Genomic DNA, 576,716 nt, shown 5'->3' on the forward strand with positions numbered 1-576,716 from the left:
AAACGACTGTATCTTTCCTTCATATATAATGCTTAGTTTTGCTGGATACAAAATTCTTAGCTGATAATTGTTTTGTTTGAGCAGGCTGAAGATAGGTCCCCAATCCCTTGAAGCCTGTAGGGTTTCTGCTGAGAAATCTGCTGTTAATCTGGTAGGTTTTCCTTTATAGGTTACCTGGTGCTTCTCTCTCACAGCTCTTAAGATTCTTTCCTTTGTCTTAACTTTGGATAACTTGATGACAATGTGCCTAGGTGAAGGTTTTTTTTTGTGATGAATTTCCCAGATGTTCTTTGTGCTTCTTGTATTTGGCTAAGTCTCTCGCAAGGCCAGGGTAAATTCCCTCGATTATTCCCCCAAATATGTCTCCCAGGCTTTTAGAATTCTCTTCTTCCTCAGGAACACTGATTATTCTTAGGTTTGGTCATTTAACATAATCTCAGACTTCTTGGAGGCTTTGTTCATATTTTCTTATTCTTTTTCTTTGTTGGATTGGATTAATTCGAAGACCTTGTCTTCAAGCTCTGAATTTCTTTCTCCTACTTGTTCAATTCTATTGCTGAAACTTTCCAGAGCATTTCAGATTTCTAAAAGTGTGTCCAAAGTTTCCTGAATTTTTAATTGTTTTTTCTTTAAGCTATCTATTTCCATGAATATTTCTCCCTTCACTTCTTGTATCATTTTATTTTTGGATTTCCTTGCATTGAGCTTCACCTTTCTCTGACCCCTCCCTGGGTTAGCTTAATAACAAGCTAATTAAGGTTAGCTTAGTAACTAACATCCTGAATTCCTTTTCAGGTAAATCAGGGACTTCTTTTTGGTTTGGATCCACCGCTGGTGAACTAATGTGATTTTTGGGGGTGTTGAAGAGGCTTGTTTTGTCATATTACCAGGGTTGGTTTTCCGGTTCCTTCTCATTTGGGTAGCCTCTGTCAGAGGGAAGGTCTAGGGCTGAAGGCTGTTGTTCAGATTCTTTTGTCTCACGGGGTGTTCCCTTGATATAGTACTCTCCCCCTTTTCCTATGAATGTGGCTTCCTCTGAGCTAAACTGTAATGACTATTGTCTCTCTTCTGGGCCTAGCCACCCAGCTAGTCTACCAGGCTCCAGGCTGGTACTGGGGTTGTCTGCATAGAGTCCTGTGATATGAACTGTCTATGGGTCTCTCAGTCACAAATACCAGCGGCTGTTCCAGTAGAGGTGGTAAAGGAGTGCAATGGACTCCATGAGGGTCCTTAGCTTTGGTGGTTGAATACTCTATTTCCCTGCTGGAAGGTGGCGCTTTCCAGAAAGCATCAGCTGTAGTATTGTGGAGAGGGACAGGTGTTGGGCGGGGCCCTAGAACTCCCAAATTTATACACCCTTTGTCTGCCACTACCAGGATGGGTAGGGAAGGAACTATCAGGTGGAGGTAGAGCTAGGCATGTCTGAGCTCAGACTCTCCTTGGGCAGGTCTTGCTGTGGCTGCTGTGGGGGATGGGGTGAGATTCCCAGGTCACTGGAGTTGTGTACCTACAAGGATTATGGCAGGGAAGTGGAAAGCCAGCAGTCACAGGCCTCACCCAGCTCCCACCCAAACTGAAGGGCCAGTTTCACTTCCACCGTGCCACCACCAACAGCCTGGAGTCTGTTTCCACCAGGTGGAGGGTGAGATGAGCTTGAAAACTTGCCTAAGGCTATCCGCCTCCCAGAGTATTTGGGGTGTCTCCCAGGTTTTGCAGTAGCAGTCCGCTTCCTTCAGAGGGTCTGTGGGTCCTCTCGGGATTGCAGGTTTGTTCTTGCTGTTGATCTGGAGCTAAAATTCACAATGCAAGCCTCCGCTTGCTGCTCTGTCCAGGGTGACAATCTAGTCCTGCCTCCCATCCACCATGATCCTAATGCCACTTCACCAGAGTTGAGAATTTCAGACACATGGAAATAGTTACCAAGTCTATTTGTTTTGTGTCCTCCTGGACAGGTACAAAGTAGTCCATTAACCTTATTAACTCTTGGATTTATGTATTTATATGTTTAGGCTGTTACTGATGTTCAAAGTGAAAGTGGCAGCTAAGCTTCCACATATATTATCTTCAAAAGCGAAACATAAAAAATGCTTGGTTTCTGCTAAAAGTAGATACGCACTTGCATCAATATATTTTTGAGTATATCATTTGCCACTCAGATAATGATAATTTCCTAGAAAAACATGATTTTTATATTCAAACCTATGAATTCAAGTTGTTTAACAATTTGTATGAGGCCATGGTTTTCTTGTAATACTGCAATAGCAACTTCAATTGAAAAATATTTTAAATACAGGTGGAAAGCCAAAAAGAATTCTTCAGTTACTTTCAAATAAATTATTCAATTGTGCATTTCCCAAATGCATACTTCTATAACAATTTAAATAAGCATCATACTAACAAATATCAAATATGAAATGGCTTTTTAAATGGAAGAAATTATTTCTTTTTCTAGGAATCCTAGTCACTTTGTATCTATATCTGACTGAGTGGATCCTTTAGTCATAATTTTACTGACATACATATATTAAATTATCTTGGAAAAAATGAACATTTTCATGCTTCTTAATGTGTAGTCATGTGATCACTTTAGTACAGCTTTCAGTTTGCCCAAGAGTACTGCTCTGGTTTTTCCCATAATTGGATCTCATCCAGTTAATGTATGACCCCTTTTAGCCCTTGTAATATCTGTTTCATAATGAGGAGGGGAAGAAAAAAAAAAGCTGTTGAAACTCTATCACACAGTAACTGTACCAAGAAGAGGAGGTGGTTGAATTTAATATGTAGCATTACTAACCAGTGATATGAAACATTCACTGTGAGCCTGCATTGCTGGGGTGCTAATTCCTTTACCTCTTGCAAGCATGTGAGAAAATAAAACTCAGGTTTTTACTACGTGGGATATGAGAAAGGGTCACAAATTACAGATTAATATGTATTTCATATCTCTTTTTTTTTCTATTAGTGCTATACAGTTGAGACCATGTAAATATGGATTGATTTAAACTACTTGAAAATCTGGCTATGCATTTTGTGAAATCAGACCATTTGTTTCTGGAGAGAAAACTATGTATGTAATACGATGAGCTTTACTTGGAGAGCTCCAATATTCTCATGTAATTTTCATGCAGGATAAATTAGCAAGCATCTTATAAAATAATAGAAAAAAGAATCATCTGGATATTTTTAATTTCAACTGAGCAAACGGAACTTTGACAGTGATTCTGAAAAAAGGGGCTTTGTTTTGTTTGTTTTAGTTTTTTGTGTGTTTTCAGATTCTCATCCATCTAGGCTTATCTTTAATCAGGAAATGGCTGTTGAATATCATTATAAGAAAATTGGAACTCGCATTGTATTATGACAAGAAAGAAATTTCTTCTTCTTTTAAATGAATTCAAATTTTTATGATCAAAATCATTATATATCAAGACACTGATATAACTTTTAAGCATGACTCCATAAACTTAGAAAATTTAGAGACAGTAGAAATGTTTCCACATAAATTATGAAACAAAATTCTACAGAAGTTTATGAAGGGTAAATAACAGAAAGATTCTGAAAAAATATAGACTTGCAAATTGGATATGAATTCAGAATAATAGCCCAGAATGAATGCCGAAAACTATTGAACAGTGACAAAGAATCATATGAAGAAAGATGGAAAAGAACCATAACTTAGGTTAAAGTAGAAAAGTTGTCTGATAAGACACAAAGAGCTTTCCTTAAATGTCTTCAAAAATTTGAAGAAAGAGAAATTAGATTGGAGTAGAGTTTCAAAGAGCAGACCATGGGCCAAAGTGTTAGGCCAAAAAAGGGATAGATTGTCCAATTATTTGAGCTATTTGTAAATGTAATGGGCTATAACAGTGGAGTTTAAGCAGAAGTTGTGCACTGTCACTTATGTTTTAAAATAATAATAAAAACAATTTCTGAGCCCCCACCACAAAATTTCCCATGTGGCGTCAGATGAGGAAGATGATTTCTAAGTTATTCAACTCACGCTTGTTCCTTCTATCTCCATAAACACTTCCTTTTACTTAATTTTTAAACCAAATACAATTGCCCTTTAAAATTGTATTTAGCTTTGATGACAAGATTTTAAATGTATTACATTTAGATTATGATTTAGCAGATAAGGAATACATACTTGAGTTTTTAGATCTTTGCAAAGGATGCCCTAAGATAAAATCATTTTAAATCAGACTACTGGCTATTTGTATAAAGATTGTTATTTCTTCACAAAAGCTAGGAACTTTGAAAATAATCTCATTGATTTCTCCCAAAACACACTAAAATATAATAAATGTAAGAATTGAAATGCAGTAATTATAAGAACATTTTTATTTTGGGGGTTGAATTTGTTTGAGGTAGTACTGGATGGTCTCAAAAAAAGAAAAAAATGCATGTATATTTTCATTGCAGCACTATTCACAATAGTAAAGACATGAAATCAACCTAACTTCCCATCAATTATTGACTGGATAAAGAAAATGTGGTATATATACACCATGGAATGCTATGCAGCCATAAAAAAGAACAAGGTCACGTCCTTTGCAGGAATATGGATGTAGCTGGAGGCCATTAGCCTTAGTAAACTAACACAGGAACAGAAAACCAAATGCTGCATGGTTTTTCTATACACGTAGAGGGGAATAACACACACTGGAGTCTATTAGAGGGTGAAGAGTGGCAGGAGGGAGAATCAAAAAATATAACTAATGTGTACTAGACTTAATACCCAGGTGATGAAATAATGTGTACAACAAACTCCCATGACACAAGTTTACCTATGTAACAAACCTGCATTTGTATATCTGAACTTAAAAGAACATTTTAAACAAAACAAAAAAGATAAACACACACAAAAACTAATAAAAATAAACATATTTTCATGTTCACAGTAATGCAGGATGCTTTCTACTTAGTTGAAATTTCAAGGTTGGTTTATTGTGGCAACTTCTTCCTTGAGTTAATTGTAGCATTGAATAAATTTTGAATCAGCTAGAGGAAAGTGCTACGTGTAAATAGAAATCCTGCTGTGTTTGATTGCTTGTGTCTCTGGAGATAAGGCACCATGGATATGCTCATCTTTGGCATGAATGGAGAGAAGCAAAGGTGTAATCAGCTAAATCCATTAGTAAGTTAGAGTAGGAGCAAAGTAAGAAGCAATGAAGGATTATGGGGGAAAGCAATGTGAAAAGAAAAGTGGATACATTCTAGATAATTTCTGAAGATACTGTCCAAAGAATTTTCTATTTTTTTTCTATGTGGGTCTTGAAGGCAAAGGAGTCAGAATTGACTGCTCAACAGCTAAACTGAAGCTACTGTCCTTTTCTGAAATGGAAAATTCAGAAAGGAACAAGTTGTTGCTTTTTTTAGTGGGGGGCTGGAGGGAGAACAGGATCAAATATGAACATGTGAATTTTTAGATGCTTATGAGGCATTTATGAGGATATGTCAAGTGAGATACATGAGTCTGGCACTTAGAAGAATTAGCTTGGCTGGAAGAAAAAATGGAGAAATGTCTATATTTACAAGGTATTTAAAGCAATGAAAAATAGAATTATCTAGGAGAGTTTAGAAAAAGATAAAAATGGATATTGACTTATAAAAAGATAGAAATAACATTAACATACATTTCTCCTATAGGAGTTTAATCATAGAGTAGGACATAAAATTTGCCCACATAATTTATTAACAAGAACTGAGCCTCTTAGCCAGATATTTCTGAATGGATCTAGAACAAGTCAATTCTAATATTTAGGACACTGCTTGGCAAGACTGAACAGATTGAAGAGTTAAGGGAACTAAGAGTGGAATGAAATATGGCCAAGCTGGATGGGGTTGGCACTGGAAGACACTGATGCAGCTGTGGTAACTAATAAATTTAGTCTAGTAGGCACACACATCCTTGCACAAATATAAGGATGGGTCAACAAATGAGGGTCAGGATTGTGTAACAGAAGTCAATAATAGGTTGTAATTGGTAGAGCACAGTAAGCAATGTTAAATTTGATGACTCATACAGCTGCAGATACATAGGAGGAGTCAATCCTTGAGTAACCTTCTCTAGATAGGAAGTAAGCTAGTATTGCTCTCCCTACTGACATCACACTAGCATGTTAAATTCTACATTTGCCTCATTGAATATCACATCCCTGTCTACTCTATTGTCTCCTCTTTCTTCATTAAGGATAGGCTTCTTGTTCCAGTCTACCAATCGTCCAAATTAATAACTTAAATGTAAATCAGTTCATATCATTCTTTTTATAAAACCCTTCCAAGGGCTTCCATCTGCACTTAAAATAAAATCTATGGCTTCAAGGGCTCTTAATGTTCAGGCCTTTGACCCCATTTTCCTGCTCATACCACTCTCTCTTATTACTTTCTGGCCAACTAGACTTTCATATTCTTAGAGGCAATAAAATCTCACCTTCGTAATTTTACTTACTTCTTGCACAGAAGGCTATTTATTTATTTATTTATTTTGAGACAGAGTCATGCTCTGTCGACCTGGCTGGAGCACAGTGGCGTGATCTCAGCTCACTGCAGCCTCCGCCTTCCAGGTTCAAGTGATTCTCCTGCCTCAGCCTCCCAACTAGCTGAAATTACAGGTGCCCACCACCACACCCAGCTAATTTTTGTATTTTTAATAGAGACGGGGTTTCACCATGATGGCCAAGCTGGTCCCGAACTCCTGACCTCAGGTGATCTGCCTGCCTTGGTCTCCCAAAGTGCTGGGATTACAGGAGTGAGACACTGCACCTGACCAAAGGCACTTTACTCTTTAGGCAGGTGCATCTGTTCCTTCAAGTTTCAGTATAAGTGTCACCTTATTGAATGGAACTTTCAGAACACCTTATTTAAAATAGTTTCCTTCTTTTTGTCCCTCAGCTCATTTCGTTATTTTTTTCCCCACGTAAGTTAGTGATTATATATTTGCTAATACATATTTACTAGCTAAGTATCTGCTCGTTGATTAGACTATAAACTCCACAAGGGCAAAAATTATGGCTTTTTGATTCATTATTAGACTCATGGTATTTGGCATATGGGATATTAACATTAGCAATATTTACTAAAGAAATGAATAAACACAGGGATGAATGAATGAATTAATGACTGAACAAGTACATAAATACATAAACAAATGAGAAAACCTCTCATTAGCATCTGGCTTTTTAGTACATGAACATAAGCCATCAGTAACAATAGTAGGGTTCAGGCTATCAACATCTTTCTACACCATGTGAAATTACAAAGAGTTGTTAATAGTCATACGCCAGTAAGTAAAATGTTATTACAACATCTGTTCTTGGATTTCAATGTGTTTTTGGATAGTTGATTTAGAGCCTTTTTTGGTACTGTTCTAGATTTTAAAATAGATTTGTAGATTTTAAATTATATTCCTGAGTATAGTTAATAAATTTTTACCTTAATTGATCTAGATATTGGATTCTAATTTTGTATACTTCTTGATCAACCAAACCATGAAGACTATTTAATTAGTTTACATCAGATAAAATATGATTTTAATTTTACAATTTACTAAATTTCTCTATTCCATCTAAAACTTAGAAAACTTATTTGTTCTCTTTATTCTAGCAAGTTACTGGATAATCCTAACTTTAGTCTGAGATTATTGCTAAAAAGCAAAACAAGCTGTGTCTGAACAACAGATCCCAAACTCTGTTATCAGTTTTTAAGCCTAGTTTTTACACATTTATATTAATGTCCAAAAGAAATGATTTAGGAAATGAGGCCAGTGTTTTGCTTTGGTGTTGATAATATTTGTTGAAAAGTTGTAAACCCTGCTAAAATCTGTGGTCTGGAGAAAAAAAATATACTAATTATTTTCATTTTAATATAAATTTTGTTTAAAGTCACAAATCATCATGACTTTTGCACACGTCAAGATAGGTCTGATATATAACAGGGACTTAGACAACATTAAATAATGAAAAAGAGTCATATCATGTTAAAATTCTAACAGTAATCCAAGTAGCCCTCATTGTACACAGTTTTATATGTACTGATTTTCGTTACCACACTTTAAGTCTATAATATCAGTACTTAAACAACATTGTTCAAATTTTAGTTACCACGGCATATTAACCATGAACAATCACACAAGATATAAAATTTGCTGCTAGCTCTTCAGGCCACAGATTACTATGTAAATAACAGATGCAACTCATGTTCAGCGGCCAATCACGTCATTTCTTTCAGAAAGGTGGGTGTTTTGTCACAATGCATCTGTTGCTCCGTTCACACAGAGATAGCTAAGCAAGTCATTGTGTTGTCTTCTTGTCTTCTAGTCACAAATCCATGCAACATTTTATAAAACAAATAATCAAAAGGAGGAACTGGATAAGGAAGATGTAATTTCAGCAAAGAAATGAAAAGTGATGATACTGGAAGTGAAATTTGAATAGATGGGGGTATAGAAGGCATGGTTGACTAAGAGAAGGAATGTTGACTACTGCATGTATGCAGTCAAGAGGAACTTAATGACGGTGAGCTTATCAATATAATGAAAAGGATAAGGATAAAATGATGATGACGTCCCAGAGGAAGTGATGCCAGCCAAAAAAAAAAAATTATATTAAGGGGATTCTCAACAAAACTTCATACCTTCAAAAATTCAAAAGATGAAATGTTAAAAGCTCATCTAACCTTGGGAAGAGTATGTTGGTTTGTTAAGGCATAGGAAAGACACTTACTGTTTGAAATTATATGACAAGAAGGAGGCAAACACCATTCAAACCACTCTCAACGAGATTTTTACAGTGAAATAAAACACAAATTCTCAATGTTTCTAAATGATTTAAATTACAGTGTTCTAAGAATATAAATTATATTATTTGTTTTCATTTCCCCTACATTTATAACAGATAATATCAGGAGAGGCCTTAATGTTCCGAAAAATAAAAACTTTAAAAATCATAGAACAATTGTAATTTTCTCATTGATAAGGAGATCACTTTGTACTGCCAGCTTTCACATCTTTTAAAAGTCCTACACTACCGTGAAAAGCAAGGACTGCTTGTACTAACTTCTTTACTTTATCTGAGTGAACAACAATCAAGTTCAATACATTTTACCAGGAAACAGGTACTACGTGGTTTCTAAATTACCTCTAATCATGTTTATGTAATAAAAAAGCCTACAGTTTTGATATGCCTTGGAACTTTTTAATAGACTAAAATTAAAGACAATCACTGCTACAAGATTTTCAATATGACCATTAATTGACCCTGCTACTGATCAAAATTGTGGGAATAATAAAGCATATGGAGTTTTCACTGATCACATATAATATATTGTAATTCACCACTGAAAAAAGTAATCTATGATGCATAATTTAAGCTTGGAAGATATATGCTGAAGTTATAATTTATTATTTTGAAGAAAAAAGACTCATCTATATTTTCACCCATCCCAAGAAAGATGTCATAATTTTTTGGGAAAGCTATAAATTATTATCATATCTCTGCAGATCATAAATAAATTAACTGCATTAAAATTTGCTCCCATAATAGCAGCAAGAAGATAAATTAATAATACATTTTAGTGTTAAAGAGGTACACATAAAGGCGTATATTAGCCTAAGATGAACCACAAACCAGAAAGCAGACCAGAAACATTCTATATAATCAGGGACTATGCTGGAAACAGAACACACTAAGATTGTTCAAGAGACTCTAATGAAGGGTTTGAAGAGAGTTAAAAAAAAATAGTGTGTTGAAGCAGCCAGAGATTAGCAAACATGAGAAGCCTTTATCACCTCTTGGCCTAAAGGGTTAAGGAAACGATGTGTTAATGAAGCCCAGGGAACTCTAGTGTGGAAAATAACTAACAGACAGGAGTTACAGTCCTGGAGGATTCAGCTGTTGCTGGAAATGTGGCTTAGAGCGGAAGAAAGAGGTCAGGAGATGCTCTGATCCGATCTCTTCCTTCTTTCCTCTGCAGTCTTTCACCAGTGGACCCCAAATCCACCACCAGTGAATCCCATTAGCCAAATCCCACTAGAATAAGCCAACAAGGGAAGTCAATGCAATCCATGAAGGTTGACTGCCTGAGGCCCTGAAGGGGACAGGAGGAGGAAGGAAGGAGTTTGATTCTGGAGATTACGGCAAAGAGAATAAGCAGAATAACCTAATAATAAGACCTTAGTAATGTACCTGTGTCTCACTGAATTATACCCCAGAAGCAAGACTGAAACACATCTCAAGATTTGAAAGTAAGCAGAAGTTTTAGTAAACTCAACTTGAATTCTGAAAAAGAAGCATTTTATTATAATAATGTTACAATATCAAGGAATTTAAGCTTCATTTTTCTATTTAATTGTACTTAATCCTTATTTTCCCACCTCATTTAAGCCATTACCTACCTGTATTTTGAGAAACTCTTAACCACTAACCTGGGAGTGGACAAAGATACAAACAAAATTATTCAAACATAGCATGGTATTACCCAGAGGAGTGAGTGCTTAATGCTGCCTGCCCAGTCAATGGATCTCATGAAGTGAGGCCATTAAAAGTGGACAAGTGTCCACTGTCCCCAGAACATTGAAGCAGCATGGGTAAAGGTGAGAGAGGAAGCAGGAAGTGGCATGATCCTTTTTTGAAACAGCAGGCATCTCTATATATGGGAGTACAGAGTAAGAAAGTGAGGTGATACTGGTTTGGAGAAGGGCAACCTTCTCTGAATAACTAGCCTCATGTGTCTTGAAAACAATCTTGGACTTTATAATTTAAGAAAAGAAATGGAGAAACACTAAAAACTGAGAATCAGGGGAGAACTAATTACTTTGAAAGCTTGCTCTGGCTGGGCACTGTGGCTCACGCCTGTATTCCCAGAATTTGGGGAGGCCAAGCCAGGCAGATCACCTGAGGTCAGGAGTTCGAGACCAGCTTGGCCAACATGGTGAAACACCATATCTACTAAAAATACAAAAATTAGCCGGGCATGGTGGGACATGCCTGTAATCCAGCTACTTTGGAGGCTGATGCAGGAGAATCGCTTGAACCTGGGAGGCAGAGGTTGCGGTGAGCTGAGATCGTACTACTGCACTTCAGCCTGGGCAACAAGAGCGAAACTCCGTCTTAAAAAAATCAAGAAAATGTTGGAACAATTTAATTCAGTATTAACTTGTTTCTTACTCTTGGGGAAACAAGAACAGGAAAAAAAATACAAACGGTGATTATATTGTTTACATAATTATAAATAATGCTTCCTACAAATGCTTTACAATGACATTTAATTAATAATTATAAAGATGACGCTATAAACATTGCACCGGACCAGCTATTTGGCAATGATTACAGCATGGTTCCTTGGGTATCCAGATAAAGCAGGTAAAACTGTGAAAAGAACATGGTTGCCATTTACAGCGACGTATTTGTATAAATCTGAGTGTTTTGACACATTGTGACTTTAAGACAAAGAAGAGAAATTGTGTGGTTACTAAACCTAATAGTAAGTGTCAGATCTGCAGCTCTTACTAGAAAAGAAATGCAAGAAATTCGCTGATTTATATAGACAAATCTCTGGAGAATACATGTGAGAATTAATTCTGAGGTGATAGAACAAAGAAGGAGAAATAATTTTAAATCAAGCTGAATTTATCAGCTCTGATGCGCTTACCGGGGAATCTGGCCACAAACAGTTATGAGTAGTTTGAATTATTTGCTAGTTTGGTTTGATTCAAAAGTGACCCACACTCAATACAGTTTAGATAGCAGATAGTTATTGTTATAATGTAGAGAAGGAATCCAAAGACTTTAGAGGTTGTGCACTGTTAAAAACATAAATATCTTTCCCTTCATCCAAGCCTTAAGAAAAAGTAATTGGTGAGGGATATATTGCCTTTTTTGAAATGTAATTTTGTGGAAACATTTTATAGACTAAGCATGCTGGCAGTGGACTCCACAGTTGATTTTAAGAACGAGAGATGTTGGTCATGCCAAGTAGTGATAAAATGTTAATTCCAGGTGAGACAAGTAATTATGATAGGCTGCAGTATAAGCCTACTCCACAGATTGGCCTGATTAACATACAAAAATTGGTTACAGAGTCTGCAGAGTCAAAAGAGATGGGCAATCCACAAAAATCTTCTTTGTTTTATTAAGAGAAAATTCACCTGGTAAAAAGAGGCCTGAGATGATGCATCAAAGTAGAGAATTGTTCCCCCCTCTCTCAATTTGCAGCTAGCCAATACTCAGGGCAGAGCTACTTGAATCAAACACCTTGAAGAAAGGCCCTGCAATCATATTCAAAGAGCATATTGTAGATTTTCCAACAAACGCCCCCCTGACTGGTCCTAATTTACCAGGGAATTCTCCATTGAGAGAAAGAAAACGCCTCAATTTTTCAGATATTATTGGGCCTTGGATTGAGGTAGTATTAATTCCTAAGAATCCAGAATGCCTCCACAGGCTCTCAGTCAGAGGGCAGTACTTCTTTTCTTTTTTTTTTGAGACGGAGTCTCGCTCTGTCGCCCAGGCTGGAGTGCCATGGCGGGATCTCGGCTCACTGCAAGCTCCACCTCCCGGGTTCACGCCATTCTCCCGCCTCAGCCTCCAGAGTAGCTGGGACTACAGGCACCCGCCACCGCGCCTGGCTAATTTTTTTTTTTTTTTTTTTTTTTTTGTATTTTTAGTAGAGACGAGGTTTCACTGTGGTCTCGATCTCCTGACCTCGTGATCCGCCCGCCTTGGCCTCCCGAAGTGCTGGGATTATAGGCGTGACCCACTGCGCCAGCCAGAGGGCAGTACTTCTGAGCATTATTTAATGATGGGCTTTTGATTTGAGCTCACATCATAGTAAGCTCATTGAGTTCTAAGACTCATTTCATGACTTCATACTGAATTCCTGAGTGTGTAGTTGAAATACATAATTTTCAGCAACTGGCAGAATCCTCATATTGGTTCTCTGGCTGATAGATTAAAGGCTATTATGTCAGACAAGACTAAGGGGAAGCACCTGAAACTCCTAGTCATTACCAAAACATTAAACCAAGTTCAATTCTGTGTACCTAGGGATAACACAGAGATTAATGCCATCATCAAAGACTTAAAAAACTCTCTGGTGGGGATTCCTATTACATCGCCATTAAACATTGCAGTTTAACCAGTGCAAGAGACAGATGAGTTTCAGAGAATGGCAGCAGATTATGGATTATTTTCAGTTTAATCAGATAGTGACTGCAATTGCAGTTGCTATTCCAAATGTTGGTCTTAAATGAATTAAAACAGGAATCGAGTAAGGATTATCAAATGAGCCAGAGGTGAGGACCTAGGTCATAAGAAACAAATGAAAAAGGGAAAGAGAGAAGCAATCTACTCCATTGTCTGATTCCTTTTTAACCCAAAATAACTAGAAAGAAAGCTTTTTGCTAGAGGGAAGGAGTGATTACATTCTGGGAGGGAATGGATACAAAAGAGAAGCTGGCAAGTGACTTTTATTGCAACTTCTATTCCAAATGTAGCATATTTCAAATATTTTCTCCCCCACTTTCTCTTTCTTCTCATTTATATATGTGTTATACTGCTTGTCATTGTCCCACGGGTTATTGAGGGTCTACTCATTATTTTAGCTCCTTTTTCTCACTGAGGAGTTTCAATTTGAATAATTACCACTGTGCTACACAATCACTATTGTGATCTCTTCTTCTGCACTGTCAATCTGTTAGGCATACCTAGTGAAGTTTTTATTTCACTTATTGTATTTTTTGTTCTAGAATCTGCATTTGGTTCATTTTAATAGTCTTCATGACTAGATTTAGATTCCTCATCTTTTCACTTAAGTTCATCTTTTTCTTTATATTTTAAACAAATTTTAACAAATGTTTTAATGCCTTTGCCTGCTAGAGGCTCAAATTTTACTATTTCTTCTCATGCCTAATAATTTTTAACTGTTTTCTGGTATCATGGATATATTGTAAGGAGTCTATTATTATCTTCATTTCAAGATAACAGGAATGTTTAATTTAGTTCTGAAAGGCAGTTTTGTACTGGCAGATGAGTTGGATCTTTTGGAGGCTTGTTTTCAGTTGTTTTCTAGAGTGGACTTTTAGTTTTAAGACTACCTTGTTTCTAACATGTGACCATTCTGAGGACTCACTTAAATATCTGGGTTGTTCAGTGTGTTCTCTCTACTCTGGGTCTTTGGGAATCTTACATCGGCCAACACAAGGATCTTTGTTCAGCTCGTAGACCCCTTACTAGTTATCTTTTGCCAGATCTCATCTTAACTCCTCCTGTTCATGCACAGTTAATATCTGAACAAAAAAAGTAGGGGACCCCTAGGCAGACTTCTGGATCACTTTCTGTGAACCACTGTCTTCCATTTGGTATCTTGCCCTGCAGTCTCCATCCATTTTAACAACCTCATTCTTTTTTTCTGTTGATATATTGCCTCAATACTCTGCAAAATACAGATAGAAGAATAAAGGCGATTACTGCCAGTACAATTATAAAGTTTTGAGCAGAAAAGGTTAAGAAAGGAACAGAAAATTCAAATATGCAAATATAGACATCATACAGTAAAAAAAGGAAATATGGATAGATGAGGTTTCTGGTATGTTTGTTACAAAGTAGGCAAAGAGCCAGAGACCTGAAGGAATGATGAGGCATAGCAGTTATATTGTTAGTTCTGTCATATAAAAGGATTCAGCTATATGCAATTTTCCCCTGTAATTGCCATAACTATAGATCAATATAGTTACAATGATATTAATTATAACTATTTTATTAATTTTTGGCAATAAAGTATTCTATGCTATTAAAACAAGAACATATAGACTTTTTTTTTTTTTTTTTTGAGACAGGATCTCACCGTGTTGCCCAGGCTGAAGTGTAGTGGTGCAATGGTGCGATCTTGGCCCACTGTAACCTTCGCTTCCCGGGCACAAGCTATCCTCCCACCTCAGCACCCTGAGTAGCTAGTACTACAGGCACATGCCGCTGTGCCTGGCTAATTTTTGTATTTTTTTTGTAGAGAAAGGGTGTTGCCATGTTGGCCAGGCTGGTCTCAAATTCCTGGGCTCAAGTGATTCACCTGCCTCAGCCTCTCAAAGTGATGGATTGCAGGTTTATTTTTATGTACTTAAAATATTTTAGAATGTTTACCCTATTAGTGTAATAGGTCAGACTCGGGGCACCAATTTTTAAAGTATTCTTGAATATTAATTTAGACTCATGATTTTAAGTTTAAATTGTATTAAGTACATATTTAAAATTCAAACATTTAAGAAAACATAAGGTTCATTTGTTATAAGCGCTCTGTCTTATTCTTAAATATTATTAAAATGCTTATAGATTTTTCTTGTGGTTTTGTTTATTATACAACTGAAATATTCTAAAAGAAAGTAGAATATAATAAACTTATATATGGAGCTTAAAATCTTTAGGTGAGTTTAATTAATTAAATTTATAGGTGAAGCCAAACATTAATCTGGGCTATATTTAAAGTTACTTTCAAAATTAGCTAGACTTACTTATAAATAAAATAAAATTGGAAAACTGACCTTAAAAATACAAGGAATAACATCAAATTATATATTTTAAAAAATAGTATCAAGTAGTTCATTTTTGTGCACATAATCTCTCATCAAGGACATTAAAAATTTGATCTACAATGCTTTACCTTCATGTACTTAAGAAAGCTTTAATTTTACATTTGTATGGTTAATTAATTTTGATGTCCTCTATTGAACACAAGATTCATGAAGGCAAAAACCCAGTTGGTTTCTGTTTTTTATTTAAGCCCAGTGGAGTGCTCTGAGTAGGCCCTCAAAATATATTTTTAGATATGGTGAATACATTCAAACAGCATTTTTTCATTAGCCAAAAAGACAGATATGAATCATCTTTATATCTAGGTAAATATAGATATAATATATGCATATGTGTGAGGAAAATATTCCATTTATTTCTCAGGTAAAATATATACCATAAAAACCTTCAGTCTTACAGCAAGATAGCTCCAGGTACTCTCTTCCAATCCAAGAGTATTTGACCATTCACGTCTTCCTTTATATATTTCTATGAGAAAGGGGGAGGGCCCTGGATTGAGAAATAATTGCTGGCATTAGTAAGTCTGTTGCAGAGGAGTGCAAGGCAAGAGGCCAGACTGAAGGTGATGGAGAGGACCAGCTGTAAAGGGAATATAATGAGAACGATGTGTAGACAGAATTGAGATTTCCTTTTCGTGTGTGTGTGTGTGTGTGTGTGTGTGTGTGTGTGTGTGTGAATGATAACAGTTTAGTCATATTAATATTCATTTAAAGAGAATGGCCTGTGCAAAGAGAAAGTATTAATGATGCATTGTCCACATGGAGTTGCTAGTATGGCATGAACACCAGAGGGATTAACCTTGCATATAGGAAGAGAAAATGCTGCCACTAAGACAAGAAAAGAAAAAAAAGGAAAGGAGAGAAGGATGAGAGTGGATGCAGATACATGCTGATGACATAGGGCACACTTGGGCAATGCAATTTCAGGCTTTCTTATTGCCCTTTCCTCTTTTCCAAATCCCCACTAGCCAAGTTCAAGTTTGCCTAAAATTCTGATTTTTAGATATAATACTGTGATTTCATCTCTCCAACTTTGAAAGGTAATTTTTTTTAGTCACTTTACTTTCGTTTGAACATTTATTACAAATATTCCTACTAAATTTTTTGAAAATGACTAGTTTAACTAATGACTATCAGAATCAAATGTAGTTTTAATAATATTTATATATATGTAAGTAATATATACACAAATATATTGATTAGTTAACAATTAACATATATATATAAATTTTGTCATAGGGAAAATTGTAAAGCAGCACAGAGACAAATAAAGCACATCAAATCAGAGTATGAGGCGAGCAGTGTCTATTATGGCTGACCTGTGTTTTCTGTTTGTCTAGCTGTTATTGATGATCAAAAAATATTTGCTCCATTCCTGAGATAGGAAGCAGCATCTTCTCCCAAGATAGGAAACAGTGTCTTGACAGCTTTTTAAGCTAGACAAGAAGACGGTGCAAAGTAATATATGCAAAAAGTGTGGAGTCAAGTGTATTGTAAAATGAAGTGCATAAATGTGAACAGTAAGTATGTGGTACAAAGAAACAGCAAAAATGATAGAAACATACAAATGCAATTTTTGTTTTATGTCTAATCCTTAGAATAGTATTTAGGAACTTTTAACAAATGCTCCATGCAATTTAAAGATTAATCTTACCTCACAATTTAAAGATTTCACAATGAAGCTAGTGACCCTGAGGCACCTTGTGACAAGCCAATGATTAGTACCTGAGTTTCTACTTTGCTTTTAGCCATTGATTCAGGCTGCCTCCCCCAGGACACCAAGATATTTCTAGGAAAACCACAGCTCACATTTGACTACTTTATTGATCATTAATCTTCCATTTTAAGTGTAAGGATCTGAAAGTAAATACTAATCACCTTTTCCTGGAAATATTAAAACTTTAAAGGTTCACACAGAAGGGGCTAGAATGACAGGGGAAAAACTATACATTAAAAAAAATGATTTGCAGGATGAGGCCCCAAGGATCCCAGAACATTATACTCTTTTTATATTCTCTATTCTGCTCTTACCCTATTTTATCATTCTCTATGATGAAATGGCATATAACCTTTCTAGTCATTTTCATTTGTAAATAGACTTATGTTAACATAAATTCATAAGGATATTTTAAGTCATGAGAAAAAAAGTGATCAAATCTCGTATTTAAAAAATGGAGTATTCCCCACTTCATGTAAATTCAATAAAAGCAGAGTGTTTCTGTCTTATTCATAGATTTATCCGCAGCATCTAATGTAGTACCTGACTCAAGATAAATGGTCAATAAATATTTGATGAATAAATGAATGAATGAACTATATTTCATCAAATCGAATCAATCAATACCATAAGCAATCAACTGTGTTACACATTAAAGAAACGCAAAAATGAGTATCCTACCTACTCTGTGGTGGTAACAGAAAGAGGATTCTTCGCTTGATCTGGGCCAAACGTCAGAGAAGTAATGAAAGAACATTCTTATGGAGATGGGAGATATGAAGTAGGAGACTGATGTTTAGCAGGCCACTTAACATACTTGAGACTCAGTTCCATGATTCGTTAAGTAGGAACCAATAAGCTGAGTATCACTGGCTCCCCATGAATATAAAAGGATGTATGTTATACTACTATTTCCAAGAACTTTCCTACAAAGTGTCTGTGACGGATTGAATTATTTTTCTCAACTTGTTACTCCCTTCTTTCCATACGAGGATTACATATCCCTTTCCCATTGGCATTGGTGACTTATTTTGGCCGATGAAATGGGAGTGTATGTGATACACTCCTCATACATAGGTACCTAATGGCAGAACTTGTAAAACGTAGGAAGTCTGTGCCCGTGTTCTTCTTCATGTCCCCTCTACCGTGTCCCAGCCAATGGCTATTCCTGCAGCCTAATTCTCAGAATAAAAAGTGAGGGGAAGCAAATCCTAACCTGACACACAACCAGAAGCAAAGACAGCAGCTGACCTGTAGCTGATGGTATCTGTAAACAATTTATTTATGTGAATAATAAATAGTTGTTGTAAACACTCAGTATTTTTAGCTTATTTGTAATGTAGCATGACCTCAAGAAAATCTGACTCATACAATCCCTTAACCACAAAAGCAAGTAATGTGTAAATGTGTATCCCTCTCCAAAAGGTCATAACTTAAACTGGATCATCAGAAGTCTGTAAGTTCTTTTTTTTTTTTTTTTCGAGACGGAGTTTCGCTCTTGTTGCCCAAGCTGGACTGCAGTGGCGCGAGCCTGGCTCACTGCAAACTCTGCCTTCCGGTTTCAAGCGATTCTCCTGCCTCAGCCTCCGGAGTAGCTGGGACTACAGGCACACACCACGCCCAGGTAATTTTTTGTATTTTTAGTAGAGACGGGGTTTCACCATGTTGGCCAGGATGGTCTTGATCTCTTGACCTCATGATCCGCCCACCTCGGCCTCCCAAAGTGCTGGGATTACAGGCGCGAGCCACCGCGCCCGGCCGAAGCCTGTAAGTTCTTAAAAATCTTTTAGTATCTAATTTTGCACTCCAGTTCATAGTATTTGTGTTTGTTTTATAAGCAGTGTTTCGAAATACTTACAACGAGGTAATGTTACTCTCTAGGAAGGTTTCAAACCACATGTACATGTGGCACATCACAGCACTTATGAGAAGCACAACGCTGTGAAACTTCAAATAAAATAAGGTTTTTGCTTTTGTTTCCTGTAGTAGAATAAGTCTATACTGACGCATTTAAAAAAAACTTTTTAAAATGTAAAACTTAAACATTTAATAATGTAAAACTTATGAGGTAGCTCGAGTTTTAAATATACGTATACTGAAAAAAATGTAGTTTACATACATAAACAGAGCTCAGCAGAGCTGATGTGTGTACATGTCAACATATGCATGGTTTAAGTGTGCATATTAATGTTAGTTATTTGGTTTTTATTTGGTTAATTATTTTGTTTTTTTATTTGGTTAATTATGATTTTTTAATCCCCAGAGAAAAACAGATCTTCAACAGTTTTTTGATGGAAATAAACAATTTCAAGTTGAGACAACACATCAGCTTCATGCATTCCTTCAGCTTGAAGTCAACTGGGCCTGGGTTGAATCTGGTTCTGTTTTGTTGTTGTTTCATTTTGTTTTTTAGCATTTGACTATGTACAGTCTCTATTTCTAAGTCTTGATTTCCTCATTTATAAAACAAAGCAACTAAATGATATCAAATACCCTTGTTTTGAAAATCAAAGAATAAGCACGGCACCCAAGACAACTTTTTGTATCACAGGCACACATGAATGCTTTTTTCCTTTTCCTTTTCTTATCATAAAAACCTATATTTTATGACTTTTACATTTATTCCTAGATGCTCTCATATGCATTATCTCATTTTTACAATAACATTATAAATATAAACACTGTTATGCTATTTTACAGATGAGAGACTTGAAGCACAGAAGGCTAAAACTACCTTTAACTTCTAAAGAAATTTTGTGAGAAGCATCTGAGACTCTTGACAGTTAAAATCCCTATCATTTCAGAAAGTGCAACTGGGGATCACATGTATTTTAAATAATTCTAGTTGAGAATAGTCAAAAGTCGCATTTATGAAGGAAGATTGACATTTTTAAGCTTCCCAATGATTTCATCAAGCTTATTTAGTACTCCTAGCCTCAGTTTCTTCACTTGCAAAATAAGAATACCAAAAACAGGAGCTTCGTGGATTAATTTTAAGAATTAAATGGGAAAATGTTTATCGACATTTTAGCACAAGCCTGCTTACAATAAACATTTTAAAAAGTTATCTATCTTAATAAATATCGATTATTTAAAATGAATATATTTTATTTGTGATTTTGTTTTTCTTGCTTTTTTATTTTTGACAAATCTGCCAGGTGTTCATGAACATTTATTGATCAATTTGAAGTCATCCCATTTCAGTTAAACAGATTTAACTGTATGTATGAAGATGGTAATGATAAATATAAGTAATCTCTAGATGGCACGATTGCAGATGATTTTCAGTTATTCTATTTGTTTATCAATATTTTATATTTTCTGGTAAAATGCATTTATTTTATATGAAGAAACATTATTATATATTAAAACAGACTTTTAATCAAGAAGGCTTAAAGAACTGCATGCAATGTTATAAGGCTCAAAGGTGGGTAATGCATATTCAAAATGCTCAAACTCAGTTTTGTCATATTGTAAGAAAATTGTCTTCATGATCATTTCAAATGTTTGACCAGCCTCCTTTTAGAATTTACTAGAGTGTCATTACTTTTGCTTCTTAACATGACCAATGAGTAGCTCTAAAGAGAAAAGGTGTTAGTTCTGTTCTGCCACTTTCTCATTTATTTCACATCTATTTTGTAGTATCTTTAATCCATATTTGATTGCAAGATTTTTTTTGATCACTTGTCAATTTTTGGAGCATTTATGCTTTTAAAATTTGAAAATATAACTCATAAATCCATACCACTAGGCACACAAAAATCATGTCACAATGTGCTTAAATGAACTAATACGTGAAAAAACCATTGTGGTTATCTTCCATTGTGAAATGCTCACTCATTTTGCCTTGAAGTATGTCACTGACCACAGAAGGCATGGAGTTATCTGTCAGAGTGTGATAAATAAAGTCAACACAAATATTTAGAATGCTTAATGCCCATCTAACTTTTTAAATTAATATGTGTATATATAAAATATTAATCCACAAATACGTTGTATATATATATATGAAAATCAGCAGATATCCTACTTACACTTTGAGATGTTATCATTTCACTTTGAAAAAATGCTGTAATAAATAATCATTTACTAATTAATAATCATTAATCATTTACATAGTAAATGAGGATACATACTGAAACAATATTACACAGCTTCCCATATGCACTCATAAAGTCAAATGAGGAAGACAGATGGTAAACAGTTCAGAAGAAGGAAAAAAGCAGAAGGAAATAAAAGAGTTTAACGAGGAAGCTCATTTAGACATGATGGGCAAAAATCTCTCAAAGAACTGGTGTTATGGCTCTTCTAAAAGATTAGATGCCATGAATCAGGGAACAGTAGGAATGAAGGCTTTGAGTTAGAAAAGAGGAAATTTTATTGTAAGGGACTGTCTAAATCCAATATGACTGTGGTGTAGTGAAAGAGGGGAACAGTTGAATGAGAAGAGGTGTGAGAGGTAGGCAGGAATTAATTATAACAGGCTTTTCAGCCATTGAACGGGTTTTGCATTTAATCTTCATGCAGTAGCAAGGGTTTTATATTGGCTGCATGGATAATAGATTAGATAAGCGAAAAGTAGAAGGCAGAAAACAAATTTGGAGTCCATCTCTGTAAAGCAGGGAGGAGATGATGATTGTTTGAATGAAGGAATAGCATTGAGGATGCAGAAGAGCAGGTGAATTCAAAGCATGTTCTGAGGACTGAACATTCAGGACTTGCTGATAGATTAGATGTATGGTATAAGGAAAAGGGAAGCATCAGGATAGACTCCAAAACTTTTTGCCTGAGCAACTGGTAGATGGTAAAGGCATCTATATCTATTGGGATGAGGAAAATTGGGGAAGAAGTGTGCTTGAGAGAGTAAATCAAGAGTATCCTTTCAACCAGATTGGGCTAGTGCCTTGGTGATGTAATGTAATGTTCAAAAGGGAAATTCAAGTTTCTATCTTTTGTAATTGGATGAGTGGTGGCATGATTTACTGAGATGGGAAATAAGAAAGAAACAGATTCGTTCTTACTCTAAATTGGTGGAATTATCAGATCTCTATTTCCAAGGCATATTCAAGAGGCATTTAAGATGAGAGGCTGAATATGAATTTGGGACTGCAAGTTTGGCATGCAAAGGAGAGATCTGGGATCTGGATATATTCATTTTAGAGTTAAAATACTGTTATTTAAAGCAAGGGGTATGGAACCTGGGGAAAGAAATGTAGAGACAGAAGAAAACCTGGTAGCAAGATAGTAGCAAACTCCGTGTTTCCAAAGAAAAATTTTTAAAGTTCCATTCTAGTATTCATGTCTCATAGAAAAAAAAATCTTAAAATAAACTATAATGGTTTTAAATAAACTCCAGCTTGCTGGTATAGCTTAATGATGTATGAAAGTATGCATTCTCCAAATCACATACAGATGCCCCTCGGCCTAGATTGGGGTTACATCCTGATTAACTCATCATAAATTGAAAATATTGTAACAGAAAAACGCATTTAATTCACCTACCAAACATCATAGCTTAGACCAGCCTACCTTAAACATGCTGAGAACATTTACATTAGTCTATAGCTGGACAAAAACATTTTAGCAGAAAGCCTATTTTATAACAAGGGGTTGAATGTCTCACATAATTTATTGAATACTGTACTGAAAGTGAAAAATAGAAGTGTAGTTTTTACTGAATGCACACTGTTTTCAAACCATTCCTAAAGTCAAAAAATCAAAAGTCAAACCACTATGAAAAGTGGGAGACTGTCTATATACAGTTTGAAAACTTTTGGCTACTTTTCAGAGTCTAGGTCACTCAGTTGCCTGATACTTTGTAACACTATTTCTCTGTTTCTTACTGTATTCAAATTATTGTTTTTGAAAAATGATTTTATTCACTACAAAACCTCTGCTAGCTGTGGTTAATTACTACTCTACCTTTTTGTGTACCTGTCTCTTCTGCAGGGTATGGAAAATTAAAAACTATACTTCTCAATTTCCCTTGTAACCATGATAGGCAATGCAAATTCAGTTCTTTCAATTAGATGCACCAAAAGACTGAAAACAACTTACCATTATTGGCTATTTTCTGTTGTCAAGTCATGGAGATGCCAGAGTTAGCCTTGTGGAAGTTGAGAGACCTTGATGACGGTCACAAGTCCTGGCATACCAGAGTCTAGTCTGTACTCTCTTGGATGTTAATTGCATTTTAGCTGTGACCAGACTCTGTTTCCAGGGTATAAGCTTCTCTTGGGGAGGGAGCCTGATTCTGGCTTCCTGATCCCTGCATCACAGCCAAGTTAATATATTCTCGCATTCAATAGTTGCAGTTTCAACTCCTGATTCTCCATCTTCCTGCCTGTGTTAGAAAGTAGTAGTTCACCTGGCAAATGAGTGCCACAGTGTTCTGTCAATCATTCTAGAAAGGCCATCATAGAGCCCATTGTTCCAGTATTTGCTGCAGTTTTGCAAGAACTTTTATAAAAACCGATAGTTTCCTAAATCCTTGTCTGCACAAAAATACTGAGAGATATTTTTACTTCCTTTATTAAAACAAGACCCATAGCCTGATTTAACTCTGGGGATAAGCAGAGTATCAGCTGGAATTAAACACTATAAAATTGTCGATAGAGAGGATCCTTCGAATCATGAATTTTTCATTATTTAATTTAGTATAATACATCGATTTATTATGGGTTTACATTGAGAAATACAGACAAACTTAGTAACCAGTACCCAATTTCAAAATTTATGAGATAATTCCTGGGTAAAAAATAAGTGACTGGCAGTTATGATTAACAGTTCACACTCTTATGCTTAATGTCCCTATCCATTACACACAAATTGAAGTAATTTATTTCTAAAAGCACTTTATTAATAGAAAAAGGAAAAGAAGATTCATTTATGTAACTGCACTCATAATAAAATTGTCAGAATCATTCTATTAGAAGAAACAATATACCTTCTTAAAGACACAAATATATCCCTTTTTATGGCTAAAGTATTTGATGTAATTTGATTTATGGCGTAACAATTGAACAACTAGAAATGCAAAATGTACTCTTTTCAGATCTTGTGATAAATATTCAGAGTTCTGAGCTCATATCTATTATATTTTATTGCTCTATATCAAAAAAATAATGAAAGAACAGGAATTTGTCTCCCTCAAAAGTTAAGTTTAGTATTCTCTAGTATTAGTCCATTCTCACACTGTTAATAAAAACATACTTGAGACTGGGTAATTTATAGAGGAAAGAGGTTTAATTGACTGAGAGTTCAACATGGCTGAGGAGGCCTCAGGAAACTTAGAATCATGGTGGAAGGGGAAGAAAACATGGCCTGCTTCACATGGCGGCAGCGAGGAGAAATGCCAAGCAAAAGGGGGAAAAGCCCGTTATAAAGTCATCATATCTCATGAGAACTCACTCTCTATTATGAGAATAGCAGCATGGGAGAAACTGCCCCCATGATTCAATTACCTCCCACCAGGTCCTTCCCACAACACAACACGTGGGAATTGTGGGAACTATCATTCAAGATGAGATTTGGGTGGGGACACAGCCAAACCATATCATCACTTGTGTGATACTTAAATATGGAAGATATTTTTCAGGCCAGAAGAACAGGTCAAGCACAGTGGCTGGCATACACCAGGTGATCAATAATTATATGTCCAGTGAATAAATGAGTGACTTAAGAGATTCTAAACAACAACCACAAAAATAGGTGATTTGGAAAATCACCATGGATGAGGTTGGCCACACAAGCTTAAACAAAACAGTTATTAAACAGCCATTATGAAGAAAAGAATCAAACATTACTCTGAAATCAGTTGAGCTGGCTTTGGTTCCTAAATATGTGTTTTATTTAATATATTTCATGTTCAAATAATAAAAAAAACTCCAACCTTGATATTTTCTCATCTGTAAAATAGGGATAACAAAGCTTCCCTTGCATAGTGGCGATAAGGGTTACATGATGGGTGCTCAAGAAATCGTGGTTATAGGTATTGCACAAGTATTTTAATTTTTATAGAAAAAAGTGTTTAAACCAAGAAAATTTAAATATCATCCCTTGCTTTTTAAGAAAGAGTAAAGCAAAGTGTTTCTAGAAGCCCTGCCGAGCACTTTAGGTGCCTCGTGACTTGTCATGATAATTCCTCCGCTTCTATGAACATCCTTCACTCTCACTACACCTTTTGAGAAAAGATTAAATTCAGTATTGATATGAATCCTGTCTACAGTTTAATTCTCCGATATGTGGGTTCTTCCTCCAACTGATGGAAAAAGAAGTATTAATACAAGTGAAACCATGTCAGCTTTAAATTCAATTTTACAGAATTTTTTTTTCACATTTGAAAACTGCGCTAATAAAGGTTAAATTACAAGTGTATGTCTTTATATGTACATAAATATTAATGCCAAATGTGTTCCTACACATGTGTTATATTGCATGCTTTTCATGTAAGCTGCTGAACCCTCATACCGAACACGGGTGCCTCCATGTCCCTCAAGGACAATGAGAAAGAACCAAGTGTGCCAAGTCTGTGGTTACATGCAGAGCTGGAAAAGAGGAGGTGACAGAGTAGTTTGGCTAATTATCAACATAATTTTGAAACCAACTCTCTAGAAGAGAGAGCTTAAAGCTATAGAAATACCTCTGAAATGCTATGCAAAAGTTAAAGACTCATCTTAATTTATTAATCCTATAAATTCACACAAAAATTCTACCAGCTTCTGAAAGAAAGTGTCTATTTGCCATCACATCATCCAATAAATAGCATGGTAATAATAAAAGAAGCAAACATAGTTTAATGTTTGGAGTTCAATTCAAACGATCTCATTAAAGTAGAAATGTCTAGTGCATGAGAAGCACAGTAGACGAGTAAAAAGTTAATTAACTCGTATTTATTTTCAAAATGCATTTATTAAAAATGAATTACACAGGTAAGTTATGTTTGCCAATTCTTACAGCTACACACTTCCAAGGACATCAGGGTTTTCCTGAATCTAAACTTTTAAAATATCACTACCCCTTTAAAGCTACCTTGAAGAAATTTTGCTTATGGCATAAGCACTTGTAACACAGGACACAGTAACAAATGAAAGAAGAAATAAAATTCATCCTGCACCCATGGTGCCAAGTTGGCTTTTTAAGGAACAATTAAAAGGAATACGTAACTATTTTTACACATTTTCTTGATACATAATAAATTTGGGAAACAGGGAAATCAGCAACTGAATTGATAATTTCTTTGCACTATGGTGCCTTAGTTGTCTATATAGAGCTTTATTACTCTATAAATATATAATAAAATTTGGAATGATAGGCCCATTTGGCAGTGTAGTGAATAATTAGTAAACTCAAGAGTACAAATTGAATCACATTTTGGCAAAGAATTGAAGAAAACACAAACAATGCAACAAAATTCATTGCTGAGGATGTTCAAAAGCTAATTCACATCAACAAATATACTTCACCCAAAGTGACATATTAAAACACATAGAGGAAAGGAATACTGGTGCTCAGGATAAACTCAACCTAAGCAAGAAAAAAAAACTAATGCAAATCATTATTTTCAAAGAGCAAAATTCATGACATCTAAAGTTTAATGCCCATTTGTGGGCTCAGCCAGCCCCAATGAAATGTCAATTACCAGAAGACTAACAATCCTTATGTGTAATAGTAAGCCCTAGCCAACCAATAGAAAGTTGAAAATACTATAGTACAACGTGGGAACTGTATGACCTGACACAAGATTATACACTGACACAGGGGGTTATAAGCAAGAACATGCTGAATGAATCTTCAGTGAAATGGCCCATACATTGTATCACTTTGATTATCAGATAAGACCTAACACCATAGGAAAAATGACTTATCTCTTGACTTCAGGGAAATACAATAGGATATTAATTAATATACTAGTTTTTTTTGTTAAAAGTCTTAGATTTATTCATTATTTTAAAACTAGGTACCTCTTCTTGTTCTTTTATTGAGACAGCAAAGGAAGATCTGCCTGGCTCAGGTATACAACGTGAGTAGCCAAGGAATGAAGATGCATAGGATGACATCAGAGAACAGGGCGTGGTTTTGCTTTTAATATTTTGCAGTCCCCTTCCAGTTGCCTTTCTACTTATATTCAAGTAGAAGAATTGGTAAAACGAGAGAGAGAGAGAGAGAGTATTTTTTTCCTCTTAGGACTAAATTATAGAAACACCATAAGCATTTTAAATCAAAGATCAGCTGTTTTAGGAATTCATTGTAATATCAATCCTATCTTATGTATTAACATTAGCAATCTAAGGTTTTCCCTAGCATGGGGAAATAGAAAACAATCCACCAGTTAGAAAAAAAAATCTTATTCTAAGCTTAACATTTTTATGATTAAAACATAAAATTATTGAGAGTGACATTTCTGCAATACTAATGGATGTGAGAATCATAAATTACAATAGAATGACTTTCTAAAAAACAATATTGAATACATTTTCTTCTTTTACTCTGATGTAACATCACATAGATCCTAACTCTGTATGTAGGTTTTACAGCTGTATTGGGCTGTTATAAGCCATGGCCCTTGAAAATCCTGATCTTTATTCTTTTTCTCTGTAAGATAAAGAATGAATTTTAGCACACAAGAGATCATCTGGAAATAAACAGAAGATTTTCATATTAACAATTTTCCTCTTTTCTGTTACATTCAGTATCTAATATAAGGTTTTCACTTTCTCTTTTGTCTGTAAAGAAACTAGATGATGTTTATCTGCTTGAAAACTATCATAACATAATGTACAGTATTATAATAATCTACTACGATAGTACCTTCTGTGTTTCTATGATTTTATTTATATGTATTCACTTTCCCAAAAGGATATATCATTAACTCTGCCCCAACATTTATTAGGAAAAATCATCTATGTTTTCTTGATCAGATTTAAAACTTCATCAATACTTCTACATGCTTTATGCTATTATATACCAAAGTAGAATTACCAAACTACGAAGAATATATACTTATAAATTAACATTACATATCATTAACATTAATATAGAGATTCATGTTATAAACATTTCATATATATATATATATATAGTGAGAAAGCACTTACTTCCTCTCAAAATAACCCAGTTAATCTTTGAAACTCTTTTGATATGATGTGTTGTGTTATTATACACAGTATATGTAGGGATTAGGTTAAGAAAATAAATCTACTAGAAAAACAAATTGAAGAATTGCTCCCTTCCAGTTTTCCTTCCAGTTTAGCCATTACTGAGCCAAAGGTGAAAAGACTGAAAAAATTAAACTGCCTTTCTCTAATTCTACATCCCACCCAACTAGTAGGAGATTTAATTTTTATATACTTGTAAAAATGTGATTCATGTACGAAAATCTAGATTGTCTATGCTTTTCTTTGTTTAGTTCTAAAGAATTTACATTGTGGCCTATTTATTAAGAGCTCTGAGGTGCCTCATGGTGAGTTCAAGTGCAAAAGAGGGTCTCTATTTGCATTTGAATTACCGCTATCCTCAAATAACCAATCAAGTAATGTCTCATTTTGAAGGGCAAGTGGGTGGGAAGAAAGAGTAGTAAGTATAAAGTTTATATTTCACATGATGTGCCAGATCTTCCCCTACATATAATTTTTCAAATTGGGAAAGAATGGAGGAGTCAAGTGATTATTATACTCCTGGCATTTTGATGAAGACAAGGACATAGCCATGCCAATCATCTTTCCTATTTCATTTCCTGAAAGGGAAAGATCAGTTAGTATGATTATCTTATTTGGTGTACAGTAATTTTACAGAAAGTATTGATTCTTTTCATTTATTTAAATGTGTACCACATATTATCCCATAAGATTCCACAGTATTATATCCCATAAAACTATATAATTTCTCATTTAATAAAAATAAACAATAAGAAAATAAGATACTATATTTTGTCATCTAATCCTTTAATATTTCAAATGTTAACATTAACACTGAATCATAATCAGTGTGCTAAAATTAAAGGCAAAAATAGGTATTTTTGTTTTGCTCTATGTCAGAATAATTGTTGAAATGTTAAGCCTTTTTAAATTTAATGATTGAAAGAAATAAAATGAAGACCACACTTAATGGAAATCAAAAGAATTTGTAGAATTAGACAATTTTCATGATATAAATACTGCATACATTTTAGCATGTATTAAAATTATATTAATATGCAATATATAGTCAACATGCAGTAAAAGGTTTCTACTGATACTAATAAACATATCAGCATTTAGTTAACAGAATAACTGTATTCATCTTAGTTATATTGAAAGTGATAATTAATTGAGTTCAATCACTGAATTCTTAAAAAAAAGATTATATAGGTGGTATAATTCAAAGGTAGATTTTCTGTAACTTAACTAAATTGACCCAAATATGGTTATATTTGCATTATTGTAATAGCTAATCAATGAGCAGTTAATAATTGCCATTTGGTCACCATATGGCCAAACTAATTTAGTTATTCCAAGTGACCAAAATAACATAAAGAGCTATTTGTTATTCTATTAAAACCTTAAATACAAATTGGAGTAACCATGTAACCAATATTCAAACTTGCAATAAAATATATTTCTTATAAAAAAATATTAAATCTAAATCATATAAATGTTCTGCTCATACCATCTGAGAGCATAATATGGCTACATTCCACACTTGAGTGCCAAATTTGTTGTCTGGCTGCTCTGGGATTAAGGTACATCCAAATAAAAGCATATGCTTGAAATATACAGAAGCCTACAAATACTCAAAATGCACTTTTCTGTAGCTTTGAAAATGAACATGGACTATCTATCAAGAGAACTACAAGGCAGCAGAAGAACTTGAGCATCTATATCTAGCTACCAAGTGAAGAGCTGTTTGTGTGTGTGTGTGTGTGTGTGTGTGTGTGTGTGTGTGTGTGTTTTCCGTGCTCTTCTTTTTAATCATGGTCATGTAAATCAGCATTGAAAGCCATGTGGGTGATTAAGCTGAGAATCACACCCAAAACTTTCACAATCAGTGCACATATATGGTATTTTGGCTTCTTATATTTCTGACCATCTGTCAAAATGGCAAAAAGCCCAATTCAAAGTTGCCAGATCCTAGCAAGTAGTTTTCAGATGGTTATGGGTTTCAAGGGATATTCTAAATAATAAATAACACTTGTCATTTAAGGATTTCTGGCATTCTAATAAAAAAGAAATCGTATTATACTTCTTTTATGCCAAAGCAAATAGTATATAGATAAACATCATACTTCCTAGCAAGTGAAGTAAGTAAATGGGAACATCTTGAAACAACAACTAAAAATATTACTTCTAGGTTGTTTGAATCATTGTCTTCTTTAAATAGAGATTTGAGTTTAAGTGTTTTCCCATTCAGTAATGGATCTATATGAATTGGTCTGATTTGTACTTATATTAACTGGCCTCAACTGGACCTAGGGGTAGGATTTGTGAAGGCAGGGCCACTGAACAGTGATAGAGTCCCTGTGTGAAATAGAAAGTCCGGTGACCTGAAAACCAAGGAAATCCTTGTACTTTATTTCTCTTTGCCTTTTATTTTTGGTGCCTTTCAACACCTTACTTAACAGCTCCAACTCTCATTTTATTCATGTTTAAAATTAAGCAACTGAAATAAATAATTGCTCGTCTTTTTTTTTTTTTTTTTTTTTGAGACGGAGTCTCGCTCTGTCGCCCAGGCCAGACTGCGGACTGCAGTGGCGCAATCTCGGCTCACTGCAAGCTCCGCCTCCTGGGTTCACGCCATTCTCCTGCCTCAGCCTCCCGAGTAGCTGGGACTACAGGCGCCCGCCACCGCGCCCGGCTAATTTTTTGTATTTTTAGTAGAGACGGGGTTTCACCTTGTTAGCCAGGATGGTCTCGATCTCCTGACCTCATGATCCACCCGCCTCGGCCTCCCAAAGTGCTGGGATTACAGGCGTGAGCCACCGCGCCCGGCCTGCTCGTCTTTTTAATAGTATTTTTTAAATTCTAGAATGCATAAAATATTCTCTATTCCTCAATGCCCCAATCACAGATCTTCTCTGTGTATCTTTAAAAATGGGCCCCCCTCTTTCCCAATCAGAATTATTTCCCCATTTGTGTTCCCATAGTACTTTGTACATAAATCTATTAGAATACCTACTACATGATAGTGTAAGTTTATGTATGTTTACGATGTCTCTGGTAAACATTTTGAGAGCTCCTCAAGAGCAGACACGTTTTGGCATTCCTAATATTTAACCCAGTGCCCAGCATACAGTATCTACTGAATAGTCACGTATTACAGTAAACAGAGACACAAGTATGTGCAACACTAAAACAATAGTAACTTTAGAAAAATAAAAACCACATGCACACACATTATATATATATTTGCAAATAAACATATATCTTACATATTATATATTACTTATATATGTATGTACATATATATTACATATATAATATGTATGTACACATATAAAATATACGTATATATTACATATATGTATGTACACATATGTAATATATGTATATATTACATATATGTATGTACACATATATGTAATATATGTATATATTATATATATATATGTTTATTTGCAAATTTTGGCACTCCGAAGTGAGCATGACTTGCCCTAATGCACAGGAAAAAAATGTGTTCTATAATCCACTTTTAAATGTATGCATCAATGATAGCTTATAAGATTTATCCCTGCCAACATTTAATTTAATTAGGTGAGAATTCTTACATTATTTTAGAAACTAGAACTAATTATTGCTATCTTTTAGATGCTTTCTTTGCAAAGACGTTTATATCCATCTGTCTTCTTTGTAGACTTTGTCAGAACTTGATGGGTTTCTATTTCAAGACAAGCTTTCGCTACATTCTCATTAGCTGCCATTTACCTCATTCTCTGGACTCTGTCATTTGGTTAGGATCAGTGCATTCACTTCTCATCTTCTGCATGGCATCCAGACCAAAGTGCTCCTAAGCCCTGTCGTCAGACCCAGGTGGCCTCACTCGGCCTTACCTTCTCACACGTAGACATTATAGATTGACTCTTTGTTCAGCTTTTTTAAAAAAGTTTCACTCTAGTACACAGACCTAAAATGACAATAATTCTTAATACTCTGTAACATGGGTAAGGGCAGTAAGTGGTAGGGCTGGAATTGGAACCTAGATCTTGCCTTTTTCACTTCACAGCCTTCCTTCTATTAGTTGTTTTTCCAACTGACCCATTTGATCGTTCTACAGTTTTCTGGAGTATTGACGAGCTCCTATGTGTGGTATTGCCTGAGCTTACTCATTTGATGTCTGGCAACATTAGGTTCCAATGTGAGAAACGGAAATCTGGTGTCTCTAAGGTCCATGCAGAGCATACTTTGAGAATGAGCCTTGTGAGACTGTAGTATCCAAAGCATTCTGTATTTCATGTAGGCAGAGTTTAAGATGTGAGATCAAAGAACAACACTACTTGTTGGATAAAATAATAACATTTGGATGTTTCCAAATGATTTTCTTAAAAAATGTAATTAATAAATGGAACTGGGCTTTCATTTCCTAAATAAATATTTCATAAAGTGATTGCACAAGCCTTTCTTTGCATTTTGCACTACTGAAGGTTGGTCAAACATGTTGAATATGCAGCAATAATGAGATCTGTCATCCAAAATGGTAATTTTGCTTGAAGTCATGTTTTCTTTAGAGTCCTTGTTATTTAAATAAATTCACTTATCCTCATGCTAGGCTTGATGCATTTTATTTTTACTTTACTTTTTAAAAATGGCAACAATTTAAAGAGAATTTTGTAGGATAAATTATGAGGTTCTTATTGTACAGCACATCTTTTTAGTCTCACTAAATCTTTCTGAACATACATAATCCATATCTGTATAGAAATTGCAGAATTTTTTTCAAAAAAGCACAGAAAACATGAATCTAATTTGAAGTTGGCTAAGTATCTGAAATAAAATATGAGAAAAACAAAAGTATGCAGTTAAAACTAGAACCTAAACTTTAGCTGAAAACTTTGGGGTTTTCTGAAAAGGAAATGTCAAAGTTGCAAGTAAGCAAAAAATTATTTAATCTACACAATGTCACTTTAAACAAATAGTTATTTAAAAAAATAAAGATGATGAAGAAGAAAACAAATTAAAAAAGACAATTGAGTATCTTTCCAGAGATTTTATTTATCCTAGAAGAGAAATGCCCCTTATCTTTATACCCATGAAGCTAACTTCATAACATTGCACAAAATTTTTTTAAGAAAAAAAATTAGCCTCATGGACTGTGGTATATAATTTTCCAATGTGTTATTTCTCAAAATAGTAACATCTTAAAATCTATACAATAAACTTCAGATTATTTCCAAACAAGGGCCATGGTCAGAATAAGTTAGTAGAGAAACTTCTTTGATTCTTTTATAAGAAATTATGTTGGGAATATTAAATGCTTGGCATACAAGTATTTAAAGTAGACAAATGCATATCTAAATTGACCTTTAAGTGGATATTAATATTTTTGTTATACAAATATAAAAAGAAACTCACCTAGGGTTTCTTCTTTTAATAAAATTACAGAAAAAGCAATTTATATATAAATGTATTTGAGTGTCTCTAAAGTGGAAAAGAATTGTGTAGCTCAACAATGCATCCATTTTAAGCAAGTCCAAGACATTCCATGAGCTTGTGGAATGATATTTAAGATTTTGCTGAAATGGATTTCTACAAAGCCCTTGTTCACTTTTCCCTGTGTGTGTGTGTGTGTGTGTGTGTGTGTGCGCAATTTTAAAGAGATTTAATCACAGTGAGTCTGATTAATTTACTTTCCTCTCATCAAAATGCTATTTAGCAAGAGTTGGATATTTGATAGCCAGTTATCTATGCTGGACCTTTTTCTTTGTATGGGGAAATGCGCATTTTGCCAAAATTAAATGGAAATCAAATATCAAGAATATGTCAGTAAGTGAGTTCCAAAGCTATAAATAAATTACGGTTGTGGTCTGAAATTCATTCCTACTGCTTATTCTCTATACATTATGCCGGAAGTTTCACTCTAGATACTTATTGAGGGCAGGGCTGGATTAGACTCCAGAAAAAATCAGGGACAGCGGGTGGTCTGATTCAAATGAGCAGCTCCAGGTCATTTTTCATACATTAATTAAAAAAAATCAACTTAAAGAGACTTTGTCATGGCCTAGATATTGCTCTAAATACTTTACACATGTGAACAAGTTTCCTACCAAGTAGATGATGAAGGTCACATTATATAACCCATTTTACAGAGGAGGAAGTGTTAAGTAACTTGCTCACGTCCATCTAGCTGTTAAGTGGCAGAGCTGAGTTTCAAACCCAGGCAGCGAGGTTTTCCCAAAAGAAGTCCTTGAGAAAACTATTAATATCCATTTAAAGGTCCATTTTAGATATGCATTTGTTTAGTTTAAATAATATTTGTATGCTAAGCATTTAATATTCCTAACATGATTTCTTTTTTTAATCTCTTTTATTATTATTATTATTATTATTATTATTATTATTATTATACTTTAAATTTTAGGGTACATGTGCACAATGTGCAAGTTAGTTACATATGTATACATGTGCCATGCTGGTGCGCTGCTTTCTTATAGAAGAATCAAAGAAGTTTTTCTACTCAATTATTCTGACCATGGCCCTTGTTTGGAAATAATCTGAAGCTTATTGTAGAGATTTTAGGATGTTACTCTTTTGGGAAATAACACATTGAAAAACTATATACGACACACAGTAAATTAGGCTTATGTCTTTTTTTCTTAATAAATTGTTGTGCAATGTCATGAAGTTAGCTGCATGGGCACTTCTTTTGGGGAAGCCCCACTGCCTGGGTTTGAAACTCAGCTTTGCCACTTAACATCTATATGGCCATGAGCAAGTTACACTAATCTAATTCTTAGATTAGGTTAATGATGCCCAAATTTGCTTCTTTAGTGAAGGGATTACAATAGGAGCCTCATAGAGTCTACTCAGCAGCATGGAGGTGTTCATTTGACCTGAGGCATGCTGAAAAGTGGTTAGTAATTCCAAAGAAAACAAGTAGCAAGGATTTAATAAATTCAGGACTCACGAGCCTTTTCTGGAGCTGCCTTTTCCTTGCATCGACACCTTCTCATGTGGGTGCGTATAATCAGCACAATCTTTTACATTACTTCCCACAATTTCAAATGTGTAGCAGACATTCCAATGTACCCAAAATTGTGCCCATTTTAGGAATCTAGACAATTCTAGGCCTAGAATATGGAATCTGCATGACTTGAGACCATGCACAACTACTTACTACCTGGTGCTTTTGGCCAAGTCATTCAACTTTGATAAACTATAATTTACCATCTGCAAAATGGGGATAATGGGAGCAACTACATCATCACCTTTTTTTGTGGATCAAAGGAGAGACCATAGGTAAAGAACCTCAAAATGATAAGCATGCAATACTATTTACATGAGGACATTTCCATGAAGTAAAAATGTTTGCATGGAGCCACCAGGTGAGAAAGAAACATGGAGAAAATAGCTTGTGGTCTATTTTCTCTGAGCTGCAGAATGAACTCATGTCTAGATCCTAAAGGAAAACACCAGTTCCAGGAGGCAGTCTGTGAAAACACAGGGCTCACTCAGTTTTATGTAGGGCAATACGTAGCATGACTTGGAGGACAGAAGAATTTCCTCATTGCTTTAAAACAGGGAGGGCAATAAGAAGCCCAGAAACTTTTGGGAATCTCAAGGCTGGGCAGAGGGTAATCATGCCCTTGGTGCGGACATTGGCTTTTCTTACCGAGACAGAGGCTGTTGTTGATCATAGGAAGATTGCACCTTCCAGGGACTTTAAGTACCAAAAGGGAAATGTGGAGGAAGAAAGGAAGGAATGAAAATACATTAGTGTGAAGTACACAGAAGACTCTCCTCTGGGTTTTCTAGAAATAGTAAGTTGAAACCTTGAGGGAAGCAAGCTGAAATCCTTTTTGTAAATGCACATACATGTGTACACATGCGATAGTGACCCTATTAATACCTACTTTGAGGCTTGTAAAAGAAACTTGGGTTATATTGGGTATTAATTTTGTCATTCTAACTACATTATAATGTCTTCAAATGGAAACCTATTTTATGAGAAGCCTCTAGTACATAGCCCAACATGTAGATAATCGATCATTATTTTCCCCCTCAGTGTTTTGCATAATTAGTGATCCTAGAACCACCTCTGGACTTAGGTGAATCTCCCAGTGATATGTTATCATCTTTGACTTTCTTAAGCTTGATTTTTTATTGTGTATTTTGTACACCTCTGATCAATTGTTGAGGAATAAATGTTTCAGGTTCTTCCTCAACCTCTCACCCTCAGCTTTCTAACCTGTTTCTTTATCATTTTGGTAGAGTTTCTTTTTGCTTTTATACAATCAAATAATTTTTTTCTGTATTATATAATATGTGGTCTAACATAAGTGTCTCTAATGTTGTATAAAAAAATTCTTGAACACAGAAATTTCCAAAACAAACAAATGACTATGTAAGGTTTGTATGGATAAATTCTATTTCATTTTTTATTAGGCTGAAATAATTAAAATAAAAATTTTGAACTGAATGTATATAAAATGCTTACATAAGTAATATTTTTGGTTTTTTTTCTATGTGAAAAATTATGATAGAACTTTTCAAATGCCTTGGCAAACATTCACTGGGGTGGAGGGGGAATATGACACAATTAGAAATAATTGTCTTCCAAAACTTTTTCTCTAAACACTGGGAAAAATTATAATATTATGAATTTTAGGTATAATGAAATCCATAAGAATAAAATTTTAAAAGAGAAGAACAAAGAAAAAGAGGAGGAGGAAAAGGCAGAGAAGGAATTAGAGGATTTCATATACAAAAGCTGTTTAAGATATATATATTACAAATTTCTGTAATGTTATGAGAATTGTTTTATAGGATCACATATTGTCAAGAGAATTCAAAACCTGCTTTTTCTTTGTTTGATTGTATATTTAAAAACTCAATATTTTTGCTGGGATTTTTCAGACCATAAAAAAATGCAAAAATTCTTTCCCTACTGGAATGCCTCTGCTTAACCCATTTTTCTACATCCTTTCTTCTTGCATTTATAACTGGATCACACCAAACCAGAATATGCCCCACAATACATCCAAGAAATACAGTGATAACATAGGTTCACCCATATCTTTGTTACTTCGTTGGCCTTAGTTTTCGGTTGTGCCTGCTCCCCCTCCCCTTTGTTGGCAAATAGATCAATTTGAGGTGTCTGCTTTATTTCTCACAAGCATATGTAAGCATTTATTTATGGGTTTTCTCTTAATGCATTCCATATTAGAAAAGGCCAAGAGTACAACATTTCTTTAAAAATTCAAATTTCTTGAGAAACAAGGAGGAGGTGAGGGGGAGGGAGTGTTAACTTGGCAGACTGTGTTTAAAATATTTTGCAAGAGGAGCCCCCTGAGGAGCTGTCCATTAAACTCCCACCATTTTGCTGTGAGTAGTGAATGTTTTTCCTGGCTCTGAATTTATGTGATTCTTAAATGTTCTCACAGGTTGAAACAAAAAAGAAATAACTGAATGTATACTTGACTATTCCTGACTAAATTATCTCTATTTATTACAAAGAGAATTTGTTTCTTGCTTGAACTTCATACTTCCTTTTATTTTTCTTAGAGAAAGCATAATATGTGGATAAGTTTTAACACTAGTCCTCTAAGAGTATCAGAAGGAACATTACATTTATGCCACGATTTTTTTCTCTTGTCTGCATTTGCCTGATTTTGGAGTGCTATTCACAGTCGCAGGAAAGCAGTTACGTCTTTGAAAAGCACAAAATAAATTCTGTTCACTGAGTGGGTAATTGTTCAAGGTCATCCATTTATTGTCTTTGTCTTGATTGTTTGAATTAGTAGCTAATAATGGTGCTGAAATGTGAATGAATTATTAGCAATGGGGCATATTTTGGGGAGTGTCAGGAAATATTACAGGGCAATTAAGGTTATCCAATAGCAAAGCTGTGTTCCCAGCAGATGTCTTGTAATTACTGTGTTTAAGGAGTGTAAGGCTTAAACTAAGATTACAGCTTTTATATTGTCTGCCTTTAGAAGTCATATTTGGAATTTATTCAGTTTATTCTCCTGCCCTTTCCCTTTTGTTCTGATTCTGTCACTTACGTTTTCATTTAAACATAGTCTTTTTATGAATTAAAATAAGTATCAGCAGATGGTATGCAGTATAGATGCTTATAAAATAGGAAAATGATTGCAGAGACATTTAAAATGACTATTGATAAATAATTTATATTGATATTATTTGTTACTCACTTTTTAATTTCTGGAATTCAAATATTTTTAAATCTCAAATAGTTTCACAACCTGGCATTTATGAAAGTGTTGCCCCAATTTATTCATACTTACCAGGGTGGTAAAAATCATTCAAGAAATGTTGAGTTACATATAATCTGGAAGCTTCTAAGTTTTAAGGGCAACACTCATTGCACACTTAATTTCTTCTTTCAACATTGACCTGTCACAATTGTTGTTGTTTCATTAAGTTTATAAAACATATTAAAATACGTGGAGTAAAAATTGTTATGTCTCTAATAATAAGTATTTTTGATTTGCAGATAGAGCTTTAGGAAACAGCACTGCATGCATTATTCACATCTGCTGTGAGTATACTTGACACAGCTGCAGTGGAGAGATGCTTGAAAAACATACTGTAAAATACACTCGGTTTCCTCTTATTGACATATTTAGCAGAACAAGGCTAATTGGACTATTCCAAAAAAGTACTCATGATCAAATCTGAAAGTTGATGTATTCGATCAACTCATAAATTATTAGAGGAGAAAGAGAATGGGTGGAAGGGGGGGATACCTAGCAAAGTGTCCTTATTTGTAGATTGCTATCTCTCGTGAACTATATAGAAATTTTAAAAGAACTAAAAAAGAAAATAAATAAAGAATGAGCATTAAGGTAAAAAAAAGTCAAGCGTTAAAATCTATAGGTCTCTAGCTTACAATTATTAAGACTTTCTCAGTTTTGTATTCTCCATAGAACTGAATAGATTATCTTGCTAATAAAAATGCCACTATTAATAACACCTATGAGACCTTGGATTTTCATATTGTATTTAATTTCAACATATTTGGGAGATACTAGTTAGGGCTTTGCTAATAATTTTTGAATAAATAATTTCAAACATAAGTTTTCTATAACTTTTGGAATAATTTTATGAGTCATTGGAAGCCTTAAAACAATTGGTTGCCGAGTCTTGAATTTCTCCTTATAAATGGCAAATCATGAAAACATTTTATAGTTAGAACATTTTGGTCACTATCTTTGATAGACTCATTATGAATATTAACAGTAAATAGGCATACATATTTATGCAATTTTAAAATATTTTGTTTAAAATTCAACAAGCAATTCTTGCATACTTACTCTTTGTATGCATTGTGATAAACATTCACAGAAGTATGCCTCTGAGTAAGACACAGATTCTCCTCTCAAGGAAAAAGGGAATTTTGTTTTGTGGACCAGATAGGTGTAAGGTACATACTGTGACCCAAAACAAAATGTTGCTAGTGTTATAATAAAAACACAGTGCACAGTGGCAACACAAGAGGAAAAATGGTATGTCAATGCAGGTGATTGGAGAAGTTTTCCTGGGCCTTTAGCATTTTGTGTATGAAAAAAATAGGAAATAAGTTAGGTCAAAGAGGGAAGAGCAAATGATAGGAACTCTGGGCCAAGAAATGGACTTTGGGGACTTGGGGGAAAGGGTGGGAGGGGGTTGAGGGATAAAAGACTACACATTGGAGGCTGGGTGCAGTGGCTCACGCCTGTAATCCTAGTACTTTGGGAGGCTGAGGCAGGTGGATCATGAGGTCAGGAGTTCGAGACCAGCCTGGCCAAAATGGTGAAACCCTGTCTCTACTAAAAAATACAAAAATTAGCCGGGTGCGGTGGCGGACACCTGTAATCCCAGCTACTCTACTCGGGAGGCTGAGGCAGGAGAATCGCTTGAAGCCGGGAGGCGGAGGTTGCAGTGAGCCAAGATCACACCACTGCACTCTAGCCTGGGCGACAGAGCAAGACTCCATCTCAAAAGACAAACAAACAAACAAAAAAAGACTACACATTGGGTAGAGTGTACCCTGCTTGGGTGACGGGTATACCAAAGTCTCAGAAATCACCACTAAATAACTTATCCATTTAACCACACACCACCTGTTCCCCAAAAACCTATTGAAATTAAAAAAAGAGAAACGGATGGAAGTGTAAAGGGGTTGTCTTATTTAGAGATGAGAAAATAATCTTTAATTGCCAGGGTGTAGATTTATAGCACCGATTAATAATGAAATAAACTCTAGTTAGGTTGGAGTTAGACTAGACAGGGCCTTAAATGTCACACAGAGGAGTTTAACGTGATCAATCAGTAGTTGTTTTGGGCTTTTGAACAAGAAAGTGAATGACCAGATCTGTTATTAGGAGATAATTTTGGAAGCTCTGTGAAAGATGGAATTAACGGGAAAGATTGGTGATAGAAAAATCAGCAGGAACCTTATTGCAATAGCTCAGTTTAGTGACAAAAGAGTCCTAGAAACCAGTAATTGTGTACTTTACCATTTTTTTATTTGCTCATTTTATCTTCTCTCTCCTCCTCCACCCCTTTGCTGTCAATAACCCAAGAACAACAAGAAAAAAATCTCAAAAACTAATATGTGTTAGTTTTTAAAAATTCAATAACTCAAAATAATAATAAAAACTCTGGCCCCCAGGGACAAAAGAGGGAGAGGGGACACTGAACTGTAATTTAAACACAAATTTTGATACAATTTTATTGAAAGGAGGGAGATAATAGAAATAAAAATTTTTACCAAAATAAAATAGAAAAATATTCCTTTCTCTTTCTTCAGTCTTCATATTACAAAATAATATGTATCACTGATACCAATGACTTATTTTTATGCACCATTAAAATTAGCACTTCTTCACCATGATACCAAATTCTCTCCACTCCTCTCTCCCTCCTCTCAATAAAATTGTATCAGAATTTTGTATTTAAATTACCACTTCAGTCTTCACCCCTCAACTTTTTAAAAGTTGTGTTATATTGTTTACTTCTGAACCAAGTCATTTACTAAGATTTGCACCCTTACCCAAATAACTCTTTGTTTGTACTGGAGTTAATACTCGTCTCTTCTTTTTCATAAATTGCTACATTCCAAACAATAAAATACCTATGGAAATTGTTTTGTTTATGTTTGCTTATGGTCAGTCTCACCAGGTAATGTGTCATGAATTCATTGGTTCCTTTTTTGTTTCCTGGAGACATTCATTCCTTAGTCTTCATGCTCTCAATAGCCTTGGGGTTTCTAGACTTGAAGAATGGCTGATGTCTTAGGATTTCCCTTCAACATTATTCCAGGAATTCTTTTCAACCTCTCCTGTGTTGTAATCATTTTTCATTAATCCTATGTCTTGTTTATTTATTCCATTATTTTGGTGATGTATATCTTCCTACAGAAGGGTGTATCACAAATACATATTTTTAGATCTAACCTATCTGTAAGTTGCTTTACTTAATCTGTGTCTTCTGATTAATTTTTTAAATGGAGCATAGAAGTCTAGGTTGGAATTAATTTTCTTTCAGAAGTCTAAATGTTGTAACTCCCATATGTGATCTTCTTTATCTTTGTAGAAGTTTTTAGCATCAAATATTTGTATGCATTGTACAATTTCAGAATGATATACTTTTGAATATGTTTTTATTCATTTATGATGTTGACTCTTCAGTGTGCATTTTTCTTTATTTATTTAGCAAATATTATTGGATATTGTCAATACGCTAGATACTGTTCTAGATGTTAGGGAAAAAAAGTGATCTATATTCTGAAGTCCTTGGAAATTTCATTCAATTATTTCTTGTATTACTTTTAAGATTCAATGGCTGTGGGATGTAAAGAGATCCCCAGAGAGAGTACAGAGTAGGAAGAAGACCTTGAAGACAACAATAAGAGGAAAGGAAAATCATCAATTAGAGGTTGATAGAAAATATCAGGTAAGTAAAATGAGACTCATTCATTTACTCAGACACTCATCCAACCTCACTCTTGGGAGCCTGTGGTTTCTGTTGCACATGGCTCCTGCAGTTCATAGAAGCGAGCCACTTCCCTGTTGCTCTCTCCCTTGGGCAATAGCAGAGTGCCTGTGGTCATGGTGTGCTCACTTGGCCCCTTGGCCCATCTCTAGCTCAACCCTAGGGATAGTGGCTAGTCCATATATCTGTATTCCCGTGTTTCTTAACATTATTTTACTGCTGCTTGCAAATCCCTCATTACTTCAAACCTCTGTTACAGTTAAAAAAAATTCTCATAAACTTCTTTGTTCAAATTACCATGTGTTTTTACTCTCTTGATGGGATCCTAACTGATTCACTGGATAAATATAAATCAAATTATAAACATGTATAAAATTATTATACCCCCCAGATTATATTAATGTTAGTTATCTTTGGATATATTGTCATTATATTGCTTATCTGCATATTCTAAGTCCTTACAATAAAAATATATTTTGTGATAAGAAAACCATCAACATACTTTTCTTAATCCCCAAATAAATTGTTTTTTATCCACCTGTAGACAGTAAAGAATGACCTGCAATTACCTGCAATTACTCAGTATGATTTAATTTGGCTCTTTGTGCCTTGTTCAAATACTGTGTAATGAACTTAGAGATAAATAACCAACAGAAAACTCAGAGTTTTGGTACCGTTTCCAGTACAAATTCATGATCCAAAGTAATTTACTGATGCATTAATGTTCATGGAACATTGCAAGAAATTATTTTCAGAAGTAAGGCAGGTAGACAATAGAAGTGTTAAGGTTTCAGCTTTCCCATTACATGAAATAATCTTCCTTGTCTAAAACTTTATTGGTTCCCACATCTAATGTATACTTACAGAGATCGGAGGGAGGGTTATTTAAACCTTTTTGACATCCGAATTTGAATTTTAGTTGTCATCTTATAAAAATCAGACATTGTATTGATCAGAAGTAATCTAATTGGAAAAGGTCCATCATTTTAAAATTTAACTTCTCTTGATATTTTTCTGTATGTACCGGATCACAGGAATTCTGAAATGAAAATGCTCTTACTTCAATAGAGAACCTTAGGTAAGCTAGGTAGTTACACTAAAGGCCAGTAGAAGGGCTAGGGAACGCACAGTGAAACTGGAGTAGTTCTCTTAAAGTTTGATTTAGACTGTAAAGTGGTTTCTAAAAATTGCAATTTTCTTTTTCTCAGAAAATACATAATTTTCACCTTTAACTTGACTCAAAGTTAACTTGCAGTTATAGCTTTGACATTAGTAAAATCCTGCACTACTATTATTTTAAAGCACTATTGCAAAAACTTAATAAATACCATATTCTATATTTTATTTTGCAATAAAATAGAAAATTTCATCATATGCATTTAATTGTTTCACTATTTCTTAAAATAATAGTTTCACATAATGTTAAAGTATAACTGTAGTATGTTAGCAGTTAATCTTGCCTTTCCTGGTTCAACCTAAAATTTCTGCCCTGGAAAAACAATTTAGCAGGTTTTTATCAGTGTACTAGATGGTTGGCTCAGAATGAAGCAAATGTGTGTACTAGGAATAAAACACAAATTAGAAATGTTACACACAATTAAAATTATAAGACACAGAAAAAGGACTAAATCAACTTTGTTTAACATATCATTGTGTAATATTATGTATGAAATATATAGGCTTGGTATGGAAAATCAGGTAGACAACTCAGGTTTATTTTATGAAGTATTGTCAAACATGAGCTGCTCTTGAGAATATTGAAACTCAGATTGGAAGCATTGCCAGAGAGACCACATACTTGATAGGAACAGTTTTCTTTTCTTCTTTTAAATTTGATTAGTAATTTTGATATTTTCAACTTCATAACATCGGAAACATCATTCAAAATATTCATGAAGATATTAGAATTCCTTCTTCTGGAATAGGAACACATTTATTTTCAGCCTTAAGTAGCTCATTTTTAGTTATTGGTCTGATTTTCCTAAATTTAGCATAATAATATCTTGTCCAATCCGTTGTCATAATAGAAAAGATCATTTTATGTGCGATTTTGGTTAGCTTCTGGTTTGCTTTGTCAAATTTAGAACCACTTGAACATCGTGGTTTCTAAATTTAGTCAAACCCTTTGAGCTTTAAGTTCCGTTTGGCGCTGGCTGAACATGAACTGCTGCTTTGAAAAAAAAATTCTCTTGGCACTATCAGAATCTAGATGTGTGCACTGCACAGACCTCCTCTTATTTAAAAGAAATACATTCACTTTTATTTGAAAGTTGAGAGCTCCAAGAGGATAAATAATAAAATGAGAAACTTGAAAGAAATAGGTCATATTTTAAAAGAGCTCTCAAGCAGAATTAGGCCTTTGGGTTTAGGGCCTAAACCCAAATATTATTTAAAAGAGAGAGAGAGTCCATTTCAGTTATTTTAAAATGTAGTGATTTAATTTATCTCAGGAAGTTAAAGCAAACTCTGTCCATTATGTTGCCATTAGTTTGGTGTTACTAAGAAGGAACTTGTTGAAGTATTTTATTTTTCATTAAAGACAACTTATTTCCACACTGTAAGGGATAATCAGAATATACATCCCTCAAAGTCAGTGGGTTAATTTTATTTTTCACACTTGTACAACAAATTTAACATAGAATGATAATTAAAATTAACATTTATGGCTGGGCACGGTGGCTCACGCCTGTAATCCCAGCAGTTTGGGAGGCCAAGGTGGGTGGATCACCTGAGGTCAGGAGTCTAAGACCAGCCTGGTCAACATGGTAAAACCCCATCTCTACTAAAAATACAAAAATTAGCTGGGTATGATGGCACCCTCCTGTAGTCCCAGCTACTCAAGAGGGTGAGACAGGAGAATCACTTGAACCCAGGAGGCAGATGTTGCAGTGAGCCAAGATTGCCTCATTGCACTCCAGCCTGGGCGACAGAGTGAGAAAAAAAAAAAGAAAAGAAAAGATAAAGAAAGAAAAAGAACATTTACAAGGAGACACGTCAGGCAATGTCTTAAGTTTTTTACATGTATTAATTCATTGACTACAACCACCCTTTAAGATAGGTACTACTATTATTCCCAACTTACAGATGACGAGGCTGAGGCTCCAATGGTGAACTAACTTTCTAAGTGTCACACAGATAATAACACAGGAAGTTGCACAGCAAAAGCCAGGGTCAGAACCAGAGCCATCTGTTAACTCCTACTATGCAGTAACTCAGTAGCCTGGATGAAATCTAAAGGCAACGATGTTCAGGGATCCAAGTTTCCCCACATTCTGTCCACATCAAGCAAGTTAGCCTGTGTTTACGTAGCAAAGATTTTTTTTTCTCAACTTGTGCACTCACTCTTTAGACACATGTACAGAGAGCTTATGTAAAACCTGCCACACATAGTGTTCAAATTGTGACATAACACAAGGTTGTAAGCTCCTAGACGTTTTCTAAAGGAATCTCACTTGTCTCTTAAACTGAACATTCTGTCAACTTGCTTGAAACTTTCTGGGAAAACACACACACACACACACACATACACACACACACACATACACACACACACACACACACACACTTCACATGATTCTTTGTACTTCCAGTCTCAGCATGCTTTTCCTTCCTTGGTGGCTCAAGTCTAGGCTGAGCATTCCTAGATTATGTGTTCATCCTCCTAATATTCTCTATACTATTTCCCTGTATACTTTGATGGCTTCTCCTGCAGGCCTCATGCACAGTTAGTAAGCGCTGGTTGTAACTAAATGAATAAATAAAGGAATTGCTGTAACATAGAGAGCTGCTGTTCCTGAGAGATGACACTTTAAACACAAATAGGAGAGAATATTTTGTAGACAGACTTCTGAAGGCGGATACATTTTTCCTTTTGTCTGAGAATAACCAAAAATCTGGTTAGAGAAAGGCCGAGAGAAGTAATCTTTTCTCTATGCTTACTGCCCCCTTGTAAGATAAATTCAGAGTGGTCCCCTAAAGAATTGGGAGGATTAAACTGAAATGCCACCGAGATCCTATCTGAAAACACTTTAGGATAACATCTCCAACTCTAATGAGCCTCTTTACTGGCAGCAAACAAAACCAAACATTTAGATATATTTACTGTTTTACAGCAGGTCGGACCTTATGGGTAAAATTTCCTAAATCATACTTTCCTTTGTTATTTTAGTTTTAGTTTATCACTCTTAGGTTTCCTTCCTAAGGATGCTAGAGAGCCAAGACACTTGTGAGCCCTATGGAAAGAAATTGTTCAATACCAACCAGCTCTTCCCCATAAAGAGGTAGTCATTTTCCTTTTTTTTTTTTTTTTGTATTTAAGACCTCGCTTATAGCATTTACTGTACCTTCTTATAGTGCAGCCATAATATTGGGTATTCAATAAATGTTTTATTGAATTGGATTGAATATTTTAGCTCTTACCTTAAAACATCTTTCTTACAGTAACAAACTGAGTGAAAAGTGCACAAATGGTCTCCATTTTATGTTGGATTATACATGACATTTCTAGGAAGTGAAAAATGTAGGGAATTGCAGGGGCAATAATTTGTTGAGTGTTGGAGATAGAAATATCAACAAAATGATATACTCCAAGCTCATCAACTATTTAATGGTGCGTAGTTGGGTTCTATTCTGTGTCCTTAAGTTATTGTCACTGCCCTGTCATAAATTATAGTGACATACACTGTAGCTATTTCTTACATTCTTCTGCAGCAGAGTAAGCAGAATTACCAATTTCACATTTTCTGTGCAGTTCCCTGTAGATGGGATGTTTTTTAAAAAGTGGGAGTTTGAATGAGAATAAAGGGTAGAAGGGCTATAACAACCCAAAATAAATAAATTTGTAAAATTCTATCATCATGCATGCATTTTCCCATGTGCTCTGGTGTGTAAATTCTTTTATCCCTAAATAGATAGCTGACAGAGAATATAAATGCTTATGTATCTTTAAAACAGCCACTATTCCAATACAAGAGAAGAATAAAACTAAAATGTTGGTATATGACTGCAGCCAGAAAAATCAAGAAATCTGCCTCTCCGCACTCCAGATTAGCTTGAAATTTTCTGTCTTCCTTTTCCCTTTTTGAATTCTAATTTTCTTTTTTTAAACTGGAGCATACGAATTTTGCAAAAGTACTTATTATTAGCTCTTCTCCACAGGTTTTGTTTGTTTCCAAAAAATTAGGTTTTCTTGGAAATTTGCTTTAGTGAGTAAACCATATTTAGAATATTATCTTGCTCAAACTAGACACTCAAAATGTATTAAATTAATTAATGTGTTTTACTTCATGTAAATGCACCTATTTGATTATACAGCTTTGAATAAGAAGATTTCAAAGAGAGATTGTAAAGAGAGGGATCACGTTTGAAATCCCTTTCAGCTCTAAGCTCCTTCTTTGCCATCCTTTTTTGGTCATCTTGTCTAAAACTTCAAAATTAGTATCTGAATGTAGCATGAAGCTACCCTAATCTCTACACAGCAAAAAGGAAAAAAATATAACTCATAGAATGTGATGAAAACTATTTGAAGTATATTAAATATAAAAAATATTTGGCAGAATATACACAAAACGAAATAGTGTTTACCTGGAGAGGGTGTGATGGGAGAGTCTGGGCAGAATTTAGTTTCTTCCACTAGGTTATAAGTTTTATACAGCAAGGTCATGTCAGTTTTGTTTTCTATTGCGTGTCTAACTGCTAATATGAGGTTCAACCCATGGTACATGTTCAAGAAATACTTATTAAATGATATTCTATTCATTTTTCTTCTGTATAGGTTTTTACAAAGAAAAAATATTCCTTTTCTAGTCAGAAAAATAAACAATAAAGTTTTTTAAACACTTTGCAATACAGCATATTATTGAACCTCTGTAAACATTTGTTGAGTGACTGAACCCAAGCAAAGAGCATGAAGTTAGTTGGGCAGACTGTGAAACATGAGCCACTGTTCTTTAGCAGCATGAAAACCACACCTTTTTCATCAGGTTAAAACTGAACACCTAACACAGGCATGCCCAGGTCACCTGTGTCATGGCTCTTCCCAGTGTTTCCCGTCATTAGGCTGATGTTAAAGAGGCCAGAACTTTCCAGTGGGAGCTTATCTGATATACCTCTACTCCACTTCAAATGTATCTCTAACTCCAGGTATTCACTTTCCTTCTTCTACAGACTTAGAGAAAGAAGTGTCATTTTCTATCTCAAAAGCTCACAACTCCACCTATGCCTGGGATCCAGTCCCCATGGTCCTGCTCCAGGGCCTGATTCCACCAAGCTGCCCTCTTGTTTCTGGCATACAACTCCTTACCATGGCTGTCCCCATCCATTCCACAACTGTGCAGGACTCATGTCTTCTAAGAATAAAAAATCAAACCTGCAGCACCCAAGGAGCTGATCAAGCCACTGCCCCTTTAATAACTTCTCATCGCCTTCCCAAGGTAAATTATTCACTGAAAATCTGGGTGGCATTTGAAATCTGTGGGGAAGCTGGTGAGGTGGAATGGATAGTGATTTTGAAGTAGCCTACTCACCAGCAAGATACCATTCAATAGGTTTGGCTGGACTTCTGCTCCTTGGCTACTGCTGCTGATTCCCACTCCCAGCTCTGACTGTTGCATTAGCCTCATGAAGCTCTTTGTTGTCTCCAATGGGGACACAGTATTTAGCCTCATCATTCCCCTGTTGTCTGTGACCAGCCATAACCTTCTCATGGCTGTTTTCACGACTACATGACAGAGTTTTTTCAAGTTTTACATTACTATAAAATCAGACAAGGTTTTTGCTTCCTGATCACTCACTTTCTCCTTAAATCTTACGCTTCAGTTTCTGCTTCCACCATTTAATAAAACATCTCTCACGAAGAGATGATTAAGAAACTCTTACTTGTGAAACAATGGTTTTCTTCAATTTCATTCTACTTCTGTTCTCTGGATTATACATTACTACAGACTAGAGATCACCAACAGGCACCCTGTGGACCAAATCAAGATAGCAATGTATTTTCCGTAAGGACATTGTTTTTAAAAAATATATTTCTTTTGAAGTCAGTTACTTTATATGAGTCACATGCATTTCACTTTTTCTTTGTCCCATGCCTTCTTATTACTTTAGACTTGGCTTGCTGCAATATTTGCTTGACCACTCTAAAGATTCAACTTTGCATCTCTTAGTTAGATGATTCTCTCCTTTGAGCTACTACTCTACTCGCTTTGTTGTTTTTAACTACCTTTAGGATCACTCTTCCTTTTTCTTCTCTCTCAAGTTCTTCCAACTCTGCTTCCTCATCCCATCTTTGAGATATAGATACTTTATAAAGATTTGCTCATAGTCTTTGTTTTTTCTCTAACCACACTCACTTCCTTGGTAATTTTGCTCAGTCTTATACTCTCAATTGTCACCTTTACCTAGTGACTTCCAAGAATCCACCTGTCTCCTCCTGACTGCCTGTGGGTTCTAGTGTGCATTGTACATCTTCAGCAACAGTTCTGAAAACCATTTAAATTTAGTATATATAAGCCAATACTTTTCTTGTAGCCCTAAAACCTACTCTTTTTCCAACATATCCTTCTGGTTATTACTAACCTCCTAATTGCCTACATTAAAAATGTCAATTATTACTATTATCTCTCTCTGATGTTTCTTTACTGTCAAGTTCTATTTATTTCCACCTATCCTATTTCTTTATCCTGATTTCCACTTCCCTTATATGATGCTCATGAAAAGTCAGTGTTTCTTTAATTTGATGGTGCTTCCAATAGAGTGAAATTTTTTTAATTACACAAAATAATGCACATCCAGTATCCAGTATTTTCCTAGACATACTACTGTTACTCTTTTTTAATATATGGTCTTTTAAAGATGGTATCTTATGTTTACAAGGTTCACCTTTCTTCCCCTTGATGAGTATCATGAGGTCTCATTTTCCACACCTGAGTGTCTCACAGACCTACCTCTCCTTCTTATAGAGACATTTCCCAAAGAACATTTTACATTACATGCGTGTATAAAGGGAAGCCTGTAATTTTGACCTGGTAAGGAATGGGTGAGTTGCTGATCACCCTTCCTTTTTGTAATTCAGTTTAAGAAACAAGCTTCATTTTAAATTCCAATTCTATAGTCATATTTTCTACAATATTCATTATTTCATTCTTTCAACAAGTTAATATATTAACTTTTATTCCTAAACCAATTATTTTTTCCTTATTCATTTTACAACTCATTTCCAGATTAAACTTTCTGAAGCCTAGTTCCATTAAGTTTCCCCTACTATTCAAAAATGTAACAATGGTTTCCTCTTGTATATAAAATATAACGTTCAACTCCAGTGTAGGGCATTCAATTCTTTCCACAACCTGAACCCAAATTTCTTTTCCAACCTGATTGTCCCACGTACATGTGTCACACCCTTCAGCTAAACCAAAACTTTCACCTTCCACCCTGTGGTGGATAGGCTCTGTGGTGGCCCCCCATCATCCCCATCTCCTGACATTTATGGCCTTGAATAGTACTTTCCCCTGAGTATGACCATGACCTGTGACTTGCTTCTAACCAATAGGATACAAGACAGGGGGAATGTGATTACATATTTATGATTATGTAGAGAAGATGGTGTGACCATCTTGTTAAAGTTTATTTTTTCCTGGCTGGATTTAAAGAACTACACTGCCATGTTGTAGGCTGCATGTTGGGTGACCATTGTGACAAGGAACTTAGGGTGGCCCCTAGGAGCTGAGGATGGTCTCCAGTTGAACATCAACAAGACACTGAAATTCTCTGTCCTTTAACTGCAAGGAACTAAATTTTGCCAACGAAAATGAATCTTTCTCCAGTTGAGTTTCAGATGAGACTGTACTTCCAGGCAAATCCTTTTTGCAATCTTGTTCACCCCAAACAGAGGACTCAGCTAAGCTCTTCCCAGATTCCAGATACACAGAAATTTTAAGGTAATAAATGTGTGTTATATTAAACTGCAAATTAGTGATAATTTCTTATTCTGCAATAGAAAACTACTACTCACCTTTTGCTTTTGCATTATGTCTGAAAAGTCTTTCTCTATATGATCATATATTTTAACTCTACCATACATTATAACTCAATGCCAATTACTCCAAGAAGTATCCTCATGTCTTGGGAAGCAATCTATCCCATCTCTCAACTCCAACATCACCTTACTAGATCTGCTTCTATGAACATACTTCTTTTACATTTTTATTATGGGTGCTTATCTTCTCTTTTAGACCATAACCTTCTAAAACGCGGAATTTTATTTGATTCATCTTTAAAAACAAGGGATCCAACACGTTGCTTTGAATATGTTAATAGCTCAATAAATACTTTAACTAAATAACATTTTACAAAATATTTGAGCCTAAATATTTCGGTGCTAGGAAGATTAAAATATATGCTAACTTTCTGTTTTATACAATGACAAGCTTAGTGGGCAATGTATCACACTAGTAAATACTGCAGAGAAATAGACTCATACTTCCAATTATTTATTTTTTCAGAACCTGCTCAAACTCCTTTGCATTGTGAAATATAAGAAGTTTTTTCTAAAGGAATGATATAAATACATAGTATTAGAAAAAATTAGAAATTAATTTTTATGTAAAAAATAATAGTTTTCTAAAGGTTTTACAAGGGCCTTACTATTAAAATGAAAGGAAAGCAGTTTAACTTTATTTCTCCATTGTCTACAATATTTGTCTTCTACTGATAATGAACATTCTATCTGCTACACTCATAACTGTTGTCTGCATTGGGAGAATGATTTTGATTAACTTACATAAGGGCATAAAATAAAAATTTAACCTTTTTTAGTTTTTCAAAAAAGTCTATAAAAATAGTAAGTGAAATGAAAGCAATCTTCTATTAACAGGAAGATAGTCTAGGGCTGAGTTTATGCTTTGTGGAGCATCCATGTTGTATGTGAAAGGTAGCTGTACTTTCATAAGAATTGCTGAATAGTAAAGAGAATTGGAATAATGTTTAATATTACATATGGTAATACCATTAAAATATAAGCAGATTTATACATGTTTTCTCCTAGGAACATGTCTTCATGTACTAGTTTTCTGTCTATATTGAGAAGTCATGATTATTATATCCTTATTCTATACTAATTAGCTCATTTCCTAATAGCAGTAGGTGCCAGTGTATCAAAGATATAAGATTGTTCTGAAAACTGCTTAGATGTAACGGAGACTCAGGACACTTTTCTAAATTTTCATTTATTCAAATATTATTTATCTATAGAACTATGGTTTTTAAAAATAACATTTTTAGATCTGTACTATATAACCCTGGTAGAACCAGTATCACACCAAATGTGTTTGATAAACACCTCTAAATTGCTAAGAGTAAGATGAAAATGATCTTTTGTGATAAGAGATTTAAAAATGGTAGTCTATTTCAAAAATATCAAAAATAAAAGAAGGAATAAAAGCTTCACAATAAATTAATGCTTTACTCTCTAATATGCTTCCTTTAAGTATAAACCATTCCATTTAGCATTCAGAAACTGCTATTGAATCAGTCTACATCCAAAACATATTCACTCACTACAATTTGTGTTGTCATTTTGGAATATGACTTTAAAGCATGAGTCATAAAGCCTGTGAAGTGCTATTGTCAAAAAAGTCATAACATACGTTATTTAAAGGAACACATTAAATTCTGCATTATTGTAAATATACTTTTCATAATGCTGTTTGCTAAAATACTTTAAAAAAATCTACAAATTTACTTTCAATAGCTTTTCATTGAATGGGAGATTTTTAAAGCATATACTCTGATTTTGTGCTTCTCTGCAAGGTAATAATTTCAACATTATCATTATCATGAGTACATTCTTTAAAATTTAAATGTCTTAAATTCAATATGCCTATAATTTTCTGTGAATCTGCACATATAAGTATCCACATGTAATTCTTATGAATATAGATTTCATCTCCTTTCCCCACCTATACCCACTTTCCTGCAGAACAGCTAGAGTAATCCATTTAAAATGAAACCCAGATTATGCCATTCTGCTACTTAAAACACTCCAATATCTCTCCATAACACTTAGGATAAACCAAATTACTTGGCTGCTCAACACCCTACTTGATTGGTCCCTGCCTCAGCCTCTCTAATGTCAATGCCTATCATTCTTCCTTAGTTCCTATCATATCACACCCTGAACTTCCTTAGTTCAGGGTGTGATAGCTATACTGGTAACATTCTGGCCCTTGAATGTCCTTGAATATCTGAAGATTTACCTCTGCATTATGGTCACAGCTGCTCCCCCTTTATCTTCCTATGCTTATTTCCTTCTTGACACGTAAATCTTAGCTTAAATGTCACCATCTCAGAGAAGTCTTTGTAGGTCACCAACCCAAAAGTAGCTGCCATCTTCCAAGCATTGCCCATAATGTTACCCCTGCTTAATTTCCATCTGAGCTGTCATCCTTTGTGTATGTAGGTGTATATATATATTTATTTTGGTTTGATGTCAGCCACACCCAACCAAAAGTAAGCGGCATAAACCTAGTGCCTGGCCCTTAGTAGATGTTTTGAAGGGATGAGTGGAACAGTAAGATACAGAGGCCTTGCTGTAGCTTACCTCCTAACTCTTAAGTTTTGGCTTTTTCTCTCATTTGCTATGTGACTTTAGGCAATTACTCAAACTCTCTAAGCCTATTTCCTCATCGGTAGAAATAAAATTGTCATACCTATTTCATGAGGATTTTTGAATAATAATGAGATACTACGTATTCAATATTTAACTTGTTGATTGATACACAGAAGTCAAAAATTCTTAGCTATTTAAATGTTGTATATATGTGTGTGTATACATATGTACACATATATGTGTATATATATGGAAAGAAAGAGTCTCATCTTCAATACAATACATTATATTTCTGAGGCTAATGTTTTATGTCATTTATGAATAATTTAAAACATAAAATAACATGAGAAAAAATAAAGTTTTGAATGATAAAAGAAACATTAAAGGTTATATATGAATTTAAATGTAATTTTCTCAACATAATCGTTAGTGATTTTTCTCCATAAAATGTGTCCGTATTTTATTGCAAATGTAAAACAATACATAAGAGTATAAAGTTTCAAAAGTACTTACTTCATAATCACCTTAATTTTACTATTATAGATTTCATCTTACATTGTCTGTTTTTATGAAAGCATGTGATTCAAATGCTCCATTACTTCTATTACTCTATAGAGTACTGAAAATCAACATATTTTTACAAAGTAAATGACTAGTGGGCTGATGATAAATGTTATTTAATGAAAGACAAATATTACTTTTTAAATGTTTTAAAATATAACTAATATGTGAGAATTGATATTTTTATAAATATGGAGTTTTTATCCTCTGGAAAATTTAATTATCTCACCTTTTTAAATTTATGCTGCTATAAGGGCCTTCTGTTTTGCAACATTATTGGAAATATAGTCCCTAAATCTTCGTTTTAAAACTTGGCTTTTAAATTGAAAAATCTAAAAATATGGGCTTTTAGAAAAACTTCTGGAGTTAAGGGAAGAAAATGTATAAGAATGAATGAAGTTACAATATTCTAAGACAGAAAATGACAGGTTGCTGTCACTGATGTACAAGCTAGACCAATCTGTTTGGGTCAATATGCGAATGTTGACTTAGGAAAGAGATATAGCAGGAAAGCAAAAGTTTTGTACACTAGAAAGCCACATGGCAGTCTGAACTTTTCAGAGGAGATGGGTGGGGCTTATGGATTCTTTAAAAAAGCAAAGTCATCCCACTTTTAATATAGCATATAGGGCTTTCTTTAGTAAAAACGTATCTTTCTCCTAAATCAACATTTAGACTTATAGTCAACTATAAAAAGAAAGGCTGACTACCAATTAACTGACTCTTTTATACCACCCAGGCAAGCTTCTCAGTTACATTTGTTATTTTAGAAAAGTACATGTTAGACTTAAGAGGGAACCCACATGAGTTTTGGCATTCTTCTTTTCTCCTCAAATAAAACATGAAAAGCTGTATTGAAAAGAAGATCAAATGATGAACAAACTAAATTTGTTATAATTGTTGTTAACAATATCTAATAATTTTGTTTCTTCTCACAAAGTTCAAAAAACAGTGTTAATTCAGTTCATACCATTTGAATTACAGTGAGATGCTTCAAAAGTGTCAAGTTAAACGAGTATACAAAACTGAGTTCTAAAATATAGATTTATTCAGATTAAAACTTTCATTCCAATGCTATGTTAAAATATTAATTTATAGAATAAATACACAGAGATTACTCACCATATGCCAGGTAGTCTTCCAGGTGCTGAGACCCAAAACTGAACAAAAGAAAACCCAGCCATGGACAGGTTCTACACGTGTTATGTAAAACCTTCCATGAACATCTCTGTGCTTGGAATTGGAACTTTAAGGAGCTTGCCACCAGAATTTTATTCAGAACTTACCAATAAGGATCTATATAATTCGAGTGAACTCCATTTAAGTTTTTTATGTCTTTATTTCCATGTGTGCTATAGGGTGGAGAGGAAGTATCCTGTGGTGGCTAAGCATGCATGCTCCGAAGCCAGGTGGCCTGCCACACTGCTTCCTCTCCGTGCAACACTGGGCCCTCTCTGACCTTTGGTTTCCTCATCTACAAATGGAAGGTTATAATGATATCTACCTTCTAGATTGTTATAAGGAATAAACTAAATAACACTTGTGTGGTACTTAGGCTAGAACTTACATTATAAGCACTCAACAAATGTTCATTATTATTATTGCTTAAGCTGAGGGAATAGCTAGATAGCACCAGATTCTTACGTGTACAGCAGAAGAGAAGGACCGGGGGAAAAAAATCCATATTGTTTGCATTCTCTTCTTAGAAAACAAGAAAGTGAAACATGAATGGAAGGATTTGTGCTTGTCGTTCTAACATCTGGCATTATTTTAATCAAAGAGGAGGACTGAATGTCTCATTAAGTTTATACTATTATTTTTCACCAAATTAAAATAAAAACACTGTCAGACTTCAATTTTCAGAAGAAGCTCAAACTATATATGTATAATTTCCACTTCTAACCATTTTATGATCCAATTCTTATGGTAATATTTGGGAAGAATCTTCCCTTTGGGGATCTCTTTCTCATTCTGCATCACCTTTATTACTATTCTTTAAAGAAAATGTACAGTTTGTTAGCAATAAAATTATGGAAAATGGCCTTTGGTCCACTTTGGAAATAAACTTGAATAGCAAGCATATGAAATATTTTGGAGAGTTTTTCTTTTAAGTGGCAAGCTATTGTTCTATTATGGATATAGCCAAGGTTAAAGAAGTTCCATATGGCTTGAGCAGTAGTAACACCACCAATAATTAAAGGCTGCCCCAATGTCTCTACTTAGCTATGACACCATAACCATAATTATTTTAGGACTGAAATGAACTATAGTTTTTCTCTAGTCTAACCTATCATTTAACAGTTGAAGAAACTGAGGCTTAGTTAGATAAATTTGCTGACCCAAGACCACTTGGCAAGTTGGCAATGGAAAAGGGAATGCAATTCACATCTCCTGCCACTCATAACAACACCCTTGCCCTTGAACATTGGCATCTTGCAATAATGGAAAAGGTATACATCTTGAGCATTTTGTTCAACTACTTTTCCTTTATTTTCTCTAGAAAATATAACTATGAAGAATTATAATGTAACTGAAGATAATGGGAATCTGGATTAATTTTTACTTTCAGTTTGCGTATATTCTGACCCATATAAGAATTCATCTTTTTCCTCCCCCTTGAAAATCTGTTATATTTTTCTCTTCCTCTTAAAAGTTTTAACAAATAATAAATGAGTATCTCAGAAACATACATAATGATATGCATTGTTTTCATGTTGTGTTTTTTTATATCACTTCAAAATTTTTAAGTAAAATTTATAATTAAGTTTATAATTTATAATTTGTAAATTTAAGTAAAATTTATAATTTATGGTTAATATAGCAAGTAATATTTTCTTCCCATTATTCCCCTTAGGCACATGGAAATTGGGGATAGACTTTAAGTATGATTTTAAAAGTTAACATGAAGGTAAATAAGTTTATTTGACATAAACACACTGTCTCATAGATTAGCTATAATAGAAGCTGTTTAATCTATCTCTGTATATATATGTTTATCCCTTAGTCAACTGTGTGTTCCAAATAAATCATTTTGGTTTTCTTCCCCATTTTTAATCTTCAGAGTTTTCTTCCCTAAGAACAAAAGTCAATAAGCATATTACTTGTTATACATTAAACAATTAACTGAATGGATTAAGATAGTTTTATTTTAGCCTAACTCTTAAGCAGGAAAAGAGATTCAATGTTGCCTCTTCAGTTTGAGTTGGTTAGCTTTATGCATAGGCAAAAAGGCAATTGCAATTATATTATCTGATTATTTGTAAGAATTAAGATAAATTAGTGCTCTAAACGGAGTCAGTCAACCCTCTTCCATTTCCCTTTCTAGTAAATAGAATGAAGACAAGATTATTTTCAGAAAAACATTCAGAAAGCTTCAGGCCGGCTCTTTGAGTAGATAGGTGATTTACTGGGCATCTGGGTGGAGCATAGAAGCACTGAAGTAGAGGAGGGAGAAGTGACAAAAAAGTATATATTTGCGAGATCTATTATTTGTCTGGCCTTTAACATAAATGAATGGTCTTTCTTCTTAGGTTTTCATGACACATTCTCTTTGGGCATGCTTCAACTAGACATGTGTAAATAAGATTTGTTTTAACATATTTTCACTCCATGTTTGTATGTAGACACTGAGTACACTAGTTAAAATAACTGACTTTGCTGCCTTAAACATTTCATCAACATTTAAATCTTTAATCCATCTTGAATTGATTTTTGTATAAGGTGTAAGGAAGGGATCCAGTTTCAGCTTTCTACATATGGCTAGCCAGTTTTCCCAGCACCATTTATTAAATAGGGAATCCTTTCCCCATTGCTTGTTTTTCTCAGGTTTGTCAAAGATCAGATAGTTGTAGATATGTGGCATTATTTCTGAGGGCTCTGTTCTGTTCCATTGATCTATATCTCTGTTTTGGTACCAATACCATGCTGTTTTGGTTACTGTAGCCTTGTAGTATAGTTTGAAGTCAGGTAGTGTGATGCCTCCAGCTTTGTTCTTTTGGCTTAGGATTGACTTGGCGATGCGGGCTCTTTTTTGGTTCCATATGAACTTTAAAGTAGTTTTTTCCAATTCTGTGAAGAAAGTCATTGGTAGCTTGATGGGGATGGCATTGAATCTGTAAATTACCTTGGGCAGTATGGCCATTTTCACGATATTGATTCTTCCTACCCATGAGCATGGAATGTTCTTCCATTTGTTTGTGTCCTCTTTTATTTCCTTGAGCAGTGGTTTGTAGTTCTCCTTGAAGAGGTCCTTCACATCACTTGTAAGTTGGATTCCTAGGTATTTTATTCTCTTTGAAGCAATTGTGAATGGGAGTTCACTCATGATTTGGCTCTCTGTTTGTCTGTTGTTGGTGTATAAGAATGCTTGTGATTTTTGTACATTGATTTTGTATCCTGAGACTTTGCTGAAGTTGCTTATCAGCTTAAGGAGATTTTGGGCTGAGACGATGGGGTTTTCTAGATAAACAATCATGTCATCTGCAAACAGGGACAATTTGACTTCCTCTTTTCCTAATTGAATACCCTTTATTTCCTTCTCCTGCCTGATTGCCCTGGCCAGAACTTCCAACACTATGTTGAATAGGAGCGGTGAGAGAGGGCATCCCTGTCTTGTGCCAGTTTTCAAAGGGAATGCTTCCAGTTTTTGCCCATTCAGTATGATATTGGCTGTGGGTTTGTCATAGATAGCTCTTATTATTTTGAAATACGTCCCATCAATACCTAATTTATTGAGAGTTAAATGTTAGACCTAAAACCATAAAAACCCTAGAAGAAAACCTAGGCATTACCATTCAGGACATAGGCGTGGGCAAGGACTTCATGTCCAAAACACCAAAAGCAATGGCAACAAAAGCCAAAATTGACAAATGGGATCTAATTAAACTAAAGAGCTTCTGCACAGCAAAAGAAACTACCATCAGAGTGAACAGGCAACCTACAACATGGGAGAAAATTTTCGCAACCTACTCATCTGACAAAGGGCTAATATCCAGAATCTACAATGAACTCAAACAAATTTACAAGAAAAAAACAAACAACCCCATCAAAAAGTGGGCGAAGGACATGAACAGACACTTCTCAAAAGAAGACATTTATGCAGCCAAAAAACACATGAAGAAATGCTCATCATCACTGGCCATCAGAGAAATGCAAATCAAAACCACTATGAGATATCATCTCACACCAGTTAGAATGGCAATCATTAAAAAGTCAGGAAACAACAGGTGCTGGAGAGGATGTGGAGAAATAGGAACACTTTTACACTGTTGGTGGGACTGTAAACTAGTTCAACCATTGTGGAAGTCAGCGTGGCGATTCCTCAGGGATCTAGAACTAGAAATACCATTTGACCCAGCCATCCCATTACTGGGTATATACCCAAAGGACTATAAATCATGCTGCTATAAAGACACATGCACACGTATGTTTATTGCGGCACTATTCACAATAGCAAAGACTTGGAACCAACCCAAATGTCCAACAATGATAGACTGGATTAAGAAAATGTGGCACATATACACCATGGAATACTATGCAGCCATAAAAAATGATGAGTTCATGTCCTTTGTAGGGACATGGATGAAATTGGAAACCATCATTCTCAGTAAACTATCGCAAGAACAAAAAACCAAACACCGCATATTCTCACTCATAGGTGGGAATTGAACAATGAGATCACTTGGACACAGGAAGGGGAATATCACACTCTGGGGACTGTGGTGGGGTCGGGGGAGGGGGGAGGGATAGCATTGGGAGATATACCTAATGCTAGATGACAAGTTAGTGGGTGCAGCGCACCAGCATGGCACATGTATACATATGTAACTAACCTGCACAATGTGCACATGTACCCTAAAACTTAGAGTATAATAAAAAAAAAAAATTAAAAAAAAAAACAAAAACATTTCATCAAGTCAGTTGGAGCTTCCACTCCATCAAGACAGGGAGTTTGCCCATGCTTGAGACCTGCTCTGTAATATTTCTTTATAATTTCAGCTATGACTTTGTTCATGCTGGTACAGAATTTAATGCTCACTATTTCATTACTGTTGAAACTTTGCAATTTATAGTAGCTTTTACCATTATATCATGGCCATTCATGTTTCTTATATTTCTTTTAGCCTTAAATGCCACCTTTTTTGGTATTAACATCGAGTCTTCTGCTTTCTTGGTTTGCATTTTTTCTTATCTTTTTGTTCACTCCTTGACTCTCTAATTCTCCTTACCAATTGTTTTAAGCATGACTGTGTAAACATTAAGTACATTGGTGTTATGTTTACTCAATGTGAGAGTCTACCTTTAATGGCAAAATTCATTCCATTCTCAGAGTAGAGATCAGTATATCTCATGTTTACTACTGGCTTAAATTTCTTATTATTTTTTTCTCTTATTGTTTTATTTGAACAAATTACTATTTATGTTATCTTTTGTTTTTGTTTCAGTTATAGTTTTCCATTCTGTTAATGCTTTCCCCTTTTCTTGCTCTTCTTATTAGATATCTATGACTCTACTATTATTTTAAGAAGATAAACTATGCTCTCAGTTGAGATAGACTGTCTTACTCAGCCAACACTCAGTTTTCTTTGATATCTTTCTCATTCCTCAAAACAATAACAAAGGAAGATGAAAACCTAGAAAAAATTACATTAGGTCTCTCCACTATTTGCAAGATGCCATTTCAATTTTAAGATTTTTTTTTTTTTTAAGACAGAGTCTTGTTCTATCACCCAGGCTGGAATGCAGTGGCACGATCACAGCTCACTGCATCCTTGAACTGCTAGGCTCAGGTAATTCTTCCACCTTGGCTTCCCACAGTGTTGGCATTACAGACATGAGTCACTACATCTGGCTGCCTCAAAATTTTTTTTGTTTTGTTTTTTGAAACAGAGTCTCACTCTGTCACCAGGCTGGAGTGTAGTGGCGGTGATCTCGGCTCACTGCAACCTCCACCTCCCAGGTTCAGGTGATTCTCCTGCCTCAGCCTCCCGAGTAGCTGGGACTATAGGCATGCACCACCACACCTGGCTAATTTTTGTATTTTTAGTAGAGACGGGGTTTCACCATGTTGGCCAAGATGGTCTCGATCTCTTGACCTCATGATCCACCTGCCTCGGCCTCCCAAAGTGTTGGGATTATAGGCGTGAGCCACTGCACCCGGCCGGCCTCAAGATTTTTAAATTTAGCATTAAATAACCTACTAGATTTTATTTATTAAGATAGAAAAAATAGATTGAAAAAAGATAATGAGTAAATTAATAGGTGAACGAATGAATGGATAGGTGGATAGGTAAATAGATCACCACCTTCCTTCCTCCTCTTATTTCTTAAATTCCCTTTTGATTGGTGTGAGTCTTTTTTCAAGTAATTTTTTCATGCAGAGTATTTGTGTGGTACATATTCTAAATTTTTGTGTTTTTTAAAGTAAATAATATCTCAGGTTGCTACATAATTCTCGAGTTATAAATCCTTTCCCCCTTTTTAGTGTCAACTATTACTAATAAGAAATACCATGCCAAACATACTTTCTCCACAAACCTTGCAGACAACTTTTATTTCTATGTGGAGGTGTCTATATTTAAAAAACTTTTGACTTTAGGAATTTCACCAGGATAAAATGTTAGATTTGTTTCTTTATTCATCAGTTTAGTTTAGAACTCTTAAAGTCCTTTTGCTGCACAGACTTTAGTTTTTTCTTCATGTCAGGGGAATTTTCTTAAATAATTTATTCAATTACTGTCTCTCCTATTTCTGTTTTTTTTCTTCTGAAAATTCTATCATTTATGTTGTCTGTCATGAATCTAGTCTTCAGTCCTTTTATCTTTTCCCTCATGATAGCCATCTCTCTATAGTTTTGCTTTGTCATTAGAAATGTTACTTGTACTTGACCTCTTAAGTTACTTCATATGATTTTTATATTGGCCATTCTCTTTCAGTTCAACTATTATATTGCTTACCCTAAAATAATGATTTTTTGTTTTATTTTGCTTTGCTATTGTTTTAGCACAAGACAGACTTTTGAAACTCAAGTGTACTGAATGTTATATTTTGTATTTTTCTCTCTCCCCACAAGCAGTTTTGCTTCACTGCAAATATGCCCTGATTATTCTGCCTGATCATCCTTTCTGACTGGTGGGAAATTTTAGATAGGTTGTTATTTCTGACTTCTTGTCTCATGCAGCTCAGATCTAGAGGTTGGAGCTTCCTAAGAGTTTAGAATCCCATGGCTAAGAAAAGCAGAATAGTTCTGACACCCACAGTTTAGAGGGTTGCCTGTTTCTTGCCAAAGGACCTGGAGGAATTCTCTTCACTCTCTAGCTCCCTTGAACTCTTTCAGCCTCTAGGGACAGGAGAACTCATTCATCACTGCCCCTCTCAATCTTCTAGGGGCCAGAGGCACCTTATATATTCATTCAGAAGAATGTCACCCTTCTTCTTATGGTTTCCCAAAATATAAGAGAGCAATTATGAAAAAAAATGAAAGAATCATAGGATAGGTCCAGAAGATATAAAGCTTCTTCCTTCCTTCCACAAATCTGTGAAAGCTAGAGTCTTCCTACAATCTACTTCTTTATTCTCCTTTTTCCCAGGCAATAATGCATTACTCTAGTAGCTTGCCCTGCCACAGTTCTTTCTGCTGTGATTTTAACAGACATCGTATCCCAATTATACCAGTTTTCCATGGGTTCCAAAGTCTCCTGCATTAATAGAGTCAAATAGCTTGGAATAGGAGTTGATAAAAAAGAGAAGGTGGCCCAGCTGCTGCCAGAATCTCTGCTCATGGTATCTATTTTCTGTAACACTCCCATAGTGAGCTGATCAAATCCTACTAGTGAGTGAGTTCTCGTGAGATCTGGTCATTTGAAAGTGTGCGGTACTTCCCCACTCATTCTCCTGCTCTTGCTTACATGTGACAGGCTTCTCTCCCTTTGCCTTCTGCCATGATTGGAAGCTTCCTGCGGCCTCTCCAGAAGCAGATGTCGCTATGCTTCCTGTAGAGCCTGCAGAACTGTGAACCAGTTAAACTTCTTTTCTCATAAATTACCCAGTGTCAGGTATTTCTTTAAAGCAATGCAAGAAGGAACTAATCCACTGCTCCAGAAAAGATATCATATATGACACAGCATCTACAATTAAGGCATAAATTTACTTGAGTTACAGTAGCTCACTTTCACGCTCAAAGATCCATCTGACTTTTTTATGTTGGTGAATAAATGGCGATATCATCGGGACTACCTCCCATGGATCCTTAGGTCTTTAATAATGGCACTAACTGTGGCTATTTTTCCAGAATAAGATATTATTTTGGATTTACTCTCTTGACTGTAGAGTACAAGGGTAATTTCAGAGGCTTCCATTTGGCATTTCTTTTTACAATATCCCCTACCTCACAGGCCAAGGAACCAGAGTGGGATTGTTTCCAATAATAAGGTGTGCTTACTTTAATTATATACCAAGGACCAAGAAAATGATCATCCATGGCCCTAGTAGACCCACGGTGAGCTGGACCTGTTCCAGAACCTGCACTTATTATTCAGCCCTCATTCACACCTAATCTAATATAGCAGCCATGGTGTTTCTTTCAGCCCCTGTTTATCTAGGTCAACTCGAGTCCTACATGAAACAGTCCTTGAACTATTTCAGTGTTCCCTTTCCCCAGTGAACAATTACCTAAGCAAATGGCCACAGACCTTTTGGGGAAGGACTGGAGAATTGTTACCTAAATACTTTTCATGGTAATGTTGGGTCCTTCCCCTGAGGAGTTGGCATCTCCTCCCATCAGTGGGTTCCTGGACTGAAAACTGCTACAAGTTCTGCAGTAGGAAAGAAATTGTGACTCTTTATTGAGGCAACTGCCCTTAAATTCCTGTTCATCCCTCTGTGGTTTTCGTGGCTTGTACAGATTGAGCTAGACTGTGTAGCAGGAGAATATCACAGGTATGATGAACACATTTGGAAATATGTGATCTCATTTGTGTCTTCATCTCTTGAGTAGTTAACATTATCCAGCTCCTCTGGACCTCAGCTGCAAAAATGCGTCTTGCCCACCTGGAAATAACTTCAGAGTGCCTACACTATTCTAGCCACTGCAGCCTCTTCTTACCTACTGAGGAGAGCTGATCTGGCATCGTCCTTGGGAGTTTCTCTACTCTTAGATTCCTTACTAACATGATGTGTTTCTACTAACATAGGTTAGTAGACACAAACAAACACATGGTGTGTTGTTTGAGTGTGACCAGTCTCAGATTCCACTGTGTATGACACAGTTTCACTGGCTCTCAGTCGCTTCATCTCCTCAACAACTGACTCACTGATAGTGTTCTGCCTGTAACTACATCAGGAGTAAGAATAAACAGAAGTGTGTGTGTGTGTGTGTGTGTGTGTGTGTGTGTCTATGTGTATGTGTGTGTGTATGTCTGTGAAGAAGGGGAGGATCGTGGTGGGAAAAGATCTGTATCTCAAATATATTTTTTCCTTCTATAGAGCACCTTCTGACTCACCCATTTACTATAATCTAACACTGAGATAAAGTGTAACTTTCTCAGCTTCCTTCAAGGTTAATTTTCAGAGATCTGAACATGCACACTGACATGAGCTGTCAGGATACATCTTGATTTCTAAAAGGCATTTAATCAGTTTTCCAAGATATTCCTGCAGATAAAATGAGTGAATGTTGAAAGAATAATAATAAAGTTATTATTCCAGTTATGAATAACCACACCCAAAGAATACCAAGCTTCAAATCACTGTCAGCCTTGAGTTAGGTTTCTTGTGACATGCATTGGATACTGTCTTATTCAACATTTTAATCAATGGCTTGGATAAAAATAAAGGTACACTTATAAAAGCAAAGTCGGATGAAAAATGCTAAGATTTAAAAATAGAGTAAAGTTGTATTAGTCCATTTTCACACTGCGGATAAAGACATATCCAAGACTTGGAAGAAAAAGAGGTTTAATTGGACTTACAGTTTCACATGGCTCAGGAGGCCTCAGAAGCATGGCAGGAGGTGAAATGTACCTCTTACATGGGGCAGCAAGAGAAAATGAGGAAGATGCAAGAGTGGAAACCCCTGATAAAACCATCAGATCTCATGAGACTTATTTACTACCACAAGAACAGCATGTGGAAAACTGCCCCCATGATTCAAATTATCTCCCACTGGGTCCCTCCCACAACACATGGGAATTATGGGAGTACAATTTAAGATGAAATTTGGGTGGGGACACAGAGCTAAACCATATCATTCCACCCTTGGCCCCTTCAAATCTCATGTCCTCACATTTCAAAACCAATCATGCCTTCCCAACAGTCCCCCAAAGTCTTCATTCATTTCAGCATTAACCCAGAAGTCCACAGTCCAAAGTCTCATCTGAGACAAGGCAAGTCCCTTCCACCTATGAGCCTGTAAAATCAAAAGCAAGCTAATTTCTTCCTAGATACAATGGGGGTATAGGTATTCGCTAAATACGGCCATTCCAAATAGAAGAAACTGGCCAAAACAAAGGGGTTACAGGGTCCATGCAAGTCCAAAAATCCAGTGGGGCAGTCAAATTTTAAAGCTCCAAAATGATATCCTTTGACTTCAGATCTCACACCCACGTCACACTGATGCAAGAGGTGGGTTACTATGGTCTTGGGAAGTTCTGCCCCTGTGGCTTTGTGGGGTACAGCCCCCCTCCCAGCTTCTTTCATGTGCTGGTGTTGAGTGTCTGTGGCTTTTCCAGGTGCACATTGTAAACTGCCAGTGGATCTACCATTCTGGGGTCTGGAGGATGGTGGTCCTCTTCTCACAGCTTCATTAGGTGGTGCCCCAGTAGGGACTCTGTGTGGGGGCTCCAACCCCACATTTCCCTTCTGCACTGTCCTAGCAGAGGTTCTCCATAAGTGCCCCGCCCCTGCAACAAACTTCTACCTGGGCATCCAGGCATTTCCATACATCTTCTGAAATCTAGGCAGAAGTTCCCAAACCCCAATTCTTGACTTCTGTGTACCTGCAGGCTCAACACCATATGGAAGCTGCTAAGGCTTGAGGCTTGCACCCTCAAGCCATGGCCCAAACTCTATGTTTAGCCCCTTTCAGTCATGGAAGGAGTGGCTGGTATTCAGGGCACCAAGTCCCTAAACTGCACACAGCACGGGGACCCTAGGCCCTTCCCATGAAACCACTTTCCTCCTCGGCCTCCAGGTCTGTGATGGGAGAGGCTGCCACAAAGGTCTCTGACATACTCTGGAGACATTTTCCCCATTGCCTTGGGGATTAACATTTGACTCCTTGTTACTTATGCAAATTCCTGCAGCCAGCTTGAATTTCTCCTCAGAAAATGGGATTTTCTTTTCTATCGCATTGTCAGGCTGTAAATTTTCTGAACTTTTATGCTCTGCTTCCCTTTTAAAACTGAACGCCTTTAGCAGCACCCAAGTCACCTCTGGAATGCTTTGTTGCTTAGAAATTTCTTCTGCCAGATACCCTAAATCATCTCTCTTAAGTTCAAATTTCCACAAATCCCTAGGGCAGGGGCAAAATGCTGCCAGTCTTTTTGCTAAAACATAACAAAAGTCACCTTTGCTCCAGTTCCCAACAAGTTCCTCATCTCCATCTGAGACCACCTCAGCCTGGACCTGATTGTCCATATTGCTATCAGGCTTTTGGTCAAAGCCATTCAACAAGTCTCCAGGAAGTTCCAAACTTTCCCACATTTTTCTGTCTTCTTCTGAGCCCTCCAAACTGTTCCAACCTCTGCCTGTTACCCAGTTCCAAAGTTGCTTCCACATTTTGGGGTATCTTTTCAGCAACACCCCATGACTGGTACCAATTTACTGTATTAGTCTGTTTTCATGCTGCTGATAAATACACACCCGAGACTGGGAAGGAAAAGAGGTTTAAATGGATTTACAGTCCCACATGACTGGGGAGGCCTCCGAATCATGGTGGGAGGTGAAAGGCATTTCTAACATGGTGGTAGCAAGAGGAAATGAGGATGATGCAAGAGAGGAAACCCCTGATAAAACCATCAGATCTCATAAGACTTATTCACTACAAAGAGAACAGTATGGGGGAAATCGCCTGCATGATTCAAATTATCTCTCACTGGGTCCCTCCCATAACATGTGGGAATTATGGGAGTACAATTCAAGATGAGATCTGGGTGGGGACACAGAGCCAAACCATATCATTGGTCATAGTACAAAATTAATAAAATGAAACTTAGAAAAGAACACAATCTTAGAATTATACTGCAGCTAAGATCATGCAGTTTCAAACTGCTGATCGTATAGATGAGGAAACTAATTCCCAGAGAGGCGAAATGATTGACTTAGGGCCACTCAGCTTGCTTGTAACAGTGCTACGATTGAATTCTGTCTCGTTTTTCCAGTGTTATGTGACTATGCCTCGGTTATTCTCACTCAATACTATCCTTAGATAGCCTCCATATTATGCCTCCAAATTGATTTTTAATTTGCTGAATTCTGAATAGATAATAAAAACTATGCTTATCAATGTGGAGTCCTATACCTAGTCCAAAACAAACAAACATAAATTGTTTGTATTAGTGCAGGATGGACAAGGCAGACATGTGAAAGAGACATTGGTTTTTTGGCAATAATATGTCTCTAAAATGTGATTTGACTTCATAAAATACTAATTCAGTCTTAAATTGCATCAGTGAACAGGAGGCATTCGGATTGAGACAGGCTTTTGTTGCATTTTGTTCTGCAATGATCAGAGCACTTCTTTAATGGCCCATCCAGTGCTGGGCAGCACCTTAACAAACTAAAGAACATTAGTCATAGGACCACCTGAGTGAAAATCTGGAAATCATGACAGAAATAGAATATGTGTTAAAACTGACATTGAGATTTTTTCACCTAGAGGGAGTAAGCATTTTATTTATGTGTGTGTTTGTTTATTTGTTTGATACAACACAATAGTAAACAGCCATGAAGAAAAAGAGTGATTTATTTGTAATCATGTTCAGTTCTGTCTGAAGTGGTCTGAATTTTCTGTAATAAACAGAGTCTGGTAAAGCTGAATTTTCTTTCTGATTAAAAACAGCATTAATCCTCTTTGCTTTTGTTAATCTAAAATGATCCAGTGCCTTTTTTTTCAAAAACCACAAAGAGTTGCATTTCTTTGTTTAGTACCTAAATATGTTACCCATTGAGCCAAAAGATATGACCCCCAGAAGCACTTTTATTCTTTCTACTGTTTGGCTGTATATGCAATCTGTGGTGAATGTTTGAATGTTTCTCAGTTAACCCTGCCTGGGTGTCTATAGATTTAAGAGTTACCCCATTATAGTCACAGGCCTGTGTTAAATCTGTTAAATAATTTTATTTCAAAGCATAATTTATTTTATTAATAAGTAATATATTATTTATACATGATGTCAGTAAGTAGCTCAAAAAAGACACTAAAAATAAAGTGGGAATTTTATCTTATTTTCTTTAAGTGTCTTTTGTTCACAAGGAGAATCATTTTAGGTCTTTTATAAAAATATTAGTTGGAAATATTTTATTAGTTAAAACTTTCAAAGACTAATGAGTTGACATAAGAAAAGTTTTTATCCACCTTTCCTAAGTGAAGTATTGAAATTGAAATTGAAAGTATTATTATGAACCACGCAGGAAGCCAATATTTTTAATGTTATCATGTTGAAATAAGACTAATAACTCACACTGATTTTCATCAGTGAAATAAGAGGATAGTTGAGTTCATTTGAAAAGCAAAGTATAAATATTGATGAATGCCTTTTGACTCTGTCATCTAAACTTCAACTTTAATGATAATATTATATGCACTGTCCACTACTTTATATTTGTAACATGGACAATATATCTAATGGAGCATTTAGGTATAAAAATATAATTTTTAAATTTTTATATAATTCAACCAAATCTCTCTTTAAAGACCCTATGTGATTCAAATCAGAAGATGTAATAGTCATCAATTTTGAGTAAGTTTAGGAAATAAAGGTTTAAACTCAGTCATTTCAGATTTTCCTTAAACCTCTTCTCCCTTGAATGCGTCTAATTTAGGGATAGTGAGTCCTAAAGTTGTTGAGAGATGGGTGAGAGAACACTGAGTCCTCGGTCACCAAATGTCTGTCGGTGTCCACAGGGTGTATCACTCTCTGCTGGCCCTTTCTGCCTCCACGGAGTTGTCCAAGTTGCCATCAGTCCACACATTCTCTGTTTTCTCAGCCTAATTTCTCTCTCCCTACTTTCTCACACCTTTAAAAGGAGAAGTCATTTTGAGATGCTCTGCAAAATGCGCACTCTGCAAAATGAGAGACCAGGGAGCTGGATCAGGTTTCGTCTGGATTCAGTATGCTGATATTTCATGTCAACTATTACCATGGTTCAGGATTATCTAAAACTTTTCTCTCTTCCCTTTCATAAAATGGCAAGGTCTTTTCTGCTTAGAATTCCTTAGCTCTCTCCTGGTATTCTACCATTCATCTCCTGGAGCTGATGCCTCAGCTCTTTCAAGAGACCCTCACCTGAGTCTGACTTTCTTGCTTTCTTTTCCCATTCTCTTTCTCTCCAAGTTTTCAGAGGTGGTTTTTCCTTTATCCTTTTTAAAATTTTAATCTCATCTCCATTTAGAGCAGAGGAAAATGCTTTGCACTTTTCCAGCTCTTCTCTCTTAATCCTTGGACAGTCATATTTTCATAAAGCCAATAGTTTTCTGACATCATGATTTTCTGGCTCTGTCATACCTCTCCTTTGAGGCAATGGGAGCCTCAAGCCCTGTAGTAGCAAAGGAGTGAGGAAGGGGAGCACCAATGGGTTGAAAGACAATGTGTGTGCATGTTGCAGGGGTAGATAGGATGGGTGGGTAGCGAAGCCTGCTTAATATTTTGTAATATTGTTCTGTTATGAGTGCTTCATCATGCTTATTGGTTTATTAGAGAAAATCAAATGCCTACGTGGAAAGAGAAACAGGTGTCTCTCACTGGAATGTAGCTTCCTGAGGTCAGGGACGTGCTTTGTTTTCTTCTATAACTTTAAAGCCATGCCTGGCACATAGCAGAAGCACTATAAATAAATCCAGGATTAATGGGTTGAAGGAATGCCCATTACATATCTAGATTGAAAGTGTTCTTAGGTTCAGCACTGTGCTTCAGAGTGGGCCTGAAAAGAAATTAAATGAATGAAAGCTCAATCTTAAAACAGGACTAAAGCTTTGATAATTTCAAAATGAGGAATAGGTCCATTTTTAGACTGCACCTTTGAAGTGTTAGATATCTCAAGTGGGTCATTTTATGGTTGAACTCTCTGACAAATGTCTAAAATGTGACTACTGTGTTGAAGAATAGAGATTAATGTACTGTAGGCCACATTCCCTGCTGGTTCGCTGCAAATGGGTCTATGAGTGCCATGTATTGATCTTCTCAGCGCTGTGGGTGGCAAGAGCCCCTTGGCTACCACCTTTATCTGACAGAAGCCTCCTCCTTTTTCTCAATTTGTCATCTAAATGCATGGAGCAAGCAGGGTTGAGTCTAATGTAAAAAGTCTGACCTATATTCAAGCTAATTCCTTCTAGCCTCAGCTTTTCTCTAAATGATAAATTATCAAGTATATAAATTGACTGCCACATAGGTAACATTCACTAATATCGGTCGTTATTTTTACTTTATATGTGGAAAGGCTGATTCTGAGCAATGCTGCATGTTACTTGCATGTTAGGTATGAAGTATATGTCAACTTAAGCAGCAAAGACTTTCTCCTCATTTTAAAATATTAATTATTGCAACAAAAGCAGTAGCTTTGTTAAGCTACTTGCTAGAGCCTGAAAATGAATCTATGCTATCGGTGTATAGATGAATATTTCACTTTATATTCTTTTAGTCCATTTCATCTAATACAATAGCTACATCGAATAAATTGGAATTAAAATAAGACCTAGGATAATATATTATTTTACACTCTTTTAAATTGAAATTTATTTGTTCTTAACTGTTGTTATGCACTCTAATTTTGGTAGTATGTTGTGGCATATGCTTTAGGAAAATATTAATGACCTGGGATCTAAAATTAAATGGATGATTTGTATCAAAGGCAGTTCCAAACTATGAGCTAATACATTTAGTGAGAGATTACTAAGGACTTAAAAAATTCCTTGCTTATTCCTTTTCTCCATTAGGTTTCAATAGTTTATATATGCATAAAATTCTCTCTCTCTCTCTCTCTGTCTCTTTAAAATAGAGATGGGATCTCACTCTGTTGCCCAGGTTGGAGTGTAGTGGTGTGATCACAGCTCACTGCAACCTTGAACTCCTGGACTCAAGCAATCATTCTGCTTCAGCCTCCTTAGTAGCTGGGACTACAGGTGCACACCACCATATGCAATTAATTTTTTAAGCTTTTTGTAGAGACAGGAATCTGACTATGTTGCCCAGGCTGGTCTCGAACTTTGGGCTCAAGTGATTTTCCTACCTCTGCCTCCCAAACTACCTGAATTACAACTGTGATCCACCATTCCCGGCCCCATTTATCTCATAGTTTGGTAGAATGAGAATCCTGGGCAACAATTTGTTTGAAAGCTGATAGCTGTATTTGAGAAATTGCAAAAGAAGGCTATAATTTGGATTTCTATTTTGAAAGATGGCATAAACAATACTAGGAGTTCATTCTGGGAGAATATTATCTAAAGATATAATTAAGAAAATAATTTTGCATGAAAAAAGAAGGTCATTAAATAATAATATTTAAATAATTTGTAAAGTTAGAGATCTTTTCTTGGTGTTATCTTTACCTTTAAGAAAGAAATGTGTTATATAATAGGGTAGTATAACTGGATCTGAATTTTTTTTAAAATCCACAATTTGGATAAATTTTTGTAGGACCCAAGTGGAATAAATTGTTTAGTAATCGGTAGATTTCTGCTTAATGATTATCCTTGCAGAAGTCTAATGATATTTACAATTTCTACATTTATAGTTGCTCTTGCTGGCTGAATAAAATGTCATTTGTTGAGACTCACTGTTATCTTCCCCCTAAATTATTTGGACTTTCTAAATTTTAAAATTAATGTTTATTCATTATTTAAAATCAAAATTCCATCAGAATTTTAACTCACTTATTTTTAGCACTATTCTTTTTCTTCTTGGCTATCTTTAAAAAACAGAGACTAAGTGACATTTAATTGTCCAAAAATGAAATAGTCAAGCCTGTTTGATACCTTTCTATAATTGATTAGGGCTAAATAAACAAAGAGGCAATATTTTCCTGCACTCTATTTGGTCAGCATAGTATAAAATTTTTTTTAGACATCAAAGGATTATTTTTATTAAATTCGAAGCCTGCCTAAACCACATAATTCCTTGGTTTTACCTCCAAATCATTTATATTGTACAAATCACTCAGGGCAGCAATAGCGAGTGATAAATAGTATAAATTTAAAAAGAAATGACTTCCAATCCATTCTAAAATATTTGCCTAGAGAATAGGTATAAGTAAGATAAGGGACTAATTTTAAATAATAATGCTGGTCCCTTCATTAGAGAAATAAATTAAATTGTCTTTAGATTTCCCACAGGCTGCCATTTACCATTATCCAGTTTTGATAATGAGTTTGAGCAGGTATTTTTCTCTTTGATTCAAACTGATCTTCTAGTGAAAGAGCCCAAAGGGAAGTAATCTTCTTCAATTCAAATTTCCTATGCCAGGACCACTGACAACCCTGGCAACTGCAACCACTAAAGTCATTAAGTCGGATAATGGCTATTTACGTAAAGTTCACACAATTGTTAAATTGATTCCAGATGTCTAAATAATCTGCATGCACATTAGCAGGAAGTATATCAAATATATACGTGTGTGTTCTATATACATTAACCTACCACCTGTCAGTTACATGAGAGTAGATAGCCCAGAAGTAATAAAGCCTTACCACATGTAAATTGTAGCTCTGAAGGCTACCTTCACTTACATGAGCTCAAATCCATATAGCTAACTCACCTTTACTTTTATCAAAATTGCTTTGAATTAAGGATGGGAGAAGAACCTTGGATACGGACACATTAGTTACATTAAAATCAAGTCTGTTGTGAACCTAAGGTAAAAGCTGAGAGGAAGGTTTAAAAGCAGGTATTTTCTTTCCATTATGCATTCCAAGAAAGGATTCTAGTTGTTGGGAATCTATCGTAATGCTCTTGCTGAAGGTTCCTCAAGTATAACTCGGGGTCTATGTCCCTACTGCTCTTTGGAAGAGAACAGAATTCTTTTAAAGATGTGGTCTACAGCATAAAGTATTATGTATTAGAAATATTGATTCATGTTTGTGAGTTCCCCTCCACAACTCTAATGAACAGATTATCCTAGATGTAAGATGATCTTTCAGTCCTGGTAGGGCTCTACAGTTGCCCTGAAATTACAGCTGTCTTAGGGAGAAATTTTCTTAATTGCTTTAATGTAAAATTATTTATATGTATTTATTTATTTTCTACTTAGAATATTTTAGTTTATTTTTTGCCTTAGGGAAATTTTAAAATCACAATAATGTCTAATGTTCATAAATAGAGATTTTTAGATGTGATGCACTCAAGAATTTCCTAGGCGCTGTCTTTAAGGTTAACATACCTATCTGGGGCTAGCATGGTTTAGGGTCTTGAAGGACTGCAATAGCACTAGTAAAAGGAGGAAAAGAAGATGTACTCTTTTGGACAGAGGAATTTTTTTTCTATCTTCTGTTCAAAGAATAAAAGCAAATATGAAGGCATATAAAATATTTGGAAAACACACTCTAAATTTGGTGTATTCAATAAAGTATAAAAAGGATAAAATAATAAAAGCTGTTTTGCCGAAGGTAATATGAGTATCTTGTAGCTCTTCTCTTAAAGAAGTGATTCTGAAATGTTTTAGCATTTACTTTATCAGAATAATAAACTCATCAGATGAATGCCCCTGCACCCACTTCATATATAACTGACCACTGCCTAAAGCCATGGACTTCCTAGCAGAAATCTCTCCCTGATGTTCTATCTCCTATCCCAAACCATTTCACAGTTTAGACAGGCAACTGAGGCAACTACACACAGATGTGATATATACCTCAAAAGTTTTGTAAGAAACTTTTATGGAGTTTCAGATGAGGGGAAGGCTTTGTCCTGTTGGAAGAATCTGAGAGTTCCATGCTGGAAATTTCATTTCAATTTGAACCAAGGAATGGACTACACTGGATCTCAATAGGAACAAGCTGGTTGAGCATATTCCAGACAAAGGACTAATGTGATCAAAAGATCAGAGAAAATAAATCTCTGACATGACTGGTGACCAGGTCAATTCATCAAACAGGTGGGTCAAGAAATAATGCCATTTGAAAAAAAAAAAACGTTAGAAAGTTGGTTGGGATTGCATTATAGATACCCCTGCATATCAGATTACATTTTGAAAGATTTTTGCTCTTCATAAAGGAAACTGTGGCAAATATTCAAAGAAATTTGTGATCTTATTAGAGCTGCATTAAGAAGATTAATATGATTAAATTCATAGGATGGAACAAGAAGAGAAACTAGAGGTGGGCAGAGAGAGGCAAAAGCCCAAACTAGGGTGGGGACATTGAGAATGGAAAGGAAGTGACATATTGTGAAAGAAAAAACACAATTTGTGGTTACTTAAATGTACAGAAAAACAGCATAAGCAGATTCTTAATCAACAATTTGCCAATATTTGTTTTACATATTAATAGAGCCGAAGGGTGTTTTCATAGTTTTAGGAGGTGCTTCAAGAGATCTGTGCCATATCCTTCTCTGGAATGTTCACAGTGTTAACACATCAAAGTCTATGAGAACACCTGTGTAAAGATACCAACTTAACTTTATTTCAGCAAGAAATTATCCAATTTATTCCAGTAGATATTGGCATGTCTGTAGTTGTATGTGGAACACCTATTCACAGTCTAAAAACCTAGTATTCTTTAGTACACACTTTCTGGTGCTTAGAGCAATAACAAACATTAGCTGTCAGTTCTGCCTTTTGTTGAGACAGAGCCATACTTTCTTGTCATTTTTATTCCACACATGTCATTGCTTATCAGTGTGTGCTTATTGAGGGGAGGGGTAATTTTGAGCCATAACATAATTTATGTTATTGAATCATCAAATATTTTGAACTAGAAAATGTTCTAATCTAGCATCACTCAGTTAAAACTCTATTTGAAAATATCTTGGAAACATATAACAGAATGAAAACCATAAGAACAAAGACCATAAATCCAGAAAATAAAAATGAATGAAAAGATCAAGATATAATATACAAATGACAGTTAAACTTTTATAATTCCTTAATTTATGAAAAATAATTCAAATACATTTAGTATTTTACAAATGAGCAGGTAAAATAATTATGATTTTTAAAGGCTATATTAAGATATTATTTCTTTATAAGAAATGTAGACATAATACTTATAATTTGTTTCTGCAGTTAATAATTAACATGGGTCTTTTTTTAGATGAAAAATCTTGAACATGTAAAGAAAAGTCTTGACATTATTTATTGTATTAGAATAAAGTACTAGAATTCTCTCATTCCTTATTAAAAAATTAAGCCTATGTTACCATGTTTGTCAATCTCATTTGATTTTCTATTCTTAGGTCTAAAGTTTCTAATAACAATTTAATGCATTTATCAGTAAAACACATGCTTAGAATCCAAATGTATTAAAATTTTTGCTAAAGTAAGCAAAATAGACAAATAATGAAATGTTTTTACTTTGATTTTTAGAAAAAAGGTAAAGAATTTTATTCTCTAAGAGAGCAAAACAAATTATCTTATGGTGACACTAAGACAGAAAAGAGTTTGTTTTCATTTCTGGTATTCTTTGCCAATGTTTGACAGTTGAATTTTTTTTCCAGATGAGAATTGTGCATCAATGTTCAAGTCCCAAGAGACGTTATCAGTCTGAACAGCCCAGTGAACAAGTATTTGTGACTCTCCTTCCAAATGAAATGTTCTACAGAAAGGTGGAAGTGGTAAGAAACCGTTGAAACAGTGGTTAAGAAGGTAGGTCTTTGTGGTACTGATGGGAAATAGTCGTTAGGGGAAAGCTGCTTCACCACACAGGAAACAGAAAAACTCTTGAATGCATCTTGTCCAGCTGTGGCAGAAGAATTTACATAGATAACATTTTAAAACCAGAGAGTTTGTACTCAACTGGTGACCAAGAAACGGAGAGATGAAGGGCTGCAGGCAGAGAGTAGAAGGGAAATATTTTAAAGTTACAAGACTTACAAGCTGTGCATTTTGCAAATCACATAGCTACTTATCTTCTCAGAAAAGATGTTTAAAATAGAGACCTACACTTTATCATATTGAAAACCAAGCAATCTCAATGAAGGTTTTTAAAAAAATGTTTACCAAACCAAAAGAAACTCAAGGAAGCATTTTATAAGCTAACAGAGCTATTATTGAATGCCTTAAAATGGAAATATTTTTATTGTCTAATTATAGATATTGAAAAAGGTAGTAAGTATAAATATTCATAATAAATATTAAAATAGTAACAACAAAGTTTGCCACTTTTTCTCACTTAAGAGGAACTGATTTGGTTTTGTGATTTCACTTAATTATAATGAAAATTCTATAAGCTCAGAACTGCCATCCACATATTATAGATGAGCAAACAGACTCACAAAGATTGAGGCTTTTGACCAAGCTCCTAGGGCTTAGGCTTTGAACTCAGATGTGATGGAGTCTGAAGCTTGTGCTTGTTAAACATTATTGTGCAACTCCCATCATAATAATTTGAACAGTAACAAAAATAAGTACATTCTGTGTTTGGTTCGTTCTCTCTTTTTTTAAGTTATTTTATTCTTCTTCCAGCATGTCATATATATTATTCTCCATATAAGGAAATATAAGAATATATTCATCCTTATATAAAATGTTGGAAATGCTCTCTTGGAAAGGTTTCTTTGTGGCTTCTGGTTTTGTTCATTACTTTGCTTTTAATGATCATTATTATTATTCTTTCACAATATTGTAACATACTACCAGAGTCATTTTATTGTAAACACTTTGAAAAACATACTTCAACAATAATATTGTGGCTATAACTCAAATTCTCACCCACACGGAAAAATTGTGTGTTTTTGCTATAAAATATACGTGGTAAAAAGAAGTGTGAAGTAGAAAATGACAACAAAGTTGCAATAAATTCATTAAAAGCATAATTCATTGGTCTTTCATTCTATTCTATTCATCTAGTGAATTTATCAGATTTTAAGTGGTTTCTTAAAGCACTTAAAGTAATTTCTTCAAGCAATCTAGATACTATTACTGGGGAAAAACATCTCAAAGGCAAACACTCTTAGTATATCAATCGCTAACTTGAGACCATGTCACATAAAATAGTTGATGTGCATATTCTTTACTTCTTTTTGCCTATTTCATGGGATCGCGTTTGCTAGGTACCCAGTCTAGCAAGAAAGCCCAGTTGACATTTCACCTTCTAATCAATATCTAAGCAAACATTTTGAACACTATCTTCTTTCTTCTCCTTCTTTCCCCGGTCTAAGTACTTCAGGCAGGTGCTATCTGATTTGTACGTGTTTTAGCCATCATTATACCTTTCATTTACATGAAGCCTAGTTCATTTCACATCTGAGGCCTCTTCCAGTTCACATAACTCTCCCAATTACTTCTTGAAAATATGAAGAGTCAATCTCTCTTTCCTTTTTTAAAGTACTTAGAAAACTTCTTCATTTCCTAAATGTTTGGGTGTCATGTTCTAATTGAATTTTCATCAGGCTACAAGATAATTTAAAATGCTACTTTACTGATTTTCTATTTAGGTTAAATACTACTTTCTAATAACATATTTCTGTGTGCTTTACAAGCATGCACAATTCATGCATGATGCTTGTTTAGTCTCTCCCAGAGCTAAGGCAGGCCAAAGAATGATTTAGATATATCCTCTGGGAGACAAACTTTTATGTAGCAGGATGGCTATATTGTAAACATTTAAGACTTGTCTGAAACTCTCTACAACGTCCATATTCACATTGTCACACTGTCCTTTAATACAGCTCTTTTGGATTTTTAAATATAGTAGATTCCTAGGATTAAAGCAATTAAAATGGGAGCAACCACTTGTAGGAATCTAGTCCAATCCTCTTATTTTATAGCTAAGGAAAGTAAGACTCAGCACCATAAACGTATTGAAGATTGGCTCAAGGATCAGGTTGTTTTCTGATTTCCAATATTGTGTACTTATTCTAGTATAATTACTAGCAATTGATTTTTACTCAGTAAGACATTAGGCCCAGGGTCCCAGACCAGATAAAAAAAATAAATGATCAAAATAGCTTGAACCATTTTGGCCTAAATATTTCTGGTTTAGAGAAAAATATGGTATCAATGGATTTTATGAGGCCTGAGATGCAATATTTGAATGTCCTCATGATCACTGATTCACTCACTTTTAGATTTTGAATGTCATTTTAATGGCTTTTAAAGATGATCATATTATTTTGGTCCAGTTGGATCATTAAGGCATTTTTTTCTAAAGTAAACCACATAAAATCACTAAAATGGAATAAATCTAAGTTACAAGGAGGACTAAGACACAACCATGAATGAGTAAATCTAAATTCTATGATTAATGACTTTGAGGACCTTGTACTTGACTTCTGTAACAGCATTTAACAAATCCTTTCATCAGAATCATTTCTCATGCTGTACTTTAAATGAAGTTCTTTGTCTGGTCTAGAGCAAGCTGGAGAAGAGCTGGCAAAGAGCCTTTGGTCACATATTTCAAATTCGTTAAGCATCTTTAATCTTCCCCTTGTAGATAAAATCTCTTCAACCAAATCTCCTAACTTGGTTCAGATAGTTCATAGTTCATAGTTTCTGAATCCCCAGTGTGCTCTGCTTTCTAACCCTGCCTTGCAGTTTCTTCTATACCTTTCATTAAATCCATGATGAAATTTAAAACACACAAGCAGAATGATGTAGGCTATAAGCATTAAGGAAGTTAAGGAAGTTGATTCGCCATTTGTGTTTTCATACTGTTTCTTTGCATTCCTACATCTACATAGATAGATGTTTTATCTTTCACTATATTATTTACTTATCTCTATCTTGATACACTTTGAATAAATAACTAGCCTCCACCCACCAATTTTAGTTGATTTCTTGTTAAATTAAAATTAAAATGGCATACATGCACATTTATGTACACACACACACACTCATACATAACACATACACACAAAATCTTCTGATCGCTGATCACCTTCGATACTTACTCTATTCATACCTATACGTCACAATTTTTGTACTATACCCTTTAAGACATACATTCTTGGTCCCGATGTGTGTTCTGGAAAGACGTTTTGAATTTGCTATTTTTCACTGGCTTTATAAACAACAGGTTGAGAATAGTGACATTGGAGTAGTTAAGCTCTAATATGGTGGAAATGAGTAGTTCTTACAGACTGAATAGGGGAAAATAGCAGAGGACAAAGAGAATTTTATTCAGATTTTTAAAAAAATAAGTTCTAGAATTTAAAAAAGAAATCAAATATGTTAAAAATAGAAGAGCAAATTGGAGAAAGACTAAAAAAGAATAAGAAGGAAATGCAAATTTAAAGAAGTGCAAGTCTGTTAGGCAAAATGTAAGAATATTGGGAAAAAATAAGTTAAGCAGACTGATTATTTTGGCAGCACAAAATAAAATATCAGTATCTATCTATATATCCATATATATAAAAGAGAGGAAAGAACAAACCACAAGTCTGAAATATTATTATACTAAGAAATAATAAAGTATCATCATTGCTGCTATTTCCCTTATCTTTGGTCATATTAAATATGACCAAAATAATTTTCTACAAATTGAACCTGATATTATTGTATTACTCAAGTTAATGTATAATGCATTCTACACTTTTCTCCACTTTTACAAAATACTTATATTGCATTATTGCTCAGTCAGTTTATTGGATAATGTTGATCACTGTAGACATCTTTAAAAGTGCAGGACATGGGGAAGGGGGAACAAGATGGCTGATTAGATGCAGCCAGGAGGCACTGCTCCCACTCAGAGAGACCAAATTATCAAGTAAACCACCATAATTCGGGAATGTCTTCAGAAAGAAAATGCCGAACTCAATGAAGAGGTGATGCTGAAGCTGAGACTGAACAGGGAGGAAGCTGGGAACCCCATGCAGGGTACCTGAATGCTAGAGCTAGCTCCTGAACCTGAATGGTTCCTGGGAAAGAAGTGAATGAAGGATGACTCACACTTGTCATGAACCTCTGGGATCCTTGCTACAGGGGACCCCACATCCCCCATGGACTTATGAATTGTCTGGAGGATCTTCCTAGGGAGCAGGCAGAGACAAGCCTTCAGACAGCATGGAGCCTGGGAGCGTTTGTTCACTGGGCAGCTCCAGCAGAGAGCAGCCATAGATGGCCACGCTCCAGGGATCTCTATGCACCTCCGGGAGGCACTGGCCTTAGCTGACCTCTGAGCTAAGAGAGAGCAGGGCTGGTTTCCCTGTGGGACTAGAGCACGTGTATTCCATAAGCCCTCCTGCCCACTGGCCTCTCCTGCCCACTGGCCCCCATAGGGTCCATGCCTAACTGTTCTGCAGAAAAAAGTTCACAGTGAGGCCTCTGCAGTCCAGTCTGAGTGCATTGTTCCACAAGAATACTTTCCTGGTAACCCAAGAGCACATCAGATCCCTCAGCACAACTAGAACCCAACTCTGAGCCATGGGATACCCCCAGGGATGCAGCACACAGCTGGGGAGAATGAGCCAAGCTCTGTAGCCTGCACCTGAGCAGGGAAGGAGCCCCCATCTTAAAAGCACTGCAACAGGTGAGATGCACAGGTTCTTGGGCCAGGGTGGAAGTGGGGTGAGCTTCCTTCTGAAGGACCATTCCAGAAAGGCTGTGGCATATCTCCCTGCTGTAGCCTTTCCTTAAGGGAGCCCCACGGCCCAGAGCACCTAACAAAAGAAATGTGGACATGGTGCCATTGATTGAAAGGGGCTCCCCAGTGGGCCATGAGCAGACCTGGTGAGGGAGTAGTGTATCTCCCCTCAACCACAGAGCATGTCTGCAAACTGAGTGAAGTACATAAAGTGGTACAGTTTGGTATTAGCCTACCTATAAGCCATTACTCTTAAGCACCATCTACTGCATCACAGCCCAAACTACAACAACAAAAATTATCCTGCTAATAACATATATGCCTGTGAAAACAAGCACAACAATTCACCCATACATAAAGATCCTATGCAGAGCCCTGACCCTCAGAAAGCATCCAGAAATGAAGCCAAGTGACTATACTCAACTTATATCATAGTTAAATGAACACCAACCCTCCAAAATGAGAAAGAATCAGCACAATAATTCTGCTAATTCATAAGGCCAGTATGTCCGCTTACCTCCAAACGAGTCCACTAGCTCCCCAACAATGGTTCTTAACCAGCCTGAAATGACAGACATAGAATTCAGAATCTGGATGGCAAGGACACTCATCAAGTTTCAGGAGAATACTGAAATCCAATCCAGTGAATTCAAGGAATCCAGTAAAATAATCCCAGAGCAACAGTCATTCTAAGAAAAAAAAAAAAACAAAACTGAAATTCTAGAAAAATTCACTACAAGAATTTCATAATACAATTAGATGTATTAAGAACAGAAAAGACTAAGCTGAGGAAAGAATCTCAGAGCTTGAAGGCTGGTTCTTTAAGTTAACTCAGACCAAAAAAAAAAGATAAGAAAAAGAAGTTTTAAGGAATGAACAAAACCTCCAAGAAATATGGGATTATATAAAGAGACAAAATCTATGACTCCTTTCTATTCCTGAGAGAGAATAAGCAATTTGGGAAATATATTTGAGGATATAGTCCATTAAAAGTTTCCTAATCTCACTAGAGAGGTTGGCATGCAAATAAATATAGAAAACCCCAGCTAGATACAATGTAAGACTACCATCCCCAAGGAACATAGTCATTAGATTCATCAAGATCAACACAAATGAAAAAATCTTAAAGTCAACCAGAGAGAAGGTCAAATCACATCCAGAGGGAACTTTATGAGGTTAGCAGCAAACTTCTCAGCAGAAACCTTATAAACCAGAAGAGATTGAGGGCCTATTTTCAGCATTGTTAGAAAAAAAAATTCCAATCAAAAATTTCATATCCTACCAAACCAAGCTTCATAAGTGAAGGAGAAATAAAATCCTTTTCAGATAAGCAAACACTGAGGGAATTTGTTTCAAAGAAACCAGACTTACAACAGGTCCTTAGAGAGTGCTAAACATGGAATGAAAAAAACACCTGCTACCACAAAACACACCTAAGCAGATAGCCCACAGGCACTTTAAAGCAACTGCACAACCAGCTAACAGGATCAAAAATCACACATATCAATGCTAACCTTGAATTAAGTGGGGTCAAACACTCCATTTAAAAGACATAAAGTGGCAAGCTGAATGGAAAGACAAGACCCAACCATCTGTTGTCTTCAAGAGACCCATCTCATATATAATGACACTCATTGGCTCAAAGGGTTGAGAAAGATCTACCATGCAAACAGAAAAGAAAAAAGAGAAGAAGTCACTATTTTTATATAAGAAAAAATAGACTTTAAGCCAATAAAAATGTAGAAGGACCATGAAGGACATTACACAATGATAAAGGGTATAATTCAACAAGACTTAACCATTCTAAATATATATGCACCCAACACTGGAGGACTCAGACTCATAAAATAAGTTCTTGTCCTGTGAAAAGACTTAGACAACCACATAATAATAGTAGGAGAATTCAATAACCCACTGACAGCATTACATAATCAAGGTAGAAAACTAACAAAGAAACTATGGATTTAAACATGACACTTGACCAACTGGACAAAATAGGCATCTACAGAACATGTCACCCAACAACCACAGAATATACATTATTCTCATCTGCACACAGAATGTATTCTAAGATTGACAACATGCTTCATCATATTGAGCAAGTCTCAATAAATTTAAAAAAATGAAGTCACACCAAGCAAACCCTCAGACCACAGTGCAATATAAATAGAAATCAATATCAAGATCTCTCAAAACAACACAAATATATAGAGATTAAACAACATGCTCCTGAATAACTTCTGGGTGAACATCAAAGTTAAAGCAGAAATTTTTAAAATCTTTGAAATTAAAGAAAACAGGGACACAATTTACCAAAATCTCTGGAATGCAGTTAATGCAGTATTAAGAGGAGTATTTATTGCCCTAAACATCTTCATAAAGAAGTTAGAAAGATCTCAAATTAACAATCAAATGTTGAACCTAATGGATCTGGAAAAAAAAAATAAAACCAATCCTAAAGCTAGCAGAAGAAAAGAAATAACTATAATTAGAGAAGAACTTAACAAAATTAAGTACAAATATTAATGCAGAAGATCAATGAAACCAAGAACTGGTTCTTCAAAGCAAATAAACAAGATTAATAGACTGCTAGCCAGATTAACAGAGAAAAAAGGAGGATTCAAATAAGTAAAATCAGAAATGACAAAGATGACATTACAATTGTTCCTAAAGAAATACAAAAGATTCCCTAGACAATAGTATAAACAACTCTATGCGCACAAATTAGAAAATCTAGAGGAAATGGATAAATTCCTAGAAAAAACACAATCTTCCAAGATTGAATCAGGAAGATATTGAAAATATGAATAAACCAATAACAAGCTCTAAAAATGAATCAGTAATAAAAACCCAGCAACCAAAAAAAGCCCTAGACCAGACGGATTCATAGCCGAATTCCACTAGACATATAAAGAAGAACTGGTACTGATCCTACTGAAACTATTCCAAAAAATTGAGGAGGAGGCACTTCTTCCTAATTTATTCTAGGAAGACAGCATTACCCTAACACCAAAATCTGGCAGAGACATGACCAAAAAAAAAAAAAAAAAAAAAAATCAGGCCAATATCCCTGATGAACATAGATGCAAATATCCTCATCAAAATACTAGCAAACCAAATCTAGCAGCACATCAAAAAGATAATTCACCCCAATTAAGTAAGCTTTATTCCTGGGATGCAAGGTTGGTTCAACATATGCAAATCAGTAAGTGTGATTCACCACATAAACACAACTAAGAGAAAAAAACCATATGATCATCTCAATAGATACAGAAAAAGTTTTTGATAAAATCCAACATCCCTTTAAGAGACTAGGCATCAAAGCAACATACTTCAAAATAATAAGAGCCACAAGTGACAAACCCACAGCCAGTATAAATACTGAACGGGCAAAAGCTAGGACCATTATCCTTGAGAACCTGAACAACACAAGAGGACCACTCTCACCTCTCCTATTCAACATACTACTGGAATTCCTAGACAGAGTAATCAGGCAAGAGAAAGAAAGAAAAGGCATCCAAATAGAAAGACAGGAAATCAAACTATCTCTTTGCTGACAATATTATTCCATATTTCAAAAACTCTAAAGACTCCATCAAAAGGCTACTAGGGCAATAAATGATTTTAAAAAGGATCAAGATGCAAAAGCAGTGTATAAATGTCAGTAGCATTTCTATACACCAATAATGTCCAGGCTGTTAGTCAAATCAAGAACCCAATTCCATTTATAGTAGCCACAAGAAAAAATATAAAATACTCAGGAATACAGATAACTAAGGAGGTGAAAGATGTCTACAAGGAGACTACAAAACATTGCTGAAAGAAATCAGAGACAACACAAATAAATGGAAAACATTCCATGCTCATCGAAAGGGAAAATCAATTGTTAAAATAGCCATACTGCCCAAAACAATTTATAGATTCAACACTATTGATATAAAACTACCAATGTCATTATTCACAGAATTATAGGAAACTATTCTGAAATTTGTATGGAACTAAAAAAAAAATCCCAAATAGCCAAAGTAATCCTTATCAAAAAAGAACAAACCCAGCAGCATCATTCTCTGACTTAAAACTATACTTTCAAGGATACAGTAACCAAAACAGCATGGTAGTGGTACAAAAATATACACACAGACCACAGAACAGAATAGAAAACTCATTAATAATAAATAAAGCCGCGCACCTACAACCGTTACAAAGGCTGACAAAAACAAGCAATGGAGAAAGGACTTCCTGTTCAATAAATGGTGCTTGGATAACTGGCTAGCCATATGCACAACAATGAAACTCTACCTTTACCTTTCACCGTATACCAAAATTAATGCAAGATGAAATAAAGATTTAAGTATAAGACCTCAAACTATAAAACCCCTAGAAGAAAACCTAGGAAATACCCTTTTCAACATCAGCCTTGGCAAAGGATTTTTGGCTAAGTCCCCAAAAGCAATTGCAACTAAGACAAAAATTGACAAGTGAACATAATTAAATGAAATAGCTTCTCTACAGCAAAGAAACCATCAACAGAGTAAACAGACAACCTACAGAATGGGGGAAAATTTAAAAAAAAAGAATGGGGGAAAATATCTACAAACTGTGCATCCAACAAAGGTCTAATATCCAGAATCTATAAGGAACTTAAACACATCAACAAGCAAAAAACGACCTGATTTTTAAAATGGGAAAAGATCATGAACAGACACTTCTCAAAAAAAACACATACGAGTGGCCAACAAATAGGAAAAAATGCTCATGATCATCAGAGAAATACGAATCAAAATCACAATTAAATAAATATCAACTCACACCAGTCAGAATGGCTATTATCAGAAAGTCAAAAAACAACATATACTGACAAGGCTGTGGAGAAAAGGGAACACTCTGACCCAGCAATACCATCTCTGGGTATATAGGTCATTAAACCCAAAAGATCTTCATCATGGCACTATTCACAATAGCAAAGACAACAAACTCAAACTAGGTGCCCATCAATAGTGGACTGGATTAAAAAATATACATACACACTATGGAATATTGCATAGCAATAAAAAGGAAAGAAATCATGCCCTTTGCAGCAACATGGATGGACCTGCAAGCCATAATCCTAAGTGAATTAATGCAGGAACAGAAAATCAATGTTCTCACATTGTTAGTGGGAGCTAAACATTAAGGCCACAGGAACATACACATGGGAACAATTGACACTGCAGACTACTAGGGGGAGAAGTAGGGAGGCGGCATGGGAGGAAAAGCTACCTATCAGGTGTTATGCTCATTACCTGGGTGCAGTATACCCATGTAACAAATCTGCATATGCGTATTTAATCTAAAATAAAAGTTGAAATTGTTAAAAAAGAGAGGAAAAAAAAAACAAGTACATAACATTTCAGAACTCTGGATTACCATATAACAACTATTAGGATTAAACAAAGATCACATTCAAAAGAACACCCAGAATACTTATCAAAAGAGATATATCAAATTGTTTTTAAATCGCTTCTTTAGCTTGCCCTACGAACACCTTATTCTCTGTGAAAAGTATTTTAAGTGTTTAATACTTGAGATGTGTAAAAGTATATAAATTAACTTTTCCATTCCATTTATTTGATCAATTGGCTCTTTTCTTGGAATCTGAATGACAATGATGATAATGAAGAGATTATCTGAAATAGTCACTTCCTTTCTAAAGTTGAGGCTGAACTAGTCTTGAAACTTGTCCACTGGACTAAAATTTTAAGTTTTGACTAAGTTTTTATTTTCAATTTTTATTTATTATAATCTAATTTTAGAAAAGAATTTGCAAATGGACTATCCTACCTATTTGCTCTCATTTGCAGAAAATATTGATCTCTGTTTCCCTGCCAACCCATGGTTATTTTACAAGTATTTAATAGGAAAGTTGATTTTAAATCAAACAAAATGCCAGGCATGGTGGCTCATGCCTGTAATCCCAGCATTTTGGGGGGCTGAGGCAGGTGAATCACGAGCTCAGAAGTTGAAGACGAGCCTGGCCAAGAGGGTGAAACCCCGTCTCTACTAAAAATACAAAAAATTAGCCATGTGTGTTGGCAGGCACCTGTAATCCCAGCATTTTGGGAGGCTGAGACAGAGAATTGCTTGAACTCGGGAGGTGGAGGTTACAGTGAACTGAGATCGCGCCACTGCACTCCAGCCTGGGCGACACAGCAATCTCAAGAAAACAAAAACAAAAACAAACAAACAAACAAAAAACACTGCATAAGATTCCTATTATTTGAGTTGATTGATTTTAACTTATGCAGCAGAGCAGCTTAGTAGAAGGTACAGTCTTTACCTACCCAGAAGACTGTAGTTGGTATCCAAACTCAGCCACTTATCACCTCTCAGAAGTTAGAGAACTTTATGAACATCACTGAAGATCTGTCTTTTAAGTTTTGAAAATGAAGTTAAAGTACTAAATATAAAATAATTTGGCTGATTAGCTGAGCATGGTGGCACATGCCTGTGGTCCCAGCTATGTAGGAGGCTGAGGCAGGAGGATTGCCTCAGCTGAAGAGTTTGAGGTTACAGTAAGCTATGATTGCACCATTGCATTCCAGCCTAGACATCAGAGTGAGACCCTGTCTCTAAATAATAATAATAATAATTAAAATACATAAAATAAGGCCAGCACAGTGGTTTATGCCTGTAATCCTAGCACTTTGGGAGGCTGAGGTGGGAGGATCACTTGAGGGCAGGAGTCTGAGACCAGTATGGGCAACATAGTAAGACCTCATTTCTACAAAAAAAAAAAAAAAAAAAATTAATTAGCCCAGTGTGGTATTAGGCACCTGTAGTCCTAGGTACTCAGGAAGATGAGGTGACAGGATCCTTTGAGCCCAGGAGTTTGATCTACAGTGTGTTATGATCACACTGCCGTACTCCAGCCTGGGTGACAGAGCAAGACCCAGTCAAATATATTTATATCTCCAGTTAAATAAGAACATCTATGCAATTTATCTGGTAGTTCTAAAAGATCAATAAACAATTGCCACTATAAGTAAAAACACATTTTTATAGCAGCATATAGTAGCATAAGTATACACATTTGTTTCTTTTAACTCACTTGTCTTACTAACATTTATTAAAAACTTTTATTTTTGCAATGTTATATTATTAAAGTCCTAAATCTGTCTCTCTTTTACATTTAGTTAGGGTTTGCATGCTATTCCATGATTGAGTTACATTTTGAATGGGGCAAACTCTTCACGTAATTTTAGCATATTAATTCCATAAATTGTTAACATTTGTAAAAAAGGTATTTTAAATTAAAATGTCATTTCAAATAAGACCCTTTCTATTCCAAACATTGTACAGCATTTGTTCATAATGTTTCCATTTATTGTAAATAACCTTTTAGGTTCCAGTGAGATATGAACAAATCTTTATCTACTGGTAGAGATAGAAAATATAATTTTGCTTTTGAGAGGAGATACACCATGTGGTCTGAGACTGTAGTAACTAATTTTGAGTCTACTACATCCCAGAATACACAAATAAATACACTGTAAGTAGATTTCTATCAATAAGTCAACAGATATGATTCTAACTGATGAGGTCCAGTATAAATCATAAATATCTCTTAGGCATTTTAATGTAAATTGTGCTTATGCTGCTGTTATTGCTTTTGGTGATGATGATCATGATGCTACTTCAAATTTTCCAGTTTGTTAAGCTACAGGGGCAAAAAGAAATACATAATGAGTTTTCTCTAAATAGATTGCCATACTAAATTCAATTTTCATTTGTTAGCCAAAGCATTCAAAATTACATTTTTGGTAACATAAGATGAGAGCACTGAGCTACAAGGAATTCTGTACTTAGAGACATATACTGTAAGAAAGAGTGCCATTGCAGGTACGTCATTAGAAAATAAAATTGATGGATCATCTGCAGGGATGAAGTGAACACTAATGTAAAGTCCTGGAAATCTACTGACATCATTGAAATATGCCACCATAGAGACAAGCACTGAAATAGTATGCTTGGACCAAATCATGCCAGTATTTCTGGTTTATATAGGCCGATAAATGATTTTCAGAGGAGAAAAAGAAAAGGATTTGAAAAAGACATTTTGTTTGTTGCCAAAATATTTAAAGATGAATTGCACAAAGATTGGAACCTAATTTTCAGAAGACCAAATTATAGCATGTGGAGCATTTCCTGAATGCTCAATTCAACCCTTGATAATAACATTAGAAAAGTTTACATCATTCCTAGGATAAGATTAGTCCTCACTAGAGAAACATGTGAATGACAGACTACGCTCTAGTTCATCATTTGGCCAACTGCTGATTCACCAACTGTCACTCCAGCCAGTTCACATGGAGTCTGATGAATGTGCCTTGAGTTATCACAACAGGAACAGCAAGAACAGGCAAGAGCAAAAAACTGAGTCTTTCATAATGGCATCCATTATGAAAATCATTTGATCATTTTAGATAATAGGCATTGAAATAATTTGGGTAACATATATTTAGCCATTCATTATTTTTAATGACATTTCAATCAATGTTCAATGAGAAAACAGTATAAAAGGAGATTGAGCTCACCACACTTAAATTATTCAGCTCAGTGTCTGGTGAATAGCCTATCTTTTTCAGTCAGTTTTCCTACAGAGTTGTCCCCAGAAAGCCTACTCATGTCTAAAAGGATCTTGAAGGTTACTTTTAATTTCCACTGTTGATGAAACTACTTTTGGCAATCAAAGCCTTCCTACAGACAAAAACCCAAAGGCACTCTTGAAGATACAAAAATACTTCATGGCAGTAACTATAAACACTACTGAGCATTTGTATATTTGTGGAGGAATGAGATAATGTGAAAAAGTTAGGTTGGCCTTTGCATACATATGCCTAAGTTAATATTTGCCAAAATTATCTTTATCTATGCAGAAAAATGTATTGTACAGACTTATTATATTTAGAGTGTATTATTAAGTGGTTTGATTATTTTGGGGATATCAAAAATGCACATACAAATAAATTTTAAACACTGTATTCAAATTTCATAGTGTAGTTTCTGCAATATTTACACCAATAAATATATGTGCATATATGTACATATATGCACATATATGTATATATAACATTAAATACATGTGCATATATGTACATATATGTAAATATATGTGTATATATAATATTAAATATATGTACATACATATGTCAATGGGAAAATGCCCAAATATGTATATTTTAGCTAGATTTCTTCAAAGACTTTATAAATATTCTATAGTTGTATTGTGCAAAATGCTTACACAAATAATTAACTCCTTTTTTAAAGGATGAAAATTAGGAATTTAAATGCTCCTGTTAAAAAAATGCAGTAGCATCTTATTTTTGAGCTTTGCTTAGAATGCATTCTCTATCCTTGTCACAAGCTTGGTTACTTGTTGCCTCCTAGATATTAAAATTCAATGAAATATTGTTTAGACATCTCATCATCTAATATTAGAAACATCATCAAGGAATTTTAGTCTTGTATGATTTGTAATAAAAAATACTTTGTAATAATAAAATTAAAGTTTATAACCTAATAATTTTGTAACTTTTAGAGCTTTAAAAATCAATTTTTCTTTCAAAGACAAAATGATTAGGATGGACAAGTTGACTATGTTGTTAATATCAGGAAGGAAAACACCCCAGAGAGCTTCAATTAACCAATTTACAATTAATCATATAGGAGTGTGTGTGTGTGTGTGTGTGCGTGTGCACGTGCGCGTGTGTGTATCCAGTGGTTAATCAGAGATGGCAAGATCAGGTTAGCTACACATTGGCTGGTTGCATATCTCTGGTGTCACTCAATCCCAGAAAGTGTCTCACATCATAAGAAAGCATTTACGGTCGGGCGCGGTGGCTCACGCCTGTAATCCCAGCACTTTGGGAGGCCGAGGCGGGCAGATCACGAGGTCAGGAGATCGAGACCATCCTGGCTAACACGGTGAAACCCCGTCTCTACTAAAAATACAAAAAATTAGCCGGGCGTGGTAGCGGGTGCCTGTAGTCCCAGCTACTCAGGAGGCTGAGGCAGGAGAATGGCGTGAACCCGGGAGGCGGAGCTTGCAGTGAGCCGAGATCGCGCCACTGCACTCCAGCCTGGGCGACAGAGCGAGACTCCGTCTCAAAAAAAAAAAAAAAAAAAAAAAAGAAAGCATTTATATAGAGAATACTGACTACAGGAAGTTTTTTCTGCATTTCTTGTGTCAAGGTGTCCTTTCTACATCAAGGCGGGTGGGGAGCAACCCCTGTGTTTCTCATGTCTTACTGAATTAACTTCCTGTTAGTTTTTTGTTTCACACCATGAAATTATTTGTTGAGTGCCTACAATCTGTAGAATACTATGCTGGGTGCTAGAGCCTGTGCTGCATTGCATCCTCTACCACTTAGTACAGTATCTAGCACATGACTCAAAAGGTATTTAAAAAGTGTAAATGAATAAGTGATAAAACAAGAAGTTTGACCGAAGGAATAGACACATTCTTTAAATTGTGAATTATCTAATTATGTGTCCTGATATCTAGATTTGGAAAATGATTGTTCTGGAACTGATGGTAATAAATGACTTGGACTTCAAAAGAGCCTGAAGAGAGCTGCATACATCTTTTGCAGTCCTTGTCTGCATGCCACAGGGAGAAAGGCTGTGCTTTATGTGGAAATCTCAATTTCTTATATATCAGAATGTTCTTTTGCTAAGGCGGGGCAGAGACCCAAACTACCGGGATCATGACAACCATTAGTTCTTTCTGAATTTCTGTACTAGTTAAGCATCTTGATTTAACACAATAAAGATCTATTTCTTGCTCCTCTCAGAGTCCAGTGAAGGTAACTGGGGTAAAAGGCTCTCTGTGCACTGCTAGCCCAGGCTTCTTTCATATGTCTCTCTCCTAAAGCCTCAAAGTTCTCAGTGGAATCCTCTGCACCTGGCTGAGTAAATGATCAAAGAAAGAGAGTATGAAACGCAGCATGAGTGGGTCTAAAAGTCAGGTCTGGAAATGGGGAACATCATTTCTACTCATACTCCATTGGCTCACTTACCTGCAAAGACTCTGAGAAATGAGTCCTGCAGTGTGCCCAGGAAGAAGAGAAACACTGGTGAGCACATTCTCTGCTGCAATTGGCAACACTCCCAGGTAGAACTCTGCTTTTATAATAACTACTAAATCTTCATGCTGTTAAGGAGTTTATTTTGTTAATATTTATTTGTCACTACCAAACTTAGAAAGAAAAAGGAGAGTAAAGAGTAACTAGAAAAATATCTACAAACTGTCTATTGTCAGACAATAACTGATTTTTCTCTTTCCCAGCGAAGTAAACATTGGTCCTGAGTCTTTAGGAAGGAGATGGAAATTAGAGTTATAGAAATTATTGGAAGGAATTTTTCCACAAGTTAATAGTGAGGGAAAAATAACTTAAAGTAATGTATTTATAGTTAATTATAAATGTAAATATAATTAATCATAAATATGAGTATCTGCATGTGAATACATGTGTTTCCTCCCAAGAGCTGCATACTTCTTGGGTTACTTAAGGAGTAAAAGCATACTGGGTATTTTCCAGATTAGAAACCAGCAGCTGGAGTAGGAGCATCAACTCCCACTCAAAAACAGTTCTTTATTCCCTTCCATTCTAGTGAAAACCCTCCCCCAACTTCTAACATTTCTCTTTGAATTCTTTTTTCTTTTTTTTCTTTTTTTTTTTTCCCATGGAAGGAAAATTGTGTCTTCTGGAAGCATTCTCACGGGTTAGAGTAACAGCCAAAATTTCTCACTGCTGCCTTCTGTAGGCCCTTGAAATCTCCAAGACAAGCAAAGCCAACAGTGAAGGTTTTTGTTTGTTTGTTTGTTTATGGCTCAGTGATCTCATCTTTTCTTTGATCAGGACATGGTGACAGTGGGACTTTGAGAAGTACTAAGCTATGAGGACGCAAGGGCATAAGAATAATACAATGGACTCTGAAGACTTGGGGGGAATGGTGGGAGGGGTCGAGGGATAAAAGACTACAAATAGGGTGCAGTGTGTACTGCTTGGGTGATGGGTGCACCAAAATCTCACAAATCACCACTAAAGAACTTACTCGTGTAACCAGACACCACCTGTACCCCAATAACCTATGGGAAAAAAGTACAGGTTGTATTGAAAGTTTTCTAGGCATCTGGACAGCTAGAAGACAATTAGGTAGAATGTCACCTGCAAACAAATCAACTGAACATTTACTTAATATACATCTGCCTTTATAAAGGGTACCTTGTAAATTGCATAGCTTTATTCTAAAATGGTATGGTTCATGTGCAGGAATTTTATCTTATGCTTTATTTTAACATGTATTATTTTTCCCAATAGATTTCCAGATCTCCCACGTATTATAATTTGGTCTATAAAAATAAGATATTTTAATATCAAAAATGATTCAAATAATTTTTTAAATTAGTTTGAAATGTATTTATTTCCTTTTTCTTCTTTCAGTTATACCAACTTTTAAGTTTTAACTGAAATATAATTCAATATAGAAGAAAAGGATTATATTAAGTAGTGTTCATTTATACAAGTGTTTTCCTACAGTTGAAGTTGAGAAAGACTGTTAACACTTGATACTCCAGTAAAAACCTGAACATCTCTCTTAGATAAATTCTATTGCATTGTTTTATTATCCTGTTACTCTGAAATCATCTTACTACAAAAATTAATGCATTAGATATACACATTAAGCATATTATAAATACTTAATAGTAACCTTTTATAAATATAATCAATGAAATGAAAATAGCTATTACATAATATAAAATAAATTTATAGTTTACTTAATATAAAACAATTACAAATTAGTTATTAATTTCCCTACAGAAAAACCATTTTATCACTTTGTACTTTAATAGTTTAAATGGCTCATCTATTTACATGACATTAAAAATAATAACTATGTAAAAAGTTATGAATTATTAAGAATTTATCACATTCATTCATTAATCAACTATTGATAGGCTATTTGGTTTCAAGTATTATACAGTTATAATTTAGAAAATGACACGTTGATAATTATAACGTAGTATACTTGTACACTTGTACTTTACAGTTTTGAGAGAATTTTCACCTCCAGTATTTTACTGGAGTCTCAGAATAACCAAGTGAATTTCAAAAAAAAAAAAAAAAAAAGTCTGGGACCAAAATCTATGATCCTTTCCTCTAGTACGTCAGTCTAACTCTCTATTGAAAACCCCCAAATGTTGAGAAAATCCCATGGAAATAATATCCCAACTAGATGATAATATTATTTAGGCCATACTTTCTTTAAATTTTCTGCAGGATAAAAAGTTCTATACACTTGGGAAAGGATAGGACTACATAATGTAACCCTTAGGAGCTAGGTTTCAGTTAATTGCAAAGTCTATTTTCTACTGTTTTCTACATGGTGTCATAGAAGTTTTATCTGGTTAAAAAAATGGGAAAAATGATTTAAGAGTGCATTTACTGCCTCAACATTCATAGCACGCAGGAGTGGAAATAACACTAAGCTTGAAGTCAATCGACTTGGATTTGAATCCTCTTAAACACTTGCCAGCTCTGATATTGGGCAAGTCACCTAACCAGAGTTTCCAACCTCTGCGGAAAAGATTGTTGCTCTTAATAATAATGATGATGGCAATGATTATGATAGTTTTGTATTTATTGAGCACTTCCACTCAGAAGTCATTTGTCTTGATGTTTAAAATAAATACCATTGATTAAAACCTATTTCACAGTAATTTTGAGAGTATGTCTATCATATACTTATGTAATGTATGTTGACATACATACATCTAGTGTTACGAGATCTGAAGGTGTAGTTTTAAAATAAAACATTGGTTACTAAAGTTGATATGGAGACAGAAAAGACCCAGAACAGCCAACACAATATTGAAGGAGAAGAACAAAGTTGGAGGACTGACACTACCCAACTCCAACACTTACTATAAAGCCATTATAATCAAAGCAGTGTGATATTGATGGAAAAATAGACAAATAGATCAATGGAACAGAATAAAAAGCCCAGAAACAGACTCATATTTATATAGTCAACTGACCTTCAACAAAGGAGCAAAAGCAACATAATGGAGAAAAAATAATCTGTTCAACAAATGGTGTCCAACAATTGGACATCTACACAGAAATGATTAAATCTAGACACAGACCTTACACCCTTCATAAAAATTAACTCAAAGTGGATCATACACCTAAATGTAAAATTCAAAACTATGAAACTTTTAGAATATAACAGGAGAAAATCTACATGATGTTGGGTATAGCAATGACTTTACAGATATAATATCAAAAGCAGAATCCATGAAAGAAATAATTGATAAGTTGGACTCCACTGAAATTAAAATTTTCTGTTCTCCAGAAGACACTGTCAAGAGAATGAGAAGATTTCTTACAGTTTGGGAGAAAATATTTGCAAAAGACATATCCAAAAGAAACATTGACTTTTTTTTCCTAATAAAAGATGGTTATCTAAAATATACAAATAAATCTCAAAATGCAACAATCAAAAATGAACAGCTAGATTAAAAAATGGGCAAAAAAACCTGAACAGACACCTCACCAAAGAAAATATACACATGGAAAATAAGCATATGAAAAGATGCTCAACATCATATATCATCAGTAATTTTAAAATTAAAACAACAATGAGATATTATACACATCTAATAGAATTGGAATGGCAAAAATCCTAAACACTGATAACACCAAATATTGGTGAGGACATGAAGCAACAGACATTGATTGCTGGTGAGAGTGCAAAATGGTACAGTCACTTTAGAAGACAGTTTGGGAGTTTCTTACAAAACTCAACACACTCTTACCATATGACCCAGCAATCATGCTCCTTGGTATTTACCCAAATGAACTGAAAATGTATGTCCACATAAAAACCTGTATATGGATGCTTATAGCAGCTTTATTCATAATTACCAAAAGTTGGAAGGAAGCAAGATGCCCTTCAGGAGGTCAATGGACACATATCCTTTGATTCAGACAGTGGAATATTGTTCAGTGCTAAAATGAAATGACATATGAAGCCATCTAAAAAGACACAAAGGAACATTAGATGCATATTACCAAGGTAAAGAAGCTAATCTGAAAAGGCTGTGTACTATATAATTCCAGCTATATGACATTCTGAAAAAGGCAAAGTTATGTAAACAGTGAAAAGATCAACAGTAGTCAGAAATTAGGGTAGAGGGAAGGATGAATAGGTGGAGTACAAAGGATTTTTAGGTCAGTGAAACTATTCCGTATAATACTATAATGGTGGATGCATACATACTGTTATATATATATGTTAAAACCAATAGAATGTACAATACCGACAGTGAACCCCAACATAATGACATTGGGTAATAATGATGTGTGAATGTAGGCTCATTGATGGTAACAAATATACTGCTCTGGTGCAAGATGTTAATAGTGGTAGGGACCGTGCATATGTGCTGAGGGTATACAGGAACTGTGCATTTTCTGCAAAGGTTTGCTGTAATTCTAAAACTGTTTTGAAAAATAAAATCCATTTAAAAATTAAAATAAAATAAAATTTTTAAAAAGTGTTGACAATATGATTGAAGTCATTTTTAAGTGTTTTAAATTTGTTGGTTATATTAAATCTTTTCCCCCATGTCTGCTCAGTGTATAAATTCACATATCATTGCCTTTCCTTTCTGATTTGTCACACTCCCCCTATACATTTCTTACACTCTTCTTCTCTCATTTACTTCACGATGCCTGAGGCATATGTAGAATTGTAGTCTGTGGTTCAAGTTAGGAAAGGTACTAGATTTCATTGGAAAGTACTTACTTCCATTCTTCCTTCCCCATTTCAAGGCCTTGTTTGATAAATTATCAATCAGTCTTTTATAGAATTATAATTCCCAGTAGGCAAAATGGAAGTTATATTATTAGGAGACAATGTACAGGTAGGACCCTTGAGTTATCTCTGAGCCAACTTACTGCCTGATTTATACATCACTAAAAGATCATAATGTCAATCCAAATTTAGTTTCAATGTCAATGCCAACTTTAGTTTTCTTCTCAGTATCAATATTAGAAGAAAGAAATGGTTTTCTCTTTTAAAGCTTTAATCAAACAAATTTAAAAGACACCATATTTTGGAGAATTTAGAATACTTTTTGCTATATGATTTATAGATGGATTTTTTAAATGTTTTATTAATTTAACACATTTTTATTGATGCTCTGCCATTTGCTAAAATCTGGGGATATGGTGAAGCACAAGAGAGACAAGTTTCCTGCTTTTGTGGAACATGTTTTCTGGTATGAAAGAAAAATAAAAAGCATGGAAACACAAGAGTACACAAATAATGACAATATAATGAACACTTGGAAAGAAAGATATCAAATAATCAAGAGAATCCAATTAGATGGTATGATTAGGGAAAATAGGTCAGAGAAGGTAACATTTGGACTGAGACCAGTAGAATTAAAATGAGCACACCAAATAGAAACTGTGGTAATGGGCATTCTTGGAAAAGAAAAATGATACCCTGGTGCAAAAACAGTTTGCATGAAAAAACACAAAGTGGCCCAGTGTACCTGAAACAGAATGAGCAAAGGAAGAATTCATGTAGTGAAATCAAGGAAATAGAATGGAGTCATCAAAAACCTTACAAACCATAGGAAAACTTAAGATTTAATCTAGCACATTAGGAATTCATTGAAGGATTTTACATGAAGGAGTAGTATGATCTGATGTATGTCTTAAAATGTTTATACTGGTGGTTGTATTTGAAATAAGGATAAACAATGGACTACTAAAAAACAATTAGTAGACTACCACATCGGTCGAAGGGAGAACTAATCAAGACTTGGACTAGAGAAGTGATAGTGGAAATAGAAAGAATTGAATGTATTTAAAATATCTGTTGGAAATAAAGTGAATAGGATGTGTTGCAGATTAGATGTTGGGGGTATGGAAAGGAAATTATCAGATAAAACAACTAGGTATTTGTCAAGTAGGCAGTTGGATATGAGTCTGGTTTGGGCACAAGGTTGTCCACATAGAGATCTGTGGTTCATAGTGAACACTGCATTGCCATCCTGGAATGTTTGGAAATTGTATGTGGGCATTACTTAGACGTCACAATGATTTGGGGGGTTCTATTGACATTTGGCTGTCAGTGGCTGAGAATGCTAGATGACCAGCCGTGGTGTACAAAAATTTGGAAAAACAAATTATCGGCCCATGTCCTACACAATATTTCAATGTTCTCTCCAACTGAATACCTTGTAAAGATAAATTGGTAGTAGTTAATTGCATGATAATTCTTTTTTATTCAGCAAGCAGTTACATAAGAAGCCCAATAACTTATAAAAAAGATAGTTAAGGAGAAGGAAAGCAAATATATTGTCTTAAAATCATGAAATAAATTTGTGTACTCTGTTTATCTGTCTCGTACTTGATGTATTCTTGCATTTCCAACCATATATTTAGTGGTAACACATTTCAGTGCTGTAATGCAGCTATTAAAAATCAGTAGTTTTAGTGCTGTAATGTAGCCCTGATGTAACAGATGAAACCCCTTGCAACAGACTCAGAACCAAATGTTAATTAAAATAGTGCAGATGTATTAAGGAATGTCATTAATAAAACTTTAAAAAGATATATCACTGCCAAGATAAGAAATGACTAAAGTGAAAATAACATGGAAATGTTATATTTGTCTTGGGGCTGCCTATTGTTTCTCAGACGTTCTGTCCCCAGAGGTGTAACACAACTTCTCTATATCCTCTTATATTTCTGCTTCTCTTTCTATCTATACTCTAGTCCCTGTTGCCCATTGAAGTAGAGTCCTGTGTCTCCTTAAGTACCAGAGACTAAATGTAGGCTTCCATTTGTGGTAGAATTTTAAGAGAGAAAGTATGTTTGAAATTTTGAGATACTTTATCACTACTTCATACCATGCAATAACATAGGAATTATTTTGGTACTAAGAAAAAAGTTCCTTAAGAGAATATCAAACTTTCTTATTGGTTCCACTTCAACGGTCTGAAATTTACCTTGGCCACTTTTCTTATTCCCATTATAGTTATTTTCTTCCCATATACAATTGAATTGTATTTATTATAACATTCTAAACTAGATTTTATTCTCAAGCCCATTTCTACCTCTCTGCACCTTTTTTTATATTTGTTTGCTTCTTGTATATAATGGCTTTTGATTGTCTCACTTATACATTCATTATAAATAGGTACAAACATTACCTATGGGTATGTCTACTAATAAAGACATTTCTAAAAATTTACATGTTAAATCATATTATTTTATTGTAAATTAATTTCCTTTTATTTTTTCTTTGAGTTAGGCTGCTATATTGACTTTTTTTCTAATCATGTCTCTAAGTAATTTACAGTATTTGTAAATTTTATGTGGGGATAGTAAAGATGGCAGTGTAATAAAATATTTTATATAACAGAAGGCCTTAGATCCAATAGGAATGAGATCCACTGATATAAGTATTATTTTAGCCAGCCAACTAGATGAGATCATCCAGGAAATGGCATAGCCAGAAAGGAGGAGGGGGCATGGCACTTGGCTCTAAGTTACTCTAACATGTAGGTTGTGGGTAGAAGAAGAGAGGCAAAAGTGAGGAGCAGGAGTAGCTAGTGACGAAAGAAAGAAACAGAAGATATTGGCATCATGGAAGCCAACAGAGAGAAGTATTTCAGAAAAGAAATGGGATCTCCTTTGTTAAAGGCTGCTGAAACTTTAAAGATAGAGACAGAGTAAAGTCCTTAGCATTTGGCAAAATGGTAGCTATTGATGACATTAAGAGGAGTTTCAGTGGAAAAGTGGGAAAGTAAGGTTGTAGTAAGTTAACAGTTAATTGGAGGTAAAAGCTGAGAATTTTTTTTCTTACAATGAAAATAAGAATTGTATGTAGTGAGGATTTCAGAACAGAAGAAGTATCTTTTATGAGAGATATTACAGGAGATTAACAAGAAAAATGATTAAATTTTAACAGCAGAGTCTTCTGATTCTTTTGATTACACATTTAGCTTATAAAAGTATATTTGTTATAAACAGTATAATAACAAAAATATTTAAGATAGTAAAATTTTAAATCCTGGTAAAATAGGCACGAATATCAAAATAGTTGATGAGAAGCTTGAAATTGAAATAAGAAAAAAAATCCCTGGCACATAGCGGGTACTCAGAGTATATTTTTAAATGAATAAATAGATTATTTGTAAAAGACTGATATATTGCTGTTCTTTGGAAAGGGGTGTAAATAAAAACATTAGCTTATGTTAGGTGTTCCTAGACTTTCTGTTGGGGCTATATTTAACTTTACTACTTAAAAGAAAGAACACTAAGTCCTCTTTTTTTTTCTCTCTCTCTCTTCAAAGAACCAGTAAGTACTTGATGGGTATTTTATTAGTGATCTATGTAAACACCATAGCTTAAATATTAAAACATTACATAGAAAATCATCTGTCTATTTAAAACTGAAAGTGAGAAAAATATCTAATGACATTTGTTTTGAAGCACTTCACTAAGATTTTAGGTGAAATATTTTAAGTTCTTGTCATAACAATGCAAAATATACAATTTTAGTGGATTTTTTGCTCAATGTAATTTTCACTTTAGGCAGAATGACTCAAAATACACTGATAAAATTGTCTTTCCTAACAAGGCAATTGCTGTTGATCATCATAGTGCAGCCTCAGGGAAGATGGCTTTTTAAGATATATGTGTGCTTGAAGTTATTTTAATAGGTAATGTCAATGTAAGCTTGGAAAATGGAGGCTACACTGAAAATTGGTTGAAGATGGGGAGTCCTCTAAATATGCTTTTGTCATACTTTGGAGACAATAATGCAAAAGCTAACATAGTAGTGGGCTACGTTAAATGTATGTGAACAGAAAGTCTTCCCCTGAACAGTAATTCACAAGTCACTTTTCCCAAATACCAAGTAGTTTATCAGCAAATGGCTTTAGTTAGGTCACACTGAAACACTTGGGCCTGTTTTAAATTACGTCACTTGTCATGGCCTCCTAATATCCACCATTGGTTGGGTGATCAGTAGTAGTAGGAGAGAGAGGTATAGAGGGTGAGAATCAACCAAAATTAAGGACTCTGATGAAATTGAACATATTACAATTCTATGATCTTTTAATATGTATTGCACTGAAGGTCTTTCAATCCAAATTATAGAATCTGTTCACCATATGCTGCACACTCTCTGGAATTCTCCACATGGAAACAACCAATTTATTTCTAAGAGAAATTTGACTTAGACTATTTTTGGGCAGATTTTGCAGTGTTTTTGTGTGTTTAGTCCAACGAAATTGTTAAAGCTATAATTATTTTTATGGAGAAGGCTAACTACCCAAACACAGGAAAAAATAATTTTCTCAAAGCCTATTTGAAAACTATAATGAAAAAGTTAAATATTTTATGATAAAATAATAATAATTCTCATCCTACTATGTGTAGATCCTACAATAATAACTCAATTTTTTTCTTTGCTAAAATTGCCACACTTAAAAGCATTTCTGAAAACACGTACCATCTTTTCTAACACTGGCATTTCAAATGTCTCTTTTCCATCCATGGGATCACAGGCATGCCATCCATCACTGGATACTCCTTGATCTTAAGAAGTTTTCTCTCTCGTGCTCTCTCTCTCTCTCTCTCTATTTGACTATTTCACTAAGGAGTACTATGCTCTAGCATATAATGTACTACATCTTTAAAATTTCTTAATTTCATGATTTCACATGATTTAAAACACATTAGTTCCTTTTTTTAGTTTTTTAAGTTTCAATTTTCTGTAGCTTATGTTCATTTATAATGAGTGATAGCTGTATTTACAAACACTCTAGAGACTATAATCCATTATATTTAGAATGGTAAATTATTTATACATCTATTCTGGAGAGTATTTTGATTTTTCTTTAAATAATCATTTTTTTCTGAAATAGAAAGCATATTATCTTCTGTTGCTATGCTATTGTTTCAGTTTATGTTTAGATTTTCAATTTCAGTCTTCATGATATTTTTGGTGGTGAAGGGTTTCAGTTTTGAAAAAGTGATGAGGTAATGTCTTTATTTTTTAATCAGCGTCTCCTCCATTCCACTCTTTTCGATGTTTCTGCCTCCTTGAATAGTCCTTGATAAAATGAAACTTTAATCATCATTCAGTTTGTAGTTTTTCCTAACAAACACTACCTTTTTAAATTAAATGTTATATGCACTTTGCAAATCCAAGCTTATGTAATATTTGGAAAGACTTAGAAATCATCTGTCCAATCTCCTCAGTTAGTGGATGGGAAAAGTAAGCTTCCCTCAAATCCTAAGGTGAAATGATTGCTTCAAGATCATAAAACTGGCTAACACATAGGGTATTTCTCAAAATTAATTTCCAAAAAGATTATATGTTTCATTAACTAAAAAAAAATCCCTGAACATTTGTTCAATAAAACAAAAACATTTTAAACAAAATGAAAGTCAATTCATTACAGATGCATAAACTATTAAGAAAATAAAATTATTTCAAACATTTATATAAACACATAAGCTTGACATTTTCATTTTAATTAATAATTTCAACATTCTTGTCTTTCTAAAAGTTTACAGGAGCATTTGACTAGTTGCGTTCTTAAAAATGCTTTTGGCTACTTTTGCAGCCAAATCATTACCTAACCACCTCTACTTCAGCCATGATCAGGTGAATAATCTTTGTACACTTGGACTGCATTTTGAAGGTATGTTTATACTGAGTTGTCATGTTACAGGATACAGATAACAGGTCCATATGAAACTCAGAATAGTACTTTAATAGATATGCTACTTGCTATAAACAAGTAGCTTTAAATTGAGATAGATTTTTTTTGCCTTACAGTCAATCAAGAAAAAAAATTATATAGGTACTCACCACTTAATTTGGTCTAAAAAAAGAATAAATTTTCAGGCACTGTCTGTATTATAAAGTTCCATTGCTACCTCTTTATTTCCATGTAACATGTTAATCATTTTGTTCTGGGTTTGAAATAGATTCTTTAGTATGTAAATATTTCAAGCCTTGGTATAGCATTTCAGAAATGCTCTCAAATGTAGAATTTCACAGATCACTAAAAAGCTGTGATTTAATTTTTACAAATAGTGCAACATAAATTTAATTCATCTGGGTGCTGGGTGGCTTAGTGCATGCTTATCTAGTTATAGTATTTGGTGAGTAGCAATGTGAATTTTATCAAGTAAATGATCTTCGGGTTGCAGAATGGTCTCCGTTATGGAAGCAACATAAATCTGATAGCTGCATAGACTAAGGGCAGAACCAACAATGAAATATACATATTAATCCCTGAATCATTTTCTGAAATAAAATGTTAGAGTGTTTTATCTTTAATCATAACTGGGAAATTTTAATATATTAAGTTCAATGGACAACAAGTGAATGCAGAAATAGCAAGCTATATTACAGGTGTGTTTTTAACAGTCAACAGTTTGGAAGGAAAACAGGAAACCCTTACTGCTGGTCTACTGTTGATGTATGTCATTATTTTTACAAACAAGGAAGACTGTAGCTAGTTTATTTGACCTATTGTCTAGGTAAGACCACATGTCTTAACTGCTCCATTCGAAATTTCTCCCAAAGAAGATATTGCTTTGTCTCACGCAACTCTTCACATTATACCATGTCAATCTGATGGCTTGATTTATTGTATTTCTCACCACTCTTATTTTTGCTATCTAGTTTTACAGAAATACAATTATCATTTAAATTATAGATTTATTGCCTAAACACTGGAAAATAAATTTAAAGCCATTAAAAACACAGAAGCAAAAACTGTATTATTTAACAGTAGTTAAAAATCCTTAGTTGGATATATTGACTGCATCTTGCCACTCGGAACTTTCTGTAAAAGGTTAAAAAAATTAACTTTAAAATGTTCCTACCAACTTCTTCAGTTGCATTTGGACATTTGTTAAAAAAAGAAACTAGGGTTTTTTTCCCCCTTTTTAAAACAGCAACTTTGATAAAGCAGATAAAAGTGAATGCTAGGTTGTTTATCAAGTGCGTATTTTAAAATCTTAGCTTTGTTTATCTATAGTAGTTTCTTTGGAGACCATTATAAGAAGTGGCTACCCAATGCACTTTAATCTTTCTAGTTTGTGATATGGTTTAACTGGATGTAAGATTAAGCTATATCATTCTAGCTTTACATCAGTAAATACCTGGTAAGAATTAGCCTTGTACATAAATAGCTTAGAATTTAACCCTTTCTATATAATGTTACTTCAAAACTGTGATGGGTTTTTCCACATATCAAATGTAAAATATAATGAGTAATTTAGGCTTGTTTAGCTTAATTTCTAATCATAGATATTTAAAAATATATGAAGGACTAAACTTTGACAGCTAGCAATTTTAACTATCAGAAAATTGTAACATACATTTTACATTTCTGCTTCCTTGATTTATTGATTCATTTCTTCAAATAGCCATTCTCAAACGCAGGTAGCTTAACTGACCTTTCAAAGGCCAGCATTTATGCTGTATAATTAAGCTTGCAGACTAGATACTTTGTTCTGAATGTGACTATAATGCTATGAGCTTAACCAGTAAGCTCTTCGAGAGTTAGAAAGAGCTCCAATAATCAGCATCCCTCCCAATTCAGAATATTACATCCTATAAAAAGATTATTTATTATCTGTATGTACACTGAATATATCTATCTCAGCTTTCACATAAGAACCTTTGGAGTAAAGTAATCTAATAGATTTATTATGCCCATCCTAAATATTTATTCAAGGTTCAACAATCCTGATTCTTTTAAACTTTTCTCTATTGCATTTTTTTTCTAGGATATCTTCATTCTGGTTATACTTCTCCAGATAAATGATAGTTCAGAATTATGTTTCAAAACGCTTTAGAGGAGATTATGTTGTAGAAAAAATGTATTATTTGTTATATTCCCTTAGCGATGGAATATAACTCTTCCTTTAATTGAACAGTATGTTAAAGTAATTGAATTTTCTCATTAATATTCCTATTGAACCATATGTTAAAGTAATTGAATTTTTTCATTAATAATTCTATTGTATAAGAAAACATCGTTCCTATAACACTTAAATTCCAGTGTGGCAATACACTGACAAATAATGTGACACATCAAAGAATAATGTGAAAACAAAATGTATATCTTTGATGTCACTCATTCAAGATAATACATTGAAAGCATAGAATGGTGAACAAGATCATCCAAATCATTTAAATTTTATTTTTCTATTCCATGAAAACTTTGAATAAGACCCCCAAAAATATCTGAATGTATATTTCATATCAAATATGACACCTTGAGGAGCTGTTATTGCAACAACGCACTCAATGTTTAAAACAAAATCAAAATGCCTCAATGTAAGTGTAGTCCTTCTCCTACTTTAGTGAGGTACCTTATATTTTCTATATCTCTCTCCAATAAATTTATTCTCCTACTACTTCCCCCAGATCTCTGAAAAATAGGACATATTAACCCCTTATTTTTCCTCAAGGCCCTGTCAAACGATCACGCCAACATAATAACAATTTTTAAAAAGGACTCCCTTTTAATATGTACACCTTTTTGAATATACACTTATGTATCTTACACCATCATTTCATTATTTGCATTACATCATCATTTCTTTAATTATTTGCATAGTATTTATCTTAACATCTAATTAATTGTTTTACCTCTAACCTTGTCTGTGCTCTGACAACAATTTTAAATGTTAAATATACCTGTTAAATACCAGAGGGATGAAGATGATGAATTAAATACAACCTGTTTTTATATTCCTGTCAAGAATCCCACTAAGATAAAAATAAGGGGATTTTTCAATGTGAACACATATAGGACAAAGATAAGTAGAGTAGACACCATCACAACTGTACTTTGGGAGACAGAAAGCATATGAACAGATAGTAACTGATTTAGCAATCTGGGAAAGACTGAACTCTTAACTCATGGCAAAAATCCAAGAAACAACCTTATCTATACATAGAATACCATTAAAAAATTAACAATTTGTAGTGCCAGTTTTCTGATGGAAATGAGGGCAAGGTGGATTAAAACAAGGATGAGTAGTTGGAAACTTTAAGCAACAGTTAAAACCATACACCCATTAGGATGGCTAAAATTATAAACATGGATAATAACAGGTGTTGACAAGGATGTGGAGTACCTATAAAATGGTCCAATCACTTTGAAAAACTGATAGTTTCTTAGAAATGTAATCTTACACATCTAGTATTTATGGAATGGAAACAAAAGCATATGTCCACATAAATATTTATAAACAAATGTTCACAACAGCTTCATTTGAAATGGTCAAAAATTAGAAACACCTCAAGAGTCCACTTATAGTTAAATGAATAAAATAAAGGACGTACATTTATACCATGGAATAATATTCAGTAATAAAAGAAGCAAATCATTGTAAGCACAACAACATGGATAAGTCTCAAAATCATTATTCTGAAAGAAGCAAGACACAAAAGATTACAAGCTGTATTACATTTATATAAATTGCAAAATTGTCTATAGTAGTTGCCTGGGGTAAGGACTAAAGTAAGAATTGACTTCAAGGGATGTGAGGAATATTTTGCGGGTGATGGATATATTCTGTATATTGATTGTGGTTGTGTGGTCATGAGCAAATATACTATCAAAATTTATTGGGTTGTATACTTTCAATAGAAGATTTATTGCATGCCTGTTATTCCTCAATAAAATCAATGAGTAAAAAAGCAATTTAAAAAAGAACAAAGAAACAATGAGAACCTCAGGTCTTCTCAATCATTGCATACCTCCAAAGGATTTATTTTATTTTGTACCAAAAAAAGACTGGAGGTGGGCAAGATAGGTTTCTAATCTGGGAGACATTTGAAGGTAGGGGATTCTGTTGAACATAGGATAATTAAATTAACATTTATAATACTGAATATTGATCCCCTAGCTCTCTCCCCAACATGTCTTCCAGAAATGACAGCAGCCAAGATTATAACCTCTAGGCTATTGAAAGATCATTATATGGAGAATCTACTTAGCCAAGAGAAAAAACATAAATACACTTTTTTTTAAGACAGTGGCATAACCTATAGCGAAGATTACAGTTACAAGCTTCATTTGGGGGCTCAATATTCCAAGGCAACTTTTAAATGCCCTACTTTTAAATATTAGCAGACACCCAAGGATCACCAGCCATCTGTGAACTTCCAAGTTAAAAAAAAAAGGATCAAAATATACAGAGAAAAAATAAGAAATTTTGGAAATTGGGACTATGCATGAAAAAAGAATTTTATTGATATGCTTAGAGAAATAAGACATTTTTATGAAAAAAGAATTCAGCAAAATTTTAAAAAATTCTATTGCAATATCCAAATATAAAGGTGAGAAAATCTCCTTCAAAGCACAGAAATATAAAATTAAAACAGAAGAAAGGAAAATTAAGTGAAAAGAATATAAGAAAATGAAAGAAAAACTAAAGGAAGTATAACATCCAGGTAACAGAAGTGCCAGAGAGAGAATAATAAAAACTGAAGAGAGAAAACTATCAACTAAATAACTGAGACTATTTCTTACAATTGAAGGACTTGGGTTGTGAGAGTAAAAGCCCCACTCTGCGCTCAGCAAAATAGACTCAGCAAAATGGACCCATATCAAGGTACATCAACATGAAACTGTAGAACCCTGAGGGCAAAGATAAGATTTTATGACTTCCAGGGAGGGAACAAAAATGAATCACATGAAAAGTCTCAGGAGTTAGAAAGGCTTCAGGCTGTTTATGAACAACACTGGAAACTACAGACAATGAAGCATTGTCTACAAGATTTTAAGGGAAAATTATTTAAAACCTAGGGTTTGATACTCAGCCAAATCATAAATCAGTACTATGGTAGAGATGTTCAATGTTTGTAAAATAATCTACTAGGTAATTTTATCAAGAAACTACCCTAAATGAGCTTCATTAAAATAAGGTTATGTACCAACAAAGATGGAAGCATGGAATATAGAAAATATAGAAAAAGTAAAGAGCATCTTTCGGGTCATGGCAACATGAAAATTCCACAAAGATAGATGTATAGCAGGCATAAAGGAAAATCAGTCCAGAATGGGGCAGGTTAGAAGTCCTCAGAAGAGATGTCTTCAAAAGATATATTTTATCAATTAAATGTTGCATTTTAAAACGAGATTTTGACAATCGGTGAAAAGCTTAGATTTGACTTAGTGTTAAGTACATGATAAAAAAAAAAGTATGCAAAAATCAGGTAATTTTTAACTCCAGAGGGTGAAGAATTTGATTAAGAAAGGAGAAATAGTTTTAGTATGCAAAATAGCTTAGAATAGCATTTACATACACATAATTGTGTAAACATGGATGTAATAAAACTTATAACTATATTGATAACATGGGGAAGATTGAGTGTGAGTGTGTGTGTGTGTGTGTGTGTGTGTGTGAAAGAGAGAGAAAAAGAGAAAGAGAGATGCAGAGAGAAAAAGAAAAGAGGTATACATTTGTGGTAAGAGCTGAGTGTATGAGAGTAAAACAGTGCTAAACCTCATTTCTTTATAGGAGAAAATAAGTAGAGAATACCTAAGAATTGAACAAAAAGTCAAGACATAACAATATAATTCTGATATTTGAAGTATGGAGGTAAATGCCAAAAAAAATCAGCTAAAAAGTTGAAAATAGTTGCCTCTATAGACAGGCAAATTAGAGAGAGAGGGCACAATGAATTCTCTATTTTGTTATAAGAAAAAACTACTTGACTCTTCTAGCTTTGCATGTGCATATATAAGGATAAAGATTAAAACAAAACCACATTAAAAATATAAAAAATAAAAGCTATTATCCTAGTGTGATGGTTAATACTGAGTGTCAACTTGATTGGATTGAAGGATGCAATGTATTGATCCTGGGTGTGTCTGTAAGGGTATTTCCAAAAGAGATTAACATTTGAGTCAGTGGGCTGGGAAAGGCAGACCCACCGTTAATCTGGGTGGGCACCATCTACTCAGCTGCCAGTGCAGCTAGAATATAAAGCAGGCAGAAAAACAAGCCTACATCTTTCTCCCATGCTGGATGTTTCCTGCCTTCAAACATCAGACTCCCAGTTCTTCAGTTTTGGGACTCAGACTGGCTGTCCTTGCTTCTCAGCTCCTCCTATATATATATAATAGGAGATATATTAGTTCTGTCCCTCCAGAGAACCCTGACTAATACATCTGGCTTCAGAATTCCTCAGTCATGTACATTATTATGTTATATTATGTATTATGTCCATTATTATATTATAATGTTCTTTATCTCTAGCCACACATCATCATATAGTCATGTTTTGTCATTACAATCAACTTGTATCATCTGATGAAAAGAAATGTATTTTTAATGTTTTGATTCTAGATCTAAATTCAAGATCAGCATTCTAGCTTTTTGTCATGTATTAATTTCTAATATCTGAACTTACTATTTTCTCTTCATTAGGATGTATAATATTTCCTATTTTTAACACTACAATTTCCTGTACTTCAGAGCTTTTCTGTCTTCTCTTGACCAACTTATCACTCTAAACTACATATTCAGCCACTCACTGTAACTTCTCTAACAGCTAAGGATCCCTTAATTGCTTGAATGTTCTCTATTGTAAATCTCTAATTTCTTCATAGCTACATCCTTGCCAGGTTCCAAAAGGTCTTCAGAGAAGTCTGGACTCCTATGCTAACTTATGTTGATTGCCTACTCTATTGTATAGTCCTCAAAGTATTAATTTTACCTGTCTTTCTAATATTCAGCTAATTTTTCCATGTGGTTTAAATTTATCAACTTTCCTCCTTTTCTTCATAAAGTATCCCTAATGTTTCATTATTCTTTATGCAATAAAATATCACATATCTTATCTCATACATACAAAGTAGAGAAAGAAATACCTTTCTCCCTTTCTCTATTTTTAACTAGGTCAGGTCCTTTTGTACTGTGTAGTAGGCCGAGTTCTAATACACCATCCCCTGAAATCCCAAGATTCCTGGTCCCTGGTGTACACACATTTTCTCTCAGTTATTCAATCAAATACTAATCTCGGTATCTCTGTGAAGGGGTTTTGCTGATATAATTAAAAGTCTTAGGTTTTAATCAATTGACATTAAGATTATCCTTGTGGGCCTGACCTCATCACATAGCTACTTTAAAAGCAGAGAGGTTCCTCCAGATAGTTGCAAAAGAGCATTTCAGAGATTCAAAGCACCATTGCTTGCTTAAAGATGGAGGAGGACACATGGCCAGAAGTGCAGTGGCCTCTTGGAAACTGGACCAGGCCCTGGCTAATAACCAACGAGGAAATGAGGACATCACCCGGAAGGAACTGAACTCAGCCAAGAACAGGAATGGGCTTGGAGGCTGTTTGTGCCCAAGACCCTGAAGATAAGAAGTCAGTCCAGCTGAAATCTTGATTTCAGCTTTGTGATACTTTGAGCAAGGAGCCCCACCACATTATTCCAGACTTCTGACCTATAGAAAGGTGCTAATAAATGGGGAATGATTTTTTTACTTGCTACATCTGTGAGAATTTGTTCCACAGCAAAAAAAAACTAATACTGCAAAATTCAATTCTCTCTACTTGATTCTGAAACTTTCTCTATCAACTAGCGCTTGTTTTGTGTGTGCATGTTTAAATTCTATCCTATCCTATCCTATCCTGTCCTATCCTATCAGTCTATTATTCTGCCTCCTAATTTTAATACCAATCTTCTTGCAAAAATAAGCTACAGCTACTATCTATATTTTCTCCTTAATTCTGAAGAATACAGAGCCAATGTCCTGTGGAGCATGAATGATGTTTTAATTGACAAATCCTGTTAACTTTGTTCACCCTTTCTGTTTCTCCACAGTGTTGATTACTGGCAGGCTTCTCTGGTCATCTTTCTCCCTCCACTTCTATCAACATGGAGTTTTGTACTCAGCAAAATAAAAATCTTTCAAAACTGAGCACCAAAACAAAACAAAACAAAAGATATTTTTATATTAAAAAACCGAGAGACTTTGTTGGTAGCAAATTAAAACTACAATAAATGGTTAAATGAAGGAATATGGTATCAATTGGAAATGTGGATTTCCACAAAGGAATTGAGGACATTTGATATTATAAAAATGTAGGTAAGTATAAAAGAAGTTTATTTTTCTTATTTTTGAAAACATTAAGTAATAATTGACTTTTTAAATCAAAACTAGTAACAATGTATTGAGGAGTTTACAATATGGAGAAAAGGAGTAGCAAAAGACTATTGTAAGATTCCTAGAATGTATGTGAAGTAGAGTATTATTATTTGATTGTACGCTGTGATAAGTTAAAGATGTAGAGAGTAAATCTTAGAGCAATTACCAAAATATGATATAAGACAAATAAATAGTGGAGACAAAATTGAATAATAAAAAAACTATTAAATTATTTCAAATTGTTCTCTTCAAGAGACCAAAAAAAAAAAAAAAAAAAAAAAAAAAGAGAGAGAGAGATGGGACAAATGGAAACCAACCAGGAAGATAAGAGATTTAAACTCAAACATTTTAATAATTACATTAGATGCATTTACATTCAGTTGAAAGACAGATATTGTCATAGTGGATTAAAAAATCTAGGCCTGGTGCAGTGGTTCACACCTGTAATCCCAGCACTTTGGGAGGCCGAGGTGGGCAGATCACAGGATTGAAACCATCCTGGTCAACAAGGTGAAATCCTGTCTCTACTAAAAATACAAAAATTAGGTGGGTGTGGCGGCGCGTGCCTGTAATCCCAGCTACTCGGGAGGCTGAGGCAGAAGAATTGCTTGAACCTGGGAGGTGGAGGTTGCAGTCAGCCAAGATCGTGCCACTGAACTCCAGCCTGGTGACAGAGCTAAACTCCGTCTCAAAAAAAAAATATATATATATAATGTAATATATATATATGTATGTATATATCTATTCATATATATCATATATTTATTTATTATATATATTATATATATTTATATATTATATATACACATCTCCTGTTGGAAATTCATTTTAATATAAACATATAGAAAGGTTAAATGGATCAAAAAAGCTATGCAATGCTAATACCAAATACAAGAAAGATGGAATTCCTATTTTAATATCCAACAAAGTAGATTTCAGAGCAAAACATACTACCAATGGCAATCAGGCATATTACATACTGATAAAAACATCAATCCATCGAACAGATATAACTACCCTAATGTGTATGTAACTGTTAACTTAAAGACATACAAAATAAAAACTGAAAGGAGAAATAGACAAATCCACAATTATGGTTGTAGGGCACACTCTTTTCTGAATAATTGATATAAGATGGGGGGAAAAGGCAGTAAAGTTAAATATATATACCACCATTACCAACTGGACATGAATGAAATTTGTTGAACACTCTACCCAATAACAGCAGAACACACATTCTTTGAGGTACATGTTGATCAAATACCAATATAGATCATATTCTGAACCATAAAGCAAACATCAATAAATTTAAAAGATTTGAAACTATACAAAGTATGCTCTTTGGGTATCATATTTGGAAATTAAACAACAAATTTGTAAGTAACTTATTGGTCAAAAAAATCACAAGGGAAATCAGAAAATGTTTTGAACTGAATAAATATGAAAATACAACCTATCACAATTCTTAGGACAAAGCTAAATTGGGGAAATGTGTAGTATTAAATGCTGAACAATTACTAGAATAACAAAAACAAAAAAAGTGCTGGCGGGAACACAGAACAACTACACTTTGCAAACTTTTTAACAGTTTCTTATAAATTAAAACTTTTACTTATCTAGATATTTCCAATCCTAAATATTTACCAAATAGAAATAAAAATATATTTCCAGTCGAAAATATTTAAGCAAATTTTCAGAGCAACATCTTTCATAATAATCCCCAACTGAAAAAAACACACAAATTTCACTCCTAGATATTTACCAAAACAATTCCACTCTTACATATTTACCAAAGAGAAATACAACTATGCGTCTAGACAAAGATCTATAAGCAATTCTTCACAGCAACTGTACTCATGGTAACCCCAAGTTTTGTCCGTGGGTGTGTAAATAAACAAATTTTGGCATATCCACACAAGGGAATACTAATCAGCAATGAGATATAAACCTATTAATACATGTTACAACACGGGTGGGTCTCAAAAGCATTATGCTAAGAAAAAAAAACAAAAAGCTACATGCAGTGTGCTTTCATTTATATGATCTTCTGGAAAAATCTAATTGGTAGGAAACTCTACAAACAGAAAACAGATCGGTTGTCCATAGTGAGGGTAGAACAGGGTATTTATTGGATAATACAATGTTTGGGATAATAGAAATGTTCTGTATCTTGATTGCGGTAAACATTGGTCAAAGCTAATTGAACTGCATATTTTTTAAAAGATAAATTTTGATGCATATGAATTACATCTGAATAAACTTCACTTTTAAGATGTTCTAATATATTCAGAAAGTTTCTTTCCACTTTTATAGATTGAGTCAATTTCTGTGACCTTATCAACATAATACTCTGCTCTGTCTAAATTTCTTACTAGTATTAGAAATACAGGATCTTTTCTTTTCAACTTTTACTATAGTTTCAGGAAATGAAAATGTTCAGAAAATTGTTTCTCCTAGATTTTCTCAAGAGGGGTAACAGTGCTGTTGAAAGTGTCATATGCCAGCATTATTACTGTTATTGGACAAGGCGTCATATAAAACCTATGCTTTTGTCTTTCGATTTCTACTTTCCAACATGGTATTTTTGTGACATCAGACATCTGTAGGGTTTACTGGCACCTCATTTTTCAATGTGATTTCAACATATGACCATCCCATTTCAACTTCCCAATTTGGAAGAATACCATTGCATTTTATTACAAAAAAAAAAAAAAAAAGAAAAGAAAACGAGAAATTCCAGAAGAAAATGGGTTTTTTATCAGGATATTATGAGTGCTGGTAATTAATTTCCTCAGTGAAAAGGATGAGCCCTTAGGAATACAATGATAAAAGAATATTATTCATCTTCTTCCTGCAAGCTAACAAGCAAATCAGTATCATTAGTGTTTTTGAAAGATTAACTTCTCACCTAAAAACATGCTTAGGGATACTGAACATTTGGTATCACTAATTTTCTTGAGCGCATGTAATAGCCTTTTAAAAATATTTGCTAATAAAATGAAGTTCACTCCTCACTTAAATTTCAGCTTAAGCCACTCCCTCTTTTAAATATTACACAATTCATTCAATTTTATAGTCTTAAAATTATTTCTTATTCAATTTTCTGTCACTCTTAGCTCATAACATATTCATTTAAATGTAAAAAATTAGTTCTAACTTTATTTGATTACCTTTTAGGTAGTGATATTGAGTTGAACTAATTCTACATTTTTTAATATACCTAGTGATCTAGTGCTGCCTTTTGTTTATGGAATGTTGATCATTGTGATTTTTAAAATGATCATTATCTGGATCAGATGGCCTAAAACTAAAAGTATCCCCATTTAACCTTTCTTATTTGCCAAATCAGCAGAACTCAAATACATTGTCTTCATATAAACCAGATTTTCATTAGTGTTTACCTGTCAAATTTCCATCTATTTTTTGATACAAGACTCTTGCTCATTTCAATTATTTGTATGCTCAGAGGCCTCATCATTCTGTCTTTAACACCAGTCACACATTTTCCCTATTACATTGTAGAAATCTGAAAATAACCAACGCATGTTGCTGAGTTCTCAGATCAATTGCCTCCTTGTTTTGAATATTCAGTTTATGGTTAAACTGCTGCATTTCAATATCACATGCAAATAACCATTTTATCAACATTTAAAAATCCTCAGTGATTGACTCACGTCTCTTTTCATCACTTTACTGCAAGAAAGGAGTTGAGCATAAGTAACCTTCTTGCATTAACCTCAGTCACTATATCATGAAGACTTAAACAGAACTGAAATCTGCAATACAGGAAATAGATGATTAATTAAAGATAATTTCTGTCATTAATTAAGCCATTCTTTACATAGTGGCAGAAAACATGGTATTTTCCTGCCTCTTCATAACATTCATTATTTTCTGTTCTCTAGAATTTTTAGCTTTGAACTCTTCTTGTGCAAGTACAGGTGTGTGGATGATAAATGTAGAGTGATTCTGAACTTACCAATACAACTAGTCTAGGCGTCATCTTACTCCTCAGGATTAGAACTACTTGAAATCTGAGAAACACGTACAGCCTCCGTGGCTGGTTCATTTTGATTGCAGCCGAATTTTTCCCTCCTGCCCCTTCATCATTCTCACTCTAAGTGTGTGGTAGTCTCTGATGTCACTGAGATTTTGTCTTCTGAACACCAAATCAAGCCTTTGCACACTTTTCCATACTCTCAGATTGATTTTAAAACAAATATATGAAAAGGAAGTGAACCCAAGGCATCCAAAGTATTGGTGGTTTTCATTTCTTCCAACTACTATATTGTATTTCTTTTCCTTTTTTTTTTCACATAGTTACTTTGAGCTTGTACTTAGTGGACATTTTTCTAGACATCTCCTGGAAAAAGTTATTTGTTCATTATTTTAACATGTATAGATTCTCAATTCATTGCACTTTTCAAAATGAAGCTATACATTTGCTGTGAATTTTAAAACTTGTATGCATTTGACATTTCTTCCACAGTCTTTAAATTTTATAATCCGATTTTGAAACAAGCTCCAATTTTTGTTTATTATTTTGTGCATTGAAATAGATCATAACATTCCCTTTTAAATAGATTCAGAGAATAAGCCATTGCCACTCTATTGTTAATCTCCAGAATTCTTCTTCTCATATTTGATGACATACTTATGTAGAAAGCATGATGCAGCCCACAAAACATTTTAAATGGTTTCAGACTAGTGAGAAAATAAGATAATGGACAAATAAAAATAAAGAACCAGGAAGTAAGGGAGAATTTGTTAGTAGTAGTAAAATGAGTATTCAGACCAGAGAAAGAGTTTAGCTACCAAATTCTTATCCCTCTTGTCATTTTACCAACCTTTCTGAAACCCTTGAAAATGACTTTGTTTCAGGATTTTAGTTTATTCTTTAAAAAAGTCTATCCACATGTGTATGCAAGTCATGAGAAACAGCTTCACTATGACAGCCACCAGATGACTAAAACTACCCTTTATAATCTACTGAGATTCACTGTCTACAATCTCAAAGGCAAAATGTGGACATAACTCATAACCCTTTTCACTAACCACATTTTAATAATAGAAGCCTACAGCAATTAGTGGCACCAAATTAGTAGGAGGAATAACCAGAAAACAGTCAGCAAAGCATACCTAACAATTTCAAACCCACTCCCAAGCTATTTTTAAAATGTTTACAAGTAATAAGACTCCCAGTTTCACCACACTTGACAAAACTCAAGACTAAATGTTTCAATTTCCATTTACAAATAAGTATTAAGAGATAATAATATAGCAATGTTGTTAAATGGGTAAGATTTCAGGTAGATCTTCAATAAAAGCACTGGAGAATTTAACTAGGAGATAACTACCACTTTTAGGATTCTTTCATTTTAAGGGATACCATATGTAGCATCTATGTCTTGGGCCTGAGGACTGGTGCTTTTCTGAGGATGACACCAATAGTTAAGTTTTCTGAAAAGTCCTTGTTTATGTGTTCTAGAAAGTCATACCTTGAATTTTCATGTTTTTCCCTCAACATTCTGCCAACTATTTTCCAATTTCAAATTCAATCTCTCTTTGTAAATTTACATAGTCACTCTTTCCTTACCCTATGTCTTGGGAGTATCTTTGATTCATAATAATTCTAGTATCTCTTTTTTTTTGACATTTGAAGTCAACTTTCCTCTTTCATTTCTGATACTCATAGCTTTTGTTTTATGTTTCTTATATGATATTTATCTATCTGTCTATTACTTTGGGCAATTTGTTTAACCTTTCTGAGTTTTTTATTTGCTGAAAATCAGCTTAGTAATTAGATTAAAGGTATGACAACAATTAAGAGGCTAAATGACATAATGTACTGAAAAGCACCAAGCAGAAACTTGGATATGTATATTGCAAGCCAATCTATAGTTTCTGAGTTTCTTCTTTTCTCATTTTCTTTTATTTTTTCTTAATTAGAATATTCTCTTTTGCTACGCATAATTTAAATTTATTTTTTTACTTATACAAAACAGAATCATATCATTCCTGTTTTATATTTATCATATTTCTTTATATGTCTATGACATCATTGTTTTACCTCCAACAACCAGGAATTCCAAGACACTAGCGTATTTAAAACAGGCTTGATCATCATAGCCAGGGCTGGTCAGTGGCCACAGCCTCAGCTCCAACTGCTTCAAAAGGACTTTGTTAGAGCTGAGTGTGGCTGACCTCCCCTCTTCCCAGGGGAAAGGAGAATGTAAGGAGGTCTTCAATGTATACGTGGCATCATGGTCAAAGGCATTTTCAGTTTCCACTGTTCATACCTGGCCTCGAGTCCTACAGAATTCTGATCATTGCCAACTCAGTCCCTCAAGATTATCTCCTCCTGTCTTAGCAAATAGAGTCCCAGCTTCACTGACTGTAGCTGCTTGAGGAGAAAACAAGACCACGTCTTAGTTCCATAATAGATTAAAGGTTTTCATGAGCCATGCTGTGGCTGTGCAGTTCCCCTGGCTTTTTCTTTCACAAGAAACAAATCAATGTACTGTCTTCATTTGTTTAGTCCCAGAGTTTCCAAAGCTCTCTCTCAGGTAAGAAGAAGAGCTCAAGTGTTTTGTTTTTTTTTTTTTTTTTCCTCTCTAAGAAGACATCATCTTATCCCATTAGTTAAAGAATATTTGGTTTCATAGATTGAATCTAAAAATATGGATACTTACAAATATGAAACCTATTTATCCTGGTCAAATGATGGGATGCCATTGAAATTGAAGTGGTATTGTGTAAAGTTTGTGCTGGATAGTTGTTTTATTTATTTTATTTTGCATGCAGCTTCTGAGAAGTTTGAACAGTAGCAGTTTGTGATGTGGCAGTCACTCTTTCCAACAATACTAAGAATTAGTCTTTGTCCACACACACCAACTGCAATGCAGTCTCTGTTCTAGCACACACTGATGCTGTTGCCTATTTTCAGCTGGGTTGATGACTACATTCCAGACTCATGAAAACTAAGCACTGCTGTTATGGTACAAACCCTGGGTTTTCCTCTTGGCTGACACTAAAAATAACCCACCAAATTTGTAATTTTCAAGATAATTTTGGCTTTGGCTTTGTAAATGATGACATACATCTGGATTATGTCCTCTAACCTTGACATTGTTTCAAGTGTTATCTCTGAACACATCAGCTCTTAGTTTGTATTAAACAAATCCATATTAAATTATTTTAGTTTTGTATCTATGTGAAAAAATACAAGTGCAAATGTTTTGAAGATGATTCAGCATATATTTTCCCTAGTAATCATTTCATTTTTAAAATGTCCATATAAGTAGAATATATTAATTTACTAAGGTATAAAAAAATTTTAATGCAGTATTTTACTTCCAGCTACTTTTCTTCCACTTCAGACATAGAAAAAGAAAATATAGTTGAAAAGCAACTTATGACATTTTTCAAAGCTGCCAAGTTGTCGAACTTTGATTCTTGTGAGGTGCTAAGAATAAGCACAAGAGGGTGAAAAGTCTACCTATATCACTCTTGGGGCTCTGTGACAACTAGGAAAAGTGATTTCCACTCATTCCTCAGTCCCTGCCCCAGCAGGATGAAAGCATGTTGTTTTACAAGAAACATGCGCCTTTTCTTGAGTAGTAGGGAGACAGCTGATGCAATTGGAAGCTTTGCCATCTGTCCCTGTGACCACAGACTTTACACAGAAATGCTCCTACCAGGTCATGTATTTAGATTCTGTGGTCATGTATTTATACTATGTAATTAAAACTGCTGGGGAGAGAAAGGGTAGGCCAGACTGTGATGGTCTCTCCTTCAAGCCCTTACATAAAGTCTATTCCTGTTCTTGTTTGCCTGATGTTGATCCAGAACTTTTCAAGCTATCAATTTAGTGTAATAGATGCCTGTCATGACATTCACAAGGAAGGTCAAGCTACACACAAAATGATTTTCAAATTTTAACTTGGTAAGAATTTTTCATGAAGGATAGAATGCTGTATTCTGACTTAAGAAAAGATTTATTATTTACAGAGTGATCTTTAGCAAGACTTGGAATTTCCTCCTTCAGTGACTTTTGTCTCTCAGTCAGCTAGTGAAAGCACACAAAATGATCTTTCAACATTTTATCCAACGTTTAAATATTTTTATGGTGAGTATTTTGTAAAGGAATATAATGCTGTGAGTACATTTATCAGTGGTGTTTTTTTTCAAGTCTTATGGTGATAAACAAATCTGGGATGGGGATCATGACCCTCTGTTAGCAATGAACCTCATCACTAAGTCAGAGAGAGATTAGCTAGAAAACCTTAATGCTAAGATGAAGGGGAGAAGTGGGAACAAGAAAGAATGACAAAGAAGACAATAAAACAATATGTGCAATATGGGGGGATCTTCCTGGGGACATTTCACTGCATAGATTTACTTACCTCAACTAATAGAACAAGTTTTCCTGGTATTGGCTCCCTAAAGAACAGTACAGCTAGTAAGGATTTGCTGCTTTTATAACTTGACAAAAGAGAAAGTTTTATTCTCCCCTTAAACGTGATACATGTTTCTCAGACTAATTAGCAATATAAATTCGTGGTAGAATAAGAGTATCACTGAAACTCCTGAAAATCAGTCAAGCCACTCAGGAGCTATCGAGCAAGCATCTCTGCAGTGGGAATAGGCACATCAACCCTACTAACTGCACAGAGAAGAGCAAATGGATGGGAATGAACTGTGCCTCCCTTTGCATATTAGCTTATAAATAAAAGGCTGTCTACTGTTTATTATAAAAGTAATGGAAAAATTAGAAGACTTAGGGCATACTCAGGCCTTTCTGACAAGCTCGAGTATGTTTTCTCAGCATTTCCTCCCAAACCATGGTAGGCAACACACACACACACACACACACACACACACACACAGAAATCAAATCCAACACACTCACACAGAAGTCAAATCCAACACACACACAAACCCAATCCAGCCAGGAGGATCTCAACTGTCATCTAGATAGTATCTCTGATTTGAAAGGAAAATTGAAGAAGGAAAGAAGAAAGAAAAAGAGAGGAAGAAAAGAAGAAAGAACAGAGAGGAAGAAGAGTAGGAGTGGGAGAGAAAGGGAAAGAGTAGTAAGAAATAAAGGAAATTGAGACATTTTCTCTCTTGTGCTGACCACAACCATGGAGAAAAAGGCAATTAGACTATCTTATATCTTCATTGAATTGAAATCTCTTCTTCATTGAAAATGGTCAGTATGAAAGAGAATTCTATGCAGTTGTTTTTATTTATTTATTTATTTATTTATTTATTTATTTATTTATTTAGAGATGCAGTCTCGCTCTGTCACCAGGCTGTAGTGCAGTGGCGTGATCTTGGTTGACTGCAACCTCTGCCTCCTGGGTTCAAGCGATTCCCTGCCTCAGCCTCCAGAGTAGCTGGGATTACAGGCACGTGCCACCACCCCTGGCTAATTTTTTTGTATTTTAGTAGAGACAGGGTTTCACCATGTTGGCCAGGATGGCCTTGATCTCCTGACCTTGTGATCCACCCACCTTGGCCTCCCAAAGGAGGATTACAGGTGTGTACCACCGTGCTCAGCCGTTATCTTTTATTTTGAAATTAAAATCAGTTGCCCAAGAGAGCATGATGATTGTTTTTGTCTAGAGACAACTGAAAAGGGTGATGTGTTGCCCTGTATGACTTTCAGAACTTGAGGCATGTTATCAGTGCCATGCTTATTCAAAACATCAGTGAGTGGATTAGTCTGGTATTTGATGCCGTTTATATTCCAACCTCCCTTGGAGATTTCAATCCAAATGGAAGAGTGTATAAGATTTTTGACTAAAATAGACCAATGAAGTAGCACACATAGAACAAAATTCTAGGCACTCAACTTCAGAGACTCTATGCATCCATCTTAAGGAATACTCTTCATACCAAGAAAGAATTGTGATCTTTTCTGGGCCTGGAATCCTTTTCCCTACTTCTTTCTCAGTTAACACCCTTTAAGACAAAATAGAAGTGCCACTTTTTAAATATAATTTACCTTCTTCAAAGCAAAATTTTTTGCTTCATCTGTGAGTCTCACAACACCATTAGAGGCATCATTATAACAGGACCTCTTGGCACAGAAATTATTTTATCCGTTATCTCTTCTCCAAGATCCTCTGGAGCAGGACCTATGCCTTATTTAACTTTTTAAAACTTATTTGTTGTGGTTTGACACTCAATAATTTTAAAAATAATAATGTAGTAAAAAATTATTGTAGAAGGTTAGGAAATACAAAGGGGAATACATCAACAGATTTTTAGGAATTAGCAGAGAAAATGTTATTAAGATAGAGAAGAAGAGGAAGACATAAATTAGAAGAAATGGCGTGGGAGTGTATTCGGGGAGAGAATGGTGGGAGTGTAGGTAAATGGAGTAGAAATAGGGAGGTTGACTGTGGGAAACACAGAAAGATTAGTGTATGAGAAGCTGAGAGATGAGGCTGGGAAAGCTGTAACTTGAAACTGTGGGAATTAAGTCAAGAGGAAAAAGTTGGTTGATTTGTGTGAAGAAGGAAAGAAGAATTAATGGAAAAACATTGCTGACTACACAAAAATGCTTGGTTTGAAATGGAGGAGTCAATAGCAGTGGACTGAGTACAATGCAGCAGGAAATGGTGAGGCAAAACCAGTAACAGGATCTAAAAATGTCCAACACTTTTACCAGGGCCCTGCAAAGTGTTCGAAGGGAGTCTTTTGTGGATTATCTCATTTGGTCCTCAGAAGCAAATATCACAAGGGCATAAAAATGATCAATAACCCCAATTCATTCATTAAGACATTGCTCCTATTCTCAAGGAACTTATAACAGATCAAGGTGAGAAAATATAAAGAATAGGGATGAAAAATGGCAAGCAGTGGGTGAATGACAATAAGTGTTTTATATGTTCACAACTGGGGCCTGCTACTGGCATCTAAAGTAAAGAGGCCAGTGATACTGTTAAACATCCTACAAAGTGTAGGACATCCCCTTACAACAAAGAATTCACCAGCCCAAACAAAATGTCAATAGTGCTACAGTTAAAATGCCCTTGGACAGTGCATATAGAAACCTATTATAAAAATAGGTGTATTTCTTACATAAGCATTAGGTATTAGCACAAACTTCAGCTGGTACTCCACTTTGGTGATATTGAGGTAACTGTTGCTTTGTTTCAGTACCTAGAAATCAATCTTTTTTAAAAAAGTCTTGTTCCAATAGGAACTAATCATTGACTAATATAACAAAATCCAAAATGTGGACCACTCTACTGAACTATTGAACCAGCTTCTTAAAAATTCATCGCAAAGAACACACACACACACATACACGCACGAGAGAGAGAGGAAAAACTGTAGTTTTTAGAAGAGACTGAAGAGACCTATCAACCAATTACAATGTATAAACATTTTCTTTTTAAGAGCTGGGATCTCACTCTGTCAACAACCCAGGCTGGGGTGCAGTGATGTAATCGTACCTCACTGCAGCCTCAAAATCCTGGGCTCCAGAGATCCTCCTGCCTCAGCTCCTGGAGTAGCAGGGAACACAGGCGCATGCCACCATGACCGGCCAATTTTTTTTTTTTAAGAGATGGGGTCTCTCACTATGTTGCTCAGGTTCATAAACATTTTTTAATTCTAATTTAGATGAACAAGTCCTTAAAAATGTAATTTGGATGAACACCTCCTTAAAAATGTATGGGACAATCAGAAATTGAACAATAAGTGGGCATTTGGTGATATTAAGTGAATGTTAGTTTTTAGGTGTGATAATATAATATTTCAGAATGTTAGAAAAAAGACCTTATCTTTCAGAAAGATATACTGAAATACTAATGGATAAATAATATAATCTTTGGAATTGCGGAAAGAAGTGAGTGCTAGTATATGAAAAGTGTCCATGAACTGATAATTATTGAAGCTGTGTGATGGATAGTATGGGATAATTATACTATTCTCTTTAGTTTTCTATATGTGCTTCATATACTCACTAAGAAACAGTTTTACCCATATATACGCCAACCTAATTTATCACAAAAGTAACACTGCTGTGCAGTGGGCAACGTGTAGTTTTTCCAATAAAGGTGCTGCATCAATGGATTACTTATTTGAGAAAAATAAGTATCTTAATTTCTGCTCACCCAAGTCACAAAAATCAATTAAAAATGACTGTGGTCTATGTGGTTAAGGTAAAACAATAATGGCTTTAGATGAAAACATGGGCAATCATCTTCATGATTTTAGAGTAGTCCAAGATTTCAGAAACAGAACACAAATAGTTTTAAACTAAAGCAAAAAGATAAATCAATAGCTCTGTTCATCAAATGATAACATTAAATAAATAAAGAAGGAGTATATCTACAAAAAATTTACCCCCCACACAAAAAATCATATCTAGACTCTGTAAAGAACACCTGCAAACTAATAAGGAAAGGATAGAAAATCGAATAGTAAAATGCACAAAATACTTAAACAATTCACATAAAATACATTAAAATGGTCAATAAATATAGAAAAAGTTACTCATATTTATTACTCATTGACAAAATGCAAGTTAAAAAACCACAATGTGATACCTCTACTTCCTCACTGGAATTGTTAACATGAGAAGACAGACAATACCAGGTGTTGGTGAGGATCTGTAGCAACTGCAAGTTTCATATACTGTTGGTGTGAGACATAGTTTAGTATAGTTTAGTACAACCTCATAGAAAGCTCTTTGGCAGTGTCCTCTAAAGCTAAATGTATGCATACCTTACAGCCTAGCAATTCAAATTCTAAGGATATACCCAATAGAAATGCATACACATGTTTACCAAAACTCCTGTACTGGTATGTTCATAATTCTAGTGAAATACCATATGTCAGTAAGAAGGAACTGATTACAACTGTGTGCAAAAACAGTTCTAAATTTGCCAAGCAAGACGTTGAACAGGAAGTCACACACAACTAAATAGATACAGTATCATTTTGTTTTAATGAAATCAATTAAAATTAATAAAATTAGTCAATGATAAATTTTATTTTGATAAAGGTGAGAGATATGCAACATCTCTGGTTTTAGAAGTGGGTGTCAACTGTGGGGTGGAGAATAGTAACTGGAGTTGGCATAAGTGGGGTTTTCCGACATACTGGCCACATCCTCTTTCTTGGTTTAGGTGATGTTATACACGTGTTTGGTTTCAAAACATTCATTGAAGGGAGCCTCTAAGAAATATGTAAGTTTGTGCAAATATCTTATACCTCCATATTAAATTGCCAAAAAATACTACTAATTCAACTATGTTAAAATCTAGAGCTTGCTTTGAAAGAATTACACCCTAAAAGAAGTACTTGGTCACACAGTTCTCAACAATGTTTCTTATGAGACTTCTGACAATGTGATGTGATGATAGAATAAATGTATTCTTAAAAATAGAAGAACTAAATCATGATAAAAAAATCAAATATTGCCACAAACTGATGACGGATATTGGTTTTGATAAAATATCAAAGAAACTGGAATGAGAATTATTATTGTATTTTCATGATTTTAAAGTAATATTTCAAAATGAATGAATCAATCAAGATGTGCAAAGATGTAATTTGATTAAACTATGTAATATCCTATGTAATTTGAAATATTAAAACTTAGAATAATTTTTCTTAACAAGTCCCTCCAAAAAAAAAAAGCAGAAAAGAAAAAATTGTAATTGAAGTGGCATTTTCCATTAATGTCATCGTTTACAAACTCTGAATTACCCTTTTGTGGGGAGGTAATGCTCTGATATTTATCAATTGGTTCTCAGTGATATTTTTAACATCAGCAGTGTGCTATCATGGTGGGAAAACAAAGAAGTACATATTGAAAAGATATAAAAAATAATTTGTAGAAACAGACCAACTCTCATGAAGCCTGCAGTGACAGGTGTTATTTGATTAACATAAGGAAAAAGATCAAAATACACTGAGCACTTATCATGTTCAAGAGTTAGTTCTTAACTCCCTATATTTGTTCTCTTTTAATCTGTAAAATAATCCAGTGAGGCTGATAACATTGCCCCATTTTACACATGATACATTGCCCCATTTTACACATGATAAAGTTCAATAAGTAGTCCAAGTTTGGGAAGATACTAAATGACTGGATATTAAATCCAGGCCTGGATCATGCAAGAGAGTATGATGAGTGTGGAACAGAATAACCAAGGGTATATTCATAACTATTGACTCTGGTTGGACTCTGAAGCCAGATGATTCCAGAGATGAGTTCCAAACAGAAGTAGGAGTTATTGAGAGGTGAAGCCAGCTGGACTTCCTGGGTCAAGTGGGGACTTGGAGAACTTTTCTGTAGCTAGAGGTTTGTAAAATGCATCCATCAGTGCTCTGTAAAAACGCACTAATCAGCACTCTGTAGCTAGCTAGAGGTTTGTAAAATGCACCAATTAGTTCTCTGTAAAAATGTACCCATTGGCGCTCTGTAGCTAGCTAGAGGTTTGTAAAATGGACCAGTCAACACCCTCTAAAATGGACCAATCAGCACCCTGTAAAATGGACCAATCAGTGCTCTGTAAAATGGACCAATCAGCACTCTGTAAAATGGACCAATCAGCAGGACATGCATGGGGACAAATAAGGGAATAAAAGCTGGCCACCCCAGCCAGCAGTGGCAACCTGCTCGGGTGCCCTTCCACACTGTGGAAGTTTTGTTCTTTTGCTCTTCACAATAAATCTTGCTGCTGCTCACTCTTTGGGTCTGCACCACCTTTAAGAGCTGCAACACTCATCACGAAGATATAGCCCTCCACTCCATTTTGAAGCATATCATCTTTATAGGACAGGGGTAAAGTCCCAATACTAACAGGAGAAAATGCTTAGGACTCTAACAGGTTTTTGAGAATGTGTCGGTAAGGGCCAGTAAATCCAACATTTCTCAGTCCTCTTTGTGGTCTAAGAGGAAAGGCAAGGGTGCAGGTTTTCGACAATGCATCAGTAAGGGCCACCAAATCTGACCTTTCTTGGTCCTCATTGTGGTCTAGGAGGAAAACAAGTGTTTCTGCTGCTGCGTCGGTGAGTGCAACTATTCCGATCAGCAGGGTCCAGGGACCATTGTGGGTTCTTGAGCAGGGGAGGGGGGTGCAAAACAAACCAAAACCATGGGCAGTATTTTTCTTTCAGATGGGAAACACTCAGGCATCAACAGGCTCACCCTTGAAATGCATCCTAAGCCGCTGGGACCAATTTGACCCGCAAACCCTGAAAAAGAGGCAGCTCATTTTTTTCTGCACTACGGCCTAGCCCCAATATTCTCTCTCTGATGGGAAAAACCACCACCTGAGGGAAGTATAAATTACAGTACTATCCTGCAGCTTGACCTTTTCTGTAAGAGAGAAGGCAAATGGAGTGAAATACATTATGTCCAAGCTTTCTTTTCATTGAAGAAGAATTCATAACTATGCAAAGCTTGCAATTTACATTCCATAGGAGGATCTCTCAGCTTACCTCCATATCCTAGCCTTCCTATAGCTCCCCTTCCTATTAATGATAAGCCTGCACTAATGTCCCCCACCCAGAAGGAAACAAGCAAAGAAACCTCCAAGGGATGGCAAAAACCCCCAGGCTATTGGTTATGTCCCCTTCAAGCTGTTGGGGGATGGGGATTTGGCCCAACCCAGGTACATGAACCCTTCTCCTTCTCTGACTTAAAGCAGATTAAAGTAGACCTGGGGAAGTTTTCAGATGATCCTGATAGGTAAATAGATGTCCCACAGGGTCTAGGACAAACCTTTGACCTCACTTGGAGAGATGTCATGCTATAGTTAGATCAAACCCTGGCCTTTAATGAAAAGAATGCAGCTTTAGCTGCAGCCCTAGAGTTTGGAGATACCTGGTATCTTAGTCAAGTAAATGATAGAATGACAGCTAAAGAATGGGACAAATTCCCTACCAGTCAGCAAGCCATCCCCAGTATGGATCCCCACTGGGACCTTGACTCAGATCATGGGACTGGAGTCATAAACATCTGCTGACCTGTGTTCTAGAAGGACTAAGGAGAATTAGGAAAAAGCCCATGAATTATTCAATGATGTCCACTATAACTCAAGGAAAGGAAGAAAATACTTCTGCCTTCCTCGAGTGGCTATGGGAGGCCTTAAGAAAATATACTCCCCTGTCACCTGACTCTCTCAAGGGTCAATTGATCCTAAAAGATAAGTTTATTACCCAATAAGCCGCAGATATCAGGAGAAAGCTCCAAAAGTGAGCCCTGGGCCCTGAACAAAATCTGGAGGCGTTATCAAACCTGGCAACCTCGGTGTTTTATAATAGGGACCAAAAGGAACAGGCCGAAAAGGAAAAGCAAGATCAGAGAAAGGCCACAGCCTTAGTCATGGCCCTCAGGCAAACAAACCTTGGTTGTTCAGAGAGGACAGAAAATGGAGCAGGCCAGTCATCCAGTAGGGCTTGTTATCGGTGTGGTTTGCAAGGACATTTTTTTTTTTTTTTTGAGACGGAGTCTCGCTGTCGCCCAGGTTGGAGTGCAGTGGCGCAATCTCGGCACTGCAGGCTCCACTCCCCGGGGGTTCACGCCATTCTCCTGCCTCAGCCTCCTGAGTAGCTGGGACTACAGCCACGAGCCACCTCACCTGACTAATTTTTTGTATTTTTAGTAGAGACGGGGTTTCACCATGTTAGCCAGGATGGTCTTGATCTCCTGACCTCGTGATCCGCCCGCCTCGGCCTCCCGAAGTGCAAGGACATTTTAAAAAAGATTGTCCAGTGAGAAACAAGCTGCCCCCTCACCCATGTCCACTATGCCAAGACAATCACTGGAAGGCATACTGCCCCAGAGGACAAAAGTTCTCTGGGCCAGAAGCCCCCAACCAGATGATCCAACAACAGACTGAGGGTGCCCGGGGCAAGCGCCAGCTCATATCATCACCCTCACTGCACCCCGGGTACGTTTAACCATTGAGGGCCAGGAAATTGACTTCCTCCTGGATACTGGCATAGCTTTCTCAGTGTTAATCTCCTGCCTCAGACAGCTGTCCTCAAGGTCCGTTACCACCTGAGGAATCCTGGGACAGCCTGTAACCAGGTATTTCTCCCACCTCCTCAGTTATAATTGGGAGACTTTGCTCTTTTCACATGCCTTTCTTGTTATGCCTGAAAGTCCCACACCCTTATTAGGGAGGGACATATTAGCCAAAGCTGGAGCTATTATCTACATGAATACGGGGAATAAGTTACCCATTTTTTGTCCCCTGCTTGAGGAGGGGATCAACCCTGAAGTCTGGGCATTGGAAAGACAATTTGAGGGGTAAAAAATGCCTGCCCAGTCCAAATCAGGCTAAAAGACCCCATCACTTTTCCTTATCAAAGGCAATATCCCTTAAGGCCTGAAGCTAGTAAAGGATTACAGGATATTGTCAGACATTTAAAAGCTCAGGGCTTAGTAACAAAATGCAGCAGCCCCTGCAACACCCCAATTCTAGGAGTACAGAAACCAAACGGTCAGTGGAGAGTAGTTCAAGATCTTAGACTCATCAATGAGGTAGTAATCCCTCTATATCCAGTTGTACCCAACCCCTATACTCTGCTCTATCAAATACCAGAGGAAGCAGAATGGTTCACAGTTCTGGACCTCAAGCATCCCTTCTTCTGTATTCCCCTGTACTCTGACTCCCAGTTTCTCTTTGCTTTTGAGGATCCCACAGAACACACATCCCAACTTACATTGACGGTCTTGCCTCAAGGGCTTAGGGATAGCTGTCATCTGTTTGGTCAGGCACTGGCCCAAGATCTAGGCCACTTCTGAAGTCCAGGCACTCTAGTCCTTCAGTATGTGGATGATCTATTTTTGGCTACCTGTTCGGAAGCCTCATACCAGCAGGCTGCTCTAGATTTCTTGAACTTTCTAGCTAATCAAGGGTAGAAGGCATCTAAACCGAAGGCCCAACTCTGCCTACAACAAATCAAATATCTAGGCCTAATCTTAGCCAGAGGAACCAGGGCCCTCAGCAAGGAACAAATATAGCCTATACTGGCTTATCCTCACCCAAAGACATTAAAAAAGTCGTGGGGGTTCCTTGGAATCACTGGCTTTGGCCAACTATGGATCCCTGGATACAGTGAGATAGCCAGGCCCCTGTGTACTCTTATCAAGGAGACCCAGAGAGCAAATACTCATCTAGTAGATTGGGAACCAGAGGCAGAAACAGCCTTCAGAACCTTAAAGCAGGCCCTAGTACAAACTCCAGCCTTAAGCCTTCCCACAGGACAAAACTTATCTTTATACATCACAGAGAGAGCAGGAATAGCTCTTGGCATCCTTAGACTCGTGGGACAACCCCACAACCAGTGGCATACCTAAGTAAGGAAATTAATATAGTAGCAAAAGGCTGGCCTCACTGTTTATGGGTAGTTGCAGCAGTGGCCATCTTGGTATCAGAGGCTATCAAAATAATACAAGAAAAGGATCTCACTGTCTGGACTACTCATGATGTAAATGGCATACTAGGTGCCAAAGGAAGTTTATGGCTATCAAACAACCACCTGCTTAAATACCAGGCACTACTCCTTGAGGGACTGGTGCTTCAAATACACATATGTGTGACCCTCAACCCTGCCACTTTTCTCTCAGAGGATGGGGAACCAATCGAGCATGACTGCCAATAAATTATAGTCCAGACTTATGCTGCTTGAGAGGATCTCTTAGAAGTCCCCTTAGCTAATCCTGACCTTAACCTACATACCGATGGAAATGCATCTGTGAAAAATGGGATATGAAGGGCAGGTTATGCCATAGTTAATGATGTAACAGTACTTGAAAGTAAGCCTCTTCCCCCAGGGACCGGCACCCAGTTAGCAGAACCAGTGGCACTTATCTGAGCCTTAGAACTGGGAAAAGGAAAAAGAGTAAATGTGTATACAGATAGCAAGTATGCTTATCTAATCCTACATGCCCATGCTGCAATATGGAAAAAAAGGAAGTTCCTAACCTCTGGGGGAACCCCATTAAATACCACAAGGAAATCATGGAGTTATTGCATGCAGTGCAAAAACCCAAGGAGATGGCAGTCTTATACCACTGAAGCCATCAAAAAGGGGAAGGAGAGGGGAGAACAGCAGCATAAGTGGCTGGCAGAGGCAGGCAAAGACAGAAGAGAGGAAAGAGAAAGAGAGAGAGAGAGAGGAAGAGACAGAGACACAAAGAGGGAGTCAGAGAGAAAGAAAGAGAGAGACAGACAAAGAAGGAGTCAAAGAGAAAGAGAGAGATAGAGGTAGTAAAGAAAAAACAGTGTACCCTATTCCTTTAAAAGCCAGGGTAAATTTGAAACCTATAATTGATAATTGAAGGTCTTCTCCATGACCCTATAACACTCCAATACCACCTTGTTGTCAGTGTAAACAAGGGCGTAGCCCAAAAGCACTGAGGCCAATGACAACCCATACCCTTCCTATCAAAAATCCTTAACCCAGCAGGTTTCCTAACAGGGGATCTAAATTTTAATTAATTACCATACAAAGGTCCGACCAGACCTAGGATGAACCCCCTTCAGGACAGGATGATAGATGGTTCCTCCCAGAAGATTAAGAGAAAAAGACACCACGGGTATTCAGTGATAAGGAAACTGTTGTAGAAGCAGAATTAGGATAATTGCCTAATAACTTGCTCAAACGTGGAGTTGTTTGCATTCAGCCAAACCTTAAAGTACTTACAGTATCAGGAAGGAGCCACCTATACCAATTCTATGTTAATATGGACAGAACGAGGTCTTATTAATAGCAAGGAATAATTGAAATTCCAAACTTACAAGGTTTTCAAGAAAAGTAAAGTTTGCTAAAAGTTAACAGTGTAATGTGTATTATCCTAACTTCCAATCTTGTGGAAATCAGACTCTATCCGTGCCTCTCAAAGCTCAAGTCCGTCAGCGGAGGGCCATACAACTAATACCCCTACTTACAGGGTTAGGAACCGGAATAGCCAGTTTATCTACTTTATTATCCTACTACCACACATTCTCAAAAGATTTCTCAGTTTACAAGAAATAACAAAACCTATCCTTATTCTACAATCCCAAATAGACTCTTTGGCAGCAGTGACTCTCCAAAACCGCTGGGGCCTAGACCTCTTCACTGCTGAGAAAGGAGGACTCTGCCCCTTCTTAGGGGAAGAGTGTTGCTTTTAAACTAACAAGTCAGGGATAGTATGAGATGCTGCCTGGTGTTTACAGGAAAAGGCTTCTGAAATCAGAAAACGCCTTTCACACTCTTATACCAACCTCTGGAGTTGTGCAACATGGCTTCTCCCCTTTCTAGGTCCTGTGACAGCCATCTTGCTATTACTCGCCTTTGGGCCCTGTATTTTTAACCTCCTTGTCAAGTTTGTTTCCTCCAGAATTGATGCCATCAAGCTACAGATGGTCTTACAAATGAAACCCCAAATGAGCTCAACTAACAACTTCTACCAAGGATCCCTGGACCAACCCACTGACCCTTTGGCTGGCCTAGAGAGTTCCCCTCTGGAGGACACTACCACTGCAGGACCCCTTCTTTGCCTCTATCCAGCAGGAAGTAGCTAGAGTGGTCATTGCCCAATCCCTAACAGCAGTTTGGGTGTCCTGTTTAGAGGGGGTATTGGGAGGTGAAGCCAGCTGGACTTCCTGGGTTGAGTGAGGACTTGGAGAACTTTTCTGTAGCTAGCTAGAGGTTTGTAAAATGCACCAATCAATGCTCTGTAAAAACGCAACAATCAGTGCTCTGTAGCTAGCTAGAGGTTTGTAAAATGCATTAATCAGTGCTCTGTAAAAACTGGCACTCTATAGCTAGCTAGAGGTTTGTAAAATGGACCAATCAGCACCCTGTAAAATGCACCAATCAGTGCTCTGTAAAAACGCACCTACTGGCACTCTGTAGCTAGCTAGAGGTTTGTAAAATGGACCAATCAGCACTCTGTAAAATGGACCAATCAGCAGGACATGGGTGGAGACAAATAAGGGAATAAAAGCTGGCCACCCAAGCCAGCAGCAGCAGCAGCAACCTGCTGGGGTCCCTTTCCATGCTGTGGAAGCTTTGTTCTTTCACTCTTCACAATAAATATTGCTGCTGCTGACTCTATGGGTCTGCACCACCTTTAAGAGCTGTAACACTCACCTCAAAGGTCCATGGCTTCATTCCTGAAGTCAGCAAGACCACAAACCCACCAGAAGGAACAAACTCTGGACACACTATCAAGTTTGATATAAAGTGTATTCACATTATCTTTGAGGTTTATGGCAAGATGAAAAATTATCCCCAAAGATATCCAGGTTTTAATCCATGGAATCCATCAATGTTACCTTTATATAGAAAAAGGGTCTTTGCAGATGTGATTAAGAGATCTTAAGATGGGGATATTATCTAAATAATCTGGGTGGATCCTAAATGTGATCACAAATGTCTTTATAAGAAGGAGGCAGAGGAGGCATGGTGCGGTGGCTCATGCCTGTAATCCCAGGACTTTGAGAGGCCGAGGCAGGTAGATCACGAGGTCAGAAGTTCAAGACCAGCCTGGCCAAGATGGTGAAACCCCGTCTCTACTAAAAATACAAAAAATTAGCCAGGTGTGGTGGTAGGCGCCTGTAAACCCAGCTACTCGGGAGGCTGAATCGAGAGAATCGCTTGAACTCAGAAGGCAGAGGTTGCAGTGAGCCAAGATCGCACCACTGCCCTCCAGCCTGGGCGACAGAGTGAGACTCCATCTCAAAAAAAAGAAAAAAAAAAAAGAACGAGGCAGAGGGAAGTATCACACAGAGGAGACAGCCATGTGACCACAGAGGCAGAGGTTGAAGTGATATAGTCACAAGCCAAGGAATCACACAGGCACCAGAAACTGAAAGGCAAGAAATGGACTCTCCCCTAGAGCCTCCTCAAGAATTGCTGCACTACCAGCATTTGTTTCAGCTGATGAAAATAATTTTGAACTTCTGGATTTCATAACTTTAAGAGAATAAATATGCACTATGTTAAGCCACCCTAGAGATTTTGCTTAAGTTGTGTTTCATAGCATGTACACTATTTCCACCTGAATTGTAGGTTTAAGGGCGAGGGAGTGACTTGATGAACACTTTTGTAGATTACAAGGTTACTAAAGAACCCATCTACTTCTTGATACACATGCTGTTTAAAACCCAATCTTAGTCCCCAAATAGAATTTGCTTTCTTTCTTAATTTCCCTCAGAACTACTCATGAAAGGGAGTTGTAAAGTCAATGCAATTGAGCATACAACAACAATGAAAAAATACAAAAGCCAGATGACAACTACAGCGTTCAGTGACATCCTTTTATCCCTGACTGCAAGCCAGGGAGGAGGGAGAGGAGAAGTCTGTGACGGTTAATACTAAGTGTCAACTTGATTGGATTGAAGGATACAAAGTATTGATCCCAGGTGTGTCTGTGAGGGTGTTGCCAAAGGAGATTAACATTTGACTCAGTGGGCTGGGGAAGGCAGACCCACTCTTAATCTGGGTGGACACAATCTAATCAGCTGCCAGTGAGGCTAGAATATAAGCAGGCAGAAAAATGTTAAAAGAGAGACTGGCTTAGCCTCCCAGCCTACATCTTTCTTCCATGCTGGATGCTTCCTGCTCTCAAATATCAGACTCTAAGTTCTTCAGTTTTGGAATTCAGACTGGCTCTCCTTGCTCCTCAGCTTGCAGATGGCCTATTGTGGGACCTTGTGATCATGTGAATTAATATTTAATAAACCTCTCTCTCTCTCTCTATATATATAATATATACTCATATATATATTTCATTAGTTCTGTCCTTCTAGAGAATATATATATATGTGTGTAAATATATGCGTATATATGTGTGTGTATGTGTATATATATATACAAGGAATATATATATATATACAAGGAATATATATATATATATACACAAGGAATATATATATATATATATATATATATATATATTCCATTGGTTCTGTCCCTCTAGAGAACCCTAATACAAAGTCTATGACAGAAGAAGGTGAAGATGCAGAGCCCGATCCCTCCCAGTTCACCTTTCTACAGTTCACCAGCCTGAAGCCACCAGGAATTCGCAGAGGAAAAAGTGATTTAAATTGGTTGAGAGACTGGACCTTCAGCACTGCTCTTTCTAAACATCTGAAAGTCTGTGTATGTCTATGCAATTTGCCCAGGATTTCACCTTGGAAGGGGAAGAAAACTTTGACAGAAGTTATTGAAAGAGGCAATGGTGAGAATGAATAAGGCTTGTTTATGATTACATGTACAGAGTTTAACCCATTCCAAAAAATAGTTATACTCGTGTATCTCATTTCATTTCTACAACTCTGAGTTTTAAAAGGTAAAAATCTAGCAAAGTTAAAGAGCTCACTTAAAGTCATGCAAGAAAGAAAAAAATAGTAGGAGCTACCATAAGCTTCCTTAAGCTATTCTGTTCATTGTTAAGCAGGGTGCTCATGCATTATGTACATTATCTCATTTAATCCTCACTTGACCCTACTAGGTAGGCAGTTTATCTCCAGTCTTCAGATGAAGAAACAGCCTTAAAGAAATTAAGCAACTACTGACTGTAAAAGAGCAGGGATTTAACCCTACATCTATCGAGTTCCAAAGAATAGGTACTTTCTGCTTTGAAGTTTGTAAAAATTACAAGCCAACTTTGAACTTTCAGTAGAGCATGGACATCATTTGTCAATGGATGAACTTGATTAGATTCAGAATAGGAGGAAATGATGAGGACTTAGGAAAGACTGTGTTGGGGAAGAATTTATGTTGTGACTCTACCAAATTAAGGCAATGCTGACTTTTACCTGGTTTCATTTGAAAAGGAAAACAACCAATTTACTTCACAAAGGAAAATCAATGTAAAATCTTCTCATCGATACCTGTGATACTCTGACAGAGGTTTTAATACTACTGCAACACACTCCCACATTTGACTTAAAATGTAAGTGAGAGCATTAATGTCCAGCTTCAGAAAATTGGTGGGAATTGGGTGATCATTTCTAGATAAATACTTCCCTTAGATATAGATCAATGCATTGATGCAAATGAGGAGGATTCTGTGTGCACCTTCCAAGGATCTGGATCCTTGTTGGTGTAGGGGTATAACTTGTTGGGCAGGGTGTAACAAATTCGTTTCATTGGAGGCTCAGTCAATGTTGACCTCCTCTTCTCTGCATCTGTACTATTAAAAAAAAAGAAAACAAAGAAAGTGACTTAATACAGAAAATTGTTTACACAGGTAGTAAAAAGTCAAAAGAGCATAAAAGAGACATTGAGGCTACCCAGAGATGAATAACTTAAGAAAGAAGATACCACTCCTAAGACTGGGAAAAACCTGAGGGAAGAATGGGATTACCAGAACATAGGAGCTTAGAGGATGGATCTGGAGGGCTTGTGCTTGGACCTATGGAGAGACACTCTGTGGAGCGGGTATCATGTATTCGACATTCAGATCTCTGAGGAGGGTGAAACCACAACTGTAACTCCAACTGCGAAGGCCAAGCTACTGCTAGTCCCCTGAGGGGTTTCCTTCTAGCTGGCAGCAGGAGACCTGAAATAGTCTGGAGACTGCAGCTGGAGGTGGCTGCTCTGAATGCTGTCTATGCTATTTCCATATTGGCCCCGCCATTTTTATGAGGGACACTGTCAGAAGCTAAAATGCAGGGAGGGAGTCGCTTGTTCCTTTCCTCTGACTTCCAGTCGCCCTCTGGCTTTCATGGGCAAAAAATGAAAGGTAAACAAGTTGACAAAGATGTCTCGGAAATTACGGTTTCCAGCAATTCTCAACTCTGCCCAGAGTGCAGAGGGTGCATCCAGAGCCAAAATCCAATAATGGGTTCGAGATATTAGTCACAGCAGGGAGAGTAAAATAGAGAAAATTCAGAGGACCTAAGGGTCAAATTTAAAAAGGACAGAGGATATTTGTACATTTCAACATCATAATTAACAACCACACAAAATTCTGTATAATCAAGCCCTCCCAAGATTATTGCCCAATCACACCAGAACAGTTTCCTCATTTTGTTAATAAAGACAATAACATTCCTTTACCAGCGTTCTACTCTTAGGACGCAGGTTAAGTTGAACTTCACAAACAACAGGCAAGTTTAGAATAAATTGCAAAGAATAAGCCTTACAGGTAATGATGCACATTTTTTGTTGTAATAAGAAAAAGGCATAACATGGGACCCTCTGACCATTTATTTTATTTATTTATTTTTTTTGAGACAGAGTCTTGCTCTGTTGCCCAGGCTGGAGTACAGTGGTGCGATCTTGGCTCACTACATCCTCTACCTCCTGGGTTCAAATAATTCTCATGTCTCAGCCTCCCATGTAGCTGGGACTACAGGTGTGTATCATCCCACCCAGCTAATTTTTTCTATTTTTAGTAGAGATGGGGTTTCAGTGTTGGCCAGGCAGGTCTCGAACTCCTGGCCTCAAGTGATCTGCCTAACTCGGCCTCCCAAAGTGCTAGGATTACAGGCATGAGTCACCATGCCTGGACTCTCTGATCAAATTTTTAAGTGTACAGTACATTATTGCTAGCAGTATGAACAATGTTGTACAAAAGATCCCTTCTAGAACTGTTTCATCTTGCATAACTGAAACTTGAAATGCATTAAACAGCAAGTCCCCATTTCCTCCTCCCCTCAGCCCCTGGAAACCACCCTTCTACTTTCTGCTTCTATGACATTGACTGCTTTAGACATACACATATAAACACAAATAAATGAAATCGTGCAGTATCTGTCCTTTTGTGATTGGATTTTTCCATTTAGCACAATGTCCTCATGGTTCATCTCTTATCACATATAACAGGATTTCCTTTATTTTGAAGGCTCCATAATTTTATGTGTATACCAAATTTTCTCTATTCATTCATACACTGATGGACATTTACATTGCTTCCGCATCATATATATGTGTGTGTGTATATTATATATATATGCTTGGGTTTATTTCTGGGCTCTCTGTTCCATTGTCTATATGTCTGTCTTTAAGTTAGTACCATAATGTTTTGATTACTGTAGCTTAGTGATATGTTTTAAAACCAGGCAGTGTGAGGCCTCCAGTTTTGTCCTTCTTTTCAAGATTGCTTTGGCTATTTGAGCCGTTTTTGGGTCCATGCAAATTTTAGATTTGTTTTTTCTATTTCTGTAAAAATTGCTATTGGGATTTTTTTATTGATAGGGATTGCATTTTAATACTCTGAAGTTTTCCAATCAACGAATACAAATATCTTTCCATGTATTTGTGTCTTTAATTTTTTGGATAAAGGTTTTGTAATTTTCAGTGTATAAGACTTTTACCTCCTTAGTTAAGTTTATTCCTAAGTATTTTATAATTTTGATGTTACTGTAAATGGAATTGTTTTCTTAAATTCATTTTCAAATTGTTCATTTTTTATAGAAATACAATTGAATTTGCATATTAATTTTTTATCCTGCAACTTTACTGAATTTATTAATTCTTGCAGTATTTTTGTGAAGTCTTTAAGGTTTTGTACATGTAAGATCATGTCATCTATGAACAGAGATAATTTTACTCTTTCTGATTTGGATATCTTTTACTTCTTTTACTTTCTTGATTGATCTGGCTAGGACTTCCAGTATTACATTAAATAGAAATGACAAATGTGGACCTTCTTGTCTTGTTCCTGATCTTAGAAGAAAAACTTTTAGTTTTCTACCATTGAGTATGGTTTTAGCTGTGGGCTTTTTATATGTGACCTTTATTATGTTGAGGTTTTCATCCTATTCCTAGTTTGCTGAAAGTTTTCCATTATAAAAGGCTGTTAAATTTTGTCACATGCTTTTTCTGCACCTATTGAAATTATCATGTGATTTATTTTCCTTTAATCTGTTAACGTGATGTATCATATTAACTGATTTTCTTACCGTGAAACATCCTTGCATTCCAGGGATAAATTCCACTTTGTCACGGTGTATGATCATTTTAATGTGCTGTTGAATTAGGTTTGGCAGTATTTTATTAAGGACTTTGAATTGTATCCATCAGAGATATTAACTTGTAATTTTCTTTTTATGAAGTGTCTTTTTGTGGCTTTGGTATCAGGGTTATGCTGGACTCATAAAATGAGTTTGTAAATGTTCTTTTCTCTTAAGATTTTTGGAAGAGTTTGCAAAGATTTGATGTTAACTCCTTTTTAAGTATCTGGTAGAATTCACCAGTGAAGCCATCTGGTCCTGATTTTTCTTAGTTGGGCAGCTTTGACTATGGATTCAACCTCCTTTCTAGTTATACTGCTCAGATTCACTATTTTTTCATGATTCAGTCTTGGTAGGTTGCATGTTTCTAGGAATTTATTTCTTCTATATTATCCAATTTATTGGTGTATAATTGTTCAGAATACCCTCTAATAATCAATTTTATTTCTCCCTTTCATTTCCAACTTATTTGACTCTTCTTTATTTCCTAGCATAGCTAAAGGTTTATCAATTTATTGATTTTTAAAATAACTTACTTCATTGAGTTTTTTTCTATTCTTATTCTATTCTCTATTTTGGCTATTTCTGCTGTAATTTTTATTACTTCCTTCTTTCTGATAACTAAGGGTGTAGCTTGTTCTTTTTCTAGTTTATTGGGGCATAAAGTTAGGTTGTTTACTTTGAATCTGTAATTTTAATGTAGATGTTAACTGCTGTAAGCTACCCTCTTAGTATTGCTTTTGCTGTACTTGCTGTTATGTTGTGTTTTCTTTTTCATTTGTCTCAAGATATCTTCTAAATTTTCTGTTTTCTTCCGTGATGCATTCTTTCTTCAAGATTGTGTTGTTTAACTCCCATGTATTTGTGAATTTTCCAGTATTCCTTCTGCTATTAAATTCAAATTTCATTCCATTGTGGTCAGAAAAGGTTCATGGTATGATTTCAAATGTCTTAAATTTGATAAGACTTGTGACCTAACATGATATTTCCTGGAGAGTGTTACATGCGTGCTTGAGAAGAATATGCATTCTGCTACTCTTGGGTAGAATATTCTGTAGATGTCTGTTAGGTCTATTTGTTTTTTAGTATTTTTCAAGCCCTCTGTTTCTTTATTGACCTTAATTCTGTATGTCAATCCATTATAGAAAATGGGTTATTAAAATATCCTACTATTATTGTGTTGTCATCTATTTTTTCTCTTCAGTTCTATCAGTGTTTGCTTCTTATATTTAGCTGTTCTGATGTTGGCTGCATATATATTCATAACTATATATTCCTGTTGAATTGACTCTTTCATCATTATGTAATGTCCTTCTTTGTCTCTTATTAGAGCTCTTCAGTTAACATTTATTTTTTCTGATATAAATATGGATACCCCTACTGTCTTTGGTTACCATTTATGTGGAATATCTTTGCCATCCTTCAACTTTCTTTTTTTAAAATTTTTATTTTAGGTTCAGGGATAAATGTTCAGGCTTGTTATACAGGTAAATTGCATGTCACGCGGGTTTGGTATACAGATTATTTCATCACCCAGGTAATAAGCATAGTACCTGACAGACAGATTTTTCAATCCCCTCCCACCTGTCACCCTCCACCCTCAAGTAGTCCCCTGTTGTCCTCTTCTTTGTGTCCATGTGTTTTCAATGGTTAACTCCTACTTACAGGTGAGAATATGCAGTATTTATTTTCTTTTCCTGCATTCGTTCACTTAGGATAATGGCCTCTAGTTCCATTCATGTTGCTGCAAAAGATATGATCTCATTCTTTTCTATGGCTGCGTAGTATTCCATGGTATATATGTACCACATTTTCTTTATACAGTGTACCATTGATGGGCATTTAGGTTGACTTCATGTCTTTGCTATTGCTATTGCTATTGTGAGCAGTGTTGCAAAGAACATACACATGCATGTGTTTTTATGGTAGAATGATTTGTATTCCTTTACGTATAAACCCAATAATGGGATTGCTGAGTCAAATGGTAGTTCTCTTTTAAGTTCTTTGAGAAATTGCCACACTGCTTTCCACAATGACTGAACTAATTTACATTCCCACCAGAAGTGTATAAGTATTCTATTTTCTCTCCAACCTCACCAGAATCTATGTTTTTTGTTTGTTTGTTTGTTTTTACGTTTTAATAACAGCCACTTTGACTGGTGTGAGATGCTATCTCATTATGGTTTTGATTTGCATTATGAGTGTCTTATCATATGCTTGTTGGCCACATCTATGTCTTCTTTTGAAAAGTGTCTGTTCACGTCTTTTGCCCACTTTTTCACGGGATGTTTGTTTTTTGCTTGTAAATTTGTTTAAGTTCCTTACAGATTTGGGATATTAGACCTTTGTCAGATACACAGTCTGCATATATTTTCTCCCTGCTGTAACTTGTCAGTGTACTGTGTTGATACTTTCTTTTGCTGTGCAGAAGCTCTCAACAGATGCAGAAAAGACTTTCAATAAAATTCAGCATCCCTTCAACTAAAAAACCCTTAACAAAGTAGGCATTGAAGGAACACACCTCAAAATAATAAGAGCCATCTATTATAAGCCTATAGCCAACATCATCCTGAATGGGCAAAAGCTAGAAGCATTCCCCTTGGGAACCAGAACAAGACAAGGATGCCACATTGTACTGGAATTCCTAGCCAGAGCAGTAAGGCAAGAAAAAGAAATAAAAGGCATTCAAATAGAAAGACAGTATAAGTCAAACTATCTCTGTTTGCAGATGATATGATTCTATACCTAGAAAAACCCATAGTTTCGGCCTCAAAGTTCCTAGATCTGATAAACAAATAGAGGAAATTTTCAGGATATGAAATCAATGTACAACAAAAATCAGTAGCATTTCTATACACCAACAAGATCCAAGCTGAAAGCCAAAGCAAGAACACAACCTTATTCACAATAGCCACAAAAAGAATAAAATACCGAGAAATACTGTTAACCAGGCAGGTGAAAGACCTCTACAACAAGAATTACAGAATGTTGCTCAAGGAAATAAAAAATGACACACACAAATGGGAAATATTCCATGCTAATGGAGAGGAAGAATCAATATTGTTAAAATGGCCATACTGCCCAAAGTAATTTATAGGTTCAGTGCTATTCCAATCACACTACCCATGATATTCTTCACAAAATTAGAAAAAAACTATTTTAAACTTATATGGAATCAAAAAGAGCCCAAATAGCCAAGGAAATCCCAAGCAAGAAGAACAAAGCTGGAGGCATCACATTATCCAACTTCAAACTATACTACAAGTCTACAGCAAGCAGAACAGCATGGTACTAGTACAAAAGCAGACACATAGACCAGTGGAACATAATAGAAAGCCCAATAATAATGTCACATACCTACAACAATGTGATCTCCAACAAAGTTGACAAAATCAAGCAATGAAGAAAGGACTCTGTATTCCATGAATGGTGCTGGCATAACTGGTTAGCCATATAAAGAAGATTGAAACTAGATCCCTTCCTTACACCATGTACAAAAATCAGTTCAAGATGGTTTAAAGACTTAAATGTAAAGTCTAAAACTATAAAAAATCCTGGACAATAACCTAGGAAATTCTAGACATAGGCTCTGGCAAAGATTTCATGATGCAGGCACCAAAAGCAATTGCAACAAAACAAAAATTGACAAATACGACATCTTTTCATTTTCAACTTCTATGTGTCTTTAAGTCTAAAGTAAATCTCTTATAGGCAGTATGTAGTTAGATCTTGTTGTTGTTGTTGTTTTATCCATTCAGTCACTTTATGTCATTTCATTGGTGAGTTTAATTCATTTACATTTAAAGTAATTATTGTTAGGGAAGGTCTTACTCTTGCCATTTTCTTAAGTATTTTAAGCCTATCTTGTAGCTCTGTTGTTCCGCTTTTCTACTCTTGCTGTCTTCCTTCATATTTCAATGATATGAAAGGCTAGTAACATGCTTTGATTCCTTTCATTTCCTGTTGTGTATTTTCTATAGGTATTTTCTTTGTGGTTACCACAGGGCATACATAAAACATCTTATATCTATAAAAATCTATTTTAAACTGGTAACAGTTTATCGTAATTGCAGACAAAAACTCAAAACTTTTACCTTCCCACCATTTTATATCGTTGATAACAGAAATTACACCTTTTTATAGCATGTATCCATTAACATATTATTGTAGCTATAGTTACTTTTTATTCTTTTGTTTTATAATTTCTTTTAGAATTAAAAATGATTTATGTACCACCATTACAGTATTACAATATTCTGTATATTTCTATGCAGATAGATTTACCAGTAAGCTTTATACTTTCATATGTTTTCATGATGCTGTTTAGCATTCTTTTATTGCAACTTGAAGGACTCTGACTTTTCTTTTAGGGCAGGTCTAAAGACGATGAACTCTTTCAGGTTATGTTTACCTGGGAAAGGTTTTATCTGTCCTTTACTTTTGAACGACACTTTGCTGGATATTATAGTATTCTAAGTTGGCAGTGTTTTTTTGTTTTAATGACAGCTCTTTGAATATATTAACCCACTCCCTTCTGGTCTATAAGTTTCTCCTGAGAAATCTGCTGACAGCCTTGTGCAGACTCTTTTGTATATGATGAGTTGCTTTTCTCCTGGTGCTTTCAAAATTCTCTTTTGTCTTTGTCTTTTGACAATTTGATTTTAATGTCTCAGTGTGGATTTCTTTGCATTCATCCTACATTAAATCTGTTGAGCTTTTTAAATATAGATATTTATTTTCCTCTTCAGAGTTTGGAACTTTTTGGTTATTATTTTTTGAAATAATTGCTTGGCCTCTTTCTCATTTTGTTCCTCCAATATATTGACTTATAAATAGTACCCCATAAGTCCCTTAGGGTTTCTTCACTCTTTCATTCTTTTTAAATTTTTGTTCCTTTGATTGGATAATTTCAAATGACATATCTCAGCATTCACAGATTATTTTTTTCTGCTTGATCAAATCTGCAGTTTAACCCCTGTAGTGAATTTCTTCAGGTTATCATATCCTTCAGCTCCAAAATTTTTGCTTTTTCTTTTTAAACATATTTTCTGTATCTTTGTTTAAAGATTTTTGTTCATGGATCATTCTCCTGAGCTCATTAAGCATCTTGATGACAGTAATTTTCAATTATTTTTCAAATATATTGCATGCTTTTTTTCTTCAGGATTGATTTCTGAAGATGTACATTGTTCCTTTACTTTGGCCATGTTTGTTTGTTTCTTCATGTTCTTTGAAGCTTTGTGTTTATATCTATGCATTTGAAAAAACAGCCACATTTCCCAAAGACTAATGAAGACTTCTACAAAGACTAACAAGTAGTCTTCGTAGACTAGCACTATAGAGAGAAAGACTTTTATTGGTCAGCCCAGCTAGAGAATCTGGAGACCTCTCAAACCTTTCCTGTGAATGTATTTTCTCTGGACTTGTGCATCTAAAGCCCCAATTAGAGGGATTTGTTGGTTACTTTTATTCAGGAACTCATAATCTCTTGTGCACTCTGGTGTATGTGGCTTTACAAGTTCTTAGTACTAGAAGAGGAAGCTGTCCCATGCTCTCTGGTTCCCAGTGGCCATCAAGTAGCTCCCTGTCCACACCCTTAGTCATTCTAGACCGCTATCAGTTCCTCAAGCAGTCCTCCAGAAAGCTGAATTGTAGGGTACACACTCTGCTCCTCTCCCTCTCTCCCATTCTGTGTGAGGTATGAGGTGAGACAAAAGCCAATCCCTCAAGCGATTCTCAAAAAACACATGGCGTTGCAGGCAAATTCCATTTTTCTCTCTTTCTCCTTGAGAAGAAGACTCAGATTGAGCACCTTCTCTCAATCATGCAAATCCATGCCAGCTGTAGGCAACTCTCTGCTTTCTGTTGTCTCTGCTACCCCCAGGCCTACAACCTGTGCTAGTTCCTACAGCACTCCAGCTGAGAAAGTAGTTAAGGGAGAAATCAGTCCCTTAGGGAGTTCTCCAAAAAGCTCGGACATTGGAGGCAAACTCCATTTCTCTTTCTACCTTCTGGGGGAGAAGTCTCAGATTAGAGCCTTCTCCCAATCATGCAAAGCGGTACTAATGGCTGCAGGCTGCCAGCCACTTTCTGCTATTCTCAGTTGCCTTCAGGCCTCCAACCTATGTCATGTCAGTTCTATCTGTATTCTGAATGAGAAGTGAGGTGAAACAGAAACCAGTCTCTTATGTAGGGCTCCATAAAGTCAGAATGTTGGATTCTCTTTCTTTCCCCCAAGGCAGAGTCACATGCCAGGGCTTTCTCTATATATACTGAGCTGTATGGGCTTAGGGCAAGAGCTATCACAGGTATAGTGAAATTGTTCTTCTTACACATTTCATTTAAGCTCTTCTCAGCTTTGTGCTCACCTGAGGTATTGCAACTTCTTAACTGGATTCTGGAAACCTCATAAAACTATTTTGGTCGGTGTATCATTGTTAAACCATTATTTAAAGAATGAGGATGGAGACTTCCTATCATGCAGACAGCACTACTTTTTAAATAGCAATTACTACATATATTAGCAAAAACTTTCGCCCAATATGTCAAGATGTTAGTTCTCTTTGTATACCTAGAACATTAAATCTCTAAAGCTATGTTCCTGTGTTAGACTTCTCTCTTCCCGCTATGTGCTTATTGCTGTACCAGGCAATAGGCACAAAGAGGTTTGCAATAAGATGTCATTGTCTATAAGAGATAACTTTTGAGGAGAAGCAGTATATGAAAAGGGTAAGAGTGTAAGCTTTTGCATCAGAAAAACCTGGGTTTAAAGTATGCCTCTTATAGCTTCTGGAATGTAGATAAAATATATAATCTCTCTAATGCAGTTTTGTCATTAGAAAAATGGAGTGATAATACTATCTAACTACTACTGTTACAATAAGGACTAAATAAGGTAATATGTGTCAAGTTCTTAGCCAAGTGTCTGGCACACATACAGTTAAATGCTTAATATTCAAAATGTGTTGAATATTGTTTTCATTGTTTTGCCAGATTTAGTAATAAAAAATGGAATGGCCCTACAAGATAGAGAAAGCTTCTACAATAGCATCAATAAACTCTCATTTCACACTTGCTCTACTGTTACTTTGTTTTATCTTACTGCTTTCTATTTGTTTTCATCACCTGCATTGTGTTCATTTGAAAATGCACAGGGTCTAAACAAATAAAGTCAAGAAAAAATACAAAAGCTGTTTTGAAAGAATTAGTAAATTTCGACAGCAAGCATATTAATGTTGTAAGATTTGGCATATCTTGGGATTCTGAGATAATTACTAGTGAAAGAAATGAATAGAAAACTTAATATTTTTAGTTTCACTTCTCTGTTGAATGGATAATATTTTTATTGTATTTTTTAAAAATCGGTGATATTTCTGAAAAATGAGCAATATATGAAATGATAAATTTATTTAAAAACTCATATAGCTAAATCTAATCAGCTTATGCAATTTTTCTAGTAAAATGATAATTACATATATACAGTTATGTGATTATTCATTCTCCAAATCTATATTTTGTGCATGTATTGTTAATGCTCCACTATTTTAATATGCAAAATGCCATAAAATAGCACTGGTGGGGACCTTAGATAGCATGTCTCATAGTCTCAATTTGTAGAAAAGAAAACTGGGAAATAAACTCGCTGAGACCTACAAAGATCAGACTGGAAATTAGAAGCAAATCTGGGGCTATAATCTTTTCTAATTTATGCTATCTTCATTTTTCACATGATTTATTCACAGCCACAGTCTAAAAGATAAATGTCGGCATTCAATTAAACTAGTACTTTTGACCTCCCAATTTGTCTATCAGTCTTGCATAATGAAAAAGAAGATTGGTAAAAAGTTATCGATTGTCACTTGGGTCTATTTGTTGGCAAGTAAGGAGTCATCAAATACTCCTTATCAAAAAAACACCTGCCTACATTTTATATTTTCTGAAATTTCACTAATTAAATAATTATTTATTTGATTTACATGCGTAAATGCTTCAAAGATCTATTCAGATGCAAGAACTAATGAAAGTAGAGGAGAAAAAGCCATAAATTCAGGGGTTGACTCATTTACATTGAAAGGCAAAAGAGAAAAAATTAGATCTATCAACTGTATGGTCACTCCTGGTGTGCTTGTCTATCTCTCCTATTGGATGAAATACATTTTTAGGACAATGATCAAACTTTATTCATCACTATACCATTCACACCTTCTAGTGACTGGCACTAAGTAAGAGATTAATTGTTACATAAATTTTAAAATTTTTATTTATTAGGCACCTATTATGTGTAATTCACAGTGCTGTGCTGTGTATTTTTCAGTATGCTATCTTTTCCAAATTTAACAATACTTTTGAGGTAGCTATTATTTTCTCCCATTTTACAGAAAAGAAACCTGAGGTAGAGAGATGATAGACAACTTGCCTAAGGTCACACACTTAACAAATGTAGTGCTGGAACTTTAACTCTGGTCCTTGTTTCAAGAGGCACTTCTTTTCCTACACCAAAAAAGCCACAGAGCCCACAGAATTATGGATTATCAGGACTTGAAGATGTCTTTAAACTTATCTAGATACTCAAAACTGGTTATATTAGGGATTAAAATCACTTTTCTATGCTTCATGGCTTCTTGTTTATTCCCAACAGTAGTGTAAATAAGCTGGTCACATTGATTCCTTTCTCACTATTTATTGAAAGCATGGATAATGAATTAAGAATAACTTTGTGGAAGAGAAGAATATTAATAATATTTTATAATATGTTAATAATAAATAATAATGAATTAATAATTAATGAAATAATAACCAGGCCTCCATCCTGGTTTGCAGATGTCTGTCTTCTCATTGTACTTTACATGGCAGAGAGGAAGGAACTTCTCAAGTCTCTTTTTATATGGCACTAATTGCATTCAAGAGGGATCCACCCTCATGACCTAATTACTTCACCATTTATTGCATAATTACTATGTGTGAGAAATATGAATTAATTTATTCTTTACCATTGCAAACCTATGAGATAGAAATCATTATTCTAATTTTTACACACAAGGAACTCAAGCTTAAAGACATTACAGGACTTTTCTAAACTCCCACGTGTATAGTACAGAAACACAGTGGGCCTCTTGGGCTGCATCTAATAAATTATGCTAATAATGTTACTCATAGTGAGGGAGGAACTGGAGATTGGGTTCAACCATATGGGCAATTAATCCTTCAGTTATGCCTACCTAATGAAGCCCCAGTAAAAACTCTGAACATGGGAGTTCAAGTGAGCTCCTGGGATGGCAATACTCTGTAGATAGTGTCGTACATCAATACCAGGAGGTATTCTTTGTCATTAGGACAATAAGAGCTTCACATTTGGAATCCTCTTGGATTCTACCCTACATGTCTCTTTCGTTAGCTGATTCTATCCTTTCCCTGTAGCAAATATTGTGAGTGCAATAGCTTTCAATAAGTCCTGTGAGTCTTTTGAGTGAATTAGCAAACCTGAGGGTGATTTTAGGAAACCTTGAACTTACCTCTTGAAGACCCCAGCCACCTCCTAATACCATCACATTGGGGGTTAGGATTTCAACCTATTAAACTGGGAAGTAGGGCATAAACTTCAAGTCCATAACAGCTTGCTAAGTAGTTCTACCAGATGTCAGTGGCAGCCTGGAAAGGTATCGCCACCTACTGGCATGCACTTGCACTGTGGCTGCAAATGCTGTTTGTTGGATTTGGCAGGCATTACTATAAATCCCCACCCTAGATTCAGAACTTGAAAGCTGAGTTTTCCTGCAGTCCCAGTGTAAGCTGAGTCAATTGCCTAGATTCTGAACAATGTTCCCAGGAGTATCCATCTATATTGACCAGCTAAGGCTTGCAATGTCTCCTCCAAAAGGAATGTGGTAAGACTTCCCTCCAAGTGATATGAAATGGGCTTTATCAATCAGCAAGGCATTACTGACAAGTGGCGGGGTAACTAAGTTATTATTTTCCTTGTACATTTCAGTCTGCTCCATTGAGTAGAGGGAGGATGCTGTTTAGAGATTCTCATATGTTGTGAGGCACACATGGAGCCAATGTAAACTCTTGTGTTGTTGCTTGCCTTGCTGCTGTCACAATTTGTCTCCTGATAAAGCAGGATGTAAGGGGTCACACCCATGTAAATCAGTGGCACGATGCTTATAGAAAAAGAAATGAAGAAAGGAACACTTTATCCCTGGCCCACCTAATACCCTTGAGAAGGTCATGCAATTGATTCAATAATGTAAAACACTCAGATTGTGCACACATGTCTTATTGGGAACTGCTGCTTACCAGCATGCCAAGGGCCTTATGTTCAAAATCCAGAGCCTCAAAAATACTTATAAGGCATTACTACTCTCTTGGAAGTAAATCCAAATCCTTCAGAGGTCAGTTGGTACACTCTAGAGAAGGAAGCAACCATGTATGAACATGGTCATCCAGGACCACCAGGAGTTTATCAGGTAAACAACCAAAGGGTAAAAGCAGTCAGGAACAGACAGAAAACTTAAAAAAAAAAAAAACCCAAATCCCAAAACACCTGTCAAATGCAGCTGTACACTATCCTGTTGACTGTTGGTCTCATCAGTATTATTCTGATTTCACTGGTCTGCAATCTACAAGCTCAAAGCATCTAAGTAAGCCATTATTTCAACTAAACATGGACAATGGTGAAGCCCACATGCCATTGAATTTGGCTAATACAAGCCCTATAACCCAAAGTCTCTACCAGCTTTCCCATCACCAACCAAACCAACAACTGAAGCAAAGGGCCTACAACAAATGGCTAAAAATACAAGTCACAGCACTTTGGGAGTCTGCGTTGTGCAGATCATCTGAGGTCAGAAGTTCAAGACCAGCCTGGCTAACATGGTGAAACCCCATATCTTCTAAAAAAAAAAAAATACAAAATTAGCTGGGTGTGGTGGTGCATGCCTATAATCCCAGCTACTTGAGTGACTGAGGCAGGAGAATTGCTTGAATCCTGGAGGCAGAGGTTACAGTGAACTGAGATTGTGCCATTGCACTCCAGCCTGGGTGACAAGAATGAAACTCAGTCTCAAAAAAAAAAAAAGAAGGCCAGGCATGGTGGCTCATGCCTGTAATCTCAACACTTTGGGAGGCCGAAGCGTGTGTATCACCTGAGGTCAGGAGTTCGAGACCAACCTGGCCAACATGATGAAACGCCGTCTGTACTAAAAAATACAAAAATTAGCTAGGCGTGGTGGCAGGCACCTGTAATCCCAGCTACTCAGGAGGCTGAAGCAGGAGAATCACTTGAACCCGGGAGGTGGAGGTTGCAGTGAGCTGAGATTGCGCCACTGCACTCCAGCCTAGGAGACAGAGCAAGACTCCATCTCAAAATAAATAAATAAATAAATGAAATAAAAAGAAAACAAAAAAATACAAGACATGCCTACAGGCTAATGCTGGCACTCCAAACTCAGGCACAGATATTTTATTTGACATATAACCTGGCATCATATTAATAACAACCAAATTAGGAAATCTGAATCAAAACCAAATTCCAACAAAACTCCTCTCATTACCCATCTAATAGAAACCTTGGACTAATTAGAAAGTTTTAGACATGGCCATCCTTAATGGGGGCTTAAGTGGTGTCAGTTGGGTCTGGCATATTTGTCCATTACAACAGCATCATGATGCCAATATCACCTTTGCTAGCTGTGAACCCAAAATCCCTTTGACTTGAAAGATATTTGCAAGCCAGGCTCCCAGGCCTAACATTGCCTCCAAATGACACAAATGGCTCCGTGTCACTATAATACCATACAGCCACAAAAGTAAGACCCACATTAATGTGAGTGGACATAAACTTGAAAACAATCCTCAGTCCCACATCCTGGATGACATTGCCCCAACCCAAGATTTCATCAATGGAAACGAATTCTTCCCCAGCACCAGAGATGACTTTACCCATGAAGTCAAAGCCTCCATCCCAGTGACACACATGGACTTCTCCTAAGGCCCTGACAAAGTGGACATGAGACATTTATTGCTTTTCTTCCTCTGACATTGAGGATTCTGTTGCTTAGTCTCATTGTCTGCTTAGCCCATGATCCTGGTATACCCCTTGCTTTATGACAAAATACGCACACTCCTCTCTAAAGGAAAATCTGATAGAGGTTACTACTATCTATGACATTCCAAAAATGAATGGAAATTATTACTTTCCCCCAGAGGCAACTGCACATTTCAATCAACCCTAGGCCCCTTGAGGAGAGAACTACCCACTCCAGGACTTTCTTCTATTACCCACCTCCAGTTTTCCACAACAACCTCCTGCCCTGTGTCTTGAATCATGATCATAGTAATCAACCATTTTCATTGGTGATACACAAATATCACTAATCTTTATGTATAATTTACTAAACAATCAACCACATACTCTCCAACAACATAACTGCCAGAACACTTTGCCACTTGACACTTTGCAACTCTACCAAGATATTATTAGAGATCCTGGAAATTTCAGATCTATTTTCTTGACTAATGCCATATAAATGGGAAACTTGGTTATATGCTGGTCTATAAGAAATGCTTATACTTCTACTCATGGTCTTCTTTTCTACTCTCATAATAAAATATTTTCTATACTGTTTAAGGCAATTTATGCCCTATTGTCTAAAGGTTTCCCCTGTTATCACCCCAACGTTTTCTTAATATGATGCAACAGCATGATAGGGCCAGTTGTATTAACCTTGTCTTTTATTTTCTATATTATGATACTGTGACATTTGGGGCCTTGGTAACCCTGGAGAAACTAACTTCTCCATCCTACCCAGGGTTAGCATAAAGGGAGAGATATATTACTACCTCAATTCCTACAGACAGTAAACAACTCAGTCAGTGAGCATGCTTTTCAAATGCAAATCAACCAATCTAGAGCTCATATCCTCAACCACCTTCTTTATTGGGCTCTCACACTTTAGGCTATTATTCACCTTCTCTAATCACTGTAGGGCCAGGTACCAGACAACTTGAAACAGCCCTTATATCCTAAAGACCATTGGAATTATTCAAAATAGCCAATTTGAGGCCTGCTTACCCAGCCTTGCCCATTCCTTCTCATGGGAACCACAGTAAGATTTCTTGCCCACAGTTTCTCCTTCTCCCTCTCCCTCCTTACCAACCACAGTGCTTCCCTGTGTGCTCCTCTACCCTCACGGTGTGATTTTGTGTGATGCATTTGTCTCCTTCTCTGTTGCAAGAACCTGAGGAAAAGGAGAAGCAGAAGGAAGAAATGAATAGACTATTTGGGGATATTTTGAGCAGAAGTATTTACTCCCACCAAAGATCACATTTCAGTTGATCTGGGATGGGCACCAGCATTTGGTATGTTTAAAAAGCTCTTCAGGTGATCTGAATGTGCAGCCAGACTGAGAACCACAGTGTAGTTTATTGAATAGTTTTCTATTGAGTACCTACTGTGTGCAAAGTCATTTGTGTTATAAATTCAATCCCTATCTTACACAAAATGTTTGGGTTTATTTTGTTTAGTCTCAATATCATGTGTTACCTTAAGGAAACTGTTGTTTAGTAATCAAAGCAGGACTTTCCAAGTTAGGATTTTCCATTTCTGCTCCTGAATACTTTTCTGCAGAGTTACTGAGTAAATAACTGTGGAAAAATTACTTAACCTTCTAATGCATCTATTTGTTTATTTGTGAAACAGACATATGTACTTATTTTTTAGCAAAGGTTTGTTTTGTTGGTTATTTTTTGTGTGTGTTTTTGGTTTTGAAGTAATTTTCAACAATATTTTATCATTCTTGAATGAATGAGAATACTTTCAAAATGTATGACATCTCAAGACTTCTTTTCTTAGAACCAAGAACTTCGCCCATAGGTTTTTTCTTTCTTTCTTTTTTAATTGCAAAGTGAGTGGCAACACTACTCATGATATGAGATGCCAGAGCTAACATCCAAGAATAGACCAAAGTAGACACAAGATTTTTGTTGTTTGTAGAAAGTGGGCTCCATTGTTCTAAACTTTTATTCTAAACTTGGCATTCTGAAATGGTTACTATAAGGTTAAAGTCTCTTATCTCCACAGCTTGCTGGACAATCACTAAGAGTTTTGTAATGATATAAGGAATTAACTAAACAACTTGTAAAATTTTTCAAAGATAGTGATGAGCCCAAATCAAGATGTAGAGTTATTTCTCTATTCACAGATGCTACACATAGAATAGGTATCAACAGAGACCTTTCAGTTCACAATTTGAGAGTTTGGCAATGGTTGTACTATTACTTGACCAATGCTTTTCATGTAGTAGCATTAGTAACTATAGTAGCATTTGTAGTTTATGCCTGTGGTGGACGCAAGGATAATTCAAGTTATAACAAGACAATCATTTCTGGAGCCTAAGTGAGTAACACCTTCCCTGAGTGTGGAGTGTTTAGCCAAGTAAAGTCCGTTATTTTTCTTAAGTGCCCATTACCATTTCACAAGGCTGATTATTTCACAAATCACAAGATAACACACAGGAGACCAAGGCTGACTTCTATTATTCTCAAGGGTGCATGTTATTTAGCTGTTATAGTAAAATGATTATGACTTTTATATTACCAGTCTAATGACAATATTCATTATTTACCATTCCTTTCTTTAAGATTATAATCAAGTTTCATTTGACCAACCAGTTAACTACATTTGTCAAATATTCAAATTCATGCATAGGAATAGAAGGAGATAAAGTAATCAGCCCAAGGTAGCTAAGGGACAGAGGCAGAATTCCAATTCATGTGTGTCTGACTATACAAACTAATAGTTTTCTCATTAAGTTGCTTCCTTGAAGAAGGTATTTGAAAGTTTCTCACACATACTAAGGTTAAAATAAATATAATATTTTTTTCTTTTTTTGAAAAAAACACAATTTAGTCATGAACTTACAGCTAACTTTGTAGGAAACTGGTCTTTATCCTGTTCCTAGTATGAGTGCCTAATGCCTCCCATCAAGCCATACATCTTTACTGTATGTTACTAAATCAAGATGTCATTCATAGGAAACATTCTTTATAGTCTAAATAAGATTATGCAAATATTCACAAAAAAAGTAGAACTGTATGCTTCTCATTCCACCTAAAAATCTCATTTCTATTTAAATAATACCTATGAAATTTTTACATTAATTATTTGTACAAAAAACAAAATATAAGTTTTTGCTTTTTAAAAATAAACTATTTTTATTACAGTAGAGGATCAAAGAAAATATGTTGCTAATACTGACATGAAAAGGGATTGAATCATGGGTTAAAGAGAGGAAATTAAAGGTGGAGGTATGGCTTTGCAGGCTAATTGGTACCTAACGTCTGAGGACTTTTGTTTTTGATGGTAATACTGCTAAAATTTTGCAAGAAGGGTTTCAAATTTAAGAAACTGGAATGAAACTCTGTTATTTCCTTTCTAAACTGCCTGTTCTACCTCTCAGTACAGAAGCTGATAAAAGCAAAGGGCATCCTAGTGGGATACTTATACTCGTTTTTTTTTTTCTTTTTTTTTTTTTTTTGTCCTGGACCTACTCAAATGTATACCAGAATAAAAACTACCATTTCTGAAGTCTTATGATAGTATATTACTAAGTTAGTTAGCATCTAGAAGCTTATGTAGGATAATTAAATTGAAAGAAGAAGAAATTTTATGAGGATTTTATTTTATTTCATTATTTGAATGGTTGTAGAATGGTGGGGAAGCATCTCTTGTGGTTAATATATGTAAAACAAAACTAATTTTAAGGTAATTTAGGCAGGTCCAGTTTTCAGAGCCATAGCAAGAACAGAAGGTAGACTTTTTTTTGTAGACTGATAGCCTGGACGCGAGGATGATGGTGTACTCATTTCATATGTAATTCACCTGCTTCTCAAATAAACTGAATACTGTCTTAAAAAAAAAAAAAAACAACCATTTCAATCAACATTAATATGGTATGAATGTTAATTTTTAAGCGTTTTCATATTTCAAATGTAAAGCCTGAAAGCAATAACTATGATGAAACGTAGTGAAAGGGTTGTTCTACAAAATTCCATAGAATTGCCCAAACTTCTACAATTTTAGTCTATTAAGTTTCTTTCTGGCAATTAACAGAAATCTGGATTCTTATATTAAACCTATATAAGTAAAGTCATAGAGTAGTAACTAAAAATTGGAATTCATAAATCATGTTGATAGGTTTTATTTTAAAGTTTAAAAATATTATTTATATACTTCCACATGCATTTGGTATTTAAATTGCCATTAATCCGATTAATCATGGCAGATTCCCAATTCCAAAATGTCCCAAAGAAATAGTAAAACTTATGCAAGCAGTATGTCAAAGTGAAATCCATCCTTAGGTCAGAACAGCTATAACTAACTCTTTTAATTTTTTTTTAATTTGATTAAACATCAGACTAATTAGAGCATATTATTCTGATTAATTTTCTTCAAGATTTATTAATTTGTGTAACACCTAAGATCTTTCATAAGAAGATCACCTTGCCCATTAACATGTTAACAGTCTGGAGCCAGAGTCTTCCAAAATTTTTAAAACTAAATTGATAAATAATTGTTCTTGGTCTGCACTCTGCTATTATAAGAGTTCTAAGTTGCTTTTACTTTTACTTCTCAACTTTAGATTTTTTATCCGTGTCATGACCCAAGTGGTTTTGAGTGAGTAAAGGTAATGCTGTATTTGGAAATGAGCTAACCACTTGAGATAATATACTCCCAAACGGCCAAGGGAGTCTTTATTCTCTGTGGGTACCTTTCAAGCAATCTGGAATGACAGAAAGTATTTTTGACTCAGTGGCCATAGAAAAATATTAAGCAAAACCTCTATCTGAAAAGCAAGAAGAGTGAGAAAGATAGTCTTTTATATGATACATAAAAAATGATTTGCTTTCCTTTATCTCCACTAAGGTGACAGACACCTGCTCACTTTTCTTTTAATTAATTGACAGATTTATCATAAATCAATACTTTCTAATGGATGAAAATTCTTCACTATGGTTGTTGGGTTAATAATTTGAGACCGTCTTTCAGATGCATTGAAATAAATATATTCTATTATTTTCAATTTATTGGAAAAGTAAACAAAACATTGTATTTTTTATATAAATTGACCTAATGCTAAGTTAAAAATGCAAATCACTAAAAGGAAACAAACAAAACAATTAAAACCTGGAATTGAAAGTAAAAGCCTATTTTTCAATATAATGTATTCATTAGGAATATTCCAAACTCTTAAGTACCCATTATATCATTAATATAAAAATATTGGCTACCTAAGTACAAATATTGTGGACATAATTCTTGGCTATTTGACCATGGCACATTCTTATTCTCAAGTAGAGGTGGCCATTTTTCACAAGGTAGGTGTTCTTATTCAGATGGAAACTGAAAACTAAACCCTCAAGAATTCTCAACAATAATCATTCCTTACTTTTGAAACCTTGAACTCTGTTACAGCACTATGGATGATAACAAAGAAAATTATTTCCTAATCCACTTACTAGCTACTTGACCTTGAGCAAATCACTTGCCTTCATGATTCTAAGTTGCTTCAACAGTGATATGAGGAATGTTGAATTAGAAAATCACCAAGGTCTTTTTACCTCTTGAAAATTCTATAAATCTATGATTCTAAAATTTGCTATTCAATTTACCCTCTACCTAAACTTTTCTTTTATGGCTTAAAGTTTAATTTATTTTCATTCAGACTCTGATCATTACAGCAACAAGATTTTCTCAGATATTTAAGAGGCTGAGGAGACACAATTTATTATAAATAGATACTGGTTATGTATAATATTCTTAACAAGAGATAGCAACTTAGCTATTTCATGGTTACTTTCTTTTTCCCAATTCAGGACTAATTCAGGTGTTTAGAATAACTTTAAAAAAAATAGACTATGTTTAGAGCAGTGTCAGGTTTACAGAAAAATCGAGTAGGATGTACAGAGAGTTCCCATAAACTCCCTTTACCCCTCCTTCCCAGTCTCTCTTAGTAACATCTTATGTTAGTATAGTGCATTTGCTCTACAACTGATAAAGGAATATTGGTACAGTTTTGGTAACTAAAGTCCATGATTTTGAAAGTTGATATTCAATCTATTCTCTATCTAAACTTTTTGAGTACTTATGTGTTAAACACTTTTCTGAATGTTTTACAAGTACTAACTCATTACATCCTCACAAAATCATTATCAGGTAAGCTATATTATGATGCCTACTTTATAAACAATCTGAAACACAGACAGCTAATTTGTGATAAAATTAGAATTTTAATCCAGGTAGTAAAATCTGTGTATTTGACTACTCGACTAACTATGTCTAGATTTCTCCAAAGAAGTGTTTTGTGAAATATTAATTCTCAAAATTACTGAAAAAAACAGGGCTTATGATCTATTGGTTATGACTTTTTCAGTGTTAAATGACCAAAAATTATTTAAAGTAATTTTTAAATTAACTAAAATAATTAAATTTTAAATAAATTAAAATTATTTAAATTAATTAAACAAAAATAAAATTTATTAGCTGAAGAAGCCAATATGTTGGTGCAGGTTGGCGAGGTGACTGGTTTTAGGAATATTGACTCAGATTACATCATTATGATTTACCTTGGGCTCCAAGCAGTGAAGGTCATGGAAGCAGCAATTGAGTCCTCATACCCTCTCAGCTTTGCTCACAACAGTCACAAACTCTTCCATAAGTCTCAATAAAAATATGTTTGCATCATATTATGTGACATATACTTGTGTCATATTATCTCTGATTGGTTTACATGTTCATGTCCAAATCAATCACTATGGCCAGAATCATTTCATAAGCAGACTGGTATTAAGTTGGGGTTCCTAGTAGAATGGCCATCATCAAAATCACATAAATGAAGACTGGAAATGGTAGTGTTTTCCCAGATAAATACCAGGATGTGGTTACTAAAATTGGTTGATGGCTGTCCACAGATGTCCAAGACAGATAGTTAAGCTTATTTTAGAGATAATTCATAATACATTTCTGTCTCAGAAGTTACTGATGCATAAGAGCACATTAAAACCTCCAATAAATTCTGAAATAAAGAAGTTATTTTAGTTCATTGCTTTCTCCAATCTGTTTGACCATGTAACAAATTATTTAAGCAAAATATATTAACATTCCTTTGAATTATTATTCTGTAGAATATATTTTAAGGAATGTCACTGAAGGCCCAGATTCTTACTTTCAGAAACTAATCTAATATGTAAGACATACAACAAAATCCTTTGTTCTGTTTTTTTCTGCATCATTGGGTTACTTAATCTGACTCACATAAATTTTCCTTATATTAGTCAGTATTAAGAATAAAACTCAGGCAGGGCACAGTGGCTCATGCTTGTAAACCCAGCACTTTGAGAGGCCAAGGAGGGAAGATCACCTGAGCTCAGGAGTTCAAGCCAACCTGGGCAACATAATGAGACCTTGTCTCTACAAAAAAATTAAAAATTAACTGGGCTTGATGGTGCACACCTGTAGCTCCAGCTACTCAGGAGGCTGATGGAGAAGGATCACTTGAACCCAGGAGGTTAAGCCTGTAGTGAGCTAGGATTGCACCACTGTGTTACAGCCTGAACAAGAGAGCAAGGCTCTGTCTCAAAAAGAAAAGGAAAGCTCATTAAACATATAATATTCTTAATGATAAAATGCATTAAAATTTTCCAGAATGTACCCGTAAAATATTAAAATATGTGATGGAAAGCAGAATCACTAGTTTGAAGATCTGCTTAATTCATATGGAGGTTGTATTCATTAGCTTTTGCAAATTTAAACAAAGATTAGAGATTTAAAGCTACAAATATTTATTATCTGTTAAGATTTTGTGGGTTGGCTAGGGAGTTCTTCTGGACTGAGTCAAGTCAGCTGGCGGTAGATGGTCTAGGATGGACTCATCCTCTTGCCTGGTATTTGACAGACTAATTAGTCTGCGGTGGCTTATGTCTTCTTCATGTGGTCTCTCTTGCCTAAGTAGGCAAGCTGGAGCATCTTATATGGCTGTTTCCTGTTTCCAAACACCAATAAATAAGGGCAAGAACCAGAGTGCAAACACTTTCAAAACCTCTGCTTTCATCATTTTTGTTTAACAACATCTCAATTGCTAAAGCAAGTTAAAAGATCAAACCTACCTCTCAATGGAAGAAACTGCAATAGCACATTGCAAAGGGGCATGTGGAACACGCACGGAGATATGGAAAGAATGAGGCCATTTTTGTTATCTACCACAGAGCTCTTAAAATCTGCATTTCCAAATCCTAGATTTAGTTCATTAAGTGAACGGGTTAACTAGCTTACATGAACTGCAATATCAAGATATATATTAATATTAAAATAATACATGCATGGAAAATGAAGAAATAACCTTTGATTTCTCTGAATACTTCAGTCATGCTTAAACGATTATACCTGTTCAGCAAGATTCAAAAGTATTCATGAGAAAAAATGGTAGAGGTTTTGTGGCAAGATTCTTTTCAAACAGAGTCTATGATGCAGATTTCCATGCAGAAGTTTCATTGATGAGTACCTATTGGAAATACCTGTAAGAAAGTGAGGAAAGCAAGAATGGGTGAAAAGGGAAATTGAACTGCAAAGAGGTTGAAGTTAAGCCTGGTTCATTCCACAGGGATCTCAGAGTTGAGATGGCCTTTCAGAGTTGTCCAGAAATAAGGTAAAGAGCTGGTAGTTTATATCCCCCACAACACAAACGCACACTCCAATGAGTCACTGGGTAATGGAAAGATTAGGTTTATCTTTGAGTAATTTCTGGGAAAAGACTCAGCAGTGACCCATTAGCAGCCAACACTGCAGGCAACTCAAGAAAGAGACCCTCAGTTCTGAAGAGAAGACCTGAATTCAGCATCAATAAAAGATTTTAAGAGATGGATTTCAGCTTAATATAAGAAAAATGTGTTTTAGTGGCAGATGAAACTATTGAATTCTCCTCTTTGGAAGAGTTTAAAAATCCATTAAATCAACACTTTGTGACCATTTTGTAGAACCAAATTATGGGAGTTTTGACTAGTTGATCTTAAGTACACTCTTCAACCCTGAGATTTTATGATTTCTTACTTTCTACAAAGTAAGTTTTAGGATGGTATTAGAATAATTGATAAAATAAAGAACTGCAGTAGATTTGCTGGAATGTATATAAAGCAGCCTTTTTGAAAAACCTTAAAGAACATAGGTGTTCAGTACTGATGAACTCAAAGTACAGTGTCTCATTTGTTTGGTTCTGTTCGATTAATTTAAAAAGAGCATTTAGGCATAGTGGCTAATGCCCGTAATCTCAGTACTTTGGGAGGCTGAGGCGGTAGGATAATTTGAGCCCAGGCATTTGAGACCAGGCTGGGCAACATAGTGGGACCCTGTCTCTACAAAAAAATTAAAAATTAGCTGGGTGTGGTGGTGTGTGCCTGTGGTCTCAGTGACATGCGAGGCTAAGGCAGGAGGATCATTTGAGCCCAGGTGGCAGAGGCTGCAGTGAGTTATGATTGCACCACTGCACTCCAGCCTGGGCAACAGAGTGAGACCCTGTCTCAGAAAAATAAATAAAAATAAAATAAAAAGAGCATTTAGTTAAGTAAAGCTCATTTTATCCTGTGTACATTTCATTAATATATACACAGGGACTCTTTCCATTAAATAGCCAAGTGTGGGATTGAGAAAACATGGCTCCAAGACATCATTGCTTATAAGCATGCCCAGTGACAAAATGAAAATAATATTTCCAGCATCCTCATGAGAAATTTGCAAATTATAGAGCCATGTATGCACTCTCAAACGTTCAAGATACAGTACTTATGAGCCTATTTGCAATTATGTGTTGACAATCAAACTATTATAATATATGTGAAATTATTGAGAGGGAGTTTTTACTTTAAAAAACACTGAATTTTTGTAATACTTTTGTAAGGTAAAACCCTTAAATTGTCTCAGAAGTATCTATTTGCAATATATTTGGTTTACTTTTTGTAAGACATAATATATTGGCTCCTTGAAACTTTGGGATTTTTTTTTTTTTTTTTTTTTCTGAGATGGAGTCTTGCTCTGTCACCCAGGCTGGAGTGCAGTGGTGCGATCTTGGCTTACTGCAACCTCTGCCTTCCAGGTTCAAGCAATTCTCCTGCTTCAGCCTCCCAAGTAGCTTGGATTACAGGAGTACACCATCACGCCCGGCTAATTTTTGTATTTTTAGTAGAGTGGGGTTTCACCATGTTGGCCAGGTTGGTCTGGAACTGGCTGGTCTCAAACTCCTGACCTCGTGATCCACCCACCTCGGCCTCCCAAAGTGCTGGCATTACAGGCATGAGCCACCATGCCTGGCTGAAACTTTGAAATTTTTAAATAAAAAATTATAATCGGGCTGGGTGCAGTGGCTCATGCCTGTAATCCCAGCACTTTGGGAGGCTGAGGCGAGTGGATCACCTGAGATCAGGAGTTCAAGACCAGCCTGGCCAACATGGTAAAACCCCGTCTCTACTAAAAAACACAAAAATTAGCCGGGTGTGGTGGCAGTCGCCTGTAATCCCAGCTACTCAGGAGGCTGAGGCTGAAGAATCTCTTAAACCCGGGAGGCGGCGGTTGCAGTGAGATGAGATCACGCCACTGCACTCCAGCCTAGGCGACAGAGAGAAAGTCCATCTAAAAAAGAATTATAATCATGACGTTTTCTGGAAAAATCTTCTTTTAAATAAATAGTCTTATTATCTACAGAAAAATTAAATATGCTCTAAACCTTAAATGTCTCATCGGAGACTGAATCCTCCAATGTGTCTTTCAACATAGAACTGCCTCAAACTATTGTCAAATGAACCTCATAACCTAGTTCCTGATTTGGAATATATGTATGTCACTCACTTCCAAACAGAAATACTTATAAAGACATTAACTTCTTTGTCTTTTTTAAAAAAAAGTGTTTAATCTTCCATAACCTAAAAGTGCTTAAGTATTTCTCCCTAAGCTGTTGTATTCAGGTCATGTCTTCATTGCAATACATAAGTTATAATAGTTACATAGGAATACTTAAGTTAATTTTTTCTGTATTATAGAAAAGTCCTGTGAATAAACTTTTCTGATTTCTGTCAAGTCAGTGAAATACATAAGTATTATGCATTATTATTTCCCTATTCAGTGGTCATTTAAGTGGTGTTAAGAATTTGACATTAGTTCTTTGTATATAGAACCAATACTCTTAGAATGTATTTATCACCATGACGAAGACAATAAATCAAAGTTAAAGATTAAGAATAAGCCACAAAGTCCAGGCGCGGTGGCTCACGCATGTAATCCCAGCACTTTGGGAGGCCAAGGCAGGAGAATAACCTGAGGTCGGGAGTTCAAGACCAGCCTGACCAACATGAAGAAACCCCGTCTCTACTAAAAATACAAAATTAGCTGGACGTGTTCGTGCATGCCTGTAATCCCAGCTACTACGGAGGCTAAGGCAGGAGAATCGCTTGAATCCAGGAGGCCGAGGTTGCAGTGAGCCAAGATTGTGCCATTGCACTCCAGCTTAGGCAACACGAGTGAAATTCCGCCAAAAAAAAAAAAAAAGAAAAGGAAAAGAAAGCAGCAGCAGCAGCCACAAAACACTCCTCAAGTTCAGCAGCTTCTTAATTACTATTACTACTCTGCTTTAAAGCAGAGGGAAGAGCAGGTGATTTGAGTGGAGAGGGAGATTTCAGAGAAAGAATTGTCAAATTTAAAAAATAATGACAAGAGTAAGTTCTGACACTAAGGTAATTCCTATGTTTATAAACCAAGCTGAGGAGTGGATGAAGGTGCTGATATAAGAAACAAAGAAAGATAAAGGGATCAGGAAAGCATATAAACTAAACTTTGTTATGGAGATTTGAAATACCAACGGACCATCTGAGTGGAGATATTTGATATGTAGTTACACAGATGAGTTTGAGATTCAGACAAAATTTGTGTGAAGTTAAATATTTGGAAATCATTAACGCACTTGGGAATTATACAGTCCCCCAAAGTATGCCAAGTGAGAAATAAAAGCAAGAAGATTGAGGATGGAACTCAACGACTCCTATTTCCATATTATTTCTTCTGTAGCCTCTTTTACAATAATTCTTTTCTTAAACTCTGAAGAATACCAACATTCTGACACATTTGGGGGCAGGAGACTCTTTTATTGTCTCCCTATCACTCTCTCTCCCCCTTCTCTCTTTCTCTCCTCTCTTCTCTCTCTCTCTCTCTCCCTCCCTCCTCTTTTATTCTCATTGAGTTGACAGAATACATTGCACTCAAGAATCACATTTAGAAGGACAAGAATCAGAACTACATTTTGCTTTATCTTTCCCCATTCAACTTTGATTGCTTTGCAATGAGACAATTGAAAAACATCCAGAAATAGAAGAATGTATTCTGTTTCGAAAAAACAAACATACAAAATATATATTCAATTTTTAATTGTTTAGAATTAATAATAAAAAATACAATTAAAATATGTGTGGTACTAATGAGTCTAAATTTATATTTGATATTCTGGGGGAATTCTAACCTCTTAACCTTCTTGGACATAGAAACAACAGGAAAACCCTTCATGTGGCTGATCCTACTAGCTGAGCTTATGCCTTGGAAGACCTGGAGGACTTTCAAAGCACTGACAAGACACACTGGATTGCACACTGTTGCTACCACACTTCTTGTCAGGTTCTGCAAAACTTCATCTAGGACCACCTACCACAGTCACATCACTCTGGATGCCACTTTATATTGTTATGTGCAAAATTTCTTACTCATTACTAGATGGGGACTGTCTATTCTGCATTGCTGTTTGCCACAGTAAACAAGCATCTACCTGGCTTTTAGAGTGGAATAAGTGTTGACTGTAGTGAGCTAATTCTGCAAACAATAAACCATTCTTCTTGAAATAGCAAAAATCATATTCCTTTTGAATTGACACAAGTCCATGGCATAATATGCCATATAAAGATAAGAATTACAGCAAAAACTGTTTGGATTTTTGTTTTCTTCTTTAAATAGCTAAATTATGAAAAATTTGAGTTCTATGACATTTTTGTTTATTATTCCTTATTATCAAGTAATTGATTTATTATCTTTGACTATTTACAGCACCTAGTTCATTAATAGTTATACCTCTATTGATTAACAATTTTTCAAAACTTTTGTTACTTTGGGAATGTGAACATAGCCACACATTTTGATAGCACAGATTAAGCAGAAACACAATAAACCCTAGTCATTAAAATGAGAAGTCATCATTTATTAACAGAAAATGTGTGTTAAGCACGTATTTGTATTGTTTCTTATGCTGATTTTCAAGCAGATAATTATAATAACTAGGCTGGGTCTTCATTGATCTGTGTTACATGGATTTGATCAATTCATTGCTAAAGCAGTAATTTTGAACAATACCATTGCTAAGTACTTAGTCATCAATATAGGGTTGAATAGTTCATCTGACAGTTTTGTCTTAATTACTAAAATGTCTTTCTGACCAGTTCAATTGGACCATTTATAAGGTAATCAATTGTTTTAGTATTGATTTGTAAATGACATATCCAGGAAATCACATAAATCTAGTGTCAGGCGCTTAAGAATATAACGCAGATGTACATTTAGTCATCTGTGCCCTGCTTCACAATGTACTAGTGCATAAATAACTCTAAAAAAAACAAAAGTTGTAGTCACTCAGTTTGACAGTCAAGGTTGAAAGTACAATTGGAAGTGGGCCATTTTTTTTTTTTTTTTTTTTTTTACTTAGATGCATATAAAAGAATTTGGATGAAAACTCCAGGGATAGAAATTTACATTTTTCTAGTTTGGCATGGAAATTCAAAATTAATTCCAAAACTGAAAAATTGCATGTGTCTAAACCTATATTTAGTTCACAGCAGTTTAGATGCCCTCTCATAAACCATTTATCTGCCTATTTTATTAAATGTTAAGTACATTTGACTATAACTAACTGATGAAGAAATAAAGAAAAATAAATTTTACATTTCTACTTAAAATTTTATTTATATTATCAGGAAAAATATTACATATTAAATATTCTTAGGGCATGGGAAATTATAAAAAGCATAAGGGCAATACAAGTCCATTAAAGCGCTTTTCTTAATTTAAAAAAACCCTCTTAAGAATATTATTCTTCCAACCTGAAATAGTCAATTAAAATTCTAGCGAGCATTAAAAAAAATTCTTTCTCTGTGCAATAACAGGAGAAGAGAAGAGCTCTGGATAGATATGTACCGAAATATTTTTTAAAGTTTGTAAGTTTATTTCTGGGAAGAGGAAAGGTTATGCAAGTTCTTTATGTATTGCTTCTATGTTTTTGTATTTTTGGGTTTTTTAACAATGAAAATATATTAAAACATAATCAGAAAAAGAAACTATTGAAGTGTTAATAAAACAATAATTAGATAAATGATAATTTCCAAAAAATATATCTTTATAACATTAACTTGCATTCTTTTTCAAAATTGCTTGATGTTTTCCTTTGCAATTTCCCTGGGAAATAAATAAGGTAAATCTCATTTAATTTGTCTAGCCACTGCCATATTAACTATTTATCCAGAGTAGCACTTTGAATTGGAAGAGGACTCAGGTTAGAACTAAAGTATTCAGTATTTATTTCTCCCCAAACATTGATATGAGCATTGTAATAACTTTCACTTTATCTTATTGAGTAGTTTATTCTATGATGGCATATCTCTTTTAATACAGTTTTTTATAGTTTTCCTTTGTTATGATTTGTAGCATTTTGAATTATAAAAAAAATTGGAAAGGTTTGTGAGAGGTCATTAAATTCTAGGCACAGAAAATATACAGAGGAATCATTTGGAAGGTGTGCCTTGATACACTTTTACTCTGTGGTCAATTTATAACTTTCTTGGAAGGTTGCAGTATTAAGGCCAGATAATTTACTTAAAAATATTTTTATTACTTTTGAGAAGATGAGAATTACTGAGACATGAGCATTTTTACAATGCATAAATGTTCAGCTCTATTTTGAAGTATGAGTAGTAGATATAGTAATTGATATTTTTTAAATGCTATTTTTACTTTATCTACAGAAAACAACGATGGTAGAACCTAGTAATTCCTGTATTCTATATGTTATTACAGATGGGACACTAACACCACACTAAGTGGTAAATCTTCCCAGTTTAATGTCTGTATTGTAAACTTCAGTGGTTCTTAAGTTTATTTTCTCCAAGACTCAAAAATCTCATGAGATAATTATAATGATAAGGTACCTTTTACTCTGAGCTGAGATCACATCTTTAGCTGTTTCTATACTCAGCCTTATTGATATAACCAAACAATTTGTGCTCAATAACTCAAATGTTTTTCAGACACGGTTTGACCATTAATCTAACAACAGTACTCTATTTTGGGTTTGAATGGTAAGAGAAAAAAAATCTTTAATTAGTACCTATTATGTGCCTGGTGATTCATATTCATTATATTGATTAAATCTTAATATAAAATTATGAGATGGGTTTTAAAACCCTAATTTTTCAAATGAAGAAACATGCTCAGTGAGGCGAATTTCCTTATTGTAAGTCTTGTCTATAGGTAGTGGGGCTATGATATGAGATCAGCTCATTTGTCTTTACAGCTGATGATATTTTCAATATATCAATGTTCCTCAACATAGGGGATACCTCCATCTGCAACAGAATTGCTAGGGAAACTTCTTAGATGATAAATTCCAATGCTCCATCCCATAGTGGCTGAATCATTTTCTGAATATGGGTCTCAGAAAAATCCAGCTGAAATAATCACCCCATTGATGCTTACACATCACTGATACACGTGACTACCTTTCAGGCATTGTGCATCCCCTTCCTCAAGCCCTAATACAAACGCATCACAGTAGATAATCAAATGACCAAATACTTCTGGGATTTTTTTTTCATTCCTTTTGATTAAGTTTTTAAAAAATGATTATTACTGGAAATCAAGAATTTTCTCATAGAGACAGTATAAACATTTCATCAGTGATTAAATGAAGATATAGATAGTATATTGATCAAGCCAATTGCTGACTCTAAGCTGGCTCAACGTGTTGGATGAGAGTCAATTACATAATTACATTGGTTTTAACAGAAAGAACAATTGAGTTAAGTCAAGTATTAAAAAATGTAGGAGTTAAAAATTGTACCTCAGTAATGAGGGTTGTATTAGTCCATTCTCACACTGCTGTAAAGAACTACCTGTGACTGCATAATTTATAAAGCAAATAAGTTTAATTGACTCCCAGTTCCACAGGCCCTACAGGAAGCATGGCTGGGAGGCCTCAGAAAACTGACAATCATGGCAGAAGGTGAAGAGGAAGCAATCATGTCTTACCATGGCAGAGCAGGAGAGAAAGAGCGAGTGAAAGGGGAAGTGCACATACTTTCAAATAATCAGATCTCATGAGAACTCACTATCATGAGACCAGCAAGGGGGAAATCTGTCCCCAAAACTCAACCACCTCCCACCAGGCCCCTCCTCCAATTTGACCTGAGATTTGGGTGGGGACACAAATCCAAACCATATCAAGGGCTTAAAAGCTGACCACAAATGATCAGTAGAAAGAAGATAGGGGCTTAACCAAAAGCCATGCAGAAAAAAAGGAGTTTTAAAAATCTATACCGTGGTGTGCTCTCATCATTCCTTCCCTCAACAACACAGAAAACAAAATCCTCAGAAATAAAAATATAATAAAATATAATATAAGTCTTCGGCTTTATTGATAGACTTAATAAAATAAGAAATTACATCTTTTTCTTTCATTTTGTGCTAGTTGTACTGCTTCTGGAGTTTGGTAGATAGTTCTGATATTGCAATTGAATAATGACATTGACAAATTACATTGTATATTAAGATTATCCCAAAAGGTGAGGAATGCAATACTATGTCACGTGAGGAATGGGTGAAGACAAAGGGAATGTTTAACCTTAAAAAGAGAAGTCAGGAGGTATATGATAGCTATCTTTTTAAATTTGACAAGGTTCCTCTATATGAAAGAGATGACATTTTGGCTACAGAGTTTGAAATAAGAACAAGAGTGGAAGCTTTAAAGCTTCAGATCAAAATAAGGAAGGCATTATTTTTAGTAATCAGAGGAATTATTAGACACCAGAAACAATAGTATCACTAGAAATCTGCTTGTTCCAAGTATTGTAGTGTGAGTCAAGCATTGTATCTCATTCCTTTTGTTTCATCATGGCCCTGATCTTGCCTGTCTTGATTGCCATTTTAAGTTCCTAGCACTTAGCACATAAACATGTCTTAATAAATATTTTTTAAGGAATAAATGCACAAGACTTTATGATTCTGAATTGTCAAACACCAATTCCATGTCGACTCATGTTACAAGGAAAGAATAACGTTCATGTTTCTGCCAACCATATACCCAGTGTCCCATACTCACCACTTCTAGCCAACTAGAGAAAAATCTGCCTCAGTCTGGTTAATTGTGATAGATAATGAGAATTTGTTTATGTTAGTAACTTGTCACCTAGAAATCTTAAGTTTTGATGATTTTAGCAAACAAATTACTCTTGAGTGGTCTAGGGAAGCTGGTTACTTGACTAAATTTTAATAAGCCACTGATAAAAACACATACCAGAATAAGGCAAATTTCAAAAGGGGGGAAATGATGTGATTACAAATAACTCTTTCATGATTGTGATAAGAAGGTTGGGATAACTGATCTGCAAAGCATATGTGAGTATCTTTAAAATGGTTATTCAAGAACATTTGTAAACTATGCATACAAATAAAAACCAATTACAACCTCCATCCAAATGATGTGTAAAACTCCATCATTAAAATTTAATTTACTTTAACCATTATTTTTAGATCCATCTTAACATTTTGGACAGAATAAGGAAAGGAAGTTTATGTTTTAAAACTATATAAAATATCTACCTTATTTTTTCTTATATAGAATACACCATTGCCTTAATTAATGCAGAGCAATGGGTGGTTTCGAGTTCCAGAAATATTGTAACAGTTTCTGGTAAATGTGCATCTGACTTATCCAGGAGGTAACTGAATTGGAAGCACATAATACTGATTTAATTATATATTAACTTAGATTTGTTTCTTATCAGCAGATGCTATATTTTTATTTAATTATCTATAACATTGATATGCAATATTTTAAGAAATAGATCCAAGTTACAGCACTCATTAAGTTGATCTGTGGCCCTTCTCACCTACTTCTTCCTCGCCTTGGAACAAATCATTCTGATTGGTATTCTTCCTAAATTAAATCACTTTAGTCATTATATATCACAAGTATTTTTTTAGTTTCTGCTATTTGCACTCTCTGTTTATCTCTTCTCATGCATAGGAAAGTATAAATATATACAACATTTTTCTGAATGCTGTATTCCAGTGATTTATCATCTGTAACATAGCTGTAGTTGAAAAGTAATAATGGAAACTAAACAGAGAATTATAAATCTCCTGTAAAGATGGACACACCTTAAATCACAAGACATTCCTGAATACAACAGATATTTAAAACAGGTAAATTATCAAGTAATAATTTAATATTCACTGGTAAACAAAAGCTTTTTACAATTACTTTAACACATAGAATTTGTCATATTTATTAGAACACTCTGGGGAAATATTGAGTAAAGCCATTTTCTCTTCTATTCAAAAGTCAGGAAAATTAAAGAAATGAACACTTGATCTTTAGACATGCTTTATCTTTAGCCTTCATCTTCAACATTAATAACATATTTTTACTATACATAAAAAAGAGAGGTGGTATATATTAATAACTTGATTTTTTTTCAACAAGCTTTATATCATTGGATATTTATTTTGTTAGCTTGTGAAGCAAGAATGTTTATTAGTTGGTTCACATTATTTTAAATATTCTTGCTTCCTGAATACAGTGGTATATAACTGGGACCCTAATAAACCTTTTGTGTTGAAAACTGTGTAGTGTAAAACTAAGACCAATACTGTGAAGTCTCCAGGCTTCCGGTATTCCCAAGAACTTGAGAGGGTTTCTGGTTTTCTTGTTAGCATCACCCCTATAATTGGCTCTGTATTCTGCCTCTCTTACCTTTGCACACACACATATACACACACTCTCACACTCACATATCCCCCTTGCCCAGAAAAATATCCAGAACCCAGTATTCTGCATTCACAGCAGCATAAGGGACACTTTAATGGTGAAGAGATACAAAAGGGAAAGAAGGACTTTCCCAAAGCAGGAGGGATTTACCTAGTGGGTCCAATCTCTAATGATAGGAAAGCAAGTTAGCGGATTGTCATAGGAACCTAAGTAATAAATTGACATATCTTAGTGATTCATTGCATGTGGGGCTCTCTTGCCCTCTCTATCTATCTCAAATGTTTATCTTTTTGATTATTTGCTCCTGCCTCATCTCTAATAACTTGAACTATTCTGTATATATTTCTTTCAATTAATTGCAGTACTATGCTTTGAGTATTCAATATTTTCCACAGATGTTTCTCCTTAGTTTGGTATTCACTTATGCATTCATCATTTAATTAATTAATTTACTCATTTTCATTGTAACTGAGTGCACATAATATGGTTTCTAAGACACTTGGAAGATAAAAATTACAACATTTGGTCTCTGCCTTGAAAAGAATAGATCTAGTCTCATAGGTGATAAAATTAAGCAAAAAATAAGGCACTTGGTAAACACAAGTTTGCTCCCCAAATACATCTGGGTTCCTGCTTTTCCATGTGTTCTCTGAAAGCAAGGTTTACATGTCTGTTGTTGTTGTTGGTGGTGGTGGTGGTGGGTTTTTTTGGGGGGTGGGGATGGGTTTGGTCAGCCTAAATGGTAGCATCATACCTGGTTTATGTAAGAAACTAAATAAACTTTTTGCTAAATTCTACATAATTTAATATTATATTCTGACTAAACTAATTTTTAAGTCCTCTTCCCAAATATTCTGTGGCTTACTAGTGAAGTTACATGCCACTTATCTTTATTAACTGCTCCTATTTCCTGGGCCACTTTAATCAATATTAACACTTTAATCAATATAAGCATAATAACAAAGAAAAAGATGCCCATTGGACGTTTTTCTATTAAAATATATGATGCTATTATTTTGTATTTTCCAAATAAAACCATGATTATTATAATTACTTATGGAATTATTTACATGTTTCTTTACTATTTAATCTTAGGGTTGTGTGGTTTCTTTTAAATATTAAATTGATATTGATTCTCAGGAACCAGTGCAAGAGCTTATTAAGTGGGTATTTGGCCACTTGCCCAGTGGCTTCACATTAGTTTGTACTTGGTGAGTAAAAATAGAAAGTAGGCAGGGCGCTGTGGCTCACGCCTGTAATCCCAGCACTTTGGGAAGTCAGGGCGGGTGGATCACCTGAAGTCAGGAGTTCGAGACCAGCCTGGCCAACATAGTGAAACCCCATCTCCACTAAAAATACAAAAATTAACCTGGTGTGGTGGTGTGTGCCTGTAATCCTAGCTACCCAGGAGGCTGAGGCAGGAGAATGGCTGGAACTCGGGAGGCAGAGGCTGCAGTGAGCCAAGATCGTGCCACTGCACTCCAGCCTGGGTGACAGAGCAAGACTCCATCTCAAGAAAAAAAAAAAAGAAAGAAAGACAACGGAAAATAGAGGGTAGTTTATAGTGGTCGATAGTTGATTTACATACTGTTTATTTCTGTCCCTTTTCCTTAATAGTTAACATATGGACACAAATTAACATATCAACGTTCTTTGATTGACAAAAGGCACACTGGATAACACACTTTGATAAGGAACAACTTTTGTACTTATTATATCTGAGATACTGTAGTGAGCACTGCAGAGACTTTTTAAAACAATCTCTGCATATGTTTTGCATGTTAATATTATACAGAGACAACCTTAAATATATCTTCTGAGGTCTTAAGAAAATATCTTATAGCCTCCTCATGAATTTGATCTTGTTCTGAAGCCTGTTTTTAAAAAAAAATCTCTGAGATACTAGAACCCAGCAAGCCCTGAATCTTTTATATCTAAAAGCCCTTTCTTTAGCTTATCTTTCTTCTTCTACATTCTACTATAAGCAACAATAAGAAGCCAGGTGGCAACTTCAATACTCTGCCTAGAAGTCTCCTTAGCTAGATCATATAGTTCATTAGGTTTATTTTTTTTTTTACTTTGTTCAGCAACAATGTTGCTAAACTTTCTACCACTGCATATCAAATATTCTCTTTCATTTAGCTTTCAACAATATTTTCCTTACTTTCTGTTAAGCCCTCTCTAGCACTTCTTTGATGGCCTTCACGTTTACTAATAGTCTCTCCATAGCCCTTTAGCCTTTCTCTAACACTTTCTTCAATGTGCTTCCAGCTTTACTTCAGCTGCCTCCTGGTCCCAAAGCTACATTTTAGAGTTTGTTATGGCAGCATACTACTTTAAGTTCAACAACAACAACAACAACAAACAAAACAAAAACAAAAACAAAAAACAAATAAACCCTGTTCCAGTTACTATAACTGCATAACAAATTACCACAAAACTTAGTGGCATAAAACAAGCCTATATTTTAGTCATGGTTTCTCTGGGTCAGGATTTCAGAGAGTCAGAGGCTCTGAATGAGCCTTTTCCTGTGAATCTGCTCTACTCAGATTCAGCTAAGAGCTAGAATAGCTAGGCTCTTTAGGCATTTCTCTTTATCTCTCTGTGCCCTCTCCATGTGAATTCTCCAGTACTTTGGCTTCAAGGTAGCCAGATTACTTGTGTGTAGGCTCATGGATCCTAACGCATGTGTCTCAAGAGCCAGGCAAAGAAGTATCACTTTTGCTAACCTAGACTCTGAGGTAACACAGCATCACTCCTGTTACATTCAACTTATTAGAGGTCAGTCAGGCTGGGTCATACCTGTAATCCAAACACTTTGGGAGTCCAAGGCAGGTGGATCACTTGAGGCCAGGAGTTTGAGAACAGCCTGGCCAACATGATGAAACCCTGTCTCTACTAAAAATACAAAAATACAAATACAAAAAAAATACAAAAAAACCCTGTCTCTACTAAAAATACAAAAATTAGCCAGGCTTGGTGGAGGGTGCCTGTAGTCCCAGCTACTTGGGAGGCCAAGTAGCTGGCAGGCTGAGGCAGGAGAATCGCTTGAACCCAGGAGGTGGAGGTTGCAGTGAGCCAAGATTGTGCCACTGCACTCCAGCCTGGCCAACAGAAGGAGACTCTGTCTCAAAATAAGTAAGTCACTGAGGCTAGGCCATATTCACAAGAAAGAAAGTTAGATTTCACTTCCTGTGGCAGACATGTCAAAGAATTTGGAGACATGTTTAAAACCACCACATGTGTGTATAATGCAAGAGAGAGAGCATTTTAGAAAGATAGAGCAAAGGACACAGAATGCACAAAAGAGCACAGTATTACAGGACACAGTAGGGAAAGTTATTGTTCATAACTGGGAATCAATGACAGTACAATTTGACTGCACATAGCATGACTTTTGAGAAGTAATGAGAGACACAAAAATGGTGGTGGTATGAAGCAATGTCTCTCATACTAGCATCTGTAGCCCTCATTCCCCAGAGCTTGCCCTACTTTTCCCTCCACCTGTAGGCCTCATTGCTACGCTTGTTCACAGATCAAGCCTAACTTACTGCAGGAGGTACTTAAGACTTGCAATCTTAGCATCTAACTTGTATTGTTTCATTCCTATGTTATAAATTGTTGAGCCTGCCTCCTTGACCGTTATCTTGAGTCTCAGTTCATATGTATGGACTCCTGCTTTTATTTTAATCACATCCTTTTCTGGAGTTTTTTTCTTCTAAATTGTCTTACCTGTAGGCATGCTGGATGCTCAAATCAGACTTCTAAGGATAGAATAACTACAGTGGAGAATCTAGGAAGAAAGCCAGTTAATGTTTATTGAATTTGGTCTCTGCAGCAGACACTGTTAGGCATTAAACATGTGTAAGATTCCTCAATTTAGCCTGAAAAACAGGAAAGTTAGTCCATCTCCTTGAGTAAGGTTGGTCAGGGTCGGAATACCAAATTGGCAGGCTGAATAAACAAAAACACTACTGTCCTTGCAAAGATTATGGCAAAATTGGAGCTAGACGAGACTGTGTTATGAGGATTGAATTAAAATTGGGAAATGTGTGGACTAGCACTGTGTGTGTGTGTGTGTCTGTGTGTGTGATGTGTGTGTATATCTGAAGTTTACTAAACTTTGAACTCCACAAACACTTTTAGGTTCATATTCATATCCCTAGTGCTCAGCTAGTCTTGGCTTTTGAAAAATGTTTATGAAACTGAAAAAGAACTGAATTATTTGGTATATGGGTGCTGGCTTAGAGAAAATGAGAAGGGGGTCTACATAGGACACCCAGACACTAAACTCTAAATCTAAATTGTTAGAAGAATTGGCCCTTTCCATATCATTAGAATTATTTCTTTCTGCCTTGGAAAGTCAGCAAGACCATGGTTTTGGTTTGCAGGGCTGTCGTTCCTCCCAGAAAGCAGGTAGGGAGTTACTTCATAAAAGATCAGAGTTCTTGCCTTTTTCTTGTCATTCTCCTTCAAAACTAACTTAATCTGGAAGACTGGGATCTGCTTTTTATGGAAGGAGCCAAATCTATGTAGAGCAGGAATTTGACAAATTACTTTCTGACTTCTTGCTGTCTTGATGTGCCTAGGAATAGAGGTCCCTTTATCTATCAGTTGGGTTCCTCTATTCCACTGTTGAGTTGGACTGAGATCAGAGATTACAATAATTAACAGACACACAGAGAGGCCTGAGCTTTTTACTTACGCTCCAAAACTTGAAACACTAAAGTGAGTTTTAGACGGAAAGTGTGAGACTTAAGGAAAAGGAGCAACCATACTATGGGAGATGTGGCAGAAATGGCAAACTGATTACCATTTCTCTTCTGCAGAACACACAGCTAGACTCCAATTCTCAGTCTCCCTTGCAGTTAGGTATACCCATGTGACTCAGACTAGCTGACAGAATGTGAATAGTGATTTCTGGTAAAGCCCCTTCCAGCTTGATTTTATCTGACACAGTGATCTTGGAAAGTGGGGTTGAAGATGGCAGAGTCACAAATGGAAAGTGACTGGACTCCTGGGTTGTGATTTGGAGAAGAGATGCCTAATGATCACAATCCCTGCTTGAGATATTTGTAAGTGAGATATAAGCTTGTATGTAAGCCTCTGAAATTTCAGGGTATATCTCTTTTATCAGCTCCCATATCCTTAACTAATAAAGGAGGTATTCTTGGGTTAGGAAAGCTAAATACATAAATTCTTTCCTCAATGAGTTTTTAAGATATTCTGGGAGGATAATTATGATTATCTTGCTAATTAACTAACAGCTAAGTGGTATAAATATGTACAAAATTAGCCCCATATGAGTTCTGTTTAAAAATATTACCGTATGTTTAGCAATTTCTTGAGAAGATTAGATATTAACTAAGCTTTTAAAAAATGGTAGAGTTTTATAATAAAAAAGGAATAAAGAAAGAACATTTTATGACAAAGGTACATAATAAGAAGAGATGTGTGTTCAAAAGATCATCAATAGACTGGGCTGGGTGTATTGTATGTATATGTATTTATATACATAACAATCTCTAATGTCTTCAAAACACTATAAGCTCTGGTCTTGTAGTATTTTTAAGATATTAGAGATTATGATGTATATAAAGATATATTGAGAACAGAGTTCAGAGATGGCTGAATACAAAATAGGTAATTTATAATTTGTAATTTATCCTATATGCATTAATGAACCATTTTGACATATGATTGAAATTGTGAAGGCAACATTCTAGAAAAGAGGCATAGAAAAACACGTCTATTAATATCAATTAAAAATACTGAAATAAGGGCTGAGCACGGTGGCTCACACCCATAATCCCAGCACTTTGGGAGGCTGAGGCAGGTGGATCACCTGAGGTCGGGAGTTCAAGACCAGCCTGGCCAACATGGTGAAACCCCGTCTCTACTAAAAATACAAAAATTAGCCAGGTGTAGTGGCACACATCTGTAGTACTAGCTACTTGGGAGGCTGAGACAGGAGAATCGCTTGAACTCGGGAGGTGGAGGTTGCAGTGAGCAGAGTGCCACTGCACTCTAGCCTGGGTGACAGAGCGAGGCTCCGTCTCAAAAAAACAAAGCAAAACAAAACAAAACAAAACAAAACAAAAAACCTGAAATAATTGTAATATTGAGCAGTAAGTGTCTACACTAAGGTGGTGACATTAAGAATGAAAATTTTAAAAAAGAATAAAAACTTAGGACACTTTCCCTTTGGGCTATGATGGGACAATTTGTATGAGACTAGCCATCTCACCACCAACCCCTTTAGTGATACATATTCTTGTATCTAAACAGATCTAAACAGTAGTTTTAAAATTAATACAATTTTTAGAATGATATAACTAGGGGAAATACGGGAAGCTACAGTTTTAGGTGTTAGACGACAGAAAGAACAAGACAGAGCTCCCATGAGAAGGAAAACTCATGTCCCAGGATGTCATGGCTTCTTGCCTGGAAATAGTTCATCAACTATGACATAGCAAGCTAATGTCCAAGCAGAGTACAGTGGTTGGACAGGTACCACTGTCCAGTGATTGCCCCTGAACTTAGGGGGTGCATTATTTGTAGAGAATATGATAGCCAACGGATCAGAGGCAGAAATGCAAGAACAGACTTGTTGATGTGGATGGAATGTGTGAAATAAGAAAAAAGAGGAAAGGGAGCTGTGTAGAGAAAGTAAGTCTATATGGAAATTATTTGAAAAATACCATTCACCAGCATTCACTCAAGAAATTTTAAAAATCTGAATATCTATCTATAAGGAAATAAAATTCATTATCCCAACTTTCCCACAGAATAACTCCAGGCCTAGATGGTTTAACTGGCGAATTCTATCAACATATAAAAAGGAAATAGTACCAGACTTATGACAATTTTTTCAGAAGCTAGGGAAAGAGGAATAGTTTCCCAGCTAATTTAGGAAGGAGCAGAATCATGATAACAAAATATGAGGGGCATTATAAGAAAAGCAAATTGAAAGCTAATGTCCTTCAAGAACATAGCTTTTGCCACAATCCTCAATCAATTATTAGGGAAATAAATCCAGCCACATAAAAAAGGTAGTGGATAATAACCAACTAGGCTTTATCCAGGAATGCCAGATTGGTTCAACATTTGAAACAACACAATTCACCACAGTAACAGAATAAAGAAAAAATTATATAAATCAAAGAGGAGAATAATATTGTTCAATAAAGTTCATAAATAGAACTACATGTATATGGTCAACTGATTTTTAACAAAAGTTCCAATGTGTTCAATACTAAAATCTTGTATTTTTCAACAATGATGCTGGAACAACTGAATTTTCATATGGAAGAAAATGAACTCTGACTCTTATCTTACAAATATGAGAAATTAATTTGAAATGAATCAGACTTAACTTTAAAAGCAAACACTATAAGGCTTCTAGAAGAAAATATAGGAGAAAAATCTTCGTTTTAGGGTTAGAGAACTATTTCTTAGACGTAAAAATTAAAATTAAAAGCAGCACTAATTATCAGTGATACATCAAATGTCAAAGATAGGGTTCTGGAAATGATTACCCCTGAACCAAGGGGTACGTTATTTGTAGAGAATTTGAAAACAATAATAAAACTGGCTAAATTTAGTCTACTTTTTATTATCACCATATAGTCAAGATTCTAATAAATATCTGTGATGAAATACTCCTCCTGGAAAATAAAATTTTATGGTCAAACAATCACTATGATTACTTTGAGTTTTAATAATAGACATGTAAGCCTTATATTAGCAATTCTCATTATGCATTCTTTAAAGAACATTGTATTCTATGTGGAAATTAATTCATGCAACTCCCAGTTATCCAGTCAGCCCCCAACATGCTCAGTGTGCCACACATGCTCATTTCAGGAGCAAGTTTGTTTTGCTTCAGAATTGTTGAAGCTTGCATTGGGCTAAGATCATACCACGAACCCCTTTAGTGATACGTATTCTTATGTCTAAACACTAGTTCTGAAATTAAAAAAAAAATAATAAAGTGTATATAAGACCACAAATAACCTGAGCTAAATTCGATTTTGTCATTCCATGTGAACATTTTGGATTTTATTTGTGATTAAAATTTAAAACAGTGAAACAGATTGTGAATTGTGAAGTGTAATATTTTTGCTTTCAATTGAAAATTTTAGTTTATAAAAGAGATATATTCTGAACTTGAATATCTTTAAAATTAAAATTTTATTATTTTAGTTGCTAATTATTTGTACTAAAACTAATGAATCAAGAGAACGATGACTATGATTATTAATCACTATGACAGGACAATATGTTGATGTAAGTTATTTACCTTTTTTTTTTAAAAAAAAAGACTTTCCTACTTTAAGTGGTTAAAAGTATTGAGGTATTACTTTTTCCTTTTCTGCATTGTAACACTTATTTTATACAAACACAAACACACACACACATACTGTATCTACTCTTGTGTGTAATTCTATGCCAAGAGAAGAGTATACTAGGATAAATAAAACAGTCTTTGCTCATAGGAAATGGAAGCTAATTTCTAATTTAAAGAAGATAGCTGGTCTTTTTGTCTTTCCTAAGGAGATGTATCATAACTTCTTTACATGCTGTGTCTACTATGGCTCACATGTGAACATATCATCTTACACTTAACCTCTTTCTTTATCCAACAAAATTCATGTTCAGAAGTTGGTTATGCAAATGAATGAGGGCTTGACAGAGGGCATAAAAACTTAGGTTTGGAGACTAACATTTTTAAAGCATGAAACAATTGTTAACTAGAAAATGCTTTTAAAATACTTGTTCTTAATTTATTCTATCTGCAAACTTAGTATATTAGACAGGTCTTTGCCCCCACTCATATCCTTTTGGCAAAGATTTTTATTCCAGCAGATACCGTGACAACCAGTTGTGCATATGGGCATCCAAACAGCACCTCAGTTATTCTGAAAGTTGAGTAAATCTGCAAATGAGAGGAAGTAAACATCTCATTGGTCAGCACTTTACCAAGGACAGGACCTGGTATCACTCACATCCCTTTGGATAGGCAATTTCTAGGCATCTCTACTCAGCTTCTCTGAGGGTCTCCAGTGAGAATTGGACTCCAGATGTCTCTGATAGTGAACAACTAGCACAACAACTTAGAACAATATTCTCTTCCATTGATTCTTACCCTTCCCTAGTTCCTAGCCCTTCATGCATGTGCTTCTGATAACTTCTCAAAATAAATAACCTACATACAAGTTCTTTGCTAAGGCTCTACTTGTTTGGTAGACCCAGGCTCAAATATCTAATAAAGGTATTTTTATGTGTCTTCTTAGTTTACAGGCTCTGGATCAAGCTGTTCTCTGCATTTATGCAATATACTTTTGTCTAGTTCAAAAAGACCATCTTTTTTATGTCACCTGCCGACCAAACATTGACAATACATGTTTGTCTCCGTGTATGTGTGTGTATACCCACGCTTGCTTTAAAACATTTGCATTTGTTACACTGGCATTGAAGACCCTCTATATTTTGGTCCTATTTACCTACCCAACTCCACTGGCTATTTTCCACTAATACAAGCAGTTTATGAAATTCAAACTTTTTTCATTACTCTCCTTTCTCAAATCTAAAACTTGTTATCCTCCAAAATATTTTCAACTCCATGTTTTCATTCTATTCAGCACCTGTTTCACAGTATTTAACTGTACACAAAGGCTTATACTTATTATTATTGCATTTTATTATTTGCAGAACAAGTAAAATACTTCACAAATAAGTAAGAATTTTCCTAGGTGTCAAAGAATGAGGTGGACAGGAGACAAAGTTATTCTATGCAGAAGAATCTGCTTACACAAGGACACAAAGAAAAGAACAAAAAAGGTGTATTTGGAGAATGTCAGTTTTATTAACATGTTTAAGGAGTGAAGATCCAATAAGAGCTTAGGGAAATAAAATTTAAACGTTTTTACTGTGACCCATGTTAAGAAATACATTATGCTTTGCAATCCATTACTAGGGTAAACATGTATTTTATCATCCAACCTGGGACATTGCTAAATGTGAAAAGAACAGCTAGAGACAACTGGGGGAAAACAGGTATAAATAAAACTTGTCCTGGGCAAACTTGAATGCATGTTTATCCTAATCGGTGCATGCATAAATGTACTTGGCTGTACAGTGAATGATTCACACTGCAATTTCTCTTTTTCTCTATTTCATATTTTCAAGAATGCTGTTGTGACCTATTTGTTGATGTCACTCACTAAGGGCTAAAAAAAAAAATACTAGCTGAGAGAGAGACAAAGTCCAAATAAATGCAGGACTTGACGGCCCCTACATTTATTCCCCAGCAAACATTATACACATAGAAGTAGGTGATGGGAGCTTTTGAAGGAGTGTAAGCCCTGGAGAAACCTGTGTCCATTACATGTTAGAGAGGCTGCTCTTGCAGGAGTCTGGAGGGGTCTTTGAAGTTGACAAAAACGGGTTGTCACTGAGCATAATTTTTCACCTTAATTCTCACTCTTTTTAGGCAATTAAGCAGATCACTTAAGGGAGATAATTTATTTGGCTCAGTCTAGACAAACTAGAATTTTATATAAACTTACATTTTAAGATATATATAAGAAAAATACTTACAAAGCTTAACTAAATGTTTCTAAAATTTCTCACCAATAGTCTATTTTCTTCACTCAGTAGTGTTAACTGAAAATGCATATTTCTTGGTTTCATCAGATTACTTCAAGTATAAAACTTCTGAGGTTTCCTTTATACAGGTTTCCTTTATATCCAACTTTCTTCAGCTTCCAAACTCAGTTTAGGTTTGTGTTATGAAGTCTCCATTTTTTTTCCCATATAAACCAGAACTCGAGAAGAAAGCATCAGGAATATAAATAGTTTGTGAAATTATGTTCCATTTGTTCCAAGGGAAAATGATAAAGCTTGACTTAAAAGCTTTAAACTTCATTTGGAGAACCAAGGCAATTGCAACTAAAGTGCAAAGCTGTACATACAAATGCTCTCAATTATATGACCCATTTCATGATTTCTATGGAAAACCTGGAAAGAGACAAGTGTCAGCTAAATTCTAAGAAATCTTTGTGACTGTGATTTCTCAGATCTAAACCTTACAAAGCAAGATGTAAATGCAATAATTCCTGAGAAAATAATTCAAGACCATGCTTGATTGACAATGATTCAATAGTATCATACATGTCTTAGTTTATTACAGAACCTCTAACAACCAATGGGTCTTGCCACTGTTTGCACATTTTTGTTCATCATAGAATTTCTCTGACTCATTATTTTCTTAACACTGTGTAATTTTGGTTAGCAATTACAGCCAACAGTACTATAAGATACAGCTTATCAGCAAAATAAAAAACAATCAAACAAACAAAATCTTAGAGCCCATGTAGCAATTAACATTTGGCTGGAAAATAAGTGCTAGATTTTGATCATAGAGAGAACAATTTACTTGGTTGTATTTTTTTAGTTGGCTTATGGGGAGAGTGTTTTATTAGAGTCCATTATATTACTAAAACTTATTTTAATGGATTTGAATATGATTTTAAATAAATAACTTTTGTTTATACGTATATGTTTTCAAAAGACTGGAAGAGTTTTAAGGGTAACCTGCTTGTAATAGTTTAAGTTGTAGCACCACTTCACAATTCAGAATTAGAAGTGAAAAATTACATTTATGTTACCGTCAGTTTAACCCTAAAATAATTAAAATGGAGAAAAAAGAAAGAGCATATATAATAAATCAGAAAACATTTCCAACCTTAAAGCCATGATCTAGGAAGATGAAATGGACAGAATGGAACAAGATGATCCATAAACTACTGCAGAGAGGAACATTAACGAAAAGCAAGCATTGTATCTCTGGAAGTCTCAAGAACAATTAGACCATTAGTACCTTTCCCAGCTCACCTCCCAGAATATTAGCACCCAGACTGGTAGTCCAAAAAGATAAGACCGAACAAATCTTTGGAGCACAGGAATAGTCCCCAAAAATGGAGCCAGAGATCTTGACATTTAGGAGCCACCCTCACAAAACCAGCCTACCACTCAACAAACACAGCTGAGGAACACAGATTTTCTAGCTTTTAAAATAACTTCATTATAAGGTGAATCTGCAAATCACTAGGCTTTTGAAGCATGCCGCCAACATAAATAAGCAAATACAAAAAGAAAAAAGAATAAAAGCAAAAGAAGATGAAGGAGATTTAAGAGAACATGTAAAAATTCAAGAAAAGTGTGAAAGAACTGTAATTAATAAAGTAACATATAATAGGCAGAAACACGGTGGTTGAAGCAATTGGCCCTGGCAGTGAAGAATATTTTATAGTTGACTTTGTTTAGAATTTACTGATGCATGGTGATGATAAAAATGAAAACTGATATTTGGTCAACTCTAGTATTATTCTAAAACGTTCTTTATTCTAAAACGTTCTACAATAAACCCCTTATTATCTGTACCCAAAAGAGATTGCTCCTACCAACCATCCCTTAATGTGCTGCTAAGTTAATATCCTCAAAGCAATGAGAGAAGCATTTGTACTCAGTCCAGATTGGAGTAGGTGCATTAAGCACTTCTGAATGACAGTTTTCGAACAAAATCTGGTCCACTAACTGTTATTAAAGATATGGAACAACTTAGTAACACTTCAAGAGAAAACAATGAAATTGAAAAAATTAGATAATTATTAAATACAACAAACTAAAAAGTACACAAAAGGGAATTGTGGTATATTATTGGTGTTAGAAGAGAATGGTACTAGTATTCTCTACTAGTAGAGAATACTAGTACTACTATTCTCTACTAGCCACTGGGTGCAGTGGCTTACAACTTAATCCCAACACTTTGGGAGGGGGAGGGGAATCACTTGAGCCCAGGAATTCTAGACCAACCTGGGCAACATAGCAAAACCATGTTTCTATTTTTAAAAAATAAAATAGAATAATATTACATAGTAAAAATAATGGCAATATAGAATACGGATAAGAACATAATGTAATCTTACAGTTATAGGAAGTGCATGCATGGTGTCAAAAATTAATATATCAAAAAGCAACAATCATATATTTCATAAACATGGAGGTATAGTTGAACAAATATCCCAAAGAAAGTGGTTGTACCTGGGGATTGGAATGATTGGGACTCAGAGAGTAGGGGTAACTACTTTTTATTATGGGCTTTTTGGGCATAAATTAAATGCATATATTACTTTGATTAAACTCAAAAAGTGAAGATTATATGGATTTAATTAGAACAAAGCTATAATAATGACATAAAACATTTCCTGTAACTCTATAGGCTGTCAGACAATGCAGAAGTTAAAAAAGTCACATTTGGCACGTTTATTTCACACTACATTATTCTATTTTATAAAATTTAAAAAATTCTGTAATTCTGAAAAACATTTGTTATCGGAATGAAAGATAACATAACTAGTCTTAGATGTAGAATTCTTTCATAAATTAGAAAAAGACCACCTTTATCTTTAATTAATAAATTTTAAAAGTTATGTTTAATTTAAACTTAAGATTTTTATATAGTATACTCTTTGATAATACATAATTTGGAAGCAGATTTTTTAATTTTAAAAAATAAATGTGTAAAATAAGTATGCATTTTTAAAAATCAAAGACTTAACTAGGATTTTATTGTAGAGATGGTATGATCTTTCTGGCTATATATACTTGGAATTGGGCTGGGTCCTAATTGATACATAGGAAACCAAATAACCTAGAGAAAACAATACCCATGAATGATTAGCAAATTTCTTACATATAAAGGAAATGATTTAACTTCAAGAGACTAGAATAAATGAAAACATATTCAAAATTGAAAACGTTAATGGAAGGTAAGTTTGGTTTGCATTTGTGCATTTTATTTTGCAGACTAGAACAGACATAAACTTCTAATTCTGTTAACATTGTAGCAGTTCATGGCAGTACAGGGGAAGACTTTTAGAAAAGAAAAAGATACTGGAGGAAAGGATTGATCTTTTCTGACAGCATGTAACACTTTTTACAGGGTAAACAATAATGCTTAGATTCTTTTCCTTTAGCAGCAAAAAGGCTCTGCTCTCAGTATTTAACAGCAGAATGAACAAAACTTGCTTTATAAAACAAACAAATCCATAGTCTATTTCTGTTTGTTGGTTTTACTATGGTGAATTCCACACAAAAGGGGATTCCTTCCTACTGCTTTAACATAACACATTTCCGTGATTATGAAGTGTAAAAGTGCTAGCCATTTTAGGTCCAAATATTGAGGCTCATTATTGTGGTGAGTTTGAATGTTGACTTATATGAGATTTTCTTCTTCCCTATGCAAATGAAGTGGCAAAATGTTGCTTTTAGGTCGAGATCAGGTAAACTGAGTCTAGATGCATCTAATTCATCTAACTAAATCTAATTAAACTTAATTAAATCTAAGAACCCACTAGATGATGGTAAATCAGTTTTGTAATATCTAGCAATTGCTTTAAAAATTTTTTTTTCTCTCTAAAAACACAGTATTTGCTGGCTCCTCTATTGCTGGATATGTCAGCTATTTACAGAAGACTTTCAGATGAGATCTTGCAGAAAGGATCCCAAAAGGCATTCATTAGGAGAGAGTTAATTATTTGGTTTTACTGTGAAATGGAGAGTTAATTTCTGTCTATCATGGCACCACAATAGTTTTAAGGTCATGAATCATTTTGCGATCATCCCTCACATATTTTCCTCTCAGATGTATACGCTTCCTATTTCATATCCATTGCTCAGATTAGCTCTTCCTTTTGAATTTATTACAATAGACACATTGGGGTTGACTAGTACTTGCTCTATCCTTTCTTGTTAAGAACCCTGTCATCCTGGTCCAACAGCTTTGTATATGATTCAAATATTGCTTTTCACAGAAGCAACTTTTAACATGCAATGCGAACATCCTCATTATGGGAGAGATGAGAACAAATAACAGCATGATATGGCTGTCTTCTGAACTGTGCACTTATTGACCTATTTACCAATTATAGCTTTCTCATTTTAACATTGTGCATTATGGATATTCATCAAGGACAGTAGATAACTCCTATGAAAGTAGAGTCCATATTAGTATGAAATGGAGGTTATATTATTTCCTATAAAATTTACTAAAAGGCAAGCATTAAGAATACAGATACAAGCATATAAGATTGAAAGTCTGAGTTAATTCATAACTATTTCAATGATGCTGTGGTGGACTTGATAGGCTAGTTAGCATTTCAGCATGCATTCAATGCACATTAATAGGGCTATTAATATTATATCCTTATGTTGCTGTTATAAAATGAGAGTCCTTTTTAAAAAAAATTTTCGCACGGTTAACTGACTAGGACTCCAAAAATATCATAAATATTTTGGAGCAATGTTATAAGAGTTATTTGCCCCTAGCACGTTCTAGTTTAGCAACATGAGTGTTAAGGAAACCATGTCAATCCAGTGTCACATCTTTGCCATTTCAAATAAGACAAGTGCAAATAGTTGTGTGTGTGTGTGTGTGTATGTGTGTGTGTATGTGACAAGTTGGATTAAATGTACTTTGTATAATTAAGTTCAGTGAAGTCAGCAGATAATATCAAAAAGGATTAGAAACAAGCCCCTTATCCTCAAAATGTAAAATTTTATTCATAGGAGCCAATTTTAATTTAATTATCTTTTTTTGAAAAGTGCCGAAAATACCTTAAACTAGGGCAGGATTTTTTTTATTACTTTAAAGATATCTTGATTGATACTTTCATCCTTATTTTTTATTCTTTTTGGAGGTATAAATTAAATGGAAATAATATGGAATATATATTAGATCTGACCAATGTGTCTCAATGATAGAAAAATATGGACAATTCACTATTTTATGATGAATATAAAAAAATTCCAGAAATAAAAGTTAGCTTTACAAATCTGTTGACTGAATTATTAATAATCCTAGGCAAAAAAAAACACCATCAAGAAAAAATAAACCTTTGATTTTTGCTTAGAAAAGTTAGTAGTCATTGAAAAAGTAGGTCAGTGAAATAACTGGATTACTCAAATTAATCAGAACTGACAGGTAGACTACTAGAAGTCTACAGGCTACAGAGTTTTGGTTTGAATGTTTTTGTAAATCTGGCATTTCTTAGGAGACAGATGAAAATTAATAAGATTATGCTAATTTATAGCATAAAGTAAAATGTTTTATAGCACTAATACCATCGAAGACTTTACTGAGCACTGAAAAGTAAATGTAATAATTCTAATTGTAAATTTATTTTATGTTTTTCAAAATCAGAAATCATCCAAAACTCAGTTACACTGATGCAATTATTTGTACATGCAAATATAATTAGGATGAATATTTTATGCTTAACTTCAAAACGATGGTAAAATTTCCAATACCACATTGTATTTTTAAGTTCATGCAGTAAGAGTCATCTAAATGATGTAAAGAAAATAGGGGTAAGCAAGTGTAAACATAATGGTTTTGCTTTTTAAAATAGTTCTGGGTGGATTTAAAAATTATGTATGTTTATACTTTACAAATTTAACACATTAATAAAAGTCCAAAATTTGGAAAAGAGTGATAATGGATTTACTTACGCAGGCCACGTTTTTAAATTTTGTATTATTCCGAGATGGCTTCTTATGCTACTTGATGTATCACTAGACTAAATATTCTTTGGGTTTTAAATTGATGGTAAATGTGTTGGCCCCCAGTTGAAGATTCCATGTGAAATATGCTGTCTGCAAGAAAACGCATCACTCTAAAGTGTATTTTAAAACTATTAGTAAAGGCACTTTCCACCCTGATAATTTGCATAGAACACAGTGAAGCAAAGAAACATGCGATGCCTTCCAGCTAGATGCTAATAAGGCCACAGGAAAAAAAAAAAAGAGCATTTCAAATATGTCTGCATAGCACCCCCATGTCTTTCTCTAAAGTAGGCTGAAGACTCCTCATTGCTTACACTGCAAAAATTTAGAACACTTTCAAATAAAATACATCTTCACCACTTTTTTAAAGGAAATTATTACGTGTTACTCTTAACTGATCTATTTTTAGGAGCCAAAAGCAGCAGGGTATGTCAGAAAGGGCTGCTTCATGAATTATGTATTTGTCCTTTTTCCACTTGGCTACATTCGTTTTATTTTATGAATCCTTGAAATCCTGAGAATGGTAAGTTTTAGGCTGAAATTTTCAAAATTTCCTAGCCATATGCTTACTTATCCAGCTACATCTTTCTACGAGGCACTTGCTCCTCAGAGAAACCAGCTCCAGGACCTTTCTTCATGAAATATAAAAGTGATTCATTTTTTTTTAAACGAAGGCTGCGTATCACTTGAATTGTTTTCATTTGCATCATAAGGTTTTTAATTACTACTGTCATTGTTTTCACTTCCCTAAACTTGTAGTTAAAGATTCAAAGTGTATTCACCTCTCAAGGCTTAAATTCTATTAGATGGTGCATATTTTGTTATTGGCTTACTGTTTTACCAGAAAATCACAACAAACTATTGCAAATAAGTAAGTTGAAAGTAAACTGGTTGTATAAATTTTACAATTTCCATTAGTTAAATATGGTAGCAACAAAATTATAAAACCTATATGAACAATATTCTTCCATAAAGCTTTGTGTAAGAAAAATATTTCTAACAGCTGTGACTAAAACTCTAGAAATAAGATCATTATTGCTGACCCTGAGCTGAATATTAAACATAAAAATATTGATTTGCTCCTCATCCTCATAAGAACATTTGCTTCGGACATAAATAGGAGGGTCTGGCTCACTGAAAGAAGCTCTCCCACTGCCCCCTGCATCCTTTTGTCTTTATCTAATTCCATCATCTCAGATACCAAAGATTCCCTCTCACAATGGTTTGCAGTTGCTTGTTATGCATGACCTTCTGTATTTTGCCTGTTCCTTTCGTTGCCCCTGGAAAAACTGAAGAGGAAAAAAAGAAGAAGAAAGAAGAAGAAAGGAGAAGGAGAAAGGAGGAGAAGGAGGAAGGGGAGGAAGAGGGAGAGGGAGAGGGAAAGGCGGAGGAGGAGTAATAGCTGTACTACTGCCTTTCCCAAAGTCGGTTCACGCTTGATGCTCTCACTGAAGCAGGTCAAAGAAGGTGAAACTCCTTCCTTTTCAATAGACTGCATTTTTAAAGTTAGAATTCCACATTGTACTTAAATAATATAGAAAATGTAATTTTCAGCCTTTAAACCACAATTCCAGACCACAAACAAATTTTGAAGAGCGAATTTAAATTTCTTATGAACTATTTTTATGATATTAGTATAAAGTTAATGTGGTGATAAAACCTTTTGCAATCATCTTCTTGGAGATCAGGGCTTATTTTCCTTGATAATTTATTTAAGTTTGAGAATATTAGAAACAACATCACCAAAAATAAAAGTGGGTTACTTAAAGATTTTTTTCTTGCAAATGACTCTTATGTCAAGTCACTTGATTTGCAACAAATAATAATTAAATTTTCATTCGAATAATTTTTTGGAAGAGCTTTCCTATAAGTGTAAAATTTGTACTCAATGTTTTCCTTTATTCAAAATGTCAGAACTTTAATTTCTGGTGATGTTAAAATACAGCAATAATATGGCAAAACATATTAAATGTGAGCAAAAGTGAATGATGTGAAAGGACCAGAGTGTATAAGGAGAAAATTTAGGTATTTATGTACTCTATAATTTTAAAATTATCATTGGAGAAAATGAACTTATCACTATGCACATTTACTTCATCTGCAACCATTGTTTATTGCTTTAAGGAATTATTCAAAGTATCTCTCTATTCTAAACCCTTTACAGTTCTTTATAAGTTAGCATACATTTTCTTTTTTTTTTTTTTGTAGAGACAGGGACTGGCTTTTTTGCCCAGGCTGGTCTCAAACTCCTGGGCCCAAGCAATCCCCCTGTTTCAGCCTCCCAGAGTACTGGGATTACAGACATGACGTAGTACACCCAGCCTTTCAATGGTTGATGATAAAACAAAAATTCAAACTAGAACAGACTGTTTCTCAGACATTATATGTCAGTGATTTGTGATGGTTTTAAACACTTTATGCCTGTTTTTATTTGTTAGAGACCAATATGTGTCACCAATACAAGAGAGAAGCATCCCTCTTGATCCCAATCTCTTCTCTTATGGTGGTTACATTTAATGTATATGATAAAGTGATGAGATGTTTGCCTGTGGTTTATGGGCCCAGAGTAAGTTACTAACCTTATGTCTATTGGTTTATTTCACACAATGTATATTCCAACAGTGCTTAGCTTTTCCAGAAGAAAAGAACATCAAAGTTTTCCAAATTTACATACATATCAACCTAAGTATTCACACCTATTCATAAATACAGTCTTCAAATTATTAAGTTGAGATTATTTTCAAACTGATCTGTAAAACATACATTATTAATTAGAGGAAATATATCTTTATAAGAATAAAACACTTGTGGTTTACTAAATTACTAAGAATTAATTATAAACTGGTGGTATGTACCTCCCTCTCTATCCTTCTTTTTTACTAAATTGAAATAAATCAAAAAAAGAAAGCAGGTGGGTAGTTACAAAAATGTTTCATTAAAAAAAGCAGTAGGAACCACAGAGAATCTTATGGTTTTTGAGTAGAAAGTCTGATTCTGCAATGCTGACTGTTGCTAAGACTGAGGCTGTGCAGAATTTAAATATGATAGAAACAGTGAGCTTGCAATATCTGTGCCCACTGAAATACAGAGAGCCCTAATTTGTTTTGCTTTTAATTATAATGACATTTTCTATTATTAATCACCAATTGGGAAGCAAGATGCTTTTTGTGATATGCTATTTTCAAGTCATAGTTTTTCTCCATTTGCTATGCACTTTATTTTTGTATACTGAGTTCATTAGGTTGCATTAGGCTCCTTATTAGAGAGAAAGACAAAGCTGGTCATTGTGCCCAAAGTGTCTATGTTTCAAAGATTACATAGATCATTATTTAAAACCATTTAAGTTTATGAGGAAAGAGAAACATTGTCCAGAGAATAAAGGCTACCTGCTTTGTACTTATTACTATTATTTTTATTAAGAGCAAATTATGTGTGCATGATTTCACATCTATAAACAACAAAAAGCCAAAAACCAAGTATAAAGGAGTAGTTTAAACTTTGAATCCCGTTCTCAATAAGTTCTTGAAGAAACAGTACAAAATAGGCAGAACAGAAAGATGAAACCAGAAGTTAAGGCATTAAACTTTGTTTTTAATCAGCCATATGAATGGTAACTCAACTTTTTGCTAGGTGACCATCTCTCTTCATAAATAGCAACTGTGATCATGATGACAATGTTCCAAACATAAGAAAATAAGAACATAATTAATCCTACAAAGTAGCCAAAATTCTGAAGTAAACATATTCCTTAGTATGACACTGAGGACATTTTCAGGGTAAGACATTGACCATGCTCTTTGGATTCCAGAAACGTAGGCATTCCATGGAGTTTTTCACACCCACAGGCCTTTGTTCATGTTATTTCCACATGGTTCCATTGCTCAAATGTCTTTTCTAATTTCTATTCTCTGTAATCCTTTTCCAGTCCCCATAATCCAAACCAATCACTCACTCTTCTGATCATACTTACTTTGTTTATGCTAATACCATAACAACTAAGTGTGTATGTCTCCTACATTAATTTGTTAGCATCTCAAAGAAAAGGACCAGGTGTTAGTCTTCTGTGTTCTTTCTAGCACCTAGCAGTGTATTGCAGTGTTCACAAATGTATACCAAATAGAATAGAATTGAAAAGATATCATTATCCTGATGTTAATTTTATGTGTCAACTTGACTGGTCCAGAGGATGTCAAGATGTTTGGTTAAACATTACTCTGGGCGTCTGTGAGAGTGTTTCTAGGTGAAATTAACATTTGAATTGATAGACCTAGTAAAGTAGATTGCCCTTCCCTTTGTGGTGGACTTCTCTAATCTATTGAAGGCCTATGTAGAACAAAAAGACTGAGTTAGAGAGAATTTGCTCTCTCTGCCTGGTAGTCTTCAAACTGGGACATTGGTCTTCTCTCGCCTTCAGATTTGGACTTGAGCTTGAACTGAACTTATGTCATTGGCTTGCCTGGTTCTCAGGCCTTTGGACTCAGACTGGAAATATATAGGTATATTCTATTGGTTCTTTTTCTCTGGAGAACCCAGAATAATACAATTATCAGCCATTCATTTGGGCATATGAAAATTTACAACTCTTAATCTTATTTAAAGGCCCATTTTAAAATGAAATTTCTCTTCCCATTCTTTATGAACCTATAAACAAACACTGTCTTCAAAGAAGAAATAAGAACTTCAGCAACCATAATTTAATTATTGCAAACAATTCTTTGGTCATGAAACAACAGCTTTGCAAAGTGGAACTATTTCATGGTACCATTTTATGGAAGGACAACTTAACAGCTACACTGGGAAAAACAATTCAGCATAAAAGTGATAAAATCACCCCGTTTCACCTCTGCCAATGGCTCATGGTGTTTCTAAAACAAGGGGAAGGAAATAGCCCTAATTATGTCTTGTTCAATTGCATCATTTAAAGCATTAACCTGCTTTTAGCAAGGCTGTTTTTGATAATCTATCTTTACTAAGCAAATGTTGCTTTTCTGCCATCTTTTCCCTATGGAAAAAAAATTTAGATTATTTGCAAATCATTAACACTAGGGAATATTAAAAAATAAAATATATTAACTTCAGTTTTCATGGGTTAAGAAAGAAAATGTTTGAGATAATAACTTATAAATAGGCACAGTAGGCCTGATTCTTCTAGAAGAGTATACATAGAAATGTGTATCTGACAACTCCAGTGTTATCAAACATGTATATTTGGAAATAGCGTTTACTATAGTGTACTCTCTGTCCTTCACCAAGCCAGTGACATACAGTGTATTCATGGCTCTGAGAGGAGATAGAGTAATAAAACATACTTGGTTTTATTTTATGGGCGATGGATTTTGTGTGACTTCGATGTACCAGTGTAAGTTCATTGATTGGGTGACTCTGATGTACCAAGGTAAGTTCATACGGTGTAACAAATGTATCACTCTGTTGTGGGCTATTGATAGTGGAACAGGCTGTGCACATGTAGGGAGAGGGGTATATGGAAACTACTTTCTACTCAATTTTGCTGTGAACCTAAAACTGCTCTAAAAATTAAAGTCTATTTAAAACAAAAGTAGGGGAAATAATCTACACATGAAATCCCTAAAGATAATTATGGTGCCTCATTGTATACTAGACTTTCTAGAAGGTTGTATCAAGTCTGCTTTCTCTGTACAAGTGCTCTCAAGGAACAAGGGGACACCCCTAGGTGCGTTCACTGAGGAACACACATGCAGGAGCCAAATGACTTCACACTCCTCAGTCAGAGAGGGCTAACATGAATTATAGTCAAAAGAAAGACAGGCACAGAACTGAACCTATCCCTGAAACTGGCTTCTCCCAAATATCTTTTCAAAATATCACCTTTCTTTTCTTTAATATTTTTCTTTGCCTATTTCTCTCAAATCCTGAAAAGGAGAAGGGAAGACAGTAGGCCCAATAAAGTGCAAATGGGAAGAAAGGGTGGTTAAAAACGATGACAGGTGTAACTGAAATCTGGAATGCTGTTAAATTTTTAACTCTCTCTCCTAATTATAGCCCTCCTGACACTTTCTGTTTCTGAGCTCCATCAGTGAATGGTGGAAATGACCTCAATACATTTCATTAACTAGATCTCAGATTTTTTTTTTCTTCTTCAATCACTTAAGCAAAGCAACTCTCAAGCCTGACTGTCCTGTAAAAGGTGAGGTCTCCTTCTTGAAGCTGAATCACTCCCTTGGGGTTTGAGGGTCATTTACCTTTGGTTAGTACAGCAGATGGAATGTTGTATGCTTGGCTCAGGGCTTCTGGCTGAGTGCCCTGGACTGTGAGGACAGTTGCTTAACTCAGAAGGTGGCTTCAGATTCCCCCTACCATCTTTCCAGGGCTCCCAGCTACTTGAGAAAGCTATAAATTACTGTTGTTAAAATGTTATACAAGAAACTAAAATATCTCAACAGCGTAAAAACCCAAGCCATTCAATTATTAATTAAAAAGGCAAATGATTTAAATAGATATTTTTCAAAAGAAGACATACAAATGACCAATAGTATATGAAAAAAAGTTCAGTATCACTAATCATCAGGGAAATGCAAATCAAAACCACACTGAGATCTCCTCCCACTCCAGTTAGACAAAAAATAACAAATGCTGGTAAGGATGCCTATAAAGCGGAACCCTTATATGCTGTTGATGGGAATGTAAATTGGTACATTTGCTATGGAAAACAATGTGTATGTTTCTTAAAAACCTAAAAATGGAATTACCATGTGATCCAACAATCTACTACTGGGTATATATCCAAAGGAAAGGATATCAGTATGTAGAAGAGATATTTACACTCTCATGTTTGTTGCAGCACGATTCACTATAGCCAAGATATGGAATCAATCTAAGTGTCCTCAACAGATGAATGAATAAAGACAATACACAATGAAATACTAATTTATATATACATATATATGTGTGTATATATATACAGACACAAAATGAACATATATACACATTGCATATATATACTACATTATATTATATGTAGTATACAATGTATATACAATGGAACACCATTTAGCCATAAAAAATTAAATCAAATCATTCAAGGCAACATGAATGAATCTAAAGGATATTATGTTAAGTGAAATAAGTCAAGCACAGAAAGATCAATACTGCATGTTTTCCCTCATATATGGAAGCTAAAAAAGTTGATCTAATAAAAGTGGAGTATAGCATTGCATTTACTAGAGGCTGGAAAGGGTAGGAGGGAGAGGAGATAGGGAGAGGTTGGTTGACAGGTACAAAATTACAGCGTAAACAGGAAGAATAAGTTATAGTGTTCTACAGCACTGTGAGGTGACTAAAGTTAACAACATTTTATCGTATATTTTCAAATGTCTAGATGGGAGAATTGTGAATGCTTCCAACACAAATAAATCATAAATTTTTTAGGCAATGGATTTGCTAATTACCATGATTTGATCATTAGACAATGTACACATGTATCAAAATATCACACTATACCCCCCAAAATAGTACATTTCTTATGTGCCAGTTAACGTAATAAAAATGTAGGTACGGCCAGGCGCAGCGGCTCATGCCTGTAATCCCAGTACTTTGGGAGGCTGAGGCGGGTGGATCACCTGAGGTCAGGAGTTTGAAACCAGCCTGGCCAGCATAGGGAAACCCCATGTCTACTAAAAATACAAAAGTTAGTCAGGCATTGTGGTGCATGCTTGTAGTCCCAGCTACTCAGGAGGCTGAGGCAGAAGAATCGCTTGAACCTGGGAGGCAGAGGTTGCAGCAAGCTGAGATTGAGCCACTGCACTCCAGCCTGGGCCACAGAGCAAGACTTCATCTCAAAATAAATAAATAAATAAATAAAAAGTAGGTACAGAATTCCAGATCAGATGTGTGCCCCAAGAAGTGATTTAAATAATAAATTATTGTTTCATTTCTGCAACATAGAAATGAGGAGCCAGTTTCTTAGAAAAATGAAAAAGAAAAAGACTTCATTGTATGAACATTTATTTCTTGGGCTTTTATTATAGTTACATTGTAGCACTTGTGTTAAAACTCATACATTTATCAAATAACCTAATGGTCCATATAGAGCATAATGAATGCTTCACAAATTATCAAAATTCTCTTGGATAGATGAGGTGTCTACATTTACTGAGTGTTTTATTTTTATTTTTACTTTTTGTATGCCAAGGTTTGTGCTAGGTTGCTTGCAATGTATTATCACACTTACTCATCACAGCTGTCCTAATGCTAACCTCTCTTTTGAACAAATAAAAAGTTGGAGACTTAGAAATGAGAAGAGTTTGCCCAAGTTTACACAGTTAATAAAAGACAAAATCGGGATATAAGAGCACTTGCTGTTTCTTATTACCACACTATTGACAGAAAATTGCAAAATGGCAGAATTTGAAACTGAGTCTCCTGCCCCTGAGTGTGTGTTCTTTTAATTATGATTCACACATTCCTATAAGCGCCTGAATTTTTCTCATGGAGTTAAGAATTGGCAGTGAACAACAAAATGTACTGAAAAATTCATGGGCTTTTGAGTAGGAATCCCCTGAGTCTAAATCTCAACAAAGCCATTTATGAGGGGTATTATTTGGGGCAAATTATTTAATCTCTCTAAGCATTCATTTCTATCTCTGTAAACCAATAATATACATTTCATAGGTAAAAATGGAAATAAAATGTATAGCATGTATTTGATATTGTGAAAAAATGCACATAACATCCATAGCATGATATTTGGCACTTAACTGTTGATACTCGATTATATAATAGACAGTTAAGTTTTTTCAAAATTATTCTAATATTGGCATAATACAAAAATATTTTGAAAATATATATTTGCCTGAGTCTATTGAGGCAAGTTGGGGTCCAGGAGCCTACAGGATAGGGGGGTGATTTAAAAGCGAAGATAATAAAAAGAAAAAGAAAATTAGTTTCTAAAATGCAAAAAGGAGGTGGAGGAATGTAATAGCATTACAAGACAGGCTAATGTCTTGAGATAAAATTATCCAAATATGTCCTTCCTCCCTACCCTCTTTCTCTTTCACATAATAAGGACTAAACTACCACTAACATGGATGGAGTATATCCCTCCATGTCTCCATGCCTATTACAGCAGCCAAGCACTACCCAATAATGAGATAGTAAGAGAACCCAGAGAAGAGATGGTATATTACATAAGTGGGGAAACACCAAGGGCAAAGGTAGTCCTCTAGTACCTCCTCTCCCAGTCCCAGTCTAGACAGAGGGAGTTACAATCCAGATTTTGAACACTTGTGCTCCTTGATTTTCCTTCCCCTATCCCTAGGCCCTGAAAGTTCACAATCTTAATTTATATTTTTTGGTGTTTTGTTTCTGTTTTGCTTTGTTTTGTATCTGACGTTCTCTACTTGCACAAACTTTGCCACCATGTTTAAATGACTTTGCATAGGGTTGGTAGTTCCTTCCAAGGAAGGAAGGGAGGGAGGGAGGAAGGAAGGAAGGAAGGAAGAAGGAAGGAAGGAAGGAAGGAAGGAAGGAAGGAAGAAGGAAGGAAGGAAGGAAGGAAGGAAGGAAGGAAAAATTATCACAGCAAGCAGTAGGGGACCTGAGGTCTGAGAGTAAGATCTTATTAGTCATAGACAAAATTTAAAAAATACTTTTCTTAGTGTGATTAAGTATGAGTAAATTTGCAACTCTGTATAAGAATCTGTTCTCACTCTCAATTCTCTAATTCATATTTTGAATATCATTGAAATAAACTTTACATTTCAATAAAAATACTCAATTTAGGTAGTAAGAAGCATTTTGATTGGTGTTAGATGATGACTTGAAATAAGTAAACTGACTGGATTATATTAATATTTTAATTAATATTTTTCCTCTCTGAATATTTTTCTTTCCTTTCTCTTCCTTCTCTTTCAGCATGAAATCAGCTCTGTGCTGAATGCCTCAGGGAAGGAATGTGGCAGAGAACAGAAAACAAAAGTAAGCAGCCATGGCTGTATTCATTTTCTAATTAATTCACTCATTTACTCTTTCAGTATATAGCACTGCTGAGAGAATTCCAAAATGGTAGCTTTTTTCCTCCTAAAATATGTCATGTCAGCTCATAACTTACCCTTATATTCATTTATTTAATAAACAAATATTTGTGTGTGTGCTCTTAGCATGTATCAGAGTATTCTGGATGCCGGCTGCCAAAGGTAAAATGGCAAGAAGACAAAGACCCTTTTCATGTGGAAGTAGAGGGCAGATAATTTTAAAAAGCAAGGAATTGCCTTGATGTATTTTCTATGCCCAAACTAAACTCCAGAGAGGAGAAGAAACATTGCGATGTAAACACACAAAAACAGAGAGACCTGAAAGGAAAAGGATTTTCCTCAGAGAATTATCTCCCCTCAGATTAAGAGAAGAAGGCAATGATGAGAGACCTGTGGTTTCCTGCCGGGGCTGAAGGTACCTCCCCTCCATTTCCTAGGAAAGTACAGCAAAAGGAGAAAATGGCTTCACACTGCTTCTGGGCGAAGAGAACATATGCCCTCTCTCCCAAGATTTGCCCACCAACCATGCTTGGCACTGAGGCATCAGAGAGAACTAAGGGACTTGTAAAGGCCACATAGGCCAGGATGACAGCTGTCTCAGCAGCTACAGGCATGGACTCACAGCCAACAACCAAATGGGCCATCCCCAACTCCTTGGCATTAAGACCTTAATATCATAGTGAAATCCTAACTAGAGAAATGTCAGTAAGGATTGGGGCTTGGGAGTTCAGGTATTTTTTTCCCAGCAGTCTAGTGGAATTTGTTCTGGAGTCAGAAATTAGATAGCTTATAAAAATTAAGTAATATATCATAATTTTTAATTTCATAGACTGAGATATCTATTACACCAGTACGGTGCTTGGGTAATCTATCGTGGCATCTTTCTTTTTTTAATTTTGCATTTTTTAATGTTTGTATTTCAGATGGTGTTTCGCTCTGCTACCCAGGCTGAAGTGCAGTGGTGTCATTATTTCTCACTGCAGCCTCAAACTTCTGGCCTCCAGCGATCCTCCTACCTCAGTCTCCAGAGTAAGCAGAATTATCAGTGTGAGCCACTATGCCTGGCTCTGTCTTGACACTTTTGTATTTTTCAACGCCACATTGAAGCAGCTGTCAAGTCCTGTCTCTTCCTGCACACTCTGTGTGTGTGTGTGTGTGTGTGTGTGTGTGTGTGTTTGTATATTTCTCAAAAGTATTGCTGCCTATCTTAATTACTGTTTCCTTGGCTCATCTCTCCAAATTGCTACCCTAACCAAATGTCCCTGCTTCCAGTTTTATTATCTTTCAATCAATGCAATACCCAGTGCATTTTATTTAAAATCTGTATCTCACAATGTCTCTTATCTGTTTCATACCCTTTGGTGGTATCTATCTGTCACAGTTAAAAACATGACCCACAAGCCCTTCCAGGAACTGGTTTTTCTCTTCTCCAGTCTTCAGCCTTAGCTCCCTCTACATCTTTCAGTTTGGTTTCTGATCCAGCAACATAGCCACATATTTTTTTCCCAGTTTTAGATCCTTTGCTCATGTTGTTCCCTCTGCTTGGAATTACCCTCACTTTGCACTCACTTTGCCTTTGTAACTTCCACTTATGCTTTAATGTTCAATTCAGGCATCCTTTCCATCAAGATAGTCTCTGATTTTGCTTTAGTCTACTTCCTGTAGTACCACTGTAATTTATGTAATAATTACACATAACTCCATTTTATATTCTGTGGACATCTAATTATGTATCTGTCTCTGCCCACAAACTGTGAGCTCTTTGAAGGCAGGAGCCATGATCACCAATCTTTAAGTCTCTATTACCTACAACAATTTCTGGCCTAAATAGGCATTCGATTCATGTTTGTTGAACTGAATAAAATTATCTAAACAGAAATCTGGCAACACTTCAGGGATCTTTCATCAGGAATCTAATTTTAGAGAATCCAGATGTTTCCAGGCAAGCAAATTAATGTGCCAGTAATTCTTCAGGGTCCATCAATGTATACGTTGTCTGATGAGTTTAAGGACTGATCAGATGCTGTTTCACAGACGTGAATGTCTAGAGCTGTTCCTGAGGTAAGACACTTTAATTATGTGGATGTGCCCTTTAGATTTGTATTCAGTGCTATCGTCATGATTACCAGAGCAATCATGACCATAATAATAGCAAGAGTCCCTTGCATTTATATAGTAGCTCATAGTATGTAAAGCATTTTCTTACACATCACAGCTTTAAAAGATAAACAGGGTAGGCATTATTATCTCCACTTCAGAGATGAGATAACTGAGGTTTAGAGAGAGTAAGCATGTGGTCTAAGACCTCAAGCCCATTAAACTGCAGAGCCAGAACTGAACTGACTTGTTAATCTTTGATTCATGCTGTCTGCTTAAATTCATGTCAACGATCATGTTTTCTAGAGGAAATAGGAATTGCCTATCTAAGCTCACTTCTTTTCATTTCAAACCTAGATGCAGGATGTGCCTAAAGAGAAAGAGAAAGAGAGGCATGATTTCTGCTACATGTCATTACTTTGGGTTCTTCAAATAAATCAATTAAATGTAAGCAAACTTCTAGTAAATAAATGAGTAACTATAATTGCTATGGAACATCTAAAGGTAATGTAATGGATAACTAATTGTTTTCAACGTGAGTGTAGGATTGGCACACAAAATTGGCAGAAACAAGGCAGCGTCTTTTGGGGACTTCTTGATCTCATTTATTTTTCTGTCTCTTCTCCCTAACTCACCACTATACATGATAAACTTAAAGCAACTAATCTCTCAATAACTGTTCTGCACTCATGTCTTATTTCCTGTCCTACCTGTCAAGTGCCATAGAGTAGCATTAATATCTTATTCAGTCTTATTAATTCATTTAATAAGCATGAATTAAATGTCAATTGCGTGCCAAGATTCTGATATACTCGAACGTTACCAAGATGAATGAGACCAAGCTAGCCTCAGCTCTCGTGTGGAGTATGCAATCCAGTGGGGGAAGATAGGTGACAATGAAAGCAACATTCCTGTGGGTTTCAGAAGTATGTGGTAGCACAGTGATAGCCCCCAAAAATGAATAAACCATTTAGCTTGGAGGATTCTAGTGAGACATCAGAGAAGATGCATACAACCTTTGAGCTTCAGTTTTATCATAAAACTAGTAGATGGTCAATAAATGGCACATAGTAGATGGTCAATAAATATTTGCTGGTTGATTAAGACACAATCTGGTACAAGTTATTACAACCCTGCTAAATTCAAATCACTATAGTATACTCCCTCTTAGAAACATTAGCCTTATAACTTCATCTGAGTTTGTGGAATTAAAAGTTTCTCTCTGTATTATAGAAACTTCAAGCATCCGCAAAAGACTGGGCAAGACATCCTTCCAGCTATATTTGACAATCACCTCCCTTGCCTATGAGCAAGGTAGTAAGCTTTTTCTCACAAGCTGTTCACTCTGAATGAAGAATTTGTTCTTTTTCGGGGGACTGAGTGTCTCTTACATGAGAGAGGTTTGTTTCTTCCTGCCCAATTTGAGTTTTTGTGTTCTAACATTAAAACATAGTGAGTGAAGATTCTTTTCATCCACCCATTTCTAAGTCAGATGAGTCAATGTGAGATGGCAAAAGAAATGATGATCACTTAAGAGACCCTGTGATCTCTTAGAGTTGACCACAGAATTAAATATGGCTTCTTCAGGTAAAAGTCAGTAAACCAAATTAACTGTCACCTATTATACTTTTCCTCCTTTGCTGGCACGTCACCTATTATATTTTTTCTCCTTTGCTGGTATTCCTTTTGAAGTGAAAGTCAATAAACCAGAATAACCATCACCAATTATGTATTTCCCCCTTCACTGGTAAGGCAAATCTTTCTTTGTAAATTTTTTAAAAGATAATAGGAAAACAAATGGAATTCTAATGTTTTAAAGTTTTGTGTTTCCCAAAATTCAATCAAAAATTTTGACAACATACATTTGTGGTTCCAGGAAATTCAAATAAAAATAGCTTTTGAAGACTTAAAAAAAATCCCCAATGGATAAATATAAAAGTTTAATGGCACTATAGTCTTCTGGAGCAAATGTGAAATACTTTCTGCCCTTTGGGTTTATTTCTTTTGCACAATTTCTATTTTAAAAATTTTCTACTGGCACTGACTCTAGAGCTGTACACTGGCTTTCTAGTATAAGTAAGTCTGCAAGCCTGGCTTACGTACAAACACTGTACTGGATGCTTAAACAAGAAAATTAAATAAACCCCTAATTCATCACTTTCCTTCATCCTCCCTTTCACCTGTCACCCTACCTCCACCCCAAGTTTCACAGCCTAAACAGAAGAGATCAAAAGACTGAAATATTAGTGATATTTTGGAAGGAAGAATAGATGGAATCCAGATGGATGGAAACCTTTATCTGATTCTTGCACACATGGCCACAGGTAACTACTGCATTACTTTCTGTCAATCGTTTCTCTGTTCTTTTAGTTTGATGATGACTTCTGCTAAAATATCTTGCCAAAAATAGAAAAATTTCTTGTAAAGTAATTAATACAGTATTTATATAGAAAAAGCTTCATGGGATGGGCGTGGTGGCTCATGCCTGTAATTCCAGCAATTTGGGAGGCCGGGTGGGTGGATTGTTTGAGGTCAGGAGTTCGAGACTAGCATGGCCAACATGGCGAAACCCTGTCTCTACTAAAAATACAAAAATTAGCCGGGTATGTTGGTGCGTGCCTGTAATCCCAGCTACTCAGGAGGCTGAGGCACCAGAATTGCTTAAACCTAGGAGGCAGAGGTTGCAGTGAGCTGAGATCATGCCACTGCACTCCAGCCTGGGTGAAAGAGTGAGACTCTATCTCTAAAAAAATAAAATAAAATAAAATAAAATAAAATAAAATGAACAAACTTCATAAAAAAAACTCTTCTTTTCCAAAAAGCCTATGTAGAAATGTAAAATATTAACTTGTTCAATATTACCCTAAGCCAATGAGGTAAAGAGGAGGCAAAATAGCACTGCTATTTTCAATTTTTGTCTAGGTCAGGTGAAAGCTGAAATGATTTTTTCAAAATCAAAATGCAAGTCAGTGATGTGACAGATAGTATGGCCATGTGTTTCTTTGGTATGTGAATAAACATTTAGCCAATATTATTGTTCTATAATGGGAAAATTCAGAAACAAACTGTTCTTTCATCATTTAAGTAAAGATGCTTGTTTAGCACACATTTATTTTCAAGAAATTCTCTTGACAAAATATAAAAGTTCAATGATTTAGAGTAGCAGTCATCAAAATAGCCACATAACACAGTGGAAATAATGATGAATAACAAAAAAGATCGAGATTTTAATCCTAGATTTGCCACTGTTAACTCATGGTCTAACAAAAAGATTACATTTTCATTTAAAAAAGCAAACACACAAAAAATAACCAAAAAAAAAAAAAACCCCATGAGTATAGTTATAACTTCCATGAAAGTCTCACTGGATTTTCATGAGATGCTAGATTCATTATCCGTAAATGATGTGTGGAGTTATATACACTCTCTATATATATTTATACTTTATAGATAATGGATTATATATCTAAATTGATTTCTAACACTTAAGACTGATATAACAGAAATGGGAAATATCATTCACAAAAATGATAGTTAAGACTTATTGAACTCATACTATATGCCAAGTATTAAGGACTTTATATCTGATACTTACTATTCCTTAGGACAACCCCAGGAGGCAGGTTCTGTATGATTCTCATTAACAGATGAGGAAACTGATATTAACAGGATTTTCCCCCCACTCTCTCTTCTGTATGCAGAATTTTATATTCGGGTATGGCTGACAGATTTTCAGTCATTCACATATTAACACCCAGGCTTCATACAAAATAATCTCTAGTTAAACGGAGCTACAGTTTCAGGTAACAAGATACTAAGTTTTACTTGTGGGTTTTATTCCAAGATATATATATTTCTATTGATCTAGCTCCACACTATTTCTATAATCAACTGAGCTTACCATACTTAAGAAAACAAATAATGGTTCAGTGAATATATATGCATAGAAGTATTAGTTAAGTGATTTTCAATTTCTTTCAAGATTAAAGTTTATTCAAATATGTAATGGACTATTGCGACATCTTCAAATGTTTTTCCATAATTTAGGCAACAAGAAGTATAATTTTTTTCATCGAGTCCAGTTTGATTGACTAATTTACATCATCAAATACATTTTTCCTTGTTGAAAAATGTACAAATTGTTTACAGTGAAAACGAGATTCCAATAGCTTTAGTTACTGCATTATTATATTTGTACTATATCAAAATTCTGAATTAAAAATGTTCCTCTGTGGTTATTTTAAGGTCTCTAATTTTGTGCTATTTAAATAAAAGCCAGATATTTAGAAATTTTGGAATTAATATATCATGCTCTTTAATATCTATGTGTTGAGTAGGGGAAGGAGAGTTGAAGTCACCACTTAAAGCTTTTTAAATAGATTACCTTATTTAAATAAGTAAACTCTTCAATTTTTACTTGGATGTCTTCGTTCCAAGGAGGCAACACTTAAAGTGAACATGTAAGACTGGATAAATAAAATTCAATACATTATATCTGACAGAGTTTTAAATCTCTACACAGTCTAATAAAAAATAGATTCAAGATTATAGCAATACCAACTTTCTTGGAATCTTACAAAACATGTTCAATCAACTAACCTATGTGTATACAGTAACAACTGTAATGGGCCCCATATCATGCTAAATACCATGAGGACTATAAAAAATATAAAAGCGTCTGCCCTTCTCAGTTTATAATGGAATGGGGAAATATTATTTATGAACCTGAAATTATTTCAGAGCTATACTAAAGTATATACAATTAGTATTAGCCCTGAAGTCATTGCCCATAAATGGAATAAAAAAACAAGAATCTGGGCTGCAATAACTGTTTGGATGCATGTAAAACATATGTCACCTAATGTGACAGAGTCTTTAATAGAAATGTACTATATACTCTAATGTTTTCCAATCTGAATTTATGCATTAAATAAACTTTTTTTAATCGATTATGTAGTAGGCTCTATATAATGCACTGTGGGGAATATAAATGTAATTAGGCTAATAAGCTGTGTGGTAAAGGAAAAATGATACAGCAGTAAGTATCACACAAGCTATAATGTTTGAATTGCAATAAAAGGCTTATGGGATTCAGGGAAGGGAGAAATCTACTTCATATTGAAGTAGAAAAAGGAAAGTTCCAAGGGCATTTAGATGAAAAGTAGAAGTGATGGCAAAGATGTTTCTGAAAGCAATCAGGAAAGGATATACCAAACAGGAAGTAAGAGCCTGGGTATAGAGGGATGAAATTAAGCTTATTTAGGGGAAATGAAAAAGGTGAAATTAGGATGCCTTGTTATGAGGTAACCGAGGAACACAGAATTTTGTTCTTTGCTAGACAATTCTCAATTCCCACAAAGTCACCAGAAGAAGTGTATGCTCAGAGGCAATGATCAATCAAAGAATAATCTTCATTCTGTGAGGATGTGGCTTCAAACACTTGTATAATGCCTTTGTGAGCTAGTCTGACCTAGATAGAGAACACTTCCTCATAGGCTAAACGCAGCCTCCAACCTAGAGCAAAAGTATGCAAAATGCTGTATTCTCACCTTTTGCTAGAAGCTGGCTTCTAGCAAAGATTATTGGCTTAGGACAGGCTTATTCAATTCCAGGATTCATTCCTAGAATAGAGGTAGTGGGTATCCTTTACCTTAACCAATTCATTCATTCAACAAATATTTATTAAACATTTACCATTCAGTCAACATTCTTATAATGCCTTGGGATACTTGAGTGAGCAAAACAAAAATTCCCAAAATACAGTGTAGTTTAAAATTTGTATTCACAACATAGCTATGCACACATTGTTTCATTATCTCTCTATAACTGAATTCATCCATGAACTCTTTATGCCTTAACCTTTCTGACTCAAGCTATTTAGTCAATATCCCAGCTTCAGTGGGACTACTTGGAGAGATTACCCTGATGTTGGAGAAAAACAGTAGGCACTGTCTGATTCCAGCCTGGAAAAGCAAAACTACACAGCAGAGATGGACCAGCCAGCTGTCTCATCAGGAAAGGGAAGATTAGTGGAGGAAAATATAAAGTTGAATCTTTTCATGTACCACAAGTTCTACTTGATTTGACCTGCCAGGTTACACCTTAATTCCAGGTGGTATTTAGATTGAACATAGACTTACATAAAATCAAGGCTTCTGGCTTGAAGCTATCCTCTACCTCTTGCTAGTCTCCACTGAGGTGTCTAAACACACTGACTCTTGAATTCTTGACTCCCACCCCTGCTGCATCAGCTGCCTAAATAATTAATGAAATTCCCCCTCAGCATTGGAAGGGTGCATTAACCACTTCAGGGACATCTTTGCAGACTCCATATATTCCATCAATAATCTAAGAACAAACAGAGAAAGCCCCATCAATGGAAGCCACCTTGGCTGATGAAGATGATGTGATTCCTAAGATATGGTGTGACTGCCATTCAGGGACTGAGCTGTATGGTCTGCTCTGCAGCTCTTCACCATAGCATCCTTATTCTCCTTGTTTCAGCTTCCATTTATGCCCTTCATTAGGACAATTGAGATATTTGGGTCTTCTTCACACCTTATTGGAACTGAGGGAGATGAAGATAATCTCTCTCTGTCTCATTTCCTCTCTCTCTCTTCTTCTCTCTCTCTCTCTCTCATGAACATTCTTTGAGGCTACTTCCAAATAGGTCATAACATGTTTCACTAGAAAAAAACCTGTGAATCTTGAAGTGCAAAGATTAAAACTGTTCAATATGTACTATGGTTCTGGGTGTGGTGCCTCATGCCTGTAGTCCCAGCACTTTGGAAGGCTAAGGTGGGAGGATCACTTGAGCCCAGGAGTTTAAGACCAGCCTAGGCAAAATGGTGAAACCACATCTCTACTAAAAATACAAAAATTAGCTGGGTGTGGTGGCATGTGCCTGTAAACCCAGCTACTTGGGAGGCTGAGGCACAAGAATCATTTGAATTTAGGAGGTGGAGGTTGCAGTGAGCCAAGATCACGACACTACACTCCAGCCTATGTGAGACTGCAAGACTCTGTCTCAAAAAAAAAAATATATATATATACATACCATGTATTGGACAAAGGTAGATCATAAGCAAAGTGATTTGGAATAAGCAAATATTTATTAAGTGTCTTTTCCATGAGAGTCAATATATTAGGCGTCAGACAAACTAAGGCACTGACAAAGAAAGGACGGCATAGCTGAGAAGGCTATAGCTGAAGCAAGACTAGCAGGATCTGGGTAGCTACTGGAGATGGAGGTAAAAAGAATCAGATGACTCAGAGGTTCTCATATTAGTAACTGGGAAAAGGATCATGCCATTGGCATAAACATAAAACCAGGAGGACAAGCAGGTTTGAATTCTGTTCTGAAAGTGAAGAGTAGAAGATGTCAGAAGGGCAGCCAGCAGGCCTTGGAAATCAGGCTCTGAGCTTGGGAGTGAGGTCAAGAGTAGCAATTCACACTCGACACTTATACCCAGAGCAGTGTCATTTGAAGCTGTGAAGATGTGATCACTAAGGGAAGAGAGAACTGGAAGATAAGGCCAAAGTCAGAACATTTGGGAGCCCCTATACTAAAGGGGACAAGAGGAATAACAAAAAGTGAAAAAGAAAAAATATAAAGGTCATATCAGAAACATTTTTATAGGAGATATCTTAGCATACCCCTTCAGAACTCTTTTCCTCAGACTTACACAAACCAAATTGGATTCAATAAACCAATTTTAACAGATATGTTAAACACATGATATATACCAATTAAACATTCTGTAATTATTAAATAATAAAATATGTTTATGTAAATCTAACACATATCTTTATGACAAATAATAGGTGCTTTCCCCGATAGTTTTCTTAGGTCATTGTTTAATTACCTTTCACTGTTTCTTGGAATATGATGCCAGCTTATTTTCATTATCATCACTGGAAAATTTGGGAAAGTAGGAAAAAAAGAAAAAATCTATCTTACTATTTAATAGTTTGTGATACAATATATTAATAATTGAACGATAATTTTACTGTTACTCCAAGTAATCCTAGAATCTGATAGACAGGAAATCAGGGAAGTAAAATAACTCAAATATGCTTTAAAGACATGTTAAGTAACTTTTCCCCTTTCCTGCTTATATTTGTGCCAAATAAGTAAAACCAATATAATTGGAGAAGAATGGGAGGTGATGCTGCATTTATTAATAGAATGGTCACCAGCATGACTCCTCCAATGACTGAAATAATAAAATATATCACAAAAATTGAAAGGGAATACAAATTCTAACAAGATTGGTATAAATTTTGCATTAAGAGCCTCAGAGGTCAAGGATGAGGGCTTCAGAAAAGATTTTTCATTTTTTAAATATAAAAAGTCTTGTAAATCTTCAACAATCATATTCTTTAGATTTGAAGGTAGAAGTCAGATAAGTCCAGTCCATAGGATTCAGCAGCGTATAGAGATAGAGCAAGGAGAGAAAGATTGTCTGGACTTGTCTCTTATGAGGAGCAGCACTGCAATAAAGGGAATAACTAGGGATTTTAACTTAATGAGGTGACAGGATTGAGAAATGTTTTTTCTTTCTTTTTTTTTTTTTAACATTGCAATTTTCAAAGTGTTTGTTGATTTAATGTCTGACAAGGGATGGAGCAAATGTGATAATGAGAGTGATATCCACAGAGAATTACATGCCCTCCTTTATTTCTCCCAGCCTCCCTGAGGTTAGGTTTGAGCCACATGACTAGTTCTAGCCAATGGACTGTAAGTGCAAATGATGTGTGTCAATTCAAGAGTGGATTTTCCAAGATCTCTTTTCCACACGAGGGCAAATTTGAAGTCTCATGTTGCTATGGTTGAATCACAAAGTGGAAAGCCCCTGGATTCCCAAGCTACCAGACATATTACCTATCTATTGCTGTGTAACAAACTACTCCCAAACAGATGTTTATCATCTTACAGATTTTGTGGGTTAAGAACCGTAGCATAGTTTACCTAGGGGCCTGTGGCTCAAATTCTTGCATAAGGTTACTGCAAAGCTGTTTTCTGGGACTCTAGTCTCCTCCGAAGGCTCAACTGTGGTGAGGGAGTACCTACCTCCAAGCTCACTTAGGTTTGCTGGCAGGCCTTGGTCCCTTGCAACCAGTACCTCTCTACAGGATTCCCTTCTAACACAGCAGGTGACTTTCCTTGAAGTAAGTGATTCAGGAGAAAGTGTGAAAGTGTTCTCAAGATGAAAACCACAGTCATTTTATAACCTACTACTGGAAGTGCAACCTATTATTTCTGAGTATTTAATCATTAGCAGTGAGTCAATAAGTCCAGTCCATATCCAAGAATACAAGATGAGTCAAGGAGATATAGAGGGGATGAATACAAGGAGTCAGGGATGACTGTAGGGCCATCCTTAAGGCTACCCCAACACACCAAATGAAGGAGAATACCCACTAACGGAACTTTGCAGGAGTACAAACAAAATCTTTTGTTTTATGCTATAGAGATTTTTGAGGTTGTTCTTTTAGTATAGCCTCATCTCTCATGACTAATAAAAGCTCTAGTAGGAGACAGAATGGAATTGAACCATAAAAAGCTAACCATAAAAGTAGATGAAGATGATAGGGCATAATAAAACATCAAAAATGTATTCAAATAGTATGTTCATAACAGACTTCAAAAAACAATTTGGTATAGTACTTTAGACATGACTATGTGTACCTTTCATTTTTAAGCCTATTCTTATATGATTTCAAATACCATTAGTACTCCTAAATGATGTCAGTGTGATAGAATCTTTTTTTGTGGTGATTATCTAAGGCTGCCTGTATGCATGACTGTTAAAACATGCCTAGAGACTTTACAAACAGATGGTTCTTTGGATCTTCCCACAGACTGTCAGCATGAAAGTGCAACTAACAGCTTTCTGTGATCTTCTATACCTCTACTTCCTCCTTTTAGTTACCAAAATTGATTTTAATTTTTTTCTCACACCTCAAGTTTAGATAATCTAAAGTAGGTCACTCTGTAGCATCTAAAACACTCCCAGTAGCTCTGTTCAGAGTGTGAAGTCAGACACTTTTAAAGCATTCAAAGTGAAAGCCAGCACTGGGAAGAGAAACATAAAATGTGTTCAAGTGGTTCTCTAACAAAACAAGATACAATCTAGTTCCTTTAATACAGTAAAATATGATAATAATTTTCAATGTTATTTCCATAAAGCTTGGGATAGACATTGGGTCTTGTCATGACAAAAAGTCTTAGCATTGTCCTCTTGTTGGTTAGCTCCTTTCCTGCTCCTTTCATATTTGCAAGTGCTGGGACATGAGCTCAGTTTCCAAAAGACCTACCAAAGAGGTATATTGGGTTGAATGGTGTCTCCCCAGAATTTACTAGAACCTGTGTGAATTTACCCTTTATGGAAATAGGCTCTTTGTAGATGTAACCAAGTTAATACGAGGGCATGCTGGATTCGGGTGGGCCCTAAATACAATACGAATGATGTCCTTACAAATAGAAAAATGCTGACGCAGAAACACAGATACAGAGGGAAGGAGCCAGAGATTGGAGTGATATATCTATAATCCAAAAAATGCCAAGGATTGCCATCAACTATCAAAAGGTAGGAGAGAGACATGGGGCAGGTTCTCCCTCAGAGCCTCCAAAGGGAACTAACACTGATAACACCTTAACTGCAGACTTCTAGACTCCAGGACTGAGAGAATACATTTCTATTGTTTTAAGCCACCCAGTTTATGTTAACTTGTTTCAGCAGCCCTAGAAAACTGATACAAGAGGAGAGGAAGAGACTCATGCTTGGGCAAGTGTGGCCACCCTGCCTCACCCTAGTACTAAACTCAGTCCCAGCCTCTGCTCTGGCTCTAGCCCAGCCTCAGATCCAGCCCCAGCCTATGCTTCATTTCTAGCTCTTCCTCCAGCTCTATCTCTATTTCCAGCTCCACCCCAGCCTCAGCCCCAGTCCCAAGGGCCAGCATTATATCTTATGCTCCTCCCTGATTCAGATGGTTGGCAGGAAGAGTAGTGAGAGAAAAGCTCCAGTCCCAGTCCTTCATCTCTAAAGTTCCCTGGAGCTTTAAAAGCAAGTTAGTTGTTCTTTGGAAAGTCCAATCAGTTAGAGCTTCAAAACCACACTACATAAACAAATTCCCTGCTTTCAAAAGATCTATAACATCTTTCCTTACTTCTTTTCCTATTTCTTGTCTTTACTTTTACTATTGTTCCTTCTTTCCCTTCAGAAAAATCCTTCTTCATTGCATCTTTTATGTTAAGGTTAAAGTCAAGAGATTATGACTCTTAGAAGAAATCATAGAAGTAAATTTTCATGACTGTGGGTTCAGCAATAGTTTCTTAATTATGAGACCAAAAATACAAGTGAAAAAAGGAAAGAGTAGATATATTGGGCTTCATCAAAATGAAAAACTTTTTGCTGCAAACTATACCATCAAGAAAGTGAAACAACAATCCACAGAATGGGAAAAAATATTTGCAAATCACATATCTGATAAGGAACTTGTATTCAGAACATGAAAAGAATCTTTACCTCTCAGTAATAAAAAGGACAACTAAGTCAAGTGAAAATGAGCAAAATATTTGAATACATGTTTTTCCAGAGAAGGTATACAAGTGACCAATGATATCATAAAAAGTTGCTCAATATCATTGGACAGGATGGAAGTACAAATCAAAATCTCAGTAACAGAACTTTTCACACTCAATAGAATGGCTGCAATAAAAAGGGCGGACAAGAACAGTGTCGGCAAGGATATGCAGAAATCAGAACCCTTGTACATAGCAGTGGGAATGTAAAAAAGTACAGGCATTTTGGAAAACAGTCTGACATTTCGTTGAAATGTTAGCCATAGAGTTATCACATGACCCAAAAATTCCTCTTACAAGTGTATATCCAAGAGAAATAAAAACAATGTCCATGTAAAACATACACATAAATATTCATATTGACATTATTAATGACAGTCAAAAAATGTAAATCATCCACATGTCTTATCAACTGAGGAATGGATATATAACTGATGTCTATATCCATACAATTGAAAATTTGTAATCGATAAAAAGAAATAAGAATCAAGTGCTGTGCATGCTAAAACATGAACGGCCCTTAAAAATAATCATATGATGTGAAAGCCAGTCACAAAAGACTACATATTGTATGATTCAGTTTATGTGAAATGTCCGGAATAGCTAAATCTATAAAAAAAGACTGTATATTAGTGGTTGCCTAAGGGCTAGAGAAGCGGTCTGGGTAATGGAGAGTGATTGTTAATGGATGCAGGAGTTTCTATTTGGAATGATAAAAGTGTTCTAAAACTGAACTGTAGTTATACTACTCTCTTTTGGGGGAATGATAAAAGTATTCTAAAGTTGGATGATGATTACACAACTCTGAAAATACTAAACACTGCTGAATTTTTTTAAAAATCATGAGCTATAGTTAAAGATTGCTATTATTTAAAGTTAAATACCACAAAGCAAAATGAATTGTGAATAATACTCAAATGAAAAGTTTTGTGTAGTTCATGATATTTTCAATATTACATTAAAAAGAAATTATACAGTCTTTTAGAATCAGTGGTGAAAACAACTTATTTTAATAAATATGTTTAATGTGACAAAAATGACTAGCATTTTTCAAGTAAAATGGATTTTCGTAAAAATTATTTTGTTTAGTTTAAATTTTGGAATCAAGAATTTAAACTTTTCTTTGCACTTGTCTTTTGGGCATGACCTAACTACTAGCTTGTAAGTCAACTGGTTTCTACATATCAGCCTTCTCAGATTCAACGACACCTACGTGTGAGAGTTTTTGTCCTAGCTTTCCTTTTCCTGCCTTTCTTACTTTATTTTTGCCTCGAGATAATGAATGTGGAACGCCATACTTTTGCAGCAGCTCTGTAGTTTTATGCTTATAATGGGAATCTGGAAACCAGAAAGTCTTCTGCCATATTTCCACATTTAAAAAAACAAATTGTGATGCAATGTAACTTTATTTCAGTATATCAGTTAGTTTAATTTATCTAAATTCAAGCATTTTTGCATTCTTGAAGTTTTCTAATCAGTCTCTGCAACTTTAAAACTACTTTTGGCTAATGTTAGGTGAATTTTCTTGGTAAGAGGAAATATGAATTGAGAGAAATTATATTCTTTTTAAAAGTCAAAGACAATCCCATTGCCTTGTGTGATTTTAAACATAGGCACAATTTAATGACAGCCACAGAGAAAGCAGCACTTGCCATGCCCTTGTGGCTAAATGCCATCTATACAACATGTTAGAGTTACTGTCTCGTGGGAGAGGGAGGCTGAGCGTAGTCACACGCACCACAAAGAGAAAAGGGAAAACCAAAGGAGTCTTTACGAGAGTTAAAGAAAGAGGCTAATGGTACCGAACATTATGATTTCTCAAATTCCATAAAAACATAGAAGCAAACTATTTTTCTTTCCCAAAGTATATGTGAAAGACTTCCTGTTCAGTTCTTCTGCAGTACTATTGTGGAATTTTCCTTTGAGGTTAAAGTGCCTAAATTTTCCAGCAAGAGAATCCCTTTGAAGTCAATCTGAAACAGTGTCAAAACATATGGGAAATAACCCAAAACATTTAAAATACTCTCCTTAAAAACTGTAGAAAATCCCTCTTTAAAATAATGGGTTGGAAGGCTGTAAGATGCACGCATTGAAAATGCTAGTGTTGTTTGGTTGTTTTGTCTGGATTTAGAGGGAAGGGAGGGGATTACACTCTGAATTGCATTCCTTCTTTACTAGGACCATAGTAGTGATTACATTTAGTTCCAGTTTAGACATAAGCATTTTCAGATTTATGCCGTGTATGTTCTTGTTATAAAGCTTTTTCATTCCAAAGACAGACGATTTCAGGAAGTGTTTAAGTTTTTACCCACATATATAGATTCCGTATTTGATTTACACATTATTTCATGTAATATACCTCCAAATATTCTGGAAAATTAAAAGAGAATGAAAGCAATAGTAGCTGCTAAAATTAACCTACACAGGGTCTGCCAATATGTAAACAGTAGTCTGAGTTGGGTGAAAGGAACCAATTGGGAATTTTTACTGCACGTGCATTAAAGCTTTAAATGCACGTAGCATTACAACTTTTCTTTTGTGGAGGTGTTTGAAGAAATCACATTTTTACTTATTCCTATAAAATATCCTGTTAATGATTTGGTTCAGAATCATTCTATAAAACCTGTTTGCTGATTTGATCATAATTGAGGGGAAAATACAGAAGACTCAAGAAGAACTGTGTAATATGTTATTACCACAGGCCATTTCCAAGTTCTGTTGAGTATTTCCATCTCTATATGCTACTGGCATCTGAAATTCAAAATATCCCAAAATTAACTTCCTATACTTTATGTACTTCTCATTCCCAATCCTTAATCTTTCCATTCTAGTCTTTATCTCTATTAATGCTACAAGTTGTTCCAAAACATCAAGTCTAGAAACTTTGAGTCATTAGTGCTTCTCACTCACTCACTTTACTTTTCCAATCACTCACCAAGTTCTATATATTCTATTTCTGTGTATGTTTCATATTCATATCCATCTATACATTTCCACTGCCACAATTATGTATTGCTTAGACTATTTGCAATCTCTTCAGCCATCTCACTTACATCTGTTTTCTTTCCAAATATAAGTCAAAAGGGTCCTGCTTTAAAAAAAATCAAACAAATTATTTAAGAATGCCTCACCATCTGGACTCACTGTATCATTCTAGCCTCATATTTCTTGAAATCCCATAACAGTCTCTACTTTTGCATTCTTATAAAAAATTCAGTCTACATTGAGCCTCCCTTGATCTTTCATGTTTCTGTACATTTGCCATGATATTCTCCGAGCCTGTCAATAGTTCTCCTTGCCTATCAAAAGGCTATCATATTTGGATGCCCATATTGGATAAGATTCTTTAGTTTCAAGTAAGAGAATATTAATTAAATATGCCTTTACAAATAAGGACATCTATTATCTCACACATCAAGAAGACTGGAAGAAGAGTAAATCCAGGGTTGGTTAATTTAGTAGCTCAAAATGTTTAAAGTTATATTATAATAGCTTCCCTGAATCCTTCTAAGTTTTCCTGCATAGTAAGAAAATAGTTAAGGTTCTCACCATTACATCCTGATGTGACCATATCTAAAGGCGGCAAGTGTCACATTTGCAGGTTTATGTGCCTTCTCAGGGTTCTCCTTGTTGCTCACTGACTGTGGTTACGTCACATGCTCTGCCTACAGAAAAGGAATTATACCATGATTGACTTTAACCAACAGAAGCATTATTATGCCCAAGAGAGTGATAATTGGTAGTGAGGGATGAAAAATTATTACTCTTTTATGTACAAAGAGTAGGTAGATACACATTTAGCACATAAATAGATGTATATTATGTCTGTGATATTAAGATTTCATATGGGAAGGTAATTAGAAAAAAAAAGTCTAGAAAAGCTCTTGAAGGGAAAGATAATAAAAGAAGGGTTGATGAACACCCATATTAATTAATCAGTGTTCATTCCTTGGCAAATGATAGTGTTCATGAAGCATTGCCAGCCTAACACTGAAAAAAATCAGCATCTTATTAGTAAACAATGACCATTGGTAATTTCTACCACAGCACCCAACTGAAATAATAAATTTTAATAAGTCATTCCTTCTCTCCTCCAGTTAGATTTATTATCCATCCTCCATGGAAGGAATTAATTGCACCCATGCTACTTTGTCATAGCTTTGATTTGTGACCACTATTGTGCTTACTTTATGTTATTCTCTATTACAGTTAGTTGTCTACAGGTACACTTGCATTCCTACACCAAATGGATAATAAGCTACTTCTGGTAAGGCAGAGTGTCTTCAGCATTTTTTTAGATCTCCCAAAGATCACTGAAGTAAGAGGCACTCAAATGTTTATGGAATTGTATTAACACACACATACACACATATACACACACACACTCACTTTACAGATGGAATGTTTGTGTTATCCCTAAATTGAAATGTTAAAGCCCTAATCCCCAGCCTGAAAATATTTGGAGACAGGGCTTTCCTTTGAGAGGTTATTAGGTTAGATTAAGTCCTGAGGGTACAGCCCTCATGATGGAATTACTGTCTTTATAAGAAGAGATTATTTCTTTCTTTCTATTTCTCTCTCTCTCTCCCCGCCCCCACCTCTCTCTATCTCTCTATCTCTTCTTCTTTTATTCTCTCTCTCTCCTCTTACCCTTTCCCAACTCAGCTCACACTCACTGAGGAAAGGCCATGTGAGGACATGGGATCTGCATGCCAGGAAGAGAGCTCTTGCCAAGAATTGAACTGGCCAGCACCTTGATTTGGGACATCCCAGCCTCCAGAACTGTGAAAAACAAATCTCTGTTATTTAAGCAACCCAGTCTATGGTATTTTGTTATGGTAGCCCAAGCATACAAAGATGTACACACACACACACACACACACACACACACACACACACACACACATATACACACACATATACTCATAAAATATATATAATTACATTCATTTATAAACATTCAATAATTTCTATTATAATGCAATCATTTAAAATTGGCAGAGCAAGTATTAATACTTATTTTATGGTAAGTATTAGCCATATTTTTTCACATGAGAAAACCTAAGCTCAGAGAAGCTAGATGGAAGACTTATCAATGGCAGGAATAGGACTCAAATTCATACAAACTTCCATGTTTTCTAAAATATCACCATTTAATTACTAATGATATTGCATCTGAAAGCAGCAGATACCTGAACTATGTGTTATGAACCATAAACTAGATGTCATATATAAGAAAAGAAATGGTCTTATAAATAGCATTATTATATTTATGAAAGACCTAGTAAAATGTAAATACTCAATTATGTTTAATAATTGAATTTTCAATTTAAAAAAAATCCATTTTTTGGCCAGGCGCAGTGGCTCATGCCTGTAATCCCAGCACTTTGGGAGGCTGAGACAGGCAGATCACGAGGTCAGGAGATCGAGACCATCTTGGCTAACACAGTGAAACCCCGTCTCTACCAAAAATACAATAAAATTAGCCGGGTGCGGTGGCGGGCGCCTGTAGTCCCAGCTACTTGGGAGGCTGAGGCAGGAGAATGGCATGAACCCGGGAGGTGGAGCTTGCAGTGAGCCGAGATCGTGCCACTGCACTCCAGCCTGGGCAACAGAGCAAGACTCTGTCTCAAAATAAAAATTAAAAAAAAAATCCATTTTTCTATTAGTCCCATATTCACTCAAGCTTATCCTAGTTGTTTGTATTGGATCAGCAAAGACTCAGATGTCAGACAGTCATGAACTCCACTTCGAGTATCACCCTTGACTGTTGTGTGACCATAGACATGTTATGTAACTGTTATGTTGACCAGGAAGGACATATGGAGTACAATCATAGAAACAATTTTTTTTTATCAGCTTCTGTCCCATCAAACCTCTTCTGAGGGGCTAGAAACTTTCTTGCCTCTTGAAAGACATCTAGAACAAGTTCATGAATTTTCTTGTCATTTTTAGTTCAGTAACTATAAAACTCCATCTGATGAAATAGTGAAAATGTTTAACCTCATTTGAAGCAAGTCTTCTCTCTTTCCTCAGCTCTGGCTGGCTTTTAGCCTGGCTGCCTGTGATGGAACAGGTGACATGGTAGCTTCCTCTTAGCCCTTCCTAATGTTTCTCCACCTTCCCACTCACAAGACTGCCACTAGCTTCTCCAGGGTTGGGGAGCTGAGAGGAGGAGAGAAGGTGAGAGACAGGCTGATGCTGTTCAGGTGCTGGATGCCTTCTGAGCATGGAAGACGCAGAAACTTCATGGGAAAACTGCCCAGAATCACTCAGAACCTCGCACACAGTACCCTTCAAGTGGAGAAATAGAACTCCTCTGGCTAATAGTGACTCCTGTAGCCTCTAGGATTTCAGCAGTGCACGTATAGCATTGTTTGTCTCCCTGAACAGAAATAAGGGATAAAGACTTGAAGCAGCATTCTCTGAACTATTTTTGGAGAGGGGGGATTATTGCAACTTCCTCAGAATGGTAAAAATTTAATGGAGGCTTGGTTACACCTGCTGATTCTTTGCAAACACAAAAACATTGCCAATGAAAAGGAATTGACAATGTTATAATAAAAGAATAATGAATATTGGGGTATATGAATACATCAGTTTAAATTAAAACAAAGCTTCCTTTTAAGGCTTTTTCTGTACTTTAGCTTGTTAACAACAAATTGTATTTATCTTACACCTTCAAAGATCACCACCACATTTCTTTGGATATGGTTAAGATTTTACTATGCAAGGTTTACTATAAAAGGGCTTACAAGAAGAGTAACAACTGGGAAAGGTCAGAGGACATGCTGTTTTGTTGACCTACTACTCCTGCTTCTTGAGTTTAATGACCGCCTAGTGCGGATGATTGTAAGAAACAACAAAATTACAATCTTATTCTGAAATGATCATTGTGAAATGAGAATGGTTGTCAGTTAAAACAATGTGGGAAACCAAAAGCACTTACAAAACTTTTATTGACATAACTGAAGGTGTCTCTCCTAGAAATTGGGTAGGATAAAGTAATGTACTTTAAAAAAATATAACCTAAGACGTGTTGATAAGAACAAGGCTCTAGAGTGAAGAGAGGGAGCAGGAGGAAGCCAAGCAGTAGTGAGCATTCTTTCTCTGAGGTTTGTGACATGCACACAGGGTTCTGACCACTGGTATCTAAACTCCTTTCTTTATAAAGCTGGGCTATGAAGTTAGTTCTGATGTTTAGTTTCCTATACTCTCCTATCATTTGAGATATCTAAAAGTAGAATAAAACAAAATACAGATGTTTGCATTGACAAAAAGTAAAATAGTTAAAAAGAGAAAGATAAGATGCATGGTAAAGTGAAGAAAATAAAACTCTTTGGTTTTGACTCTGAGTGTTCATTTCAACTGTCTGTAACTTACTCAGATATGCTTAGGCCCTCCCAGTCAGTGTTTCCACATCAACTGTTGGTCTATTTTAGTCCTTAACACAGTGTGTTGCTTTCCTTTTGGTCTGCCTTCCTCACTATCCAATGTGTGGCAGCACACAGGTGTGTCAATAAAGTATTAAGCTTACTAATACTTTATAATGCCAAAATAAATTTATTTCTAAAAATATATAATAAATGTATACAGTTTAAATGAAACAATTCGTTAAAGTGAACTATAAACCTTTACATTGTCCAATTATAGATATTCAAAATATTATACATGATTAAAACTATTTGTTTTGTGAAGTTTTTAGAATTTAATTATTAATTTGACAAAAATAACATTCTAGTAATATTGTGTTTATTCTATGGTTAAATCTTCAAATTTTCATGTGATTTTTGTAGTAGCCTTAAGAATTTAAAATAGCTATTTTTAAATCAACTTTCTCCTGCTATAATGACCTAAATCTTTCATAAATACTTTATAGTTAAATATATGTCTTTCACAAAGGTACTTATTTTTTAATAATAATATCTTAATTAAAGATAGAAAGTCACAAGACAAACATGGCAATCTAATTTTTTAAAAAATGACTTTGATTAAAAAATTAAATAAGCATCATAATGTAGATTAGATAAAACTTGAACTCATGTGCCGTATCTGATAAGCATTCTCTTCCCAGAGCAAATGTTTTATTTTCTTATTTGCATAGGAAAGTTATCAAACAAATAAACGGGCCAAGCAAAACTGTATACATATTACACAGAAAATGACGACAAGATTTTTTGAAAGTTGATAAGTGCAAAATAAAAAACATAGTTACTTTTTTAGTTTAGTTATTTATAACAGTATTAGTAAAAGCTCAAGAAGTTAGACAGAAGGTCATTCAATTAGTATCTGAAGTCAAAATGCTTCGGTCAATTGCAGAATTGCTTATTTTACAAGCCTACATGGAAACTGTCAACACTATATTTAGGGACTAATAAAATAAAAAGAAATAGACCAGACAATGTTCAGTTAATGGTGCAACACATTCAAGTTTCTCGTTTATAGGTTTTATTTGGATTTGTTACACAAACTCAGTATTCAACATATCCCCTAATGTTTTTTATTTCTTTTCAAAATTATTATTTAAAGAATATATAATAATTTTTCCAAGCCTCAAATTCATTCATTAATTTACTCTCAGTGTGTTGTAGAAATAATACCATTTTCTGTATGGCATGATATGAAAAAAAGTTATGACTCACTGGACAAGTGATTTTCAATGGTAGGAATATAGCTTAATAATTACACCTTTACCACCTATAACTTCTGAAACATAGTTAATAGACAATAAATGTTTGATAAATAAATGCACGTATAAACCAATAAATTAAAAAAACACATTCTTTTCTAACTAACAAAAAAATGTTTTCTATGATTATCAGATATATTTTGCTTTTGGTTTTGGTTTTTCCAGAATCCAGATAAGAAAGGTTATCAGCTTTGGATTGGGTTCTTTTTTATAAACTTTTTATTATGAAAATTTTCTAACATACAGTAAAGTAGAAAGAAAAGTCAAACACTCATATGTTCATCACCTACATTAAACATTTGATTACAATTTACCAGATATTTTTGTGTGTGTACGTAATGCATCACTTAAAGAAAATTGTGTGATATTTTGACACCAAATAGGCCTGAGTGAGTCACAGCTGACTGAAATCAATGCTCTCAGCATCAGAACTGAAGAGTTTTGTTTCCTTCACTTTTAGCATATGTCATCACTTTCTCTCTCTCTTTTTAATTATTTGATTTCTTTGTCAATATAAATATTTGCACATTTGTTATTTTAGTCTAATTTTATACATTTCAAGTGACACGGAAATATAATAAACTTAGACTGAGTTTTAGAATTCCATGTATGCGTCTCCAAAAAATGAAGACATTGTCTTCCGTAAGGACACCACCATTTTCAAATTTAACCAAACTAATAGTAATTCCTAGTATTATTTAATACGTAATTCATATTGAAATATACCAGTTATCCCGAAACGTGAATTTTATGGGTAGTTCAAATCAGTCTCCAATGACTACAAATTGCATTTGCTTATGTTTCCTAAGTCCTTAGTAGGGTAAAATTTTAAGAGTATTCTCCTTCTATTAAAAATAATAACTTTTTGTTGTGTATTTCTTTCTCAAATTTCTGTTACTTTACTAGTCATTAACATTTATGTTTATGCCATATGAGCCCTAAAAATCATAGTTACTATAACAAATCATTTTAGCCATTTGTTTCCTATTCTTCCATCACACAGGCATAAACTTCAAAACTCACTGATATTTTTGCAAAACTAATTCAAAGGACCCCAGAATCTGTATTTTGCATGCAAGTGATTCTACTGTGCATCTAATGTACAATCAGGTTTAGAAAGTGCTGTTCTAGGACACACATAATGTCATATGAGAGTACAATACTTAGTAAAAATAAAAAGTACTAACTATAATGTAAAAAAAGCATAATAAATACAGTTCTCCAAGTGGAGGAACTGAATTCAGCTTATAATAAAGAAAAAGAAGATTGTGAGATGAAAAATAAATAATAAACTTACTGTTAAAGATAAAAATATGGTATATATCACTACACCAATGATGCAGATTTACCTGGTGCTTTTATGACAACAAAATCTTATATGATTTGCAAATAAGTGATATTCAACCTATACAGCCTTACTAATCTTCGCCTACAGAAGTAAAGAATTTTTGAAGGTGAGTAAAAGATGGAACAGTTTCAATGGCTATAGAAACTCTAGCCACTTTTCCTGGAATGGAGAAAAAGGAAAGTATAAGTTTTAAGAGTTTCTTTAAGTTAAAAGAGAAGGTTAGTGAGCCCCCTGTTCCATTGCATCATTTATCAGGTGAATTCATGCTGTGAACTTTGCAAATTTGATTGGCAATGTGATAGCTAAGAGTAAGCAGACCAGAAAGCAAATTTTCTTTGTCCTGTCTCTTATCCATTACTGGTTAAAGAACTATTTGAAATAAGTCAAGATGAAGTATAAAGGATTTGTGTGTGTGTGTGTGTGTGTGTGTGTGTGTGTTTTCATTTTAGTGCTACAGATACTCAAGTAAAAAAAAAAAACTTATTGAAAGAATTTACTGAGTTAATTCCTGATCAAAGACTTTACCAATGAAATTTTGCTGAGAGACCCAAAATGTCAGCCATTTAGCAGCTTTCAAGATATAGCATTCTTAGTGATCAGACATAACTCACCAAACACAGGAGACTTAAACCTCCTAGAAAAACAAGAAAAGGGCATTGTTCACCTGTATAAGAAAGTATACATATTCATATTCAAAAGATGTGGTAGATTAAACAGATGTCACTGAATCACAGATTTTGGAGAATGTAAATCTATTTTGGTGGAAATGAGTTCAGAGTTTCAGAATAGATTCCGAGTTTTATTAGTATATTCATGCTCCAGGTTTCTGTGCATGTATCTGAGATAAACCTTCAGAATAGTTCTGTACTATCATTGTAAACCACATCAGTGTGATCTAGCTCCAAATTAAGTACAAAAATTAAAAACAAAATATTCTCTTAAATAAGCAAAAGCAAAACAAAACAAAATAAAACTTTACTTGAATTTAGGGAATGACATTATAAATTGTAATGTGGCCTGACTAAACATGCCCATGAGTATTTCAAGATTAATTCAATCTCATTTGTATTATCTTGAGAATGAGTCTGTTCACCGTTACTGCAGCACCTACCATTGTTCCTGGCACCAGTATGTTCTCATGAAATGCCTTTGGATTGAATGAGTGAATAAATTAATATTGAATATATATACTTTTCTAAAAAGTATTCAATGACTAACTTTGTCTCCTTAATTGTGCATTAAAGTATAAACAAAGTTAATTTAACTGTTTTAGCAATATTTTTAATAGTTGCAAATCTAGATTTCATCAGTACTATAAGCAAAATATGTCATCTGAAAGATTTCATATAAATTTATGTTTATATGACCACCTGAAAAAAACAAAGAATTGCCTATACTAGAAAGTGTTGAAAGTACTCAATGACACAAATTGTTTGGCTATATAGAGTAAAAATGATATAAATACTTTTAATTTTAAGCTTTGCTTTTATTTTGGTGATTTGAATAAATGATCAGTGCCCACCTTATTCTCTGCATCTATGAGAGGGAATTCATAGAGAAGATCACACATAGGAAGCCAAAAATATATTTATATATGTATAATAATTATAACCATAAATGTAATATTTTTATTTTTAAAATTCTAATTCATGATTTATCTGCTTTCCTAATGCTAGATTTCTAAAATAAACTACATTGCATATCTTCATTTTTATTTATTCTTTAGTAAATATATATTTTTATTATTGTTATATGTTCATGCATATGTGCATGTGTGTACAAACGCACACACACACATATTTCAACATGTTCCAAAGTACATTACATAAGAAACCACTGTCTAAGAATTCAGAGTAGGGTCTTTGGTACCAGGATGAGAATAACTAAGTGGATGAGAATATTCTTTTTAAGTAGTCCGAATTTTAAATAAAATTCATCAGTTCCACACACATAGTAAAATTCTGATCATTATGGTAGTTTAGGCTGGGCATAAGACTGGATAACTTGCCATTAATAGATTATGTTAGGACATTACAACATTACAAAATTTTAAAATGATTCTAACTTATCAACACTGCATCTGTTCCACCTGGACCTCATAATAGGATTGGAATCTAAGAATTTTTTTGATAGGATTCCAACTGTGAATAAAATCACAGAAAACCCTGAGTGCTAAGGAATATTTTAGTGGAGATAGATATGCAATATTTAATTTAAAAGAGAGCATGAACCCGTTGTGGGAGTAGGCCAGAATCAAAGAATTCTTAGCAGGGGTAAACTGTCTCAGCGGCCATGTCCCAAGACAGACAGAATCACCAGCAACAGGTTTCCAACTCAACACAGAGCCTATTCCCTCTGTGTGAGATTTTTTTTTTTCAAAATAATGAAATTTTGCAGAGCATAATAAAACCAACATGGAAGGATGTAAGTTAATTTGTATTTGCCACATCATAGCTATCCATACAGACTGGAAAAAAGGGTAGAAGTTCAAAACAACCAAAGCTTGGTAAAGTGAGACATGAGAAGAATTAGTTTATAATTAAACTCATCTGCTTCTAAATCTCTCTGTAAGCTATTTGTCAGCACCTCTTCTCCACTCTAGAATATGCACTTTAAAATAAAAACTAAGAGGTATTTATTGTATTGAGGGCTTAGTGGAATAAGAATGGTTACCAAAACTTTCTGAAAGAGAATACATTTTCTTGAGAGAATAACACATAATTTAATGTTTAAGGGGTTTCTTATTACTCAAAATAAAGTGCCAGAGAGAGTATAACAAAGAAGGTATGAGAACAGAATTTGTATCCCACCAGTATGAGTTCCAGCTCAACCAATTTAACACCTTGGAGAAGCTATCCAACTTTTCAGTGCTCAATGTTCTTATCTGCTAAATGGATATATTAATAACCCTACTGCACAGATTCTTATAAGAATTAAATGAGATAACAACCATTATGTGCTGAGTATAGTGCCTGGCATATAATAAGTAATCAGCAAGTGTTTGTTTTATTACTATTGAAAGCAGAAGAGAAGTAATAAGTATCCTTTATTGAATACATTATAGTTGCCTGTCAAGCTGGGCACCATAGCAAATCTATTATCTTTTGTCTTTTTTTTTTTTTTAGTTTTTAATCTTGTAAAATGTAAAGATTTTATACAAACTAAAGTCATTGAGAGAATCAAATTAGATGATAAATGAAATTAACTTAAAAATTTCTAGTGAAATAAAAATGTCAGCTATTATCTCACATTCAATGTCCACTGCATGGAAATTTAGGTCACCTGAAATTAAACTGAAGGAATAGAAATTGATGAAATAGAAGGCAACTCTAGAGAGGAATGTGAGAAAAGACTCTACGTAAATTCGAAGTTGTAGTTATGTTATTTCTCAAAGTATTTTGAAGTTACATTTAAATAACTATTCAACGGTTGGAATTAAATTTAATTTGAATGTGTAGACATATTCCTCATGTGTTTGCCTCCTCATGTGATTATGCCTTACGTGAGGTGGAAGAAAATATGTAGGATTCTGTATAACCAGCAGGCCAGTGTTCTCCCTCTCACATCAATTTATGCAGCTTTTCTAAGGTAATGAGGAGAAAAGCATGAATTATTTCACATCTGCAGGTAACATTAAGTTGCTGAATTATTTTCAATCTCTTGCTCACCAAGCCCCTTATCAGACTTGCACACAAGTTAAGAATGAGCTTAAATTTAAATTTGTTTCATTTCATTCTTTTATGTGAGCATGCTAAGAATCAATGCAAGAATCAAGTAAATGATCAAAATATGAGTGCTCAAGTATTTCTAGAACTGAGCGATCAGCCCTCAAATAATGTAAAATGCACGATCTTTATTGTTTTATTTTACTGCTGTTTATTTTGAATTTACATTTTAAACATTTTAAAAATCATAAAGACCTAGCCTCAGCAAAAATGATAGGATATATTCACATATTACTTACTGTTTTCTAAAATGTTCCAAAGTAAAAGCTATTGACGCTTGAATCAGCCAAATTTCTGCATTATGGATCTTTATATACCTTGATGCTGTGTTCTTTACAAGAAAAGGAATTAAAACTTCAAAAGAAGTTTTAGCTGGAAGCTTGTAATTCAAGCTTCTTGGGACAAAAAGTTTTCACTGTGTGCTCATTTTTTATTTTAAATGAAAATACACATTTTACCAACATGCCATTTCAGTTCCATGAAGAAAAGCAGTCAGGAGACTTTATGGTAAAATATTTAAGAGAACCTCGAATATTAGTCAAAAAAAATGCCTGTAAGCTCTCTTAAAATAACTCAGATCCAGAATTTTATTTGCTCATTAGGCTTGTAAGGGGCTCAGGCACAGCCTTTTATAAAAAAGAGAAATACCTTGCTAGGTTTTGACTCAAATGGTTTTGTGAACATATTTTAAAACAAAAATGAGAGTAAGAGAAGCTCATAGTTTTGAAAGCAGCCCTAGAAAGACAGGCAGCAAACTTGGAAGAGAATTCAGCAACAATATAGATGGTAACTAAAATATGACATTAACAACATATCCTGAAAAAAAGAAAAAAAATAAGACAGTGAATTAAAAATAAACCCCACAGAGAGCCTTTGTAAGACCATAGCTACACATGAAGCTATGTATAGATCTGGTGGTTCAGAATTGGGACAGGGACAGTTAAGTTCTCGGCCTTGACAATTGCTAGAACTGACCATTCCTTGAGATCAATGCATTGTTCCATGTAATGAATGAATACAAAGGGATTTCGTAGTTGTTCTAAGATGAGTAAGAGAATCCCATGAGTTGAGTGCAGTGCTATGACTTTCCTCGTTCTCTTGATTCAGTGCCTCGAATTTACTCACTCAAATTCTTTCTACTTCCAGGGCGAAAACTTCATTCTTTTCCCTACAAAGTATTAGCCTCTGACCTATAAGGTCTTTCTTCAATTTGCTGGTATGCCTATGCAGTGTATATGCTTCATTAAATTGTCAATACCTTTAGGGCCTGGGCCTATGTCTTCATGTCATCATTTCCTTCCCACAGAAAGTGCAAGACACTAACCTGCATAGAATAGGCATACAACAAGTTTTAGTCTGATCACATTACATAAATTTAACCTAAATTTAGACAGAATAGAATGTCACATATAGAAGCATTTGAATAGAATGCCCTATGAAGACAGGCAGGACTCTTCTGTGCCTTATTCAATTCTGTATCCTCAGTTCTCAAAGCCATGCCTGGCCTATATGAGATATTCTGTAAGTATTTGTTGGATCAATGTAATTAAATATGGGGCCAGGAGTGGTGGCTCATGCCTGTAATCCTAGCACTTTGAAAGGCCAGGGTGGGAGGATTTCTTGAGCTCACCAGTTCAAGACCAGCCTATGCAACATGACAAGATCCCATCTCTACAAAAAAAAAAAAAAAAAAAAAAAATTAGCTGCGCATGGTGGCATCTGTGGTCCTAGCTTCTTGGGAAGCTGAGGTGGGAGGATCACTTAAGCCCGGAAGGCTGAGGCTGCAGTGAGCCATGATTGTGCCACCACACTCCAGCCTGGCTGACACAAAGAGAGCCTGTCTCAAAATAAATAAATTAATAAATGAATAAATAAATAAATAAATAAAATGTCATTAAATATGTGAACAATATTTACCTAACTCCTCTTACATGCAGTCAGAACTTGGTCCTATTGTGAAATTCTGTAGGAATATGGTGTTTATTCTCAAGGAGCTTAAAGGCCAGCCCAGGAGTTGACACATATAACAAAAAACAGAAGGAACAAGATAGAATCGAAGGTAATGAAAAAAAAAATGAAGCCAAAGACAAAAGAATGGGTTTAAACCTTCTAGAGGAGGAATTATCACTAAGTGGATGTTTTGAAGAAAGCAAGAAATACAAATAACGTGTGTGCTTAGATATTTCTTTGTTTATAATTTGACAGGAAGAAAGAAGGATAGAGGTTTATTGTTGCATAAAGCCTGGAAAAAAGCTGAAAGCAATACCTACAATGATTATTTCAGAGGTTTTATTTCGATGGACTCTAAAACAATCCAAATGTACCTTTGCAGAAGAGATTCGAATGAATGCATTCGAATGAATTTGTGACCAGTGGTAAAAGTTAATAAAAAATATATTTAAAAAATCCACACAAGGACTATGGGCTCAGATCTTAAAAAGTAAAGAATTTACTTGTCTCTCAAGATAAAAAACACTGACAACATGAGGCATTTTCTGAAGGCAAATGGATCGTGAAATAATTAGTGGAGAAGCATGAATATCAACTACAGCCTTTGATCAGTTGCAGAAATTAGGACTGTAGTAGCTACCTAATATCCTTTTGATAAATTCATTTTCCTGGTGAATAACAAATAATAAGCTGAAGCCAACTGAAAACATCAAATCAATGTAATCATAAAGAAACAAATTTTTAGATGGAAAAGACTTTCTTGGTGCTGAGTAGAATTTTATCATAAAATTGTATCATATGAATACAAAATAGAAAGTCTTAAACTTTCTAGAGGAAGAGACTAGAGAAAAGTCACCTTTAAAGGGATAAGGATCAGAATGACATCAGTTTTCTAATCAACACTATGAGAAGCACTATTCGAGAGCAAAAACAAAAACAAACAAAAAACATCAAAATAGTCTTCAAGTGACTTAGGGTAAATGATTATGAATATAGAATTCTATACCTGGGCAGAGTATCCATCAACTGTGAGGGCCATATGAAAACATTTTAAAACAATCAAGGACTCTATAAATTTACCTCCCAGCCAGGCACAGTGGTTCACGTCTGTAATCCCTGCATTTTGGGAGGCCAAGAAGGAAGGATTGCTTGAGCCCAGGAGTTCAAGACCAGCCTGGACAACAGAGTGAGTCCCTGTCTCTACAAAAAAATTTTTAAAAAATTAGCCAAGTGTGATGGCAGGCACCCACAGTCCCAGCTAATTTGGAGGCTAAGGTGGGAAGATCACATCAAGCCTGGGGGGTCGAGGCTGCAGTGAGCTGAGATTGTGCCACTGCACTCTAGCCTGGGTGACAGAGTGAGACACTGTCTCAAAAAAAAAAAAAATTACCTCCCACACATTATTTCTTAGGAAATTACTTAAGGATATATTCAGAAAAATAAAGGTAAAATTTGCAAATGAAAAATATTTTTATAGGAATAGGATAAATCAATTGGGCAAGAGGTTAATGAACCATAAGAAAATTTTAAGAAAAAAGAATGGATTTTAGAAAAAAAGAGAAAATAATCAAGGTTCCAGATAATCTTAGCAGCAAGGTGAGGAAAGCACAGTGTCTGATATCAACCAACAAGAAGAAAGCAATTAAAAACCCTAGAGAAAAAGAAAATTTAAAAGCTCATATAAGAAACCAAAATATGGAATTGAATGAAAGAAGACAAGAGCATTTCTTTGTGCTAGACGCTAGGAAAATTAGTGGGAGAGGGGTGGTGACATTAGACAGAGAAGGCGTATTCTTAGCATACTCTGCAGGCAACAGCACCTATCTAGGTATAATATTATGTCCAGGCAATATAAACCTAGACATAATAATGTAAATGCTATTTTCATTTTCAGCATTTACCTTCTAGAAGTAGCACACTGCCAAAAGAGGGAAAGCTTAATTTAGTGTGGTTTCTGAACAGAATAAAAATTTTAACTTTCTTAAAAATGTGGAAAATTTTGTAGCTGCCTGAAAATGGGAAGTGGAATGTAGCCTGAATGCAGCCTCCAAAATGACATGTTCATATGCGAATCCCCAGAACATGTGAATATTATCATTTGTGGCAAAATGTGTGATTAAATTAAGGGTTTTGAGAAAAGTTTACCTGGGTTATCTGGGTGAGCCCTAAATACAATCACATGTATCGTTCTAAAAGGAAAATACAGGAGATTAAGAAAGAAATGGAGCCAGTGTGACCACAGAGACTGAATTGATGCGGCCACAACCAAGGAACATCTGGAGCCACCAGAAGCTGGAAGACAAAAGAAATGGATTCTCCAGTGCGTCCTTCAGAGAGAGTGCAGCTCTGCTGACACCGTGATTTCAGGGGACTCCAGAACTGTTAGCGAATATATTTCTGTTGTTTTAAGCCATAATGTTTGTGGTAGTTTGTTACTGCAGCCATAGAAAACAAACACAAGTGGAGAAACTTATACTTTGAAGTAAATCAGACACAGATATCACATTTAATTAAGAAAATAAGATACATACACATCACATTGGAAGTGACAAAGGCACTATAACTATGGGTATGGAAGATACCTTAAAATAAGAAAATACTATTTTTAATGTTTATATAAATATGTTTAAAAATTGGAGTGAATAGATACATTTTTTAAAACTATATAGTCCCAAAATTTAGTTAAGAAAAGGGATGAAGAGACTAGTATCTATAAAAGAAATAAAAAAGATAGCCCAGTCACAGGTGCCTTTCAGAAAATTTCTTTTTTTTTTTTTTTGAGACGGAGTCTCGCTCTGTCGCCCAGGCTGGAGTGCAGTGGCGCGATCTCGGCTCACTGCAAGCTCCGCCTCCCGGGTTCACGCCATTCTCCTGCCTCAGCCTCCCGAGTAGCTGGGACTACAGGCGCCCGCTACCACGCCCGGCTAATTTTTTGTATTTTTAGTAGAGACGGGGTTTCACCGTGTTAGCCAGGATGGTCTCGATCTCCTGACCTCGTGATCCGCCCGCCTCGGCCTCCCAAAGTGCTGGGATTACAGGCGTGAGCCACCGCGCCCGGCCCAGAAAATTTCTTACAAAACATTAAACACAGGTGATGCCTGTATAACCTAAATCAATATATAAAAAAAAAAAACCATAGAAAATCTTCTAAGGGTCTAGCAAAACCATTCATGATTGATACATTCATTCTAATTATTTATATCAACCGTAAAATCTTAAATAAAACATTATTAAAGGGAATCTAGCAGTATAGCATGAGTCTAATATATCTCATCCAGATAAGTTAAATTAAAAAATGGTTCAACAGTAGATAATAATCATTAGATTAAGATATTTGAAAAAAATAAAAACTGGAAAACTGGTGAAAATATTTGATAAATTGAATAGCTATTCCAGATTCCAAATTAATATAAAGGAAAGATAAGAAGAAAACTTTCTTAGATTGATAAAGAGAATCTGAAAAATAAAACCAATATAATAGTAAAATATCACAGTTAAAATAAAGCAAAAGATAGACCCACTGTTGTCCAACATTGCACTAAGATTTAATAACAAAAAAAAAGAAAGAAAATAAAAGGACTGATATACTTTGGATGTGTGTCCTTGCCCAAATCTCAGGTTGAAATGATTGAATCATGGGGGTGGATTTCTCAGGAATGGTTTAGTACCATACTCTTGGTGCTGCCACTGCAATAATGAGTGAGTTCTTGTGAGATCTGGTCATTTAAAAACTGTGTGGCACCTCTGTATCAGTCAGGGTTCTCCAGAGGGACAGAACTAATAGAATTTATGTATATGTAAAAGGGAGTTATTTTTTTTCAACTTTTAAGTTCTGGATTACATATGCAGGATGTGCAGGTCTGTTACATAAGTAAACATGTGCCATGGTGGTTTGCTGCACAGATCAACCCGTCCCCTAGGTATTAAGCCCAGGATCCATTAGCTATTCTTTCTGATGCTCTCCCCTACATCCCTGACAGGCCCCAGTGTGTGTTGTTCCCCCACGTGTCCATGTGTTTTAACCACTCAGCTCCCACTTACAACTGAGAACACAGAGTGTTTGGTTTTCTGTTCTTGCGTTAGTCTGCTGAGGCTAATGGCTTCCAGTTCCATCCATGTCCCTGCAAAGCACATGACGTCATTCCTTTGTATGGCTGCATGGTATTCCAGTGATTACTTAAAAATCAAGAAACAACAGATGGCTGGCGAGAAAAGAGAAAAAGGAACGCTTTTCCACTGTTGGCGGGAGTGTAAATTAGTTCAACTATCGTGGAAGACAGTGAATCTTCTAGATTCAAAGATCTAGAAGCAGAAATACCATTTGACCCAGTAATTCCATTATTGGGTATATACCCAAAGGAATATAAATCATTCTGTTACAAAGATACATGCACGTGTATGTTTATTGCAGCAGTATTCACAATAACAAACTCATGAAATCAACCCAAATGCCCATTCATGATAGACTGGATAAGGAAAATGAAAGAGAGTTTATTAAGCAGTATTGACTCACACTATCACAAGGTGAAGTCCCACGATAGACCGTCTGCAAGCTGAGGAGCAAACTGAGCCAGTAGTGGCTCAGTCCAAGTCAAAAAGCCTCAAAAGTAGGGAAGCCAACAGTGCAGCTTTCACTCTATGGCCGGAGGCCCAAGAGCCCCAGGTAGACCACTGGTGTAAATCCAAGATTCCAAAAGTCCAAGATCCTGGAGTCTGATGTTTGAGGGCAGAAAGCATCCAGCATAGGAGTAAGATGAAAGCCAGAAGACTCAGCAAGCCAGCTTATTCAACCTTCTTCTGCCTGCTTTTTCTAGCCACACTGGCAGCCCATTGGATGGTGCCCGCTTACACTGAGGATGGGTCTTCTTCTCCCAGTCCAATGACTCAAATGTTAATCTCCTCTGGCAACACCATTACAGACATATCCAGAAATAATACTTGCATCCTTCAATTCAATCACGTTGACACTAAATGTTAACCATCACAACCTCCCTCCTCTCTCTTGCTCCTGCTTGTGCCATGTGATGTGCCTGCTCTCTCTTAACCTTCTGCCATGACTGTAAGTTCCCTGAGGCCTCCTCAGAAACTGAGCAGATGCTGCAATGCTTCTTGTACAGCCTGCAGAAGCAGAGCCAATTAAATGTCTTTTGTTTATACATTACCCAATCTCAGGTATTTCTCTATAGCAATGTGAGAATAGCCTAACACAATGACTATTTGAAACAATGAGACAAAACTCACATTATTTTCAGAAGATATAATAAGCTTGAAAAATTCAAGAGAATATATTTTAAAAATGGCGTTACTAAGAGTGCTCAGTAAGTTAACCAGATGAACACAATAAAATCTATGTAGAACATTAGAGTAAAACTGGCAGAAACATGCAGGAGATAGGCATAAATTTATTAATCTTTATCAAAGTAGATAAATGAAAATCTGAATGAATGGAGGAATTTATGCTTCCGAATTGGATGACTTGATATTATCAAATAGTTAATTTTCCCTAAATTAATGTCTGAATTAAATGATTTTTCAATCAAACTTTCAACTATTTATAGAACTTTACAACCTGATTCTGGTTAGCTGGCAGGAGTAACATACTTAAATAAGAATAAAGAATAATAATTTAAAATAATATAGAAGAAATTGCTTTACCAGATGTCTATCAAAATATACTATGAAGTCTAGTAATTAAAACAACATGGTACTAGCATAGGTATAGATATATAGATGTAGATCATTTGTATAAATGTTTAAAAATGTGAAGCAATTTTATGCTAAAGGCAGTATTTTGAATGTGTGGGAAAAGATAAAATATTTATTAAGTAGTGTTGAGACAGTGGCTATCTTTACTAAAAATAATAAAGAGGTTCCTACCTCACATTACACACACAAATAATTTGATTTATCAAAAATAGATGAAAATATTAAAATTTAAAATTATTAGATGAACTCTAAGAGAATGTTTGGTTTTATTTTTTAGGTAAGTCAAAGGTCCTGTTTGTGCAGAGACATAAAAAGCACACTTATGAACGCTTAAAGAAATGCAAATTGTTAATATTTTTTTGAAGATCTGTTACTTGACATCATCTTATCAGATAGAAAATGGGCACATCACTTTTCTCAGCAATTCTACTTTTATAAAGCTATTGGCTGGTGCAAAAGTGATTGTGATTTTTGCCATTATTTTCAATGGCAAAAACCGCAATCACTTTTGCCTCAGCCTAATACAAAACCATCTTACAGAAGTACTCACACACACAAAGATGCTACATGCCAGGGTACTCACTTCAGTATTGTTTTTAACATTGAAAAACTTAACTAAATGTGGGAACAGTTGAATAATTGTGACTCATTCATACCATGGAATCCTTATAAACATTTAAAGATATATCTTCTTTGGGAGAAGTAGCATAACTCCCCACCACTGAAGTGTGGGATGTACATTATGAATTCCTTCTTACAGTATGAAAAAGGGTGCCAAAAAAGTAACTTTACAGTAGAAAAACATGACAAATCAGATGATCAAGGTGAACATCATTAGTAACAAGTCACGTTAGTGGCATGTGCCCTTGCATAGTATAATGAGAATGAAACTCCACTTCTGTGGTATTCTTCCAAAACACCCATAACCTGTACCTAACTATGAGAAAAACATCAGAACAAACCAACAAACAAACTGAAGAGTATCCTACAAAATACCTAACCAGCGCTCCTCACAGTGTCAAAATCATCAGCAAACAAAGAAAGTATAAGAAAGGGTCACAATCTAGATGCTAGTAAGGAGACATGACAACTAAATGTCCTGTTGTATTTTGGTTGGGATTCTGGAGCAGAAAAGGGCATTAGTTTAAAAATAAGAGAATTAAGAAAATGTAATGTATGGACTTGAGTTTAATAATAATATGGATATTGGTTTATTCGTTGTGACAAATATACCACATAGTAATATAGGGCAATAACAATAGGGGAAGCTGGGTGAAGGGTATAGAAAAACCTTTCTGTACTAACCTTGCTACTTTTCCATAAATATAAAACTATACTATAATTGACAAAATTATTATTTTAAAATGGTGTACTTAAATATATAGGTTTATATGGTCTTACATAGAGTCTTTAAGATATTTAAGAAAAAGCGGTCAGGCACAGTGGCTCACACCTGTAATCCCAGCACTTTGGGAGGCTGAGGTGGGCGGATCATGAGGTCAGGAGATCCAGACTATCCTGGCAAACATGGTGAAACCCCATCTCTACTAAAAAAAAAATACAAAAATTAGCTGGGCGTGGTGGTGCGTGCCTGTAATCCCAGCTACTCAGGAGGCTGAGGCAGGAGAATCACTTGAACCCTGGAGGTGGAGGTTGCAGTGAGCCAAGATCACGCCACAGGACTCCAGTCTGGTGGCATAGTGAGACTCCGACTCAAATAAATAAATAAATAAATAAATAAATAAATAAAAGCAAGTCACAGAAAATTCATATACTATGATTTTACTTATAGTAAAACACCAAATTAGGAGATGCATATATGTGTGATAATTAAGAGGAAAAATAGTCTGTAAAAATATACACCAAACTACTGAGTTTGTGAAGTGCAGTGAAACAATGGATGATTGCCAAGATTTTCACCAAATTTACTACTCCTTGGATGCTGATATGGTTTGGCTGTGTCTCTACCCAAATCTCACCTTAAATTTTAGTTCCCACAATCCCCATGTGTCGTGGGAGGGACCTGGTAGGAGGTAATTGAATCATGGGGGCCTTTAGACCCATGCTGCTGTTCTCGTGATAGTGAATGAGTTCTCACGAGATCTGATGGTTTTATAAGGGGCTTTCCCACCTTTTGCTCGGCACTTCTCTTTGCTGCCACTATGTGAAGAAGGATGTGCTTCCCGGCACGAGTGCCCCGAAGGGTAGTTCCGGGAACTTGCTCCAAAAGTAGGCCTCCACTTTGGAGACAAAGCCACATCAGTTATTTGAACAGAGGAGAGTTAATATAAAGAATTGTTAATCAGGGAAAGGGAAGCATAAGTAGCATGTGTAAAGGGTCAGCTACTACCACTAGGCCGAATGAGAGTAGACAATGAAAGAACTAAGGTCTCAGAAGAACTACTCTCCCACCGACACACACACACACACTTCAGGCTGAGATTGAGACTTTTTGACATAACTGCACAGATCTCACATGATCACAGGAAAGACTGACAGCAATTTGATGCACAAAGTAAAGCTCTGCCAACCCTCCTCCTGTAGCTATTAATAAAACTACTTCATGAAAAATGAAAAGCCCGTGAGAAATGCTGAACCAAGTGGGACACCAGAATAACAGGTATAACTGGGACTGTTCCAGACAAACCAAGGTGTATGGTCATCTTACCGGTATGTTGTAGTCCAAGAGGATGAGGATTATGTTTCCTATTTAACATTCTTGTCTTCAGTATATTCAATCAGAATGTCCCCAAAAGGAATGGATACATTTAAAAGACAAACAGACCTTTCTAATTGCCATCCAACACCTTGTCATTTAATATTTCCAGGTAACACCCTTGGAATTAATGGGGAGAATGACAAGGCACTAACGAGGCACTAATGGAAGTTTCCCGGTGGTATTACATCAGAAACACTCATTTCCCTTCAAATACAAAATCTGGCAAACCAATTAATGTGATGCTTTCAAACTGAGGTCCCCGGGATTCTGTACATTCCAGAGTCAGCAAGTACTCCACAATATTTCCCTTTCATAGCATGCTTTCATTTTGGTAATGAGCTGAACATTTTAATATAAGCATGTTTTAGATTATCTACTTGGCCACTATATAGGGGAGTTCTCTTGAATTTAGGATCACGTAGATGCTAAGTGGTATTAATTTAATTGTATTGTAGTACGGTAGTGAAAAATAAGAGGCAAATCTGATGTAAATAATTTGTTAGCTCTATGGACTAGCCACATAATATCCAGGAAGACTTTGTCACAGTTTAAATAGAAATAAGTGGCAGGAGAACTTAAGAGACAAGAGATTTGGGCAAATTGAATATATGCATTAGTACAGTCACATTCAACACAATCAGCACCAAAGCAGTCAATATTGATTCCAGTTGAAATAGCAATTTAGCTTTAGCAAGACAGTATCACAAATCACAGACAAGGAGACTCCATGGAGCCATTTAGGCTGGCTACACATGGAGAATGACAACACCATTCCCTAAAGGTTCTCAACATCCAGACCTTGATTCTTATGGACACGTCCTCATCCTAATTAAAACCCTCTTCCCTCAGTGAACGCGTGAAACACTCTTTTTTTTTTCCAACTTTTTTTTACAATCATGGGGTACATGTACATGTTTGTTGCATGAGCAAATTGCATGTAGCTGAGATTTGGTGTACGAATGATCCCCCCACCCAGGTAGTGAGCATAGTACCCAATAGGTAGTTTTTCAACCCTTGCCCCACTCCAATTCTCCCCATTCTAGTAGTCCCCAGTGCCCAGTGTCTATTGCTGCTACCTTTTTTTTTTTTTTTTTTGGACAGAGTCTCACTCTGTCACACCGGCTGGAGTGCAATGGCACTATCTCAGCTCACTGCAACCTCTGCCTCCTGGGTTCAAGCCATTCTCCTGCCTCAGCCTCCTGAGTAGCTGGGATTACAGATGTATGCCACCATGCCCTGCTAATTTTTTTTTTATTTTTAGTAGAGACAGGTTTCACCATGTTGGTCAACCTGATCTTGAACTCCTGACTTCGTGATCTGCCCACCTCGGCCTCCCGAAGTGCTGGGATCACAGGCGTGAGCCACCGTGCCCGGCCTTATTGCTCCCATCTTTACATCCATGTGTACTCAATGTTTAGTTGCTACTTACAAATGACGTAATATGCATGCTTATTTTATCCCCAATTCTTTCTATTACTCAGGAAATGTGTGTGCTGAGCCAATTATCTCTATTTGATTCATTTGGCCAGTGCTTCATTGAGTAGTAAGTGCAGGGGACTTTGGGGATATTAAAGTTATTAGAAATATAAATAATAGCAAATCAGTAACTATATATTTCAAAACACCACTAAAGAATTGGGTATGCCATATTACTGTTTAAAGGATAACATGTATAATTCCCCAGATACATATGAGTTTCATTTAGTATAAAAATTAAGAGTAAAGTGAGGCCAGGCGCGGTGGCTCATGCCTGTAATCCCAGCACTTTTGGAAGCCGAGGCGGGCGGATCACGAGGTCAGGAGATCGACACCTCCTGGCTAACACGGTGAAACACCCTATCTACTAAAAATCCAAAAAAAAAAAAAAAAAAAAAAAAAATTAGCCGGGTGTGGTGGCGGGCACCTGTAGTCCCAGCTACTCAGGAGGCTGAGGCAGGAGAGTGGCGTGAACCCAGGAGGTAGAGCTTGCAGTGAGCCGAGATCGCGCCACTGCACTCCAGCCTGGGCGACAGAGCGAGACTCTGCCTCAAAAAAAAAAAAAAAAAAAGAGTAAAGTGAAAAAGAATTTTATTTCAGATTGGATTTACATCAGCAATGGTAGCTAATCTTCCATCAAATGTATAGAACACAACAAAAATTGGTGGATTTAAAATTTCAGCATAATTAAATCCTTTTAGATTTTTTTTTGAAATTACCTACACAAGAACCACTTAATTTCAAGGTAAGGGGTAACTAATGTGCATTAGTAATTAAAGATAGCTGGCAGAGGGAGTAGATGAGGTGTTTAGAGGAAGAATTTGTGGCTTAGTATTTTCAACCAAGCCAGGAAAGAAAACCCTCTGATTTAACCTCCAATGAAAATTTCTATTTTAATTATGATAATGATGTTATTTAAATTAGCTTCACGTCTATTAACATATATACACTCCCAGGATCTCTAGGCACAAATGCCAGTGACCTTCCCCATAACTTGAGATGCCTTTTGCCTTTCATTCAGAAAAGGGGAATCTTTCACAGCAGAGCAATAGCTTGAACAGATTGCTCAGTAGAGAGCATATTTCTAGGAAATAGTCAAACATGGGCACACGTTCCTGGAGTAGGTATATATTTATATACTGAATGAGTTTCAGAAATGCCAAGTTTCAGGCAGCAAAAGACATCCACTTTGTATTCAGAGAAAGAGGAGGACATTTAAAATAAAATAGATTTAGGAACTAATGTAATGCAAAACTTGAACATGTGCAGACTTTGTTACAGACCAGGTCCCCACTTCATGGTGTGTTTAATAAAAGATAAGGAAACTTTAAAGGTTGAGAAGTTTAAGTTCTCTGAAAATATAAATGATTCTTTGCTGCTTCTCTGAACCCCTGTGAACAATTTTACCTAAGAACATTTGACATTTTAGGAGAACCTACACATTACTTACTTCTGGAAAGCTTCTAGATTCTAAGTTAATATTATCCTATTCCATTTTAAAAAACATTTTTAGAAAAGAATTTGACCAAGAGCCTAGGGTTAAATCTAAATAATGAAAAATATCAAAGAATCCTTTCAATCTTAGTAAAGTTAAGTGACAAAGTCAACTGCCTTAAGTAAGCTGCTATGTTGCCTCCAGGTGCTTCCTCTACAAGGAGTTCCTCAGAGAGGCTAGGATATCGGTGGAAAAAAAAAGTCTGGCAAGGTAAGAGGAAGTTAAATATGATGAGACCACAAAGCAAATATGTTAACTCCTTGAATCTTATCAGCATTCAGGAAACAGTTTGTTCATTCAGTCAAAGGATCTCCCAAGATCCTCCATTACCTGAATTAGTGCGGTATTCAAGGCACTTTGCAATTTTTGCTGAAACGTAACTGTAGAGTCTTATTTTTCATCTCACCCCTTTAGACCCACCCACTCCTCAGCTTGTGCTGTGGTAGGACACAGTGTGTCAATTCACACACCTGTGATTTCTTTTCCCACTCTGTGGCCTCTTTCTGGCATTCCTGACCGGCCAGATAAAATTTGACCACCTTGATGAAACTCCCTGAATCTCAGGCGAAATTAATAACTTGGTTCTTTGTGCATGTTTGAACATAGCATTGGTTACATTTTCCTTTAACTATTTATATTTTTGTCTGACCTTCTCACCAGACAATGTAAAGGGCAAGGATATTATATTATTCACTTTTTAGTCTTCTAAATTAAGCACCATATCATCAGTGTTCTGTAGCATATCATTAGGTTATACATGAACAAATTCAAAATATGCTCAAAAAGCATTCTGCTAAACAAAGTTAAACAGGTTTATTTACTACAGGACTTCTTAGAATCTTCAATATGCTAATTTATATTAGTTTACACCTAATATGCTATGTAGCATATTACACTGGATTTCACAGTTATGTACTATGTAATCCCATTTAGGGGAAACCTCTTCTATTGAACATACTTTAGTAGTTGCCTTCTTAGCACATAATAGATATTCAAAAAATGTGTGTGAATTAAATCTATAAACCATTATTTTTGTACACTATAAGTGATTTAATTTATCATGGAGTTTGGATTTCTCTACAGAAATAGCACTGTCCAGTAGTTAACCTATTCACTTGGAAAATTACTGTTGCCCTTTCTGGGCAATGGAGTATTTGATAAATCACACAGCTTATCTTCATCCCTATTTCCCTATGTTTGGAGCAGGTAATAATCACTTTAATGGTGCTTAAGGATTGTTTTGAAGTACTCTATTTTGTTGAAGTGCAACTTGAAATAAAGATAGATGATTATTGACTAGAACCATTATAAAAAAATAACAGCTTGCTTTGGTATAGAGAAAAAGACTAAGTCTGTGTCATTTTGTCTGAGATATAATTGGTATTTTCAGCCATAATGAATAAGCCTTTCATTTTGGTTTAGTGGGAGTTCTTATATAGAGCAAACCATGTCCTTGGGGGGAAAAAAGTCTTCCTTACCCTAAATTATCTACCATAACTAATTCCTTCAAAGTCATTGGAAAAAAAATAGACATATTTTCTGACTTTGGTTTCTGGCTCAAGATCTCTCTAAGTTCCCTGAATATATTTAATTAAAACCTTCATATAAAAATCACATGAAACAGATTTTTGAAGCCCTGTAATCTGGGCTATTTGTAGGAGTCGTCACCTTGCTACAGACAGACTTCTCTTGGTGGAAAAATCCTCTTAACCAATCGTCAGCTAAAGGTCACTTGCGAGTGTGCAATGCTTAGTGTTTCTCCAGGCCCAGTTTTGCATTACTTCTTGTTTCACTGTAGGTTTTCCTCAACTTCCAAGCTAGCAATTAGCCTCATAATTCAAATATCTTTCAAATAAGAAAAAGCAAACCATTTTATTGAATAATTTCGTATTTTTCACTGTACTGCAAATTAAATACAATTTCTAACTACAAAGATTAGACTAAGTAGAACTATTTCACACAAAAGTAGCTTGTTGATGAGAATATCTGGCCCTGGGATATTTCAATTCTCCACCTGGAGGCTAAGCTTCCAAGTTGTTTGTCCGCTATCATGGCCTTTGTTCTTTACATTTCCTGGCAAATGGTATCCATGGAGAATAACTGTTGCAACAAAATAATATAATTCCATTGTGTTTGGTGAACGTTAGGGGAGGACATGTGAAACCAATATATTTCATCCACTTATGACGCAAAAATGGTTAAATTGGGATTGATTCAATAAATATTTACTGCAAGCTTTCTATGTGCTGGGCACTGCTTAGGCCCTGGGGATAAAGCAATGAGCCAGACACAGTTTCTGTCCTAATGAAACTTAACGTTCTACTCTTTTAGTTGAGCAAAATATGTGTGTTCTTCTTCTGTTTCTTCTCTATACCTAAGCATCCCTTTATAACTTTTTGGTTCCTTTTTTCCTAGTAAAGTTCTTCACTTTTTTATGTGCTTTGCATAAATTAAACTCTGGAATGAGAAAAATAGTAATGCTTAACTCAATGTAACTGAGCAGATTAAGGTGATAAGGTGAGAAATAAAATTATTTCACCTCATTTTCAATGGTTTACAGTTAATATGTATATACAGTAAGCTCATATGCTCAACCATGACCACTAAGGTAGATATAGTTTGTACCCAGTCTCCCAAGCACCCAGATATTTCTCCAGCAAAAGATGACCCTTTGTCACATATTCACTCAAAACTATCTCCGACGCTTGCTTTAACTGATTTCTCAGACATAAAAATATGCAGGAGACTGGGAGTTCATACATTTAAAAATTTTCTTCCAATAAATCCCTTTAGTATTGGCTCTGATCATTGCCATTGCATGATACAAATTGTGTTAAGGAAGATCTTAAAAGTTTGCAGAATTAGATTCAGAATTTTAGAGCTGGAAGACAAAACAAGGATCCATTGTCTTCCATCTCAGTTCTCTTTCCACACAGAGCCAAGGTATATCCTCTTTATTCCCAAGCGCACTTTCTCCAACATAGAGAACATCAATAAAAGCTAACAATACCGACTCCCTCTGTGAATCACTGCAGCCACAAATTACAATAAACCACTCAACCACTTACATTCGCAAAACTAGTAGTTTAAACATACATTTTTGTTTTTAAAATATGCGAAAGTTTCATTGCACAGAAAAATAATAAAATTAATGTTTCTACATCTGATGTTGATTTCTTCAATTCACTCATCAAATAAGCTGTTCAGGTATACAGAGTTATATCTTCAGATAAAACTTTAGAGTTATATTTTCAGATCTTCAGATCAATCAGAAGCATTCACTTTTTCTTCTCTTTTTAGAACCTCTCCCTGTTTTTCCAAGCTCTTCCCCTACTCTCCAAGGCCACCATAGGCTATAATTTTTCCTTCTCTTAAAATCTCATTCCTATTTCTCTTCACCAACCCCAGAAGTATCTGCCTAACCAATTATCCCACCCCAACTACTTGATCATGACAAATTAAGTCTTTGATCTATCTGCCTCTGTGTTTGCTAGGAAATGTATCACACTTCTATTAAAAAGTATAATTAGACTTGTTCTGGTCAAAATAAAACATTCCCTAACAATTAGTGAGAGGAATCTAGGGAACTTCCATAAATGACTAACCAGGAAGGCAAGTATTAAGTTGAGAGGAAGTGTGTGTGTGCACATTTGTGTGTGTGTGCATGTGTGTGTGTGTGAAAACTTTTAGCACCCTACAAGTCACTAAACGTTTTACTATAGATATCTGGAAAGACAGATGGACTTTGAAAAATCTATAAATGTGCCACTTAACTCTAATGACAATACCGTGCCACTGCAAATTTTCCTAAGACCTGTCTCTAAGTCAACAAAGGCAGCTGTGAAAGAAGTTTCTAAATTTTGGATTGAAGATGTGCCAGAGGAAGGACGGATGGGAGGGGTGCTGAATGTTGATTATTCCTGCATTATCAATTCTTACTATGCTACAGCTGTCACAAATTGGGTTCTTTGGAAACAGATGCTGAGACATAGTTTGTGGCATGCGATATTTTATTATAAATGTCCGTGAAGGGAAGGTGAAAAACTAACATCTGGTAGGAAGAAAAAATGAACTGTACTAACCATAACGCAGGCCCAACAAAGCCTCTTCCAAATACATGGAGAGCTCTGGTGAAGTAGAGTTGATCCTTGAGTAACTCAGGACATAGCGATGCTGACTCTCTGTGCAGTCACATATGTGCATATATTAATAGCTTTTGATTCCCCCAAAACTTAACTAATAGCCTACTATTGACCGGAAGCCTTACTGATAATATTAAAATCAATTAACACATATTTTGTACATTGTACGTATTATATACTTACTGTATTTTTATAACAAGGTAAGCTAAAGAAAAGAAAATGTTATTAAGAAAATCATAACAAAAAATATTTACTATTTATTAAGTGAAAGTGAATTATCATAATGGTCTTCATCCTGGTCATATTCACATGGAGTTGGCTGAGGAGGAGAGATAAGGAGGAGGAGGTGGTCTTGCTGTCTTGGGGTGGCAAAGGTGGCAGAGATGCAGAAGATGGAAGGGGAAACAGGAGAGACAAGTTACTCGATGTAACTTCTAGAAACACTTGGTAATTTCTAACATTTTTTGCTTTTTCATTTCTTTAAATATGTTTCTATACAGTACCAATTTTTCTTCCACCATTTGCCGTAGTTTCAGTGCTTGCGTCTTAGATGGGTTCACGTCATAAATGAAGGCAAAACCAGCCTTGAGGCCAGGCACGGTGGCTCACGCCTGTAATCCCAGCACTTTGGGAGGCCGGGGCGTGGGGTGGGGGGTGGATCAAAAGGTCAGGAGTTTGAGACCATCCTGCCTAACACAGTGAAACCATGTCTCTACTAAAAATACAAAAAAATTAGCCAGGCGTGGTGGCGGATGCCTGTAGTCCCAGCTACTCGGGAGGCTGAGGCAAGAGAATGGCATGAACCCAGGAGGCAGAGCTTGCAGTGGGCTGAGATCCCGCCACTGCACTCCAGCCTGGGTGACAGAGCGAGACTCCGTCTCAAACAAACAAACAAACAAAAACAAAAAAAACCAGCCTCGAATAATTGGAACCCTTCTACCAGACTGTCTCCTGTCAATTTGTTTTCTGGCACTGCTTCTTCTAAACCTTATTTCTCATTGCCTGCAACTCATTTCCATCAAGTCATCTTCTGTTAATTCCTCTGATGTAGTATCTATTAGTTCTTAAATTTCTCCAAGATACCTATCTTGAAATCTTTCACTCCCAAACTTTTTTTTCTTTTTTTTTTTTTTTTTTTTTTTTGCCATTTTCACCATCTCTTTCATGATTTCCTTGATTGGCTCAATTGTAGATTCTGTGAAATCATGCACAACATATGAACACAGTTTTCTCCAACAGGAGTGTATTGTTTGGGGCTTGATGGTTTTCACAGCTTTTTCTCTAACAACCTTGATAAATTCAATGGTGTAATCCTTCCAGATTTTTATGATGTTCTCTCTACCAAGGTCCCCTCCAATGTGTTGAAGACATAGAAGATCATGTGTAATGAGCCTTCAAGGTCCTTATGACCCCCTGATCTAGAAGCTGAATTGGAGGTATTGTGTTTGGGGGAAAGCACACCACTTCAATGCCTTTAATGTTGAACTCTTCAGATTCTAGGGGTCCAGGGGCATTGTCTAATACCAAAAAGGAATGTAAAGGGCAGTCCCTTGCTGGCCAATAACTTTTTGACTTCAGGAAGAAAGCACTGATGGAACAAATCCAGAAAAAGGGTTCTTCTGGTCCAGGCCTTCTTGTTATGCAACCAAATACTGGCAGCTGTTATTTAACTTTTCCCTTTACTGCTCAGGGGTTACTAGCTTTGTAGGTAAGGGCAGTCCTGATCATAAACCCAATTGCATTTGCACAAAACAGGAGAGTTAGCCTATCCCTTCCTGCCTTAAATCCTGGAGCTCACTTCTTTTCCTTATTAATAAATGACCTCTGTGGCTTTTTTTTTTTTTTCCAGAATAGAGCATTTTCAAGCTACATTAAAAACCTGTTCAGGCAGATATCCTTTCTCCTGGATTATTTTCTTAATGGTATCTGGAAATTCATCTGCTGCCTCTTGGTCAGCAGAAGCTGCTTCTCCTGTTATCTTGATATTTTTTAAGCCCAATCTCTTTCTAAAATTATCGAACCATCCTTACCTGGTGTTAAATTCTCCAGCTTTAGATCCTTTTAAGTTGTCATGTAACGACATCACTTTTTCTCAAATTATATTAGAATCTATAGGTATACCTTTCTTATAACAATCCTTCACCCACATAAAAGCTGCATTTTCAATGCAAGAACAAAAGGTATTTCACAAAAAGTGCAAGGTATTTTGTCTGCTGGCATAGCTGTAACACTGGCTTCATCAATTTTCTTTTCTTTTTTTTTAAGAGGTCCTTACACTGGATTCATTTATCTTGAAATGGGGGGCAAACTGCAGCTGCCGATCTCAATCTACAGCACATAGGAAGCAATCAACCTTTTCTTGTAATGTTATGACTTATCTCTGTTTCTTGAGAGCACTTCCAGCATCACTAGTGGCAATTTGTATGGATTCTATGGTATTACTTAAAGTGTACAATATTGCATTAAACATGTTGAAAAATGTGCCAGAACTGTGAGAGATCACTTTTCACTGTGATATACAATTTGAGAGATGAACTGCTGATGAGGTGATGATTAGCATCACATGTTTTAAGCAGATACTATCAACACTTAGGATCACTGTAATAGCAATAGGAGGTGGCTCCAAAATTGTTACAGCAGTACAGTATATGCTACAATTCATTTTATGTGGTTATAATGTAATACTGCATTTTCATGTTTGTTTCTATTTCTGGGTACAGCAAATGTCACCATGTATGATCTAAAAGTGCTTGTGTGTGAGTTTTGACAAATTTTAACTTTTGTAATAGATATTTGTATATTTTATGACAGTAAGTTATAAAATAAACTAGTATCTACATCTATTTTCTACATTCATGACATACCTATTTTTTCTTCATGATTTCAATAGTTCTAGGCTATGTGGTTTGTCTGTTAGTTTTTCAAATTGTTGCAAAAAATTTTCTAATATATGTTTTGAAAAAAGTCTGCATACAAGTGGAGCTGCAGTCCCATATTATTCAAAGGTGTACTGTATTGTGCTTTAGTGTGTCCATGTTGGGCTGAAATGTCCCACCATATTCCCCTCTTGCCCAGTCGTCAGATTCAGGCATCCCAGGGAAGAATGTGGCCTGGTGTGGGTGGGAGGGGGAGCAGGGGAAGTGGGAGGGTGGCTCTCTGCAGCAGAGGCAGGTTCTAAAACATCTGACATATGGAGGCTGTCTGCTGACCACAGCTGGGCAGCAATTCCTTCCCTGAAGGGGAATCTGAGAGGTACATCTTCATGTCTTTCACAATAGCTAAGAGAAATTGGGTACAATTCTAGACCTTATATATAAATAATTTGAAATCAAGAATGTGTCGCCAAGCTCATCAACACAACAGGACCATTGATCACTCTCTTCTTCTTATTATTATTATACTTTAAGTTCTGGGGTACATGTGCAAAATGTGCAGTTTTATTACATAGATATATACGTGCCATGGTGGTATGCTGCACCCATCAACCCATCACCTACTTTAGGTATTTCTCCTAATGCTATCCCTCCCCTAGCTCCCCACCTCTGACAGGTCCAGGTGTGTAATGTTCCCCTCCCTTTGTCCATGTGTTCTCATTGTTCAGCTCCCACTTATGAGTGAGAACATGCTGTGTTTGGTTTTCTGTTCTTGTGATAGTTTGCTGAGAATGATAGTTTCCAGCTTCATCCATGTCCCCGCAAAGGACATGAACTAATCCTTTTTTATGGCTGCATAGTATTTCATGGTGTATATGTGCCACATTTTTTTTAATCCAGTCTATCATTGATGGACATTTGGGTTGGTTCCAAGTCTTTGCTATTGTGAATAGTGCTACAATAAACATGTGCATGTGTCTTCATAGTAGAATGATTTATAATGCTTTGTACATATCCAGTAATGGGATTGTTGGGTCAAATGGCATTTCTAGTTCTAGATCCTTGAGGAATCACCACACTGTCTTCCACAATGGTTGAACTAATTTACACTCCTTTATGAAGGACCTCTTTCCTGCAGAACCAGCTAAAAGTATATAAACCCAATTCTGGATATGATCCAAGGGACCATGATATCTCCCCAGTACATCCCTAAAACTTGCAGCTTCTAGATATATATGCAATAGCTTTGCTGTGGGAGCACATCAGGCTGACATTATCCTAATAGTTCTCTTGACTATTGTCTATATGTGAAGAAAGCAGTCTTTCTATATGATTTCTATCCATTTATGCAATCACTCATTGATTCATCTATTAACTAATCATTCTTCCCTTTGCCTACTTGGAGTGCATGTGAGGAATCTGAAACTAAAAAAATTCTTGAGAGGTCAGTCTCCTTGTTCTATAGATACCAGAACTAAAAATCATGCTAATTTATCCAAGGTTTTACATCTAATCATTGTCTAAATTATTACCAGAAGTCTTTGTGTTTTGACTCTTAATTCATGTTACCAGAGCTAATTCCTGCCAGACTCTAAAACACTACCAAACTATATAATACCCTAAATTGAAAATGAAATCAAACTAACTTCATTCAATGTTACCTTCCAAAAATGTTTCTATCATATGCAGTTTAAACTCAAGCCATAATTTATATTCCTGTTAAATTATTTGCTATAATAGAACAAACACATTTAAACACACACACACATTAAACATAACGGCCTTGTTCAGTGTGTATAATATACTAGTTAAATGCATTATTTAATCAATTTCCTCCATTTACTATGACCTTTTCCAAACAAATATTCCAAAATGCATTATGTCATACCTTCAACCATCTTGACTATTACTGCAGATTGCCATGGCTGAATTGCTTGACAGTGACTTGGATAAATGTGATAGTAACTGAACTGATAGTGTTGGCTACTTACCAATCTATTTCTTTGAAATAAACAGTTCCATGTATGGTAGGAAGATTAGTATAGTGACAATGTAGAGGATGTACTAAATATGGAAAAGACAGGGAAGTGAAGATAGAGTAGAAAAACTAGACTGGGTGTTAAAAATGAGTGGCTTACCCTTTGAAGTGAGTTCAGAGGCAAAAGTACAGGTTTTCTATATGATTCTATGTGGATTCTATATGTCCTGAGAGGTTAACTGGATTAAACGGCCTAAGAAGAAAGATGTGACTAACCCTAGTTTTACTTATTCAAATATTTAAAATACATACGAAAATATCAGCACTACTTAATAATGGTTATCATTTATTGAATGTTCTCTATATGCAAGAAATTGCACAAGATTACACAAGTATATATAATAGTATATTTAATGCATATTTATATGTATGTATTAATATATAAAAGCATATGTTAATAAAGTTTTAACAAATAATCATTATTCTAATTTTACATATGAAGGATAGGATCTGAGATTTTAATAATTTGTGATCACAAAACTAATAAGCGGCAGAGCCAGGATATAAGTCCAGGTATGACTGGCCTAAAAGTTTTCATTTTGTTTTCTATGATTATGCTTTGGGAATATCACTCATATCTGAATGATTGTCTGAATTTGATATGTTGTTTTGCCTCAGGTAGCAAATTATTCAAAGTATAGTTGTCAAAGAAGCTCAGGTTTTTTAATGCTCTGAGTACTCAGCTCATAGCCTCATAGCTTTTCCTGACATAGAACAGATCAAATATATATATATTTACTTATTTATTTGATTTATTATATATTTATTTATTTAATCATATATATATATATATATATATATATATATATATAGAGAGAGAGAGAGAGAGAGAGAGAGAGAGAGAGAGAGAGATGGAATCACACTCTATCACCCAGGCTGGAGTACAGTGGTGTAATCTCGGCTCACTGCAACCTCCGCATCCTGGGTTTGAGTGATTCTTGTGCCTCAGCCTCCTGAGTAGCTGGGATTACAGGCATGCACCACCACGCCTGTCTAATTTTTGTATTTTGAGTAGAGACGAAGTTTCACCATGTTGGCCAGGCTGTCTCGAACTCCTGACCTCAAGTGATCCACCCGCCTTGGCTTCCCAAAGTGCTGGGATTACAAGCGTGAGCCACTGTGCCCGGCCAAATATTTTGAAAAGCAATAATAACTGAACTTGGAAAAATAAATCTTATAAGGATAGTTCTATTCCATGACCATTTTAAAAAATAAAGTGTCTTACATTAATTTGTTAAGAGTCACATACATTCCAATGTCAGAAATAGGAGGCGGTGTTTTATATGGACAATGTGGGAGTTACTTCGATTGATTGTGTTTTTAGTACCTCAAAGATTAAAATCTCACTGTATAGATAAGATATGAACATGTGAAAAGTTCACTATCTAAATAATAATTCAAAATAGCAATAAAGAACCTAGAATATATGCTGTATTCAGGTATGGGTGATGTTGGTGTGAGGGATGGGCAGAGAGAGAGTAAAAAGGAAAAATATGAATATAAAATGAAAGCATGATAAATCACTTTAAGAATTTTAAGAAAAATGTAAAGGTGCAGGTAAACTTTTGATAGGCAAGAGAGAGGGCTAGAAAGTTGCACTGAGGCCAGCATTTAGAGGCTATTCAACATGAGGTTAAGAACTTTGGCTTTTATCCTCTAAAACCTAGAAGACATTAAATATGTCTAAGTAGGGGTTGAAATTATCAAACAAATATGATAGGAAGATTAGTTTGGTGACAATGTGGAGGATGGGCTGAATATGAAAAAGACAAGAAATTGAAGGCAGAGCGGAAACACTAGGTTGAGAAGTACTAGAAATGAGTGGCTGGCTCTTTGAAGTGAGTTCAGGGACAAAGGTACGGGTTTTGTAACTCTCACAGATACATTGGTTTATCTAAATAGTAATATTTTGAAATGCAAATTACTAATGCCTTCTATTATTCGTTCTTCAGCAAAGATATTTGACAATGTCTGGGACATTCTGGTGTGTTATATTTATGTTACATATTTTGTTCATGTGTGTTATATATTTTATTCATGTCCTTTGCCCACAGTTTAGAGGGGTTGTTTTTTTCTTGTAAATTTGTTTAAGCTCCTTATAGATGCTGAATATTAGGCCTTTGTCAAAGCCTAGTTTGCAGAAATGTTCTCTCATTCTGTATGTTGTCTTTTTACTCTGTTGATCATTTCTTTTGCTGTGTAGAAGCTCTTTAGCTTAATTAGATCCTATTTGTCATTTTTTTTTTGCTTTTGTTGCGATTGCTTTTGAAGTCTTTATCATGAAACCTTTGCCCATTCCTAGGTCCAGAATGGTATTGCCTAGGTTGTCTTCCAGATTTTTTATAGTTTGGGGTTTTACATTTAAGTCTTTAATCCACCTTGAGTTACTTTTTGTATACGGTGTATCAAAGGTGTCCAGTTTCAATCTTCTGCATACGGCTAGCCAGTTATCCCAGCACCGTTTATTAAATAGGCAATCCTTTCTCCATTTCTTATTTTGGTCAGCTTTGTCAAAGACAAGATAGTTGTAAATGTGTGGTCTTATTTCTGGGTTCTCTATTCTGTTCCATGATCTATGTGTCTCTTCTTGTACCAGTACCATGCTGGTTTGGTTACTGTAGCCCTTTAGTATAGTTTGAAGTTGGGTACCATGATGCCTCCAGCTTTGTTCTTTTTGCTTAGAATTGCCATAGTTATTCGGGCCCTTTTTGGTTCCTTATGGATTTTGAAATAGTTATTTCTAGTTATGGGAAGTATGTTATTGGAGTTTAATAGGAAAAGCATTGAATCTAAAAATTGCTTTGGACAGCATGGCCATTTTAACAATATTGATTCTTCCTATCCATGAGCACGGATAGTTTTCCATTTGTTGTGTTATCTCTGATTTCTTTGAGCAGTGATTTGTAGTTCTCTTTGCAGAAATCTTTCACCGTTTGGTAAGCTGTATTCCTAGATATGCAAATTTTTGTGGCAATTGTGAATGGAATTGCATTCCTGATTTGGCTCTTCGCTTGACTGATGTTGGTGTATAGGAGTGATAGTGATTTTTGCATACTGATTTTGTATCCTAAGACTGCTGAGGTTGCTTATCAGCTGAAGGAGCTTTTGGGCCAAGACTATGGGGTTTTCTAGATATACAATCATGTCACAAACAGGGATAGTTTGACTTCCTCTTTTCCTATTTGGATGCCCTTTATTTCTTTCTCTTGCCTGATTGCCTTGGTCAGGACTTCTAATACTATTTTGAATAGAAGTGGTGAGAGGGGGTATCCTTGTCTTATGTTGGTTTTCAAGGGGAAAGCATCCAGCATTTACCCATTCAGTATAATGTTGGTTATGAGTTTGTCATAGATGACTCTTATTATTTTGGAGTATGTTCCTTCAATATCTAGTTTATTGAGAGTTTTTAATATGAATGGATGTTGAATTTTATCAAAAGCCTTTTCTGCATCTATTGAGATAATCATGTGGTTTCTGTCTCTAGTTCTGTTTATGTGATAAACCGCACTTGTTGATTTGCATATGTTGAACCAACCTTGCATCCCAGGGATAAAGCCTGCTTGATTGTGATGGATAAGCATTTTGATATGCTGCTGGATTCAGTTTGCCAGTATTTGTTGAGGATTTTTGCATTGATGTTTCTCAAGGATATTGGCCTGAAGTTTTCTTTTATTGTTGTGTCTCTGCTGGATTTTTATATCAGGATAATGCTGACCTCATAGCATGAGTTAGGGAGGAGTCCCTCCTCCTCAATATTTTGGAATAGTTTCATCAGGAATGGTACCAGCTCTTCACTGTACATCTGGTAGATTTCGGCTGTGAAACTGCCTGGTCCTGGGCTTTTTTTCGTTGGTAGGCTTATTTATTGCTGACTCAATTTCAGAGCTCATATGGGTCTGTTCAGAGACTTTATTTCTTCCTGATTCAGTCTTGGGAGGGTATATGTGTCCAGGAGTTTATCCGTTTCTTCTAGATTTTCTAATTTATGTGTACAGAGGTGTTCATAATATTTTTTGATGATTATTTGTATTTATGTGAGGTTAGTGGTAATATCCCCATTGTCGTTTCTGATTGTGTTTATTTGGATCTTCTCTCTTTTCTTCTTTATTAGTCTAGCTAGTGGCATTTCTATTTTTATTAATTTTTTTCAAGAAACCAACTCCTGGACTCATTCATCTTTTGAATGTTTTTTCGTGTCTCTATCTCCTTCCGTTCAGCTCTGATTTGGTTATTTCTTGCCTTCTGCTAGCTTTGAGGTTGGTTTTCTCTTGTTTCTCTAGTTCTTTCAGTTCTGATGTTAGGTTGTTAAGTTGAGCTCTTTTTAACTTTTTTATATGGGCACTTAGTGATATAAATTTCCCTCTTAACACTGCCTTAGCTGTGCCCCAGAGATTCTGATATGTTGTATTTGTTCTCACTGGTTTCAAATAACTTCTTGATTTCTGCCTTAGTTTCATTATTTATCCAATATTTGTTCAGAAGCAGGTTATTTAATTTCCATGTAATTGTATGGTTTTCAGTGAATTTCTTAGTCTTAATATCTAATTTTCTTGTGTTATGGCTTGAGAGATTATTTATAATTTTAGTTTTTTGCATTTGCTGAGGAGAGTTTTGTTTCCAATTATCTGATTTATTTTAGAGTATGTGCCATGTCATGGTAAGAAGGGCGTATATTCTATTGGTTTGGGGTGATGAGTTCTGTAGATGTCCATCAAATCCATTTGATCCAGGTCCTCAATATCTGAGTTCAGGTCCTCAATATCTTTATTAATTTTATGTCTCGATGATCTAATATTTTTAGGAGGTGTTAAGGTACCCCACTATTATTGTGTGGGAGCCTAAGTCTCTTTGAAGGTCTCTTAAGAACTTGCTTTATGAATCTGGGTGCTCTTGTGTTGGGTGCATATATTTATGACAGTTAGGTCTTCCTGTTGAATTGAACCCTTTACTATTATGTAATGCTCTTTTTCCTTTTTTTGATTTTTGTTAGTTTAAAGTCTGTTTTGGTTGAAACTAGTATTGTAATTCCTGATTTTTTCTGTTTTCCATTTTCTTGGTAGATTTTTTTCTCCATCCCTTTATTATGAGCGTGTGTGTCATTTGATGTGTGATGGATCTCTTGAAGACAGCACACCAATGGGTCTTGGTTGTGCCTTATAATTGGGGCATTTAGCCCATTTACATTCAAGGTTAGTATTGACTTGTGTGGATTTGATCTTGTTATCATGATGTTGGCTGGCTATTTTTCAGACTTGTTTGTGTGATCACCTCATAGCGTCACTGGACTGTGTACTTCCATGTGTTTTTGTAGTGGCTAGTAACGGTCTTTCCTTTCCATATTTAGTGCTTTTTTCAGGAGCTCTTATAAGGCAGATCTGGTTATAACAAATTCCTTCAGCAATTGCTTATCTTCAAAGAATCGTATTTCTCCTTTGCTTATGAAGCTTAGTTTGGCTGAATATGAAATTCTGGGTTGGACATTCTTTTCTTTAACGATGTTGAATACTGGCTCCCAGTCTCTTCTTGCTTGTAGAGCTTCTGCTGAAAGAACTGCTGTTAGTCTGATGGTCTTCCCTTTATGGGTGGCCTGACCTTTCTCTCTAGCCATCTTTACATTTTTTCTTTCATTTTAACCTTGGAGAATCTGATGATTACGTGTCTTGGGGATGAGCTTGTGAAGTATTTTGCTGGGGTTCTCTGCATTTCCTGAATTTGAATATTGGCCTCTCTAGCTAGGTTGGAAAAATTCTCATGGATGATATCCTGAAATATGTTTTCCAAGTTCGTTCCATTCTCATCTCTTTCAGGGACAACAATGAATTGTAGATTTGGTCTCTTTATATAATCCCATATTTTTGGGAGGTTTTATTCACTCTGTTTCATTGTTTATTCTCTATTCATGTCTGACTTATTTCAGAAAGCCAGTCTCTAATCCCTGAGAGTCTTTTCTCTGCTTTGTTTTCTGCTATCAACACTTGAATTGCATTATGAAATTCCTGTAGTATGTTTTTCAGCTCTATCAGGTCGGTTATATTCTTTTCTATACTGGCTATTTTGTCTGTCAGCTCCTGCCTTGTTTTATCATGATTCTTAGCTTCCTTGGATTGAGTTTCAATGTACTCCTATAGCTCAGTGATCTTTATACCTACCCATATTCTGAATTCTATTTCTGTCATTTCAAGCATCTCAGCCTAGTTTAGAACCCTTGCTGGAGAGGTGATGCAGTCATCTGGAGGAAAGAAGGCACCCTGTATTTTCAACTTGTCAACATTCTTACACTGTTTCTTTCTCATGTTTTGGGCTTATCTTCTTTAATCTTCAAGGTTGCTGACTTTTGGATTTCTTTTTTTATTTTTTTTTTCAAATAGATTTTGGGGGAACAAGTGGTATTTGGTTACATAAGTGGTGATTTGTGAGATTTTGGTGCACCCATCACCCGAGTAGTATACACTGAACCCAATTTATCCTATTTGATGACCTCAAGGGTTTGATTGTGTTATAAGGTGGATTCAGCCAACTGGGTTTGTTTCTGTGAGATTTTTGGGAGTCAACATTCAGTTCCCAGCTCCTGGACTGCATGCTCTGACTCTGGGAGACTCGTATTGGGCCCCAGCTTTGTCCTCTGGCTTCTCAAGGTTAGGAATCTGCTGCACCAGGGGTAAGGGGCTGAGGTGCTCCTGGGCCACTGGTCACTACTCTCCAATAGGTGGTGTCAGCCAAAGTGTTTCATTGTGTGGTGACAGCAGAATTCATCCTCATTCGCATGTGCCTGCAGCAGCTATAGTAACACCACAGTGGGGTGCATACTCATCAGCTGCAGCAGAGTGCTAGCAGGTGCCAGCCTGCCTGCCTCCCTGTGGGCAATCACCACAGTGGCAGAGGAAATGGAGCTGGGTAGGTGGGGGCCCAGCTGGTTACTGTGTGTGCAATCATGCTGGTGGTGGCATTGGCTCCAGAATGAGGCACTAGTGGGCACAGGTCTGTGAGCCTTCTCTGTGTGCCACAAGCAGGAGTGGTCACTCAGGTTCTCTGCCCCTAGTTTCACTCCCACGGCAGTGTTAGCACAAAGCAGGGTACTGGTGGGGACAGGGCTGGCTAGCTTTGTGTCCACCAAGGCTCTGTCTGCAATGGTAGTTGCCAATAGGCAGGGGAGCAGACTGCATTCCCATTGCAGCAGTGGCAGGGCAGGGTGCATGCACATTCATGCAGGAGGGACAATGAAAGCAGAACCTGCCCATGCAGACATGTGACAGCAAAGCAATGTGGGTAGTTCTAGTGAGCCTGGTGGGAAACTGCAGTGTGGGGAGGGAGCATGTGGTCTGGTGAGTGGCAGTGGGGGGCCATCTCGCTGGAGCTCTCTGCCTGTCAGGCATAGTCTGCCAGCACAGAAGCTGTGATGGGGGCCCCCAGGGCATGTGAGGCTGCCCTACAAAGAGGCATGGCCACGCTGGGGCCCCAGGAGAGGCCAGCAGACCAAGGGGTGCCCAGGCTGGATGAGCCCTGCCTGATGGGCATGATTGCCCTGAAGAGTTCAGGACCAACAGTTCCCCTAGGGTTAAAGTCTCTTGTGGAAGCAAGTTGAATCTAGGGGGATGTCCAACCTTGGTTATGTTCCACTACAGATGTTCCCACACCAAACCCTCTGGGCTCTATGTCAGCTGGCTTGCTGCTTCTACCACTTCTCTGAGCAGCTCTCTCTGCCAATTTGAGTGTTGGTGGTGGTCGTGGGGTCTTCTCCTGCTTCGGTTCCAGGGTAAGAGCAGGTTGCACTTTGCCAGTCTAACTCATCCATTCCCCTGGAGCCACTGGGGGCCAGGAATGAGTCCAGGTGTGTAGTAGCCCCATGTAGGGTTCCTAGCTTTTCCCCCCTTCAGCCCAGCTTCTGTGTCTTCCCTCTGAAGATCTGTTAGGAGTACACCAGTCATCTCAGTCCTAGGTGACAGCTGTTCCACCTGGCCATATCTCATCAGCCCTATTATTTCATTAAATAAATTTTTCTATGCCTTTTGCCATCTCTTCTCTTTTTTGAACTCCCATAATATGAACAGTTGTTTGCCTTCTGTTATCTCGTACATCTTGTAGGCTTTCTTCACTCTTATTTTGTATTTCATTCATTGAATTCCTCAATTGCAGATTTCTGTTTGGTTCTTTTTTTATATCTACCTCTTTGTTAAATTTCCCATTAATATCATAAATTGTTTTTCTGGTTTTGTTGACTTGCCTATCTGTATATTTTTGTATCTCATTGAGTTTTCTTAAGATCAATATTTTGAACTTATTTTCCAGAAATTCGTAGGTTTCTTTTTCATTGGTGCCTGCTGTTAGAGAGTTATGGTGTTTCTTTGGTATAGTATTTCCTTGCTTCTTCATGTTGTGTCCTGGCATAAGCATGACTAGACCTTTTCCTTCTGTGTTTTCATGAAGTAAGCACGTCTTTTTGTCTTTCTAATTTACTTCCTATTTTACTTCGATGTCCATGCATCTGGTGGCATAATCACCTCTTACAAACTTTCTAGAGTGGTTTATGTAGAAAAAGACTTTCACCTGCATTTGGGTCTTAGTGTGCCAAGTGGGAAAAGCGTGGTGACTCTTACCAGGTAGATTCAGTTGTGTAGTCTCCATGCAGCATCTTGAGCTACATTCAACAGCAATAATAATTGTGGGTGCCTCAGAGGTCTATGCTTTAGAAGTTTGTGGCAGTCGTGATGCTGGTGTAGGTTGTTAAAGTCCTCAGTGGCAAGACTTTTCAGTCTTTCTATTCTCATTTTCCTCACAATGGGGTGACTTTGCTGAGACGATCTCTACTGGTGTGTGTGAGGTTTCACACAGCCTACAAGCAGCTGCAGTGGCACTGGATTCTAGACACTGGTGCTCAGAATGGTTGTGGGGCCAGGATCCCAGGCTTAGGATCTTGCAAACCTGTTGTGGCACCTGTGTCTTGTGGTACAGGTTTGTTTTCTGTGGCAGAGTTAAATGTTGATTGCCTACAGAGCCAAGATCTGTAACTCTCTCTGAGGTACCTCTAGAATCTTGGGCCCAGAGGGCCAGTTTATAGCTGTGATCTTACCCTTGTGGATCAGGGCACAGCACTGGCCCAACTCTGGAGAAGAAAGGGTGCTCTGGAAATTTGGGCTTGGGAGCATGATATGGCTGCAATTTGGAAACCTCAGCCAACAGGATTCAATGGCAACTTGGGTACCCGAGAATGAGGTACCATTTAATGACTCTGGACCTTGGGATGGTGGGGTTCTGTGAGGCTAGGTGCAGGAGCAACAAGTACACTAGAATGGCAGAGCACAGCTGTTGTTTGGGCCTGAGTAAGGCAAGGAGCAGCACAGTGATTACCCCACTCCCCACAGAGAGGAGTGTCTCAGCAGCTCAGACTCTAGGGGACCTGACCAGCTCTGAGAAAGCAAGGTATTAGAATTGTTTGGCCTGTAGAATGGGTGTCTCAGCTCAGCCACTCTTCTGTTTCCCTAAGACACAGGGTACTAGCTCAGCTCAGCTCTTGGATGCATATCTGCTCAGCTTAAACAAGGCACCATTTCCCCAGGGGATGATGTGCCTGTTTAGCTCAGTCCTGGGAAACTTAACTGTTCTGGGTGGTCCGGGAACCATTTCTCAAGAACATAGAGTATCACTTTAGCATAGACACCAGAGTGTATGACCACTTTGGACAGCCAAGATACCATTTCCTAGAAGATAGGGTGCTGTTTCAACTTATGCACAGGGGCAGACATGACTATTCTAGGATGCCATGGTGCTGTTTTCCCAGGATCGGGATGCTGCTTTGGCTCAGGAACAGAGGGGCATGACTATTCTGGGCAACCAAAACACTATCTCTCCATTTTCTGGCATTGCTTCTGCTCCAGCACAGGTGAGGCAGGGTGCAGTAGCAGCTGGGAGGTTTATTTGGTGGGCCAAGCCACCATTTCCTTGGAAGGCAGTGTGCAGCTTCAGCTCAGGCCCCTAGGGGAAGGGTGCAGCAGACACTGGAAAGGGCATATGGAGCAACTCTGCCAAGGCACTGTTTCCCCAGGAAAGAGAGTACAGCTTCAGCTCAGGCCCCTAGAAGCAGGGCATAACCGCAACTAGGAGAGGTAAATGTAGTGATTCTGCCAAAGCAACAATTCCCCAGGGGGACTGTACAGCTTTAGCATTGGTCCCCAGGTGCAGAACACAGCAATGACTGGGAGAGGTATATGGAGCAGTTCCGCCAAGGCAATGTTTCCTTAAGAGGCAGTGCACAGCTTTAGCTCAGTCCCCTGAGGGTAAGTCATAGCAGCAACAGTGAGGGGTAGATAAAGGGGCTACATCAGGGCCTTATTTCCCAGGAGGGGTTGTACAGGCCCAGCTCTGGCCTTATGGAACAGAGTACAGCTACAACTGAAGCCTGGGGAGACAGGTGGAGGAGCTCCACTGCTTCTTGGCTCTATGGAGAAGGAGGTGACAGCTGGTCATAGCTCAGCTTGGGGATGTTGGGCCACCAGCTGGGGATGGTTTGGTGGTGGCTTGGTCTCAGGAATGAAGATATGCCTTGAGCACTCACCCTTGTAGTAAGGCACACTCTAGTGGTAGTCCTAGTTCTAGGATGGTGCAGTATAGTAGCTGCGTGGACCACCGAGGGCAGTGCACAGTATCAGCTCCTTTTGTGGAGACAGCACAGCTGTGTGGGCTCCAGTTAGCTCCCTCAGGTGGGCTTAGTGCCTGTGAGGACTGCAGGGGACCCCAGTGGTGAGGGCTGTATTTGTCCCAGATGCTGATGGTGGCTACTGGGATCTTATCGTTTACCTTTTCTCCATGGGAGAAGTTCCTTCTAGTTCCCAGCTGATATCTAGTGGGGGATGAAATGATGGAGGCCAGGTGTTCTCTTCTCTATGTGGTTATCCTGAGTTTCTGTGCTCACCAGGATTTCTGTTACTCCTAAGATGTACTTCAGTGCTCTCCCTTAGTTATTTTCCCTAAAATATAGTTGTTCATTCATTGCTTTGGCTCTCATGGTGGGGAGGAAGAGCAGTAGGGGCTTCCAGTAGACCATCTTGCTGATGTCACTTCTCAGACATAGTGAGGTTTTAATAAAGCTAAACAGATTAAAATTAAAGTTTTTTTTTGTTCTGAGATTTTGTCCTTTGTTTCTCTCTTGGACATTAAATTTACTCCTTTTTATTTAAATAATGGTATCAAGAGATGGTAGGTTTTTTTGTACTTGGTTTTTAAAATTTGTACTTGACAAAATAAAAGTTGACACTTCATTTTGAATGGCTTTTTTTGTTTAATTGTGTGGACCATGAAATCTCAAAGTCTGGGAACCACTGATTTATGCCTTGAGGTCAGGCCCAAGGCTTACATCAACTCTGGGAAGTTGCCCTGTGTATCCAGTTAACAAAGTAGATGTTCAATATTCCAGAGTATTGGCACACTATGTCTACTCCACAAGCATGACTAGATCTTTTCATTCTCATATGTTTTCATGAAGTAAGCATGTCTTTTTGTCTTTCTAATTTACTTCCTATAGCTTTATGCTCATTTCTTACAGCCAGTGACATTATATTTATCAAATATCTTAATTAAATTTAACAATGGTCCCTGTGACTTATTATGGGGGAAGTAGAATACAATTAAAATTATCAAGTTAAAAGTAAAATAAGAGATCACATTAAATTCCCCCATTTTATACTCTCTGGGCTACAGATGCCAGTAGCTATACGTTTTGCTAAAACTCAGAGAGATTTAAACAATTTGTCTGGGGTTTGAGATCTAGTTACTAGAAAATTAAAAATCTGGTTACTATGGACATTTTTCTTCACTCATTTAATTAGGTATAAGTCCTGGTAATTGACCTCTCAATTGATCCCCCTTGCCTCCCTGTCTTGCTCTATTCCACTGTCCCCACCCCTACGGGCACTTTTGCCTACATGAGAACCTTAGGCTGTCAATGTCTTTCTCCTAGCTACTACTAGCCATGTTCATCTATCCTTCTGCCAACTTTAATCTTTAGACAGCTGTAAACATAACATTCTCTTGTTCAGAGTTTTTTAGGACTTTTCATTACTGCCTGGATGTCAATCTCCACTGCCCATCATTTAAAGCCTTCCCCAATCCAATTCTGCACACATATTTCTAAATTTCAGACTACAATTTCTACACATAGTAGAAAAACAAAATTCTTTTCATTGAAAGAAGGAAAAGGAAATGAATTAATCATTGAAAGTCTACTAGGTGCTTGTCTTAGTTGATTTGGGTTACTATATAACAAATTATCAAGGACAGAGTGACTTAAACAACAGAAATTTATTTCTCATGGTCCTAGAGTCTGAGGAGTCCAAGATCCAGAGTCTGGGGAGGGCTGGCATCCTGGTTTCTAGATGATTGACTTCTCATTGTATACCCACATAGTCAAAAGAAAACTCATTTCTCTTTTCGTAGGGGCACTAATCCCATTCATGAGGGCTTCACCCTCATGACCTAATTACCTCCCAAAGTCCCCACCTCCTAAACCATCACATTGGCAGTTAGGGCTTCAACATGTGAATTAGGGGACACAAACATTCAGTTCACGATAGTACTAGACCAATTTATGCACATTTTCGTATTTATTTCTTCCCAGAAATCTATGAAATAGATATTATTATTACCATTTCACAAACGAGGAAACTGGGGCTCAGAGACTCTATGAAACATGTGAAAGTTTATAAAAATGATGAGTAATAGAGAAGTGATTCAGGTCTTTCTGCCCCTCAAACATCTGTTCTTTCTACTATTCAGCATTCCTGTCTTTTAATTTGGGAAATAAAATTTTTTGTTCCAGCCTAAACAATTATCAGCACCAGTTGATAGACAGGGACCATTTAGAAAAAGAACTAAAAGTTCCCATGCAGCCTCTAAAATTATGCCAAATATTTGGCCCAACACCTGCCACTATTGGGAACAATAGCTCAGAAATTCCAGACTTGACTAGGGAAGTTTCTCCAGGATGCTGAGAGGATCCACTTCACTCAGGAATATTACCATTTTTATGTTTCAATCTGACATTTCAGTATCCAAGGATAGGTGCCTCATTGATCCCACTTTTATCACTAGAAGTTCACAGCTCAGAGTGGGAAAGGACCTTATTTAACTCCTCAACAAATGAAGCTGATGGAATTCAATGAGGTAAAGTGACTTTCCTAAAGTCATACAGCTAAGAAGGGGCAAACATAAGACCAGGAAGGTCCATTATATCAGTGTATGTAGAAATTCTCTATTATTATCTATTAATATGAGACATTCTTGAAACAGAAAATAAAACAACCATCAATTGAATTTTAAAATTTTAATCATTCTTTCAATATTTAAAAGTTTAAGGGGTAAAAATGCTGTATTGATGAAGATCAAGGGCTGTAATATTGAAAAACTTCAATTAGACATGTTTGGGATATCTTGAGTCTTACCTGAACAGAATCTTGAAGGAAAACAAGACATGAATAGGGAAAACAAAAACAAAACAAAACAAAAATTCTATGATCCCAAATGTCATTCCATTGTCCATGGTGGCAACGTTAATTATGACCCTCTTTTACTGCCTAATGTGACTTCTGAATTCTCAACACAGCACTCCAGGCAACCACCAGTAAGAGAAGTGACTTGACATGCAAAATGAAATCTATTTTCAGAATTGAGCTACCAGCAAGAGCAAACAGATCAAAAAGACATCAACATGGTCAAATGTGGGCCATTCAAGGGACAGTAAGTCAATTAGACTGCCTGAGTATAGTTCACAAATAGCACAGTGTGAAATTAACATAAGGGAGGCCTTGACAAAAAGTTTAATTGAATTCTCTCCTTTAATAATGTCTTTGCCATATTTCAAGTCATCTTTCCTAAAATATTGTAAAATATTTTTGAAAATGTTTGAATTCCTGAGCCATTAGCCTTTTTTCTCTTGGTGAAGATTTAGTTTCATCTTTCCCTCTACTTGTTGAATGTGGCAGTTCTAACCATTAGAACATGTGCTGAGTGATTTGGGCGGCTCTTCGAATCACTTACAAATTGAAGCACTCAAACAAGTTTACATCAGTTTATTCTTCAGTGTCTGCACATGCCCAGATGTCTGAACACAAGAGAAGAACTCTTTAAAAAAAAAAAAAAGAGTATTTTCAGCAGCCTCAAATTTCTATGCATTATACATTCCTGGAACCCTGATAACGTCCAAATTGAAGCACTCTGGGAAGTTTAGAGAGCTTGTATAATTTTAAATTGTCCTATACATGGCTCAGACCTCATGTACTTCACAAATTGAAGAACCTTTCAATTTTGAACATTTCAATAATTTTAAATCAAGGCATGCGCATCTAGATTTAATTTTTACTTGCATTTTAACTTACGTCACATAGACCAACTGAAAAATAAATCATTATTCTGATATATTTCTAGAAACTCACTTCCATTTTCAAAGAGATTTTTAGTGTGTTTCTCTTTGCTGTTTGTGATTAAATCAACATAGCAAAAGCATCACAGGCTGAAGAGGTATGTTTACTACACTTGACTATGTTTGCTGCACTTGAATTTGAAAATGCCAATACAACAATGTGCCTTACTCTAAAAAATTAAAGCCGTGTTACCATTAAGGCTGACATTTGGCTACTACACTGAGTATCACAACTAGTAAGATTTGACTACAAAAGAAAACTTAGCTCTTTTCTTAAAATAAGCTAGCTATGATAACGAGAGCTAGACAGTGGGAAAATTTGAGCTTGTGAGGCCCTAAAGAGTTTTTATTTTCAAAGGTACAAATTATTGAATTTAGAATAAGAAGGAACCTCTGTGGCTACTCAAGTCTGCAGAGTTATATTACATGACTGAATGAATGAATAAAAGCTCTGTACATTATAATTTGGAATGCACTGAATTAGCAAACCTCCCACACCCCCAACCCCCCAAAAAGTAAAGATGTTTAAAGTAAAAGCAAAAGAGTCTGCCATCAGATCTCACAGAATAACTCCGTGGGAATTCCCCACATGAAAGATTACAGGATATGACCTAAGGATATATCACCCTACACAGTCATAAATTAAATTTACTGTAAGAACCACACAAACAGAGAAAAAAAGAATCACAGAGCCGTACAATAAAAGCCAGCCTAAAATTAAGGGTATTGATCATTTGCCTAAGAAGTGAGAGCACAAAACCATAGAGTGATTAATGGTATTATTATTAGAGGAGCTCACCCAACCTCCTATGTTCCCAACAGAAAATTGATACTGTTTTAAATGTTTTGCCACTGTAATTTTTTAATATGTCAGCCAAATGTTTTATCTAATTGCTAAAACACAATCAGGAATAATTTTTAATTCAGTGTTAAGTATTCATTTGAAATAAATGATTGCTTATGTTTCATGTGCAGTGGAAGGAAAACCCACAATTCATCTAATTCTGAATTTTTCTGGTTGCTTTTCTCTTACATAAAATTTCTAGACAATATAGTCGCATTTTCCCTAAGTAAACATGAGTAAATCAAGCCCAGAGCCCATTCTCCAAACTGAGAAGATTGGAAAATGTAATTTCCCACCCTGAGCTCTCAGATGAATAGCCACGAGTACTTCTTAGCAGCTGGGACAAGGAGAAAAAAAAGATACATGGAAAGTATACCTCTGTTTTTAAATAAAAGTAAAGACTTGATTTTAAGTAGAGGTTAGGGTCAGGCCAGGTCAGACATTTGATTCCCTGGGTCAGGCCTCTTCAGTCTGTGACCTACCAAGAGAGGCATCATGTTCTAACTCTTCTCTGACAAAAGCAGCAAAAACAAGGCATTTTAATACAATCTGGACTAATTAGGCTTCCAAGTTAGAATAAAAGAACATTTTTTTTAAAAAAGACATAGAGCCTTTCTTATTTTATGGCAACTAAAAAGAGTATTGTGATCAAATAATGGCATATGTGAAAAGTGGCAAGAGGCAAATTATCCTGTTTTCCAAATTTCAGGAAAATCATTTTTCCAAACTAATAGGATTACCCATCACAAAGAATGTTTGAAACTGCTATTTTATATGGCAACAAATCCAACCATAGAAAAAAGAAAACAGAATGAACAGCCTCAAGAAAGAAACATAATGGAAAAGGCTCATGGGGGCTTGTATTTGGCCTATTATTTACAAGCGAAAAATTCCTTTGTTAGCTGTGAACAGACTTTATGGCAAAACCCCATAGACCAGTCTCAGACCAAGCAAAATCCCTTATAATTGCCAAAATTTGATTTATGTAAACTTAGGAGATCCTGGTCTCTGCCTCACTATTTGCAGGAAAAATGTTTCTGTGAACATGATGAATAGAAATTATGCATAATTGATTAGCGAATGAAAATTCCAGCGTAAGACGTAAGATGCATGCATCCTCATTTTGAAATTTGAGAATTTCATGCTGTGGAATTTCTTTTGTGCCTTTGAGGCATTTTTAACATATATGATTTCAAGAAATATTTTTTCTTATTACAATGGAATTACTATTATGCTAACTCTTTAATTTTTAGTAAAGGAAATTAGTCATATTATCACTGAATAAAATAATAAAAACATTTTAGAAAATACTCGAAACTACTGAAGGAATAACTTACATCCTACCATACATAAGCTTCTTTACATACAATGTCACTGCAATATTTTAAAGAAGTATCAAGAAGAAATTTAAAAGTTTATTTTTCTGGTTTTATTATTCCTTTTCATATGTAAGCTCTGGGTACATTATGAAAAGAAATTGGTTATTTTATTCCTTCTTTTGCCTGAGCTGGGCTACCATTGTTGCTAAACCTCTCAAAAAAAGTAAAACTTTATTCACTATGTGATCGTCTCCAACAAAAATTTTGGCATGGAGGGTCAACTTGTCATATTTCCTCTTCACATGGTTCAATTAAAAATACAGAAAGAGCCCACAATTCAATGAGATAATATGGACCCAAATTTTTTTCACACAGTACAGAATTGTTTATAAATATAGTTGATACAACATAGAAAGCAGACAGTGTAGTAATGATGCCTTTTCTGTAAAATGCATGCTTATTCTTGCATTTATATGTTGGGCATGGACAAGGATGTGTAAGTGGCTGCAGCAATTAAAAAAAAGTAGGAATAAAAAAAGAATACAAAAGAAAAGACAAAAAAAAAAAACACAAATATATATTTTTTTCCAGTGCTTGGTTAGTGGCAGTTTCTGTAACATCTGATAATTCTCTTGAGTCAATTGGTTATTTGGTTTTTTTTTTAACCTTATGGGGGTCATATTATTCTCTTAAGCACAGCATTAGGGAATTCCCCCCCCCCCGACAAAAAATGATAGGTTAAAGGAACATTTGGAAGACAAAAAGATAGGTCTGTGAAGGAGTGAACACTTATAAGAATCAAATGGAGAAATCAAAGTTGAATCCAAAAATTTCATGAATAGAAGATTGACATTAAAGCAAAAGAAAGACCTACAAGTATACCCTGAGGTGTAAGTAGTATAAGCAAAGTGTTACGTACATGTGTATTTACATTTTATTTATTTTTAAGATGGAGAGACTGAATCACATCTGAAAACCAATAAACAAATCAGTGCACAGAGGAGAAACTAGGTGAGGCCAGCTAGAAATCCAGAGAAACCTTTACTGGATTGTTCACAAGTACAGTGATCAAGACACAAATTTAGAGAAAGAGTGTGGGGATTCGTGAAATGTTGGTTCCTAGTTCAGCATTTCTCTTTTAGCTGTAGGGTAAAGGTTTTCAGGAACAGGGAGGAAAATGTCTGGCATCTTTTGGGAGATCCTCTCTAATAAAATCACCTTTGGGATTGTCCCTTGGGCCTACTGGAATATTATCTTCACATACTCCAGAGAATATTTGTGTGACACAAATTACTTGGCTTATATAGTCCTCTTTGGGAAATCACATACATGTTAGACTCTGGCCCAGATAAGAAGAAATCTCATTAACATTTTGCAGACATAGTTTACAGGATGACTATAAGTAACATGAAAAATATGTGAGTGTGTTCTATGCTGTATCAGGAGAGAAAAAAAATTCAACTTAGAAACTATTGCTTCAATGGTTTGGTGGAAGTTCACAGTTTAGAATTTCAGCTCAGTAAATTTTGATAATCAGATTAACATTAGTGTATATATACACATACATATATACATATATACATATATTATATATTAATATATGCATATATAAATAAATATACATACATAGATATATATACATATCATATATATATATATTTCCTAACATAACTAAGCTTACAGACTTGGTTTGAACCTCATTGTATAGAAGCCTATGCAGTAGCAATAATATCCTGAAATTATTTTTATTTTAATACAAGGGATTTGGAATACTTGGCAAACATTAAGACCATTAACTATATTTTCAGATGAAGAACCAACAACAAAATGAGATGACATGGTGCTAGTTATTTTAACTACTCAAAGATAAAAGAAAGAATAGGCTATAGGCAGAGTCCACATAGCGTGATTTTTCAGGCACTGAATATTTTGCAACATTCCATACTTCCTCCTTTGACTCTCAAAAATATTTCCCTCAAAAGATCTTCACTCTATCTAAAATTCAAACACCAGTCAATCTATTCTGGGTACCAATTTAGATTATTTAAAGTTATATTTAAATGCTTCACTAGGAGGAGAAATGTATTAAAACATCAATAACCAGAAAGTCTTTAGGGTAAATTAGTTTATTAGATTAGTTAACCAATTATCTTGAAAATCCCAGAGACACACATCCATCTTAGTGCATGTGAGGAAGTCTAGGCTTGATGTGGGAAAAGGAGAATTGTTCAAGAGGTTAAGATTGCATGAAGGACAGTGTACTGTCCCTCTACTAGAAGAGAACAACTATTTCTAAAGGAAAATGGAAGAAGAAAAAAAAAAGAAAAGAAAGGAAAAGGAAGGGCAAAGAAAGTATCTTAGAAAACTTCACTGTGATTGTCTATTGCTGTACAACAAATCACTCCAAAACATAGTGGCTTAAAAGAACCACTCTCACTTTGTTATGTCTTAGAGTTTCTACGAATCAGGAATTTGGAAGAGCTTGGAAGTGTGGTTTTGGCTCCAGGTCTCTCATGAGGTTACTTAGCCAATATATAGAATTAGAACAGAACAATGCAGGCCTCAGTCAGCTAGGGACTAGATGAGCATTTCTCACTCTCTTTATGTAGTCTCAGAACCTTTTCAAGTCATCTCTTCATGTGGAACAGTTTTAACTTCTTAGCGTGAAGCATGGCAACATAAGTAAGGCCAGACCGTTTATATGTGCTTAAAGGTTTAATAGGTCTAATAGCAAACAAAATTGAATAAACTTTTATGATTTAGCATCAGAAATCACAGTGTATTACTTTTGCCCTAAGGTATTGGTTTAAATAAGCCACAAAAACTCTCTTAAATAGAAAGAGATTCAAAGTCGCACTGCAGGAAAAGCACATGAGATGGAGAATACTGTTGCAGTCATCTTTAGAACATACAATCTGCTATAGACTAGGATTAGCTTTAAACATCAACTTTAGCTTTACCACCCTTTGCGCAACCATCCATATAGTCAGCATAATTACACCTGTATGTTATCACCAGTGCAAGAAAATTTCAGCTCAACAAATCTTTCTGAGGGAATAATCACTAAAACCATAGAAGATTGAAAGAAGTATATCCATAATCAACTACAATAAAAGTTCATATTTCTTGAGAATTTACTATATGACCAGCTCTGTGCTTAGCTTATTAAATTATCACAATTACCTATAATAAATGCATATAAGGAATTTGATATTAAAGATTATAAATGAAAAGGCATTACTTTACTTTTCTGTAGGACATAACTAAATTTCCCTTAGTTATGTCAGACCTAGCTGACATCCCTTTTTCATAGCTGAACAGAAACAGTGAGAGAGACCTGGTTACTCTAAATTTATAATTCATATAAGTCTCCTGATGTTTTCTATTCTCTGTCTGAGGAAAGAGACAAACCTTAGGTGGACTAATTCTTATAAAAATTTCAACTTTGGACCAATGCAGCTAAATCATTAATGTGTAACAAAAGAAATTAAGAACACCTTTTTGGGGGAAAATTACAGTCTGAAGCCTCTACGATTCTTTATAAGCAATGTCTTACCTAGAAAAAAAACTTACAAAACATGAGAAGATAGATAAATAAAAAATATATAATGCAAGGCAAAGAGAATAAATAAGAGGAGCAGGAGAATGGGGCAAAAGTAGTATTTGAAGGAATAATGGCTAAGAATTTTCCCAAACTAATGAAAACATTATTGATCCAAGATTTGAGAAGCTCAGACAATACCAAGAATGATAATTAGAAAAAAATAAAACACTCAGACACATCAAAATTCAAATGCTGAAAACCAAAGACAAAGACAAAAATCTTAAAAGCAGTTGGAGATTGATTTTTGAAAATTCAACATTAAATCTTATGACTGACTTTTGAAGTGAAACAATGGAACCTAGAAAACAATGCAATAATACCTGCAAAGTGCCCAGATGGGAAAGAACCTGCCAATTTATAATTCGAATTCCTTAGTATACATCTTTCCAAAATTGAAGCAGTTTAAACTTATTTTCAGATTCCTCCCCACCCACCACCACCCAAAAGAGCTAAAAAATGTGTGCCAATCGACCTGCACTATAAGAATTACTAATGAAGTTTTTTCAGGTTGAAATAACAGATGAAACTATAAAGCCACAGGAAGAAAGGAGGAGCACCAGAAATGGTAAACTTGAGAAATACAAAAGACTGTGACTTTTAAAGCAAGGGTAATGATTATGCCTTGTTGTTTTCTAACATAAGGAGAAATAAATTATATGTCCATGATATCAAAAAGCATGGCTGGAGGTGGTAAGTAAATAGAGATAAATGTTTTCAAATTTCTAACATCATTCAAAAAATGGTAAGCATTCTAATTGAAGGGAGATTGTAATAAGTCAAGGATACATATTTTAAACTTTATAATAACCAGAAAATTATAATAAAATATATTTATAAATCTAATAGAAGAGATAAAAATATACTAAGAATATAGAATATATACAGAATATAATTAACCAACTGGACTTAATATTTTAATTTTTAATTAATTAATATTTAAAACCCTATACCCAAGAGTTGAAGAATAGATATTATTTTATAATACTCAAGGGAACATTTAAAATAATAGACTAAATTAGTGTTAGAACATAAGTATGAACAAATTTTAAAAGACTAACATTAAAAGTATGACAAGAGAAATTAATTTAAAAATCAACAAAATTAAAATCAAACAGAACTATAGCCAGAAGATCCCCACATGATTGGAAATTAGGCAGCATATCAGAATATCAAAATGAAAATTAGAAAATATTTGACCTGAATATTAATCTCCATCTGCCTGTCTATTAGAAGGATATTTTTCACTGGATTCAGGGCCCACCAGGATAATCCAGGATGATCTCCTTCCCTCAAGATCCTTGACTTAATCACATCTGCAAAGGCCCTTTTTCCAAATAAGTTAACATTTGTAGGTTCTGAGAATTGGGATCAGGCACATTTTTGAGGCCACCGCTCAAGCTACTACAAACCTCAACAGGATTTTTTTCATGGAAATTAACAAACTGATTCTAAAATTATATGGGCATATCTCAAATAACCAAGTCAAACTTGAGGAAGATGAACAAACTTGGCAGACTTATGTTTTCTGATATCAAGATTTACTATAAAACTACAGTAACTAAGATAGTAGTTAGTACAAATATAGACAGAGAGATCTGTGAAATAGAATAGAGTCCAAAAAAATGCACACACAGTTTATAACAAAGGTTCAATGGTAGTTTAGTAGGAAAAGGGCAATTCTTTAACTAAATGATGCTGAAGTAGTTGAGTATCCACATAGAAACAAAGAAAAAACAAACTACCTGATTTCTACTTTACACTGTATATAAAAATTAATTTGACAAGTGTCTTAGGTAAGGTCTCTAGAAGCAGAGACTAACATCATGATTTATCCCATGAGATTTATTGATAGAGTGGTCTCCAGAAAAAAAGAAAAGTATGAGAGAGACTGAAGCAAATTAAGGGAGAGTAAAAAACCTGACAAGGATATAGTCTTAGGTAAAGTCTAGCCTTGACTTGATCCACCGTTTATGCCTCTGAAGCATAGACTGTATTACCCCATTACCTTTCCTTTGTCAAGGAACCTGGCATTTTATACAGCTGTATGAGTGAGTTATTTGCTGTTGCCATGGTTTGAGGGAGAGGTATAACTTCCCAAGTGAGTCTTTGAGCCATTGGCAACTAATACGCAGCTTGAGATAGATAGATGAACTGATCTGAAAAAAATAGGATCTGTTAAGGGCACTATAATACTTACTACAAGACAGATCACAAAAGTAAAACAATAAAACTTTTGGAAAAAATAGGAAAAATATCTTCAGGTACTTAGGGACAGGTAAATATTTCTTTAAAAAGACACAAAAAAGCTATAAAAATAAATTGATTAAATTAATTTTTTAAAAAAATCAATAACTTCTGGTAAATAAAAAATAAACATCATTACGCCTGCCCTTTTCTGGTTTCCCTAAGCAAGCCCACATCTCTGAAGCAGGCCCTTCATTGAGTCTTTCCATATGGATTATCTGGGGTAAAACCTGCTTCCTATTGAAACTCTAATTACTATGAATATGCAAAACTAGTTTTGTTGTGAGGCTTATATGAGGAAATTCATCTAAAGTGTTAATACAGTGTTTAGCATGTAGCATTTAATAAATCTTAATTTTAAATTAAACACTTTGTTTTATAAGTTTAGCAAACCATCCTCAAGCACTTCAAGATTGGCAAGACCACTTCTATTGTAAAAATATTGACATTATCTCTTATTTCGATGGCATTACATTATTTGATCCTCCCCTAATTCTCTTAATCCTAATTCCATGTTCAAAAACAAACCTTTTGATTTTCATTGTTTCTCATTTAGATTCACTAGTAAAAAAAATCCTGATAGCAGATGTATCACGATAGTCCATTCTCTGTGATGATTATTTCTCATTTCAAATTAATGAACCAGCATTCTAATTCTAACTTGACTCTGAAGCTAGCCTGATGAATGAAAATGAAAACACTATGTTACTTTAAATTTTGTTCTCTTTGATAATATTCTTACGGTAAATGAATGAGTTGTAATTCCGACTTTATACAAACTTCTCATGAGCTTGTATATTTTCATTCAGAAATTCAAGAATTATCTATCCTGCTACATAGTTACATGACCTAGGGATATTTCAGCACATTATAAAAGACCAGTCCCTATCCACATGGATGCTGCATTCTGAGCAGGGAAACAGGAGTAAACAAATGCTTAAAAGGAACACAATGATCAGATGACAATAAGAACTAAGCAGAAAATTAAAACACGGTGATATGATAGAGAGTGAGTAGGTGGCTAGTTTAGATGAGGTTGCTAGGACAGACTTCTCTGGGAAGATGATCTCAGAACTCATCCCTAGATGTCAAGAAAAAGGCAGTCATGACAAGATAAGGAGAAACATGTAAAGCAGAGAGAATGGCTAAGTATAAAAGCCCTGAAGTGAGAATGAGCTAGAGATTCCAAAGATGAGACTTATAATGATCTGTTCATGGAACAGAAGGAATGCCAATGTAGTCTAGAAAGTGATGGAAAAAAATTGTATGAGATGAAATAAGAGAGATAGATAGCTAGTGAGAAGTTCCTCTAGGACTAGGTAGTAAGAGTTTGTGTAATTTTTATTCAGTGTTCATCTGCTCTGGTGCATTGACAGGATAGGCAGATATGGTAGGCTTAACTAGGTTTGGGGTTTTATCATATGACTGTGACAAAAGGAAAAGAAGAGCAAGCTGGATAAACACATAAATAATCAGAGTCTAAACTAATAAGGACATAAAGGGGGAGATGGAGACTATCATGGCAGTGGGATCAATGACTTGAACATTTCATTGCTGAAGTAAAAATTCTGGACTGAGTGACGTACAATCAGAGGTGGCTGTTAGAACGGGAAGCTTCGGATAGAGAACTTGAAGAATATGTGACAAAGTTACAATGCTGAGTGTATGTTGCTGAGGAGGAAAAAATATATTATTGAATACCAAGAGATCAAGGAACTGAAGATGATACAAGGTAATGCATTCCAGAGAACACAGTGAAAGTGAGGGGAGGGCCTAAAAGGGTGGAGGTTTGAGGCCTTTTAGGAGATACTTAGAGATATGGGGAACAGAAGGAATTCATAAAATTATATGCTAAAGCTTGAGTTTCTAGTGAAGGCTATGATAAATAACAAGGTGAATTTAATCTAAAGGTCCATTATTAAACTATGAAAACACTATGTCCCTAAGAGCATCTCTTTCCCTATTTTGTGGGAAAGAAGAAATATTTACTAAAATTAAAATGACAAGGAATTCCTGAAATGGAAAATGAATCCTTAGATGTCATGCAACCTAATTCAATGGGTTCTTAAAAGCCTATATCATAAATAAATAAAAAGAGCTCTCCAGTGTGAAATCCTATAATTCACTCTGGAACATATAGACTTTTATGTTGGTATGTACTTTTTAGGGACTTATCTCAATTCTCTGCTGTCATGTGACAGCTAGCTTCTCTTGTACTCCTGGGAGACTGAATGAATCCTTCCACTCTCTCCCAATCCTTAGGGCTAAATTGTTCCAGTCTTCTAGTTGTTTCAAATTTATCTTCTAGAAGATTCCTCAGAAGGGGCTTATGTGAACAATATTCTCTGAGTTCTTATATGGTCATATTAGTTTATAAGGAGACTTTATAATTTAAGCTCAGTTTGGCTGGAAATAAAAAGGACTTTGAGTCACACTTTATTTCTCCTTCTTCAAAAAATTCCCCATTTTCTTCTCGCATAAAGGATTGTTGTTAAAAAATCTGATAACAATCTAGGTTATTTTTATTAATAAATCAGTTGTTTGTTTTGTCACAGTGCCAAAGGCCTCTTTTCTTTTTTGTAAAGTCCAACCGTTTACCAAAACATATCTCTATGTTGATCCATTCTGGATTGATTTTCCCAGATATATGACATGGAATTTTTATATATAATTTTAATCCCACATTTCTATCTCTTATTAGATACCTAATACGTATATTTTATTTTATTGTAGTAAGACATATATTACAATATGCCATTTTAACAATTTTTAAGTATACAATTCAGTGGCATTAAGTACATTCACAATGCTGTGCAACCATTACCATTATCCATTCCCAGAACTTATTCATCATCATCCTCAACGGAAACTCTCTACCATTCAAGCTCCCCATTTCTACTCAGCAATCCACCTTGATCACCTGTATTCTACTTTCTGTCTCTATGAATTTGCCTATTCTGGGTACCTCCTCTAAAAGAATTATATAACATTTGTCCTTTTCCATTTGGCTTATTTCACTTAGGTAATCTCATCAAAGTTCATTCACACTGTAGCACGTATCAGAATTTCACTCCTTTTTGAGGCTGAGTAATAGTCCTTTGCATGCTTTTACTATACTTTATCCATTAATCTGTTGATGGATATTTGGGTTGCTTCCACCTTTTGGTTATTGTGAATAATACTGCTATGAATATTTGTGTACAACTATTCATTTGAGTCCTTGCTTTCAATTTTATTATTTTTTAATTTTTAATTTTCTTTTTAGAGACAAGGTTTTGCTCTGTCACCCAGGCTGGAGTGCAGTGGCATGATCATAACTCACTGCAGCTTTGAACTTCTGGATTCAAGGGATCCTCCCCACTCAGCCTCCCAAGTAGCTAGGAATACAGGCACTCACACCGTTCTTTTTATTTTTGTAGAGACAGGGTCTTGCTATGTTACCCAGGCTGTTCTTGAACTCCTGGCCTCAAGTAATCCTTCCGCGTTGGCCTCCCAAAGTGCCGGGAGTGCTGCGTGCATTGGCCTCCCAAAGTGCTAGAAATTGTTTTAGATATGTATCTGGTGACGTGAAATTGCTGGATCATATGTTAGTTCTATTTTTAACTTTCTGAAGAATCGCCAGTTTTCCTCAGCAGCTGTACCAGTTTACATTCCTACTAGCACTTGTTAGTTTCCATTCTTTTGATAAAAGCCATTTTAATGGGCGTGGGATGGTGTCTTGTGATTGTCATTTGCATTTTCCTAATGACTAGTGATATTGGGCATCGTTTTACCTACTTATTGGTCATTTGTATATCTTCTTTGGAGAAATGTCTATTTGAATTCTTTGTCCATATTTAAATTGGGTCTTTTGTTTGTGTTTTAATTGTTGAATTTAAGGAATTCTTTATACATTCTGGATATTAATCCCTTATCAGATATATGATTTGCAAATATTACCCCCATTCTGTGGGTTGACTTTTCACTCCCTTGATAGTGTTCTTTCATGCACAAAAGTTTTTAATTTTGATGAAGCTCAACTTACCTATTTTTTCTTTAATTGTCTGTGCTTTTGGTGTTACATCCAAAAAATCATCACCAAATCCAATATCATAAAGATTTTCCCCTATATTTTCTTGTAAGAGGTTTACAGTTTTAGCTCATATATTAGGTCTTTGATCTATTTGAACTGTTTTTTATATGCTGTAAGGCAAGGATCTAACTTCATTCTGTTTCATGTGGATATCTAGTTTTCCCAGTACCACCTGTTGAAAAGACTACCATTTTCCCTATTGAATGGTCTTGGCACCCTTGTTGAAAATTAATTCAACATTATATGCCAAGGTTTATTCCTGAGTTCTGTATTTTATTCCACTTATCTACATTTCTATCTTTATGCCAGTACCACACTATTTTGATTACTGTAGCTTTGTAGAAACTTTTAAAATCAGGAAGTGTGACCCCTCCAACTTTGCTCTTTTTCAAAATTGTTTTGGTTATTTGAGGTCCTTTGAGATTGTATGTGAATTTTAGGATAAGTTTTTATTTCTGTAAAAAATATCCTTGAGAGTTTGATAGAGATTGTATTAAATTGATACATTACTTCAAGGAGTATTATCATCTTAAAAATATTAAGTCTTCCAGTCCATAAACTTTTAGTCCATGAAATGCCTTTCCACTTATTTGTGTCATCCTTATCTCAGTAATGCTTTTTAGTTTTCTGTGTATAAGTCTTTTGTCTCCTTGGTTAAATTTATTCCTATTTATATATAGTTTTAAGTCTTTATTTTCGACAATGTATAGAGTAATAATTTTAGTATTGATGCTATTCTATTTTGTTGGTATTGTTCTTTGTGACTCCTGCATACATTTGCTGCATCTGATTGGCTTATTTTTTACATCTACTACATTCTCTCAAATCTTCCATATCTCTTCCTTGTCTTTTTTAAAATTAAAACAAAATTTTCTCCTACCCTTCTTCTATATATTTTAGACATAATTTATTGTGTTTACTTTTTCTGATGCTCCTTATCATTTAGTTTTCATTTCAAAATGATTTTTCTATTGTTTCTAATTATTTTCAATACCTCATTAGCCTTTTAAAATAATTTTTCCCCATAATCTAATATCTAAGTTTTCTAATTCTCATTGATGCTGTTATTTTATAGTTCTATAATTTTCCTAATTTTTTAAGCTAATTTTGAAATAGTTACACTTTTCAAACATAATATGGGCATATCTTTTTTATAATTATATACAATATCTGACCACAGACCTTTTCTATTATTCACGGATAAGTAAGATGAGCTTTCCTTTATTATCAGGAGGGGAGGGTGGGCAAGGTTGGCTTAATTAACTTTATGGCTCTAGCACTCCCTCCCTCTAGTGCTTTTGTTTCTAGGAAGTATTAAAAATATGACTGCATACTTTCTGAGATACGCTGGCCCTCTCCCTCTCTCTCACTTATATCTCGACCATCTCTCTCCTTTGCCCCTATTGTCTTTATCCTGCTAAATGCAGCTCTTAGTCCTGGTAGTTTCTGATTGGTGCAGGGGTTTAACCTAGAAGGGATTTTGCTAGGTTAATTTCAAGTGTTCATACACCTAGACCGACCAAGCACCATACAATTTTACCACAATGCCCTTGCATTCATCTGTTAATTTGAGCCTGCAAAACCCCTTCCCAGTTTTGACTGCTGTTCTCACGTTGGTTCACTTAGAATTCCAGTTGAGTACTCATTGGCCTATTTGGCATTCTCTGGCAATCATCTGAAGTCCTTTTGCTTCACCTCTCCATCCTGCACACAATTGCTGACACATGGGTCTTGTTGCTGTCAGTAGTTTGGCCCTTGCATCTATATTGTAAGGTCTACAGAGATATCTTAGTTTTGCTTTAGATTCATTGTAAATTTGTTGTGGATTTTCCAAAAACTATTTTTAATTTTGCTATCCTATTCCAGTTGTTCTATTTGTTTTAATGGGGGGATGTGAGGGAACATGAAAACCCTGCTCTTGCCATCTTGTTCTAATCTGCAGAAGTTATTAAAGAAGGAAACATTTTCACCTTTTATCATTTATTTATATCAATGAATGACATATGGAAATAGCATTGAAAAATCTTTTAAACATCTGTTATGTAGTGGAGACATAGTGTTACATTGTTCTTTCTTGTTTTCTTAGTTATATTGTAAAATACAGGAATAATATGTATTAATACTTATATCTATGTGTGTAGGTAGGTATATATGTGTTTATGTGCATATTTAACAAAGAAAAGACCACTGGCTTTTTCCCTTTTTGCACTGCCTTTACCTTTTGGATAGCTTTTCTATAACTAAAACAGTCGAGGGAAATTACCTGTCTCATGCTTATGCAAGCCACCAGCACAATGCCTACAAAAAATAAATACAAGTAAATATCTCTGTTGTTGATGATAATGTTGAGGCTGTTTATCATACAAACTAAATTTTAATTATTCATACACAAGTTTTAAAGTCTCTTCTTTTTTTGCAAAAGAGGGCAAAACTATGATAAAACATATAGTTATTTTGAGTTGAATAGAATAAGAATTTCAGAACTTACCTGAATTTTCAACTTTCTTAGATTACCAGATGCACTCATGTATTCAAACTGAGAGACCTAGCTTTTTTTTTTCCTCACAAGTGAAGCAAGAAACCAGTTATCTGCTTTAATGCCTAAAACAGCTGATTACTCCAAGTTCTCCTAGCGATCCTGTTTCATTCACTGACACATAAGCTTATGCTGATGCTAAATGTAAGGTGACAATTTCAAATGTGTCATTCTTAAAGATTTATATTAGAAGTATAATAAAATATAATCTTCAATGCAGATGCATGAGAAAACTCTCATTTCTTAAGTCAGCATTCAAAACAGAGAAGAGAGAAAAATGGAGCAACTTTTAGAGTACATGTTCCATGCCAGGCACTGTAATTGGTATTATATTTACTATACACCATAAAGATGTGGATAAACATGGGTAACATGATAAAAAGGAAAGAGAGTCCAGAGACCTAGATGCTAGACTTTCCTTTGTTATTAGGCTGTGTTACTCCAAGCTATTCATAATTAATATTTGACAGTGATTTCTTAGAAAAGGCACTTGTCTCAACTAATATACAACTTCATTTCCAAATTGTTGAGATGTGCCTAATCAACATTCAAACACTTCTTATTTTGATGGGATCTCCAAATGGTGTGGAGACAGGGCCCTATCTCCCACTCTGGAAATCAAATGAAAGGAGGTGGTTCTCTCTATCTATTCCCTGTTAATTAAAGGACAGGTATGTGGCTTAGGCTTTTGACCAAATCTTTAAATCTCAAGGGAAGGCTACATAGATGAAAAGACAGACAGACATTATTTATGTGACAGTGGTGAAATTGGGAGCAATAAGTCAGCATTAGTATAGTGGTGACACTGGATGGTTGACTTCTTGGGTGCCTAGCCTCAATTATTTCTAACACAATTTTCTGTAATGTGTTCTCTTGCCTTTCTATTGGTTATGCAAGGTACTATACATCATTTCAACTTTCTTTTTCTTTACTACTTCTGATAAGCAGCATTGGTTTCTGCCATTTGCAACCAAGAACCTTTACACGGAAAACAAAACTTTTTGGCTGAAGTTTATAGGATTAATTGTTTAAATGGGAAGTTACAATTTATAAAGGGTTTAATATCTAAACATTTGAGATTGCTTTAAACTACTAGCATTCTCATTTAATAATATTAATAATATATTATCAAGTAATAATTTTAAAAAATATTTTCACATAATATAAACTTGTGAGCAACTAAAGATTATAGAGCTTAGACTACATAATACACACAGCTTACTAATTTTTAAAGAAATTTCAAAAACAATAAAACTGTCATCATTCAGACACAAAATTATCTTTTTTCAAATCCATATTCTACCACTTAGTATACTGTGAGCTTGCAATATACAATTTGCCATCTCTCTGTAGTTGTGACTTAGGTATCTTTTAATTGTACCAGTGGGACTCACAGAACCTGGCTTTGAAATTAACAGCTGAAGATAACTCTTTGTAGTTTATCACTCCAAAACTCCCTGACATAATCCTTTTTGCTATAATTTGATTTTTTTCTCAAAAAGAAACTCTTCATTTTATTTCTGTTCATAATCTCACAAAGGATCCATCGCTACCCTCGCACCTGATGCAGACCCCTACCCCATCACCTTAAAAAATGCTGATTTCCTAAAGTTAAAATGAACACTTAGTTTCCAACTATGGCCATTCTCAACCCTGCCCATTTCTCCTCATTTGCCTGTATATTCACCTGCTCTGTGAACTTGACCATCTTTTGGCTCCCTCTCCAAAGGTAGTTCCCCAAGGGCACTTGGCCTGAATTTCTGCTTCATTATTTGGGTTCCATTCTTACTTCCTTGACTTACAACCTTCCTTGACTTACATAACCAGGCAGCTTTCCTATTCTCATTTGCATAGTAAATCTGCATAGCTTCCTGGCCCTACTTCCTTATTCTATCCCACAGCCACTCCAGAACCCACCAAAAACAACTTGCAAGAAACCACTGATTTGAATTTCAAGAGATCAAGTTTCCAAGCTCTGTCCTGCTCTCTGCAGTCCCTGTGTACCTTAGTTCCTGGGTTATTTGAGTAGTGTAAATGTTGACCGAGGCCAAACATTCCACCATTCTGAGGAAGGAAGGGGAACCACGTTCAGAAAGGGACAGGAGAGGAGAGATGGATAAAACCAGAGGTAGGGGCGTATGCACCCTGTAGTCCTAGCTCCTTGGGAGGCAGAGGTAAGATGCCTTGAGCCCAGGAGTTTGAGACACGCCTGGGCAAAACGGTCAGACATTGCTTACCCTGCCCCCAAAAAAGGCAAGGGTGTGATAGTAGGAATTAAGTTGGAGACAAAGGGATGATAGAGGGGCCCCTCTCACCTCAACACAAAACCAAAAGTGAGTCAGGGCTGAAAACCAGCTCCCCTTACAACACAAAGCCCTGCCCTGCCCACCTAGCTGTGGTGGTCCTCTGTTTGGAAACTAGTCCACTGGCTTGGTGAGCAGATCCTTGACTTCCTAAGCTCCAGCTTGGCTGACTCAGCTCTCTCCCTCAGCTCCTGCTCTGTGACTCCAGCACATGGCCCTTGTCCCCCAGGGCCTCCCCCTCTGCCCAGTTCTTCTAGTGGTCCCCTCAGAGCCTCTGGTCTCTGTTCTTTTGCATGTGGTACCCTTGGGTGGTGTCAGGATTGGGGTAGGAGACCAGGCTAGAAGGCTAGGTGGAAGGAGAGGAGGCTACTGTGGTGAGGACAAGGGCATCAAGCCCGTTCCCCTGCCAGGGCTTGTTGAGGCAGGAGAGGCCTGCAAAGGGTATACAAGGCAGAAGGTTAGAGAAGGTCAAAGGTGGGGAGGGGGAGAGGGAGAGGCATTGCCAGTGGCTGTGGTGGCCATGGGAATAGGTGGTGGGGGAATTGGGACATCAAAGTAAAAGTTTTCCATCTGTCCCAGCTCCTACTTCAGGAGGGAGGCCATGGCTTCCAGGTCATGTGGGAGCAGGGAAAATGGAGGGAGCCTAGCTGGGGTCACATGGGGGGCTCTAGAGCCCCCTGTAAAGTCAAGAGCCCAGTTATCTGGTCAGAGAAGTCATCACCTGTCAGGGCCTTCACCCTCCCCTCAGCCTGCTCTCCAGGGCTCCCGTGAGGATCTTACGAGGCCCAAAGGGGTAGAGGAGTAGAGGCCCGGGAGAGCACCTCATGGTCTAAGAGCTCGCCCAGGCCCTGTCCACAGCACCAGGAGTGGCATGGCTGCAGCACAGGCTCTGGGCACCTGTGGCAGTGGAGGAGGCAGCAGCACCATCTGGAGGAGGATCTGGGCATTGCTCAGATGTTGCAGACAGGCACCAAGGCGAAAGTGAAGGCTTCCATGGGGGCCGAGCAAAGGCAGCTGCGGCCTCTGCTGAAGAAAGAGGAAAGCCTGAGAGCCTTGAACATGGATCCTTCTCCTCCCGGCTTCCGGGTGAGAAAAAAGGACACCTGACGATGGGGAATCTTATTTGAGCTTTCCATTTCTGAATTTTGCCCAAATAGTCCATTAATCCTTTCTGCCAAATGTTGACTGTGTCCAGATCGGTATTAAGATTTTCCCAACAAACATCTTGTCCCCACTTCTGCTCATAGGGTACCACTATTTTCCCAGGACATTATGCATAAAACTTATTATAAAACTTTGCTCTCCCTACCCTCCACCTGGCATATAATCAGGGATCAAATTCTGTCAATCCTTCCTTCACAATCTTTCCCAAACTCATTTCCACTTATAAATTCCTTTCCTTTACCACTATCATAGTGTAAAATTAATACTTTATTACCTCTGATGTAGATCGTGGACAACTGTACATAGTTAAATAAATATGAATAGAATATCGACACAAAACATAAAGAGAGCTTGACATCTATCTCACCATGTCCTAAAGGAAATTAGAGAAATATGTGTTCCTATCTGCCTGACAAAAGGAAGACAAGGATAGGATGAAAAGAGGTGGCATTTAAGTCTGAAAAATGAGTATTTCAATTGCTTCTGCGTTTCCAGTTTCTGTTCTCTCCAAGTCATCCTCCAATCTGTGTCCTGGTCAATCTTTGCAACATACTGTTTTAACTTTGCAAAGTAAGCAAAAGGGCTAGAGTGATATTTTCTAGATGGTAAGTTAGGCATTTTTATTTGGGAACAATGCAGTCATTGTTAGAAATAAATAGACATGAGACAGTTATGTTGTGTGAAAAGAATGTCTGTGGCCGAGTGTGTTGGCTCACACCTGTAATCCCATAACTTTGGGAGGCCGAGGCCAGTGGATTGCCAGAGCTCAGGAGTTCCAGACCAGCCTGGGCCATGGTGAAACCCTGTCTCTATAATAAATAAATAAATAAATATTCATTTTAAAAAGGAATAAAAGAAAAGAATGTTTGCCAAGAAATCTAAATATTTGTGCACTAAGCCTGGATAACTGAAATTTCCTGGAGGGAATGTATATGTATAAGTTTTTAGAAAAATGATTAAATGAAGAAATGGTTGCAATGATGTTAAATGATCTAGATTTTTCTAATATGGAGTCAATTTTGGACAAACAGGTGAAATTGATTGTCATCTTCAGTGCCTAGAATTCTATTTGTTGCCATATTTGGTATGCCTTCTCGTACTCAGCCATCCAAAACCTTCACATTCTTCTATAACCCTTTTTCTAAACCTATTTTTGGGTGCTTTGGTCATACTGAGGAGTCAGTTACTGATACCCGCTCAGATTAGTGAAAATCTTCCCAGTAGAATTTATAGGTGAATACATATAAAATCTTTTATTAGTACTATCTTTGTATTCCTAGCAAAGTCCCTGATTTTCATTAAATGAATAGTGAACAAACAAGAATTTAAAAGTAAATGATTAAATTGAAGACATAAAGGAAAAAGAAACAAGGAAGACGAATAGAAAGAAAGACAAACTAAAGGGGAAAATAAGAGAGTTCAACACTGAAATTTCTGGTCCTAACCATTGGGTAAGGAAAGACAGCAGGGAGATACTGATGTCTTCAAATATCTAGTGAAATTATACCACATATGTGGTCATCAATTGTGTTGATGGTTGTCATACATAAGAGTAATATACTACATTATAATGAAGAATGCAGTGAGAAGTCCTATGTTTTCTAGTTCTTTAATATTTTTGTGTAAAGCACCCATATGTGAAATATTATGAAACAAATCATCACCTAAAATTAGATGCCATTATCATTCATGGTGATACATGTATGTGTATTCACCAATGATATATCTGTAAAAAAATACAATTGAAAGCAAATGACTGAATTTAATATCTAGACATTTTGTAACAGTTATAATGCTTACTATAAGTCTATAGAATTCTGGGGATGGGGGCAATCTTCTTTACTTAATCCCATCATTTAGAAAACACACTTGAAATGTAGAAACTTTTTCTGAAACTGAATGTATGTGACCATCGATAATAATATTGGAATAAAGTTGTATCTTTCTATCCATCTCATACTGCAAAGCCAACTATATAGTATGGAAAATTTTCCTCTCTTTTCTGACTTACATTCATCTAATGACTTGCCTAGATTGGAAAAGCTATCTTATTTTTTTAAGCTTCCCTCCTCATGTCTTATTCAGCATACATTTTGAGGACAGCTGGAGAAGCACATAATGAGTTACATTAATAACTGAAGATGAAGAATGATGGGCATTCTTAAAGGTAGGGGGAGAGAAAAACTGAGAACATGCAGATGTTTGTGTGCAGCCAGGAGTAAATTAGCAATGCATGTAGTGTATCTAAGATCAGAGATGAAGACGTCATGAAAAGGAAGCCTGTGAATATGATTCTCAGCACCATAGCAACACCTGACATGCTGGAATGCCATTACCTTGAAGCCACACGGCCTATCAATGTAGTTACTCCACCTGGAGAAAAATGGGAGAAACACCCACTTAAACTTACTCGTTTTTTAAAAAACATCTCTAAGGGAATTTTAATCAATGGGAAGTTTGTTTTTACTAGAAAAATGTCAGGTAATGTAGAAGAAGCTAGTGCATCATTATCTAAGAGGGAAGGCACAGAAGGGGAAAGAAGAACTTGAAAGGAAAATAAATTTAATTTTCCATGGAAAGTGGGAAGGAGATAAAAGTAAGAATTTGACTTGTTTTCTATCATAAGCAATATTTCATAAGAAAATGATAATCCCTTGTTAAATGACATAAAAATAATATAAAATTACTCATAAAATAATTGTAAAAAAGACTTGCAACAAGTAAACTTTGATAAGCCTTGCTGTTTTCCATATCTTTTACTTTTCTGCTTTTAGTGTTTCTGTTTTCTATAATGCATTTGTGCCCCTAAATTCAATATTATCTTCCTAATTTTAACTATTCTGATTGAAACTATATTCCTTTCAATGCTCTATTTTCTTTAACCTAAGTATTTCTTGGTTTAGTAAGATTTTTCCTATGTCAAGGCAAAGATCTCTTCCTGCTCATTTAATCTAATGTACTACTAGACCAGATGTGAGCAAAGGGTTGGCGATAGATAATCATTTAAATTATTTAAATTGAACTCTCCATGAGTAGGGCATCAGATTACCACATCAGATTACTGCATAGCTATTACCAAAATCCATTTTCAGTTATACCTCCAGGCATTTTGCAGAGGTAAAGGATGGGAGCTGTTTTGCAGAGGGTATCAGTAATGTATATAGCTAAGAAATGACTATTTAAAGTTCGTAGTGTGGTACAAGGTATGTACTTTGTTTACGTCCCTGCCTGAATTAAACTACTAATTATATCCACTACGAACACAAGAGAATGCATTTGTAATGGAAAAGCTCTAATTAATATTCCTTTGTTTTGGTTCATTAAGGAGGAGACAATAATGATTTGAGACCAAATGAAAACATAATTTAAGAGGAAACCCAAAAATCAAGAAAAACATTAGTGATTGAAGAACACATGAAATAACATTACTCAGCAGAGAACTAGAAGATACTGGGATTAAAAAATGGATCTGGAACCCCTGTGAACAATGATTTTGGACTTTCTGAAAGAGCTTCCTCTTGCCTTCTAAGGCAGTTAGTTATTTACTCATTCCAGCACGCCAGAAACCATCATCCTCAAGTGGATCTCCTAAAGCATGCCTTGTCTTAAGCAAAGAGAACATGTAATGCACCATTATCATTTGCTACCTGTAACTGCACTTCTTTTTCATAGCTCTATCAGACACATTGGTGTGTTATAACATTCTGGTTGAACTCCAGTCATTCAAAATAATATACCATAGTCATAAGCCCTAGCAACAAGTGAGAAGAATCTTGCTGCTTACCCCAAATGGAGAGAGGTCATGGTAATTTAGTGACAGATATGAAAGCAGTCATAACTGACTGATATTCCTCCTAAAGAGAGTGTCTGAAGTGTTATGGCTATTCTGCCATGATACATCTAACAGACTAATTACTATACATTTCTGCTATTCCTCATGGGGAATAACAGTAGGCAGATCTGAAATATGTATCTGAAGATATTTACATTTTTAGTAGAAAATTAAAGTGAATGACTGCCTACATATGTAGTGTGGCAGAGCTGGATATGATTTTTGAAACATACCATACAAATACCATAAGCATAGACTGTTGGCAAGAGTTGCATGAGTGCATATCAAGAAGCTGGCAAAAATGTGTCTGACAAATTATTTCATGTACTAGCTTGATCAAAAGGTATTTGAAATGAACTTAGGTGTGGAGCTGAGAAATAAACAGATAAAAATGCAAATATGGACAATAGAAATAGCTATAAAAGGAAGTCATTTGATGAAGGAGAGATCCAGGAATTTCTCATAAACATTAAGATGATGAAATATGGGGAACAAATGTTATCACAGGTCTACAGACAAATACACTCAAGTCAGATAACAAAGTAAACAATATAGAAAAGGAAATGAATCTCATTAGATGCCATTGCAAAGGTACAATTTAGACTTGATTGAAATAGACTCATGACTAAAATCCATCACTAAGAAAATATGCAATGTTTAAACACAAAAAGTTTTAATAAAAGAATAAATTTGTATTTATATAATAAATATCCATAAAACTGAATATGGTAATATGGTGAAGACTATTTGTTTATGAATAGAAATAAAAAGAACCAGAGCAGTTTTCATAAGGAAAGAAACTATACATTTCCTGGCAGAATTAATGATGTGGACAATGCTTTTCTAAGGTGAACCACAGAATGGACACAGAGAGTACGTTCTGATAAGAGGCTTCAAGAATTTCAGAAAACATCTGATTTTAACATGGTCCAAGATTGAAGTTTCCTATTCTTCTTTTAGAACATATCCAAAAGCAATTTGGAAAGCAAGCTCCATTTTTGATGAAATTAGGAGACAGTGGTAATCTCAAATCATAATATGTGAATAAAAAGGCTGCCAAACTTAATAAAGGACAAACTGAAATGCAAGAGGATCCTTAGAGGACGTCAGATATTGCATATCTCAGATACAACTGGTAAGACACAAATCTCTCAAGCAAGTGACATTTACTGAGGGCCAATACTTTTCTTTTTCAAAATAAGAGAATTGTGAGCACTGGCTGATGGTTGGAGTTTTTCTGAACCCAGTTAGCATGACAAAGAAGCTGGTAGGAAGAGGAGAATAAGAAATACAAGAAGCCCCATTTGCAATAGCAGTTAGGAAGCAAAGAGATGAAGGTGAGGGAATCTGCAAGGTGGCTCCAATCTCTGGTGGCCAAGACAAGTAAAGGCTAAGAAGACTAAGAGGACTTCTTGCTATTACAAGAAAGACTCACCACTTTCAAACTAATCAAAAAGGAACCAGCCAGTGCTCAACATCCCTAATCATGAGGAAAATGCAAATCAAAACCATGTGATATCACCTCACAATTGTTAGGGTGGCTACTATCAAAAGGACAGGACATAAATGTTGATGAGAGTGTGGAGAAAATGAAACCCTAGTACACTGCTATTGGGAATGTAGATTGGTGTAACCATTTTGGAAAGTGGTATAGAGATTCCTAAAAAGATAAAAATAGACCTACTGTATGACCCAGACATCCTTCTTCTGAGTGTATACCCAAAGGAGATGAAATCACTGCTTCATAAAGATATCTGCACTCTCATGTTCATTGCAGCATTATTCGCAATAGCCAAGATATTGAAACAACCTAAGTGTCTGCTGGTGGATGAATGGACTAAGCAAGCACACACGATGGAATATTATTCAGCCTTAAAAAAGAAAAAAATCCTGTCATTTGCCACAACATGGATGAACCTGGAGAACATTATGCTAAGTGAAATAAACTAGACACATAATGAATATTTCCTCATCTCACTTATTTTTGGAATCTTTAAAAAAGGTCAAATATGCAGAGATAGAGAATAAATAGTGACTACCAGGGGGTAAAAGGTTGGGATAGAAAATGGGGAGATGTAGGTCAAAGAACAAAAAGTATCAGATATGTAGAAAGAACAGGTCTAGATATGTAATGTACAACATGAGGACTATAAGTAATAAAATTCTATTTGGAATTTTTGTTAAATAAGTAGATTTTAGCTGCTACTGCCACAAAAAAGTAACTATGTGAGATGATAGATATGTTAATTTACTTCACTGCAGTAATCCTTTTACCAGCTATATAGCCCATAACATCATTATGTAAATCCTCAAATATGCATAATAAAATTTATTTAAAATTTTTTTTAAAATATAAAATAAAAGGAATGAATTAAGGATCTATATACAATGACTAAAAAATAAAGGAAGAAAGATATCAAGACATAAAGTAGAAACTATAACAAATATAATACTAAATTCAATGCGATAAATAGAAAAAACCTTTAATGAAATAGACTTTATTGGAAAACAAGAAGAGGTACAAGAACTCAAAGAAGATACGGCAAAATAACATAAGCTGGCAAAGTTTAGGAAAGAAGTGGCTTAGAAAACAAATTAAACTGTTACAGAGTTGAAGCCCACATTGGAAACAACATAATGGAGTATAAACCTAGCTGAAAACACAGTAATACATATATGAACGGCAGTGATGAAAACAAGCAAAATACAAGGTAAGACGACCATTACTGAAAAAAGATTCAAGGGACAATGTAAATATACAATACCAATAAAGGAGATCTAACATCTACATACTTGGTACCCCTAAAGAAGAAAACCAAAATTATCAAAAATAAAAAAATCAAAAATATAATTCAAAGATACTCTCTGGAAATAAAAGGGCCTACCATGTCAGAGGAAAACCTGACACAAAAAGATCAAAGCCGAGGCATATCCTAATGAAGTTATTGGACTTCAAAATTAAAGAATTCTTGTAATATCCAGACAAAAAGATATGTCACTTATAAGGGAAAAATAATTAAGTGGGCTTCATATATCTTCATAGTGATAGCTCATGCTGGAGGGCGATGTTGGCAACTAGTAGAACAAGATTAAAATTTATCTAAATCAGCAATGAAAATATATAAGGGTATAGCTAATTAAATAAACAGACCACATACTGATTCTGACATATATATATATCACATTTTTCATATATATGTAAAAACAGAAAGAATAATATAATTATAATATAGAATATAATATATAATATAGAATAATATAATAATAATATAGAATAATATAAATTAAAATCAATGGATAAAGACTAAAGTAGTGTAATATCAATGTGAATTGATTAAACTATAATATTAAAAGTAAACAGTCCTTATATCAGCTTCCAAAGCCAGGACCAAGCTACATTCTGTGTACGCATGCTGCACATAAAACACAAGTGATCAGAAAGTTGGGAAGTACAAGGGTGAATAAAGACATAGCCAAATGCACCAAGGGGGAAAGCAGGAGTCATGGATCTAATGATAGGCAGGGTTGAATTCAAAATGTAATCAAACAAAGAGCACCTTACAATGAAGACACAATAGTTTTAAATATATACCTACATTTCTAACCAGTACACTGAATACGAATACCAAAACACAACACAATATAGCATTGGCATTAATAAAACAAAGATTATAGGACTAATAAGCTAAAATAGAGAAACAGTACCTGTAGGAAACTAATTCACTTTTCCAAACCCATGAAGAACAAGGACTCAACTAGAAGCAAGGATAACAGTAACACTATCTAACCACTTTTAAGTCTTACTATGCACCAAACATGAATTTAAGTGGGTTATACATGCTAATGGATTTAATCTTTTTAAAAAACTAATGAGGCAAGAACTCTAATCACAACCAGTTTAAAGATGAGGAAAATAAAACACAGAGAGGTCAACTATCTTGTTCAAGGTAAAATAGTAAATAGGAAAGTTAGCAACTTGAACTTCACGAGAACGTCTTTATGGTTTGCTCTCTTAACTACAACTGCCTCTCCTGTAGAAAGAGGTAAGTTAAGTAATGACGACGTAGGTCTGTTTGTTATATATCAAACTTTTTGCCTGAATACCTTCTTTGCAAATGCACATTTGTCCCAGATATTGAACACAGTTTACTAGATCACAAAAATATCTCAAAACATTCTCCAAGCAGATACAGTATAGAATACAGTAAATCTGATCACAATTCAGTAAATCTGAAACCTATATTTTAAAAAGGTAATTTAAAAAATTACAGCATATATAAGTTGTAAAAGAACTTTCTCTTACATTACTTTTTAGACACAGAGGAAATCAAAATTGACATAAAATGTATTTTGATATGTATACTGATTTAAATCGGTACCAGAAATAAAAGTCCCTGTGCCACTATCTAAAGCTAATTTTTTCCTCTGTACCTTAGATCATATCACCCCAGCATTCTCAGAAATAATCTGTTGATTATCCCTTGTCTCCTGTATATATATTCAAACCCATTTTGTAATGGCTGCTTTCCAGGGGCTTTTAAATATGGACAAGATTTTCTCATAGAAGAGTCTACCTTTCAAACTCTTCAGCTGTTTATCTATCTATCGATCGATCGATCTATCTATCTATCTATTTATCTATCTATATCTGTTTATCTGTTTCTATTCTCTCTCTCTCTCTCTCTCTCTCTGTCATCTATATATCCATCAATTTGAGACAAGATCTCACTCTGTTGCCCAGGCTAGAGTGCAGTGGCACAATCATAGCTCACTGCAGCCTTAAACTTCTGTGCTCAAGCCATCCTCCCACCACAGCCTCCTGAGTAGCTAGGATGACAGATGCTTGCCACCATGCCCAAATAATACTTAACTTTCTTTTTACAGGCAGGTTCTTGCTATGTTGCTCAGACTAGTCTCAAACTCCTGGCCCTATGTTGCTCAGAGTAGTCTCGAACTCCTGGACCTTCATCTCCCTTTCACAGCCAAACTTCTTAAATGAGTTGAAAATATTTAATATCACAGGCTTGATATTTCTCAACTCACAGAAATCTGGCTTTCTGTCTCATGTATACTCTAAAACAGCTTTCAGTTATATTACTTTGAAACAACTCAACAACCATCTTCATGTTGCTAAATGAACATTTCACAGCCTTCCCCATTTCTTAGTCACATGAATGCTATTGGCCATACCTTCCTTTAAAAAAAAAGTTATTTTTTATTTCAATAGGTTTTGGAGGAACAGGTCATGTTTGGTTACATGGATAAGTTCCTTAGTTGTAATTTCTGAGATTTTGGTGCACCCATCACCCTCCCCAAGCAGTGTACACTGTACCCAATGTGTAGTCTTTGATTCCTCACCCCTCCCACCTTTTCCCCTGAGTCCCCAAAGTCCATTGTATCATTCTTATGCCTTTATGAACTTATAGCTTAGCTCCTAATTACGAGTGAGAACATAAGATGTTTGGTTTTCCATCCCTCGATTACTTCACTTAGACTAGTAGTCTCCAATTTCATCCAGGTTGCTGCAAATGCCATTATTTTATTCCTTTTATGGCTGAGTAGCATTCCATTTTATATATATATGTGTGTGTGTGTGTGTGTATGTGTATATATATATATGTGTGTGTATATATATATGTGTGTATATATATATGTATCACATTTTCTTTATCCACTCATTGATTGATGAGCATTTGGGCTGGTTCCATGTTTTTCCAATTGCAAATTGTGCTGCTATAAACAAGCATATGCAGGTATCTTTTCATATAATAACATCTTTTCGTCTGGGTAGATACCTAGTAGTGGGATTGCTAAACCAAATGGTAGATCTACTTTTAGTTCTTTAAGGAATCTCCACACTGTTTTCCATAGTGGTTGTACGAGTTTATATTCCCACCAACAGTGTAAAAGTCTTCTCTTTTCACCACATCTACACCAACATTTATTATTTTTTGGCTTTTTGATTATGGCCATTCTTTCAGGAGTGAGGTGGTATCACATTCCGGTTTTAATTTGCATTTCCCTGATAATTAGTGATGTTGAGCATATTTTCCATATGCTTGCTGGCCATTTGTATATCTTCCTTTGAGTGTTGTCTGTTCATGTACTTAGCCCACTGTTGCATGGGATTGTTTGTTTGTTTTTTCTTGCTGATTTGAGTTCTTTGTAGATTCTGGTTATTAGAATATAGAAAACACTTAATCTTTTTCAGATGTATAGACTGTGAAGATTTTCTCCCACTCTGTGGGTTGTCTGTTAACTCCTGATTATTTCTTTTTCTGTACAGAAGCTTTTGGTTTAATAAGTCCCATCTATTTATTTTCGTTTTTGTTGCATTTGCTTTTGGGTTCTTGGTCATAAAGTCTTTGCCTAAGCCAATGTCTAGAAAGGTTTTTCCAATGTTATCTTCTAGAATTTTTATGGTTTCAGGCCTGAGATTTAAGTCCTTCATCAACCTTGGGTTGATTTTTCTATAAGGTGAGAGATGAGGATCCAATTTCATTCTCCTACTTGTGGCTTGCCGATTATCCCAGCACCACTTGTTGAATAGGGTGTTCTTTCCCCACTTCATGTTTTTGTTTGCTTTGTTGAAGAGCAGTTGGCTGTAAGGATTTGGGTTTATTTCTGGGTTCTTTATTATGTTCCATTGGTCTATGTGCCTATTTTTATACCAATACCATGCTGTTTTGGTGATGATAGCCTTACAGCATAGTTTGAAGTTGAGTAATGTGATGCCTCCAGATTTGTTCTTTTTATTAGTCTTGCTTTGGCTATGTGGGCTCTTTTTTGGGTCCATATGAATTTTAGGATTGCTTTTTCTTGTTCTGTGAAGAAAAATGGTGGCATTTTGATGGAAATTGCATTGAATTTGTAGATTGCATTTGGCAGTAAGGTCATTTTTACAATATTGATTCTACCCATCCATGAGCATGGGATGTGTTTCCATTTGTTTCTGTCATCTATGATTTCTTTCAGCAGTGTTTTGTAGTTTTCCTTGTAGAGGTCTTTCACTTCCTTAGTAAGGTATATTCCTAAGTATTTTAATTTCTTTTTACAGCTATTGTAGAAGGGGGTGGGTTCTTAATCTGGTTCTCAGCTTGGTTGCCATTGGTGTATACCAGAGCTACTGATTTGTGTACATTAATTTTGTATCCTGAAACTTTGCTGAATTCATTTACCAGTTCTAGGAGCATTTTGGGTGAGTCCTTAGGGTTTTCTAGGTATACAACAGTAACATCAGTGAACAGTGACAGTTTGATTTCCTCATTGCCAATTTGGATGTCCTTGATTTCTTTTGTCTGATTCCTCTAAGACTTCCAGTGCTATGTTGCATGGAAGTGGTGAAAGTAGGCATCCTTGTCTTCCTTGTCTTCCAGTTCTCAGAGAGAATGCTTTCTACTTTTTCTCTTTCATTATAATGTTGGCTGTGGGTTTGTCATAGATGGCTTTTATTACTTTAAGGTATGTCCCTTTTATGCCAATTTTACTGAAGGTTTTAATCAAAAAGGGATGCTGGATTTTGTCTAGCTGGATTTTGTAAGATGTTTTTTCTGCATCTATTGTGACGATCATGTGATTTTTGTTTTTAATTCCATTTTTGTGGTGTATTACATTTATTGACTTGCAGATGTTAAACCATTCCTGCATCCCTGGTATAATACCCACTTGATAATGGTGGATTATCTTTTAGATATGCTGTTGGATTTCATTAGCTAGTATTTTGTTGAGGATTTTTGCATCTATGTTCATCAAGGATATTGGTCTGCAGTTTTCTTTTGTTGTTATATCCTTCCCTGGTTTTGGTATTAGGGTGATACTGACTTCACAGAATGATTTGGGGAGGATTCCCTCTTTATCCTGTGGAATAGTGTTTACAGGATTGGTACCAATTTGTCTTTGAATGTCTGATAGAATTCAGCTGTGAATCCGTCTGGTCCTGGACGTTTTTTTGCTGGCAACTTTAAAATTACCATTTCAATCTCTCTGCTTGTTATTGGTCTCTTCCAAGTTTCTATATCTTCCTGGTTTAATATAGGAGGGTTGTATATTTCCAGGAATTTATCCATCTCCCCCAGATTTTCTAGTTTAAGCATGTAAAGGTGTTCATAGTAGCCTTGAACACTCTTTTGTATTTCTGTGGTATTAGTAGTAATATCTCCCATTTTGTTTCTAATTGAGCTTATTTGGATCTTATGTCTTCCATTCTTGGTTAATCTCACTAATGGTCTATCAATTTTATTTATTTTTTCAAAGAACCAGCTTTTTGTTTACTTTTTTTTTGTATTTTTTTGTTGTTTCAATTTCATTTAGTTCTGCTCTGATCTTTGTTATTTCTTTTCTTCTGCAGAGTTTGGGTTTGGCTTGTTCTTGTTTCTCCAGTTCCATGAGATGTGACCTTAGACTGTTTATTTGTGCTCTTTCAGACTTTTTGATGTAGGCATTTAATGCTATGAACTTTCCTCTTGGCACCACTTTAGCTGTATCCCAGAGGTTTTGATATGTCATGTCACTATTATCATTCAGTTCAAATAATTTTTAAATTTCCATCTCAATTTCATTGTTAACCCAGTGATCATTCAGGAACAAGTTATTTAATTTCCATGTATTTGCATGATTTTGAGGGTTCCTTTTTGAGTTGATTTCCAATTTTATTCCACTGTGGTCTGAGAAAGCACTTGATATAATATCAGTTTTCTTAACACTTGTTTTGTGGCCTATCATATCGTCTATCTTGGAGAAAGTTCCATGCACTGAAGAATAGAATTTATATTCTGCGATTGTTGGGTAGAATGTTCCATAAATATCTGTTAAGTCCATTTGTTCTAGGGTATAGTTTAAATCCATTGTTTCTTTGCTGACTTTCTGTCTTGATGACCTGTCTAGTGCTGTCAGGGGAGTATTGAAGTCCCCTACTATCACTGTGTTGCTGTCTATCTCATTTCTTAGGTCTACTAGTAATGGTTCTATAAATTTGAGAGCTCCAGTGTTAGGTGCATATATATTTAGGATTGTGATATTTCCCTTTTATCATTATATAATGTCTGATATGGTTTGGCTGTGTCCTCACCCAAATCTCATCTTGAATTCCTACATGTTGTGGGAGGGACCTGGTGGGAGGTAATTGAATCATGAGGGCAGGTCTTTCCTGAGCTGTTCTCATGATAGTGAATAAGTCTCATGAGATCTGATGGTTCCATAAGGGGGAGTTTCCCTGCACAAGTTTTCTCTCTTTGTCTGCTGCCATCCATGTAAGATGTGACTTGTTCCTCCTTGCCTTCTGCCATGATTGTGAGGCCTCCCCAGCCACGTGGAACTGTAAGTCCATTAAACCCTTTTTCCTGTATAAATTACAGTCTCGGGTATGTCTTTATCAGCAGCATAAAAACGGATTAATACAATGTCCCTCTTTGTCTTTTTTAACTGCTGCTGCTTTAAAGTTTGTTTTGTCTGATTTAAGAATAGCTAGCTACTCCTGCTCACTTTGGTGTCCATTTGCATGGAATGTCCTTTTCTACCCCTTTACCTTAAGTTTATGTGAGTCCTTGTGTTTTAGGTGAGTCTTTTGAAGGCAGGGGATACTTGGTTGGTGAATTCTTATCCATTCTGCAATTCTGTATCTTGTAAGTGGAGCATTTAGGCCATTTACATTCAATGTTAGTATTGAGATGTGAGGTACTATTCCATTCATTGTGCTATTTGTTGCCTGAAAACCTTGGGGTTATTTATGTATTTATTTATTGTATTTTTGTTTTATAGGTCCTGTGAGATTCGTGTTTTAAAGAGGTTCTGTTTTAATGTGTTTCCAGATTTGTTTCAAGATTTAGAACGCCTTTAGCAGTTCTTATAGTGCTGGCTTGGTTGTGGTGAATTCTCTCAGCTTTTGTTTTTGTGAAAAACACTGCATTTTTCCTTCATTTAGAAGCTTAGTTTTGCCGGATACAAAATTCTTGGCTGATAATTGTTTTGTTTAAGGAGACTTAAGATAGGGCCCCAATCCCTTCTAGCTTGTAGGGTTTCTGCTGAGAAATCTGCTGTGAATCTGATAGGTTTTCCTTTACAGATTACCCGGTGCTTTTGCCTCACAGCTCTTGAGATTCTTTCTTTCATCTTGACTTGAGATAAACTGATGACTATGTGCCTAGGCGATGATCTTTTTATGATGAATTTCCCAGGTGTTCTCTGAGTTTCTTGTATTTGGATGTCTGGATTCCTAGCAAGGCCACAAAAGTTTTCCTCAATTATTCCCCCAATTATATTTTCCAAACTTTTAGATTTCTTTTCTCCCTCAGGAATGCCAATTATTCTTAGGTTTGGTCATTTAACATAATCCCAAACTTCTGGAGGCTTTGTTCATTTCTTAAAACTCTTTATTTCTTTGTCTTTGTTGGATTGGGTTACTTCTAAAACCTTGTCTTCCAGCTCTGAAGTTCTTTCTTTTGCTTGTTCAGTTCTATTGCTCTGACTTTCCAGTGCATTTTGCATTTCTCTAAGTTTGTCCTTGATTTCCAGAAGTTGTGATTGTTTTTGTTTTTTATTTATGCTATCTATTTCACTCAAGAATTTTCCTGTTATAGGCTGTATCATGTTTTTTTATTTCTTTAAGTTGGACTTTGCCTTTCTCTGGTGCCTCCTTGACTAACTTAATAATCAACCTCCTGAATTATTTTTCTCGCAATTCAGAGGTTTCATCTTGGTTTGGATCATTGCTGGTGAGCTGATATGATCTTTTAGGGGTGTTAAAGAAACTTGTTTTGTCATATTACCAGAATTGTTTATCTAGTTCCTTCTTATTTGGGTAGACTATATCAGAGGAAAAATCTGGGACTCAAGGGCTGCTGTTCAGATTCTTTTGTCCCACGGAGTCACTGGGTTTCAGATGTATATACAAAACTGCCTAGTTTGAATGACAGCTCAAATTCAATATGTATAAAATCAAACTTAGCCTCTTCCTCTTCTATTGTCTTAGTGAAAGATACTTTCACTAACTCAGTTGCTGAAGCCAGAACTAAGAAGCCATCCTTGACAACTCTCTCTCCCTATACCTTCCCATGTTCAATCTATTACGAAACTCTGTTGATTTTATCCCCTAAGTATACTTTATATCTATCTAATTCTCTTCATATTCACTATTGCTTCTATAATTCAAAATTAAATGATTATAAAGTACTTAACACATATTACTAAATTCTGGACAATAATACTTAATAAAATATGCAAAATATAAAGTAAAATAACACATGAATCCACTTGCCATTTTCTTAATTTCAAAAAAAAAATATATATATATATACCAATGCTCAGCCCAAGTGCTGCTTGTGGGGGAAAATTCAAGTTTAAATCCAAGGCATCATAGAGGACACAATGTGATTGAAACAAATTTAACAAACTCAACTTATTAGAAAATGGAAGGTTCATCATTCCTGTGTTTGGCAGCCCTCATAAAACCTTTCCTGTTACCTTAGTGGAGGTGGAATTTGGAAATTTTGTTTAGAAGGAGCAATAGGAAGTAGAAGGTTTTAGGTTCAAATACATCTCTCTAATTTGCAAAGTAATTTATGAATGTTTAATTGTCATCTCAAGAGGTAAATGTATCCTGAACATAAAGAGAAGAAATAATTTTATTGGAAAGCTCCATGTATAACACAATCCCTTCTTCACTCAACAGCATCATTTAGCATTCAAGTCGACAACAAAGACCTGATACATTTTAGCTTCAAAGTTTTGCTCTTAACCACTGTGCTCTACTATACTACCTGCCATTCAAAATAACAACTTGTGAACCAAAAACAAGGATCAGAGACAAGGCAGAAAATAGTGTCATCAACTGTTGAATATGCCATGCAGGGTTGATAGGACTTAGTCTTCAGCTCATGGGAAACATGTCCTTGGCTGTCCAAAAATAATACATCCTTTTGGTAACAGTCAAGATAGGCTGCCTCAGTAAAAACAGCCCTCAGGTTTTCAGTGATTTAAACAGCAACGGCTTTATTTCTCATTACCACTCTACAAGTTCATTGTTGTTCTCTTTTAGAAAGTGAAGCTAAGGAAGCCTCAATCTCTTTGATTTCACCATTGCTGAAGCAGGAAAAAAGGGAGATGACAAAAGTGTCCTGACTTAAAGTTTCTGTCTAGAAATGACATAAATCATGTCTACTCACATGGTCCTTTCCAAAGCAAATCCTCACAAAAGGGGTAGGAAAATGTAATTCTACCTTGTGCCTGGAAGGAGCAGAGTAAGGCATATTTGATGAATGAAACTAATACCTCGAAAAGACCTTGAATCGGAGGACAGAGTTAAGCCATACCCAGTTTCCTGACCCACAGAAACTGTGAGATAATATATGTTAAGTCAGTTAAAAACAAACAAATAAACCAACAAACAGAAAAAACTAATGACTACAGTAATAACCACAACTTTACAGAATATTGGGGTCCTAAATCAGAATGTTGTTGCAACATCCAGTGAAAGATAGGGAGGCCCGAAGTCTACCCTGTGTATATTCCTGTGTGCTGTCTAACCTGTGGCTGCTCTGTGCATCAGGACAAGCATGGTAATAAGCTGAGTATGAGTTGAAAGTTGCTTGGTACTCACCAAGGTAGGGCAATGGGAATCAGTTACCTGGTTCAGACATTTCATAATTTTCAATGGAGATAATTTAAAACACCCATTTCCACGTTGTATTTTACCATGGATAGAATAGATTAAACCTCTGACATTCTCTCCCCTGGATATTGTTGGCACAAACACCTCACTCTTTCTTATGAATGTCCCTCAAATCTGCAAATCTACATTATTCTGGAAGTTAATTATTTTGCTGATCAGGCCAATGGTGAACAAAATTTTCTCTGGTCACCAAATTCACCAGGCAATGCTTTTTTTTTTTTTTTTTTTCCTATGGGTTAGGGTTGACACAAACCCAGTACTGAGAGTTCAACTGTCTTCTCAGCCTTAGCCTAGGAAGGTCAGGATGAAATACTCCAGATTCAAATGTGTGCCTAGACCAGTCCTCTAAACCAAGGGTAATGTAGAGGAGACTGTAGAAACTGGGCTTCACATACAAACAAATAATTTATTTGGACTGTTGTAAAAGCATTAAGCTAATCCTTAGGAAATAGGGAGGTATCACAGCTGTCACTTGAAAATCTGTCACCTCATGAGGGGAGCCTCATTATTACAGAGTATTTTACTCTTATCATTAAAGAAAATGGGCCATACCATTCCTCAGGAGGCTGTCCTAACTCATTCTGTGTGTCCTTGGACAGCCTAAGGCCATAATCCTCACCTTGCTGAACCTGAGAGATCGGGGGTAGGAGGAGCACAGGCTTCCTACCTCAATCTTACTCATATGTTTTATGTTTTAAGCAGTCTCTGCAGTGGAAAGGTGCCATACTTCTGTGCACTTGTTATGGGTAGAATTGTGCCACTCCAAAACGTTATCAAAGTCTTAACTCCCAGCACCTGTCCATGTGACCTACTTGGAATTATGATCTTTACAGATGATCAAGTTAAGATGAGGTTATTAGTGTGGAGCCTAATCTAATGTGATTGATGTCCTTCTAAAAAACAGAAATTTGGACACAGCAGCAGACATGCATTCAGAGAGAACAGGCAGGTGAACATGAAGGCAGAGATCAAGATGATGTATTTACAAGGCAAAAAATACCAAAGATCGCCGGTAAACCCCAGAAGCTAGGAGAATAGGCATGAGACAAATTCAGTCTCTGGGGATGGTGGGGGACCAGACTCAGCCCTCAGAAGGAATCAGCCCTGCCAACACCTCGATCTCAGCCTTCCAACCTTCAGAACTGTGAGACAATACATTTCTATTGCGTAAACTACCCAGTTAGTGGTATTTTGTTTCAGCAGCCCTAAGAAATTAACACAGCACTGCAAGTCCATGTCTCCCTGAAGATGCTAGGCCTGATAACATTGAGATTTCATTTGCCTGGAGTTCATTTTCTTAAAAAAAGCTGTCTAGGCCCATCCAATGATTTCAGTTAATCCTGCTTTGAAGTCCTATATTTTTCCTTCAGAGACCAGATTTTTCTGTCTCACATACTGAGATCCAATAATATCACTATTTCAATAAATATGGAAAATTTTCCTGAAACAGGACTCTTTGATGACATAATTATAGAAATCTCTATGAAAAAAACAAAAAATACTCAGTAATATGAAAATTGAAATTATATTGGTGACAGTCTATTGCACACAGCATGCTTGAGATTATATGAGCCAATGAATTTAGCTATGAATGTTTAAAAGGCCTTGTCCCATTTAAAACAGTTTGGAAAAGCAATGGATTGCATTAAACAATATAATAATATGAAAAGATTAATATTATCCAGATTACTAAACTAATACTGAAGAAATTCTCTTTAAATAGAAGTATTCTAGAAAGTTTCTAGAAAAAAATTCCATTGGTTATAGTTTTTGTGTTTAAAGTCCTCTCTACTCCATGGAATGTAAACTTATCTGCAGGTTTCATTCAAAATTACATAAAGCAGTATAAATAAATATGTCTATTACAAATATTTTATTGCTATGTCTTTATGGATGGTTTCAGGGAGAAGAAATCCTGTGGACTGTAGATTGTGTTTAGTACAGGAGGCATTTTCCCCAAATCTGAGTTTCTCTTTTCAAATCACTACTGGAGACCACTTGTTAAGTATCAGATTGTGATAATCGGATCAAAAAATAAAATATGTGTGTTTACTCAATCTAGTGTACATCAAGACTCTCTCTCTCTGGCCTGCCCATGCAGTCAGAGTCCTGAGTGCCAGTATGTGGCCCACCACTGGCAATCCCACTGTCTGCTGCCTGGCTTCCCCCCAGAATTAAAGCAGCCACTCACCTGGCTCTGTGTATTGGTTGAGGAGGCAGGACTTCACTGGCTGGGATTAGCCTCTATGAACTGACAATTTACTACTTGTATGACCTGAGTTGAGTCACCATATGAAAACTGAGGATAATAATAGTATCTACTGTTATGGGTTTTATGATGATTAAATGAGATAATATAAAACGATTAACACACTTCAAGGTATATAGTAAGCACTGAAATGTATCAACTCAAATTATCATCCAATATTTACTAATCTCCCATCTTGTCAGCCACTGTGCTGGGCTGGAGGGACCTGAAATGAGTTCATCATTGGCATGAATTAATCACAAGCTCAGCCGTTTCAAGGAAATATTTGTGCCTAACACATTAGATTGTAACTTTTCTTGTATATTACAAAACCAGAGCTTAAGTTTTATCACAGATGTAGACTAATAAAAGTATGTTCATAGAAAAATGAGTGGCAGGACACTGTAGTGGCTGAAAGCATGAGCTCAAACCAGACTGCCTGGGCTTGGATCTCAGCACCTTTGCTACTTTGTGTAATCTTGGGCTTATTTATCTTCTCCGTACTTTAGTTCCCACATTTATTAAAGAAGAGATTATAATACTACCTACCTCACAGGATTATGCAGAGAGATAAACAAATGTACAAAAGTAAATGTAAACAAAAGCAAAATGCCAAGAACAATCTGGGCACATAGAGAGTGTGTTACGAAGTGTCTGCTAGCTCTATTGTGGACTAAATCAAAGGCTACACACAGAGGAGATACAATTAAGTCATCCTGAGGAGAATAAGGACTTCTGAAAGAAGTTTGAGAAGGGTTTGGAGGAATAACTAGAAAATGGGCTGGGCACCGTGGCTCCTGCCTGTAATTGCAACACTTTGGGAGGTGGAGGTGGGAGGATAGCTTGAGCCCAGGAGTTCAGGGCTGCAGTAAGCTATTATAGCGCCACTGCACTCCAGCATGGGGAGAAGAGCAAGACTCTGTCTCAAAAAAAAAAAAAAAAAAAAAAAAAAAGAAGAAGAAGAAAAAAAGGAAATGGGCAGGTGCAGACTTAGGAGAAAGGATGTAATGCATTTTGGATAGAAGACAGTGTGTGCAAAGGCAGACTTTGAATAATGTAGTGTAAAGCAATAGCAAATAATTCCATGGTTTTGGAGCATAGGAAGCTCAGTGCAAGAGGTAGATGGTAGGAATTTATGTTAAGAAGCAGATACCAAATAGATACACTGCAGAATGAACATTGTATGATCCCCTCAGAAGTGCAAATTTTATTTCATTAGTGATGGGGGTACCACCAAAGGTGTTAGGGCAGGAAAAATGCATGTTGAGTTATTATTCAGTAAATATTTATTGAGTGCCTTTTATTTTAAGCAACGTGGATACAGAGAGTAATAAGTGAGACCAGTTCCTTTTTGTTCAGAAATCTGCATTACAGTAATGGCAGAAAGAAAATAAACAATGTGAAAATATATTAAGAAAATGTTCGATTACATAATTACAGAGGATGAGGATGATACGATGGATCACAGGGAATTGGGACTTTTTATACTGAGTGGTCAAGAAAAGACTCTCTGAGAATATAATATCTGGGCTAAGACCAGAAGAAAGAGCAGGAGGCTTCCATACAGGGAGAGAAAGGGATCAGGCCAAGGGAAGAGAACAGCAAGCATGCAGGCCTTGAGGTAGCAAAATGCCCAGTGTGTTCAAGGAACAAAAACGAGGCCTCCTATGGCTGGAGCCAAATGAGCAATGCGTGTGGTAGAGACAACAGCTGCCCATCAAAGATCTGTGCTTCCCCTTCATAGTGTGGAATTATAGCTAGAAAGCCACTGTCCAACCAGTCAGTCACCTCCCTCCCCTCTTGCATCTTGATGGGGCCATGCGACTAGCTTCAATTTGTCAGCTGAGTATCCCCAGGTCAAACCTGGAAGCTTCTTATTGAGGGTGGAAGAGCTTAGTCAGGCTGGGTTTCTGAATGACTGGTTGGAACAGAATCCTGTTGTCCTACCTTAGATTGCTAAATGAGCAAGAAATTAGCCTTTTTGTGTGTTAAGCACTAAAATATTGTTTGTTATAGCAGATAGCAATACCTTAACTAGTATATGGGGTAACTGGTATAAACTGAGGTCAGAGAAAGACTAGATCAGGTAAGGTTTTATAGATCTCAGCAAGGAATTCAGAGCTGTATTTTCAGGTATCTCTGTGAACAGTGTCCTATAAAAACCTCAAACTCACATAATAACTGAACTTACCATTTTTCCTCACCCCTACTTGCTTTCCCTCCTGTATTTCCTCTTTGTTGTGAATATAAAATTATTGAAACTTACTGATTCTCTACAGAAGAGAGAAAGATTAAAGGAAGGAGAACACAGTGAGAAGAATACATACAGGAAGCATCTCCATGAGAGAAGAAAGCAGTGTGGTATATCAAGAATTGCATTGACTTAATCTTTATTCTCAGACGTTTTGAATTCCAATCCTGGTTCTACCACTTACTGGCTGAAAAATGGTGGACCATTTACTTAATCTCTTGGAATGTCATTTCTATCACATATGTACTGGAATGTGTTCTAACCAGAGTTTCCATGTCTAGGCCAACAATTAGCCACAAGTGATAAATTGTAATTGACTGCTCTGATATAACTAAATGAGTCACAAGATATTATCTATTCAATTAAAAAAATTAAAAAATGTCAAAATATTTTAAATATGTCAGGGATTTTTCTTTCACTTTACTTAAAAACATATGTGATTCTGAAGATACTATGTATAGTAGCATACAGGATATATAGTATAGTATATATAGGTCTTATTTATTAAATTATTAAACGCATTTTTTCCTGGTCTCAAATCATGAATGGCCTTGGTGACCTCAGAGCTAGTGATTTCAGAACTTAATGTCAAGAAATATTTCGGTGTAAAGCTTGGGTAAAGCATTCCACCTTTTTCTACTATCTGGTGATTCATTTAAATGCCTCATATGTACAGTGACCATCCAGATCTCTGCAGTGTTAAGAGGCCCCACGGGTACACAAGCAGGGAGAGGTGTCTTTCCAACAATTCTGAGTTGCAGACAGAAAGTTTTGCTTTTAGAAAATTATATTTGGGATCCTAGAATTTAAGTTTATACCATTTTCTATTATCCAAGCCAGTGTTGTTATTTGGGAAACAACTGTTTAGCCAAGGACATTTGATAAATAAGTTGTCTTCGGTATCAGTTAAAAACCTAAGTAGTTCAGAAGGTAATTCCATCAGATAGCTGTTCTAAATGCTAATTAGAAATTTGTGTATATTTTACATTTCTGACTTTGGTTTACATACATTTTATTATTATATTAAACAATGCAGTTAACTATATAATCTTTTAGGGTTTCCTGGTACTAGTAATTTTCTTCATCTTTTTCCTTCTCCCTCATTCTCCTCCTTTGATCTTGCTCAGGTTAGCATAAAGAAATCTGGGTTTTCTTTGTGGCTTTTCTACTAAATTGTGATGCAAATGTGATCAAATTTGATTTTAAATCTCTGGACTTTGGTCTCTTCACCTATTGATTGTAAGACCTTTCTAAGCCTTAGTATACATACTTACATATATACATACATACATACATACATACATATCTATATATAGGTATAGACATAGGTATAGATTTTATTTTAAGAATGTCCATCATGGGCAAATGAACAGAGAGAGAGTAGAACAGAGTATATAAGAGCACATATTTTTGGAATCAAATGCAGCAAGCTCAAGCTCCATCTCTGCCAAGAACAAGTTGTGTGGCTTTGGCCAAATTACCCTCCCGAAGCCTTATTTCCATCAACTGTAGAATGTAGATAAAGACATTACCTAACTTATAAGGTTGTGCTTGTTAAGTAGTGAACTTACTTCAGTGCCTGAAAGAGAGTAAGTACCCTTAATTATTAGCTCTTGCAACTATTATTCATAGGGACCCTTCTGTGTATGGATCCACTGTGAAAAAAGTGAAAAAAGAAAAAAAGTCTACTGTGGGTAGGTTCAATTCCTGGAACACAGTTTAGCCAGCGAATGGCACCTTTGTGCCAAGGAATGAGCATCCCTCCCTTTGGGCACAAAATCCTATAGGAGGTCCCAATCATTAGGGGTAATTGCAAAGCAGACAGACTCAGTAGAACTGAACGTACCATGAAAGGAGGAGCAGTGAAATGAAAACACAGACACTTTGCAATCTAGAATGTTCTATCTTAAAATGTTGAAAGAGAAAGCAATTATTTTACACAACTCTCTCATCTAATTGAATCTCCTTCGTGTTATCTTTTAATCTGAGTAGGTTAGAGAAAAAGAAATGATAGTAAGAGCAATATGTCTATTACTGATGAACCTAATGAACTAGAAATTTTGCTGTACAAATAAATGATGCAAACTGTAATCATTTTGAATTCAAAAAAGAAAATATTTCTGAATTATACTGTTTTCTTAATAAAAGTGCCAAGTTGAAAATAACACATAAGACAGGCATGGCTTATATGTGAAATACGAACATTGTCAAAGCACCTCACCCCGTTGTTTTCTGTAAAGAAAATAACTATTTATTTTTCCTGTTTCCTGATGATGCTGTGGTAGGTAGAATTCCTAAAATTCCCCCACCCAAAGATGTCCCACTCTAATTCCAGGAAGCCATGAATATGATGAGCTATCTCTTCCATAATGAGGCCATAATATATGGCACAGTTGACCTTAAAATACAGAGATTATCCAGGTGGGCCTGATACAATCACATGAATCCTTAAAAACAGAGAGATTTCTCCCACAGATGGCAGACTCCAAGAATAGGAGGAATTCGATGCAGCATTGCTGACTTGAAGATGGAAGGGACCACATGACCTGGAATATGGACAGTCTTTAAGAGCTGAGAGTAGACCTCAGTTTACAACCAGCCAGCAAACATAGACCTCAGTACTACAACTGCAGGGAATTGCACTCAGCCAACAGCTGAATGAGGCTGGAAGCAGATTCTTCCCTAGAGCCTCCAGTTAAGAAACCAACCCTGTGCACACCTGAATTTTGGTCTCATAATACTTGAGTAGTAGAGAATTTAGCCATGGTGGGTCAGACCTCTGACCTATAGAAACTATGAAATAATAGGTCCGTGCTGTTTAAAGCTGTGATGTTTGTGGTAGCTTGCCATCATGCATTCTCATCTAGAATCTTTATTAAAGGAAGATCTGTTTCCAAGATCATTCAGGTTGTTGGCAGAACTCATTTACAGCTTTGAGCAGTCTATCAGCTGGAGACCACCTGCAGTTCCTTTTGGGCAGCCTTTTAATTTCTCAACATGGCTGCTTATTTTATCAAGCTAGCAATGAGAGTCTCTCATTCCAGCTTGCCAAAGCAGAATCTCAGATAACATAATATAATCACAGGAATGATAGCCCAGCATCTTTGCCTGAAGACATACTACACTAAAGACAGGAGTGACATTCCATCACTTTTGCCATATTTTCTTGGAAGAAAGTCACAGGTTCCATTCACTTTGGAGTAGGGGATTATGGGCTGTAAACATGGGGACCACCCTAAGAGTAGTCTGCCATAGCCCATTTTCTGGTCTCAGTAATTTATACGTCTCCCACATGCAAAATACATTCCCTACTCCCAAGGTCCAAGAATCTCATCCCATTATATATCCACTAAAATTACAAAATTTCATTCTCTAAATCGAGTGCACGTGTGGATAAGGTCCCTGGTTATAATTCCTTCAGAACAGCTTCTAGGCACAATTCCTCACCATCTCTGGGTCTGTAAAACCAGAGAGACAAGTTATTTGCCTCAACATATCCAACATACAGTGGTGGAGCAGGCATAGGGTAACAGCTTCAGACACTCCAGTTCAAAAAGGGCAAAAAATAGAAGTGGAAAAACAATCACTGTTGGATAGCAGTTCAGAAACCCAGCTGGTTACACTCCAGCCAGGGTACCTTGATTAGGTTTCAAGGCCTGGAATAATCCTCCATGGCTTCTGGCTCTACATCTGGGTTCTTGATTCTATCTTTTTTGCTGTCCTTCCTTTTTCATAAAAGATACATGTTTACAGCTGAATAGTAATCAGCTGGAATCTGCCAGTAGAAATGTAGGGGTCCAGTAGCCTCCTTTCTTCCTTTCACTTTATTCTCTCTCTCTCTCTCTTTCCATCTCTCTCCCTCTTTCTCTCTTCCTCTATCTCTATCTCTATCTCTCTCTATCTGTATCTCTATCTCTATCTTTCTCAGTCCAAGCTTAGCAATGTTTCAGCTGAAATAATTTTCTCAATAACTTTGTGTGTTTCCTATGGCTTTTAATGGGGTTCACTCTCAGAAAAAAGCTCCATCCACACTTCTTTTTAAGACAAATTCTCCTTGCCAGGCATGGTGGCTCACACCTGTAATCCCAGCACTTTGGGAGGCCACGGTGGGTAGATCGCTTGAGGTCAGGAGTTTGAGACCAGCCTGGCCAACATGGTGAAACCTTGTCTCTACTAAAAGTACAAGAAAGAAAAAATTAGCTGGGCATGGTGGTCTGTGCCTGTAACCCCAGCTACTCAGGAGGCTGAGGCAAGAGAATTGCTGGAACCTGGGAGACGGAGGTTGCAGTAAGCCAAGATCACACCACTGCACTCCAGCCTGGGAAATAGAACGAGACTTCATCTCAAATAAAGAAATAAATAATAAAATAAAAAACAAATCCTTCCATACATCAGCCTCCTTCTGAGCTGTCTAAGGAACATCTCCATTCAATTTCCTAAAGACCCTTTGGTTTGATTGAGAGGATCTGAGAAGCATATCCTTAATTCTTGTGACTAAATACTCTGACTTCTTTATCTTTCCGAGGTTTCACCAAAAGTCTATACAGTCGCATTCTTGGCTCTTTCTCTAAAGCATGCTTTCCTGCCAGGAAAACATCTCCTCATGTTAGAATCTTTTACCCTCTGTAAAGGCTGGGAAGTTTCAAGTTATCAAATCCTGGTTTCTTTGTACTTAACAGTTCTTTCCTCAATTTATCTTTCTCTTCTTGCATTTTATTATAAGCGGTAAGAAGAAACCAAGCAGCCCAATGGCAATCCAACTGACCATTGCATGGAAATATCCTTAGCTATATATTCAACTTTGTCACTTACAAGTTCTGCCTTCCATGAAACTACAGGAGACAAGCTTTCTAACACTATATAATAGCAAGGATCCCATTCCTCCAGTTTCCAATGAAATATTCCTCATGTTCTTCTGAGCCCACACTATCAATATACTTGAAGTCCAGACTTCCATGAACAGTATGCTCAAGGCAAATTAGATTTTTCTATCATGCTGTTCAAAATTTTTCCAGGTTGTGCCCACTGACCAGTTCCAAAGCTGCTGTTACATGACAGGTATTTGTTATAGCAGTACTTTGCTTTGTTGGGGCTTAAAACACAATACTGCAAAGTAGGGCACTTTGACATGCTGAGTACTTTGAACTGAAGGAGATTGGAAGGACTTCAGAAGCAAGAAGTTTTCTCTGATCTTCTCCCATCCTCTTTTCTTCCATCATTTCTCCTACCCTCCTTTCTTCTTCCCTCATTTCTCCCACAAACTAGAGTCACAGAAATTAGAATTCCTCTTCCCCAGGGCAAGTCCTAGAAACTAGAACTCCTCACCCCCAGCACAAACCGTAAAACCTAGAGAGGTCATTCTCTGACCTACCTCCCTTCAAAGTAGGCCCTAAGACCCTCATTCCAGAAGGGTCCTGTTGCATACCTGGGTGAGGTATGCTAGAGGCCAAGAAGAATCTGAACAAACAGACCTTGCTAAGTCCCCCTCAGATAATTATTATTAGATCACGTCCTTTTATTCCAATCACATATTTACATGGCTGTCCCTTCTTCATTGAACCTAAACCTAAAATCGCACAGTTTTCCCTGGGCCTTTGAGTCTTCATTTCTGAATCTTCCTATGTCATGTAAAACTTTGATTAAATGAATTTGTCATGCTTTGTCTCTTGCTAACCTGTCATTTGTTATAGGAGTGTCAGCTGTGAACCTTCTAACAACACTCAGAAACCCAAATCTACATTTGTGTTCTACTGCTGTATAACAAATTACAACAAAATTAGCAGCTTAAGAGACATACATATTTGTTAGCTCACAGTGTCCATGGATCAGGAATCTAGGAAGGGCTTAGTTGGGTTCCCTGCTGAGCCTCATAGGCTGCAATTGAGGTGCTAGTAGGGCTATATTCTCATCGAGAGACTCTACTGGAAAACAGTCCAATTCAAAGCTCACTCAGGATATTGGCACAATCCGTTTCCTTGATGCCATATGATTGAGGGACTGGCTTTTGACCATCAGCTGCAAGGCTGCCTCAGGCTCTAGGAGCTGCCCTCAGCTCCAGAACCTCAGTTTCTGGCTATGTGAGTTTCCTTACTTGGAAGTAAGGAATGGCTTACATGGCTGTTTACTTCATCAACCTAGCAAGGAGAATCTCTTACTTCGGACTGAGAAGGGAGAATCCTCAACATAATGTAATCACAGAAATAACCCCTCACCTTTTCTAGATTCCACTGATTAGAAGCAAGTCACACATATCTGCTGCACTCAAGGGAAGAAGATTTATACAGGGTTTGGGCACGGGGGCCCTCTGCGGCCTGTCTGCCACACGGCATTTCTCCTTCATCCTCTTACTGTTATTGTTTGTACTATGTTGTTGGGATACAAGGACTTTGGATCATGAAGAATAAGGAGAGGAATGGAAATCTGAGTCTCCTTTTTTCCTTGAAATCTCTGCAGAAGTAGTTGAAACTACAAAAAAAAACAAAAAAAAAAAAACTGTATTTTCTGAAGTTCAGCTATCTATGTTGTTCCTGTGCCCCATTACCACAGGTAAATGAGATGACTACATTGAATTTTAAGTTTGCTAAAAGCCATCACATTCAGTACATGCTGTGAGTCCCACCCTTCAAGTTATTAAGACACTGTACATATCCTCCATAAAAGAGAGAAACATCTTTATTGGCTAAAGAGTTTAGTTTTGAACATTCTTCATAAAATGTATCTATACAAAAACAGATATTCTGCTAAAGCACAGCTACTGGTAATAGAGAACCAAATATGTTTGGGATCCAAAGATGATCCTCAAATGCACCATACAAAAAAAAAAATTGCCATTAGAAACCAAGAAATTGGGTTTCAGTCTATCAGTCGTTAATGGTATTATATAAGTTAGCTTAATTTTTAAACATTTGTTTTAAAAGCCCAAGGTCAGACCCATTTTAGAGATGCTCATGGATTTCTGAAAATAAGGTCTAAAGCATCAAGATGGTACCAGAATAGCCTTGTAGGATGGGCTCCGTCCCTCCTAAGTTTACGTGGTTACCTTGCTGTCTGGAACCTGGTAGAGGGCAGGCCCAGGTGGCCAGTAGACATTAGCCACCCCACACCCCTTCTTTCTCCCTTCTTCACTCATCTAATGTTTGTCGGGCACCTTTATTTCTGGTGACTCCTAGTAAAAAGTTTTGCACAAAGAGTATCTGTGTGGTAATTTCTGTGCTGTTCTAAGTTTTCTTAGCAGAAAAGTTTCATAGCACTAATAGGTTCTTTTTAGCCTTTTATTGTTTTGAGATCTGGTTACCAAGTGGCTTTGGCAGCAAGAAATGCCTGCAATCCTAGCTCTCAAGTGGAACATTTGAAGTCGAGGTTAAAAGTTCTCAAATAGCATTGCCGATTGCTTAACCATATTCAAATACCTTGTCTAAGTTCAGATGACTTTGTTTGCCAAGCAATTTTTATAAATTAGTATTGCTTATCTCAGTACAAAGTTGTGACACGAACAGTGCTATTTCTTCTATTGTTTTATACCTCTTAGTTTTGATTCTCTAACAGGATTGTAAATGTCAAATGTCTGTGTCATCACAGGCCATGTCTTCTTCTTAGGATGATGTGAGGCACATAGTAGGCTCTCAATAAATGCATTTATTGATAGAATATGTTTCTAACATTTTAATCTCACTTACTAGTCCCGCTTACTTGTTTCTGCTCTTAATTGTACAACTAAATCTACATTTACATTGAAAATTCTTTGAAATATATTCCATATTTTTTTCTTTGGCAAAGTGATCACTTTAGTGGTAGACTTCAAAGTAGAATAATGAAGTACAGTACATATCTTCTAATCTAGTCATGCAATTATAGCATTTCTTACAGTATTAACACTCTATCACTAGAAAATCCTCAGGCAATAATGACTAATAAGGAAAGCATTTCCTGGCAACTAATGACCGGCATGGGGGCGCTTGCTCTTGACCCAAAGCCAGCAGCCCTCAGCCCAGCTGGCTACTGCCTAAACCGGACATGCCAGGCCTCCCTCTGAGGTTACTGTGTATTTATTTATAAACTGTTAGTATAGTGACAAGAAATTTAAAATGAGACAATGTTTAGGTGCTGTTCAGAGGAAAGTACCTGTGGGTAGATCATGATACTTTTTTAGTTGTAATTACATGACTCAGATTATTCTTCCTCTCTGTGGGTGACATAATATATATTCAACATTTAGGACTTAAACATTAAATAAAATCTGCTTTTGGAAGCACAGAGAAGGTATAGAGGTGATAACAATAATATAGCTAGCACTTATTGAGCCTTTATAAGATGCCAAGTTCTATGATAAGCACTTTACATGCATTAATTGATTTAATCTTCATAATGAATCTGCAAGGTAAGTAAGAAGAAACAGAGGCACAAATAGGAGAAAATAACATGCCCCAAATCCATAAGTAGTAAGCAGTAGAGCCTGGATTTAAGGCAAGGCCTCCAACTTGATGCCAACTGCTATTCTGTGTTATTACAGTTCCAATAGCAAAACAAAGCAAAAACATTTAAGCCATTATTAACAAATTGTAAAATACCAGAAGTCTTGTATGTACTACTCTATATTGTTTCTCTATAAGATGGCCTCAAATTTTTTCGATAGAAAAATATTTGGAAGTTACGAAGTGTTCTTCAGTTAACTTAGATAACATCCAACAAATAAGACAAAATAAATGTTTAAAAAAAATAAAAAGTACATTGTCAGTGAGACTATTATCAGAGTCCATGAAAATGTTGAAATATATTTTCATCTTATGATAATAATATTGCAAGAAACTTACAGTTAAAATTTTGTAAGTACCTGTATGAGTAAAGAGGAATGAGAATGCACAGAGAGAAAGTTTTTCTTTCCAGAAATATTTCCCTTACAGTCTGGAAACTTCCTTCACCTTTTTTTCTTACCACAACACTGTCCACTAATTGGCAATTTACTTTAGTTAACAAATTTCCATTTTTGAAACACAAGTGCCCCTGGAGAGTCAAGATAGCCTCCTCATTAGTTACTCACATCAAGGTAAAAATTATTTCAATGAGCTTTCTCTTAATATGTAGCTTAATGTTTAGCCCTGGGGTAATTTGAGTTGCAAAAGATAGTTGGAATGGTGAGTGGAGAGCTGAGTTATTTTGAAACAGGAGAATATGAGTCGTAAGAGCTATTGTAAGACCCCACCACAGGGAAGCCTCAAGCAAGAATTGGAACATACGTGGGAACCAAGAAATAGAGATTAGAGGGAGAGCTTATCACATTTGCAAATGCAAACATTGTGACCTACAAATGCATTTAGAAGCAAGGGCTTATCCCTTTTCCAGACTCTAAGCACTGGGAAACAGGTGATAGTGATACCACAGCACTAAGAATGTCTCCTCCTACTTGGCCTGGTGTTGCTGGGCCAAAGCCAAAGCCTGGATCCCTGCTCCCTCCAGGTCCATCTACAGTGCCCTCTGCCACCTGTCACCTGCTACAGCCCATCAGGTGTTCTCCGTCCAGCTGCTTTCAAGGTCCAAAGTAATTGGCAGCTGAGTTCAGTACCTGAGAAATTGTATTGCCTTTTCTCTGTGTCTGGGACTTATTTTATTGCATTAAAAAAATTTAACAGTCTTAACTTGGCTCAGAGGAGTCTAGAACTACAGCACAGGGAATTTTTTTTAATCTAATGGGGCATAGGGTATAATGCAAACATATTCAGTTCTCTGCACTTATGGTGCAGTCTAGCACAAAGAAGGACTAGCCTCCTGACATTAGCATTTTAGCTACAGGGCTGTCACTTGTTGGTTCTTAACCTTTACTCTGCTACTATAGACCTAATGGATGAGGGTCACATATGCATCATAGTATGCCTATGGGCATACTGAATTTAAAAATAAAAAAAAATCTGATGTTATCTGATTTATCTATTTTTGTTTTTATTGACTGTGCTTATGATGTCATATTCAGAAAATTATTTCCAAGGCAAATGTCAAGAAGGATCTCCCCTATGTTTTCTTCTAGTAATTTTACCATTTCAAGTTTTATGTTTAAATCTTTAATCCACGTTGAGTTAGTTTTTGTGCATGGTGATAGAGATCCAATTTCTTTCCTTTTTTTGTTGTTGGTGCTTTTGTTTTTTTGTTTGTTTGTTTTTTGCATGTGGGTGTCCAATTTTCCCAATACCATTTGTTGAAGAGAACATTTTTCCCCATTGTGTGTTCTTGCTACCCTTGCAGAACATTAGTTAAGGGTAAATGTGTGGGTTTATTTCTGGGTTCTGAATTCTGTTCCATTGGTTCACGTGACTGTTTTCTATGACAGTGCCATATTGTTTTGGTTACTGCAGCTTTGTAATTTATAATTTGAAGTCAGGAAATTTGATGCATCCATCTTTATTCTTGTTCAGGATTGCTTTGGCTATTCAAGATCTTTTATAGTTTCATTTGAACTTTCTGATATTTTCTACTTCTGGAAATAATGCTGATGGGATTCTGATAAAAAGATTTTGCACAGTAATAGAAATAATCAGCAAAATAAAGAGGCAATTTAAAGAATAGGAGAAAAATTTGTATACCATCTAACTAATGAGGAGTTAATATTCAAAATAGATTAGAAACTCATACATCTCCATACCAAAACTACAGATAACTGAGTTAAAAAATGGGCAGAGGATTTAAATAGGCAATTCTCAAAAGAAATCCAGATGGCCAACAGGCAAATGAGAAGGTGTTCAACATCTCTAATCATCAGAGAACTGTAAATCAAAACCACAATGAGGTATCACCTTACACCTGTTAGGATGGCTAGCATCAAAAAGACAAAAGAGGACATGTGTTGGTGAGGATGAGGCAAAAAGGAAGCCCTTGTACAATATTGATGGAAATGTAAAATAGTACACCCATTATGGAAAATAGTGTGGTAGTTCCTCAAAAGATTAAAAATAGAACTACCATATGATCTAGCAATCCCATTTCTGGGTGTAGATCTAAAAATAATTGAAAACATGATTGCAAAGAAATATCTGCGCTTTAATGTTTATTTAGCATTGACTAAGATATGAATACAGGTTCACTGTAGCATAAGACAAGATATAGAAACAATATAAATGTCCTATGATGGATGAATAATGTGGTATGTATTCATGTGTGTGTATGTGTATATATATATATATATATACACACACACATATATATACACACATACATATATATATACACACATACATATACATACACAATGAAATATTCTCTAGCTTTCTTTTTTTTGAGAGGGAGTCTTGCTCTGTCGCCCAGGCTGGAGTGCAGTTGCATGATCTCGGGTCACTGCACCCTCCACCTCCTGGGCTCAAGCGATGCTCCTGCCTCAGCCTTCCGAGTAGCTGGGACTATAGGCATGCGCCACCACACCCGGCTAATTTTTTGTATTTTTAGTGGAGATGGGATTTCACTGTGTTAGCCAGGATGGTCTTGATCTCCTGACCTTGTGATCCACCCACCTTGGCCTCCCAAAGTGCTGAGATTATAGGCGTGAGCCACTGTACCCTACCAGTCTAGTTTTTAAAAAGAAGGAACCTACCCATTTACAACAACATGAATGGAGCTGTATAGCTTTATGCTAAGTTAAATAAGCAACACACAAAAAGAGAAATACCACATGATCTCACTTATTTGAGGAATCTGAAATAGTCAAATTCACAGAAGCACAGAGTAGAATGGCGGTTGCCAGGGGCTGAGGGCAGGGGCAATGGGAGGATATTGGTCAAAGGATACAAAGTTTTAGTTATGCAGGATGAATACATTCTAGAGATCTAATGTACAGCATGGTAGCCATAGTTAAATAAGTATTAAATTTGCTATAAATTAAATAATAAAAATACTATGTTTTTACTTGAAATTTCCTAACATTATAAATCTTAAATTGTCTCACCACATATATACACACATTCACATACAGAAATGGTAACTATGTAGAAGTGAAATACGCTAATTGTCTGGAATTTAGTCATCATTTCACAATGTATGCAATAAATGCAATTTTTATACCTCCATGATATCTCAATAAAGCTGTTTTGAAAATGAAAAGCAAACAAACAAACCAAGTGATATAGTTTGGCTGTGTCCCCACCCAAGTCTCATCTTAAATTGTAGCTCCCAAAATTCCCATGTGTTGTGAGAAGGACCCGGTGGGAGGTAATTGAATCATGGGGGCTGGTCTTTCTCATGCTGTTCTCATGAAAGTGAGTAAGTTTCACAAGATCTGATGGTTTTATAGAGGCGAGTTTCCCTGCACAAACTCTCTCTTCTCTTTTTGCCTGCTGCTATTCATGTAAGACATGACTTGCTCCTCCTTGCCTTCCACCATGATTGTGAGGCCTCCCCAGCCATGTGGAACTGTGAGTCCATTAAACCTTTCTTTTGTAAATTGCCCAGTCTTGGGTATGTCTTTATCAGCAGCGTGAACACGGACTAATACACCAAGCAAGCACTTTTACATTAGAAGTAACTTGTAATGCCTACAATTATTGGTACATCAATATTGGTAACACACTCTACATGCTGTAGAAAGGCTGCAGGCTGTTGGTGGCCCCTTGGCAGCACTATTGTAACACCCTTCTTTTCTTAAGAAAAAATATTCACTGCATATGAGTGGATTATACAATAAATTTCAAACCCACTCCAATTACATGTTTTCTTACATATCTATAAAATATAATTTTCCATAATATGCTAGTCATGTAAATATTGCATTAAGTAGTAACTAATTATTTTCCATATCCCTCACAAGTCATGTCACTCACCAGTATGTCATGGCCCATCATGTGAAATCATTGCACCAACAAATTAAAAGGCCAATATCAAATTTGATGTGGATATTACCTCTCTGTCTTACAAGGTATAAACTAACCCAGGATTAATTTCTTGATTGGTTATTGTTATAGGGTTGAATTGTGTCCCTCCCCTCCCCCAAAATCACATGTTAAAGTCTTAATCTCTAGTACCTCAAAATGCGACCATATTTGGAAATAGGGCCTTTTAAGGAGGTAAGGACAGTAATATGAGAAATATGAGATCATATGGGTGGATCCTAATCCAATATGACTGCTGTTCTTATAAGGAGGTTAGGACACAGACACACAGACCATGTGAAGACATAGACAATCTACTAGTCATAGAGAGAGACCGAGGAAACCAATACTGCCAACAGCTTGATCTCAGACTTCTAGCCTTAAGAACTGTGAGAAAATAAATTTCTGTTGTTTACCTAGTTTATGTACCTTATCATGGAAGACTCAGAAAACAAATAGTCATTGACTCTAAATGGTTGAATTTTACTATTGTCAGATTTCTTCTCTAAATACATCACAAATACTGAAAAAAAATGTCTGGACTGAGAATCAAAAATGTGTGTTTTTATTTGTAGTTTTCTTGTTAATTACCTTTGGTAAACTAAAAATTTCTTTGTCTAAATCACCCCTTCAGTAAAATTAGAGATTTTACTAGATTTGTTCTCTCCTGCTTCAACCAGAACCACTCTACTTTTATTATTTTATATCATGGTCTTATGTAAGATTCCATTTGAAGATGACTTCAATTACTAAAGATATCCTTAAGACCATAGCCAAATTATACAATTTCACTTGCCAACCATCTTCTCTAATTTCATTATATGATAATTGTCAATAGTCTATTCTGAAATATAGAATATATATATAGTGAATCTATGATAGTTCTACTTTAAAGTTATTACTTTGCCACTTGAATGACATATCCATTTAAGACTTTATTTCTGAGATGATCAATAGGTATTTTATACTTAGCAAATAACAGATATTAGATTCTATACAAGTCCCTATTCTCTCAATTCAAGATAAATCTATTGGGCTAACTCACTTTTATTAAATGCTTTTCATGTTTAAAAAATAATGTGAGTGAGGCAATCCTTATAGGGATACTTTACATTTATGAAAATTGTTTACTCTGTTGCTTTCTGGATTTAGTGGCCTACAAACAAAATACAAAATCCTCTTCCCCCACCACCCCAGCTCCAGTACTCTCATTGATTTCCTAAAGTTGTAAGTAGTCATAAAATCTAATAAATGTTGGTACTGGCCTTTTGAATCTCATGCAGTAAGTTTAAGTGTAGCTAGAGAAGCTTTATTTATTTATTTTTAGTACATTCACCAAGTGGTTCTAATGAAATGGGTATGAGGATTGGCTTTGAGGAACTACTGCATTACACAAAGCCAGTGATGAGGTGGAGATGGGAAGGTTAGCCAGGCAAGGTGAGTGAAAAGGCAGAAAAACACTTCATCTTGGGGTGGGGGTTAGCATAGGGATAGTGAGGTATGGAAAGGGAAGTAAAGAGGGAAGAAAATAACACTGTGTAGAAATAAACCACAGATTATGCAACATCCCAGTCTGGTCATTTTATTTGAACTATTCTGACAGGCTTAATCTTCCTATTGTCAGATTTCTTCTCTAAATACATCATGGTTGACTCACAAAGAACAATGAGATTGAAGTGAAAGACCCATGTAGAGATCCCTCCTTGAACAAAAATTTCTTAAAACCAAGTCCTCCAAAAGAAAACTGATTTTTAGAGGTTTTAAAAGGGCTGTTTTGGCCCTGATTCCAGTTACCAAGAATTCTCAAGATGCAGGTAGAGTATCCCATTAAGCATTCAAGAGATGTTTTTAATAATTAAGGGACACAGGCCTGGCGTGGTGGCTCATGCCTGTAATCCCAGCACTTTGGGAGGCCAAGGTGGGCAGATCACGAGGTCAGGAGTTCAAGACCAACCCAATCAACATGGTGAAATCCTGTCTTTACTAAAAATACAAAAATTAGCCAGGGGTGGTGGTGCACGCCTATAGTCCCAGCTACTCAGGAGGCTGAGGCAGGAGAATCACTTGAACCTGGGAGGCGGAGGTTGCAATGAGCCCAGATCGCACCATTGCACTCCAGCCTGGGTGAGAGTGAGACTCCGTCTAAAATAATGATGATAATAATAATAATAATAGGACACATATTTTCTTTGAATTTTCTGTAATCTTTCAAAATGTTAGATATCTGGGGATCTTAGGATGAATAACATTTTCCTTTTGGCAGGAAACATCACTTGCTGATTGAGTTTGAAATGAAAGTGTCCCCTATTGCACATGGAATGGGTGACAGGACAATTCCTGTGTAGCACTGCTAGCATTGCCCCCTGCAGTACAGATCAGCACAGTTACACCTACCATCCATCACATGGAATACACACACACATGAAAGAAAAGAAAAAAGATTCTTGCCATTTCTCCATCAGGATTTTTATATTAGGATGCCTGTCAATTACAAACATTTGCATTTCCTTTCTTGGCTCACTTTCTCTTCTTTTATACTTTTTGCTTGTATTTTTCTCATCTGTAATCATACTCTTCTATCATTTTGTCTAGAAATCCAACTAAAACATAGAGCTGCCTCTGGGGAAATTCTGTGCTTTTCGGTAAGCTTCTTGCTTTGCCTCAGAAGTTCTACCATTTGACTCATGGAGTGTCCTTCACTACAAACTTCTGTGACTCAGAAAGAGAAAGATGCCCTCACTCCCAACCTTCCACAGCGTGTCTGGCTGGGTATCAGCCCACAGTTTCTGAGTTGGTATCAGACAGTAAGTCCCTGGAAGCAGGGATTGGCTACTCTGTGGCCCTTAGCACACTGTAGATCAAAAACAGTTAACTCACAACAAATATCGCTCTATGGACAGTGAGAAAAAAATTATTATTTTTCCATTATACGAAAGCTATCATTATGGGAAATTTTAATTTTTTTTTAGAAAACAATTTTAAGTTCCAGGCCAGCACTCTGATGGTTAGACATACTACACCCTACTTCATTTAGGCCGTGCTGATGCCTTTACATATCTAAAAATTTGTTCATCAACTCCCCTCTTTGGCATAATGTGTCAAAAACTGATGCTCCAGACTCTCAAAGAACTGTGATTGCCTAACACTGGAACCAGTAACAGCACGAATAGATTACAATTCATTATTTTCTAGTCATCAGGTTTCACATTTTTGTAGGTTAGATTCTAAGTATATGTGTGCTCTTTTTAATTTGTTGTTTCGTCTAGTATTCTCTCTAATCCTGACTTGTTGGCAGACACATTTGGGGAAAAAAAATTGTTGATCGTATTCTGTCTCAGCGAGACCATTTGGAGAAATAATAGAGATCACTTCCACTTAAAATACATCCACCATGTGCTTCTTGATAAAATTCTTTAATTACTTAATTCCCCTTTTAAAACAGTGAGCTTAACATCTCAATTTGCAAAATGAGAGCCTTTGCAGTTCAATTAGGAATTGAGCCAGTTATTCATGTATATGTATTTACTGGCATGTTTTAATCTCAAACTAATTTAAACACCATTATTTTTAAAAAATTTATTGTTAGTATAATATACAAATTTAAACTCTACAGAAGAGTATATCATGGAAAGATGTGTTGTTTACCTCTCAAATAAAAAATAATTCATAAAACCATATATAGCCCTATTTTATCTCTCTGTATCTGTCTGCCCATGTAAAAAATAATTCATAAAACCATATATAGCCCTCTTTTATCTCTCTGTATCTGTCTACGCATGCCCTAATTTGGTTTCAAAAGAATTTAAGATACAATTATTATATTCTGGCTTTTCGTATATTAAAAAATGTACCACTGACCCAGAATTTTGGAAATTAAAGGTCAATATATATTATCTTACTGAAAAAAATTTTGAAATACTTTTTCAAAGTTAACTGTAAAAGCCACAGCACAGAGTTTGAGGTAATACTTGTCACCAAAGACTCAATATAGTACATAGTCCCTAAATATTTTTTCCATGATTTGTGTTATGTCTTCAAAATTTGAAGAAAATAATATATAATATAGGGCTGGCATGGTGGATCATGCCTGTAATCCCAGCACTTTGGGAGGCTGAGGTAGGAAGATCCCTTGAGCCCAGGAGTTTGAGACCAGCCTAGGCAACACAGTGAGACCCTATCTTTACAAAATGAAAATTAAAAAAAAAAAAAATAGGCAAGCATGGTGGCAAGCACCTGTGTTCCTAGCTACTTAGGAGGCTAAGGTCGGGGGATGGCTTGAGCCTGGGGAGGTTGAGGCTGCAGGGAGTTGTGATCATGCCATTATACTCCAGCCTGGGTGACAGAGTGAGACCTTATCTGAAAAATAAATAAATAAAATAATAACAGTATAATATGTATCTGTGAAACAGGTTTTAATAACTGATTTCAATTTGCTAGTACACATTTTATAGCTTAAGATAAACAATTGTCTTGGAAATAATAAAATACATTTCAATAACTATATTCTTTAATCCATTCTTTTCCCAATGGTCTACTGCCAACCTTCTCAAACGTGATTTTTTTATAGTTGTATACCAAAAGACTTTCACACTTTTGTAACGCAGCAAGCTTTGAGCTACAGAATTTTGTTTTAATGTTCCAAAAATATCATGCAGTTTCTAAGCTCCAAAGTCTCTTTGTCCACTTATTCATCCATCCATCCAATAAATATTTAATGAGTTTCCATTATATACATTACTCTGCTAATTTCTGGAGTTACACACAGAAAAGAAATGGACAGAGGTCTCAATGTTGTTGTAATCTTGTACGTTAGATATGCCCACATTTAACCATAAAAGGAATTATAAAATAATTGCTGTGGATAAGATTCTATATGAATCTAAATGAGCTCCAAAAGTAGGGTCTGGGAAGGAAATGAAGAAAGGCTTGGAAGAGGAGGTAGTATCCAAAGTGGGACTTCCAAGTCACATAAGGAAAAGTGGATATAAGAAAATGATTTAGGGAAGACATTAGCAAAGCCAGAAAGAAAGGAAAGCTTGCATCATATAAAGAAAATAATAGGTAATTAATTTGGTTCTGGCTCATGAAGAAGAGTCATGGAAAATATATATGGAAAGTTTAGGCCAGATTCTACAGTCTTACATGCTAATCTATTGGACTTTGACTTTTACAATTTGTGGCCAGCCGGATGAGACACACATTCTATTCTTGGCTTTCAAAGTACCCTAAGACCTAGCCTTGGCCAACTTTTCCAACAGTGGTTGTAGGTGCTCTATTAATGTCTGTTGATTTGCACTGGAAGTGAATTTCCAACTGTGCATTCGCATGTTGTCTCCAACTTTAGTAAACTACTTTACTTAGCATTTCCCACACATAGCCTGAGATCTCTAGCTCTGTGGCTTTGCTCACAGTTTATTCCATTTGTCACTTCCTGTCCGTTTTGCTTGTTAACATACTCTTTTTCCTCATCACCCATGGTTCATTCTAAATCCACTAACTAGAAATAAACCCTATCTTCTTTGTATTTCTATTATTTTTACTTGTAACATTTACCACATCCTGCAATATGGTACAATAATTTGAATATATTCTTAACTTTCTTATAGGATTATACATATTTAAAATGCAAAAAGAAGAACATTTAAAACACTGTCCCATTGAATTTCAATGAAATTTCATCCACAATGATCAATTAAGCTCTTAAGGATATGAAAAGAATTGGGATTTGGCTGATATGAGATGAACAGGACAGAGACCCTGAGGGCTGGGGACTTGCAATCTAGTGTGGAGGTTAAATACCTTCACTACTCAAATATCAGGCAAACTCAGTAAATATACAGGGAAAATTCCCTAAACCTTCTAGAGAAATAAAAACCTGTACTGCAGGAAAAAAAAAACAGTTTTATAAAAGATTCCCAAAACTATTAACTAGTTCCACCTAAAAGTAGCAGCAAAGATAATCAAATACATAAAATGAGCATATTATTCAATTCCCCAACTTAAAATCATCTAATGCTGGTGACTGAGTAGTTACTTACAAGTCTGCTCTATGAGCTCCATCTTTCCCAAGATATTTTTCATTGCCTGTGTGTGCCAGAAAACTGGAAAAACGTTTAACTTACTACAAGTGATTGATCCAAAAGTGTGGCAGCAGTCCTGCTATCCAAAAATACCAGGTGAAATAGCAGACAGCCAGATATGCACAGCTGGATATGTTTTGCCTCTTTTGGGTCGTCCAAGTTTACCACATGTCAGTTCAGCAATTTAGGATGGATTGGAGACAATCCAGTAGAAAGAAAGGGAAAGTTGTGTTGGTTGCAGTCTGCAGAAGTTCTCTTTCTTGTGTTCTTAATTCATCTCTTTCTCAGATGTTTGTGGTTTGTTTGTCTTTTCAGTTGTGGCAGTGGTTAATACTGCTGATGGGAAAATAATTTGTACAACCTGGGCAGATCTTTTAAAGTTGTAAGTTTACTTAACGTTAATCTGCAGGTGCCCAAATATTACCTATTTGAAAATCCATGTCATCATTGCATAAACTCCTAAAATTTGCATCCATCAATGAGATTTGCCAGTTTTCTTTTTAATCCTTTACCACCCACTTGAAGTGGCTAAATTTAGATGTGTTCCACTGTCTGCTTCACTCATTTAAATAACTGCAATTACAAGCTGACCTGCAAAATAAAGAGCCATAATAGGATGCTTATTTAGATCAAACTATCTTAAATGTGTGTAAGAAATATGACTATTCTAAGGGTCCTTAACAAGATAAGGGTTAGGCCAAATTTGAAGGACAAGGGGAAACTATTCTGTCTGCCATTGCCCCAGGTCTTGGTGTAGTAAAGGAGGTCTACTTGTTTACAATTACTTATCATATTAATCTATTTCACTAAATATTTATTTTTCTAATTGAAAGTCGCTATTATTTTTTTTGCTCCATTACTTTTTAGCACTTGCCACCTCCCCCCAATCCTCTAACATTGCCTCTTACTGTTCCTCCATCAAAGCATCAAGCATCAGATAGCAATGCTTGCATTTAATTGTGAAACAGCTTATTTGCTGTTCTTACGTAAAGGATATAGAAGCAAGGTGTGGGGCTGTAAAAGGGTACTAGGCCAGGAGTCTAATTACATTGCTGTCTTGCTGTGAGCCAACTATACAAACGTGGGCAAGACACTGCACCTCCATAGGGTTAAAAAGCCCTCGAATTTAACCATTCTCCGCCATTATCCTTGACAACAGGGTCAGGGAAGCACAGTTCTCTTTCTGTATATTAAAATAAAGAAATATCCAGATTTATGAAATTTGTAATACATTTCCATGTTTATACTTAAACAAATCTAACACACTGAAAAATGTACTCTTTGTATAATCGCATGTGGAAATAACACCAACACTCTAAAAATGTAGCTCTTTGTGAATGTGAGACTTGAGTAAATGGCTACTTTTCTCATACCTCAGTTTTGGCTGTGCCTCCAATTGACTCATTTTTCTTTCTCTGCATTACTGATTTGTAACTGTACTGCATCATTCTAGTCTTGTCTTCACTTTGGAGCCATCCTTGATGCTGATCAAATCATTTTAATATATATGTGATTGACACTCCCCCATTTTGCCTACAACTCAACCATAATGAACTACCCACTGAAGTTCTTAGAGTATCTCATTCTCTCTTACATATGTGTTTGAACTAGTTGTTTCTCTCCCTAGAATTATTCTCAGATATCTCCTTTTGTTTGAAATTCAAGACATCATGGGCTAGAGAATACCATCCCTGACACACCATTCTTAGCAAGACCAGAGATCTGTCCTCTAAAAGTGGCCTGATTTTACACATCACACACTCCATGTAATTATGTGTTTCTAATTAGCATGTCCTAGATAAATTTATAGCTAACTAATGATTTTACTAAATGTATACTTAAAAGTATTTGGAATTTCAATAATCAACTTGTTCACAGTACACCATATTTAAATCAAAACCAATAGGATTTGCAGTATTGGCATTCATTAAAATGATTTTGTGGTTAAGGAGAATAGGTTAGATAAATAGCACTAGGATGAAAGATGATTATTCATAAACTACATTATGTAGCAACAAGAACCTTGCCGAACCATCTCATCGGCTCAAGTAGGACTCATGGGTAGGGCTTTGGGAAACTTCTTCCTTAACTGCGGTAAAGCTCATTTACACCAGAAGCAGATATTTTCTAAAGACCAGAAATACATTTCAGGGGCAAATGAATGAATAGTGACAATGTAAATTGTTAATTTCCCCCCTAAAGACTTCACATTTCAATAGGGCTCAATGTTTTAAGCTCAGCTTAAGAATCCAGGACTAAAGGAAAGCATTTTCAGAATTGGAGCAGAAAAGTGTGTGTGTGTGTGTGTGTGCGCGTGCGTGCACGCGCACACATACCATTCTCAGCAACCTAAAATTGTATAAGTAATTTTTCCCTATATATAATGCTGTGTTTGTGGGGATTGTCTTCTGACAAATTAGAATTAAATTTCCTTAAAGACCTGTACTAAATTTCATATTTCCCTTGAATTCTCCAATATTGCTTGGCACATACCAAACATTTAATAAAATTACAGCATTAGTTGATATTTATTATTACTGCCTACTGAAACAATATGGATCAGAAAAATGGTTATGTTCTTATGCTCCAAACGTTGTTTCCCCAAATCATGATCCCCATTTTTTCCCTTACTGAAAGAAGACTCAAAGGCTAGAGACTGAACCACATGAATCCTCAAGGTTTCTTTTCAACTTTTTTTTTTATCACTATAGCAATAAATTGGAGGAACCCACTGCTGTGATTTGACCACGACCCTCAGCATTGATTCATCTCAGGATCCTCAAAAGCACTGCTGATTTGCAGTGTCAGAGGATCCAGATCAAGTACATTTAAAGTGCTCTCAATCAAACGCAAAAAGGATTGACTACCTTAAAGATCCAGGCTTTGATTTCAACAGTCAAGAAATTACTTCTGGCTCCACTTTCAAGGAAAACCAAAAAGTTAAAGAGAGAGAGATGGTGATAGAATATAAATATAGTTAAAATATTTATAAGCTATAAGATTGCATTTGGCAAGATCAACTTTTCTTCTACAATAGTGGGAGATGTTCTGTGGCATTCCAAGTTGGCTCTGTGATGATATATTCTCAGTATTAATGTGTCATTTGAGAATGTCTTGATGTTTCCCACATTGATTCTCATGTCATTTACCCACCATGCCTAACAGGCACAGGAAATGGGCAACAGAAACAAAAGTTTCAGGTACCATGATGAAAATGACAAAGTCTCCTTAGCCCTGGGTATGGAAAACAGCAGCAGCCTGGTGCTTCTCTAGAGCAGCTCTGACAGTCACCAGAAGAGACGGGGTTGTTGTGAGCAACAGTAGCCAGTGGTGTGCAAAGAACTTGAGAGATGGAGGTAAATGCCAGGCAAAATACAAGTTCAGGATACTACTTTGTACTTTATGGAGTCATAAAATCTTTATTCTGGAAAGTTCAAAGCCCTTGACAGACATTTCATTAGTCCTCCCTCTCTCCTTTGAGGTACACAGGTGGCAAGTGTAATTATTGTCATTTTTATGAATGGGAAAAAATGAGGCATGGAAGGTTAAGTAACACATTGAAAATTACATAAAACCACATAAACAGAAGACTCCACCAACCCCCTCCCTGATGCTTCCTTAAATGCCCCATGACCTTTTTCACTATGTTGGTCTTATATCACGCTTTTCCTAAAAGCAAATGCTTTAAACAACTTCTTCTGTTCATTAACATATGCTGCTTCTAAAATTTAGAAAAAAAGGAGGCTAAAAAAATAAACAGAGTCTTGGTTTATGTTTCAAATGACCAAATAATTCTTTCTATGCTACTGATATAATCTCATATATCAAATTTATTATATTTTTAACAGAACTTACTTACAGTTGATTTTCTTAGTTCCAGTACTTCCTCTAAAAGATGCCTTAAATCCACATTGCTCAAACACATCCTCTGATTCTAAAATCTATATGTTAAAATGAACTCATGATACTGCTAAGCATCTCAGAAAAGATGAGTCAGATGACGCCTGTAAGGACCAAGAAAAGAGAATGAACTCCCCTTCTTCCTTACAGCTGGCAGAGAACCACCAAGTGGTGATGTTGGAACTATGCACTGCACTCCACCTCCATGTCCTGAAAAGACATCTTTGCTTGGCAGCTCTTCCAATTGAAACATTAAAAAAGAGATGGTAACAGCAACCAAATGGAAAAAGCTGAAAATTACTAGAGAAGGGGGAAAATTTAACTTCTAAGAAGATATTAGAAAGTGGAAACTTTACAAAAATTCTTCTCACCAATGAGGTTGTCCAAAAATCACCCAAATTTATTATAGAATAATAATAACTAAATTTGTGCATGAATCAGTGATGATGTAAAACTATCCTGTAAGTATTACTGAAGGGTTGTTTTTTTTTCTATTTAATTTACCTTCAAAGTAAGGCTTCCAGGATAAGGCTTTCTACTGCACTTCATTATACAATGCCATGTTGACCTGATATATTACCTCAGATGTGAATCTAATAAGGTTTGATTTGTTATGATAAGACTAAAATGAAACATATCACTTTTTTCATGTCTCTTTCTTATAAGCACAGGTGCAATAAATAACCAGTTTCAATATGGGAAGTGTCTTGAGTCTGATTCTTAAAGACACCTTTAAAAAGATGATTTTTTCTACCATATGCAGTTTATATAGGAAAGTAAAATTGTGTAGCCAAACCCCTGTCTCTATTAGTGCTAAAATCGAGTTGAAAACTAAATGCCTGGCGACCTCATGAGGATAATTTACAGGAGTTTACACTGCCTGGTAATACGGAGTGCTTTTTCTCATCTGCCCTTATAAATGTACAAACTGGAAACCACTAGAAAAAAAAATTGGTTTAGATTTATCCCATAGGTTACTAATTGCTCTCGTATCAACATATGAACATATTTTTATGTATAAATACCACGTTTTCCTTTTGTCTTTTAATATACTAAAATAAATACCGATTGCTAAATACTGGCTTTGAAGCTGGTCTTAGGCTCTTAAAATGGCTGTCAAATATGATATTGATTTATTAATAACTCCCATATGGTTAAAAAAAAACCTTTCCAGATCTTTAACATCTTTCAACCATTGCAGTTAATTGTTGTGTTGAAATACTTTTCTTGATCATTCTTACCTAATTCCTTTGTATAAGATTATACTTACTTATTTCACTGCTTAAGGATTCACATTGCTTTGGAGTTCATTTTTTCCGTAAGAAAATACTTTATTCCTGTGAGAGAGAAATGCAGTACTCATATATAACGCAGCTGTGAAACAAATGTAATACTTTATGTACTATTGTAAAGAGACCTTCTAAACTCTAATTTCCTGGGCTGATAGTGAATAATACCTATGTCTACGCCTAATAATCATTCATAATACTTTATTTTTTTCTAACAAAAATGACAATCAGTATTGGCACATGTTATGAAATGAAACCTTTAGCATATTAACAGCTTCCAAGACATGATTTATGGCCAGAATAACATTTGTTGTATTTATGTTACCACTGCAACTACTACTATTATTAATAATAAAAAGGGTTTATTTCAGAAATTATACAACTTAGAAATTTAACTTATAGGTGATTGACAGATGGAAATGCTTAACCATTTTTAGTTCAACCTCAACATTGTAAAGGTAGCATTTTTATGTTTCTTCAGTGCCTTCTTTTCTTCCTGACATTCCTAAATATACAGCCTTGGAAGTCATTACTTTCCTGGCTCCCCACTGGCATTTCTCTTTATAAGCAACACCACTTTTTACAAGAGATCTCTCCACTATAAAATTCATCAGAGATTGTGTGTTTAACATACTTCACCTGAATCCCAGTCTGTCTACTATTATATTTTTGCTTTATTCGTTAATTCTGAAGACTAACTTTTGTCCAGAAATAAATGATCTAATGGAAGAAGGGCATATACTTTTATTTTAACTGTATTTTATTGGCAAAGGATGCCTATAAAACTTTGTTTTGAAGAATTCTGAGGTTATTTAGAAGGTCTTTGGAAAAGGCTCCATAGGTATAGAAAAGGGAAGGACCAACTATGTAACTCCCCAATCAAGATGTATCTATATTTCCTTAGGAAAGACAAATTCCCGCATCTCTATCCTCAATGGAAACTAGATATCAATATATATTGAACTGCAACCAAATTCAAGTTGCCAAGATAAAAGCAACATCACATTAATATGTCTTCTAAACAGTTGGCATCTCTGTATTTGTATTTCCAAGGTAAAATTTTTAGCTGCAGATGAGTCTTAGAAAATAATATTGATCATTTACTCTGTAGAAAGAAATACTAGGATAAAATTTTAATTCAGTTTATTGCCTTTAAATTTCCAGGGACATACATATTTTTTACTTGATAATAAACATGCAAAATCTCAGTAGAAACTGAATGTGAACATTTTTTAAGATAACTTGAATAAAATGTAACTAATACTCTGATTTACTGGGAAATAATTTAAAACCTAAAACATAACAACTATGATGTTCAAAATACATTGAACATAACTCATTCTCTGATTCAGGATGTACTTCCTGACTTCACAGTGCAATCTGGTCATGTTTATGAGCACTGATTACAAAATAAGGTCCTGAAACTGGACAGAGGCAGTATGCACAGTCAAGAAGTACTGGAGGCAGACATACTGTGTTGGCCTCCTCACCCATTCATTTTTATCAGCTCTGTGCCTCAGCTTCCCCATCTGGAAAATGGGGATGATAGTAATATTACCTACAGTTCTGACACCTTCACTTAACACATAGCAAGCCCTCCATAAGTGTTAGTCATTACTGTCATTATGTTATAAAGTATGCAAAATTGACCTGGACTTTTTTTATAATTGAAAGACAGACATTGAAGCATTTGTTGTGTCTGTGTGTTGGGTTTGGTAGTATATTTAAGCATTGTGTTTATTTTATTTTGACAAATCCATATTTTGATCTACTTCCTTATTATGTTTTTCTTATGACTAACAAAATATGTCCTGAATACCCCAAATATAGATAGTTGTACTTCCTTATATTCGAGCTGTTCTAGATAGTTTACAGTTTATTTTGATCTATGATAACTTCATTTATACTATCCGATGAAGACAAATATTTATTAAATAAAGTCATACCTTTAGTATAAATTCCACCATTTTAAAAAATGAACAGGCAGTTTTGGAATGACATCCATTGACTTTTATAAAGAAATTCTTTTTAAAAAATGTAAATTGATCTCCCTTCTTAAACTCTAAAGAACATGGTATTTTCATACCTCATTGAGTGAGATATTGTTTTTTATGTTCTACTTCAAGAGAGGAAAATTTTTATTTAAAATTTTGTGGTTGAGCAGTGAATATGTAAGCTGAGTGGAAATTTCTACCCAGCTTGGATGCTTTGCTGAAGGGTGCTGAGAATGAGATTAGAACTGAGTCCTGTATGCCTAATGAGTAACAGATTTTGATATAAAAACAGGATTCTGTATTTGGATATCTTTGATCTAAGACTACTAAAAAGAATAATAATTGTGGTTATGGGCAAGAGCCTGTTAAAGATGGGAAAATTAGAACTTAAAAAACAATCGTTGACTCTAAATATCCAAACTAATTTCTAAAAAGAAATACATTATTTAAGTGTGAAAATATTTGACTTTTTTTTTTTTTTCTCTTGCCGGTGTCTTTTCTCATATCTGTCAGCACTAAAAGCCCTGGCATGCTCTAAAAGTTTGTTTTGTCAGTCTTGGATCCCACAGAAAAGAATGCAAGGGATCCTATGGGTACTAAATTTATAACCTTAGATATGTAGGGTTTGATAAGCATTCAAATATTTTGTTGACTAACCACATCAAATCAAAGCTGTGAACTTCACCAATCACTAATGATTCCAAGGAACTTGGATGAGATCATTGTATGCAAATCTCCAAGGGTTTAGGGCTTAACCCAGGACCCTTGAAGGTGAAAGGCAAACCCCCTCTTGGCTGGGTCTTCCTGCTAGTTTTGTGTAATTATCAAATGGGCCCTGGGAATTTGTCCAGCAGCCATCCAAAAACAGAAACATACACATTTCGCTTACAGTTAGTACTGCGGCTACCTTGGAATAGAAGAAAGTCAGCAGGTTCATGTTTACGTAAAATGCTTTGAGACTTTAACTCTGAACCAGTCCAATGACCTTTAGCATTGGGAATGCTGAAACATCTAAGAGCACCCCACCTCCAATGCTGGTTCTGGAAATGGCAGAGCAAATTAGTTGATGAGGCTGTGAAACTCCCAGAAGCACTTCTTCTGGATACTTCATTTATGGGAGTGGGAACTAAGCATATCTGAGGGGTGGGAAATGTCACTTTACTGCTGGTAATGCTGTAACTCAGCTGTGAGCGATTAGGAGTCTTGCAAACTGAAGGCTCTCAGAATTCCACAATTCCAGGCAGCAGGGAGCTTGTAAATGTGTGCTTGTAATATGTGTCCCCAGTACACACATTTGTGACCAAATCATTAGAAATCTTTCTAGAAAAAATAATAGGTCATAAGTACAAAATTCTAATTTGTACTTTAAATGTTTCATGGATAGAATATAAAGGTGGGTCCTCTTGATTTTTAATCCTATTATAAGCCTGTAAAGATTGGATGGCTACGAATGCAAAGTAATCTTGCCCTGCTCATGTGTAGTAATATCTGCGCACAGTAGGAAACAGGTCTCATGATCATTATTCTTGCTCTGTGTTTGAAACCAAGTGCTAATATTAGTCAAATATAACTTCTTAGAATGAACATTGGCATTTGCTTTGTTGATAAATTACTATATTAAATATATTTTTTAAATTTTCCTGCCACGAATTAAGGAAGAAATTGGTAATTAAGAACAAAAGGTACATGATACCATGTACATACAATGTACCAGAGGTACGTTTCAATGACATGATATGTTAACTTGAAATATTTATGATTACTTCATAATGAATTAGAAATCAAGACTATGACTGAAGCATATCCATAACTTTATGACTTATTCTGCATTCAGAAGTAGCTAAAGAAAACAATGGCCTTGGTGTATTACAGATGTTCTTTAACCCACCCATTTTTAAAGTCCCCATTTGCTTTAAATAAAGCAGCTCCTACTGTAAATGCCTTTTATTTCTTGATTTTTAAAAGAAATTCCGTGATTTTTCTACTAAAAAATCCCCAGTCCTGACTGTGCACTCTTTCTGCTAGGACATGAGATTGCCCCCAAAATATCTGAAAGACATCAATGTTTTGGAACTTTTTCAGCAGAAATAAATTTCTGTCATAAAAACATCATGAGCTCAGTCAAGCCAGGCTCAATAGCAGTTGCCTGGGGGCAAATAGATTAATCAAAACCAGGAATTCTCTCTCCCACACCTCTAGGAGTGAGTCCCTAACATTTCTGTAGCATATAAACAATTTGCCTATAACATAAGGGCAGCTAAAGGGAATATTCTTAATATTTAAAATATAATCTACTTTGTTCCCTCCACAGAGATTTTTTTTTTGCCTGTGTGCTTAAATATTGTTTTCTTTTCCCTATAACTCTTCCTCTTCTATTCTTCAACTAAATTATTTAGTAAATGCATTAATCTCAGCCTTTATTTGTGCTCTAATGCTTTTCTGATGGGCTTCTCCTCCACAGCTGCCTTTTTTAAAAGCTGCATTTTGTGTACCTCTTTTAGACAGCTCCCAATATAACCAGATGCAAGTATAGCTGGGGGCAGCTGGAGATATTCACCATCTATGTGGAAAAGAACTTGCATTAGTATTAGCCTCATGCTTTGCCTGCCACTAACTTTAGTGACATGTGATGGTGACAGTGATGGTAAGTTGCTGCTGCTTCTTTCTTTCTTCATTCGTAGTTCCTTCTATTTGATTAACATGACACAAAGTTGCTCAGGGTGAGACAAATCCTGTGGAAGGCTAGAGAACATAAGAAACCATCTGTACGGTTCGTGGAGGCTCTCAGGCCTCGTCTGCTTAGGGCCATTATCTACTTGCAACTCCTGCTAGGGCTGTAAATGCCGACAATAATGTTTATAATATTAACAGACAGTTATCAAACAGAATCGGCTATTAGGATAAAGTTCCTATTCCAAGGATTCGAGTAGGTGTATCCTTTTCTATCTTCACCCACCAGGCCAATCATGAAAATATTTTTTAAATTGCTTTTATTTGATATATTCTAAGAATATATCCTAGGGTCTTTTCTAATCAGAGATCCTACTGATTATATCACCAACTGAAACCCATAAACTTCATATTTGTCCTGGAATGCACACACCTAACATTTTCCTCTCATCTACATGAAGCTGAATACATGTTTTCTATTTATCTCAACCTTCTATTGTTCTTTCTTTCTGATTATTCTCTTTATTTTTTCCTGGGGTCAGATCTAAAACTCATTCTACCTACACTTTCCTTGATTTCTGATAGTTCTGCTATTTTAATATATCCATGCTTTGAAATCTTGTTTTTTGTTTGTTTGTTTTTGTTTTGTTTTGTTTGGGAAGGAGTCTCACTCTGTTGCCCAGCCTGGAGTGCAGTGGCGCGATCTTGGCTCACTGCAAGCTCCACCTCCCGGGGTCACACCATTCTCCTGCCTCAGCCTCCCGAGTAGCTGGGACTACAGGCGCCTGCCACCACGCCCGACTAATTTTTTTTTTTTTTTTTTTTTTGTATTTTTAGTAGAGACAGGGTTTCACTGTGTTAGCCAGGATGGTTTCGATCTCCCGACCTCGTGATCTGCCCACCTCGGCCTCCCATAGTGCTGGGATTACAGGCATGAGCCACCGCGCCTGGCCTGAAATCTTGTTTTTCAGGTTTACTTTAATATGGATTGTTTCCCCCCATCAATCTGTCCAATAACTTTAGTACAATAACTTGCTTGCTCACATGCCTGCTATCAGTGTCATCTGGAGACTCACAGTTTTAAGTCTCTGGCTACCCAGGTTTGGTACCTCAGTAGACACAGATTTTTTTGTAGACACGTACTGATGACACCACTTGGAGGTTCCTCTCTAGGAAATCCAAGAAACCCCTTATACTACTGGACATCTGCGAGTGGATGTACTATTGCCACTAGAACTATCCAAGCCTATTTGGACATATGCAGTACATATGTCCTTAGTATATATTTTACAGAGAGGTTATGTAAAGTTATCAAGGGCATAGAAAGTCTTTTTTCCTCTATGAAAATGATGGTGTTTTGTTTTTCTGGGGACAGAGTTATAACTCTTGTAGTTGTGACCTTTTGCTTGCAGGTTGTTTTGACCTCCCACAGAAAATCTCCCATATCTCTGTTTCACAAACATCTCTCTGCTTGGACTATAATTACTGCTTCCTAGCTATTTAAAATAATGCCGCTCAAAAGTCTTTGGTGTCTTTCCAGACTTAATTTGGTCTTTGTTTTTCCCAGTTGAAGGCACACCTGTTTGCTTTTTAGGCCCTATTTACATGTGCACTGCAGCAGAATTGAACGGTTGAAAGTATTATTGCAAGGTTGGTGAATTGGCTGCATTCCAGAGCTTTGTTGTGGGTGGTCCTGTCTTGTCATTGGCGGTTGAACATGACATTAAGATTATATTTGGAAAACTGCTCAAGGAGCAGTGAGTGTTATCCATAACAGATCCAAGTCTCCAGCACTAATTTATAGGGCATGAGTTAGATGGCCAATCAATACTCATTATGATCTAGTCTCTGGCATGCTAGCCTTTATGCTATAATTTTCAAATTTGTGCTTATTTAATTAGTGTTCTTCTAAAACTGTGAAATCTGTTCTTTTTATAATCTTCTGTGTGATTATAGCTATTGGTATGAGATGCTTGTCATAAACTGTGCTGCCTTTAAAGTAACACTAGTACACAGTGTTTTGACCATAAAGAAAAGAAAGAAAAGAGAAGATAGAAAGTCTAAAATCTGTTGCATATGATTTACTTTTTTCCTAATGGCATAGGAATTGGCATTTAAAGGTTTTCTGATATTGAGACCTTTATGTAACACTTTATTCATGCCTTACAGAGATGAAAGTGTCAAAGAGAGCCTGAAGTTCATGGCAGGTACATACTTCCAGGTGTGCTGTGTTGGCTTAATCAGGATTCTATAAAGTAACTGAAAACTAGTTAATAGTTCTGAGTCTCAGACTCCATTTCTGTTATTTATATGACATATTGAATGAGACTTATCTACAAGCCAAGTATGTGCCAGGCGCTGGGGAAACAGAGGAGCTGGGTTGGGAAGGGACAGACACACTTTGCTGGATGTGGGAAAGTTTCATGGAGAAGAAAACAAATGAGTGGAGTCTAGAAAAATGGAAGGTTTGAGGGGAAGGAAGGTGAGGAGAGCGGAGGGAAATCCAGGACAGGAACAAACGTTAAAGCTCAGAGATCCTACTCAGCATAACATGTTTGAGGAAATACAAACAATAGTGATTCTATTTATCAATTGCTTATTGTGTGCTAGGCTCTGCTATAATTATATTATCAATATTATTCAGACATTTAAAACTCTTTGTGGGATAAGATGGAATATTGATTCGTAGATAGACTCATGCATACATAGATAATTGATAGATTATGCATGTATATTTAATTCTTAGAACATCCTTACAATCTGAATAAAATTATCCTAGTGTAGATAAAAACACTAAGAATCAGAGATACTGAGAAACATATCTAGTACTACATGCTAAAACTGTCTCCAAAGTCCATGTTCCCTTTTCTATCCCACACTATGCTTCTGTCAAATTATATTCACGTCAAGTCATATTCATAACTCATCTAAAGATAAAGCGAATTGTAGTTTCTTCCAAGGCAGTTACTGTGTCTTATAATTCCTTTCAATAGTCAGAATCACTAAGATATGGCACATTTAATGATGATAACGCCCTTTTAAAAACTGCTTTTCAGCTCTGGGTCAAATACAATGACTTAGAAGTTCTAAGTAAACATTGCAATTAGAATCCAATGATCCCTTTACCCCCTACACACATATATACACATCAAGGTTCACAGCTTTCTACCATTCCAGGTAATATCTGGAAAACAAGGTAAAAAAAACATAATGATTAAAAAAAAATACTATAAACATGTAATAAGTAAATTCCTTGCGCTAGAATTTTTAAAAACAAACTAATTGGAATAATATATTGGTAATAAATCTAAATACTTCTTGATATAAAATATCAAAATTTCATAGGGACCAATTACTTCCTTTCTTGGGACTTCATTCTTAGGAACCCCTCACTGCCCCCCCCTCCCCAACCACAAGGTAACAAACAAAAGGTAACAAACCCTATTATTTATAATATTAATTATTAAAATGTTATACATCAAATATTTAACAATGGGTGAACAACAAAATGATGGCTGACCCTCTGCTACAATTTCCCCCTCTTCTAGAGTTTACATCTCAGTTTTTACAAAAACAAAATACCTAAAACTTGATAATAAAATAAAAAAGAACACCTTGTCTTTTCAATGCAATGTTGCAGTATTATTGAATGAGCTCACTCAAGGAGATGCCTTTATGTGACTCACATATGTTACATACTAAAGGTTCCCATTCTGTCAAAGTACATGTAAACTTGAAAATGTTTGTGTTATCAAGGAAGCAATTATGGTTTTATTAAACTACACCATATTAACTACTTTGGTATCTAACCTAGTGATGCTATTCCAGCACTCCTACTTCAAGCCTACATAAATCCTCTCCCTTTAATTCTCCTTTGAGCCAGCTCTATCTTTCTGTTGATTTTCTCATTCATAATATTTGTATGAATCATATTTTAAATTTTTTGAAAAAATATTTATTGACTTAGTAAATGGCACCAATTGTTTAAGCCAAAAATACTGAGGTCAGCCTTAATTTTTTCTCTTTCTCTTACATCTTATAATTAACCCATTAATAAATCATGTTGCCTCTACATTCACATCTCACTACTTGTTTCAATCTAGCCTAAATTACTACAATAGCTGTCTAATAGCTCTTCAACAACCCCTCTTGTCTCTGTCTACGACCAACCCTCTACAAAGTACTCAGCAGGTAGGTATTTTCAAACTTTCAAAGACTCTGACATATGAACAAGTACAAAGTTTTATTATGTGTCCCCAGTCCTACTCCTATACATTTTCACCTCTCAATGATGCCAACCTCATTTCGCACCCTTCTGTCACTGGATGAAAACATTCCACATGGACTGGCTTGCTTTTTTTCTCCAAACTTGAGGCGTGATTATACCTCAAGGCTTTTGAACTTTATCTTTTCTTCCCTCTGCCCATGTTTTCCCAAAGATATTTTCATGACTCACTTCTGCCCTTTTTCACATGTCTTTAAATGTCTTGACCTCAGAGAGATTTTCCTGACCATCTTATCTAAAACAGCCTCTCACTCACTGGCTTTCTATCTCCTTTTCTCCGTTTCCTGAATTTATTTATTTATTTATGTATGTATTTATTTATTTTGCTTTAAAACACTCACTACTCACCATCTTATTATATATTTTTTAATAAGTCTCTGCCTCCCTGACTAGAATGTAAGCTTCATGAGAACAGTTTTAATGCCTTCAGAAAATCATTACATAATACCTTAAAAAGAAAAAAATATCCATATTGTGGTTTCATATTCTTAAGTTTTTCTGCCTACTCCTTTCCCTATGTTTCTTTGGTGTTGAATGCCTTAGACTACCTGTGCCTAATATCTAGGACTGTCCTTGGTGAAATGCTACAGCAGGGAGTTTCCTTACCCACTTTTTGTCTGTTTTCCATTCTTAAATCCCATTTCTTTGGTCCTTCCCAGAAGATGTTTATTCCTGCTCTTACTAAGAACTGAATTCTGATAATACTAAAATCTTAATTTGACATTTTTCCTAGTGGTATTTTTACTTAAAGGGAACACTCAAATCTTAAATGACTGACTTTTTAAAGGTGAAATTTGAGACTTTTGACTTGATCTTCAGGTTATACTTCAAAGACGCTGCCCTGGTACCTGCACCCAGGTCATTTTCTCTGTAGCTGTTAATCACTCATAGTGGCTGTGTTTGGGATATAAGCATGTAACCTAAAATTGCCACTTTAGTCTCCAGTTCAGTGGAGAAGGGAGCTAGCTGAGCATTTTTAGTAGCCATGGCTAGTCTCCCAATTCGTGATCCACATGGAACTTATACTCCAGGCACGCAAGTATGTCAAAATACTTTATCTTTGACAAGCAATGCTTTCCAGAGAGATGACTAGTTCTAGCCAGTCAGTGTGGTCTTGAACTGTAGTGTCATTTCTGGCAAGAACTTTCAAGCCTGCTTAATGTTAACATCAATTGCCATAATGCACTTTGACACTATTTGGGATTTTACACTAGGTAATCTAACCTCTCTCAAGTCAAAATCGATGCATCCAAGAATACCTCAGAAATTGAAAAGTTCAAGTATAATCTTGAGTCTACTTTACCCCTACTGTGGTCCTATATAGATAACAATGGATGTTGTGCAAAAATCTGTGCCTCGAGTATTTTCAGACACATAATGTGTAAAACTGATTTAGAAAAAATAAGATTTGGGATAGTGCATCACTTTGAATTGCACTTTATAAGTTATTTTACATCCTTTTTTGGAGTGAAGTGTTCTTATTCAAAAGTTATATATAGATAGTCTCTATAATTATATATGTCTCTCAGTGAAGCAGTTACTGGTTCTAAGTACACCTCTTATACCTTGACAAGACACTTACATAAGTAGACGAGATCATTGAAAAATAAACATCACATGACAGTTTCTCTTTCCAATGAGACAATTTTGAGTGCAGGTGGGGTGTGAGTAAAATCAATCAGACCTCTTATTTGACTGATTTATACACCTTCATTTTATCAAAAGTGTCCCATTTGACTCTCTGGATAGACATACCCCAAAAACAGTCTAAACAACTCAAGTGTTCATTGTGCTGGAGTCCAACTCCACTAGAAGGCAGGAAGACAAATTTTATGTTCTAAAGTCCTTTCTAGCTCTATGAATAACTAATTATAAGATACATGAATATTTCTTAGTTTCATTAAACGCAATAAGATGAAACTGGACTCCATTTTTTGAGGCCCACTTCTAATGTCCATATTCAACATTGGTGTGAATAATAACTACCTCTACACAACAAACTTGTTTTCTAACTACTGTGTCTCTGGTACATCAGTCATATTCATTTGCCTTTCCACTCCTCTCAATCTATGATGGTTAGTTTCTAAGCCGGTGTGTGTTGGCAGAATGAAGGAGAAAAGAATGGTGAGAAACTAGAGAAAAACTATTTCAGTGCCTACCTATGTCCTCATTGGTATTCTACATTATTTTTCTGAAACATTTGGAATTATATGTTGAGATTTAGGGGCTAGTTTTATAGCCCCATCTGGCCTTAATTCTGTACATACAATTGGACAACATGAATTGGTCCACAATTTTGGTTTATGTCTCTCTGTTCCGGCTTGATCTGAAAATGAAATTTTACTCTGCACTAAATGAAGAACTTGGCTATGAATTGTGCTTATAAAATAAAACAGGTAATATTTTAAATCTTTAAGATTACATTTGAAATTTTTTTAAAAAAAGGTTTCCTTTGGAAACAATAAATCATATCTTCCAATGTGTACCCACCGCAAAGTTTTCTCAAGATCAGTTTTTCCTTTACATTGATAATTAAACTTAGCAGTATTAATATTTATTAAACACCTATGAGGTGCCAGTAACAATTCAGAGCAATAAAAGAGGTGGTCTCTATTGTCAAAAGTGTTAAAAGTTGTTTTATGCCCTTGTGCCTAATCACATGCTGGCCAGAGAGAAAACATTTTTATCAGTGCCCATCAGAGCTGTTGCTTTGTGTGTGTGTGTGTGTGTGTGTCTGTGTGTGTGTTGCCAGGATGTATCCATCCTACTAGTATAATTCTAGTTAAATGCCACAAAATCTGTAGTAAATGCTTTAGAAGGTGCATATCTCCATTCCAACGTTCTTTTCAAAATCAAATCAAATTTGAAAAAAAGAAAAGAAGATAGGTAACTAGATAACAATAGCTGGAAAGGAATGAATCACAAAGATTGGTAGGACAGATGGTCCCTGCTATGGAAATGATACATACAATCAAATTAAAGGAATCAAAAGATAGATAATGTAGGTTACGTTTTTCATTCAGCTTATATAGCACAAAGACACTTTAATGAGAGTTAAAAGAAAATAAAGTCAGTTCACATATAAGGAAGTAATTTTCATTCTGTAAGTAATGAACGTTTGGGACGGCCTTCCAAGCAGGATTTTTGAGGTGAAGGACATGGGGGTTATTCAACAATTGGATGTCTTACTGTAGTACATTCTAATCTGCTAAATAGTATTTTTTTCTTATTTCTTATGTTGTTATAACTGTACAGTCAAACAATGATTTTCAGACCCTAATTAGAACCAAATCTACATAAATGATGCTCATAATAAATCATACAGGGCAAATGGCAAGAAATAAAAGGGAGCTATAAATGCATGCCTGAAGTCAAATCTGTGCTCTTCAAATCTCAGTTATAAGAAAGAAAATATACTAATTAATTAATTTTAAGTACCATTAGAGGAATTTTAATTGTATTGACTTTTCATCCCTCAATCTATGGCTTTAATACACTTTTTAGATCTTGGTAATTTAGGAATTGTATTGATGCTAAGAAGATAGATAGTCTTATTTGTTGAAATATATATTTAAAATGTATTAAATATATATTCATATATAATCCAAATTAAAAACAACAACAAACAATTTAAATGCCTTGGGAAAAGGAGCTAATGAAACAACAGAATTGGAACAGGCCTCCAGAGGTCATATGTCATATTTGCTATGCAATTCCCCTCTCCCAGAACACACACACACACACACACCAGGATTGTGTTACACAACCTAAGTAGTGCTTACTTTCTGGTTAAAAATCAAACAGAAAAGTTGTCAGTCCCCATATCTCTGCATTTCTAAGTTCTCACTATATGTGATAGCATTTAATGTACACACACAGTACCTGATGATGCATCCTTGCTTCAGTGGGTTCTGGAAAGTTCTTCTAGGTCTAGGTAGCAAAGCTTTCACTTATTCATTCTTCCTTCTGTCCATGGATGCTTAATGAACACTACCAGGTTAGACAGATGAGACATAAATATGATCAAAACATCATCATTGACCTTTAGGAGTTTAGGTGGCAAGATACACAAATAAGCCAGTATATAGAGTGTAGTAATAAGAATGACAATACAGCATGATAAATCTTAAAAGAGATCTATACATGTTGTCATGAGAGCAATAAAGAGGGGCACATAAATCACACTGGGAATTCAGAAAAATATTCCTAGGAGAAAAAAAATGCTTATGTGGAAAGTAACTGAACAGAGACAACAGCCAAGGACATTTGAAGTAGAGGGAACAACATGGGAAAGAAACACCATGGTGTATTCGGCAAACCAGTAGTAATTCAGAACAGCAAATGCAAAGAATTTGCATGGAACACTGGCAAGAGACTGATCTAAAGGGATGCATAGAGCCTAACAATGAAGGGCATAACATGGTAACCTTTAGTCAACCTCTATCCTGGAGATTCAGGGAATTGTAGGAGCACATGGAACATGCCTGAATCTGAATATGTCTGGAATACAGGGGACAGTTTGGAGGAATGTTAGCGCAAGTCAGGGGGCTTACATCTATAAGTGATAGAATCATAGTGATAGTTCTGAAAAATAGAAGTCTTGCTGGGAATGTAGAAGAGCAGACTGATTTGAGAGTTATTAGGGAGCAATAATCTATAAAACTTGGTGACTAATTGATTTTGTAGATTACATGAGAAAGGGAGATCTGGTATCCCTCCTAGGTCTCTTAAATAAGAAATATATTTTTAAAAAGTCTGGGGGAAAGAATTACACATTTCCTGTTCCATTTGACATTTCTGTGGCATATCCAGATAGAGATGACTAATGAGCTAGATAAATGTGAAGCTTGCCAAAGGCATAGGAGTCAGTAATAGTTAATACCATGGCTTTGGGGAGGAGCATATATAATATGAGATGAACTAAGGGCTGAGGATGAATAGCTGCAGGTAAAGTTATGATGTATCAATATGGTGAACTATTTCACAATAGGAAAATAAATATTTCTATACAAGTATGTCTCTCAACTGAAGATCATAGGCAAAGGAGAGTGTATAGCTTTTCTTGTTAACACATGCTAATATATTTATATTTTATGTATATATGTTTTTTATATATACACACACACACACACACATATATCTCCATATATATATATATGGAGAGAGAGTGAGTCGAAGATCTCACTGCCACACAGGCTGGAGTGCAGTGGCACAATTATGGCTCAATGTAGCCTCAACCTCCTGGGCTTAAGAGATTCTCTGGCTTCAGCCTCCTGAGTAATCTCTCTATGTTGCCCAGGCTGGTCTCCAATGCCTGGCCTCAAGCAATCCTCCTGACTCAGCCTCCCAAAGTGCTGGGACCACAAGTGTGAGCCACTGTGCCTGGCCACGCTGATACATTTTATAATTATACAATTTACAAATGGGTTTCTTTCTAATCTACTCAGAATGACTGTACTGGAGAAAGTTTTTTAAATGTCTAAGATGAAAAAACAAAATACCTGAGTGAAGTAAGGCACACTGAGTCTATGTTTCTCACTAGATGGAAATCACCCACGGGGCCCTCAGAAGGGGCAGATTTTAAGAGGTTTATACTTCTTAAGGATGGAGGATGTTCACCAAGTACAACTGTTTTCTCTTTTTCATATTTCTATGGAACAATCCCCTTCTCTAGGTGAACCGCAAGACTTCAACATGCCATATTTGGAACATCATTAAAAAATATCCATGCTTTCTCTGTAGCAGTGATCTATTTATGTATGCATTTATTCTACAAATATTTATTGAGCCTCTCTACTGCAGCACTGTTGTTGGTGCTAGCAATACAGCAATGACAAAGCCAGTACTGCCCTGATCTTATGTAGTTTACATTCTAGATAAGGGTATAAAGGGAAATTGCAGGTTTTAGGGGAGAATAGACAGCTTTTATAGAGAAGGTTGTCAAGGATGGTCTCTCTAATGAGATTACTTGCAAATGAAAGACCATTCAAATGGAAACTAAACAAAGTGAGAATGAAATGTGAATACCTGGAGCAAGAGCATTTCAGGCTGAGTGAACAGCAGGTGCAATGGCTCTGAGTGGATTACACTCAGTGTATTTGAGAAAAATCAAGGAAGCCAGTGAGATAGAAATTCAGTGATCAGTGGGGAAGGTGGAATGACATGGTGGCCAGAATCCACATCATGAAGGTCTTCAGGAGATGTGAGGAAGATCTTGGATTTACCAAGCAGTTTAGAAGTCCTTGGAGAGCAGAGTTCGGGAGAACTATGTCATTTATGTCACTCTGGCTGCTGTGTGCAGGACAGATTGCAAATACTCAGAGTAGAAGCAAAATAAATAGGAATCTATCATAGCAATCCAAACAAGGGATAAAATACCCTGAACTTAGGTAGGAGCAATTAGCAGGAAGCAGTTGGTTTCAGGATATATTTTGAAAATAGAGTGATTGGCTAGCTGATGGGTTGTCTATGAAGTGTATGAGAGTCAAAAAAGACATGAATGCAGTTTATTGATTTAAAATTTAAAAATTATATAACTATATTGGAGCTTAGGGGAGAGGAAGTGGGCCATAGTGTAAACTAAGTCATTCTTTATTATAGCAAATATAAATAATGACTGATAGTGATTTTAAAAAGGCCAGGGAAAGCATACAATAGTCATATGAAAATAATTTCCAGAGGAAACAACTAGAAAAATTAAAAATATTTGGTTCTAGCAAGTGGGAGTAGGCAGTGTGAAGATAGAAGAGGGAATAGAGGCTATAAAATTTTTCTTTATAAATCTGCTAATACTAGCAGATTCTAAAAATTTATGTGTATGTATTCATTTAATAAAATAAGTGATTATATATGCATATAATATATTTATATTTATGTAAAATGAATATATTATCAATGAAGGAAGCAGTTGCAGACCAAAAATGTTAAGTTTGATGAGAGTAAGAAAGAGAAAGATTGAATGAGAACAACATGAAGAAGCCAGGATGAGCAGAGTATGTTTGTTTGCATTAAATATGAGTGTTTGAGGGTAATCATACCCAATCTCCTTTTGAATTCAGAATAAGCTAATAAATTGACCAAAAAAATCAAAGTGATAGAGTTCAAACTATCTACCTTATCACTGGTTAAAGCTGGTTTAGAAAATATATATGAGCCACAATTAGGCCTCTATCAACACTCCACTAACGTCTAAACCTTGAGAAAAGCCCACTCATCCCATATGTGTTGAACTCTAATAGAGGATATGGAAAGAGATGGGGTCTCCAGACCTGCCTTCAGAAGGGAAGCTTCAGCCCTGACCCTGGCTGCTCGCCATCTGGAACTTGGAGCAGAACCAAACACCCATTCTCTGGGTAGGTAAGAAAATAAAAAATTCAGAAAGATGGGGATATGCATCACCATTTCTTTTCCTCAATCATAACCAACTATGTGAGTAAAGCATCAGAAAGAAAGGTGGAACCTACTTCCAAAAAAAAAAAAAAAGAGGAAATCCTGACAAAATTTGAAGCAAATTGATTCCAAAGAAGTTTAGGTAAAAATAAGAACATCTGATAATTTAATCCTAGCAGATTTTCAAAGTAATGGGATTTAATATGCCATCACAAGTGTTTCTCAGAGAGAAGAAGAGATGCTTTTCTTCCTTGTTTTTGGAGAAAATCAACACAAGGATAATAAAGTGCTTAGATATAGCTCTGTTAACCGTTTCTATGACATTTGATTTTCCCACATTTCTCTCTAGCAATGGAGAAGCAATAATCTGCTGAGTAAGTGGGAAAGGTGTGGTGGGGCTGGAAGGGAGAGATTTCAGAGAGATATGTATTTAAAACACATTGCAAACAAAGATGTTAATCAATTTTCTCATTGAAGAAAACTGATGATGGATGTTTTCACACAAAAGAATATGGATCATAAGACAGAATGAAAATAACATACACATCTGAGAAACCAGTAAACATTCTTTTTGAGAATGAGTATGCCTGTCATGCTCAGGCAGGTGCCCATCTTCTATACCTAATTCTTCTAGGTAAGAAAGTTATTCATACAGAAAAATCAATCCTCAGAATGTTTGCATGTTTACAAATAGCTTACCTTTCTAAAACATGTCCCATATGATCTGTTCCCACCTCAATGAGTGAACTCATGGGCTCCATGAGACTTGAGAATTTAATAGTCACATTGTCCTCCACATTCCGTTGTTTAGCAAGTCTCATGGCTGTAAGAATTTGAAGGATGTCTTGCTTTGCCCAGCACTTGCCTCATCTGCACTCATTCTCTTATGAGGTGTGTCATATGAATGTCATTTTAAATAAAAGGCAACTCTTTGCATTTAACTAATTTTATGTTTTATGTTATTCAAGTGCTCACAAGAGCTTGCTTAGTTAAACATTTGTAGGTGCCAGTTGACCTCAAGGGGAAACTCTGAAATGTTCTCTCAAAAGTCTAGGATTTGTATAATTTCTTTGATGCCTGGCTTTGCTTTATTATATGATGAGCAGATGTGTATTATTCTGATATACAGTATTAACTAAGTTACAGTTTTAGTTGATTAAATAAGTAAAGGGAAACATGTTGGTTAATCTACATAGACACACACACACACACACACACACACACACACACACACACACTCAAAATCTGATCTAAGCAATCAAGGTGAGGAGCAACTGGAATATACGAAATAAAGCAGGGAGGTTTTACCAGAGAAGAATGCTGAGAAGGATGGAAAGAGGGAAGAACTACATTGTCAGTGAGAAAGAAGGAAAGCTAGAAAGTTGGGCAGCAAAGTATAGAAAGTGGCAGCTATTAGCATTTGTGTGAACTGTGGACCCATTTTGTTTGATAAAGAATTGAAACTCTTTTCAGAAGAATATGTGTAACTATCCATATGTAAAAGTTTGCATATATGTTCATAAGTGGAAGTTAGGAGTTCTCTATCCAGCACAATGCCATAAAATGTGCATTTTAAAGACAACACATGGACCAAAGTATGTCGAAAATCTAGTTGTGCTTTAAAGGACATTCAAAGATTCAGAGATTAAGCTATAATTTTCTTTTTAACACAAGGGCAAAAAGTAGTGAAAAATACATAGTCTTACTCCCCGGAAGAAAAGTGAACCTGAATATGATGCTTCTGGACAAGTGCCTACAGGCTAGACAGATTTCCCACTATTTCTGGAAATTGAACAAGTTACTTGAAGAGCTCTGCCAAACCCAATCCCATTTACTTCACTTTCTCCCCTGCGGCACAGAAGTTCCCCAAGGTAGTAAGAGTCCCCTGGAAATGCGAGTTTAACATGATCCATTGTCAACTTGAGCAATTTCGAATTCCTCCTGGTAACTGACCAAAGGATTTTTATAACTAGTTGTGACTTTCTTAAATTTCTATTTTTAAACAGGTGTCACTATAGAGCCGGAATGACCTGTTTCCAGGTTAATGAACAAGCAAGCATAAATAGATATTCACAAAGAGATGATAATTTTCATTTAAGTAATAATTACAAATTTAAGAGCCTTTTATGGTCCTACACACCTAAGCATCTATAACCTTTTTTTCTCAGTTACTTAATATTTTCTCTGCAGTATCTCGTAGAAACCATAAACAAACTGTAAAGTCACTCCTTAGTAAATTTAGTGCATCTTAAAGGAATGTGGTATCTTAGTAAATTTATGTGCATCTTATGAGAATATGGTATCTCATTTTGACTTCTACAGCAAGCTGTAGAACACTGAGGTATAGGCAGTCTGTTCAGAAAACTGGTTGTCAAGGAAACAGCACCTTCATCCAATTAAAAAACCAAAGGGATCTTCCAACAACATCTTGGGGAGGAAATATTTAAGCATTTCCTGCCCCTGTGCATGTTTTACTTTGATCTATAGATGAGGATATTAGTGGTTTTATTAGTTTCTTTATAAATCAGTTTTTAAAAATGTTTTTCTCCATTAAATCTTAAACAGGAAGACAAAACTGATGTGTTTACAGGTATTAATACTCATTTTACATTTCATGGCTCTTCTCAGAGCATCCTTAGCATATGTTAGAAAAAGTTTACATGAATCAAACAGAAAAAGGTTCTAAATCTCTTTTACGTGGCAAGCATTCGATTTTCTAACAATCAAAATATAAAACCGCAGCACACAACTCCTCACTCTCTTTTCTTCTTGACTAGCTCACATGGTTCTGACGTGTACAGAGACTAGCTAATGGGAGAAACATGGAGTGAAATGCTTCGAGAATGATCCAGAATTAAGTTCCAGAGACAACATTTATTAGCTATTGCTTCATGTGTCTAAGCCCCCCTTTTTCTTATCTGTAAAAGGAAAATAATAATACTCCATCCAGGCAATTGTGGTAAAGAAACACTAAAGCGAAATATGATAGTGTTTTGTAAATCACAAGAGACAACTGCAACCAGGATGAGAGGTACGTGAAACACGGTGCTGCATTAGGTGCATACAGGACGGTGCATACAGGAGCTAGACAGACCCGCATTATAACCCTGAATCATCTACTTGTTGACTGTGTCATTTCAGGAAAATTTTTCATAGGTCTCAATGATCTCATCTGTAAAACAGGCATAATAATATATACGGGTAGTTTAAAGGATGTTATGAGGCCTTAATGAGATACTACATGTAAAGCCATTAGCAGTGTCTAAAGTATCTCTCACTGTCAGGAAATGGAAGAATGCTTAACTTCTTAAATCCCCAACAGATGAAATACTTTCTGGAAAAAGCAGAGATGTATCTTATGAGTAGCAATAAGAAGTGAGTTGGTTCATTTTGAGAGGGGTTGATACATTTTGAGAGAAAAATTTGAGTTTCAGAAGTAGAAGTCATGAAAGGTGAAAGTTCTTGAAATAGCAGCTAACATCTTGAAGAAAAGGGTGATTTTCTATATTATTTAGTAATTTGGAAATGACTATTGACTTGCCCTTCCCAGCAATAACTGCAACGTGATGACATTATTGATAGGTACACATGAATTTTAATAGATAATTTGTATATTATACATCTTTGTATTTTACCTGCCACCACCCATTTCAAATCTTCATGATTTTATTCCAAGATTACTACATTATCTTTGTCATTATTATCTCCCACAAATGGTTACAACATTAATATTACTAAAGTAACATTTTTCATCATGGGATTCTCTAGGGAAAGAAGGAATTCTACTATGTGTTCCATTACAACCAAGAGCCACTCCAATCCCACATAGACCTGCCTTTTGAATCCTGTCTCCCATTTCATCCAACAAGAACCCCTTCCTTTATGCAGGTTATCCCAAACTACCATTAACATTTTGGGGCACTCTTACCCCTTTTCCTTGTTTATTCAAATACCACCTATTCTTTAAAAACTGTGCTCAAGTTCTACCTTTTAACAAATGCTTCCCTAACCTCGCCAGTAAGCTCCTGATCTCACCTTCCTCTGACTTTCCATAGCACTTCTTATCTCGCTTTCATCTGTCACTTGGTCAGATTTTGTTTTCTTTTAATATTTTTGCCTAATCTCTTCAACTAGAGACAATAACCATTTATTAACATTTTAATAACCTTCACTGCTAGCACAATGCCTGGCACATGACATGATTCAAAATATATTTGCAGATATACCCAAGTTTTGAAACCATAGCCTTGGCATTGTTTACATTCTGTCTATATTACATTTTCAAATAAATAGAATTCTCTCTTCACCCACACTAAAATTAACTGATGTATTCTAAATACATGTCTGAATGCTCTCAGACTCAGCTGTCAACTCTTATTTTTGAGTAGCTAAAGGAGAGAATGATCTGACATTTCGAAAATCTTGGTACATATCCTACTTTCTCTAGCACAAGAAAAGGTCTGTTAACCTAAAATTCCTAGCTGTGAAATTCTTCTCTTTGCCTTTCAGCTCAAGTTTTCCTTGAATGAAATGTTATCTCCTACACAGATAACCTAAGAATAAAATAGCATCATAGAAGCAAGGCAAAAAGGTAGTTATTTTTATTGATGTGGGCAAAAGATAAACTTAAGATCTATTGCAGAAAGCATGGTTCACAGGAACATCACAGAATTAGAAATTCTTGGTTACTAAAATAGGTCTTGTTTGATAAGTATCTTCTTCCATTTCTTCACATATAAAATGGCTGCAATCATGATTTTAAATAATATGTCACTTCCCATTGTTTTCCTACTTCTATTGGGTGAATTCTAGAGAGAGTCATAATGGAACTTCCTTCTTACACCTTCTAGAAAATTAGATGTATAGGCAACATTCATTCCGTTTCTACACTGTTCTCTGGGATTCTTAACACAATATAAAATGTCAGCCTTCAAAGAGCTACAGGTCAAAAAGGGGCATAGGTTAAATGAGATTAGAAAATCTGTTGGGTTAAAGAGGGGAAAAAAAAGCAAGTCTGTGTGAACCAAAACTCTCCTGAAACTTAATCCCTTATAACATTTGCATAAAACGCATGACTTGTAGAGCACTTGTATTTATCCCATTTTGATTCTCATAAAGACTTGTGAGGTAAGCCTTGGCTACACCTATATTCTTCCCTCTCTCAATCCGGTTTTTATTAGCATCTGAGGAAAATTGTGGTACAAAGAGATTGATGGTTTTGCCAAAATGGTGTACTATTAGTGGCTGAAGCAGGACTCTAGATTATAAATGGTGATCAATGTGTCAGAGACATTTGAACCAGAGAAAATTCATCTTAAATAAGGGCTGGGTAAAATGAGGCTGAAACTTACTGGACTGCATTCCCGGGAGGTTAGGCATTTGAAGTCATAGGATGGATAGGAGGTTGGCCCAAGATACAGGTCATAAATACCTTGCTGATAAAACAGGTTGCAGTAAAGAAGACAGCCAAAACCCAGCAAAACCAAGATGGTAACAAGAGTGACCTCTCGTCACCCTCACTGTTCTTTCTATGCTAATTATAATGCATTAGGATGCTAAAAGACACTTCCACCAGCACCAAAACAGTTTACAGATGCCATGGCAACATCAAGAAGTTACCCTATAGAGTGTAAAAGGGGAAGAAGCCCTCAGTTCCAGGAACTGCCCACACCTTTCCTGGATAACTCATGAATAATCCACCCCTTGTTTAACATATAATCAAGAAGTAAAAATAAGTATCCTTAGTCGGGCAGCTCAAGCTGCTGCTCTGTCTATGCACTAGCCATTCTTTATTCCTTTACTTTCTTAACAAGCTTGCTTTCACTTTACTCTGTGGATTTGCCCCAAATTCTTTCTTATGTGAGATCCAAGAACCCTTTCCTGGAGTCTGGATCGAACCCCTTTCCAGTAACAAATGCTCTTAACATGAGTCAAATACTTCTCAAGACACTGCTATAAAACCAAACGTATGGCACCCTCTAAATATAGCGCCCCCCCCCACCCCGCCCCCACCACCACCACTGTCCCTTTCCTAATAATTTACTGTTTAAAAGAGGTCTGATTTATACAGGAATGGCAGTGGTTCTCTGGCCCTTTCACTTGGAAATTCCTAGAAGTGGGGAGAAAAACAACCTTCTTAGGTATTTGATAAAATGTTATGTTCATGTCTAGACATTTCTAGAAGTTCATGCAACAAGGTCGTGATTCTAGAGTAGAAATCATAGCAATGAGAGAGGACAGAACTTTTATGTTGGTGAGATTAAAACTCTTTTTACAGATCTAGCTCCCAGACAAAGAATGTCCTTCCCTCCTCCTGTGACTTCCCTTCTTATGCTGACAGTGCAGCAGTAGCACAAAAGACTGCTGGGAACCAACAGCACCCAAATAAAGAAACTTTTCATTCGTAAGATGAGGGCATTTGAAGGGTATATAGCCTTCAGGGACTTTATGCAACTACATCAACCACTGAAATGTTTACATGGATGCTTTTTAGTAATGTCTAAGAACTAGGTTGCCAGCCTTTATTTCTGGTTGGAATTGATTTTCATTGCTGATGAAATCTTGAAGTTCACCATTTAACAAAAGTTAACACTGTTAGGAAATTCCTCTGCAACAAAAAATAAGACTTCCCATAACAATGGGAAGGTAGTATTTTAAGGAAGGATGCATGCGATCTTTCTGAGCCTACTAAACCCTTGAACCACTGTTTTCACTGCAGCGGGGATTCAGTTGTAGCCATGGTGAGCAAATAATCAACAGCTAACATTCTACCACGAACACATTCATGTCCCAGATGCAGCTCTAATGCAAGTTCTCTGATGTTAGGTCATTTATCTTCACCAGGTAACAAGAACACAACTAGTAAGTGGCAGAGCCAGAACTCAAATCCAGGCAGTGTTTCTCCAAAGACCATGCTTTCTAATTCTGACTCATGTCTTTCCTCAGCTAGACTTTCATAGTACCCCTTTCTCTCTCTGAAAGTTTTGTTGAGATTGTAGAAGGCTAAAGGAGGTGAGGAAAAATATAGAAGACCTAGCAACAACAATCTTCCATGGATGATTTCAGCCTATTTTTGTAATACACACCAAAGACTGGGAAAACAGTGAGAAATTGAACCGATGACCTGGAAAACCAGCTCAGGTTAGGAAATGTCAAGTCAGTAGGACTTGCTGAAGGGATGGAGATGAAAGCAAATAAGATTCTCCCACACCCCCTTTTATTTTTGCTTTATAAAATGAAAAGAAGGAAATGAGGATGATCTTCATTTTTTTGTAATAAGCCATGCTTTGTTATATGTCCTGCAAGGCAAATTCATATATACATCCTCCCCATTGTCTGTGCAAAAACTGCACTCCTTATAGAAAGGAAATAAGTAGCAAGTAACTCTGAGACTGCAGCTAGTATTCGGCAAAAATATTTGTAACACAAGTACATCAAAGTCACTAATTCATATTTCACTGTGCTATGAACCTGAAAATTCTCATAAAAATAGCATTTCCTGAAGTGCCACCAGGATATATTGACTGTTAAAAGTGGCACTTCCTGATTGTCTACTGACGCCCAAGTAAAGTATTTATTATGCTGTTACATTCAAGTCTTTTTTTTTATTTTCATGGTGTAATGAAAATGCATTTGTCTACAGTAGCAGCCTTGATTCTTTCCCATTATATTTGTTCATATAATCACTAATCTGCCAAATTTAATAGTTTACTAGTCACTACAAAAACGTCTTCTGACTTTAAGTTGGAATAGGAATAAATCAGTTATATATGCTTCAGGAAAATAAATAGATATATGTGCAAATTTCAGGAAGGATTTTGTGATGTTTACACATTTTGCAATTTGGTCTGAGAACTTGCTATTTTCAGTATAATGGGATTTGAAATACAAATAGCTAAGTTTTATTGACCATTCTCCATGCGCCAGGCACTGTGCTAAGTATTTTGTATGTATTAACTCATTTAATCCACGTATTAGCCCTATACAGTCAGTACTATTGATTCTACCATTTTACAGAAGCATACCGAAGGTTACTCAGTGAGTAAGTGGTACATCTCAGATTTAAACTCAAGCAGTCTGGCTGTAAAGTGGGATTTTTCCACCTCAGCACTATAAACATTTTAGACCAGATAATTTTTATTGTGGGAGGCTGTTTTGTACAGTGTAGGCTGTTTATCAGTGTACGTGGCCTCTCCCTCTAGTTGCCAGTAGCACCACTTCTACCATTCTTCCTTCCAGTTGTGACAACAAAAAATGCCTTCAGGCATTGCCAATTTCCCCTGAGGGATTAAAATGCCCCTTGGATGAGAACCACTGCTCTAGAATACACATTCTCAAAGCAGGCAATATTGCCCTCAAGAGGACAAAATTTGGATCTAGGGGGTACAAAAAAATTCTACTCTTTAATTTATGGAGCGCAGATACATAAGCAGCACATAAACAGATATACAATATATTTGTAGCAATAAAATTTCATTTAAAAAAGTGTCTGAAATGCTCCTTAGGAAGAAAATAATGAATAAAAGGTTGAGAAACACTGGGGTAGAACTTGTACTCTTGATCTCTATGCTATACCGCACAGTAACAGGCCAGATTTGTAAGTCTGAACTCTAGAATGAAACCTAATTTGAATACTCCCTGAAAATGATCAAGGAGATACTCTCTCTGACTTCCTCCTAGAATGAGACCATTACCTTCACCTTCCTGAGGTTTCACCATCATCATTTCAGGCTTATGGATTGGAAAACTTGGTACCTGTGAGGTTTGGGTTCAACAAAACACTTCTATTTTTCAAACATTTTCATTCCAGCTAAAACTGCAAAACCATATTAGCGAAAAGCAATTTTTCTTAAACTTTTTAATCCTGAGTGTATTTCAAACGAAATTTATCCATATATAGTTCTCATTCATTTACTCTTAATTCATCAAGATGGTGTTTTGTAAAAAGCAGTTAACAACGAAGGAGCTGTATGTGTGTTTTGTTTTGTTTTGTTTTTTAACTTGAACCAGGAAGTTGGGCTTTGCTAGGGCTAAATAGATTTAAAACCCTTTAACTTTTTCAATACTTAGCTAAATGTAATTGTCTCTCTTTACTAATCATTAATTTGAAGGCTACTTTTTTGATGTAAAATGTTTTATGGTAGAAAAAGTAACAGAGTGAACAAATGCACTTCATTACAAGAAAAACTAAAAACTGGAACATAAGAACAAGAATGTGGCCAGAGAATTGTATGTTTGCAGAATACACTGCTTCTGTAATCTAATTTGTTATAGGTTGTACTTAGTAATATAAGAATTACATATCTCTTTAAGAAGGTAGGGTTATAATTGTCAAATATTTCTCTGTTTGAAATAATGCTGTGTATTTATAGGAGACTTGCTAGAAATTCCTTCCACTTCTTCCTCCATCCCTACCCACCTCCCTACAATCTTTTAACTTTGTGGCCCCCTTTTGTCTCTTTGAACATAGCTAAAATCATTGCTAAAATAAACAGTGGGTTTCATTAGGACTAAATGTATATGAAAGAAACAGAATAAAAATCTAGCACGCATCTTTAAAAGGTGCTTTACAATTGTGTGTTCAATTATATGTTGAACATATCCATCCAAAGGTAAATGCTAAACTTTTAGACATGTTATATTAAAAAGCAAAGCAATCAAATGGTTTGGAAAAAGTTCTACAAAATTCTGAATAACCAAACTCTCAACTCTTTTATGAAGAGAAAAAAATAAACTGTTTCCATATGAAAGAAGATGATATCATTTACTTTTAGTATTTCCCACACGAATCTAGCTTTTGTGTGTTATGCAAATGCATTAAAAATAGGCAAAAACAATGAATTCAAGAAATAAGTCAATATACTGAAGATACTTAAATGCAACAGAAAGGTGTAGAACTGTGCCAGCAAAAGATTGGTTTAGAGACAGTTCCAAATCATTTTTTTATATACACAATTCTACATCCACAAATAAGTACAGTGTCCTATTGAATCCATATATCTATGAGATGGCCCAGAAATCTACATTTTACAAGCTTCCCATCCAAGGTATATGCATAGTGTATCTGAGACCCATTGATTTAGATAATGGTAATAACTGATTGTTGGACTAACGCAAAGGATTAGATTATCAAGTAAGACTTATGTGAGGCAGAGATCTTACCCATTGTCAAGACTTAATAAATTATTACAAGAATATAGGCACTTTTTAAAATCTTAAAGGGACCAGAGAGAGGTCTGGGATATTGAGAGGGGCTCCCAGGTCCTTCTTACCCACATTAGACATGCCCATCTGGTTCAGAATAGATGAGGTCTCTAAGTGAGGTCCAGGGTTTCCTCATACAGCGGGAGCATTTCAACTACAAAACATCTCTACCTCCAGAGAGCTGTAGAGACCACGTGAAATTCCCCAAGAGCCATGTTTGGCTTCTACTTACTCTTAGTAATCCTTATCCAGGGACATTTTGCTAAGGACATTTCAGAGACAAGGTTTCATTCTCCTAGAACATATTATTATTTACCCAGAGTCCCATTGAAAAGGACTGGAGGCATCCCCTGGTATAAGTCAGTGGATCACAGGCTGGCTGTTTTAACTCCTTCCTCACAAATATAAATGTAATGAGTATGCTACAGACCTGTGATATTCTATGTTGAGTGCTTTCTCAGGCTCCTGGGCTTGGACCTTCTCTATCCTTTCTACCTTAGTTTCCAAACCAACACTCACCCAAATCTTTGTTGAACTAAAACTTATGATATAACTGAGCTCCTCCTCTGATATTATTTATAATATTTTGTCATGGGTTAATTTTTCTCATGTGAAGGCTAATTCACTGTGATCAATGACTGCTTTTATTTATCGATATGACATCTAAGTTGATAGAAACAGAAATGCATAAGAATGAAATGAATCACCAATTTAAGATTTGAGGATACAAGATAAATATTGCTGCTCTTTTCAGTTTAAACTAATTCTAGATATGACAGAGGTCTTGATATGTTTATAAGATAATTAAATATAAATAAAAATTTTAAATAATTTAAAATACTTCCCTCTCAAAATGACAGTACCATCTTTTTCTTTCACTGAACTCATAAAATTAGATTAAGATGGTATAATTCTGATTTGTTCATTATGAAAAGTTGCATGTTTTCAAATAGGAAATGATGTACTTCAAATGTATTATATTTTTAAAAGTTCAAATGGCAAAATATATTGGTTTGAAGGCTGATATAATATCTCTATGGCAAAGGGACCTACAGGAAAGTTTTAGAAACCATCATATTGATTCTAATCAATTTTGCCGTGGAAAACACTAACAACCCAGCACTTGTACTACCACAGGAAAAAAAATCCTTGGGATCCTCTGTCAATGCAAGTGGCAGGGGCACTATCCAGCTGTTTGGAGCAGCAGCAGCAGCAAGTGACAACCTAGAAAAGTATTAGGGTGCAGCATTGAGTCAGTCTCTCCATACAGGCAGTTACTATGTAAATCTTTGAGGGGTTCAGTTATTAATGCATACAGAAAGCTCACAGCATATAGTTCCTTCCCTCTAACATTGCATGCTAGTTCAGATAAATATTTAAAGTAGCATGTACCAAAAAGTTAAAAGACAATTACTTAAAGCACTAATTTTGTGGTAGAGACTTTCTATATAAGATGGAAGAAAGGTGAATTCAGGAAAATTGAGGAAGATGAATTGCAGAAGATGCTCATGTAGAAGGTAAGACAGTGTGAATTTGGTCCTTTTCAACTCACTGCCACCAATAAACAAGAGGCAGGAGAATGGTTGAATGTTTAATAAATAACCAGTCAAAGGAACATGTAGATGAATGAAATAAAAATGGTGATGGTTAGGTCATGTTAAGTTATTCAGACATTCTACTCATAGTTGTTTTTTATATATCAATACATTTTTTCCTATAGCCTGGAGATACAGTGAGATAAAACTATTTTGTATATTTAATCAAATGTCTTTTGCGTTTTCTGCTTAAATGCTCACTATAAGGATTTTTTTAGTAGAAAAAATTGCATAGTCCTCCTCAGATCAGGTTTCTGGCCATAATAATTCATATAACCTTATGCTTTCTATCAGTGATGTTGCTAGTATCTAAGAACTATTGGCTGCAACCATCTAGCTCCTATGAGACCTAGCAAAGGAAGTTTTTAAAAAGATATTAACAAAGGATTGTTTTTCAGTTTTTATCTGAAAAACATTAACTGACAAGGAGACTTATGATCAACAAAAAGAAATTAAAAATGTTTACTACCCCAATAGAGTTACATGACTAAATGAAATATAGTTTCTCAGCTCTGATTCTAAATCTTTGTCTTTCCACCTGAGAAAAGGGAGAACTGAGATACAATTCACCATTATTTCCATAAAGGAATCCACACAGGGACTTTCATTCCAAATTAATCAAAAAATGAGTCTTGAATAAAACTAAACAGTTTTATACTGAATAGAAAAAAAGGCTTTTCTCTTTACAACTGTACAGAAATGAAAGAAAATAGGAATATTTGAAGCATAGGAAGAAAATATACTTTTTCAAGGGTTGTTTTTTAATCTTTATTGTAAGTGTATTCAAATATGGCAAGAAGGACACATTGGGAAGCTCTTGAGGCAGTCCAGGTAAGAAATGGTGGTGGCTTGGACCAGCCTGGTGGCAATGGAGGTAGTGAAAAGATTGATCAGGTTCTGGATACATTGTGCTTTCATTTCGGCTCTCTGCCATCTCTTCCCAACGTAGCAGTCCAAGTGATCCTGTAAAACCTGTCAGATCATGGTACTCCCACTTTTCCCCCATTTTATCTAAGCAAAAACGCAAGTCTTAAATTTTTAATTTTTTTATTTTTTATTAAGACAGAGTCTCACTCTGTTACCGAGGATGGAGTGCAGTGGTGTGATCTCGGCTCACTTCAACCCCAGCCTCCCAGGCTCCCACCTCAGCCTCCCCAGTAGCTAGAACTACAGGCACATGCCACCATGTCTAGCTAATATTTGTGTGTGTGTGTGTGTGTGTGTGTGTGTGTGTGTGTGTGTATTTTTTGTAGAGACAGTGTTTCACCATGTTGCCCAGGCTGGTCTCGAACTCCTAGGCCCAAGTGGTCCACCCGTCTTGGGCTCACAACCTGCTGGGATTACAGGCTTGAGCCATCATCGTGCCTGGCCAAAAGCTCAATTCTTTACAAAAAGTAGGGTAACTATACATTTTATTATCCAAACCAGAGCCCTACGGAATGTGAAAGGTTATTATTACAGGACAAAGAGCTTAAACTTGGGCTATTCCAGACAAAATGATGAGACCCTGTATAACCTGGCCTTTGAATACCTCTTTGACCTCGTCTACTACTTTCTCCCTGACAGTCAGCAATAACCACTGTAGCCTCTGGGATTTGGTCTCTGCTAGGAATGTTCTTATTTTACAGATCTAAATGGCTCCCCACTAATTTCTTCAGGTTCTTTTCAAAGTCACCTCTCAGTGAAAATTTCCTTTGCCAACTTACCTAATAGAGTAACTGTGACCAACTTTTTTCTATCTTCTTTAATTCCTTATTTCTCCCTATAGAACTTCTCACTAAACTAACATACTCTCTATATGTAGTGCAGGTTTTTTAAATAGGTAAATTTGTGTCATGGGGGTTTGTTGTACAGATTATTTTATCACCTAGGTATTAAGCCTAGTACCCATTAGTTATTTTGCCTGATCCTCTCCCTCCTCCAACCTTCCACCCTCCGAAAAGCCTCAGTATGTGTTGTTCCCCTCTGTATGTCCGTGTGTTCTCACCATTTAGTTCCCACTTATAAGTGAGAGCATACAGTATTTGGCTTTCTGTTCCTGTATTAGCTTGCTAAGGATCATGGCCTCCAGATCCAACCATGTTCCTACAAAGGACATGATCTCATTCTTTTTTATGGCTGCAAATTATTCCACGATGTATATGTACCACATCTTCTTTATCCAGTCTATCATTGATGGGCATTTAGGTTTAATTTTATCTTTGCTATCATGCAGAGTGCTGCAGTGAACATATGTGTGCATGTATCTTTATAACAGAATGATTTACCTTCCTTTGGTTATATACTCAGTAATGGGATTTCTGGGTTGAATGCCATTTCTGTCATTAGTCTTTGAGGAATCACCACGCTGCCTTCCACAAAGATTGAACTAATTACACTCCCACTAACAGTGTATACACATTCCTTTTCTCCACAATCTCACCAGCATCTGCTGTTTTGTGACTTTTTAATAATAGGCATTTTGATTGGTTTGAGATGGTATCTCATTGTGGTTTTGATTTGCATTTCTCTAATGATCAGTCATGTTGCGCTTTTTTCATATGATTGCTGGCCACATGTATGTCTTTTTTTGTGAAAAGTGTTCATACCCTTTGCCCACTTTTTAGCGAGGATTTTTTTTCTTATAAATTTGTTGAAGTTCCTAATAGATGCTGGATATTGGACTTTTGTCAGATGCACAGTTTGCAACAATTTTCTCCCATTCTGTAGATTGTCTATTTATTCTATTTATAGTTTCTTTTGCTGTGCAGAAGCTCTTTAGTTTAATTAGATCCCATTTGTCAATTTTTGCTTTTGTCACAATTGTTTTTGGCATCTTTGTCATGAAATCTTTGCCCATGCCTATGTCCTGAGTGGTATTGCCTAGGTTGTCTACCAGGGTTTTTATAGTTTTGGGTTTTACTTGTAAGTCTTTAATCCATCTTGAGTTAATTTTTGTATATGGTATAAGGAAGTAGTTCAGTTTCAATCTTCTGCCTATGGCTAGCCAGTTATCCTACCACTGTTTATTGGAAAGGGAATCACTTCCCCATTGCTTGTTTTTGTTAGATTTGTCAAAGATCAGATAGTTGTAGGTATGTGGTCTTATTTCAAGGTTATCTAACCTGTTCCATTGATCTATGTCTGTTTTTGTACCAGACCATGCTGTTTTGGTTATTGTAGTCCTGTAGAATAGTTTGAAGTCAGGTAGTGTGATGCCTCCACCTTTGTTCTTTTTGTTAGGATTTTCTTCACTATTTCGGCTCTTTTAAGGTTCCATATATTTTTAAAATTAGTTTTTTTCTGGTTCTGTGAAGAATCTCAATGGTAGATTCATAGAAATAGCATTGAATCTGTAAATTGCTTTGGGCAGTATGGCCATTTTAACAATATTGATTTTTCTTATCCATGAGCATGGAATGTTTTTCAGTTTGTTTGTGTCATCCCTGATTTCTTTGAGAAGTGTTTTGCAATTCTCATTATAGAGATCTTTCACCTCCCTAGTTAGCTTTATTCCTAGATATTTTATTCTTTTTTGTGGCAATTGTGAACGGAATTGCCTTCCTGAGTTGGCTCTTGGCTTGACTGTTTTATAGGAATACTAGTAATTTTTGCACATTGATTTGTATCCTAAGACCTCACTGAAGTTGTTTATCAGCTTAAGAAGCTTTTGGGCTAAGACTATGGGGTTTTCTAGACATAGGATCATGTCATCTGCAAACATGGATAGTTTGACTTCCTCTCTTCCTATTTGGATGTCCTTTCTTTCTTTCTCTTGCCTGATTTCCTGGCCAGAACTTCCAATACTATGTTGAATAGGAGTGGTGACAGAGGGCATCCTTGTCTTATACAGTTTTTCAAGGGGAATGCTTCCAGCTTTTGTCCATTTAGTATGATGTTGGCTGTGGGTTTGTCTTAGATGGCTCTTATTATTTTGGGGTATGTTCCTTCAATATATAGTTTGTTGAGAGTGTTTAACATGAATAGATGTTTAATTTTATCAAAAGCCTTTTCTGCATTCATTGAGATAATTTTGTCTTTTGCAAAAACATGAATGAAACTGCAGGTCATGATCTTAAGTGAAATAACTCAGAATCATAAAATCAAATACCACATGTTTTTGCTTATAATTGGCAGCTAAATAATGTGCACAGGTGAGTATAGAGTGTGGAATAATAGAGATTGGAGATTCAGAGGGTGGGGGTAGATGAGGGGTGAATGATGAGAAATTATTTAATTGGTACAATGGACACTATTTGAATGATGATAACACTTAAATCTCAGACTCTAGCACTATTCAATATACCTATGTAACAAAATTGCCATTGTACCACTTAAATTTATACAAAAAATTAAAATAAATACTTTAGCCACATTCCACAAATTTGAATGTCCATTCCTTTTACTGTCTTTCCATTTTAATATGTCTCTGTAATATTTATATTACTTTTTTGTTTTTGCTTTTAGTTTTAATTTTTCAGACATTAATTTTTGGCTGTATTTTGTTATTAGTTTCCCATTTTATTGCCTTATGGCATATAAACTGGTCTATATGTATTGATTATTTTTATAATTGTTGGGGTTTCTTTTGTGGCATATAGACAATTTTTTTTTTTTTTTGAGATGGAGTTTCATTCTGTCACCAGGCTGGAGTGCAGTGGTATGATCTCGGCTCACTGCAACCTCGGCTTCCCAGGTATTCTCCTGCCTCAGCCTCCCAAGTAGCTGGGACTACAGGCATGTGCCACCACATCCAGCTAATGTTTGTATTTTTTGGTAGACACAGGGTTTCACCATGTTGGCCAGGATGGTCTCAATCTCTTGAACTTGTGATCCACCCGCCTCGGCCTCCCAAAGTGCTGGGATTAGAGGTGTGAGCTACCGCGCCCAGCCTGAACAATTTTAAGAAACATTCTGTATGAGTTGCAATGGGATTCATGTTTCTAAATATCTATTACTTAAAACTTTTTAAGTTTATTTCTGAATATTATAAATGTTATTAATTTTTGTTTAAGCTATCAATTTCTGACAGACGTGTCATAATTTATTGATCATGACAAAAAAAATCACAATCTATTGTTCTACTAATATTTTTTGTCTAATTTTCAGTATTTGTTTTAAATTTTTGAAGTTTTCTAGATAGGTGGTGAGCCAGTTAATTAATTGTCTTTCAACTCCAAATCCACCTTTCACTGTCTGTCTGTAATTTTGAGACATTTCTCACTAAGCAGCTGGTATGATGTCAAGCTTTGTCAGTAGGAAGAACTGACAAATATCAGAAGAGTTTCCCTTCCTGGCTTCTGCTTTGCTTCTTTTGTTCCTGTGGCACTGGCCTGGTATGCAAGAGACTCAGTGAAGCTCACTCCCTATTCCTGGTAGGTTCAATCCCACCCCCAGGGGTGGATTCTCAGATGCAAATGGAATCTCTCAAGGCAGTTTCTGGAGAGTTCCATGGTTGCCTAAGCAAGTTTCCAAGCAGTTTTCCGGTAACAGCTTCCAGTGAGTTCAACAGCTCCTTTACCCCACTGTTGGCAACTGCCTGCTGGCTTTCCAGAGTATAGCTGTTACACAGGTTGACTTTCTATTCATAGCAAATTTAACAGCACCCTCAATGCTAAGCAGCTTCCCAGTGAATTTTGTGAACACAATAGCAGATAGTTCTCTGTTCATCAGCTATGGCTCTCTGACTTTGGACTAGTTCAGGAACAACCTAGCAAACTTCTCTAACATCCAGTGGGCTGCAACCATACCTTCTCCTGTGAGGTCTGAATCTCAGCCTTAGGAGGATTCACCACCCCTCCCTCACCTTCCAAGAATGTTTCCTCCTTGACTATTCTCCATTAGTTCTAGGTTATTCTTTAAAGATAATTATTTCTTATTTCCTCTTAGTTAATTCTCTATAAGTAATAAGCTTTTATAATAAATCTTTCCTGCTAAAATTCTGTGTGATTTCTGTCTCCCCAGTACATCCTGACTGATACACATGTACACATATGAAGATCAAGATAAAAAGACTGAAAGAGTTTATTACTCATGAGGCCTGACTTACAAGAATTGCGAAGTTGAAGTGAAAGAATACTAGACAGCAACACCAAAACATATGAAAATATAAAGCTCTTTGATGGAGATAAATATATGGACAAATACGGAATCCTGTAATTTGTAATGGTGATGCATAAATAAATTTAAATTCAGGTATAAAATTTAAAATATAAAAGCACAAAAAATACAAATATAAAAATATGTTGATACAAGATATTAAAACCTGTAATTTGTGATATTAATGACATAAAGTGGAGAATACATTGAGGAATAGAGTTTCTGTATGCAACTGAAGTTAAGTTGTTATCAATTTCAAATAGATTGCTATCACCATAACTGTAAGAGTTTTATATAATCATAACAATTATCACAAAGAATATATCTATAGAAGTGCACAAAAGAAAACGAGAAAGAATCAAATCATGTCACCACCAAAAAAATCAATAAAACACGAAGAAAGACAGCAAGAGAGAGAAACAGGGACAAATACATGACATACCAAAAACTACTAACAAAATTATAATAGTAAGCTCTTTCCTATTAGGAACTACTTAAAATGAAAATGGATTAAACTCTCCAATCAAAAAACAGAATAGTGACTGAATTTAAAAACAAAGATCCAACTGTATGCTCTCTACAACAAACTCACTTTAGATATAAAGACATAAACAGGCTAAAAGTGAAAGGATGGAAAATGATATTCCAGGAAAATAAGAATCAAAGCCAAAGAATGACATTATGTAATGGCCGGGTGCGTTGGCTCACGCCTGTAATCCCAGCACTTTGGGAGGCCCAGGTGGGAGGATCACAAGGTCAGGAGATCAAGACCATCCTGGCCAACGTGGTGAAACCCCGTCTGTATTAAAAATACAAAAATTAGCTGGGCATGGTGGCGCATGCCTGTAGTTCCAGCTACTCAGGAGGCTGAGGCAGGAGAATCACTTGAACCTGGGAGTCGGAGGTTGCAGTGCCCTGAGATCACGCCACTGCACTCCAGCCTGGCGACAGAGTGAGACTTCATCTCAAAAAACAAACCAACAAACAAAAAAGACATTATGTAATGATAAAAGAGTTAATTCACCAGGAAGACATAACAATTATAAATATATATCCACCTAATAGTAGAGCACTCAAATTTGTAAAGCAAACATTGACAGCATTGAAGGGAGAATTTGACATTAACAAATAATAGTAGGAGATTTCAATACCACACTTTCAATAAAGGAAAGATAAGCCAGGAAGAAGATCAACAAGAAAACAGAAAATTTCAATCACTCTGTAGACCAATTGCACCTAACAAGCATGTATGGAACACTCCACCCAACAACAGCAAAATACAGATTCTTTTCAATGTACATTTCTGTATACAGAACATTCTCTAGAATAGATCATGTGTTAGGGGAAAAAAAGAAAAACTATCTTAACAAATTTAAGATTAAAATCATATCAAAACTCTTTTCTCAACCACAGTGGAATGAAACTAGAAATCAATAACAAAAGGAAAACTGGAAAATTCAGAAATCAGAAATATGTGTAAATTAAACAATATACACTTTTTTTTTTTGAGACAAAGTCTTACTCTGTCACCCAGACTGGAGTGCAGTGGTATGATCTGTACTCACTGCAACCTTCGCCTCCTGGGTTCCAGCTATTCTTCTGCCTTAGCATCCTGAGTAGCTGGGATTACGGGTATGTGCCACCATGCCTGGCTAACTTTTGTATTTTTAGTAGAGATGGGGTTTCACCCTTTGGTCCAGGCTGGTCTCAAACTCCTGACCTCATGTAATCCAACTACCTCGGCCTCCCAAAGTGCTGGAATTACAGACATGAGCCACCGTGCCTGGCCACAATACACTCTTGAATAACCAATGGGTTACAGAAGAAGTCACAGCATAAATGAGAATATATTTTGAGATAAATGAAAACAAAACCAATATACCAAAACTTATAAAATGAAGCAAAAGCATTACAAAGAAGGAAGTTTATAGTGGTAAATGACTATATTATAAAAGAAGAAGGATCTAAAATTAACAACCTAACTTTATACCTCAATGAACTAGAAAAAGAACAAACTAAACCCAAAGTTAGCAGAAGGAAGGAAATAAGTATTAAGAGGAGAAATGAAGAAAATACAGAATAGAAAAACAATAGAAAAAATTAACAAAACACAGTTGGTTATTTGAAAAGTTCAACAATCAACAAACCCTTAACTACACTAAAGAAAAAACAACAACAAAAATCAGAAATAAAAGAGGAGACTTTACAACTGATGTACAGAAATAAAAAGGATCATAAAGACTGCTATAGACAATTATATGCCAATGTAATCTAGAAGAAATAGACGAATTTCTAGAAACATACAACCTCTCAAGAAGAAATCATGAAGAAATAGAAAATCTGAACAGACCACAAAAAAGTAAAGAGATTTAATCAGTAATCAAAAGCCTTTCAACTAAAAACAACAACAACAAAAAAACAAAAATACAACCCAGGACCAGACGGCCTCACTGGATAATTATTCCAAACATTTGAAAAATTACCACTAATTTTTCTCAAACTCTTCCAAAAACTTGAAGAAGATAAAACACTTCCAAACTCACTTTATAAGGGCAGTATTGCTCAGATAACAAAATGAGACAAAGATACTGTAAGACAAGAAAAGTACGGACCAATTTCTCTGATAAATATTAATATAAAATATCCTCACCAAAATCCTAGCAAACCAGATTCAACAACATATTAAAAGAATTATATGTCATAACCAGGCAGCATCTATTCCTGAAATGCGAGGATGGTTGAACATATGAAAAACATTCAACGGAGTAGACCAGATTAAAACAATGAAGGGTAAATGCCACAAGATTATCTCAAATGATTCAGAAAAAGCATTTGACAAAATTCAACACCCTTAATGATAAAAATACTCAAAAAACTAGTAATGGAATAAATGATTTCAACAAAATGGAGACCGTGTATGAGAAACCCATAGCCAACACTATATTCAGTGATGACAAACTGGAATCTTCCCTTCCAAGAGTGAGAACAAGATAAGAATGTCCATTCTCATGACTTATATTCAATATGGTACTGGGAATCTTAGTCAGAACAATCACGTAGGAAAAATAAATGCAAGGTATCCAAATTGGAAAGGAAGAAATAAAATTATCTCTGTTTGCAGAAGACATATCTTATATGTAGAAAATCCTAAAGATGCCATATGAAAAAAATCTACAGAAGTAATAAATGAATTTAGCAAAGTTGCAGAATAATGAACACAAAAATCAGCTGCATTTATATTCACTAATAATTTGAAAAAGATACTTAAAAAGCAATTCCAGCAAGGTGTGGTGGCCCACATGTGTAATTTCAGCACTTTGGTAGGCTGAAATTGGAGGACCACTTGAGCCCAGGAGTTTGAGACTAGCCTAGGGTAACATAGTGAGATCCCAACAATACAAAAAATAAATTAGCCAGGCATGGTGGCATGGATGTGTAGTCTCTGCTGTTTGGGAGGCTGAGAGAGGAGGACTGCTTGAGCCCAAGAGGTCAGGGCTGCATGACCCATGATTATGTGTGCCACTGCACTCCAGCCTGGGTGACAGAGCAAAAACTCTGTATCAAAAAAAAAAAAAAAAAAAGCAATTCCATTACAATATTACAATAGCACAAAAAAAGGATAAAATACTTACAAATAAACTTAACTAAGGAAGTGAAGGCTATACTGAAAAATACAAAACAATGATTTTCAAAAAAAGAAGACTTAAGTGCATGGAAAATATCTGATGTTCATGGATTAAAAGACTTAAAGTTGTTAAAATGTCTAAACTACCCAAAGTGATCTACAGATTCAATGCAATCCCTATCAAAGTGTCAATGCTATTTTTTGCCAAAAAAAAACCCAAAATCTAAAATCCATATGGAATCTCAAAGGGCCCCAAATATTAAAATCAATCTTCAGAAAGAAAAACAAAGCTGGAGGCCTCACACTTCCTGATTTCAAAATATCTTACAAAGCTACAGTAATCAAAATGGTATGGTACTGGCATAAAGACAGACATATAGAACAATGAAACAGAATGAAGAATCCAAAAATAAATCCTCATATATATGGTCAAATGATCTTTGACAAAGGTGCCAAGGGCTTCACAATGGGGAAAAGGATAGTCTATTCAATACATACTTGTGGGAAAACTGTATATCCACATACAGAAAAATAAAATTGGACACTTACCTTAAATCATACACAAAAGTCAACTCAAAATTGATTAAGGACCTAAATTAAGGCCTGAAATCATAAAATCCCTGGAAGAAAACATGGGGAAAAACTTCCTTGAAATTGACCTTGACAGTGATTTTTTGGATACGACATCAACTGCTCAGGCAACAAAAGCAAAATAAACAAGTGGTACTATATCAAACAAAAAAGCTTCTACAGAACAAAATAACGAAATAAAAAATTTACCTACAGGTTGGGAGAAAATATTTGCAAACCATATAAAGGGTTACTATTCAGAATATAGAAAGAATTCCTCTAACTCAACAACAAGCAAACCAAACAATCCAATTCAAAATAGGCAAAAAGATTAAACAGACATTTTTTCAAAGATATATAAATGGCCAACAAGCACATGAAAAGATGTTCAACATCAGCAATCAGTAGGAAAATGCAAATCAAAATCACAATGAGATATTTCCTCACATCTGTTAGGTTGGCCATTGTCAACTAAACAAAACAAAACAAAATAACAAGTGTTGGTGAAAATGTTGAAAAATTACAACCCTTGTGCACATTTTGTGGGATTGTAAAGTGGTGCAGCCACTTTGGAAAACAGTATAGAGATCCAACAAAAATTAAAAATAAAGTGACCATTTGATTCAATGATCCCCATTCTGGTTATATGTCCAAAATAATTGAAAACACAAAGAGATGCTTGCATACCCATGTTTATTGCAGCATTATTCACAATAGCCAAGAGGTAGAAGCAACCGAAATGTTCATCAGCAAATGAATGGATAAAGAAAATGTGATATACACACACACACACACACACACACACACACAAACACACACACACACACCTGGAATATTATTCAGCCTTAAAAAGGAAGGAAATCCTGTCATATGCTACCACATGGATGAACCTCGAGGACATTATGCTAAGTGAAATAATACAGTCACAAAAATACTAATATGGAATAATTCCACTTATATGAGGTTTCTAAAATAGTCAAACCCTTAGAAACAGAAATAGAATGATATTTGCCAGGGGATAGAGAGAGGGAAAGAGGAGTCAATCAATAGAGGCAGAATTTCAGTTTGCAAGAGTTCTAGATATCTCTTTAAATAACCATTTAAAAATGGTTAAGATGGAAAATTTTATGTTATGTAGTCTTGCTACAATAAAGAAAAATAATAACACACTTCATCTCAGTGGGTGCTCTGATGTACCTAATACATCTAGGTAAAGATTTTGTTAACCACTCAGAATGCATTGTTCTTTAATCTGAAGACCTATGTCCTTCTTCAAGCACAGTGTAAACAGTTCTTGGCTATTCCTTCAAATATTGCCTCCTCCAAAATCTGATTTTGATATCTCCCTTTGAAACTCTTATGAAAGAAACAACTTCCCATTCTGTGTTCTTCATTAGCGTATTACTCAGATTTTCATGATCTTTATCTTTCTGTGCTGAATTCTGGGTAATTCTTTTGCAGACTTACTCTTTAATTCAGTAATATTTTAAGTGGTGTTTTGTCTACTCTTAAATCCACCGAGTACACTTTAAATTTTAGTAATTGTTTTTCTGGAAGCTTTATTGTTTTTTCTTATTTTCATGATGTTCAATTTTGCAGTTATATTTTTAGGCCCTTGTTTGATCTCTTTTATTACCTTAAGCATTATTATTTTATTTTATAATATCTCAAAATCTGTTCCACTATCTCAAGTTCTTGGGATCCTAATGAATCTGCTGACTCTCCTTTATGGATGATATAAATCCGTATATACGATTGATAAATTATTTCATGTGTGCTCCTACTCAACAGTTTTTTGCATTTGTTTTTTGTTTTATTTCATTTTGCTTTTTCTCTTGAAGTTTATCATGTCATAGAGTTCACATATGTCTCTGCTCTTTCCTAGTATTTTTTAAAGTCTTGAAGGAGTTTTTATTTTACTGTTTCATTTAAAGTTTCTATACTTAAGAAACAGGAAGCCACAAAGAAAGCATACATTTAAAAACCATATTTATGCTGTTCTGAGAGTCATTTTTTCCCACAGGTGACCATTTATTTCAGCTGCGTATGAAATAAACAGATTCTCCTTTGCTGCTTCCCATGCAGAAGAAACCATTTTTCTCTTTCCTTTTTGATAGTATTGGGCAGGACTTGTTTGGGGCAGATACAGATTATCGCTAGTCTAGCCTCAAAGCCATGGCTCCCAGGCTCAGCTCCCAGCCCGGAGATTCTAAATCTCTAAACATTCATGGGCCACTGTGGTATCAACTCCTGCTTACCACTATTCTGGCTTTGAGTTTCTTTTAATTTAATTGGGAATTCTTCTGGCTTTCTGTTAAATGTAAGATAGATAGATAGATAGATAGATAGATAGATAGATAGATAGATAGATAGACAGACAGATAGATAGATAGATCTAGCTAGCTAAATATTACAACATTTCTGTATCTCTGGGGTAGGAAATCTACCCCAAACTTCACCTTACAGATTTTAAAAGTAAACCCAGAACATCTATCTCTAGTTGTGAAAACTGAGACACAGAATTATTAAGTGACTTGTCCACAGTTAGTGGCAAAATATGATTTTGGATATCATACACTTCTAATACTTGATAGAGTTCTTCTTTGTTTTTCCTACATAATGGTGGCTGAGACATACGTCCTGTAATGTACCAAGATGAAAGTGGATACAATCTTATTCATGAATTTTTCTTAATTTGGACTATATAGACTGCAGAATGTATATGAAATGACACAGGAATTGCTTCCCTGAGAGCCCAACTTTTTCTTTTAATGACAAAAATCTTTATCAATGCATATATCTTTGCATATATACAACATTTATGTCTGTATATACAGATATTATATATATGTGACATAGATAAGTAACATTTGAGTGCTAACCACAGGCTAGACACTTTTCCAGTTGCTTAACCTATATAATCTCATGTAATTCTTGCAATGATTTTTGGTAATCAATGATAAGGATGATTTGCAAAGAAAGTAACTTATGCTGCATTAATGCAGTTGTGAAATGATATGAAATCTAGTATTTTCTTCAAGTCTGAGGTTAATGTCACCCAAAAAAGAGAGCTTCACAAGACTGTCAAATCTGAAAAACAGAAATGTTATGGGAAGGAAAAACTATCCTACCCTAAAAGAGAAAAGCCACTCTTCAACACCCATTCAGCTTTGGCTCTCAGTGTAGAAAAGGGAGTGAGATTTGGCCTATCCCCCGTGCGCTTGTTGAATTTATTTGACAGGTCAAAGGAAAAATCTATAATTTTTCACTCTCACATGTGTTTCTCTAAAGCTGCTGGGATTTCTGAAAATTTAAATTATCTTAAAAATAACTCCAGATATCTGTGTTAGGCCTTTCTTGCATTGCTATAAAGAAATACCTGAGACTGGGTAGTTTATAAAGTAAAGAGGTTTAATTGGCTCATGGTTCTGCAGGCTGTAGTGGAAGCCCAGCACCTGCATCTAATCAGCTTCTGGGGAGACCTCAGGGAGCTTCTACTCATGGTGGAAAGCGAAGCGAGAGCAAGCACATCACATTGCAAATGCAGGAGCAAGAGGGATTGGTAGTGGCGGAAGGGTGCCACACTTTACAACAATAGATCTCATGAGAACTCACTTGCTATTGCAAGGACAGCACCAAGCCATGAGGGATCCTCCCCCATGACCCAAACACCTCCCCCAGGGCCTACCTCCAACAGTGAGGATTACAATTCAACATGAGATTTGGGCAGGAACAAATATCCAACTATATCAACACCTAATCAATAATGTATAGTCTCTGCTAACATCTATATTCTGTCTTCTTCATTTGAAATTGTTTAACTCATAGGGTGACATGTTTTCACATGTTTTTACTAAGCCATATTCTAAGAATTATGGAAGCTGTCACAGTGTGGGGAAAGCTTTGGGAAGTGATCTGTGTTTTGTGGCCATGCTTCTAAGTATCCTTACTAACTACCAAGGAAGAGCTTGTGTAATGGAAAAATATTTCTTATACAGTACACAGAATAATATTAACTGTAAAATCTAACATTTCCATTACTTTCCTTAGTATAAAAACCATAATCATGTATAAAAGCTTAAGGTCTGGAATACTGTACAAGAATAACAATAGAACAATTATGTGTTGATATTTATTAAATATACACACACCCCTATGTATTATTTTCCAGTAAATGTTTTAAAATAGTATTCTCTCCTATTTCCATTTATTGAGTTCTTACTATTTGCTAGGAAGTTTATCTTCTTACTGTATGTTGGGCACTTTTAAAATAGATAATCACTTTTTTCCCACATTTTACAAGTGAAAAAACTGTTACAGAAAAAAGGTTGGAAGATCTTCCAAGGCCACATGGCTTATAAGTGATAGAATCAGGATTTAAGCCTAGTCAGTCTGACTTTAAAGTATAATGATACATAATGTTAGCAGGTCAGATTAAGTACACATTTTCTGATGATTTCATTAAGATAGCTGATACAATATTTTATGAAAACCTTACAAACCCATGGAATCAACAACTAGACAGAATTAAAACTTTGTAAGCAATTACAACCAAAACGTCCTCCTTCATCCATTCAATACACCATTATTAAGCGTCTACCATATTTCAGATACTATGTTACAGGCTGGGAATACAGCAGGGAAAAAGGAGGAAAAATGATCCCTATCCTTATGGATATTTTTAAAGAAGGGACGCAGCTAACACAAAAACCAATAAGTAATGTATACAGTATATGAGATGGTAAAGGCTATGGGAGAAAATAAAGCATAAAAGGGGGCCAAGAAACATACAGGGTTGGGGGATGACAGGTTGTCATTTGAAAAAGAGTGTTCAAGGAAGGCCCTGCTGAGAAGGTGACATTTGAGCAAAGGCCTGAAGACAATGTGGGAAAGAACCATATGTATCAAGGCCATTTTTTGGATGAAAATCAATAATTTGCATGAAAACACTGATGATCTGTCGTCTACCTATGCAGTCAACATTAAGGTAGGAGAAATTCCTAGTACATTATTTGATAAAATTAGGATATAAAGTATCTCAGCAATTGAATTATGAACCAGATTTGACTCAATAAACTTTAGAATGAATAAACACCCACCCTTTGCTTGGGCAAGAAAGTTAATAATTACGTTAGTATGGAAACACAGTTTAACAGGAACATATTTGGAAAATACTTAACAATTGCAATCTATTCTATTTGAGCTAGTTGATACTGAGATATCACTTCCAAAAACAGAAAGAAAAAAGGCTAATTGGTTATTCGGCTTCATTCACAAAGATGATATCCAGTAGTATCAAATTGCACTTGTTTTTCTTGGAATTATGCTTTGAAAGATATGCAAACCAGAGGACATTCATTTATGAGAAAACAAGGTGTTTTTGCATTTAGGATCCCACAACTACATTCTAAGAGGATACGCTTCCTTCAGAAAATATACTTGGTTAGTAATAATAAAACTTATTACCTTATAGAGTTTAGTATTATTTAGTTTTATTGATACGAGATTGACTCAAGTCCAAACTGGTAAACCTAAGTTGATATGAGCAATAATAGAAGAGGTCCAACTTGGTTTTTGTTAGGAAAGTCTTCTCCAGGCTATCTAGATCAAGGAAGCTGCATAGGGGAAAACTATTAATAATTGTAGAATTAGTAAGGAGAATTAAATGTAGGAGGAGAAAACCTGGAGATTATTTGAAGAGTAATCATATCGGCCAAAGTTAATTGATTGATAGGACTGTCAATCAGTAGAATTCCACTAGAGAGGCTTTTTATAACTTCATGAGGGAAGGTTAGGAACTGAGAGATGATAATATTAAATTGGGAGAAACATATACCATTACTACAAATCCAGTTCCCTTAGGGAGATGGTTGAAATCATTAAGAAAACTGGTTTTGTTTTGTTTTGTTTTGTTTTTAGGCCTGAAACTTGTAGTCAGGGAGGGGAACCATTTTGTAAGCAATTTCAGCACTTGGGACAGCTTCAGGTTGTGGGCCGTGCCTCACACCTGTAATCCCAGCGCTTTGGGAGCCTGAGGCAGGAGGATCGCCTGAGGCCAGGAGTTTGAGACCAGCCTGGGCACCAAAATGAGACCCTGTCTTTACAAATACTAAAATAAATAAATAAATAAAAATTAGCAGACATCATGGCATGCACTTGTAGTCCTAGCTAGTAGGGAGGCTATGGCAGGAGGATGGCTTGAGCCCAGGAGTTCAAGGCTGCAGTGAGATGATTGCGCCACTGCACTCCAACCTAGACGACAAGCAAAAAAAAAAAAAAAAAAAAAGTCTGTTTATCAATGACTATCATCACAGAGTTAGTTAATTTTATCCTAAAACTTTACTACATGAAATTTTAGACAACCAACATGTAGAAAGACTCTCCTGTAACACTGCTTGCACGCTTCATCTGAATCCAAAACCCATGCTGCTTCTCACTCCACTAAGACGGCAGATCTAAAAATGGTAACTTCAGCATCAGCTGAAAGAAATATATCAGTCTAATATCTCCCATTTAGAATGCAGACAATTCTACAATGCTCTCACCATACCAACTTGCTTTTTACCAGTATTAACTAGAAAATAATAGGAAAAAACAATTTTAGAAACACACCAAAAATGAAAAATTAGGTTAAAATTTAGTCAAAATGAAATGCAAAATAGAGTATTGTAAATCTTATTTCCTACTCTTCATAGCTATATAACCTTGGGCAAGGTATATAACCTCTTTTTATGTCAATTTCCTCATCTGTGCAATGAAGATAATAATAATATCTACCTCAAAGAACTATTGTAAAAATTGATAAAATGATTCATATGAAGCCCTTAGACAAGTACTCTGCAAATAGACAACACTCAGTAAATATTAGTAAGCATTTCCACTATTTTAATTTTAAAATACTTTTTTAAACAGCACAAAGCTTATGAAGGAAAATTGAAATCTAATAAATTGGTAAATAAATAAATAAATAATAAAATAATTAAAGCCAGAGAAAGAAAGGAATGTTCAAAAAACTGGAAAAAATGAATACTAAGATAAAAACAAAAATGAAGAAAGCTAAGATAAATTAAGAGACAGAAGTGAACAGATTTGGAGTTGAGCTAAAATTATGGGCAAAACCCTTTTAAAATGCAAAAATGTAAGATTAAAACTGCAACAAGCTAAAATCAGATTGAAATAAGCAAAAGTACTATTCCAATATATTAAACATTTCTTCAGAGCTTTTGAAGTGGGATATCTCCCACCACTTGAGGTCCAAAAGTTTCAAGTGATAACAATGACTTAATCTTATGTGTTAGAAAATCCCTCAAATAATAATAATAATAAATAATAATAGCTAGCACTAAGTTCTTATGTAACAAACAGTATTCTAAATCTGCATTTGTTAGGTCACCTAATTCTTATCACAACACTGTAAAGTATGCATTATTAATATCTCTGTTTTACAGGTATAGAAACCTAGGAAGTTAAGGAATTTGCCCAAGGTTAGACCTCCAGTACCGGGCAGAATTAGGATTTCAAGAGTCGAGTTCAATATAAAAGAAAAAGAGGCATAGGGATATGGGAATACTGAAAACTAGAAATTTGAAAGACAGAAACAGGTATTTAGAGAGAAATTCTGAAATCTTCATGATTTGTCAGCTAAACACTCATTATCACTCTGAGAAACCTATTTTAAAGATCAATGTGAGTTTTCAAGGGCTTAGTATTAGATTTGTGGTTTTGGTTTGATTTGATGTAGTTTGAGATGAATCAGAATATTCAGATTGGTCTTTAAATAACAGCAGGACAACTCCATAAGACCTATTACATGGGGTCACGTAAAGATTAATGAAGGTTGTCAGAATATAATCACATATTAAAACCAAGATGTTTGCACACATTTTCTACCTCTCCCTCTTAATTAACCCCTATTTTGGGGTGAATAAAATTATTTAAGTACATATGACATGTTCTATCATTTCATAAATAGTTTACAGGAAATCTGTTTGTTACATATTAAGGTATAAACAGAAACAGAAAGAAGGTCAAGGAGAGGAGAAATCACAGAATTTCTTTCTTTCTTTTATGGAATAAATCATGCGGAAAAACTGTAAAGATAGGTGGAAAGAGTCTTGTCAAAGCATTGTTGTATGTATCTCTTCAGGCCCCCTGCCACCATTTGTGTAACAGTGAGGAAAAAGAACAATAACAATTGTTTTCACATTTGGTAAAGAAGTGTAAAAAATGTTCAAATTATAATGTAAGATATTGCCTCCCGGGAACAAGTTGTTCATCTGTTAATCAAGTGAGTTTTGTATCATCATGGCATTGGAATGCTTTTGGTAAACTGTGTCCTAGACAAGACCATATTCTCTATTTTGTCAAGAATTTAGAAAGAAAATTGCTTTGCCTTGATCAACAGAGGGTCCTGTAATTAATAAGTTAAGATACAGTGTTTCCTCTCTTTAAGTACTTCATAATTACTTCTTACTTGTTTTTTGAAGTAAGTATTTGAAAGGCAAAATGAAAAGAAAATAATAAGAACATTTGATTCTTGGACCTGTCATGTAAATGAACCTTTTCCAAGTTTGCAGCATAATGTCTATTATTATAATTAGAGCTTGGAAAGCTAATTCATAGAATAACATCAAATTTAACATTTTCCTGAACTGAATTGAACCTTTTGGGGTTCAGGGAAATTTAGTTCACTTCTTGAAGCCTTGAAAAAAATATGCTGGTTTTAATTATAATGCCTATCAGAAATAGTTCCTTGTCATCATTCTATACTAACAAGGCATGTGTCAGACTAGCACAGTTCAATGCAATATTTCATGCTTCTTGCCTTTTGACCTCCTTCATTTTCCTCATGCTTAGTGTCTATAAGTGATTAATTGATACAACACTAGGATTGATTGATATAATAATAGAAGTAAGATATAAAAGGTTAGGAACATAAAGAAATTTCTGCTCCTTCATCAGTCCAAGGAAGCAGTGACAGCTCCACTGCAGAGGCAATGGCAAAGGGGATTTCAATTGCCCCTGGAGGCTCTGTCCAGGGAGTTGCTGAGTTGCTACTGGCTAGAGGCCCAGGCCTGGAGGAACAGTTCAGTGAGGAGATATGGCAACAGGCATCCACATAACAGTCTGGCTACTTTGTCCTAGGGCTACTGCAGTATGCTGGGGGTCCACTCCAGTCACTACCCCCTGACTAACAAAGGAGCAAAGACCCTAAGTGCCTTTTCCACACCTCCAACAAGCTGCAGTTGAGCCAAGGAGAGGAGGCCAGTCTGACTCCCATGGGTCCCACACACCCCCTACTGCTTGTCACCAGACTGAGAACCCGTGGCTTGGGCCCGCAACACAGACCCTCCATCCTGGGCTGATTGCACTGAGCTACTGCTGACCCGCATCTCTCTGGGGTGGAAGCCCCAGGAGACAAACAAACTCTGGTGAGACAGCAGCCAGCTGATGTGGAGCCCTGAGTGTTTGGTGCTGGAACATCTGTAGTGAAGCATGGCCAAAGATAGCCATCCCCCTGGGTTCAACTTGCTCCCATAAGAGACTTTGTCCCTAGGGGAACTGTTGGGCCTGATCTCTGCGGGGCAGCCTTGAACATCACCCTGGCCTGGTCTGACCTGAGCACTCCTTGGTCTGCTGGCAAATCCTGGGGCCCCAGCCTGATCATGCCTACTTACAGTGCAGTCTCAGGTACCTTGAAGGCCCACACCATATCTTCTGTGCCAGTGGACCATGTCAGACAGATGGAGAGCTCCAGCCAGGAGGCCCCTATAGCTGCACACCAGCCTGAATGTTCTGTCTTCATATTGCAGATTCCTCCAAGCCATGGCAACACCCCACATTGCTTTGCTGGTGCATGTCCACACTCTGCCTTACTTGACTTGCCAGAATGCAGGAGTGTAGTATGCCCCCCAACCCCAACTGCCAGCAAGGTCTGCCCCCGCCAGTACCCAGCCCTTGCTCAGAGAACAGGAACCATCACACACCCTGAGTGATCACTCCTGCTTACGGGGCAAAGAGAAGGCACCCAGACCTGTGCCAGCCAGCACCCTGCCCCAAGTCAACACCACCTCCAGTGCAACTGTGTTCACAGTCTCCAGCAGGGGCCCCTACCTCCCTCCCAGCTGCCTTACCTCTACCACTGTGGTGAATGGCCACAGGGAGGCAGGCACTCCTGCATCTGCTAGTACTCTGCTGCAGCTGCCAGACCTTGGCTCCCCCAGTGCAGTGGACTCCAAATCTCAAGGAGCCCAAGAACAAAGTTGGGGTCCAATACTTGTCTCCCAGAGTTAGAGCACACAGTCCAGAAGTTGGGAGTTGAGCATTGGCCCCCTAAAATCTCCCAGAAATGAAGCCAGTCAGCTGAATCCACCTTATATAACACAATCAAACACTTGAGGTCATCAAATAAGATAAAAGAAAAAAAAAATTTAAAGGTCAGCAATCATAAAGATTGAAGGTAGATAAGTACACAAAGATAAGAAAGAATCAGTGCAAAACGCTTAAAACTCAAAAAGCCAGAGTGTCTTTTTACCTCCAAATGATCACATCACCTCTCCAGCAAGAGATCGGAACTGGGCTGAGGCTGAGATGGCTGAAATGACAGTAGTAGAATTCAAGAATATGGATAGGTATGAAGTTCATTGAGCTATAAGAGTACATTGTAACCCAATTCAAGGAAGCTAAAAATCATGAGAAAACATTGCAGGAGCTGACAGACAAAATCGCCAGTATAGAGAAGAATGTAACCAGCCTTATAGAGCTGAAAAACACACTATAAGAATTTCATAATGAAACCACAAGTATTAATAGCAGAATATACAAGCAGAAAAAAAAAGAATCTCAGAGCTTGAATACCGGCTTTCTGAAATATGACAGGCAGACAAGAGTAGAGAAAAAAACAATGAAAAAGAATGAACATAAGCACCAATAAATATGGGATTCTGTGAAGAGACCAAATCTGTGACTGATTGGTGTACCTGAAAGAGATGGTAAGAACGGAACCAATTTGGAAAACATTTCAGGATATCATCCATGAGAACATTCCCAACCTAGCTAGAGAGGCCAACATTCAAATTCAGGAAATGCAAAGAACCCCAGTAAAATACTTTACATGAAGACCATCCCCAAGACAGATAATCTTCAGATGACGCAAGGTCAAAATGAAAGAAAAAAATGTTAAAGGGAGCTAGAGAGAAAGGTCAGGTCAACATAAGGGGAAGCCAGTCAGACTAACAGTGAACCTCTCAGCTGAAACCGTACAAGCTGGAAGAGATTGGGAGCCAATAGTCAACATTTTCAAAGAAAAGAAAGTCCAACCCAGAATTTCATATTCAGCCAAACTAAGCTTTATAAGCAAAGGAGAAATAAGGTCCTTTTCAGACAAGCAAATCCAGAGGAAATTTGTTATCACCAGACCTACCTTGCAAGAGCTCCTGAAGGAAGCACTAAACATGGAAAGGGGAGATCACTACCAGCCACTACAAAAACACACTAAAGTACATATACCAGTGACACTATAAAGCAACCACATAAACAAGTCTGCAAAATAACCATCATGATGACATCATGATGATAGGATCATGACATGGATGACAGGATCAAACCCACACATGTCAATACTAACCTTAAATGCAAATAGACTAAATGCCCCAATTAAAAGACACAGAGTGGCAAGATGGATAAAGAACCAAGACCCATTGGCGTGCACAAAACAGACTTTCAACCAACAAAAATCAAAAAGACACAAAAGGGCATTCATTATGGTAAAGGGTTCAATCCAACAAGGTCTAACTATTGTAAGTATATAGGCACCCTGCACCCGACACAGGAGCACCCAGATTCATAAAGCAAGTTCCTAGAGATCTTCAAAAGACTTAGTCCCCCATAAAATATTATTGGGAGACTTTAATACCTCATGACAATATTAGACAGATCATCAAGATAGAAAATCAACAAAGATATTCAGGACCTGAACTCAGCACTGGATCAAATGGACCTGATAGACACCTACAGAACTCTCCACACAAAAACAACAGAATATATATTCTTCTATCACCACATGGCACATACTCTAAAATCTATCACACAATTAGAATTAAAACACTCCTCAGCAAATGCAGAAGAACTGAAATCATAAGAAACAGTCTCTCAGACTACAGCACAATCAAATTAGAAATCAAGACCAAGAAGTTCACTCAAAACCATACACTTACACGGAAATTAAATAACCTGCTCCTGAATAACCTTGGGTAAATAATGAAATTAAGGCAGAAATCAAGAAGTTATTTGAAACTAATGAGAACAAGGATATAACATACCAGAATCTCTAGGACACAGTGAAGGCAGTGTTAATAGAAAAAATTGTAGCACTAAATATCCACATTAAAAAGTTAGAAAGATCCCAAGTTAACAACCTAAGATCACAACTAAACGAAGTAGAGACCAACAGCAAACAAATACCAAACATGGCAGAAGACAAGAAATAACCAAAATCAGATCTGAACTGAATGAGACAGAGATGCAAAAAAAAATCATTCAAAAGATAAACAAATCCAGGAGCTGTTTTTTTGAAAAAAAAAATTAGTAAAGTAGATAGACCACTAGCTAGACTAATAAAGAACAAAAGAGAAGATTCAAATAAATGCAATCAGAAACAACAAGGGCGTATTACCACTGACACTAGAGAAATACACACAACGATCAGAGAATATTATGAACACCTCTATGCACATAAACTAGAAAACCTAGAAGAAAGGGATGAATTCCTGGACACATACACCCTCCCAAGACTGAACCAGAAAGAAATTGAAATCCTGAACAGACCAATTACAAGCTCTCAAATAGAGGCAGTAATAAATAGCCCACCAACCAAAAGAAGCCCAGGACCAGATGAATTCACAGCTGAATTCTACCAGAGATACAAAGAAGAGCTGGTATGATTCCTACTGAAGCTATTCCAAAAAACTAAAGAGAAGAGACTACTCCCTAACTCACTCAAGAGGCCAGCATCATCCTGATACCAAAACACGGCAGAAATACAACAACAACAACAAAAAAGTAGGCCAATATCCTTGAGGAACATCAATGCAAAAATCCTCGACAAAATACTGACAAACTAAATTCAGCAGCACAGCAAAACGTTTATCCACCATGACAAAGTAGGCTTTACCCTTGGGATGCAAGGTTGGCTCAACATACACAAATCAATAAATATGATTCATCACATAAACAGAACTAAACACAAAAAACATATGATTATCTCAGTAGTCTCAGTAGATGCAGAAAAGGCTTTTAATAAAATTCAACATCTACCCACGTTTAAAATTCTCAATAAACTATGTGCAGAAGGAACTTACCTCAATAATAAGAGCCATCTATCACAAACCCACAGCCAATATCATACTAAATGGGCAAAAGCTGGAAGCATTCGCCTTGAAAACCAGCATAATACAAGGATGCCCTCTCTCATCACTCCTATTCAACATAGTATTGGAAATTCTGGCCTGGGAAAACAGGCAAAAGAAAGAAAAAAAGGGCATCCAAACAGGAAGAGAGGAAGTCAAACTATCTATCCATGTTTGCAGATGACATGATCCTATACCCAGAAAACCCCAGAGTCTCAGTCCAAAAACTTCTTAAGCTGATAAACGACTTCAGTGAGGTCTTAGGATACAAATCAATGTGCAAAAATTACTAGTATTCCTATAAAACAGTCAAGCCAAGAGCCAACTCAGGAAGGCAATTCCATTCACAATTGCCACAAAAAAGAATAAAATATCTAGGAATAAAGCTAACTAGGGAGGTGAAAGATCTCTATAATGAGAATTACAAAACACTTCTCAAAGAAATCAGAGATGACACAAACAAATGGAAAAACATTCCATGCTCATGGATAAGAAAAACCAATATTGTTAAATTGGCCATACTGCCTAAAGCAATTTACAGATTCAATGCTATTCCTATTAATCTACCATTGAGATTTTTCACAGAACTAGAAGAAACTAATTTAAAAATCATATGGAACCAAAAAAGAGCCCAAATAGCCAAGGAAATACGAACTAAAAGAACAAAGCTGGAGGCATCACATTACCTGACTTCAAACTATACTACAGGGCTGCAGTAACCAACAAAGCATGGTCCCGGCACAGAAACAGCTACATTGACCAATGAAACAGGTTAGAGAACCCAGGAGTAAGACTGCACACACACCTACAACTATCTGATCTTTGACACACCTGACAAAAACAAGCAATGGGGAAAAGATTCCCTATTCAATAAGCAGTGGTAGGATAACTGGCTAACCATAGGGAGAAGATTGAAACTGAACCCATTCCTTATACTATAAAAAAAAGTTAACTCAAGATGAGTTAAAGACTTAAATATAAAACCCAAAACTATAAAAACCCTGGTATACAACCTAGGCAATACCATTCAGGACATAGGCATAGGTAAACATTACATGACAAAGACACCAAAAGCAATTGCAACAAAAGCAAACCTTCAAAAATAGGATCTAATTAAACCAAGAGCTTCAGCACAGCAAAAGAAACTATAAACAGAATAAACAGACAACCTACAGAATGGAAGGAAATTGTTGCAAATTATACATCAGACAAAAGTCTAATATCCAGCATCTATAAGGAACTTAAACAACTTTACAAGAAAAAAATCAAACAACCCCATTAAAATGTGAGCAAAGGATATGAACAGACATGTTTCAAAAAAATACATACATGTGGTGAACAATCATAAGAAAAAAAGCTCAAGACCACTGGTCATTAGAGAAATGCAAATCAAAACCACAATGAGATACCATCTCACACCAGTCAGAATGCCTATTATTAAAAAGTCAAGAATAGACACCAGTGAGGCTGTGGAGAAAAACAACGCTTATTACACTGTTAGTGAAAGCATAATTAATTCAACCATTGTGGAAGACAGTGTGGTAATTCCTCAAAGACCTAAACAGAAATGCCATGTAACTGAACAATCCCATTACCAGGTATATAACCAAAGGATTATACATCATTCTATTATAAAGATATATGCATGCATATGTTCATTGCAGCACTCTTCACAATAGCAAAGACATGGAATCATCCTAAATGTCCATGAGGGATAGACTGGAAAAAGAAAATGTGGTACATATACAGCAGGGAATACTATGCAGCCATAAAAAAGAACGAGATCATGTCCTTTGCAGGGACATTGTTGGAGTTGGAGGGCATTATCCTTAGCAAACTAACGCAGGAAGAGAAAACCAAACACTGCATTTTCTCACTTATAAGTGAAAGCTAAATGATGAGAACACATGGACACATAGAGGGCAACGACACATAGTGGGGGCTATCAGAGGGTGAGAGGAGGGAGAGGATCAGGAAAAATAACTAATGGGTACTAGGCTTCATACATGGGTGATGAAATTATCTGTACAACAAACTCCCATGACACAAGTTTACCTATGTAACAAACCTGCACTTGTACCCCTGAACTTGTATTATGAGTTTGAAAAAGAGAGAAAAAAAGAAAATTTTAAAATTTAGGGAAAAAAATGAGTTTATACAACCAAAACGAGGTCAAAAATACTCAAAATAATTGGCATGGTTTCCCACACCCTGGGGTAGTTGGGTGGGGGAAAGGCATGTCACTATGTTGCTGTTCATTTTTGATTATTCTAATGTCTTTTATTTCCAGTTTGGGATTTTACTCGTATGGCCATATTCTGAATTTTAAAAATTCAAAATGGTACCATTTCCGAAATCATCCATATGACTTTAAATTCTTCCTGTCCAGTTCTCCCATATACTCTCTCATATAAAAATTAGTGTTTAATCCAACCTAATCTTCAATTTTTCAACTTGTCTATGTTATTAATAATGATTTTTACTAAGAAAAGATACAGTTTTTCATTCAGTATTCACAGGTAAGTATTTTCCCCATTGGGAAAATGGGAAAACTTTGGCTTCAGGAGGTAATTTAAGTTGATCAGCAATGCACTCCCTGTGTCTTAGGTCTGCCTAAGTGTAAAGCTCATATTCTCAATCACCACAAAATATGCCTTCCATCTTTAGTTTCTTCCCTAGTTATCCTAGATTACACAATTAATCAGTTCACCAACATAGTCTGTAACATCTTCAAATTTCTCTCTTGACTTTTTGAAGACCCCATTCTCCACTACTCTCAAATTCTAGATCAAACCATTTCTTTTCTCTTCTTCTGTTCTTTGCTTCTGAGACATGTTAGAGGAAATTAAGTTTCTCTGGTCAAAGGCTATATTATAAAAATATTATTTCAAAACAGAGCTTTACATGTGCAAAGCAACATAAACTTGTTTTCTTCCTCAAAACCTCAAATAGAAGCTATCAACAATTCTTAACTCAGCTTTACGGAGTTCCTGAACTTTGCTTTTGTAAGCAAAACCTATGTTTATGTTCCTATTTTTTGATAATAGGACAATAATATTGATTAGATTCTCCAAAAGTCTGTGATTCAAAAAGATTGTGCAAAATTGCCCTAAATCTTCACTATTCTTAACCTCCTTCTTAGTCTCAGAATCACATGAACTTCTTCCAAATTTAGAATTATTAATTACATCTTCCTTATAAATTAAAGCTTGTTATCATTACGAAATGCTTATTTTTTTAACTGTAGCAATGCTTTGGGATTTGTGCTTTCTGTTGGATATAATGCAAGTATATCAGCTTTCTTTTGGTTAGTGTTTGCATTGTACAGCTATTTCCATCCTACTACATTTGACTTACATTTAAAGTATGTCTCTTATAAGTAGCATAGAATTGAGTTTTGAATTCTTGACAGTCTCACAATCTTTGTCTTCAACTGACATATTATAACATTGCTAAATTATCTAGGCTTAAATCTGCCACTCACTTTTTCTGTTTGTCCCATCTGTCCCCCATGCCTCCACCTTGTTTTATCTTCTTTGGGAGTTTGTATTTCATTTTTCTAATTTTCTTTTCCAATAGATTATTAGACATGCTTTTTCCATTCTTTTTAAGTTATCACAGAGATTTCAGTATGAATTTCTTATTTATTGAAGTCAAATGTAAATTAGTACTTTCCCACTTCTCAGACAATGCTTTAATAAAGTATTATCAGGCCAGGTGCAGTGGCTCATGCCTGCAATCCCAGCACTTTGGGAGGCCAAGGCAGGTGAATCACCTGTGGTCAGGAGTTTGAGACCAGCCTGGCTAACATGGTGAAACCCCATCTCTACTACACACACACACACACACACACACACACACACACACACACACAAATTAGCTGGCATAGTGGCATGCACCTGTAATCCCAGATACTTCGGAGACTGAGGCAGGAGAATAGCTTGAACCGGGAGGCAGAGGTTGCAGTGAGCCGAGATTGTGCCACTGCACTCCAGCCTGGGCAACAGAGCCAGACTGTCTCAAAGAAAAAATAAATAAATAAATATTAAAATAATAATTTATCTTTCTTCCAAGTTGAATACTATTGTTTTCTTGCAGCTCCTCAGAAATTATTTTTAAATTTAGATTTAGTTACCTATTTACTTTTTTCAATATTGTTTAAGCCTTCCTAAATCTCTGAGCATTTATCTGGGATCATATTCTTCTGCCTGAACATTCCTTTTAGTATTTCTAAATTTCAGATCTGCTAACAACAAATTATTTGCTTTTGTTGTCTGAATATGCTTTTAATTTACATTCATTTTTGAGGTATAGTTTTATGTAGAATTTTATTTTAACAATTCTAAGTTGACAATTGTGTTATTTTCTGCCCTTTAAATTTATCATTCAATTTTTCACTGGCTTTCATTGTTTCTATATAGAAGTCAATAATTGGTGTTTGGAAGATAATATGTCTTCCCTTTCTCTCTCTGTCAGATTTTAGCTTTGTTTTTTGTCTTAGTTTTCAACAATTTTACCATGAAGGTGTGGTTTTCCAACCTTGATAAAAGACATCAATCCATAGATTTGGGAAGTACTATGGCCCCCAAGACATGTAAATGCAAAGAATATCACCCCATCACTCCCACAGAGTATCTAGCTTATTTTCAGGAGGTTTATTCTGAATCCCTAGATCACCATTGCCAAAAGTACTGTGAACTTCCTCCAACTTTAGGCATGACATGTGTATTTCTCATTTATCCATGATTCTGATATTTATTTCTCTACTTTATCTTCTACTCAGGCTCTAATCATACTCAAATATCTCCCATACAAAAAATATTTTAAAATACTACCTCAACTACAAACTGGTGTCTCCGCTAATTTCTCCTTTACTATAATTAACTTACACTTAAATAGTTTGATTTTGAAAAGAAAAATCAGTCCCCATTCCTACCATCTTCTTTTTTAACATTTCATTTATTTTTGTACTGCAGTAATATAGACTTCTTCCAACAAAACAACCCTCTTGAGGTCACCAGAGTCTTTCTTCACGATTACTGAACCAATGGCTTTATTTCAATCTATAATGAAGCAGGCTTAACTGCTTCAGTGCTACTGAACCATCTCTAATTTGTTAAGGTTATTTATCCTTGGTCTCTGTGACTCTGCTTGTTCTTATTTCTCTTATTGCCTTTCTAAATATGGTTTTTCATCTCCTTGTTTACCCATCTCTAAGAGTTTATTTATGGTTGCTTCCTCAGTTACCTTCACCTTTTGTAAAATACTTCTTCTTAAGTAGCTATGTCTTCACATGTACCTTTTAAATCAATACATTTTCATCTGCTGTTTCAGTCTTTCTTCCAAGGTACGAGTCTCAAATTTCCAACTAATTCATGAAAGCTTCAGTTTTATCATTAGCTACCTCAATCTTAAAAAGTCTTAAATAGAACATAATTTCCTCTGTTCCCTGCACCAGACTTATCATACTTATCATGCTGGAAATATCCTATATCTTATCTCACAGTATAAAACATCACATCTCCAAATTTGGACTCATCTTTGACCTCTATCTTTTTTTTTCCTCTGTCAGATCCTTTTTATTCACACTACTGAACTCTCAAAATCATATCCTAATCTCCCTTGCTACCTCGATAACCCTAATAAATTTTTGATGGTGACTTAAATTTAGTGAATGCTTATAGAGTTCTAAGCATGCTATAATCATTACCTCATTTAATCCTCACAATAAATCAATGAAATCGATATTCTCATTCTCAATTCAGAGATAGGTAAATTAAGACTAATAGAGAGTAAGTAACATACTAACACCACGTAGTTAAAAAACTGGAGGAGCTGAGTTTTGGAAACAGAGAGTTTTGCCAGTTAGCAACTATGCACGTGCCCATGCTTTGTGATTTGCTTATAGTAACAGCTTCATGAAGATTCTCTATCTCCACACAGTCCTAACCAATCAAACCTCCAGATTCCTACTAGAATTATCTTACTGAAGATAAATCTGATCATATCTTGCCCTTGCTTAAAACTTGTTTTGGTGGCTTTCCATTGTGCACAGAATAAAATGACAGTCTAATATCATCAAATCTTGCCCGGTTTAATTCTTTCCTTGGTTGCCACTCTTTCCCCCTGCCAGTGCACGCTATAATCCTCTTCACCAATCCCCTTTCTTATCTCCTAATCTGAATTTACATTTATCCTCTAATCACCTATATTTATCATCTTTCTCTGACTACCTCCTAATTATGTATCTCTCCTCAAATTGTGATTCCTCCATGAAGCACTCCTTCCATTTCCCTTACGTTTTTCAAAATATTATTAATGCAGTATCACTATGTATTAAGTCACTTTTGCATACATGTCTGTTAAATGTCACCTCCACTCAGTGCTACTTTAAGATAACACTATTTTTTTCATTTATATATCCATCAGGAAGCATCGGATATATGCCAGTGAGAACTCAGAAAAGACTTTTTGTATACTCTGGGCCACTGAGCATTACTAGACCACACTGCAAATGCAGAATTTTATCCCACTTAGTGAATGCGTTCTGCACCTTGTGTGTTTTCTTGCACTGGGGACCTATCTTTATACCACTTATTATGTGTTCTTGTGGAAAGTTCTGCTGTATCATGGTTGATAAAAGCTGTGCAAATAATAATGCTGAACCTGCCAAAAGGAAACAAAGAGAGAGTTTCAAGTTGGATGTTAAAATGAAACTTCTATACAAGTTGTGTTTTCTTCAAGGACATGGCTTAAAAAGAAGGATAGGATAGTAACAGCAGCATGTAAGGAGCAGTGAGGGTCTTTGATATTATGGAGCATCCTAAATATAAATGCATCCTGAGATAATACAGGCATAATTACATAAATAGTAATCAGAGAAATAATGACTAGAGATATGCTAAGACTTCAGAATATTAGAAGAACATTTTATAAATGACTGGCAATTCTTAATGCCAAGAATACATCTTCACAGGGACAAGACTATAATGATTCTTTAGAATTCGGTAAGAAACCATGCTTTGTTCATATTTATTTTTCAACATTTAACACAGTACCTGGAATTACATATGAGCTGAAAAAAATATTTTTTAAGTAATTTGAATTGGCTCCCTTGCTATGAAGGTGGATAAGATCACCTAGGGAGTAGTGAGAAGGAAAGAGGGCAGGGCAGCATAGTGGTTGAGCATGTGGTTTCTGGATTCAGACTACCTTGTTCACATCCCAGCTCTACTGCTTACAAGCTCTGTGACTTTTCCTATATTTTCCTTCCTTTGGTATTTCCTTTTAGACATTAAATAATTTGTAGGAACAATAGTACCTATTCACAGGGTGGTTGTGACAATAGAATGACTTAATACATATAAAAGTGTTTAGAAAGGTTCCTGACACTAAATAAGCATTCATTAATTTTTTTTTTCTTCTAAGACAACAAATACCCAAGGAAATTAGTACTTCAAGGAGAGATAAATTGATGGGTGGGGAAGGAGGAAGAGAAGCCTGCAAAAGAAACTGAGGAAAAAGTGGCTAGAGTGGTAGGAACATGTGCGTGTACACACACACGCCTATGTATACACACACACAGCAGTGTACGATCATCCGACCCAAGGAAAGGGTGTTTCCAGAAGGAATTGAATCAATAGTATTGAATGAGGCATGAAGTAAAAAAAAAGATAAGCCATGGATGATGCTTCCCTGATTTAGGGAAAAGGAGGTTTTTGTTGACCTTGAAACAAGAAGTATAACACAAATCACAGTAGACTGAGAAATGAGAGGAGGTGGAGAAGTGGAGGTAGAGATCAATAAATAACTCTTTCAAAAACTTTGAAAGAGGAGAAGGACAATGTAGCACCATTCTCAGTGGAGAGACATGTAAACAAATGTAAAGATGCAGTAATAAATTGTAAGTGCATAAAATTAACTACAACTTACTGTACCACTGTAATCATTTTGTAGCCACCTTCTGTTTTTACTGTGGTGAGCTCAAATGTTGTAAGTATCCCCTTAAGAAGCCATCTGGGGCTAATCATCTCCACATGAGCAGTTTGTCTCCCCAAGAAATTACATATCACAGTGAAAAGTGACCACTTGAAGTTCTCACATATTTTTATCATGTTTAGTGCAATATTGTAAACCTTGAATAACACTATGAGACCCATATGAAGTGCTGCTGGTGATACTGAAAGTGCTCCCAAGAAACAGAGATAAGGCATGACATTGTAAGAAAAAGTTAAATTCCTTGATAGGTACCATAGACTGAGGTCTGCAACTGCAGTTTGGCTGCCATTTCAAGATAAACGAATAGCATAAGAACCTGATATAGTTTGGATTTGTGTCCCTGGCCAAATCTCATGTCGAATTGTAATCCTCAGTGTTGGAGGAGAGACCTGGTGGGAGGTGACTGGACCATGGGGGTGGATTTCCCCCTTGCTGTTCGTGTGATAGTAAGTGAGTTCTCAGGAGATCTTGTTGTTTAAAAGTGTGTAGTTGCCAGGCACGGTGGCTCATGCCTGTAATCCCAACGCTTTGGGAGGCCAAGGCAGGTGGATTACCTGAAGTCAGGGGTTCAAGACCAGCCTGACCAATATGGTGAAACTCTGTCTCTACTAAAAAAAGAAAAAATACGAAAATTAGCCGGGTGTTGTGGCATGTGCCTGTAGTCCCAGCTACTCGGGAGTCTGAGGCAAGAGAATCGCTTGAACCTGGGAGGCAGAGGTTGCAGTGCACCAAGATTCTGCCACTGCACTTCAGCCTGGGTGATGGAGTGAGACTCCATCTCAAAAAAAAAAAAAAAAAAAGAAGTGGGTAGCACCTCCCACTTCACTCTCTTCCTGCTGCTCTGGCCATGTAAGACGTGCCTGCTTCTCCTTCACCTTCCACCATGATTGGAAGTTTCTTGAGGCCTCCCCAGCCAGGTTTCCTGTACAGCCTATGAAACTGTGAGCCAATTAAACCTCTTTTCTTTATAAATTTCAGGTATTTCTCTATAGCAATGTGAGAACAGACTAATACAGAACCATTGTAAAAAAAAAAAAAAAGAAAAGAAAAGATTCAAAAAAGGGAAATTTGTGAAGGCTTTGCTGTAGCAATGCCAGCAGACACAAAACCTTGCACTATTTGCAAAGTAAATTTTTATCTCATATTGAAAAGGCAGCCTGTATGTGGGTACAGGATTGCTGTAAGAAAGGCATACCTACAAACCCTGGACCCATACTTATAGATCCTAATATGATTTGAGAAAAAGTGAAGTCATTACATGACAACTTAAAGCAAAGGAGGGTAAAGGATCTAAACCTGGAGAAGTTTATGCCAGCAAAGGATGGTTTGATAATTTTAGAGAGACGTTTGGCTTAAAAAATATCAGGATGACAGGGAAGCAGTTTCTGCAGACCAACAGGTAGCAGATGAGTTTCCACATATCATTAAGAAAATCATGGAGGAGAAAGTATATCTGCCTGAACAGGTTTTTATTGCAGATGAAAGTGCCATACTCTGGAGAAAGAAAATCCACAAAGGACATTTATTAGTAAGAAAGAAAAGCAAGCACCAAAATTTAAGGCAGTAAGGAATAGGCTAACTCTATTGTTTTATGTAAATGCAGTTGGGTTTATGATCAGGACTGCACTTATCTATAAAGCTGCTAACCCCTGAGTCTTGAAGGGAGAAGATAAATACCAGTTACCAGTCTTTTGGTTGCACAACGAGGCCAGGACAAGAGCCCTTTTTATGGATTGGTTTCATAAATGGTTTCTCCCTGAACTCAGGAAGTTCTTTGCCAGTATCTTTCAAAGTTTGTTTTGTAAGTGGATTTTCAACTATGCAGGGACCTGCACTTCTAACCTCCACACTGTTAAATGGTCAACTATGTATATTAGAACATATCATTCAAAACTATATGTAACAAACACCTAGTATGGCACTGTTGTGTATGCAGTCAGTAGAGGGTGCCATGATAGTTCTGCTATATAATGGAATTTCTAACCTAGAAGAGAGTGTAGAAAATCTTGGTATATAGCAAATATGTTTTAATAACTTTAATGCAAAGTAGCAAGTAACAAATGCACAGTAAATGCTATTGAGTTTAGAGAGAGAAAGAACTAGTGTAGTCAGAGAAGACTTCTTAGGAGAAGTGATTTTTTACTTGAACTTCATGAATACCTAGGATTTGGAAATACAGGTGGTTTGTTTGTTTCATTCCAGGTGAAAAAGAAAAGCTTCATAGAACGCAAGAGATAGAAAGAGCTATAGAAGAAAATTGAAAAATTCTCAGAACATATATTTTCATATTTCTCAACATTTCCATAAAAGAGCATTTCAAGTGGGAGACACTTGCACATAAAAGAACTGCACTAAATGAGAATAATCTAGGCCAATGGTCAAAGTGAGGAGAGTGAGGATTACTCTCACACTTGTTTTACTCTCCTTTTTCACAGCTTTAGAAAGCAGTAGAAACCATAAGAAACAACATCCTAAGAAAACCATGGGCCCCCAAGGGTAAGAAAGACTCTATCAGAGACTTCAAAATTCATGGCAACAGAAACTCTAGGGATTAACATTGATAGTAATAGTAAATGTTAATATCAAAAATATTAATGTTATTTAAATATCAGCACTGATAGCATTAGTGTTAATACTATTCATAATGGCAGAATTGAGCATCAGTATCATTAATCATCATAATAGCTTAAAGCCTCACCGGGAAACGGCCATATCTTATCTTTCAAGGTTGTGCAGCTAGAGCCTGTACAGAGGGTATGCCATTGGGGAGGTGAGGGCAGCTAGCAAGCCAGATATATTGTACAATAGAACAAGTCTAGACTAGACAGTATCTCAAAGACATTTCAAGTTCTTTGTGTATCAGAAAGCTCACTATATGGAAGCCCTTCTCAATGCAACTTGTATGAACCAATTGAAGTGATGAAGGTAGAGGGGGCAGTGAATCCAAGGAATATATTCATAAGACTATTTAATAGCAAAAATTATAAATTATCCCCCTGTCTGCTTATCCCTCTTTCTAGGTATGCTCAGTAATGGAAAGTACTAGTGCTCCTTACAACCTAGATCCAGAACACATCTAATTCTTTAGCCATGAATGAAGCAACCAATACATGTAGAAAGTTAAGGGGAATGTTTAAGCTGCTTTTCTTTTCTTGAATTAATTCATAAATGTCTGTTGGGATATTCAGAAAAATTAGAAACTGTAAGCTTGCCTGGTTTTGCAGAGCTATAAGCTTTGGAGTAGAGCCCACTGCTGTGTTCAGGTTTCATTAGAAGCCAGATTCAGGGTGAGTCTTGACAGTTGATCCATCATAAAACTTACTCCCACCTCCCTCTGTGCAAGTCTTGCTGGAGAAAAGCTTAAATAAGAAGGAAGCGAGAAAATGGGGGTGAGCAGAGGGTAGAGGTTGTGGGGTAGCTAGCACAGCTGTGGGTCATTAACAATAATCACTGCCCGCCAGCATGAAAGGAAGCAGAGCATGAGTACCCCCTTTTCTTCCCTTTCCCTGTAAGAAGCCATCTGGACAAGGCAGTTTGGAATAACCATTAGTAAGGGAATCTGATTCTGTTTGACTTTATTTAAAGTCCCCTTGTAGACCATGCCATTGCTTTGGCTTTGAAATCTGGAACTGAGAAGCCCCAAAATAAAAGCACACCTCTCAGTTTGCAGCACCACGTTGTTGACCTAAATGAAAGTTCGCAGCAGAAAGGGAGGTTATTCCCCTCACTGGAAGACGGAGGGAGTGTGACGCACTGCAGAGGCCAGGGGCTCTGTGTTGCATTGCATTCTGATTTGGGTCGACAGGCCAGCACTATCTCTGCTGTCTGGTAGAAATGTTAATGTGCTTATAATCACCACTTTACTTAAAAACCCAGCTCTAATATTTATTTAGAAATAAAATAATTTGAAGGAAATAGTTTCAAGAAAAAAGAAAAAGAAAGAAACTCCTAAATTTGGGAATATAAAATCTATTTATGGCTTCACTTTTTTTCTTTTGTCTGGCTTCCCTTATTTCATTCACCAAAGTCATTCCACGTGAAATTTTAAATTAAAAAAAAAAAAAACAAGCCATTGTAATTATTCACTTAGTAGATGAAACAGCACTCTACTACTTCTAGTCCATTTACCATCTTTTAAATTTGTTTATACTTTGAAGATATAGAAATATATTCAGTTAAAACAATCTGTTTGAAGACATGGATTTCAATTGACCAGTTTTATTTCTTCTTACAGAGAAGTGATATATTCCTCTTTGAAAGTCATACAAAATAAGACACTATACTTTATAATGAAATCACATAGGAGTTTTACTGGCCTTTTATTAGGAATTAGTTGCTTCTTGATATATTTTAAAGTTTTTTATTGTGAGTTTTTATCATTAGATAATAATAATGTGGTACCAATTATTTTAATAATATAAGGATAAACTTGAACACTCAAAGTTAGCTCCTCAATGTCTCATAAGTTACATATTGGCTCAAAGTTGTTGGCTATAAAACAGTATGTTGGGTCAATGGGTAAAGAGCAGGATTCTGTATTTTGGCATGTAAGATGCGCACAAATTGTCAAACATGGGAAGTCCAGTTGGAAAATGTATATGAATGGCCAAAAATTTAGGCTTTCTCACTAAAAAGAATAATTTTGTCCCCAAACTCCATATACTTTTTTGTTGAACATAGAATGTTTGTAATTATAGTAGTAATAGCACTGAAGATAAGAAAAGATTGTGACATTAACAGAGAAAAATGGTATTTTACCTAGAAAACAATTTCCCTATAGCAGCTTCTGCTTTGTAATATTTTACAGAATCCTTAACATATAACGTAGTATTTTAAAATAGTGTAGATTTGCTAGAAAGACATAGTATACATTTGACAGAGAAAAAAATCAAAGCAAATATAATTTTATGCTTGATTATTTTTAGACTTTTTAAAAAAGAATAGTTTTTGTTGTCGCTTTGGTTTCAGTAATAGAAAAACTCAAGAAATTGTATTTTCTCTACCTTATTTGATGTATTTATACAGTTATATATTTAGCCCTGTTTAAATTGATCAATCAAGACACGAGGCTAGAAAGCTGCTAATGCTGCCTTGATGTTCAAAACCTCTTTGTGTGAAGGTTGACTCAGAGAATTATGTCAGTTAGATTTTTTCCTCAAGATCTAACTGGCGCTTGGTTTACAAAACTCAAAATGAATCCAACAAAAATAAGCTGGAAAAGGACTAGCTGTCCTCATTTGTCCTGCTGTCCTCTTTTCAAGCTATTTTTTTCCTTTCGTGGTAAAGTTTTTACTTTGGGGTTTCTAAAATGCCACAGCTAGCTGTATTTACATTTTGAATACCTAGTCATGTGAAAGCTTTAATTCTCTATTGGCACAGCTTTGAATGATGTGTTTCTTTGAGAATAATCCAAATAGAATGTTCTGGACTCACAAACAGCTGATGCTACCTCTTATGTGTATGAAAAGAACAAGCAGAGTCTTCACAGTAATGGAATGATTCTAGAATAATTTGTACTGCTGCTAGAATAATTTGTACAACTAAAATAATTGGATCGCTTTAAAGACAATGTTATTAGAATCATATGTTGAGTTCCTGTTATAGTAGATGCCCGACCAGAGGGAGGACCTTGACAGAAATAAAGTGTCATTATCAAGAGAAGTTGTGCAATGTGACAGAATGAAAGGAAAAGAAAATCACCTTAGAATCACTTAGGGAGCCTGTCCTTGAAAGGAAAGGCTACCTTGAGGACTTTGAAGGGGCTTTAGTTACTAGGGTAAAGATGTGACTAGTTCTGTCTTGGAAAACAAAATAATACTTGGGAATCTGGGGGTTATCAATGAGTTTAAAGGAGAGGCTGGTATGACTTGATAAAGTCTGCTGAAGCAAACAAGTCTATATCACCACTTCTTGGGCCAATTTCCAGCCTGAGTAATAGCTGTATTCAAACTAAAATAGCTAATTGCTATAGCTAAAAAGCTTTCTACTCAAGCCGGAGGCTGAGAAGTCACTTTTCTGTGAAAAATTGCTGTGAAAGAGCACCAGCCTCCACTCTAATCCCATACCCAGCCTCCAGGGACATCCTCCCCTACTCTGCCCTTCACTCCTGCCACCTGAAATTCACACCCCACCCACTGTTTCCGTGACTTACTTCAGGGAGACTCAGAAACCCAACTTCCATATTTTGAACATGTAATATTTGTGTACTTAAAATCTCCTCTCCGGTGTTTGAAAACATTTCAAAGTACCCATACAAAGCTTTTGCTTTTCTCCTTAGTTTCCTCCAACCCTAATCTTTCCCATCTCAATAAGTGGCACCACTGGCCCTCTGATGTCATTCCAGGAAGTCATCATTGACGATTATCTTTCTCTCATGCTTTACATCCAGTTCATCACCAATTCCTGTTAATTCTACTCCCAGAGTATATATTGAGTCCATCCATTTCCACTGCTACCTCTTTAGTTAAACTCATCATTATAGACAAACGTAATGACCTTCCCACTGCTCTCTCCACTGCCTCTCTCGTCCTCTATGACCCATTCATCAGACAGCATACAAGGTGATTGTTTAAAAAATGCCTCAAAAACTCACTCTTCTTTGCTTAAAACCTCCCAATGTCTTCCCTCTGCTCTTAAAATATATCCAGCCCCTTCACTGTAACTCCAAGATACTACATGAAATTTATCTTAACTCCCCTCTTCAACTTTATTCCATACGATTGCTGCTCAGTTTGTTACAGCCACCCTGGTCTTCTCCTGTTTCTACAATATGCCACACTAGTTACTTCCTTAGAGCCTATTCCTCTACAGGAATTGAAAACAACCAGACTGATAAAGAAAATGTGGCACATATACACCACGGAATACTATGCAGCCATAAAAAAGAATGAGTTCATGTCCTTTGCAGGGACATGGATGAAGCTGGAAACCATCATTCTCAGCAAACTAACACAGGAGCAGAAAACCGAACACCACATGTTCTCACTCATAAGTGAGAGTTGAACAATGAGAACACGTGGACACAGGGAAGGGGAACATCACAAACTGGGGCCTGTCAGGGGGTTGGGGGCAAGGGGAGGGAGAGCATTAAGACAAATACCTAATGCATGTGGGGCTTAAAACCTAGATGACGGCTTGATAGGTGCAGCAAACCAGCATGGCACATGTATACCTATATAACAAATCTGCAGGTTCTGCACATGTATCCCAGAACTCAAAGTAAAATAAAAAAAGAAAAGAAAACAACCAGACCATAAGACTACACATTCCATGTGCAGCCACCACAGTTTCATCCTTTCTTGTCAAACTTCTCAGCACACAGTTTTCAAGCATCACTCACTAATGTCACTAGTGCATGCATTATCATCAAATCTAATGTCCTCTTGTCTTTTTTGTCCTTGCTAAAGCAATGGACATTCCTGTATACATTCTACCTTTCGGAAATTATTTCCATGGGTTTTGGGGAACTTGGTGGCAATGGGTATCAGAGGAAACTTACCATGTTAAGAATTATGCTGCCAGGGCTGCTGAGTTCTATTTCCAGCCCTGCCACTTATTAGATATATGATCTTGAGAAAGGTACTTAAACTCTCTAAGACTCAATTCTCTCACCTACAAATTCAAGCAACTACTTGGTGGTGTAATGTACATAAGGTGCCTAGCACAATGCCTGGCATGGAGTGAACATTAAATAAATAAAACCTAGTATTATTATATGGTTCAATAGCCAACTTTAAAAAGAAGTAGTATGGTATATAATCACAAGAAATCCTGAAATCATTATTATTTGGTATGAGAGGAATGAAAATAAACCCTTCTAAGACCGTCAAAACCCATTTATTCAACCATTTTGCTTTATTGTCTTTCTACATTTGAACTCTGGGGTGAGCACAACTTGCTCTCACAATAATGATTTAAACTAGTGAAGGCCAAAAAGCCAAATTTTCCCCAGGCTATAATTGTGATAAATTTAAGATGTGTTCTAAGAGAGTGATACATTGACCCAAATTCACTAAAGTACTTCTAATTACGATGTTGTTTATTACTATGACAAGTGTTTTGACCACAGGACTGATGTTAGATTCAAAGAGAGGTTTTGTTAACTTGCTGTAAATTTTAAAGTATGTGGGCTGTGTTTTGAACAAAACATGAAGCTCTAATAATAGCAGGATCATTCTTTAAAGCTCCAAGAAATACATGGGTAGACAATCATTTTTATTTAAAAGATATCTTATAATTAGATTAAAATGTTTTTTCCCCCATACTGAAAAAAAGACAGGGTTAGCTGTTCAGAGGCTGAGATAAGCATTCTACCTACAGGCTTCCAGAAAACCTAAGAGAATGACACATGGCCTCCAGAAAGCAGAGAGCAGAACACTAGCACATACAAAAGATGGTAGGGATTCAAGGAGAAAAAATAAAACGATGCCAGCACTCAAAAATTACCTCATTAATGGCTTCCTTGGATTACTTACTGCTTGAAATGTGAGGGAAGCATCTATCAGGGGTTTTCCTCCAAATTAAAACAAATAATAAAATTACATATGATTTCAGTACATTTGCTTCAGGCTCTTAAAAGATAGGAGGGGAAAGAGATGGATAGCTCATGTTGCTACCCATAAAGACATAAGCAATGTACTAAAAGGCACCGGTATTCAGAGAGGCACATTTCCTAAGATGCTACTTGCTCTCCACAGTGGCCAAGCTGATGCTGACTGCAGCATATACATTATTGTTGGTCATTAGCCCATCTGATCCTCATAACACGAGCAAGGAGAATTTGGGTCACACATCCTTAAATCTAGACCTGGGCCTTTCATTTATATTGTATTAAGTGTGGAAAAAAGAAACACCTAATTTAAAATGGTAACACACATCCAGCTTTCACAACTCTTCTATTTTTCCTTTTGTGATTTCTTTCCTCCTCCAAGGTCTTGCTTTCAGTTACAAATAATACAGAAGTGTTTTTCAAGGTAAGATCCAATTATCAATGACGTCAGACTTATCATGGGCGGGGGGGTGGTGACTAATCCGGCATATTCCTTGGCCATGCCCTAGACCTAGTGATCCAGTTAAGCTCCCTCTCCAATTTGAGAGCTATTGGGTTTTTTGAAAAACATATTAAAGAATTGAAATCTCTTCTAAAGTCCTTAAGACAGCATGACCTGTGTCTTGTTTATTTTTAATCCCTCAAAATGCTGAGCAAAGTTGCTGGCATAAAAAAGGTAACCAGTAAAGATCTGTTACGTAAAACAAATGAACAGCAGTTGAATTTCAGTCACCAGCATTAATCAGGTGATCCTCCCTGTGTTCCACAAATACTATCCAGCCAATCTTTCTACTAAGCAGTATTAGGGACATTGGGGAGTACCCTGGGAACAGCTACTTTATAGTAGCTTCAGGGTCCCAGTGAGGTAATGACTATGAGGTGGTACTTTCTTTTTTCTTGCAACACAAAATGGCACAGTAGCTCTCCTAAGCTGAGGCTACAGAAAGGAAGAGAGTTGCTTACAAGGGGAAATATATTCAATTCTAGATTTGAACAGTTGATTGGAGAGTTATTATTTGATCTCAGAGGAATTAGCTGAATACTTAGTTATACATTTCTGTCAACTGCTGCTTCCTATGGGAGGATTTCTGTATAACAACGTCTTACAATTTTCATCTAAGGAATTTTGTTAGTTACTTTTAGCTTCCAGGCATATGCAGTTTTAAACATCCAGGATAGTATGACCTAATGGGAAATTGTTTCAATCTGCAACTGACTTACCAATATAAATGCCAGTGTAAACCCAATGGCCAATCTTATAAGTGTGTAGCACCTTATAGAGTTTTCAAGCATGCTCATAAACAGATAGGATAAGTACCATTGTAAGGTAGAGTCACTAAGGAGTAGTCAATGCAGGGACACAACTGATCCCTTTGTCTTTTCCCTCTGTTATCCATTTAATTCCCCCTTTTCTCCAGCTATCCCCTCAGTAACTCTCAGAGATTTACTTGGTGGTGTAACCCAAATTCTCCTTGCTCATGTTACCAGGACCAGATCAATAGTCCTACTTGGGGAATGTGTTGTTTTCTGTGCCAAAAGAGGCCTACCAGGTACTATGCTTCCCCCTTTTTTGTGGTGGGCAATGCAAGGTATAACAATTTCTGTTTTACATTAGAAGGATGTAATGGCACACTCTGACTACTGAAGCCCTAAAAACTTACTGTTGTGATGAGTCCCAGGATCTTCATGAGGTTTGTTTTCTACTCTCTGGAGCACATGTAACTTACCAAGGCCTCCAGCATACCAGCCACCTCTTACTCATCTTGCTAGATCAACATGATGTCATTGATTTGATAGATCAATATGGCATTCTGTGAGATGTCCAGGTCATCCTAATCTATTCAGACTATATCAGGACAGAAAATAAGAGAAAAACTGTGAACATATATTGCTGCCTATTCCATGTGGATGCAAACTATTTCTGGCCCTCTTTCCTAACTAAGATAGAAAAAAAGCACATTTGTCCAATCACTGCATGCTTATGACATACCTGAAGCCACATTAATCTACTCTAGCCAAGGTACTACCTTTGGTATGGCAGACACCTACTAACATATCTACCCACTTACCAGAATCTGTAATCACAGGCATTTTCCCTGATCATTATCAAAGATAATGGTAATCTTTGATAATTATTTCTGTGTTTCACTAGACCCCTATGTTCTCTTCAGGAACATAATTTCAGTAATTCCTCTCTTTTTGTCCTACATCAAATTTCTTTCTCCTCATTATTATTGCCATTAACATGTATAAGATAGACACATGCCCTTATTTATTTATTACAATAAAACCTCTTGACCTGACTTTCTTTTTTAGCTACAGAGTCATTTCACTTTTCCCTTTTGCAACAAAACTCATAGATTTGCTAAACTCCATTTCGCTCCCACAGTTCTCTTTTAAACACATTCCAAACAGACTTTTGTGACCACCAATCTACCAAAGCTTCTCTTTTCAACTTGACCAATATCCAAATGAGATCCAATGGTCATATTTTAGTACTTGTTTTAATTTACCTAATGAAACATCTAATGCATATGATCACTCTTTCTTAATAAATTTTATTCGTCAGTCTGTTTTTGTGTTCTTTCTTGGTATCTATTGCTAGTTCTCTTTCTCCTCCATGGTCTTTGGGCTTTTTCTTTTCTGCGTACACACTTTTGCTCTGTCATTCAGTATAACCACCTCACAGCTTAAGTACTGTCTACGTGCTGACAGTCTCACAATTTATGTCTCCAGACCAGCCCTCTCCCTTAAATTCCAGATTTGCCTATCTTCCTTTCTACTAAATACACCCACAGAAATGTCTAATATTCATCTAAAAATCAATAAGTCTAAAATTAACTTCTGATCTCACCTGCAGCTTCCCACATCTCAATAAACAGCAACTCCTTCGTTTGGGACAAAGCCTTGGTATCCTCTTGACTCCTTTCTTTTACTTGTAACCTACATCCTTTCTGTCAGGAAATCCTGAAGATTTTGCCTTCAAAATACATCCAGAATCCAACCATCCCTTCTACCATCTTCCTGGTTTGATCCATCATCATCTCTCAAACGGATTCCTCAAATAGACTTCTCACTGGTTTTGCTGCCTAACTCTTACTTCCTTCAGTCCATTTCTTTTTTATGAGATAGGGCCTTATTCTGTTGCCTAGGGTGGAGTGCAGTGGTGTGATAATGGCTCACTTTAGTCCATTCTTAATACATCAGCCAGATAGACTGTAACACTTATCTGCTCCAAACCTTGCTAAGCTCTTCAGTCTCCAAAAGATAAATGCAAAATTCCTCAAGAGTTCCTAGAACCTTAGATGATGTGGTCCCCATTACTACTCTAGCTCACTTCCTTTCTCATCTACTCTTCACCAAATCTCCTAGCTATTCTGGAGTATTTTAGGCAGGATCCCATCACAGGATATATATATTAATAAGATATACATGTATATAAATACTTGTGTGTGTGTATATATATATACACACACATATATAATGTGTACGTATATATTTATATATGCATGTATGTATATATTATATATTATATGTGCATATTATAAATATGTATATTATATATGTATATTATGTGTATTACATATTATATGTGTATATATACATAGATACACACGTATATGTATATATGTTTGTGTGTGTGTGTGTGTGTGTGTATATATATATATATAGGGTCTATTGACTATGACTGGAATATTCTTCCTTCAACTCCTGCAGGTATTTGCTCATATGTCCTTTCTCAATTGGATCTATTCTAACCACCCTGTTTAAATTGAAACTGCCTTTTCTCATGACCCCTGAAATCCTATTCTGCTTTAGCTTTTCATTTTCCCTTAGCACTTACATTGTTTTACATGTGATATAAATTATTTATATATAATATATGTTCTTTCTTCTGGTTAGAATGTAGGCTTCATTTCCTCAGTGATATCCAAACTCTTAGGATAATATTGGCATAAGAGGGCCTCAAAAAAATATTTGATGAATGAATAAATGGACTTCATTAACATTACAAAAGAAGATCTGAATAAATAGGTATATTGTATCGCAAAAGGATAGACTATCTTAACAATATCAATTCTCCTCAAATTTACAAAAATTCAATCCCAAATAACTGACCTTAAATTATAAAATTCAAAACTAAATCCAGACTATCCCAAACAATTATAAATGAGAAGAATAAGATTGGTAGTGGTATTGCCACTGGTCTAGATAAATAGATCAATGGAATCAAATAAAGAAGATATACTATGTAGCAACTTTGAACATTATAGTGATGGCCTTGCAGATCACAGGTAAAATAAATGAAAATGAGAAATTCATATCATATGAAAAGTATAATTATATTCCCATTTCACAAAATTAATTCCAAGTTGCTTAAAGAACTAAATATGAAAATAGAACCTTAAAGCATTTAGAATAAACATAGGAGACTACTTTTATGACGTGGTGTAGAAAAACATTTCTTAACCAAGACTTCAAAGAGACAAATCACAAAAGAAAAGATTAATAAATGTGACTCCATTATGACAAAACACATATAAACAAAGTCTTAGCCACTTAGAGACAATAGTGGCAAAATATTTAATGGCTGAAAGATTAGTATTTATAATATATGCATTTTAAAAGCTTACAAATCTCTAAGAAAAAGAGAAACTTCACAAACAAAAACGTAAGCATGCATATCACAGAATAAATGACCCATATAAATGTGGAAAGATTAAAACTACAATAACATAGTATTTACAGCCATCCAAGAAATAAATATTAATAACTCTGGCAATATTAGAAGATGACACTAGTATAAATTGGTACTATTTTAGAGAATAATCTGAAATATCTAATGAGAGTAAAAAATACATACCTTAAGACTCTGCAACACCTTTAGGCAAATCCTCTTGAAAAAATATTACCTCTATGCTCAAGGAAATATACAAAGTTGTCCCCTATGAAATTTCTACAAATAGCAGTTAATGACAAGACAGGAATTTGTAGTCGAAGAAGACAAATTTATAATTTGATATATTTAAGCTGAGTCATTTGAAACATGATGAAAAATGTGGTTGATGGTTGGAGTAGATTGTTTGAAATAAAGGGAACCAAGGAATTGTAAAATCAGGATGTTAGAAGCATCCTTAGTGAAACTACAGGCAAAAGATGAAATGGAGATAAAGGCTACAACCTAATTATTAGAATTCTTGAGAAATACAGAGAGTTTCTCTCTGGAAAGAAAAACATTAAAGAGGATCATGAAAGGGGGAGACTTGCACTTCAAAAGAGAAATCTGATTTAGTTTGCAAAACAATAATGGAAATTGCCTTGTGAGTCAGGAGAAGAGAGAAAAGAATATCAATAGACAGATCTCAAAGAAACATGAGATGACAAAGAATAAGTCTAATTAAATTAATGCAGAAAGAATAGCAATTTGCATGTCACTTATATGCAATTCTCCATTTATTCCATGTTTCTTTATTTTCAGTTGTAAAGATAAAGATTGTATGATGTTACAAAACATCCAGAATTATATTTCTAATCTTTTCCAATTGTTTGATTAGAAACCTTGATGTGATCAAGAGTAATTATCAAAGCAAACACCAGGCTTGGCAGTCAGGCAGATGTACAGCCTCTTCCTCTATTGCCTATGATATTCTGAATAGGAAGGTGATATAGCTTGGATATATGTCATCTTTAAATCTCACATTGAAATGTAATACTCAGTGTTGGAGGTGGGGCCTGATGGCAGGTGATTATTGGATCATGGAGGTGGATTTCGCATGGTTTAGTTCCATCCCCTTGGTGCTGTCCTCCTGATAGTGAATGAGCTCATGAGATCTGGTTGACTAAAAGTGTGACACATTACCTCCCACTCTTTCCTTGGTCATGTCTGACTTGGTCATGTAACATGCCTGTTTCCACTTTGCTTTCTGCCATGAGTGAAATCTCCCTGAGGCCTTTACAGAAGCTGAGTAGATGCTGGTGCCATGCTTCCTGTGTAGCCTGTGGAATCATGAGCCTATTAAAACTCTTTCCTTTATAAATTACCCAGCTTCACATATTTCTTTATACCAACACAAGAATGGACTAACATAGAAGGCATAGCTTTGTTGATCACTTTTGGTTGAATTTGAAGATGCTGTAAACTGAAGCCCATGTGAAGAAGAAATAACCCTTTATCATTTTATATTGTGACTATTTGATTCTTCTCTCTTTTCTTCTTTATTAGTCTTGCTAGCGGACTATCAGTTTTGTTGGTCTTTTCAAAAAACCAGCTCCTGGATTCACTGATTTTTTGAAGGGTTTTTTTGTGTCTCTATTTCCTTCAGTTCTGCTCTGATCTTAGTTATTTCTCGCCTTCTGCTAGCTTTTGAATGTGTTTGCTCTTGCTTCTCTAGCTCTTTCAATTGTGTTGTTAGGGTGTCAATTTTAGATCTTTCCTGCTTTCTCTTATGGGCATTTAGTGCTATAAATTTCCCTCTACACACTGCTTTGAATGTGTCCCAGAGATTCTGGTATGTTGTGTCTTTGTTCTCATTGGTTTCAAAGAACATCTTTATTTCTGCCTTCATTTCATTATGTACCCAGTAGTCATTCAGGAGCAGGTTGTTCAGTTTCCATGTAGTTGAGCAGTTTTGAGTGAATTTCTTAATCCTGAGTTCTAGTTTGATTGCACTGTGGTCTGAGAGACAGTTTGTTATAATTTCTGTTCTTTTACATTTGCTGAGGAGTGCTTTGCTTACATCTATGTGGTCAATTTTGGAATAGATGTGGTGTCGTGCTGAAAAGAATGTATCTTCTGTTGATTTGGGGTGGAGAGTTCTGTAGATGTCTATTAGGTCCACTTGGTGCAGAGCTGAGTTCAATTCCTGGATATCCTTATTAACTTTCTGTCTCATTGATCTGTCTAATGTTGACAGTGGGTTATTAAAATCTCCCATTATTATTGTGTGGGAGTCTAAGTCTCTTTGTAGGTCTCTAAGGACTTTCTTTATGAATCTGGGTGCTCCTGTATTGGGTGCATATAGATTTAGGATAGTTAGTTCTTCTTGTTGAATTGATCCCCTTACCATTATGTAATGGCCTTCTTTGTCTCTTTTGATCTTTGTTGGTTTAAAGTCTGTTTTATCAGAGACTAGGATTGCAACCCCTGCCTTTTTTTTCTTTTCCATTTGCTTGGTAGATCTTACTCCATCCCTTTATTTTGAGCCTATGTGTGTCTCTGCACATGAGATGGGTTTCCTGAATACAGCACACTGATGGGTCTTGACTCTTCATCCAATTTGCCAGTCTGTGTCTTTTAATTGGAGCATTTAGCCCATTTACATTTAAGGGTAATATTGTTATGTGTGAATTTGATCCTGTCTTTATGATGCTGGCTGGTTATTTTGCTCGTTAGTTTATGCAGTTTCTTCCTAGCCTCAATGGATTCCACAGAAATACAAACTACCATCAGAGAATACTATAAACAACTCTATGCAAATAAACTAGAAAATCTAGAAGAAATTGATAAATTCCTTGAGACATACACCCTCCCAAGACTAAACCAGGAAGAAGTTGAATCTCTGAATAGACCAATAACAGGAGCTGAAATTGAGGCAATAATTAATAGCTTACCAACCAAAAAAAGTCCAGGACCAGATGGATTCACAGCCGAATTCTACCAGAGGTACAAGGAGGAGCTGGTACCATTACTTCTGAAACTATTCCAATCAATAGAAAAAGAGGGAATCCTCCCTAACTCATTTTACGAGGCCAGGATCATCCTGATACCAAAGCCTGGCAGAGACAGAACAAAAAAAGAGAATTTTAGACCAATATCCCTGATGAACATAGATGCAAAAATCCTCAATAAAATACTGGCAAACCGAATCCAGCAGCACATCAAAAAGCTTATCCACCATGATCAAGTGGGCTTCATCCCTGGGATGCAAGGCTGGTTCAACATACGCAAATCAATAAACGTCATCCAGCATATAAACAGAACCAATGACAAAAACCACATGATTATCTCAATAGATGCAGAAAAGGCCTTTGATAAAATTCAATAACTCCTCATGCTAAAAACTCTCAATAAATTAGGTATTGATGGGAGGTACCTCAAAATAATAAGAGCTATCTATGACAAACCCACAGCCAATATCATACTGAATGGGCAAAAACTGGAAGCATTCCCTTTAAAAGCTGGCACAAGACAGGGATGCCCTCTCTCACCACTCCTATTCAACATAGGGTTGGAAGTTCTGGCCAGGGCAATCAGGCAGGAGAAGGAAATAAAGGGTATTCAGTTAGGAAAAGAGGAAGTCAAATTGTCCCTTTTTGCAGATGACATGACTGTATATCTAGAAAACCCCATCATCTCAGCCCAAAATCTCCTTAAGCCGATAAGCAACTTCAGCAAAGTCTCAGGATACAAAATCAATGTGCAAAAATCACAAGCATTCTTATACCCCAATAACAGACAAACAGAGAGCCAAATCATGAGTGAACTCCCATTCACAATTGCTTCAAAGAGAATAAAATACCTAGGATCCAACTTACAAGGGACATGAAGGACCTCTTCAAGGAGAATTACAAACCACTGCTCAATGAAATAAAAGAGGATACAAACAAATGTAAGAACATTCCATGTTCATGGGTAGGAAGAATCAATATCATGAAAATGGCCATACTGTCCAAGGTAATTTATAGATTCAATGCCATCCCTATCAAGCTACCAACGACTTTCTTCACAGAATTGGAAAAAACTACTTTAAAGTTCATATGGAACCAAAAAAGAGCCCGCATTGCCAAGTCAATCCTAAGCCAAAAGAACAAAGCTGGAGGCATCACGCTACCTGACTTCAAACTATACTACAAGGCTACAGTAACCAAAACAGCATGGTACTGCTACCAAAACAGAGATATAGACCAATGGAACAGAACAGAGCCCTCAGAAATAATGCCGCATATCTACAACCATCTGATCTTTGAGAAACCTGACAAAAACAAGAACTGGGGAAACAATTCCCCATTTAATAAATGGTGCTGGGAAAACTGGCTAGCCATATATAGAAAGCTGAAACTGGATCCCTTCCTTACACCTTATACAAAAATTAATTCAAGATGGATTAAAGACTTAAATGTTAGACCTAAAACCATAAAAACCCTAGAAGAAAACCTAGGCAATACCATTCAGGACATAGGCATGGGCAAGGACTTCATGTCTAAAACACCAAAAGCAATGGCAACAAAAGCCAAAATTGACAAACGGGATCTAATTAAACTAAAGAGCTTCTGCACAGCCAAGGAAACTGTCATCAGAGTGAACAGGCAACCTACAGAATGGGAGAAAATTTTTGCAATCTACTCGTCTGACAAATGGCTAATATCTAGAATCTACAATGAACTCAAACAAATTTACAAGAAAAAAACAAACAACCCCATCAACAAGTGGGCGAAGGATATGAACAGACACTTCTCAAAAGAAGACATTTATGCAGCCAAAAGACACATGAAAAGATGCTCATCATCACTGGCCATCAGAGAAATGCAAATCAAAAACACACTGAGATACCATCTCACACCAGTTAAAATGGCGATCATTAAAAAGTCAGGAAACAACAGGTGCTGGAGAGGATGTGGAGAAATAGGAATGCTTTTACACTATTGGTGGGACTGTAAACTAGTTCAACTGTTGTGGAAGTTAGTGTGGTGATTCCTCAGGGATCTAGAACTAGAAATACCATTTGACCCAGCCATCCCATTACTGGGTATATACCCAAAGGATTATAAATCGTGCTGCTATAAAGACACATGCACACGTTTGTTTATTGTGGCACTATTTACAAAAGCAAAGACTTGGAACCAAGCCACATGTCCAACAATGATAGACTGGATTAAGAAAATGTGGCACATATACACCATGGAATACCATGCAGCCATAAAAAATGATGAGTTCATGTCCTTTGTAGGGACACGGATGAAGCTGGAAACCATCATTCTCAGCAAACTATCACAAGAGGAAAAAACCAAACACTGCATGCTCTCACTCATAGGTGGGAATTGAACAATAAGAACACATGGACACAGGAAGGGGAACATCACACACTGGGGACTGTTGTGGGGTGGGGGGAGGGGGGAGGGATAGAATTAGGGATATACCTAATGTTAAATGACAAGTTAATGGGTGCAGCACACCAACATGGTACATGTATACATATATAACTAACCTGCACGTTGTGTACATGTACCCTAAAACTTAAAGTATAATAAAAAAATAAAAAAAGAAGAAATAAGCAAAATTTATTTTTTCTCTTTCATTTTTAATTTGCTATCCTTATTGGATATCAGATTTATGATAAGTATTTTAAATATCAATTTAGTCTGGAATCCTGGAAAAGAAGGAAAGAAGGAAGGAAGAAAGAGGAAGAAAAGAAGGGAAAAAGAAAGAAATATGGGGTTAAGCAAGTCTATTAAATTGGGTTAATGACTATATTACCAGTTGAAAGGGCCTCAATCTTTTAAATGAAGCCATGATAAAACAGTAAAATTAATTACCAAAGAGCCACATTAAGAATGGGAAAAAGACCCATTGAGTAGACAGGCAAGGAAGGGCTGATTTTAAGAACCTCTTATGGCATTCTACTCTCCAACCAGGCCCCTTGTCATCTAAACCATCGGATACTGCAAAAGAACTTCTGTTTTTTCCTCACCCACTATTCCTAATCTTGAATCTTATTTAATGAACAAATACTGGTTAAATGTAGACTTAACATTAAAATGTATTTACTGAAATATATTGATCTTATTAAAAATAATATTAAAACTTCTTGAGATATTCTCAATAGTTGGTTTGATTTAATTTTTGAAAAGTTCCAAAGAACTATTTTTGAGCTCCAGTGTTTAATAGTCAAAAATTGGGGCATAGATGCATCACCACCTTATGTGGGATCTGCCTCTCTGCGCCATACACGTGTGGAACTCAGAGCAAGCCACGTCCCCTCCTCTGGCCACAGTTAATTCATATGATGGTGGTTAACTCATTCAAGTAGAGTCAGAATCCCTTTACCCAGAATTTGGAATTGGGACTAAGAGACCAATTCAGTTCCTTTCCAGAAAGGAATTTAGTAGTGTCTTGTTTGAGAACCTGAGAAGCACAGTGAGTCAATGTATGAAGAGAAAGAACAAAGCATATGTGAAGGGAGGAATAGGAAGCCTCAGAGAATAATAGAGAGTAAAGATGAGGAGAGGAGCTTGAAAAAGTATTCTTGGTTTCAAGGGCTTGGATGCATTTCAACTGTAGAGTTTCACGAAATCATTCAGTCTTTTTATAGTAAGTTATTTCTCCTTAAGCTGGTTTAAATGGGTTTTCTGTTATTTGAAAACCAGAGTCCTAGCTATTATAACCACTTTCTAATCATTACTGATCATGGAATTACTAATCCCTATGCCTACTTACGTTTTTCAAATTATAAACTCCTTCAGAATAAAGTCTAGTTTATAATCATGTTAGTGACCCTGCTTCATCAACCTTCTCTCTGGGCTTCACCTCAAAGTATTACTCTGCAATGCAGTGATTGAACTGCTAAGAAAAGTCTGTTGAATAGATGGATTTATTGAGTGATAGAGGCTTCAATTGTCTAGACTTGTAAGTGTGTGATGTTCTCTCTTCTGCTTTTGCCCCCACCCTTTTTATTTAGACCATTTAAGATGAATTTTTAAATACCAGGGCCATGACTGATAGAACAGCTAGTGCTCTCAGGTGTAAAAAGAACATGATGGTACAAATGACAAGTTACCTTCTAGAGTAATCTAAGCCTATGTCTACTGAACCAGTTTTCCACAAATGAAATACATTTAGTTGTACTCTCCAGTTCTTGATTATTTGGGAAAAAATAGCACAGAACCCTGAGGCCAGATGCCTTGAGTTATGTCCTAAATATGCCTGTAAAAGGTTTTGTTCGTTTTTTAATGGTATGAAACACAATGATCAACATATTAGTTAATAACGCCTTTCTTATATATAAAAGAAGAAAGTTGAATTACTACATGATCTCTAAGATGCCTTCCAAGTTTTAACATTATTTGACTTAATTCTTTATAGAAGGATTGACATTATAAACTATCAACAGCCATTATAACACTTTTGTTGAATTTCAACAGATGGGACAACCACAGCAAGGCACCAATTGCTGTTAATGGCAACTAAATAGGACATATGTATATATATGAAGAGTTGTTTCCTCTCCACAGACAAACTGCTTTTTCTTGACTTTTTAAATATGCTTCACCCAGCATGTAACTGTATTCTTAATTAATATGTCCTTTTACAGAATTTTTCTTTTGAATTTTTTTTCAGGAATGGATTTTAATCCTAATAACTGAAGAAGGTATAGTTTAAAAAATTTGTAAGTTATTTTGTATGTCAAATCATACTTTTCTCAAATGACCATGATCAATCTTAAAAGAAATTTCATTAACATTTTATTTATTTACATTTTTACTTTTCTAGAGACAGGATCTTGCTCTGTCACCCAAGCTGAATATTTTTAATGTCTCTAAGAAACAGGAATAAAACAAGTTGCATCCGAAACTTTCATAAGCTTACTGTATTGAGAAAGTTTCCAAGCCCTGACACAGGGAGAGGAACCCAGATGGAGCGCAGTGGTCTCTTTACATTGAGGAGACAGAGTTGAAAGTACAGGAGACTAAGGCAACAGGAGTTTTAGGGCAGAATACTGGAGGGGAGAGAGTCACGCAAAAATAGAATCCTGGATGTTTGCAGAGCTCTCTCCACTTGAAGTCTCCAGCTGATTATTCATCTGAACATACATGTGAAATAACTACTTGAGGTCAGGTAAAGAACCACCTGAAAGAATTAGGGAGAACAGTTCCCATGAATCATGTAGCACTAATAATAGTTGGTATTCTCATCAGCCAGAGTGGTAAAAACCTTGCAATACATGCAGAGTTAAGTAGAGTACCCAGAGAATATTACCTCAATTATGGAAGAAAATATAATTTTAATATAGTCATATCTAGCATCCAATAAGGCTATATTCACAATGTTTGGCATTTAAATAAACATTATTAGGCATTCAAAGAATCAGAAAAATATAATTCATAATGAGGAGAAATACCAATCAAAACTGCACGATATGACACAGATGATAGAATTAGTAATACGAGGACTTTATATGGATATTCTTATGCTCAGGGTAGAAGAAATAAAAAGTACATTCAGAAAGACCATAGGTTTTTTAGACAGAGGATTAATGCATTTATTACACAAATTACTAACTCGTTTCTCATCTATGAATCTAGGTTGATAAGCTCTTGGAATAAGAAAGCCCAGCCTGGCAGCCATGGACCTTTGTTGCGGTCAGAATGAGTTGCAAAGATAATAAGGAGAGTTCCCTTCACCCAACTTCTCTACACTAGCCTCTTACATAATTATGGTACATTATTAATAGCAGGAAATTAACATCAATACAATGTTATTAACTAAAGACTTTATTTAGATTTCAGCAGTTTTTTCCCTAATGTTCTTTTTTTAAGCCATCATTGATCTTCTAGAGGTGAAAAACAGAGGTTGAAATAAAAAGTTAATGGTATAGGATTAATAGCAAATTATACTCTTTAGAGAAAAAGACTAGTGAATATGAATAAATAAAAATAAAAACCAACCAATATGAAACAAACACAGAGAAAAAAGAATTTAAACAAAAACAAATAGAGCCACAGTAAAATGTGAGGCAACTTCAAGTAGCCTAACACACATGTAATTGGAAGACTTGCAGAGAGACAGACAGGAGCATTAAAAATATTTGAACAAATAATGGCCAAAATTTTTCCAAAATTGATAAAATTCTAAAGCTGCAGATCAAAGAAGCACAAGTAAAAGAATCATCAGAGAAACTACACAAAGGCACATCATAATCAAATTTGCCTTAAACCAGTGATAAAGAGAAAATATTAAAAGAAGAAAAAAAGACTTACTTAAAGAGAGGAACAAAGATATGAATGAAGCACTTTTATCAAAATAGAAGATAGTTAAGCAACATCTTTAAAATATTGAAAGAAACATTTGTCAGCCTAGATTTCTATGCTATGCAACAATATTTATGAGAACAGAAAGCGAAACAAAGACAATTTTTCAGACATACAAAATCTGAAAGAATTTTTTACCAACACTTAAAAAATGTTAAGAAAAATTGTTCAAGCATTCAGAAAATAATACCATATGGAAATCTGTAGCTACACAAAGAAATGAAGAGCACAGAAATAGAAAAGACATAGAAAAATTTTAACTAAGTTATTCTTATATTTTAAATAACTTAAAAAAATAATTAGCTAGTTAGTTGATTTCTGACTAACTGGTCAGAAATACTGGTCAGAAATACTGGTGTAAAGCCATTTCATTGGAAAAAGGATTTTCTGTTCAAAAATAGTGCTGGAACAATTGGCAACCCATATGCAAAAGGAAAAACATAGACCATACCTCACACCATACACAAAAATTAACTCATGATGGACAAGAATGCACTGAGGGTGAAGTAGGATTCTCCTGCCCCTCCCAAAGCCAAAGCAAAGGCTTTGAAGGCCAAGAAGGTAGTGCTGAAAGGCATCCATAGCCACACAAAAAAGATGATTTGTGGGGGCCCAAGACACTGTGCCTCCAAAGGCAGCCCAAATATCCTTGGAAAACCCCAGGAAAAACAACCTTGGCTACTATGCCAACATCAAGTTCCCCTGACCACTGAGTCAGCCATGAAGAAGAAAGAAGACAACAACACACTTGTGTTCATTGTAGATGTTAAAGCCAGTGAGCACCAGGTCAAACAGGGTATGAAGAAGGTGTATGACATTGATGTGGCCAAGGTCAACACCCTGATCAGCCTCATGGAGAGAAGAAAGTATATTTTCAACTGTCAACTGGTTCCTGATTATGATGCTTTTGATGTCACCATAAGATATAAAACAGACATTAACAAATGTTGATGAAGGTGTAGAGAAAATGGATCCCTTAGACATTGCTGGTGGAAATGTAAAATGGTGCAGCCATTTGGAGAACAGTTTGGGAGCTTCTTATAAAGTTAAACATAAAACTACCATAAAACCCAGAAATTTCACTCCTAGGTGTCTACCCAAGAGAAATGAAAACATATGTTCACACAAAGACACCCACATGAATGTTTACAACAGGGTTATTCATTATAGCTGAAAACTATAGACTCTATCTGGGTTCCTGTCCTTGTACCATGGCTTGGAAGCTCTCTCAATGTCATAAGCTGATAAAAGTTTAGTGCTCAACTTGTTTTATTCTTGTTTCTTAGAGGCATTAAAATATTAATAAAATTTATTTTAAGATTATGATTATTGTGAGAAAATTATAATTTGATATACAAAATAACTTATAACTAAAATTTTAAAATTATATTGACTTTCAGAAAGTATAACCTTACTATAAGTAAAGTTCTTATACTATATATGATATAATATAATATAATCCAATACTATATGAAGCTAGACTGTGATAAATTAAAGAGGTACACTATAGACTTTAAGACAACTACTAAAAACTCAAAATGTTATAGCTAATAAATTAATAATGTAGACAAAAATTAACTTTAAAATACAGCTAATTCAGCAGAAGGCAAAGTGGGCACAAGGAACAAAGAAATATGGGATGTATAAGAGAAAGTAACAAATTATAGACTCAAACACAATCATAGAGATAATCACATTAAATATAAAATATCTAAATACTCCTATTAAAAGGCAGAGGTTGTCAGATATATCAAAAGGTAAGACTCAACTATATGCTGCCTACAAGATTCTACTTAAAATATGAATACACAAAGAGATCAATATGGTTTTGCTGTGTTGCCACCCAAATATCATCTTGAATTGTGGTTCCCATAATCCCCATGTGTCGTGGGAGGGATCAGGTGGAGATAGTTGAATCATAGAGGTGGTTTCCCCCATCCTGTTGTCAGTGATAGTGAGTTAGTTCTCACAAGATTTGATGGTTTTATTAAGGGGCTTCCCCCTTCACTAGGCACTCATTCTTCTCCTTTCTGCCGTCATGTGAGGAAGGATGTGTTTGCTTGCCCTTCTGCCCAGATTGTAAGTTTCCTGAGCCTCCCCAGCCCAGCAGAACTGAGTCAATTAAACCTCTTTTCTTTATAAATTCCAGTATTGGGCAGTTCTTTATAGTAACATGAGAATGGACTAACATGTAGATTAAAAATACATCAATGGAAAAAGACATATCATGCTAAAACTATTTTTTAAATCTGGAGTATCTGCATAAATATTAGAAACAGATGATTTCATAGCAGATAAGATTACCAGGAATAAATATCCATGAAGAAGTCAATTCATGAAAAAGATAAAACAAATAATCTCAAATGTTTATGTACCTAATAGCATAACTTCAAGGATTATAAAGAAAATCCATAATGGAACATATCATGGAACTAAGACAATATAAGATAATCAACAATTATAGTCAAAGATTTCAACTTACCTCTCAATAATTAGTAGTACAAAGAGATGTAAAATCAGTTAAGATACAGAAGATTTGAACAGCAGCATCAATCAACTTGATCCAATTCACATTTATAAAATACTTCACACAAAATAGCATAAGGGACGCTCATTTCCAGTGCCCACAAAACATTTACCAGGCGAGACTATATTCTGACCCACAAATTTTAAAGAACATAAATCATACAAATGTATTATCTGACCAGAGTGAAGCTTAGGTAGACATTAATAACAGAAAGATATCTAGAAAATCTCTAAATGTTTGGAAAATAAACAACACACTTCTAAATAACCTATGGGTTAAACAAGAATGCAAAATGAAAACTAAGTGAATGAATTTGTGGAATTAAATTAGTGTTTAATTTATAGCACTAACACCTATATTAAAAACAAAAGGTTTAAAATTGGCCAAGCGCGGTGGCTCATGCCTGTAATCCCAACACTTTGGGAAGCCGAGGGAGGCAGATCATCTGAGGTCAGGAGTTCAAGACCAGCCTGGTCAACAGGGTAAAACCCTGTCTCTACTAAGAATACTGAAAATTAGCTGGGCATGGTGGCACATGCCTGTAATCCCAGCTACTTAGGAGGCTGAGGCAGGAGAATCACTTGCAACTAGGAGGTGAAAGTTGCAGTGAGCCGAGATTGAGCCATTGCACTCCAGCCTGGGCAAAAACAGTGAAACTCTGTCTCAAAAAAAAAAAAAAAAAAGAAAAGAAAGAAAGGTCTAAAATTAATGACCTAAGCTGCCACCTAAAGACACTTAAAAAAAATAGCAAATCAAACACAAAATAAGCAGAAATAAGAAAATAATTAAGATTATAATCATATAATTATTATATTAATTATGCATAATTATATCTAATTGTACTAATTAAATATTTCTGATAATTATATAATAATTCAAAGCAAAAAATTCAATGTTATGGTAAACATAATGTTCTCCATTGTTTATAAAGGTCAATGAAAATAAAAAACAATTGTTCCTTTGAAAAGATCAGTAACATAAATAAACCTAGTAGATTTGTCAGAAAATGTAAGAGGAGAAAACTCACAAAACACCAATATCAAGAATGAAATAGGAATCATAACTATAGATCCCACAATTATAACTTTTAAAGTAATTAAATTTGTCTTTTAAAACTTCCCAAAATAAAAACTCCAGACCCATATGATTTCACCAGTGGATTTCACCAAATATCTAAGGAAAAGGGATTATCAATTCTATACAAATTCTTCCATAAATTGAAGAAAAGAGAATACTTTTCAAGTCATTCTCTAAGAAGAGAATTAACTGAGAGGAGGTCAAAATATCAACATTAACAGGAGTTTGAAAGAAGTCAATTCCAAGTCTCATAGATGACCTTGAGAGGCTCAAGACTTCAGTAGAAGAAGTCACTGCAGATGTGGTGGAAAGAGAAAGAGAACTAGAATTAGAAGTGGAGCCTAATATTGTGACTGAATTGTTGTAATACCATGATAAAATCTGAATGGATGAGGAGCTGCTTCTTCAGGACGAGCAAAGAAAGTGGTTTTTTGAGATAGAATCTGCTTCTGAAGAAGAGGCTGTGAACATTGTTAAAATGACAACAAAAGATTTAGAATATTACATATACTGAGTTGATAAAGCAGCAGTAGGGTTTGAGAGGATTGACTCCAATTTTGAAAGAAGTTTTACTGAGGGCAAAATGCTGTCAAGCAGCAACACATGCTACAGAAAAATCTGGGGGAAGGAATAGTTAACTGATGCAGCACCCTTCATGGTTGTCTTATTTTTTAAAATTGCCACAGGCACTCCTACTTTCAGCAACTACCATTTTCATCAGTTAGCAGCCATCAACACCAAGGCAAGGCCCTCTACCAACAAAAAGATTATGAGTAGCTAAAGACTCAGATGATTGTTAGTATTTTTTTGCAATAAAATATTTTTAAATTAAGGCATGCATATTGTTTTAAGCATAATACTATTACACACTTAACAGGCTACGGTATAGTACGAACATAACTTTTATATGCACTGGGAAATCAAAAGATTTGTGTGAATTATTTCATTGCAATATTCGGTTTATTGTAGTGGTCTGGAACTGAACCTGCAATATCTCTAAGGTATGTCTGTACTATGTTCATGAATCAGAAGACACAGTATCATTAACATACCAATTCTTCCCAAAGTTATCTACAGATTCAATGTAAATTCAATCAAATTGCCAACAGGGTTTTTGTTTTGTAAATATCAGTGTGTTAATTCAAATATTTATATGAAAAGGCAAAGGAACAAGACTAGCCAAAACAATTTTGAAAAAGTAAAAGTTGGAGGACTCACACTACCTAATTTCAAGTTTGATTATAAAGCTGTGATAAAAACAGTATAGTACTGAAATTTTATAGATCAATGAAATATAGTTCAGAAATAGACCTACACAAATATGATAAATTGATTATCAACAAAGGTGCAAAGGCAAGTCAATGAAGAAAGGATAGTCTTTATCAACTAGATATTTACATGTAAACAACAATGGACCTCATTCCATACCTTCTACCATACACAAGTATCAGTTCAAAAGGGATCATAGCTCTAAACTGAAAATCAAAAACCATAAACTGGCTAGAAAAGAATATAGGGAAAAATATTTGAGACCTTCAGTTAGGCAAAGCTTTGTTAGATATTACACTAAAAGCACAAGCCATAAAGGAAAAAGCGGTAAGTTGGACTTTATCAAAATGCAAAACTTCTGTTCTTCAAAAGACACAATTAAGAAAACAAAAAGATAAGCCATAGGCTGATAGAAAATATTTGCAATTCATATATTTGATAATGGACTTGTACCCACAATATATAAATAACTCTAAACTCAATAATAAGAAAACAACATTTCAGTTTAAAAATAGGACAATGATTTGTATAGACAGTTCATAAAAAAAGATATATCAATGGAAAATAAGCCTATGAAAACATAATCAATCTCAATAGGTATTAGATAAGTGCAAATTGGACCCACAATGAGACACCATAACACATTTATTAGAATGGCCATATTAACAAACAAACAAACAAAAACTGGCAATACCGTGTGCTGGCAAAGATGTTTAGAGCAATTGGAACTCTTTTTACATTGCTGATAGGAATACACAATGGTACACCCACCTTAGAAAACTCTTTGTCAGTTTCTGATAAAATTAACATACACTTATTATATGATCCAATGATCCTACTCCTAAATATTTACGCTACAGAAATAACACATTCACACATTCTGCACATTAATGCTCATAACAGCATTAACTATTATCACCAAAAACTGGAAACGACCAAATTTTCTTCATGTAAAGAATGGATAAATAAATGTGCCTATTCATATCATGAAATACTACTTAGCAAAAAAGCATAAAAAATCTGCTAATACACATAACAATATGAATAAATCTCAAGTGCATCACGCTAAGTGAAAGAAGGCAGACTCAAAGGGTTTATACTGTATGATTCAATTTATATGACATTCTGGCATGGGAAAAATTATAGGGACATAAATCAGTTGCCAGAGACAAGTTGGGGGAGAGGATGACTAAGGACCATGGGGAGATTTTTGAGGTATGGGAACTATTCTATATTTTGATTTTGATTGCATTTACATGACTGTACTGTGGTTGTCAAAACCTACAAAACTATCTTCTAAAAGAATAAAGTATTATATTTTGATAAAATAAGACACAAAGAAAAAACCAGCTTCATTTTTCAAATAGAAATACAAAGTCATTTCTATGAAAATAAAAGTTCAATAAATCTAATAAAAAGGTCTACAGTATTATATACTCAACAGTATGGGAGATTATGTTATTACTCCAAAATATTAAGAGCTCCATTCTGAGGTGGACTATATACAGCAGATCTTCGTTATTTGCAGAGTTTGTGTTTGTGAATTTGTTCACTTGTGAAAATTTATTTTTAATCTCAAGATGATAGGGCATTTTCATGGTCATGTGTGAACACTTGCAGAGTGGCAAAAAACTGAGTGACCTGACATATACGTTCTCAGCTGAGGGGAAATAACGTGATGCTCTGTCTCTATGTTTCAGCCATCATACTGTACACAAGTGTGCTTTTCTTGGTCTACTTAGTGACACCTTTTTCACATTTTAATGCTTTTTATTGGTGATTTTTGCCTTTTAAATTGGCCCTCAAGCATAATGCTGAAGTGCTATCTATCTAGCGTTCCTAAATGCAAGAAGGTTGTGTGATGTGTCTTATGTTACAAACTATGTATACCCAATGTTAAGAGTAGCTCTAGTTATAAGTCAATTATTGAATAAACACATAATATGCACACTCTAATAAAGTTAATTGCTATAATCTTTCTACCTTTACAGCTAAATAACATTCTTTTAATATATGTTGAATTCCACCTTTTTTGAGATTACTGGGTATGGTTGTAGAAATAATATAAAGTTAATAAGTATTTTTATTTATACTTGATTGAATGCTTTTGAAAAATCAAATTTAATAATAATTAAAATTATCAAGGTGGGTTTTCAAAAAATTTCATTCTTACAACTGGCATATGAAGCAGACAGTATTATTATCCCAGTTTCAGAGACGAAACATCCAGATTCAGTGTGGTTACACTAACACCTTCAAGGTTAAAGAAGCTAGTGCCTGAGGGAACAGTTTTAAACTCTAGTGGGTCGGACTCCAAAGCTCTTGCTCTCAATCACTACAGGAGTGCAATATTGGCACAGTTTTTCTTGTCTTTTTCATTTTTTTGTAAATGACATTTTAAAACTAGTACAGAATTTCAAAGGTCCAACATCATATTCATTAGTTTGTATCACCTTGCCTTTACAGTCAACAAATTTAATTGGGGAAGAGGCATATATCAGAAAGATTTTTCTATAATTATTTCAGAAATTATCACATTGATCTTGTAGATTGCCCTATTCATGAGCATTCACGTGTTGTTTTTAGAAAAATAATTAAATGTCCCTTTCTTCATAAATAAAGCTTTATATAATGCATTTTGATGGAAGTGAAGGTAGTGAAAGAAACTATTTCCTGATGTGTAACCATCTAAATGTATGTGTTTTTCACTTTGCACTTCATTCTGTATTTGTGAATTTGCTCACTCAAATTTATGTGTAATCTCAGATACCTGTGGCACTTTCATAGTCACTTTCTGCAAAGGATGACTAGCACACTTGTTGGTCAAAGTTCCTGTTCATTGAATATATGCATCTTGTTGGCTCTGATTTAAAAAAAAATTAATCTATCAACCTAGAAAATACCTGATTTAGTGTCTTGCTACTGCCATAAAGTTTCCTCTGTTGTATGCTTCCCTCTCTAATACATGCCAGCCTGTTGAATTATGCAAAAACAAATACAAAAAAGGAAAACATTGTATCTACTTTTTGTTTTGAGTTTTATATGGTTATTTTTGAGAGATAATAAATACGGAAAATTCAATAGCAAATTTAACTGATTGGGAAAAGTCCATCTAACATATAAGTAACTAAAAATTATTACTCTGAGCTTATCCTTCCTTGGCCAATGTAAATCCAAATACATAAATTTAGTATTATTGGGGAAGGAAGAAGACCCTGACCTTGATTCTTTCTACATGTATGTCTAGTTATGAATTTCTGAATCCTCTTATTTGACTTTAAACCTAGATTTGTTGACAACTGTCAAGTGGGGAAGAGCTATTTTATATGAACCTATAAGAAGAAATAAGAATTAACTCATAGTATTTAGGAACAGAAGCATAATGCCCCAAAGGGAGCTTTTGGTTGCTGTCTTCCTTCATTTACCTACTACTTTCAGGTACAATATTTCCATCTTTCTTATCTATTCAGCCTATCTGTTGGTCACTGGAGTATCTTGCCAAATAAAGGAAAATAAAGGCATTGACTTTAAAAAAAAAAGTAGATATCAATAACCAAGAAGAAAGTGAACATTCCTTTTTTTTCTTGCAAATGCAGAAGACATATAACAGCTGTATTTCTAATGGCAGAAAAATTGACTCTTAGGTGGCAAGGCTGTGAATTGCTGCTGTACAATATCATTTAGACATCGGGTTTACAATCCATTTCCAAGGAAACATGCTATTTATCATTTCCCTCAATGTCATTAATCACTTTTCAAGATGCATTTCTATATCCCATCTTGTCCTCTCAAATTGATTTATCTTAAAGACCAATTAATGACTCTTCAAATCCACTTCAAAAACAAAATTATGTTCAGATAATGGTTCCTTTTTCTTGAAGAATATAAATTATAGTAATATATAGAAACTGAAATCTATAACAGAAGAGCAATGAACTTGTTTGGACCCTAAATGCATTTGGCTAATACTATGATATTCTGAACTGAGCATTCTATTGCAAAACAAAAGGGACTCAAATAGAAGCAACTCATTTGGGAATTATATTGTTTACATAATTCATATTTTTTCTTTTTTTTTCACATGAACAGTTGCCATTAAAGATGCATTAAAAGCTTGCCATTCCTTTGGAATAAGGTATGAAAAATGACATTAACCCTGGGAGCAAAGAACTCTTTGAATTTGTCATGACTTTTCTCTGCCCTTTCATGAAACTAAACGCAGGGTGATTTTTGGCCACTGACACGCTAGCCACTTTTGGAGTAAGACCAGTGAGTAAATTTGATTTTAAAACTGACCACGACTTTTCATTGACATTTATAGGCAGAGACAGATGTTAACTTGTAATAAATTTGAAAGCAGAATTTTATTTTCAGAGCCATGAACCAAATATGAACTTTCCAATGCCGCTTCCTCCATTCGCGCATAACTTTTCAGTATTTATTGTAGTTTGGTCTGGCAATCTACTAGAAATTTTTCCAAATCAAATTAGTTGAAATATTGCAATGCCATCTTTTAAAAATCTTTATTGAGATATAATTCAAAGGCCATACAATTTACCCATTGAAAATGTACAATTTAATGTTTTCTTAGTATATGCACAGAGTTGTGGAACCATTACCACAATCTAATTTAGAACATTTTTTATCACCCCCAGATGAAACTGCATACCCATTAGCAATCACTCTTATTCTATCCCCCATCCTTAGTTAATGGCTTCCTGTTTCTAGAGATTTGCCTATTCCAGACACTTTTATATAATGGAATCATAGATTGTGAACTTTAGTGATAGTATTTTTTTCTTTTTTAAGATGGAGTCTGGCTTTGTCGCCCAGGCTGGAGTGCAGTGGCACGATCTCGGCTCACGATAGTCTTATTTACTTAGCATGTCTTCAAGGTTCATAAATGTTGTAGCATAAATCAGTATTTCATTCCTTTTTGTGGCAAATAATATTTCATTTTATGGATATATCACATTTTATCTATCCATGCATAAATTGATAAGCATTTGCATTGTTACCACTTTTTGACAATTATGAATAATAGTACCGTAGATATTTATACACAAGATTTTATATAAATGTGTAAGTTTTTTAATTCTCTTGGTTTTATACCTAGAAGTGAAGTTGCTGAGTGTCATGGTAACTCTATGTTTAACATTTTAGAGATCAAACAATTTTGCAAAGCAGTTGCACAAGTTGACATCCCCACCAACAATATATAAGTGTTCCCATTTCTCCACATTCTCTCTAACACTAGTTATTGCCTACCTATGTAATTATAACTATCCTGGTGGGTATAAAGTGGCATTTGATTGTGGTTTTGACTTGCATTCCTTAATGACTAATGTTGTTGAACATCTTTTCAGATGTTTTTTTGCCAATTTGTATATCTTCTTTAGAGAAATACTTATTCATAGCCTTTGTGTACTTTTAAATGCGTATTTGTCTTTTTATTGTTGATTTGTAAGAATTCTAAATATATTCTGGATACAAATCTCTTATTAGATATGTAATTTACATTTTTTTCTCACTTTATAGGGTTTCCTTTTTACTTTCTTACAGTGTTTTTTGTGATGCAGAAGTTTTTAGTTTGACAAAAAACAATTTACCTGGGTTTTTTCCCCTTTGGTTGGTTGTACTTTCAGTGTTGTATCTAACAAGTCATTACTTAACTAAAAGTCATGAAGACTTACTTTATAAAATGTTTATAGTTTTAGCTGTAATGTTGGTCTGTGATTAATTTCAGTTAATGCTGTGTATGGTGTATAAAATGGGTTCATCTTCATTCTTTTGCATATGGATTTTCAGTAGTTCCAGCACAATTAACTGAAAAAAAAAATCTCTCCATTAAATAATTTGACATTTTTGTTTAAAATCAATTGACCATATAGATAAGGATTTATTTCTGGATTCAAAATTCTGTTCCATTGATTGATAAATCTATTGTTAGGCCAGTACCACTCTGACTTGATTATTTTAACTTTGTAGACTGTTTTGAAATCATGAAGTGTGATTCCTATAACTTTATTCTTTTTCCAATATTATTTTGGATATTCTGGGTCCCTTGAAATTTTATATGAATTTCAGAATTAGTTTTTACACTTAGGCAAAAAAGCTGAGATTTTTATAGAGATTGTGTTGAATCTGTAGACCATCATGGGGAGTAATATTGTCATGTTAACATATTAAGTCCTCTAATCTATAAATATGGAATATTTTTCTATTCCTTTAGATCTTATAATTTCTTCCAATAACGTTATATAGTTTTCTGAATATGTGTTTTACATTTCTTTAAACATATTCCTAAATATTTTATTATTTTTGATGCTATTGTAGATGCAATTGTTTTCTTAATATTATTTTCAGGTTGTTCATTGCCAGTGTGTAGAAACACAGTTGATTTTCATCTATTGGTCTTGTATCCTGCAACCTTGCTGAAATTGTTTACTGGTACTAATAGTTTTTTAGTGGAGTCCTTAAGACTTGCTATGTACAAGGTCCATGTTGCTGAAGTAGAAATAATTTATTTATTCCTTTCCAATTGAGTCTTTTACTACTACTGCTAGCCTAATTGCTCTGGCTAGAGCAATGGAAGTATATTGGATTTTGTTTAAAAAAATTACCTATTGACATGATCACGATTTCTGTCCTTTATTCTATTAATATTGCATGTTACATTCTTTTCATATGTTAATTCAACCTGAGATAAATTGCATTTGAGCATGGTGTGAATTTTTTTTTGCGTGTGTTGCTGGATTCAGTTTGTAAATATTTTGGAAGAGATTTTTGTGTCAATAATCATAAAAAATACTGGTACAGTATACCCTTTCCCTGAGTTGCCTTGTCTGATTATGGTATCAGGGCAATACTGACTGCATAGAATAAGGGCATAAGTGTTTCTTCCTTTTCCATTTTCAGAAGAGTTTGTAAAGGATTGGTATTAACTTTTAAATGTTTGATAAAAATTGCCAATGAAGTTACCTGGAATGGAAATGTTGTTTGCAGACATTTTAAAATTCCTAATTAAGTCCTTGCTTATTATAAGTCTGTTTAGATTTTCAATTTCTTATTGAGTCAGTTTTGAATGTAACTTTTTAGGAACATGGTAATTGTATCATAGATTTACTGGCATACAGTACTTCATAGTATTTCCTTATAGTCATACTTACTTCTGTAAAGACATTAGTAATGTCAACTATTCATTCCCGATTTAGCAATTTGAGTCTTCTGTCTTGTTAGCATGATCATAATGGCTAAATGTTTGTCAATTTTGTTGATTTTTTAAAAAAATCTCTTGGTTTTGTTCATTTTCTGTATTGTTTTTTCTCTATTTTATTTATTTCCACTATAATCTTTATTATTTTCTTTGTTCTGTTTCATTTGGATTTAGTTTGACCTTTTTTTTCTGGTTTCTCAAGGTGAAAGTTTAGGTAATCGATTTAAAGTTTTTCTTCTTTTTTAAATACAGGCATTTACACAACTAAATTTCACTCTAAGCATTGTTTTAGCTGTATATCACAAATTTTAGCATGTTGTGTTCTCATTTTTTTATCTCAAAGTATTTTCTAATTTACTTTGTAATGCCTTCTTTTACTCATTGGTTATTTAGGAGCACATTGTTTAATATCCACATATTTGTGAGTTTCCTGAAGTTCCTTTAATTGTTCTAACTTAATTCTATTTTGTCCAGAGAACATACTTCATATGATTTTAACACTGTTAAATTTGCTGACACATATTTCTTAGCCCAGTATGTTGTTTATTCTGGATAATGTTCCATGTATGCTTGACAATGTATACTCAGCAAATTAAAGTGTTCTGTAGATGTCCATTTGTTTTAACTGGTTTAAAGGGTTCTGCATTCTCATTGGTCTTCTAAATAGTCACATCATTGAAAGTAGGTTGTTAAAGCCTCCAATTATTATTGTTGCATTGCCCATTTCATGCCTTCAATTTTGTTAGTCTTGCTTAATGCATTTTTGGGTTCTGTTGTTAAATACATATATGTCTATAATTATTATCTTCTTGATGAATTGACCCTTTTAATGATAAAACATTCTTCTTTAGTAACTTTGTCTTTTTAAAAATTCTTTTTTTGGGGGCTGGGTGCAGTGACTCACACCTATAATTACAGCACTTTGGCTGAGCTGGGCAGATCACGAGGTCAGGAGTTCGAGACCAGCCTGACCAACATGGCAAAACCCCGTCTCTACTAAAAATAAAAAAATTAGCTGGGCATGGTGGCAGGTGCCTGTAATCCCAGCTACTCAGGAAGCTGAGGGAGGAGAATTGCTTGAACTCAGGAGGTAGAGGCTGCAGTGAGCCAAGATCATGCCACTGCACTCCAGCCTGGGGGTGACAAGAGCAAGACTCTGTCTCAAAAAAAAAAAAAAAAAATTCTTTTTTTCATAATATTAGTATAGTCACTCCAACTCTCTTAAGATTGCTATTTGCATGACACAAAATTTTTCATTCTTTAACTTTCAACCTATTTTTATCTTTGAATCTAAAGTGTGCTGTCAATAGACAGTGTGTAGTTGAATCTTGTTTTTTGCACAATCTAACAATTCCTGTCTTTGGTTAGATTGTTAAAAACATTTGCATCTAATGTTATTAATATGGTTTGACTTATGGCTGTCATTTTGCTTTTCATTTTCTATATGTCTCATGGTTCATTCTTCTCTTCCTCCTTGACTAAACTGTCCCTTCCAGGCAAAAACTGCTGCCTTAGACTGGGAGATGAGAGTGAAGTAAGCTTCCTTTTCTTGGCTGAATCCATTGAGAATAGGGCTTAAATCACACTGAGCTGGGGATCAGGCATGTCTTTAATATAACAGACTTCCATAGTTCTTACTCAGACTTAGTATTATAGATTTTCTTGAATAAATATTTCTCAATTTCCTCTATGTTCTTAGAACAGTTTCCAGTGACTAAATTTTTTTTTAACAATTTTCAACAGTTATAGTTCTTTCACTGGGGAGAGGGTTCACAGAGGTCATTACACACCCATCCCAGAAATGTTTCTGCCATACCATTTTATATGTATTCTGAGGAACTTGAGACAATGCGCATAAGTTCTTATCAGTGTCAGAGCAATACAAAGTATATCCAATATATGCTTCTCGGATTCCTCATCTCTGATTTTCAATTTCTCTTCTGACATGGAAAAATATAAAGAAAGAAAGGACATCTGGGCACTTCTTTTTTACTTTATACTTTCAATTGACGAGTTGGAAAAGACAGTGGAACTGAACAACCCAAACGCCTGCTAGAGATTTTCAGCTTTCCACAGCTCTCGCTAAAAGTGTTGCTATGGCCAGGCACAGTGGCTCACACCTATAATCCCAGCACTTCGGGAGGCTGAGGAAGTGGATCACTTTAGACCAGGAGTTTGAGACCAGCCTGGTCAATATAGCAAAACCTTGTCTCTACTAAAAATACAAAAATTAGTTGGGCATGGTGGCGCATGCCTGTAATCCCAGCTACTTGGGAGCCTGAGTCATAAGAATTGCTTGAACCTGACAGGCAGAGGTTGCAGTGACCTGAGATCACACCACGGCACTACAGCTTGGGTGACAGAGTGGGACTCTGTCTCAAAGAAAAATTAAAATAAATAAAGTGTTTATATGTAAGCATAAATCATATTCATAACAGCACTTCTGTTGGGTAGATTGATGGTACTTTTATACCTCCTGAATTAAAGTTCATATAAATGTGTGCTGGAAATGTCTAGACTGAAATATGATATCTGAACCTGTCAATGTCTGAGAGAAACCTTTTATATCAATCTGAATAGTTTAGATTTGATCTTTACCCCTAACTCTTGTAGAGTTCTTGAAAATGTACTACAAATAATGCCTATAGCGGCAAAAGGACCTTTACTCTAAGGTATATGTGTCACAGTTGCTAAAGAACAATATTAGAAGTACATAAAAAATTCTACCAGGAATATGAGCCACTTTTGCCTCTAATAAGGTACCTGTTAAGAATATAACTCATAATCTAATAAGAGACAAGTGGCAAATACAGTTAATGTAAATTTTTATTTTAAAAAAATGGTATTTCAAGTTTCAGCTCCAACATGTAAAGAGCTTTGAAGTTGTCACGTGGGTACTTAGAAGAAAAAATAACTGAACAAATTGGGGGGAAAATAATTTTCTTGAGGTTGCAGGGCAAACCAGCTTTCAGAAATCTGGAAAGATGGACAAATTCACAAAAACACAGCTGAATTCAGTTGATCTGGTACAGAAGCTGCTGGAAATATAAACTTGTAGAGACAGTTAAATAGTAATGTTGATGAATGGATGAGGGTTAAGTGTAGACTTCCTTCAGAGTGAAAGATGCCTTGGAGCTGCATTCTCAATACTTTCATGGAAATCCAGCAGGTTTGAAAAGCCAAGAAAGCTCACTTCTTATTTTTGGCAGGAAGAGGTGAAAGATACCATTTTGAAGTATGACCAATGTGTTCTCCAGATGAATAATAAAGGTCCATTGTCCAGTGAAAAATATTTCACCAGAGCTTTATCTCACATAGGCAGAAAAGCAACTTCAGCCCACCTCTAGCCTTCCTGTGTCATCCAAGGTGCCGGTGGGTGGTGGGGAGGGAGCGAAGGTGAAAAACTTAGGTCACAGACCAGGGACTTGTTATCAAAGAGGTTTCATGACTTACTTGCTCATGGTCACATGTCCAGTTGAAGTATAAAAGCATATTTAGTAGTTCCAAAATAGACCTTCTTGAGGCTTCTAATATAGAACTGAATTTAAAATAAAACAAAAATAGCTTTTCTTTTGCAACAGGTTTGCCACCAGAACACAGGTATTGTAAAAACCACCCCTAAAAGCCACAGTGGAAAGTGAATAAAATTTGTATCCACATGGTTGCCTTGGACCCCAGGTTCAGGCAAGTCCACCACTACCAGCCATCTGATCTATAAATGTAGTAGCATTGACAAAAGAACCACTGAAAATTTTGAGAATGAGGCTGCTGACATGGGAAAGGGCTCCTTCAAGTATTCCTGGGTCTTGAATAAACTGAAAGCTGAGCCTGAGTATGATGTCACCATTGATATTCCCCTCTGGAAATCTGAGACCATCAGATACGACTATCATTGATGCCCCAGAACACAGAGACTTTATCAAAAACATGATTACAGCCACATCTCAAGCTGGCTGTGCTGTCCTTATTGTTACTGCTCACATATACATCACAGTAGATGAATTTGAAGCTGGAATCTCCAAGAATGGGCAGAGCCATGAGCATGTCCTTCTGGCTTCCACACTGAGTGTGAAAGAACTAATTGTTGGTTAGCAAAATGGATTCTGCTGAGCCACTCTACAGCCAGAAGAAATACAAGGAAATTGTTAAGGAAGTTAGCACTTACAGTAATTGGTTACAAACCTGCCATAGTAGCATTTGTGCCAATTTCTGGTTGGAATAGAGACAACATGCCAGAGCCAAGTGCTCACATGCCTTGGTTCAATGGGTGGAAAGTCACCTGTAAAGATGGCAATGCAGTGGAACCACACTGCTAGAAGCTCTGGATTGCATCCATCCAAACCAATGCCTTCAACTGACAAGTTGCATCTGCCTTTCCAGGATGTCTACAAAATTGGTAGTATTGGTAATGTGCCTTTGGGCTGAGTGGAAACTGGTGTTCTCAAACCCAGCATGGTGTTCCCTTTGCTCTAGTCAATGTTACAACTGAAATAAAGTCTGTTGAAATGCACCATGAAGCTTTGAGTGAAGCTCTTCCTGGGGACAGCATGGGCTTCAATATCAAGAATGTGTCTGTCAAAGATGTTCGTTGTGGCAATGTTGTTGGTGACAGCAAAAATGACCCACCAATGGAAGCAGCTGGCTTCACTGCTCAAGTGATTATCCTGAACCATCCAGGCCAAATCCCTGTTGGCAGTGCCCCTGTACTGGATTGTCACACAGCTCACCTTACTTGCAAGTTTGCTGAACTGAAGGAAAAGATTGATTGCCATTCTGGTAAGAAGCTGGAAAATGGCCCTAAATTCTTGAAATCTGGTGATGCTGCCATTTGTTGATGAGGTTCCTGGCAAGCCACGCATGTTGAGGACTCCTCTGACTATCCTCCTCTGCGTCCTTTGGCTGTTCGTAATGCGAGATAGACAGCTGCCGTGGTGTCATCCAAGTAGCGGACAAGAAGGCTGCTAGGAGCTGGCAAGTTCACCAAGTCTCCCCAGAAAGCTCAGAAGGCTAAATGAATATTATCCCTAATACCTGCCAACCCAGTCTTAACAGTTGTGGAAGAAGAGCCTCAAAACTCTTTGTTTCAACTGGCCATTTAAAAGACTGGCTAATGATAATAATGCATCATAAAACCTTTAAAAGGAAAGGAGAATGTTTTGTGGGCCATTTTTTGTTTTTTTGTTTTTTTGCATGTGGCAGTTTTAACTTATTAGTTTTTTAAAAACAACTTGACCAAAAATCTGTCACAGAATTTGAGACCCATTAAAACAAAGTTTAATGAGAAAATAAATAAAAAAGAAGGTTTGTAAATAAAAATAAAATACTTCATCAAACCTAAGCCATAAAAATACATATTTTTCCCTGAGTCTTTGGGTCTTCACTTCTGAAAACCCCCATATCATGTAAAACTTCTGTTAAACAAATTTGTTATGCTTTTCTCTTGTTAATCTTTCTTGTATATGGGTGAGAGAAAGCTATTACTTTTTCTCTTCTGTAAGTTCAAAATATTTATTTTATATTGAGACATAGCAGCAAATATTTGTGGATCAGCACAAGTCTCTGGAACCAAGTCTTTTGGAAAGAGTGGTTGATTAAAGTATTTTTATTTGGCCAGTGCCAAAAAATAACTATAAAATAACTAATTTTCAAATATGTGCTATAAATTAGTTCTAAATAAATATAAATATTGAAAATAATTTAGGTTTCTAATTAGTCTTTCCAGACTGCATCAACCTAGAGAAGTTATATAAGTCACCATAAGCGAAACAAGCTGTTTTTACTGGTTCGGCTCTCATCTTCAGAATTGTTATCCGTAATGACACTTCTAGCTTCTGCTCCAGTCTCTCTGGAATACTTGGGAAAACTCAGAAGATGTCTCATATAGTGGCCTTCGAAGACATTATCAGGGTACTTACCATTCAGTATGCACCTATCTGACTCTGAGGATGGCTACAAGGATCTCAGGTCACTTTTTGCAGAGGCTCCAGGCCTGTACCCAGGGGAAATGACCCTCCAAAAGTGGTAGTTCTTGCTCCTTGCTTGAATTGCAGGGGATGAATAGAAGAAAATGGTCTAGATATTCTGAGTAATTTACATTATGATCACCTCAAGATTATCTTTCCATCTGTCCTTGGGTCAGGCTGCATTATTCTCTCTTAAAATAAAATTTTTCCCATGAAAAGATTAGTCCATCCTATAATAGAGCTAAAGAAACCTTCTAGATGTGACAAATTATAGCTATTCTTTCAGCTTTAGTTACATATTTGATCAGAAACCTCTTAATATACTAATACAGGTAAAACAGTAAAATTCAAGGTATTGGAATTTTTCTTTTTTTTAGAACACATGTACTTTTTTGATTTAACTTTTATTTTAAGTTCAGGGGTACATATGTAGGTTTGTTACGTAAGTAAACGTGCGTCATGGGGGTTTGTTTTACAGATTATTGTATCATCCAGCTATTAAGCCTAGTACTCATTAGTTAGTTTTCCTGATCCTCTCCCACCTCTCCACCTCCACCTTCCAATAGGCCCCAGTGTGTGTTGCTCCCCTCTGTGTGTCCATGTGTTACCCTTTAAGTCCCACTTGTAAGTGAGAACATGTGGTATTTGGTTTTCTGTTCCTGTGTTAGTTTGCTAAGGATAATGGCCTCCAGATTCATCCATGTTCCTGCAAAGAACATAATCTTGTTCTTTTTTATGGCTGCATAGTATTCCACAGTGTATACATACCACATTTTCTTTATCCAGTCTACCATTGACGGGCATTTAGGTTGATTGGCTATTAGAATTTTTCTATAGGTGCTATTATTTTCCTAATAGAAATATTTATATTTAACATGTACAAAAAAACCATATAAACAGAAAGTAAATAGGAAAGTCTGTTTTACTCTAGAAGTTTCTGACTTTCCAGCACATACTACCAAAATATATACCATTTTTTTTCCAGAGCAGTATAGCAACAACTCATTCAAGATTTTGAATATTGTCTTTACAAACCTTATTATACATCATAAATTAATCTCCTAAATAAAAAATTTCTCCATTACTATTTCATCCATTATCAACTGCTAAGCTCTCATCTCTTCAAGAACGACACATTCCTTCAGTCCTAGATCTACCTGTATCACTTACACTTCTTAAGGTATATTTATACTGTGACCTCAACCTCACTCTGCTTCCAGCTGCACAATGTTTTAATTTTTATTTCATGTCATCTCTGTTGGACATACATTTAAGACAACTAGTGGTATGAAAAAGCACTCAGGTTCTTCCTATCTGTGAAATTCTGTGTTCTAGGACCAAAGATAAATCACCTATGGGCAAGGAAAGCTTTTTATGTTGTTCTTCTTGGGCCTATTTAGCTTAAAGCATTTACTGAATCATATGCTACAGGGTTCAACTGTTTTCCAGAAGATCCAATAACTTGGAGATATAAAATAATAAAAATTAAAAAAAATAAGTAAAACAATTTGAAGCACTGTCTCAAAGTAAGGAAAAAAAGAACATAACTCACTGAGAATAATGGGCAGAGTAAGTTATATTAAACTTTCCTAAACAATTATGATGGTAGAATAGAGCATATTTTCATTTCAAAGCACTAATGTCTCAAACACATGTTTTATAAATAAACTTTTTAAAAATGTTTTATTTTGAAATATTATGGGAAATGAGTATTATTTTTGTCTCCTTTTCATTTTTGTCAGTAATTATTTGCTTCAGAATAGTTTCTTATTATTAAATGTTAAGGTTAGGCTAACTCCCTTTGTGCATGTGGAAATGTAGAGGCTTAACAGTATCTTATTTTCCAAAATTGTAAGTAATGAGACTTTCTTTCCCCTTGTTGTTATTAAAATTTCAGCTGTCACTTTAGCAGTACTACTCTTCGGATATGCAATCAACTGTTTGGAAAGAAGAGATAAAAGTCAAATTTTTACTATACTAAAACATAAGTCTCAAAAGATGGAGTGGACATACTTTACCCTATTCCTCTCATTAAGTACAGATCAAAACCTCAGACATTATATGTAAAAGAAACATAAGAAGACTCTGAAAGTGGAGACAAGACTGGCTAGGGACCGTGGGACCAAAGAATGACAGCAGTGTGTTTCCTGAGTTTCCCTTTTATCTCATATATCCTGGATTGGGTGCTAAAGAATCCAGCAACCCAGAAATATCATCGGCTGCAGCTAAGAGATTTTTCTCATGAAAAGCCTGCTCTCTCTAACCAAAAGAGGACGAAAAGGGCGCCTAGCAAGACAGAAAACTTTTAGATAATAACAGCACAACTCCAGTCAAACATTAATGGAAATGCATAACGCAGTCTCCCTCCCAACCCCATCAGCAAAGGCTAGACGGGAGCTTGGACTCCACCCTCATTAGATGGAAACATGGTACCCAAATTCCCCCACATGATAATATCAGAGAAGGTGGAGTAAGAAACCAAGACCTTCATTCCTGTCCCAAGGTAACTCCTGTCACACCTTCGTAGTGTCAGTGGAGACCATGCAGGCAATCAATCTACATGCTGACCTGGCTGTTACAAGACACCCAGTTCCCTCCTTGCCATGTTAGTGTCTGTATTAGTCAGGGTTCTCTAGAGGCACAGAACGAATAGGATGAATATATAAAAGAGAGTTTATTAAGGAGTATTAACTCACATGATCACAAGGTTCCACAATAGGCCATCTGCAAGCAAAGAGGCCAGTCTGAGTCCCAAAGCTGAAGAACTTGGATTCTGATGTTTGAGGACAGGAAGCATTCAACACAGGAGAAAGATGTAGGCTGGGAGGCTAAGCCAGTCTAGTCTCTCCACGTTCTTCTGCCCACTTTCTATTCTGGCCGCACTGGCAGCTGATTAGATGGCACCCACCCAGATTGACGGTGGGTCTGCCTCTCCCAGTACACTGCATCAAATACTAATCTCCTTTGGCAGCACCCTCACAGACACACCCAGGAACAATACTCTGCATCCTTCAATCCAATCAAGTTGACAGTATTAACCATCACAGTGTCCAAAGAGAATGAATAGGAAAAATAAAGGACATTTATGACCTCAAGCAATAATGAAGACTGCCTTGTCCTTCTGCCTAGTATCAGTAGAGGTCATGTGGTACAAAGTAACAAGGTACTTCTCCTCCTCCCAGATAGGATGATGCCATCATAGACCTAGTGAGAGCCTAAACTCCCATCCCTGCCGATCAGTAACAAAGTACAACTTCCCCTTTGTGTATCAGTGAAGGCCACACTTACCTGGCAGTAATGAGGTAGCACTTCTGCCAGTGTGGTATTAGAGGAGGCCTGCTGAAACAGAAGATTTAAATAAGATCTGGATTCTCATAGCCTAATACGCAATATGTCCAGAATACAGTAGAAATTTACTTATCATACCAAGAACCAGGACAATCAAGTTGAATGAGAAAAGACAATCACTGCTCAACTGAAACGAATCTCAGGGATATGCGAACCTGTAGCAAAGAATCAAACACCTGTGTCATTGGAGTCCCATGAGAAGATAAAGAAGGTGAGACTAAAACAGTACTTAAAACAATGTCTGCAAATTTACCAATTTTGGCAAAAGGTACAAATTACAGATATAAGAAGCTTAGTGTAAGCATAATAGAACTTGCGGCCCATTTCTTTGCTGTCAAACTTTTCATTATCTCCTCATTCATGCAAAGAAGGAGGAGGTGAAGAAGAAAAAGAAAAAGAAGGAGAGCACAGAAGTAGGAGGAGGAAAAGGAGATGAAGAATAAGAAGCAGCAACAGTTTAGTGTACCTTAAACAGGATGAACCCAACAAATTCCATGCCAAGACGCATCATATCATACCTATGAAAACTAAAGCATAAAAAAATTGAAAGCAGCAAGAAGAACTACATCCTACCTGTAGTTTGGATAATAGCAGATTTATCATAAAAATTATGGAGGCTGGAAGAAAGTGGTAAAGAAAAAAACAATCAACCTAGAATCCAATATTCAGTGAAAATATCCTTCAGAAATTAAGAAGAAAGCAAGGTAGTATTAGATAAAGAAAAACTAAGGGAATTTCTAGCCAGCAGTGCTATCCTTAAGGGAAAGGAAAGACTGAAGAAAGTTCTTAGAACAGAAAGAAAATGATTTAATAAAAAGGATCTTGAAATATCAGGGAGGAAAAACAGAGTAACATAAAGAGTAAAAATATATATGGCAATATAATAGGTTTTTTCTTATCTTCTTTAGCGTTCTCAATTACGTTTGAAGAAAAACTTTTAACACTATGTGAATTGGTTCTTTTTAAATTTTTAACCTTTCTAGGTACATAGTAGCTGTATATATTAATGGGGCACATGAGATATTTTGATACAGGCATGCAATGCAAAATAATCACATCAGAGTAAATGGAGTATCTATCATTTAAAGCATTTGTCATCTCCTTCTGTTACAAACAATCTAATTACACTCTTTTAATTATTGTAAAATTTACAATAAATTATTGTTGACTGTAACCACCCTGTTGTGCTATCAAATACTAGATCTTATTCATTCTAACTACATTTTTGTACCCATTAACCATCCCCATTTTCCCTCCTCCCCGCTACCCTTCCCAGCCTTTGGTAACCATTATTCTGCTCTCTATCTCCAGGAGTTCATTTTTTTTTTTTAATTTTTAGCTTCCATAAATGAGTGCAAAACGTTAAGTTTGTCTTTCCATGCCTGACTTGTTTCACTTAACATAATATCTTCCAGTTCCATCATTGTTGCTGCAAATGACAGGGTCTCATTAATTTTACAGCTGAATAATACGCCATTGTGTATATCTACCACATTTTCTTTATCCATCCATCTTTTATGGACACTTAGGTTGCTCCCATATCTTTACTATTGTGAATAGCGCTACAATAAACACGACAGTGCAGATATCTCTTCAATATGCTGAGTTCCTTTCTTTGGGATATATACCTAGCAGTGAGATTGCAGGATCATGAAGTGGTTTGTAATGTATGTAGAAGAAAAATTTAAGACAGTTTTACTACAATCAGGGGAAATGAAAAGGACTTAAAGAAATTTAAGATGACTATATTTGACTCAAACTGATAAAATGTCACACTAGATGGGAAAATTATATATATATAATATTTCTATTTTCATTTTATATATAATATTTCCATGTTCATTCAGATAATGTGTTTTTGAGTGTATCTCTTTTTTGTGTGATCTATTTTTAGTGACTATTCTGGGTATGTAATGTAATATACCCAGAATAGTCACTAAAAATAGATACACACAAAAAGAGATACACTCAAAAACATATTAGGTAAATCAACATAGAAGCCTAAAAATACTGTCCAAGTAGCCCACGGAAAGGTAGAAAAAGGAAATAGAGAAGTAAAAAGTAGAACAATTAGAAAACAAGAAAATAAAATGTCAGGACATAAGCCCTAACATATCAATAATTATATCAAATGTAAACCGCCTAAATACACTAATTAAAAGACAGAGGTTGGCAAGATGATTACTATTGGAACAAAACAATAACTTGAATGGATTTCAAGGGCATTGTGCACCTCAACAGAATTCCAGGGAGCGCAGCTGTCATAGTGACTCAATCACTTGTTTCAGGAAAGAACAGCCTCAGCAGCGTCATCATGAGTCTCATAAAAGCCATCAACAGCAATAGCACCAGCAAAATACAGAACTCAAGTGGCCTAAGTGATAGACACCATCAAAGGAGCAGAAAAAAAATGACAAAAATGAGTGAACATACCTGAGACCTTCTTGGCTTTTTATATAGAGACCATATGAAGTCAACATTTATTAAGTTAATGGGGTAGAGAGAACACTATAATAGCTAGTATTTTACATTTTATCAGTATTATTGTTTTACTTTCCTTCATCAAAGTTGTTACCAAAAGGAAAGAGGGAAAAAGAAAAATGTCCATGTAAATATACCCACAATAGAATTCACACTAAATTTTTTCCAAAAAATGCAAAAAAAAAATAATAATAATAAGGCACAATTTCAGGAGATGCTAAGTTATAGACAAATACAGTCCATAGACCAACATACATATTGTGACCAATAAATTATTAATATTAATGAGCAAGTAAACTAAAATAAATTGAGCCTCAGTTCAGCACAATAATAAACCAGGAGATTCCCTATAACTAGATGTGATTACACTTCTGATTGACATGAAATGGTAGACGTATAACCAAACTCAAACAGCACTAATTTATGTAAGTGAGGCATCATAGTAGTCCAGTTAATGAAGTTATAAACCTACAGTCAAAACCCATGAACCTAAGGGTAGATGTATTTTAATGGCATTTATGAGAAAAGAAAAAGGAGATATGAATACAAATAATACATCTCAGACCTATATTACAAACTGCAAAGTCAGATGCAGTAAATGAATGATATTTTCCCAATTCAATGCACAAATCTGACAAACAAGCATAATGTGGGGATTGAAAAACAGCTGGATGACTGGATGACTCTGTTCACACACACAAAATGAGAACATTTAAAAAATCATTTCCTTGTCTTGGTGAAAATTTTAACTTCCATGAATTTTATTTTACTTTGGAATAAAAGCAATACACAAGTAAACAAATAAGGGAAAAAATAGTTAGTGAAGTATTTCTCTGAAGAAAATAAAGGTTTGCTGAGAAAACCAACAACAACAAAAAAAGATATTTGCATAAAACAGAGCTTGCTGTTTGTCACTGATAAAAGGTGGTATCAAAAAAAAAAAAAAACTGGGCTTCTTAATCTTTTGCTTCTAACTTGTCTGTCAGCTACAATAATTTTCATACCAAAAAGAATGAACAAACTTTGATAGAATAAATGTTTAAGTCCGTTTTTGTAAGATAATAACAAAACTACACTTTCTCATTTAAATCTCCAAAATATGTTATATATGAAATGGAATACATTATATACCAGATAAAAATGCTGTCATCAGAGTAGACTGGTGATGGATCAAACCTAGTATGAAGTAATCTGATAGCAATAAATACAAAACCTCTCTTTTGTGGCCAAAAAAGCCATAACTGTGTAAGTAACAGGATAGGGAAAACATGCTATTTTTTATATCCTATCTTATCACCAGACAATGTCATTATAAAATTTGAGTGATGAAAGACTGAGAGCAAAGATGAAAATAGCAACTGCTATGTTAGATGATGGGGATGGGGTGATGTGGACTTGGTAAGAAGCCAAAACCTTGTCTGTGATGAAGTAGAGATTGGTTTGGTCAGATACTGTGTTTATTTTTAAATATCTATCAAATCTAAGCATGGAAACAAAGCAGAATCACTAGAAAAGCCAATAATCAAATTACAAAAAGACAAAACACGGGTCCCTCATCAGGCATGTCAACAGTCTGGAAAAATGCTTATGGATAGCATTTCTGTTGTACAAGTATCTTTTTAAAAGACTGATAGCTTTACTTCTGTACTTAAAATATAATATGACATCACGTAGCTTAGCATCACTGTATAAAAACTTAGAGTATTTAATTTATAGAAAGCCCAGTTTGAGTTAATAGTGGCATACAAAATAATAATGATAATAATAATATAATTTGTTAGCATGTATTAAGAGAAATAGTGTGTGAAGAATTAGATTGTGCTATTGGTATTTTACTACTGTGCTCTAGCTCAAATATCCATGAAGTTTAGTACTGGGAACCATAACTTAAAGCAGGAAGGTCCTCCTAGGACAGTACACCTAAAGAAGAAAGAAATTAAACATTTATTCAGGTGCAGTAGAAAAGCCTAAGTGAAAACAAGGTAGTTGGGTTCAAATATTTGAAAAATTATCATAGGAGAGTGTTGACTTGTTCTATGCAGTCTCAAGGAGTGGATCTATGACTCGTAGTTGATCTAAAAGAAATATATATTTTAATTAAATAAATAAACTCTTTGAAAATTGTTTTCAAAATTAAATGGGCTAGATCAGGATACAGTGAATTAAAAGCATAGACTGTAATAAAAGCCTTATAGGGAGAAAACTCAAATACTGAATAAGGTGAAAAATATTAAATTAGATATTGAATAATGGACTGCGACTGTTTTTACCTGAAGATTCTATAATTTTAGTTATTAAGTGTCAAAGTGCCCAAGTTGGACTTTTCACTTTATGTCCTTGACTCAGCATTTGAAGAAGTATAAAATGGAATACCATAGAGAAAAGGAAGTACATAAAGGGCAAAGGTAATTCCAAGGAAAATTAATTCTGTTCCAGTTGTGTCTTTTTTCATCTTGCTCGTCATTATCACTACTATAGCCATATAATTCTCCTTAAAATTCTTCATTGGTTCTAGACATTCCATTTAGTCTAACTTCTCAGCCTATCATTCAAATGTTTCAAATAATGAATTAATCTATAACAACTCTCCAACCCTAGCTTTTAAGTCAAGTCAAATTTATTTTTATCTTTCAAATCATTCTTCCCCACCAGAGTGTTCTCTGTTCTTATATTGTTGTCTCCCACTAAGATATGTAACAGAATACTGGAAGAGAGGAGCAAATTCTTAGCAAATAATTGCTGAGTTGTCAACACTTGACTATGCTCTAAGGCCTATAGCTGCATTTTAGAATTGAACTCCCATAAAGTGCAGTCTTTTTCCTCCTAATTTAAAAACATCTATTTAGTTTTGGGATCACTAACGAAGTTATAATGTACTTTTCTATCAGTTTGTACCTAGACATAACCAGTTTTAATCACAGAAACAAATACCTAAATACCAGAGGTACAAGAGCACTTTCCCTAAAGAAATGCACAATCAAAGACAGAAAAAGAAAACAGAGTGTGAAATGCTACAACATGGTAAGTTCCATGTGTACCAGGGGAACCCTTAAGAGTACCCTAAGAGTGGTACTTATCATCTTCTTGTGAAAATCAGTTAACAATCTATAAAAGGAAGTAAATCTAAGTTGCCCTGAAGGAGAAAACTTAGCCCAGCAAGGAAGTATGGTAAAGGAGCTGTGAAACAAGGGAAACTGTGTGTACAAAGGGCCAGAAACAAGAGGGAGAGGCATATTCAGTGACCTGAAAATGTTTCATTATAAAGAAGATATGCATGAAAAAGCTGTAGAAATAACAAAGAGATAATGAAAGATCTTTGATGCCATGCTAAAAAGTTGGCATTTTTTTTTTGGTAAGTGATAACCCAAAGACAGTTTCTAAGACCGTGTTCTAAGACAGATTCTAACATTCATTTCTAAGAAATGTTTGACTCAATGAAGGAGGATGTCTGGTGTTTCAAAGTTAGAGAATTTTATCTTTAGGACTTCAAACTTAAATTTAACCACATTTAATTCACTGGTATTGCTAGTACTAAGCTATTACTGATAACATTTCAGTCGGTATACAATGAAGAACCTAGATGCAAGTAAGCCACACGGGACACAACTCAGAACATGTCCCTACGAGTAAGAGGTAGTCCTTCCAGAGAGAAAGAGAAAATTGATAAAAGGGAAGTGCTTAGATTCATCCCAGATAAAAAGGCATCAATATACATCCAGCCACCACAACAGAAATAGTTTTGTTCTTAAGTTATTTGTAGGTGATTAGTTGGAACCCATGAAGCACTTGCCCTTAGAATCATTGTGGCGAATAGTAGTTAGACCCTCTACTTCTTCCTCCCTTCCAACCAATAGGAGCCAGGAACTCTGTCTTCCCTGGTCTAGGGAAATACTTTATCAATGTAAACCAAAAATAAAAGTCTAAGGGCTCCCCTACCACATAAATGGACCCCTCCTCTCAGCTAAGAGCATTCCAAAGCTAACCTGAAAACTAGTTCAAGCCACGATGGGAAGAGGGGAGCCAGACATGCCTCATTATACCCTCCTCCCTTTTGGAATTACTGATAGAACATGACTGTTTAAGTCTGCTAAAAAATATTTATGATCTATTCTCTGAAGGCTGCTACCTGGAGGCTCAACTGCATGATGAAACTTTGGTATTCACAGCTGGGCGTGGTGGCTCACGCCTGTAATCCCAGCACTTTGGGAGGCTGAGACAGGCAGATCACGAGGTCAGGAGATTGAGACCATCCTGGCTAACACAGTGAAACCCATCTCTACTAAAAATACAAAAAAATTAGCCAGGCGTGGTGGCGGGCACCTGTAGTCCCAGCTTCTTGGGAGGCTGAGCCAGGAGAATGGTGTGAACCTGGGAGGCGAAGCTTGAAGTGAGCTGAGATCGCACCACAGCACTCCAGCCTGGGCAACAGAGCAAAACTCTGTTTCAAATTAAAAAACAACTTTGGTATCCACAATCCCTTATCATAACCCAGACACTCCTTTGTATTGATAAATAATTCTTTCAACCAATTGCCAATCAGAAAATCTTTGAATCTGCCTATGACATGGAAACCCCCACTTTCAGTTGTCCTGCCTTTCCAGACTGAACTAAGGTACATCTTACATGTTTTGCTTGGTGTTTGATGTCTCCTTAAAATGTATAAAACCAAGCTGTACCTGACCACCTTCAGCACATGTTCTCAGAATCTCCTGAGGACCATTGGTCACTCATATTTGGCTCAGAAGAAATCTCTTCAAATATTTTACAGTTTGGCTCTTTTTGTTGACATCAATAAAGATAGGAAGTAAGATAGATAAAGGGTATGAAGGAAACGAAAAGTTGATGACAGAACAAGCCCTCAAGGCAGAGTTGTCTGTGAGTGCCCAGAATATGTTTCCTGTGTAATTCTCAGGATGTTCCTCTTTCTCCGATTCTCTACCTTTTGCTTCTGACTATCTATGTTTACCCACCCAGGCCTGCTCTAATAACCAAAGTAGTCAGCCAGCCTTGTGTGCCTCTGTTGTTTGTGTGTGTGTGTGTATGTGTGTGTGTGTGTGTGTGTGTGATTTTCTCAGGGTTTTATTATTGTTGTGTTGTCCATCTACCTTCAGAGAATGAGTTAGGGCCAATTCAATAGACTAAGCTATAAAACCTCCACTGTTTCGTTCCAGGGGATTTTAAACTAAGGAGGAAAAGACTTGAGTTTTAAGGATGTAAGCAGAGGAAGAGTGAGTGTGAGAAACATAAAGCACTTCTTTTGTTTTCCTTCCTCTTTTTCTTTGTCATAACTAGTTTTTCTACCCAATTCCCTTTCATGAACCCTCACCTTGTGGTGAAATTAGAAAGTGGAACTATATATCCTGTGAAGGACAAAATAAGAAATTGTGATTACAAGCTGAGTGCAGTGGTTCATGCCTATAATACCAATACTTTGGGAGGCTGAGGCAGGAGGATTACTTGAAGCCAGGAGTTTGGAATAAGCTGGAGCAATAATGCAAGACCCTGTCTCTAGAAAAAATGTAAAATAACCCTGTGGTATGGTGGTGTGTACTTGCAGTCCCAGCTCCTTGGGAGGCTGAGGAGAAAGAATTGCTTGAGCCCAGGAGTTTGAGGCTGCAGTATACCATGATCGTGCCACTGCACTTCAGCCTGGGTGACAGAGGGAGACCCTGTCTCCAAAGGAAGGAAGGAAGGAAGGAAGGCAGGGAGGGAGGGAGGGAGGGAGGGGAGGGGGGAGGGGAGGGGAGTTGGGGGGAAGGAATTAGGACTACATTTTCATGGAGAGCAGAATTAGAGAACTGTGCAATTAAACACAGAAAGCCAAATAATTAAAAACAGCCTTAAATATTGAATAGTTTGCTTTAAATAATTATTTTAAACATATTTAATTTCAAAATCACTGTTTTTAAGACCATACACAATATAAAGATAAAAATCAAGATAAAAAAGTAATTAATGGTTTATAATTATATTTGTTATATTCCTTGTAGAATTACACTTTGTACTTTTATAGCTTTGGTCAACTTTTACTAACTGAAATATAAGCTGTTATTTTGGCCTACAATTTCCTCAATAGAAATGTCTTTTTAATGGGGAAAAGTATCTTCTTGTCTGACAAATGCACAATGCATAAAATATTAAAGATCTTAAAATCGCAAAGTGGTATGATCCCAGAGAGAGAACGTCTTTTTACACATGGTACCTCCCTGATCAAAACAGATATGTTCTGTTATCTCTGAAATCCAGGATAGGATTTAGTCTCCTTGACCTTAACCAACCTGTGCAATAAACCAACAATTATTTAAGTAATGTTTCCAATAGCAACAACATTTAACAATGAAGAAATAAAATTCCAGCTCTAATTAATAAAATGCAACTTCAATCTTGAACTATTAAATATTTTTTCTAAAAATCTCATGAATTCAGTAAAAAAGAAATTCTCTTAACCAAAATATTATTAGTATTAGTGAATCATAGCCAAAGGAGCATAAAGCTCTTTAAAAATAATTTTAATATTAAACATATTAATAATATGAAACATTTTAAAGATAAAACATTGATTTAAAAGATATAAATTATTAATCACAAATATCAGACATTAAAGGTATTAAGGAAAACTAAATGTTTTAAACAATGCCCTCCATTTGGAATCTGGTACAGTAAAATTAAATGTTTAAGAAGCAAATTGATATCCCTGAAAATTTGGAGTACAAATAAATAAAACATTAGTATTTTTATTTTTAACACCTTTCATACAATAATGAAGATTTGCTTTTCTTTTTTCTAAATTATGTATCTGTCTAATTTTTTTCTGAGAAAAAGTCATTAAGAACCAGAAGAACAAGAATAGATTCAACCATTCAATTCTTTGGTACTCTTCAAAGATGGGTAATAGTTGAAAATCATTATCCCTGGTCTCTATTTTGTTGTACTCCATACTATGTCTTCTCTGTTGATAAGCTGTTACAGGTCTTCAAAATGTTTACCATTTGACTTTGATGTCCACACCACATTTGTTGATTTAGAGGCTTTATTTGAGATATCACGAGTCCAGTTGCCCATCCCACTGTCGTGGTTCAAGTTATTACTCAGCTGCCATCATTGATAATTCCATTCCATCTCTGAACAGAGTATAGTATTCCTCTTAGGTTGGTGATGTTGAATAAGTATGTTTGTCACCACTTGTTTCAATCATTTTGCATTCCTGGAACTTTGACTGCCATATTTTATATGATATGGGCACATCAATAGCTGAATTTCTCTGTTTAATTAAATTGATCACCTCTGGCAATAGGTTATCAGAGCTCTATTAAACAAAATGATACTTTAAATGTTCTGCCTAGAGGGTTTTCATAGGTGTTAGAGGAATAAAATTAGCTCCACTGGTTAGGATGCTGCCAATAGTTACATTCACTTATTCTTTCTCAAAACCTGACACTTAAAAATGAAGAAGAAAGCCTGCTTCCTACCCATGAGGAGCTTGCAATCTGATTCTATGCTATTCATTAAACAGAATAATTTATGCGTGCTGTAAATTCAGCTGATAGAGGAGATTAGTTTGGGAAGACTGAATGCAATAGAGCTCTTCTATAATGCTTGAGGTAGGGAAGATACATTCGATTAACACTTATTTAATTCTAACTATGTGCCAAGAACTTTCACATATTTCATTAAAACATCTCTTTTTCACTGGGATAATTGTATTTAATCCCCTTTTGAGGAACTTAAAGCCCACAGAATGCAAATAATTTTCCCAAGATCGCACAGTTAATAAGTGGCAGAGCTAGGATATAAATAAACTGTATCTAAGCTCTAAATTCTATCATCTTTCTGCTGTACCAACAAGAACTCCTTTAGTCTATGCTGGCTTTGCAGTATTGAGGGCAATGCAGACTGGATCACAAATGAAATAAAGTTTGAATCCATTAATTAAGCTGTAGTATTGCCAGGCTTTTTGTAACAAGGTTTTCAGTTTTTCAAGCACATGGATCTCCGAGTTTGAAACCAGATGCATAGATAATCACTATTGTCTTGCTTGGAAAGTGAAGATGGACCCATACATAGAGGCTTCTCTCTTGTGCCTATATAACTTCATTTTAGGCAGAGATCTGCCAACCAATGTGAGTCGGACCTGGAGAATACAGAATCACATACAAGCTTTTCTCCTGAAATATGCTTCTTTAATAGAGTTGAAATGAAAATCAGAAGTACCTACATTTTACTTTGAAATAGTCAGAAATGCCTTGAAGAAATAGAAAGGGACCATTGCAGTCTCCACATTTAGTGCTATTTAAAAAATTTCTCCCAACAATCCTATGCTGTAGTATACAACACAGCATATTCAAAATAGTTGTGGGAGAACAGCTGTACTGATCAGATGCAGATTTTAAAAGTGGATGAAATAGCGGTATTGTGTCATCAAATCTTCCAGCCCTGGGAGCAAATGATAAGACATGCTCTTTTTTTTTTTTTCTTTTTTTTTCACTTGCAGGTGCAATCATTTACAACTAAATGGCAGGAATGTCTCTCACACAAGCAGTTAATATGCACTAGAATTTTCCCAGTAACCAGATGGCATGCATTTCATACCAAGCTTGTTGAAATAAGAACTGAAATCATCTGCCAATAAGTTGCATGGAAGTTTTCCACAGTCTCCTTAGGTGACCCCATTTAAGATTTTGAATTTTTTGAGGTCAGAAAGCTTATAAATATTCAGTTCTTGGTGACTCACTTTCAGGGCTGTGGTGGGGTAATTATAGAATAATTCTAGTTAGCCATCAATGAAAATATTCTGACTTTAGCTTATGTTTGGTTCTGCTTTTTTTTTCTTATTACCTTCCTCATTTTTAATACAGTCTTTACTAAGAGTGCCACCTAAAGAAAAATAATGAATCAAAACAGCCATGAACAATGTTAGTTTCTTTGACTGGAAACATCATTATTGTGAGCCCAAAACTTTAAAGAATGTATGGAAGTACAGAAATTATATTTAAAATGTTTTGAATGTAGTACACATTTGTTTTGGCCTCAACAGCATGCATTACTCCACCATCTGCTACCAATGCTCTAATATTCCTTGAAACAATATCCCTACCCTAGACCTATTCCTAGCTGGAGGAGGATGATGTGATCTGGACCTGCCTAAACAGGATACATCACAGAGTTGCAGCCAGGATGGTCACATGTCCCAAGTCAGCCAATCAGGGCTAGAGAAGCACAACTATGGAATTTTTGTTGAAATTGTTAGGGAGAAATATATTTCTTTTCCTTTAGACTTATAAAATATAGACATGGAGATGCTGGTGGGCATCTTACTATCATGTAAGAGAGTTTGCTTGAGAATAAATTCAAAAGAGTGGAAAGAAGGACTTAGAGATGAAAACAGTAAAATAGAAATAAATGAGAAAGAGAAGAAATTAGAATAAGAAGAGAGGGGGAGTCAGAATGATTGTGTCCTGATGATACTATTGAAACCCTTGATGTAGTTGAAGCCTAATTCTATACTCAGAATTGTTTTAGTTATAATAAACAACACATTCCATGTTGGCTTAAGTTAGTATGAGCCAGGATCTCTGCTACTTGCAACTTTAAAAGTCTTGAATGATGTATATATAGGAAATTACATTGGTGCTGTTCCTAATTCCAAAAAGCAATGAGGTGTTCCCAGGGATTGATTAAATTACTCTATGGGAAATTTCTGCTCAACTTTTGGAGCAGAGTTCATTTTCTTGGAAATATAAGTCAAAATTCTTGTTTTATCTAAATAAACCAAGACACAGATGGCTTGCTTGTCCAGTCTCACAGTAGGAGACAGCCTGTGAAGATGAGTGGGGCCATTGATGAGAAAAATTCCCTTACCCATGAATTGTTCATTTTTTCATGTTTATACACATGGACAGCAATGTCATAAGCTGCAGGGTTGTTGTGTTTTTCCCATATGTGAAGGAAACCACATAACTTTAGAATGACTGTTTTTTCTTAGGGAAAGAAAGGGAGTAAAACACTATTTCAGATGCCATCTAGACTTATGGTTTCCTTTGTCCTTTTGGGCTTAGCTTTCAGCTTCATTTATTCAATATGGCCCTGAATGGATTTATGAGGCATAACCAGGACTCTCTAGTCCATCTCTTACAGTGACTACTCCAGGTTTCTCCTGTCCTTTCACTTCAACATTTCTCTCTCTCTCTCTTTTTCTCACCTCTCTCTCTGTGTATGTGTGTGAGAGAGAGACAGAGAGAGAAAGAGAGAGAGAGACAGAGAGAGAGAGAGATCTCCTACTCAAAACCAGCAATTTCAGAAAACTTGTCCATTTTCAAGCTGATCTTTTTTTTCCTATGTTCCTTATCACATTCCTTCCCATCCCTCTAAAGACAGCTCTGTTGCTTGTGCATGCTTTTTTATATCCACAATCTTTCCTATTTTGATCAACTGGCTTTTTGTCTTCTGCCTTCACGTATTAAAAACATCAAACTTGCCTTGGGAGGAGAAAATCCTGGGTACTACCGCCTGTATCATTCCCATATGATGGGAGTCATTAGTACCACATGCCTAGGTCTGGTTTATGTCTCCTGATGAAATCCTTGTGATTAGGTAGGGCTATGTGACTAGATCTTGTCATGGAGTTGTGAGGGAAAGGGACGTCTGTCACTTCTACTAGAACACTTATTTGTCAATGCAAGATTATTCAGAGCTCCCTTTCTATTTGCTGATACCCATCAACACTCCAGATAGTAGATGTTCCATCAACTTGGGTCCAAAAGTGAGGACACACAGAGCAGAATGCCAGCCAAAGGGCATGTAGTGGTGAAATCTTTGCTGTGTACATTGTTATCAAGGTTTGAAAGCTGTTTGTTACTGTAGCTTAAATTGATGTATTCTGACTGACATACTTACTGTTCTGTTTTTTCTTAGTTTAATTTCTAGTCTCTTAAGAGGAAGATATTTTTTAGGTGTTGTCACTATGTTATGAACATTCCTTCACATTTAATAGGTAAATCTAGCATCCATGTCACTGAAGTTACAAACAAACTCTTACACTCCTGCTCTGTGTTTCCTGCCTATATTTTGTGCTATCTTGACTTTCTGTTGCAACTCGTACCTCTGATCATGACGGTCATCCTGAAATTCCCATGGGTTCTGTTGCCCTCAACTCTGACTTATCAACTTCCTTTCATACTTTTCCCTGTTTCCCATGTTAATCCAAGGTTTAGTCCTGGCAGGATACTATGACGAAAAGTGCCCACACCATGGAATAAGGTGGCCTCGGTTTAAATTCTAGCTTAATCAACTTATTAGCTATATGACACTGGGCAAGTCACTTAACCTGTCTCAGTCTCAATTTCCTTTTTAGTAAAATAGGGATGCTAATAATAAAAAAGCAGCACTGTCACAAGGATTAGCAACATAATTAATGCAAAATGCCTAGCTCATAGTTGAGACTAAATAATGATGACAATGATTTTTATGCAATTCAAATGCCTCTAATCTCTTTGCTTTGGGGGGTCTATTTTTCCCTAAACAGGATGATTGTATTATACAATCCTAGAGAGCACTACTCACATTGCGTTCTAATTATTGGCTCCCCCTGAAGTGCAAGTCCAATGTGACAGTTGTGTTTAAAGTTGTAATATTGTAAGATACCATTTTAAAAGACCAGCAAGAATTCCAAATATTTGTCTTTGTCCCTGTCTTGTTAATGGCAGAAAATCCAATTCTCTGCTACTTTTCCTTTCTCATATAATTTTGGGAATTCTTGCTACACAAATATTTAACATGTTACACAAACCCATGATGGCTGTTGCTTTGATGGTCTAAACAATTGCTGCCACAGAATTTCACGGACCTTCCTCTATCTGCTATGGTCTGAAAGCTTTTGTTACTCCAAAATTCGTATGTTGTAACTTAATCCCCAGTGTCGTGGTATTAAGAGGCAGAGTCTTTGAGATGTGACTAGGTAATGATGGTTCTGCCCTCATGAATAGGATTAGTGCCCTTATCAAAGGGGCCCAAGGGAGTTTGTTTGTCTCTTCCACCATGTGGGGACACAAAGAAAATGACATCTCTGAGGCACAGGCCCTAATCAGACACCAAATCCTCTGGCACCTTAGTCTTGGACTTCCCAGTCTCCAGAACTATAAGCAATACATTTTTATTGTTTATACATTATTCAACCTAAGATATTTTGTTACAGCAGCAAGAATGTACTAAGACACCATCTGTTTAACTGGCTGATTCAGGCTGATGTTGCTTGGCCTATACCTGTATTATTCCCCAAAGTAAAGCTAAGATCCACTGAAATGTTTAACTTGTTACTCCAGAAGGCTTGGAGATAAAGTACATCACAAAGAGTAGTTGATGGCTTTCAATGGAATTGGATCTGAGAAGAGGCTACACTTAGGACACACTGGTTCAAATCTAGTACCTAGAAGGCTGTCAACTAGCTCAGCATCTAACAATGGGAAGCCCCAACTTAGAACCTAGAATCAACTCTCTTAGGACCCAGAGGAAAAATATAGGTCATTTTCTACTCCAAGCCATGACTTCTTTCCTGCAGGAGGAATTCTCTTCCATGATGTTGACAGCCTCAATTACAGCAGAAGCTAACAGGGGAAGTAGTAAAACTGAACAGCAGTAATCCTGGCTGGAAAGTCACTGATGGTCAATTATGAAAGATCTGTCACAGGAGAAGCCTTCAATAGAAGCAAGTGAGTAATAGAAGACAGAATTGATTGGGCTCTAGTGTCAGCATGGGTTGAATCTCAGATCTATCACTTATTAATACTGTGACTGTGAGGAAGTCACTACAACTCTGTGCCTGAGCTTCTTCATAACTGAAGATGACATTAGCATCTGTATCATAGGATTGTTATGGAGATTGAATGAGATAATGCACATGAAGTACTTAGTATAATGTCTGCCTACTCTAAGCACTCACTACAAGTATTTGGAAGTATTCCAAATCAGGTATTATTATTATCATTATTAATAGCTAAAACCTACCATTTGTGAAGCACCTATTCTGTGCCAGGCACAATGTTAAGAACTTTACATATATTTAACCCTATGAGCTAAATATGTTATTTATATTATTGCAGGTAAAGAGAAGTTACATGACTTTTTCCAGATCAGAACTGAGACTGGAACTCAAAGCTCTCTTTTTATGTTTGCCCCCATTGTCCTGAGAATGCAACTACAAGATCCAGGAGCCTATCCCCAAATTTCACAGAGTTTATTAAAAATGACAATGTATTTGGGACACAAACACATCATCAAGGTGAAGATTCCAGCTCTTCTTGTTCAGCCTCTTGCCACCAGAGTAAGAGGAAGATATTCCTATTACCTTTCTTGTCTTTCTAGATGATCTGTAAGCCTGAACTCCTGTGGCCTCCTGTTCATAACACACATATATACACCCCCACACCAACACACCCCCACATACACACCTACACACACACACACACACACACATGCACACCTACATGTACCTCTTCTCACTCTGCAACTGCAGGTCCATATTTCAGAAAAGTATCCCTGTTGAGCACCCCAATATGTATTACTAAGCAGAAGACTTAGAAAATCAAGTCTGAAGCGAGCCTTCAAAAACACTGTGTATATTTAGCTTATAGCTGTTTGACTGAAACAACATTCCAAAGTGACCTTTCCTGGAGGAAAAAAAAAAAATCAACTTTTACCTAAAATGAAAAAACTTCCTGGACACCCTAGAATGGCAATGTTTAAAATATTTTCAGACCCAGTATCTACTGACCTGTTTATCCCATGAACTTGAATACAATCCACAAGTTAACATCAAGTATCACCACCATGTTATTGACTCTGAAAGTAAAAACTCTTGACTAGACCCTTGAGCCAAGATTTTTTTTTTTTTTTTTTGAGACAGAGTCTCACTCTGTCACCCAGGCTGGAGTGCAGTGGGAGCCAAGTTTTAATTCCATATTTTCTGCTTCCAGAACATCTCCACTTGGATGCCCAGCTGTCAACTAAGAACTACACGTATAGGGGAAAACGATAGTGTACACTGATTCGAAGTGTGGCTATACAATTATCCAGTCTTGTTTGAATCCATGTCCTACCATTTGCAGCTCTGTGACCTTGAGCAACTTGACCTCTGAGACTCAATTTTCTGAGCTATAAAATAGGACTAGTAACAGAGTGTATATCACAGGGCTGTGAGAAAGAAATAATACATATAAGACATACCAGAATGCCTGGGACGTCGTACATGTCTGATAGATATTTTTCTATTGTTTCTTTACATTATTATTACTTTTTTATTTATTTTTATTTTTTGAGACGGAGTCTCACTCTGTTGCCCAGGATGGAGTGCGGTGGCATGATCTCGGCTCACTACAACCTCCGCCTTCCGGGTTCAAGTGATTCTCCTGCCTCAGCCTCCTGAGTAGCTGGGACTACAGGTTAGCACCACCACACCCAGATAATTTTTGTATTTTTAGTAGAGATGGGGTTTCACCATGTTGGCCAGGATGGTCTCAATCTCTTGACCTCGTGATCCATCCACCTTGGCCTCCCATAGTGCTGGGATTATAGGCGTGAGACACCGTGCCCAGCCTACATTATTATTATTATGCACAAATTAAATTCATCTTTCCTCATTATCCACAAGTAAACTTTAGTTCCACTCAATGGTACTTTTTCTTCAGGATCAAAACCTTGGAGGTTTTTAAACTTATCTTTTGTTATCCATATGTCACTTAAGTTCTTTATAGAATGATATATCAGTGAATAAATACATTATAAATGAATGAAAAAAAGGACATAATCACCAAGTACTAATTTTTTCTTTCAATAATTTTTCTCTTTCTCTTCATTCCTCCTCTCAAGAACCTGGCTTGAAATTCCACCTCCTAATCAACTCCATGAAGTCCCCAGACTACACAGTCACCCTTTAAGTTTTTGCCCCTGTAATTCATTGTTAAATCAAATTTTCTAAGATACTGTTTTCAATTCATCATTATATAATGATTCCTGATCTCCTTATTTGATTTTATGCCAAATTTCTCATTTTGGCTTTTAGAGGTCACCATCAGTAGGCCCCTTCTCCACAGTTTGATCTCTTTCTGCTCCCAGCACTGACTCTCTGTCCCCTTTCATAGAGTCCTCATCCTTATCACATGCCCAAGGCATTGGTAAAGGTAAATGTCATCCTGGCTCAGCCACCTGGAATCCCTCAAGCTTTTTAAAACCCAAATGTGATCATGCTCCTCCTCTGCACTTCATCCTGTGATAGCTCTTTTGCCTTTAGAATAAAACACAATCTCTTTGCCAACATGTTTATAGAGTCAACTATGTTTTAAACATCGTAGTAGGCAAAGATGAGCAAGGTACAGTCCTGGCTTTTAAGGTGCTCAGAGTCTTAGAGGATGTGAAAGTGACCTATAAACTTGGCCCCTCCCTACCTCTGGCTCATTTGTCACTTCTCACTTGAGTCCTATTCTTCAGCCTTATTTAATGAATTGCCAGCAGTTCTCCAAATGTGCCCTGCTCCCTCACCTTCCCTTGGAAGGTTCTCCTAGGTCCACCACCACCCCGTCTAGCTTGGGCAGTCGTCTTCTGTGTTCCTAGAGCATTCTGTGATAGCGTCTTTCATAGCATCAAAATAGTGGTAAGAAGTCTCCCCAACAGAACAGCCAATAGGAATTGTGTTAGACTCTTGTGACAGCTAGTATATACCATAAAACAATAATGTGTTACTCTCTTCTGCTTATTGGCTTTTATGTCAATGCTTTGATGCTCTTCTTCAGAAAGAAAGTGTCCACGTATTTAAAAATTGTTATGAGCCATCCCTTCATTGGCCTGCCTTCCTTCCTCAAGGGAATTTACCTTTCACTGAAGGTTCCTCAGTCTTTTCCCACAAAGCTTGAGTTCCAAACCTTAGCATCCTTTATTGCTCTCTTTCAGGCTCCAACCTCTTAATAGTTTGTACTTTTCTACCACTTAGGATTTGCAACCCTGGATCTTGTTTTGTAGACATGTAATTAAGTAACAATTAAATGAACTTAGGGATCAAACAAGTCTGTTTTCAAATTGTAGCTCTGCTGTAGTAAAATTTAGAAATCACTTTCTCTTTCTGAACCTCAGTGTTTTCATACCTAAAATGTAATAATAAAAGATTGTCTTATAGAATTGTTGGGAGTATTAAAGATACACTTTATGCAAAACTCCACAGTAGCCAGAACGTGTTAGGAAATCTAGGTCTGCTTATCTATCTATCTATCTATCTATTTTTCATCTATCTAAAAATGCTTTGTTGTTCAGCCCCTAGATTTTGTCACCAAGCCTGGTGCTTACTTCTTTATACTTTTAGTCAGATGGCCTCAACAGTGATGGCCACAACAAAGACTCCTGTCAGAGAATTTCCAATCACTGAGCACATGAATAAATTATTAGAGCATTTAACTTCCTCCTGCACTCTCAGCAGAGGTCTTTTTTCTTGTTTCCCAGAGAAAATAACACCATCAGACAGGCACTCCCTGAATATCTCACTCCCAAGTCTCCAGACCTGCAGTAGGAGAATGTGCCTCCAATTGAATGTCCTCTTCTCCTACCCTGTCACAAACTTCTGCCATCAGACTCTCTCACTAATACCTCTCATACTGTGGGCTATGAGTTAATCTTTATATGAGTGAGTTAGCCCTCATACTCTCTAATAACTTTAAACACTTACTCTACTAAAATACAAAGATTATTATAACAAAGAAAATATTTTATAAAAGTATCAACTCATCAAGAAAACATAACAATCCTATATGTGCATGATGCTAATAACAGAGATGCAACACACCTGAAACAAAACCTGATCAAAGTAACAGAGGAAGTTAAAAACACATCTACAATTATAGTTGAAAATGTCAGCATTCCCTTCTCAGTAACTGGTTTATAAAAAGTTGACAAAACAAGTAATCATTTATAAAAGAATTGAACAACCACTATCAGTCAAATTCACCTAGTTGAAATTTATATAACACTATACTCAACAACAATAGAATATATATTTTTTCAGGCACACATGGAATATACACCAAATAAACCAAATTCTGGGCCATTCAAAATAAATAAAATAAAATTCTAAAAATATTTAAAAATTGAAAGTATGCAGAGCTTATTCTTAGATCACAATAGAAATTAACTAGAAATTAATAACAGAGTAGTACCTGAAAGATTACTAAATAATTGAAAATTAAACAGCACACATATGAGTAAACTATTAATCAAAATAGAAATCACAATGGAAATTAGAAAATATTTTGGATTGGATGAAATAAAGAAACTACATAAAGAATTTGCGGAATGCAAGAAAAGCAGTACTTAGAGGAAAACTTATAAACTTGAATGCTTAAAAATCAATGATATGTTTCTATCTTGAGAAACTAGAAAAATAGAATCAAATTAAACTAAATGTAAGAAGAAGAAAGAATAGAGATAACAAATTAATAAAAAAAACAGGAAAAAAGAACTGAGAAATAATAATGAAATCAAAGAGTGGTTCTTTGATGAGATCAGTAAGGTTAATAAACCTCTAGTCAGACTGATCAGGAAAAGTAACAGAAGACACAAAAAACCAGTCTGAAGCATGAAAGAGGAAACATCAAATGCTCTAGATTTTAAGAAGATAAGAGAATATTGTAAAAAACTTTTATACCAACAAATTTGACAACATAAAGAATGGACAAATTTCTTAATAAAATACAGACTACCAAAGCTCAGTCAAGAAAAAATAGATAATCCAAATATCCACACATCTATTAGAAAAATTGAATTTATAATTTGAAGTCTTCTGCCAAAGAAAACTCTAGGCTTTACTGGTAACTTTTACCAAATTTTAAAAGAAGAAATAAAAAATTTTAAAGAACAAATGCTTCCAGAAAATTGAAGAAGGCCAGTATTACCCTAATACAAAAACTATGTAACTATTACATGAGAGGAAGTTAAAGACCCATATTTCTCATGAATACAAATTCAAAAACATTTATCACAATTTTAACAATAAAGTCCAACATTATCTAAGACTATAATATTTAATGGCTGTGATGGTTAACTTTATGTCATCTTAACTAGACCACAGGATGCCCAGATAATTTGGTTAAACATTATTTCTGGGTGTGTCTGTGAGGGTGTTCCCAGGAAAAAAAAATTAACATTTAAATTGGTAGACTGAGCAAAAGCAGATTGCCCTCCTCAGTGTGTGTAGGCACCATGCATCATCCATCCCACTGAGCACTTGAATCAAAGAAACGGTCTGAGAAAGTTTGGATTCTGTCTCTATGACTGTTTGAAGTGAGGCTTCAGTCTTCTCCTTCCCTTATACCATTGGTTCTCTACTTCTCAGAATAATACCAGCCAGCTTTCCTGATTCTCCAGCTTGCAGACAGCAGATTAGCCTATATAACCATATAAGCCAATTCCTTATAATAACATACATAATATATACATATGTAATACATGTATGTGTGTATATATTTATATGTATGTACGTTTGTGTGTGTGTGTGTGCGTGTGTGTGTGTGTGTGTATCTACACATGCATCTTCTATTGTTTCTTTATCTCTGGAAAACCCTAACAGATGCAATGAACAAGTGGGATTCAATCCAAAAATGTTGGTTTAACATTGAAAAACATATGCAATTCACCATATTAACATATAAAAAAAACCAATATGATTATTTCAAAGATGCAGAAAAATTATTTGACAAAATTTAATACCCATGTAAGATTTTTTAAACTAATACATGAACAGATCAAATTTTTTGACTTCAAAAGGGAAATTTATGAAATAACCTACAGCTAGCATCATATTTAATGTTGAAAGACTGAATGCTTTCTCCCTAATATCAGGAACAAGACAATCTGTTTTCATGACATCTGTTAAATATTGTACTAGACAATCTGACGACTGCAATAAGGCAAAAAAAAAAAAAATTCCAGGTTGAAAAAGAAGAAGTAAAACTATCTTTGCATAGATGATATTTTGATATTTTAGATTATCTTAAAAACTCTAAAAAAGAGCCTACTTGGATCTAATAATTCAATTTATCAAGGTCTCAGAGCACAAAGTCAATATAAAAAAGTCAATTATATTTTTATATAACAATGAATATTTAAAAATGAAATTTAAAACCCATACCACTTACGATAACATCAAAAACATCAAATTCCTAAGAGCAAATATAACAAAAATTTTTAAGACCTCTACCGTGGAAACTATAAAATATTATTAAGGAAATTAAAGACTTTAATAAATGATAGTATATTACCATGTTTGAGGATTAAAAGACTCAAAATTGTTTAGATGGTAGTTCTCCTCAATTTGCTCTACTTATTTAAGGCAGTCCATGCTAAAGTCACAGAGTTTTGTTGTTTATTTTTGTTCTTTTTTTTTTATGGAAATCCACAAGCTAGTTATAAAATCTATATGGAAAGGCACAGAACCTGGAACAGCAAAAGAAACATCAAGTAAGAAGATAAAAAGCTAAAAAATTTACATTACCAGAGATTAAGACTTACTCTACATCTACAGTAATTAAAACCACATGTATTTCACAAGTATAGACCAACTGACCAGTGGGACAGAATGAAGATGTGAGAAACAGAGCCACATATGTACAATCAACTGATTTCTAAGAAACTATTTATTAATATGTATTTCAGGGAAAATATTTATAATAAATTGTGCCAAGTCAATAGTGTATTCATATGGAAAACAATAAACCTTGACCCCCTACTTCACCCCATAAACAAACACACATGCACACACACACGATTTATAGACCTGTATCAGACAGCTTCTAAAATAAAACATAGAAAAATATTTGTATTACCTTAAAATTGGAAAAGATGTTTTTCACAGGGTTTTTGAAAAGCACTAATAATAAAAGAAATAGTACATTGGACTTCATTAAAATTAAGAATTTCTATTTATCAAAAGTCACTATTAAGCAAATAATGGGTATGTTTTTGTCCTCCAAGATGGCAGATTAGATGCTTTTAGCATACCTCAGCCACTTGGAAATAGCAAAACAGTGCATAAAGATCAACCCTGTGAGCTTTAATTCAAGAAAGAAAATGGGAATTCACTGGAATAGCAAAGGACACCCAAATCACGGAAAAGATAAGGTGAGCAAGCAGCCCCCATTATGGCATTTGCCTGATAAAATTGAGTGAAGCACCTGCACATGAGGTAGACAGAGAGTCTTCCTCTGTAACTCACCTTTCCACTAGGGATCCTTGCAACCTAGGCCTAGGAAGAGCATCCTGCTTGTCCCAAGCCCTGGAGCTAACTTGGGGAGTGGCTGGGAAATGCTAAAAGGAAAATACACCTGGAAAAGCTGCAGAAATTTTTCCAGGCCCAGGACTGAGAGGAGGACTCCATTTTTAATACAGGCTCATACAAAGTCAGTCATAACTTAGTAACCCGGCAGTGTGGCTGCGCAGGCTTTCTAGTCTCGGGCCAGAGGTTGAAGTGCTTGCTCTAGAGTTGGTAAAGGAACCCCACAGCCAGATTGAGTGGCAAGTGTAGTTAATTCTCCAACAGTAGATGCTGAAATTGGGCTCTGTCCTGTCACAGGACTGGAGTACGAGCGATATGGTTTGGATCTGTGTCCCCACGTAAATCTCATATTTAATTGTAATCCGCAGTGTTGGAGGTGGGGCCTGGTGGGAGGTGAGTAGATTATGAGGGTGAATCCTTCATGAATGGTTTAGCAATACCCTTTTGGTGCTGCTCTCATGATAGCATGGTCACAAGATGTGGTTGTTTCAAAGTGTGTGGCACCTCCCCCTCTCTCTCTTCCTCCAGCTCTAGCCATGTGAAGTGCATCAGTCCTTTTTGCCTTCTGCCACGATTTTAAGTTCCCTGAGACCCTCCCCCCATCCCCCAACAAGAAGCTGATGCTGCCATGCTTCTTGCACAGCCTGCAGAACCATGATCCAGTTAAATCACTTTTCTTTATAAATTACCCAGTCTTAAGTATTTCTTTATAGCAAAGTGAAAATGGACTAATACAGGGAGGAAAGCTGCTGAAACTGCAATTTCTCCTGGGCAATGAAACTTGCAGCCAGGAACAGCTTTGTGGCCTGAAACTGATTTGTGTTTGTCATTGCTGGGTGGCCCAGTGTGTTCCCCTGAGATTGTAGTATAGTAGGGGCTTCTCTGCTCCACATTCAGGAATATCTTCAGACATTTGAAACACACACTCACCTGGCTTGGCAGCCTCAGCCACCCTGCCCTTCTTGTGCAAAGATCATGGTGCAGCAGGGATCTCTCCACTCCATGCCCAGGCAGATCTCCAGGCATTTGGAGCACCCACTTAAATAGATCAACAGCCTAAGCTATCTTACCTTTCCTGTGCAGAGGCAAGAATGTTGACTCTCACCACTCCTATTCAACATAGTACAGAAAGTCCTAGCCAGACCAATAAGACAAGACAACAAAATAAAAGACATCCAGATTGGAAAAAAGGAAGTCAAATTATCTCAGCTCACTGATGACATGATCGTATACCTAGAAAGCCCTAAAGACTCCTCTAAAAGACTCCTAGACTTGGTAAATAAATTCAATAAAGTTTAAGGATACAAAAATCAATGTACATAACCAGTAGCATTTCTACAAACCAATAAATTTCACGTTGAGAACCGAATCAATAACTAAATCACATTGAAAATAGCCTTCCCACATACACACAGTATCTAGGAATACATTTAACCAAGGAGGTGAAAGATCTCTACAAGGAGAATTACAAAACACTAATGAAAGAAATCATAGATGACACAAACAAATAAAAAAGCCTCCCATACTCATGAGTTAGAGAATCAATATGATTAAAATGACCATTCTGACCAAAGTAATCTACAGGTTCAATGCAATCCCTTTCAAATTACCAACACTATTTTTCACCAAATAAGAAAAGAATCCTAAAATTTATATGGAACCAGAAAAGACCCCAAATCACTAAAGCAATTCTAAACAAAAAGAACAAATCTGGAGGAATTACACTGCCTGACTTCAAATTATACTACAAAGCTATAATAACTAAAACAGCATGCTACTGGTACAAAAATACATACATAGATAAAAGGAACAGAATGAAGAATCAAGATGCAAAGCTACAAACCTACAGCCAAATGATCTTTGACAAGGTAGACAAAAATAAACAATGGGAAAAGGACATCTTTTTCAATAAATGGTGCTGGGAAAATTGGCCAGCCATATGCAGAAGAATGAAAATGGACACTTATCTCTTACCATATATAAAAAATAAAGATTTAATATAAGACTTGAAGCTACATAAATTCTAGAAGAAAACCTAGAAAAAAATATTCTGGACATTGGCCTAGGCAAATAATTTATCATTAAGTGATATTTTCTCCAAAATGAAATGCAACTAAAACAAAAAATAGACAATGGGAATTAATTAAACTAAAAAGCTTCTGCACAGTAGAAAAAAAAAAACAGAATAAACAGACCATCTACAGAAAGGGAGAAAATATTTGCAAATTATGCTTCTGGCAAAGGATTCATATTCAGAATCTACAAGGAACTCAAACAACTCAACAAGAGAAAAAACATACAACCCCATTAAAAGTTGGGCAAAGGACATGAACAAACATTTCCCAAAAGAAGAAATGCAAGCAACCAGAAAATACATGAAAAAAATAAACCTTAACATCATTAATCAACAGAGAAATGAAAATTATGACTACAATGAGATATCATGTTATGTTACACCAATCAGAATGGCTAATACTATTTGTTTTGGAGCACACACATTTATTTATTTATTTATTTTTAATTTTACTTTAAGTTCTGGGATAAATGTGCAGAACATGCAGGTTTGTTACATAAGTATGCATGTGCCATGCTGGTTTGTTGCACCTGTCAACCCATCATCTAGGTTTTAAGCCCCCCATGCATTAAGTATTTGTCCTAATGCTCCCTCCCCTTACCCCCGACCCCACAACAAGGTCCAGTGTGTGTTGTTCCCCTCCCTGTGTCCTGTGTTCTCAATGCTCAACTCCCACTGATGAGTGAGAACATGCGGTATTTAGTTTTCTGTTCCTGTGTTAGTTTGCTGAGAATAATGGTTTCCAGCTTCATCCATGTCCGTGCAAAGGACATGAACTCATTCTTTTTTATGGCTGCATAGTATTCCACGGTGTGTATGTGCCACATTTTCGTTATCCAGTCTATCATTGATGGGCATTTGAGTTGGTTCCATGTCTTTGCTATTGTAAACAGTGCTGCAATAAACATAAGTGTGCATGTGTCTTTACAGTAGAATTATTTATAATCCTTTGGGTATATACCTAGTAATGGGATTGCTGGGTCAAATGGTATTTCTGGTTCTAGATCCTTCAGGAATCACCACACTGTCTTCCACACAATGGAAGAACTAATTTACACTCCCATCAACAGTGTAAAAGCATTCCTATTTCTCCACAGCCTCGCCAGCATCTGTTGTTTCCTGACTTTTTAATGATCACCATTCTAACTGGCATGAGATGGTATCTCATTGTGGTTTTGATTTACATTTCTGTAATGTCCAGTGATGATGAGGTTTTTTCATATGTTTGTTGGCTGCATAAATGCCTGCTTTTGAGAAGTGTCTGTTCATATATGATTTCCATTTTTTGCATTTGCTGAGGAGTGTTTTACTTCCAATTGTGTGGTTGATTTTAGAATACATGCTATGTGGTGAATGTATATTCTATTGATTTGGGGTGAAGAGTTCTGTAAATGTCTATTAGGTCTGCTTGGTCCAGAGTAGAGTTCAAGTCCTGATTATCCTTGTTAATTTTCTGTCTCATTGGTCTAATATACATAGTGGTGCGTTAAAGTCTCCCATTATTATTGTGTGGGAGTCTAAGTCTCTTTGTAGGTCTCTAAGAACTTGTTTATATGAATCTGGGTGCTCCGGTACTGGGTGCATATATATTTAGGATAGTTAGCTCTTCTTATTGCATTGATCTCGTTACCATTATGTAATGTTCTTCTTTGTCTTTTTTGATCTTTGTTTGTTTAAAGTCTGTTTTATCAGAGACCAGGATTGCAACCCCTGCTTTTTTTTTTTCTTTCCATTTACTTGGTATATATTCCTCCATACCTTTATTTTGAGCCTATGTGTGTCTTTGCACATGAGATGGGTCTTCTGAATCCAGCATACCTATGGGTCTTGACTGTATCCAATTTGCCAGTATGTGCCTTTTAATTGGGACATTTAGTCCATTTATGTTTAAGGTTAATAATGTTATGTGTGAATTTGATCCTGTCATCATGATGCTAGCTGGTTATTTTGCAACTGGGTACCTCAGTTGGAAATGCAGAAATCACCTCCCTCTGTATTGGTCTCACTGGGACCTGCAGACCAGAGCTATTCCTATTTGGCCATCTTGACCCCTCCCCAGAATGGCTATTATTGAAAAGTCAAAAAAACAAGTGTTGGCATGGATGAGGAGAAAGGGGGCTGCTTATACAATGTTGATGGGAATGTAAATTAGTACAATCTTTATAGAAAACAGTATGAAGGTTTCTCAAAGAACTAAAAACAGAACTCCTATTCCATTCAGCAAGCCCACTACTGGTTATCTACCCAAAAGAAAATAAATCATTACATCAAACAGACACTTGTATTTGTATCTTCATTGTAACATTGTTCACAATGACCAAGTCATGGAACCAACCTACGTGTTCATCAAGAGTCAACTGGATAAAGATAATGTGATAAATATACACCATGGAATACTATGCAGCCATAAAAAATAAAATCATGCCCTTTGCAGCAACATGGATTAAGCCAGAGGCCATTGAGTGAACTGACTCAGAACCAGAAAACCAAATACCGTATGTTCTCACCTATAAGTGGAAGCTAAACAATGGATATACAGGAACATAAAATGGAAATAATAGAAACTGGTGACTCTAAAAGGGAGGACTCTGGAAGAGGGGCAACAGTTGAAAAATTATCTATCAGGTATAATGTTCACTATATGGGTGATGGGTATATCAGAAGCTCAATCCCCTCCTGCATGCAATATACCCATGTAACAGACAAGCACTTGTACCTCCTTAATGTCAAATTAAGAATTAAATAAATTAAGAAAAGGAAGTAAAAGGCAAACATGCTATAGAGTGGGAAAAGATATCTCAAATACATAAAATGCTAAAAGCATTTTAGAATTTCTAAAAAGTAAATTTCAAATTATTAACTTAAAAATAGGTAAAAATTCAAGACATATAAGCAAAGACTTGAAAAGAAGTCTTCACTTTCAGAAAGAAGGATATCAAAATGAACAATAAACATTTGAAAAGACTCTCAATATTATTAGTCATCAGAAAAATGCAAATTAAAATCATGACATACCACTATATATCCACCATGGCTAAAATTAAAAAGAATTTCAATATCAAATGTTGGTGAAATTTTGGAGTAAATGAAACTCTTCCACATTAATTACAGAAGTGTGATTTGATACAAACATTTTAAAAAACTTTGGCAGTATCTACTAAAATTAGATATACTAGATATATCTCTAATTCCATTCTTGAATGCATTCCCAACCAAAATAAGCACTACATCCAATGAAAGCCATAGCCAAGAATATTTATAGTATTTTTATGTACCATATCCACAAATCATAAAGAACTCAATTTTCATCACCAATAGAATGAGGAAATAAACTGTGGAATCTTCACACAATAGAACACCACAAAATAACGTAAAACAACAAAGTTCTGATACATGCAACAAAAACAAAGATAACCCTCAATGCTATAATAATAACAAAAAGAAGTAAAGCAAAACTAATTTTAATATTTTGGTGACAGATTTCAAGATAAAGGGTTCCCTCATGTGCAGAAGGATGAGAAAAAAGGATACAGGGTTGATCAAATCACCTAGGAAGTCAGAGTAGATAGAAAAGATGAGGATCTTAAAAATAATCTTGACAAAGAACAGTCAATGGAGTAAGAGACAAAAATAGAAGCACTTGTTTATGTAAGACAAATGCTAAAAAAATTCCATAAAGGATCAACCCTATCAAATGCTACTTGGAGCATAAAATGTCCGTGGTAAAAATTAAACACTAGACTGAAGGACTTCAGCAAGATGGTGGAAAAGGAAGCTCCTGATGTTTCCTCCTCCCATCAATTCACTAATAACTTACACACTGATCAAGTTCCTCTGAGAGAAATCCAGAAGCTAGTTTCACACAGAGGGCAAATGAGAAAATATCCACATTAAATTGAGTAGAAAAATCTGAGACATACTTGTACCACAAACCCCACCCCAAGCACAGCACCTTACCATCAGAAGGGAACTCCCAATTCACAACTTCTCACTAAGGAGTGAAGGGTTTAGACCTTACACATAGTACTCGAACTTTTACAGTTGCCAGCTGAGAAATCAGCTTCTAAGTCACTTAGCTTTGGGAGTAAACAGGGCTCAGAATTCATGAGTGTTATAGCACCACAATGAACAGAGGCAGTTTTAATGATCACTTTCATCAGCTATCCCCTCCAGGTTCCATGCAGCGTGAGCAAGCAAAAATGTCCATCTCCCAGCTTCTCACTTGAAGAGGTCTTACTGTATACTTTCCTAGCTCCTGCCTAAAGGTCAGGCATCTAATTAGCCTGCATCTGGGAACTGAAGGAAAAATGAATAGAAATCCTCCAGAGGTTTGAATGGGCATGTGTGCACTTCTCATGCCTTCTCCTCTCAGCTTGCTTGCTCTAGCAACAAAGCTGTATCTCCAGCTCTCTCTGGAAGGAGTTTGTCCACACCTCAAGTATCCTAACTTTTACAGCTCCCAATCAAGGGACTAGCTCCAAAGTCACCTCCCCCTGGGAGCTAAAAGGGATCAGCATTTGTAACTTCTCAGAACCACAGCCAAAAAAAAAGAGGCCATTTTAAATGAGTGCACACTTCTAGCATCTGTTTCTCACAATTCAAGACAGAGTTAGAAAACACAAATGATAAGCTTTGAGTTGCTTTCTGGAAGAAGTTTGACAGCACACCTAATGTCTCGACTATCCCAACTGTTGCCTGTGGGCCAGGCTTTTAATTAGGCTGTATCTGGGAGCTGATGAAGCAATCCATAGTCCTCTTGGAGCCTGAAATGGCATCTCACAGCTCCTCCTGCTGGAATGCTCCAGTGATAGAACTAAGCTTCCAGCTAAGCCACCTGTCTCTAAGAGTGGGTGGAACTTGGTATCCACTGGAGTGACAAAGAGCAAAGCAATGGATTGAAAGAGTGTGCTGTCTGAACAAGAGTACAGACATTTGCCACAGATACTCTGTCCAGTTTAGTGCAGAGCAAGTGAGAGATAAACTCTAGCTTCCACTGTTTCCTTGAAGAGAAGGGAAACTAGACCTCACATCTAGAACCCAAAATTTTTCATTTTCTTGAAGGACTGGCTTCTATCTCACCTATTTCAAGACACTATTGAGACTTGGCACACCCTAATCTCCTGCGATCCACTAAGAACAAAAGCAGTGATTTTTGACAGGTACGAAGATTTGAGAGGTACCCAGTATTTCTAGCTAGGCTAGCTGATGAAGTTTAACTCCCACATGAGGCCAATCTGACCAGGTGGCTATCTTATCTAATGTACAAAAATCAACACAAAGTCTAAAGGAAAGTGAAGTAACAGGAAAAATATATTCCAAACACAAAAGCAAGATAAATCTCCATAATCTAATAAAGTGGAAATAATTGATTTATCCAACAGATAATTTAACATAATGGTCATAAAGATGCTCATCAAGGTCAGGACAGCAATGCGTGAACAAACTAGGAATTTCACCAAAGAGATATAAAATATTCTTTAAAATACCAAGCAGAATTTATAGAGCTGTAGAATACAACAACTGAGCTAAAAAATTCAACAGGGAGATTCAACAACAGAATAGATCAAGTGACGGAAAGGATCAGGAAACCCAAAAAAAGGTCATCTGAAATTAGCCAGTCAGTGAAACAAAAGAGAAAAAATAATTTAAAAGCACGAAGATAGCTTAAGTAACAATGAGATGCCATCAAGCAGACCAATATACACATTATGAATATTCCAGAAGAAGAGAGAGAGAGAGAAACAAGTAGAAAACATATTCAAAGAAATGTTTAAAAATGTCCCAAACCTGGGGAAGGAAGTAAACAGCCAGATGCAGAAATCCCAAACAACACCAAATGAGATAAATACAAAACGATCCAAAGACAAAGAAATTTTGAGAGCAGCACTAGAAAAACAGCTTGTTACATGAAGGGAGCCTCTGTCAGACTATCAGTGGATTTTTCAGCAAAAAGATAGGAAGACCTCAAGTTAACAACCTAAGATCACACCTCAAGGAACTAGAAAAATAAAAACAAACAAAACCCAAAGCTAGCAGAAGAAATGAAATTACAAAGATCAGAACGGAACGAAATAACATTAAGACCAAAAATAAATAAATGAAAAGTTCGTTTTTTGAAAAGATAAACAAAGTTGATAGATCACTCACTAGAATAACCAAGAAAAAAGATTTAAATAATCACAATAAGAAATAATAAAGGTGATATTACAAATGATACCACAGAAATACAAGATTATCAGAGACTACTATAGACAGCTCTACAGACGCAAACCAGAAAACTTAGAAGAAATGAATAAATTCTTGGAAACATAAAACCACCCAAGATTGAACCGGGAAGACATAGAAATTCTGAACACACCAGTAATGAGTAGTAAAATAGAATCACTCCTTTAAAAATCTCCCCCACACACACAAAAGCAAGCCCAGGACAAGATGGATTCACAGAATTGTATCAGATATACAAAGAAGAATTGATATGAATCCTACTGAAACTATTCCAAAAAAGCAAAGATGAGGGAATCCTTCCTAACTCTTTCTGTGAACTCAGTATCATCCTGACACCAACTCCAAGCAAGGACACACGAAATAAAGAAAACTACAGGCGAATATCCTTGACGAACATAGATACAAAAATCTTCAACAAAATACTGGCTAGCCAAATCCAATAGTCCATCAAAAAGATAGTACACCATGATCAAGTGGGCTTTATTCCAGGAATGCAAAGATAATTCATTATATGCAAATCAATCAGTGCAATTGATCACATTACAGAACTAAAAACAAAACAATATGATCATCCCAATCGACGCAAAAAAGGCATTCAGAAAAATTCAATATCCCTTCATGATAAAAAAAACTCTCACAATATAGGCATTAAAGAAACATATCTAAAAATAAAAGCCAGAACAGACAAACCCACAGACAATATTATACTGAATAGAGAAAAGTTGAAAGCATTCCCTGTAAAAACTAGAACAAGACATGCATGCCCACTCTCACCAATCCTATTCAACGTATTGCTGGAAGTCCTAGCCAGAGCAATTAGGCAAGACAACAAAATAAAAGGCATCCAAAATAGAATAGAGACAGTCAAATTATTTCTATTCACTGGTGATATGAGTTTATGTCTAGAAAACTCTAGACTCCTCCAAAAGCTCCTAGATTTAATAAATTACTTCAGTAAAGTTTCAGAACACAAAATCACTGTATAAAAATCAGTAGCATTTCTATACACCAACAACAGTCAAGATGAGAACAAAGTCAAGAAGGTAATCTTGTTTATAATAGCTTCAAAAGTAAAATAAAATACCTAGGAATATATTCAACCAAGGAGGTAAAAGACCTTTACAAAAAGAATTACAAAATCCTGATGAAAGAAATAGATGACACAAACAAATGAAAAAACATTGCATGCTCATAGATTGGAAGACTCTATATTGCTAAAATGAACATATGGCCCAAAGCAGTTTACAGATCCAATGTCATCCCTTTCAAATTACCAGCATCATTTTCAACAGAATTAGAAAAAACAAATTTAAAATTCATTAGGAACCAAAAAAAAAAAAAAAAAAAAAAAGAAAAGCTCAAGTAGTCAAACAACAATGAAAGAATAAAGCTAAAGGCATTATATTACCTGACTTGAAATTATACTACAAGGTTATAGTAAGCAAAACAGCATGATGCTGATATAAAAACAGACACACTTTTCAGTGATACAGAGCAGAGAACCCAGACATAAAACCACATACCTAAAATTAAGTTTTCTTCAATAAAGTCAACAAAAATATATACACTGGGGAAAGGACAACCTATTCAGTAAATGGTGCTGGAAAAATTGTATTGCCATGAGCAGAAGAAAGAAACTGGGCCCCATCTCTCCAGGCTAGCTGATGAAGTACCAAACTGTATACTGTATACAAAGACTAACTCAAGATGGATTGAAGACTTAAATGTATGATGTGACACTATATAAGTCTTAGAAAAAAAAACTGAGGAAAAACTCTTCTAGACGAATTGGCCTAGGTAAATAATTTATGACCAATTTGTCAAATGCAACAAAAACACAAATAGACAAATGGAACTTAGTTAAACTAAAAAGCTTCTGCAAAGCAAAATATATGATCAACATAGTAAATAGACAACCTACAGAATGGGAAAAAATATTTGCAAGCCATGCATCCAATAAAGGCCTACTATGCAGAATCTACCCAAACAACTGGACAGGAAAAAACAAACAACCCCATTAAAAAGTGGACATAGGACATGAACAGATATTTTTCAAAAGAAGGCATACAAAAATCCAACAAGCATATGAAAACATGCTTGGTATCACTAAAAATCAGAAAAAATGCAAATTAAAACCACAATGAGATATATTTTACACCAGTCAGAATGACCATTACTGAAAGTCAAAAAATAACAGATATTGGCAAGGATGCAAAGAAAAGGGAATGTTATACACTGGTGGTAGGAATGTAAATTAGTAAAACCTCTATGTAAAACAGTAAGGAGATTTATCAAAGAACTGAAAATAGAACTACCATCCCTTTCAGCAATCCCAGTACTTGGCCATAAGCCCAAAGGAAAAAATTATTATATGAAAAATACCTGCACTTTTATGTTTATTGCAGCACTATTCACAACAGCAAAGATATGAGATCAATCTAAGTGTCCATCAATGGAAGACTGGATAAAGAAAATATGCATACCATGGAATATTACTCAGCCATAAAAAATAATGAAATTATGTCTTTTACAGCAACATGAGTGGCATGAGGCCATTATCTTAAGTGAAACAACTCAGAAACAGGAAGTCATATACTGCATGTTCTCACTTATTAGTGAGAGCTAAAAGACGGATACACCTGGATATACAGAGTGGAATAAGCGACACCGAAAAATACAAAAGTGTAAAGTGTGGGGAGTGAGGGTTGAAAAATTACCTATTGGATACAATTTGAGTGATAGGGACACTAAAAGCTCAGACTTTACCACTACACAATATATGCATGTAAGAAATTTGCAACTTACCCATGAATCTATAAAAATAAAAAATTAATATATAATTATCCTTGAAAACAATAAAGTAAGTGAATGCATATATAATTTATGAGCCATGAAAAATAAAAAATAAAGAGACTTTACTTAACTCCCAAATAAAAAGACATTGTGGCTGAATTAATTTAAAAACAACTGTATACCATGTTGTAAAGATTCAACTGTATACCATGCACAAGAAACTCATTTTAGATTCAAGGACACATATAGGTTGAAAGTAAAGGAATAGAAAAAGTTATTACATGTAAATAATAACCAAAAGAAAGCAGGAGTGCTATACTTACACTAGACAAAACAGAATTTAATCCAAAAACTGTCTCAACAAAGAAGGTCATAACATAACAATAAAATGGTCAGTTCAAGAGAAAGATATAATAATTGTAACTACATACACATCCAACATCAGACACATAAGAATATAAAACAAATATTGACAGATCTGAAAGGGAAAAATTGATAGCAACACAGTAATAGTAAGAGACTTCAATACATCACATTTAATAATGAATAGAAAATCCAGATAGCAAATCAATAATTAAATGTCCGACTGTGGCCAGGCGTGGTGGCTCACACCTGTAATCACAGTACTTTGGGAGGCTGAAGCGGGCAAATCACAAGGTCAAGAGATCAAGACCATCCTGGCCAACATGGTGAAACCCCGTCTCTACTAAAAATACAAAAATTAGCTGGGCATGGTGGCACATGCCTGTAGTCCCAGCTACTCAGGAGGCTGAGGCAGGAGAATCGCTTGAACCCGGGAGGCAGAGCTTGCAGTGCGCCGAGATGACGCCACTGCACTCCAGGCTGGGTGACAGAGCAAGACTCCATCTCAAAAAAAAAAAAAAGAAAAAAGAAAAGAAAAAAAAGAAGTCAGACTGCACAACACTATAGACCAAATGGATCTACAAAACAAATATGGAACTTTTCACCCAACAGTAGAAGAATACACACTCCTCTCAAGCACACATAAAACCTTCTCCAGAATATGTTAGGTCACAAAACAAGTCTTAACAAATTGAAGAAGATCGGAACAGTACCAAGTACTTTTTTCTGGCCACAGTTAAATGAAACTAAAAATCAACAACAGCAACAAAACGGGAAAATTCACAGATATGTGGAAACTAAATAATATACGCTTGAAAAACCACTGCATCAAAGAGGAAATCAAAAGGGAATTTAAAAAATATCTAGAGACAAAAATGAAAGCACAACCTACTAAAACGTATGAGATGCAGCAAAAGCAATACTAAGAGGAAAGTTTACAGCAATAAATGCCTACATTCAAAAAGAAGAATCATCTCAAATATATAATCTAGCTTTATGCCTCAAAAACCTAGACAAAAAACAAACTAAAGCCAAAATTAGCAAAAGGAAGGAAATAATAAAAATCAGAGCAAGAATAACTCAAGTAGATACTAGAAAACAAATCAACAAACAAAAAGCTGTGATTTTTTTAAAGAATTAACAACATTTACAATTCTATAGCTGGGTTGAAAAAAGACTCAAATAAAATTATTAGTAAAAGAAAAGATACTACAACTGATGCCACAGAAATACAAAAAATTATAAGATACTTCTGTGAATAATTATATGCCAACAAATTGGAGGTCCTAGAAGAAATGGAGAAATCCATAGAAGCATACAACCTAGTAAGACTGAACCATGATGAAATAGAAAATATGAACAGATCAATAATGACTAAGGAGACTAAATCAATAATCAAAACTCCCAACGACAAAATGAAGCCCAAGACTTGCTGTCTTCATTGGTGAATGCTGCCAAACATTTTAAAAATAATTAACGCTAATTATTCTTAAAGTCTTCCCAAGACTAGAAGTACAGAGAATACTTCTAAACTCATTTTATAAAACCAGCATCATCCTGATACTAAAGCTAGAGAAAGACACCACAAAAAAAGCTATAGGCCAATGTCTCTGATTAACATTGATGCAAAAATCCTCAATCAAATACTTACAAACAAAATTCAACAACATGTCAAAGCAATTATACACCATGACCAAGTGAGATTTATCTCTGGTATGCAGGTTGGTTTAATATATGCAAATCAATCAATGTGATATATGAAATTAACAGAATGAAAGATAAAAACTATGTTATCTCAATATACACAGAAAAACATTTGACAAATTTTATCACCCTTTTATGATTAAAACTCTCAACAAATAGGTATAGAAAGAAATTTGCTCAAAACATTAAAGGCCATTTATAAAGAGCCCATAGCTAATATGATCATCAATGTTATCTTAGAGAAAACTTTTTCCTCTGAGGTCTTGTACAAGCCAAGGATGCCTACTCCCACCACTTTTATTACTAAAAGTACTGGCAAAAGCAGTCAGACAGAAAAAGAAATAAGAGGTATCTAAATCATAAAAGAAAACATAAAATTATTTCTCTTTGCAGATGATGTGATCCTGTATGTAGAACCCTTTAAGATTACAAAAAAAAAACTTTTAAAACTAATAAATAAACTCAGTAAATTTGCAGGATACAAAATCCACATAGAATAATCAGTTGCACTTCTTTACATCAACAACAATCTATCTGAAAAGGAAATCAAGAAAATAATTTCATTTATAATATCATCAAAAAGAATAATATACTAACAAATAAATTTAACCAAGGAGCTGAAAAATCTGTACACCAAAATCTATTAAGCATTGATGAAACAAATTGAAGAACCCATAAATTGAAAGATCTTGTGTTCATGGATTTGAAGAATTAATATTTTTTTAAATGTCCATACCACCCCAAATGATATACAGATTCAATGCAATCCCTATCAAAATCCCAAATGGTATTTTTAACCAACATAGAGAAGACAATTCCAAAACTTGTATGTAACCACAAAAGACCCCAAATATTCACCTTGAGAAAGAACAAAGTTGGAGGCATCACACTTCCTAATTTAAAATTATATTACAAAGCTATAGCAATCAAAACACTGTTACTGGCATAATTATAGAAACATAGACCAATAGAACTGAATTGAAAGGCTGGAAATAGACCTTAACATATACAATCAATTTTCAACAAGGGCACCAAGAATACACAATGGAGAGAGAATAGCCTCTTCAACTAATGGTTCTGGAAAAACTGGATACCCACATGTAAAAAAATAAAATAAAATAAAACTCTACCCTTACACCATACACAAAAATCAACACAAAATTAATTAGTTAAAACAACACAAAATTAAATACTTAAATGTAATATCTGAAACGGTAAAACACCTAGTAAAGAACATGGGGAAAATCTTCTTGATATTGGCATTGACAATAACTTGGATATAATAGCAAAAGCTAAGCCAACAAAATAAAATATATACAAGTGGAACTACATCAGACTTTAAAACTTCTGCACAGCAAAGGAACTAATCAGTGAAATGAAAAGACAACCCATGGACTGAAAGAAAATATTTGCAAACCATATATGATGAGGGTTAACATTCAAAACATATAAGTATCTCCTACAACGCAACAATAACAGCAATAAAGAAACCAATAATCCAATTTAAAAATGGGCAAGGACTTGAACAGATTTTTTTCCAAAGATGACATACAAATGGATAAGTGGTATCTGAAAAGCAACACTGGACAAATGCAAATAAAAACCACAATGAGATGTTACCACAATACCTGTTAGGATGACTATTATAAAAAGAAAATAGATAAGTGTTGATGAGGATGTAGAGGAAAGGGAACCTTTGTACACTGTTGGTGGCAATATAAATTGGTATAGCCAATATGTAAAACAGTATGAAGGTTCCTTAAAATAATAAAAATAAAACTACCATATGATCTAGCAATCCCTCTTCTGTGTATACATCCAAAGTAAAATTAGTACCTTGAAGAGATACCTGTGCTCTCATGATCATTCCAACATTATTTACAATAGCCAAACAACCTAAATGTCCATCAACAAAAGAACAGATTTTAAAAGTTATGGTAGATATATACGCAATGAAATATTATTCCACTTTTAAAAAGGAGATTCTGTCATTTATAACAATATGGTAAGTGAAATAAGCTAGACCAGAAATTTCAAGAGCTCAATTATATTTGCAGTGTTAAAAGATCAAATATATAGAAATAGAGAGTAAAATGGTGGTTACCTGGGGTGAGGAGGTAGGGGGGAATGGGGAGATATTGGTAAAAGAGTATAAAGTTAACAGTTATGTAGAATGAAAAAAATCTAATCTCATGATCTAATGTATAGCATGATGACTATAGTTACAGTATTGTATACTAAAAATCTGAGGCCAGGGCTGGTGGCTTCTGCCTGTAATCCCAGCACTTTGAGAGGCTGAGGTGGGAGGATCATTTAAGCCCAAGAATTCAAGACCAGCCTGGGCAACAAAATGGGACCTCATCTCTACCAAAAATTTAAAAATTAGCTGAGCGTGGTGGTGCACATCTATAGTTCCAGCTACTCAGAAGGTTGAGGTGGGAGCATCTTTTGAACCCAGGAGGTTGAGGCCGTAGTGAGCCGTGATTATGCCAGTGCATTTCAGCCTGCACAATGAAGCAAGACTCTGTCTCAAAAAAAGAAAGAAATTTGATAAAAGTAGATTTCAGGTTCTCTCACAACACAAAAAAGGATACAAGATGTGAAGTGATGGATACGTGAATTTGCTTGACTATAGTGTAATTTCACTATGTGTAGGTATATCAAAACATTATGTACACCTTAAATTTATGCAACTTTTTTTTAAGAAATACTAGATTGGGAAACATGCATATCATTGGTGACTTTTAGCTCCCCAAGTATAGTTTCAGTGGTGCTATAGGCACTAAAGCATAATTGGAGTAGGCAAAAGAAGTATGAATATAATTGGATATGAGGAATATGGATACTATTTTTAATAAACTTTCCTATAAGGGAAACAGAGAAATGTAGCAAAAACTAGATGGTGTTAAAAGAAAAACTTCAGCCGAATTAAATTTAAAGGAGTTTAATTGAGCAATGAATGATTTGCGAATTGGGCAACCCCCAGAAGAATCACAGTAGATTCAGAGAGACTCCAGAGCAGCCATGTGGTAGAAGAAGATTTAAAGACAAAGAAAAGTGAAGTGACGTTACAGAAATCAGAAGTGAGGTACAGAAACAATTGGATTGGTTACAGCTCAGTGTATGCCTTCTTTCAAAACAGTTTGAATACTTGACAACAGTGTATGAGTGGTTGAAGTATGGCTGCTGGGATTGGTCAAGACTCAGCTATTGTTACAGGCACATACTCCCAAGTTAGGTTACAGTTTGTCCCCAAGGTCTCAAATATAGAAGTATAGAGTCCTTCTCATCCCATATTTAGTTTAACAATGGGAAATGGGAGGTCAAGTGACTTTCTTATAAGGTACTGTAAGACTACATGCTGATTCAGTTAAAAGGAAATTATAAAGATGTATGGGCAGAGGGATGATACAATGTCATGAGTGGCATCCTTTTAGAGTTATGAAATATGACCCTGCTCCGTTAATGGTTGTTTCCACTTGGAGTACATCTCTGGTTACACTGTTTCCGTCACAAAAACATAAGACACCTTGTTGCACTGACTTAATTAATCTTGAAATCCCAACCACACACCTGCTATAGCTTGTTTTTAATTTTGTAACCTTCTAAACAATGTTATAATGTATGATGGATTTTTTTCCTGGTTTACCATTAATCCAAAGGTGCAAAACTGTCTTTTAAATAGGAATGGTGTGTGCTGCTTCTGTACCATCAAGTGCTCTGGTACTGTAAAAACATTTAGTACACAAGGACCACTAGAAATCTTCTGAATTACTGATCAGCAACAAAGTCATTCTTCAGTATCCATGGGGCATGGGTTTCAGGACCCCACGGAAGCTAAAATCAGAGGATGTTCAAGTCCCTAATATAAAATGATGTAGTATTTGCAAATAAGCTATGCATATTTTCCCATATACTTTAAACAATCCCTAGATTACTTATAATACCTAGTACAATAGTTGTTATACTTTATTGTTTAGGCAATAGTAACAAGAGTAAAAGCCTGTACATGTGCAATATAGATGCAATTTTTTAAAAAAATGTTTTCGATCTTCAGTCAGTTGAATTGGCAGATGGAAACCCATGGACGTGGTGAGCTGACTGTATATTGTTCTGTTAGAAATGGAAATTTCTTGTAGAAAATTCCAGTGAGAGTTTTCTCTTATTCTATCCAAAACAAATAAATATAAACATAAATTGACTCTTTTGAATAAAAGTACAGCAAGAGAATTATTAATTTTTAAAACAACCTAAGCATGTTTAGATCTACAGAGCAACATGAACATTGAATATTACTAATAAAATGATAGTTATGGTTTTCACTCACTTTTTTCTGCAAAAATGAAATAAATAATGCATTGTTTCTGTTCTCCTTTTTTTTTTTCTCTCTCTCTCTCCTGGTTTTATTTTTCTGTTAATGGAGTGGCAATTTCATCACATTCCACACATACAGTATGTTTTAACAGTTTTTACATTCTGATAACGACTTTGGTGAAAAAGCAGTGAATAATGTGTTAACATTGCTAAAAATGACCTTAACATTTATATTTTCTGAATATGTTATTTGAACAAATAACCTCTATCTTATTTAATATATTTTTGCTCACATTTCCTAAGTAAATTTATATGTGTATGTAAAGACTAAAACCTAACACTTACCCATGTTCAGTAACAACTGAGTAGAGGGTGAGCCCTAAAATTAATTCTGAAAAAAGTTTATTTGTCTTCAAGTTGCTGTCTTCATGTGAATTGCTATTTGAAGCTAAGTAGCTGATAATTTCTAGACATATTCATTCTTTTGTTCCTAAAGCCAGTTGTTTGAATATTAGAAAGAAATATTCATGTCCAAAAGCTTCATGCTAACAGGCAAACAATTACATGAAGATAAGTGTCAACATAATTAGAGTATATTCCTTATAGATATTTTGTGAATGGTAGGCTTTATGGGGACATTTTTCCTTTGGAATGATAAAACAAGAAGAGGATTCCTTCAGCATGACTTCAGGTTTCTCATGTCTTTTTTAATTTGAGGGTTTGTGCCTTCAGCTTGTCTGCAGATAACACAAGTGTGGGGTGGTCTTAGATTTTAAACTGTATCCTGACAATGCCATTGTCATATAATAATGGGGGGGGGCAATTTAGCTTATCTTGCTTCTTACAGATCTTTTCTGTAAAGTATTTTGCTGAAAATCATAATATACCTCTTATTATAGCACAGTACTTTATGTTTAGAAGGCATGTATTAAAAATCAATATAATTCAGTCAAGCCAAGTTTTATTCAATGCCCGTATGTGTTAACCACATCACAGGCGATGAAATTTGTTTGCATTAAGAGACCCTCTAAAATTTCTACTTTTCTCATGTTTATTTACTTACCTCAAAATAAATAATTTAATTCCAAAGACATGGTATTATCTCTAAATTAAATTTAAAATAATATATAACTAGAATTGTGTTGGTCTTATAAATTAAAGGTATATTCTTGGCAACAGAAACCAGTGAGTTGGCTGGTGGAAAGAAATAATAAATTCTTCATTCCCTTGTTTTGTCTTAATTCCTTCCTTCCTCTATCAAAAATCACAATGCATTCTAAAAAAAAAAAAAAAAAAAAAAAAAAAAAAAAAAAAAAGGACTCTGAGTCAGAGAGACCCTGACTCTCCAGCTTTCATTCTGTGTACACCAGTATTGGGAAATGACTCAGTTCAATGCCAGGGCCCTGCCTGCTTGTCTATTAACCTAATTGACAGTGCCTGTGACACGTGTCAGGCTGACTTCTCTCAGAACAGCTTACAGATTTGAGCAAATTGGAAAGAGTGAAGGCAGGAAAACCTAACCACTATTGCTCCTTCATCTCCAGGAGAACAAAGTGCCAGCTTGACTGTTTGAGATTATGTAAAAAAAACTCAAGAAAAAATAATTTGAAAGAAACATATATGCAAGGAGGACGTGCTTCCCAGGACAGACAATAGAAGCATGTTACTAAGGGCCTCCAATGTGGTCTCAGTATCAGGATACAGCTGTGTGACTGTAAACAAAGGAATTTCAAAGGGTTCCTGGACAGTGATGGCTAAAATTATTCATCTAGAAGCAGGTGGATTAAAAAGAAGAAACATTGTTAACTCCTAATATGGAAACTAAATATAAGGGTCCAAGAGAATGAGAGTGAAAGAACTACAGAAAGAAAGCTCAAATGTGCATGGCAATGCTAATAAATTAGTAAGATAGCCTCAGGCCTTTTGCCAAGAAAACTGCCAACACGATGGCTCAAATTGTCATGAGACATGTTTAGTAGCATGTCAAAAAAGTCAAATTTCGCTCCGCTTATCTAGCAGAGAACAAGAATATATATAAATATATACATATATATATATTTATTTATTTTTAAATGCTCCATTGCAATCTAGTTCATAGGTTATATGAAACTTGGTATTTTTCACACATCGTCTATTTTCTAGTATACTACTAAGCTTTTTCCAGCTCATCAAAAAGGGAATTTAATTAACTGAAAAACAAGTAAAACCTACTGTTCAATCCCTGTTTGAAAGGGGTCACAGAATGTCTCCCAATTAAAAAGAGAGGAGTCCAGATTAGTCTGTTGTCACTTTTGCACCCCTCGATGCACATTTTGAATGTAAATTTTTGAACAGTTAAGACAGACTTTACCACATACAAGCCAGTCTAACTGGAAATTATGGTAGGATAACACCTCATGAATACCGTAGGTATTAATGGTTCCCATCAGTTTAAGCTTTGCAAATACTGTGTCTGTTCCTGACAGATAATGATTTTATTCCTCTTCTGCCCCTAATTTTCATTATAGGCATTTTATGAACTATCATTCATTCACTTATTCAACTAATATTTATTGAGTGTTTATCATGTGCGAGGCCCTCTGAGAGACCCTTGATTATTGCTGCTCAGTGTAAACTTTGGAAGAATGTAAACCACACACAAACCTAAAATGTCGCAAATTTTTGAACATGTAGAAGCTGCTGAATTAATGTCACCATTGGGGTAAAAAATCCTAAGGATGATTATTGTTTTCTCATAAAATCTGTATCTTATATCTTAAATTATAAGCTTCTGGGAGACAAGTATTGAATCTAGTTTGTTCTCATATTTTCTCCTACATATCACCCCACATAGAAGGCCATCAGTATTTTATACAGATATTGACTCAGCAAAGTATTCATTTATTAGAGCAAAGTATTCATTTATTAGACCAAAATGCAAAATGTTTATAAGAGTATGATTCAAAAAAACATTGTGTATAGTCAGCTATATCATTCATTTATTCATTTATCCATTTCATTTCTACGACACTTTTTATTGAGATTCTACTGTGTGTCAAGAATAATACCAAACGCTGAGGCTAAAACAGTACATAAAATAGACATGGGCTCTGCAATCTCAGGGAGATTGTATTCTTCTGAAGTAGAAAGTAAACAAATATACAAACAATTACACGTGATAAGCGCAAAGAATGGAACTGAAGAGGTACTACTATAGAGAATAATGAGGTTACCTTAGATTAGACATAGAAGATCTCTCTGAGGAGGTGATATTTAATCTGAGAACTGACAGAATTAATGAATGTTAGCTACTTTTGCATGTGCAAAGGCTCGAGGCAGAGAAAGAACTTGGCAATATCTCACGTACTGAGTTGAACATCGTCTCCCCAAATTCACATCTGCCTAGAACCTCAGAATAATGTGACCTTAATTGAAAATAGTCTTTGTAGATATCATCAAGCTAAAATAAGGTCACACTGGATTACGGTGGGCCTTAAACCAATGACTGGTATCTTTATAAGGAAAGGGAGATTTGGACATAGACACACAGGGAAAGCAGTCATTTGACTGTGGAGGCAGAGGCTAGAGTGATGCTGCCATGAGCAAAGAAGCAATAGGAGCCACAGGTAGCTGGAAGACACAAGGAAGGATTCTCCTCTAGACCATCCCAAGGGAGCATGACCCTGCCAACTTCTTGATTTTGGACCCCTAGCCTCCTAAACTGAGAGAGAATAAACTTCTGTTGTTTTAAGCCAAACTAGAGTTTATGGTAATTTGATATAGTATTCCTAAGGAACTAACACACCTAAGAAATATCAGAAGGCTAAAATCAATGAGTAAGAGAACCTTTCTTTGCCAAGGCTGCTAATCTGAGTGATGGTAATGTCTTGCATCTTTCAATAAAATTCAATAAGAAAGAGGAAACTTCAGTTAAAGAATACAGATAGGGAAGGAAATATGTTTTTGCTACTTCCTAAATACCTTCTGCTCATCACTCCTTGCTTATTCATGGTGACAATTTCACCCACTGTAAAGGCCATCACTGGGGTGAAGCCTGTAAGCCGGAGCAGATTGTGCCTTCTCCCAGCAGGCATTTTGACCCAAGAGATATGCTAACAGAGGCCATTACTCCAAGAGCTTAGGGTCTGACCAGAGTACTGAGTAGTTTCTAAGAGATGGATAATCCCAAACCATAGTACAAGTTTGGACAATCATTTGAAAAGATTTGACTTTGCTTATTAGCCCAAGTTAACAACAACAACAAAACTAAAACACTCAGATAAATCCCAAGCCTGGAACCCAAAGACCTGTGATAAAAACTCATATTTCCAAACTTGCACTTTTGTGCCTCTTTTTAGAGGCATCTTCTCAGTGCTCATCTCTAATGTGGTAGCAGAGAACAATTAAAAATCGACAAGAAGATAAAATGGTAGAATCCAGCTTGGTAAATTTTTGCTTTCTCACATTAGCAGAATGTGTTATATCCTATGGAGTTGCAAATTTTTTAGTGTTATTTTTATTTGAATGTGTCTATTTTCCTTCTATCAGACAGGTGGTTTGGCAGTGTTTGCATTGAACATTTATCCCAGCTCTCCAGACTATGAGGAGCTAGGTTGAATCTGATCAAGATGAGTGACCATCACATTGAGATGAATGCCACTTTAGATAGCTTTGGTTTTTTTTCTCTTCCTTGGGAAGGAATAAGCATCTCTTGTAGATAGCAAAATTGCATAAAGCTACATGAAAAGCTTTTGAAATTCTATATGTTAAGGAAAGAATGTATCTGGATCATAAATAGCCAGGAGTTACATCATTAGACATGTATTATTTTTGCCTTCCCAACATCCATTCCCACTTTTCTGATTCTATATTACAGAGTACATTCATTCCTTATTTTTAGCCTATGTCATTTGGAATGGTACTCACTCCACCTTAGGATCCAGACATCAGCACAAAAACCAGACTCAGTCAAAAAGAACACTATGACTAGTTCAGAGATGGAGAGAATCATTAAAATCCAATAAAGATGCATTGCAAGTTTGCTTATAATGTTGTATTGGCTAAGCAACTAATTTTCCTGCCTTATTGTCCTGAAAAATTCCTAATCTTTCGAAACCAAATTTAGATGTCACCTCCTTTGTAAAACCTTCCCTGCTTCCTTATTGCATTGTTAATCACCCCCTTCTGCTTAATTTCCTTACCTACTTACAGAAGTTATTCTTATTTATTGAGTACCTACAATGTTCCAAGCACTATGTTAGGCACCAGAGATTCAAGGAAAAATAAGTTATGGTTACTGCTTTTGAAGAATTTATAAACAATTTGAGGGAAAAGAAAATAAACTGGCAATTGCAATGTAACATAAAACATTGTGTGATAGAGTGTACATTTAAAAAAAAATTCCAACTAATTTCAAGGTGGCAATTGACAGCGGGACTACATTTTATAGTTATAATTCATTAAGTGATCAATGTATGTGTTATGAGAAACAAGCCACATTTGCATAAACCAGTGAGTTAGAGAGGCTGAGTAGAGAAACCTCTGCTAAGATGAGGTCTCAGAGCTCAGAGATAAATCAAATGATCATATTTATTTCTCATATTTTTTTAGAAAAATAAAGTGATCGCATAAAGGCAGACCACATTTGAATCAACACAAAGGAGGAAAGATACTACCAAAACCGTGTAAGACATACAAGGTTTTAAAAGTGAAATAGAAATGAACATAACACACTGAATTCAACAACACATTAAAAAGATTATTCATCACAACCAAGTGGGATTTATCCCAGGGATGCAAGGATGATTCAACATAATGCAAATCAATCAGTGTGATGCATCATATCAACAGAATGAAGGACAAAAGCTATATGATCATTTCAATAGATGCTGAAGAAGCATTTGATAAAATTTGCCATCCCTTCATGAAAAAACCTCTCAAAAAACTGAGTATAGAAGGAATATACCTCAATATAATAAAAGCCATATACAACAGACACACAGCTAATATCATACTTAATTGGAAAAAACTAAAAGCCTTTCCTCTAAGATCTAGAACACGACAAGAAGGCCACTTTTACCACTGTTAATCAACATAGTACTGGAAGTCCTAGCTAGAGAAATCAGACAGGTGAAAGAAAAAAAAAAAAAAAGGACATCCAAGTTGGAAAGGAAGAAGTCAAATTATCCCTTCTGAGGTCAACATGATCTTATATTTGGAAAAACCTAAAGACTCCACCAGAAAACCTATTAGAACTGATGAACAAATTCAGAAAAGTTGCTGGTTACAAAATCAACATATAAAAATCAGTAACATTTCTTTATGTGAACAGCAAACAATCTGAAAAAGAAATCAAGAAAGTAACCCCATTTGCAATAGCTAGGAATCAACTTAACCAAAGCAGAAGATCTCTGCAATAAAAACAATAAAATATTGATGCAAGAAACTGAAGAGGACACAAAAAATGGAAAGATATTTCACTTTCATGGATTGGAAGAATCAATATTGTTAAAATGTCCATATTACTCAGAACAATCTACAGATTCAACACAATCCTTATCAAAGTACCCATGACATTCTTCACATAAATAGAAAAAAAAATCCTGAAATTTATATGGAAACACAAAAGACCCAGAATAGCCAAAGCCATCCTGAGCAAAAAGAACAAAACTGGAGGGATTACATTACCTGACTTCAAATTTTACTACAGAGCTAAAGTAAACAAAATAGCATGGCACTGGTATAAAAAGAGACACATTAACCAGTGGAACAGAATAAACAATCAGAAACAAATTTATATATCTAAAGTGAATTCATTTTTCATAAAGGTGCCAAGAACACACATAGGAAAAGAACTGTCTCTTCAATAAAGGGTGCTGGGAAAACAGGATATACATATGCAGAAGAATGAAAGTAGACCCGTCTCTCACCATATACAAAAATCGAATCGAAATGGATTAAAAACTTAAATCTAAGACCTCAAACTATAAAGCCACTAAAAGAAAATGTTGGAGAAACTTTCCAGGACATTGGAGTAGGCAAATATTTCTTGAGCAATACCCCACAAGCACAGGAAACCAAAGCAAATGTGAACAAATGGGATCACATCTAGTTAAAAAGCTTCTGAACAGCAAATGAAACCATCAACAAGGGAAAGAGACAACCCACAGGATGGGAGAAAATATTTGCAGACTCTCCATCTGACAAGGGATTAATAACTAGAATATGTAACAAGCTCAAACAACTCTATAGAAAAAAAAATCTAAAAATAAGATTTAAAAACAGGCAAAAGATCAGAATAGACATTTCTCAGAAGTAGACATATAAATGGCAAACAGATATGTGAAAAGTTTATCAGCATCATTGATCATCAGAGAAATGCACATCAAAATTACAATTAGATGTCATCTCATCCCAGTTAAAATGGCTTGTATCTAAAATAGAGACAATAACAAATGTCAGTGAGGATGTGGAGAAAAGGAAATGTTGTACATTGTTGGTGGGAATGTAAAATAGTACAACCACTATGGAGAACAGTTTAGAGATTCCTCAAACATATTAATAGAACTACCATATGACCCACCATCCCCACTGCTACATATATACCTGGAAGAAAAGAAATCAGTATATCAAAGAGATATCTGCATGGCCATGTTTCTTGTAGCACTATTCACAATAACCAAGATTCAGAAGCAACCCATGTCCATCAACAGATGAATGGATGAAGAAAATATGTTACATATAGACAATGCAGTATTATTCAACCATTAAAAAAACGTGATCCTGTCATTTGCACAGCAACATGGATGGAACTGGAGGTCATTATGTTAAGTAAAATAAACTAGGCACAGAAAGACAAGGTTTGCATGTTCTCATTTATTTGTGGAATCTATAAATTAAAATGACTGAACCCATGGAGATAGAGCATAGAATGATGGCTACCAAAGGCTGGGAAGGGTAGTGAGTGGGGAGTTAGGGTGAGGGGGAATAGAATAACATCTAGTATATGATAGCACAACAGAGTGACTATATTCAACAACAATTTAATTGTGCATTTTAAAATAACTAAACAAATATAATTGGATTGTTTGCAAAACAAACGACAAATGCTTGGAGTGATTAATATATTATTTGCTCTAATGTAATTATTATACATTGTATGCCATATCAAAATATCCCAAACTCCCCCATAAATATATACACCTACTATGTACCCACAAATATATGTAGAGAAAAAACATACAAAGGAGATTTAATGTATATAAAGTGGCTATTCCTAAGGAAGAAAACAAAAATCCTGAGACAGAAAAGATATTTGAAGAAAGTTTAGAACATTGAATAATTAACAGATATATATTCGAATAAATTTATTAGACTACAAAGAGAACAAAAGGAGTAAAAAAAGGAAGAAGGAGAAAGAGAAAGAGAGGAAGAGATGGAAGGAGGAACCCTCTACTTTTCATCACTCTGCTATAATTGCTTCTTACTGACGGTAACTGCTTCAAAATCTCTCAAAGAAACTTTCACGTGGTTAAAATAATGTTAATAATGAGCGTGTAAGATTGAGATCTTGCACTCTAAATGCAATTAGTATTGCACATGAGTATATTAATAGTGCAACTATTGACATTATTCATTCATAGTATGAGCAATTCATGTATAATATTTTTGTAGACAGTCTTTCTAGAAAACCTCTATACTCTAAGATGGTGAGTAGCATGAAATGCATTACCTGGGCATCTCAATCCTCCCTCATGTAACAGATTTTTCTTGATGCTTTCAAAAGAAGAAAATCATGTTTGCCATTCCTTGGCCAGCAAAAAAAGTCTGTAATAACTAAGGATAAACCTGAATATTATTCACCAGTCTACATATTTGTTGGTGCACTTGCAGATAGCTGCTCTTGAATACTATAGATACTAAGGGGAATAACTGAATTAGGTTAAGTGAGGGATTTCGAAATTACCACCCATATAGTGGGGTGTCCTTATTAAAAGTACTCCCACCACCCACTAAGAGAAATGCTGTCTCCAGTAGTTCTTTCTGCATAAAGCTACTAGGGCCTCTGTCATATGCAAAAAGAAAAACCAGCCCTGCATCTCCATGAAAATTTATTGTCAGGAACTCATGGTAGACCCCAAGGTACTAAAATATAACAGTAAGCAAACATTTTTAAAATTAATTTATTTTTCTTTACTTCTTCAAAAAAAATGGAATACATGTGCAGAACATGCAGGTTTGTTACAAAGGGATATGTGTGCCATGGTGGTTTGCTGTACCTATTGACCTGTCCTCTACGTTCCCTCCCCTCACCCCCTAACCCCCAACAGGCCCTGCTGTGTGTTGTTCCCCTCTCTGTGTCCATGTGATCTCAATGTTCAACTCTCACTAATGAGTGAGAACATGCAGCGTTTGTTCTTCTGTTCTTGTGTTAGTTTACTGAGGATGATGGCTGCCAGCTTCATCCGTGTCCTGGCAAAAGACAGGACCTCATTTCTTTGTATGGCTGCATAGTATTCCACGGTGTATATGTACCACATTTTCTTTATCCAGTCTATCATTGATGGGCATTTGGGTTGGTTCTACGTCTTTGGTATTGTAAATAGTGCTGCAATAAACATATGTGTGCATGTGTCTTTATAGTAGACTGACGTATATTCCTTTGGGCATATACGGAGTAATGGGATTGCTGGGTCAAATGGTATTTCTGGTTCTAGATCCTTGAGGAATTGCTATACTGTCTTCCACAGTGGTTGAACTAATTTACATTCCCACCAACAGTGTAAAAGCATTCCTGTTTCTCCACAGCCTCACCAGCATCTATTGTTTCCTGACTTTTTAATAATCACCATTCTGACTGGCGTGAAATGGTATCTCATTGTGGTTTTGATTTGCATTTCTCTGATCAGTGATGTTGAGCTTTTTTTCATAAGTTTGTTGGCTGCATAAATGTCTTCTTTTAAGGAGTGTCTGCTCATGTCCTTTGCCCACTTTTTGATGGTGTTGTTTGCTTTTTTCTTGTAAACATGTTTAAATTCTTTATAAATTATGGATATTAGACCTTTGCCAGATGGGTAGATTGCAAAAATTTTCTCCCATTCTGTAGGTTGTCTATTCACGCTGATGATAGTTTTGTTTGCTGTGCAGAAGCTCTTTCAGTTTAATTAGATCCCATTTGCAAATTTTGACTTTTGTTGCAATTGCTTTTGGCGTTTTTGTCATGAAGTCTTTGCCCATCTCTGTTTTCTGAATGGTATTGCCTAGGTTTTCTTCTGGGGTTTTTATGGTTTTGGGCTTTACATTTAAGTCTTTAATCCATCTTGCGTTAACTTTTGCATCAGGTGTAAGGAAGGGGTCCAGTTTCTGTTTTCTGCATATGGCTAGCCACTTTTCCCAGCACCATTTACTGAATAGGAGATCCTTTCCACATTGCTTGTTTCTGTCAGGATTGTCAATGTTGTAGACGGTTGTAGATGTATGGTGTTATTTCTGAGGTCTCTCTTCTGCTCCATTGGTCTTATATGCCTGTTTTGGTACCAGTACCATGCTGTTTGGGTTACTGTAACCTTGTAGTATAGTTTGAAGCCAGGTAACATGATGCCTCCAGCTTTGTTCTTTTTGCTTACGGTTGTCTTGGCTATATGGGGTATTCTTTGATTCCATATGAAATTTAAAATAGTTTTTTCTAATACTGTGAAGAATGCCAATGGTAGTTTGATGGGAATAGTATTGAATCTATAAATTACTTTGGACAGTATTGCCATTTTCACGATATTGATTCTTCCTATCCATGAGGATGGAATATTTTTCCATTTGTTTGTGTCCTCTCTTATTTCCTTGAGCAGTGGTTTGTAATTCTCCTTGAAGAGGTTCTTCACATACATTGTTAGTTGTATTCCTAGGTATTTTATTTTCTTTGTAGCAATTGTGAATGGGAGTTCATTCATAATTTGGCTCTCTGTTTGCCTATTATTAGTGTGATTTTTGCAAACTGATTTTGTATCCTGAGACTTTGCTGAAGTTGCTTATCAGTTCAAGAAGTTTTTGGGCTGAGATGATGGGGTTTTCTAAATATAAAATCATGTCGTCTGCAAACAGAGACAACTTGACTTCCTCTCTTACTATTTGAATACCCTTTCTTTCTTTCTTTTGCTGATTGCCCTGGCCAGAACTTTCAATACTATGTTGAATAGGAGTGGTGAGAGAGGGCATCCTTGTCTTGTACCAGTTTTCAAAGGAAATGCTTCCAGCTTTTGCCCATACAATATGATATTGGCTTTGGGTTTGCCATAAATAGCTCTTATCATTTTGAGATATGTTCCATCAATACTTAGTTTATTGAGAGTTTTTAACATGAAGGGATGTTGAATTTTATCAAAGCCCTTTTCTGCATCTATTGAGATAATCATGTGGTTTTTGTCTTTGGTTCTGTTTGTGATAGATTACATTCACTGATTTGTGTATGTTGAACCAGCCTTGCATCCCAGGGATGAAACTGACTTGATCGTGATGGATAACTTTTTTGATGTGCTGTTGGATTCAGTTTGCCAGTATTTTATTGAGGATTTTCACATCTATGTTCATCAGGGATGTTGGCCTGAAATTTCATTGTTGTTGTCGTGTCTCTTCTGGGTTTTGGTATAAGGATGATGCTGGCTTCATGAAATGAGTTAGAGAGGAATCCTCCTTTTCAATTGTTTGGAATAGTTTCAGAAGTAATGGTACCAGCTCCTCTGTGCATTTCTGGTAGAATTCAGCTGTGAACCTGTCTGGTCCTGGGCTTTTATTTGGTTGGTAGGCTATTAATTACTGCCTCAATTTCAGAGCTTGTATTTGGTCTATTCAGGGATTCAACTTCTTCCTGGTTTAGTCTTGGTAGGGTGTATGCATCCAGGAATTTATCCATTTCTTCTAGATTTTCTAGTTTGTGTAGAGGTGTTTATAGTATTCTCTGATGGTAGTTTGTATTTCTGTGGGGTCAGTGGTAATATCTCCTTTAGCATTTTTTATTGTATCTATTTGATTCTTCTCTTCTTTATTAGTCTAGCTAGTAGTCTATCTATTTTGTTAATTTTTTTCAAAAAAAAACAGCTCCTGGATTCATTGATTTTTTGGAGGGTTTTCGTGTTTCTATCTCCTTCAATTCTTCTCTGATCTTAGTTATTTCTTGTCTTCTGCTAGCTTTTGGATTAGTTTGCTCTTGTCTCTCTAGCTCTTTTAATTGTGATGTTAGAGTGTTGATTTCAGATCTTTCTAGTTTTCTGATGTGGTCATTTAATGCTATAAATTTCCCTCTTAACATTGCTTTAGCTGTGTCCCAGAGATTCTGGTACATTGTCTCTGCGTTCTCATTGGTTTCAAATAACTTCTTGATTTCTGCCTTAATTTCATCATTTACCCAGCCAGGAGTTATTCAGGGGCAGGTTGTTCAATTTTCATGAAATTGTGTGGTTTTGAGTGAGTTTCTTAATCCTGAGTTCTAATTTGATTGCACTATGGTCTGAGAGACTGTTTGTTATGATTTCAGTTCTTTTGCATTTGCTGAGGAGTATTTTACTTCCAATTATGTGGTTGATTTTATAATAAGTGCCATGTGACACTGAGAAGAATGTATATTCTGTTGATTTGGGATAGAGAGTTCTGTAGACATCTACTAGGTCCACTTGATCCAGAGCTGAGTTCAAGTCCTGAATATCCTTGTTAATTTTCTGTTTCATTGATCTGTCTAATACTGACAGTGGAGTGTTAAAGTCTTCCACTACTATTGCGTGGGAGTCTAAGCCTCTTTGTAGGTCTCTAAGCACTTGTTTTATGAATCTGGGTGGTCCTGTATTGGGTACATATATATTTAGAATAGTTAGCTCTTCTGGTTGAATTGTTCCCTTTACCATTATATAATGCCCTTCTTTGTCTTTTTTGATCTTTGTTGGTTTAAAGTCTCCTTTGTCAGAGACTAGAATTGCAACCCCTGCTTTTTTTTGCTTTACATTTTCTTGGTAAATTTTCCTCCATCCCTTTATCTTGACCATCTGTGTGTCTTTGCATGTAAGATGGGTCTCCTGAATATAGCACACCGAAGAGTTTTTACTCCTTATCTAATTTGCCAGTCTGTGTCTTTTAATTGAGGCATTTAGCCCATTTACATTTAAGGTTAGTATTTTTATGTGTGAATTTGATCCTGTCATTATGATGCCATTTGGTTATTTTGCTCACTAGTTGATGCAGTTTCTTGGTAGTGTCATTGGTCTTTATATTTTGGTGTGTTTTTGCAGTGGCTGGTACCGGTTTTTGCTTTCCATATTTAGTGCTTCTTTCAGGAGCTCTTGCAGGGCAGGCCTGGTGGTAACGGAATCCCTCAGCATTTGCCTGTCTGGAAAGGATTTTATTTCTCCTTCACTTATGAAGCTTAGTTTGGGTGGATATGAAATTCTAGGTTGAAAACTTTTTTTTTAAGAATGTTGAATATTGGCCCCCAATCTCTTCTGGCTTGCAGAGTTTCTTCTGAGAGGTCCACTCTTAGTCTGAAGGGCTTCCCTTTGTAGATGACCTGGCCTTTCTCTCTGGCTGCCTTTAACAGTTTTTCCTACATTTTGACCTTGGAGAATCTGATGATCATGTGTCTTGGGGTTGATCTTCTTGTGGAGTATCTTAATGGTGTTCTCTGTATTTCCGGAATTTGCATGTGGGCCTGTCTTGCTAGGTTGGGAAAGTTCTCTTGTGTTTTCCAGCTTGTTTCCATTCTCCCCGTCTCCTTCTGGTACTCCAATCAGTCGTAGGTTCCGTCTTTTTTATGAAGTCCCATATTTCTTGGAGACTTTGTTCATTCCTTTTCATTCTTTTTTCTCTATTCTTGTCTGCATGTCTTATTTCAGTAAGGTGGTCTTCAAACTCTGATACCCTTTCCTACGCTTGGTTGATTTGGCTATTGGTACTTGTGTATACTTTACAAAGTTCTTGTGCTGTGTTTTTCACCTCCATCAGGTCATTTATGTTTCTCTCTAAACTGGTTATTCTAGTTAGCATTTCCTCTAACTTTTTATCAAAGTTCTTAGCTTCTTTACACTGGGTTAGAACATGCTCCTTTAGCTCACTGTAGTTTTTTATTACCCATCTTCCAAAGCCTACTTCTGTCAATTAATCCATCTGATCCTTTGTCCAGTTCTGCACCCTTGATGGAGACACATAGCAACCATCAGAGGAGAAGAGGCACTCTGGCCTTTTGGGCTTTCAGCATTTTTTCATTGATTCTTTCTTATCTTTGTGAGTGTGTCTAGTTTCAGCCTTTGAGGCTGCTGGCCCTTGGACGGGGTTTTTGTAGGCACCTTTTCGTTGTTGTTGCTGCTGTTGATACCATTGTTGTCATTTTCTGCTTTTCTTTCGATAGTCACGTCCCCCTTCTGTAGGGCTGCTGCAGTTTGCTGGGGGTTCACTTCAGACCCTAATTATCTGATTTTCTCCCATGCCTGAAGTTGTCACTCAAGGAGGCTGGAGAGCAGCAAAGATGGGTGCCCGCTCTTTCTTCTGGGACCTCTGATCTCAAGATGCACCAACCTGATGCCAGTAGGATCACTCCTGTATAGGGTGTCTGACAAATGGAGGGTCTCACCCAGTTGGGTGGCATGGGGAGCAGGACCTGTTTAACAAAGCACTTTGTCCCTTGCTGGAGAGGGTGTGTTTCGCTGGGGAGAAACCCACTCATCTGGGCTGCCCAGATTCCTCAGAACTACCAGGGGGAGAGGCTAATCTGCTGGTCCACAGAGACTGCAACCACCCCTCCCACTAGGGGCTCAGGCCCAGGGGGATCCGAATTCTGTCCCTGAGCTCTGGCTGTAGTTACTGGAGATCCTGCAGGGAAACTCCACCCACTGAGGAAGAATGGGTTCATGTTAGGCCTGAAGTGATGCTGCAGACTGCAACAGCCAGTGTATTGGGCTGTGAGGACAAATCTTGGGACCAAGCCATCCAGCCCCCCTGGCTCCAGCAGGGGAAAAGCACGGCCTGGAGCTATCAAAATGGGTGCCGCCCTTCCCCTGCCCAGGAAGCTTAGTGTGTTAGGCAGTTGCAAGTCCCAGTGCTGACTGCTGCCCCTCCCCAAGGAGTTCAAACTGCTTAGACAGCAGGCAGCTCCAGCTGGTGCTCGCCATCCCTCCCCCCGGGAGTTCAGTAAGGCTTAGGCAGATTCCAGCTGAGAGGCTGTAAGCATCTGTGCATTCCAGGGTTGGGACACTGGGCCCTGGTGGCATGGGTTTACAAGTGGGATCTTCCAATCCATCAGTTGCACAGTTCCATGGAAAAAGCACAGTTTCCCTGGATGGGTATCACGCTTACTCATGGCCTCCCTTGGCTGTGGGGAGGGGGATCCCCTTTCCCATGTGGCTCTCAGGTGGGCCACCACACCTCACTGCTCTTCCTTCTCTCCATGGGTCACGCTAGCCTTCTAGTCAATTTTGATGAGAGAACCTGGACACCTTGGTGAAGGATTCACATGCTTATTATGGAATCTCCGAACACTGCTGCTTCCAGTTGGTCCAGCAAACATTTTTGCAATAAGAACGATTATAAACATAAGCAAAACAAAGGTTCCCCCCAACCCTTTCTCCTATAACTTTTCTCCAGATCTCAAAAGGAATACTTAAATCTAGCAAAACTCAGATTCATCCAAATTAATTTTACTCCAAAGGGACATAAGTTCAATTAAGCAAGTGATTATTAGGACTTGTTGTGCTGTGGGTCACTGGGGAAAATTACTAAAGTTGAGCGATAAAAGGAATGTTCTGACTTCAGGTTGGCCTGGAATTTTAAAATTCCATTCCCAAGAAACTCAGCGCTGCATTCTTACTGAACTATTTACTGAATCAATATGGCTGGTTAATATTTTCCTTAGTAAGGAGAAATTCAATACTGAAAAAAATCCACTCAGAAGACTTTAATTGAAATGAGGTGGACAAAGTTAGATCACAATCCACAGGAACATGGAGGAGAGCTATGCAAATCAGCCTGAGGTTTTCAGAATGTGTTCCTAGATGAGAAAACGTCTCATGAACTGAGTTCTTTACGACGGGGTAAGGCAATGTTGGATAGGAGAAAGACTACTTTATACTAAGAAAATAAAAATAGCAAGGAAGGGTGACATAAATAGCCTGGCATTTTTGAAAAACCATGTTATTCAGTAAGAAGGTACTCAAAAGATAAGTAAGACTTAGCTAGGGAAAATGTGGAGGGAAGAGCATTTTAGGCAAGAAAAACAGAGTGTGGGAAGACCCTGGGGAAAGAAGGAACCAGGCACATTCGCAGACCTGAAAGAGGCCATTGTGGTGGGAGCACACTGAGCATGGTTGGGAGCAAGCTGAGGTCAGAGTGAATAACGAGGAGGGGCTCACCCACGCAGGGTCTCATGGGCATGTTAAAGATTGTATTTTGTCCTTAGTTCACAGAGATGCTATCTGGGTTGTACAGAGGAGTGATATTTTGAAGTGATTTTACTGGATACTATGTGGAAAATGAATTATGAGAAGGCAAGAATGACCACAGAAAGAACAATAGCAAGAATTTTCATTTGCCCCAGGAAGATATGATCATGATTTAGGCCAAGTTTGTGGTCTAGAGCTTGAAGGAAGATAAATGAATATGAATGATAAAATATAAGAGAACTTGAGTAATGGCTTGAATAAAAAGGATAAATTTATTCTATAGTTGTGGGAGATATTTGGGGAATTTTAAGATTTTAAGCAAGGATGTAGCTTTATCTGACTGTTTAAAAACAGCGTGGAAGACTGGAAGAAGAAAGGTAGTTTGGAATCAACAAAATCAGTCAATGAGAAAGAGAAAGAGGTTGTAATGATAGAAAATCTGTCGAAGAAGAAAACCCAGTGCCTAGTGACTCACTACAATTAGTGCCAATGGAGAATGGAATCTAGAATGAACAGATCTTTGTCTTGAGTTACTAGATGGAGAGTTGTGACTTTTACTGATGTAGAAACTACAAGAGGAGACAGAAAGTTGGGGGAATAAACAAACACATTTACCTTAACATGTGCTGAGTGTGTGGTGCCTGTGGGATATCCAAGGGGTTATATAGAGGGCTTTGGGGCTTGGGAGGAAAGTCTAGACATGCCAAAGAGAATCACAGTTACCAATGTATAGGTGGTATTTGAAGTCATACATTTGGATAATTGCTCAGTAAGAATATTTTGAACAGTTAAGATTCTAAACCCCTTCTCTCTCTGTTGTTGTTGTTGTTGTTGTTTTGAATATACTAGAAGCATAAGGCATATGTCCCTCACCACCAGTCCTTTCCTCCTCGATGATTTTGATCATGGCACCATGTTCATTCAAGGGAATGTAAGAGAGGGCAAAGGCAATAACCAAACAAAATAAAGCCCATATAATTTTTTATAGTCTTCATCTCACTCCCGAATTACTGAAAGCTACCAATATACGTTATTAAATATATGCATACCTGAGAAAACCAAAAATTGTCTAAAATAGTGGCCACCACACAGTAGGCTCTCAAAAAACATATGTTGAAAGTTTTCCATTGACCAGAACAACAGAAGACACTAAATGAAATTGACATAGAAAATAGCTGAAAAGAAAGAAGGCACACTAGGAAAGATGATGCTAAGGAGGCCCAAAGAAGAGATTAAAAACTCAAGAAAAAAATGTCAAAAATCTATGAGTGCATTTATCACACTCAATTTCATTTACTTCTCTCTTCTCTAGTTTAACAGATCTTAGGCTTTCATTCACCAAAATGCATAAGAATCACTTGGACAACTATTTCTGAGCTGCAAGGTAAGCAGGATGAACTGCAGGTTTGCCCTACAAGTCAGTCTTCTATTATTGCTACCGCTTTATCTATCACTCAAAACAAGTGTTAGAATGCCAGTGAATGAAAATGATTTCATTTTAGGGATTAATTATTGATAATAGCAAACCATCCCCTAACTCTTCTTAAAAGACAAATATTAGTAACAAATTATGTAAGACAAATCCCACAAATGATCACAATATCACATAATACGTAACTGTGGGGAGATGAGATTGAGAGTTGCTGAACTGGACTGTGAGCTCCTTTGAAGTTTTGCATTCTCAGCACCTGGCATATGGTAGGCACTCAATAAATGTTCAGTGACATAGAGCAAATTGAATTTCCAAACTGGGGAGCCATGGTTTTCTCTTCCTTTTGTCTTTATGAATGCTGATGGCATGTCTTGCCTTTGGCTGGCTACTACCTACTCATTCTCAAAGACTGTGTTTAGGTATTATTTCCAAAACCTTCCCTCAGCCTCCCACTCCTCTTCTACTCCCCTGCACTACACCCCCCACCACCACCATCTTTGGGCTGCATTAGATGCCCCTTGTTCACACAGCTGAAGCAATTGTGCATCCATCCTTTATGACACTGGCAATATCTGGAGACATTTTTGATTGTCAAAACTTGGGGGTGGGGAGAAGAGGCACTACTGGTATCTAGTGGGCAGAGGCCAGAGGTGCTTCTAAACATCCTACAATGCACAAGACAGCCCCCCACAGTAAAGAATTGTTCAGCTTAAATGGTCGATAAAGCTAAGGTAGGCGGGGCGCGGTGGCTCACACCTGTAATCTCAGCACTTTGAGAGGCCAAGGCTGGTGGATCAACTGAGGTCAGGAGTTCAAGACCAGCTGAACAAAATGGTGAAACCCCGTCTCTACTAAAAATACAAAAAAAAAAAAAAAAATAGCCAGGCATGGTGGCAGGCACCTGTAATTCCAGCTACTCAGGAAGCTGAGGCAGGAGAATCCCTTGAACCTGGGAGGTGGATGTTACAGTGAGCCAAGATCATACTATTGCACTCCAGTCTGGGCAACAAGAGTGAAACTTCATATCAAAAACAATAAATAAAATAAAGCTAAAGTAGAGAATCCCTGTGCTAAAGCATTCTTTTTCTCTCCTTGTGTTTATTGCATTATATTATAGTTTTTTGTATCTACACAATATGCCTTACAAGGTAAAGAAATTTTATCCACTTTATTCAAATATCTGGCACCACAGATGGCACTGCACTTACAAACCAAGGATCAGGAACTTACTGTGTTGCTGGAGCCTTTTGTTTATTTCTAGGGTCTGGCCTAGAAATTAAAATATGATAGATATTCAGTGAATTATGTAATATATATTACTAACTTCTTGACCACTTGAAATTCATCTTTTATCTTCTAGCCCATTCCCGTAATCTTGGAGAAATTTACCAGCTTCTTTGTTATCTTGATGTTTCTAATTAGAATCTGTTGTATGTGAATGTGGGGTTTTTATTTCTTAAGACTATATATACAATTTTGAAAGTAAACTTTTCCTAAGCTTTAATTCTTGGTGTACTATACCACTAGCATTTCTCCATTCTATAAAGTATCACTTTCTCTCCTTCATTGGCTTTCTATCTTTGTTCTAGTTTTCCAGATATAGTAAAATAGGCCACAAAAGCTATGGTAATTATATTGCCCAGTAGTTTTCACTGGGGAAAGATTTTTGAAAGCCTAAATTCGTCTTCAGTTATGGCCACTGGTTCTTCCTTATGTGCATGTTTCTTTACCTGCTGGAAGTACTTGCACAGGTTACTTAGGCATAGTTTGTTTTAAAGAAAGACATGGTATCTTATTCCATCATTAGTTTTGTGTTTAAATGCTTAATGAATTTGCTTTACATTCTTTGTTCAGCTGGCAATGTCTGAGGCCCCCTCAAAGGATAATGTGAGTTCCCCTGAACAATCTGGGCAACAGATGTCAACCAGGGAGAAGATGCTGGCAGTAGGGTTCCCGGGAGTTGAACATCTGCCTGACCTCCTACTGGGCTCTTCTAATGCTGCAGCCTAAGGTACTTACATTCCCTAACCTTAGTGGCTCCACTGTTAAAGCAAGCATGATATTTACTACTCCCTGGTCTTCTAAAAAAGGAAGATCATGGCATAGCAGTATTAACAAGGACTTTGGAGTCCAAAGACCTGCTTTAAGACTCAATGCTGTTATTCTTTAGCCACGTGACCAGAAACATTTTAAAATCCATTTTCCTTACATCTAAGCAAAAGATATATCTACTTCAGATGCTTAATGAATTAATGCATACAAATATTTAGCAAAGGATGGGACTCATGTTAGGTATTCAGTACATGAAAGTACCTTACTTTCCTGTAATTTTATTCTATGTCATTCCATAACAGTTACTAGAATTCAAGCATATGACTTACTTTGAAATCCTTTTGTTTTTTAATGAAAGAGTGATAAGTGCATTGAATCACAGCAACAAATTTTATTCTCTGCATGAGGAAATGCAAAAGGTAGCAATAAGGCACAGTGTGGATTTTCTTGGTGCAGCTTTGGAAATGGTAATAGATCTCAATGAGCCTCTCTGATAAAGTATTCCCAGGTAACTTTCTCTTGAGTTAGCAGCATGCTAGCCTTGCGTTTTTTCGGATTTTCATGTGGCTGTCTCTCTTGTCCCAATCACAGGGACCAGAGATTTCAGCCAGTTAATATGTTGCATACTGTGAAGTAGATGCTATTGTAAATTAAGGCAATATATGAGAATACACTAGAAGCATATAGAAATCATTTGACTGTTTTTTACATTTCCACACTTTTTTGCATAATTACCTAGAGGACACCTTCCAAATCTCCTCAATAGTCTGTCACAAATCACCTCAAGCTGCACATCATAACAGCTGAGTCCTGAGAAATACTTGAAAAGCAAAGCAACTCTGAGACTCTCCAGTGGCTCCATCCTACTCGTTTTCTTTTTCCACAGACTAGATTTTGTGCCTGGGTGATCACTTTTCCTTTAGTAAGAAGTAAATTGTATTTCAGCTGCTGCTGTTAGATGTTTGGAACTCCACAGCATCTTTGATTGCTGAGACATCGTACACTGCATATAGAGCCAGCTTTAATGACGTGTTCATGGGAAATTAGTCTGCCTCATCAGGCACTGACATTCATCACAACTGCTCTGGTAATGGGAGTTGCTGATTTGTTTGCCAAGTAGATGGTTTCTCTGAGATCAATGTTCAAATGGAGCATTATTAGTACTAATAATATGCTGAAGTCTGTGCTATAAAGCCCTTCAAGTATTCAATTATTCTTTTCTTAAAATCTGACAAATGCTTCCAAGCTTCAACAACTGGTATTTTTAACTAGGAGCTTAGCTGTGGTAACTTTTTAAATTTTTTAAATGATGTCAATTTGAGAATTATCTTCTCAGCAGATCCAATATCATTTCCATTCAAAGCAAATGCCTAAAATTCATTTAAAAGCAAAACATTCAGAGGCCTTTTGCATTCCTGTGTCCACTCTTGCCTGTTCCTCTGTCAAGAATATTTACCATTTCTCAGATACCACTAAGAACATTAAAATTCAGATTTAAAAAGATAATAAATCATATCACGCAAGTTGAGGAAACCCCAACTATCCTTTGTGTTGATCCCAAAGAAATCATCGTACATTTTGATTTATAACAAATAGACATATCTTATAAGATTTTAGAAAGTTGCTTATGGCAATGAGCATGTATCTAATAATAAATATGGCAAGTGCAATTCTCAGCCCACTAACCCAGAAGTGTGAGAAGTATATCTTCCTTTCTTTTTCTGTCACTGAATTTGTTTCTAATTTAAAACCTCATTTGCCCCTGTTTTTTTTAATTTCAATCCTGGGTCTTTCACATGGGATCAAAACTTTGGGAGGGGGAGATCTAATCTGGTCCTTGGTGTCAGGATTGTTATGCTGGTATCTACTATGGCAGCTTCATCTCCTCTGCTCCCTCCTGGGACGTGTAGGTCTGAGTTGTGCTGTCTTGCAGGCCTAACCCCATGGCCCCATGGGGTTTTTCCCTCATGATTTTGGTGCCCCTCCTTTGGACATGGGCATCGTTTTCTTGCTCCTAGATGACACTAGGCATGAAAATTATGTGGAATTAAAATGCTGTTGACTTGTAAGTCACCCATGAGCGTATGTATGACTGACCTTGTTCTGTCTCTTGTAGCAGGCTGCAGGGGCACAGGTTTCTGCTACTATTGGCTCTGAAAAACTGTCAAAGATGTCTGCATTTCTCTCTAATCCCTAGGACTCACAACCAAGGTGGAGAGTAGTACACAGGACCCCTTTACATAAACCAGTAGACTTAAAGCTCTCCTGGTTTCTCTTCTAAGGCGCTTCCCACACCCATCTGGGAAAAGTGACATTTGTCTCTAGGCAGGAAGCCCTGCTCTGAGTCCTTCATATGCATTTTTTGAATCTGTTATTTTGGCCCTGTGTCCCCTTGTGGCCTCTGCTTTCAGCAATAAAAAAGGAAGAAATGGTTCTTTTTTCTTCACTTGCTTCATAAAACCCCTTTCTAAAGCATTTAAAGTTTAATGGCCAAGTGCTCAAACTGGAGAAGGGTTAAGTAGCGTAAGGAAACATAGGAATAAAACTTTGTTCCAAATTTCATAATACTGTCACACTGCACTCAATATTATTGAGTTCCAAATCTGTTACACTAAGTATTAACAAAATTTCAGGGGAGCTCCCTAAACTATTTATAGAACACTTTGTTTTCAGCATATAACCAATATTGAAAGCAATGAGTAAAGGGAATCCTAAATATACACGTCTCCTAGGGCTTTACTCTAAATGACTTTGAAATTTTCGGACTCTGAAAATTAATTTTCCCAAATCAGGTCCCTTGAAAAGTAGTCTCTACAAATAGAAGGCAGAAGGATGATGAAGATAAGCAGGAGAAGAAAAATACATAAATTGGCCAGAGACCAAACTATATTTGGCTTCTTGGATTTCAACATTGATTTTATTTTATTTTCCCAAATATTATAAACATCATGAGATCCTATAAACCATAACAAGCAGATAGACTGCCTTACTGTACCCCATTTTATATTCTCTTTTCTCTGCAGGCAATAGTCATCTTCATTAACAGCTCTTTGTCTTCCAAGTATTTGTTTTTTGAATCATTTTTTCTGGCTGAATGAGTTGTTTTTTTCTGAGCTTCCCAAATACTGTGTTGAATTGTTAGAATTAACAACATGTTGTATTCATTTGATTAGGTGTTTTACCTTTGTATTACCAATGCTTGGCATAGCATTTGGATGTTCATAACATGTTAAATATGGGGAGAGGAGAGAAGACGAAGAGGTAGGTAGGTTAGAGTTAACCTTTTCAAGGTACAGTTGGGCCATAAGGTCCATTGATTTCTTCAGTCAGTCAGTTATCCAAAAATACTTATTGAGCAACTACTATATGCTAAGCACAATTTTAAGCATTAGGTTTAATAAAGTGAATGAAATAAAATCCCCACTGAGCTTTCTAAAAGGAAATGAAGACAATAAACAAACTATATATATATATATACACAAATATAGAATATCAGGTTATAATCAGCAGTCTGAAAAAAATAAAGCAAATAGAAAAATAGAGTGGGTTCCAGATTGGGAGGGTATTCTTTTATAGAGAGAGCAGTTAGAGAGGTCCAACCACCTCAGATAAGGCCCTATTTGAGCAAAGAACTAAAGAAATAGGAAAACAAACAATGAGATACCAGGGATAGAAGGGAAAGGGGAACATTTCATGCAGAGGGAACAGTAAGTACAAGGGCACTGGGGAAAGGCAGTATTCAGTACACTTCAGAAACAGCAAAATGAGGCAGTAAGGGTAAGCAAGAAGGATGGTAGGGAATTAACCCAAGAGGTCTTTTATGTCAGTATTTTTAGTCTATGACAAAGATTTTGGATTGTATTCTGAATGAGATGAGAATTCAGCAGAGGATTTTGGAACATAAGATTGGTGTGATCTGATTTATGTTTTTAAAAGATCATTCTGAATGCTGTAGTAGAAAAGCCTGGGAGTAAGGAGGAGAGCAGGAACACTGGTTAGCAGGTTATTGCAATAGTCTGGATGACAGATGATGGTGGCTTAGGCCACGGTTGGAGAAGTGGAAGGATTCTGAATATATTTAGAAGACAGACCCAACAGAATTTCCTAATGGAATGATATGGTTTGTTAGACAAAAATCTGCATTAGGGAATGTTTTTTAGATTTGAGAGTTGACCAGCTCAGTAAATGGTACTGCCATTTCCTGAGAAGAGGAATACAGAGGAAAGAGCTAGTGTGAGGCAGGAAGGGAACAGAGGAATCAAGAGCTGTGCTCTGAACAAGTCTACTTTGAGATGTCTGTTTGACACATGCAGGTAGAGATGTGGAGTAGGGCGATAAAACAAGAGTCAGCAGTGGAGGGGAGAATGTGAGGCTGGACATACGAACTTGGAAGTCAGCAGCCTATAAATATTTGTTTAAATCACAGAAATGGGTGAGATTACATAGTTAGTATAGACAGAGGCAGAGGACTGAGCTCTGGGCACTCCAATGTTTAGTCAAAATAAGTAAAAAAGAGGTTGAAGAAAAAGAGGTGATCCTCTATCACGAATGTCCTTTGCTGTGATATACTCCTCTACCTCTTATGTTGAGGGCAGAAAGGTGTCTTCTACCTCTTCCATCCAGGAGCTATGATGTGCTCCTCTACTTCTGCTGTTCAGGTAGGCGAGATTTTAGGGTGGCATGGTCAGTTGCATCAAATGCAGTCAAATGGCAGGTTAGGAGAAGGAATGAAGATTATGGATTGAATTTGGCAATGAGGTGGTCATTCAAGACATTGACATAGTCAATTTTAGTAGAGTAGTGGGACTAAAGTGAAGGAATAGCAGAAACATAAAGAGGAAATACATAACTCTTTATGGAAGATTGGCTATAAAAAGAGTGGGAAAATAAGGTGCAGTGAAACATGGATTTGGGCAGAAAAAGTGATAATTATAACTTTTAATTTTGAAATGACACTAGCCTTACAAGATGTTGCAAAAGTATTACAGAGATCCCACATGCCCTTCACTCAGCCTCATGGTAATGTGAAAGATTTAACAATAAGATATATTACATTTTTGTTTTCTTATGAGAACTACTCAGTGTATTAGAGAAAATGGATAGTATAGAATAGACTACAACCATGAGGACATTTTGTAGGTGAAGGAATAAGGTCCTGTCAGGCTATTTCTATTTCTTCACATGCTCAGCTTCTTATTTAGTAGAGAAATGAGGGCCTATCTGGTGAGAACTCATACATTTTCCCACCAATAGACACCATATACAGCATATCTTTCCACTAGGAACAGTCATGTTCATATTTCAGTCAAACTCTTCCACTTCTGCACCAAATCTTATCCCTCAGTTTGGAAATTATTGTTGCATGTAACTTTGTGTCCCTGCACGATCATAGGTGGCAGCTGTGGCTGTAGTAGATGAAATTCAGAACATCTGGGGCATTCTATGGAGGAGAAAGAAACAAGCTTCTGGAAGCAGCAACATAGAAGAACATTAATTCTCTCCCCACCCAGTCTCACCTACAGGTAGGTAAGAGAGGAAAGAAATCATTTTTCTGCCATAGCAGTGTCCTCAAGGAGCAATCAGGCTTTAGTATGAGAAGGTAAGGATACTTTCACAGAAGAGGGTGAGGATATAGGGATTTTACTCATGAAAAGTCATGTCTTTCATAGGAATAATAAAAGGGTTCAGAGATGGCTGGGCGTGGTACCTCATGCCTGTAATCCCAGCACTTTGGGAGGCTGAGGCGGGCAGATCACTTGAGGCCAGAAGTTTGAGACCAGCCTGGCCAACATAGTGAAACCCTGTCTGTACTAAAAATACAACAGTTAACTGGGCATGGTGGTACGTGCCTGTAGTCCCAGCTACTCAGGAGGCTGAAGCAGGAGAATCACTTGAATTCAGGAGGAAGAGGCTGCAGTGAGCCGAGATCATGCCATTGCACTCCAGCCTGGGTGACAGAGCAAGACTCCGCCTCAAAGAAAAAACAAAACAAAACAAAAACAAAAAAAACACACCAGCTCAGAAAGTCAAAGGGTTTAAGATTGAGATAGATTAGGGAGAGTATAGAAACTTACTGGGGAGAATCTAGGCCAAAGATATGATCTGGGAATCTTGGGCTTCATGTAAAGATTGAAATAACTTAGGATAAGAGGAATAATAAGATTAATACTGATTGTATCTTGAGATAAGAGGGAAAATCAAATCTAATTATAACCTCCTTCCAAGGACTAAATATTTTTGGCAACCTAAGTGAGAAAGTGGAAACGCCAATGGGGTGAAAATGGGGTCAGTCAAAATGGGTTGCCTTTGTCCATCTTGGCCCAACTTTGCAAATGTGAATATGGAAGATACATAAGGGGTGGACAAAGAGAATTTAGTGTATGTCAAAATAGAAATCACTGCTACCCTTCATAAAAAACTATTTATTCTGAATAAGTGGATTCAGAATTTCTCTCATGTTTTGGCCTGAGATGAACTAGAGCTTACTGTTTTGTAGTATTTGAAGATAAGGTTTGCTCAGCATATTATTAGTACAAATAATATTGCAGATGTTTAACTTAGAAGAATTCTTTCAGGGACATTTGCACATGAATGTGTTAAATTGATCCTGTTAGTTACAAATGAGTCATTTCATTTGTTATAAATATATGGTATGAGGGCATTTTCACACAGTAAAATCCTGTTTATAATACATTCCAAAAATGCATGCCTCTATAAATGTATAAATTCATGCTTATTCTAGTAGGAAATGTTTTTCCCAATTTTGTCTCAACACTAGAAAACTTAATTTTGTGCCCAGTTACATAATCTTAGATAACAGTAGCATCTACTCCTGCTTCCTTTATAGTCTTCGTTCTATTGAATACTTAAATGTTCAATTTTATAATCATCTATTAACCTGTAAACCACCTCCAGACGATTTCAAAGAAGAGGGAAGCAGCATGGTTTAGTATCAAAAAATCCTACAATGGAAATCTCTCTGATTCTGCCATTAACTAGCTATCAGACCTCCATCAAATCACTTTACCAAATTAGATATAAGTTACTTACAGGGATTGAACTAAATAATCCTTTGAAGTTTCTTTCAAATCTAAATTCTATGATCATTAAATCTTAAATTATCAATAAGCCTAATTTTTGTGTGTTTTAACATGAAAATTTCTACATGAAATTTCTCATTATCATATTAAAAACTGATCTAAGCTCAACAATTTAAATTAATAAGCACTTATTGTTTTGTTTTGTTTGTTGTTGTTGTTTCTAGAGACAGAGTCTCGCTGTGTTGCCAAGGCTGGTCACAAACTCCTGGGCTGAAGTGATCCTGCCACCTCGGGCTCCTGTGTAGCTTGGACTAAAGGTGTACACCACCGTGTCCAGCAAACATTTATTTAATAATTTAATGGCACATTAATGGGACTTATTAAAAGTGAATGGTATACAAAGACAGACATTGACTATCATTATACTATCTTCTTTATTACGTGGGCCTTTTTAAATATCTTTCTAATTGAAAAATAAATGCATATTGATTATTGAAAATTTACAAAATAAACTAAAGACAAAAATATTACCACCAATTCCAACAATCATTAATTATATATAACATATATAGTATTAATATATTAACTAATATATATATAATTAATATAATATATATTTATGTATTATCTATATATAAAGTATGTGTTTTATAAATATATAAGTATATTATAAATGTGCATTAATAAATGTATATTTATTTATATATTCATAGAAAAGAGGCAAGTGTGTATATTCATAGAAAAGATATCAAAATATATAGAATATTCTCCTTTTTGTGAATATACAAATAAATTGTTAGTCCTACTTATGCTAGTTGAGGAATATATTGTTTCTTAAGCTGTTTTATTCCCCCTTAGATATTAAACATTTCAATATTATTAGAAGTACATATTTTTGAAAAGATAATTTTAATTTTTACCTGTAGCCATTATGCAGTAACTGTTACTGAATTTTCTTCATAGAAAATGATTAGAAAACTGGACTAAACATGAAACAACAGTTTATAGGCATCAAACAAGCACCACACGTCTAAAAGAGGAGAGAGAAGCGTGAGTCCTAATACTGCCCTGGCTTCCTGTTTGTAAGCACTTTCTAGACTACAGTGCAAAAATGCAAAGCCCAGGCAGAACATGTCTCATGTAGCAGAAGACACAGAAATCAGAGTTTGGGGAAGTCAACACGGCTGGAATTTAAAAGGCAGAGTGCCAGAAAAGAGATATACAAAGAAATAAAGAAATACAGAACTATGCATAGAGTTGAGGCTTTGGCTGAACACTAAGCTGAGCATGAATAAGGAGAGAGACTCCATGAGTTTGAACAAGGAACTACCAGGGAAGTAACAACCACTGGGAGTTGCTGAAACAGGACTGGAAGTTGTTTCAATTCTGACCAAAATGAAAACTACTTAATTAAATCCCAGTGCATTTAGTAAAGACTCCAAAAAGAAAATCTTAGTAGGGCTAAACTAGATCTAATGTACAGACTGCTATAGAACCTTCCTAACAGAGCTAAAAAATAAGCTTTGAAAATTAGATGGACCTGTAAGTAATGTAATGTAACTGCCTTCCAAACAAACAAGAAACATCTAGCTCTTTAAAAGAGAAAAATATCCATATCATCAACAATATAGTATTTATAATGTCTAGCATTTGACCAAAAACTATCAGACATGTGAAGAAAATAGGACTCATTTTAAACAGAAGAAAAATATCAGTCACTAGAAATACACCCAAATATAATGAAAGTAAACAATTTTTAGAAGTAGTTTCAAGGACTTAAAGAAAAAGATAAACATAATGAGACGGAAAAAGAAATATTAAAAAAAAAACAGAAAGAACCACTAGAGCTAAAAAAAAAAAAAGTAGTACTCAAAAAACATACTGGATAGAATTAATAGGAGATTAGACATTTCAGAAGAAAATGTCAGTTAATTTGGAGATGTTGCAATAGAAACTATCCAAACTGAGGCACATAGAATAAAAGGTGAACTGGAGAAAATTAACAGAGATTTCATGAGCTCTGGAACAACATCAAGTGGTCTGAATTTACTTATTCATAACAGGAATAAAAGAGAGGACATCACTACAGATATTATAGACATTTAAAGGTTAACAGATATTGTGAACAAATGTATGCCAATAAGTTTGACAACTTAAATAAAATAAACAGATTTGTTGAAAGACACTAATTATCAAAACTGACAAATAGGACATAGAAACTTTGAACAGATCCACATCTATGAGGGAAACTGAATTTGTAATATAAACTTTCCTTCAAGTTAAGTCCTGATCCAGGTAGACTGTCTGAATTCTATCAAACATTTACATAGTACACAGATCTTTCACAAACCCTTTCAGAAATCAGAAGAGAATAAAACATTCTCAACTTATTTGCCCTGAAAAACAGAGTGAAAAATTAGAAAAAAATAAAATTAGGAGTAGACATCTGCAAAATGGCAGAATAGGAGGTAACCCTCTCACATCCCCAAACAACAACAAAACTTTTGCACTTATCCACAGACAAAGGTCTCTCTGCTGGAGCCTTAGGATTCAGATTGGAAGTTGTGAAATCTTAGTGGAGCCCAAGATCTAAAAGTGTCATTTTGAGAATGCAGACTGACACCCAGTTGGCTGATCTACCAATTACGCTCCTTGGTTCAAGTCTGAAAACAGCCTCATTTCCCAAAGGGCTTGGCTACAGCCCCATATGGCCTTCAGCATGCAACAAAACCATCAGCCAAGCTGTCCAGGAGAAACTGCACACACTAGTACCTTGTGGAGAGGCTTATCTGTCCACTGACATCAGGGTCAGCAGTGAATGTGAAAGTTCCCCTGTAGCTTGACCCCAACCCCCTCAGCTGAGGTCCCAGCTCAGAACTGCTAATATAAGGACCTAGAGGGAAATATGACCATATCTCTCAGCTCAAGAGTCTGAGCCTCCATGATGGGCTTGCCAACATCTGTCCCATAACAGATCTTGAGCATGCCTTGTCTTAGTTCCAGTCCTTCCTGCTGCAGTGGGGAAACAATCCTATCTGTGCACAAGCATGCTGGAAAATTCATACCCACACCCATCTAAGCCAACAATATTGGCTCACCACTGTCATCTCACAGAATATCCCAAGGAAGCCCAGTCTCAGCTTTGGCCCTCCCACAGCAGTTGGATAACTGTACCATCTGTTTAAGAACCTGCTGGGAGAAACATGCGCCTCTGAGCCAATGAAACTGGGCTCTCCAACCTCCATCCCACAGCAGATTTTGAGGTGGCCTAGTCTCAATTCTGGCTCCACTTATGCTAGTTGAGAAACGACCCCTCCTGTATAGAAATTTACTGGGAAACACACGCTTGTCTGAGTCAATGAGACAGGCTTGCCAGCAGCCATCACATAGCAGGTCTTGAGGGGTCCTAGTCTCAGCTTTGGACCCTCCTGTTACAGTCAAGGAAATACCCCTACTTGTGCAGGGTCCTGCTGGGAGACAAATACCCATTTGAACCAACAAGATGGGCTCACCAGCCTCCATCCCACACAAGATCCTGAGGGGGTGCAGTCTCAACTCCATCCCCTCTGCTGCAGTCAGGGATCTATCACCTGCATAGGGCCTGCTGGGAGGCACATGTGTCTGGGCCAACAGGACACTCTTCTGGGGGCAGCTCCATGACCAGCTTTTCCACACAGCCCCAGTACGCTCTTTGGGTCTTCCCTAGGTACATTCAGGCCAGAGAGCCACATCAACCTTGGAGCTCTCACAAGACTCACAGCAAGCCTGGGATTAGAGCACCCTCTAGTGCTAAGACAACTGCAGTTATCACATGCTCAGAAAACACAGTTATTACAGGCTCAGAGATCTGCTTGGAATCTCTGGAAAGCCTCTGAATAAGGACTGATATAAACAAAGCCAGACTGTAAAGAATGGAATAAATACCTAATCCTTCAATGTGCAGACATTCTCACATGTCTGCAAACATCAGAAATATCCAGGGACTATGACCTCACCAAATGAAAAAAATAAAGCACCAGTGACTAATCCAAAGTGATAGAGATCTCTCAAATAAAATAGCTGTTTTAAGGAAGCTCAATGAACTTCAGTAAAACTCAAAGAAACAATTCATGAATTTTTCAGATAAAATTAACAAAGAGATTGAAATAAAACAAAAACAGAAATTGTGGAGTTGAAATACATAATGGATGAAATGAAATGAAAAGTACAATAGAGAGCATCAACAGCAGACAAAAGAATCAATGAGCTTGAAGTCAGGCTATTTGAAAATACATAGAGAAGAAAAGAGAATAAAAAGTAATAAAGAAGGTTTATGGGATCCATGAGACAACATTAGAAGAGCATATAGTCAGGAAGAGAAAGCTGGAAAAGTAAAGGTGTAAAAAGCTAAATCAAAGAATTAATACCAGATAACTTTCCAAACCTAGATAAATCTATAGATATTCAGGTATAAAAAGGTCAATGGTCACCAATTAGATTGAACCCTGTATTAGCTCATTCTCACACTGCTATGAAGAAGTATCCAAGACTGAGTAATTTATAAAGAAAAGAGGTTTAATTGACTCACAGTTCCACATAGCTGCGGAGGCCTCAGGAAACTTGCAATCATGGCAGAAGGCACCTCTTCACAGGGTGGCAGGAGAGACAATGAGTGCAAGAGTATTAATAAACTTAATAGATACATTTAACATTTAATGGTAACTGCCATAAGCTTGTTTAGGAGCAAACTTTCTAAACTACTAGAGAAAATAGCTGTTACTGTAACGCAGGTGTGGAGTGGTTATATTAGTCTGTTCTCACACTTCTATAAAGAACTGCCCGAGACTGGGTAATTTATAAGGAAAAGTTTAATTGACTCACACTTCTGCATGGCTGGGGAGGCCTCAGGAAACAATCATGGCAGAAGGGGAAGCAAGCGTATCTTACATGGTGACAGGCAAGAGAGAGTGCATGAAGGAGGAACTGTCAAACACTTATAAAACCATCAGATCTTGTGAAACTCACTCACTATCACAAAAACAACATGGCGGAAATTGTTCCCATGATCCACCTACCTCCCACCACGTTCTTCCCTTAACACCTGAGGATTATGGGGATTAAAATTCAAAATGAGATTTGAATCATGGCACACGTTGCTATACCAAAACACTTTAACAAGAAAGAGCACCATAGATTTATTTAATCAAAGTTTTACATGACATGAGAGCATTCAGACTTGAAGACCCAGAGACCTAAAGTAAACTATCCATTTTTATGCTTTAGGTTCAATGAAGCATGGACAGTGTGTAGAAATGTGACGAAAGGGTATGAGCTAATGCTAATAGACAGTGCAGAAACTTAGCAAGGCTGGATTTTTCTTGGCCTTTCTGTGGAGCATTTTTTTCCTCCTGGGTTTAGGGCAGGACCCCTTCTGAAATAGGGGTTTTATAACCTCTATCAAACCATGTAGTTCAGAGAATTTCTTTATGGCCAGTTCTTACAAAGAAAGGTAGGCGAAAGTTACAGAAATATTTTTAGATTTACGGCTGGCTTTGGGGGGAAGGGGTTCTGGTTTCTATGACTGACACTGGTGAAGAGGAATTCTAGTATCTATGGCTAGCCTCAGGGGAGAATGAAGGAAGAGAGACAGGAGGGCAGGACAAGGTCAGAGGAAAACTTGGCCTCTAAGGCTGCTTCTGAGGCCTTTACTTTGTGGTATCATTTCCTGAGCCCCAACAGTAACCATACACAGAAAAAAGTGGGAGGGAGTGGAAGCATAGGAAAGCACATGAAAAGTGTGAAAGTGTAATAGATCAGTAATTCACATATTTAAAGATACTTAAGCGATATCTCTATACAATGTTAACAAGAGACACACCATATAGCAATAGAAGTTAGAACTAAAAGAACAAATCAGCAAATAGTAATAAATCATATAGCATTATTAATATGGTATAAAATAAAACCAATGCAGAAAGCTAGATCTTATCACATTTCATAAATTGTATCATTTACCACAATACAAATCTTGAATCTTTAATGGTTTTCTTTTGAATATACCTTATTTGCTTATTATTTATAATTCTCTTAAATACAGTAAAAAGAAAAAAGCATAATACAAATAAAGCATGGCATACAAGGCCATTAAATAGTTCACAGCGTGTTTCCCTAAATCTCATTCAGCCTTAAACTTCCACTTGGAGGATACCAACATTCCACTTTAAATGTCTATATTTTAGGACAAGCATTCCTCCCCTTCTTTAGGGGTACAGTCTAAAGAAAGGCATGCCCATTTCACCCCCAACAGATCTCTTAGCACCTCAGTCTCTGTGTCTTCATAAAAATTTAAGATGATTTCAGTTTTTTCCAAGAACAATAGGTAGTTAACTATGATTTCATCTCATATATAGAGTGTGAGCGTATGTGTACACGCACACATACACACACACACAGAGATATATATGTGTTTGAGCTGGACATGAGAAGCTAACAGCATAATTGGGAATGAGGGGAAAGATAGGTTATAGATATTACCTAGACTATTAACAAACTTAATAGGAACATTTAACATTTAATGGTATGTGTGTGTGTGTGTGTGTGTGTGTGTGTGTGTATATACATATATAATATGTATATATATAAAATATGTATATATGTATATATATAAAATATGTATATATGTATATATATAAAATATGTATATATAATATGTATATATATAGTGTATCACGTATATATCATATATATGAGATGTTTCTGCTAATGTAATATATATACTCCAAAAAGAATTATGTTCTAAAATATCTGACACTGAACACAATAGTGTTCCAGAGAAAAATAGGGTTGAGGGCGATCCATCAAAACTTCTGAAACTTTTTATTCAGAGTACTACCATAAATAATAGCATCTTAAAAATATTCAAGCATAGTTAAAAAAGAAACATGTTAAATCCTAAAAAAAAAAAAATTATTGAATATAGGACTTTATCTTTGGGAGAGGAAAAAGAAAGGTAGAACAAGGGAGGACAATAGGGAATGACTAAAGCTGCAAAGTTCTGGAGATGAGGGCAAAATGTATTTCTAAGAGCACCCAGCCTCACTGAACCATGAGGAAGACTGGAGGTGAATCCAGTACCACGACCTTGACAGCTGCTAAGCAGGCTGAAATGTATATTTGAGGTTCAGCTGCTGTTGCTTGGCAAAACCTAAGCAGTTATCTGCTGGGGAAAAATTACATATAAGCCAATGTGCCTTCTATGTCAAAATAACATCATTCCTTATTTATGAGTCATATTAATCAATTTGCATTAGAGAAACACTTGTTATGGCAAAACAGACTTTATTCATTGTCGTGACAAATGACTGTAACATTATTGCTTTGGAAAAACACACCCATATAAATTTTCCAAAGCAATAATAAGGCAAAACTGCCAACCACTCCTACAAAGCATAAAATTCAGAAACAAGTAACCAGAATCAAGTAATCAGAATAACAAAAACAAGAAATGCTTCTCTTTTCACTATGCATCTTGATAGTCAATAACTTATGACTCATTTAAAAAAGATAGTTCCTAAAAGCTATTAATAGCATATGGAGGAAAAAATCTAATGTATACAAAAATGAAATATGAATGAGAACCCATTTTTTATAAAGCTAAATTAATATTATTTAAAGAATTATCTTCTGCGTGTAGATGAACTAGACACAATTTACCTGGGATAGCTTAAGTTACTATATGTTTTCACTTAAAATGTATTGTGGTTTTAATAAATTACATGATAATCCTATTTATGAGGGTTTTTTATACTTTACACTATTATAGTCTATTGTTTTTCTTTAAAGTAGTTCAACATAAGTAGTATGTATTTGTATGTAAATTATCTTTAATCTACATCCTAACAGAGGACCTATCAAGATTATTAGTTAGTATATGAAACATCCTAATCAAGAGTCTACACCACAGGTGTACTTAGTTTACACTTGGCATAGAAATCAGCACTACAGGGGTGCTAGGGCAATTATTTAAATATAAACTAAATGAGAGGGCTTGTTAATTAAATAAAAGTTGATAGAAGTAATTGGTAAACTGAGCAATGTTCAAGATATATGGTTGTCTAGGAAGATTATACAGGTACCTACATCTTTGCATGAACAAAGTATAAGAATCTGGCAAGCTCAACAACCTAGATGTAAAGAAAAAAAATTGGTCTTGTTTTATTCCACAGAAGAGAAGGTGGGGTTGCATGATTTAGCTAGAAAAGATTCACTGCTCCTAACAACATCATATTGCTTCCACCTGGAGTGACCTTTTATGGCAAGTGCTTATCAGGATGCCTAAGAGGCCAGAAAGCAAGGACTTTTCCCACTTCCTAGAGCAGGCTTTATGATTATTTTTGCACCTGTTTGCTAATAAATGTTTCCATACATACAAGTTCATCCTCAGACTTTTCATTCATCATAACATCATAACAGGTAGTGAGGTGACAGACAAGGAGGCACAGTCTCCATGTTTCTAATTGTTACAGGCTACCAACGTTTATCACAAGAACCTCATAACTATGAAAGATTAAATTGGCGTAGGGTTTTCAACATGAGATTTTTTTTTTCAAATAAATATGAAAGTAGAGTTTTTTGTTTTTGCTTGTTTTGCTTCAGTAAAATGAAAAGTAGTAAAATTATATGTCTGATTCATTTGTATTTTATTTGTTGTGTATTCATAGAGGATGAATTTCATTCTTTTGGACTAGTAAAATAGAAACCACTGATCCAAAATGTCCATAAAATTATAGAGGATGAGAACTGTCATAGTTTGAGTTGCTGTAACAGAATACCATAAACTAGATAGATTACATAAATTACTTTCTCACAGAAAAAAAATATTAAATTTAAATTTATTTCTTTTAGAAAGAAATGTATTTCTTCCCTAGAGGCTGAGATGTCCAACATCAAGGAGGCGGCAGATTCAGTGTCTGATGAGGGCACACTTCCTGGTTTGTAGACAGCCATCTTCTCACTGCATCCTTACATGTCAGAGGGGTAAAAGATCTCTCTGGGGTATCTTTTATAAGGAAACTAATGCCTTTCATATGGGCTCTGTGTTCATGACCTAATTGCCACCCAAATGTCCCACCTCCTAATATCATCACATGAAGGAGTAGGTTTTGACATAGCAATTTTGGGGCACATAAACACTCAGCCTATAGCAGGAACATAGTAAAAAAAAAAAAAAAAAGGAAAAGAAAAATCAGCCATATTTGGTGGATGAAAGTAAAGTTCATATGTGGTGAATTACATATTAATCTTAAATTTTACAGACTGTGAGACGGTCATTGTCATTGATAGTAAATTGAAGAAGAGAAACTGTCTTGGGCAGTGTCTTAGTCTGTTCCTGCTGCTATAACAAAATACCTCAGACTGGGTAATTTATAAGGCACAGAAAATTATTTCTCACAGTTCTGGGGGCTGGGAAGTATAAGATATAGGCACTGGCAGGTTCAGTATCTAGTGAGGGTCTGGTTACTCTTCCAAGATGGCTGCTTGTTACTGCATCCTCACATGACAGAGGGCAAATGGACAAAATGAGTGATTTTTCTCTCCCTCAAGCCTTTTATAATGGCACTAGTTCCATTCACACGGGTAGAGTTCTCACTACCTAATCACTTCCTAAAGTCCTGCCTCTTAAAAATATTGGGTCTCACCAACAGTGTAAAAGTGTTCCTATTTCTCCACATCCTCTCCAGCACCTGTTGTTTCCTGACTTTTTAATGATTGCCATTCTAACTGGTGTGAGATGATATCTCATAGTGGTTTTGATTTGCATTTCTCTGATGGCCAGTGATGATGAGCATTTCTTCATGTGTTTTTTGGCTGCATAAATGTCTTCTTTTGAGAAGTGTCTGTTCATGTCCTTCGCCCACTTTTTGATGGGGTTGTTTGTTTTTTTCTTGTAAATTTGTTTGAGTTCATTGTAGATTCTGGATATTAGCCCTTTGTCAGATGAGTAGGTTGCAAAAATTTTCTCCCATGTTGTGGGTTGCCTGTTCACTCTGATGGTAGTTTCTTTTGCTGTGCAGAAGCTCTTTAGTTTAATTAGATCCCATTTGTCAATTTTGTCTTTTGTTGCCATTGCTTTTGGTGTTTTGGACATGAAGTCCTTGCCCATGCCTATGTCCTGAATGGTAATGCCTAGGTTTTCTTCTAGGGTTTTTATGGTTTTAGGTTTAACGTTTAAATCTTTAATCCATCTTGAATTGATTTTTGTATAAGGTGTAAGGAAGGGATCCAGTTTCAGCTTTCTACATATGGCTAGCCAGTTTTCCCAGCACCATTTATTAAATAGGGAATCCTTTCCCCATTGCTTGTTTTTCTCAGGTTTGTCAAAGATCAGATAGTTGTAGATATGCGGCATTATTTCTGAGGGCTCTGTTCTGTTCCATTGATCTATATCTCTGTTTTGGCACCAGTACCATGCTGTTTTGGTTACTGTAGCCTTGTAGTATAGTTTGAAGTCAGGTAGTGTGATGCCTCCAGCACTGTTGGTGGGACTGTAAACTAGTTCAACCATTGTGGAAGTCAGTGTGGCGATTCCTCAGGGATCTAGAACTAGAAATACCATTTGACCCAGCCATCCCATTACTGGGTATATACCCAAATGAGTATAAATCATGCTGCTATAAAGACACATGCACACGTATGTTTATTGCGGCACTATTCACAATAGCAAAGACTTGGAACCAACCCAAATGTCCAACAATGATAGACTGGATTAAGAAAATGTGGCACATATACACCATGGAATACTATGCAGCCATAAAAAATGATGAGTTCATATCCTTTGTAGGGACATGGATGAAATTGGAAACCATCATTCTCAGTAAACTATCGCAAGAACAAAAAACCAAACACCGCATATTCTCACTCATAGGTGGGAATTGAACAATGAGATCACATGGACACAGGAAGGGGAATATCACACTCTGGGGACTGTGGTGGGGTCGGGGGAGGGGGGAGGGATAGCATTGGGAGATATACCTAATGCTAGATGACACGTTAGTGGGTGCAGCGCACCAGCATGGCACATGTATACATATGTAACTAACCTGCACAATGTGCACATGTACCCTAAAACTTAGAGTATAATAAAAAAAAATAAATAAATAAATAAATAAAAAAAAAAAAAAAAAAAAAAAAAATATTGGGTCTCAGTTCCCAGCATGAATTTTGGAGGAAAACAAAAATTCAAACCAAAGCAAGAATTCATTTTTGCTATGTTGAATTTAAGTCAATTGTAAGTTGTTCTGCTGAAAAGTATAATAATTATTAGAGCACAAGTGAGGTCAAAGCTGCATTTTATTAAGCAACTATTACTGAGCCCTTGCATGTGCCAAGAAAAGGTAAGAAACTGGGTACACAGTGGTGAAAAGACAGATATAGTTCCCACCCTTACAGAGGTTATAATTTGAGATAATAGTCTAGGATAAGCACTTGCTAATTACATTTCAAGAATGTGTCAAATGTCACAGAAAAGTCAAGGTAAAAATTAAGACAGAGAATAGCACCAAATTTGGCAATATTAAAGTCTTAAGTGACCTTAAGAAAGCAATTTCATCAGAATGATGAAAATAGAAACATGATTATAGGTGGTTAAGGAAGGAGTAGAAAAGAGCAGATTAATGCAGTCATGGACCACATGATAAACATTTCAATCAATGATGGACAGCATATAAATGGTGATTTCATAAGATTATAATATTGTATTTTTACTGTACCTTTTCCATGTTTAGATATGTTTAGATACACAAATACCATTGTGTTCCAATTGCCTACAGTATTCAGTACAGTAACATGTTGTACAGGTTTGTAGCAATAGTCTATACCATACAGCATAAGTGTATACTAGGCTACACCATATAGACTTGTGGAAGTACCGCTATGATGTTTGCATAATGATGAAATCGCCTAATGATGCCATTTCTCAGAACATGTCCTTGTTAAGTGATGCATGACTATAGATGCATCATTAATGTCCTCAAAAATAAAGAGTTGTTATGAAGGAAATGCTGATTGCTTGTTCTCTTATGTTCATAAAGAATAAAATAGGGAAAAACGTTGATTTTAACTAGACCAAGGCAGGCTTTTCATGGCCATGTGAAATAATTAACATAACAGTAGTATTCTCAAAGGCCCATCATAAAAGTAGGGAAATATAGAAATCCTTGTCTTCCAGGTTTGCATAAAGAAAACAGAAGATTGTCCTAAAATGTTCTAAAAATTGTGCAAGACTCAGGATCATATATCTCTCAAGCTATTTGGCCTGGATCCAGAGAATGAAGAAGTTAAGGTTTGAGCCCAGATAACAGGGGATAATGGTTCAGTTGGAGAAATAGGGAAACCAAAAAAAAGGATTAAGGAGGAGATGCAGAGGAAGGAGTGAATGAGTTGAAGCTGAAAGGCGGAGTTGAGGTGCAGATGGACTATTCATATTGACTCTTAATAATCAAAGCTTTTCTTTGATTATGTTCTAAGTGCTCACAAATCTTTGCTAATTTTTATTCTGTAGTTTTTCTGAAAATCAGCAACCTCTTCCTAATTCATTTTCTAAAGTGGTTTTGCAATTCCATCTCCAGGTTTTTTCAGGACTCTGTATATAATTTGTGTGGGCCTGGAGTCTTGAATTCATTTAAAACAACTATGTCTCTTTCAATCTTCTCTTCCATCTTGAGCTTTAATTCCCTCTTACTGATTTTTACTTTTTTAAAGAGATAGCAAGTTCAGAGTAATTCAGTTTGGCCTTTACCCCTTGTCATTTAGTTCAAATTAGTAACACTGTAGTGTTTCATTTTAGACTCTATTTTAGTTTGGAAATCAGATTATCAGATAGGATTTTGAATGGTCCTATTATGGGAGGGTTTACTGTAAAAGACTTTCCGTATAAATTGCAACTTCATGTCATTTAATTATTATTTTAGCTAACAGACTAGGAATGGAGTGTTTTCACAGCCACTGGTTACCCAATAAATGAGCCAACCTATGGCCCTTTCTGGGTGGGAGAGATCCACTCTGATAGTATCATCCTTGTTTTCTATAATTAAAAGAATAAAGGCGTCTTATTATAAGAAAACACAAGACGTCTTTGAAATGCCTGACTTCTAATGTTTCTAGAAATTCAATCCATTGAGATGCTTTTCTCCAAATTGAAGAAAAATAGAACTGCTCCCAGACTGAGGTTTTGGTGTGCCAAGTTTCAGCCTACAGTAGATATTTTTGTGGCAAACTTACGAATCTCCGAAAATAAGAATACGTGTAGAACTGCTGACACAGATTCGTTTATGGTGCTGCTTCTGGCACTGGTAGAATTTTATCCAAGGGCCAAAGATGGGCCCAAGTTTCTTGGTCTCAGGGAAAAATAGGCCTAACATTCAAACAAAAAAAGTGCCCTTATTAGTTAATCCAGTTTCTTAACTTATGTGTTAGTAAATTTGCTCATGAATGCAGTGTTTCCTAAAATCACTTCTAAGTGATTTCTTCTAAACCAACTTTTGCAGGGGTTCCTCCAAAGCCAACTTTTCAAAACAAGACTTTTCAAGGAATTATGATATTTTGAAATCATGATATTAAAAAAATCACTAAAGAAATCCAACTTTGCCTGCTTTGTTTAGAAATGGAGTAAAAGTATAGAAACGAAGTAAATGTCTTAATCGTAACACTGCTGTTTTTTCTCCCTGATTTTCTATTCCTGGGAAAGTAGGTGACTTAGTCCAGAAAATAGCAAATAAGAATTAACATTATGAGAGTCATACAAGCTTTGATCTGGACAACTTTTTATTTGACCAAATAATTTTAGTACTAAGAAAAGGACCTAAGACTTGGAAATTTCACCCTCTATGAACCAAAAGAAAAGCATTAAACTACAGGATGCACAAACTTTTAAATTTAAAAATAGAAGTCAGAAGCCTGCATATGATAATTTAATTATAACTCATACAAAGGACTTATTTATGCAGAACATTTCATGATTTATAAAATATGAATCTTAATTCATGAAGAAATACACCATTACAAACCTTAATTTGAAGTTACGTTAGATGTCATTTAAAATATTGTGCTATATGTCAGTTTTCTATGGCTGTTGTAACAAGTTACCATAAAATACTGTTGTAACAAGTTACCACAAAATGTGGATTAAAAAGCACATGATTATTATCCTACAGATCTAGAGATCAGAGGTACAAGATGGGTCTCACCAGGCTAAAATCAAGGTGTCAGCAGGAGTTCGTGCCATTCTGGAGGCCTGGGGGGTCCACTGCTTGCTCTTTCTAGCTTCCGGAAGCTGACCATATTCCTTGGCTCATGGCCCCTTTTTCCATCTTCAAAACCATCAAATGGGTCAAGTACTTCTCGTATCATATCACTCGGATCTCTTCTGCCTCCCCCTTCTACATTTCAGGACTCTGTGATTATATCACGCCCAGGTGGACAATCTGCCTGTTTTAAGTTCATCTGATTAGCAATCTTAATTCCATCTGCTACCTCAAAATAACATATTCACAGTTTCCAGAGATTGGAATGTGGACATCTTCGGAAGGCCGTTATTCTTTCCATACAGTTTTTGGTTCACATAAACCAAAGAAAAAATACATTTGTAAGAATTTCCATGACCAAAACTGCCTTTTATCATCCAAATTTTTGCTTCCATTAGGAATATCTGGGGAGGGAGAATTTTTTAAACCTTCACCTAGAGGATCCTTTGGTAGATTTTCACAGATAGAGCTAAAACTGACTAAGTAAATACTGTCATGAAGCTACCAATTGCATTATTAACATGAGTGATTTAGTCATGTAAAGAGAAGACATGTCTACATTGATAGACTTTTTCTGCTGTATATGTTTCCTGCTTTTCAGAATCTAAGCAGGACTAGATTCTACTCATTTCCTTCCAGAACATTAAATGTCTTTAATTCAACAGACTGCATGAAAATAAAATTAAAATATTAATTTTACTAAAATTAAATAAAAATAAAAGTTAAATTTAAATGTTAAATAAAATTAAAATATTAAAATGCAAAATGACACAAAAATATAATAGAGAAAGAGTCAATAATAACGATTTCTAGCCATAGAAGCTTGGTTTGTACACGTTAAGAAATATTACAAAGCCAGATGAATCCTGAATTTTTTCACTTTATACTTGGACTTTGGTTTTTCAGCACTTAGTGTTTATAAGGATTCCAAGCACCAAGAATGACAGGCAGAGCCCCAGATACTCAAAATACTGCCTAAATTCTGCTACATCACCTCTGAATCACCCATCTTGCTCAGAGACATTGTTCTCACACTCCCAAGAGGCTCTCTACTTTGAACATCCCTTTTCTCCACCAGCAGGAAAGTTTCCTTTAAATCTAGGATTTCTTGGCTGCATTGTCTGTCTTAAGAGTAAAGAATTGGATAGAAGTGTTATATAGGTTCCAAAAGCAGAGAAGAAATCACCTATTTGAAAATTCATCCTATCCTTAACCCTAATGTTAAATGCCATTAATTAGCATTCTAGCTCTCTTATTTGGTTGGTATTAAGAACTTAGATGTTGCTGTAATGAGATGCAGGATAAAGTACCTGCCATTTTATATTATACATCACAATACTCCCTTTCATTAAGTCAGGTAATCAATTACTGACTTCTGTTTAGCTTAAAGTTCTTTAAGTCCTCTGTTACTTGACTTCTGTAGCTTCAAATAGGACTCTTACTTATGATTGCCTCATGAATACATTATAAAGAATGTCACCCATAATTTTATGCATCTTGTCCTTATTTTCTATACTGATAAATATATACATTTATAGTATAATTTTAATAATAATAAGAGTGAGTGGAATGCCTAGCTAAGCATGGCTTAAGTGGTACATGGATTAGAAAAAGTACATAAAAAGCAAATCAGTATCTTATTGTTAAAGGAGATAGAGCCTCATCCTTGAAAAATAGTAAAACTTCCTCTTTTAGACAAAACTAAAAATAGAAAAGAGAGGGCATTAAGGAGATAGCTGGAACGTGCCACTAGAGCACTCAATATTATACTGCCTCTTCTTTGAAACTTTATTCCTTTCTTTATCACCATTTACCTCAGACAGCCAGGTGGACAGAGTAAAACAAACAAACAAACAAAAAACAAAAAAAAAAAACCCTGTAATTAATTTATGTTTGAAGACTAGAAAAGCAAGTAAACCAATTCTCTATTGATTTATCATATTTGAAATTCCTACTGGTACTAACTGTCATGTGCACTCAAAAGCCAATTACATCCCAAAGGGATGAAGAGAGTCAGGTAAGAACTTTACAAAGGTCCTTTTCTCAATGGTTGTGCTAATGCTGGGACTGGTGCTGCATTCAGGCATAATGTTGTGCATGAAGTACAAAACCAAGGACAGCAGTTCACAAAGTGTTTGCCTTACAAATTTATTTTAAAAGTGGCTCCCTATTAAAAGGGTCCTGTGGTCAAAATATTTAGAAAAGGCTCCATACCATAGCACACTTATAGCACTTACTTCTAATCTACTTATCTGGCAGTCTTACTGTACTAAATGGCAACTCCACTCTTCCTGTTGCTTAAGCAAAAATCCTTGGAGCTATCTCAAGTCCTTCTCTCATACCCCCATCCAATCCAATGTCAAATACTTCCAATCTATTCTCAAAATATATCCAAAATGTGGCTAATTCTTTGCTCTAAAATACTGCTACTCTGGTGCAAGCTACAATCATATTTCAACAGTATTATTTCGTAGTCTTCTAATTAGTCTCTTTGCTTTCACCTTGTGATCTGTTAAAATGTAAGTCAAATAATTTCAATTTACCATTCAGAACCTTCCAGTGTCTTCTAGTTTAACTCAGAGTAATTTCTCAAACACTTATTCTGTTCTATATGGTCCTACATGATCTGTTCCTTAGTGATATTTCTGACCATTACTCTTGTTCATTGCATCCATACTGGCCCCAATTTTGTTTCTCAAACCTGTCAATTATATTCCTAATTCAAAGTCATGGCAAATGTTTTTCTCTCCCCTTGAACACTTTCTGCAGTGAGACGCATGGTTTCTTCCTTGACTTTATTCAGGCCTCAGTTTAAATACAATATGATCAGTGAGATCTGCGCAACCAAACCCATAAAAGAAATCATTCACCAACTATATGACCATATCTGTTTGATCTACTTACTCACTGTTATATCCTTTGTGTTTAAAAGAGTAGAGACTTGATAAATATTTATGAGTTCAAACAGAAACTTCCAAAAGTAATCCTAAAATTTAAAGAATTGGGAAGAAACATAACTCATGTGTTACCAAGCATAATCTGCTAAAGGACTTAATTTTCTATGTGAACAGACAAGAATATTTGCTCAAAAATCTAGGAAAACTAGAGAGGAAGAACTTCTTGAGTATGGCAGAATAACTCAGTTATCAAAGCCTCCTCAATCTCTGGGTTTTCATTCCTGCTTCACCATTAAACAACTCCCTGGATTTGGCCAAGTCACCGACAACATTTTTGAGGCTTATTTACCCCATGTTGGTAGCCTACCATCTTCTAGAGAAGCAGAGACAGGCACCCTGGGGAATAAGCAATGCCACATGAATTTGTTAAGGCACTGTGGCAGGGAGGAGAAGCAGAGGTTTAAAATATAAGCCAGCAATTAGAAAATAAATGTGAGCATAGTTGTTTATTTCCTGAAGTCAGTGCTTATAAATCATAATACATGTGGAAGAATAAGTTATAAAATAGAAGTATATGTTTATATGTGTTGATGCCAAGGGGAATATAAAAATATAATTTTACGTAGCTCAACATTTAAATTTAGGAGAGTATCTTCAAACAAGAGGGAATATTTATTAACCTACAAGATGTCTCTTGGGCCTAAACCAACATTCTCTGGTATGTTTCCTAGTTCAAGTGCATATTAAACCCCTGGAGTTTAGTTCAGCATTGAGTAGACTTCCAAAGTTCTGTGTTTTCTGTTACTAATTTTAATGAACACTAACGGCTTGTATGCATTTAGTGTTGGAATGCCACACTGTTTTGGGGGTCTGAAGATTCTGACTTCTGAAGACACTTATGCCAGAGAATGCTTCCATAATCTCCATATTTTAGCAGAAATATTGCGTAGTACCATTCCTTTGTTTTTGCACACATAAAGTCATCAGAGTGGCTCTTAGACACAAAATAAAACTCAGAGCACTGCTGAGCCAAAGGCAGAATAAAAGGTCAACAATCAAGAATGATCCTAACCTCAATATTTCAAAAATGGATATTCTACAAGTACACAGTATGTTATTTGCTTTTTAGTAAAGAAAACATTCTGAAAAAACAACTCAGCTATTCTTAGAATTCTGGCCCAAAAAGCTGGATCTTAAAATGCATTTTGTAGTAGAAAACAGGAATAATTGCTAGAAAAGTGACATCTAAAAATGTTACAAATTGAATTTCAAAGCCTCTAGCAGCCAGAGGTCCCAGATACATTCTTGGTATCCTCCAACTTTATCTCTCTCTCTCTCTCTCTCTCTTTCTCTCTCTCTCTCTCTCTCTATATATATATAGTGTATATATATACTATATATATACTATATATATAGTGTATATATATACTATATATATACTATATATATAGTGTATATATATACTATATATATACTATATATATAGTGTATATATATACTATATATATAGTATATAGTATATATAGTAATATATATATATAGTATATATATACACTATATATAGTATATATAGTATATATATATTGTGTATATAGTATATATATAGTGTATATATAGTATATATATATTGTATATATAGTATATATATTGTGTATATATAGTATATATATAGTATATATAGTATATATAGTATATATATAGTATATATATACTATATATATAGTATATATATATTGTATATATATACTATATATATAGTATATATATATTGTATATATATACACACACACACCCCATACCATAGATCTGTAACACACATACACACACACACACACCATAGACAGAGACACACCCAGACACACACACCATACCACAGATCTGTAACATATAATTATCGTTCTTTCTACCTCACAAAAATTGGCAAAGTTTAATGAAAATCAATGCAAGGCATTTTGAAAATGATTCAACACTATACAGATGTAAACTATTATCATCCTCCTGTGCTGTGTCAGTTTCAGCATCATTACCAAGAGAAAGGGCACATTTGAGTTGAATTAGTTAGATGTTTTTTTATGAACAGAAATCACAGAATCTTAGTGCTAGAAGCTAATTCAAATATCATTTTATCTAACCTTCAACCCATTTAAGGAATTGTCCTCTACTACTTCTCTGACAAAGGTCACTCAACCTCAGCTTAAATAATTCCAGTGATGGGCAATTTGGTGTTTTTTTAAGACCATTTATCCCATTAATGGAAATACAAATTTTCTTCTTATATTGAATTTTAAAAATCTTCTCCAAAATTTCTGCTATAATCAGACACACAGCTTAGAAACATTTCTCCCTCTTCTATCTGGCAGTGCTTCAAATATTTTATAAAATTTGTTATGCCTCATCTTTTATATTTATTCAGCAATGCTATGTTGAAGCACTGGGCTAAGCGTCAAGAATTAAGGCCTAATCAGAGCTAATGCCTGTCCTCAAGTAGTGTGCAAGTCATGGTCTAGCCTTCCAAAAGTAATGAGACAGAAAGTACAGTAGGCATTTCAAGCAGATGGGATTTAATATAGGGAATGGATTATCAAGGATTAAAGGCTAAAAGGTTGGGGTGCTGAGGTAACCAGTCATTGGTATCTACCAGAAGGGCTGAGATAACTCAGATGTTAGTAATTACAAGAAGCAGGGGTCAACATGAAGAGGTGGAGCTGAGCTGGTGCTCAGCTTCCCTGGGAAAGGTTGCTATATTGCTAGTGCTTCGACCACCAGAGGGGTAGCTAGCTGGCCTGGAACTCTGAGTGGGTATGGCACAACTGGTAACAAGGGTGCAAAAGAAGCTGGAGTCTAAAGCCAAAGTTGTCCTTAACTGCCTGAGAGAAGCTGACAGGGTTCAGCACAGGAGTAAATTTTTCTCTCTATCTTCTCTCCTTCCCAACTGCCATCAGTGACTACCAGTCATGGAAATAAGCCAGAAAGAGATCGGTCTAAAAAACATAATTTACTGAATCTCAATCCCAGCATCATGGAGTAAAGTATGTAAGAGTAATCTTGATGCTGAGATATAACAGATAGATAACCTGCAAAATCTACACTTTTGGGCATTCAGTATCCACACGCATTTTCCAAACTTTATTGAAGCCTCCATACAGAAAGGACAACTTCATGCATCTTCCTAACAAGATGCACACGTTCTTCATAAAAACAAAAGCTTTCTCATCTCAAAAAGAGAAGACACGAAGTTCCATGAGTGACCATACCTATCTCTGGACAATGTTATTCTTCTTCTAATTCACTCATACCCTTGCCTGAATATTCTGTAACACAAAGACTAAGTTTGCCACTGAAAACAACTACTACATAAGATAATAAGGGAAAGATTAATAAAAGGGAAATTTAGTTAATATATATGAAGTATCATGAAGAAAATATGCTTAGTTGCTACAGGCTTCAATTCCGCATCTGGTCCCGACAGCATAGGTGATATTCATACCTTCTTCGTTCTTCCCCCATCCCGTGTCCCCTTTGCCCTCAGCTAGTCAGGATTCTGTATCTGTTAGAGTGACATACAACTTCATCTGGGAAGGACTTATCTGCAGCTCTGCTTTTGTTGTGTTGATCAAGTTTTCTGTCAAATTTTACTACCAAAAAAAAGTGAAACAGTTAAGAGGCCCCCAAGATCTCTTGGGATCTAGATATAGTGCCTATCTTGCTGTGACAACTCAGTTTCAGTCTAAGTTTAACCCTTAATAATTAGAATCAATAACCCCAACCAGCAGATACATTCCATTCTTTGCCTATGATTTCAGTGGCATAAGCAGCCCAATATGGTCAGACAGCAGTCTCAACTCCCAACTCAATGGAATACGGTTATTGAGTCTTATGGTAGAAGCCTTCTCTACGATACTAAGATTTCTCAATCATTACAGCCCAGCCCAAAGTTGCAATATTAGGAAGCCCAAATTTTGAATGGTGCATTCCCTGTAATAAAAAGAGATGCTTCTCTGACTTCTGTTGATTTTCAGATCTAAGTATTCTTTATTGGTTGCTTGTTCAAAGCATACGCTATGAAATAATGCTCCAACCTTGTAAGGATTTCTCCCAGTTGACATATTAACTGAATCTTCTATTAGTCAAACTATTACTAGGTGGTCAGGTATGTATTAACGTTAGTAAATTTCTTAAGAATTAATATCTTGCTATTACTTATTTTTCTGTTAAATGAGTGTCTTGGTTAGAAGCAATGTTGTTTTGAATACCATGATGGTGAATTAGAATTTCATTAATTCTATGGGCAGTTGCACTGGCCAAAAACAAAAAAAATAAAAAACAAAAACAAACAACAACAACAACAAAAACACTGCTAGCATGCTAGCAGGAAAGAAAAATCTACTCAGAATACTCATTTCAGAAAGAAGTTGCTTGCTCCTGCATGATGGAAGATGCTCAGCTTGCCACCAGCTGGCTGCCTGTTCTTCTCAGAGAATGGTCCAGATAAAGCGTTAAGCACTGGTCTATGGTGTAGGCTGGGTAGGCCCTTGGCAGTGACAGTATTTATATCAGCCTTTATGAAGGGATATTCTTGTTGTTAAATACATATATAAACTTCATTCCTCCTACAAAGGCTTGGGACTGTGGGGAAGAAGGCTTACTGCCATCCACAGAATGCATCACAAGTCTGTAGCAACACCATAATCAACTAGTCAACGTGAAGACTCTAAAGGTCAAAAGTTCTGATCACCATGTCATCCTGCTTTCCATATTGTCCATGCACCACCTTGTTCCTGGTAACTAAAAGCTGTCACATTGATCTTGGGCTCTTCAGGCCCTATGATCCCTATTAAAATTAGAAAGCCCATCTCAAAATCAGCTTTTTCCCTCTGCTGTCACCAGGCTACAGAGGACAGCCACTGCACAGCCTTTCAAAGATGCTGGTGCCCCCTCTCTAGCACCTTTCTCAGTGACTTCATGAAGTTGGTTCTCTCAGGGGATTTATTTAGGAGGGGGCAGTGAGATACGTAGTATGAGTAAATGAGAGGCTGTACATGATAAATATTCTCCAACGTCCTTAAATTTTTGGATTCTTTGTTACATTATGTTTATTATTTAGTATTTGTGAGCATAAGCATCGAAGTTCAGTTTCTGATCATCCTTACTCCAGGCTGTAATAGCCAAGACCAAGGGTTGGCAAACTATAGTCCATGGACCAGATATGCCCACTGCCTATTTAAAGTTTTATTGGAACATAGCCATGTTCTTTTGTTTACATTTTATCTATGGCAGCTTTCATACTACTAATGCAGACTTGAGTAGTGACAGATTTCTAAATAAATTAAATATATATTTATACATATATAAACTTATCTAAATGTATATGTGTGTATGTGTATATGTGTGTATATTCATCCAGCAATGTGTTCCAAAGGAAATCAGCATGCTCTGGCCGATTGCTTGGAAGACCCAAGGACTTAACTCCTGTCATATCAAGGGGTGATCAGACCCTGACAGCCTGATTCATGAGTGCCGAAACATACACAAGACAGGCTCAGACATCAGAATGCTAACTTATTGATTTACAGTGAGAAATTCCTGTCACAGAGACCAGAAGTATGGATGGCCATATGCTCAGCACATGCTTCCCTGCCGTCAAGCTGTAGGAAAAGCCAAAACCTAATAAGAAATCACTTTATTGATTTTATGAAAAATCATCGTCAAGCAGGACTTAAATACCCATAGCTATATAATTACTGCTTTTTCCATGTAGGTAAACTTGTATGGGGGTCAGAAGGCTGTTTGGCAAACATGAAAACAGAATGCAGGAAGTGAGAATTGACTGTTTAATGGCATCACGCTATCTGGATATGCTCATCATATCATAAAGGTGACTTTGTAAGTGGAGAAAAAATAACTGAAGGTCAATGCTGACAACTCTCTACATTATCTCTACCTTAAGGAGAAGAGAACCTTAGCAGTTGAGACCAGAATTAAAGTCTGATATTCCTTTCTCTATACCTCTACAAATGATCAACTTTCATTTTATTGAAATTGTGTCTTTTTAGGTGTGTTGGTTATGCAGCCCACATAACCTCTTATCTCTTTTGGATGTTTCCTATCTCAATTCTCTTGTACTACATGGCAATCTTATATTGTATACTCAGAGAAAAATCTATTTCATATTTATGATATTTTTTATATACATGTGCTTTGGGGATTGGATACAATAATTTAGGTAAAGTACCTAGTATAATGCTGAGGACATAGCAGGTGCTCAATAAGTGAAAATAGTATAATATACTGGAAGTGGCAGATATGAATGTAATTAACAGGTATGTTATACTATAAAAGTGCTGTGAACAAAGTGCTATGGGAACACATAAGTGAAATAGTCCCAGGAACTTTACCTGTTCAACATATGCAGCTGTAAATCACTTCCTTAGTGCCTTTGTCATCTTTCTCTGACTATATTCCAGAGAATAAATACCAAACTTCATGTGGGGCCCAGAATTTAACACTATACCTTAGAATATAGTTCAGTTCATGCTAAGTACAGTATAAACCTCATCTCTCTGTTAATTCTCACTAAGCCAAGCATCATTACTGCTGAAATTGAGCTTGTGGTCACCCAAACCCTGTAGTTTTTGTTAGGTAAATTTTTTCATACCAAGTGTCTCCAATCCTGGTCTTGTAGGGCTGAGTGAAAACAAAACCAAAAATAAATCCAAAACAGTACACTCAGTTGAAATTATATTTTCTTCTAAACCATGGATATTCTATTTTCCTTCTTATGTCATAGTGCCGCGGTTTATACTTTGAGCTAGAAAATTGAAAGTCACAACCATATCTGCAACATCGACAAACACTGTTGGTTCTTCCGAAATTTCCCCATATCTGACTTCTTCCTTTTACACCTACTACTTCATTTGTTTAGTTTTATTTAACAAATGCATAATTCTTATTCAGTGCCATGCCCTGTTCTAAACACTTTAAAAATACTAACTCATTTTATTCTCCTAACAACCCTATGAAGAGTAATCCTATTATCCTCAAAGCATGGAGAAGCTAGGTAATTCTCCCAATGTTGCAAATCTAACATGTAGTTACAAACCCAGGCAGTCTGGCTCCCAGATGTGAGCTGTGCCCACCGTGCTGTATGGCTCAGTTTCCCATTATCCTTACCCTAAGCTAATACAATAGCCTACCTACTAATCTCTCTGTCTTCAGCATGGCCTCTCCCCATTTGAACTTGTCATCTACATTGTAGACAAAGCTACATTTCTAAACCACAGATACATGTATATAATTCCTGAGCTTAAAACCCTGAGATACCTCCCTAGAGATCGGAGATAAGTTCTTTATTATGAGGAATAGTCTGCAATAATTGGCAGAACATTCATGGCTGTTCGCAACTTGTCTTCAAACTTCTGGTCTAGCCTTATCTACTACTTTCCCACTAGTCCCTTAATGGACTCTCTCATTCAACCATATTAGATACTGAATGTTATTGCCTAAATATATAAGCAGCTACTGCTCATAACATGTCTACACACATACACACACAAATATATATATATATATAACATGTACACCCATACTTACGGAATTCTCATCATACAGCGAATCTCCGATCAAATGCCCTTGATATAATTTACAGAATTACACTTCATGCATAGTAAATTACTCATACCTTTAGGTTTCCATACCACTTTGTTTCTTCTACAAAAATGACATTTCAAATATTGTCATATACTCTGTTATATACAAATCTATCTCTCCAACTGGATTGTAAAATTTTTGAGACTAGGAGTCGGGTTCTACCCATTTTGTATTCTTAATATTTAGCATATTTGGGACTTAAAACATTAAGTTTAAAAAATTGAGCTTAAATTTAATAAATAATATTTTTAAATAATTTAAGCAAAATATTTATTCTAATTTTTAAAAATATTTACTTGTGGATACCTGAGTGTTTTTGTGTCATATATACATAGTAGAATATTAAGAATGATTTATTCAATGAGATAAAATTATAGGTTATATCATGTTTGCTCTATAACTCTTCTGTGTATTGTAACTTTTCTATTAAGATTTTTAATTTTAAAAAAGTGTTGTTTTCATATCCCAAATTTTATTTTGGTGACTCTGGCCATATTTCAAGCCCGATATGATCTTTTAAAATATTTATACTGCTTATCAAACTTCTGTCTCTAATTAAAATTTAGAACATGAAATTCCTGTGGTCCCATGGTAACCACAAAAAAGCCTGGACAAAATAGAAACAGTACTTTTCTATGGAAATAGCAAAGAAGAGGATGCAATGAATCTTTGTTAAACTGAATTTCAGAAAAAAATAGCCCTTCATAGTGAGGAGAGAGCTTCAGCATCTTCTGAACCTGAGAGCAGGTTCCAGGTCTCAGTATAGGTGGATGGATGGTAGAATAAACCACATAGAAACAAAGAGATTGAAGAAAATGAAGAGAAATCAGCTGAGCCTTAGATGACAGTGTGGGCTGGTGACATTTTTTAGAATCTGGAAGAGTGGCAAATGTAAAAATAAATCATGTGGCCCAGTAAGTCTCTTTCCCTAACCAAACACTGAATTTTGCCATGAAAGGAACAATAAAGGGTATTCTTTAAAGTAGAGAGAAATAGCAATGGTCCCAGACATCCTCAAAATTCTTCTATTATAGAAACCTGCTGGAGTTGAAACCAGGGTGAACAAAAAAAGGGAAAAAAAAGCTAATATTTGGTTGTCTCTTAGGTCAAATATTGTCTTGGTTAACGGAAGATGCAGGTGAAGCTACAAAAGTTTAGCTTGGACAAATCACTTACTTCTATCTAAATTAAAGCTCAGACTCAAACTTACTCTAGTAGCCCCTTACCCCAACCCCTAGACAGAGGAAATAACTTGCATTATTTTACAAGTAAATAAAGCAATAAAAACTAAATTATATAGCAATCTCCATCATCATTTTATACACAACCTCCATAATGTAATAAAAAATTATAAGACATACAAAGAAAATGTGACTCACAATCAAGAAAAAACATAGCAATTAGAAGAAAACCCACAGTTAACCCAGTTAAGGGCATTAGCAATTATTTTAAAACCAATTTTCTAAATATGGTAAAGAATCTGCAGAAAAATACATATATAACAAATAAAAAGATATGGTATTTCAGAAGAGATATGAGAACTATATAAAATAAACAAAAGACATTATAATATTTAAAATCCAAAGTTTACCCAATGGTCTTAATATCAGATTGGACATTATGGCAGAAAAGATCACTAGATTTGAATACAGGTCAATAGAAATTATTCAAACTGAAGCAGAGAGAAAAGGAAATGGTTGAAGAAAATAAACAGAGCATCAGTAATACATGAGACAATATCAAGCCACCTAACATATTCGTAACTGCCATCCCAGAAGGAGAATAAAGGTGGAATGAGGAAGAAAAAATTACTTGAAGAAATATTAGGCAAAAGCTTTCCAAATTTAACATAAAACATCAACCCACAAATTCAAGAAATTTAATAAACCTCATCTTGGACTAATGCAAAAAGATAACTCATCTAGGCACATCATAATCAAGTTTTTGAAAACAAGATATAAAGAATCAGTTTTAAAAGAATACAAAGATAAAAACACATTAACTCCAGGTGTACAATGATAAAAATGAGTATTAACTTCTCATCAGAAAACAATAAGTACTAACTTCTCATCAGAAAAAAAAAAAAGCAAGCTAGAAGACAATAAAACATCATCTTGAGTGTCAAAGAAAGAAAGCAATTGTCTTAGTAAGCTTGGGCCACTACAACAGTTACCATGGACTGGATGGCTTAAAAAAACAGATGTTTATTTCTCACAGTTCTGGAGGCTGGACGTCCAAGATAAGGCTGGCGGTATGGTTGGGTTTTGGTGAGGGCCCTCTTCCAGGTCAGATAGCTGACTTCTTGTATCCTCACATAGCAGAAAGAAAATAAGCTAACTCTCTGATCTTTTCTCATAAGGGGACTAATCCCATTCATGAGGCCTCTACCCTCATAACTTAATCACCTCCCAAAGAATTCATCTCCAAATAGCATCACATTGGAAATTAAATTTTAATATATAGATTTTAGGGAGATATAACATTTTGTCCATAACAGTTATGTCAACCTAGAATTTTATATCCAGCAGAAATATTCTTCAAAATAAAGGTGACATAAATACATTTTAAAATCAAGAAAACTTTAGAGAATTCATTGCCAGCCAAAATGATGCATAGTACAAATTATCTAATAAAGAACTTATATCTAAAATAAATAATCCCTCAGCAAACGGTCAAAGGACTTAAACAAACACTTACTTTTAAAAAGAAGTGGGTAAAGTGGCTCATACCTATAATCCCAGCTACTTGGGAGGCTGACGTGGGAGAATTACTTAAGGCCCAGTGTTTAAGACCAGCCTGGGCAACATAGCAAGACCCTGTCTCTAGAAAGCTTTTTAAAAAATAGCCAAGCAAGATGGCAGTGCCTGTATTCCCATCTACTTGGGAGGCAGAGGAGAGAGGATCACTAGAGCTGAGGAATTTGAGGCTGCAGTGAGCTATGATCATGCCACTGCACTCTAGCCTGGGTGACAGAGCAAGACCCTGTCTCAAGAAAAACAGACCTAAAATAGGTATTAAATAAATGATAAAGTGTATTTTAGCATTAATTATCAGAAAAAAGCAAATTAAAACCACAACAAGAAACATTATACCCACTAGAATGTCTAAATTTAAGAAAACTGACAATACAAAATTTTGGTAAGGATACAGAGCAACTGGGGTTTTCAAATATTGCTGGTAGGGGTGTTGTCAAGTTTCTTATAGAGTGAAACATGCACGTGCCCCAGCAATTTTATCCCTGGAGACATAAAAATATATGTGCACAAAAAAAATCGTATATGGAGTATTATTTTTAAAAGCCAAAAAATGAAAACAAATTTAGCATCCAGCAGCAGGAAAACAGATAAATAAAAATCATAATAGAATAGTTTTGGCAATAAAAATGATCAACTGAACACAGAATAATGTGGATAAATCTCAAAAAAATTAGTTAAGAAAAAGAATCCAAACACAAAAGAGAGTACACACTTTTTTTTTTATTCTTGCACCGTTCAAGAACAGGCAAAACTAATTTATGATAGTGGAAATCACCAAAGTAGCTGATTCTTAGTTTAAGAATTGAATAAGAAGGGGCACAAGGGAAAAAACCTTTTGTGTAATGAAAGCACTCTATATTTTAATTGTACTTTTGTCAAAGCTAATCAACGGGTATATTTTAAATGTGCCCATGTTCACTGTACATATACCTCAACAAGTAAATATTAATCTCTACTGATGAATAAAGACAACTGTCTTCAAGCATACTAGTTATGTCTCTCAAGGTTTGTGCCTCCTACAAAGTATTCAAATAAATTCCATTGCAGTTGGTAAAGTTCCAGAATGAGATGTGGCTAAGCACCGTACCTTTTTGTTTACCACTAGAGGTTAACCTCCAGCAGGTCATCAATATTAATCAACATGTTTTAATGTACAGTTACTATATTAATCTCAAATTCAACATTCTTAGGTGTAGGCTGAAAACTCTCAATCATGCCTAGTTCCGTTAGGAAATCGTTTCCATTCAAAATCTGCCCCTCTCCCTCTCTAGTTGTGACACCAAGTAGAGCTGTAATACCTTTCCTTTATAAACTCAAAGTTGGACCATTGTTCCAGGTCTAGCTAATAAAAGCACTTAATTTCTCTGTCCTAGTGATTATTCTAGCATGGGCAGGTGACTCAGTCTCGACCAACAGTGTTTTTTCTCAGAATCATCTTATCTAGAGTTAAAGAAAAAGGGACTGTTTCTAAGTATATTTCTGGAAGAATATAAATTAAAGGCTGCTAGCAGTCTTCTTTTTTACTATATCAGGAAAGTATATAGTAAGGCAATATAAAGTCAAGTGATAGCAAACATATGAAAGAAGGAGAGTTCTCTTTGCATTGAAGTTCCAATTTCCTAACTAGCTTACTATGAGAAGAACCAACTTGGTTTCCTGAGCCATAAAAATCTCCATTCTGCTACACTACCTTGAACTAGATTTCTGTCTCTTGCAGTTTAAAGAATCCAGACTATCATTTCATATTATCATTGAGATAATGAAACACTTTTATATATAGTAGTGAAAAAAAATCAAGAAAACTTTGATCAAGGTGTTTTAACAGCTTGAAAACATTTTTAAAAATTTAGTATAACCTCTATTAGAATCTATTAATCTCTACTTCTTTTGCTCTGTTTGAAAAGAATTTATTTAGCATTCTATTATAAAATAGCAATGGATATTAATGTCAAGCCCAATAACAAGTCATTTTCAATGTCTTCCTTTCAAACAACTGGGAATTCTGAGAAAACGGCAGTGACAGCGTTATTTTTTAATGTTGCCAAATCACTCATCAAAACAGACAGATTAATGAGAGTAACAGGGCCAAAAATTAAATAAATAACTTCCACAACTAAACTGGCATGTTATCTCAACAAACCCCAAATATGAGTTGGGTGGGGTATGGGCAGGGCATGACCCATATAAATACTATATGGGTATGCATAAAGAAAAGGGAAGTAATGAGGTATCTGACATATTTGAAAACGGGAAAACATGAAAATAGCCAAAGCTACACACTAGAAATCGTGACAGGCCAATTTTAGAACAGCAGCTGAAAACGTGAGATGTTTTGTGAGTAAGGTGTGCAGAAATGAAAGCAGTGTAGGCCCTATCTATGATGTCCCAAAACTAACTATTCAAATCTCTCTTCCTGGACAAAGTGCTACAGTGAGGAGAAAATCAGGAACAAAATACAAATTGACCAGGACATAGAAAAAGAAATTTGTTAGTCAGGTAGGGCTGCCATAACAAAATACCACAGACTGAGTGGCTGAAATAACATTACTTTCTCACAGTTCTGAAAGCTAGAAATCCAAGATCAAAGTGCCAGAAAATTTGGTTTCTGGTGACTGCACTCTTCCTGGTTTACAAACAGCCATCTTCTCGCTGTGTCTTCACATTCCTCCTTGTGTTTATGAAGGGAGAGGGATCTCTACTGTCTCTTCCTCTTCTAAGGACCCAGTCCTGTTGGAGTAAGGCCCACCCTATGACCTCACTTAACCCTCATTATCTTCTTATAGTCCCCATCTTCAAATCAGCCACATTGAAAATTAAGGCTTCAACATATGAATTTGGAGAAAGGAGGAGACAAAATTCAGTCCATTACCAGGTAGCAAAGAAAATAGAGGTTCTATGTAAAAGTGGAGAGATGTATTATACAAAGACAAGAAACCTCTAGAGGTACAGAATCACATTTTTTAACACTTCATAAGCATAACATAATACAATTTCACAGTGATAAAGTTGAAATGGCTGTCCTGACCCATCCCCTTCCTTCTAAAATTTAGGAAGTAAAAATAAAAAACAGAAAGTAATTGTGGCTGAATCCCAAACAATATCACCACAATTAAAAGATAATAAAGAACAAGATAACAATTTTACAAGAAGAAAAAAACACCACAAAGGCATGTCTGTGAAACAGACAACAAGTGTAAACTAACACTTCAAAATCAGCCAAAGGAAATTAAGAAAATAATACAAAATATGAAAATAAATATATAAATCAGAATTAAAAATAAATAAGGAATGATATCTGGTTTCAGGTCCAATATACAAAGAGCTTCAAAGTCATCACTCACACTCACACACAAAAAAATAATGAACAAACTAAAAATCAATGACTTTTCTTAGATTCATCAGAGAATTGAGGTCACAAGGCAAAATGCCAAACCAAAATCTGGAAAGGCATGTGAATACAGAGAATCAAGCTGAGATCAGATTACCTGAAGCAGAAGCTGCATGAGTCAGTAATTGACAGAAACAGTTAAATAGTTATTTTTATGAATTGCTGGAGGAAGAATGTGGATTAGCATGAGAGATAAAAACACTTGGGAGCTAGTTTTAGGGGGACTTCCACACTTGAGGGAGGTTTACTTCCAGAAACACAACTATGTTCTCATGGCTAAAATCAGAGAAAAATCCTGTCCTGTTTCTAGTAGGAGAAAGGAAAATGTAACCACTTAGAAATATACCCAGAGTATTTTCCATAACAAAGGACTGCCTTCCAGGGGAAACTACTTTACCAGAACCTTGCCTACCTGTAGAAAAGTCAATTGGCTAGCTCAAATCCTCTCTAGCCTTCCAGTCTCTCATAAAGGGAGGAGGCAGAAAGGCCAAGAAGTATTTCTGAAGGTCAGAGCCCAATCACTCAGTCTCGCTAAGTAACAGAGATTAAATCGTAAGGTTGTAGAATACTTTCTGCCTCCACCAATTTGCCACTATATTGATAGGGTTCCAGTATGACAGCAGATTCCAACTGAAAGACCTGTAGGACACAGACTCTATTTAAGAAGTTCTTAGGCAAACCCAAAGACAATAGAGGAGAAAATAAAATGAGAAAACAAGAAATACCTACTCTTCTGGCACCTATAGTTATAGCAAACAGGAAGTATAGCTCAACTCCTAGCAATATCCATATAAAATCAAAACCTAATTACCTGTTTCTATCATTTCCAGCTTTCAAAACAAAAAAAAAGGCACATAACACATAGTCTAAAGAGAACAGAAAAACATTAGAACCAGACTTAGATTTGACATCGATTTTGGAATTATCACAGAATTTAAACTGTGATTAACATAATATGAGCTCTGATGGAAAAAGTAGACAACACTCAAGGAGGAATGTAGAGTGTAAGCAGAACTTCACATTAAAAAGAACAGTTAAAGGTGCTACAAATAAAAAACACTGTAACAATAATGAAGAATGTTTTGCTGGACTCACCAGTAGACTGGAAATAGTAAAGGAAGGAATAACTGAGCTTGAAAATAATATCAAGAGAAGTTCAAAATTAAATGTAAAGGAAAAATAATTTGTTTAATAGAACATAACATTCAAGAACTCTGGGACAATTACAAAAATGTAACACACATATGATTGGAATATGACAAAGAAAAGAAAATGAGAAGTAAGCAAAAGAAATATTTCAAGCAATATGGCAGATATTTACTATTATAGTTGGTGTCCTCAATACAGTTTTGATAAATCTAATATGCAGAAAATCAGTAAGAATACAGTTGATCTTCACAGCACCATCAATCAACTGGACCCAACAGCAGAATATATTAATAAATCATTAAACACACCAAGACACAACATATTCTGGGCCATAAAAAAGTCTTTTAAATTTTTAAGGAATAAAAATAATGCAACCACGCTCTCATACCACAATGTTAAACTAGAAAACAGTAACAGAAACAGGAAAAATCACAAAATATTTGGATATTCTTAATAACACATTCTGAATAACACATTCAGCAAAAAAGTTTCAAAAAAAGTTTTTAAATATTTTGAACTAAATGAAATAAAACATCAAAAAATGTGATATCCAGTGGAAGCAGTGCTTCAAGGTAAATCTACAGCATTGAAGGTATATGCTACCAAAGAAGATAGATCTAAATCAATAATCTAAACTTATACCTTAAGAAACTAAAGAAAGAAGAGCAACATAAACCTAAAGCAAGCAGAAGAAAAGAAAGAAATCAAGCAGAAATCAATGAAATTTAAAACAGAAAATTAATATTTAAAAAATCAACCAAATCAAAAACTGGCATTTTGAAAAGATGAATAAAATCTATAAACCTCTAGCCAGACAAACCAAGAAAAATAAGACACAAATTACTGAAATATAAAATGAAAGAGGGACATCACCACTGGTTTCATGGACATTAAAAGAATAATAAAGGATATTATGAAAAACTCTGTACCCACACATTTTGATAACTTAGATGAAACAGACTAACTTTTTGAAAGATACAAACTAACCAAACTCATAAAGGAGAAATAGGTCTTCTGAATAATCCTGTATCTGTGAAATAAATTAAGTCAATATTAATAAACCTGTAAAATTAAGTCACCAGGACCAGATAACATCACGGTGAATTCTACCAAATATTTGAGAAAGAAATGACAAAAATTCTCTAGAATTGTTTCTAGAAAATAGAAGCAGAAAGATTACCTTCTAACCCACTATATGAGGCCATCATTATCAAAATACCAAAACCAGATAAAGATATTACAAGGACAGTAACAAGACAATATCTCTCATAAAAATAGATGTAAAAATCATCAACAATTTATTTATCCAGTGTATCACTGATGGGCATTTAGGTTGGTTCCCAGTCTTTGCTCTTGTAAACAGTGCTGCAATAAACATATGTGTGCATATGCCTTCATAATAGAATGATTTAAAAGGGAGGGAGAGCATTGGGTCAAACACCTAATGCATGTAGGGCTTAAAACCTAGATGATGGGTTGATGGGTGCAGCAAACCACCATGGCCCCAAGCCACCACCCAGCCTGGGGAGGAACAGTTAAAACCAAGGTCTCCTAAGCACATTTAGGACAATACCCATCCCCATGCTACAGACAGCTGTGAAACTGGGGACTAGCCTACCTAACCCATCACAGCTATCAACAACACCAACACAAACCACTTGGATCCCAGTGGGTTGCTCTACCATCACTACTGCCATTACCCACATTATACCAGCTGCCAAGGGGCCTGAGAACCTTCCCATATACCCGGCTCACTGCTCTCAATACTAGCTTCTAAGCAAAACACCCAAAGGCCCAAGAAATGGCTCTCCAGGACCCACTAACACTGGTGCCAGCATAATTTCTTCTGGCTACCAAAAACAGGCACATTCAGCTGCTACCACCATGGCCCAAAGAATGGTTCGGTTGGTGTCCAAGTCCCCAAAAAACCTTCAGCACAGCCTCAATTAATAACCATAACCTAAGCCATCAAGGAGATCACAAACACCACTGACCCTGTGTACTGCCAAAGAAGACATACAAAAATCACACTACCACAGATACCCAAAGTCAAAGCCAAAGTGTCATACTAAACCAACAACAGTTACACATCTTCAGGAAAAAACTCTTCCCTACAGAGGCAATTTCACAAAATTGGAACAAGCATCTACTTCAACAGATGCACAGATATCAATGGAAGGACACAGAAAATGTGAACAAGCAAGAAAATGACATCACAAAAGAATCACAATTGTCCAACAATAGATCCCAATCAAAAAGAATTCCTCAAAATACTAGAAAAAAAATTAAGATATTGATTTTTTAAAACCTCAATGAAATGCGATAGAAATCTGCAAACCAATACAAAGAAATCAGAAAATCAATTTAGTAAATGAATGAGAAATTTACCAAGAAGATAGATATCTTGAAAAAAAAATAATAAATGGCTGGGCACAATGACTCATACCTGTAATTCCAGGACTTTGGGAGGCCAAGGCAGGCAGAATGCTTGAGCTCAGGAATTTGAGACCAGCCTGGGTAACATGGCAAAACCCTGTCTCCACAAAAAAAAAAAAAAAAATAGAAAAGTTATTTGGTTGTGGTAGAATGCGCCAGTAGTTACAGCTACTTGGGAGGCTGAGTGGGGAGGATGGCTTATGTACATCTAGGAGGTAAAGGTTGCAATGAGCTGAGATTGTGCCACTACACTCCAGCCTGGGCAACAGAGTCAGACCTTGTCTCAAACATAAAATAAAATAAAATAAAAATTAATTAAATAAATTTTAAAAATTAAAAAATTCTGGAGCTAAAAAATTCATTGAAAGTAAGGCAAAATACATTCAAAAGTTTCAATACTGGACTAGGCCAAGCAGAAGAAGGAATCTTAGAACTTGAAGATAGGTCTTTTAATTCAGTCAGATAAAAATAAGAAAAGAATAAAGAATTAGGCCAGGCATGGTGGGTCACACCTGTAATCCCAGCATTTTGGGAGGCCGAGGCAGGCAGATCACGAGTTCAGGAGTTTGAGACCAGCCTGGCCAACATAGTGAAACCCCATCTCTACTAAAAATACAAAGAATTAGCTGGGCATGGTGGTGGGTGCCTGTAATCCCAGCTACTTGGGAGTCTGAGGCAAAAGAATCACTTGAACCTGGGAGGAGGAGGTTGCAGTGAGCCGAGATTGAGCCATTGCACTCCAGCCCGGGCCACAGTGTGAGGCTCCATCTCAAAAAAAGAAAAAAAAAAGAAAGAATGAATGAACAAAGCCTTCAAGATGTTTGGGAGTACACAGATTGCACTTACAAATTATTCGTATTCCTAAGGGAGAAGATAAGTCAAATAGGTTCCTGAAAACCTATTTCAGGAAATAATCAGGAAAAACTTCCCAAGTCTAGCAAAAGTGTTAGACATCAGGATACAGGAGACCCAGTGATCCCCAGAAAATACACTGTAAAAAGAATTTTACCATAGCATATTATGTTCAGACTATCTAAAATCAATGTGAAAGAAAGAATTTTACAACGAGCAAGAGTAAAGCATCTGGTCACCTATAAAGGAAACCCCATCTGAGTAACAGCAGACTTTTCAATAGAAACCTTATACGCGAGAAGAGAATGGAATGGCATTTTTGAAGTGCTGAAAGAAAAAAAACTGTCAGCTAAGAATGTTATATCCTACCAGAATAAACTTCATAAATGAAGAAGAAATAGTCTTCCCCTTACAAGCAAATGCTGAGAGAATTTGTCATTACCAGACCAGTTCTATAGGAGATGCTTGCTCATACATGTCTTAAATATGGAAACAAGAGGTCAATATTCACCATCGTGAAAATATAAAACTCATAGGTCTTACAAAACAATTACACAAAGGAGGAAGAGCCAGGAGTCAAATGACATCATGATACAATTTTATCAAACCATAAAGACAAAAAGAGAAAAATAAACAAAGAATTTATAAAATGGCCTGAAAACAATTAACAATATAACAAGAAAAGAGCCTCACATATCAACTTTGAATGTAAATGGATTAAATGATCCATTTAAAATATATAGATTGGCAAAATGGATAAAAAGCATGGTCCTTATAAGAAACTCATCTTGCATATAAGACATCTATAGGCCGGGCGCGGCAGCTCATGCCTGTAATCCCAGCACTTTGGGAGGCCGAGGCAGGCAGATCACGAGGTCAGGAGATCGAGACCATCCTGGCTAACACGGTGAAACCCCGTCTCTACTAAAAATACAAAAAAATTAGCCAGGCGCGGTGGTGGGCGCCTGTAGTCCCAGCTACTCGGGAGGCTGAGGCAGGAGAATGGCATGAACCCAGAAGGCGGAGCTTGCAGTGCGCTGAGATCGCACCACTGCACTCCAGCCTAGGAGACACAGTGAGACTCCGTTCCAAAAAAAAAAAAAAAAGACATCTATAGACTGAAAGTAAAAGGGTGGAAAAAGATATTCCATGCAAAGGGAAAACAAAAGTGAGCAGGGGTAGCTATCTTTATATCAGATAAAATAGGCTTTAAATCAAAAATAATAAAAAAGATAAAAAAGGTAATTATGTAATTATAAAGAAATCAATTCAGCAAGATAATATAACAATCCTAAATATATATGCACCCAACGTCAGAGTACCCAAATTCACAAAGCAAATTTTAGTAGACTTAAAGAAAGAGATAGTCAGCAATACAATAATAGTGGGAGACTTAAACACCCCACTCACACCACTAGACAGATGATTAAGGTAGAAAATTAACAAAGAAACATTAGACTTAATTTGTGCTTTAGACTATACAGGCTTAACAGACATTTATAGAACATTTTACTCAACAACTACAGAATATATATTCTTTTCATCAGCACATGGAACATTCGCCAAGATAGACCACATGTTAGGCCACAAAATAAGTCTTAACAAATTTTTTAAAACTAAAAATTATATCAAATATCTTCTTAGACCACAGTGGAATAAAACTAGAAATCAATACCAAGAGTAACTTTGGACAGTGTAAAAATACATAAAAGCGAAACAACATTCCCCTGAAGGATGACTGGGTCAACAAGAAAATTAAAATGGAAATTTAAAAATTTTTTTAATGAATAAAAATAAAAACACAACATATCAAAACCTGAGGGATACAGCAAAAGTGGTGCTAAGAGGAAAGTCAATAGCATTAAATGCCTACATCAAAAAGTAGAAAGATAACACATTAACAATGTAACGTCACACCTCAAGGAACTAGGAAAACAAGAACAAACAAAACCCAAAGTTAGCAGAAGAAAAGAAATAACAAAGATTAGAGCAGAACTAAATGAGAGATCAAAAAACAACATGAAGGATCAACAAAATGAGAAGACGATTCTTTGACAAGATAAATAAAATTGATAAATACTAGCTAGACTGACCAAGAAAAAAGAAGATCCAAATAAACATAGTCAAAAATGAAAAAGGAGATATTACAACTAATACCATAGAAATACAAAAGATCATCAGAGACTATTATGAACAATACAACTAATAACACAGAAATACAAAAGATCATCAGAAACTATTATGAACAACTGTGCACATACAAACTAGAAAGACTAGACAAAATGAATATATTCCTGGAAAGATACAACCTCCTGAGATTGAACCAGCAAGAAACAGAACTCCTAAACAGACCAACAATGAGTAGCAAAATTGAATCAGTAATAAAAAAATCTCCCAGGAAAAAAAAAACAAAAACTCAGGACCGGATAGATTCACAGAAAAAGAAGAACTAGGCCGGGAGCAGTGGCTCATGCCTGTTATCCCAGCAATTTGGGAGGCTGAGGCGGGTGGATCACGAGGTCAGGAGTTCAAGACCAGTCTGGCCAAGATGGCGAAACCCCATCTCTACTAAAAAGACAAAAAAAAAAAAAAAATTAGCCGAGCATGGTGGTGGGCGCCTGTAACCCCAGCTACTCAGGAGGCTGAGGCAGAGAATTGCTTGAACCCAGGAGGCAGTGGTTGCAGTGAGCCAAGATCATGCCACTGTACTCCAGGCTGGGCAACAAAGCAGACTCTGTTTCAAAAAAAAAAGAAGAAGAAGAAGGAGAAGAACTAATACCAGTCCTTCTACAACTATTTCTAAAAATCCAGGAGAAATTCACCCTAACTCATTCTATGATGCCAGTATCACCCTGATACCAAAACAAGACAGGACACAACAAAACAGGAAAACTACAAACCAGTATTCCTGATGAATATAGATGTAAAAATCCTCAATAAAATACTAGTATATTGAATCCAACAGTACATCAAAAAGACAATACATCATGGCCAAGTGGTATTTATCCTAGGAATGCAAGAATGATTCAATATATGCAAATCAATAAATGTGATACATCGCATAAGCAGAGTTAAGGACAAAAACCATATAATCATCTCAATAGATGCAGGGAAAGCACTGGATGAAATTTAGCATGTCTTCATGATAAAAATCCTCAACAAACTAGGCATAGAAGAAACCTATTTCAACATAATGAAGACCATATACCACAAACTCACAACCAACATCATACTTAATGGGGAAAAGTGTAAAGCATTCTCTCTAAGAACTAGGTAAGACAAGGCTGGGTGGGGTGGCTCATGCCTGTAATCCCAGCACTTTGGGAGGCCAAGGTAAGTGGATCACCTGAGGTCAGGAGTTTGAGACCAGCCTGGCCAACATGGTGAAACCCCATCTCTACTAAAAATCCAAAAATTAGTCGGATGTGGTGATGGGTGCCTGTTATCCCAGCTACTCAGGAGGCTGAGGCAGGAGAATCACTTGAACCTGGGAGGCAGAGATTGCAGTGAGCCGAGATTGTGCCACTGCACTCCAGCCTGGGTAACAGAGCAAGACTCTATCTCAAAAAAAAAAAAAAAAGAACTAGACAAGAGAAAGATGCCCACTTTCACAACTCTTATTCAACATAGTACTGGAAATCCCCACCAGGGCAATCAAGCAAGAGAAAAAAATAAAAGGCACTCAAATTAGAAAAGAGGAAGTCAAGTTATCCCTGTGCCCTAATGATATGATCTTACATAAAACCTTAAAGAGTCCACCAAAAAACTCTTAGATTTGATAAATGAAATCAGTAAAGGTTCAGGATACAAAATCAATGTGCAGAAATCAGTAGCATTTTTATACAGCAATAATGATCTAGCTGAGGACTAAAGAAGGCAATCCCATTTATAATCACCACACACACATACAAATACCTAGGAATACATTTAACCAAGTGTGTGTAATTTTCTACACAGAAAATTACAAAACACAGATAAAAGAAATTGTAGATGGCACAAACAAATGGAAAAGACATCCTATGGCCTTGGATCAGAAGAATTAATATAGTTAAAATGACCATACTGCCCAAAGCAATCTACAGGTTCAATGCAATCTCTATCAAAATACCAACATTATTTTCACAGAATTAGAAAAAACAATTCTAAAGTTTATATGGAACCAAAAAAGAGCCCAAACAGCCAAAGCAATCCTAAGCAAAAAGAACAAAGTTGGAGGTATCACATTCCCTGACTTCAAATTATACTATAAGACTACAGTAACCAAAATAGCATGGTACTGGGATAGAAATAGACACATAGATCAGTGGAACAGAATAGAGATCCCAGAAATAAAGCCACATACTTACAGCCAACTGATCTTTGACAAAGTCGATAATAACAAACAATGGGGAAAAGACACCCTTTTCAATAAAGGCTGCTGGAAAAATTGGATGGCCATATGCAGAAGAATAAAAATGGACCCCATATATTACTATATACAAAAATCAATTCAAGATGGGTTAAAGACTTGAATATAAGAACTGAAACTATAAAAATACTAGAAGAAAACCTAGGAAAATTATTCTAGACATTGGTTTAGGCCAAAAAAAAAATCTATCACTACGAACTCAAAAGCACAGGTAACAAAAACAAAAATAGACAAATGGGACTTAACTAAACTAAAAGTCTTCTGTTTGGCAAAAGAAATAATTAACAGAGTGAACAGACAGCTTAAGGAATTGGAGAAAATACTTACAAATATTTCCGCTATGCCTTCAAGAGGAGACTAATATCCAGAATTTACAAAAAACTCAAATAACTCAACAAAAAAACCCTGAAATAATCCCATTAAAAAGTGGGCTCAGGACATGAATAGACATTTTTCAAAAGAAGACAAATGGCCAATAAGCATATGAAAAGACTGCTCAATATTACTGATCATCAGAGAAATGCAAATTAAAACCACAATGAGATATTATCTTATACCAATGAGAATGGCTATTGTTAAAAAGGCTAAAAATAACAGATGCTGGAGAGGATGCAGAGAAAAAAGAATACTTATCCACTAATGGTAGGAATGCAAATCAGTGCAACCTCTATGGAAAACAGAACGGAGATTTCTCAAAGACACACAAATAGAACTACCATATGATCCAGAATCCCCGGTATCTACTCAAAGGAAAGAAATCATTGTATCAATAAAATACTTGCACTTATATGTTTATTGCAGCACTATTTACAATAGTAATGATATGGAATCAATCTAAGTGTCCATAAATGGGGAATTGGATAAGGAAAATGTGATATATATTCACAGTGGGAAACTACTCAGCCATAAAAAAAGAATAAAATCATGTCTTTTGCAGCAACATGGATAGAACTGGAGGCACTATCTTAAGTGAAACAACTCAGATACAGAAAGACAAATACCATATGTTCTCAGTTACAAGTGGGATCTAAATAAGGTGTATACATGGAGGCAGAGTGTGTAATGGTGGACAATGGAAACTCAGAGGGGTGGGGGATAAGAAGGGAGTGGATGATAGTAAGTTTCTTGGTGGGTGCAATGTGTGTTGTTCCAATGATGGATGTACCAAAGGCCCTTACTTCATTCACCACAATGCAATATATCCATGTAACAAAACTGCATTTATACCCAACGAATATATACAAGTTTTAAAAACTAAAAGAAAAGATAAATAAAGACCCTGAGCTTCTTGGACCCTGTGATAGATTATGGTGCTATTACATAGTAAAAACCCATCTGATAATTTGTCCCATTTTCAAAGACAGTCTGCCAATTAAATCACTTTACTATGAAACAGCGTGTCTCTTAAGGTGTTTCCCTTGTTTTTGTTTTATAAAATCATATGGTATTCTCAAAAAATTATCAACAAAATATTAACAAATTAAACAATTGTATAAACAGAATTATATAGCACGACCAAGAGAGACTTATTTCAGGTATGAAAGGCTGGTTCAAAATTCAAAAATCAATGACATCAACAGGCTAAAGAGAAAAATCATATGAGCTGATCAATAAATGCAGGAAAAGCATTTGAGAAAACACTAATTCATGATTAAAAAATAAATCAGCCAGTTAGGACTAGAGAACTTCCTTGACCTGATAAAGAGAATCTACAAAAAAATTCTACAGCTAACATCATACTTAACGGTAAGAAACTAAATGTCTTCCCCCTAAGTTTGAGAGCAAGGTAAGCATGACTCCTCTCACCACTCCTGTTCAACATTGTACAAGAATTTCTAGCTAGTGCAATAAGACAAGTAGAGGATATAAATAATACATATATTGGGAAGGAAAACATAAAGCTGTCTTTGCAGATAACGTGATTATCTATGAAGAGAATCCCAAAGAATAGAAAGAAAAAAGACTCCTGGAAAAAATAAGCAATTATATGGGGGCTTCAGAATTTAAGGTTAATAAACCAAAGTTAAATTCTTTCTTATATGGCAGCATTAAACAATTGAAATTTGAAACTAAAATCACAATATTATTTATGTTAGCACAAAAAAACTACTTAGGTCGAAATGTAACAATATATGTATATCATTTATATAAAGAAAACTGCAAAGCTCTGCTGAAAGAAATCAAACAAATTCTAAACAAATGAAGAGATATTTCATGTTCATTGGCAAGAAGACTCAATACTGTTAAGATGTTGATTTTTTCCAACTTAATCTGTAGGTTCAGTAAAATCCTATTCAAGATCCCACTGGTGGAAATTGATAAAATAATTATAAAATTTATATAGAAAGGCAGATACCCAGAGGGGCCAAAATAATGCTGAAGTAAAGTAAACTGAAGTGTTAACACTACCTGACTTCAAGACTTACTATAAAGCTAAAGTAACCAAGACACCATGGTATTGGCAAGAGAAGAAATAAATTTATCAATGGAACAGAATAGAGAGCCTAGAAATAGATGCCATTAGCTGATTTTGGGCATAAAAGCAAAAGAGTTTTGATTGAGAAAGGATACTCTTTTCAACAACTCATGCTGGAACAATCGGACATCCACGTGCAAACACAAAAATAAATCTATACACAGACTTTCTATCTTTTAGAGCAATTAACTCAAAATAGATTGTAGACCTAAATATAAAGAACAAAACTATAAACTTCTAGAGAATAACACAGGAGAAAATCTAAGTGACCTTTGATTTGGTTTTCAGATACAACACCAATAGCACTATCCATGAAAGAAAAAATTGATAATTTGGTCTTTATTAAAGTTAAAAACAACTGACCAGCTAAAGACACTCTTAAGAGAATGAAAAGACAAACCACAGAATGGGTGAAATATTTGCAAAGCATATATATTATAAATAACTTGTATCCAAAATATACAAAAAAAAAAACCTCTTAAAATTCAACAATTAAAAAAGCCAACAACCCAATTTAAGAAATGGACAAACAAACTAAACAGGCTCCTCACCAAAGAAGATGTACAGGTGCAAAATGTGCATAAGAAAAGATGCTCAACATCATATTCCTCAGGGGAACTGCAAGTTAAACAACAATTAGGTATTACTACACACCTATTAGAATGGCTGAAATAAAAAAAAAAACCTGACAATGCTGGTGATGATGTGGAGCAACAGGAACTCCCATTCATTGCTGGTGTACCCAATAGTACTACAACTTTAGAAGACTGTTTGATAGCTCCTCAGAAAGGTAAACATAGTCTTACTATATGATACAGCAATTGCACTCCTAGGTATTTACTCAATTGAGTCAAAGACTATGTCCACACAAAAGCCTGCACATAAACGTTTATAGAAGCTCTACTCATAATTGCCAAAGCCTGGAATTAACCAAGTGGTATTACAAATGGCTAATGGATATCCAAACTGTGGCACAACTATACAGCGGGATATTATTCAGTAATAAAAAGAAATGAGCTACCAAGCCATGAAAACACATTGAGGAATCTTAAATGCATAATATTACATGAACAAAGTCATCTGAAAAAGGCTACATGTTCTTTGATTCCAACTAAATGGCATTCTGGAAAAAGCAAAACTGTAGAGAAAGTAAAAAAACAAAATCAGTGGTTTCCAAGGGCTTGAGGGAGGAGATGAGGGATTAATAGCTGAAGCTCAGGGGGTGGATTTTTAGGTCAGTGAAACTATCCTGAATGATACTTTAATGGAGAACACATGATATTATACATATATTAAAACTCAAAGAATTGTACAGCACAGAATGAACCTTAATGTAAATTATGAACATTAGTTAATCACAATGTATCAATGTTGGGTCATTAATTGTAATAGACATACCGCATTAATGCATAATGTTAATAAAAGGAGAAATTGTGTTGGGGGAGGGGAGCATATGGTAACTCTGAATTATCAGTTCAATTTTTCTGTTAGTTTAAAACTGTCCTAAAAAATAAAGTCTACTATAAATAAATAAGGTGATAAAACTCAGAAAAAAGTACCCATTCAGAAAAAAAGACTAAACCTGAAGGAAAACGAGCAAATAAACACAATATGTAACGTAAGAAAAATAGAAGGTAAAAAATAAATACTTAAAAAGAAAAGAAAGAAAATGTAGAAGAGAGAAATTGACAAATTAGAAGCTAGTAAAGAAGCTTCAACATATGTAATAGAAGTCCCTGAAAAAGTAAAGCAATGTAATGAAACAGAACAATAGCAACAATAAAAATCTGTTGGCTGGGTGTGGTGGTTTATACCTGTAATCCTAGCACTTTGGGAGACCAAGGTGGGTGGATTGCTTGAGCCCAGGAGTTTTGAGACCAGCCTGGGCAACATTGCAAAACCCTGTCTCTATACAAAATATGCGCCCCCACGCTCCCCGCCGCCACACAAAAATATTAGCTGGGTGTTGTGGCGCATGCCTGTAGTCCCAGCTGCTTGGGAGGTTGAGATGGGAGGATCGCCTAACCCTGGGGAGGACAAAGCTGCAGTGAGCCATGATCACTGCACACCATCCTGGGTGTCAGAGTGAGATCTTGTCTCAAATAATAAATAAATCTTTCATTAAAAAAAATGTTCTACACATAAAGATTTCAAACTTAAATTGAATGGATCTACCATGTTCCTGGAAAATGAACCCAGAACAAACAATATCAAGCGTGGCAGGCAGGTGAACACCCCTATCTAAAGATGTCTGCACCCTCTTCCCCAGGATTGTGAATATGTTAGTTTGCATGGCAAAGGGAGTCTGCTATTGTGATTAAGGTTAAGGACCGTGAGATGAGGAATTTATCCTATAATATCTGGGTGAACCTGATCTAATCACATTGATCCTTGTAGGAATAGAACCTTTCCTGGCTGTGGTCAGAGGGCAATGTGACTACTGAAAATGCATCAGTGGGAGATATGACAATGCTGGCTTTGAAGATGCAATAAGAGGTCCATAATCCGAGGAATCTGGACAGCCTCTAGAAGCTGGAAAAGACAAGCAAACAAATTCTGCCTTAGAGTTCCATAAAGGAATGTATCTTTACTGATTTATCCCAGTGAGACTCGTTTTGGGCATCTGACCTAGAGAATTGTAAGGTATAAATGTGTGGTATTTTTAAGCCACTAAATTGGTAGTATTTTGTTATAGCAGTAATAGAAAAAAGTAATATACCAAAAAAATGTAAGAAAGTAGTCAGCTTTAAAGAAAAAATTATTTGGTTATCCAAGCAAGAAAGAAAATGAGATTGCAATCAGAGTTTTCAATGACATTGCTATTGAATGTGAGCAATGAGAGAATGTGATGGAGTAACATTTTCAAGACACCAAAAGAAAAAAGTGTGAACTGAAGATTTAATGTCCAGTTGTTGACAAATTTTAACAATATGCAAGTTCATGTGGAATACCCTTAAATATTTCCTAAAGAATCTTCTAGAAAATGAGCTTCAGGGGACAAAAATGACTAGAAAGACATTAATAAAAAGACTGTTAAGTCCTCAAAAACTGAAATCGTTAGTACGAAAGAAGATATATATGTAAAAATCTGAATTTCATTAGAAAGAATGAACATACAACATGATATATTTTATTTGTAAAAAGCAAGAACATATACCTCGCTCTGCCTACAGAAAAATAAACAATTACTACCTAAACATAGTGACCAATCTAGGTGCAGTGTATGCAACTAATATCTAAAACCCAGGCTACGGTTTCCAGGTACAATTTCCAGAGATCCTTAGAAAAAAGGATGCCAAGCTCTGGGAAATAAAATGAATAAGATGCCTCAAATATCTTGTAATACAAGATAACATGGATCTATCCAAAAATATCCAAGTAGTTTTAAAAGATTCTAGGAGCCAGATTGAAGTGGCTCTCACTGGCTAAAATCTCTTAATTTGATCGTCAATGAAAATAATAGTTACAATGTACTAAAACGTATTTTAAAAGTTTGCTTCCATGAGTTTATTATAATACAAAAAAGGCCTAATGGGTCATCATCAAAATATGCTTGGAACTATACTCATTAATTTAAAAATAGGTAAATAGAATCAAACATTTATCCTGCCATTCCCATACTAATGTACCACTGGGTACTCTAACAGTAGATCAGAGAATGTTTCACTACATAGTATTATACCAGCTAATAAATGAAAAAGAGAAGATGGAATAGAATTTAAACATTTTGTTCTCCTAATGAATTACTTGATCTAAGCATGGGGCATCGACATCTGCTAACATCATAAAAAGAAAAAAAACAGACATTTTGCCTTCTGATAGAACAATAAGCATTTATCAAACTGTGTTAGGAAAAAAAAAAAACTGAACTCAAAACTGTTAAGTCTCTCAGGAGCAAAAGAAAACACACACACAATACACACACAAAAGCCAAAACTGATCAAAACTCTAGATCCAACTATATATATTCTACATGTCCAGGACAGATAGAAGACAAAGGAATCTGTTCAAGTACGTGAAAACAACTTGTTTCTCTTCAACAACAATAACAAAAGCAAGAAAGCAAAGAGTGGAAAACGGGGAACTAGAAAAAGAAACTAAAGACTTAAAGGAATTTTTTTAATGAATTGGCACATATGTATCTGATTCAAGCTATAAATGCATTTATAGGATTTATGAGAAAATGGATAGTTCTCAAAATTACTGAATATTTGATAATATTAAAAAAATTGTTCAGTTTTTCAGTAAGGCATTTATATTTTCATTATGTTAATTAACAAGTGAGTTCTTTTAAAGTTATGTACTAAAATATGGAGATATAAAACATGATATATAGAATTTGCCTCAAAATTCTATAGGATGGAAGAAAGTGAATGTATATAGTCAATGGGGTATACAGCATAACATGAGTTGACAATTATTGAAATTGTGTAACAGATTCAAAGGGATTTCATTTTACTATTCTATGTTGGTATATTTGAAATTCTCAATAATAAAATGTTTAAAAAAAAACAAAGACAGTGTTTGCCTTTCTCTGGCCTTCTGATGACTATTCTGTTCTTCAAGATTACAACAAGTGTTACTGGAATAACAACATCAAGCATTTTAAGTTATCTAGGTAGTTTGAATATACTGTTTAAAGAATTGGTGGCTTGAATACATGTAAAGCAACTCAGTTTCCTCTTAGCTATGTTTCCTCCATCCTTTCCAGAATGATGATTCGTCTTATAAAGAAGATAAAGACAGAGGATTGGAGCAGGAATTAGCTTAGCCTTGGCAAAAAGTGAAAGGGAAGAGAGTTGTCGCAACCAACATCGCTCTAGGAATCCCTCCTGTAGGAGCGGAGAGCCTCGAATCTAAATTTGAAATATATAGGATTGATTTTCAAATACCAACACTTACTATTTAGGCCAAGAGAGAAGCTACAGCTGGACACTGCAAATATTGTAGATTTGAAGTCCTCAGTAGCTGAGTTCATTACTTTGTTAATGGGACAACATCATTTCTTTTAATATTGTTAAAAAACTTACAATGCTTACTTCTATAATTTTCACTGATATTATCTCATAATAATTTTAAAGGGCATTCATTTGATGTTTTCTACTTACTACGCAATCTTTGTGAATAATATTAAATATGTGAGCTTTGTGAAGAGAGAAATGCTAAAATGTACTAAAAGTTATATTCTATTATTCCTAACTTGAAATTAAGAGCTCCTACTATGAAGCTATTTGGATTTCTAATTTCCCCCCTCATAGCATAGCAGTAGCATATGCTCAGGTACGGGATAATATTGGCAAGCACAGCAATGAACTTTCACTGGAAACCCCAAACACTGAATGCCTTATCTTTCTTTCTTTTCTTTCTTCTTCTTTTTTTTTTTTTCAGAAATTCCCTATCATATAAGATATACAATGCCATTTGTGCCAGAGTGCTTTGCATAATAATGGTTTCCTTCAGTTTTTCAGGCTTACATAGAAGAATCCCAAAGAGAACTACACAGTAACATCAACCACAAAAAAGAAAATTGCCTGTTTTTCACTGAAACTGCTCTTATTCTTTTTCTAAATTTTTTAACAATTTTATCTTTTTAAATGTAAATACTTGTAAGAGTTCAGAAAAGATATCCAGTTATTAACATTTCAGGTATAATTATTACTCTTTCTAATCCCCACCTTCTGCATGGAACAGTCTCCTTTAGAAGAAGTATTATTACCTCCCTACTTGTGTGGGCCCTCAGACATCTTCAAATAAGCGTCTGTAGGTAGGACTCTCTGATTATAAAGGCAGAGTGAAATTAATGTTATTAATGTACCAAGGTGTGAAGTATGAACTTCAACTGGCTTTCCCCAAAGAACTCTGCTGATTACGTGTTTGAAGCTACAGAAGATCTGTCTAAAACATCTCTGTTGAAGCCTTTTACTAGCTCTTGTGCTAATAAGTGAAGTCAGTCTGTGGCTTTTCTATAATGTGGAGTCAGAGTGCTGACAAGCAGCTTATCAGCGCTAATGATAACTACTGTGTTTCAGCAGCCGGGATCAGAAGATGTATTTCACATTTGCATTTTTTTTTTCAGAATTGAACACTTAAGAAATCAGTAGAATGTTGCCAGGAGCCTTGCTTCCAAGCTGCTGCCTTTAAGAATTTTTGCAAGCCCTGAAAGAGTAACCAGAATACATTCAATTTCTTATGAATTTTTTAGTTCATGATAAGGACAGAATTTTAAGGTGCCCCCACTCCTGGGGGACTGTTAAACACTTCTATTATTCTAATCATCTTCTGTATATCTGAAATATCTCAAGACGGTTCCTCCTTTTTTGAAGCACTTCAAAAGGTACAGCTTTTAGGGAGCTGATCTAAAGCTACACTTGATGTTGACAAGGGGGATGCTGAGTTACAACTCTAAGAACTCCTCTTGATCCTCCAGCTTATAACAGCCTTGCTAAATTTAGAAATCTTGATTGTTGAACTACCTTCAACCCACCAAATTGGTCCCAATCATTCATTTGTTATTCATTCACTCATTTACTTTATGAATCAGTTTAAAAATATTTACTGAGCATCTACTACATGCTGTAATTATTGTATTACATGCTGGTCAGGTAAGAGCGAGTAACATAATCCTGAAGGAATGCACAACCTAGGGAGGATATCAAAACACAAAAGCTTTGATAAAGCACTTTTGGCAGTCAGAAAAAGAATAAAGAATGCTCCTTGTGCAGTGAGGAAGGCGTCACAAAGAAGGCAATGATTACCCTGGGCCTTAAAGGATAAGGACTCTATAAAAAGGAATATTGGTACATTTTTATAGTGCATTCTTTATAGTGCCAATGAGGCCTCTTCCTTGCCCCCTGCAAAAAGAAAAAAAAATCATGATTATAAGCTAGTAACAGTGCTTTGATCTTTAGTGTCAAGAAATTCTATCTTCAGAAAGTCTGTTAAAATGTGAAAGAAGTTTGCTCATTAACTCTTTTATAGGACTCTCCTGTTAACATCCCATGACTGGTATGAAGTTCAAATGAAAAGATCACATTCTTTGTAAATTGTAAAGTGCAATGCAAATATCAGTGATTTGTGATGTTGCTTATATTACAGTAATAACATCATTAATAAGGATTATTTTATCAATTTTCTAGACTTTAGCAATACAACATGGAGAAAATTTACACATAGAACTGGTTTAAAAAATTGGTTATGTAATATCATGGTGGATACTTCCAAAAAGGCGTATTAGGGAAAAATAGGCTTGGAGCTTGGCATAAAGAAAAATTGTTTTGTGCTACCAGAGAGACAAAATAACCAATAGGCTAGATTATCTCATTTTGTTTAGAAATTAAAATGACTTCTGACTAGTTGTCACACACTGAAATCAGGGGCTCTCATTTCACACGTTTACATCAGCCATGCTACTTTGTTTCAATGACGCTGGATTTATCCTTCATCTTCTCAACCTACCTGTCAGTTACTAAGCAAGAAATTTTTCTGTGGCTAGCTTAAACCTATACTGGGGTGCCAATAAACCAGAGACACCAAAAGTATTTCTGAAGGAATAGATGTGACATTTTAATTAGAAGCATCAAAGTAATCATTAAAAAAAGCCAACCAATATTCTATGGCACAATTTTAGTCTTGTTTTTTAATTTAGAATTATTTTAAATCAAATATAGGGAAGAGTACCAGAAAGTTTTCAGTGTTTAAGGCCCTCTAAAGGTCTTAACAGGATCCCACTTGGGATTTTAAAATCATTTTTATAATTTTCCTGCAATCCTAAATGACTGAAAGGAGTAGCAACAAGATCTCCTAAACCGAGCACAAGCCTGAACATCAAGGTCTCTGAGTACCATCTCCCTGCAAACTGAAAAATGGGCAAATGATGATAGACTAATAGGAAAGGATGTTCTCAAACCAGATTATATTATTGGGTACAGCCTGAAAGCAGCTAGCACTAGCAGCAAGTTTTCCACTCAAGCTGTTAATGTTTCCTAAGAAAATTCCTCACATTTAAACAGTGTCTAGCCCCAAGCCTTCCTGTCACTCCTGTGCTACACACAAGAGTAGAAAGGTGGCCTTACAGTTTGATTTGCATAGCCGGATTGTGTAAAAATGGTCCTTAGTATCTTTCTCCTGGTCTGAAATTGTTTCTGATAAAGTTACCAGTGCATTAGACAATACAGCCTTCTGTCCATCAGGAACATGTGTAACCACAGGTGAGGTGACAGGTCTCCCTTCAACAAATACATCCTCCCCACAAACACAACCGCACACGTTAGTTAACCAGAATTGGCTTATTTGCAAACCCCACTGAAGAAATGACTATGGTGTTTGGTATCAGTGTGGTGATGTGGTTCAAAGCACACACTCAGGCAAAACAGAACAGTAACTTCAAAATAAGAAAATTTTTTCTTACATGTGTAAACGTGTTATTCACTGCAGCATTTTTTAAGATCTCCTTTTCCTTTCACATCTTTCTTTTGCACCCGTGAAGGCCCCTTACCTTCACTTTCAAAATTCTCCCAATGCTGGCCCCTGACTCTCACCTTTCCAAATATCACCCTTTTCTTCTACTCACTGCCATCCCCTGTTGGCTCCCCCTTAATTTTAATATCGCATCTCAAAAGCCCACCATGAAAAAAATGGGTATGGAAACAGTCCCACCTTAGATGGAGTAGAGGGGAAACACCAAGTAGAAAAAACTAAACATTTCATATTTTTGACAAAAAAAAAAAAATCATCTTTTGTGCCAGCCTGGTTGTCATTTCAGAAAGCTTTGGGTCTTAAGTAAATAGGAAATGATGGGAAAGTTTTATTGGGGTAGAGGTGATACTGAGAATATGTGGCACCACCCAGGAAGGCACCCCCTGTAGAGTCACAACCACGCGTGCTACCATTGATTCAGAGCCTACAATATGTCATGGAGTTTTACATAAATTATTTTATTTTTCCTCAGCACAATATGGTGGGATAGGTTTTATTTTTTTTATTTTATAGAAGAAGAAATGTGGGAAACTGAGGTAGGCTAAATAATTTCCCTGCTATTTGTAACAGAGGCAACATGAAAGCTCAGTGCTTATAGTTTGCAAACCAGTCACATTATTACCCTAAAGTCACAGCATTTCCACAGTGGGGGGACTGCCCCTCATAGCTGGGAGACAGCGTTAGATGCTACGGTAGCTCCTTAATAAAAACATTGCCAAAGACAGCCTTCACTCACCTTCTCTTAATGTTAGGCCTGGCCCAGCATTTCCACAGATTCTAAGACTATGCTGGCAATCAACCACTTTGGCCTGCCCTCTCCCCATCTCATAACAATCTTGTGTCTTATCTTAAATGTGGGTCACAAAGGAAAATAGCCATCAGGATGGCAACCACTCACTCCAGCTTTGGGGTAGTTGATGCTACGTGAAAGAAAGCAATCTTTCTCTTTCTGCCTTGCTCCCTTCCTTCAGATTCAGATGCAAAGGTTCACAATTCTTAGGAGTTAAGGGGGTTAAATCTTCATAGGCCATTCTTTAAGCTTTAAAACAAAACCAATAAAAAAGCTCTGTAAGCCCTAACACCTTTTATATATTTTGTAGTTAAAAGAGAAGAAAGAGAATAAGGTGCCCCTAGCAAGGCATATATATGCCTTCCACTTCAACCTATGGCATTTTCATTCTAACCCTATTTTCTCTATACAGCCTGCCAGTAATATTCTTAATTAGGGGTCACTATTACTTTCTTTTTAAAATAAGAAATAGTATAAAACCTCCCATTTTCCACTTTTATGGAAGGGACATAGAAACATATTAGTTAAAGGCAGTTTGCATTCTGTTTTTCCTACCAAAGTGATCCTTATAAAATCCAGTTCACGGTATAATTAATGACCTTTTCTCATGCTTTAGGGCATAAGCTGATTACCAGTCTGGGTCAGAGAAAACATTTCCCGGGTGTAGAATTGCACAATTAAATGTGTTGTGAGGAATCTGTGCTTTCCTTTGATGCTTTGGTCTTTGCCACGGTGGGGGGCAGGATGCTGGGCTGGATGGGCAGTTGCTGTGTTACAGCGTGCCACATCCTCTGCTTCTCCAAACACACTGGAAAATGACCTAAGACCACCTGCAACACTCATCACATGAGCTCTTCTGATGCTCCCACAAGAGAAGCAGATGTCTGCAAGTGAATACTCAGGATGCAGCCAACCGAAACAAGTTTTAACATTACGTGAAAGTTGATCTTTCTAGGGAAGGGGGAAAAGGTAAAGAACCCCTCCTGACTATCTTTGCTTTCCCTCAGAAGTTGCTGATGCATCATTTTTGTATAAATTAAAACTTGTGTTTCTGTTTTAACTTTAAGCAAAGGGAAATCATGTGTTCCCTGAAACACAAAAGCTACAAATAATTATGTTATATAGGGAATTAAAATATTAAAGTGGACAAGACTTGCAATATCTATACATCAGCCAAAATTTTCTAAAGCAGTGCTGTGCATATAATTTTTCTGGAAGATGGAAATATTCTGTATCTTTGCTGTTCAATATGGTAGCTACCTGGCCATGTGTTATCAGTCATTTGAGACACAGCTAGTATGACTAAGGAACTAAAATTTAAATCAAATTTAATTTAATTCATGTATTTAATTACATTGCGATGTAAACTTAAATATATTGGTTTAACTAAAGTTAAATAAAATGTTTTATAGTTCTGATGCTTCAATGAACAGTAAAGAACCATCTCTCTTTGTCCATTAGTTTTCTCACTTACAAGTGGGCATAAATAAATAGTTTTTAAAATTCTGCCTTTTAAAAAGGGAAAAACTCTTCCATTTGTTCTAATTCATTAATGTAGGATTAAGATGTACTGTATATCTTCCACATTCTTTTAATCTTTATATTTTATTCTTTCTATTATCTTTTTACATATCTTTATAATATATTCTTATATATTTTTTATCTTTATATTATATATTTAGTATATTTTATTGTCTTCTTATATCTTTATATTCTTTTTATATCTGCCAAAAGTAAAGAGAAATAACCACAAGAGAGATACCTTTTAAAAACTTACTTAGTTTACATAATCCTAAAGGTTCTTAAAGGAAGAAACAAAATATTTATATATACATCTGATGTTTCAATAGTGCAGGTTTATTAGGTGTGACTATCTTTAAAGATGTAAACTATTTTCAACCACCTAGTCAGTTCTCCTTACAAATGTTTTAAAGGGTTTTCGACGTTGTCGAATAATGATTATAAAACATGAGAAAGACTGAAACATTCCAACAAGCAGGGAGTTACTATTTTACAATTTGTGAAATACATATTATGATATACAGTTTATAGATTTTTTTCAAAAGCAGTCAAAAATGGTCAAACTCAATCAAGTGTATTGAACACATAATGTTTCCCCAGCAAAAAAGACAAGCAAACACAATAGAGGTCTTTTTGACTGATAAACAGTTTAAGCTAAAACTGAAAAAGAAAAAAATCTAAATTATTTTTAATAACTCTGTACTGAAGGAATTTTTGGCAGTCAACATAATCAAAATTACTTTCATATGTTGACATAACTTAAAAGAATTGAGAGTTCTCAACTTTATCCAATCCCATATCTTAAATGATCATCTACTTGAGAAAGCAGGAACACATTTTGCTATTTTACTAATTATTGCTCTTGGTTTTGCAAAGCTTGCCATCTCATCAGCATTCAAGTGCTAATTATCTAAAACTAGAAGTTAGTCAAATATATTATTGCTATTATGTCAATCGAATATTTTGGTTACACTGTTCTTTTGAAGAATAGATTTTAAAGGCAAAATATCCCAAAGTTAAAAAATATGTAAAGAATTGCAAAGTCAGAGATTAAAGTTTCTGTAGTCAACTCTAAATAATTTACAAAGAAAAATCAATTTCATTTATCAAAATACTTATCACTATAATAAATTGTATTTACTTCTCTAATGCAATTAGTTTAATTTTCTATAATTATCTTGATATACATTGAAAATATAGAAGACAAAATAGTTATGATTTCCAGAAGTTTATAATTTATAATACCTGCTTTTCATTAAAAAAATTATAATGGTAATTAAATGAATTATTTTAAGACAAGATGCCAATACTTTTTGCCACAAATATTCCACTCACTGGTCCAATAACATTATCTTCATCCAAGGACATGGTGAGAACTATGAGTCCCCAGTGTCTTATTCGGAACTCTCAGAACCAAATGTTTTTGTATTGTTTTTCATTTTTTAGAGATAAGAGTCTCACTCTGTCGCCCAGGCTGGAGTGCTGTGGCACAATCATAACTCACTGTAGCCTCAAAATCCTGGGCTCAAGTGATCCTCCTGCTTCAACCTTTCGAATAGCTAGTATTGTACAAGCATGCACCACCATGCCTAGCTACTGTATTGATTTTTTTGTAGAAATCAGTTCTTACTCAGGCTGGTCTTGAACTCCTGGTCTCAAGTGATTCTCCCATCTCTGCCTCCCGAAGCACAGGGATTATAGGCATGAGCCACCATGCCCTGCCAGGACTGACTGTTTTCAAAATTTAAAATGTTTCTAGGCCAGGCGTGGTGGTTCATGCCTGTAATCCCAGTATTTTTGGAGGCCCAGTATTTTGGATCACTTGAGGTCAGGAGTTTGAGATCAGCCTGGCCAACATGGTGAAACCTCATCTACAAAAATACAAAAATTAGCCGGGCATGGTGGAGGGCACCTTTAATCCCAGCTGCTCGGGAGGCTGAGGCAGGAGAATGACTTGAACCTGGGAGGCAGAGGTTGCAGAAGGTAAAAAATTAATATATGATGTAAAACCTCCAGTGGGTTCTGGTGCAATATCTTGCAATTAAGCATATTAATATTTTTGTAGTAAAACATCTGAATATCGATAACAAGTGGCCTAAAGACTAGCCACACACAATTTCAGATCAGCATGTGCTAAGTGCATTTACTCAAATTTACCCTAAAATGTTTAGTTTTCAATTAAAGACAATTCACAAACTATAGGGAAACAATATTTGAAATACATGTATCTGACAAAGGGTTCATTTCTAAAATATATAAAGAACTCTAACAAATCAATAATTTTAAAAATGGGCAAAAAAGAAAGCAAGCCACTTCACAAAACAGAATATACAGATAGCCAGTGAGCAAATATAAAAGCACTCAACATCATTAATCATCAGTAAACACAAATTAAAACCATGATGTGACGCCATTTCACATCCATTAGAAGGCCCCACGTCTGAAACATCAAGACTGATCATGCTAAATGTTGGTGAGGATGAGTGATCAGAACACTCATACTCTGCTGGTGAGAGTACAAAATGACATAACCACTTCAGAGAATTATTTTGCACTTCCTTATTAATCTAAATATCTACTCTATGACCCAGTAATTTCATTCCTCGGTATGTACCCAAGAAAAATAAAAATATATACCAACCGAAAGACTTAGACAAGGATGGCTGTAGCAGCCTTACTCCTAATAACCAACAATTGAAAGCAATCCAAATTTCATCGACAGAAGGATATGCAAAGTATACTATGTTTATATAATAGAATGCCACTCAGAAAAAGAGGAATAGACTGCTGATACAATGTGGATGAATCTCAAAACTTTTTTGAATGAAAGAATTCAGACACAAAAACGAACATACTATACGATTGTTTACATGAAATCTAAGAACAGGTAAAACTAATCTGTGATGATAGTAATCAGAAGGTGATTCCTGGGAGCATTGTAGGAAAAGGGTAATTTAAGGAAACTATGAAGTGATGAAAATGGTTTATATCTTATTTTGAGTGGGAAATAACACGGGTGTATCCAGTTGTCAAAGCTCATCTAACTGAACACTTGGGATCTAGTATTTTACATAAATTCTACCTCAATCTCTTTAAAAAACCTATTTTCAGAGTTGTTTTTTCACTTTGGAATTGCAGGTAAAGGACTGTGGACCTGTATTAAATGCTTGCTTTTTGACAACTCTTCCCTCCAATGGAAGCAGTTAAACACATTCAGAGGAATTCTGCTGTTAAGGACTGTTGGCCTGAGGATTCAAATCTTGGTGATCGTTTAATTTTTCACAGACAAATCTCACACAGTCTGGCTTGATAAATCAAGGACGATTACTTCAAAGATAGAAAATGTAATTTTGCATTAAAAGCCTCAAAGTACAACCCAGGTTAATAAACCCAGTAGATAATATTTACATCTTAAAGAAAAGACTCCAAATTTTTTCTAGCCACCGCATCCCCTGTGTTCCAAATTGTTGTCTTGTTAATTTTCCAGCTGATGGGCAGAGTAAAACTGAGAGAGGAGACTTCATTTGTCTCCACTCGTTGTTGAGGGGTCCTCAGATGGGGCACCTGCTGTTTATTCACTCCTATTGGGTTTCAACATTCCAATCACATAGCAATGCTAGGACTTGAAGTTCCTTTCAGATTATATTCCATGTTGTACAATAAACCCTCAACTTCAACAGGAAAATTCTTTCCAGTTACCAGGTAGAGCACTGGCTACAATTAAGAATCTTTGGGGAATGACTTAATGAAGACATCCTAACCAGATGCTGCTCTCTTCATTAAATGAAGCTTTGAAAAGGATGAAGCACTTGAAAAGCTAGGATTATCTTTTACATGATTGTCTATGGCATACAAAACTACATTTGCATCTCTGCCTGTTTCTAGCCTAAAGAAAATTCAAAACAACTAACATTAAATCTTCAAATTGTGTTATATCTTCCTTCAATTAAAGTTCATTGAGAAAACTCTCCATATTTACTTTATATTGTTGTCTTTATTTGGTTGTGATCTACTGTGTGAATGGTAGAAAGCAAACAAAACTATGCACTTATGAAAAAATATATTACAAATTATGTTAATTATACAAGTCTTAAGACAATTCACTGTTTATTCCTGTAAGAGGCAGTGTGGAATAGAAGAAATGACACAAGTTTGGTAGCATGCCAATATGGATCGAAACAGCCATTTTTCTTAGCCATGGAACCACGGGCACTTTCTTGCTACTATTTAAGTCCTAGTTTCCTCATCAGTAAAGTGAGGATGATAATATTAGTTACTTCAGTAACTACTACAAAGAGTTACTGAAAGAATTAATGGAGATAATATTTGTAAATGTCTAGTAGAGCAGCCCCATATTTAACTTCTCTAGAAAATTACTGAGCACATTATTTCAATTTGCTTCAATTTTCTATCTGTAAAATGAGGGTAATGAAACCTTCCTTATAGGGTAAAATTAACATGTGTAAAACACTTAACTACTGGCCAATAAAAAGATACTAATATTAGTACTGTTTCTCTCCATTCCTCCCATTTATGATATGAACATTCTTATGTTACCTCTTGCCACTTCACTATTGGTGTGAATCTTTACCCATTATTGAGAATTAAACTCCAGAAATGCTCAAAGTTTGAATCAGTATTGCACTGACTGGCCCCTTAGTCTTCAGAACATAGGAACATGATAATAAAGCTGTTTGATTCAAGAAGCTCAGGGCATAACCAAAATGCAGCAAGATCTCTACAGGAAAGAGGGTATTTTTTTCCAGGAGAGGGTGGGGAAAGGATGAGGGCTGTGGAGGATCCTGAGAGTAAGGGATCACCTTAACTAAAAGAGAGTCATAGCACTTCTCTGGAGCAGAACTGCCTTTTCCTGATCCCCAATGCCTGAGAGAGTCCTTGGTACATACTATGTGTTCAAGTAATATAAGCTGAACTAAGTATCTTGTTCAAACTTCCCTGATCTGAAAAGAGCTTCCCTGAATCTCCCCAAAAGGCCTAAACATGCCTAAACACCAGCATATTTAGTGATTTGCATTAAGACTCTTAAAGGTAATTCATACACATTAATCAAGTAATTCTGCTTCTCATAATATACTCTAAGGAGAAAATCAGTTGTGAATGAAATTTGTTGTACAAGAATATTCAATGCAGATTTATAATAGTATAAAATTAAAAATAAAAATCCAACAAAAGGAAAGGAGTTACAAAAATTGTGTTAAATGCTTAACATGGAATTTTACAGAAATACCAATAATCATGTTTCCAAAGTTTACTTGATAACTGAAAAATATTTATAAAAACTATTAAGTGAAAAAGCACTTGTATATATACAGAGTTCGTTGTATAAAGAACATGACCAGTGTATTTTACCTCCAAAATAAATATGTACATAAATATATATACAATTTTACACACAAACATATAAGTATATAAAGACAGGAATAAATTATTCTAAAATGTGAATGGTGACTATCTCTGGCAAGGCCATGGAAAATTTTTATTTGTTTTTCTTTTAGTTTTATGTATTTTCTAATTTCCTATAATGACTTCATTTTACTTTTATAAATAAAAACATTTTAAATTGCAATCCATGTTGAAGAGCCAAAAAAACAAAAAATAGTAAATATAAAACCACTTTATAGAATGAAACTTTAGGCCTGGCTTTGCCCTTTTGTACCATGTAACCACAGACTAGTTCTCTACTGGTTTACAGTTTCCACTTCTGTATTTGTTAAGAACAATAATTCCTACTATTCAGTATTGTTGACAGGATTAGAAATAACACATGGAAAAAGTCTAGAATATTACAGTTGTTCGGTGAATGACAGGTATTCTCATTGTCATTTACATTCTGCCTTACATTATTTTAACTTGATTTTTGACATCTATATTAATAAAGTATAATCCCCATGAGGAAAGTGCTTATCTGTATTCCCCACAGCACCAGGTATAAAGTTTTATGAAGAGCAAGCTTTCAATTAAGCCCACAAAATTGTAGCAAAATAAAGAACTTGAAATAAACTTGAAAAATACTTCCAAAGGTGATCGTTATCTACAGCCACATAACATAATATAGGAAGGATCTCACATACAAAGTTGCAGGTACAGTCACTCATAGTGTTATCTCTTTCTCCAGTGAATTTTAGAATATGATTGATAATGCCGGCCTTGAATTCTTTCTCAAAACCAAACTTGAATAAGTGGCAAGTACTGTACAAAGCAAGCCAGTTCCATCTTTCAAAATATTTACAGTTTAAGACAGAGAAGTTTTAAAATTGGAAGAAAGCATTAAATGCAAATTATATTTAAGTTCTCTCTTCTAAAACCATAAAATACAAATTATTTAGTCTGTGAAAACTAAATGAGATTGTGTATATGGACACATTATAAGTGACATACATGCTATTACTACCAATGTTTTAAACATATATTCATATCACCCTGTATCTGTTCTTCATAACACTTACTGCTTGTATTTAAATATTGTATTAGAAGCCCCTAATCTGACCCTGTTCCAGGTTCATTGCATACCAAGCTCCACTTGGAGTCTGCTCCAGCACTCCGACTTTCATCCCTCCCTCAAACTTTCATGATCTCTCCTACCACAAGGAACGGCCAACATTGTTTTCAGTGCCTCAAATGCTCTTTCCTCTGCCCTTTGTCTTCTTAACTCTTCATTTCTCTGCTCTCGGTTCTTGTGTCACTCTTCAAACAAGTCTTCCTGATTATCTCCAACCTAATGGAATCTGTCTTCCATTAGCAATGCACCAAGTACCTCTCCTTCATTGGCATGGCCAAAGTTATACTTTTTACTAAGCGATGCCTATTAGGCACTCAACAAACAACTGCAAGAATAATAAATAATATCTTTATGGGCCTATGACAAACTGGACTTGGGATCAAGAACAAGATTCAAGTTCTGGCTGACTCAGGTACCTCTCCATTTAGCACTATGCTATGTTGTCAGCTATATAACCTTGGAAAAATTATTGAGCTTCCCTTTCTTGTTTTTGGTTATATCAGGAACTATTTTGAAGTGGCTTAAGCCAAGCCAAATCTATTGGCTCAAGTAACTGGAAAGAGAATGTCCTCACACTCCAATCTCCCATATCTAACCCATAATAGCATCTATTTCTATAGACTGCCTTCTTTCCTATTACTATCAATGAACTCTATTTTCCCGTTAAGTCTTCCTCCACTAGCACCCTTGATTCCATCCTTCTCTCCCCTATTCAACAAACTTGATCCAGCAATTCTTCCATGTCCTTACCTATCATCATTTTTTTTTCTTTCTTGTGGATCATTCCCACTGCCATACAAATATGCTATGATTTCTCCTATCTTAAAGAATAAAATACTTCAAAAAAATTAATCTATGTCCCCAGTGAAATACTGCCTTATTTGCTCCCCTTTGCAGCAAAAAATTCTCTTAAAAAAAAAGCTGTCTGTGCTCACTGTCTGCCACTTTCCTCCCCCAATCTCTTGGGTGCACTCCAGGCAAGCTTTTGCTCCAGTTAATTCACTGAAACTACCTCTTTGATACTTCTCCTGGCAAGGTCATCAGTAGACCCAGGCTGACCCACTTGACATAGTTAACCATTCCTTCCTTCTTGATCTACTTTATTCTCTTGTCTGCCAGAGCACCACCCTCTGCTGGTTTCTCCCCAGCTTTATAGTTCACCCCACTCATCCACTGTCATATAATCAAATGCCTTCTGTATATGCTGATGAAACCCAAATTTATCTCTCTTAGATTCATTTTCCTATTTCCAGGCTCATATATTTAATTCTTTACCATCATATCTGCTCAGAGGACTAACAGCTGTCTTAAACTCAACATGTCCCAAACTGAACTCCTGCTCCACCTACTGCCTTCCCCACCTCAGCTGATAGTGATGACATTTGTCAGTTGCTCAGGGTAAAAAAACTTGATGTCATCATTGATCCTTCTCTTTTGGTCATAATACTATCCAATCCCTCAGGAAATCTTGTTGGCCTGCATTTAAATCCATAATCCAGTCATTTCTCACATCCTTGTTCAAGTCGCCAGTAATTATCTCTCCCATGAATTATTAAAATAGCCTCCTTATCAGTTTTCCTATTTCTATTGTTGACCAATCTGATAGTATTTTTCAACAAATCCCTTAAATGTATAAATCAGATTATTTCACTTTTCTGCTCAAACCTGACGATGGTTCCACATTTTACAAAGATAAAAACAAAAATTCTTAAAACAGCTACACAGCCCCACATAATCTGGACCTACTTCCTTTTACCTCTCTGATCTTATCCCCTTCAACACTTCCCTCAAATAGATTCTGCCACACTGACCACCTGTCACTAGTATATACCTGGCACACTCTTACTGAAGGTCAATGCACTTGCTGTTTCATCTCCCTGGATCACGCTTCTTCCAGATACTCCTTTGCCATACTCCCTTACTTTTTTCAAATATTTGTTCAAAATGCCTACCTTGATTCTCTTATTTAAATTGAAACCTACCTACCTCCCTTCTCCCAGCATTGCCAATTTATTTTCTTACCCTATGCAATTCCCCCTACTCCATGAGATTTATCATTCTCTTACATACTGTGCAATTTACTTAAATATTTTGTTTATTGTCTGCCTTTCCCTATTAGAATGTAAGTTCACAAAGCAAACATTTTCAACTGTTTTGGATCCCCAAAACCTAGAAAACCCCCAAAACCTAGAATCCCCAAAACCTAGAAATCCCCAAAACAGTGCCTAGCATTTGACTTGTCAGGCACTCAGTATCTATTGGATGAACGGGGATATTAGAGGTGGAATGGGCCTCAGGAACAACTGGTTTCAGAAATAGTACCATGTCATCTGTCCAGACTTTCTGCATTCATCATCTCTGTTTTGTTTTCTGTGTCTTTAGCCTCTTTCTCTCCCACTACAGGTGAATTTCTTCTGCAGTATGCGGGGGTGTGAGATGGGGATGAGGCCACAGAGAGCCTCATATTTATAATGTCCCAACTAAAAGTAAAGAGATAACTTTTCTCTTTTATAGTCAAAAAATCAAATTTCAGGGAAGGACTCTGACTCACCTGGTCAATGGGTGAAATAATTAGCCAAATCTGGGTCACAGAACCACTCTTGTTAGGAGTAGAATCTTGTAACTGACTGCCTTATGCATGGGCTAAGTGACATTTCCAAAATGTAGCAGAATATTACAAATCTAATGGGCTGGAAGTATCAAAAGAGGATAGCTACATTTTCTTATTTCTCTAATTTTTTTTCTTTTCTATTATCCTTTTCTTAATTCTAGTTTGTTCTCTTTAGTAGTAGGGCATATGTTGTTTGTTAAAACCCATGTCTCTAACTGCAATATTAAAAATCTGGAAAACATCACCCAAAGCCTTTAGATGCAGCAAAAAAAAAAAAAAAAAAGGAGTGTGAAGTTGAAAACTGAAGAGAAAATTACCCATGAAAACGTTTATTGGTGGTGCATGCCTAGTAAATTCTTCATGACAATCACAAAATAACTTACCTATGAGTCATATTTAGCATGTACAAAATATATGCACATATTAATGATCATACATCCTTTCAAGATAAGTGATTATTAACCACAGTTTACAGATGACACATCTGAGGGATAAAATATTTATTGTCACAGTGTCACAAAGCAATGAAATAATGGATCCTAGATTCAAGTTTTGGTCCTTTGAATACAGATGTCATGAACTTCTTACTATACACCACCACTTGCTCATAAAAATTTTACTAGCAAGTAACATATCATCTATCACGTTAAAGTTTTCACAATGGCCACATACTTACCCAGCACCCAATTGGCACCATCAAGAATAGACAACTATAGAATTCTCTCCATGCCAGACTGAGTCCAGTCCTTGGCAAGATGACCAAATGTATGCTTTTATTCCTTCTAGTATCTATATGGGAGATACTGATGTGCTAGAAATGAATGGGTATTCTACACTTTCCATCCAATCTTCAAGATCAGTATCCCTAGAAAATGTTTTACCTACTATGCCTGAATCAGTCCAAAATTTATTAAGAAATGAAAATTCTTTCAAAGGTTAAGTAAGGATGGGAATGTTCCGTCATCCTGTCCTATTTTTGTCCTCTCGGCTGCAATGATTCATCATAGTTTTAGGAAAGTGTTTCATGAGAGGTTTTATAAACAGATTCATACTGGCTTGGTGTATGAATGAACACCTCCCACTGATTCTGGGTGAGAAAACAAATTTTATACAAAATTATGTACTAGTTTCTAGCTAATGCTTCCCCTTCCTACACAACAGTGAAAATATAGTCACTAAGGTGCTAGAAGAAGTATAAGATAGTGATTAGAAACATGGATCCAAAGGTCAGAACACCCCGGTACAAATTTCAGTTCTGTCACTTGCTATCTGTACAATTTTGGACAACTACTTTTCTTGCCACCTCCCCTTTCTTTTTAATTTTTTATTTCCATAGGTTTTTGGGGAACAGGTGGTATTTGGTTACGTAAGTAAGTTCTTTAGTGGTGATTTGTGAGATTTTGGTGACCCATCACCTAAGCAGTATACACTGAACCCAATTTGTAGTCTTTTATCCCTCGCCTCCCTCCTACCCTTTCCCCTGAGTTCCCAGAGTCTGTTGTACCATTCTTATGCCTTTGCATCCTCATAGCTTAGCTCCCACTTATGAGTGTCTTTAAAAACGGGACTGGTAATAGATCCTATTTCATAGGATTGCTGTGAGTACTCAAAGAATTCTATAAAAAGCACTTAGAACAGCGCCAGGAAAACTATAAATGTTATATAAGACTGTTGCTACCATTTTATCTAACTTGTCATTTTACAGGTGAGGAAACTGAGGCAAAACTTGTATAATTCATCCAAGGTCATAAATCTAGTGTATAAACATCTGACACCTCGTTATCCATTTGCTTTTATACACACTATTTTGTCTTTTATATCCTGTCTTTTAATACATGGAAAAATTTCCATTCATTAAGCGTAAATGTTAAAAACAAACTGTATATTACATGAGAACCAACGTGGCTGCCTTGAAGACCTACAATACTTTTGGTAGTAAATAGTTCCAGGTGTGTAACTGAAGGACTCTGAGAATGATGCACAAGCCAAGTCATATTTTAAAACTCATTTAGACATCTTGATGAGGGCAATGAGGGACATGTCTTGTTTTTCTGGGATTATGATTTCATTGCTTTGCATGAGTAAAGACCTATTTCTTTCCTTTTCACTTCAGTTAATTTGCTCTGCAAATAGGCATCAACAGAGATATACTTAATAAAGTGTGAAACATAAAAATGGAAAACTTCCTATTTGTTTCAACCAAATATATGGGAGAGAAACAGTGCACTCACTAGCGTTGGCCATGCATTCGTCAAGGTGCAGTGTCAAAGTCAATGTGTGTTACAGTGAAGGATGTTGCATTCAAAGGATGGCCTTGCTATATAAAGCAGGACATATGAAAGCCCAATATACCATCTAGGCTATGAATTACCTTTCCCTTTTCTATTTGCCACCTCCTTCCCTTTTATTTTTAATGATAATGAAATTGAATTAGGTATTACATGTCAACCTGAGCCATGTGTCTTCAGTGTCCTTGCATTTATCATCAAATACAGTGCATGCCACCTCAGTACACACTTCCAGGCTGGGCTGCTTTCCTGTCTGGTCCAACGCACAAGGACAGAGCAGACATATCAGAGATTGACAATAAGGCACACTGATGTAATGTATATAATGTGTCACATTGACAAGTCACCCCAGGAAACACTAAAGGGCCCAGCCAACACTGTTTTTATTATAGCAATGCTTTTTTTTAGAAGAAATCTATGTTAAGACAGATTGATTTGTAGATAATTTGAAGGTAAAATAGTTGCTATCACTTCTGAAGAGATGCCAATACTTAGTCCTATTCTCAAATATTTAGTTATGTATCTAATATATAGTTCATCTTAGAATACTGGCTTAGTCTATCTTAGAACAGTGAATAAATTATATGATGGAATGTAAACAATCATTAGTTAAGAAAGTTGTCCTGAATATCTGTAGCCTAAGAACACAGTGGAATTGACCAAAATATTCTTTAGCAACATGTAATCTCTACCTTCATTTTTGTATTCATTCATCTATTCATCAAGGTTTTCTTTAGACTTCTTTGTCACAATGTGAAGCAGTAGGGATACATTGTCCATCATTCTACCCATGGGGCTCAATGACTAGTGAAGGGAGTAAATATATTCAGATAATTTCAGTGTACACACCTTGGAATGTAGTGAGTTCAAAGCACATCTCTGAATGACTGGCCAGCTATGAATTATTAACACAGCTTATGTTTTATATAATATAGGTATAAATACAGTACTGAGGGAGGAAAGACTACCTCTGCCTCCAGGAGCATGAGTTGTGAGAGGAAAAAACATACGCAATGGGTCTTGAAGGATTATAAGAGAGTCAAAAGGAGAATATGGAAGAGGGGCATTTTAAACACAGGGATTAGCCTGCGCAAAGGCACAAAAGCCCAAGAAGGTGTGACATGCTTGGGGCCGAGTTATAAACTCAAGTGTTGTATATCTGCTCATATCGTGGTTAAAGTTAGGAAAAAACACAGCCAAAAGGATAGACTCGAGTCGAATTTTATTCCATGCAAAACCCTTTTTACTTTATCTTATGGTCATTACAGGATCACCAAAAAGTTGAAGCAAGACTGTGATGTGGCATTTTGGGGAAAGGTAACTGGTGACAGTATAAAGTCTAAACTGAACCAGTGATGGCATAGTATCAGGAAGCCATTTACAAGACAAATGCAAAAGATGCTCCAAGCCAAAAAGGGTCAAAGTCCAAAAGGAGCAAAGCAGGGCAAATGGAACACAGAGCTGAATTTACAGTGGAAAAAAATCTCCTGTTCCCCCAAACACATTTCGCTCTTTCAACTGAAAACATCATTATAATAGCGAATTGCCTCGTTAAACCAGTCTTTGTTTAGGGATAGAGAAAAAACAGACACAGTTAGAAAGACTGAATGTGAGGAGATTTTGGGTAATAGTATTAACCCCGGAAGCAGGAAGCAATAGCATCTGATGGAGTGATATGACGAGATATGTGAATTAGACATTTTAAAACAATGTAGTAAAACTAGGGGGAATGTTAGCAATAACATTCTCATATTTCCAAAATACTTAGTAACAAACATGATTGGTGGTGGGGTGGAGGGATAACAAGCTTCTGAAGGCTCTGAAAATTGACTAAGGCTAGGCAATATGTTTTTCTTTGGTTACGGCAAGATTAGAGCAGATCTCACATTCAAACAAGACACGTAGAAGGAGAAACACCCAAAGGGTACCCAATGGCCAGATGTCACCATTAAGTCATTGAGGCAAAGCAGGCAATGACAGGAAAAAGAAGGACTGAAGGAGCCTGCTGTCAGATTTAGAGCTGGTTGTCAGTAGCTTGTCATGGATTAGCTAGGCACTGTTGGCCCAACAGCCATGGTAAATTGAAGTCAGTGCATATCCATAAATCTTGCCTTCATCTACAACATACAGCATCCTCTGCTTCTCAGACCCTTTCAGTTGCTTATGGGTCATAATCAAACTGAAAGGCATTCACTGTAAAAGTGGTTGTGGTGAGTTGAATGGTAGTCCTCCAACAGATATATCCACCCAGAACCTGTGAATGATGTGAGCTTATTTGAAAAAAAAAAAAAAAGGCCTTTCCACATGTACTTGAGATAAGGATCTCAAGATAGGATCATGCTGGATTAAAGTGGGTACTAAATCCAACGACAGTTGTCCTTAGAAGAGAGGAGAAGAGGAGTAGACACACAGTGAAAGGACCCTCTGAAACCAGAGTCAAATATCCAAGTGATGCATTTACAAGGCAAGGAACGTCAACAACTGCAGGCAACCACCAGAAGCTAGGAGAGAGGCTTGGAACAGATTCTTCCCAAGAGCCTCTAGAAAAACAACAGCAACAACAACTTGATTTTGGATTTATGGTCTCTAGAACTATAAGCTAATAAATTTCTGTTGCCTTAAGCCACCCACTTTGAGGTAATTTTTTACAACACAGAAAACTAATATAATGGCCTTATTCTAATGTTGGAGTTAGCAGTTCCCAGTTGGGCAGTCATAGACATGTTATGCATTTGGGGTGTTCAGATTTGAATCTACCTGACTTGCTCTAAAACACAACTGCAGATTTTAGTTTGAGGACACAATTAAAAGATTCAAATAGCAGATGGATATTTTAAATGTCACCCTAAAAAACTGCTTTTAGGCTGGGCCCGGTGGCTCACGCCTGTAATCCCAGCACTTCGGGAGGCCAAGACGGGCGGATTACCTGAGGTCAGGAGTTGGAGACCAGCCTGGCCAACATGGTGAAACCCTGTCTCTACTAAAAAAACAAAAATTAGCTGGGCATGGTGGCATGCGCCTGTAATCCCAGCTACTCAGGAGGCTGAGGCAGGAGAACTGCTTGAGCCTGGGAGGCGGAGGTTGCAGTGAGCCAAGATGGTGCCACTGCACTCCAGCCTAGCCAACAGAGTGAGATTCTGTCTCAAAAAACAAACAAACAAACAAACAAAAAAACCCCTGCTTTTATATAGACATTAGAAAATGCTGCCAGGGGTCCCTTTTTATTTCTTAGAAGTTCTGGTTGAACTAACATTCAGTGTCTAGGGAAGGAGAGACAGAAATGGGAATAAACTCTTATTCCCATCAGTGCCTGAGCTAGCCACCACAAACCCCTTCTATGACAAGGTTGCCCTCAATTTTACTCTTACATCTATAATGACTCTCATTACCCTTTCCACTTGTGACATTCCTATTTGCCACTAATTGACCAAATTAATCAGTGGGACAGGAAATAATCGCTCACTAGCTGTCAAGCAAACCTTGTCACTTTGTGACTTCCAAGGGCTCGAAGCCATTCAATTCAATTAGCTTCAGTGTTTTACACCCAGCACTCTACAGCCATTTGCAAAATTCCTTTATGTTTTGTTCTTTTTTCCCGCAACAGACAATAACACATCTTTAATAAATATACTAAAAATAGACACAAGAACCGACCATGGTGAAAGCGCTGCTTTTGAAGGATTCAACATCCTCTGCTTTAAAATTATCCACTATAAAAGTTATATCCTTTCTGAGTGCCCTTTTAATGTCTGGAGGAAAAACCAGATTTTCTGGTTGTCCAAAAAGATCAGTAGCTAATTACAGCTAATAGCAGTCAACTTTCACCTCTCCATGCTAATGGAGGGAAGCACTGATGCGGGCAATCCCCAAATGGCAACTCTTCCATTAAATTTCAGCAAGTAAAAACACAAAAACATTTATACCTCAAGGTTGTTCCCTTAGTTCTTTAAGAAGATGCCTGATAAGTCAGAGGTTGTCTTCTAGATTGTCTAAAGGTAATATAGATATGTTCCTACCACTCCTTGTACTTCACATTGCAACTGTACTTAACACCAAAATTAAAATGTAATACACATCCCTTAGCAGGCACTAGCTGAGAAATGAATGGAAGGAACCCAGAGTGCTGATGTCACCAGGTCATAAAGCCTGTAATCCAAACTTGGATTACCAGTAGTAATCAATAAAAACAATAACAACTCCCATTACTGAGTACGTGTTACATGCCAAGTATATTACCTGCATTAGTATCTATAATCATGGTAACAATCCTGCAAGGTATGATCTTTCTCATTTTATCAACAGGGAACTCAGACTCAGAGCAGGTATGTGACCAACTTTGTGTTACCCAAATAGCAAATGACCTAATATCTTACTCCATTCAGGCTGTTACAACAATATACCATATACCGAGTGGCTTATAAACAAGGGACATTTATTTCTCAATTTCTCACAGTTCTTAGAGGCTGAAAAAGTTCAAGATCAACGTGCTGGTAAATTTGGTGTCCGGTGAGGGACCATTTCCTGTTTCATAGATGGTGCCTTCCTACCGTGCCTTCACATGCTGGAAGGGGTAAATGAACTCCCTTGGGCCATTTTTACAAGGGCAATGATACCATTCATGAAGATTCCACCCTCGTAATATATTCACCTGTCAATAGCTCCATCTCCCAATACCATCACATTGGAGGTTAAGATTTCAACATATGAATTTAAGGGGACAAAAACATTCAGACCATAGCACTGAGGTTATATTCAAATATAATTTTACTCTAAGGTTTAGATTAAGCTCTTTCACAAGGCTGTTTAGATAAAAAGAATGGATGTGTACTCATCATTTTAAAATTTCCCTGTTGCAATCACAGCTGTCGGTTGCATGGACTAGTTCTATGGCTTGGATGTTGAACCCCTCCAAACTTCATGCTGAAATTTGATCCCCAATGTTGGAGGTGGGGCCTATTGGGAGGTGTTTGGGTCATGGGATCAGATCCTTCATGAATAGATTAATGCCCTGGTAGGGGGTGGTGAGTAAGTTGTTGCTCTGTTAGTTCCCTAGAACTGGTTGTTAAAAAGAACCTGGTACCTCCTCCCTCTCTCTCTCTCTCTCTCTCTCTCTCTCACTCTCTCTCTCTCTCTCTCTCTCTCGCTTCCTCTCTTGCTGTCATTGCTACATGCTCTGGCTCCCCCTTTATCTTCTGTTATGAGTAGAAGCTACTGGAGGCCTTCACCAAATGCAGATGCTGGAGTTATGCTTCATGTAAAGCCTGTAAAACAGCTAGCCAATAAACCTCTGTTCTTTATAAATTATCTACCCTCAGCTATTCCTTTACAGCAACACAAACAAAGATAACTAGTTAGGTCACTTTACAAAATTAGGTGCTTAACTAATAAAAATATCCTAACATCTCTCTAAAGGACAGAAATTATTGTATGACACATGGCACTTGAGGTTTAGTTACTGAAATGTAAAAGAACCTAGTTAAAGGTTGTTTTATTTAGAAGGCAACTGCTGACAGGAAGAGATCTTGAAACACCTAGGATGTCATGGCTCTGGTGTCATAATATGGCTCCTACATCAAACTTACCCACTGCCAGGTTGAGTTCTAAATCAAAATTCCCATCAGACAAGTTTAATTAATGTCTTCTTATTTTGTAAATAATTATTCTCTAGAAATAAACTTTTAAAATGAGTTTAAAAATTTACATTCTAGGGGAAAAAATAAAGAAAAATTATACTTCTGCAAAATGAAAATTATGATAAAGACATATTATGAATTTTTAATATTCCTCAATAAGCTCATTATCCTTGAACAATATTGACACAACTAATAGTTTAATTCTATGATGGTGGTAATTTGATTATTATGAGTAAAGTCCATTCTGATCCCCGTAAAGACTGAGCCAGAAACTATGCTAAGTGCTGTAATTCAGAAATAATAGTCGGTGACCACATTCCAATGGAAGAGACATACATATACACAAATAATTATATCCAAAGTATAGTTACTGTTGGCAGCACCGCCATTCACAATGTTTCCAACAACAGAAATCTGGAGTCATTCTTGACTCTTCACTCTCTGAAACCTCTACTTTCAGGCCTTCTGAAGGTATTGATAGCTTTACTTCATAAATTTTTTAAAAAATTTATCACCTCCTCTCCATCCTCACTCTTGTTCCCTTTGGCCACACTCTCATTATCTCTCACCCAGACTTCTGTAACAGTTTTCTGTCCAATATTTCTATCTGTTACATTACTTTTCTCCATAGAATTATGTCTAAAATGAAAATCTATGTGATCCTCATGCTTCCAGCTAGTTATGAATGTCTTTGTGATAAGACATTCAGATGAAAAGAAGTTCAAATGCTGGACCTTTTCATGCAACACATGTGTGATCTTGGGCATTGCTTATACTCTTTAAGCCTAGTTTCTAATATTTAAACTGTTGCTATCTTATCGATCTCAGAGATAAATGAGAAAAATGTAAATAAAACACAAGGCTTATATCAATCACTCAATAAAGATCAAATCATAATCATCATTTTAAGCTCTTTAGCTTTCCATGCACATGCCCTTCATGGCCAGGCCTTCACCTAACTCTACATCCTTATCTCCAGCATCTCTTTGCCTTACACTTTATGCTTTAGCAACACAGAAATATCTATAGTCACCTAAAAATGCCACCATGGCTTTGCCTAGTCTAATGGCTCAGCTTGGAATGCTGATTCCTCTTGAAAGAGCCATCATCAGAGAATTACCTCACCTGAAGTGACAATCTTCCTGAAGCAACCCATATTCTGTGCCAAAACTATGTGGGAGTATAAAGACCCTGACCTTTTGGCCCAATGCAAAACAGCTCTAATAAGTAATACTCCGGAATTCCAAACCAGGGTGTTGAAGCTTTGTTGGGTCCACATTTACTCTCACAGATATAGATCCTTAATAACCATCTTGCAACCCAAACTGTCTCAGCATCTTTTCCAGAGAGCCCACCTGGGATGTTTGGTACTAAAAGTGGAATTTAGGGCCTGGATCCTTCACCACATAGATAACAATGAGTTCCCCAACTCTGGTGGTAAGTAAAACACCAGACAGCCCCTAACACAAGTGATGGTCCAGTTGTTAAAACTGAAGGTGAATTGGGCTGGTGTATTAGTGGAAAGGAGGTGAGATGGTTTCCACATATCTCCATTTAAATCACTAGTCTGGGCACTGCAGAAACCAATTGCTATAGACTAGAGCTCAGCAAACTTTTTTTTTAAAGGGCTAATTATAAATATTTTTTGACTTTGTGGACCAAGAGGCAGCACTGAAGATATGTAAGTACTTATATAAACATTTAAAATATAACCATTTAAAAAAGGAAAACCATTCTCAGCTTGCAGGCCATAAAGAAAACTCTTGGGTGACCAGATTTGGCCTGTGAGCCATAGTTTGCCAACCCCTGCTCTAAACTGCTGCAATCAAGTAGAACAAGTAGATGAGTGGGACCAAAGAAGGATGTGAATACCAGGAAGTAAGAATCACTGGGAACCAAATGAGGTGCTGACTACCACACTGAAAATGCTCAAAAGCAGTACTTTAATGCAGCATATAAGGAATTTACATAGAAATATCTTTAGAAAGGCTGACATCATGTTAACTCTAAATATATATTATTTAACTTGACATTTATTATCACGAGATTTTTAACTATTAACAAAACATATAGCATAATTAGAACCTGCATCATTTTAAATTTTGGTTAATGTTTCACATCTTTCCTCTGTAATCCATAGGCCCTGAAGGATTTATAGTATTTTAATGTTTCCTTTTTAAAACAATAACTCATTACTCATTCATTACCCAGCCAACATGGCTGCAAATCAACCATCACTAAGTCCTTTTTTAATTTACATACAATAAAATTCACTTTGTATTTTTTATGTACTGTTTTATGAATCCTTAGAAAGGCAAAGATTTGTGGAACCACCACAACAATCTGGATGTAGAAGAGGTTTCTCACCTCCAAATTCCCCTGTGCTGTTCATTTGTAAAGAAATTAATTAATTAATTTAATTAAAGCCACCCTTAACTTCTAGTTATTAGCAATGAGTGATTTATTTGCAGTCTCTATAGGTTTGCCTTATGTGGTATGTCATTCAAATGGAATCATACCATATGAATTATAGCTTGAATTGTAGCTCCTGTAATTCCCATGTGTTGTGTGAGGAACCTGGTGGGAGATAACTGAATCATGGGGGTGTTTTCCCCCATACTGTCCTCATGGTAGTGAATAAGTCTCACAAGAGCTGATGATCTGATGGTTTTATAAGGGGAAACCCCTTTCACTTGGCTCTCATTCTGTCTGTTGCCTGCTGCCATGTAAGACATGCCTTTCACTTCTGCCATGATTGTGAGATCTCCCCAACCACGTGGAACTGTGAGTCCACTAAATCTCCTTTTCTTTATAAATTACCCAGTCTTGGTTATGTCTTTATCAGCATCATGAAAACAAACTAATACAATAAATTGGTACTGGTAGAGTGGGGTATTGCTGTAAAGATACCTGAAACTGTGGAAGCGACTTTGGAACTGGGTTGGAACAATTTGGAGGGCTCAGAAGACAGGAAAATGTGGGAAACTTTGGAACTTCCTAGAGACTTGTTGAATGGCTTTGACTAAAATTTTGCTGATAATAATATGGACAATGAAATCCAGGCTGAAGTGATCTCAGATGGAGATGAGAAACTTGTTAGGAACTGGAGCAAAAGTGGCTCTTGTTATTTTTTAGCAAACACATTGGTGGCATTTTGCCCCTGCCCTAGAGATCTGTGGAACTTTAAACTTGAGAGAGATGATTTAGGGTATCTGGCAGAAGAAATGTCTAAACAGCAAAACATTCAACAGGTAACTTGGTTGCTGTTAAAGGCATTCAGTTTTAAAAGGAAAACAGAGCATAAAAGTTTCAAAAATTTGCATGACAATGCGATAGAAATGAAAATCCCATTTTCTAAGGAGAAATTCAAGCTAGCTGCATAATTTGCATAAGTAATGAAGAGCTGAATGTTAATCCCCAAGACAACGGGGAAAATGTCTCCAGGGCATGTCAGAAGTCTTCACAGCAGCCCCTCCCATGGCAGGCCTGGAGGCCTAGGAGGAAAAAATGGTTTTGTGGGCTGGGCCCAGGGTCCCTGTGCTGTGTGCAGCCTAGGAACTTGGTCCCCTGCATTCCAGTCACTCCAGTCATGGCTAAAAGGGGCCAACATAGAGCTCAGGCCGTGCCCTCTTTTTCATTATAAATTACCCAGTCTCGGTTATGTCTTTATCAGCATCATGAAAACTAATACAATATGTAATCTTTCACTGATTTCTTTTACTTAGCATAATATATTTGAGATTCATCCATGTTGTTCTATGTATCAGTAGTTAACTGTAACCTTATATTTCATTGTATAAATGTACAATAGCTCTGCTAATAATTGATCAGTCAAAGGACATCAAAGTTATTTCCAGTTTGGGGCAATTATAAATAATGCTGTTACAAACATTCAGGGTCTTGTGTGAACATAAATTTTCCTACCTCTAGCAAAAGACCTAGGAGTGAGATTGCTAAATCATATAGTAAGAGTATATTTGACTTTATTTTTAAAACTACCAAACTGTTTTCCAGAGTGCCTATACCATTCTGCATTTCCACCAGGAAGGTATGAGACTTCTAGTTTCCCAGTTTGATTTCCAGCCCTTTTTTAAAGCTATGCAAGTAGGTGCTTAGCATTATCATGTTCATGTTTTCACTGATATTTCCCTACTGAAGTTGAGCATCTCTTTATGTGCTTATTTGTCAACTCTGTATCTGCTGTAGTGAAATGTCTTTATCAAAACTTTTATCTATTTTTAAATTGGATTAGGATTATTTCTATATTCTAAACAAAAATTATTTGTCAAATATATTATTTATGAATGTGTGACTAACGTATTTTTCATTCTCTTGTCAGTGTTTTTCAAAGAGCAATAGATTTTAGTTTTGATGAACTCCAATTTATCAATTTGCTTTTTTATTAATCCAAGGGCACCAAAATTTTATCCTATATTTTCTTATAAACTTTTTAATACTTTTTAGTTCTACATTTAGGTCTCTAATGCACTTTGAGTTAATTTTTGCATAAGGCATGAGATTCATTTTTTCGTTGTGTATGTATGTCCAATTGTACCAGTATTATTTGTTGAAGAGACTATTCTCTCTTCTTTGTTGTGCCTTCACACTTTTCTCAAAAATTAATTGACCATATTTGTGTAGGTCTATTTCTGGACTCTCTATTCGGTTCCAAAGATTTATGTGTCTAGCCTTTCAAAAATACCACATTATCTTGAATACTTTAGATTTTTAGTAAGCCAAAATCAAGTAGTATTTCTGGGAAATTGCCTTAATTCTTCTCATAGATATGCAAATAAATAGATACAACCCGTGAAAAAAAAAACTGTGTTTAAAGACACAAACTTTCTTCAGCATTTCCTATAGTGTAAGTCTGCTTGTCACAGATTCTTTCATGTTTTGCATTCTTTTGCTTTTGCTTTTGACATCTTTTTTTGGTGGACATAGAATGCCAGGTTGATAATTATTTTTCTTTTGGTACTTTAAAAATTCTACTTGATTGCTTCAAGTGTGCACTGTTTCTAATGAGAAATCTGCTGTCATCTTTTTTTATTCCTCTTAATTTTTCTTTTTCTGACTGATTCTAAGATTTTCTCTGTATCACTGCACAATTGGGGAAAGTTGATTATTATTTACTCTGAAGTAGTTGTCTTCACGGTTTTATTCTCCTGTTTGCTTGGGGCTAGTTGGGTTGGTGGATTTATAGGTTTTATCAAATTTGGGGAAAATATAGCCATTATTTTTCCATAAGATGCTTCTAAAGGAAATGAGTAAAAGAGGAAGTTTCAGGGCAAAAAATATTTGTAACTAAATGAAAATAAAAATAAGATAACAGAACTTGTGGAATGCCACTAAAGTACTTAGTGAAAAATTTATATCATTAGATGCCTTTATTAGAAAAGAAAAAAGATCTCAGTGAACTCAACTTTTATATTTAAAAATTTTAAAAGACAGCAATTTAAACATAAAGGAAGTAGAAGGAAAGAAGTAAATAATGATGAAGATCAAAATGGAAATCAATGAAATTTAAGAAAAAAAGAATAGAGAAAATAGAGAAAAAAGCTGTCCTTTCAGAAGATCAATAATACTGATAAATCTCCCAAATAGGAAGAAAAAAGAGAAAATATATAAATTTATAATATCAGCATGAGAAGAGATATACAGATTCTACAGGTATTGAAATGTTCATAAGGAAATTTATGAACAATTTTATGCAAATAAATTTTGCAACTTACATAAAATAGACAAATACTTTGAAAGACACAAACTATCAAAGCTCACTCAAGGAGAAACAGATAACCTGAAAGGTCCCATAGCTATTAAGATTAACTGAACTTATAATTAAAAATATTTTCACAAAGAAAACTTTAGGTCCAAATGGCTTCATTGATAAAATCTATGAAATATCTAAGGAAAACGCAATACCAATTCTACATAAACTCTTTCAGAAAACTGAAGAGTAGCATCTATGTTTCAAATTGCTGTAAGAGCACAGCATTATCCTGTTACTAAAGCCAGAAAAGATAGTATAAGACGTTAAAACTACAAACCAATATCTCTAAAGGACCTAAGTTGCACCAATTCCTCACAAAATTTTAGGAAATTGACTTCAAGAATATGTAAAAAGAATAATAAATTATGATCAAGTGAGATTTATTCCAGGAATTCAAGGTTAGTTTAATATATTAAAAAATCAGCCAAGGTAATGCACAATGTTAACATATTAGAAAAGAAAAGGAAAAAAACATGATCATTCCAGTAGACACAGAAAAAGATTTGGCAAAATCCAACATACATTCTTGATTTTTTAAAAATGTCTCTGCAAAGTAGAAATAGAAGACAACTTTCTCAACATGATGAAAACATGTATAACAGCACATATTCAAGGATTACTCAGATCAGAGAATTATGAGATGCCAGGGAAATGAAGTATATTCATATATTATCCAGATAATACCACACAAATAGAATACACTTTATGGTACAGCAAAGTAGTATAGTAGATAGTGCTCATTTAAAATTAGAAGAGAAATTGCTTTTATTTTTCCCCAAGATGGCAGATTAGAGATTTTTGCATGCCTCAGCCACTCGGAAAGAGAAAGATGTGCATAAAGATCAGTTATGTGAGCTTTAATTAGAAAAGAAAAATGGGAATCTACTGGATCCATGAATCTACCGGATCCATGAGATCTACTGGATCTCATCCCTGCGACACCGCAGATCCCATGGATGAGAATGGAGACAAACATTCCCTATGACAGCATCCAGCTGATAAAAGTAAGTAAAGTCCCAATATATGACAGAGGCAGAAAGCCTCCATCTGTAACTCTCCTTTCCTCTTGGGATCTGAGCAACCCAGGACAAAAAGAAAGGACTTTGTTTCTCCCAAGCCCTGGTGCTAAACTGCGAAGAGGTTTCAAAATGCTGAGAAGGAAAAGCTGCAGGGATTTCCCAGACCCAGGACCAAGAGCAGGACACTATTTTTAAATCTGGCCATCCACAAAGTCAGTCATTCTTTTGTGACCTGGCAGCATGGCAGCACAGGCATTTTAGTATCAGGCCAAAGACTAGAGTGCTTGCATTAGAGCAGGGTAGGGACCCCTAGAGCCAGAATTTTGAATAAAGAACAAAGTGGAAATCAATGAAATTTAAGAAAAAAAGAGTAGAGAAAATCAAGAAAAAAAAGCTGTCCTTTCAGATGATCAATAATATTGATAAATCCCCCAGTCAAATACCCAGGAAGAGAAAAGACATAAATTTATAATATCATAATGAGAAGAGACATACAGATTCTACAAATGCTGAAATGTTAATAAAGAAAATTATGAACAATTATATGCAAATAAATTTAGCATGTGGAATGTGCCTCAGCAGTAGGCACTGGAATTGTGCTCTACCTGGTCACAGGTCTCAGTGGATGTAGAGCTGCTACAGCTATGGTTCCTCATGGATGACAAGACTTACAGCCAAAACCAGCTTGGCGACCTGGAACTGGTCTGCATATGTCATTGCTGGATGCCACAGCCTGCTCCCCTGAAATCGGGGTGCAGTGGGGTCGTCTCCACCCCACACCCAGGCATATCTCCAAACATTTGGAACACCTCCTCACCTGGATCAGCAGCCTGAGCTGCCCTCTTTTCCTGTGCAGAGATTGTGGTGCAGTGGGGCCCTCACTATTTTGCACCCAGGCAGATCTCTAGGCATTCAAAGCACCTGCTCACCCAAATTGGCAGCCTGAGTCCCCCAACCCTTACTGTGCAGAGATCAAGGTGCAGGGGGTGGGGCCAGCTCATACCCAGGCAGATCCCCAGGCATTTAGAGCACCTGACTACCATTCAGCAGCCTTAGCCACTCCACCCTTCCTGTGCAGAGATTGTGGTGCAGTGGGCCCTCTACACTCCATACTCAGGTAGATCTCCAGGCATCTGAAGTACTCACCTGAATTAGGAGTTTATGCTGCCCCCAACCCATGCAGAGAACTTGGGGCTCAGCAAGTCTCCCTCAGGCACACCTCTGGGCACTTGGTCATGTCCCACTGGATTCTCCCTCAGTGCTGGTGCTTGTGTCTGCCATGTGAGGACCTGTAGGTGGGCCTGCCTAATTTGGCTCTGCCCATCTTGCTCCCTGCCCCACAGGGCTGAGCAGAGAGCTCAGACCACTGTGCCCTCCATGGATTAGTCCATTGCCTGCAGCAACAGAGAGCTCCTCTTGGTAAACAAGAATCAAGGATATACCCAACAACATTGGCTGCAGCAGGCTTTTATCCGTAAGTACCATCTGCTGAGACCAGCTCAGTCAGGGAGACCCTAACCCAGCAGTGCTAGAGGAATTAAAGACACACACACAGAAATATAGAGGTGTGAAGTGGGAAATCAGGGGTCTCACAGCCTTCAGAGCTGAGAGCCCTGAACAGAGATTTACCCACATATTTATTAACAGCAAGCCAGTCATTAGCATTGTTTCTATAGATATTAAATTAACTAAAACTATCCCTTATGGGAAACGAAGAGATGGGCTGAATTAAAGGAATAGGTTGGGCTAGTTAACTGCAGCAGGAACATGTCCTTAAGGCACAGATTGCTCATGCTATTGTTTGTGGCTTAAGAATGACTTTAAGCGGTTTTCCGCCCTGGACAGGCTAGGTGTTCCTTGCCCTCATTTTGGTAAACCCACAACCTTCCAGTGTGGGCTTTACAGCCATCATGAACATGTCACAGTGTTGCAGAGATTTTGTTTATGGCCAGTTTTGGGGCCAGTTTATGGCCAGATTTGGGGGGGCTTGTTTCCAACAACCATCTACTGGCTTGTAGGTTGGACTGCACAGCCTAACATAAAACCTGCTGAAAGAAGTGCATAGAGCTATGGAAGCAAAGCCAAAAGACCTTACCCAACATTCTCTACACTCATACCCACTAGAGAGTAGGGTAAAGAAAAAGGAAAAGAAAAAGATAATTATAGTATAGAGAAAGAAAGAAAAAGAAAAAATCCTACCCACATACAAATATCGTGAAAATTTAGAAGTGCCACCATCTCCAGATGAGAAGAAACCAGTGCAAGAATTCTGTCTCAAAGGAAAACCTGAATGTAGTGACACCAAAGGATCACACTAGCTCTCCAGAAATGGTCCCTAACCGAAATGAAAACTTGGAAATGACAGATAAGGAATTCAAACCATGGATTTCAAGGAATCTCATTGAGATCCAAAATAAGGTTAAAAATCAACACAAATAAACTTCTAAATCAATCCAGGAAATATAGAAAGGGTAAAAATCTTAAAAAGAAATAAATCAGAGCTTCTGGAATTGAAAGACTCAAAGAAATTTCAAAATACAGTTGAAAGCTTCATCACTAGACTGCATACAGCAGAAGAAAGAATTTTGGAACTTGAAAACCAGTCTTTTGAACTAACCTAGTCAGACAGAAAAGAAAAATGAATTAAGGAAAATGAACAAAGTCTTTGAAAAGTATGGGATTATGTAAACCAATCAAACCCACAAATAACTGGCATTCCTGAGAAAGAAAGAGAAAAAGTAAACAACCTAGAAAACATATGTGAGGAGATAATTCAAGAAAATTTCCCTAATCTTCCTAAAGCGGTAAACATCCAGATAGAAGAAATCCAGAGAACACCTGCAAGATGCTTTACAAAATGATCAAGGCATATAGTCACCAGACTGCCCAAGATCCATAGTGAAGAAAAAAATCTTAAAACAGCTAGAGGGAAAAGGCCATATAATGTGCAATGGAAATCCAACAGGCTAACAGTAGACTTCTCATCAGAAACCAAGAGACATCAGGGGCCTATTTTTAGCATTCTTAAAGAAAACATCTTCCAACCAATAATTTTATATCCTATCAAACTAAGCTTTATAAGAGAAGGACAAATAAATTTTTTCTAGACAAGCAAGAACTAAGAAAATTAGTTACCACTAGACCAGCCTTACAAGAGATCCTAAAAGGAGTTCTAAAGATGAAAATGAAAGATCAATACCTGCTACCACATACAACAACATACTTAAGTACATAGCACACAGACCCAATAAAGCAATCACACTATTGAAACTACAAAGAAATCAGTTAACAACTTCATGATAGAATTAAAATCTCAAATATCAATATTAATCTTGAAGGTAAATGGTCTAAACACCCCACTTAAAAGGCACAGGGTTGCAAGTTAGATAAAAAATAAATAAATAAATAACACCCATCCATCTGCCACCTTCAAGAAACCCATCTCACACATAACAACACCCATAGGTTCAAAGTAAAAGGTTAGAGAAAGATCCTTCATGCAAATAAAAAAACAGAAAAGAACAGAGGTCACTATTTTTATATCAAATAAAACAAACTTTAAGCCAACAACACTAAAAAAGGACAAAGAAGATATTACACAATGATAAAGACTTCAATGAAACAAGAAGACTTAACCATCCCAAATATATTAATATATGGACCCAACATTGGAGCACCCAGATTCATAAAACAACTATGTCTAGAACTAAGAAAAGACTTAGATACACACACAACGAATATTGGAGTACTTCAACACCCCATTGGCAGCATTAGACAGATCATTGAGGCAGAAAACTAACAAAGAAATTCTAGGCTTGAATTCAACACTTGACCAATTGGACCTAACAGATATCTACAGGATACTACACCCATTAACCATAGAATATACATTCTTCTCATCTGCACACAGAACATATTTCAAGAGCAACCACAAACTTGGCCATAAAGCAAGACTCAATAAATTTGTAAAAATAGAAATCATACTAACCATACTCTCAGACCACAGTGGAATAAAAATAAAAATCGATACCAAGAAGATCTCCCCAAACCACATAATTGCATGGAAATTAAACAACTTACTCTTTAATGACTTTTGGGTAAACAACAAAATTTAAAAAGAAATTAAACAATTTCCAAACATAAATGAAAACAGAGACACAACATGCCAAAATCTCTGGGATGCAGCGAAAGCAGTATTAAGAGGAAAGTTTATAGCTCTTAAACACCTATCTCAAAAGGTTAGAAAGATCTCAAATCAGCAATCTGATATCACATGCCTAGAGGAACTAGAAAAACAAGAACTAACCCCAAAGCTAGCAGACAGAAAGAACTAACTAAAATCAGAATTGAATGAAATTGAGACCCAAAAATCCATACAAAGAATAATGAAACAAAAAATTGCTTCATTGAAAGGATAAACAAGATTAATAGACTGATAGCTAAATTAACAAAAAAAAGAGGAAGATCCAAATAAGCACAATTAGAAATGACAAAGAAGACATTCCAATAGATCCCACAGAAATACAAAAGATATTCAGAGACTATTATGAACACCTCTGTACACACAAATTGGAAAATCTAGAGGAAATGGATAAATTACTGGAAGCACATAACGTCCCAAGATTGAATCAGGAAGAAATCAAAACCCTGAACAGATGAATATTGAGTTCCAAAATTGAAGCAGTAATAACTTACCAACCAAAAAAAGCCCAGGACTAGACAAATTCACAGACAAATACTACCAAACATGCAAGGAAAAGCTGGTATAGATTCTACTGAAACTATTCCAGTAAGGAAGAGAGACTCTTCCCTAACTTATTCTATGAAGCCAATATCACCCTGATACCGAAACCAGGCTAAAGATAGAATGAAAAACGAAAACTACAGGCCAGTATCCCTGATGAACATAAATGCAAAAATCCTCAACAAAATACTAGCAAACTGGATCCAGCAGCACATTAAAAAGTTAATTT

The 576,716-nt window shown here is 35.8% G+C and overlaps 5 long non-coding RNA genes and 2 pseudogenes across 5 annotated transcripts, besides 9 other annotated features; 5 read left to right on the forward strand and 2 right to left on the reverse strand.

The window, feature by feature from the left end:
- Positions 1–27,477: 27,477 nt before the first annotated feature.
- Positions 27,478–53,853, reverse strand: LINC01222 (long intergenic non-protein coding RNA 1222). The gene is made up of 3 exons (NR_110525.1): positions 53,671–53,853; positions 43,283–43,457; positions 27,478–27,887 (listed from the first exon to the last, which is right to left on the reverse strand). It is a non-coding gene; the product is annotated as a long intergenic non-protein coding RNA 1222 (long non-coding RNA).
- On the forward strand, positions 51,022–111,624 carry LINC01221 (long intergenic non-protein coding RNA 1221). The gene is made up of 3 exons (NR_126351.1): positions 51,022–51,354; positions 76,445–76,561; positions 111,413–111,624. It is a non-coding gene; the product is annotated as a long intergenic non-protein coding RNA 1221 (long non-coding RNA).
- Positions 124,481–124,530: an enhancer, noted in NCBI's record as "active region_2289". NCBI's record gives its function as "activates an Ori minimal core promoter by ATAC-STARR-seq in GM12878 lymphoblastoid cells {active_cell/tissue: GM12878}" and the evidence as "EXISTENCE:reporter gene assay evidence [ECO:0000049][PMID:35858748]".
- On the reverse strand, positions 134,695–213,711 carry LOC107985243 (uncharacterized). The gene is made up of 3 exons (XR_001738357.2): positions 213,664–213,711; positions 151,833–151,917; positions 134,695–135,912 (listed from the first exon to the last, which is right to left on the reverse strand). It is a non-coding gene; the product is annotated as an uncharacterized LOC107985243 (long non-coding RNA).
- Positions 151,340–151,846: an enhancer, noted in NCBI's record as "NANOG hESC enhancer chr1:199085580-199086086 (GRCh37/hg19 assembly coordinates)". NCBI's record gives its function as "activates a minimal SCP1, AML or CMV promoter by ChIP-STARR-seq in primed H9 embryonic stem cells {active_cell/tissue: H9 hESC(primed)}" and the evidence as "EXISTENCE:reporter gene assay evidence [ECO:0000049][PMID:30033119]".
- On the forward strand, positions 183,487–428,196 carry LINC02789 (long intergenic non-protein coding RNA 2789). The gene is made up of 4 exons (NR_147896.1): positions 183,487–183,626; positions 196,312–196,374; positions 197,354–197,459; positions 426,210–428,196. It is a non-coding gene; the product is annotated as a long intergenic non-protein coding RNA 2789 (long non-coding RNA).
- Positions 208,435–208,484: an enhancer, noted in NCBI's record as "active region_2290". NCBI's record gives its function as "activates an Ori minimal core promoter by ATAC-STARR-seq in GM12878 lymphoblastoid cells {active_cell/tissue: GM12878}" and the evidence as "EXISTENCE:reporter gene assay evidence [ECO:0000049][PMID:35858748]".
- Positions 253,442–254,156: an enhancer, noted in NCBI's record as "H3K4me1 hESC enhancer chr1:199187681-199188395 (GRCh37/hg19 assembly coordinates)". NCBI's record gives its function as "activates a minimal SCP1, AML or CMV promoter by ChIP-STARR-seq in primed H9 embryonic stem cells {active_cell/tissue: H9 hESC(primed)}" and the evidence as "EXISTENCE:reporter gene assay evidence [ECO:0000049][PMID:30033119]".
- Positions 278,303–278,402: an enhancer, noted in NCBI's record as "active region_2291". NCBI's record gives its function as "activates an Ori minimal core promoter by ATAC-STARR-seq in GM12878 lymphoblastoid cells {active_cell/tissue: GM12878}" and the evidence as "EXISTENCE:reporter gene assay evidence [ECO:0000049][PMID:35858748]".
- Positions 278,443–278,552: an enhancer, noted in NCBI's record as "active region_2292". NCBI's record gives its function as "activates an Ori minimal core promoter by ATAC-STARR-seq in GM12878 lymphoblastoid cells {active_cell/tissue: GM12878}" and the evidence as "EXISTENCE:reporter gene assay evidence [ECO:0000049][PMID:35858748]".
- Positions 278,573–278,662: an enhancer, noted in NCBI's record as "active region_2293". NCBI's record gives its function as "activates an Ori minimal core promoter by ATAC-STARR-seq in GM12878 lymphoblastoid cells {active_cell/tissue: GM12878}" and the evidence as "EXISTENCE:reporter gene assay evidence [ECO:0000049][PMID:35858748]".
- Positions 307,164–308,363: an enhancer, noted in NCBI's record as "P300/CBP strongly-dependent group 1 enhancer chr1:199241403-199242602 (GRCh37/hg19 assembly coordinates)". NCBI's record gives its function as "activates an origin of replication core promoter dependent on BRD2, BRD4, P300/CBP, MED14 and CDK7 cofactors, with strong dependence on P300/CBP, by STARR-seq in HCT116 cells {active_cell/tissue: HCT116}" and the evidence as "EXISTENCE:reporter gene assay evidence [ECO:0000049][PMID:35650434]".
- On the forward strand, positions 406,745–407,179 carry RPL23AP16 (ribosomal protein L23a pseudogene 16; annotated as a pseudogene).
- Positions 422,030–423,358, forward strand: EEF1A1P44 (eukaryotic translation elongation factor 1 alpha 1 pseudogene 44; annotated as a pseudogene).
- Positions 482,916–483,416: an enhancer, noted in NCBI's record as "H3K4me1 hESC enhancer chr1:199417155-199417655 (GRCh37/hg19 assembly coordinates)". NCBI's record gives its function as "activates a minimal SCP1, AML or CMV promoter by ChIP-STARR-seq in naive H9 embryonic stem cells {active_cell/tissue: H9 hESC(naive)}" and the evidence as "EXISTENCE:reporter gene assay evidence [ECO:0000049][PMID:30033119]".
- LOC105371680 (uncharacterized) lies at positions 483,868–495,323 on the forward strand. Its single transcript, XR_922402.2, has 5 exons — positions 483,868–483,956; positions 485,617–485,688; positions 487,591–487,747; positions 493,181–493,310; positions 495,053–495,323. It is a non-coding gene; the product is annotated as an uncharacterized LOC105371680 (long non-coding RNA).
- The last annotated feature ends 81,393 nt before the right edge of the window (positions 495,324–576,716 follow it).

The sequence above is a fragment of the Homo sapiens genome, chromosome 1 (assembly GCF_000001405.40).
Source record: "Homo sapiens chromosome 1, GRCh38.p14 Primary Assembly".
Classification (NCBI taxonomy): domain Eukaryota; kingdom Metazoa; phylum Chordata; class Mammalia; order Primates; family Hominidae; genus Homo; species Homo sapiens.